The sequence below is a fragment of the Amblyomma americanum genome, chromosome 1, assembly GCF_052857255.1.
Source record: "Amblyomma americanum isolate KBUSLIRL-KWMA chromosome 1, ASM5285725v1, whole genome shotgun sequence".
In the NCBI taxonomy this organism is placed as follows: Eukaryota; Metazoa; Arthropoda; class Arachnida; order Ixodida; family Ixodidae; genus Amblyomma; species Amblyomma americanum.
This window is the reverse complement of record NC_135497.1, coordinates 187,794,258-188,370,973: the sequence shown is the minus strand read 5'-3', so window position 1 is coordinate 188,370,973 and position 576,716 is coordinate 187,794,258. Positions and strand designations below refer to the sequence as shown.

The following is a 576,716-nucleotide window of genomic DNA, read 5'->3' as shown; positions in this document are numbered from 1 at the left end:
AACGCGCGCCTCCCCCCGTCGATGATTGGCCGCTCGCTCTCTCTGTGCCATCTCAGTCGCGCGTCCCCGCTAGCGTGGACAGCGCAGCCGGCGTCGGCGCGATGCGGCGCGCCTCGCTCGCTCGCGGGTCGTCCGGCCTTTTGTCGTTTGAGCTCCAGACACTGACCTCTGGCTCCTGGCTTCCTCGTCTCCGCACACGATGCCAAGTTTTCCGCACATTTTTCAGCAGCAGCAAGTCCGCTTCGAAACAGGTTTCTCATAGGAAGTGGGCATAGAAGAGTGCGGGAGGCCACGGGAGTCGTTCAGTGAATGAATTTCGCAGAGAATTCGAGAGTACTAGAAAACACAGAAAGCTATGACGACGAATCTTTATCAGAAAGTACGGGCATTCTGTCTCTGTTCCATAGATTTTCGTTTTGGTGCAGTTGCAGCACTGGTTTTCAATTCAGGAATGCCTATAACGGCTACATTTTCACTTCCATTTGCAGGCAAATTTTCGTCAGTCCTTCCGCCCGTCCACACCCCGAGGAAATGACTGTCTCACTGCCGCGTGCAGGCGGAAGGGAGTAGATAGAAATAAATGTAAAAAAAAGAGTGAAAAATAGCCGCCTCGCAGCAACCACCATTCGCCTACGCGATTTCTTCACCAACAGATTCTCCCTAAATAGGCAGGAAAAAATATGAAAGAATTGGCGCCTCGCAGCACCACGCGCGCCCAAGAGATTTCTACTGCAACTTCCCTGTCATCTGGTAGAGCCTTATGTAAATGACACTTGCTAACGTAACAGCTTCCAATAAGTGCGTCAATAAGAACAGCGATGCTAAAAACTGGCTGTAAGTTCGTACGCAGCAATCACAAGGAGGAAAGCATAAACTTGCACAAAAGGCTGCGCCGTAAGAGGGATAAATTTTATCTGCCTATGAATGTGCAATATCTTCACGAGATGACCAAAGAGGGACTCCTTGAAAACTTTGCAACCCGCAGAATACCCCTCTTTGCCATGCGCTCTATGCTGCGTGCGGGCACGCGTTCGTAGATTCCCCCGCACGTGTTTTGGTGGAATTATAATTTCAGTGTGTCTGCTTGGCTCGTCGCGTGCAAAAAGTGTCCATAAATGTGCTTGCGCCAACGCTAGCGTCCTCGTTCCTTGCCTCCGCCAGACCAACGACACCTGGAACGCGGAACACGATTGCAAAGTAAATGGAGTTAAATGCAAATGCTTGCTCCGAGACGCCGATAACAGGCGATGATTCTGAGCAGACGTGTCGTACGCGCTATACGTCATCGCTGGGCGCTTGCAATGGCCAAAATTTGCAGAGCCGCAACGCTGAAGGCAATCGCGTTTTAAAAAAGCAAAAAAAAAACTGATGTGGCTATTAGTTGCGGCGAGCTACAAATCACAAAAACAGGCGTCTAGCTGTACTATTTAAAAAGATGCACAGTTTACTAGTCAACGTAGATCACCTATTTTGTAACGTACGCCAACACTCGTACATTAACAAGCCACAAAAGCCATCGTAATGCTTCAGAAAGCCTACTTTTCAAAATTGGCGCCTTGTTTCGCTGAAATAACCGGTAAATGCTGAGCAGGCCGAGATAGCCAAGCCACCAAAAGCATCGCTTATTCTTAATCATCTTCTTCTTTTCTCGGGTATAATCCATACGAAGACCGTCACATCTTAATGTGTAAGTAGGTATATATACACATTATGCATATGTGTGCACATTGTTTCAACCAAGCTCGCCAGTAATAATCAGAAATGAGATTTTTGACCCACGAGTATAAAGATGACCTTGCAGCAGATTGGTGTCAGGTGAGGCCGACGTCAGAAAAAGTCACATTTAAGAAGCGAGAAAAAAACAAGACAAAGCGAGAGACGGGAGACGCGTTCGCGTGACACGTGACGTCAATTGACGCGTGCGTTACCGCGTGACGTGTGTTAGCGGGATTGGTGGGCGGGCATCTCCCGCTTTGTCGTGTTTTTTCGCGCTGCTTAAATATGAATCCACACCAACTCGCCCGGTTTTCTGCTGTCCTCAGTCAGAAAAAGTCAAATCCTGTTAACTAAGCTGGTTAACTCAGTTGTAAAAGATAACTTTTTATATATCACATTTAGACGCCTGATTGTGATTTCGAAAACGCGATTATGGTCGCCGCTGTGCCGCAACGAACTCTGACCATTGCGGGCGTCATTCGAATATCGCGCGCTCTGGAGCACGCGCGACTTTGCCCGCCAACACACGTCGCACGGCAGCGCACGTGTCAAATGACGTCACGTGTCACGCGAACGAGTGGTTATGTCCCATCCATGAAAAACGAGACAATAGTCATGTTGAAGATAAGGGACCGCTTTTTACGCGCAACATAGTTTGTTAACCAGATCCCCGTCTCTTTCCCGTAATGGACGCACACTTACTTTGTCAGCATCTAGTTCAAAGCAGAGCAATTCGACGACTGTATTCAACTCACCGACTATCTTTCTACCATTTGATGAAACACCGTGACGTTAAGCTTGAATTCACAAAGTATGCTGATATCATAGAGCTTGACCCGACTATCTGTACAGTATCTAAGCTTAACTGCATGGTTGTCATACTTCTTGACATGTAGGGTTTTGGGCCGAAAAATCGCATGCGAGAAGGAAAGCCCGACTTCCAAGTAGTTAATCAATTTCTCTTCTAACACAGACTTTTTAGCACGGCGCCGCCTCTGCGCATCTGCAGGGCGTCTTGACGGCGCCAGAGGCCGGTCGAGCATATACCAGTGGCATGCGCTCGGGGTTAGGACGATGGAGCCACACGCTGAGCAAAGTACATCCAAGAAGGGCACGAAGGACCCGCCGCTTGGTGTCTTGCTGGCATGTTTGATTACTGTGACGCACCGTGAATGTATGATTGCTTTCTTTATTACACTTCATCAAGCCATGCAACATCTGGCAAAAACAAAGCTACAGGCAGGGCGAGTGGCTGCTGCCATCAAGTGCTTTAGAAACAATGGCCCAGGCAATGTTTTGCACAATGTCTCCGCTTTCTCGGAGATAATTCTCAGCCTGTCTCTTGACTGCTGCTTTAATGATGAAGGGGATCCCAGAAGAACTGAAGTCTTCCCAGCTGACAACCTGCATGAGATGCAAACACGTTTACTGAGAGGAAACAACGAATCGTTGGAAAAATTTCATGTTCATACGAGAAGCAGAAAAGCAAATGCGCGAAACATAGGAGCCCTAATGAAGAGAAAGCACAGCAATGTTGTTGTTTTTTTGGCAGGGATAAACAGGAAAAGTAGATGAATTGAGGATCTAGCCGCAGAAGAGATGGTCGAGCTTAACCGCGGACGACGACCGAAATATTCAAGCAATGACAGATAATCTCACAGCTATGATTACGAAGTGGACAGCAGAGGTAGGCGGTAGGGTCGTTCGACAGGATACCTGCAAGCACTTTATGCATTATATACATTGAACACACATATGCATTAAACATTAAACACACAGAGTGCATTAATCGCATATATGAATTAAAATGTGCATTAAACACGTAGGTTCCTAGGCGCGCTTAAGAAGAGAACTGCATTGAATTCATTCTGTCTGTTCTTTTTTGGGATAGATTGCTTAGTTATGACAAGGTTTAACTGCACTTCTAACAAGGCTTTCTCACGGCTCTGTCGATCGATAGTTGCTGCAAAACGCTTTGCGAGGTAACTACCAGATAAGTGCGTTGATCGGCTTAACACGGCTCGTTCAAGGAGTTCACACCCATAATAGTCCACAAGGCGTGGATCAGCTAGACGAGATCGCGTACAATTGCCAGCTGGTTCGGCCCCCTGACTAAGTGCATCTTGATTTGTCCCGCTTGCTTTGTTGGCCATTTCAGGGGAATTCGTTGATGATTTATTATGAACTAATGAGGTCATGGAACAAAGGCCTTTATTCGGAGAGAGTATCGTCGCGTGTATAAAAAGGCAAGTTTGTTCGCTTTGAACAAACGTTTGAGCGCTTGTCACGTTATGCTTTATTCTTTTTTTTCTTTCCCTCGTATTTTCACTCCCGAAATTTGGCCAAGAATCCCCGTGAGCTAGTTGAACAGCATGAGTTGCCAGCTATGCGTGATCTGTAATTATGTGTGACGTTCAATGAGCCCGCAGAGTCCTGGGGATGCGCGTATAGTAACGTTGCCGGACGGAGTAATCTGACCTCAGACTTCAGGCACCTGGTGTCCTCAGTCTTGGTGTACTTTTTTTTAACCCTTACACGAAGCCAAATGTGGCGCAATTTTAGGTAATTGTGATCAGACTTCAGCGAACGACCTGAACCGTCTATTGAAGCACCTTCTTTTCTGTGCTTTTTATTTTGAGAGGCTAACGTTGTTCCAGGATGCTTAGCGGTATCACTTAGAAAACTGCAGGAAATGTTTACTGCATTCGAATCAGTGCGTAAGCACTGATTTTTCTACGTATAAGCTAAGTTAAGCCTGGTTTACGAGGCTTAACTTTAAAGCTTTCGCTTTGGTTACTCTCTTCGTCTCTGTACGGCAGCCTCTCGGTGAGCTACGTCCACTGGATGATCGTTTCGAACTGTTGTCTTCGAAACCTCTGAGACGCAGACAGTTCACGAGGCGTCTCGCCTGGATCATCCATGACGACTGCTGCCATTAAATTGTCCAGAGCTGTTGCAATCCATTGGCATCGGCTGAGAGGCAGCGGAGGCTGTCTAGACAGAGCGGGCGCACAACTCCGGCGTAGCCGCAGTTGAGTGACGTCATGGTTGTCACGCCACTATGCAAAGGCTAGCGCACACGAAAAAGCTACGAAAGGGAATAGTAAAAGCTTTCGCCTTTAAAACACCGTGAGAAACGCATAAATAACGGGCCTCTGTTACCGTGACACGACACGATCAAAATGTGCAACGTATAATCTCGGTAACCAAGAAAAATAGACAGTACCACGACCTGTGTCGTTGAAAACGCAGGATTTGCTTAGAGCGCCCTCTGCTCCCGCTGCAAGAAGAGTCATGTGATCCCGCCTGCGGCGCAAGAGCAACGCTAGCGCAGTAAGTTCCAGCGGTCTCCAGGGGCCGTCAACAGGCTGTCACCTTCAAAGTGGCAAATTGTTGCCTGCATTTTAGGCCAACTAAGGAAAATTTCCTTAGCCAGTTTTCTCCGGAATTCTAAAAAACGCTTGTAGAGTATAACTTCACGCATTACATAACAGCCGTCTTCTGTTCACGTCTTGCTGCACAACGTTAACGATATATGCCATATTATCCTTCTGCCTGTTCTCGCTGCCAGCTAGCGCTGCCTTTTTCTTTATTTAAACTGTGAGAAATTATGCCGGTTTCTAGCAGCAGACCAGCACGAGGCGAACCAGGTGTCGGAACAGCCCCAGTAGATTGAGACGAAACGACAGACGATGGGCCCTCTTCATCTGTTGACGAAGGTGCTTCGGCTGTTAAGATCCTTATGAGGGCCTGGGCAAAACGCCACCGAGAGCTGCCAATTCTTCTTGGTAGCCCGACCCACAGTAACGCTCCCCTTTAAAATGACGCAGTGCGGTAACGCATGACTAGTCATAGGTTTCGTCTGTCGCATCTGCTACGCCGGGTCTGCCTCATTGCATCCCAGCGCGGTAGACACAGCGATACCTGCCCTGTAGGGCACGTACCTCTTTCCAAGCAACACATGGAAAGCTTCGGCGGCTAACAATCGGCAGAGGCGCTATTTTTGCTGAAAAGTAAGCGCTTAATGCGGATTTAATATGTCTTCGCGCCCACTACGATTTAATCAGCTATAAGCGCCAGCTTTGCAGCCCAGTGACCGGCTTTTTTTCGTCTTAAAAGTTGTTTCTCCGCAAATTAGACTGAAATCTAGCCGGTCGGAAAGATGGTTTCATTTTGCAATGGTACAAGAGAGAAATAATTCCCAATTATGTTGGGGCGACCACCAAAAGAAATAATTTAATCTTATAACGATATCTGCACGACTCGCGTACGTGGGCGTAAAAAAGGGATCTTGAATTTTGCGAAGAAAGCGCTAGTGATGAACTTAACGGCACAGCAGGCGATTAGATATAAACGCAATTTCATGTCTAAGTAATTGGCGGTACGTTCAGAGTCATACAGAACAAAATGAGCAGCGTCGTTCTGAACGGCTTCGATGTGTGTTGTTACTGACTGAAGATGTGGTTCAAATTGGAAGCGGCGTTTTTTGAGTTCGTGGCGATGGAATTGGGTTATGCCGCTTCGATAGTGAGGAAGCAGTAAAGAAATATTGCAAAATGAAAGGTTCGTTTGGTGTTAAGTTAGTATTCAATATGGTGCTCTCATTGAAAGACTACAGCCTCATGAATTATGTAGTGCTCGTTTGAAAGGGAAAACTGCGAAAGGCGACTGTGTAGAGAGTAAGTTTTTGTTTCTTTTTATGAGGAGTTTAACGTCCCAGAGCGTCTCAGGCTATGAGAGACGGCGTAGTGGAAAGCTGCGGATAATTTCCCCCATCTGGGGTTCTTTAACGTGCACTGACATCGCACAGCACACGGGCCTGCAGCATTTCGCCTCCATCGACATGTGACCGCCGCGGCCGGGATCGAACCCGCGTCATTCTGTAGAGGGTACGTAAAATACGTTGTGTGCATTGCCTAGGAGGTAAATGTGCAAAACGTTGCACTTATTAGAATTTCGAGTCATTAACCGCTAGCCACATAATGATGACATTATTATTGCTGTTTTGGTTTGCATAAATAAGTCGCAAGAAAATGAAAGAAACAGAATCTCAACGGCCACTGTGAGTAGCTCAAGATATTGATGCGAACAGAGCAACACTTCACGACAATATGACTCTTCGCGAGTGACAACGCAGCCATTGGTGAAACATTTAATATATCAGTAATCATAGGCCATTTGCAGCTTTTGAATGCTAAACCCTACAAACCAGAACATAGATCAGTGAACACCGGAAGGGACGGCTTTTAGCTGATGTGAGCATTGCCGCCGGGTACCTGGTGATTTTCTGTTGGATACAAATTTTCCCCTGGCCTGATGCTCCGGCTTCCCTGGGGTCAAATATTAAAAAAAAGAGTCTTTGACCCCACCTCGTACAGGTCAAAAACAAGTTAGTCATGACGTTCTCTGCCAAAGCTGTTCCTGCGCGTTAAATCAAACCACCACCATCATCATCATCATCATCATCATCATTTATGCTGATGGCGAAGAGCAGCGAACCAAGAACAAAACCCTGTATACGTCTAGAATGGCTGACCAAGCCCGCGCTGGCAGAAATTTAGTTCGATTAAAGTTTACGAATTCGAGCGGCTAGCAAGCAAACAGCCCAGTCATGCACAAACATTAGAACGCACGTTCCCAAGGTCCGCATGTAGAACGCGAAGAGTAAAGAGGCATCACATTGGCTACGCCGCTGCACTACTCACCCGAATTTTTGGCGTAGCATTCGTTGAATCTGTGGGAACTTTTGCTTCTATCCTCGCACTTCCCACATGTGCCTTCATTGTATATGTGACCGTTGTAAACCATAAGCCATAATCAAATGTACATTTCGCCTCGATCTGAAAGAGGAGGAGGAGAAGAACTTTAATGGAACAGGAGAGGTCTGCCTGGTTGTCGGCCTGGCATGCTACTCCCGTCGATCTGAAAGAAGCCCGTGAGGAACCAGGAGCTTATCAGATCACTGCCGAAGAAACTCCCAGGTGTGCTTTAGAAAAAGGAACAGAAAGAAGGAAAAAAAATCAGGCATCCCCAACTCCTCAAAGAAATTGGTGTTGACTACACAAAGGTGACCCATACATATGTGCAGCAGTGGTTCCTCTGTCACTGGTTCTCAAGCACAGGTCCATAGAAATTCACACACAGTGACGTTCCCGCAGCTCGAGGCCAGCACGGCACGAACCTACTAGTAGAGATACGCGAGAAGTTTGACTCGGAAAGTTGTAGATCTTGGATGGAAACCTGAAATGGCGAGATTTTTTAAAGTACGTACAGCTTCATTCTGAAAGTTTCACCTCTGCATTGAAGTTGCCAAGCGGAGTAGAAAAATTTCGGCCTCGATGGCGAGGGTCGATGGCACCTGGGACTGCACGAACTCGGGCTCGCCATCTCAGCACGCGGCAGATGATCGCGGCCAATCGTAGGATGGCCAAAAAACGCGCTCCCGCCGACGACGTATCTAAATTGTTCGGAGCGCTGGAAACGATTTCGCAATGCAACAGCCGCTAAGAAAATTGCGTCAGATCTAGCGCCGTCTACCACTCTGAAGTTTCATTACAGAACTTTTTTTTTCGCGTATCTCCAGACGTGTAGAAGTTATTTAATTAATAATAACGAGCTTTCGCATGCTTTGAAAATACTCCTGCCTCACCTTGCCGCCTGCCCACAATAGTATTTAAGTTTTAGTAGCACTTAACAATTTTAATTGAACACTTGCCTTATCTTTCGTGAGTAAATTTTTATAGCACATTAATTCTATTTCACGTTCGTGACAGAGAGTATACATTCGAAACTTCCACTTGTGCAGGAAGCTCCAACGTCTTTTGCGGCCGCTTTAGAACTCTTAGGTTCCGCCGGACATGCAAGAGAGAGCTCTTTCGACTCTCAAGGAAGGTCTGGTTGCACAGGGTGTCCTTTCATTCACCAATTGTTCGCACGAAGTGTGGCAGTTCGTCGCGTACCATGGAACACACTACAAAAATGTTTCGTGGGTTACAAGCTAATTTTAGGAAATAACGGCTCGTAGGTGACCGCCGACCTTTCGAAACTCAGTGCACCGTGCCGCAGCACTGCGTTCCAATAACTTTCATGCCCTGTCGAGTCTGCCTTCCGCTGCTTTTTACATTAAATATGGTAGGCCCTGCTTCTCGGAGCAGCGGCGTCATGACGTCATGTGTGCGGTGTGAGCAGAAGGCGAACGCTGCCGTTTTTTTATTCTCGTCCCGCGTTTGGATTGCCGCTTAGACCCAGCCTGTAGAGAAAAATTTGGCGACAGTCCTATCTATACATATAGGGTGCTTTTTTTAACCTTTACAAATTTTTATTTAAGAATTGTGCGAGATACGTTGGTGCGAACTGTTGAACTGGATTTTACAGCAGTGCGGACATTATGTACCTCATATGAATTAATAATTAAACTATGAACTAAAATTAAGCAATAAACTTTTTATTTTTGATTTTAGGGGGCAAGGTTATATTGCGAAATTGATGGCCATAAACATCTAGGGTGAGCTACGTCTCTAAATATTCTTAATCGGCAATGTGTTTCGAAACATCGAACGTCAAAAATACGCATTTAAAAGCTGGTTGAGTTGGCTTTCTGGTATTGCATATCAATAAAATAGCGTCTCTCGCAATTATTTTGCTTCAAATACAGGCGCAGTTGGTGTATTTGATGATGTAGTAGAAGTTAACTCGATTTTGGCGAGGATACTAAGTGCAGCGACACCAATTTAAAAACAAGTTACGCGGGAAACCCAACTCAACAAGCTTTCAAATGCGTATTTTTCACGTTCGATATTTCGAATCATACTACCGATAAAGAAAATTTGAAAACAGGGCTCACCTTCGGTTTTGATGGCCATCAATTTCGCAAGGTACTCTTTTCTTCTAAAATAAAAATAAACCGTTTATTAGTTAATTTAAGTTAATTAATTACCTAATTATTAATCCATATGAGGTGCGTAATTGCCGCCTTGCTGTAAAATCAAGCTAAACAGACCGCACTGACTTATCCAGTTTTTAAAATAAAAATCTGTAAAGTTTTAAAAAATCACCTTTTATGCCCCCGTGAGGGCGTCCTCAGCTCCATCTGCTCTCGGCTTGGCGTGGTGAGGTGAGAGGGTCGGTGGTGAAAAATTAACGATGATAGTGAGCGAAGAAAACTTGAACCGGACCCCTGCAGTCATCTGTATCATGACCTCACCTGAGCACGTTTCTGTTTTCTGCTGGCCGCGTGGTCGCTTCACAGATGAGATTTGTGAATCCCAGAAGGATCTGCTATTTTGAACATGTTGTACAGAAACCTTGAGGTGCTGTTGCGCTTCTGAGACCCAACTTACGCCACAAAATGGCTTGGCTTCGTACTCCAGCGAGCTAACCAACACCTTAAAACGTCAGAGTTAAGAGCCGCGCCCAAACCCTCGCAGTATTTCGAGAACCTCGAACGATGAATCTTAATTTAACATTGAGCGAGTGAAAACCCACGAATAACTGTGCTTTCAGTTACGCTGAGGCAGAGATGCTCTAAATATAAAGGGAATAACAAAGGCCATAGGAGCTAGCTCTGTCGAACAGGTGATTTAAGTGAAAAAGTTTGGTAAGCGCTGGGTTTGCGTTCAACCTTGTAGTGGACTCTTTGTAACAGGCCCTAAGCAATGGATCTGCATTGTCAGCTAGATCTAAAAGTACAAACAATAAAAAAATGCCTTCGTCAGATCAATGTGAACTCTTAGCTTATGTATTTATTCATTTCCTCCAACGCCCCGTTGGGCATAAATAAATAAGAACAACTTGCATTAGGCGCATGTAAAAAAATGTTCGCTCTCTCGTCGTCTAGAGTATATGTAAACAGGAAATGCTCTGTAGTACCTGGCGTAGCACTATCTAGGATGGGTACTTATAGATGGCTCTAGCCGCATTCTTAGAAAGGGTCCTAACCTCGTCATGCCAGGCCACGCCACACCCCAAAGCACTTCTGCTGCGACCTCCTTAAACGGCAGAACAACTTAGAAACGCACGCCAAACGTAGGAAACCTCGTATACATGTCGTTGTCCAGCCAATCCAGACGTCGGCGCCTATTCGTCCCTTAACGGCCGGAAGAACCCAGCTGGAGCGTCGTATTGTTGTCATGGCAATGGTATCCAGCAGGAAGAAACATCTTCCTCGAGCGAGATTCAAGCCACCGCTGGCGAAGACAGTGCAGCTTCGCTTCTGGATACATTAGACTCGCCGCAGCCTCTCGCACGGCATGCATGTGCAGGAATCAATCGTTTTCGACATGAGTTCTCCTCTAGTCACCAGGTGCACTCAAGTAGTCGCAACCGAAACAAACTGAAATTTCTTACCGATGACGCACGCGCTGACGAGCCAACGACACAGACCCGTAAGCTTACTGTGCCCCGGGTCAAACTGAATCCCGTTTCATGGTCTCGTTTCTGCCACACCCAACCACAACATCCGCGGCGGCGATCGGACGTCAGGTCGCGCACTCCGGACAACCCATTTGCCGCCGCACTCCATCTGACGAGAGACGCCCGCGTCTGTTCGGTGGGTAGCCCCGAGCTGGGGAGCACATGAACACGACCGACCGGCCTCACGGCTTGTGAGAGATGTGGAAACGCAATCGCTGTAGTACAACTCTACGCAATGCCTCCGGTAACCACGATCTTTGCCGTGATTTCAGAGCCTTCGAAGGCTCGCACGGCACGCTTATGCTCGCGCGGTGCCGGTTCCTTATAGCGTGCACCAAGCCATATGCCGTTCGGGTGGAAAGTTTCGGAAAGTTCGCTTTATGTTTTCCCACTGGTTCGCGGCGGTCTGCTGACGATGTTCTCTTGAATTTGCCGAGAACGGAAGCTAGAAGCATATCATGCTTAATATTACATTAGCGAAATAAGAGAAACTTGCCCGGCCTCATCGGTTGCTCTCTCCAACAACGAAGCTGTGATACGGATATGGGTTTGGATACTATGTCCTCGAATACTGCAGGCTTGATGTGAGACTGATGCGCAACCTCTCGCGCTGTTTGTTTTAAGTGATAGACTTCCACGCTACGACTTTCAAATCGTCGTCTGCAGCATGCTTCATGCATTAGTTCTGCGCTTCCAAATTCTTGGCAGCTGTTATTATTAAAATAATTTACAAATTCTAGTAGCTATGCCGCCGCGGCCGCGCTATTAGTCAAGAGATTAAAGGGTCGCCTATGTGACCAACCGGGATTTTATGTAGTCGCAAACGAAGGTGAAAAGGCGGCCAAACGCGTCTCTAAGGTTGATTAACAGCGGGTGGATGGTATGGCGCTTCAAGCAGAGAAAGCAGCAAGGAACACTGAGCGCGCTGTCCAAGCTGGAAAAAAGTGCGTGATGGCGGCGGCTTCTCAAGCCGCTAGAGAGTCCATGCGCTCTGCCAAGAACGAAGGACGAAGCAACCAAAGAACCTGGCCAATGCCCGAATGCGGCTACCGCCATCTATGAGCCATCGCAGATGGTGCTACACCTTTAATGCAATGAGTTGCTTACTTGCACCTACTCTCGACGGAAATGTAGATCGCAAGTGTTTGCTAAATATAGGTGGAATGTAGGCAGCTTTATAGCACTCCAAAGTATCGGATATGGACAAGAGTGCCGGAGCTACTGCTGTATTTACAGCACTCAGTACAATGGCAGTAGTCGATCTCTCAGCTGACGATCTGCAGGACGTACATAGCTGTTGAGTAATTTCAATTAGATAAGAGCAGCGTCTTGGTGCTTAGTCTCCCTCCCCTAAGATTTGCGCCCGCAGAAGTGCAGTTCTTCGTGACTTACGAAGTTCAGTTTCAGCACTGCCGTCTTGTATGTTCCGTCAGAGGTGACTTCGAGGACTTCCAGCTGTTGTGGCCCCTCAATACTAAAATGAGTCACTTTGATGTTGAGGAACTCAAAACTGCTGGCACTCAAGATGCAAACTGAGCTTCCTGAACTATAAAACACCTTTCGAGAGTTGTCGCTGTTGAAGATGTCGCTCATTTCGATGAAGTCACCTGCAAAACAACAAACAATTAAAGTCGATGAAGAGCAAGGAGCTGCGAGTAAAATATCGCTTTCTTTAATGCTTCCTTGTTTTCTAAGGTTCCTCGGACTTACCTACGGCGAAGAGAGTTGCGCCACAAATCAGAAAGCCCACAAGCTGCATTTTATTACAGTGGATGTAGTATATCACACAGCATGCGAACCAGTGCCTACCAAGTTCCCGCTGCTTCCTTATATACCTACGTAGTAAAATACAGAGGGGCGTAGATTTAGCTTACGTGCGCGCATTCTGCTCAGCACTATCTCATTTTTGTGACGGTGCGTCTTGCCCAACGGGGAGATGCTGAACGGTTGGAAATTGTAACACTACCCATGACGCCGGCATCACGAGAGCATTATCGCTAGTCGCCACCACACCCCCTTGTTTATGTTTGGCCATAGCTGGAGCCACGAGTAATGCTTCTTGGCGGTGTGACCCTCCTTCCGCGTGCCTCACGTCTCGAGAAAAGCAATGTCCAGAAGGCGTTGCAGCAGCAGCCTTCGAGGCGTTTCCGAACACCCGCACGTGATGTGCCCAAGAAGTTCTGCTTGGCTGGCATCATTGCCGATGCTCCGCCGAGCAGCTACGTTCCGGTGCATGGAGGACTTCCCGACCGTCAGGGTTTGCAGGTTGTAGTATATACAAACAATCTGGCGTACTGCGTTAATGAAAGCTACTGTTTCCTCGGGGAGGGACATTTTGAAAGTATTGCAATTATAAGCGTGAAGCTTAACAAACCACTAAGGCATAGAAAAGCTTCGATTCAGACAGCAGATTAAATACTGAAAGAACGAAATTCATCGCTGCCTGCATCGGTGCTTTTACCGCTGCGTCGGCCCGATGTCGAAAGCTTCTTCCTATAAAACATCGTCTGCTGGAAACGTCATCGCAACGGTATAAATTTTGCGAAAAGAGATGGTTCATTAAAGGTGAAAAACGCATTTTCGAAGCTATACCTACGTTTCAGTCCAGCTGCCGCAGATTCGCGCCCTTCTTGCAGAGTTCCCTCCGAACATGTACCGTCACGTACCGCCAAAGGCAAAGGTAAACAAAACGAAACAAAAAGAGCCTGGTCGAGACAGGTACCGAGCTGTCAACATCCGGATTCCAAAGGTCTGGTACAGTGACTATACACTGTGAGGCCACCGGAGGAGCTAGTTATGCTGCTGCTAATCTGTAGAGCCGGTGGACGTCAGAGAAGAAATGAAATTATCCGATTTCTTAGTGAGAAAGACGACCGCGGGGATTGGAACGGCATAAGTTATGCCACTGCACGCAGCAGTTGCGCGCAGTTCAACTACGCATGTACGCTGGTTTTCTCAGCGCAAGGGCGCGCAGCCTTTTAGGTGTGCCGCAAGCAGCGGATTGCATCAGACCGCCGCACAAAATCGCGCGAGCGGACGGTTGCGTTATTCGTTGCCGCAATGTTGCCGAGAAATAAACTGTGGAACGGCATTATGTACCAACGCGCGATGTCGGCGCCTGCAACAATGCCGTTAAATAAGCCATGTATGAGCACGATGGATGCCGTTCCTTCGTATGTGGGCGTCTGCCACTCTCCGCGAGGCTGCAATTCGTGAAAGTGAAACCCTCGGCAGCCTTTTGGGTCAGGTGCTGCTCCAGGCTGTTTTGGCTATTTCGACGAGTTACGCACACTGGAGGGGTTACTTTGCCTGCAAGCTTCTCGTGTATTTCGGCGCAATGTAGGCAAAATTTGTTGGGCCACAGCACCGAGAGTAACTCTCTTTTCGAATTCTAAAAATTGATATAGATATTGCTAACGGTGGGCTACACGCCTCGCAGTAAATAAGGATACTAACAGTAATAGCTAGAAGGTTAACTACTCAATATTACTTAACCAGCTTACAAGCTAGCACATCTTAGCTATATTCTGATGCGCTACACCGCTGACAGTGCTCAGCTGAAAAAATTGCTCTTCTAACTTAAAAAGCCTATTTTTAAAAAACTGCAGAACATGCAGCCTGAAAACCGAATACAAAGCAGTCGTCAGCGAAGAGCCGGTAGCGCACACAGAATTGAAGGGCAGTTCGTTCAAACGTATAAGGAAAAGAAGCGGCCCAACTACTGTGTTCTGGCGAACTCCTGAAAGGACGGGTGCCATTTGGGAGTTAGAGTCAAATGTCTGAACAAACTGGTACCGCTGTGAAAGGTATGAACCTATAATCATTGTACGACTGGCTGGTTATTAAGCAGGAGCTTGAGCTTTAAAAGCTGGTTGCAGTGCGATACCCAATCAAACGCGTTTTCAAAATCACTGAACATTAGGAGTGTCAGTCTACTGTTATCTATCGCATCTGCGTAATTTCATTTCTGGTATGAACTAGATGCGTCACTATCAATAGCCGTTGCCGAAAACCATGCTGACTTTCCTTGGAAATTTTTCTACCCTCTAGAAATGAACTATGTGCTTGAAAAGAAAACGTTCCATCACTTTAATGGAAATGCCGTCTTTGCCAAAAGTGACCAAATAATGGGGTTTTTTTTCTTAGCCTTGTAGTGGAGCAGTTATCATACCCCCTAATTAAGCTCTAAATCTGTAGAAGGTATAAGAACCCTCGCACTCACCTTTCGAGACCTTTTGGGCTTCAGGAGTGCCGTAAGGGCTCCACTGCACGGCTGAGAAGCAAGCCCCGTTGCCTGTTTATTTTGCCTGAGACGGTACATAGCACAGAAATTCATCTGTAGTTATTCATGCAAAGGCACTAAGCCACCGAGGCGGGTAATTGTGGGTTTAACGTCTCGAAGCTGCACATGGGCTATGAAAGACGCCGTAGTGGATGGAGGATGTCGCTGTTTGCATAAAACGTCAACTTTAAGGCTTGTTAAATTTATAACCGTACTGTCTACAACCACACAGCCACAGTGGTATCTCCACATTATTTTAAGACAAGCTGAATTTGGCCTGTTTCGACAGGTTACCGCTATCTAAAGGCGAATAGGCTACATTCAGTGAAAATAGGGGGCTTTTATAAGCTAGAAAGGGCCGAACAATGAAATATAGGTGTTGCCACCGGCCGTTTCAGCAAAGAAACTGCGGTAATGTGCAGGCATTTTTTTTCTCCCAAATTCCTTGGGCTAGGCTATGCAGTCATTCACTTCATAGAGGTGATCACGGAGTCCTTTTAGGTTATCCCGTCACGAGTTTGAATAGAGCAGAAGGAAAACTTCTAAATTCAAATTTCTGAGCTACGAATGCATCTTCTGCTGCAGGAAAAACATCAAACTAGCCAAAAAGGACTGTAAGGTCAATTTTAGAGCGTTAGTTTTACTGGTCGCGTTCCTAGCTTCTGAGTTATGCTGATTCCGCGGATAGAATCCAAGATGGCGGCCTCCAAGTGATTGCCATGGTAAACAAAGTGGCTACATAATTGAATAAAGTAATAACAGGCGTCAGCGTGATGCCCGACCACCACAACTCGAAACTAAACTGTGTCGATCCGGTGTTTGTGGGCCAGCCATGTGTCGCAGAATATTCCGGATGGTGTCGCACTATTCAGCGTTTTGTGTAGGTTGAACTGACTAGTTAAGTTCGAGTCTAGCTCGCGGCAGGGATTCGAACCGGCGACCTATGTTAGGTGTGTTAACGCTCGATATTCGATCACTGCCTCTGCGTCGGCTCATTTTTTTTTTTTTACTATAAGAACAAGGATTGCATGGAGTTGTTCTCAGTGGCTCTTCAATGTCAACAATTCTTCCAGCCCCTTATTCACTCTTTTTTTTTCAGTAAGTATCCTTTCTTTTTCGATATTGCCATCGAAAAGTACCTCAAGTGAATTCTTGTCATTCCAGAAGCCATTCACGATGGCGCTCTGTAGACGGCGTATTAGTTAGTTCGAAGTCGGTTTTTTACAGCAAAATAAGAATAAAAAAGCGTTAGTGGGGGGTAGCACGGAGGGATTATTCTGAAGTTTGTGACTATCGGATTCTGCCCCAAAAGGTTGTGAAAGTTGTGAAAGTAAGTGAATGTGCTCAGAGTTGCCCAGAACGGCGCGGGTTCTGTGAATCGCCACAAGTCTTCGTTGTTCGCTACGCAGCAGCTGTTGTCTGCGGTACCTTCTGATCCTGATCCGAAGGCAGAGGACATCTTGGCCACACTGAAAGCTGTGTTTAAGGAGAAACTAAGAAGACAGAACTATAATGTGTACGAGGTTGAGACCGGTCCCCTGGGTCTGCATTGCAGAGGTCTTGACTGTGTACCCACTTTTAGAGAAAAATACAAACTAATACACTTGACAGAAACGCTGATAAGCTCGCACACAACCAGAGCTGTTTGTTACGGATTACAAATAGTCGACCACTTGTAATAAAGTACGTTTTCTACGAATTTTGTAATTACTTCTGAGAAAAGCAAAGGCTCATAACTACCTGAATTCGTTGGTGGACACTACCGCCACCTCAAAGCGCGATTGAGGTGTCCACTGACCTAGTGAGCCAGTTATGCGCCTTTTTTCCCTCAAAACCAACAGAGGGTTTTGACTGTGAATAAGACAACATTAAAATTAGACTGTTTGCTTCGTGCAAGCGAGCCCTGGAGTCCGTGAGGCACTGTACCGGGAACGCGAACGAACCGAAGACAGCGAGCGGAAGTAGGCCGATTATGCACGAGACGCCAGCACGGATGTGCGTGACGCCCAACCAGGCAGTCGTCTGTGAAACGTCAAAATTGCCCTGTCACTCCAGAACTCTTGGCCGCTAATGCCAATCAGCTTTCGCTGATTAATGCCTTCAGCCAGTAAGCTTAGATCTAATAATTTCTTTTACTAGAGCTAACGTCCGCAGTAGTTAAATTATTTTTTTTCAGCAATCGAGTTCCAGCAATGAGTTGCTTTCTATTCAGAGAACAAATTGTAACCACCGGTGTGCCTTCTAGAATCTGAACTTCGCGGCGAACGCTGTACTGCAAGCGCGGAATGCCCTTCGCGATAGAGGGACAGTGGAAGGGCGGCGGAAAAGTAGCGCACACAAGGTTGTCCAGACATGTAAGCCGGAGCGGCCTCTGCATTTGACTAGCCCCGCGTTCGCGGTTCGCATTTCTTCACGACAGCGCAACAGATTGCCACATTTACTGAGACAGAGCTTTTTGCCCTCAGAGCGCGAACGACAACGAGGCGCGGCGCTTGGCCTAACTACGAGCTGGTGGAGTCTTTCTTACAACTCCGCACTTCTCACCAAGGCGTACACCGAGATGGTCTTCAGTGTCGCTGCTTATGTTTTCGCAAAGAAACGAGGGGGAAATACCGACGGAAACTTAGAAAAACAACTGCCGGTGAAAATTAAGTGTATGAACTGTAACAGCCGCAACGGTTCATTCTAGTGCTTCTGTATTTGTCTTAAGCGTGTATTTGTCTGAGGCGGCTACGGGTCGGAGTGGCCCTTACGCCTGCAGTTTGCAACCAGTGGCAAAGCGAGCAGATTTATGCGCCGGAAAAATGCCCTCACTGCGAAGCCCCCGCTTCCGACACCACTGTCGACCGCCTACTGCGGACATGCCCAGGAACTTGGCTGGTGCGCGCTCGTGTTCTTCAAGAGGCAGGCCCGTCTTTAAATGATGACTCAAATTTCCACTTGTGGTTAACGAAAAATAGTTACGCCCGAAGTTTATGTGACTTCTTATACATAATCGGACTTTGCGCTGTTTTTTTGTAACGTTTTATAATGTTCGTTGCTCACACTATGTTTTATGCCGTGTGGCACATTTAGCGTCACGAATAATAATAATAATGGTAAAAGTGGGAAGCGGGATGATCGATTACTTTTTGTAACTGTTCAGTTGTTTTTATACGGCTACGAAATACCACTGAAGTCAGTTACATTTCAGAAGAAGTAACTTTAACTGTAATTAGTTTCTTCTTTTCTGTAACGTGTACAAGACTGCAGGTTGAGGCCGATAACAGAGTGGCCTCCGCCTGTTCCATTCTTTGCAGTAAGCTTCCATGGGGTATTTTTTTTTTTTTTGCGCTGTCAACCACGCCAGCGCTGGACCACGCGTCCTTAGGGTTCAGTTGCTCCACTTTCACTTTTGCTTTTGCTGGCCCTGAGTACCTGCGTTTCTCCATTCCCTTCGGTGTCCCTCTCATGTGGTGCACGGTGCTGTGTTACACAATGAACCAACGAGACCCCCCCCCCCCCCCCCCCTAAAAGTATTACTCCCACTTCATTGCGGACAATCTTCAGGGGGTTTTCTTCTATAGTAACCCGGACTTTCAATACAGCGTTTCGTGCATTTTTTATTTGTATATTTAATCACATCCCGACATTGTGCACTGTGTTGAGCCTATACCAACTAGCCCGTTAGTTCTTCATGTTTCACTGCGATTTAATTTTTTTGATCGTGCGGCATAACAGTGCCGTTGCCAAACGACCACTTTTCTTTTCGGTATAGGAACGAGTACGGACTACACTTAGGGGCAAGGAACTTGACTACACCCCTGCCGCGTAGCCTGTGCCGCCTGCATTTTCTTGAGGAGCAAGCATTGCCCCTCGTTGTCCCGAGCTCGTTTTTTTATAACGTGCCAAACCTTGGCATACTTACGCTGAAGCCTAAGACAAAAGGCAAGAAACGGTACTTCAAGGCCAGCCCCTGATTATAATGAAAAAAAAAGAATTAATACCTATAAGAAGAGTTAGAGTAAAAGCCCTATTTTTAATCCAGTGGTCCTTTATCTCCTCTTGCAGTTGCCAGAAAATCAAACGAAAAATAAAGAAATTACGTCCGCTCAGTGTATTCAGTAAGAGAATTCATACATGAAAATGAATGAAGCCTTTTTTCGCTGCTCCGTCGTAGCAAGCGCGTCTTCGTATGCTGCCAGGAAGTACAGACGCTCTTCTCTGCGATTTGCTCTGTCGCCAGCAGTGGTACAAGGCAAGTCTTGCGCAGCAATATCCCCTCTTCCCCTTTCTCCCTCCTCCTTCCCCCTTCATTTCAGCTCAGAACTCGGCGACAAACTGAACCTGTTTGGACGGAAATGCTCAAATAAAAGCAAGAAGGTTCGTGCTTTTAAAATTCCGCATTTTGTCCATCAGTTTTTTTTTAACTCGCTGTGTTTGGAAAAAGCAAAGCTTGAAGTTGAAAAAACACAAACCTATTTTCACTCGGGACGATGTGCAGCAAAAACAAAAGACAATCTTCCATCTCCATTTTTCTCTCAGCTGTCATCTTTGGACGGCGATGCAAGTAGAGGGAGGGGGGTGCGAACGGAGCAGCGACCAAGATAAACAGCGCCCCCTATATATATAGCCTCTGTTGTCACTTCTTCGTAGCTGGCAGCATTGAAATTTAATTTCAGTAAGAAGGCCTGCGACGCCTGGGCTGCAGCCATAGCCGTTCCGCAGCCGTGGCCTCCGGCGCACCGAGACGCGGGGCCTGTCGCCGAGGCCACGCGCCTGACACGTCGCGTTTTCCTCTGCGCGGAAAGAGGACGTGTCGCCAAGATTCGATTCCCGTCGCATACCCTTGTAGGACGACAAAGACTATTGATCTATCAGCCGAAGCGAATGGCTAACGCCGTATTGGAACAAGGGCCTACATCACCATCCGGGGTTCTCTACGTATATGCACCTTTGGGCGAAGAACCCCCGCGATGCCACGTTCTACACCGCATGGTGGCTGCTGCACAGGACGGCAAACTATGCCATGCGCTTTAAGCCTGCTCAGTTTACCTTTTCGCTGAATCGCTGTTTGTCATGCGTTCGTTTTTGTGCGAGACGCGTCGGTGGTGTCGAATTATTTCCAACCGGAATGCTGGTAGTCGCGTTCTCAATCGTCTTGATAATCGCCTACTGAATTGGAATGATGGCGTATTGCAATAGGGGCTCACTGCCGTACACGGAAGTCACTTTGCCGACAAGAGCCCAGCACCTGTATCACAGCCGCCTCCACCGAATTTTTCTGTACTCATTTTGTGGGTATGAAAGTTCCCCTTTTTGCCATTTGCTTTGTAGTTCTTTATCCGCCCGCCCAGCCCCCTTTTATTATCGAGGAGGCGCTGGCCTGCCTTCCTCTTGTCACCATCACGTCACAATATGCGCAGCGCCCGAATGGATGTTGCAGTGCTTTCCTGGAGAACCAGCTTGAACGTACTAAACGAAGACACAGGAAACACATGCAGGAAGACACAATATGCCGCTGGACTGTCAACTGAAGTTGTTCCCAGCTTTTGGTATACTTACGTCGAGAATCTTCATGACCAATACAAAAGAACCAGTGCTGATAATATCGACCAAGACATCACCCCCTTTGCTAAACTCGGCGCGCACGTGCTAGGAAGTAATATAGAGTTATAGTATTGCGCGATCCGTGATCCGCTACCGTGATCCGCTTTCGCGAGGCGCCACTGCGCGTGCGCAAAACGCCATACGGGCGCCAGATGGCGCCACGTGCCCGTTATCTGCTTGCGCGTCTGCCGCGTCGAGACCAATCAACGCGTACTCTGTGGTCACGTGGCACTGCGTCAGTGGTGCCTGCGGAAGCGGAACACGTTAGCGGATCGCGGATCCCGCTATGCTATAACTCTAATAATTTTCTTCTTCGTTAGACACACGCTTCCGCTTTTTCACTAATCGCCATAGTCACTACGATTTCGTGTGCCTGGTGGCTGTTGTTCTTCGTCAAAATCCGGACATGATTGCGGGCAGTGGATTATCCATTTAACGCCCAAAGCCGCGGATTCCCGACATTACCGATCGATCGCCGTGTGTACTCATTACGACATAGAGCTTGCATGAGGAAGCTGTGTGAAGCAGAGAGCGTCTCGAAAGTTTCACGTCCTGTCTGGTCTGTGGGGTTTAACGTCCTAAAGCGTCACATGGCCGATGAGGGCTCCTGATTAGTTTCCACCAACCGGGGTTCTGTGACGTGCGCTGACATCGCACAGCGCGCGGACGTTTCTGCAGCGAGAGTTTATACTAAACTTTGCGAAGTCCTGCCTGTACTGCCGGTGTAGTGACCACAGCTGACTTTGCAAAGAACTGGCGGCTGCAGAGTCCCGCCACGAGGGGAAAACTCCTTCACGAACGGCAGCTGGCGCGGCCAGCTGCCGATACTTCGTGCCTTGCTGTTCAGGTCTCCCTTCTTTTTCACTATATTGTATTTCTTGCAAGGAGACAAGGGCCGACGCATCGATGTGCGAAGGCACCTTCACGCGGCCTCCACGTGGCGGCACTACTTCGAACCGGGTTAGTGTTCGAAACAATCCCATCCAATACGAAGTCTGTGAGATGGATGGCTTTGTTCAAAACGCCGGCGACTTGACGTGTTTCCTGGCCATTCAAGCCATGGGGCCTTTCGAGAGATTCATGTAGAGCCATTTCCCCTTCTCTGCCTGATTAGGGAAAAAAATGGGAAAAGGAGGGGGGAGGGGGAGCAGTTGTACCGTGTACTCTACTCGTTGCGCCAACAAAATGGAGCCCTGGTTATTTATGGTTAAGTTATGACTTTCACATACAAAGTGATATTGTTGCGCAGTACATCGGAGCAGCAAAGTGTTGCTTTATGCCTAATGTATAAACCCTGGCCCTCTTTGGAATCGATTACATGATGGAACACCTCATCGTTTCGATGCGTCTTGCGGCACGAAGAATGCGGCTACGGTCAGTGTTGCTTGAGCCGCTCATGAAAAATTACCCTTGTGCCATCTGCGCTCGACAGCATAAGTAAGCAATGTTGTACCACTACAGCCATTGGAATATTTCTCGTTTCTAAACACCTATTTTCTTATTTTTAAGAACAGAATATTTTTTTTATAAAGCAATAGTTGATGCACACCACACGGCCACTTTGAGAAGACACACCCCCACCGTTGCGCAGTTTGCCTACAAAGTGAAACAAGATATTTTTCTTCCTTTTTGATCCTTACGTCGCGCAAGACGCAACCACAAACTAAAAAGCAGGGGAGAAACTTAATTTATATAAAAGGAAGAAATGAAACGCGATGACTTCTTCGAAAGAAGGCTATAAATGTGCACCGCCTACACGACTGGATACAGGAGGTGAGGAAAATTTTTATGTTAAAGTACTAAGGTCACATCGCATTAATAAATTCCGCCTTCAGAATTGTATTGTCATATATGTATAGCATAGAAGTTTTGTTTAACATGGCACAATGTGCACCAGTAATAATGGTATACTCATTGCAGTCGGCGCTATCATGTGAAGAGTTAGTATTCTGAATATATTTCTTATGACCATAGCTCAGTAATAGTCATAATTGCGTTATTACAAGCCCTGGTAATCTGAACAAACGCTTCTATTTTGCACGGGTGCCACCCCGTTACGCGTGGCGCTGAACGCTAAAAGCACTGAATCATTGAACACGCAAAATGTTAGCTACACGAGAACAAGGAAGGATGGAACCTTGTCGTAGTGGCTGGAGGCGTGAACGATGTTCTTAGAGCGAAAGGAGCAGCGGTGGCGAACCTCATACCAAGGGGAGTGGAAGACCGCAGGTGGAGATCGCGGTATGCACTGCACCAGAGGTGTGTTACCAGGGCATCCGCGTAGAAGAGGGAGGGTTGGCTGCAAACCGCGATATCAGGAAGCTGGGACACGACATACAGTTTCATTTAGTTGAAACCAACAAGGAACTGCGAGTAGCGGAACGCAAGAAAAGTTTCCAACGGGATGGCATTCATTTTAAATAAGGCATGGGTGGAGCAGTAGGATGGGGGCGTGCTGGTAATGCAGGAGGTTTTTTAGGGGATCCGAAAGCGTTCAGAAAAACTGAGCAATGTGAGACGGGCAGCTTTCGGAACCTAAAGTACTATGAAGGCCTCTATGCTGAGCCCAGAAGTGCCTGGAGGGCCCAGGTTATATTGCGAAATGTAAGCCCGTCAACATCAAAGGCAAACCATCAATTTTCTGAATCAGCTTTGTGCTTCGAAATATCGAACATCGAAAATACGTATCTGAAGGCTCGCTAAGTTGGTTTTCACGCATTGCACATTCATAAAATGGTGTCTCTCGCATTTATCACGCATCGAATACAGACGCCGTTTGTGTATTTCGTGATGTAGTAGCTCACTTGATTTCCGCGCAGGGGCGCCACTTTATAAATACACAGTGCGGGAAATCCAACTCAGCGAGCCATTAAATGCATATTTTGGAGGTTCGGTATTTCGAACCGCATTTCTAATTAAGAAAATTTAAAACTGGGCTCACACCCGATCTTGACGGTCTTCAATTTCCTTCAGTTTTGCAATATAGCCTCGCCCCTTAAAATAAATAATAAAAATAGTTTATTACTTAATTTTAGTTCATTGGTCGCTTCACGTACACGAATACCTCGCTGTACAATCCGCCTTCCCAGACCGCACCGACGTATCTCTCACAGGTATTAAAATAAAAATCAGTAAACGTTCAATAAAATAACCCGCATACACGTGCTCCCAATGATGAGAAAGAAACGCGCACTTTCATTGGCATCTTCTCGGTGTCACGGTTCACTAGCTGAACAAGGAAATGCAGCTCAGATCCTGACCCCTTTTTGGCTGCATTACAACTAAAACAAAAGAACCTAGGCTTTTTTTGCTCTCCGGCCTCATCGGGCCAATCGTTACGATTATCAGGTCTCTCAAGCACACGTGAGGAAAGACGCCGTGCACCCTCTTTCATAAACCTACACCTCTCTCCTGGACCCACAGCCAGGAACGATTTCTTAGCGATCATTATATTAGAGAGTTATAGCATATCGTTACCGTGTTTACGTTACCGTTTACCGGGACTGGCTAGCGACATCTGCGCATGCGCCGCCACTTACCGGTCCGCTAGCAGTTTACGGAATCTCTTTTAGCGTTGCGGACAGTTAGCGTTCGCTCGTAAACAAACATGGCGGCGCCCTGCACGGCCGCTTCGGACCAAATACAGCACCGCCGCCGCGTCCTTCGGCGCCATTTCTCGCTATAAATGAAGGCATTCGCTTTTAATTTGCAGACTATCACCCATACATCGAGGTTTGAGTAACAACTAGGCTATATTTTTGAGATAATTTGCCAATTTCTGAGCAGTTAAGCCTAACTATATGTCGTGTACATAACCAAATAGCAACGACTACACTGCAGCTCTTCAGTTTTGTGCCCGATTTAACATTTTTCTTTATTTTCATGATTTTTACCTAGAAAACAAAGACTGTAATTCCATTGCTATATTCATCAGTAATTGCAGGAAATAAAATGTTTCTCCAGCCCGGAGTTGGCGCGGTTTAACTCACTGTCACTAGATGGCGCCAGTGTTCACATCCAAACACTTAAAGAAGCGACGATGCGGCATGGCAAACAGGTGTCGAGTTGCGCTTTTTTTTTACAGCACTCGCAACGCAACGTGCGCTGCGTATGCAAGCTTACTGAGGTCTACGTAGTGAAATTGTCAACTGGCCAGGGCGGGCAAAGGTGTCTAGCTTCACGGGCACATTTGAAAAGCCGCTGAGTCGGCTGTTAGCTGAAGTGCAGTCGGTACGTCTTTATATGCAGAAAAAAAGATTATGAAAGTGCATGTATCGTCTCACTTCATAGAAATGATTGCAATGCATCCGTATTTTTGTTTGCAATAAAAGCTTGGCATCTGCCATTATCATCAGTCGTTTTAGCCTTACAGTAACTCGTTACGGGAGAGACGGTACGCTAAAACGTCTTCTGGTGTGCGCCGCGCTAACCGGAAAGTCCAGTGTACGGTAACACGGTAAACGGTAGCGTAAACACAGTAACGCTATGCTATAACTCTCTATTATCTCTTTTTCCCTTGACGCCTCTTCTCGAAGAGCTTAAATTTCACACAAACACATCAACCGAAACCGGTTCGGCAACATTTTAGCCCCATCAGGTAGGTCTGACTCATATGAGGAGTGGGACTCAATATGATGACTCAATAAAGCAGGCCCAGACACTTGCCACTAAACGGGTCCAGCACCCTCGGATCTTTATTTGAACCGTCTGTGAAAGCGCGGGAAACGTATCCTCAGACGGATCAGCCAGCAGCCCCACTATTAACAACTTAGAGAGAGATTAGAATCAGTCCGTCGATACTCCCAAGGCATTTCCAAATTTAAGCATAATATGTGTTCAGACTGACGGCACTCTACGTTGATAATCTGCGTGACACCTCCTCCGCGCTTTACTGGGACCACAGGCACTCCGCATACCCACTCTAGATAAGCAAGCTTACGTCTTCTCGGCCCAGCGCAATTCGCCTAAACCCTGCAGGATATCTAACTACTACCGCCCGTGCCCTTATGATTTCCCTCCTAGTCTGGGCTAAACAACCCAGTCATCGACCAGTTTCACAATCGCAGATCAGGACTGTTCGCTGGCAAGAAAGTTAAAAAGTCATCCATTAGTCAGGATGCAATAGCAACCCGCTGTCATCAACACACACTAGGCGCAGGGTATACCTTCCCTCGGGTCGACAGTCCTCCGCCATTGTCGTGATCCCAAAACGTGGGAAGACCTCGGCACTCCGAAACCTTCGTCACATCTCCCTTACTTGTGGCAGAAACAATGGAATGGATGGTGCTGGACCAATTTCAGTGTCATCTGGAAATTACGTCCATCTTCCACGTAATCAAATTGCCGTTCGACTCCACGAATCTAACAAAAACCTTTTCCTACTTCTGCAGCATACCTTTATCTCCCCGTCCTCTTCCCAAGGCGACGCGCGGGTCACAGTAGACGTGTGGAAGGCATTTGATAATATCTCCCACAATCACGTACTTAGTCCTGTTCAGAAAGCTTAGTGTGGGTCTGAGCTCTACACACACATACGTAACTTCCCAAGGTACGCACTGCATGTTTCCGCATAGCAGGCGAGATCTCCCCTTATTTCCTCACCCGTGGCGCCCCTCGAGGTACCTTTCTTTCTTCCACTTTTCAACCTGGTATATGCCCCCCCCCCCCCTTTTTTTTTCCTGCCAACTTCAAAAGATTCCGCACCATTCCGACATACTTTGTGCTAACAACCTAAACCTCTAGTGCACGCCTGGCTCCCCAAGGGTAGTCGAGGCCACAGACCAGCAAGGCCTCGATATTGCATTCCAGTTCTTGGCTCGCGCGGGGCTGCAGCCAGCGTCGGACAAGTCAGAACAGCTCCTCTTAACCATTTCCCGTTGCCAAAAGTCAGTCAGTCATCACATTTCCCTTCATTCAGTTTGCCATCCCGTTCCAAGAGATTCCTCATGTAAAATTCTAGGCGTTCACCTTCATGGAAGGTCTCATAAATGCAATGCGAACTCGCCATTAACACGGTTCGCTTCATCCCTCACCTGGTCCGACGCGTCGTTAAACGTTAAGCCGGATGGCAAGAAAAACAAAAAGTCAGTCAAGTAGTATGCGCACTTGCGCTGAGCAAAATTTTTCGTTCTATTCCAGAATTTGAACTCACGCAACAGCAACCTTGCAAAGCCTCATTGGCACTAAACACTCTCTAAATAAATCATTTATAAAGTTACCTGGCTATGCCTCTACCGAGGCTCTACGATACGGCCCTCTTTCTTCCCCTTTCTTCATTACTCAACCTCCACAGAGGCAAGCAGATGGCTCGATTGCACAGCACCGAGCAAAGCAGGCCTGTCTCCCATCCATCTCCCTACCCAAGAGCCTACCCCATATTCCTTTTCCCTAACTTCCGCTTCGCCCCTGTGCCCCGTCACATGGACCCTGGCGTAAATGAAGGGTGACCCACGTGGAGCGAACTTTCACGGCGAACTTCTCGCGGCAAGCAGCAGCGCGAGACGCCGACGCACCGTCGCCGTGCTGCACCACGTGCGGCGAAAAAATGGGCGGCTACCGGCAGACCGCTGCCGCCGTGATTTTAGCGTTGCTAGAGACGGCGTGATTCTCGGTAAAATATACTCAGTAAAATGCTGAAAAGAACAGCTTTGCATTTACAATTAAGTCAATATTTATTTAGTGGGGACAAATACGACAAACTATTCTTTGTGATCTCTTTCTGGTCCAAAATACTTAAGCTGTTTGAACCTCCCTCGCTTTCTGACGTCAAGCGACACGCTCTGGCTAAGCCTAGCAGCTTTGAAAATCCAGAAGCAATCTGAAAGTTTGGCGCGTTTCGTCGCTAAAATTTTGTGGCGCGGGCATCTTCAGACAAGGCGAAAGCTTCGTGCGCATTTAGTTTGTAGTAAACGTGAGGCACATTGTAGCGGCAACGAGGAGTTGGTGGTAAAGCGAGAGGACCCGCTTCGACAAGTTCAATTATACCTCTGTCACACGGGCACTTGTAAGGCCTTAGAAATTAAGGTCCTTTCCCCCAAAGGCGCGTGACGCGCATCTACACGGCAAAGCGTCGAGACCTTTTCGATAAAGTTCCGTAGCAATAAAGGCGGCCGTCAGCGGCCTTAAAGTTGCTTAAAGGAGCAACCCAGACGGCAGCGCCAGCTAGCGAGCTCAAGGAATAAAAAATTGCCGCAATTTTTAGTTTTGAAACCGTAAAAAAATATCTAATTTATCTTATTCAATGGTTAATTTTGCGTTACAGTGCACTTAACCGTAGAGGAGGCTATGACTAAAGACATCCACACTGCTAAGAAAGGACTTGAACGCTTTTCAGCAGCCGCATCGACACACACGTGCTTGCGCATCTCGCTTTGCTGTTTTTTCTTCGTTTGCTCTTTGTTGAGTGCGTGTTTTGAGTTTGCTTGTGTGCACAAAGACACAAGCAACAAAGCACGCTTCTCGAACACAACGAGGAGCCGAACGGAAAAGTGCGCCTACGGTGGTCGGACCGAGAACGATGAAAAAAAAAAAAGAAACTTTGTTTCAAAATATTCGTTTCTCACCGTCAGAACGCTCGTTTATTATCGTGATAGCTACTTTTTCAAACATACACGAAAGCACTCTTATCCTCTTAGCTGAAGTGCTACCGTCTGCTATAATTTCATAATGTTACTAGCGCCGCTTCACACACAGCGGTGACTTTTGGCATTCACGGAGGCCGCGTTCTAGCTCCTTTGGATTTGCCGTGTAGCAGCGTCACTGCTCCTTTTCGGTTTTCCTCCTTTAGTGCAATAAGACAACTTTACGGCAAAGGCCGAGAAGAAGTCCCGTGTGATAGGGGTATTACTCCCTCTTTTTCTCTCTCCCTGTTTCTCTCTCTCGCTTGTTCCGAAGATGAAGGCGAAGGACACTTCGAAGCCCTGTGTGTTTGTCAAAGTCCAGCAGAGCCGTACTCCGAAGAAGCATGGACGCCAGTACCCCACTGTCCAGCTCCCAAGAATCTGCTAGGAGGAGGAGGAGGAGCAACGTCTGGGAAATACATTCATTTTGGAACACTTGCTTCTGCCTTAACTGCAAGTTTTCGGACACCTATGGAGGCGAACAAATACTCAGCTTTTAGCAGCCGAGAGGCTACCGCGTCTGTTTGTTTTTTCATGGTCGGCCTAATAAAAGGTCATATAATATAGTTTTATTGTAATCAAATTTATTTTTGCCATTCATCATTGGCTGAAGCGACGCCACGCCAACTCTAACATCGTGATCTGCCAGTCAGTGAAGTGGGCGGAAAGAGTATATATAATCGAATAAAATTAATCGCTAACCTTGCGGGCCTTGCTCTCCAGCGCGCAATTCAATTCTATAGTAGCAGGGACCGCACCGTGGTAGGGCAGGACCGCAAGAAATGTCCGTGTGCCGTAGTTTCGAAGCAAGCAGAAAAGAAAAAAAGAGAGAGAGAAAAAAATATATACAATCGAATTCAATTTTGTTGTACACCGCAAGGGTGCTCCTCTTCGCTAAAGTGTGGGTTTGAACACGAGACATCCCCCCCCCCCCTTTCCACATCCGTTTCACCGGCTCCGCTCATTTTGAAAGAAGCGAAGGTTCCCCAGCCGCCGTTGGTTTTCTGCTGTTAGCTGCAAGCACCCAGACCGCATAAGAAGCAGTCAAGTGCTCTCAGACGCGGACATCTGCACAGCTGCCGTTTGCACCGCGCTCATAACCGCCACCCACGAGTGTTATTACAGACAGTGCGAGCAGAGACCCGCAAGGGCCCGCACCGCTGCGATTTCGACAACCTCGGCGATGGCTCCTTCGTTGAGGGAGCGAGCGTTCGTGAAGAGGAAGAGTTGAAGGGATCAAAAAGTCTTCATTACTGAGAATTTCGAAGCGTTGCTTCGCCAACGTCAGGCCATTCTTCAGCCCAGCAGCGTCCTTCAAGGAGCACTACAGACAACAAAGCTGAGGATTGCAAAGGCGGTCCACATACGGCCGGCATTTCTGCGACGGTACCGCTGGAAACGAGGCCGCTGACAGCGCAGCCAGCGGAGCGCTCAGAGCTGCCCGACGCCGGGAGTCTTCCCCGGACGACCGCCAGATTACGAAAAATCTCATTTCGGCGCACTTCAAGCTTTCCTTCCTCTCCGTCGGCCCTGTGTAATCAAGGACCCTCGGCGCGGCAAAGCCGCGCTTTTTTGTCGCCCGAGCGTTCCCTGCACTGACTCTGCGCTGCTCCCATTCGCAGGCTTTGGCGTCGCCCTCGCGCACCGCCCCCGTCTTTGTCGCAGGCGTCATGCGGCGCGCCCTAAAGTAGATTCTACCGCACTGCAGCGACAGAAAGAGTTGGTCTCTGGCAAAGCCTGCGCTGTGCACAGGCTTTCCGCCCAAGCGGTCACGGGGCACCGTTATTCCCCTGGGCGAGCGGGGCTGTCATGATGACTCAGCCGCGGTGTAGTGTGAACTACCGTTCCCCCAAAACTATGCGACGTGCATCACGTGGTCACGACACTGTCTTGCTGGTCAGTCTATTACTGCATGCGCGGCCACTGCAGTTCTGCGGATGCTATGCTCTCATTACATAAGGTGACGCTAGCATCATTCGTTAGTGTTTCTATTATTATTATTATTATTATTATTATTATTATTATTATTATTATTATTATTATTATTATTATTATTATTATTATTATTATTATTATTATTATTATTATTATTATTATTATTATTATTAAACTCGTACAAACTACGTTCCCGCTGACATTGCAGCGATAACCCGTCCCGCGAACTTCGCGCTTAGAGCCTACAGCTATTTGTCATCGTCATAACGCATGATTACTTGCTATCACATAAAACGTTGTACCCACCCCTTATGTAATGCCCCTAAAAAGGGGTGTTTAAGAAAATAAAATTGATTGATTGATTGGTTAACTTAAAGGCTACTCAGCTAACGACTATGAGCAACTTCGTCGTCATTTGTCGCAATCTAATGCAAATAAATGCGCCCGAAGTATGTCATGGATGCATCGAAAGAAGAGAAACAACTGTCTTTTCATGACATCAGGATCGGATAACGTGCGGTATGATTTTATTCACGGCAACTCTCAGACCAAGTGGCACAGTTGTTTGCCTTCTAGTCTGTGTCATTTTCGAGATGAACTGCGTGCCCTAAGGATGCGCACAACGCACAGAAACTTCCTTCTGTTGCTCATATTACGGTTTATCCCAGCACCCATTTACGCCACTCTCGGTTCCCCTATTCTGCTCTCACGGCACCCTCCGAGCCATCGCCATCCAAACCGCATTCCAGTGCTCCTTAATTTCAATTCCGACTTACCTATTGTAACGAAAGGGTTTGTAACTCTCGCTTTCTCGGATTATGCGGCACGGGCACTTCGCGAGCAGGATGTTCAGAGGAGACTAGACCACAAATCTCACAATGCACACTGCTCGCTTTCCACAAGAAAGAAGGAAAGAAAGAAAGAAAGAAAGAAAGAAAGAGAGGAAGAAAGTAAGAGAGAAAGAAAAGAAGAAAGAAAGAAAGGAAGAAATAGAAAGAAAGAAAGGAAGAAATAGAAAGAAAGAAAGAAAGGAAAAAGAAAGAAGGAAAGAAAGAAAGAAAGAAAGAAAGAGAGGAAGAAAGAAAGAGAGAAAGAAAGGAAGAAAGAAAGAAAGGAAGAAATAGAAAGAAAGAAAGAAAGAAAGGAAGAAATAGAAAGAAAGAAAGAAAGAAAGAAAGAAAGAAAGAAAGAAAGAAAGAAAGAAAGAAAGAAAGAAAGAAAGAAAGAAAGAAAGAAAGAAAGAAATAGAGCGAGATAAAGAAAGAGACTAGGCCACATTCCAGACAGCCTTTCCGTGCTTGGTGCTCATTACGAGCGCTGCACGTCCATCAGCATTCGTTCTTGGATTCACGTACACTCGTTGTTTGCGCAAGAAATTCTGCAGATGGAAGTCTCCTCGCGAATCTCGCATCCACATCGCTTAGGGCATGGTTTTCTCCTCTTCGCGGTGTGCATGGAAACAAAGTGCACAGCAGGCAACCGCACTTGGCCGCAGTGCCTCTTGATTACGGTAGCACTGATGACCCACAGATGCCCCGTAGAATAGCTGCACAAAAGTAGTAGCTTCAACGCGAACTGCTCCGAAGTTTCCGGGTCGAAAGCGGCATGCTTTCCAGCCAATCGGCCAATCGGAAAGGGACGCCTGTTCTCTATACTCCCTCTGCCCACTTCGCCCAGCTTTTCAGCCACAACAGAGAAATGAAGATTGAAAGTTGAAAAAAAAAAAAAAAACTTCTCACAATTCTTTCGACCTATGGTAATTTCGCGACACGAAATGAGGGGCACACACTTGCAACTACCCCACGAAAGAAAGCGAATGGGGGAACCTAGCAGTGAATGACGCTAAGAATGTGGACACACAGTCGAGCGGCCAGTTTATCAGGCAACGCAGGACCACCGGCATGAATCCAGCGGGAAAATTGGAAGCCGGCCGGTTGGTGCCGATCAGAAGCTGGCACGCAGCAAGAGCAGCACCAGAAGCGGCAGCGGAGGCAGCAGTCGACCCCAGGCACCAAGTCGAGGCCTCGCGAGAGCCACTATTGATCGGCTGGTTCTTTTTCCTCTCCACTTGCTCTCCCCGTCTCTACGAGAGAAGCCGGGGGAGGTGTGCCAGCAATAGAGGTGTAACAGCTGTTCCCGCAACAGCCCCAGTGTTTTCTACCGCTTTCACGTCGAAAGCTGTCAGACGCAGTCGTCCCGAGGCCGGCCGGAGGGGAACCCAGGCGCGGCCCCCGGCTTCGGCGGCCGGCGATAGGTGCACGCAGACGAACAGGACGCAGGAAGAAAGCCTCACTTCTGCTGTCCTGAGTCGCCGCACAAACGACTCGTTGATCATTCGGTTTGGCCTCCGCCCGACATCGAGCTTTGCCGTAGCGAGTTCAAGCGGCACAACGCTGGTGGGCTATGCGCGCAAGCATGCTCGTCGACTCAAGGCTAGTTTGTGCGCACATTAACGGCAGTTATTTCCTCATTGTTAAGCCGCGGGAAGACTGCACAGCCGCATTCGTCTAGAAGAAAAAGGAGCAAACTGCCTGTTTCATCAGAAACCGAATGCGTTGCATACAGACCCCGCTAATGTGCTATAACAACGGCATTCTTCCGTCACGGCTTCGTCCTTATGACGTGCCACTATTCCTCTAATTACGGCAAAGTCGCATTATTCTTTACGTCCTGACCTGCTTTTTTTTGCTTTAATGATGCTTGAGAACGCCCCGCCTTCCGCTTACTTGACCGTAAAGAGCATTTACTGAATATAGCAGTCACAGTCGCTGGCATATGGTCTGAAAATACGCCTCGGAGAGCTGCGGAGCTTTGATTTGTGATGAAAGATGATGACCCAGCCGATGATGACCACTGTTTCTGCAAACGTGGCAGTCGACATTATATGGGGTGCTTGTTATTCGGTGCAGATTTTTATTTTAAAAGCCGTGAAGCATACGTCGGTGCCACCAAGGCAGTTTGATTGTATACAAGACGGATATTATATTCACGCTAGAGTGCAGTGAAAAAGCGAAAAAGTAATTAAAATTATGTAATCAAGTTGTTATGGTTTAGCTTTATGACGCAAAATCATATTGCGAAATTGAGGACTGTCAAAATGTAAGGTGGGACCAGTTTTCGAAATTGCGGAATCGGCACGGCTGCCCGAGATATCAAACAGGAGAAACACGCTTTAGAAAACATGTTACGCTGGCTTTTCCGTGTTGCCCATTGCTGTAGTAGCAACGCTCGAAAGTTGAAAGCACGGGACGCCTATGCAGGTCACGTGTTTTTTTTTTTTTTTTGCATGGAAGACGTCGCCGCGTTTTCTGTGACAGCAGCACCCGCAGCGACGCCCTTCGATGCATTATCAAAATAGGAAGGCCAACTTGACAAGTTTTCGAAGAAGTCTTTTTCGCGTTATGTATGGCGGACCATAAAGCCAATTCCGAAATTTTAAAAACCAGGCTCGGATTTGATTTTGACTGATTTAAATTTCCCAGTCTAATCTTGCGCTCTCAAACAAATAATAAACAGCCGAGACAGACAGATGAGATGACTTGCGGAGGAAAGGACTCCAAATTCTCACGAGTTGTCCAAAAAAGTTCATTCGCAAAGCATAAATGCAGTAAGCATACTACGTCAGGCTCGCGTGCGTTCTCTGCACTTCTCACTGTCTCTAAAGTTTTTAAAACGTTGGTAACTTACGTAGTGGCAAGCTTTCGTCGCTACTAACAGTCAGCTCTATACAACTACAGAAACCCCACAGCTAGGAAACGCTCCCATTTACTAGACATGTATGATCCGTTAGCACGTTTTGCAAGTGACTGGAGAACAGGACACAGACTGCAGAGTGAACTAATCTCTTTTTTTTTTCGCTAAAAAGCTTGATGCCTGGAGTTGCATTCCTTGCCGGTCTTCCAACAGGTTCACAAAAAAGCGGAAATATTTCCTCTGGGCTTGAGCACCAGTGAAAATAGGGGATATTGCAGACGCCACTGAAGAATGAGTGGGGGCTTTTGCGGCGAGAACCGTTATTGGGAGCCTCCTTAAACTGTCAATGAAACCGAATCCTTAACAGTAGGTGGCGCATTGGCTATATTCTTTGGCAAATTTAAATTTATTCGAAATCAAATTTTACAATTTTTGAATTTTCGATTTGGAATGAAATATAGATTGCTATTTTAAAATTTAAATGCCAGTTTAAATATTGAGTTCTAAAATATTTAATATTTAATTTTAAATATTGAATTTTCCAAACATTTATGTCACAGTTTTTACTTTTATATTTCGATTAAAATTAAAATCAGGTTAGTATTTGAAATCAGAATTTAAATTTGAATTTTGAATTTTATTCTTAGGTACAGATTAAAACTTAAATATAAATTTATTTCAATAATATAATTTACTGTTAAAAGTTCACATTTTTAAGAATTGGAATTATAAAATTGTTTCACCGAAAATTTGGGGAGGGGGGGAGAGGGCAAGCCCTTTCTTTTCCGAAAAAAGAATACACTGAAGAGGAGACTGGCGCATCTCTCCTCGCGCTAAACTCTTTTGTAGGGGAATTTGAGAGTACGATGATGATGAATTTTATGGCGCAAGGGCAGCTTTGGCCAAAGAGCTCCATGACACAAGGTAGTTTTCCATTTCACAAGGTGGGGTCGGAGACCCATTTCCCAAGCATTTCACCCTAAAGAAGCCGAGCACCGGGCAGGGGAAAGCTTAATTGTACCCATTGTGTCACCGGTGGGTAGCAGGTGACACTGGGGATCGAACCCCGCACCTCCCGCGTGCGAAATTTGAGAGTACAGTGAGCGTATGCCAGAGGGTGTTTTTTTTTTGCAGAAAAACTTCGTGGTTAAGCTGACTTGCGCAATTTTGCAAGTTGTCATTAGCGACCAGTCACGGTTCTAGCCGAAACATTTCAACTAAACCATAGCCATAGAAAAGACCATGATTGCCCTCTTTTGCATTCACTTTGTACTTCACACCCACACACCTTCTTTTTCTTTTTCTGCTTCGGTCTATATAGCTTCAGCGTAATGCCCATTGTCCTCTCCGGCTACGCGATTTACGGTGATGCGTTATACACGCGATGGTGCGGTATTGGCGCTTTATATACCAGCGTATGCATCGGCTGCTGGTCATCTCGCGAGCTCCGGGCTGATCTGGGCGCAGTTTGATGCGCAGCTGGATCACCCGAGAGGCTGTTCCATCGTGGAAAGATCGACGAGCAGCCATGCGATCGGCGTATTGTTTCAAGCTGCATCGTATACACGAAGCGAAACGGTGGCACGAGGCTGGTGACAGCGGCGCTGATGGTCACAGGAGATGTCTGTTGTCAAGCGTCGTGCTCTGTATTGCGTGGCGCGTTGTTTAAAAGAAGAGAAATTTCTAGAAAAAGCGATAGAAGGTAACGTTACCCATGTTTTGGACAGATATTTTTTTATTATTTGCTGATTCCTACCGGACGATTTAAAAATAACGTGAGGATCGAATAAGTTTCAGAGCTCAGTAGAGACGCTGAACAGACGTTTAACATGTTTTAAAATGCAAGTTCTTTCGCCGATATATCACCACAACACTGAGTCAGTGGTCTGCAGTTTAGCATAACTATTGGTCGTATCCTAACCGATTCGCTGTCGTTCAATTAACAAATTAAGGTGTTGTTCTCAATGTACTTGTTCCTGTTACGTAGGATCTTTTATTTATTCCACAAGGCAGCGTAACTTTAATTGAGAAATGGCAAGTGCGTAAAAACAAGCGGAAGATGGTGCCGCTCTGTAGGCCTTAAAGGAGGGTGGTTGTTGGTGACATAATAAAAACACTAGTTGGTAGATTCTGCACTGCTAATCAAAGAACTTGAGCATCGGCTCAACATAAATCAATGCATAGAATACAAATAAAAATTAAAATTAAAGAGAGCAGCCGAAGATCCGTCGCTGTGGACACGTCACTCTGACCGCTCTGTTGAGCGCAGATCGCCGCCACAGGTTGGCCACATGGTTGGCCGGTGCAAGCAAGCTACCCTGTAATCGTTCGTTGCCAGAGTACAGGCACTTGGCCAGTCACCAATAGATCTTAAGGTAGAAGACGCGCAAACAGCTTCGTGGATCTGGACCCTCAGAAGTAGCAGCCTCCAAGCGCTGGCAGACACATTTTTTTAACCACGCCGCGTATTGCATGAGTTTGGCGAGTTTCCCTCAGTCTCTCACAACAAGTGACAGGCAAAAAGAATTCGTGAAAAAATGCCGTTACTTGTTTCACCTTAATGCCTTGCGACCCTTGAGGTACTGTAGAAAGACTTGTGTATTATCGTAAGAGATGCGTCACTCTCACCCGTAGGCAGCCACATGTGGCTAAAAGCTACTTTCTCCTGGCATTCCGGTACGAAGCGCAAGCTGGCATTAGGAATATCTCAATTTTGAATTTGGACTTGGATCTGAGGCGCTCCCCTATATAGCTGACAAATTTTTCGTCTCCTTTTTTTTTAGGTACGTACGAGCGCATGCCGTTGTCGCACTGGCATCGTTTTGGATAGTGCTTGAGGCCATCTTCAACGTTGTTAAAGGGGCTCTGAAAGGGGCTCTAATAAAGTTGCGGTATGCTGGGGATGTTAAATCACCCCGCTTCAAGAATATTGTCTAGCAAGAAATTTCTTTAAGCGTTTTGTAGAAGCTGAATATTCTGTAGTCAAAATTTGAATTTCAATGTCTTCGCGCCTTTCCCTCTCCTCTCGTCTCATTTTGCACGCTGGAAGGTCGGCGCTCCTCCGCCAGACCTACGCCGCTTATTGACTGCGGCCATGATAGCTGCCTGACGTATGAAAGAATCTAACCAATAGCCACCTCTCAACTTGTATACGCAGATGCGAGCGACGGAGGGGGGTGCGAGCATGAAAAAGTCGCCGGAAAGGGCTCGTCAACTTTCACGCGTGCTTGTGGGTTCTCTTCTGCGTGTAGAAGTGTATTATTTGGCTCAGGTTTTCATGACAACACAATGCAGTGATTGAGAGAGTTGATGTGCTCTCCTCCAAAGATGTTTCAGAGCCCTTTTAAGATTACTTTTCCATCAAGCTTCAATGGCCATCGTGAAGCCATCAAGAAGTCAGTACATTCTATTTGCACGTGATGGCACAAATTCTGCAATTTCTCTCTTGCTTCGTGCACCTAGATAGCCACATTTTGGTCAGTAAGACTACGCAGAGAAATCAGTTAACAACTTTGAGTGATATCGAAACAGAATGCAAAGGAAGCTGACGAAAAAAAAAAACCTGCTTTGACAGCAGCGTTAACTGTGCAGAAAACATACCGACGTTGTGTTGGTGCAGCACAGGTGATAGCGACATTGTGCAAGTTACAATGGCCGACTACACAGTTCTTTCCTTCCTCCATGGTCGACGATGAGGGATGGATGGCGATGACGATAAATGAACTACGGGCCAGAACAGGCTGAGCACGCCCACAGGTTATACTGGCGGACCGGATTTTTTCCTCACGCATGTGGCCTTTCTGTGACACATTTCAAAGTGCAGGCAACTTTTCTAACGTAACCAGGTGTTCACAGAAGTATACGGAGCGCGGAAGCTGCGACTAAAAGCGGAGCTGTGCGCACCGAGGCACCTTAGACCGAACTAGAGTCACTGGAAAATTTCTCAGGGTACCGCATTCGTTTTTCCCCTTGGCGCCGGGGTCGGAAGGTATATGGCTATCATCACAGCCCCTTGTTGCCAGTAGAGGCGGAACGAGCCATAACAGGCATGCGGCACAGAGCGGCGCAAAGTCATATAGCCGGAAAGACATATAGCCGGAAAGTCAGGATTGCAGTGATACTCTGAAGTTTTCTCTTCGAACGAAGGATCGCTTGCAGCAGTGTCGAACCTCTGCGTCTGTTGAGACACGCTGGTTAGAGCGTACGAGCTTGAGTTGAACTCCTCACTTTGCACTGAAACACGAACCACCTTTGCAGGCTGAGTGTTCGAAACCGGGTTTTCCCCCAAAGGGGCGCAGCGCGGTTTGCGGAGCCTCTTCCAAGCGCACGCCCTTGAGGAAGCCGGGCGCCGGGCTGGGGGTGGCTTGTAACCATTTCTACCTTTAGAACCTGCATAAGTGCACAAGTTGCTGTTTAAACAATGTTAAAAAATTCTCGTCTCCTGTTTAATGAAAGGGGTCGTTCACGATATCGTCTGTTTGAGCGTTTGGAACTATGCAGGGTTTTAAATTATCGCCTAAAAGGATTACTTTGCGAGAGCACATCAACTTGGCATCATAAAGGTGACTTGTAATGGATACACTAGGCAGCGGCTGCTATATATATTCCGAATCCAGAGGCGGGGTGAGGAGGAATGCGGTACCCTGGTAAAGCTTCCAGTGACTCCAGACCGAAATGCATCATAGCGCCACCTAGCCTGGCTATCAAGAAACACGTACGCTCTCGACTATCCGGGGTCCTCCTGTGCTCCGTTTACTATACTGTCCGCGCCTCTATGTTTTTGTCTGCAGGCAAGTTGAATAACGAACAAATGCGAAAACTGACCGTTAAAAACTAACTCGTTCAGACACGGCGTACACAAATGCGTACGCAACCATGTGGTTTTGTGTCGGCTTCGGTTACTGTAGCTTTGGTTTGGTTTATGCGGATTTAACGTTCTAAAGCGACTCAGGTTATGAGGGACGCCGTAGTGAAGGTCTACGGAAATTTCGACCACCTGGGGTTCTTTACCGTGCACTGACATCGCACAGTGCACAGGCCTCTAGAATTTCGCCTCCATCGAAATTCGACCGCCGCGGCCGGGGTCGAACCCGCGTCTTTCGGGCCAGCAGCCGAGCACTACAACAACTCAGCCACCGCGGTGGCTACTGTAGATTTGTAATATGTCGAGAATGGTATGAGCTGCTGTTCTGAACCTTTTTGCAACCTGCCATGTGGAACAATTTTAAGCCAGGAATGTGAAATGAACGCAGGTAACTTGTTCTAGGAGGGAAGCCCCCGCGTTTCACGCAGGTGCCTGTGAGGCTCCGGAACGTATGTGTACTCTTTCGCTTGTTTTGCACGCATCAGCGTATTCAGAAGCTGAAATAAACTGAGTTGTTCGCATCATAACTTCTTGGTGCAGAAATGATTCAAAAGGTGGCGATTGGCATCCTAAAAACAGTGCAGTCATGGCGTGGAGATGTTAGGACCCGACAGAAATTGCATAATTAATTATCAGGGAGGGTTGATTTGTTTGTACGCGTGTGTGTGCTATAGGAGCTCGTTCCTCGCAAAAATCTGAAATTTCAACGTTTACCTCCGACAGGATCAAATTTCCTGACTAAAAGGGCTAAATTCGCCGAGAAATATTCCTACCTCGTAGAAACATTTCTCGGGGTACTCGGAGGTGAAGCACGTTTTGTTTCTCAGGCAGAACTTTGGCCCTCAGTCGGCTCGCCTTCCCTCTCCCTCACTCTTTCACTGCCCCTTCTCTGGTCCTTGCTCGGAGTTGTAGGCGAGAAGCACGTTCCTCTGGCTGACCACTTCCCTTTTCCTCACTTTATCTTCCTCTCCCATGTGCATCTCCGATGTCTACACGGAAACGCTACCACCTATGGAGTAGTGCTAGTATAACATTAGCTGCACTAAACTTGACCAATAACGAAAGGCAGTTCCTATTTAATTTCTAAGATGTGTTCAACGCTCTTCCGTCCTTTGGAGCGAAATTCACAATCCTGCATGGAATTTCGCATGCGGGGGCGTAAGCTGGCAAATTGCACACTTTTCTTTGTCATTACACTTGCTTTTTCGAGCACCCCCAGCTTATTTTTTTTTTTTTCGTTGGCCTTCAGTCCTTCTTCTGATTGCCCTTTGCCAAGAGGAGCGCGCGAGGGAGCAAGTACAAGCCCGTACGTCATGCGTCGTTCAATAACTTATCTGTCTAGGCAAAGACGATGGTAGTGAGAGAGTGCAAAGCAGTCCGGGACATGTCTTAAAGTGACGCATATGAAGCCTCAGTGTGATTCGAGCTACCAGACTGACAGCATGTCATGTGAACCTGTCCGTGAATTTTAAAAGAAACTTCTCGCTCTAGAGCAAAGAACGGTTACAATTTTTGTTTTACTAAGAAAGTTGAGAAGTCAAAGGAGATCATTGAACGCATGTTGACCCCTCCCCCCTTCCTTACTATAAAACGAAATTTCGGCGTAAATTTGGGAAAAGGTAACAGGTAGGAGGGGAAAAGAAACTATTGGGAAGATGGCGCTCACACTGGACGTCCCGCAGAAGCGACTTCTGAAGAAGTGTGTCAGAAAGTGGAAAGTAATTTTGGAAGACAGGCAAATGAGGCTGTCGAGATTAGCAGAAGGGGCAGGCATCGCAGCCGACTAGTTTGGATCATTATTCATGAAAAGCTGAACATGTTCAAGGTCAGTGTAAGATGGGCCCGAAAAGTGTGCAGTCTTTATCAAAAAAAAGACATTCATCGCCAGTGCTCTCAAGAGAATTTAGAGCTGTTTGTGGAGGGTCCAGAACATTTTTTTTCATCGTTTGGTGGCGGTGAAAACGATTGTGTGTACCACAAAGATCCCGAGTTCAAAATGAAGGTCGTGCAATGTAAACCCGAGACTTCCCCACTACTAAAATGTTTATGGCCGAAAACCTGCTGGAAAATCCATGGCAACCGTTTTCTGAGATGATAATGAATTTCTGGTTTCAGCATTCATTAAAAAGGTGAATGCCATAACTGGACAGACCCATTCTTACACAGTTACTGCTTTGCGAGAAGCCATCAAAGAAAAGAGGCGAGAAAAGCTCTCAGCAGGCGTGCTGCATGCTCCTTCATGACAACGAGCCATTGCACATGTCTGCAAAGTCTCATGCTGCCATTCGGCAATGTGGATTTCAACAGCTGAATCACCCACTCTACAGTCCAGAACTAGCTCCCTAAAATTATTTGCTACTAGTTCCAGCATTTGAAAAACTTTCTTCGGTGCCAAAGATTTTCAAGTGATGAAGATGTCAAGGAGGCAGTGACCACCTGGTTTGAGAGGAGCCAGTAAACTTCTTTCTTTTGCAGTGGGATGAATTCGATGCAGCAAAAGCGGGAGAAGTGCATTTAATTGCCGGGGAACTATGTTTAGAAATAAAAATAAGTATGCTCATTTTGATAAGTCGTTTCATTCTTGCTCAGGTAGATAAACTATTCAACGCCCTTCGTACCTTCATAGTCATCGGATGGGGCGAGCGGTCACAACAAGACGCCGCCGAACGCCTCGAAACGCTTCTCAGGAATCCTTTCTCGCCGATTTCGATCTACCCGCCGCGGCGGCTCAGTGGTTAGGGCGCTCGACTACTGATCCGGAGTTCCCGGGTTCGAACCCGACCGCGGCGGCTGCGTTTTTATGGAGGAAAAACGCTAAGGCGCCCGTGTGCTGTGCGATGTCAGCGCACGTTAAAGATCCCCAGGTGGTCGAAATTATTCTGGAGCCCTCCACTACGGCACCTAATTCTTCCTTTCTTCTGTCACTCCCTCCTTTATCCCTTCCCTTACGGCGCGGTTCAGGTGTCCAACGATATATGAGACAGATACTGCGCCATTTCCTTTCCCCAAAAACCAATTAAAAAATTAAAAGAAAAAATTCGATCTCACTTCGTCAGTCATCCCCGCTGGCGGCTGCAACGTCGACGTCATGAAGCACAAGCAACTTGTCAACGTTGCGTCAGAGGATTTCTTTCTCGAGACTGGTATCCAACGCAGCCGACAGCATCACGAAACACGCGCATCGATCTTGTGTTCGACAGACAGTTCAATGTAAAAACCATTGAGCACATACACACGGGCTTCACTCACCACACAGCATGCCTAGTAAATGTGCAAGAAGCGGAAAAGACTCGGAGGCAATGAGCGCAGAGGCCAAACGCAAAAATACGAATTCTCGCAAGAAAAATTAGCAAAGACCTTCCTGAAGACGCTGCGAATGCCCGTGATATATAGCTCCGTGTGTATCTCCCTTAACTTAATTGTGATTGCCAACGCTATAGAATCGGCACTCGCAGCATCAGATCGCCGGTATAATATGTTTCAGTTATTTGTGTTTTTCTTTAACCCTTTATGTGCCGGAATGATAACATCAAAGGATATAGGTTACGAGAAGCATATGATCGTATTCAGTAGCTGTATGGCGTTCGCGGCTTCTATCCCGGCCGCGGCTGCCGCATTTTGACGGAGGCGAAGTAAAAGAAACGTCCGTTTACTGAGACTTGGGGCGATTCTCTTCGCTGCGTGCTTTTCTTCACGATGAACAGCCCTTTTCGTGAACGAAGACTAGCAGCCCTGCGCCGGTCCTGAGTCGGGCTGACTTCACTGACCGCCCCAGTGCACGGATGCCCACAACAGCAACAGGCACTATGCGCTGCTAGCTTCTCTAGCGGCGAGACGACGACACCGTCGAAACCGGCTCCGGAGCCCTCCACTACGGCACCTCCTTCTTCCTTTCTTCTTTCACTCACTCCCTTGTCCCTTCCCTTACGGCGCGGTTCAGGTGTCCAACGATATATGAGACAGATACTGCGCCATTTTCCTTTCCCCAAAAACCAATTATTATTATTATTAAGCCCGCCACTTGGATCTCACCGCTCGCACTCCCGCTTTGTCAACGTGCGTTAGCAACTTCGCGGTGCGGAGACGAAGAAAAGCGGAGCCATCCGCCGCTGATTCTGGGCTCGATTAAGCCGCAGGCCCACAGCTCTAGGCGAGCAGCGCTGACGGCGGCGCAGAAGCGACGAAACTGCGATGGCGACACGTAGCCAATTTTCACTCCTCTTCCGCCGAGTTTCACGCGCAACAGAGGGCGGAGCAACAGCGCAATTTTGATCGGTCGATGCTCGAAATAAAATAGACAAAAAAAACTATCGATCTCCAGAAGGGTGGAGGTTGGTGCCTGGGGTGCTGTTTGATGAACTTTATGTCGCAACGGCCTTCTCAGCAGAAGGCGAAAAAGGCACCCAAAGCGTCCGTCTCTGGGTGCATTCGGTGCAGCCCACCGAGAGGTAAGCTGCATCGTCGCGAGTATTCGGTTGCCCGGTGCCCGCATATGCCCTCCCGCTCGCTTCTTGCTCCCGATGGCAGTTCTCTCGTCAGGATAGAAAGGCGCGCTCACGGTGACGCTACTCATATCGCAAAATGGCGTCATACGTCACGCAAATGCAATCTGATACCATCCAAACACCGTTTCATTTTTGTTTAGTTATGGGGTCATTTCATTATGGGATCATTTCAAAAAGCCACGAGCACTGTGTTGAGCTAAAGCGAGATAGCATGGCAACTCGAGCGCTCGCGTGGCGGCCCTTCCTGCAGCGTCAACCTGCACGCGCGTTGATGACGTGGAGCGCGCTACCGGGAACGACAAGCGAGAAGGGATTGCGTGCGGACGTCGAGCAAGCCGAAACCTTCCAGCGGCAGCACTGACGCTTTCGCTTGGCTCCGGCGATGGTTGCTGTCGTGACACGAGCTCACGCATTCTTTTTTTTTCTGTCTCAGACCAGCGCGTAATCATTTCGGCAGGTTGCTGAGGCCATGAGGGGAATAACACGTAGAGGGTCAAGAAGGTACCCCAGAGCAAGGCCCGAGCCGTCCTTAATAAATAATCGTGAAAAAAAGAAGTTTACATAATGATGTGGTTCAGGGCTGGCTGTTGGTGCCCCAGCATGAAAAAAATTCTGCTTGCACTATGCATCGCGAAACTGATCCTGTGTTCCGGTGACATAGAGCTGAAGCCGGGTCCTGACCAAATGGAACAAATCCTGGAAACAATCAACAGCCTGGAGAAAGCAATTAGTTCTAACGATGAGCATCAGAATCTCTTTGGAAATACATGATATTAAGAATCTCTTTGGAAATACATGATATTAAGCCGCCTCGGTGGCCGAGCGGTTATGGCGCTCGGCTGCTCGGACACATTCGGTCACACTCGCGGTATTACAGGACGTCCTACGTCCACCGCCATGGACGAAAGTGGCGCTGGTGAACACTCTCAAGGTTCGCTTACACGCAAAACATAAATACCCACGAAAGCAGCAGATTGGACAGCTGTCGTCGTAGCTCAGTTGGTAGAGCACCGGACGCGATATTCGGAGGTCGTGGATTCGGATCCCACCGGCGGCATGGTTGTTTTTTCTGCCGCTTTATAAGTAATTTTCTTTAAACCTATTGATTGACGCTACAACTTTAAAAAAAAAATTAGAAACATTTCCTTATGCACCTTGGTTTCGGTGACTGTTGATTTCCTTCATATGTTTGTCAAACGAGCCCCTCATTTCATTTGCCTTGTCTGCTAATAGCTTAACGGGGGTCTCGGTTCTGACAGTCTTGATGTCATAGGTAGCAGAAGAGGGTTCTCACGCAGCTTCCGCCCTCGCCGTTAGATCACGTTCCACGTCACACTCGCGGTATAACAGGACGTGGTATGTCCACCGCTATGGACGAAGGTGGCGCTGGTAAACACTCTCAAGGTTCGCTTACACGCAAAACATAATACCCACGAAAGCAGCAGATTGGACAGCCGTCGCCGTAGCTCAGTTGGTAAGAGCACCGGACGCGATATTCGGAGATCGTGGGTTCGGATCCCACCGGCGGCATGGTTGTTTTTTCTGCTGCTTCTTAAGTAATTTTCTCTAAACTAATTCATTGGCACTACTAATAAAAAGAAAAAAAAACGGGCTTTAAAAAAGTAATTTTCTTTAAGCGACAGATTAATCAAACCATTATTCTCCCATTGATTGGCACTACAAATATAAAAAAAGATTGAAACATTCCCCTGTGCACCTTAGTTTCAGTGACTATTGGCTTCCTTCCTTCATATGTTTGTCAAACGAGCCCCTCATTTCATTTGCCTTGTCTGCTAATAGTATATATATATATATATATATATATATATATATATATATATATATATATATATATATATATATATATATATATATATATATATATATATATATATATATATATATATATATATATATATGAAATGCCGATTGCTGAAACCATTTTATTGAATCGGTTCAATATATCTTTTAGTACTCTTTTACTGATGAAGACTGTTTTCCGACACGGGCATTCAGGAATCTGTTGGTCACTCCATGAATGATATCATTGTTTCCTGTCATACGACTATACTCCGTTTCATACATCAGATGCAACGCTGTCAAAGCTAGCGCTCTTGTTTGCGCTGCCGGCATCCGCGACCAAAAAGTAGTGCGCTCCTTGTGGTGAGCAAAACATGGTAAATCCTTTGCTGGCAGGCTTACTGCATGAAACATTTGTCATCAGCTTGAGGGGGCCACTCCGAGGGAGCCGAGCGGAGCGGACGCGCTTCACATGGGCTCTGCGAACTTCTTGGTTTATTCTACCAATTCATAGTGCCCGAAATTCCTACCTCAGGCTTTTGTGAACACCAATGGACCTTTACGAGGACTTCATCGCCCGTGAGTAGGCTGTATTTTGCACAAGCAGCTTACGAACACCTCCGAGGCGGAGTCGCCACACTAAGCCTAATCCCGCTCGGCGGCGCACAGCGGAGCGGCGTTCCACGTCAACGCATCATATGGCCGGCGCCGCTGCCTTCCCATCCAGCCACAGCGGGTCGTGCTCACTGCCCACGGGACCGGAGGGAGTCCACGAACTTGCCGGCATGGAAACTCAGGACTCCACTCCCGGAATTTCTACCACCCACACACCGGAGGGGGCCTGCCGCACTGGACGCGTCAGGAGGACCCGTACTCCAACCCGTATTCAAACTGGACGACACGAGACATGACTGAATCTTGCCCGAATGCCACGCCATGGTTCGGGATGATCGAGGCACGAAAAAATCGATTTGAACCTGTAACGGAGGCAGAAGCACACAGACCTGCGGAAAGATCACGACCCGCACGCCCCGTCGAATTACGGAGACTGCCGCATGATGATTACAAGGTGGTAATACGTCTACGCGGAGGGGTTACGCTGCATAACAACTCCGGTAGGTCACTATCTGCTGCTTTGTAATTCAAGCTCAGCCGCCAATTAACCCACGCTTCCAGGGTCAGAGTCAAGCCGGAGCAAAACATCGCTATTCGGAGCACCCCGAATCCGGACCTCACTGAACAGATATGCAACATCCATGCAATCAGTCTAGGAGGAAATGAATATTCAATGAATGCTTATGCAGCCTCACCAGACAACTCATGTAAAGGCATCATAACCGGCGCCTTACCGATACCAATAAAAGAGGAATTGCTAAACTGTACGGAAACATATCCCCAACAAATAAACATCATTCAAGCAAGACCTTTCGGCACAAAGGGGGCATGTCTATATATCTTTGAAGGCAAAGCAATACCACGGTTTGTCTACCTCAGCGGCATAGAATACAGATGCAAACCATTCCGACCAAGTGATGCACGTCTGCGGATGCTGCCTGAAAACAGGACACCGTGCTGACGTTTGTCCCACTCCGCAGAAGAAAAGATGTTACAGTTGCGGAATACGCAATCCCCCACCAGGGCATGTCGATTGCAAAAAGCACTGCATCGTCTGCGACACATCCAACCACTCCCCCATTGACACGAACTGTCCGGCAAGACAGAAGAATTACACCAAAAGAAGTAAAAAGACAGGCAAAACTCATGAAGCCGCAATCCGACGCCATCCTTATAGAGACATCGCTGCACAGAACACTCTTCTAGATGGGCAGAAGAAGCAAAAGACTGAACAGATGCAAAAGACTGCACTGAAGCACAAGACTGATCATCGGCCCAAATTGAACCAAGCCCAAGTCGACCGACCGGGAGAACCGCAAAGATATAGCAACAGCTCAACACTGCCCACGAAAGTGAATCAGATCAACGGTCCAAGCAAGGCATTCACCGTCCATTCAAAGAAACCTTGGAACCGAAGGACAGAAGAATGGCCACCCCTCCCACCGCGGAAGAAGGAGAAACCAGTGGTCACCACGGCCACCCAGACACCTTTAGAGCAGGCCATGGAAACCGAAAACCCGGAACCATCGCACAAACAGGATAACCAAAACCACACGGAAAAGCACAGTGTGGACACCGTGAACGCCGGACATAAAGCTTTGGAACCCAGTGGTACCAAGACAGACGCCACCAAGCCATAGACCTCTACCTCGAAAGCCGGTCAATCCGCAGCCCGCATCCAGGAGACCCAGAAGATGCAGTCATTCCGGAACGCTATACCCGAAAAAGGAGCGGGCCCTGCTAAAAAGTGTGAGTGGTCAGTCCAAGCAGCCTCCACTAGCACCCCTTATTCAACCCCTGACCCCGATATTACACCTCAAGAGGCAATAAAGCAATGCATACGTTCCGTTAAATTTTGCTCAGAAATCTCATGCATAATCAACACTATAGTTGCTGAACAACTCAGAGCGATGCAGCAACCGTTCATACAAGCCCAGGCGGAACTGGTACAGTCCATGACTGACAGGATAGAAGCTACGATCAACACTCGCTTGGAAAAACATGAAGCCGGCGTATAAACTTTTCGAACTTGTACCTCATCAGGAATTGCCTCGCAAGCAGCCAGCAGTTCAACCCGCTGCCTGCCCTCATCCAGTATCTCCAGACCAGCAACATGGCACAGAACAATAGCACACGAAAAGGTCGGCGGCGACGCTAGCCCACTACACCAACAGAAACAATTATATGGCAATGTAACTGTCGCAGCATACGCCGAAACAAGCGCACCTAGCAGCATATATTGCAAACTCCCCTAATCTCCCCCCCCCCATGTCATCACCCTGTAAGAGACGGAAACAAATGGCATTCATATCCCCAGTTATCACACGGCTGCCCTTACACCACGTACGGCAATCTTGACACTCACATCCATGCCAGTGCTAGACCACACACCGACAAGCACGCCCGGCAGCAAGAGCCCTCAGTATACCGCGATAGAGCTCAGCTCACCCAGGCACACATATGGCCTCATTATTCTTAACATATACCGCAATCCTAAAGATAACGGCAGAGTTATTCCGGGCATCCTGGGCTCTTTTCGTTCCTAAAAGCTCCATGTGGTGGCTGATTTTAATGCACGTCACATGCGCTGGGGATACACCTCGGATACCCCCAAAGGTAACCTCATTTCTACCGCAATGGCTGATTAAAACCTTCTCCTGATCACAATTAAGCTCCAACGTACCCACTCGCATTGGCACAAGTATCACCCGCGACACCACACCCGATCTCACATGGGCCACACCGAACATAATCGTTAAATCTCCCGCGGTGCTCCAAGACAGCCTTGGGAGTGACCACTTTCCAGTCTCCACTACTATTGCTTACGATTCCAAGATTTTCAACTCTCGTCCACAGATTCTCACTGACTGGGATAAATTGCGCTCATACTTGGCAGCTGGTTCTATCGAACCCCGTACTGTCACCGACTGGACAGACCGTCTGGTGGAGGCTATCCAGGTGAACAGCAAACGCATTAAAAACGCCCTTACGGCACCGCAGGTCGATCCGCATCTGGCTCATCTATGGGAGGCCCGACAGCGATTTCTCAAGCGCTGGCGTCACCGGCAACACAATCGTAAATTGAGACTCCGCACAGCCGCTCTTACTCGTGGGGCAGAAAAATACGCGAACACGCTAGCCCGCGCAAACTGGGAAACCTTTTGTAACGACCTCAAGGGTACATAAAGCACTAGGTAAACGCACGTGGTCCCCCCTACGCGATCTCTTAGATCCGAAAACACTAAATCTCAGACACAAGTAAGCACACAACGTCTAATACAATTAGAGCTCCAAAAGGGCACAGCCGTAATTGGCCAACTACGGGACACTTATGCACCGCCATCCCTTCAGTCAGTAGATCCACCCAATCTACCTCCACCTAACCCGGAACTTGATGCCGGCATCACCTTAAGCGAAGTCCGCCGAGCACTCTTTAGTAGTCACAGCTCTACGGCGCCGGGGCCGGATGGCATAACGTACAAGGCACTACTCAATCTGGACGGTCTCGCTTCAGGAACTCACGGAGCTCTTTAATAACCACTGGCACGCTGGGACGCTCCCATCAGCCTGGACCCATGCCCGCATGCGATTTATATCCAAACCGGGCAAAACCCTCATCCTTAAAAATTGGCGCTCCCTCTCCTTAACGAGGCTGTGTCGGCAAGCTCTTCGAGCATGTCATTCTCAATCGCCTGCAACCGTTCTTATAAACAACAGGCTTTCTCTCCAACGTTCAATTTGGCTTCCATCCAAACATCTTGGCACAAGACGCACTTCTCCCCTTAAAGAGTCTCTTTTACCCTAAGCGCCGTACAGCCGCTACGCGAGCCATACTGACCCTGGATATTCATAAGGCTTTCGACACAATAAGCCATGGCCATATACTGACGACATTAGCCATCACGGGCTGCGGCACCCGCATATGGCAGCATGTTGGGGCCTTCCTTCAGGGACGCACGGCAAAACTCTATCTTGGGGATGTCGCCTTCCAGCCTTTCCCCCTGCCTAACCGGGGAACCCCACAAGGGGCGGTCCTATCACCTTTACTTTTTAACTCCCTAGCGCCACTGGCAAAGGCCTTTGCTGCTATCCCAGGGCTGCACACAGCCATATACGCAGATGATATAACCCTCTGGACAACGGGAGGATCCCTTGGAACAGCCCAGGATATTCTGCAATCTGCCATAGACATCACCACCACTCATTTAAGAAACACGGGCCTCTGTTGCTCAACCCCCCCCAATTGAACTGCACATGTACGAGAATCCAGTGCCCATTGTGTCTCGGGTGAAGATTCTCGGCGCTCTCATTAACAACACACTCTATGCAACCGCCAACCTTCAGCTCTTGCAAAGACAGACCAAACAGGCCGCTGCACTAATCAAGCGGGTGGCAGCACGCAATCATGGGCTGTCTGAACGCGAGACCCTCAATATGACTAATGCATTAATCATTAGCCGCATTACATACCACCTCAAATACCACATACTCAGCGCCAAACACAACAGGCAGACATCCTAATACGCACGGCTGTCACCTCCGCCCTACGTCTTCCACGGACGGTTAGCACGGAACGCCTCCTGGCCACTGGTACCCACAATACCGTGATCGAATTAATAGAGGCTCAACGCACCAACCAATTAGTCCGCCTGAGTCGCACGGAAACAGGACAATGCCTACTGCGACAGCTCCGTCTCAATCCACCCATTCCCATCCCAACAAGTCCTACACCTTACATGATTTCTCTGCGCACACAGGATCACATATATCAAAAGGTTCTACCGCGCAATATGCACGCTAGCCTTCATCAGGGTAAGCGGCAGGCTCGAGCTAGCTATTACACCAAAACATACAGCAACCACTCCGATATCCTTTATGTCGACGTGGCAGAAAATTCTAAAGTAGGATTCTTCACGGCAGTCGCAGCCTATGAAGACCGCACTAGGGGGGGGGGGGCACCGCCACTATTCGAAATAATTCTCCTGCAGAGGCGGAAGGAGCCGCCATCGCACTTGCGCTGGCCCACTCCATCATTCACAAAAACATAACCGAAATTTGCACAGATTCCCAGGCCGCATACCACCACTACCTAAAGGGCGTGGCGACGCCGGCCGCACAACGTATTCTTGCCACAGCCACCTCTCTCGACCGAACGGTTACTCTGTCGTGGATCCCTGGGCATGCCTCGACCCCGCGGTAATGAGCGCGTTCATGCGCTGGCCCGAGAACTCTCCTCCCGGACCCTGGACGATCAGGCACCCAACCCTGAGCAAGAGGCCCCATCGGTCCTTTACACATATCATCAAATCACCGCATTCTACAAACTCAGCCGCATGAAATTACCACCACCCCACGGTACTTTGTCTCCCTTATCCAGCGCCACATGGCGACAATCCGCTTTTTTCGCAACGCGACTGCGCATGCACCCATCCCCTGGCGGCGGTGTCGCGAAACATATTGGAAGGGTCGCGCGCCACTCGAGACCGGCCGTGGAAGTGTAAACAAACCGGCTTTCTACGCGGGGTGCGTTGCTGCAGCCGTCGGGCGTTCAGTGCGACGCATTTGACAATGCCTACGACATGTGTTGCATACGACTGCATTGCCCAATATGTAAAGGGAAGCAAACTCGGATTTTTTCGCTTTCCGAACGCTTCCCGGGTCCGCCTTCAACGCGAAGCGTGGATAAAAGCCGTTCGCCGGCTCGGCGATCGTGGCCGCCATTGGGCACCGTCAAGACTGTGCGGGAATCACTTTGTGACAGGTGCGGACGAGGTACTGTGGTTAAATGCGTGTGCAGTCCATCACGAAATGTTTTAATGATGGGCAGGAAGGCCTCGAATGTCACCGCGGCACCCAGACTTCATTCCGATGCTTTTTGCTTTCTGAAGCAAGAAGGCCAAATGGGCAAGTGCTGTGAGCCGCTTTCAACGCGCGGTGGAGCGGACAACGAAAAAGAAGCTACGAGAGCATTCACGCATGGTGCTACAATTTTGTCGTAATCTCCTAAGGAAATTTCCTTGTTTATGCCACTACATCTTGGCCAATACCCCTATGTGGGTATGTGCCATGTATTAAGAGGCAGAAGAAGCAGAAGGTGCGTTATGCGTGTGTTCGCATCATATCCATGATGAAAAGTTCTGCATGGTTTCGTCGGAATGACTCAATGTGCGCTTCTCGCGCACGGCTTTATGGACGCGCATGCTTGTTTAACCTATGCAGCGGTGTGCTGTAGGAAAATAAAGTAAAATGCTAGCAGAGCTGCCATTTTGCGAGTACGCTTGTGCTTTTATCGCTCATGTAGCTATTCTGAAGCACTTGAGCACAACGATTGCTTGTGAAAAGTTGGTTTGGTTTAGTGGGGTTTAACGTCCCAAAGCGACTCAGGCTATGACGGACGCCGTAGTGATGGGCTCCGGAGATTTCCACCACCTGGGATTCTTTAACGTGCACTGACATCGCACAGTACACGGGCCTCTAGAATTTTGCCTCCATCAAAATTCTGCCGCCGCGGCCGGGATCGAACCCGCGTCTTTCGGGCCAGCAGCCGAGCGCCATAACCACTCAGTCACCGAGGCGGGATTGTGAAAACTGTTGTCCCCAGTTGTTTTCTGTGCTACGGCGTGCACGATGTAGTATCCACCTTTCATGGATGGCAGGCATATACAGCGGAAAACGCCATTTTCACTGATCGCGGATATTTCATTGAACATTATGTTCCGAATGTAGCCTTCATCTTTGAAGCGGCGGCCCTTGCTCAGCTGGCGTTCGCATCGCATGCCAGATGACCGGAGATACTGAATAATTTGCTCTTCAGTGGGCTCAGCAGCCTGCCTCGGACTTCGCACACAGCCACCAGTCAATCCTAGAAATCCTCCAGGCACCAGGTGCTGCCCAGGACACGCAATCGTTGACAGATTCCTACAAAACGTGCTGGTGGTGGTGGTGGTGGTGGTAAAAACATTTATTAATTATAGAGAGAGGTGTTGGGGTCCGTGACCAGAAGGGTCACGCCCTTACAACCACTAGGTGGGGATGCCTAGTCAGGCACCCCATTGGCGGTTGCCGCAGCCCGGGCACGCTGCGTTAAGGCCCTTTGGGCCTGGACGGTGCAGCAGCCGGACAAGGTCACCTCCCAGTCCTCTCGGGTGGGGTTTGGGATAGGGGTTAGGGATGGGTTCTGCTGGCAGGACCACACCATGTGGTAGGTGTCCGACACCTCCCCACAGTGAGAGCACCGCCCGTCGAATTGAGGATTGAAATGCTTTAGAGTTGCCGGGCACAGCATCGTGTTAGTGAGCAGGCGCAGGAGTACCCGCTCCGCAGCGGCACTCACTCCGGCCAGGTTGGTCGCACAGTACCCTTCCAATGAGCTTCCAGCGCTGTACGTGAGGTGGCAGCACAGGAACATGAAAAAGGCAGATTACAGACGGGCTGCTTTGTTTCACGCTACCGTCTCTCATGCTTTCACCCCACCTTTCCTCCTCATTGTAATACCTGTGGTGTGCCCAGATCCACTTAGTGACCTTTGGGAATGTTCTTCCCCACAGGCAGTACCCCCATCCCCAATCCCACTTATTCTTCCTGGGAGGCTGCTTTACGGACCGCTCAGCCCAGCGGCCAGAAATTGCTGGTGGATCAGGCCTTATGTGAGGCACAAGCCCGTGGACTCCTGGCCCAGTAGGAGACCACCATGGAAGATTTTTTTTCTTTTTTTTTCTTCAAATAAATGTTGTTTCCATCCATCCGTCCGTTGTAGTTTATTACTCAAAACATTCGGACGTTATAACAACCACCGTCTATCTTTAATGTCTGCCTATATTCAACTCAGGAACCGCTGAAAAATCAGTTCATTGCGCATAAGTTATCTTATGCCTTCGCGGTCAGCGCTACAAGGTGTGAAGGCTGAGTTGGCACTCTAGTTATTTTATTTTAGTCTGGCTGCAACAAAATCATTTTTGATGCCATAGGCAGCATGCACTTCATGCATTGCATTAAAGTGTAAGAATAATTATAAATAAGGTGCATAAATTTAAGACATAATGGGAAATAAACTCTGCATGTTTGCTGACTTTAAGGCATAATGGGAAATAAAAACTGCATAATTGCTTACAATGGCGGCCGCCAATAATAATAATTGGTTTTTGAGGAAAGGAAATGGCGAAATATCTGTCTCATATATCGGCGGACACCTGAATCGCGCCGTAAGGGAAGGTATAAAGGAGGGAGTGAAAGAAGAAATAAAGAAAGAGGTGCCGTAGTGGAGGGCTCCGGAATAATTTCGACCACCTGGGGATCTTTAACGTGCACTGACATCGCACAGCACATGGGCACCTTAGCGTTTTGCCTCCATAAAAACGCAGCCGCCGCGGTCGGGTTCGAACCCGGGAACTCCGGATAAGTAGCCGAGCGCCCTAACCACTGAGCCACCGCGGCGGGTCGGAATAATTTAAACGACCTGGGTTTCAACGTGCACTGACTGTCTGCGTTGCGCCGCCACCGAAACGCAGCCACTACACGTACGTACGGCGAGAAGAGCAGGATGTAATGCGTGCTGCAGGACCTGAAAACTGCAGTCGCATTCGCTGAAGGCGAAATAATAATAATAATTGGTTTTGAGGTAAAGGAAATGGCGCAGTATCTGTCTCATATATCATTGGACACCTGAACCGCGCCGTAAGGGAAGGGATAAAGGAGGGGGTGAAAGCAGGAAGGAAGGAAGAGGTGCCGTAGTGGAGGGCTCCGGAATAATTTCGACCACCTGGGGATCTTTAACGAAACTGAAAACTCGGTTTTAGGGAAAGGAAATATCGCAGTATTTGTCTCACATATATATCGGTGGACACCTGAACCGCGCAGTAAGGAGGGACTAAGAGAAGAAAGGAAGAAAGAGGTGCCGTAGTGGAGGGCTCCGGAATAATTTCGACCACCTGGGGATCTTTAACGTGCACTGACATCGCACAGCACATGGGCACCTTAGCGTTTTGCCTCCATAAAAACGCAGCCGCCGCGGTCGGCGTTTTTATGGAGGCAAAACGCTAAGGCGCCCGTGTGCTGTGCGATGCCAGTGCACGTTAAAGATCCCCAGGTGGTCTAAATTATTCCGGAGCCTTCCACTACGGGCACTTCTTTCTTCCTTTGTTCTTTCACTCCCTCCTTTATCCCTTCCCTTTCGGCGCTGTTCAGGTGTCAAACGATATATGAGACAGATACTATAGGCCATTTCCTTTCCCCAAAAACCAATTAATATTATTATCTTCCTTCGCTTACGGCACAGTTAGGATGTCCACCGAGATATGTGTCATTTCCTATCCTCATGAGCAACTTTATTTCACTTTCCTCCCCTTACAGCGTGATTCGGGTGTCCACCGATATATGTAAGACAGGCGTAATTCGTTTTCCTTAAGACCAATTTTCATTTCATTTTCCTTCCCTTACCCTCAGCGGTGGCTCAGTGGTTAGCGCGCTCGGCTACTGATCGGGAGAGCCCGGGTTCGAACCCGATCGCGGCGGCCGCTTTTCGATGCAGGCGAAACGCTAAAGGCGCCCGTGTGCTGTGCGATGTAAGGGCACGTTAAAGGTCTCCAGGTTGTCAAAATTATTACGGAGCCCTCCACTATGGCACATCTTTCTTCCTTTTTTATTTCACTCCTTCCTTTATCGGCGCGGTTCAGGCGTCCGCCGATATGTGAGAGAGATACAGCGTCATTTCCTTTCCCCAAAAACCAATTTTCAGTTTTATTACGGGCGGGCGCGCTTCACGTGTCAACCGAGATATGTGAGACAGGCGTGTGAGACAGGGATTACAGCAACAATTTAACTCGGTAGTGCCACCGTGGCCAGTGTCTAGAGACAAAGAGAAATTTTATTAAACGGGTTGGTCTCAGGGAACTTTGTCACTCTAAAACAAAACGATAGAATAACAGCGATGATTATCGCCTAAGGGCAGCAAATAATTCGAAGATTAGAAAAATTTTATTTACATACGTACACATACCAAGGTTACCAGATAGATTGACATTCACAAGTAGACATGATGCTAACCGTATAAGGCTAGCCAATTAAAGAGGTACCATAAGCATCTTTGAGCAACTAACAGGAATTTGTTGTGCGCCATATAAAATTGGATAGCATATTGACAGAAGAGTGAAACAGCAATAATCTGACACAGGAAAAAAAACCTTAGCGCCAGTTTGGTCTAAAAAGCAGAAAAATACGATCGTTGTTAACAGAAATGAATGGGCACGACCACACCAGGAGGAACTCTTCCTCTCCCAAGAAAAAGAGATCATCCGACAAGAAACTGATCAGCTCCCTTCGAGGACGGCCAAGTATATATTGGCCACACAGCGCGGCGTCGAAAGCCACCAGCGACCGCGGTGCATCGATTGCGCCATAAACTAAAAAACCCGCAACAATTAACAGGCGAGCAAAACGACCGCTGGGGAAGCGGCCGCGGGAGACAAAGCTCGAAATGCCATGCCCACGGAATCCCGCAGGAACCGCACGCCATAAGACACGCGTTAGCACGCAGGTGACTGTAGCGTGGCGATTAGACCCCGGAAGCGGGCAATTCGGACAGGTACTGGACCGTAAAACGCCCCATCGCTCTAGCCGATCACAAGTAGGCAGCACTGCCCAACCAAGTTTCCAAAGTCGCGTAGATGGTCTGGTAGAGGCGTCGACGCTATGTGCGCCCATTGAACGCGGCGCCTCGGTGAGCGGCGAGCCGCCGACACAACAGGCAACAACAGCGAGCCCATGATGTCCACCACACGGTCTGCAACGATGTTGACATCAGGTGCCACTGCGCTTACATGTCTGAAAAAGGCCACTGACGTAGCTTAGAAAGCGGTAGGCTGCTCTTACTGAGGTCCACGATTAACAGGGGCCGAGGGATTCAAAAAGCGCAAAGGGCCCAAAAGTACCGCGCCAGGGTTCGCGCCAGAGACGCGTCCCCCAGCAGGTTACTCAAAATGGTGGTGGTGGTAGTGGTTTTATTAAAAATAACAGTAAAAAGGAAGGAAAAGATTTTTGCTAGCCCCGGCATCTGCCATCGATACTGAAGCACCTGAGCTGGGGCAGCGGAAATAAAGGATAGCACCGGAATTATAGTCGCAACAGAGAGCACATGTAGAAACGAGTTCTGCAAAATATACATTAGGAATGCGAAGATACAATGGAATATCACAAATGCGAAGATACAGCTTGAGAATGGGCAAAAAAGCGTCGCTGGAAATAAAGTTCACTGCAAGTATACAGAAAACATGGAAAGAAGTTATTTAAATATACATATATTCTCTAATAAATCTACATACCTAAGTTAAAGTTGCTGCATATAATATGTCAAACAAGCCAAATAAACATGTTGCGCAATCACTGATAGTAACTTTTGCGCATAGAAAGACAGACTATCCTGCAAAAACAAAACTATGATCGCAGAAATCCTTATCTGTATTTAAGCCATGCTGCGGTCGCGACAGCACCATATGGATAGAATAATAGGGGAAGAATGCAGAGACCAATATGAAAATGTGTATTTTCGCTGCCTGCAAAGTGGTAGCAATCATTTCGCACAGAAAGTTAATGTGTATTCGTCTGGTTCAAAAAAGAAGTAAAAGCAGGTAGCTAAAAAAAGGAAGGAAAAGGACATACTAAAGCCACGCATGATAGGACAAGTTGCTCTACCCAACATCCGAGAGTGTCTGTTGGGAAACGCCTTGTGGGCCGGGCTTTCAATGAGCAAGGTCCGTCAGATTGGTTAATGATGTCCTCGTAATTTTCGTATTCGCATGATAACTTTGATCATGGTGCTAACTGTTGCAATGAACGGCAAAAAATTTCTGCGGTTTTAAAGGCTAATGAATAGAAATACGTTTTCCACACGCACACTTTCAGAACACGCACACTTTCCACTTAGCAGTTCATACAGGCAGGATGCTAAGATTTTTTCCAACTGATTGTTCATCTGAGGGAATTGTATGAACTGACCAACTTTAAATCGGAGTGGCATTCCCTCATGGTGATGTGCTCAGCCTTACCATCGCGTCTAGTGCTCTGTTGCTCTGTCTTTTTGCGATGTGTTTCGTAGCGTTTACTAAAAGCTTTTAAATAATTTAGTTAATGTAAATAGAATACATTTCCAATGTAATAAATACCATGCTTAAAAAAGCTGCGGCGATGGCGTAGTGGTCTGAAGCAGCGGCCAGCGGAACTGATTTTTAGCGCCGCCGCGGGTTCGGATCCCGCTCCCCCAGGTATGAAGTTTTAATATACTAGTGTCTTCCCCCAGTGCGATGCCGGCTTTCAACTGCAATGAGGCTCTTATGCTATCGCTTAAAATAAAAAAAATTATTCAGGCCACTTGAGGATCAAACGGATCACTAAAATACAGCATTTGGGCTGAATAATTGTAATCACTAACTCCCCGAGTTTGGACTGAACGATTCGCATGGATTTGTGAATGTAGAGAATCGACGAAATCTACCGCAGTAAAAGTCTAAAATGATGTATTAGCACGCAAACTTACATCATATGATATATCAACCCAAGTAAGCCAGATCAGGTCAAGCAAAAGCATAGAAAGTCAAGGTACACCATGCAAAACCAGGACTAAAATGGTGCTAGCGCACGATAATTCGTCGTTAACCCCAAGCTAAACCGCCCGTGTTTTTTGCTTGCACGTCTACGCATTACCCAAACGCAGAGTGTCAATCCCTACCATGTCTGCAAGAAAACTGGTTCGTAAAATAAGGCGTGCAATTACGTTCAACTTTTCCTTTTGTAGCACCTCGTACAAGGCGGAGCGAGAGATGATTCAGACCAAGGTGGTAAAGATGCTGCTTTATTTTCATGGTAAAACTACAATGATTGGCTTTGCCCACGCCATTGCGGCACCGCTTTACTATATCGCAATTCCAGCGAAAATAGAAAGCTACGACTCTACTGACCTCCTCAAAGTATGAATGGAAAAATTCGACACTAGTGCTGCCAACAGGCTTTGATTTGGCAGTGGAATTTCGCAGAATTAAGTATATTTTTGCGCTGCAGCTAGTTCTTTAAAACCTCACTGAGCTGAAATCGGACTTCGTTCCGGGAAGCAACGCTTCGAATTCGGAAATTCAACAGCCTTAAATGTATAATTTTTACATGTTTTACTATACACTCTGATATTCTGATTGACTCGGGGCTGATAATGAAAATGCTGACTGCGGTGCCACGGTTCCCGCTGGACCGGCGGCCACACGCACGGCCCGACCAGTGCCTCTTTGTTCGCACACTATACAGGGTGTTTCACCTAAAACTTAACACAACTTTTAAAACTAGGCTTTTTGATTTAGAAGAGCACTTTTTTTTCGCCATAGCATTGTCAGTGGTGTAGTATATCGCCGCGACGGAGAAGGCGTGCGGCTCCCCATCTTTCGTGTTCGCCTCGTGTACCTCCAGGCTGCAGAAACTACATGTTCAGAGCAAAACAACAAACGCGTACAAGCACAACACACCACGATAGAGGCACACGAAAGTAAACAAACACCGACGTCGACTCAACAAAGCTTCTTGTAGCGACGGCTAGCTGCCTATCACTGTGGCTAGACCAAGAGGAAAGATGCGTAAAAATTTGAGCCAGGCTAGTTAATTTCGTCTACTGAATGATTATGACCGCTCCAGTATAAGTTTAACTGCTTTCTATAGTATACAAAACAAGTTATCAGTACATCCACCGATGCGACAAGCATTAATATTTCTTTAGCCTCGTTACCATACGTCTTACTTCTGTGGGTAAGGGCGCTTTCCGTAAGGCTGCCGAAAGGTGGATTTCTGAAACACAGCTTGGCCTTTCCCTTACCTTTCACTTTCAGTGACCTTTCTGAAAGTCGCCCTTCGCGTTAAAGTAAGGCCAATTTGTGAATACGGGGGTAGATGCAGATTCGGGAGCTTTATGCCACTGTGCCTTGGTGTCGGCAGCGACGCTTGCATGGATTCGGCGTTGTGTACTGCAGGCGTTGTCGGTTGCGAAGCTGCTATCCGAGCCTTGAGTAGACCGATTGTGTTCATGGCCCGGTCGTCGTATTCGATGGCCTCGGTGAATTCGGTCTCGAAAGCTTCCTCCGGTAGATGGTCCTCCATGTCGTCGTTTAACTTCCGTAGTTCATCGTTGCTTACTTGTAATCTGTGCAGCAGCGCTGTCAGTAATGAACGTCGGCTGTCGGCAGCACTGCTGTGGCCTCGTTGATTATGATGGTGCTCTGCCCTCGTCGACTTCTCCTCTTGGCCTTGAGCTTTTCCATGTTGTCGTTTCTTCAGCTCAGTCTTTGCAGTCCCTCATGGTCCGTTCGGATTTCACCGCTGTCTTCTCATCCCGGGTTTCGGCACCATGTTATGTATATCTAGTAGCTTCTTCTAAATCTAGCGATAATGCTACAACTCTGAACTTTAAACTTTTGGGGTTCGAATAACAGCGGAAAAATCGCACAGGGACAAACTGTTTAACGATAACAAAAACATTGTAAATATTCAAGAGGCATTACACACGTCTTCTTCCGGCGGCTCTTCTTTACGCACTGGCCCCGTCCCAACGCTTTTTAACCCTAAATGTCCACGAGCCACTCTTTCTCCCTCACCCGCACGTGCACATGGTTTGGTGGTCGCGTTCCCACCCCCACACATGCGCCGTGTTTGACATCTGGAGTTCATTCGGGAAGGAGACCGCTTGCGGGGCGTGTAGCTGAAGCGCCGTCTGTAGCCGACCTCGCGGCTCTCCCTAATGTCGCTGCCCATTAAAGGCGCCGGGCTGTTGGTGGTCTTTTGTCCGCTCTCTTCGGGGCGCCGCCGTTCGGGTGTCTCCAAGGGCGCCCAGGTTTCTGTTGCCGTCTGTTTCTGCTTTGTAGCACTTTACTCAAGCTAGGCGCTTCTTTCCGGGGAACTGCTGTTTCTGCTTCTTCGTTTCCTTGTTTCTTTACAGCGTATGCGGGCCACGCAGCCGCAAGCAAAATGGCCCGGTTACGAGGGCGTCCGCTTCTCAACGAATAATTGTGAACAGTCGTGCGGCACGCGACGATCTCTGCAGAGACATGGACGCTCCATTTTACATCTGCCGGAAACAGTATATTTGGTAGCTATATTTTGCACCCGTTTAACATAAATATACCGTCATCAACCTGGAGATACTATGTAACCTGCTCTAAATGCATACGGGAGAGGGAATTGCTGGGTTATGCCCAGGCATCGCGTGTACAGGGCGCTTGCACTCCTGGTGAAAAGAGGCAACGCAGACATGAGGTACCGAGTTCTGCACTGTTACGGTTGGCATCTAGCACCACGTGCAGAAAGGAATTTAACCCGACCTTCTCTCACCATGCTTCGTCGAAATGAGGCGTGATTCTCCTGCCAGGGTTGGCATCTGGAACCACGTGCCGAAAGGAATTTCACCCGATGTTCTCTCACCATGCTTCGTCGAAATAAGGCGTGACTTCTCCTGCCAGGGTTGGCATCTGGCACCATGTGCAGAAAGGAACTTCGCCCGGCCTTCACTCAACATGCTTTGTCAAAATGAGGCGTAACTGCCAGGGTTGGCATCTGGCACCACGTGCAGAAAGGAATTTCACCCGACCTTCTCTCACCATGCTTCGTCGAAATGAGGCGTGACTTCTCCTTCCAGGGTTGGCGTCTGGCACCACGTGCAGAAAGGAATTTCACCTGACCTTCTCTTACCATGCCTCGTCGAAATGAGGCGTGACTTCTTTCCGCCAATCAGACTCTGTGCCGGTCACGTGACGTCGACGGAAGCAACATCCCTCCCCATATTGTAGAGAGCCTATTTAAGGGGCTCCTATATGTACTTTTAGGAAATTCATTCTCTTCTCTTCATCTTTCACCAACCTTGGAAAAAACGGTGCAAGTTTCGCACTCGAAATCGTCTCGTCCTTGCTCGGTCGCCATGGTCTACCGGATGCCTGCAGCCCACCGACGACGCCACGCTACCCAACAGTAACATCTGTCGAGCCTCGATAGGCATGCGTCGAAACAGCACTTATCATTTCGTGAGGGGGTAGGAGGAGGGAGTGAGGAATGACTGGGGAGTAGTCTATACAGGAAGGTGACGATGGTTATGTCTGCAATTGCATACTGCTCGTGTCAAGAGCGCTATTTAACGCGGTGAGTGCAACTGCACCGCCTTACCTGCCCGTGTTACATGCCGTTGTGGGCCAAGCTGACCCCTCCGTTCCACAGCCGGCGGCCAAGACGCGTTAAGCCCATAACCAGTTTCCGACGTTTCCGGCCGTATCGAAGGTATAGGCCGGGTGCGCAGCAGCTTTGACCGTACATGTGGCGCCACCTCCCGTTCGCGACGTGCGTTATGTGTAAGTCAAACGTGCAGCCGCCGCAGTCGCCGCAGTTAATACCATGGCAGCAAGCGGCAGCGCTGAGTGTACGCGATCTAAAAGCAGGAGTTCTATTTACTGTTGTGTGTACGGCTGCCACAACAGTTATAAGAACACCGCCGGAAAGTTGCCGAAGATGAAGTTTTACAGCTTTCCCTGGAGGCCGTATGAAGAGGAAAGAAGGCAGCGCTGGGTTAGAGCGGTACGCCGTGCAAGGTAAGCATACACGCCTCGTCAGCGTTGTCAACGGCTTATTGTATTTAATTGTTTCCATTAGCCCGGACGGAAGCCCATGGCAACCGAACCGCTGCTCGACCCGCATCTGCAGTGCACATTTTGTGGGGAACGAGAAAAGCACGATTGCCGGACACCCTGCATACATTCCTACGCTGTTTCCGGCGAGCTATGGGAGATGCGACGGCGTCTGCAGCGAGACGAAGATTGGGAGATACGAGCGGTAAGCAGCGCTGTTCACGGGAAAGATTTTGCTGGTTTGCAAATACTGTCGGCGCGGCTCATATTTGGTCCGGAGCAGATATTCCGATGTTAGTAATATTTCTGATATTGAAGTCCAGTGTAGAGCTATACATCAGAATTTAACCTTGGGCATATCTTTTCAAGAGCTCAGCTCAGAGGCTTGACTACCGAAGCGTCTACTTCCGGAAAGCTACGAACTGCAGCCGAGGCTGTGGGCTCCCAGTCTGCAGTTTCTGGTGCGGACGGCTTGTCCGCTGAAGCGACGGCACCCGACGAGCCAGAGACCACGGCAGACGCTTCAAGCCCCAAGGCTGCAGCTTCTGGTGCGGGCGGTGCACGAAGTTCGTCCGACAGCGTCGCTACCATGTTATCTGTGGTATGTTGTTTTCTTCATCGTCTTTACTGATAAAACTTTTTTCACTCCCCGTTCATTGTTCCATGCTCTGCTTGCAATTGATGCTGCTAGTTATAAAGCACATGTTAATAATTGAAGTGTTCCTCTGAGAATTATACTTTGTACTATTTAATTACTTTACCAGTGCTGAAAAGACAAATTTGTTAAGTTCTCTAATCTGCAGATGAATTAACCAGGAACACAAAGCTTTTGCAACCAAAGAAAGCTAAAAAGAGGGCCGCTTGCACTCTCTATTCAAAATACAGATGACAAAAACTAATGGAAACTTTTACCATTTTCCAGGCTACGCAGACTGAAGGGAGTCTACATCAAGGACAATGTACCCTCATTTTGTCTGTGGCCTCTCAAGGCTGCGCTTCGACTCAAGTCTGCCACAATGACACTGTAGACACCAGTGTTCAAGCCCAGGTGGCTACAGAGTCAACGTTCGCTGGTCCAGAAGAGCGCAGCTGTGTTTTCTTGGTGTATGAGTCCATGTGTCACAAAGAGGAAGCATTCCGGGAACTCTGTGGCGTCAGTGAAAATGTATTTGCGCTCCTTTTATCTGTCATTTCTCCTATACCTGTCCGGCAAATCGATGTGACCGTAGCTCAAAAGCTGGCAATTTTTTTGATGAGGTTGAAACTGGGAACTTCATTTTCCAGCATTGCCGTTCTTTTTGGCCTCCACCGTACAGCTGTAAGCAGAATATTCTACTTTGTTCTGAGCAATATGTTGGCTGCACTGCAGAATTTCATTCCAAACCCTTCACGTGCGACTGTTGATGCATTAATGCCTGCTTGCTTCATGCGCCACTGCCCACGTTGCCGTTTTATTATAGACTGCACTGAGGTTAGAACAGAAGAACCACCAACACTAGAACGGAGACGTGCTCTATTTTCCCACTACAAGGGTGGCTACACCTTAAAGTTCCTGGTGGGAATTTTGCCAAATGGTTGCATTACATTTGTCTCGGATGCCTATGGGGGTCGAACGTCGGACACCCACATCACGCTGGAGTCAGGATTTCTGGACCGAATAGAGCCAGGGGATGTAGTACTTGCTGATAAGGGATTTCCCGGAATTAAGGCACCAGCTGAAGGGAAAGAAGGAATTGTTGTTCTACCCCCATTTTCGAAAGGGAATGTCCAGTTCACCTGTGAGGAACTGCAGGAAACCTACCATGTTGCGCAGGTACGGATACACGTTGAAAGGGTGATCCAGAGTTTGAAGCTGTTTAATGTCTTGAACACAAGAGTCGCCGTGGACATGATTCCTCATATGAGTTCAATAATGCGCATGTGCTGCATTCTGGTTAATCTTCAAAACCCAGTTATCAACACGAAATGGCCTCAGGTTAACAAAAATGGGGACTGAAAGCCTGACTGCATCACATTTCTTTTGCTGGTTTGGTTTTACTGTGTTTACATCCCACAGAGGAGGAGGAGGAGGAGGAGGAGGAGGAGGAGGGGGGGAGGAGGAGGAGGAGGAAAAACATTTATTCAGAGCATAAAACTGGGTGGGTTTAGTACGAGAACCCATTGGTCGCCATCATAATCCGGCCACTCTCAACCAGCGATTTCTGGTCGAGGGGGCTGTGGCTATGAAGGGTTGCCTTCCAGCGCTCATAAGTCGGATCGGGATTGCTGTCCAAGTCTGGGTTTTCTTGACATTCCCAAACCGCGTGAAAGAGTGTGCCCACTGCTCCACAGAAGGGGCAGGACGAATCGTAGGTGTCTGGGTACCATTTGCTCATTAGGTAAGGATTGGGCAGAGTATTAGTTTGTAGTCGCCTGATTATGTGCTCTTCATATTTACTAAGGGTTTTGTGAGGAAGAGGATATTTCCTTGTGATCTTATAGTACTCCGTAATTTCTGCGAAGCTTAGTAAGTGTGAGAGGTTGTCAACTATGTCAGAGAGAGGCTGCGTGCCAGATGCTCGGAGGAGGAGAGCTCGAGCAGCTGTGTTGGCCGCCTCATTGCCCGTCGTTGAGAGGTGCCCTGGCGTCCAGAAGATCTGGATGTTGGAAGGATTAGACCTTTCCAAAATTTCCCAACACGGAGCGCCAACGCGGCCTCGAGCTATGAGGGATGCCGCAGTGGTTCTTTAGCATACACTTATTTCTTTTGCAGGTGCTCTCGAGTACAGTGTGAAAGACCAGTATCGTATGGTATACGGAGTGTTGTGCTGCAGATGTGTGCATATGTATTGAGAGACACAGGTATAAGAGGGCTGTAGGCTAATTTTGAGCTATGTTGATGTCAAAACCACACAGGAGCGGGTTTGTTGGAGAGGCTTTGCTGACCTAGCATGACCAGTGCGGTACTTGTCTGCAACGATAGGTCGAGAATGGGCTCCTGTCTTGCACATCCGAGTTATTTCCGACATTCATTTTTGCTCTTGTTACAGTTTTGGGTTGCACCTTTCTGTGTCTATTCAAAATCAGACAGTCTTTGCTTGTTGTCTTCGTGACAGTTTGAGTAATGCTTTCATGTGTCTGTGCCTGCAACCTTGTGTTCATATGTTCCCCTCTTATGTTTTTGCTAATTCTCAAGTTCTTATGTCCCTGCCGACTGAATTGTTGAATTGTGCTCATTGATTGCTCAGGTTCTCTTAATTTCTATAATGAATTTGTTGTTAAGGTTAGTTTTCTGCTGCCATCGTGTTTTTGCTGCGTGTGGGCACTTCAGTTTTGTTGTGCTGCCAGTTATAGTAGTTATCTCTCTAAAGTGGAAAGCAGTAGCTGTAGCCACCTTTAAGCACCAACCTCTCCTTTCATGTTTTGCCATCTTTGACCAAAATATGTCAAAGCCACTCCATTTCACTGGCACAAACATAAGTTTATTCCAATGAAATACATACTTGCAAATCAAACTTGTATGCTTGAATATGTTTAGCTTACATTGAAACAAATTGATGCACACATCATCTTAGAGTGGTATTTCAGGTGGCTTAAAATTCAGGGAGTTCATGGCTGTTTAGGAAGGTCACAAGCAGAACCAAAAAAGCAACATTGAAACTTTACCGATTTCTTTTTTAAAGTAAACTTCAGTCATATGTTCAAGTGATGAATCTGCCACCATCAATAACCACTCCATCTTGTGTTCACTTTTCATTCCTGCAAATACAAGGGATGCTTGCTGTTAGTGCTGCCAGAAGAGTTGGAACATAATTGCATGATGTTTATGAAATGCTTTTTTTTACAAGAGACATGTATAAAAATATGGAGCATTTTAAGAAAAATGACTCGAGCATGCTTCTGCGTTCAAATGATGAGTGTGCAGTGTGCCAGGGTTCTTGATCACGTTTTACTGAAATATGGAGGTTGCACCTCAGCTACTAGTAAGCTGCACCTGTAAACATGCAAAAGGGAATAACACCTTGAGTGAAGGCTGCAAGCTTGACTCCACCTGGGGTTTTTCCCCCCGACAGAAACTGCAGCCACACTATGAGACTGCACTGTGGGTCTTAGTGAAGACATATTGCAAAGCATACTATCATTATGTTTTGTAGTTGTGCATGGGGAGACTAAATGTTACACATCACTCATTCCACTTGCAGCCATTTATTTCAACAATCCATCGCCAACAATATGAGGCTGTAAAATGACTCAGTTATTTGTCAGTGTCAGAAGGTCTTTCAATCAATGCGTGAGAAACCTCAAAAGGTGCTTGAAATAAAAGTCTTCCAGCTTCGGTATGTACTCGGCTAGGAAGCCATCAACTCTCTTCACAGTGACTGTTATGCTGTGCTGTGGTGAGTAAACAAAAAAAAGGGCATGATCTAGATTCAAAATGTACAGCATCACCATCACTTGCGTGTAGTAGGCATGTCCTTTCTTAAGCATCAAATGCCCATTGCTGTACTCAATATATGGGACAAAGCTGAGCTCATGCTCATAGTCAATCAAACGGTGGTTTTCTTTCAGCGAGAAAGGGCACTTGATTTCAACAAGGCATTTGTTTCCATTGGCTATGTGGATTCCATCAGGGCGGCAACATAGCCATAGTTGCTCCGGATGTATTATAAGCCCAACCTGTGAAAGATATATATATATATATATATATATATATATATATATATATATATATATATATATATATATATATATATATATATATATATATATATATATATATTGCCTAAAAATGTTACATGAAAAACACCTATACATTACCTCATAGATTGGACTTCCAAGAGCCATTGACAATTCTCTTCTAGCTTCAGCTTCTGTCATTTTGCCTTGAATACAACAAAACCATGCAATATATTAGAATAAAACTAACGATTTGCTTTATGAAATCATTCCAGCATTACAATTTAAACCGCACAAAATATAGTTTAACACAAACTGGGAGAGGACATCATGCATGCACAATTTTCTTGTATGCAGCTCATGCTGGTTAGCACCCAGTGCAAAGCATTCTACCGTATGAGGTGGCCGCAGTTGAGAAGAACCTTGGTCTTGCCAGAGATTTCGCCAGGCTTTCAAAGTTCGATGTGCGGGTTTTAATTCTGTGCGCGCTAGTACTTGTCACCCGAACGCGTCATTCTTGATGCCACTTGTGGCGAAATGTGAATCGATCATTGACAAAAACAAAAAAAAAAGGTAGAACTGGCCGGGAAAAAAGTGGGAAAACTTCCGCTCGCAAACATTGCCGATGCTGCCTGACCTCTCGTCATTAGAGCGATTTCGGTGATCTCGTCAGCATTTTTCCTGACTGCCTTATCAAAAAAGGCTTTATCCTTTTCGGAAAGGTGCATCTCGCATCTTTTCAGCCTCAGCGGCCACACAGCAACGACTTCCATAGCAGTAAAAAGCTTCCTTTTACGGGCCAAGCCACTGCCCAAACATTCTCTGATAAGCTCAGCTTCAACAGCTGTACGCTCAGAAGGGAGCGCAACAGCACACTTCTCTTCCTCTGAGCGCGCCACTCTTTCCTCCAGGGCAGGCACAAGAGTACAGTTCACTTGGGGAAATTTCCCGAGTGTGGTATTTGGGCACAAAGCCCCAAGAACTGGAACCGGCAGGGGACGGCCTACAGGAATAATGAAAATAAAAACATACCGCCTCACGAAAGCAAGCAGTCGTGCCTGAAAGTAATCTTACTTGTGAATAGCTCCCGCACAGATTTTTTTGTGTCTAGCGTAGGGCGAGCGGTAGGCTTCCGCCAAGTACAAGGCAGGTCTGTGCACGACACGTGCTTGTAGTTGTTGACGAACACAGCTAACGCGGCTCCGTGCTTACATCAGTCCCGGCAACCAGCCTTGCAACTGCAGCTGGCATCCACTACACATCTGGGGTTTGCGGACAACTGAAGAACAAACTTGCATATTAATAAAAATAACAGCTGTACACAAAAATTAAATTTACCTGCAGCCGGACTTCGTACTCCGCAGTCTTCATTTGCGCCGCGCATTTCCCGATTTCCTCGGATGGCGCCGCTGAGGCCACGATCTCCTCCCTCACAGCATATACGTGATTGCTGTCATAAAGGTGGCGACCACGGACCAAACTGCTTGTTTTAAAGTATGCGTCTACGTTTTCAATTTTTTTAAACCCGCAGTATAAAACTCGCGCCTCGCCTTTCACAGCCATCGCGTATCTGGCTCGGAGAGCTGGACTTACGAGTAACGCCTGATCCGCCCGTCGGTGGCGCTCATTGTACCGGAGCAGTGGCGCCACCATACCAGCGCAAGAGGCCTATAGCTCTCAATGCGCATGTTCCATTTCCCTAACTTTCAGCCTCATGCTAAGATTGTAAAGGCGACGACAGTGAATAAGCGTAGATAGGCCACTTTTTAAGTGCTTAGAAACCCGCTTGTTATTCAGTATATACGCGAGAAAAGCGTTGTTGTGAAGGCATAGTCGTATCGAGCAACATAGCATACAATGACGAATTGCAGTCTTAAGCAGCGCGTAAGCGCGCGAAATGTGCCGTTAAGTACAAAATGGTGAGAGTAGCCAACGAATTAATGAAGGAATGTCTAACTTTTTGCTTTCTATATTTGTACTATACATGACATTCTGATTTTCTTAAAAGCTAGCTATCTTTTGTTACGTTTTCTCACCACTGTGTTCTTATTCGCGTATAGCCGCGAGATGAAAATTGAAAGCTAATTTTTGTAATTAGCTATTTAATAGCAATCATCAGTATTTTACAAGCAGCCGCGAAGCCCATAAATGCGGCACAAGAATTTCCTCCATTCAGCTCCCTTTAACATGTTTTTGACGGCCTACAGAGCAGGAGAATGCCGCATCGAGTAAATGAAAAACCTTTATGTCTTGTTCAGCGTTCGGGAGATCGCCAGCCACGCATGGCAAGCGTGAGAGCTGAAAGCGCACCAAGCCTAAAACAAGCGTGCAAAAAATTGCCGCCAATCGCGCTTGGCTAGCGTTGCTTCCTCTTTGAGTCATGCTTAGTAAGCGCGATTTCTCAATCGACACTCACGCTTACTAAGCGTGAAAAGACATCACGCTTAGAATAACCGTGCAAAAAGTCATCGACATTCACGCTTGGGAAGCGTGAAAAATTTTGGAGTTTAGCTGGCCGCACAGAAAAATATTAGCTGGGAGTACGGCGCGGGCCTCCACCCAAGCTGGCAGGTACACTTGGAGAGACTAAGGCTGACAGAGCAGGCACATTTACTGTCGGCTCGCTTGGTGCATCATCGGACTCATCAGCCGCAGGCACCGGTTCTTCCACACATACACTCTGAGACACAGAGGAACTAACCCTAACAGCGTCAGTGTCCGAAACGCCGGGCTCCTTGACGGCTTCAACGACTGCCTGTGTGGCCGGTGGAAGTGAAGGTCGGGCAGCAGCTTCAGAGTACGAGAGCTTGATCGCGCATTCCACGGTAGCGTGTGGATCACCACAACGTCGACACGGCAGCACACAACCTTGGCCTTGGTGCCCAAAGACGCCGCAGCGCGTGCAGAACAGAGCCGTGCACTGTGCCCTCAAGTGTGCAGTCGACCCACAAAGCCGACAAACAAGCTGCATGCCTTTGTCATCATATCTCACGTGGTGGCCAGCGACCTTGACGTAGTTAGGCACGGGCGACTCCGGCTTCATGTTGATTCGGACGCACCACGTCCCGGTGATGACAGTGGGTCGCGACTTATGTGCAGCACCTTTCCATAAAGGGCAAGAGCCTTTGTAAGAGCATCACTTGGTACGCAGGCGGACAGAAAAATAACAGTCACCTGAGTCACCTGAGGGCTCAGGGTGACGACGGCGAAGCGTTCCTTGCCGATGATGAGACAAGACGCATGAGATGGTGATGAGATGATGCCGCCGATGATGAGACAGGACAGGATGCCATGGCGGCTTCACTCGTCACGGTTACTTAATAAGGGCGTCCACCGAAGTGCTGGGCCACCCAATTAGCAAACACAGGCCTCCATTGCTCTCCCAATAAATCGGAACTCCTGCAGCTCAAACTCCAGACCAATGACGACCCCCCACATTGAACTGCACATGTGTCTCAGGTGAGGATTCTCGGCCTTCTCATTAACAACAAACTCGATGCTACCGCCACCCTTCAGCACTTGCAAAGACAAACCAAACAGGTGGTTGCACTAATAAAGCGGGTGGCAGCACGCAATCATGGGCTGTCTGAACGCGAGACCATCAATATGACAAATGCATTAATCATCAGCCGCATTACATTCAACCCCCCATACCACATACTTACTCAGCGTCAAACACAACAGGCAGACATCCTAACACGCACGGCTGTCACCCTCGCCCTACGTCTTCCACGGACGGTTAGCACGAAACGCCTCCTGGCCACTGGTACCCACAATACCGTGATTTAATTAATAGAGGATCAACGCACCAACCAATTAGTCCGCCTGAGTCTCTCGGAAACAGGACAATGCCTGCTGCGACAGCTCCGTCTGAACCCACACATTCCCACCCCGGCAAGTCCTACACCTTACAAGATTTCTCTGCGCACGCAGGATCCCATATATCAGAAGCCTCTACCGCGCAATATGAGCGCTAGCCTCCATCAGGGTAGGCGGCAGGCTCGAGCGAGCTATTGCACCAAAACATACAGCAACCGCTCCGATATCCTTTATGTCGACGTGGCAGAAAATTTTAAAGAAAGATTCTTCATGGCAGTCGAAGCCGATGGAGACTGCACTGTGGGGGCCGCTGCCACTATCCGGACTAATTCACCTGCAGAGGCGAAAGGAACCACCATCGCACTTGCGCTGGCCCACTCCACCATTGACAAAAGCATAACCGAAATTTGCACAGATTCCCAGGCCGCATAACGCCACTAACTTAAGGGCGTGGCGACGCCGGCCACACACCGTATTCTTGTCACAGCCACCTATCCCGACCGAACGGTTATTCTGTCGTGGATCTCAGGGCATGCCTCGATCCCCGGCAATGAGCGCGTTCATGCCCTGGCCCGAGAACTCTCCTTCAGGACCCCGGACGATCAGGCACCCGACCCTGCGCAAGAGGCCCCATCGGTCCTTTATACATATCAAAAACCGACTTCCACAAACTCAGCCGCATGACATCACCACCACCCCACAGTACTTTGTCGCCCTTATCCAGCGCCACATGGCGGCAATAACAGATGGGCTGCTTTATTTAACCCTACCGTCTCTCATGCTTTCACCCCACCTTTCCTTCTCATTGTAACGCCTGTGGTGTGCCAAGATTCACACTTTTCCACTACCTATAGCAGGCTCTCCTGCGTGTGAGATGTGTGGGTGCGATGAAACTATAGAACACCTTCTTTATAACTGCCCTCGGTTTCAGCGTGAGCGTGCACTCCTGGCTGCCACACTCCGCCATTTAGATCCTCGGCCCCTTACTGAAGCCAAGATTCTGGGCCCTTGGAGTAAGCCTTCATGGCAGAGGACAGCTTTGAAGGCACTCAGGACTGAGTGCAAGATTTTGAACAATCAGTGTGTGTCCTGTGTACCCTGCAAGTAACGGCCAACGGACAAGTGGAAAAGTGATCATATCCCTTTGATCAGAAACTTAAGCGACGGAGCTATTGACCAGCTCACCGCGTACCTCAATAAACTATGGCAGGAAGGAACAGTACCCGCCGAATGGAAACACGCGGTCGTGGTGATGATTCCGAAGCCCGGTAAAAAACTACAAGTGGAAAACCTCAGGCCGATATCCCTCACATCGTGCCTAGGCAAGATGTACGAACGAATAATAACGAAGAGAATTCAGTCACACCTGGAGAGAAACCAACTCTACCCTGATAGCATGTACGGGTTTCGAGCCCACCTGTCCACGCAAGACGTACTCCTCCAGCTAAAGGAGGAAGTACTTGAAAAAATGCCGAGAAGCGGAGAAAACGTTGTCATGGCCCTCGACATCAAAGGAGCCTTTGACAACGTAAGCCACGCCGCCATCATGGAAGGCATAAACGACACGAACTGCGGAAGGAGAGCCCATAACTACATCAGGGCCTTCCTAAGCAACCGAACAGCGACCGTAGGGCTAGCCGAGCTGCGAAGTGACGTCTTCGCCACACCCTGCAAAGGAACACCCCAAGGCTCAGTCATATCGCCGGTGCTCTTCAACATGTCAATGCTAAGACTGGCAAGAAAGCTCAAAGAGATCCCGGGTATCCAACACGCCATGTACGCCGACGACATAACCGTGTGGATCACCCAAGGATCGCTAGGAGAAAAACAAGACCGACTACAGGAAGCCGCCACCTGCGTAGAAGACTACGTGAAGGATAGGGGCCTGAAATGCTCGACCGAAAAATCGGAGCTCATCAGAATAGGGAGACACCCTACCCAAGCCCCACTGGACGTCGTCCTCGAGGGACAACCGATCCCGGAGAAAAACATAATCCGCATTCTGGGCATGTGGCTACAGAGTAGCCGCAAATGCAGCCACACCATCACCCTGCTCAGGAAAGCCACGGAACAAGTAGGAAGAATGATCAGCCGAGTATCCCAAAGAAGATACGGAATGAAGGAAGACGACACCCTAAGACTCGTAAACAGCCTAATCGTCAGCAGGGTCACATACTCGCTGCCCTACCACGCAACAACAAAAGCGGAAAGAGAGCAAGCCGACTGTATACTAAGGAAGGCCTACAAGATCGCTCTGCACCTACCCAGGAACACGTCAAATGAAAAATTACTCCAGCTCGGAGTCAGCAACACCTTTGACGAACTAGCAGAGGCTCAAATGGGTGCGCAATTGACGAGGCTCAGGGGCTCCCCCACAGGAAGGGCGCTCCTAAAAAGGCTAGGTCGGAACGCAAGTGGTCTGGCTGACAGATACACAGAAGTTCCAGACGACCTCAGAAGAACTTTCAACGTGGGACCCTTACCTAAAAATATGGATCCCAACCTACACGAAGAAAGGCGGAGAGCCAGGGCCGAACAGATAAACAGAAGGCTAGGCCAATCCGAAAGCACACTATACACAGACGCTTCTATGTACGCAAGAGCAGAGAAACGCACAGCCGCGGTAGCGGTGGTCCACGGTACAGGGGAAACTATCACCTGCGCTTCAGTAGGGGTGTCAGGGATAGCAGAGGCCGAAGAAATTGCCGTCGCGCTAGCGATAGCCGAAGGCTACAGAAAAGGTCGCTCCCTAAATATCCTAACGGACTCGAAAGAAACATGCAGAAACTATACGAAGGGCAATATCAGCGGCACTGCCCTCAGAATAATCAGCGAGGCGGCAGCCTCAGCTGAAAGAATACCCATACAACATATAATCTGGGTGCCAGCCCACGCAGGCGTAGCAGGAAACGAAAGGGCGGACAGTCTAGCTCGAGGGCTCACTTACCGAGCAGGCTTATCGATCGTCTCGGAGTCACGGCTACTCATATGCGAGGGGGGCTACACAGAGACCCTACAACTATATAGGGGAATCAGAAAGAGATATCCATCACCACACAAAGCACTAAATAGGGAAGAGGCTGTAGGATGGCGTAGGCTACAGACGAACACCTTCCCTAACCTACACACATACAACAAGATATCACCAACGCAATTCAGACCAGACTGCCCCTGGTGCGGCAGTACGCCCACACTCTATCACATCACCTGGGAATGCAAGAGAAACATAGCATTCCACAATCAACAAACACCGAGTGCGGAGCAATGGGAGAGCTGTCTCTTCAGCAGCGAGCTTGAGGTCCAGAGGGCCTTGGTAAAGCACGCAACTGAAGCGGCACAACTCAGTGGAGCCCTGGACTGAGGGCCCACTCTTGCTTGAAGACTCAAGTCGCCAGCACCCAAGCAAGACGACCAGGAAGTCTTCATCCCCGCGAACCTCTTGGAAAGAAATAAAAGTTTTCTCTCTCTCTCTCTCTTTGTTCTCTCCCTTTTCTGTCTCTCCCTGCGTTCCCCTTCCCATGTGTAGAGTAGCATACCGGGCGCTGCCTAGTTACCCTCTATGCCTTTCCGTCTTTCTCTCTCTCTTTCTTGGGAATGTCCTACACCAAAGGCAGTACCCCCCATCCCAATCCCACTCATTCGTCCTGGGAGGCTACTTTACGGACCGCTCAGACCGCCGGCCAGAAATGGCTGCTGGATCGGGCCTTATGTGAGGCACAAGCCCGTGGACTCCTGGACCAGTAGGAGAACACACTGGAAGATTTTTTTTCTTTCCTTTTTTGTAATAAAAGTTGGTTCCATCCATTTATCCACACGTTCAAGCAATGAGTGCTTGGAAACGAAGAAAACAAGAATCGCAAATAATTAGTGTTTATTTAGGTGTACAAGGAAGCTGTCGGAGTGTTTAATTAGCTCAAAGGTGATAGCTGCATCTTATCTTCATGCAGTACTACCGAACGGTCGTACAAGCACTCGTTTGTTCTTAAGCTTTGCCTTCTAAAATTGCGCAATATGATTCCGATATCAGCGCACACCGCATAGCCCGCACTTTTTCCGCTTTCTTGCGAAATCCTTTAACCCAAATTTATTTTCTCAGAGTTGCATGACGGATAAGCTTATTTTCTGCCCCCTTTCATTACCTTCATAGCACCTGTCGGGTGTCTATCATGTGGCTGACTGTTGTGCGTTGCATCCTTTATAATAATTTATAATAATTCGTTTTGGGGGAAAGGAAATGGTGCAGTATCTGTCTCATGTATCGTTAGACACCTGAACCGCGCCGTAGGGAAGGAATAAAGAAGGGAGTGAAAGATGAAAGGAAGAGGATGGTGCCGTTGCGGAGAGCTCCGGAATAATTTGACCACCCGGGGATCTTTAACGACCACTGACGTCGCACAGCACATGGGTGCCTTAGCGCTTTGCCTCCATAAAAACGCAGCCGCCGCGGTCGGGTTCGAACCGGGGTACTCCGGATCAGTAGCCGAGCACCTCAACCACTCAGCTACCGCGGCGCGTCCCTTATAAACGAATACACTGTTTGTCGTTTGAAGGCGGCCCAGCACATGCCAGCACGTTCACAACGCAATAGCGCGGCCAATAAAAATATCAATTTTTTTTAGTAGGAAAGGAAAAGCGCAGTAACTCTCTCACTAGCTCTGGACACACCAGTGTTGTTAGCAAATGAAAAATTCATATGAATATTGGTGTTTGTGGAAAGCAAATGGCGCAATATCTGTCTCACATATCGGCGGACACGTGAACCGAGCTGCAAGGGAAGGGATAAAAGAGGGAGTTAAAGAAGAAAGGAAGAAAGAGGCCCAGTAGTAGAGGGCCCCGGAATAATTTAGACACCCTCGGGATCGTTAAGTGCACTGATATCGCGCAGCACACGGACTCTCCACTGCTGCACCTCTTTCTCCTTTTTCTACCTCATTCCTTCCTTCCCTCACGGCTGAGTTGATGTGTCCACCGAGAAATGAGCAAATGAAATGCGCAAAAACTCATTTCTCGGCGGACACATCATCACCGACGCGAGGAAAGAGAGGAAGATGGGAGTGGAAGAAGAAAGAGAGAAAGAAGTGGAGTAGTGGAGGGCCCAGGAATAATTTCAACATCGCACAGCACCCGGGCGCCTCTTGCTTTTCTCGTTGATTTAAGTGCAGTCACCGCAGCTGGATTCGAATCCGGATCCTCCGGCTCAACAGCCGAGTGGACCAACCACGAGCAATGGCACCGATTATCGCTGGACACCCCAGCCTCACCACGAAGGAAAATCGGCTTTGTGTAAAGGGAAGACTCAGCCACTGTCTCATTTCCAGATGGACGCATGAACCGCACCTTGAGGGAAGGAATGGAGGAGAGGATGAAGCAAGGAGTCCAGGACGGAAGACAGAAAAGCGTCACGGAGGAGGGCTCCTGATTGATTTCGTTCATCAGGGGTGTTTCAAAGGAAACCGAGGACAGCTCTATGCAATTATTGTTCTCAATAAAAATTTATTCACTTGCTCATTGCGGCTATGTTTACGTTTCTCAGGCAGAAAAAAAAAGACTCATGCTAGAGCAAAAGGAAATTAATAGTTTTCCCGCCACCAAAAGCAAATTCTTGAAGCCTGCAGCGAAAAAGACCGTTTGCTGTCATTTTGAATTAAATGGCAGTGTAGGATAATAGCTCGTGGGATCTGCTCAAAAATTAGGTGTCTACGCTTGCAGGTTATTTTTCATAATTAGGCGGTGGTGGCAGCACCTGTATTATGTCTTTTGGTGTTTTCTTGCATATAAAAGCTCCGGTGTTCGCTGATTTGGTCTCTTTTTCGTTCGAGTGCCATGATCTTTCGATGCAGGTTAACTTCAGTTTCTCCACGGTGTTAATAGAGCGAAAGAAAAGTTGAAGGAGGAGATCAGATAGGCGCTGAAGGTGGGAGAGAATGAAGGATCGGAGAGCCTCCGTAGTGTAGGGCGACTTTTGAATTTCGCCTCAGTCGAAGCGCGGCCGCCGCAGCGGGATTGCACGCTGTGTCCTGGGCTTGAGCAGGCGAGCATTCCAACCAGTGAGCAACCTCGGCGGGTTAAAAAAATTGCTGGTAGTTTAGCTCTGGTTAACCATGGTCGGAAGCGGAAAGCTGCATCTCCCTGGCTATGTTTGTGCTCGAGCAAGTGCCGGGTTCCATAGTTAGCCTTATATACTGCCACACACACAGTAGTATGCATTTTTTTCACTTGTTAAACATCTTCCTTTCTTCAAAACGACATTAAAAGCGCCCACGCAAGACAGTATATATTTATACAGCTTCGGTGATATTTACAACTGTATTATTGATCGTTGTATGCGGAGACATGCAACCAAATCTAGTTCTAAATGACGCACAAACCCTGCAGATATCCAAGCGAAAAGCTTCACTGCGCCTGCTTTTCGAGCCGTTAGGCTCCCCCTCTCCTTAAACAACATATTCAAAGATATTACAGCATTTGCGCCTTGAAAGGCAGACACTCCTGAGGCCCGCTAAGGGTCTTAGTAAATCAGAAGAATGTCACCTTCGAAGGCTACAAACTATGTGGTTTAATAATCCAGCTGCGCTTCACGCCATTCAGCCAGAGTACTATTCGGCACAGTGCAAATTTTGTGGCCAGAAGGCAAACTTATACCATATGTTATGGGCTTGTCAGGAAAATAAGAGTATTGACATAATAAATCAGACAACGTGGAAGGGCTGGCAGGCGGCGCTGTCCGGCTCAGACCTCGAGGAACAACGAGCCCAGAGCACGGGCAGCGGCTTTTACCAACGGTGTCCCGGACTACGGACCCGATCAGCCATCCCTTAGTCTAAATCATTGTGGCTTTAAATAAATGTTTTCATCATCATCATAACAGGCAGATGGTGAGATCTTTAATGTGTGGATAATCGCAACGTTTGTGATGACTCGCTGAGACATCATCCGCAACTCCGCTTACAATAGCTACTGTCTTTGTGGTCGCCGCCAGACGACACCTTTGCCTGCCAGTCAGTCTCTGATAGTCACTTTGCCGCCCCATCTGCCGATAGTGAACACGAGTTGTTGAGTTCAAATAAATCAAAGTTATCAGGCAACCATTTCCTGCTGTAATTGCCAGACAACTGGAGATTTGGATAGAACGCCAACAACCTGAGCCACCAATATGAACTGTCAAAGGTCGACTCGAACGATAGTCTGAATAAGTTCTTGAATTCCAAGTATGTTGCCTCTCTTAAGTACCCGTTGACTCGGTGATGGTCAGCCTGCGCCACTATGCACAACGCAACAGAAAGGGCGGTGTCAAATTTTTCATCACTTTTGGAATTAACAATTTAATGGCCGCTCCACGAGATGCACCTGTTCGAACAAATGCACAGTGCTGAATACAACTAGCACAGTTACACGCATTTGTCAAACCACGTGGCAAACAACAACACACTGCCGCAGCAGAGGAACATTTCTGGAGTTTTGCACTCGATTTGCCACTGCACTGCCACTGCACCGGGAGTACAAATGTCAGGATGCACTCGCGCCGCATGAACTGGCGCTGCACTAGCACGGCACTGTTGTGAACTCAGGCTGCATTTATCGATGTCCTGGACTGTCCTTGCGACGTTCATGAGGCAGTTGTTTTGTTTTGGTACTGCAATTCTTCCGGCGCGCATGCACAAGAAGCCGCTGACTTTGCCAGATCGGTGTATCGCGTTAATCCCTTAGTAATTAAGCCGAATGAAGGTGAGCCTTTGTTCGTGTTGAAGTGCACATTCCTGCGAGCAGCTTTGCCCTTCTGGCATATGGTTGTATAAAGCTGTCAAACCTAGAAGGTGCTACGAGCTACACTTCATGCAATCTCGTGTAGGCGAGTGGAGGGCGGGGCTAAAACTGTGACGTGAAGGAGAGTCAGCTCATAGCCTGATACCGAGAGTCGTCGACCTCGGGAGCAGACGACAACCTCTGAACTTTTGGGTCATCGTCCGATAATATAAGCTGAAATGATGAAACATATAATGCAAAATAATTTTCTGTGGCGTTTGTTACGGCTGAGAATAATAATAATAATAATTGGTTTTGGGGGGAAAGGGAATGGCGCAGTATCTGTCTCATATATCGTTGGACACCTGAACCGCACCGTAAGGAAAGGGTAAAGGAGGGAGTGAAAGAAGAAAGGAAGAGAGAGGTGCCGTAGTGGAGGGCTCCGGAATAATTTCGACCACCTGGGGATCTTTAACGTGCACTGACATCGCACAGCACACGGGCGCCTTAGCGTTTTTCCTCCATAAAAACGCAGCCGCCGCGGTCGGGTTCGAACCCGGGAACTCCGGATCAGTAGTCGAGCGCCCTAACCACTGAGCCACCGCGGCGGGGCCGGCTAAGAAATGCGAAGTACACTTTTTCCCCTTCAAGCGTACCTTACCACACCAATTTGTATCGTCTGCTCAGCGGATGCATGAAGCAGATCTACGCAATCGTCGCTAGATTTCTTGAACACCAAGTTCGTCGTCGGATCAAGAGGAGTTTGACGACGAGCTCCTCGTGTGAAGCACGACTCGGACAACTGCATTCTTCGCAGCGTCGAAAAAGCCCTTCCGCGGCATATGGGGTGCGACTTTCGCCTGCTGTTCACGCTCTCAGGCAGTGAGTTCACGCATCGCTTTGGGACGCCGCATTAATACGCAGATGTGAAAGACGAGACTGTCCTCGTACAGAGCTTCGCAAAAATATACTTAGCAACGTAGATTTCCGTGTATGCCGAAGAACTACGTTTTTTTTTACTGCGCCAACGATACAAACCGAACGAACGCGGCTTATCCAAACGGGAAATAGCGTTCACGCGCGGGTGCACCACCACATCGCTGCCGTCGTCCATGCGGACGGAAATTTGCAGACTTTCGAGGCCGCGCTGTAACCATTGACAGCTAGGCTACAGAGGGAAAAAAATGGTGGCGTAGAAAGTGTAGTTCTCATGCTACACTAGGCGTAAAAGAGGTGCGTTCGTTAACGTGATAAGGTGGGTTAGTTGGTGCGCATTCATGGTTAAGGAGCGCAATAAGCGTTCGGTTTCGAGTGAGGGCTTGTGTTGTCTTCTTCTCTGCCGTAGTCTTCTTTTTTGTGCTCGTAAACCTTCTCTCAACATGCTTCGTCGAAATGAGGCGCGACTTCTCCTGCCAGGGTTGGCATCTGACACCACGAGCAGAAAGGAATTTCACCGTCCTTCTCTCACCATGCTTCATCGATATCAGGCGTGACTGCCAGGGTTGACGCCTGGCACCCTGTGCAGAAAGGAATTTCACCCGACCTTCTCCCACCATGACTCGTCGAAATGAGACGTGACTTCTTTCCGCCAATCAGACTCTGTGCCGGTCACGTGACGTCGACGGAAGCAAGATCCCTCCCCCGATTGTAGAGAGCCCATTTAAGGGGCTCCTAAATTTACTTTTAGGAAATTCATTCTCTTCTCTTCATCTTTCACCTACCTTGGAATAAACAGTGCAAGTTCCGCAATAGAAATCGTCTCGTCTTTTCTTGATCGCCATGGTCTACCGGATGCCTGCAACCCGCCGACGTCACCTCTAAGGGAAATTCTGCTACTGAAACGCCGATCCCTCGCACGGCGGCTGCTGGCCGCTACGCGTCGGGAACTTCCTCCCCCGCCGGAGATGCTGTTACGGTTGGCGTCTGGCGCCACGTGCAGAAAGGAATTTCACCCGATATTATGCCACCATGCTTCGTCGAAATGAGGCGTGACTTCTCCTGCCAGGATTGGCGCCTGGCACCCCGTGAAAAAAGGAATTTCACCCGACCTTCTGCCACCATGACTCGTCGAAATGAGGCGTGACTTCTTTCCGCCAAATCAGACTCTGTGCCGGTCACGTGACGTCGAAGGAAGCAAGATCCCTTTCCCGATTTTAGAGAGCCTATTTAAGGGGCTCCTAAATGTACTTTTAGGAAATTCATTCTCTTCTCTTCATCTTTCACCAACCTTGGAAAAATCGGTGCAAGTTTCGCACTCGAAATCGTCTCGTCCTTGCTCGGTCGCCATGGTCTACCGGATGCCTGCAGCCCACCGACGACGCCACGCTACCCAACAGTAACATCTGTCGAGCCTCGATAGGCATGCGTCGAAACAGCACTTATCATTTCGTGAGGGGGTAGGAGGAGGGAGTGAGGAATGACTGGGGAGTAGTCTATACAGGAAGGTGACGATGGTTATGTCTGCAATTGCATACTGCTCGTGTCAAGAGCACTATTGTACGCGGGGAGTGCAATTGCACCGCCTTACCTGCCCGTGTTACGTGGAGTTTTGGGCCAAGCTGACCCCTTCGTTCACAGCCGGCGGTTGAGACGCGTTAAGCCCATAACCAGTTTCCAACATTTACGCCCGTGTCGAAGGTATAGCCCTCAATGCGCACGTTCTATTTCCCTAACTTTCAGGCTCATGCTAAGGTTGTAAAGGCGACGACAGTGAATAAGCGTAGATAGGCCACTTTTTAAGTGCCTAGAAACCCGCTTGTTATTCAGTATATACGCGAGAAAAGCGTTGTTGTGAAGGCGTAGTCGTATCAAGCTACATAGCGTACAATGACGAGCAGCAGTCTTGAGCAGTGCGTAAGCGCGCGATATGTGCCGTTAAGTACTAAATGGTGAGAGTAGCCAACGAATTAATGAAGGAATGTCTAACTTTCTGCTTTCTATATTTGTACTATACATGACATTCTGATTTTCTTAAAAGCTAGCTATCTTTCGTTACGTTTTCCCACCGCTGTGTTCTTGTTCGCATACAGCCGCGAGAAGAAAATTGAAAGTTCATTTTTGTAATTACATATTTAATAGCAATCATCAATATTTTACAAGCACCAGCGAAACCCATAAACGCGGCACAAGAAGAATTTCCTCCTTTCAGCTTCCTTTAACATGTTTTTTGACGGCCTGCAGAGCAGGAGAATGCCGCATCGAGTAAGTGAAAAGCCTTTATTTCGCGTTTAGCGTTCGGGAGATCGCCAGCCACGCATGGCAAGCGTGTGCGCTGAAAGCGCACCAAGCCTAAAGCAAGCGTGCAAAAAATTGCCTCCACTCGCGCTTGGCTAGCGTTACTCCCTCTGTGTCATGCTTCGGAAGCGTGATTTCTCAATCGACACTCACGCTTACTAAGCGTGAAAAGACGTCACGCTTAGAATAAGCGTTCAAAAATTCATCGACACTCACGCTTGCTAAGCGTGAAAAAGGTTATAGTCTAGCGGGACGCAAAGAAAAATATTACCTGGGAGTACGGCTCCGGCCACCATCCGAGCCCTCAGACAGTGCATCTTGCCTTTCGTCACGCTCACCTCATCATGTCTTCCCTCCCTCGCCCTCACCTCACCATGTCTTTCCTCCCTCACCCTCATCGTCACAATTTTTCTTGCGTTCATCCTCTCTCACCCTCACCTCACCGAGTGAAATCCTCATGAGGTGATAGTGAGGACGTCCTCATGAGGGCTCGCGCTCGTGAGGATGCCCATCAATGGTTAAGAGTAGTAATTTTGGAAATGAAAAATAAAACGAGCAGTCGTGATCTTTAAACAATACAAAGAGCGCCGCGAATGACGCCGAACCGCCTCACTTTTTTCGTACTGTGTCGGACCAGAGCAGGCACGAGGACTCCTTAGCCGTCCAGCAGAAATGTCCGAGTTCGTCGTCGACACATGCCATCTCAACATCCGAAGACAGGGTACTAGAAGCGCTGGCGCTAATACTATGTTGAAGAGGACGGCGACTGCACATGTTCCGCGTCAAGATATGGCCTCGGCTCTTGCCCAGGCGAAATATCTGTGCCGACACTAAACCTCGATGACGAAGGAGACGCCGACGGCGGCCTCGGCTCCTGCCCAGGTACAATGACAGTCTCGTTAATGACGAGGTTGTCTAAAGAAGATGAGGACGACAAGCTGCTCTTGTCACCATCGGCCTCAGATATGTTGGAACTGTTGCTCAAAGCCGCAACGTTGGCTGCCGGCTGCCGCGCGGACTCCGAGACCGCCTTGTCCTCACCGCCAGACTTGCAGGGGCACAATGGGCTGGACCTCCACAATGGCAGGTACACTTGGAGAGACTAAGGCTGACAGAGCAGGCACATTTACTGTCGGCTCGCTTGGTGCATCATCGGACTCATCAGCCGCAGGCACTGGTTCTTCCACACATCCACTCTGAGACGCAGAAGAACCACCCGTAACATCGTCAGTGTCCGAAAAGCCGGGGTCCTTGATGGCTTCAACGACTGCCTGTGTGGCCGGTGGAGGTGAAGTTCGGGCAGCAGCCTCAGAGTACGGGGGCTAGATCGCGCATGCCATGGTAGCGTGTGGATCACCACAACGTCCACACGGCAGCACACAACCTTGGCCTTGGTGCCCAAAGACGCCGCAACGTGCGCCGAACAGAGCAGTGCACTGTGCTCTGAAGTGTGCAGCCGACTCACAAAGCCGACAAACAAGCTGCATGCCTTTGTAATCATATCTCACGTGGTGGCCAGCGACCTTGATGTAGTTAGGCACGGGCGGCTCCGGCTTCATTTCGATTCGGATGCACCACGTCCCGGTGATGACCATGGCTGGCGACTTATGTGCAGCAACTTTCCATAAAGGGCAAGAGCCTTTGCAAGGGCATCACTTGGTACGCAGGCGGACAGAAAAATAACAGTCACCTGAGTCACCTGGGGGCTCAGGGGGACGACGGCGAAGCGTTCCTTGCTGATGATGAGACAGGACGCATGAGATGATGATGAGATGATGACGCCGATGATGAGACAGGACAAGACGCCATGGCGGCTTCACTGGTCACGGTTACTTAATAAGTGCGTTCACCGAAGTGCTGGGCACAGTAAACTTCTTCCAATCCAACTACGGAGGCTGTCGCATCGACGAAATCCTCCGGACTAGCCCCCTCAGAGACGACGACGTCAAATGCAAGAGCCTTTGTAGGTGGCTTACTCACTATATTGAGGCGCCCGCTAGCCGAAGGACACCCGAACAAAAGAGCACGACCGGAGGTCACACACCGGCCACTAACGCAAGCGGGCGCCCGGAACACACGCAGGAGCAATGTCCAGAATCCACCACCGCGCACCGCTGCGGGTGCGATTCTGAGCCTCACAGAAAGACCAGGCCTGCACCGCTGTTGCCCTACTGAGCATTTAAGTTTTACGGGCAAACGGGACAGTCACTAGAGCTACGCAATAACTGTACAAGTCGTGTGCTTACTTGTGTTTCAGATTTAGTGGGCGCGTATAGGAGGGACTACACGCGTTTATTGCTTAATTGGCCAACTACGCGACACTTATATACCCCCATACTTTCAGTAAACAGATCCACCCAGTCTACTACCACCTAACCCGGAAGTTGATGCCGACATTGCCTTAAGCGAAGTCCATCGAACACTCTTTAGTATTCACCGCTCTACGGCGCCGGGGCCGGATGGCATAACGTACAAGGCACTGCTCAATCTGGACGAAGTCTGGCTTCAGGAACTCAAGGAACTCTTTAATAAGCACTGGCACGCTGGGACGCTACCGTCAGTCTGTACCCATGACAGCATGCGATTTATACCCAAACCGGGCAAACCCTTCACCCTTCAAAATTTGCGCCCCATCTTCTTAAACGAGCTGTGTCGGCAAGCTTTTCGAGCACGTTATTCTCAATCGCCTGCAACCGTTCCTTGAAACAACAGGCTTCCTCTCCAACGTTCGATTTGGCTTCCGTCCAAACAATTTGGCGCAAGACGTGCTTCTCGCCCTTAAAGAGTCCCTCTTTCACACTAAGCGCCGTACAGCCGCTACGCGAGCCATACTGGCCGCGGATATTCATAAGTCTTTCGACACAATAAGCCATGACCATATCCTGACGACATTAGCGACCACCGGCTGTGGCACCCGCATATGGCAAAATTTTCGGGCCTTCCTTCAGGGACGCACGGCAAAACTCTATCTTGGGGATGTCGCCTCTCAGCCTTTTCCCTGACTGACCGGGGAACCCCACAAGGGGCGGTCTATCACCTTTACTTTTTAGCATTGCTCTAGCGCCACTGGCAAAGACACTTGCTGCTATCCCAGGGCTCCACACAGCCATATGCGCAGATGACATAACCCTCTGGACAACGGGAGGATCCATTGGAACAGACCAGGATATCCTGCAATCTACCATAGACATCACCACCACCCAATTAGAAAACGCAGGCCTGCGTTGCTCTCCAAATAAATCGGAATTCCTGCAGCTCAAACCCCTGCCCAGTGACGACCCCCCCCCCCATTTAACAGCACATGTACGGGAATCCAGCGCCCACTGTGTCTCAGGTGAGGATTCTCGGCCTTCTCATTAACAACACACTCGATGCTACCGCCACCCTTCAGCACTTGCAAGGACAGACCAAACAGGTGGCTGCACTAATAAAGTGGGTGGCAGCACACAATCATGGCCTGTCTGAACGCGGGACCCTCAATATGACAAATGCATTAATCATCAGCCGCGTTACATTCCACCTCTTATACCACATACTTACTCAGCGCCAAACACAACCGGCAGACATGCTAATACGCACTGTTGTAACCTCCGCTATATGTCTTCCACGGACGGTTATCACGAAACGCCTCCTGTCCACTGGTACGGAATTCCCGGGTTCGAACCCGACCGCGGCGGCTGCGTGTTTTCGAAGAAAAACGCTAAGGCGCCAGTTGTGTTCCTTTTACCCCTTTCTCTTCTTTGATCTCAGCCCGAAGGGGAAACGTAGACGTTGTTGGATGCCGACGTCTTGAGGTTCTAAACTTGCTCAGTCACATTACTCGTGGAACTTCAGGAAGTAAACTGTTTAATCACAAATAAAACAGATAAGACAGAACGGAAGGTACAACAAGGAGGGCAACTATGTACATAGTGATTGACCCGCAGAGTGACCAGACGAAATCAACCCCCGGTCCCACCAAAACGTCTTCTTTTAATCCCTAAGTCCCCGCCCTCAGTGGGGACACCAACCAATTAGGTCAAAGCACAAGCACGCATCTAATCAAGGACCGCGGAAAGGAAAACACATCCAATAAAACACATGGGAAAGGAAAACACATTGGAAAAGAGACAGAGGAGAGTAAAACACGCCCAATCAAAGATTGGGGACAGGGGACAGGTCATTGTCACAAATATTAACAATTTCCTTCTCGGATCACTCCATCCTCCCCCGCTGGGCGGCATGTTTATTCGCTTAAAGAGCATGCGAGGACCGCACAGATTGTGAAAAGCCGTCCCCGAGGGGCCACTTAAGGCGCCACCGCTCCCCAATTCTTCTTGATGCCCTTACGTGCACAGGAAGTGCCTGGCAGTCATGTGGAGCTGATAAGTGCTCACAGTGAACATGAGGAACATGTCTCCAAAATTGCCTCCTAGCCACACACTGAACGACCGCCGCCCGGGTCATGGCCTTGGGCAGCGTCGCCGCGGTAGGGATGAAAGGCGTCGCGCGTCTTCGTTGCTGCTTCTCGGAGCGGGGCTGCGAACAGTAGGGCCCGGCCAAGCTGGGTCGCCTGCGCACCCCGAACTCCCCTCCGTCGCCGTCCGCTTGACTCATTAGTTCCATGTGGAGTCAAAAGGAAATGGATCACAGAGTACGCGCTCTTGTACACACACAGGCGGCGTTCCGTTCGTGATTACTCCGGGCTCCGGATGTGTCCAAGCCAGCCGCGCACGACACCTCCCTACCAAGTCTGCTGCATAACATCTTGGAATGAAGCACGCACAGAAAACCGAACAGACCAACGAGCCGTGGGCCCAGAGCCGAAGAAGCACCACCTGCCGCTGCCGAACCATATGCGTTGCCAAAGCCTCAGGGTACACCTCCATAAATGACATAACTCCAGGCCCCGGATTCCCCACGCCTCTAGTTGGCAGCTACTAGTCGCGACATTGCATCGGCATTGGCGTTTTGCTTCCCCTTTTTGTTCTCGACCCGGATATCGAATCTCTGCAGAGCGAGTGCCCAGCGTGTTAGCTTGGCGCTGTGCGGACTACTCAGAGTCAAATATTTGAGCGGGTTATGGTCCGTTATGTCCCGAATTTGTGCGCCACACAACCAGACTTCAAGTCGTCCTAATGCCCAAATGATGGCATAAGCCTCTTTCTCGATAGTCGCCCAGCGGGTCTGAGCCGGACTTAGCTTTTTGCTCAAAAAAGCGATAGGCTGCTCGTGGCCCTCGTCATCGCACTGGGCAAGGCAGGCACCCACCGCGTAGTCCGAAGCATCGGTTGCGAGCACGAACTCCCGACTTGGGTCAGGCGCATGAAGTGAAGATGCGCTCTTCAAGCAAGCTTTCACCTCATCAAAAGCTTTCTGCGCCTCGTCATCCCATGGGAGCCGCTGCGGTGTCCGCCTGTTAATTAAGCTCGTCAGTGGGAGCACGACGCGGGAATAGTCGGGGACATATTGTCGGTAATAGTTAGCTAAGCCCAGAAAGCTTCTGAGCTCCTTCTTTGTTTGGGGCCTCGGCATCTCGTCTATTGCCTTGACCTTTCCTGGATTAGCGCTGTGCTTGCCCGACCCAACCACATGGCCCAAAAATTCGACTTCTCGTCTCGCGAAATGACATTTGCCTGCGTTCATGGTGACCCGGCGGCTGAGGTCGAAGCGAGCACCGCCCGAACGTGCCTCAAATGCTCCTCTCAGGTGTCTGAATAAATCGCGAGGTCATCTATGTAGGCGCATGCCTACTCGCGCGGCGGTCCTAGTACCTGGTTTATGACCCTCTGAAATGTAGAACTCGCATTTCGAAGGCCGAAGGGCATGACCTTCTATGCGTACTGCCCCACCGGAGTGACGAATGCCGTGAGGGCCTGTGCCTGCTCGTCAAGGGATATTTGCCAATAGCCTCTCAGCATGTCTATTAGGCTGATGAAGTTGGCCTTCGCTACTCGGAACAGCAGCTCGGACGGTAGGCTCATCGTGAAGGCGTCCTGCTCGGTTATCGCATTCAACTTCCGATAATCGCAGCACAGGCGCAGCCCCCCCATCCTTTTTAGCGACGCAAACCACTGGGTGAGCATGAGGACTCTCATCGGGATATATTAGTCCCCACTCCAGGAGCTCATCTACTACACAGCAAATCTAGTGGATCTCGACCTCCCACTAGAGTACTCTTATGTAATGGTGACCCTCCTACCAGTCCGCCGCAGGGACCCACCGTTGCATATACTCAACGTGTACTGCTCTCCCAAACTAAAGCGAGTGACTTTTGCGGACCTCTTTAGCCGCGCACTAAGAGTAGCGGGCCGCGATCCCCTGCTTATTGTGGGCGACTTTAACGCTCCCAGTCAGCAATGGGGGTATCGCAAGGAGGAGTCACGCGGGCGTAAGCTGGCGGAGCTTGCGTCCACGTTGGGCCTCACCCTCCACACGGACCCTGTCCACCCAACCCGGCTAGGAAATTCCGTGACACGGGATACGTGTCCGGACTTAACCTTCACTCGCAACATACAACACGCAGACTGGCTCAACACCGAGGAGACCCTCGGTAGCGACCACTGCATCATTAACACTACACTACGCACACGCCCCCTCAAGCGTCCCAGAACACAAGCCCATAACCCAGATTGGACGAAATTCAGGCAAAATTTTAACTCACTTGATAATACACCCATTTCCGCGCAAGGCTACACAGCATGGTCCCAACAGCTGCTGGCACACCTTTCCTCGCATGAAACACACATCCAGCTCTCAGAGGCGGTCACGGACGTGGATAACCACCTTCTACACCTCTGGGAAGCCCGTCGCAGCCTCGTCCGCCGTTGGCGACGCCAGAAACACAACAGAAAGCTTAAAGCTCGAATTGCCGAGCTTACCCAGAAAGCGGCAGAGTACGCGGCCCAACTTGCCGACTCCAACTGGGTAGATAGATGCAACACGGCCGCGCGACAAATGTCCAGCCGAAACACTTGGCGTCTCTTTCGAGCCCTACTCGACCCAACCCAAACACGAACCGAAACACAAAAACATTTGCAGCGAGCCATGCACCATTTTCCTGGCAACACGACTCAACTGGCACAGAAACTTCGGGACCAGTATCTGTGTACAGCCTAAGACCCCCGTGGATCTGCTTACTCTTATGCAGGCAGAGAGAACACGGAGCTGGATCAACCTTTCCAGCTCCATGATCTTCGGGCGGCTCTCGCCAAAATGAAACGGGGCACTGCGCCAGGACGGGATAAGTTCACCGTCAAGCTTTTGACGAACCTGCCCGACTTGGCATACCAGCCCCTCCTGGAATACGTCAATGCGATTTGGCGCGGGGACACCCCCCTGCCAATCGAATGGAAAACGGCTTTGGTGACTTTTATTCCTAAAGCTGGCAAACCAATTGACACAGATAACCTCCGCCCCATCTCTCTCACCTCATGTGGGGGCAAACTAATGGAGACGATGGTGCGGGATCGGTTATCTACATATCTTGAACACAAACAAGTCTTTGCGAGCACCATGTTCGGATTCCGCCCACACAGATCCGCACAGGATGTCCTCCTGCAACTCAATCGGGAAGTCCTTGACCCCCTCGAATGCCCCCATAATGACCGGGTAGTACTCGCCCTGGATCTTAAAGGGGCATTTGACAATGTAACACATGAGATCATACTCACTAACCTAAGTCACACCGACTGTGGCCTCAACACATTCCAATACATAAGCCAATTTTTAATGGATCGTCAATCCTACATTCGAATTCAAGATAGAGACCATGGTCCTTACCTACTCGGCACGCGGGGAACCCCTCAAGGCGCGGTACTTTCCCCGCTGCTCTTTAATCTGGCCATGATGCACCTGCCGGCCCAGCTGAGTGGTGTCGCCGGCGTGCAGCACGCCCTGTACGCCGATGACATCACTCTGTGGGCCACACAGGGCAGCACAGGAGACATTGAAACCAGCCTGCAAACAGCGGCGACGATAGTAGACCGCTACGCCCGCCGCTGCGGTCTTCAATGTTCCCCTCAAAAATCGGAATTTGTGCACCTCCGCCCCTCACAGAAGTGCACAACTAAAATATCTCTCTCTCTTGAGAGCGGTCCCATACGCGAAAGTGATGAGATACGGGTACTCGGACTCTACATCCACAAACACAGGCGGCCAGACACTACATTGGCCAAACTCCGTAAGGTGGGGGACCAGGTGGGCCGCATGGTCCGCCGGGTTTCCAACAAACGCGGAGGGTTACGAAGTAAGGATGCCTTGCGGCTGGCAAACGCCTTCGTAACTAGTCGAATTCTCTATTCGACTCCTTATCTCCACCTACGGAAACAAGAGGAGGACGCCCTTGAGGTCATCCTTCGCAAAATTGTTAAACGTGCCCTTGACCTCCCCATCACTACTTCAAACAGCCGGCTTATGGCTCTTGGGGTGGTGAACACTTTCCGGGAGCTCCGGGAGGCGCACCTTACAAACCAGTGCACGCGCCTGTCGCTAACGGAGTCGGGTCGCCGCCTTCTTGCTCGACTCCATATCCAACACACCCCTCCAATGGAAGACAGGTTTCGCATCCCGGAACTGTGGAGACGTGCCCTCCACGTGCGGCCTCTTCCAGCAAACATGTCACACGAAGACCATAATGGTCGGCGCCTGGCACGAGCGGTAGCGCTAGCCCGATATTATGGCAACAAAACAGGTGTCTACTACGTGGACGCCTCCGGCCCTCACCACGGGGGATGGTACACGGCCGCGGTAGTTCACAACAGCAACACAGTTAACGGCCTAACTTTCAGAGCCCGCAGTGTAACACAAGCAGAAGAGGTCGCGATCGCTCTCGCGGCCTCACATTCCAATTCAAAATACATAATCACCGACTCGCGAGGGGCCTGTCGGAACGTCGAACAAGGCTGCACTCCCTTCCTAGCCTATCGAATATACCAAAATTGCATACGGGATACGGACCCCGCACACCGTTACCTCATATGGGCCCCTGCTCATCAGGGGTTGGCAGGAAACGAGGCAGCAGACGCAGCCGCCCGCGCGCTCTCTCACCGGGCTGTTTTCTCCTCCCCATCCGATCAGGAACGCGATTTTAATCCGGTCTATACATTCAAAGATATTACAACATATTATCAAAATTGTCATCGCCTTTACCCTAGTCCATGTAAAGGCCTGAAGAAGGCGGATGAGCGGCTCCTTCTCCGCCTTCTCACCAATACATTGCTGTGCCCGGCAGCACTAAAACATTTTGACCCCTCCTTTAGTGGCAGCTGCCCACACTGTAGTGCAGTGTCCTCTGACACCTATCACATGGTTTGGGCCTGCCCCTCCAACCCCGCTATTTCCCCCATCCCCAACCCAACCCGGGAGGACTGGGAGGCGACCCTGCTCGGCTGCCACGACTTACAGGCCCAACAAGCCTTAGTCGGGCGCGCCCGGGCGGCGGCAACCGCCACTGGGGTCCCATACTAGGGACCTCCACCTAGTGCTTGCACGGATCGGTCCCTTACGGGCTGATCCAAACATACCTCCTATTCATCCGTAATAAGTGTTTTCACCACCACCACCACCACCCTAATAACAAGCGCTTTAGAACGGGAATCCGTAGCGGGCCGCACAAAAATATTATCTGGGAGTACGGCTCGGGCCACCACGTGCGCCCTCAGACAGTGCATCTTGGCCTCCCTCACTCTCACCTCATCATGCCTTCCCTCCCTCGCCCTAACCTTACCACGTCTTTCCTCCTCACCCTCGTCCTCACAAAATTTCTTGCCTCCATCCTCTCTCACCCTCACCTCACTGAGTGAAATCCTCATGAGGTGATGGTGAGGATCGTCCTCAGGAGGGCTCACCCTCGTGAGGATGCCCATCTCTGGTTAAGAGTAGTCATTTTGGAAATGAAAAATAAAACGAGCAGCCATGATGTTTAGGCAATGCAAAGCGCGCCGCGAATGGCGCCAAACCAAACCACTTTTTTCGTACTGGGTCGGACCAGAGCAGGCACGAGGACTCCTTGGCCGACCAGAAGAAATGTCCGAGTCCATAGTAGACGCATGTGTACGCTTTAAGCTCGAACTCAAAGTGGCCATCTTAACATCCGAAGACAGGGTACTAGAAGTGCTGGCGCTAATCCTTGATGTCGAAGAGAACGGCGACTGCACATGTTCCGCGTCAGGAGATGGCCTTGGCTCTTGCCCAGGCGAAATATCTGTACCGACACTAAACATCGATGACGAAGGAGAAGCCGACGGCGGCCTCGGCTATTGCCCAGGCACGATTACAGTCTCGTCAATGACGAGGTTGACTGGTGATGAGGACTACAAGCTGCTCTCGTCCCCATCGGCCTCAGATATGTTGGCGCTGTTGGTCAAAGCTGCAACGTTGGCTGCGGGCTGCCGCGCGGACTACGAGAGCGGCTTGTCCTCACCATCGGAGACTTGCAGGGGCACAATGGGCTGGGCCTCCATAGCGGCAGGTACACTTGGAGAGACTGAGGCTGACAAAACAGGCACATTTACTGTCGGCTCGCTTGGTGCATCACTGCACTCATCAACCGCACGCACCGGTTCTTCCACACAGACACTGAGACGCAGAGGAACCACCCGTAACAGCGTCAGTGTCCGAAACGCCGGGCTCCTTGATGGCGTCAACGGCTGCCTGTGTGACCGGCGGAGGTGAAGGTCGGGCCGCAGCCTCAGAGTACGAGGGCTTGATCGCGCATGTCATGGTAGCGTGTGGATCACCACAACGTCGACACGGCAGCACACAACCTTGGCCTTGGTGCCCAAAGACGCCGCAGCGGGCGCAGAACAGAGCCGTGCACTGTGCTCTGAAGTGTGCAGTCGACCCAAAAAGCTGACAAACAAGATGCACGCCTTTGCAATCGCATGTCACGCGGTGGCCAGCGACCTTGATGTAGTTAGGCACGGGCGACTCCGGCTTCATTTCGATTCGGACGCACCACGTCCCGGTGATGACAGTGGGTCGCGACCCCATGATGCCGCGACTTATGTGCAGCACCTTGCCATAAGGGGAAAGAGCCTTTGCAAAGGCATCACTTGGTACGCGGGCAAACAGAAAAATAAGTCACCTGAGTCACCTGAGGGCTCAGGGGGACGACGGCGACGCGTTCCTTGCCGATGATGAGGTAGGAAGCATCAACGATTGTAGCCATGGCGGCTTCACTCGTCACGGTTCCTTGGCAAGCGCGTCCATTGAAGTGCTGGCCACAGTAAACTTCTTCCAATCCAACTACGGAGGCTGTCGCATCGACGACATCCTCCGGACTAGACAACTCAGAGACGACGACGTCGAATGCAAGAGCTTTTGTAGGTGGCTGGCTCCCCATATTGAGGCGCCCGCCAGCCGAAGGATACCCGAACAAAAGAGCACGACCGGAGGTCGCACACCGGCCACCGACGCAAGCCGGCGCCCGGAACACACACAGGAGCAAAGTCCAGGAGAATCCACCACCGCGCACCGCGGCGGGTGTGATTCTGAGCCTCACAGAAGGACCAGGCGTGCACCGCTGTTGCCCTACTGTGCGTTGCCCTACTGAGCATATATGTGTTACGGGCAAACGGGACAGTCCTTAGAACTACGCAATAACTATACAAGTTCAAGCAATGAGTGCTTCGAAACCACGAAAAGAAGTATCGTAAATAATAAGTGTTTATTTAGCCCGCATTAGATGGCTACAAAGTGTTTGATCTTTTAAGAGAATATTATTTTTCCGAAAATATCTACAGTGCTAAGGACTCTTTACACAAGTGGTCTGGTTTTCAAGGATATCACAATGAGTCATCATTGTACAGGTATCACATATGTGCAAATTACATTTCAGTGGACAATTTGTGGTTTCTACACGAGCTGGCTTAAAGCAGCTTCATTATGAACTTAAGTGGAATACAAGGAAGGAAAAGATGAGCAACACTCGCCAAACTTCCTAATACGGAAGGATGGGCGTGGACACACCTCTATCGCTAACAACAATGAACCTTGTTGACCAGCGGAGGAGAAAGGTCTCCTCACCCAACACGACGAGTTCTTCATTCAAGTGTTTCAGCATCAAAGTTCTAAGGCGGTACAGTAAAGGTAACATTGCTTGCTGCGGGCGCCCCGGTAAGACAGACAGTCCCCTCCTTTTCCAGAGTACATAAGCACCCACACACATTATTAATTCAACAAAGAAATTGCGACTGCGACTCTGCCACCGCATGCGCACCTGGAACATGCGCGCTACCAAGCGCCAAAAAGTGCGCGCCACTGGGCATTCAAAAACGGCATGGTTCAGAGTTTCAGTTCGACCGCATTGCGGACATGAGGCGGAGGGCGCCACGCCCCACGCCGCAAGGCGGTCAGCTGTGGGTAACGCTTCCCATTCGCGAAGCCAGGTAAAAGTGGATACATCAGCGGAGAGAGAGGCAAAGATTCTTTGCTTCCGCCTTTTGCGCACTTTCCTGCGCTGGTCTACATTCAGGGTGCGAAATGCAACATAATCGCAAGTTTCACTCGCGGACAATTCTTTCAAATCACAATCAGGAAGTGTACCTTCAAGAAAATGTAAGGATCTCACGACATATGCATAGAAAGCTGGCGACTTTTCAGCCGAAGGACCTTTCCAATTTGATAACTCAACGAAGCGACGCGATGTTCCCATCAAATATGCGGTGAGTGCCCTTCCTCGGTACGCTGTGTCTGAGATAAGGTTGCACATGGCCCTTGAGGCCAATACGGCGGAAAAAAAACTCTTTCAACGCTCCCAGCGTGTCCACCCCAGAAGAAAGATCCACACGCTGTGGCCAGCCTCTGGAGGACGCAGCGAGGAGGACGCGCTATTTTTGCGACGTAGAATAAGGAAGCTATTATGCCTGTTCTGACAAGGTAAGCTCGTTTGAGGGTAAAGTGGTTGATCAACACATTGGGGAGGTACGAAGTGTATATTTAGCTAAAGGTGATAGGTACATCTATCTTCATGCAGTACTGCTGAACGGTCATACAAGCACTGGTTTTTCTTAAGTTTTGCCTTCTAGAATTGCACAATATCATTGAGATATCAGCGCACATCGCATAGCCCGAAATTTTCGCGCTTTCTTGCGAAATCCTTTAACCCAAATTTATTTTCTCAGAGTCGCATGACGCATAAGCTTTTTTTTTGCCCGCTTTCACTACTTTATTCGTCACTCCCTTCATAGCACCTCTGAGGTGTCCACCTAGTGTCTGACTGTTTCACGTTGCATCCCTTATAATAATAATAATAATTCGTTTTGGAGGAAAGGAAATGGCGCAGTATCTGTCTCATATATCGTTGGACACCTGAACCGCGCCGGAAGAGAAGCGATAAAGGAGGGAGTGAAAGAAGAAAGGAAGTGAGAGGTGCCGTGGTGGAGGGCTCCGGAATAATTTCGACCACCTGGGGATCTTTAACGTGCAGTGACATCGCGCAGCACACGGGCGTCTTGGCGTTTCGCCTCCATCGAGACGCAGCCGCCGCGGTCGGGTTCGAACCCGGGAACTCCGGATCAGTAGCCGAGCGCCCTATCCACTGAGCCATCGCGGCGGGTCCACAACGTTGTAGCAAAAACGCGTTAGTGAAGATATAGACCGTCGGCGTTATTTGTGTTCATTGGCGTTAGCGTTCAAAACGCTCTAGACTCCGATGATTTTGAGGAAAGGAAGACGCATAACTGGCTCCCCGGGGCAGTGGACGCCTCAATCGAGCTTTGAGGTACAGTCGCGAGTAAAAAAAGATTAGCACTATGACGTCACCGCAGCGGCGAAAATCGCACCACATGTCTAACGCCGCGCCGTGCTTTGTGAAAACACCTGGAACTTTTGTAAGCGGCCAGTTCGTAACCGCTGCGCGGTGTGTTAACGCGGCAGCCGCACGTCTCGGGCAGATGCGCCTCATTTCGGCTCCGGCAATTTCCGTCCGGTTACCGAAAAATTCCATACGACCGCGGAAATTTGGCTTCTGCTAGACGGATAACATTTCCCGGCACCCGAAGATACCGCTCTCGACCAGGTGGGCCAATTTTTGGGCCTTTAAGGCCCATTTATGTCTTCACCCTGTGGGAGCTCCAGCTAGGCCTAAACCCAAGTATAGCCAGTCTCCAGCGTTCTTCGCGGACGCCATGCCGGCCTCCGCTCGCCGCGGGTACGATCCCGAGACGATGGCATGGAGAGAAGTCGTCGCAGGCGCATTGTCTCCGCCTGAAACTTCCCCTCCGACTAAAGAGATAGTGGACGAAGGTCTCTTCTCGTTGGTGGCCCTTCGTAAACGCCATCAACGGCTGAACACCTCGGCGGTCAACGGACCCTCCGTGAGTGCCGCTCTTTCTGTGCATCCGAATACTGCAAGCTCCAACCCTCAGCTCTCTCAAACAGTGGTATCGAAGAAATGGCGGCCCACCGCTATGCCTCGACTCCGCAAAGAAGATTTCACGATCGTCATCAAGCCCAGAGTGACGATCTCCCTGAAGACGGTCCTGCAGAAAGGTGTGCTTGGGGCTTTGCTCTCAGCATATGTAAATGCCTCTTCGGTGGACACGCTTAGTATCTGGCCAATCTGGGATCAGAATATCATCATCGCCACCACTCAAGAAGTCAATACGGCGAACTTAGATTCCTGGTAGTCCTCAGACGGCTCCTGGCGCAGGGATGCAGCGGTTAAGCGATTCACCTCTTCCCTATGATGGCACGTGCTCCATGCCGTGAACCTTAATTGTGGGCCTAGTGCGATGCAGGTTGCTCTTTCCGAGCGACCAATCACTATAGTTTAACTAGCACCTGCACGGTGGACAGTTTGTTAACTATCCGCTGCGCAGGTATGTGATGCCTCTGTAAGGTAGCGTGACCTATGTGGCCCATCTTGCCTCGTATACTCCGTTTCAAACATCATGTGCAACGCTGTCAAAGCTAGCGCTCTTTTTTTGGGCTGCCTGCATCCGCGACACAAAATTGTGCGTTGCTTGTGGTGAGCGAAAAATAACAAATGTTTTGCCGGAAGGATTCGTAGATAATGCATTTGTCATCAGCGTGACAAAAAAATGATCTTATTGCGAGCGAATCGATCAAGATCTGTGATTTTGTATTTTGCGTTTGTCGTCTTTATCTATTTCACGTTTTCGCTGTCCCCGCAACCCTGGCCGACGCGTTTACATTTCCCGGTTCCCTTTCACTTTTGAGAAAATGGGACTGCGGCCGCGGCCACCTCTCCTGTACGCATTTTCTCGAAGGTTCGTACATCAAAGCTGTCAAGGCACGCCAAGCAAGTAATTGCAAATGTGTACTCCCGCACCAGGACCCGTTTTCCGGAGAAGTCTGTTCGGGAAGCACTGTGTGCTGCGAGTGAGGATACCGGAGTATCTCCCCGTACCGTTGCCAGAATCAAGGCGGAGCGTCTGTGTGGGCCTTTGGCGTCTCCGAAGACCTCGCGACGTGAAGATTCCAAGCTCGCGAACACTCAAGAATGATAGCTTCACAGTCCATGCCATCCGTCTGAAAGTGCACAGTATGGACGCGAAGAGGGAAGTCCCAAAACTGGACAGTGTGCTAAAGGCTGTCAATGAGGACGACGACCTGCCGAACTTCAAGAAAAAGACGTTGTGGAGGTAGATGAAGGACGTCGGATTCACATTTGAAAAAGAAAACGGATCCTTGCGCTGATCGAGCGAAGAGACATCATTGCCTGGCGTCGCAGGTACCTGCGGGCGATCAAGGAATTCTGAAGACAGGGCAGGTACGAGTCGTTCCTTGCTTATTTTCTTACGCAGCACGTTTAGACTGGCTTCATATAGAGCTTGATGTTAGCGTTGCAACCTCGTAGTCGTAACATTGAGTGTTGCTTCAGAAAAACACATTTAAAAGAATTCGTCTTAACCACGTTGTTGTTGCCGACCTTTTCGTAGAGGTGACGTTTCACGGCCAGTTTTGCTCTACGTTTGGGTGGGGCGCATGTCTGGATGGGTCAGATTTAATCGCTAAATCCCGATTGGTGCGGAAAGCAAAAACAACAAAACTGCCAGAAATGTCGTAGCACTGCAATGGATAGTGCCATCTCGTCGTCACCGTAGGAACGAATGAACACCCACTGTACGCGGCCCGTTGCTCCGGTGGTGCGAGTTACTGGCACTACTGCTGCGAATGTTGGCAATTTTTGTTCGCAATCGCCGCAAGTGAAGATATTTCAAATGCTGCCGAATTAGTCAAGTACCCCATGCAAACATACAGTGAATATAAACTGGCTACCAAATTCCTCCTGGGCGCGAAATATAAGCCCAAACAAGGGAGCAATAAAGCCGAGATAATTATTTTTCTCCATTGCCTTTGAGCGGCTGTTTGTTTCAGTGAGTTGCCTACTTACATGCTGCAGTGTGTTTGTTTATTTAGAAGCATTAACTGGTGCTCTCGCTTGCTTCGCATTTACAGGTGCATCTACCTAGATGAAACCTGGGTCAACGCAGGGCACACAAAAGAATACGTCTCACAGGACAAGACTGTGAAGTCATCTCAGGATGCCTTCCTGAAAGGTTTAACAACGGGACTGGCTGCGCCTTCGGGCAAAGGGGCCTGTTTGATCCTTGTACATGCTGGGAGCAGTGCAACAGGATTCGTGCAAGACGCTGCTGACTTCTTCTGAGCAAAAAAAAAAGGGAAACCACGCTGACTACCACGCTGAGATGGATGGCAGCTACTTTGAGAAGTGGTTCACCGACAAGCTTTTGCCAAACATTCCGGCCAATAGTATTGTCGTTATGGACCATGCTCCATATCACAGCGTGGCTCTTCAAAAAGCACCTACCAAGTCTACACGCAAAGCTTATATTCAGCTTTGGCTCACAATGAAAGGTGTTCTATGGTCACAGGACATGGTGAGGGCAGAACTGCTGGAGCTTTCTCAAAAGGTAAACACACCCAGCGTTGTGTACCGCATCGACACCCTGGCCACGAAGTCCTTCGTGGGCCATTGACCGTTTGCCTTCGACCTGTAGTCCCGGACCGGATGGTATTTCGACGAAGCTACTAAAACTGTGCAAACTGTTCCAGCAGTCTCTTGCAACTGGCAAACTGGCTGATGATTGAAAAATGGCACATGTTCCTGTCTTTAAATCTGGAGATAAAATTTACTTAAAAATTACAGGCCCATCTCGCTCATCCCAAATCATGCAGTACTTGGTGAATTCTAAACTCATCTTTTCCAACCAGAACGGTTTTCAGCGTGGGCATTCGTGCCAGTCACAGCTGTTTGAGTTTATTACTGGTTTTCACGAATCTGTTCATCCGTCTCAACCCATCGATGCTATATTTATTTATTTCGCTAAAGCCTTCGACAGTGTTCCTCACCATCGATTAATCTATAAGCCTAACATATTGATGTTATCTCCTGGGGTCATTCATGACCTGGATCAAGGATTTTTTAGCTAATCGTTTTCAATCGGTTATCATTGACAAATGGCCCCGCTAATATATTACGCAGCAAGCCTAATCCAGTTGACATGAACCGCTTCTGGAGAGATCATGCGAGTTATTCATATCCGCTTATTTATTTGTCCATGCATGTTCGTATTTTTCCGCAGGAAATAGGCCAAGGTGCCAGATATTTTAAAAGCCGTGAAATAGGCACCGATGTGGTCTCAGTAGTTTGATTTTACGCTAAGGCGGACATTATTTATGTAATATAGTGCGGAAAGGGTAATAAATAGCTCAAATTAAGTGAGTAACTTAGTTGATTTTCAGGTTTAAGGCGCAACGTTATATTGCGAAATTGAAGGCGGCGAAAATCGAAAGCGAGCACAAATAGGGGTGCAGTTTATGTTTTTTTTAGGGGGGTGCGGGGACGTAGATGTTTTTGATGTGATCCCCGTGACGATACCACACGCAGCTGCACGATTTTACCAATATGTAACGCAGATAAGGCAACTTAACGAGCTGTCAAAAGCATATTTCCTACGCTGTGTATCTCAAAGTGCGAGGCTGATTTAGCAATTTTATAAACTGGGCTCACCGTCGAGATCGAAGGCCTGCAATTTTTAAATGTAACCTTTGCTCTAAAGACATAAATTAAAAAGATTGTCGTTTATTGTTGTTAATTAATCGTGTTTTCGTTGCGCTATACATCGTAAATAATGTATGACATGCGGTATAATCAGAGTGTACAGACCGCAAAGACGTATCCTTCACGGCTTTTCGAAGAAAATTCTCTGTGAACTTGTTTTAAACATCCGTATATGCAAAAAATGGCATCCAATCAACTAGGTAGCAAAAATGATAGTAGAGCGGCGTCTAAATACATAAATCGTGCTTTCAAGAATGCGTATTCGGCAACCTGAAAATAGTTTGCACCAAAGCTATTGAATACCTTGAGTTTGTTAGAATCTTCCCCTTTTTCGCCTGTTTGCAGAAAGTGTGGCTAGAGCTGTTTGCGGCGCTCCAACTCGTAAAGCGCCGAATGATGACAGCTTTGATTTTATGTGCGATGCGTTACGTGCAGTACCGCCAATAGGCGGTACGCACCAGAGGACCATGATGATACCGGTTGCGAGGATCCGCTTAGAATCCTGACTGTAGTCCTTGTGGCCGACGATACTCGGCTGTGCACCAACTGCCCGAGGCCGCAGTATACCGACCGCTGATGACTAGCATTTTGAGTTGCTGCCACGTCCCCCTAACTAACCAGATCTCGCCCTTCAGTGATTACCGCTTGTTTGGACCTCTGAGGGGAAAGGCACTTGGGGGAGCGAAGTTCCGGTCAGAAGTGGCACACCAAGTGCATGGTGCAACCTTGGTCGCGCATCCAGTGTAGGTTGAGGTACAGAGAGGTATACGCTTGAACGTAAAAATGTCTGAAGTTAACTCTGGTCACAGGCGTGAAATAGCTTTTTGATGAGGTCTTGATTGGGAGCACAATCGGACGCTTTTGAAAGATCCAGACAGATTACATCTGTCTGAGCCCACCAATCCAGTGAAAGCACAAAATCATGAACGGCTTCCATCGGCTGCGCCACAGTTTACAGTTTCCTATAAAATTCATGCTGGTTAGCATAAATAATACTATTACTGATACCAGCCAGCTACCTAGCTAGTATCAGGCAGATATGAGCCAGATACAAAGGGCATAGCTAATACCATCCATTTTTTTTTTTCATGCATGCCATCGGCATCTATGCGTTTCAGGGCGGTGTATCTGTGACGAGAGACCAGCTCGACAAATACTTCCTGCGAAGGTCGTTTTTCAACATTATATCTGCCGAAGACAGGAAACGTCAAAATCGCTGCCTTTGCAGTGTCGGGGGCATTGAAAAGAACTGCGAATACTCTTTGATTACTAACCTGTGCCCCCGACGCTGGAAGCGAATATCGTCTGATCCTGAAGGCTTTTTGCCTTCTACGAATAAACCAGACTTTCCTGGCGCTGCCTGGAGCTCAGCAAAAGCCTACAGGGGCCTTTCGACTGGGGGGAGCCGTCGATCCCCCTGCACCCCCTGTTCCGGCGCCCCTGCATATCTCAACCAGTCGTGAAATTTGTACCCGCAGATACGGTCATTAGTGCGTTTACGACACTTAGTGTTTGTCCGGACCCTGTCTTCGCGACGGCGGTGGCGTTTTCGCGCGCAGAAAACTTTCCACACTGCAGGAGGAAGTGCATTCGTGGGACGAGCTGTCGCCATGGCGGACAGCTCAACCGCTGAGCTTGCGAGAGCGCAGATTTGTCGAAATAGGCGCGTGTACTTTTTTAAGCTTCCAACGCTTAATGTGACTTCGAAGAAATCAATGATCGATGCATACTACATGCACACGCGATAATTGGCGCGACCGACGAACGCGCTCCAGAGATTAATGTGAGATCGCGTCACTTCCCGGCCGTGGTTCGATTCAAGCGACGCCGTAGAGCTTCAGATGCATGAGTTCGTGGCTCATCGTATTCACTGTTACCGGGTCCCATAACCACAGATGTTCGTTGTATCTAAGACTCGGCGCCATGATCCTGATGTGTAAAGCGACCGTCACGCCGTCTTCGTTCACACTAAGCGAGCGTTCGTAATATATGGGTCTGTTATAAGTGGGGTCGACTGTATTTCAATCTCATAAAGGCGTGATTTTTTTTCGTAGTTGCCGAGCTCGGAAAGTTAGGCGCGAAACGCATCCTATTCGCTATGACTTTCATAGCGGAGATTTATAACGTTCGAATTTTCCTGGCCTTGGGCAGAAAGGAATAGAAATATTCTCAAGGCTTAATTATTTCCCTACTGCCCTCATTGACCATCGTGCAAACTCCAATGTCAAAGCTTCCGAGTCGTTATTGAATATACTGCGCCATTTCCCTTGAGTGTGGGAAATTACCGTTTAATTTACTCTTCAATTTGCCTTTTTTTTTTTCCGCGGCGATTTCTGAACTGGTTTTAAAAGCATCGCAGTGTCGAAGTTGAGAATGACAGGCTTCGTCAGCGTGACACGCGCCCCTAAACGCGGCAAATCTCGTGATTCAGCTGCGTCCACTGTTGATTTTGTCGACGGTCTAGGTAGCAATTACTCTGAGGTTGCTGCTTCACCTTGCGACTTTACCTCAGGAGTTGAAGAATGCCCGAGAAGCCGGTCGGAACATCGGTGGCAACGCCTCGGTTGTGTTTCTTACTTGGGCCCGTTTTACTCCACTAAGCGGCCGTTTTCAAAAGAGCATTGACGTTACCGATGTTATTTAGCTCATTTTGTTAGGTTTCCACACCATTTGGCCATGATTTGATGCCGCCCACGCTGCGAAAGGTTTCACCCAGTAGGGTACCTAACTAAATATAGGTCCTAAAGTGATTGTTTCCCAGCCGCAAAACTGTGTACGAGCTAGAACTTCGATTTTTTAAAAAAGTATTTGCTAGTGGATAGGCAGACATTCAGTGCATTCTGAAGTTTCTTTAAATGTTTTTTTTTCTTCTGGGATGCGAGCATATCTTTACAACTTTCGAACAAATTTTATCTAAAGACCTTAATTTCGCAAATAAAAGTGTGCCCTAAACTGTGGCCAGGCCTCCGTGGGTTACGTTTTCGTGATGACGGTCAACTTTGAACCGCGGAAACTTAAGAACTACTGAGTGCAGCTCAAAGAAATTTTGCGCACTTAGCGAAACATGCGCATGTCGCAAACGCCCACAATACGGCCATGTTTTGTCAATTAGACGGGAACCTATGAAGACTTTAATATGCGTAAATTTTGGTCTTTTTTTTAGACCGCTGGTTCTGAGTAACTATCAATTGAAACCAAACACCGTTATGCAGTTATAAAGATTAATATTTCATTTTAACTAAAGTATACTAGGAAAAGGAACTCTCTTTTAAATGAAGTAGTTTTCCCAAAATGGTCGCACAAGCAGGCGATTCAAACAAAAGTATTGTTTCGTGCACTCAGTTTTTGGCTCACTTCACTCGTACCAACAATTATCACTGTTAACAACGCATACTGTCGCATACCGGTCGCTAACTTAGAGGGCGCTGCGAAAGGCGGGCACGTATAGGGTGCCTCGATGCCAGCGCCTCTAGCGGGCACACTGGGCGGCTCAGTCCGGCGTGGCGCGGCACTGCGCACGTGTTTTTGCCACATGCCTGAGTGTGCGGATGCACTTCTGAGCTGTTTTAAACGCGTTCTTTTATTTTCCACCAAGACCTTGTGTTTGGCTATCGTCGGCAGAGTAGCCCACAGCTGGTGAGTGCTGCGCTGAATGCTGCGCAATGGGAACAAAGTGCTTCGTGCCGAACTGCAATTCGGGCAACCGGACATGTGCAGAGCGTGTGCCATTATTCAAAGCCCCGTCCGACAATGTTCGTTTGGCGAAGTGGCGCCGTGCGATTTCCATGGGCAGACCGGACGTCAATGCCCACTGACCATGTCCACGTCTGCGCCAAGCATTTTGCAGAGGACGCGATATCCCGGGCATATTACGCGGAGCTCGATGGAAGAGTGCTACTGGACGCGGAAAAGAGGCCCGTGCTTTCCAGAGATGCAGTTCCTATCTTATTTCCGAACTGTCCCAAGTATATCTCACGCGGCCAGAGAGACATGGAAAGCCACCTCGGAAGAAGAAACCTCCTGCGCAAGCATCCAAGCGACGTCGGCCGAAAGTCGACGACAACGGTGGGATGCAGCCTCTCCAAGCTTCCTTGCCTGCTGTGATGCCTGCAGATCCGGAAACAACCTTGGAGCCAGCGGTTAAGCGACAGCATCTTGACTCTGACTCTGCCACTCTGATGTCATGTCTGGCACTTGATGGTGCTTCAACAAATACACCACCTCGCCATTTAGCCTCCAGTGGAAAGAAGATTATTGAAAATTGTGCCCGTTCTATGATAATTTGCATCGGAATAAAAATGCCGTTATCTCAAGCTTTCGTGTTGGGTTATGGTCCATGAACCGACGCGCCCTTTCATCCCGTCTGATACATTTCCGGCGTGAGAAAGTTTTTACCTAAAACTTGAGTCGTAAATAGCCGCGCTATACTACTGCGCTGCATCTTGAAAATTAGCCCGAAGCAATGTTTGAACGGTCTTCATGTAGAGTGAAGAAGCACCGATAAGCGTGAAGCAAAAAAACTTTCCGGTGCAATAATTTTCTGCCCTTGTGAGCGGAAAAGGGCACGAGGACCCCCAATTATGTTTATTATGCTTAGATCTATGATTAGATCGAATGAAACATGAATTGAGCGAGGAAGCGAAACGTGAATGAGCTTCGAGTGCTGCTCGACCGAGTCCATATCATTAACTGTTTTACACAAGATAATTTCTTGCAAACAAAATTTTAGGACTGCCACACTACTGATTTTAATTTCAAGCAACGAATTTCCTAGCGTTTTGAATTCAATTCACGCCACCAAAGCGAAAATCGTGCTTGGGCAGCGGAATCTCAAGGCGCCAGAACCGCTGACATCGGCGCCATCTCTCGGCTTGCAGCCGAACTGCAAGGCGCGCTCCGCCGCGGCCAAACATAAATGGGACACTCCAGCGGACGCAGTGTCAACACCTCAGTATTCTTGTACCGTGCTCCCATGTGGCCATGCTGCAAAGTGAACGCTAAGTATCCGGTTTCTACGCCCCGAGTTTTGTCTCGAGTGCCGCCGCTTGTGCTATTCAACAAAAGACGACGGATTGTTGAACTCAGCTTGCAGGATGCTATACAGCGTGAACTATGTTGCCACGCCGACCATCAACGAAATGCGGTGCGCCGGATCATTCGGTTCGAACCCGACCGCGGCGGCTGCGTTTTTATGGAGGAAAAACGTTAAGGCGCCAGTGTGCTGTGCGATGTCAGTGCACGTTAAAGATCCCCAGGTGGTCGAAATTATTCCGGAGCCCTCCACTACGGCACCTCTTCCTTTCTTCTTTCACTCCCTCCTTTACCCTTATATATATATATATATATATATATATATATATATATATATATATATATATATATATATATATATATATATATATATATATATATATATATATATATATATATATATATATATATATATATATATATATATATATATATATATATATATATATATATATATATATATATATATATCATTCGCGCTGAACCACATGCATGCAGAAGCTGGTTTTAATTTGGTTTTGGCGGGTTTAACATCCCAAAGCGACTTAGGCTACGAGGGACGCCGTAGTGGATGGCTCCGGGTAATTTCGACCACCTACGGTTTTTTAACCTGCACAGTACACAGGCCTCTTGCATTCCGCCTCCATCGAAATGCAGCCGTCGCGGCAGGGCTCGTATCCGCGTCTTTCTGGTCAGGAGCTGAACACCCACACCACTGCCACCGCGGCGGCTTAGCTTTTTAATGTTTGACTAGAATCAAAAAAGCTTTCTTGGGCTTAAAGTTTGTTCTCGTATTAGCTTGTTTTTTAGGCTACAATGAAAGCTTTAACAGTTTTTTTGTCGACGGAATTATGTGTGGTACGTGGTCCTGAATGCGGGCGGAGCTTCACTGCAGAGTTAAATCGTATCCGACTCTAGTCATTTCGCAAGGCTGCTTGTACGGTCGAACATATAACGAAATAATAACTATAATGAAGGAATGGCTATTCTCCTCGGAAGCTTAGTCAATGAAGAAATCTCCGGGCCCCTTCAAATTCGTTATAACGATGCTCATCTGTATGTTTCATATAGCTGCCCTTAAAAGGATACTGAGGTAGTTTACGAATCTGCTAACCTTCTAGGGTTCTGAAGTAGACTCGTTGCTGATCATGTCTGTGAAGTTATTTTTCCGATTTTGGCTAAGACACTGGCGCAATCAATAATTAAAAGCGCGGCATTCAAATCTCCCGCGTCCCGCGAGAGCGCAGGGGAGGAGAACAGAGGAGAGGGAAACCTCGTCCATATCGGCCAACGTGACGTCACGTTGAGGGCCCGGGGATACTTCGAACCACCCGAGCGAGCTTATTTCTTGCGCTGTGTGTGCGTTGTTCCTCGTGATGCGTGCTTTGCGGACGTACAGAACGTGTCATCTCAGTTCAAGCACAAAGTTAAACACGAGGTACTGCTCTGCGTTCGGGTGCACGAACAACTACTGGCGCAACTGTGTCGTCTTCTACTGTTTCCCGCAAATCAAAAGCTCGCAGCGCAGTGGGTCGCTGCTCTGAAGAGGGAGAATTTCAAGCCGGGCAAAGCAAGCGCACTCTGCTCGAAGCACTTTCGTCAGAGCGGCAGTTGCATTACAGAGCTTGTCCCCAATGCGATCTATGGGGCTTTCTGTTCAGCAGGCACGGCTGAACCACAACACCATTCCTTGGATTTTTTCGCGTATGAGACGCGTGCCACCGTCGTCAAGAAGCGCATCTGCTACAAGAGGAAAAGGGAGGTAAAGGCTGCTACTTCCGATTCTAATTCAATTGCTTTATGAGAGTTCAGCTCTCTTTGTGTGTGCAGCTTTGCGTGAAGTTTCGACAGCAATCAGTCCTCGGAGAATGACCCCGCGATCGGACAAGAGGACACACGCAAGGGCACCCAAGGACATGACGCGTGGGGACACATTACATGCCTCTGTGCTAATCGCTTCGTAACCCATTAGCGGCACGATTATTCGCGTGCGTACCGGCTATTAAAAGAGTCCACTGATGTGTCGGAAACTCGGAGGTCGTGTTGGCTCTGCGAGATGCTTTCCCGCATGGCACGTGCCTGACATGCTCTTGGAGCCCCTGTAGAAGTTTTATAGAGGCTCAGGCATGTGTAGCTCTCCTCAGCACAGGAGCGGCCAGACCTCATGGGGCGTGCAGAGCAATGTTCGGTTCGACGCGTCCAAGCAAGCAAGCAAGCAAGCATCGAAGTTGTTGATATGCAGCATCTTTTCCACGCGTTGCTGCCTCGTCACTAACAGCTACGCGATTAAAATGAAGACGTTCGACAGAGGTCTCTCCGGTTTCGGATGCCAATTTAGGAGATAAATGAACTCCAACCAAGTTCTTGTAAGAAAACACGACGTTTCGAAGCCTTACTCCGTTTATTCGCCAAGGTGTTGTTGCGGGCGAGTTGCAGCTTTGCTTTTCAACACGCATACAATTGACCGCAAGGTCACTGAACTGAAACTGCGCATCTAGGAAGAGGGGGTGGCTCTGAGGAAGCGATTAATGACTAATAATTTCCCGGCGTCTGCTGAACATCCCTTGACTGAAGCAGCAGCATTGTGCGTGGATTTGGCTTGGGCTCCAACAAAATAGCTCCGTCTAAGTCTATCCTGTGGTCACATGCCTCGCAGTGCTTCGCCACTGCGCTTCGCTCACTTTGACGTCACCTTTGTGCTCCTTCATTCCTTCTTTCCGTGAAGTAACAACGCTGGGCACTCAGAACAGGGTATTTTGTACACAACGACTTGGGCCTTTTATTTAGAAGACGCTCTTTCGGGCGCTGCGAGAGACATCCGATGGTGGTAACCGGCTTGAGTACTGTTCGCATCACTTCTTTTCCGAGAATAATTGAGCCGAGGTTTCCCTGACGCCTTTTACGCGTGGGATGCATACGCGTCTTTCCGGCTGTCGTATGCTTGGACTAGGCGTAGAATTTTTTTGGTTGCGTCTTTCTTCATTTCAGATGATACGTGGGATGAACCAACTGGAGTATCCTTTTCTTTGGGTGCCAGCGAAAAAAATAGTCAGCATAATCGCTTTTACAACACCGTGGAAAGCTGTTACCGGCACGGACCCATGTCGGCAGCTCCTCCTGTCCTCAATGTGACATCATGAACTCTTGACCAATCAGAGACGGCGGCGTGACCTACGGTGTTCCCCGCTGCGCCAGCCGCGTATTACTGCTAAAAAAGACAATTCGTGTCTCGTTTTGCTAAATTTGGGTTCGATATTCGAGTACGCAGCATAAAAAACTGTACGACGCCCCTGCAAGCCCAATTTTCAGAAAAAGTGGTTCAGTGTCCCTTTAACGCCTAGCTAGCTGTGAAGCAGGTGCCTTGCATGTCGCATCAAGATACATTCTAGATGTGCTACAGACGTATTCAGTCGAACCCGGAGATATCGAACCAGGATATTTGTAATTATTGGCTATATCCAACACACCGAGCATATCCCCTTGAAAGGCCTTTGTAAAAGTGTACGAGAGTAGAGCTGTATTTCAAACTATAATTCCGCCCGTCGTTCAATATATCGAACTGTGCACCGCGCCCCTGCAAAGGGCGCTTCTCCTAACAGGGCTCTTCGACCACTTTTCGCGGGCGGAGACGGGTCGGCTGCGCGGCCATGGGCTCTTGCTGGCAGTGCTATCGCAAACCGTGTGGCGAGGTGAACGTGGCGTGCGCCTGAGGGTGGCCTTCCATCTCATGCACTCATTTTCCACGCCACATCGCTGCCATGCGATGAAGCCAACCTAACTAAAGCCTGGCGGCGGCCCTTGCCTTGCGGGCTTCGCTTGCATCGCAACCGAAGGCGTTGCGGAAACAAACTGCACCTTAATTGTAATGAGCAATTCTTCTGTTTACAATGCACTGGTAACATGATTAGACATTTTATGTTAGGTAGCAACTAGTTCCAAAGCTCCGTACGCTGCTGCTTCGATGCGCCGGATCAGGTTAAGCCTCTAGCAACGCCTAGCGAGCGGTGCCTTGCCAGCACACCGAAGGGCTGCACGTCGCTGCAAGAAGTGCGTCACTAGCTTATAGCGTATTCTTGCTTACGGGTTACTGGTAAGCTCATCTATTGCTAGTTTTTACATATCGAATTTTCGATATATATCTGACTATTTTGCGATCCCCTTCGAGTTCGATATATCCGAGTTCGAATGAAGCTGTGTTCAGTGGCCAAGGATGCTGTACTGGAACCTGTACTGGAAGACTGAAGGACAATATGACTTTGGGTGTTAAAAGCGCTGGGGGCCGATTTTTACAAACTCTGTATAAATCTTTTGAATGTAATTTTTATTGATGTGACATATATGCTATGACTTTCATGCGCTGCATTTTTTTTTAATTAGTAACAAATCTGCATGCAGTGCCTTGGCTAACCAAAAGATATGGCGCAGTTTTGCAAAGTATACTTAAAGAATTTTCCAATGGATAGCCGGGCATATTCTTATTCCTGGAAACACCGAGGCGGACGCAACGGCTAGGCAAGCACATGCCAGAACTCTCACTCCTGGCCTTCCATTCTCGATATGCATTGCGCTGTTTTTGAAGCCTGTGCGTATTGAACTGAACGAAAAGATGTGGTTTGAGTAAAAATGTAGAAGTTTTGACCTATATTTCATCGATCCATTGTCACGGTTTAATATTTCATTATCTTTCAGCAGCAATTTTCAAACTCTCATTCAACGCTTGTGTATGTGTGCGGCTTGCACGAAATACTTTATGCCTAGAACTGGCTGCGAAGACAGCCCAAAATGTGTGTGCGATCATGAAGACGAGAATGTCGCTCACCTATTATTGGATTGCCCAGAGCATGGCAATTACAGGATACCATTGAAGAGAGACCCGAGCGCTCCTGAGAAAAGACCGTACAGACTTCAAAAGCTTTTATGCCCATGGCCGACGTGTGCGCGGGAAAAACGCGCACTCTTGGCGCTGATATCGTTTCTCGGACTGCGGTATTTTTTTGGAATTACTAGGTGTTACTTGCATTGAATCACTGAATGTTAAAGCTACTACCTCTTTTAATTGATGTCTTGTGTGTCTTCAATATCTATAGCATTCACTTTATGTGCTGACTTCATTAGTAAAGGATTGCGATGGTAGCCGGACAACCATTATTTACATTCATGTGTCTGCGTTTAAGTCATTGTTGCCCCGATATGTCCTTGCTTGCTGCAACGCTATTATGTACTATATTTACTCATTGTTATTGATGGTATATATGTTCCCCTAATGCGTATTGCATATGCATTTACAGTGATTGTGTTCATTCGGTAATGTTGTCCTGACGCGTGTACTGTTTTCCATGTTGCGTACCATCTATACTGTAGTTGTGTTTTGTCGAGCTGTTTTAGATTTGTGAAAAGGAGTAGACAGTCAGTCCCGCTATTAACAGCAGCCTTTACCTTAATGTCCACGTAAATAATTAAAAGGCTGCAATTTTTTTGTTCACATACATGGATGTTCCTTTGTGTCTTTCAGATATCATCGCTGGCCGCCGCGGTGCATCAGTGGTTATGGCGCTCGGCTGCTGGCCCGAAAGACGCGGGCCGCGGGTTCGATCCCGGCCGCGGCGGTCGAATTTCGATGGAGGCGAAATTCTAGAGGCCCGTGCACTGTGCGATGTCAGTGCACGTTAAAGTACCCCAGGTGGTCGAAATTTCCGGAGCCCTTCACTACGGCGACCCTCATATCCTGTGTCGCTTTGGGGCGTTAAACCCCCCTAAACCAAACCAAACCAGATATCATCGCCTTATTACACAGTGGGAGAACTTTCAACTCTCTGTCAGGCGGACTGCCACACTTCATTTGGAGCAACATTTTAAATGTCAAACGCGCCTTTATTTTGCACTTTGAGTGCTTGTTCTTGCCTTATTTTTGGCCAGTATTATCTTCTTGCTTTGTTTCGTTGGGACGGTAGCGCGGTCCAAGAGCGATAGACCGAAAGCTATGCATCCCAAACAATGACTGACTACTGTCTCTGATTTCCCGCGTGGGGCCTCCTCGCACGCGTTCCCTCTTCTCGCGAAGGGAGAGAGAAACCGACCGGCTCACGTAGCCCACGGCAGCGACGGACTTCGCCGCCTTCGTGGCTCCGGTTGCGAGCAAGCCCGCGGATGAAGGTCGCCGCAGATTCACTCCCCCTGCAGCACTGCTGTGTTTTCTCTGTCCACTAGATTTTTGTCTGCCCTGTGCCGTAGAAACGAGTTTACACCGAATTCTGTCTGCCATTTATAATGCGTAGAGTTTTACAAGTACTCTTTGCTGTCTATTGCATTAATTTCCAAATCTTCGTTTTTGAAGTTTTTAAGTTGTACAGAAGACAAAATGGCGCACCGGTCGAACTTCACTTCATTATTGCCACGGCTTGTTCTAAGGGCAGCAGCACAATGCATGGGTTTTCCTGGAGTAAAGAAGTATTGCCATGTAGAGGGTTCGCTGAAGACTGCAGCTCACGACGTGGTGAAACATGTCGCGAGATCAGTTCATGAAGGACTGCTTACTGCGCAGGAAAGCCACAAGAAGAGGGGAGGATATATACTTTGGCATTAACCTCCTCTAGTATGGAAGATACTATGTTCAGGCGCATTCCTCAGTGGTCTGGTACAAGCATAAGCATAGAGTACGCACAGGAGCGCTGGGGGTGCGGCCGCTCCCCTAATCATCTAGGGGGGTGCCAAGTCTGCCCCATACCTTACTCCTTCGGACCTGTCCCATCAGTGTTTAATGGTGTGACCATGCAGGTTTTTTGACGATATTGGCGGCCGAGGACCCGTGATGTTGCGTTCCAGGAACTGTTTACTTTCTGGGTCACTTTGAGGCAATCTTTTCAGCTTCTTTTTTTTTTTTTGCTGTTAACAAAAGACAAGTGTATTGTATACTTTCTTCGATTTAGAGAGGGTGGAGATTCCTTCGGAAGCGCGTTGTTACATTGATCTGCCGATGTTACCCGTGATAGTAAAAACTGCAGCTCAACAATTTTTTGTTTCTTCAGCAATTTTATCGCATTAAAATGCCTGTTTTGTAACCATTCCGTATCATTGCGCTGCGTTTTGACCGTAGGAGCCTCGGTGGGAGGCAGATTTTTTTGTGTGTGTGTGTGGAAGGGGGGGGGGGGGGGGGGAGGGAACGCTGCGGTTAAACTTTGCTCATCCTACTGGAGAACGCCGTGCACACCTGTGAGCATGGGCATACGCTTAGAATAGCTTAGACGCAGCCATGCCGGACGCAATGGTGCCGCATGGGAAAAGTCAACGTTACTAGAACAAACTCGCATTGGGTAGAGTGGCAACGGCTAGCATGCGAGCTGCGCGCGCGCTACGCTACTGCGCTGCCGCCGCGCGGGTGCCTTGCGGCCTTGCTGGCGGCTCGCGAATGCAGTCTTCGCTCAGAGATGGCGCTACACCTTCGGGCGCTGACTCATGGAGGCCGTCGCCCCGAGAGCAATTGTGGGTTTGGGCGTGGAGTGGCGCTGCTGGTGCGCAGTTTCTGTGCCGACGGGCTGCTCTTGACAACGCGCAGCAGATCCGCGGTCGGGCAGCGCACCACAGCGGAGGCAGTGCTGTCGTTGGGACGCGTTTTTCTCCTTCTGGCGAGAGTGCCGCCCGGACAGGCGGAATATGTCCGCGCCCCTGCGCAGTCGCGCGTGTATGTTTATGTCCTGATAACCTGCGAGTGAGTACGCCTGCGTGTTAGTGGCCTGCACGAAACACTGGACCATGGCTGACGTTCTTTGGCGTGACTGTGCTAACTGGCTGATCCGCTGCCAAGCGCTGCCGCCGGACCACCGTGTCACTTGGGCGAACGCACAACTGATCGACTTGGCCAACACGCTGCGGGACGGTGTGCTCTTGTGCCAGCTCCTGAACAAACTTCAGCCGGGATGCGTGGATCTGAAGGAAATGAGCCTGCGGCCGCAGATGTCGCAGGTCAGTCCCGAGCCTGCCCTCTTCATCTTGCGCTGTTCATGCACGTCGTCGTCTTGCAGGGGCCGCTCGCTTCACCCCCGTGTGTGTGCGTGCTTGCCCCCCTCCCCGGTCCGTGCGCTTCCTCCTTTCCCTCCTCGTCCGGCGCCGTTTCAGGGGCGCCACTTCTGCTGGCGTTTTGTATCGTTCCCGTTTTGTCGGGGTTTTGCTGTGCAGTGGCATAGAGCCTTTCTTTGCTGGCGCACAAGGTTGCTCGTGCTGCACGGCCTCTCGGCACCATAGGAAACAGTCGGAATCAGCAGCACGAGTAGAGTGTGCATTGCTGTAGCAAAGTCGTTTGTTGCGGTCCGGACAGCCCACCAGCGCTAGGATACGCCTTGGCTCCTTTGTTTTATCTTTGATGCTTTTTTTTCATATATCTCTTCTCATTCTCGCGTCCTAATAGTAATTGTGAACAGTGAGCAGTACATTCCTCCTGCGCTCTTGCGAATCGCACTTACCGCAGCGTCGGTGGCTGACAGGACTGGCAACGGGGTGTCAGGTTGTGTCGTGTCGTCAAAAGCTAACCTGCTTTCAACACATTAATTTGCCTATCAGTGGCCCTGCATGGCTAGTCGGATGTTTAGAATGTTTTATTTCCGAAACGCTGAAAGTTGCAAATGGCCGTTGTCTGCGGCGTGAAGTCGCGATATGCGTCCATAAATTCAGCTTTTTATTGATGTTGCGGCATCTGTGTTATTAATTAATAGTACAGCTTTAGTTACATTCCCTGCAAAGTAGACCGTAATTTTTTCAGTTCTAGTAAGCGGCTGTAAAAATAATGACGAGCAAAGCGCGCGGGCTAGTCGACTGCGACCAACTGTCGCTTCCGCGCAGAGGCATGGAGAGAGAGAGAGAGAGAAGTGAAAGAATAGATTAGACGCGCGTTGCAGTCATCGTGTGCGCAAGCCACCGGAACACCGCCCACTCTGCGTTACTGTGCCTGACGCATCCGACTGAGGTGTCGAACTCGAGCCGGTATCTGTGTGCGAACGATTAAGGTTTTCGGATTTTTCTTGCGAATGCAGAAAGGACGGCACTGCACCACACGCACACACAAAACGAGCGCTCATTTTTATTCATTAGCGCATGAAAGCTGCGGGTAATACAGTGAAAACGATTTCATGGTGCGTTTCGATCAATTCTCCAGGCGGTGTTCGATGCTGTCAGATTTAAGGCGTCATTGGCGAAGTTCGGCGCAATTTTATCATTTCGCAGCGTCGCACCGTTTGGCTCAAAAATAAAACTATGCGCGCAAACATTACGCAACAAAATTACGGTCACATGAATGCCATTGGTAGCGCATGCAGACGAAATACAGTGCCCAGCGCGAGCTTGCGGTCACTTAGAAGAAGCAGTAGCGCCTGGCTCGCTGCGACATTATAGTTTCGAGTGTTCACGCCTAGTACGGTGGCCAACTGCTGCCAATTTTGGACTGTGTTCTGGCAGCATTCCAAGCGCTCGCAAATTCTTCTCAGATCGCCGTCGTATTGTTTCGTTTTCAAGGGTAGAGGTGCGGAGGCACTGAGACTCCGAGGTGGCTGGAGCGTCTGAAGCCGCCTCGTGAACCTCACTTTCTCCCAAACACCTGTGCTTTTTCGCGCATTTTTTGATAGGAGCGTAATTTTTTTCTATATTCTCGTGTTGTTGCTACAACCACGTACAGCCGTCCACAGAGGAGTCTAGAGCGCTCAAAGGGCGTGCTCCGTTGTATGCTCCACAATGCTTGAGCGACGTCTAGCGGGGACGCCTGGTTCGAGATAGCGCATCTTTGAGCATGGTTTGAGTATCAGAAATGCGCTATCTCGAACCACGCGCTCCCGCTAGACGTCGCTCGCGCACTGCGGAGCACGACGCTCGAGCGCTCTAGACAAGTATGTGGACTACTGTACTAGCGCAGACGTGCACCGTACCAGTTGGGTGCTTCCTGCGCATGCGCGGTGGTAGGTGCGCGTCCCCACTTCACCACTGCGCATGCACAGCAGGCAAGTTGCTTCGCTACAACTTATTGTCATTTTCTCATATTTTCCCTATAGAGACTTTTCATTCATACGAACGCCTGTGCTGGGGATTTGAGTCTTTATTTTCAGCTGAAAAAAAAAGTGCGCTGTAATTCGTTTTGTTTTATGAGCTCATTGTGCTATGGTACTATGACTGAGAGTACTGTGGACATTCCGCTTAAGGCGGCACAAAGGAACAGGTTTTGAGCAGCGCGAAGCAACATTAGAACGATGCATGCAGGACGACACATGAGCGCTGAATTTTGAACATTATTTCTGAAAATCGCCGAACCACCGAATAAATGCCCGCGAAAAGCAACAGCCAGTGGTGCAGAAGATCTAGACACGTGGTCAAGAGGATGCTGTGGAACTAAGGAGGACCGCGGCAGAACTGTTGGCCATGTTCAGACAAGTCCCCAGGCTTGCAGCCCGGGGAGAAGCCAACCGATGTACAGCGGCCGGCTAGACATGGACATGCGATGCAGTGCTGAAGTGAGCAAGTTTCCATTAAGCTCCTTGGCCACGTGTCTGAATTGTATCCCTGGTGTACGCTTTTCACGGATATTTATTCACTCGGTGGTTGGGCCATTTTCAGAAATGCAGATCACAGCTCAGCCGCTCGTGTATCGCGCACCGTTCTCGTGTTGCGTCGCGCTGCTCCAAACGAATTCAAAGCCAACGGGGCGTGCGCGAGTTTTCGTTCGTATTCTATAGAAGTCGGATAAAACTCAAGGAAGCAGCGGCATATGCCGCTCAAAGGATGCTCTCCTGCCGTGTCGACCGATTGCCATGACGTCGCGGTGAATCCCATTTCATGGTGGCACCTGCCAGACACTCGCGATGTCACGCTAGGGAATTAACCGCGACGTCATGAGAACTGGCCGACGCCATTAATTGGCTGAAGGGCCTCCTTTGAGCGGCTATCTGCCGCTGCCTTCGTGAGTTGAATCCGACTATAATCATAGTTGCCGCACAGGCAATTAGATCTCCATTTCTTTTCCCTTTACCGCGGTCCTGGAAACGCGTGAGTGGCAATTATGTTTGAGGCCCAGAAGCACGGCGCAAACCTAAGCGCTTTTCTACTTCGTTAATCGCCACCTGCTCCGGCGCGTGCTGTAAAAGCTATGCCGGGGCTCCAGCATGCATCCATGATGTCACATGCCACTGCACGACTACAACAGGAAATTTTTGAGAGCATGGATGCTCATTATCTTTAAGAACGATAATTTAAAGAAATAAAAGTCGTATTGCTTCAATCGCGTGACTATTTTGTACCAGAGTTCTTGTGTAGGGTCGCCAACGAACGAATGGTGTATAGCTTTGCATGTGGAAGCATTTGTCGCCTTGAACGAACTCCGGCAAGCTTAACCTTAGGAGACACCGCCCCCTGAAGCTTAAATGAAGTCACTCCAAGGGTCCGGTGTCGTTCCTAAGAAAGTTCTGTAACCTACTAATTTATTTGCAAACTCTTAGTACGTTTTCCATGCCTACCACTACGGTTGTCTTTGCGCAACTGGGCCCGTTTCGTAAATTTTGTGTGCTCACAGGAATCCCTCAAGTGGAAGTAGGGTTCTAATGGGGGAAAAAAAATTCAGGATGACATACACTCTGGAGCAGCCGTACTGCTACTGATGTGTCGAATGAAGACATCTTTCCGGGGGGCTTCGTGGCCTTGCAAGCGGTAGTTTGGCAGCTATGTGCGGCTTTTACTTGCGGCATCATGGCCAAATGCTCCTGTCTTGTAACAAGCATTGTAAACGGCGTCGGCTGCCATTCAAGATCACAACGGTTTTGCTTTACTGAACTGCCACTGAACTGACACTGAACTGCCGCGCGCCACTGGTTGTGCAAACATTAGCCAGTTGTGATTGGAAACAAATGTCACTGGCCCAACTGTAGTTGAAACTGCCGCCTAAAATGACATAACTTGACTGCAAGTGCAGCACTGAATGAATGGTAACTGCTAATTACGGAGCACGAAATGCGACCGCCCCTCCGACGTCAGTAGCTCAGCACTCTGTATCGCTGTTATCGCGGCTATTCTCTTCTACGCTCCTCGGTCATTGAATCTTCCTTATCTAAGGCCGCGCCCGCCGTGTACACAAACGCGCTGATAGTTCGTATTCCCATTGACAGCCGGTGTCCAGCGCGGCGCTCTCGGACAGTGCTGGCCCTGCCCGCGTAATACTCCATTCAGGGTCAGGTCAATTTTTTTTCCCGCGGTTCTTACTTTGTTTCAGCTGCGTGCTTATTGAGAACGACGCATTTCAGGCCACTCTGCGCATTCCGAATAAATGACGCGTAGTGCAATTCCTTCGCAGGCAGGCGCACTCCTTTCTTCTCATCTATTTGCTATGTGTGTCTGCGTGTCATAGGCTTAAGGTGTGTAAAAAAAAAACGCCCTGCTTAACTCAGGACCCGACGCAGTATACTCTGGGTGCAGTGTTTTGTTCTGACGCGCGTTTGTTTATCAGGAGAGGTTGTCTAGTTTTGTTGCTTATTTACAGTGCGAGTAACTGCGCTTCCCTCCGGCAAACAGAGCAGTTCAGTTACCTCAGATGGGAATGAACATATAGGTCTGCATGCTCGGTTCTCCTACGGCCTGTCTCTCTTGCACGTAGGCACATTGCCGAACGCTCGTGCATGCTGCACTCAACGCGAATTGAGGTATGTGTTATTCTGCTTTGTTGTGTACTGTTGTGGCACAGACTAAGTGGACGATGTCGATCAGGACCGAGGCTGCCGGTGAGCGCTGAAGAGGAGAAACTGTACAGATTTATTTTACATATTTACATATCTCGAAGACGCCGCAATCAAAGAAGCCTTCTACATATTTGCAGTTCTCAAAAAGACCTCCTTTGCATAGTAGGAAGTGGATGAATAGAAAAAGGGAAAGGACAGTGCACGGGCCTGTGACTGGCGAGTTGCCACCACCCATCGCTGCCAGCGTGCCGATAGGGGGGATGAGTATAGGTAGAGCAGGAGAGGAAGGGGAGAAAGAGGGAGACGCGTAGCCGCGGGCGCAGTCGTAGCCGTGTGCTGCCTTGGACTAAAGGCAGCTGTCCAGGCCCGTGTCCTCCAGGAAGGTAAGAAGGGACTGGAGGGTCTTTGAAGCGTTGGAGCCGGCGGGAAAGAGGAGAGCACTGGCCGAATGGACGGCAAAGGCGGGGCATTGACGCAGCATATGGTTTGTCGTCTCCTCCGGGTGGCCGCAGCGGGAGCAATCCGCAGTGGCATCTAATCCCTTCTGGTAGAGCCTAGCCCCAGTCCAAGAGCAGCCTACCCGGAGCCGCAGGAGGAGGGACCTCCGCCATCTTGGGGTGCCATTGTGTGGCAGGAGTTGTGGAGGCGTCCTTGGGCTACCCTGGGGTGCATAGCCATGCGGCGGGTTTTATACCCTCATGTCCCTAGAAAAAACGGCATGAAAGGGATTGAACCCTTAGCTCCCGAACAGGGCAATCTCTGCACCGGATGAGTGTCCAACCAGGGATCCCTCAAGCAGCCTTGGGCAACATTTTGGTTGCCGCCCACCTCACAATATCCCCCTCACAGCGGATCCGTTGATGAAGTTTCCACTGTGAGGCAACACTTCTTGCAGCGACAGTGATTCACCACCAACTTGAGTAGAATTCGCTGAAACCGAGCCGCTAGTTCAGGTTCCATGAAGGCCCCCAACTCCTATGAAGTCATCCTCTTCTGACCGCAGGTAGCGTGGGGAAAGACGGCTGCTGCCATTGTTCTCAGTGCAGGGAGTACTGGGGCCTTTGTTCTCCGCTCTTTCCAGCACCCCGTAGATGTGGCCAGCAGGCGCGGGAACCTTCTTTCCCGAGACAGGATCCGGCGTGTAGCCGTCGCGAGGATGTAGACTTTGTTGAGAGCCCCCGGATGTCGCGTGCTCCGGCCCTCGTTGCTAGAAGTAGGATCATAAGTTAGCCTTTCATTGCACGTAATGTGTGTTGTCATCAGTGTTGCGCGCGACTGAAATTTTGTTTGTCGCTTCTATTCTTGATAAAAGAGGAATAAACGAAAACGAGGCATGCCCTTTAATTTCGTACTGCGTGCGGCTACATTCTTTCTTATTTCCCTTTGTCAAATACCACCTGTAGGGTTCGGCGCGCTGTCGCATCTTTTTGTACATGTGTTGCGAATATTCCGCGAGAGGGCAGTGACCTAGGCTGCGCGTCCGGTTTTGTTTTATTTTGTTTTGCTTTGGTGCACGCCGTTAGAAGGGGACTCATGCCTTTTTGGTTAGTCTCCCCATTCGTCCTTGCGGTTTCCTTCGCCACTCCGGACGGCGGGGCTATCTGCCGGCCTCGACCTTGGACCCCTGTCCCCTTGGCGAAGGATTGCGAGACCACCTAGGGAGGGACTCGGGGGTAAGGGAAAACGCTGACATCAGTTCTGAGCTTCCCTATTCGTCAAAACTGATGAGCGGCAGTTAGCAGTTAATTTTTACGTGTGGAAAGGGGCGCGGGCATCTTCGGGGTGTACCCGCGAAGGGAGCCGCGCCCGTGTGCTTTTGTCTCTAGCTACTCCTAGCTGGCAGGCGCTCGGTCTGGCCGAGTGAGGAGGGAGTGACCGCTGAGAGCTGGTGCAAGGCGCGCAAGTTTGACTGTTGGGACGCGGTGTCCGTCACCTCTGTGCCGGCGGTCGGCTAGGCCGGCCGCGGATAGCTGTGGCCGTATACTGACTTTGTTTGTACCCATCTGTAAATAGCTTCTATAAAGGTTCGTTTCTCACTAAATCGCTTCGCCTGCAAGTCATATCATCGAGAGGCCTTCAAGCGGTGCATCCAGTTTCTGGAAATCACCGGACCAACACCACCGGCAAACCTTTACTCCACCAGGCCGTGCACATGGCACTTTTAAACGAATGATGTTGAGTCCCTCGCAAGGTGGACGGCGACCTCGCCGCAGTTGGCGTAGTATGTCGGAGCGGCAAACTCCGGAGCACTGACCTGCAGGCTGGTCAGTTTGCCCGGTGGAGGTTTCGGTCTCAGCGAAGGGAAAAAGGTTTGAAGCTTTTTTCACCGAGCAGGCGTGTCTCTGCGCGTAGCCACCCAGCGCTTGCGCCACGGACCGACTGATCCTGCTCCTTGTTTCCTTGCTTAGTTTCTTCGTAGCGAGCAGCGGTGGGAGGTCGAAATAGGCGTTCCTTTTTTTTCTTTTCTTCCTTATCAAGAGTCTCCGTGTGAGTAGCACGAGACAATGTAAAATGGATTCAAGGTGGGCTTATGGGCTTTCCTTCGAAAAACACTTGTGCGGCCAGCAAACTGTGTCATCAGTTCAGCCGCCTGTTGTTTGCATGGAACGGGATGTCTTTAAAGTGTCGTATGTGTGTGCGGGCGTTCTACAGCGCACATGCACTGCTGAACGTTTCTTCGGCGAGTCGGCTCCATCATATAAAGGCCACAAGAATGGTTGCGGCTGAGACTGCACTTGGCCTGCCCGAGCTTATCAGACTGGCTTGTCACAGCATATGTGTGGACATAAGATAGCGCTTCAATGCGCCTATTTATGACGATGCAATAACTAATGGCCCCAATAGCACGTTAGTTCAGTTTGTTATTTGCGAACGCGCGACGACGATTAGAAAAGACGGGAGATGAAACTGTTCATCGCGAGACTTTTTGTGGTCGTTTACGTGGAGCGGCTCGCCTCTTGTCAGCGCGTTGCTCTCGAACTGATACCGCTGATGCGGGGAGATCGAGTGGGCACGCAACTGACTTGTGGTCAGACGGGTCAGTCTTTGGCTGCACAGGCGTAAGAAGAGCGAATAAAGCGAGTCGGGTCAGTTTTCGGTGCGCTAGCACTATAGTGGCCATCTCCCGCATTTAGCCGTTGTGTGTTCGCTTGCCTGAAGTCTGGTCTCAGTGAAACCAAGCATAACCAAGTGCTGCTCGGGGAGAGCAACCTGGGTCTCACAAGTCCCACCGGTGGCAGCACCTGCCATCGCAGGGCAGTGGCGCATCGCTTAACCGCTGCACCACTGCGACAGGAATGAAATGAAGGCTCCCCTCGATTATTTAACGTAAAGAATAATAACCAATCCCGGATATATGGGCATTGCCCCATTAACGCTGTCGCGTCGTGCCCTTAAGGCGGAGCTTAAGTCCGATTTCGCCGATCTTTGTCGAGGCCTGCTTGACCTTGAAAACTGAGCCTCGAACCGAAACCGAAGCGCTAGCGCACCTAATTCGCATTTGGCCTAACCACGCTAAATCACCAGCCTAGTTTTTGTTTTTCGACGAGTGTCTTGTCGCAAGGTGACGCCCTCAGGACCTGGCTTCTTGTGACGCTATCGTACTTGTTTCTTGCCGCCCGTTTAACGGACCTGTCCCCGCAGCATGAATGAGCGTATTGGTGGAAACAGTGATGGCCGTTGAGCGCAGCAAGGCGCTTGGTATTTTTGCTATTTCGATTTACTTTTGGCCGCCCTGATATCTGTCCCTGGACGTGGCCTTCTTGAGAGAGTGATTTGGCTGCGAAACAGCAAGGTTTTTCTGAAAAGCACGTTTTGAAGGTAACTGTCGAGTATGCTTCAGCTTCGGTTATCTCTCTCTAGCTTTTAGGGAGGCGCTGTGTCGGTCTCCTTATCTTTTTTTTTTTTGTGGCGGTGGTGGTTTCTAGGAGCGCGCGCAGTCGATCGGAGGGCTCTTTTGATCGTGCCGCTCATAAGATTGCCTGCCTGTCGTATCGAGCGGCGATGACGTTATCGGCTTTGCTACTTGTGTGTGCTGATTTCAGCTGCACGCAAACGTATTACTGTACTGGACGAGAACTGCGCATGCCCGCGCTTTACCGGAGAGAAAGTTGTTCCGAAATACCAACACCGTAATCCAGTAGCGTTATCTGATATCGTAATTACCGTGTTCGCTACGCCGATTAAGAGGTTTGATTTCATTAAAAATACCTGTGTTCTGGTCCTTCAGTGTAATGTTCACTTTAGATGTCACCAAGAGTGCGGGTGCGCAGTGCGAACAGAAGTTATGACCTGGACTACGTTCACTATCCTGTTTCGGCCTACAGCCGCTGTCTGCGGTTTATGCTTGCAGTTCATGTTCATTTCTTGTCCTCAGTGTTCTTGTCCTCAGTGCATTTTTTTTTTTGGCTTGTCGATAGCAAGTCAAATTGGCCGTTACGATCACAAACTTTGTTACATAGTCTCTGACGTCATGTTCAGTGCAGTTTGTGAGGAGAATTTGCGTGGAGCTTTGCGCCAGAATTACTTGTTTGTTGTTACCTACTACCGCCGTTTGATCCTTCCACTGAGTTCGGCTGAGCTACTGCTCCGGGCGTTGATCGTGCTCGGGTGGCATACATGCGGGAAGGACTTCTCGGTGCACATCTCGACTAGCAGGCTGTCGTCTGTCTTTATACTTGTTGAAAAGAGTAAAGCGTATTTTCTAGGCTGGATGAGGGATCGAACCCTACCGTCAACTTTGTTGGCAGTCGTTGCATGCTGCGACATCACATTAGGCCATAGGAAGCTTTTTTTTTTTTTGTTGCGCGTGCATACTCCATGCTTGGTTGATTGCGGCTCGTTTCACTTATAATTTTATCGCAAGTTGTTTGTTGGCCTTGAACTCCGAGCCCGTTTGGTGGCTCAGGAACAGATGAATGCTTTATTCATCCTCAGCAATTTTCGGGGCGTCTGCGATACCTGTCTTTGCTTTCTCCCTGACTACCGTTTATCGCATGGATACCTATGAAGTTCGCAGTGGCGCTTGGAGCCGCATCTGGCCTCGCCGGTGTTTTCGTCCTGGATGAATAAAACGTACACTCGCCAAAAATGGGTTTTAAAATATGACGTTTCGGGACCACTACGGGTCCCTTTTTTTTCATAGCATTCAAGCTACCTAAAGATGATCTCTCGCTTTTGGGAAAATGCAGTGTGCTTCTGTGCCCTCGTAGCCAATGGAAAAAAAAAATTGAACATTGATATTTGCGCAGTTTCCTTTACTCAAAAACAATTTTTTCCCTCTCCACCGCGGCACCGGCTTTGTCTCCTTGTCTGCCGAAGAAGCTTCGTTTTGCCCCCGTTTCGGAGCCTGACGCCACGCCTGCTGCAGTTTGGGAGCTTATACCTAGGCGCTTCCCGCAGCGCCTGATTGTCTTCAGTCTGCGGCGGATAGCTGCGAATCTAATACCCGCTTGCCTTACGTTTGTCTAAGCAGTGAAGACGCGCACATCTTCAGCTGCCGATATACGGCAGCTGACTCGCAGCATGGTGCTGCTTCGATCGCAACGATCATATGCGCGGGCGTGTCGGTCGGTGACGATCTGCTGGTGCGTTTCGACCTCCCAAGTGCTGGAACGTTTCCAAATCATGACCGTGCTTCGTTTTGTATGGCTCATCGCATATTGCGGGAAAACAGTTCACTGGGTGCCGCCCTCTTGTGCAGCCGGCACTAACCCTCTGCACGTGTCTGCACTGACCGTGAAACCAAAGGAGTTGAGCGCGCTTTTCTCGTTCCTTGTTTTTCTCGTGGCGATGGCGACGCGAAGGGAAACCGAAGCTACCTGGGGAAGGAAGGAAGGCGAGCCGGCGTTGGCTGTGTATCGCGTGGAAGCAGTAGTAGTGGTTTTATTAAATAATAATAAAAAGGAAGGAAAAGATTTTTGCTAGCCGTGTGGTGCCTTCGTGCAAACGAGGCGGGCTCCCTCCCGACGGCACTTCGGTAGACTACGCAGTGAATGAAGCTCGACTTTGAGAAGCCTGGACGTCTAAGCGTCGATTATGCAGCGCTGTCCGCAGCGGAAAATTGTTATGGAGAGTCCAACGCAGCGTAGTTTTCCTCCGGTAGGTCTAGCACGACTAGGCTCGCAGCTTCGTCCTCCAAGGCTTGGCTGAAACAGTCATCGACAGGATCGGCGATAGTCGTCGAGACGAGTGACCGCTCCTGATAACCCCCCCCCCCCCCCTCTCCAAAAAAAAAAGAAAAGCGGTTGCCCCTTTACATTCACCGTGAGCCGATGTGCTTCGCCCACTCGAGCGTTCCTCGCAGAGGTATCTACTTAGAAATGAGTTTTCTTTCAGCACCTTTTCTCTTGCGCACTGGAGCGCAGCGGGCGTATTTAACTTTCATTTACTCGTTTATTATGCCGGCAAAGTTTTTCGAGGGCTGAGCCGCGTGGCTAGCCTACATCACGGTATGCCCGGGGGCAAAGTCTTCTCCGTCTCTCGTCAGGCGATGAGGCCTCACGGCTTTCCTCCCTGAATTCGCCGGGGTAATCGCACGAGTACGTGCCCTCCGTCAAGGGCCGGCGACTCGCACCAGAGTCACGTCGGGACAAATGTGGCAGCAGCGGTGCGAGTGGGCGACAAGATTAATAACGCTCAAGAGCGTCGGTGACGCTGGTGCGGGCATGGGCGGCCGTCGTTTGTTTACCCGGAGTCATCCAGGCTGCTGGAGGGCCGCTGTGCGCTCAAGTCTCCCCCGACGGGGGCGGGATTGGCCTTTCTGCGCGTGCACCCAGCGGCATTCGCATCGACGACGAGTTGCGCCTGCCGGGCACGACTGCAAAACGTGCCGCTGCGCGCGTGCCGAGAGGAGGCCCTTCATTGCGCGTCAACCGCTGCCGGAGATAGCGGCCGGCCGTTGCCGCGGCTCGGATGGAAATGCTCTCTGGCGACCGGAGAAGCGGCTCTCTCGCAGTTCCGCTCGCGGTCCGAGTGCTCCGTCCTGCGCGCGCGTCAACAGGCATTGGAGAATGTGTCGCCCCCTTTGTCCGCCGAAGGACAAAAGCGGCGTGATAAAGACACACGCCCGCACCGTCGCGGCCCGGAACGAGATTGCGGCGCTTCGGATTGGGTGTGGCTCGTATCCGGCGGAGACGTCCGTGATGCGCACGCGGCGGCGGTATCTGCGCTGGCGTTGTTTTCGTGGGGACTGGGTTGCTCGGGGATGGTTGACGAAATCCGAAGGCATTCACCCCTGTGCCCGTTGTTTTCGTTGCCTTAGAGAGAGAGCCACGCTGCATGCCCTATATCCACGGACACTGCATGGTCGATGGCAAAAAATACAGTGGTATACCGACCGAAACGGTGAATGGAGCGACATTCACGCGGGAGCCTTGTTCTCTCTGCAGACGGAACGTGATGGCGTCGCATCAAGTGCCGAACTTCGGGTGCCTCTTGAACAGCAATCAGTCTACAGTCAGCGGAAATGAAGCGATGAGTCTGGGCGATGACGGCTTTGGCCGTATGCCTGACGCACATGTTCAATCTATATGCGCATGCAGGCGGCGCCGCTTTATTTTTCGCCGTGCTCCATGCCGACCGTGATGCGCTTGATTTTTGGGGACTGGTCGACTTTGGAATTGAGCTGCACTTCGCAAAAGCCAGCGAATATATAGAGCGGTACAGAGCTGCTTGTGCGGGTTAAAATAGGGAAGGTGGGCTCGCCCCCCGCGGGAGCAGCGGAGCGGCACGGCGCTTTATACGGGGCAATCATTTTTCGCGAGCGCAGCACGACAGGCTGGCGCAATGAGGGCCGACTGCGTGGCGAACCATCGGTCTTCGCTGGGACGTCGCGGCCAGAGGCAGCCGGCCGCCTTTCGACCATCGCGTGGAGCGCTCTCCGGACTCTCGTGCGGCTTCTGACGTTGCGGTCCGGAGTGGTCCCGCTGTTCGGCGCCGCCTCCTGCATCCATTTGTTTTCCGTTCTCTCTCTCTCTGGCTTCATATGGTTCCTGGCCTCTACCAGTTTTTGGCTCTCGCGTGCTCTCCGAATTGGGGCAGGCGAGCGAACCTCGTGCGGTCTCCCTTCGGCGATGTGTAATTGCCCGCAACTTCGTTTGGCGGATGCGGAAGCTGAGGGCCAGTTACTCCCCTCCAGATCGGCTCAAGCGCGCGCCGTGCCCGGCAATTTGTGGCCGCGCATCGCGCCGACCGGGAACGCGAACGAATGAAAGGCTGTGAGCGTGAAGCTACACGGAGAACATGAAAATAGCGACAGCCGAGCTTCACTCGGCACGGATGAGTGGAAACTGCTGGAAAATACGCGTGGCGGCTCTGCGCGCTTGACAGCAGAGTTCTTGGCGGACCGCGAGTACCTTTCCTGATTAAACTGCGCTGGCGTCCCGAGTTTTATAAATTTTGAGGCGCAGCGTGTTGGTGCATAGATGTTGCTCTGAACTTCATTATGGTAGGGTGTTGGGCCAATTGGTGACGCATTCTTTGAATTGAACAGCACTAGTGACTGCGAACGTCATCTCCCGCGCGCTGTATACGGTTAGGGAAAAAGCGCCTAGAAACTTTTGCTATGGGGCGCGTGTATCGTTTACTTTTGTAGCAACTTGTACATGGTATAGCTCACAACAGAAACAGCCTGTGCTGGCTGCCGGCGTGGTTGAAAGCCAGGCGCAAAGCGAGAGCGCAGGGCGGAGTCAGTTGTGTGCGTGAAGCCCATTATAGGCTTAGCGCGACGCGACGCCTTTCAGGCTTTCGGGCACTGTGCAGGTCGCGGTGCCAAAGGACGCGGACGGGCACCCGGCAGTTTTCGCTGGTTTTCGGAGTTGTATATACGCATTTTAGCCTCACCGGACTTACGCGCACATTCGCTTACGGGGCATGATGGCCTTAGTTGCCTATGTGCCGTTAAACCCAACAAAGTAAGCTACACAACAACAGCACTCGCTTGCGCTGCTTTGCATCGGTGGCCTTTCAGGGGTGGTCGCATCTTCCCAGCTAATTGAGAGTAAAGAATAGAGAGAGCATTTAAAACGAGGTGCTTAACGTTTTCAGGAAGCTCTCGAAACGCCTGTAATGAGAAAAAAGAAAAGCTATCGAGCTTTTTGCGCTCCTTCGGTGTAAACAAAGTAACAGCGGACGAGACGAGCGCTACACTCTTATCTGGTTTTACTGATGGCTCACACACACACATTTTTTTTTCATGCACAAAAAAAAATCGCAGGCATTCATGAAAATCACAGTGCACACAATAACAAAATGCATCAGATATACTACCTGTCTAAAAAACCGGACTCGCTAGAGTAGTTTCGCCGAAGGGCTGCTGACGCATTCGACCCCTTTTTTAAGGATGTGGAACGCCTCCATCAGTTCACTCGATAACGCGTCATTGCCTCTTCCGATTACCCGTGTCTTTTTTTTAGCAAAGGTGAGCAATGTAAAACTATATCCTCACATCCTTCCCCCTGCCCCCGCCAGCATTCTTTTTTACCGTTACAATTTTTTTCTCCCTCCACATACAGTTATGGCCACCATGTGCATGCTATTGCGTCGCGCGTTTGTTTGTTTGTTTGTTTTTTAAACTTATTTCAGCCGCCAGTTTTGGGGCACTCGTAGTTCCCGGAAGGTTCCGCAAACATAAAAAGAGCACGGTCCTGCAACGTCACCGCGTCACCGAATAAACCGAAATCATCGCGTTCAACTTGCAGGGCTGAGACATTTTATTGCAGTCGTGTTTAAACGCAGTACCGGTAAGGGTCCCGTGTCGCAGAGAAGCCGGCGTCGTCGTCGTTGGCCGTGGGCGACAAAAATCTCGACAAATTCAGAGGCGCAACCTAGAGGGCAGGTGGGGCACCTGTAGGTCACGTGACCTTGTGGCGCCAACACAACCTGCCAACCGGATTGTGAGCAAACCGAGTTCCCACCGTGGCAGGTTGCAGTTCAATTAATGACTGGTCGCGAGAGGTTCCTCGAGAAGAGCAACCTGGGCCTCACAAGCCCCACCGCTGAGAGCACCTGCCATCGCAGGTCAGCGGCCCATCCCTTAACCGCTGCACCACTGCGTCAGGAGTGGTATGAAGACTCCCAGGGATCTATGAATGTGAAGTAGAGAATTACCACTTCTGCATATATGGGCATTAACCCGTTAACGCTGTGGAGTCATACCTTTAAGGCGGAGCTTAAATGTCCCCTCCAGTGTTTTTAGTGCTCTAGCACTTATAGTGGACATTCCCCGAATTTGGACGTTGTGTGTTTAACTGTCTGTCTGAAGGCGGTTTTGTGGCAGGCTGCTCACGTGCCCGCCGTGTAATGCGACAGCCCATTTGATCGTGAGAGGCTGCTCGGGGAGAGCAACCTGGGTCGCAACCCAACCCAAGCAACCCAAGTCCCAACGATGGCAACACCTGCCATAGCACCTGCCTTATGCCACTGTTCCGCCGCTCGAACGCCCACCGGGTGGCTTACCAACTTAACCTAGCAGAGCAGCGCAGCACCGAAATGCATCATGCTAGCGCACGTATCCGCTTTTTGCTTAATTATCGAAATCGGCTGACTTTTTTTTTTACCTTAGAAATACGATAAATCCCGACAGCGAACTTTTCGTCGTTCGAGCAAGCCCAGATGGGTCAGTTCTGTATGTGCCAATATACACAAATTCCCTCATTAGTGTTTGTGGACGGGCACGGGCGAAATGTGTTGATTTAAAAATATATGCGCGTCGACGCTTCGCCTACATTCACATAACCTGGTCGAAATGGAGGCGCTGTTCTCGTTTCGAATCTAAGTCCCTTTTGAAAAATCGAGCGCGCTGCACGGTGTCAAATTAAGGAGCCCGGACGGAAACACACTTGCGCCTCGTTTGCCGGCGGCCCTGTTCACTGCTATATACCGCTCTCATTTTGTCTCGAAAGCTGCGCCGTTTGTCGGGCCCGCATCGTGCCTATATTTCCACGTAGCGTCACAACGCTTTCAACGCCGGGCCGCCCTGGTGGCTCAGTGGTTATGGCGCTCGGCTGCCGGCCCGAAAGACGCGGGTTCGATCCCGGCCGCGGCGGCCGAATTTCGATAGAGGCCCGTGTACTGTGCATGCGATGTCAGTGCACGTTAAAGAACCCCAGGTAGTCGAAATTTTCGGAGCCCTTCACTACGGCGTCCCTCATAGCCCGAGTCGGTCTGGGACGTTAAACCCCCGTAAACCATAAACCAAGCTTTCATCGCCGTCCGACGAGGAGGATGTTGGCCCGAAGTCAGGCGTCGTAAATTGCGGCGAAAACGAAGCAATTGTTCCCGCTGCTCTTCGTCGAAACGTTTAAGCGCGTTCCGTCTTTCCCGGCGGTGTCAGCCAACGACGTAGATTGAACGGCTTTAGCGCTGTCTACGCGGAGAGCCTGAAGTATCGCCGTCAAGGGCAAAACGAGTCTTGGCTTTTGTTCTTGCGGTGTTAGCTGTATAATACCCCCCCGATTGAGCCCATCCTTTCTGTTGTCGAGGGCAGTTCCTCGCCCGCTTCCCCGGTCGGCGCACAATAGGCCTGTACGGTTCCGTGTAAGCCTGACTATTCCGCAGTAATCGGAGTGAAGCAATCGCGCCCGCCGATGACCTTCGCTTCGCAGTTTGCAGTGCTGCGGGCAACGCATCTAATCCCGCAGTAACGATACCGCGATATCTTTTTGGTCCGACCTCGGGTCGCGTCTCGCAATGCTGGTTTTTCGCAATGCGCGCGCTTGTCCGTGAGGGCGATCGACACAGACGCGGTGGCGGCGGTGAATGTTTTGGCTAAAGCCGTCGATCCTGCGAGTTGGCTGTGCAGGGCCCATTTGTCTTCGGGCTGTATTGTTCTGCTTCATGCGTGAGAGTCTGCAGCTGGTCGCACACCGTTTTGTGAAGACCCTTCGCGACGCAAGTCTGTTGTGTCGTGAGGAAGACTTCTAAACGAGTGCATTGTGCTTTGGGCAAACGAATCTCCGAGGCGGAGCAGGAAGAATTTTTTTTCACCTGCCGAGTTTCTGTGAAAGCTGTGTAGCTTTTCTTTGTATGGCTGCTATATGGTGGACGCTAATGAGTAATTCCTCATTTATTTCTAAAAAAGATTCCTTTATTATTATTTTTTTTTACGATGCCCATGCACTCCCTCACAGAATGTACTGGGTGCCGGCCTCGAGACTACTCTTTGGGACATTGAAGGTATTGGAGCCTTTAGCGGTTCCAGCCTCTCTTGCTTGTATGTACATAACGCGCGAACGGAATCGCCTTGCGCTCTGCTGCGTGCATCTTCTCGCCGAAAGTTTTAGAACGCTGTTCGCCTAGGAACGCAGGACAGTGCCACGCGTCTGGTAAAAAAGATGTAGAAAGGTGTGAATTGGTGGCTCAAAGGAGGTTGGTCGTATCTGCCCATGGAAAAGAGCGTGTAGGACCTGTAACGAGAAACGGCGTATAAAGAAAAAAAAATTGCGGCAAGGATATGAGTGCATAAAAGCGCGCTGCAAAGCCGAGTATTTAATACGCCTCTTGTACTGTTAGGCTGCTTCCTCTTAGCTCCTCGTGACAACAGTCCCCATCATTGTTGTGGTTCCGAAGTGTCGAGAATTTAGAAACCCACCCCAAAATTGCTCCCTGTGTCGCCCATAAAGCCGCCATCTATTGCGCGATAACTGCATTGGGCTGCAGCGGGCCAGTCTCGTTTCGCTGAGCGCAGTCGCACTTTTTGCGGCGCTGGCTCTGCATTTGGAAGCTATGCGCGCGCCGCGAACGACTTTATCGTTGCGTGCGTTGTATGGCCTATGCTTGGTGCATGGGGGCCAACGCAAGGGCAAGATCCCGCAGCATTGCCTCATCTAGGCAGCTTTCATATTCTCCTCTTATAGCCCTATTGTACCGCTCGAGTGCTGAAGGCCCCGGCCTCGTCGCCCCGCGGGTTTGCGACGCGGGGAGAGGGGGCACCGTGCAGCCCCTGGCCGTCGCCGCGTCGAGCAGCGTGCCCGGAGGGAAACTCCATCGACGCTTCCGTCTGGCGGAAGCGTCATTTCCGCGCGCCGTCGCTCGCATGGGTGCCTCTCGAGGAAATCAAACCGTCGCGAAGGCCCTCTAGGCAGCTGGGGAGAAAAGTTAACTATCAACAAGTGGGCGCTCTTTTTCTGTCGCCGGCGCTCTCTCTGCGTGAACTTGAGGGGGGGTCCGCCCCGGTCTCTCCGCGCGGCTGCGTTCTCCAGTTTTTTTTTTTTTTTTCTGGTTTCTCTCTTCTCTTGCCGTCTGGCGTTTCTTTGCCCCGCAGCAGAGTAACCCCTTCCGCAGCGCGATGATGCCATTGCGCCCGAGCCCCTGCGAGAACGCGTTTCGCCGCCAGCGCGTTATTAGATCTCTGCTTTGCAGCGCCTGTAGAGTGCCAGCTTCCCGTTCACTTTCGGGCCCCGCGTGGCGGTCGCTCCGAGCACCCGGCTTTTCCGCGGCGGTCGAATTTCGATGGAGGCGAAACTCTAGAGGCCCGTGTACCGTGGGCCGTGAGTGCACGTTAAAGAACCCCAGGTGGTCGAAATTTCCGGAGACCTTCACTACGGCGTCTCTCATAGCCTGAGTCGCTTTGGGACGTTAAAACCCCATACAATCAATTTCCACTTCGCTGAAGTTGATTGGCCGGAGGAATGGCACGCGACTGCGTGTTCCTGAAGCTGTATGCGCCTGCGCCTTTAGATTCGGTTCGCGTATATGCGGAGGCTCAGTGAGGGGTGACGGTGCACCTTTTGTCCGAGTCGCACTCGTGTGTTCTTTCGTACAGGAACGCGCGTCCGCGATAAATTGGTGGTACTTGGGCTACGCGTCCTCGCTCTCCTGCGTGGACCCGCTCCCAGGCACTCTTGTGCCACGTGATCGCAGTTGGCGCACCGCGGAAAGCGACTGCTTCCACGTTTCATTGGTGGTGCATGCATACTTGGACAGAAGGTGTGCGCGCGAAACGTTGGTTACGGCGTGTACGACGTCGTTCAGCCCGGAGAAATTGCCTAAGCTGTCGCCGTGAAACCAAAAGGTTCATAAAAGTCGAGCATTGGACCTCGCATTTGTGGAGGCGACTGAATCGTGATGACACCTTCCGCCTGAACCGCCTTGGCCGGCTGCCCTTTCGGCTTCTCGCTGTCGCATCCGTCGTTTCGGGAGGTTCCGGCCGGCGCGCGTGATAATCTCCCCGCGAGCGGATTGTTTGCATTCGCGGACCCTGTTTGTTCCGCGCTTTGCTCGCAGGCTGACTGGGCGCTTGCACGCACACCGCGCAGGCATCGCGATCAGGGCGCCCCACAGCGGGTGCCCGGTCCTTCCGCTGCGGCACCTGCGTGGCTGTCCCGGCGGACCGTTTTGTAAACACGTGCGTCCGCTCGGCCGTGCGCCTGTTTAACTCTGTTTACTGTTTCGGCAAGCGCGGACTAATGAGCTAGCTCAACGGTCTGCGCTGCTTCGGTGTGCACCGAAACGAGCCCACTTGACCGCCAACAACTGACATAAGCAGTGTCCCTCTGAGCTCGGCGGCTCGACCTCAGAGAACAAACGAAAAACAAAACAAAAACGATTAAGAAGTTTTTTTTTTTTCAGTTAAAAAGAATTCTGAGTATCCTGTGTGACAGTAAAGCCAAAGTGATGATGACATTATTTAATAAGATGTGTACAGACACTATTGATGTGCGCGCAATAGGAGAAGCTTATGATCTGGAATGAACCCTCACAGAGTATATAGCCTGCGGCCAGGGTGTCCCATACGCGGTTACCACCAGTACTTCGGTGAGTACTTTATATGTGTCAATACTTGGCAACCTGCTTCGTGCATACTTGTTCGTATTGGAAGCCTTTCTCTCATTCACGCACGAACCGGCAGTTCACAAACACAGCCCTTCTACACCATCTATCAGAAATTGGGAGAAGGGAGGAGGTATTCACGATACCCTTTTCAGGCTTGAGAATAGTTACCGAATGTAAAGAAACTGGACGTCGGTGTATTTTCCAATGGGACGATTATGCAGACGCATATCAGTATATTTCGATTTTCTAGCTCTCCGGCATAGCGAGAATGGCCTTTTAAGTCCTCTGCACGTTGCCTTCCAAAACACTTAACAAGTTGCGACTGTAGTACACCAACAGATGCACGTTGTATTTCTGTCTGTGTAGCAGCGAGCGGCTTCTTTTATTAATGCGAAAGCATTAGATGGCTCACTTTCAAGGTCATATCCGCAAAAAACTATCCGCAAGAAACGGCGCCATGCGACGTCACGAGCCAACGAGTAACGCGACGAAGACGATGGCGTCACGTAATTAATTAGAGCTAATAATATAATTAGGTAACGCTAAAACTAATTAGTATAATTAGCGATTACGTCATGTGAGTGTCACGTCATACCAGGTAACGTGACACCGATGTAAGCTTCGTCACGTGACACCTAGTCACGTGACGAAGCTTTAATATGACATCACACCTACTCACATGACAGCGATGTAATTTCTCGTCGTACCAGGCCCCCATCCACCCCCCTTCCACCCCCCTTTCATTATCCATATGGATCCCACATTACTACACATGCGCGCATGGCGCATTACAAAGAGTGCCCGCAACCCGGTCTACAATAATGACATTCGGATTGTCCATCAGGTAAACGCGCCACTTCTCATACAACATACTGTAAAGATCATGCAACGACACATCCCTTTGACTCTCGAGATGATGGCGATAATGATGATGCTAACAGTGTATCCTTATGAGCCCGGGGAAGTCTGATATACCGCTACCATATTAAATGTTGCCAGAATATTTATTAAATATTGTACATTACCCAGCAACTGAAGACAATTATTGTGTGGGTTAACAGGAATACCTGCAGCTAATAATTAAGGATGATGATGTTGATGTTCCTGGGAGGTCAAAACCCTCCCCCGTTTCCGCCACTTCCCTCCAGGTGGCGATGGTAATGGTTTCCAAATACTGGGAATTCTCCGATGACTCGGTGAATTCGCGGCATTTTGAAATAAAGGGCTAGATTATGTCTTCGAACACTGTGCTAACTATTGAAATCACACGGGTCAAAACAACTGGCCTAGAGTGGGCAGCGTGAACTGCTCTCTCTGTCAAGAGCACCATGGCTCTCCGCTCAAATTTCCCCGCCGCGAAATCTTTTCCGAGCCCCCCAACCCACCCCCGGGAAAAAAAAAAAAACGCCTAAGTACTCATACGCCTCAACAGAATTCTGGGCACCATTTCGTCAACCAGTCCGAGACAAGCTGCTTTAAGTCAATCGCTTGTTTTCCTTCAAAACTGAACTAATCGATGGTACGCCAGCATCCTCGACGTTTGTTACCCACGAGCACCGCGCGAGCATTCTGCGAAGCTGTTTAAGTGTACGATGGGTCTCTGCAGAATAGTTAAAGGAAAGATAACGTGTAGTGCCTGACCGTCTGTAAGGCAGGCCGCCAGCCTAACTGATCCCATACGAGAAAAAACAAAACAATGATTAGAAACACAAACAAAAATCGCACACTAGAAACAGAAGCGAGAAACAGTGTGCACCATTAGACGTCATATTAGAAGGTTTGAAACAGCGACTCAGCAACACAGCACGATCATGTAATCAGTTTTATTCACACATCTTCATTAAAGAAAAAATCAAAAAGATTCAGCTACCACGTCACCATACATTCATTATAGTTTCGAATTTTTTCGCCTCTGTAACACCGCTGTGCTGGCACGTTCGCCTCCTGTTGCGGTGTTTCGGAATAATAAGTCAATTTTCGAGAAGGAACAAGGAACCGGAGACCAAAGAGAGGTTTTTCGGAAGGACATAAAAGTGAAATTATGTTTGCATCTGCTTGCATTACGAAACGGGAATATGCAGAATTAGTGTGGGATTCGAAAGGGGAAGTCACCGATCAAAAGCTTCAACGGTGTTATACAGGTTTTTCTGTCTTCGTGCTTTGTTAATCAGATCAGCAGGTGTCCTTGTTAGGAACCACCTGAATCACATTTTCTCGATTGTGTCGACTACTCCAGTTTCTGTTAAGTGAGCTTGTAATGTTCAGCAGGATCCCCTTTATTCGACGGCAAGGCAAGAGCCGTGACGTCAGCGCCGGCAACGAGCATGAACACGAAGCAGTCTTGCTTCGGGTCATACGTGCTGCGACGAATATTGCGTGCTTGTTGGACTGAACTTATTTGTTTGCAGCGTCAGACAAAGCTACCGCGGGTCAACGTGAGTTACGTGCTTTGCGCGCTCCCGGGAGTTCGAGCCGACCAGCAAGCAGCTATGGGTGCTACGCCAGCGGGACAAGGGGGAGGAGGGAGAGTGGCGTGCTGTGACAGTAACACTCCTTCCGGGAAGACCAGAGGGGTGCGTCTTCCTGTGGGCTCGGGCAGAACGGACATTACAGCGCCGTACCGAAAACTAAGAGGGAACTGTGGCATCCGGTTGTCTAATTAAAAAGGAGAAACCGAACACCAAAACACCAAGCGTCATTGCATGAACACTGCGGTGGTGCGCTGCAACTCCGCTTCGGAAGCGGCACTCGTCGGAGTAAGACGTGGCAACTGCATAAAGTCTCGACCTCAAAATTTCGACCTCGCTGAATGACGACCTCACTCAACCTCAAACTCACACGTGAGGTTGAGGTCTGATTTGCTGACCTCACTCACAAAATTTCGAGCCGTCGGCGACCTCACCTCAACCTCACCTCCCGACGTGAGGTTGAGGTCGACCTCATGAGGTTGCCCACCTCTGGTGGTGTTAGATGAGCGCTAGAAGGTACGAGAGCCAACCAGCGATGTCGGAGAAAAGTTACTCTGGTTAAACAAAGTGCGCCGTGACTGTGGGGTTTGCGACGCGGCCACTGTACATGACGGCTCTCCTGTGCACTTTCAAACCGCGCTGTGAACGCTCCGTAATGAGGGGGGTGACCTGTTAACTGTCTATAGATCCATGCACTGTCCGTAGCCCGTGTGACCGTAATGCAGAAAAGAGGCGGCGCTTGCTGCTTTCGCTCTCGTCGGCCGTTAATAGTTTATCAGAGCCGCACGTCCCGTGCGGCAGCGTGTTGCCGTTGCCATACCGTTGCCGCGTTTGCCTATAGCCGCATTTCCTTCGAGTCTCAGTTACTCCAGTTAGCGTATTTGTCGTACGGTGGTGCTGAAACTGCTTGACCGTATCAGCACCGGGCGAGTCGCTCGGGAGGACAATGCCGCGCTTAAGCATTCGAACACCGTCTGTTGCTGATTAGCTTGTTGCGCGTGGGAAGGTTTGCCGTCCCTGTTTCTTGAGTATGCTTGACGAACTCACTTCAGCGCTTGCTTGTTAACACAACGCACCGTACCTCTCTGCATGAAAGCATTCGTTGTGCAGTGGAAATCTCGCAGCTTGGCTGTCCAAGACGACTGAGTTGCTCTTGAAGTCTTTTCTGTGTCCTGTATTCGGACAGCTTAAGGACGAAGGTGCAGATGTCCTTCAAAGGATCCCGGTCAACCGCTTTGCACCTGCTAGCATGTCCTCGCAGCTGGCTGGTATGCAATGGCTCGACGCCATTGGTTGCAAGGTCTTTTTGGAAGGGAACTGTCCGCTTCGTTCTTGTGTTCGATCTCGGCCGCGGCGGTCGCATTTCGATGGAGGCGAAACGCTATAGGCTCCGTGCGCTGCAGTTTGCGCGCGCGAGTGGCGCCACCTGGTTAACAGCGGTGGCGAAAGGCGGACGCAGACAACGCAGCTCTCTGGTTCAGTTTGCAGTGAGCAAGGCGAGCGGTGAGGTGTTTCGTCCGAAGGCGAAAACAAACATGGATAATTATGGGTACTCTACCTGCTGCTGTGTTTACCCAATGTCATAAAAGCTATAAAAACACTGCAGTCAAGGTAACGAATATATTTAAACGCTTTCCTCGGACATTGTGCATGATCGCTCATGCACAGAGGGTCTGCTGGAAATGACTGCACTGTGGAATTAAATTCGTGAGTGTGAGCTGGGAAGCGGTTTACATTGACTGGGGTGTATTGAACGTGCCATCATTGGTAGGAGCTGCTTTATGTCTTTATGTAGAGCGAAGGAATGCGCTGAGTCAGTCACAGGAAATGGTCTACGGTGTAGTTCTTGGAGCTATCATCTGAAGTCGAAGTCTTCGTTTGTTATGCTCATCTGTGGTTCAGCGTGTCAATTTTGTTTCTAGTTTTTTTTTTTTCGTGCGTGCGTGTATCCTGTGGGAGCGACGTCGTACTTCTGAGAGTGCTTATGCTGTTTTTCACATTGTTTTACCTAAGCTTTTGTGTATTTATTTGCATCATTTTATTTCCTTCAGTGGTTTAAAATTTTGTATCTTTATTTGTTGCATTTATGAGATCTCAAATCCTTTTCTACACGAATAAAAAGAAAAATAGAGAGTGGTTCGAATTTCTCTATATATATTTCTTGGATTTCACAACATCGCTAAACCCTTAATTTCGGAAATTAATCTTTTGATTTTATTTGGGTTTATCGTCCCAATGCAACGCAGACTATAAGGGGCGCAATAGTAGGAGGTTCGAGATAATTGCAACCACTTGGAGTTCTTTAACGTGCACTGACATCGCGCAGCACGCGGGGCTCTAAAATTTTGCCTTCACCGAAAATGCGACCGCCGCAACCAGCATCGAACACGAGTCATTTGGGTCAGCAGCTGAGCACCATAACCACTGAGCCACCGCGGCGGCCTTTCTATAGTTAAGTATTTACCAAAAGAGCAATACGACCAAAATAATTCATGTAACTGGTGTCTTCATGAGATTCCTGAAATGAAAGTCCTGTGGAAGATACTTAGGAAGAAACCCATCATATTTTTGTATGCTTAGAGCTATGCTTCTCTGAGAGGAATACAAAAAGTAAAGCAGTGTCTACCCTGCAGGATATAGAGCACTATCATCTGATATATATATGTGTAGTAAGTTTGCGTTCTTCGCAATTCTAGCCGACCATTCACATAGTCGATGTCACAATGGATGTAAATTACATAGCTGAATTCATTATTTGGGTCAGAGCCTTGTTTCTCAAACTGTAAAGGTACTTAATTAATCTCAATAAGCTAAACTGCGCTGCCGGATATTGCAGTGCCGTCGGGGCTGCAACACAATCATGGTTGCTCGGAATGAGTGATCAGCAGTAGCAGTAGCAATGGTGGCGTCAAGGCTTTCAATGCCTTGAAATCCGCAGAGAAGTAGGCATTGACTTAGAATGGCAACGCGGTCAGTGCGCGTCTGCTATGCGGCCGGGCTGGCGGGAACGCATCGGGCATGGAGGAAGGCGCAGGGCCACCACTGCCAGTCTCGAGGGGGGCGCGCGCGCTCTCCCTTCGAGAAACCGGCCGTGACTGAGCGTCCGGTTAACGCGGCGAGTGCCACGAGGCGGCGCTGGCGACGTGGTCGCTCCTGGCGCCACCATACCAGCGCACGGAGCCCATAGAACCCCAGGTGGTCGAAATTATTCCGGAACCCTCCACTACGCCGTCCCTCACAGCCTACCCCATAGAACCAAAAACCGAAGCTTCGTTCTTGAGCTTAAGCTAGTTCCCTTTTTTTTTTCATGCGTAGTGGCAGTTCCGTGCTTGAGCCAGCCATCTTTTCCCAAGAAAGGCCAAAGCAAACCCATCAGCCACAATGCCTGTGGCGCTTCTCAGTCTGTGCCCTTTTGTCGCCGAATGTGCGGCTCCCCTCTGTCTATTCAGCTAGCCCGATTGGCTCCGGAATGCGCGCAACCCGGCACTGAAGGAGCCTAGCTGGATTCGGAAGCGCCGAGCATAACCTTTCCCCCGGCTCGGGCGCATGTGCTTCTTTCTTCATCCGCCGCGGACGTCGCTCTCTGTCGCCTCCTGCTGTCATTCCGATCTCCACACGTGCCTGCTCTTGCGTGTGTTCGCTGTGGGGAGCGCTGTTCTGGTGACATTTTTCTTCTGCCCTGCTCGCTGCTAAGCAAGAGTGAAGGCGGGTCTTCGTGCGCGCATTCGTTCCTGTCAGGGCCCAAGAAATATTTTTATTTTTCTTCTTGTTCTTGGCGCTCCGGCCTGATAAGCAGCAGCAGCGGCACGCGCCCTTTCTGCAACATAAATATATGCGCTCGTGCCGAAGCGCCTCTCTCCGGGCTGAGCCGGCGGATCGCTCCACTGGGCCGGCCGTATGCAGGTTTACTCTGCCACGTTCTTCTCGACAGGTTGATTTTTACCTGGTGCGGTTCGTTCTTTTTGCCTTGCACCTTTCTCTTGGCTTTTCTTCGTGCTCCACCTTCAGTTTCGCGACGTCAGCGGAAGGCTTTATCCCGTTCTGTCAAGTATTCGCAGCGCGAGAACAAACGAAAACAAGGACAAACGTGGCAGGGCTGGCGCTGCACTTCCGGCCCAATTTTATTAGGAAATCCAGTGTTTGTGAACCTAGAATTTGTGACGTAGAATCTAAAGAGGCATGAAAAAGAAATTCCCCATTACCGTGCAACAACAGTGACTGCATGCCAGCACAGCTCGCTCCCGATTTTGTGATATAAAAAGCCCCGAAAATTTCGCGTTGAAACCCGTACCCTTAAAACTTGTTTTCTTCAAATATGGACCTGCATGCCTCACGATAGTCTGTCAGGTGTCCGCTTGAGCTGTTTCGCACCCAGCTGCAGCGTTAACCAGCTTTTTGTCAAAACGTGGGTTTGTTTGGTCGATCTGTACTCGTTCATGTTTCAAGCATAAGCTGTGTACACGACCACAATTGCGCACTTGTGAAAATGATACAAATGCAGGAAGTTTGTCAGCTATTACGCTGAGAAATGCGGTATGAAATGTTATTTATAACATAATATGACCTTGGAACGCACAGAAACCTGCAGTGTTCAAGTGCATGTGACAAATATAGAAAACTCGTAGTACGAACAGCTGAGTGCAGCTTTTTTAAAATGCATTTAACAGGGGAATTGAAAACAAAAAAGTTATATGTTTAGGGGAAACCGCTAAGCTGGAGTAGTTTTCAATTAGTGACTAATCACTCATTAGCGTCCACTTGAACACACAGGCGGCTAAAAAGGAAAGCTGTACAGCTTTCACAGGAGTTTGCTCAGCTTGCGCACGCAACTACGTTGTCTTAACCACGTCTTCGTGCACATTGGCCGTGAGTTTACTCTCGAAACTATGTCCCCGGTCTGACTGAACCGACAAGACGCCCGAGGCGCTTCGTTTCTTCCCATTCAGTGTGGTGCTCCTTCTAGCGTTATTTTCTTGGGAACTGTTTGTTCTAATGAAACGCTGCATGTTCGCTCATTCGTTGAGCTGGAATCCAACCGCAAATGTCTCGGCAAGCTCCTTAAGATTGAGATTGGCAGATACATGCAATCGGACCCTGCCCTCAGTTAACCGCAGTGTTCGATGGCTGCCCGTGTGCTACGCAGCGGGACAGACGTGAGGGTGCGTGACGGTTCCGCTGCTTGCTTGCGTCCAGCCCTTCTGCGTTTCGTCGGCAGCGGACGGTGTTTCCGGCCGCGAGGGCCCCGGGCTGGGCGCGCCCCTCGGCTATACAGGCTGGCCTGCCCCGGGGCGCGCCTCCGGTCGACGGCCCGTATATTTTTAAAGGCCTCGGGAATTCCACCCGTTCATCGGCTGTGCCGGGGGATGACCGCGGTTTTGGTGGTGCCGTGTGGCTCTCTATCGTATCTCATTTGCGATGTCCCCGCAACTGGGGGCCGGAGGTGTGCGTGGCCTGTTGGTTTCGAGCGCAGGCCCGATTTGACTCGAAGCTGAAAAGAATCAGAGCCGGGGCTGACTGTGCCGGGCCGGCAACGTGGAATGTTATTTGTCCGGTGACAGCGAAGCACAGAAACTAAAAAGAGCGTATTGTCTTGGTTTCTTGGGGTGCGACTTCCTGAGGAAGCCCCTGCCTGTCCTCCATGCGCAGTCAGCCCTGCGCGCGAGCGACCTTCGTGCTGCATGTGTCCTCTTTCCGGGCTCAAGTTGGCCGCGGAGCCGCCTCTGATCACCCTGCACAAAGACGCTGCCGCCCGGACACGGCGTGTTGTGCGCTCTCGAGCCATCCCGGGGGCGTCTGTGCTCCCGCACGAGAGGCACGCGCGGGCTGCGCGAACCGACGCTGCCGCTAGTGTTCCCGTCGTTGACTGCCGCAGGTTTGACTCGCCATTTTTAAAACGAAAGCTTTACTGGCCGCGAACTTGCGATTTCGCCGTGGCGGTGCTCCGAGGAGGCACATGACGTCACAGCGCGCGCCTCGCCGTGGAGCCGAACCGGCGGCGGCTGGCGCAATCGGCGCGAAATAGAGACGTGCTCCAAGTCTCCGCCAGTTCGGTGAGAGTGCGCCGAAGCCGCCGAACGCGTCGGCGGTCAAGCGCAGTTGGAGTATAGAGGGTCTCGCTTTGGCCGACGTGACGTCGCCGTGCAGCGCGCGCGCGCGTTTCGCTGGAGTATAAACGCGCCTTAACAGAACCTGCGCTTAACCGCTAACCAACTTATTCGGTGGAGGCATCTATGGGAGCCACTGAAGCCCCCCGCACACGCACTGAATAAAAATTAAAGAAAGCTGTGCCGAGGCTCGGAGTCGAACCAGGGCCTTTGGCGTTTTGGGGCGGAGACGATACCACTCTGCCACGACAGCTCAAGCTTTCATCATGAATAGAGTTGCATCTAGTGAATACACTCTTTCGATGCAGAAATCTCCGCGCTTTCGCTACGTATATCCTGGCCTAAGAGAGCTAGGCCATCAGCAATTTTTTGTTTTTTTTTTAGTGCGCAGCACTTCTAGCCACAATCACGGATTTCGCCGATGTCTGTCCGAGGCCGCTCTCTCTCTCTCTCTCTCTCCGTGATCTTGAAGCGCGAAAGATGAAGTGGCGACGCGCGCCTCACGCGGCGCCATGAGGAGGCGGTGCGTCCGCACAGCTGCAGCCATCGAGATAGAGTGGCGCGTATCGCAGCCTCGGCCGTTCACCGGGCAGCGCGGAAAAAGGCAGTAACAACGACAAATCCGGTCCGAAGCGAGGCGTCCTGCATCAAAGGGCGCCACCATGTTTGTCGCCGCAGAAATGCAACTTCCTACTCGCCGCTCTATTGGCCGATGAGAATCGGCGGAATTTTTTCCGGCGGCAGAAATCGGTCCTGGACCGATCGGGCTTTCCTCTGGGTTTTTCGGCGGAACCTCTGCCGCGGCTGCGGATTCCTCTCGCTCTCGCCACCGAATGCCCTAATGTGAACGCGCCGTTACTACCGTTCCGGACTGTCGCTCGCGTGCCTTCAACTTCGGCCTCTCTCCTCTCGCGTCATTCGCCCCTTCACGGACAGCAGACGTGTACGCGCGGTGCTCTCTGGACCTGTGCTTCGCGCCGCTCGCCGCATAGTGTCCATGAGAGCCTTAATAGCAAAGCATAACCAAGTGTAAAACTGCATAGAAAAGTATAGCAGGGGTAAGCAGTGCTAGCGTACCTACTTCGCATTTCATTAACTATGCAAATCGGATGTAATTTTTCAGTGCATGGTGTACTGGTTGTGGTTGCACATCGTTGATGACAGATTAGTGGTTCGCGTTAGTAGCGCCTTCTGTGAGCGTAGGCAAATCGTTGAGAGGAGGCTACGTCATTTCGAAGAAACCGTCTGTGGGTCGTCATGCGCGAATGTCCCCGTGCTCGCGACAACACCGGCGTGCGAGGCGGCATTTATTTGTCGAGCCCGCACCCGAAATGCGAAATGCGGTCCGTGTTGAGCCGCTTTAGGAAACTGTACCTCGCGCGCACGTGCTGTCCTAGGTCGTGTCTGCCAGAGCACTGGCCGCCTGCCGAGATTCCCGGCGAGCTTGCTCTCGATTCCGCCGGTGGCAGGTTTGCATTCCTGCGCTCTAATTGCTCGCACTTTGACGCGGCGCTGAGCAGTGCGCAGATATCGGCGGCGGAGTCAGAGGAGCCTGTCACGTGAGCAAAGCTGTGGCACGCGGCCACGTTTACTGTTTGTTCCTTTGCGTGGTTACGACCGCCTTAGGTGAAGGTGTGACGCTGTGAGCGCCAGCAGCCGTCGAGAAGGCCTCCGCGTATGTGTAGACATTTTCCTTATTCCCCCGCTCCCACAGCCGGGCCTTCGTGTCAGAGAGAGAGAGAGTCTTCGTTCATTCATGCGGGCCCTTTCCCGCCTTCCTCTCGCAAGGTTCCTTGGCGCGGTATCTGAGAGCAGGGCCCGTTCTGCGTCCAGCCGCCAGCAAGCGGTTGACCATCGCCGCGCGCGCTATTTCACAGATAGTGCGTTTCGGTCCCCCGATCTCTTCATCTCGCATTCGGTCCTTCCCCAGCTGCGGAGGGCGTGCAGTGTCTCGTCCCTGAATCGAGCCGTCCTTGCGACCGTGTCGCTCGATCATCCGCTGCACGGGCGCTCTTGCGCGGCTGTCCCGGCGGAGGAGGCTCTCCCGTGGGCGTGTGAGGAACGGCGGCGCGCCGAAGAGGGAGGCCTACGGGTGTCCGAGGACGCTCCGGCCCTCCATCACGCCGCCCGGGTGTCTCCGCGCCGGGGAATAATTTATCCGCGGTTCGAAGACGAGACGCGGGCTGCGCGGCTCCGGACGTCTGCACAATTTGAAGCCGCTGCGCTCCGGAGCTCTAGCTGGGCCTGAAAAATTTACGAAAGGCTCCTCCCCACCGGCCGCCCGATCGATCTGGCCGTCTCATCTGCATGCTAAGGGGCGCCCGTCTCCGTTCTGCCCGCCCGCCCACCGCGCCGAATAATAGCTGCAGCGCAGCGTCGTGCTTGCACGCCGGGGCCCCAGGGTTCTCCGTGCCCCGGGTAATACCCGTGGCGCGCACGGATTCTCCTCCTAATCCTTGCCGTCATCGGAGCCGGCTGCCGTTCTCTTTTTTTCAGGCGCTCAGAGAAATGGCCGGTCGATCGCTGTAGCTGCTCTTCTTGCGACGTTATGGCTGCACATCGAACGGCCTCTGCTCGTTTTGCTCCTTCCGCCTGAAGCTTCGCGATTCCCTTGGCTTTAATATGGAGAGCCCCGGGGCCTCGCCGTTATCACGGACAGGCGGTCAGGACATCTGTAGGCGTTCTTGTTAGCCCCGAGGAAGCACTTGGACGTCACGTCTCTAGCTGAAAAAAAAAAAAATGCTGGTGGGTACCTGAGTCAAGGCTCGCTGCAACATCTTTTTTCACTAGGGGCAGTAGTGCGCTGAGCGCGCGGCTTCGACGCTATTTCTAGTGTTTTCGGGCTAACCATGTTTCATATCCCTACTTGCTGTTCTGCGCTATCTTGTTGCGTCGGGTTCGGCGCAGTTTGCCGAATTTCATCCGGTTAGGCTGTTCGGGGCGGCTGGTTTGACACCAACCTTTAGACTGGTCTGCCGCCGCGGTGGCTCACTGGTTGTTACGCTCGGCTGCTGACCCGAAAAACGCGTGTTTGATCCCGGCCGCGGCGGTCGAATTTCGATGGAGGCGAAATTCTAGAGACCCGTGTACTGTGCGATATCAGTGCATATGAAAGAACCCCAGGGGGTCGAAATTTCCGGAGCCCTCCACGACGTTCACCCTCGTAGCCTGTGCCGCTTTGGAGCGTTAAAGCTCATAAACCATAAACCTTTAGATTGATCTGCATACTGCATCGTTACGCAAGAGCCAGAATCGTCAAAACATTCGTCTTCTTTGAATGAATAGTGAAGCGCGAACGGGCAGTTTGTCGTCGTCAGTTTCTCGACCGAGTATATTGTGGCCTTTCTTTTTTTGCTGTGGCGTGCCGAGTAAATGTGCTTCTAGTGAACTTAGCAACTGCGCTCTTCGCGTCCATTTTTTTATGGTAGAACTCGAACCGCAACTTCGGTGATAGCAGCCCGGCCACTGCGCACGTCTTTGCCTCAAGTGTGCACACCTTGCGGCCCACTTTTTGTTATGTGGCGAGTACGAGTATCGCTTAATTGCATGCCCGTGGTCCCGTGGTCGTGATCTAGGAGTGCCTCTCCGATGTCTCAGAGACTGCTGCTCAAGTTCGTTTGTGTGTGTGTGTGTGGGGGGGGGGGGGGGGGGGGGGGGGTGCATAATTCCTTCTTGTTATCTGGTGTCACTTTCGTTCGATCAGACGCATTTATGTTTGCTTGCTTTCCTAACGAGTCCTGTCTACTACTCAATGGGTCTATTTGGCCACCGAAAAAGCAGCGAAGATTCATCTCGCTGCGTCTGTTCTCGCGGCCCCCGGTACCCAGCACTTCCCTTCTCTCCCTTTCTGTCCCGCATTCCCTTTGCACCAGTACAGTGAAGCAAGCAAACCTCCTTCTCGTGGTTAACTCCTCGCCTTTCTTTCTCCACTCTCTCTCTATTAGCATGAGGCACCATGCGGCTCGAAAGCATATAGACTCTTCAACGTCCGGCTTTGTTGTCCAGCCTGCACCCACTTCTATCCCAACTGCAAAAAACCTTTGCGTTGAAGGCAGGGCCGTTTCTCGGGAGCTTGATGTCCGTGTGAAAATAACTGTGGGGTTCAGTTTTATCGTTGTGCCCAAATTCTCGTGGCTTCACTATCGTAAAACTGGTTTAGTTTGGTTTATGGGGGGTTTAACGTCCCAAAGCAACTCAGGCTACGAGGGACGCCGTAGTGAAGGGCTCCGGAAATGTCGACCACCTGGGGTTCTTTAACGTGCACTGACATCGCACAGTACACGGGCCTCTAGAATTTCGGCTCCATTGAAATTCGACCGCCGCGGCCGGGATCGAACCCGCGTCTTTCCGGCCAGCAGCCGAGCGCCATAACCACTCAGCCACCGCGGCGGCTACTATCGTAAAACTAGAGAGGCTCATTTATGTTCCCTCTGTTACACACAGTGTGCGGGTGTGTGTTGCACCGCGGCATTCAATAGCGGGGCGCCAACCAAGATTGCCGTATTGTGAAGGCGCAACGCGCGGCTGCAGTGCTGACAGTTCGCGGGAGAGAGCTGCGTTTTGAGCGCGGAAAAAAGAAGGTGAGAAGGGAACAATTCGCTGAGACTGCGCGCAATGGCCGCCACGCTGTGGCCACACAATCGCAGATTGTCGTATGGATTTGCCCGCCACAGCGACCGCTTCGCCGCCGGGCGGACGGCGCGGGACTGCTCCCGACAACGGCCGCGTGTTTACTTGGGAGTCTGCCGCTCTCGCTGTGCGGCGGCGCTCAGTTAGCTGCCCCGACACCGGACGCGCCATCGGCAGCTGCCGGCGCGAGTATTTGGTGACGCGCGGCCTAATTTGATTACCCGCTGCTGCCGGCTGGACTGCCTTGGCCGGCCCGGTTATTGGAAACGACGCCTGGCGCTGCTTCGTCCGTGGCGTCCCGCGTAATTGCGAGTGCAGCCGAGGTCATTTGCCCTGCGCCACTGCGCGCTGCCGACTTTGGCAACCGACGCGCTATGCTGTGTGCTCTTCGCTCCTCGAGGTGAAGAGGATTCAAAGCACCAACATTTAGCGAATTTATTTGTTCGCACGAAGTGTGCGTCAGCCTCGCGCTCCACGGGTACGTCTCCGGCGCTGGCGTCGTATTCCTTCCTCTAGAGTCCCTCTTCTTTTTTTTCTTCCCTTTCCTTTTGGTTTCGACGCTTGACTCTACTTCGTTAGCCGATGGAGTCGATGACGCCCTTTTATGGGCATCGATTCTTTGGAAGATAACGCAGTGAGGAGCCCGGTCTCGCTACACCTCCCGCCGCCATTTAGTACGGCCGAGGCGGGTCTGGGTTGTCCAAGGACTCCGCAAAGGCACGAAAGGGTCTCGTGTTCTGCGTTCTGGCTACATTTTGTGGCCCTCACTGTGCGTGTCATCCCATGCTGACAGCGGGGCACAAAAGAGCGCTGACAGTCAATACCTTCGTGGAGGCCGGCTCGAGATCGGCATGCAACAACTGTCATTCGAGGAGACCTCATTACGAGGAGCGCGCGGCCAAATGACTGTCGCGTTACGCGCACCATCATGGCACTCGCACACCTCGAGCTAGTTGTCCCAAACATAGCTTATTGACTCGACCGTCCGATTACGTCCTATGCGCTGTAATGGCCAGGCCCATGATGCACGCCGATTTAGCGAAAGTGCTTCGCTCCTGCGTACTGTTCAAACATCGGGCATAAATATCGTGCTCGATATCGTCGCGCTGGGATCGCCTCCTAGGAGAGAACAAATTGATTGCATTTTTTTTTTCTGAAACTTGCCTTCATTTGCAGTTTGTGAAGTTGCAACAGCTTTTTAGCGTTCTGCCTGATAGTTCGGAGTACCTTTTGTGACGGCAGTGTGCTGTCTTCCAGGCTCTCTTCTGCGTTCATGCCTCAAGCGGTGTAACCTGCTGAACGATGTTTTGTAGCGTGAACCCCCCCCCCCCCCCCCCCCAACGAGCACGCGCGCACACACAAACGCACGCATGCGCGCACACACACCAGTGTTCACGTGTCAGCTTTTCGTCGACGAAATACTTAAATTAGAGTTGTAGCAAAGTTTTGGCGCATGCTGATGCCGTCGTGACGCATCTGTAGTAAGGTGCTTCCATGTCTTGTTCGCCAGGAACGAGGACGCCGCACGTTTTTGTGTAGCTTTTTTCTTTACCAGTTTTAACATTTCTAAACGTTTTTTTTTTAAGTTTTAAGGTTTAAAGGCCGAAAACTTGTGTTCACCTGCTGGCTGAATGAAAACTGTGACTGGAAGTGCAGGATCCGAAGGCGCCGATGATTTGACGACCGAAGCTGTTATTAATTCGAATTATTGGCATTACAGTGAAATTGTGTACTCCAACTGACTGGAGGAATTGTGCATGAGACTTTTTTTTTCTGTCAGATTGTTAGCATCTGTAATTTAAGCATCTGTAAGTTCCGTAAGGCGACGTCCTGAAACGCGCCGAACAACAGCGCTGGGTAGAACTCGGAGGTATTAAGCTAAACTGTGGCAAGACTGGACATTGGTCTCAGTGTTGTCCAAAGCCTAAGCAGAGCGGTGTGGCGGTGCCCATGCTGATTAGGACTGCAGCTCGCCACAGCCGCCGCAGAAACCGATTAGGCGCAGCGGGCGTGTTGAGGTCGGTCTGCTGAAAACTGAACGGGTGTTGTGGCCTCGCTTACGAAAACCGCCTGACTGAGTGATTCGTGCCACAGATTGAAAATAACTGCACTTGCGCTGTGTCCACCGGCCACCTTGGAAGCGGGGAAGGGCGGGCCCGTGTAAAGGTATTAGAGACACTGCATGGTGACATCGCCATCCAGTTTTTGTTGTCTGCAGCTCTTTGTGGCCATGGTGATGTTTCTTCAGCTGCAAAAGACGCCCTCATTGCTGTGTCAGCATCCTGCTGACGAGCATATTCCTCGGCCAGCTGAACATTCCTGGAATTCGGTGACAGCTTCGACCCTCGGACAGAACGCACTTTCTCCGAATCAGTGGCCGGAGGAACGAAGACTCCGACGAGAGCGCACCGCGCCTGCAACAGAAAAAAAAAAAGAAGCGGACGCCTCCCCCGCTTCGGAGGGAAGACGAGTAGCCTCACGCGACCGGGCGAAAAGAAACGGACCGAGGGAGAGGCCGAGTGGACGCAGCGGCGGCAGCTCAGATCGCACAGGTGCAATCTTCTTTTAAAGCGTGCACTGACATCCTTCTAAATTTTATTTAAGCGACCTCAATAAATCAGTTTTCCAACATCCAGTGAGTGTCTGCTAACGCTGCAAAAGCTAGATCTAAGTTTTCTTTGTTTCTTCCAGCTGCCACTCGAATCAAACTCGCTGCATAAAGACCGAAGAAGATTCCCGTGATCACAGTCTCAAAGTAACTGGCCTAGCCTCACTGATCGACACGCACAGTATATATATATGTCTGGACGTGTCTGCAGTTTGCTTGCGAAAACGGCCGGTGGTGGCGACGAGTGTTGTTTAATTTTCTGGCCTTTTCTGGCTTAGTAAAACTTCTTTTTCGGTGAAAGCAGCGTTGTCTTGGCCACAATGCGGTAACCGGTCGATACGGGCCAACTTAAATTTGTCCCCAGTGTCGCCTTAATAAATGTCGCCTGCACTCGTAATCGTTGCCATTCAACAAGTATATAGTCCAGGCCACCTCCATGCAACGGCATTGTTTCGGTGCCGAAACTGTGGGTGATAAGAAAAAAAAAAGTAATTCTTGATTCGCTTCCTTTGTTACGCATTTATTTTTCGCGTATCTCAGGGGCGTATCACGTATATATTTGATCCAAACGAATGTGTCATGTGTTTATTCGATAAAATGAAAAAGTGATAGGCGCTGTCGTGTACAGTAGGTCATTTGTTTACAGCCTATGTCGCTTTGAAAGGCAGGTGTTCGGATGCTTTCAAAGGTTTGTCGACAGGAAGGTTGCCGCAGCGATTAGGTCATGGGTTCACAGGTATACGTCCATGGATAAATGAGGTGCGAATGCAATGTATGTGAACGCGGAAGTATACATCTCGGGATTTCGACAGATAATATCTCATTTGCGGCGTGGCTCTCAGCTGAGTAACGATGGGCGGTTATCGCGAGCCCCACTTGCAAACCGAGTGCATGGCATGTAAACGTGAGCCTACTCTTCCTGTTTTTGTGTTCCCATTGCCGCGTTCTTGTGTCGCCTGTCTGCTATAGTGCGTCCTGATTGGTGCGCAGTTCACATAAAACATCAATCACAGGGTCACCGCTTCAGGAAAATTCGTTTCCAGTATTAGGGCATTCTCGTTATCAGCCAGTGTCACCACTCGCGCTATCGCGTTCACAGATGCATGTCGTGTTTCTACCGCTGACATACCACTCAGCTTTAAATGAGTTAAATGGCGACAGCTGTGAAGCGTGTTCTTTTTATTGTGTGTGTGTAACAGTTGTGAGACCAACTTGTCACCCATGAACGCAATATATCGCCTGGAGATAGAGGCTTTGAGAAGAGTGAAAACTACCTCCGTACTCTTTGTTGGGATGTTTCTGCTTCCTCCATACGTGGGCGTCCTGTTTGCTGTGGAGTGGAAGCATTCGGGGTTTCTTAAATCGCTTTTATCCTTAGGGTGCCGGAGGCTAGCGGACATCAAGACACCATATTTATCCTACTCTTACAGCGACATGTGTATGGGTGACATCGTCTACCTAAAGCCCCTCAAAGGTTATGTCCACCCACGCCGCACCTCGGCACCCCATGAATACTTACTGCACCCGGCTACTCCAACAATTTCAACGCCGCATCCCCAGATTCCCCACACGCACGGTCGGCCCACTCACCCCACTCAGTTGCTCCGGCTGGCTTCAGCATTTCGCCCCGCTGTCGTCTAAAATTGCATTATACCACTGTGCGTAAACGTCGGTGAAATTTTCTGCTCCGAAAGATTGGGTTTGCTTAGGGAAAAGCAAGACATTTTGTATGCAGAGCATGGCGTGATGCAGCTCGCCAGATCCGAATGGGAAGACCGCGTCGGAAGGGCAGTTGGAAAGCTGTATCACAGTGTTATACCGTGCAACGCCACCCGTGAACCGCGCAGGTTGCCCTGCATACCGATGCGAGCGCATCTGCATGGCTACCGTTTCCGCCAGCAGCACATGGGCAGATGGTCCCCAGGACACAGTGGCGTTACAGTCTCACTGGGGACCGCAGCGTTTCAAGCGAAGCACGCGCAATCTGAGACACACTGCAGGACGATGAACGAACTTAATTCTTCGTCCCACTAATCGCGCTGTTCGCTTCATAACGATTGAGCACCGACTAGCCCGCCAAAACATTTTAACTTTACAGGTCGTTAATTTTGCGCTTGTTTCCTTTGCGGGGATTCCCCTTTGCATGTCAACTACTGCTATAGTCATCCGCAGCGACTTGCGAATTCTGGAACACTGACTCGCCCGACGATGCGGGAGCAGCACTGGTCCAGTTAGCTGTCGACTAGTATTTACAGCCCGGTACGCGTGCCAGCCGGGTGAATGAACGTTCGCGACTGATAGGATTGCTCGTGACTGATGAAACTTTCGAGCACAGTGGAAGTCTCCAGGTCGGCACGGGGTGCGACGCAGGAGGCTTATGCAGGGACATGCGAGCGTTTACGCCGCCGACTTTTTCTACAGTGCATTTCACGCTTCGACGGCGTCTTTTCTGTCGCGCAGTCTTCCCCCGACTTGTGGCACGGCCGTGGGTGCCGATCGCGGGACGCTAGTCAGTCTGCAGAAGGGCGCTGGGCGGAAGTGTGGGCGCGTCGGCAGACCCGGAACACGCGGCGCGGGTTGCGCGCCCTCGCTGCAACAAAGGGCAGTGCCACAACGGAGGGACGGCCGAGGGTTGTGCGCGCTTGAGGCGAATCGCCTTCCCCGTCGTCGCCCGGAGGATGTGCACGCTGCAGAAAGCGGACCGTACCGTACCGTGGCGCTCGCGCATCGTCCTGCCTGCCGACCATGCCCTCCGACAGCATAATCTGTGAGACGAATAAGCGGTTCTAGAGCTCGCCGCGACCTGCCTCGCGTCGTTCCCGCACTCGCACCGTGTCTCGGTGCCCCCAGGACCTGTGAACACAGTGGGCTCGCATTAGGGCCGGCTCGCTCGCGCTGCTTTTTAAACTGTCTCAGTTAAACCCCATGTCACGCCGAATTGCTCAAAGTTTGCTGCGCCAGCGTCGACATTGGAGAGAACTGCGTCCTGGTCTCGCGAAATGGGCGGGCAGTGGTGTTTTGAGGCGCCGGGCTGGGTTTTCCGACGCTGTGGTCGTTTTTGCGACTGTGCGCATTTTCATCCCACTCCCGGTGCGGCGCTGGCGCCAACGTAAACAACGCACGTGTCCGTGGTGAGGCCGAGGCTGCTGGCTTTACATTAGCCGTGTGCGCGTCTTCATCGATATTATTTAGGGAAGCGCGGCGCCTCCTTGAGCTTTTCGCTGCGACGCCCACTCCGTCCCGTGGGAATGCAGCGGTGCCGCTTCGCTCCGTCCTGTCGTCTCGGACGTCTCCTATCTCGGCACACTGCTTGCTCTCCGACTCGCCTCCCTTGACGCTGTCCGCAGATAATGCGCAAACCGTGTCCTGCGCGGGCGTCAGCGGAGCGGGGGGTCGGCGTTTCTACCTGCGTCCACCGCGGCGGTCTTTATCGCGGCTCTCTTTCTCTCGTGTATGTCTTTCTGGGCTCTGCAGCTCAACTTTCTCTCCTGGGGCCGCCTCTGTGTACCGCGGATATATTTCTCTTCCGGAGGCGGTGCGCGCCGAATCTAGGTCACCGGTTTCTCCGCCGAAACTGGGTCGCCCTCCGAGCGGAGCCCACGGGAACAGCCCCCCCCCCCCCCCTCCACGCACACACAATTCGGCTCCTCCGCCTTTTGCGGCGCCTGCGCGTGCGCGCCCTTTCACTCCGCAGTGCCCACTTTTCGGCGTATTGCAGAGATGCTGCGGTAAACGGAAGCCCAACAGAACGCAGGTCATCTTTCCCGTGGACCTACAGCGCGAGTTGGGCATCTGCCGCGCGGGCTGCCGAAGAGTTTTGCTCAGAAATAATGTCATCGATGTCACTGACACTGCAGTGCCTATAGACGCTGCAGCAGCGCGTAAGAAGTCACCTCTCAATAAACAAAAAAGAGTTGTGCGAAAGATTAAAAAAAAAGAAAGCTGTGACGCATGAATTGTGTGCCACCATCCCCGTCCGCCGTGAAAATGCTACGCTGCTGACAAATGCTTGCTTACATGCACACTCGACATCCACTCTACGCTGGCCGCCTGCACCCTGTAGTTGATGGACGATCGGCAGGCAGTTCACTCCACCAGTGCCGTGATGCAGCAGTCACGGTCACGACGCGGCTTTTGCAAAAGCTTGGCAGGCTGCGTTGCTGGGGCGCACGCCTTTCTGGCCCTTGTTGTGCACACTGCACACACGCGGAGAATGCGTGCTTGATTGGAAGGTGGCGGCGAATAAAAAAAAATAGCTGCTTGCCCCCTCCTCCCCCCCTCCTCCCCGCTCACGACGAGTTAACATCGCTAGCTGTTATCTAACTGATTAAAGTACTATAACGACGCGAAGCGTGACTGTCGCTTCCATTTAAATGCCACTGAACAAACACAAATGTCCGCAGTGTCCGATGAGTGATTGGGCGGATTCGTGGCTGATTGATGGGAAGCGTACTCTGCATCACGGTCTTGCTTAGCGCCTCCGGTTCGAAATCCGGTTGCCCAAGTTGGTTTTCGCCGAAGGGTGGAGACCAGGGTAGAGCAGCCGTGTCCCCGAGTCGGCAGCTTTGAACTTGTGCGGCGGAGAGGAGCACGCGGACGACACGGATGCCGATGACGCGAAAAAAGGGGAACTATAGGTTGATACAGCTAGCGCTGTAAAAACGGCTCGCTGATGTCGTGGCCATGCGCAGCTTCGCCACTTCTTCCTTGTCTGCATTTTGAGCGTGTGCAAAGCATTCATTAATCTGTGCGCTCGTACGGGTCAGTTGTGTTTCTTGGAAGAAAAGAAAAAACAGCATCCGCGACTTGCTCGCTTTCAATGTTGTGTTTAAGCACACACACCACTCAACTGTTCGTGAAACAGTCTCTCAGCTGATGTGCATTGGTGAGCGTATAGAGGGAATCGCTTAGGCGTTCTATATAACCCACTTGCAGGATGCGCACACACGTCAGAAGCCGGACCCTTAGCCGCAGCTGCGGTTTCCGGCGACGACAAATCTAGCTTTGTGTAGTTTCGTGTTTATTCGGCAATTTCCCGCCTCGCATAGCGTTCATTGTTACTAGCCGAAAGGGGTAAACCTTTCGTCTATCTCCGTACTGTGCCGCATCTTTATTCGGCGGCTCTCGTAAGCGTCAAAAGCAGCACAACTTGACCACGCACGAGGTAAACTGCGTATTAAAATAAACTGCGCATCAGCTAGCTCAACGCCGTATTCGGCTCTTGCAAACTCGTGACTCAAACTGCCGGTAAACTGCAGAAACGCGCTACGTCCACGCACGGAGACGTTGCAACATCAGTATACGTAATGTGTCGTTGGCAAGGTTCTGCCATGAAGTGTACAGCGACGATTCCACGTTGGTGCCAGCAGACATCCTGTGTTTCTTAACGGGTATCCATGGCGATTGCCGACGGAGAGCGTGACTATGACATGGCAGGCTTTTCGCTTGTGAACGATGACTTCCGATGTTGCACAGTGAGAGTTGTTTATGGGTCACCTTCTGCTATTGACAGCGCGTAACCCGTTCAGCAGTCGCGTGACCCCCCTCCCCTCTGCACGTGCTTCGCGCTACCTGCGTCGTTCTTTGGTGGGGCGCGAGCACCCCCGTGACCATCCTCTCTGTACGCGCTTGGAGCCTCGCGCAATCTTTGTCGTCACCGCGAGGCAGGCGCGGTCGTGAGACGCTGCCAAACGCTGCACGTAGCAGGGAGACCACAAACATGCGGCGGGGGAGTTGAACACAGGGATCGCACTCTGCTCGAAAACATCCGCAAGCCGGTGACCGCACATTTCGCAGGAAAAAATTGAGTTTTACGCCATGCTACGTAATGCGGGAAACTCGGAGATAGCACGAGCGTCCGCGTTCTGCCGAAGCCGGAGTGTGCGCATGTGCGTAGTGGTTTTATTAAGTGTATTGAAGATGTTTTGGTTTACAGTTTACGGGGGTTCAACGTCCCAAAGCGACAGGCTATGAGGAACGCCGTAGTGAAGGTCTCCGGAATATAGTTAAGAGGAAAGACAGTGCGTGGTAGTAGCCTTACACCGGGCGGACACGTGGACAGTTCCGCGAAGGAAAGGATTAAGGAAAGCGGCAGAGAAAGACAACACGCACGATACGTTGGTGTGAGCGGGCGCCTTTTGCGATACGATACGTTCACGGCTTCCTGAGCGGGCGCACCATGCGCGTACGAGTAGGGTGTAAGCTCTCCGAGCCTCGTCCGGTGTACTTGGGCGTGCCGCAGGGCTCTGTCTTATCGCCATTTCTGTTTAGTGTGGCCATGTCGGTGGTGCCGGCCTCCCTCCATACGAGCGTACATGTCCATGTGTACATGTCCATAAATACAGACGACATAGCTCTGTGGTGCCGGGGACCACCGGGCGAGGCGCTCCGCGTGCGGGGGTGTCTTCAGGGAACTCTGACCGCATTCGACGCCAACTTGTGCGGCCTTGGTCTGCCTGTCGCTGAGCGCGGACAAATCGGTGGCCATGGCCTGCGTTTCGCGCTCGCGCGCGCACCTTGCGCCACTGTCACTGGACAGGACTCCGATTCTTTGGCGTAAATCGGTGCGGTACCTTGGCCTGGACATCGATTGGCGCCTTTCCTTCCACCCTGCGGCGACCAAGGCCTGTCTGCAGATGAAGAGTATCACCGCCGCCGTGCACAAGCTCACCGCTCGAGGCCAGGGCATCTCCCAGCAAGCCGCGCTGCGTCTATACAATGCCGCAGCTTTGGGGGCGGTGCTCTATGCGCTGCCGCTCGTCACGGTGCGCAAGCCGTGCTGGAAGAAGCTCGAGCTTCAGCACCGCAAGTCCCTGCGCGTGTGCCTCGGCCTGCCCAAAAACTCGCAGTGCGCCGCAACGTTGGCCGAGGGCAGGAGCGTGGCCACTTGTGTCCGAAGCAGCGCGCAGGACACTGAATAACATCGACCGGCTTCACCGCGCACCAGACGGCGGCTCGCTGCTGCATGCAGCATATGCGCTCCCACCCGCGCTCACGAATGGGCGCGGCGCTGCTCGAGCATAGAGCAGTTGGCTCAAGACCCACCTCCCTACTGCTCCTGCGCGCCCTGGCCAGCTTCCTCGGAGGCACAGCGAGAAATCTTCGGCATCGCGGGAAAGGGCAGTACACCCCTCTGTGCTGTGCAGCAGCTGGCCAGAGCCGTCATACACGAGGAGCTTCAGGACCGTCTCCTCGTGTAGACCGACGGCTCAGTGGCCCGCGACAGCCAGCAACACGCAACCTTCCTGGGCTCCTCCACCACGGCGGAGTTGATGGTGATCCGAATCGGGCTGGACCTGCTGCTCACCATCGGCCCTCCGCCGCCCAGGAGTGCTCTGCTGTGCGACTCCCGCGCCGCCCTCAGCCGCCTGCAGTGCAACGGCCGTGGTACCCCACTAGTGCGGGAAATTCGCTCGCGCATCGAGCGCCTCGCGCAGAGAAGTTCCTCCGTGCGTGCACAGTGGGTTCCCAGTCACTGCGGCATCGCCGGCAACGAGGAAGCTGACGACCTCGGGACTGCCGCACACCAACTACCTCCCAACGATCTGCCCCTTGCGCGGGAGGACGTGCGTGCGGTCATCCAGGACTGTCTCCGAAAGCAGCACCCCGACCCACGCGCATCGCAGGAGGTGAGCGCATCGACAGCATCGCCGGCTGTCGCGCACTTACGCGGTCGCAACGTGCAATGATCCTCCGCGCGCGCAATGACTGCGTGTGGCCAACACCGCCTGGATACCCGGGGAACGACAGGAGCGTCACAGAATCGTGTGTGTGACGGATGCGGTGCAGTGGAAACACTGGAGCACCTCCTCCTTCGCTGCGCCACGTTCGCCGATTCTCGTCGCGATATGCTTGCGGCCTATAGGGCGCTGGGCATAATATCAGACTCCCTCATGACGGTACTGTGGCCGCAGGGCAGTGCGCGCACCCGTGAGCGAACCTTGTTCAGTCTCTGTGCATACCTCGAACACGGGTTTGACGTCCCGTCTGTTCTGCGCCAAGTAGTACCACGCAGTGACCGAACGCTCCGCGAGGGCTACATGAGAAGATTAACAACTGGACGCCCCACTCAAATTGTAGTCAACATATGCTGTGCGCGTGTTTTTATTGCTCCATCATGAACTAATCAAGCGCACAACCTGTGCACATTTATTATTGTGTAAATAATTTGCCTATATTACCTCTCCACCTATCCTCTCTTCCGGTCCTCTCACCTTTTTCATTTAATTTCTCCATTTTGCCTGCTATCCTTTATTTCCGCTGCTTCAGCTCGGTGCTTCAGTATCGATGGCAGATGCCGGGGCTAGCAAAAATCTTTTTTCTTTCCTTATTATTATTATTATTTTAATAAAACCACTTCCTACTACTCGAAGTACTCTCGCCCGCTTTCCTTCTCTCCAAAGGAGGCGCGCGCGTTTCCGGGCGGCGTGCGAGCTCCCGCCGAGCAGTAGTACTGGTAGTACGACCGCCCAGCGGCGTCGGGCGTCAGCTGCTGCCGAGGAGCGCGCGCCAACGAAGCCGGCGCCGGGGCGGGCGAGCGTGCCAGACAGGGCGCCGCACTCGACGCACGCGTGGTGTCAACGTACGCCAATTATAATCCGGCTCGCCGCGCGCGCGGGGCCCGGCCGTCGTGACACCGCGTTGTTGCTGGTTCGGTCGCCGCCGGCCATTTGTCGCGTAGCGACGCCATGTCGCTATGAGGAGGGGGCTTTTTCCGCCGCTCCGGCCAAGTCGTCCGCCTTCCCCGCGTCTGGTCGCGCGCTTCGGCAGACCACGCCGTACGCCGCCGGACTCTGGAGGTGGATCAGCGCGTGTGCACCGCCACAGCTCGCCGTTGACTCGAGTCGAAGGTCCATCCAAGGAGCAGCGACCGCAACAAGAGGAGGAGGGAGTGCTCGGTTGACCCTTCCATGCGGCAGAAAAACTGGACAGAGCGGTTAGAGCGGTAGCGAGATATCTCTACAAACTGGCTGAAGAGTAGGAAAGCGTTCAAGAGGAACCTGGATGGGAGCCACAGACAGCAGCAGCATGCCATATAGCAGCGTAACTTTGCGGAAACTATAAGTGAGCTCTTCTCCGCGTGTCGCTGTGGATGAGACATGCCGCGCTGGCTTGGAGACTTCCCTTTGGACGCTTGCTGGCCAGGGCGTTCGCCTCTAACCCTTTCTCTCTTCCACGTACGTCGCCCTTTCAGCTTCGTTGTTAGGCGCTGCTTACAGTGGCCCCCGTTTCAAATCCGAGAGGCGTTGTTCGCGGCTTCCAAGGTCGCTGTTATTTTTGCCCAGACGACGCGCTAGCTTCTCGTCGGGTGCCTCCCGGCTCGCTTTGCACTGTTGCGATGGGGGCGACGGCTGTCGTGACCGCGCGAACTAAGTTTCCGGAGAGAACGACTGGGGATGCCGCGTCCGCGGGTGTCATTCTGCTCTGAATGGCTGCTTCGCCTTCATTGGCGACACGGCTTTGCCAAAAACTGTCAAATCTGGCGCCAGGCTGCTGCTGCTGCGAAAGAGGCTGAGCGCCGCAGATATTGGATCATGTTGTTATTTGCTATCCATGGCTCGTGGTCACTTTGCTCCCTCCACCCTTTTCCAGCGCATAGCTATTATTGCCCCGCATGTCAAGGTCTGGGGTGACCCTTTACGCATACCGCGCACCAAGTCGGTCGCTTTCGAACGTCGTTGCGTGCTCTCCCATAGCACTCTATAAATGGCTTTGTGTGAACGGCGTGGCTGAGGGTTCACTTCTCAGTCGCGTGCGTCAGGGCCGTTACGTAGATTGCACCGCCTCTGACAAGCGGGGCGAGAGGATGCAATTTAAGCCGTATCGAGCCTCTTTGTTCCTCCACACTTGTGGTCTCGGCTCTTGCAGAGTATTGTTTGAGAGCAAGAAACGAGCTCGAGTAGGTGCAGACTTAACCGCCTATACTATGTGTCCTCGTTTCTCGTGATGTGAGCGCAAAAAGACAAAACAAAGATTCCCGGCTTTTTTTTTTTTTGCACTCCCTACCGCCGGACAGGCGAATAAATGGGCCCGCTTTCACGCCACATCACGTGACAACAGATGTGCCTTTTTGACATCCAGTCGCTGGACATGACAACTTTCCATTCTTGTTGGCCGGAAGGTGATTGCTTGGTCTCGGTGTGGTGACGTCATGAGTCTTACGCTAAGGTTCATGTGTCACCACCAGAGGTGGGCATTTGACCTCAAAAATCTGGACCTCACCTCAACCTCGAAAAGAATTTGCCGACCTCACCCAACCTCAACCTCATCAGTTGAGGTTAAGGTCTCCTTTGACGCCCTCACCTCACTTTTCCTGAGGCCACTGCTGACCTCACTCAACCTCCTCAACCTCAAGTTGTGAGGTTGAGGTCGGCTGCTCGACCTCAGAAAACAAACGAAAAATAAAACAAAAAGCGATTAAGAAGTATTTCAGTTAAAACAATTCTGAGAATCCTGTGTGACAGGAAAGCCAAAATGATGATTGTATTATTTAATAAGGTGTGTACACACACTATTGATGTGCACGCAGTAGGATTACCTTAAATCTGGGATGAACCCTCAGAGAGTATATTGACACGCGTACTTATCTTTATCGGGCGACCACGTTTCGCCGCCTAACAAGTGTTATCGCACAGCGCGGGACGCGCCTGCATCTATCCGAAGTTTCTGGCAAGTCATCGATGCTTCTATTCGCTGTCTGTTGTAGCCGAACCTTGTTATCTGATTTCATCGCCTGACGCGAATGGTGTAGAACTTTGTGGAAGGGACGCGGGTCCCAACGATCAGTCTGGAACATTCGACGACTGCTATATAACAGCCGACGCGCTTGACCCGCGGATCAGATTTTCGACGATCGCCGACCGTAATCGCCGCTACCGTTGTGCTGTAAGTGTAGCCTCTTTTGTGGGCACAGGTTTGCCCAATAAGAGTTAGTTTTGTCTTTCACAGTATTGCTACTGTGTTCTTCAACGTCACCACCACGTTACAATATGGCCTGCGGGCAGGGGTGTCCCATACCCGGTTACCACTAGTAGTACTTTATATGCGTCAATATTTGGCAACCTGCTTCGTGTATACTTGTTCGTGTTGGAAGCTTCTCGCTCATTCACGCACGAACTGGCAATTGACGAAAACAGCCCTTCTACACCATCTACCAGAAATTGGGAGGAGGTATTCACGATAATCTTTTTAGGATTGAGAATAGTTAGCGAATGTAAAGAAACTGGTCGTCGATGTACTTTCCTATGCGACGGTTATGCAGACGCATATGAGTATATTTTGATTTTCTAGCTCTCCGGCATAGCGAGAATGGCCTTTTAAGTGGTGCGCTGCAACTCCGCTTCGGAAGCGCCACCCGTCGGAGTAAGACGTGGCAACTGCAAAAACTCTCGACTTCAAAATTTCGACCTCACTGAATGACGACCTCACTCAACCTCAAAGTGACGCGTGAGGTTGAGGTCCGATTTGCTGACCTCACTCACAAAATTTCAAGCCGTCGCCGACCTCACACTCAACCTCACCTGACAACGTGAGGTTGAGGTCACTTTGAGGTTGAGGTCGACCTCATGAGGTCGAAACCTCATGCGGTCGCCCACCCCTGGTCAGCACCACTGCTGCGACGACGACGCCGTAGAGCCGTAGACTGCGGAGAACTTTTCGGGTGTAGCTGCTGTTTTAAAAAAAAAAAGTGCGACTAAGTTCACTGCCCTATTCTGTTCAAAATGTAGTAGCATTTGCGGCCTCGCCGTGGGGCGTTTGGAGATAGCAGCTTAGAAGCTGCTCCGCTGTGGTTAAGACCGGTACGAATCACCAAGAGCGCGCCTTACGACCCCCACCGTGTGGCAGCCGGGAGGACGACATACCGCAGCGGTGCCGCAAGGGAGCCATGGACATAAGTTTACTGGATGCGGATTCGCGAAAAAAAATATACTTCTGCGTTGTCTCGCTAATCGGTCAGCTGATATTTCCTGCGAATGGCGCACGTATGTCCCCTTGTGATTCAGTACTTTTCATTCACCTGCTTTGCCCGACCGCACAGAAATAGGCCACCGTGGTGTGTCAGTGTTTATGGCGCTCGGCTGCTGACCCGAAAAACGCGGGTTCGACCCCGGCCGCAGCGGTTGCATTTCGATGGAGACGAAATTTTGGAGGCCCGTGTACTGTGCGATGTCAGTGCACGTTAGAAAACCCCCGGGGCTATAAATTGTCCGGAGCCCTCCACTACGGCGTCCCTCATAGCCTGAATCGCTCTGGGACGTTAAACCGAGCAAAACCAATGACTGTACGTATACGGCGGATAATACCGCAAGAGGCGACCCGTCTGCGCTGTTGTCGGCTGCCGGCCGCATTTCGTTTCGGGCATCTGCCGTTACAAAGGCTGATGCAATACGGAAAAACGTTAATTTTTGAGAGTTCTATTTCATATCACTTTTGATGAAGCACATATTGGGCTGCTGCTCGTAGCCACCTGTGGCCAGTGGATTCAGTATACACTGTGAGCGACTGCTTCCACTGCAAGTGCTGCCATCTCCGTGTTGCCCTTTATATAACAAAACAAAAAAGAAAGCGCGCAAATACACTGCTGTACGGCGCAGTTATGTCGACACGGGCCGCCTTTATTTGTGAGATGCTAACTTAAAGGGACAGTGCAATAAATTAATTGAGATTACGTGAAACAGACGAGAGATAGGCATCTCATCACTCGTCACCCCAACGCAAGAATTTTGAAGCTAGCATCAATAACAATGAAGATATAGACGATTAAAAATTACGCTCCTCCTCTCCCCTTTCAACTCGTACACGCGGGGCACCATACAAAAATAATGAAAACAGCTCTTGGACTGGGCCCCGCCCATGAATACGTCATCCGGTGGCGTTCCTTTCGCAACTTCCGGTTGTCACACCCAGCGCCCCAGCAACAGCATCGGCGGCGTGATTACGGCGCGCGTTCTTTGCTTGTCGTCTGTTGTAGTTAGCAGTAATGGACCCGGACCTCGAGGTGCGACTGCTCGCTCTTACGGCCGCGATGGGCCTATGCGTGCGCACGAAGAGCCACTGCGAGTGGCTCCGGAACTCCCGACAGGAGGAGGCGGCAGAGGAAAATTGAAACCATATGCGCGAAGGCAATGCCCTGGCTCGCGCTCGCCCGAGAGGGTCGCTCGGCGGCACGAGCAGACGATTTTCACGGCTACCGGAAGTGTGCCCGTGACGTCGTGGCTGTCGTGGCTCCAGCGAATGACAGCGTGTGGTGGCCTGTCGACGTCATGGGTACAGTGACGTCTTTTTTCACGATTTTAGTTTCAAAATCGGTCACTACGAGCACACCAATCGGCCCGCGAATTTTGAAAAAAACACTTTTTTTTAAAGTTCATAATAAATTGCCGGCTCAGTTCTGAAGACTGATACTTGGTGTGAATGGTTCTTAGCATCATTTCTAAGCATTGAAAACATTTACAAGTGACTTTTTATTCGTTGCATAGTCCCTTTAATGAAAGGAGGAAGTCTTATTTCTCTCAGTGCGCAAGGCTATTAAACCAATTTTAACGCGGAAAGCTTTTTTCGTGCCGCGTACGTTTTTAACGAATAGGTACTACGCGTAGTGGTGTAGTACATACCTGAAGCGTGTGAAGCCCTCTCTTACAACCTTACAACGACGCCAACCGAGCGCCCACCAGAATGAGTTGAGAATATTCTGTCGCACATGAAGTGGTTTTAAAGTCGCCCGTACTCGTACCGTGAAATAAGGGCGCGACAGCGGAGCCAGCCTTCTTTCTGGAGCGCTCCGGCGAGAGCGGCGTTCGTGACGCGGAAAGCATTGGCGCCCACTCCGTCTGCACGCGTGGGAGTTGTGGCCGAGCGGTTTGCAAATCACCGCCGTCCTCGCGTCTCGCTCCGTTCCGATTTCGCGTCGTGCGCACTCCGGTGCGCGTTCGGAAGACCGCTCGCTTCCTCGTCGGCTTTGAGCTGCTGCTGCTGGCGCTGTTTTGCACCGAAAGCAGGCGGCGGTGGCGAGGCCGAATAATGCGCATCTCTCCTGACTTTTATGCGCCAGCGTGGAATACCGCGCACACTCAAAAGAAACGGTCTTCGAAGGCGCGGAAAATTCCGGAGATTGCTTCCGGCCCGATGGACTGTGAAAGTAGGAGGTTCCGGAGCGTCGTTCCTCCAAGCCCGCGGTGTGTTTGGAGCAAGCGTGCGTTTTATTGCTCCAGGAAGCGCCTCGCGCGAGCCACCGTCGATCGCGTGGGTCCAAGTTTGAGGAATGAATGCTGGCGGAGGATATAAGTTAGTATGCGAGAAACTTTGGGACACTGTAGAGCTATGGCGCTCCGACCGCCAGGCCGACCCCGTCGGTACTCGACGGTCTGAATTGTGCGCACAGCGGCACTGGTGCTCGTGCAACCCCGGCCTGCCGCCGTACCCGCGGCTCGCTGCAGTGCGCGCTTGCTTTGCGGCCGATTTTCGGGAGAATAGCTGCGCAAACATTGTCGCTTTCGGCACAGGGTTTGCCAACTGAGAACTCAATGGGAAGGTTCGGCTCCTCTCGGCACTGGAGTTTTGGAACAAGGCGCGCACATTGAGCTGAGGTTATCGCTAAGCGCATGTTTTTCTGTACTTTGCATCGGATTGAAGTTTTAGCGATGCAAGAAGTCTCGAGATGGTTGGTTAAAACATGCCCAAATGGTGCGTTATCGGCACTCACAGGCCAGTTTTTTTTAATGAGGGCACCTGTTTTGCACCCGCTCCGTGTATGATGCGCCACGTACCGGCAGTTGGTCTGAAGAAAAAGAAAGTTCCTTTATGTAGTACTTGCTATCCTTGCTAAAGCTCCCCCAGAAAGTCGGATGTCACTTCCATTACTGCACACGCGACTGCTGTGGCTGAAGTGTCCTCACTCTGCCTGGCTACGGCTGTCCCTAAAAGCAGCGGAACGTCTCTGATTTGATAACCCGGCAGAGTGCGGCGCACATGCCGTGTCTCTCGTCTCGGTGGTATAAATGGCAGAAGTGACCTACCTACCTGACGAAGGACCGCTGGATTTCCTTTCGCTGTGCCTGTCACGGTTTCTGCGTACGAGTTCCCGGGCACCAGGAAGCTGGACCAGGCGACGGGGCATTAGCGGCAGAGACGCTTTCAGCGTGAAGCGGCTTCTCATGAAGACGCGGAACCAACGTTGATTCGCGAGCCTTTCTCTGCGGCCCTGCATTTTTGGTCCCCTGTGGAAACAGAATCAAGATCGAGATGTTGGTAAAGCTTGCTTTATTTTCCGTTGCTCGCTAGCCCCCCCCCCCCCTTTTTTTTTCCCATTTCTTGTCTTTTTTTCCCTGTGTTGTGAACTGCATTGCGGCGTGACGGCTGTCCCCTCCAAAAGCTGTCGAGCTGCCGCTTTTTTTAATGGCCATATTGTATTCAAGAAACAAACTGTGCAGCCATTTCGTCCCCGGACGTCATATTCGCATAGTTACACCTCTATCCATCATATTGACCATGACGTCATCATTGGCACGCGTCAGATGGTTGTTTCTACAATGCTTTTGTAGATAGCGCTGCAAGTCTGTATGCAAGATGTGCTGTTTTCTAGATTCAGCCACAGATGGCGCTGTGATCTCAGGGTGGTAGCAGACCCCACGAAATATCGAAACGTGATGAATAAGAGCTAACGCTCTTTAAAAAAAAAAGCAGGAAAGTACTCTTCAGGTGTGTGCTTTATGCGATGGAAGGAAAGCCTGCGAGAGCATTACGTGTTACTGCCCGAACTGTACTTTGCGACATACTGGGCGTTCTTCAGTCTTCTGAAGTCTGCCAGTGTTGTGTGCGCCGCTGCTTGCGTCTGTGAGGATTCACATTTCGTACCAAGCAGCGCTTCTTCGTGGAACTTGGTGACCGTGAACCGCCGTCTTTGGCTTCTTCTTTCGCTACGTTTTTGTACACTGCAAAGAGAAAAAAAAAGGGGCGGAGCGGGCTGCTCGGAGCGAAGTCGTTCTCACGAAGCCTCCTTCTGCCAAAACCTGCGGGCGAAGATGTGCGCTCACTCGCTTTCGCAATGCCTTTTCTGTCGCGTTGCGGAGAATTTGCTTGGTTTCTCCTGAGCGACACTGGCTGGCATGGCGCTTGTTGCGCAGCCGATGCCCGCAGCGTTCGATGCCCCGGAGGGCTTATATGTGTGCAGTACTTTGCTATTAATAAAGTCATTGACTAGCCACGCATCCCCTTCGCAATAAAGTCATCTGCGATGGCGTGTAATGAGATTCGTTCTGGTTGGCGGAGAATGCGTTACTCCCAACACTTACCAGAAGTGCTTAGTTACATTCTCTCCCTCGCCATATCATCAGGTGCGATTGACGAGCACACCTATTGGATAAATCGTGTTCGTTTATTGGGACAGTTTGGTGCGTTCTAGTCGAGGTGACAACTGCAAGTCTAACGTTGGTTCTGTTTGGCGTTGGAGACATTCAGTGGCATACTTTTGGTCTGAATTATCATGCGCAGCAAGCAGACGTTCAAAGGGACGGCGCGGGCGGACCCGCTTGCATTTTATTAAGAAAAGCACGAGCGTTTGGCGAGCGAAATCTGTGAGACCGCTCACGGCAAGCATATTCATGCACGTCCTACATGTGTAACATTGGTAAGCTTCCAATGTGAGATTGTGTGAGCATTGTAAACCCTTCCAGTTTTTTTTTTTTTTTAATATCACGGGAGCGTCGAATGCCCGGCGCGCCTGGATCGGAAGGAGAGGAGACAATATGCGAGGGCAAGGACATGCCCACAATTCCCGTTGGAGGAGTGAGCGTCGCCTGCTAGTCTGTTCCAATTAGTGCGAAGCAAACTCTGCCCATCATCGGCTGCTATACATCGTAGCCACAAGAAGCCGCGACCAATTGTTTTTATCCGCTGCATATCTGAAAAGAGCACTCATTTCCTATAAGTGGCCCAGCCTGCCACAGAAACCAGTGGCAGTCGTGACTTACGAAAAACTGACTGTTGAGGCCTCCCTGAATATGCGCATTAACTTCGTGAAAACAAACGCTCCCGAGGCAGTATACCCCCAAATCCAACGGCTGCCCAGCGTCGTGCTTGGGACGTTAGGCGTTTGCACCAGTACAGAGCCTCGAACACGCAGCCGATAGAACAGGAAACAAACGCTTTCAGGACTCGGCCGTGAAACATTCTTCGCGGGCGTTGCTTCGCGCGAAGCAGAGCAGCCAAGCAGACGACGCCAGCAGGATGATCAGAGCGCATGCTCCTACCGTCTCCCGATTTCCGCTCTGCTTTACCTCGGCGCCTCTGCGCCGGGCAGCCGACACTCGCGTGATATTATGAAAAAAAAAAATTCGGAGGGTGTACAGATGCCCACAAAAGTTTTCGGAACGCCGAAACCACGAAAAACGTTAATTTCCTCACTGCCTAGAAGCGCAGCCAGTCACTGAGAGATGCACTGTGCAGGTCGAGCTGGGAACTACGCAGTAGACCCTTCGGTTCGTGGCTGCATGTTCACGCTGCGCAGTAGTTACGCTTTGTTGTGTCAATTCGCGTGCTCCGAAAACTTTTGTGGGCACCTGTGCACTGCGAAGAGGCCCCTTGATTATACCAGTGACTCTCCGATTCTTCGCCGAGAGGGCACATGCCGTGTTTGCTTGTCGAAATTCAGGACGTTTTGTCAGGTGCCGTGCTTGCGCGTCTGTATAGTGGAGTGTGTGCTCGCGCTAGCGTCGAATGTTTTCGTGCGCCGGTTGTGTGTCCCTCTTCCAGGTGGAGGGCACCTAAAATTAGCCTCGCGGTGCGCCGCCTCCGCAGCGCTATCGATTGGCACTGGGCCGGTGCGTTTCGCGTGCACTTTGATTTTAACGCGGCTCCCCTTCAGCGGTGAAACCGGCGTCGGCATGCCGAGAAAATCGGGATCGCTGGAGAGGGTTGCGAAGCAAGACCTTGCGCGGGTAATTCAAACGCCCCGCAACCATGACACAGTACGACAGCGATGACGTCCCTACACAATTCCTCATTTGTCGACGGGGTCGTGACATCATTCCGCGGCCATTGCGGAAAGAAAAGCAAATGCGCTGAGAAGAAGAACGGTCGAGCCGGGGCTCAAATCGCTGCCCCTTGGGTCGCGAGCCAGGTGCGCTACACCCCTCGAGCACTGAGGAACGTTCGTTCGACTCGATTAAAGGGATGCCTTGAGCTCATTGTAAAAAGTGATAAAAGTAGTAAAAATACAAACAGAAATAAAACAAGAAAATAAAGTAAATAGCAGTGTCCGTGTCTGCGAAGTGATATGCAAAGGGGATACTATAGGCCTCTCAATAGACCCGTTAACGCTATCGTGCCATACCTTTAAGGCGGAGGGAGCTTAAAGGGGCTCTTAATAAAGGTTCGGTATTCCTTGGATTTAGGCGACGCCCCTTCAGGAATGTCCTCCAATAAGAATATTTTAAATGCGTTTTGTAGAAGCTGAGTTATCTATAGTCAAAATTTGAATTTCAGCGGCTTCGCGCCTTTACCTCTCCTCTCGCCACTTTTCGCACGCTTAGAGGTCGACCCACTGATCAAGAGTGGCAATTTGGGCTAGTTGGTTCAGTATAAAAAAGGCAAAGCACCGCAGAGAACATGGTACGACACAGAAGTCAGCGCGTGCGTTTGTCTTTCTTCTATCGTCCGTGTTCTTTACGCAGCTGATACCCCTGTCACACGGGCATTTCAAAGGCCCTCGAACCGATAGCCTATCGACTCAAAGGAGATCGAGCGCTGTCACACGGGCAGTTTCAGTGGCCGTCAAGTCAATAGCCTATCGAGTCAACGTCGCAGCGCGGAACTCCATCGAGATTTCGAGGGCCTTCGAGCGCTGCCCAAGGTTGCTAGCGTTGCTTCGAGCGGCGCCAAGCGCACTTTCGTACACGACACATTCACGGTACAAAAGCATGAACAAACATTATTCGCCTAAAATTTAATGCCAGCAGGCTGTACAATTATTTAAAAATTGTATCAGACTGGTTTCAAGCGCATTAAGCGCGTTAATTTTCGTTGCGGTCTTCGCGTTGCTTGCGTACTTAGCGGTGACAACATGGCGGCACCCTGCCCGCCCGCTTCACAGCGATAACAGCTTCGTCGCTAATCCCTCAAAGCAATATCGTGTTCTAAACTGTTGTATTCGCCTTCGATTTGCCAATTCTTACCCTCGCATAAAGTTTCAAGAGACAAATAGCTCTTGTTTTTCAGATATCAAGGCGATTTTCCAGCTGTTAAGCGACGAAGCGGCGCTCCAACGCAGTTGGACTGGCTTGGTTTTGGCTCGTCTTGTATTAGGGTAGTTATAGCAGTGTCTGCATATGTCCGTCGCGTACGTGCAATTAAAAGGGTTTTGAACGACGTGCGCGTATGCGTGTATTTCATCATTTAGTATACATTTATCAAATATTTTTGTTATTTTTGCAAAATTCAAAGTCGCGATTGTGGCGCCACACAAGCTTGGCGTAAGACACGAGAACCATTTCAATGGCCTTTTGAGATTTGCCGTGTAGCAGCGACAGAACTCCTTCGAGTTCGATGGCGATTGAGAATTTCGAAGACCCTCGACTCGATGGCCATTGAAATTCCCCGTGTGACAGGGGTAGTAAGTGGATGAAAGGGGAAGAGGAAAGGAAAATGCACGGGCCTGTGACTGGTGTTAAAGCACCACCACCACTGCCGGCGTGCAGATAGAGAGAAGGATAGGTAGGGTTTCAGAGGAAGAAGGGAAAAGGGAAAAAAAAGGGGGAGTATACAGATGCGGGAGACGCCGTAACAGTCAGTCAGCTGCCTTGGGCTAGCAATAGCCGTCCAGACCCGTCTCCTCCAGGAAGGCGAGGAGAGACCGGAACGCCTTGGAAGCGTTGGGGCCGGTGGGGAAGAGGAGGGCACTGGCCGAGTTTGATGGAAGGCTCAGGTCCCTGTAGCAGGCAGCCAGCTTTGCCTGGTGGGTGGCCAAGGCAGGGCAATCGAGGAGGAGGTGGTCGATGGTCTCCTCCGAATGGCCACAGCGGGAGCATTCCGCCGTGAGGGCCGAACCCTTGCGGTGGAGCCTAGCCCCGGTCCAGGAGCATCCGATGCGGAGCCGGAGCAGGAGGGACCTCTGACGTCTTGTGATCCCCTTGTCTGGCAGGCGTTGTGGGGGTTTCCCTTGGGCAACCCTGGGGTCGGGGTGCTCCATTAGGAGCTGCCGCTCCGCGATGCCTCTGGCCACATCCAGGGGCACCACAGCAGTAGAGCAGGGGGTAGGGTGTCCATGCGCAGCCTTGGCCAGGGCATCTGCCTCCTCATTCCCTGGGACTCCAACGTGGCTGGGGATCCAGGCCAGGGAGATAGAGCAGCCATGGGAACAGATTCTGTCCAGTCTGGCTGCCAGCTTGCGCACGATGGGCAGCCGGCTCCGTGGCTCTTGCAGAAGCTGAAGGGCCACCCTGGAGTCGCTCAGAATGGCCACAGTCTGCAGCGCGGGGTGGGACTCCAGGATGTCGGCAGCCAGGTGGAGGGCCGCCAGCTCTGCTGTGGTCGAGCTGGCCACGAACGGAAGCCTGGCCTGCCGGCTTTCTCCCAACGAAGGAGCGGTGCAAGCAGCTGCGGCAGACGGGCAAGCACCCATGAGGACCGACCCGTCCGTGTAGAGCTGTGTGCAGCCGGCCAGGTCCTCCTCCAGGGTCGCTGCTGCTTCCTGCCGGAGGCCAACTGCAGGGGTGAGGCGCTTCGGCCTGGTGCCCCGTGGTGGCATGAGCACCCGGAACTGATGGCCCAGGTCCGGTCGTGGAGGGGAAGGAAGGTGCTCCGGCTGCCCACCCACCAGCTGTTCGAACTCCTGGGCAACCTTCCCCATTCGAGAATGAGGGTGGCCGAGGAGGCGCTCCAGGAGGGGACGCCCGTCCGGGGCGAGGTGGAGACGCTCAGCATGGCGGAGCGCAGTCCGCTGGGCCTGCAGCATCATGGGCCACACGCCAGCCTCTGCAAGTGTGGCCGAGATATGGGAGCCACGGGGAAGTCCCAGACAGAGACGGACTGCAGCCCTCTGAGATCGCTCGATGGCCAGCTGCTGTTGTATGGTCATCTGGACCAGAGGGAGGGCGTACAGGAACTGGGCCCCTGCCATGGCCTGGAAGAACCGGAGCCCCATTTGTGGGGTGATACCGTTTCCCCCAGCCAGGAGACTCCGGATGGCGCCACGGACCCTGGTTGCCTGTCGGCAGAATGCCTTGACGGCTGGGCGCCAGGTGAGGTCGCCAGGTGACCGTCGGAGCGACGATGCTGACCGGCCGCTGGCTTGGTATGCCTGCGTGATGCCTGAAAGAACCTAACCAATGACCATCTCTGAACTGGTATACGTAGGAGCATGCGAAGGAGCGAGCATAAAAAAAAGTCACCGAAAAGGACTCGCCACCTTTCGCGTGCGATTGTGGCTTCCCTGCTGAGTGCAGAAGTGTATTATTTGGCTCAGGTGTTCATGACGAGACAACGCAGTGATTGAGCGAGTTTATGTGCCCTCCTCTGGTGTTTAAGAACCCCGTTAATTCTCACTACAGGTGTCACCATCACCGGCCGATTTCGTAAATAAACTGCGGTACGTCGACAGTTTTTTTCAAATTGCAGATCCGTGAGGCTAGGCTACACCGCCTTCACTTCTAAGACGGTGATAATGGAGTCCTTTTCAGTATAGGCGTCAAAAGTTTGAATTTATCGGTATCGGTAGGCACGTGGAAGTGCGCGACTGAAATGGCCTTCTATCAAACGCGAAAGGTAATTTTGAGAATAACTGCACAGGAGTGAAGAAATATCTCGCCTAGCACGTGGTGAGGAGAGCAGAGTAAAACGTGCCAGCGTTCAGTAAAACATACCATTTTGCATTTTTACTCTGCCTTAGTGCTCTTTAAGAACCAGCTGCATTTAGGAAAAGTTCCTAGTTTTGATTTCGGCATCATTTCTGATAGCGAAAATGGCTGCGAGAGCAAGGCACCAAAAAATTAGGCGCGCTGCCTCGCCTGTTGTGTGTGTGTGTGTGTGCGTGCGTGTGCGTGCGTGCGTGCGTTTAAAAAAAGTCTAATCTGGAAGCAGCTTATTTGTACAGCGTTGAATGACGACCTCCTCAAAAGGAGAAATGAAGAAGTGGCGTGACGGGAAACCCGGTGTCGTGCTGAAGTACCCGGTGGTGGGAGCGCCTGCAGCGACCACGAGACTCGAACGCTGTTCCGCAAGAAGCGGATCAGCACCGCCTCCCTTCTCAAGTTCTCTATTGGAGATGTTCCGGCAGACGCGGCCCATGATTTTGGGCGCAGGGATCTGTTTTGCTTGAATGTAAGCAATCGATAGAGCTCCAGGGCCTAGAGCAAAAAAAAGGGGGGGGGGGGGGGGGAGGAGACGCTCGTCCCAAGGAGCCGCGCGACGACACGCACGTTGAGGTGGCTGGTCGATTCTCGGTGGCACGAGCTTACGACCCTCACTCCCTTCCTCTGCCGCATGTGCGTCCTTGTGGCGGTTTTCACGGTCCCTGTGCCGCGCCGCATTGATCTCCATCTGCGGGCAGCTCTGCAGCCTCGCGGGGCTCTGGCGTCTTGTCCAGCGACGATCGACCGGGAGGCTGCCCTCCTGAAAGAAGCGCATCGAGGCCACTTCGCAGAAGCTATGCACGGCCTGCGGGAATGTTGCCATACCCCCCTCCCACCCCCTCATCCCCTGCGCGTGGCTACTGTCTGCGGCTGGCCTTGGGATGAGCGGGAACTGTGTCCTGCGGACAGCCGCATTGTTGATGGCAGCGGGAGCGACGTCCTTGGGCGGGTTGTTAGTCGACGTTGCCTCGCTTGCTGTGCTTAACTGAGCAGCGAAAGTAAAATGGAACCGTGGCGTTCATCTCGCAGCCGAGTCAAATACGAACGTCTTCCTGCCGAGCCCGTTCAGAAATTGCATCACATTTTTGGTCGCATGTTGTCTTCTTTGGGATGATGCTTAAGACATCATATCGGTTTGCCATTATGCCGAACAGCGATTATATCGCAGTTTATATAATGCCTCACGTGAATGGAAGTCCAAGTACCGTTGGGCTGTCGATACCGAAACAGCATTAGTGAAGGAATTCAGTTATAAATTACTTACGGGGCGTCGGCGCATTCCTCATGGTGATCAGTGTACACTGTATTAGGCACTATTCCAAAGAAGGTAACACACAACCAAAAAGTATGTGTCTGAAGGTTCGACGGCCCATATAATCACCCTGTACATGTCAGAATGCTTCGTTTATATATATATATATATATATATATATATATATATATATATATATATATATATAACATACCGCATTTTATTTAGCAGCAAGTTTCTCGGTGAGGTTGATTGTCGAGAAAGAACGAGGGCAGATGTTCAGTGCGCAGCTCCTTTTCTTAACGTCCGTGCAGTTAGCCCCTGCGAGGTTGAGCGCACCGAAATTTTACCATCAGTGATCACTACCTCGTTTGAATCGTTTGTTCACCGTTACAATTTGTGATTGCGAGTACCCGATGCGTACTGTACACTCTAAACACAAATACACATATATGGGAGTAAAAACTGTGTAAACTGTCCTCTAGCGCGCACACCCTTTTATAAAAGGGTGTGCGATAGAGGACAGTTTTACTCCTTTTTTCTCCCTTTGTTTAGAGTGTATATTTCCTGCTGACTCGGATTGCTGGGGCGAATTTTCACTCGTACGCAAGCTTATTCATCCGCCGCGGTGGCTCAGTGGTTAGCGCGCCCGGCTACTGATCCGGAGTTCCCGGGTTCGAACCCGACCCCGGCGGCTGCGTTTTTATAGAGGAAAAACGCTAAAGGCGCCCGTGTGCTGTGCGATGTCAGCGCACGTTAAAGATCCCCAGGTGGTCGAAATTATTCCGGAGCCCTCCACTACGGCACCTCTTCTATCTTCCTTTCTTCTTTCACTCCCTCCTTTATCCCTTCCCTTACGGCGCGGTTCAGGTGTCCAACGATATATGAGACAGATACTGCGCCATTTCCTTTCCCCGAAGACCAATTATTATTATTATTATTATTATTATTATTATTATTATTATTATTATTATTATTATTATTATTATTATTACGCAAGCTTATGTGACGTCTTGCGGTGAAATGTACTGTGTGTGCGGAGGTGCGAAGGTGCTTAGCACTTCTGGAGGCTGCGTCTAGCATATTCTGACTTTTATCCGCTTGTTGTGGGGCGAAAATTGAAAAATATATATATGGCTGCTGACCACTTGATGGCTCTTCTCTCGTCACGTTCCGGACAGAGGCGCTCGCGAGCCTCAAGAGTGTCCGACAGTATGTCCCACTGTCATCGTTTTGTCTCGCGTAGTGCTTCTTCTGCGGCGCTTCCGTGCTCGATTACAAATGTCAGTCAGCACGTATCGTGTGGTGTATCCGTGAATGGAAGTAAAAATGGACAAAGGCCAGCTTGTCAATCGACAGCGGGTGCGTTTTAACCAATACTAATGGGTCAAACGCTCGTTTTTTTTTTCTTCTTTTTCTGTGCTTCGAGCGCGGCGATCCGAGACTTGTTTTTCAGCTTACTTGGTTGTTTTTCCCCGGTGCCTCTTTTCGCCTTCGCGCCGCCGTGCACCAAACTCGCGCGCAAGGCGGCCGCCTGTTCAAGATCAAGGGCGCGCGCGTGGGTGGCTGCGGCGCGTGCCATGCAAAAATACCCCGCTTCCGGAACACTGCGGGCTCTGTTTGCGAACGCGCATGTTTGTGCGCCGCCATTCTCTCGCAGGCGCGCGCGTGTGTGTGCGTAGACCGAGGCTCCCGCATTACTCCGGCTGCTGCATTTTTCTCGAATGAGCTACGATAGACTCGAAGGCTGTTAATTTCCATTTCCGCTTGGCGCCACTGATGGCAGCACATTTCCACCTCGCGCGCCTTCACATGGGGGAGTCCGCTGGCGACGTCGCGACGGCGGCCGCTTCCAATGTGCCTTCACTTCCACTTACCGGTCGCCGCCTGGCAAATGTGTTTAAACAGGCTGACACCGAGCGCCGTCTTAGCGAGAGCCTTAATGTGCGCGGACATTAAGACGGGTGCGATAGAGGTGCTCGTCGCTGCTCGGTTCGTTTGTCGGGCAGCGTTTCGATTTGCCCTTTCCCTTTGGATCGTTCTCCCGAGGCTCGATCTTGCGAGCGGGCCGAAGCCGAGCGCAGCGCCCCGCTCGATTCTTCGCGAAGAGCAGCCATTTAAGCGATCAGCCGAATTCTTGCCAAAGAGTTATCGTTTAGTCGATTAGACGCCATTCCCGCATTCATTCGGGCCCGAACGCGGTAATGGGTTCGTTTGGCCCGTATTCGTCAGCATGTGTGCTAATGAAACGCGTACGGCTCTCTACGGGGGCGAGGAAGACTTTGCGGTCTCCGTTTGCCAGCCTCTTCCGCAATTGCTCCTTTGGGGGGTGTGGCCCCGAGTAATGTCTCCCATGCGGCGGGAGGGTGACGTATAGCGGGCAGCGGCGCCCGGCGCGGTCCTCGGCGTCGTCCAGGCTGGCAGCCGTTAACGCCGCGACGGGGACCCCCCAATTGCGTTGACAGCCTCGTACGTTCGACGAGCGAGGCGAGCGCTACGCGTCTGCTTATTGCTTCGGAGGTGCTCGGCTGTGATTGCCTGATCGTAAATTGCGGCCGCGAGGAAAGGAGCTTTTTTTTTTTCGCCATGTCTGGAGGCGATCTTGGGTTGCCGGCAGCCCGATTTCGCCGCGAGTTTCAACGCCACGACGCTGCTGTCCCAGAGGCTGCCGTTTCTTTCAGTTATTTTTCTGACGAAGTACGAGAGCCGGGGTTGTTGCCCAACGAATGTATTTCCCATTTCTTTGTGATGCGTCGCAGTGCAAAGAAATCAGCCCGTCGAAATGTACCGCAGCGGATTCGCTTTGAATAATGACGGTAGAAAACGTGCGGATAAAACTTGCAACGTTCCTGAAATGTCGTGGCGATGCCTCGCGCTTAACCTTCAGTTTGGCGAGGCGGTCAGCTATGCTGCCAGTACCACTGGTTCCCTCTCGCCCTGAGAGGCACGTCGCGCGGGTGGGCAGCGGCCGTGGTGTAATCAGCGCAGCGGGTGGTGTCGTGGAAGCGGCATGTTTCCCAAACGGTACTCCGGCTTTGTTCGCCGGGTTCGGACGGTGTCTGTCCTGCGTGACAGTCGAGAACTATGCTAACTGTTATATTAAGCGCTGTGCAGCTTGGGCCTGTCGGCGGTGTGCGCGCCAGCTCGGCATCTGCAGCTGCAGGTGGCGCATAAGCAGCTTAGAATGGAATGTTGGGTTCGGGGTCTACGTAGAGTGCTAGAGACAATGTGGCATGAAGGAATGCCACGAAGCGTATATGGTTTCCTTCCTTCGTGTTCTTCTGTGCTGCCCCAATCAGACATGGCTGCTGCGAGTACAGTCGTGAGCAGTGTGAGAGGGAACAAAGTTGATTAATTTGACTTAGTGATTAATCCGTAATTATGCGAGACAAGCACAGTTTCTTCTGCTTTCTCAGCAGTTTTCTTCTAGACGTGTAATATTTTGTGCAATAAGCTTGTTCCCTCTCGTAATGCTCGCTTGCAGCTCTGAGATGTGTGCCGCGTGGATTGTGTTCTGGCCTCACTTGCTATCCCAGACTGCGTCTAGTTTGGCTGACGGAGCCGTGCCTGCTAAAATTACACCGATACGGATAGTCTGTCACGGAAGAAGTGGGCTGCGAATAAACGTTTTTGCGGCGTCCGTAAATATTCCTTCCGGCAGGCCGAAGGCTTATCTCGGCAACCCGCTGCCAGATCACCCGCGCTGACGCACATTTGAGTACTGTTCGCTGGACGTCATAGGCGAGCCGTGTTTGTAACGCCGCATTCTGCCGCCGGAGGTCGCGGAGCGTGATCGCGATCATCATCATCATCATCAAGCGCGCAATGTATCGTCCTGTGACCTGTCTGTTCTGGCGTCGGACTTGACAAACCCAGGGCCTTTTCTATTAAATGCTGTTGCGTTCCCGCATACGTCTAGTCAAGCCAATAGGGCAAGTTAAAGGGACAGCGAAGACGATAGAAATTGGCCTGCATCGATTGAGCACCGCATTCTCAGCCTGTTCCCACCAAAAGCGGGCCTTTTCTAAGCTAGTATAAAGACTAGAAACGAAATACCGGCCGATTTCCCAAGTGATGAAGTGCGTGCGTCGGCACCAATATTATGTCGCGTTAGCCTGGCTGTTCGTGGCGCTGGGCACGTTGCGCCAGATGTGTCGAAGTGCGCCGCCGGCGCTAGCGTGGAACGCCGAAGCGTGGTGAGTCGCCCATGATTACGTTGGAGACATTGGCAGGGAAAATACGACGGGCGCGATCGTTCCGTTGCCAGATGAGGTGTTGCGCATGTTACATTCATGGTGGCACGCTGGAGTCTGACGCATTCTGGCGCATTAGTTGTGAGAGTCTCGGAGGATGCCGCGTTCTCTCGCCTTGCGGGAGGCTGGAGACAGGCTTAGGGGAAGAACATAAAAAAATTAATAAAGTGAAATGAAGGAGGCGCCTAGCACACGGGCAAGAGGGGACTCTAGCTCGCTCTTTCACGACCGTACAGTCACTTTTCGCCTGTCGTGGGATCGGTCTGCGCGCACATCAAAAGTTGCAACGAGCACGTGGTCTCTCTCGCGGAGAGGGCTAGTCGGAGGCCGATCATTGCCCGTCATCAGCGTCGTCCAGTGGTTCCATTTGCGTAACACGCGGCTGAAAATGCGCTTCTGTGTGCCCGCGTGTGTACCGTTCTTACATTTTTCTTCTGTCTCCTTGTGCCAACAGCAACAAAAGGATGGTCTAGCTCTAGCTGATAGGATAGCTCTAGCTGAAAGACTGCTTTGTGTCTTCTTCCGCGAGCTGCCGCGTCCTGTCCTTTTCACCGCTTCGTTGGCGTCGTCACGCTGATTTTCCTGCTGTTTTCTCCTTCGGTGGCTCTGGTCTGCCTTTTTGGACGCTTTGGGGCGCCTTCGTGCGGCGCCGTGAGCATTAAATGACGACCAGTTTTCTTGCTTTGCTTATAGGCCGTTTAGCGACCAGTCGTTCGGAATAACCCTCTTTACCACTCAGCTGTGATTTACTACTGTACAATCTTACAAAGGTGCCTGTTTTTTGTTTTTGTTTTCCTTCCAACAGCCAAGCGGAACTGTGGTTTTTCAGCGAAGGCGGGCGCCGGCTTGGCGTTCTGTTTTTTGGCGTGTCTGGGCAAACGATCGATAGCCTGCCGGGCCCCGCGAGCGAACACTGCGTGGCGCCGCGAGACGCTGCAGGCACGAGCCGCCTTGCTTGTGGAAGGGAGCCGTGCCCCGGCGGCGGACCTTGGCCCTTGCGGAGTCATCCCGTCTAATGGCTCTCGTAAAACGGCAGGCGCGCGCTCGAGTGCGTACGGCTGCTTGTCGGGGCTACCGCGAGTGCGTACGCGGGCGGCCTGCGGGTTTGCCTCTAGGCCCGAGCTCTTCCTCTCCAGCGTCCATTTTCCTTCGGCTCCAATTCCTTCCCCAGCCGAAATGACCGACGTCTTAGGCTGGCGGCGCCGTGTAGCGCGCGTCAAGTACCCCCGCCCCGTCCTGGTGCTTTCCGCGTTGCCGTTTGGAAGCTTCGCTGCACTGCCGCAGGGCCGGAAGGAGTTCTTGTTTGGCTTTGTGAATGGCTAATCTTGTGTTGACGTTGAGTAAGGCTGACTTGAGACACAAGTTTGCTGGGTTCCTTGATCCCCCCCCCCCCTTTTTTTCCCTCCTCCCACCACATGCGCAGGCTTTTTGTTTTATCGAAGGCTGTGTTTGCCGTGTACCCCAGTAGCTTCAGTAACCCGCCGTCACACCTGTGCGTATGTGGGGACACCCGCTGTCCCCAGTCCGCCAACTGGACGGAGGTCGTCGTCATCATCGTCGCCAGCGGGCCTCGCCGAGCGTCGCTTCCCACGCTGGACTGGACGACGCTGCGTTGTTCTCTTCGTTTCGATAGCCCTCGCTGTCTCGGCCGTCGGGCGCTAAGTGCGTCCTTGTCCAACGCGGCAGCGGGCCACTCAGTGGTCGTTAGGCGGGGACGCCGGCGCCTCCGACGAGAAGCAGCGTGACGGCGGTGCAGCCGCGCGTGCCCGACTCGTGTGCAGTGGACGCGCGGTCCTCCTCCATGTCCCCGTTTCTTCCTGGCGATGCACGGCGACCCCCGCTGCGCGATCATGCCCTGTTCTGCGTCGCCGCCGCCGCGGTGGCGGTCCTGGTATGCGGCGCGCTCTCCTGGGACGGCGACATGTTCGCCTGGCACTCCGTGATTGTGGATCGGATTAACGCTGGCGACCGCGGGGAGAGGGTGACGGCTGGGAGGTGGAAGTAAGCACGCTTCCCTTCTCCTCAGCACCGCCACGGCTGTGTTCCCTTCCCTCGGCACGTGTGATGCGCGTAATGAGTCCCTCGCAGGGCTCGCTCGCGTGTTCGCCGCGCTCTCCTCATTAGGGGCGCGTCCTGCATTCAATTTTCTCCCTCGCCACCGCGCGCGCTTCAGAGAGGGAGCTCCTTTGAATTGGCCGATATTTGCGTGGCAGGCGCCGTCGGCTCGGCGCTCATTTGCGCCCGCCTGACGGGCCAGCCGGCCCGAGAATGTGGTGCCTTGTTCGCCCTCCCCTCTGCGCCTATTACGGGGCAGCTCTTGGGCGTCTTGCACGACGACGAGCGCTTTTTCGCCCTGGGGATGTTTTGGCGGCTTTCTTGCTCAGAAATGATGGCTACCGTTCGCGCGAAGTCTGCTTCAGTGGTACTTGCCGTTTGAAATACCTTTTCCAAAGCTAGAAGTGCACCGAAGTGAACGAAGACAGATTCTGCCATCATTTTTAGGCCGACTTATCCGAGTAAAGCCGCCGGGCGCTTTTCTCCCGGCGCAAAAGAGCTACATCTTTGTACGTAAATTTCGCTCTCCGTTCGTGTGAATCAGCCTCGCGCTTTCTAGCGGTCTTTATTTGTACGTTTTATTGCGATCTGATCTGCGGGAAATGCGCAGCAGCCGCGAAGCCCGCCTTTTTTTCTCTCGGGAATTGGCGGAGGAGCATTGAGAGTTGAAAGATCGCCGGGTCGACCGTAGAGGCTCCGCCCCCGGGGCTGCGGCAGCCACTCCGCTTGCGCAAAGCCGGTGACGTCGCTGCTTTAGGTCACAGCGCCGCGACTTCTTCCACAGATGTGCTTTCGACTCTCCTCCCGCCCCCTTTTGAGACTTCGCTTCGGGAAGCGGCCCTGACCTGCGGGAATGTGCGCTGTCATTGGCTTAGCTCGCGGAACGATGGGGCGACGCCCGAAATGGCGGCGCATTTGCGGCAGGAGGCAAAAGCAGGCGCTAACTGCACTGTGTTCGTGGCTGTGTGGGCCTGCAGTTGGCGGCTTTGCTGCCTGGACGTCATCAGCAAGATCCCTTCTCTCGGCCCGACTGCCTTAATTCCGGGCTCTCGTCACCGCTTGCAAGGCTTAACTGAAACGGGAATGTGCGAAGTAACCGCGGGATAAGTTAGCTGGTTCTATTTCCTAGTCTGTCAGTCTTGATGGGTGAGGTTCGCAAGATAAACAACGCGGGAGATGTCGGCTCGAGCGCATGCGTAGAAATGAGCTGAAGCATTGCCTCTTCCTCGAGTCAGAAAGTTTAGGCTTGGCGGGAGGCAAACGTGTAGGTGAGGTTTGTTCGCTGGCGGATGGGTACACGGGTCAGCCTTAGTTCACTAGCTCGTTAACTGAGCTGACTCGAAGATGGTCGCGAGCGCTGGGCATCACTTTTCGCACGGGGACCTAGATCGTCGTTGATACTGAGTGCTCCACAAAACGGCCTGGAGGCAGTTTTCGGTTGCTGACTTTAAATGTCCACATTTGCAAGCGCATTAGAAGTGTAACACTTAGGACCAGTTGGCACAAAGTAAGAGCGTAGACGAATGCGGCGTAACAGGCTGCGAGGAGGATACGTGTAACGGGTAGTCGTCCCGTTTGGAGCGCGCGGTAACGTTAGCGCACTCGTAGCCAATCGTTAGCGGCGCGCACTTCGTCGTTCTTACTCCACCGAAGAGCGAAAATAGAAAGGCGTGCTGTGTAACATGCTCGGCAGCGTCGCTTACGCTGTTGCGTTTGAGCAGTGCTTGCTCTGCGCGCAGTTACAACAGCAAATCGTGCACCGTGTGCTTTTTACTCGGAAGTGTACAGACTCTTACCCGGGAACACTACATACACTCTTGTTTCAAAAAGCTGTCTGATTTGTTGTATATATATATATATATATATATATATATATATATATATATATATATATATATATATATATATATATATGTGTGTGTATGTGCAGCATAGTTGACTTGATCACACAGGGCCCTTTCTTATCGTCCCTCGGGTAGTTCTGAGAATGGAATGGTGTCACACAGACTGCATCCACTCTTCGCGCTCGGCGGGAGGTTAACGCTTTGCGTGTCGGAGTGGTTCTTGGAATGGCGGCCCAACGCGTTGGTTTAGTCGGGGCTGCTAATGGCTTTTTCGCCTCCTTATCGATCGGCGCGTGGCCCGTCGCGAAAAACCCCCGGGCCAACTCGGGTCTCTCAGGACGTAAGTGGGCAATTGTCTCCTAGCCACTTCTTACGCGGAATTTCATCAGCCGACACTGGTTCGATAAAACCTACAGGCTCGGCACGGCAACAACTGCCTGACGATTCGCTGCCACCATAGAAGCCATTAGTACGGCTCGTATTCGCCAGCAGGGACAGATAAGCTTGTCTGGTGTTCGGGGAGCCCACCAATTAATTCCCGCATTAAAAAGTACGCTTATGTGCCCGCAAATCTTAGGATGGTACAGTTTGACCGTGGCGACGAAGAGAGACTTTCCGTTGTTTTTAACGCACGTGCGCCCGTTTGCCAAAGACAATTTCCAAATCGCCAAAGTAAGGAACAAAGACAAGAGAGACAGAAATTGTTCTCTGTGAGGTCAAGGACTGTGGCTCGCTCCAGCCTCGCTAGGTAAAATCTCGGGCGCCGCTCATCTCGTACGCAGAGTGGGAGGAGGTGTCTCCATCGGGCCGTTGCATTGTTTCCCGGGCTCTGGGACTGGGCGCCTTCTGGCGCAAGCGCAACTTAAGCGTCACAAGCGACGGTTGCTGGACGTCTCCGCGTGGTGGCGCTCCCTTGGTCAGTACGACATGATCTTTAAGCAGGAAATCGAGGAGGAGGAGGAAACGGCTGAACACTTGATACTTTTCTGTAAAGGGCTTCACCCTACAGTGGAAAGCAGCGGGGCTGATTTACCCAAGGCATTGGGGTTTAAGGATAGTAAAGGGAAAGTAGATTTTAAGCGGGCAGAAGTAACCGAGCGAAGGTTATATGATTGGTGGCTAAAAGCAAGACAGGAGTAAAATTTCACAAGACATGGCTAGGTGGCTTGAGCCACCGCCCGATTTAAAGGGTTCAGCCGGATCCATCCATCCGAGCGCGCAACCGCCGCGCGCGTAACGCGTGTGCGCGCTCGAAGGAAGGCAGCACGCCAACTGTTCGCCAAGGCGTCGCGTGCTCGCGAGGAATGCGACCGCGAGTCGCGATGGCTTTCTCCGATAGAGCATATCTGTCCGCGGATCGCGTTTGACTCGGCCTGCCGAGCCGCGCTGGCCGGAACGCTCCCGTCGCCCTAAGGGGACGCCTAAAAAACGCCCCGGCCGGGTGGCGTTCCCTCCGCCTTGGTCGTCATCCTGCTGGCAGAAAGGGCTCGCGTCCGCCGACATAAGCCGGCCCGCGTGGAATCCGCTCGGGGCGAGGCGGGATCGGCACGCTGCCCGCGGGTTGCCCCCCGCCGCTGGCCGGAGAGACCTCGTCCACCAGGTTGGCGGCGGGGGTTGGCGGCGGGTGAAAAACGAGGCCGGCGCGCTGCCGTCAGGGACGATGGAGATAGCTGGCGTGAAAGCCAGCGTCCGTCTCGCCTAATGGACGTGCCGCCGCGGCCAGCGCCTGACCTCTGTCGTCACTCGCAGCTGCTGCTCCTGCCGCCGCCGCCGCCGCCCCGACCCTCGGCGTGACCAGCCTGGAGCGTGCTCGCGAAAGCGCGCTCGCGGGGGAAGAGGGCGCGGATGCCTCGAATGCTGCTCCGCCTCGGTGGGCATTTCGCTTCGCCGCTTATGATGCGGCCCGGGTCTTGGAGCGGCATTCTGTGGACCGACGGTGCATTGCGCGGTGACCGTATCGCGCTTTGGTCTTCCGCTTAGTTAACCGCTGTGAAAATACCTTCGCACCAAGTCCAGTGGCTAGAACTGTGCATGGGGTATATTGTTAAACCAGGAAAAAGTCTGAGCGAGAGAGCACGGTGGCGCCTAACGAGCCCTGACGTCCCCCGCCAAGCGTCCTGTGTGTGATTCGCGTCGGTCGGTGCAGCCTTTTCTCGTCTGTCGCGCCCACACGGCGAGATCTTGTCGGCGGTGCTGATTTTTGAGCGGCTTTTTTCTTGGCGTCAGTGAAGCGAGCGCGCCAATGGGCGACCGCCGCTTATGTGGACCAATAAAGACCTAAATTTAGTGGCGTTTTGCGCGAATGAGGCACGGCAGCAAGCCCGATTTACTTTGTCCGCATTAAAAAAAAAAATCTCACCCCGCGTTCATTCGGGTTATAAAAGGCTTTTGTGAGGGCCAGCTGAAACCGCTGTGCCTGTCATCGTGGGGGACACACGAGCTTACCGACTGTCGCATTCAGGGATTGCAAATGGGACATGTTTACGAAGGCAGAACGTCGGAGGGCATGATTGTTGTTTTTTGCGGGAAAATATCATCTCTTTGGCTGTCGCTAAAAATAAGAGTGAGTACGTTTACAACATTATATTCACAGCGAAAGTAAGGGGGGTTTTTTTTGTAGATTGCTTTTGCTGATTTTGCATGCATGAATGACTGAACTGAGGCACACGCATGGTGACCGATTCAATTTCGTCTTTTTTTTTTTACCGGACACGCAAGAGACGATTTTGCTCGAGTCAGAGCCACCGGATTAGTGCTCCGCAGGAGTCGACGATGAGCCGCGGGACGGAGCTCTCGTGCTAGGCCAGTGCTGCATAGAAGATGGCCATGAGGAGCGCTCGCGCTAGGCACATACATGCAAGAGACGATGCCCTACTTGAGGTCGAATCCACCGGTGTTGCTCTCCCGCGTGCTTTTCTTTTGCCTTTATCATGTACGGGTGAATCGCAACCTCTTCCTCCCGATTCTCGGCCGATCTTTTGGAATGCTAACGACAGCAACGACTAACATGTACTACACGCAAAACATGATTTTTCTAGGCTCTGAACGTCCGAATTAGAGCTCCCGCTCTAATATGCGATTGCTCGTCGAAGTGCTCGGCTAGATTGGTAAGACACCTTGCGCACGCTGCGTTCTCGCGTACGAAAATTGATTGCGCTAACGCGGTGGTAGTGATTAGGGACTTTTAGAATAGGGGGAGACCCTATCGCCTAGGGGGATAGGGGAATAGCGGGGCGCCACTGCGGATGCTTAGGACAATAACCCGAGGGGTGTTGTTGTTCTGCGCCTGAGCACTGGCACCCCGTTATTCCCCTATGGCCCTAGCCGATTCTAAAACCCCCTGTTGAGTGAAAGCGTGTTCTACGGGGCGATGCGAATGTGCAAAATTCATTCGAGCGTGCACCTGCTCTCTGTTCTCAAGCGGGAATCTTAGTTAAGACATTCGATGCTCTGAACAAATTGAAAAGTCCGGCGTCTACATATTCGCAATTTTGAAATGAAGAGGACGATTTTCAGTTATGTTCAGTCGACTCATTTATTTCTGTCCCCATTGATAAAATAACGCACATGTCTCCTGCTTCGTTGTTAAGTGCCGTTTTTTTACAAATGTGCCATCCTGCGACGTTTTCCGTCTGTCTGCTGAATGCATGTGCGTACTACGTTCGGACTGCAGTCACGCGCCGCGAGCAGCATTTCAAGCTGTGCGCGCGTTTTACACGCTCAGTTGTGGAGAGTTGTGTCCGCGGTTTCACGTGCACCGAACTGATCTCAGCTGGTCGTCGTTTGCGGCCAGTCCTGTTTCGGGTGCTCCCCCATCGGGTCGGGTATTGTCATGTATGGCACGAGTCACATGACAGTGCATGACAGCGGCGGACAGTTGGGCGAATCATCGACTGCCCTCCGTTCGGCTGTGTCGGGGCCCTCTCTGGTATTCTTCCCAGCGTGGCTGCGCCCCTGGCGATGTGTCGGGCATGCCGCAGCGCCCACCTCGCCCGCCGACGCGCGGCTGCATACTGGCGCGGCCATTGTGCCTCCGTCGCGCGTGCGGGGGCGCCCGGGTGCGGGAAACCTTGCGCCGGCGTTGCGCCACGGGGGGTTTCTTCGGCGAAGCCGCTGCTGCTGCCGGGCCTGCCGCGGCGTCTTGCGTCGCAGCTCAGCCCGCGAGCGGGGCCCCCTGGCCGTGCGCTTCGCTGTGGCAGAGAAAGAACCCCCCCCCCCCCCCTCCCCCCTTAAGTTTCCGGTGTGTGTTGGCAAAAACCTCGGTGGGGTCTAAATCATTGCGGAGGTGAACTTCTCCGAGTAGCCGAATTAACTGTAAAACGAAGCCCTTGGCGTTGGAATGTTCTAGCGGGACTGTAGCGGCGTTGTCCGCGCCCGCAGCGCGACTGGATCCGTGCAATACGAGTTCTGCTGCTGGCCGCGTGTTCCCGAGATACTTGGCGGCCGTGCCGGCTGCACTGGGTGGAGGTGGATTTTCTAAAACGCGCGTATTTAGGCTCGCGCTACAAATTATTACCCGGCTGATGTAGGTCAGTGGGCACTTTCTACACTATGCGGATTTCCTTGTAAGTCTCGGCTGTACGCACGGCTCGTGAAATTCCGTTATTTAAAAATTTTCATATTTAAAGCTCATTTTTCAACACATACATTGTTGATAGATGCCCTGGTAAGAACGCTGTGATGAAGGCAGTGCACGGGGAATGTTCAAGATAAAAAAAAAATAACATCATATATGGCATATGTCGTAATCGCGGCATTCCTGGGGGAACTTCGTGCGCGCACAGTAAATGCTAAATGGTGTACTGTCATCTTGAAGGACTCATTTAGCGAATACGCGAGTTTTTTTTTTCTGCCTAACAATTGGAATGCAGCAGAAAAAAAAAGCTAGCAGTCGCATATATAGCCTCGGAGCAGTCGCGCGGCGCCCAGGCGAAATGAAGACGGCGGCGGCTATTCGTCAGTGCAGGACGTGAAACATTCGAGTCTTGTTGGGTTTTTTCAGCGGCTTATGTGGCACAAAGGTTCTACCAGCCGAAAATAATGTATACTCGACTAAAGCTCGCACACTCAGCTACTCAAGCATGCGTGCAGCTGGGAAGCCGTCGCATTCGGCACTTTTCTCTGTTCCTTTCGTGCCGCGAGCTTTACTGTGGTGCCACCTTGTGGTAATTTTAGTTTAATTATCGAGCCGACGAACAGCGGGCTGGAAGTTGGTATAGTCAACGACGGAACTCCACCGTAACGCCCTTCACGGCGCACATTGGCGAGGCGCCGCTTTTCATACACGGGAGCACTTGGGTGCATAAGAGAGCGCGCCAATAACAAACGAATAACATGCTTACAGCAGGGGCCCATCGATTTGTTTCCTCAACAGTCGGAAGATGGGCGCCACTAACAAGTCCACTTTCCCTACGATCACTAAGCTCGCTTACTGGGCTGAAGGCTTCCGCGAAGAAAGTACGGAAAATTAGCTTAATTTCGCTAAGCTGAAAATTTCGCGCAACCGCCGTCTATGGTGTGCCTGCAAGCAGCTCAACTACAATATTCTAGTTCACTATACCTCAGCGCAGTAAACAGCGCGCAGCAGACGATGCGGGGCGTGCATGCTCTTGTGACGTCGCGAACCAGAGGTTACCAGACCAGCACACTGTTCGCAGAAGGAACAAATATATTTATCTTAAAAATATCTACCGCACCGAATCAATTGAAACTTCGGGGAATTGTAACCTGCGATGCCGCTGTGTCCTGGCAGCCATTGGTGAACAGTATCGTGCCCTTTGATGATGGCTGTGTGGTGGAGCTCTCGAATTTCTGCGACAAGTAGTTCATGGGACCCATGATGAAGAGCAGACTGTAACGCTTGGAAAGCTGCCTTTGAATCAGTGAAAACAGACATTTGGTGGGGTGTTTCTTCTTCACTGATGTATTTTATGGCGACACGAATAGCAGTAAGTTCTGCACCAGTCGATGAAGTCCGGAGTGATGTTTTCACTTTCTTAACTATGGTCGTCGGCGGTGAAGGCCTCCAAGGCACTGCTCCGCTTTTTGAAGACTTCTGGCCTGCACGCTAGGCTGTGACTTTACATAGTGACTTTTATTTCCTGCAACTGTCTTTTCTCCTTCATCTTTTCCCCCTTACCCCTTTCCCTCCGTGCAGGGTAGTAAACCGGCTATTCGTCTGGTTAACCTCCCCGCCTCTCCTCCTCCTCCTCCTCCTCGGGGAAATGTAATTTGACGTGCTGGGAATTAAATGCGCTAAGCAGGATATGCACAAAAATAGGCAGTCGTGGTTCCTTTAAAGAAAGAGTGAAACAGCACATGTTTACAGACGCGCAATAAACCTGTTTTTTAATCCCGTTTGCAAGGAAGCGCGCCTCATTACCCAGTCCAGCTGCGTTTGCACTTTTTTCATCGCGGCGTGCACGCAAAATTAGCGCATGTGCAATGGAGTTAGCGGCGGCGGAAGCATCGGTATCATGTTCTGAAGCATTCTTTTCACAGCAGATGGTAAGTCAGTGCGCGGCACGCCAACAGGTCCCACGCGTGCTCTCACTGTGTAGCGGTTGTAAAGGCACGTGTGGTGCAGGGAAAAGGTAAGCCTCGTTTTTCGGTCGCGAGCATCGCCGTGCCGCATATCAATCATTTGGCAGCCATTCTGGAGGCGGAGCTGGACGTCGAGAGGGTTACAATAGGTGCATAGGAATGCATTTCACACGTCCGATGCGTCCGATTACGGCTAGTAAGTGTCATCGGTATTTCAGGCGTGCTTGGCCTTGATGTGAAGCTCGACGCGATTTTATTGCTCAGGCCACTCGAACTGTATCTTCTCGGACTTGGAAATTATGCCCCCTTCTACCGAGCGTACTATTTATTCACCGGCGGCTGCAGCTACAGCGCTTCTTGCGTGTGACACGAGTGAAAACGTGGTCTATTGGTGCCTTTTGCTGTGCCAGACACGCGCACCCAGCCGATGCCTCTCTGTCTCTCTTCACCCTGATCTGCTTGTGCCATCTGGGCACGCACTTCGCGAATCAAGTAAGTTCAGTCGTATCAATCCACATTGCGTATGTTTGCCCAATGGCCGTTTCTCATAACGCCTAGGATACGAGGATGGCTCGTCTTGCACAACATGCCCCGGTTCATCTCCAGTCGCGATGGCTTTGTGCCCCTGGTCGCTCCTCATCGCCGCCACCCTTCTTGGCGCCCGCAGCTGGAGTGGCGGGGGAAGCCCCCATCGGCCGCGGCTGATTGAGCGAGGACCTTCCGAGGGAAGGGGTCCGGGACGCCTGTCAGGCGAGCCGCCTTCTTCTAGCGCGCCCCGTCCCGCCTGCCACGCCCACGGTTACGAAACGAGGCCACGTCGTCGTCGCTCGAGTGGGGCGCGGATGAGCCCCGATGCCGAAGGCCCTTCTTCCGCTCCCAGAACGCGCAGAGGCTCGCGTCGCCCGTCTTGCGTCGCTCGCTGGTCTTTTTGTGGCCCTGGTTCCACCTGCTTTCCCAATTCTTCGCCCGGGAAACTGAGTACGCGCGTAAAAAAAAAAAAGCGGGCCGAGTGGACGCTTAGCGAGTCGGCGCGATAGAATTGGGGGTGTGAAAGCGATTCTTTTAGCATCGACCCCTTTGCCGTTGCGTGGCAGGCGAGAGCTTTTGAGGCGTACGCACGGCCGTTCGCTTTGTTCCCTCTTTTGACGCGCAGGTGCGTGTTGCGTGGTGCACCTCCGCTCGTGAGCGCTTTGTTCCGCGCTCCTTGTGCGCAGACGGAGGCCCTCTCGCCCCCGACGGAGCTTTCACCGGGCGAGACCGCCATCTCTCGCGAAACGCTGCGGTATTTACGGTGGCGTTCATCTCGAGCAGCATTTCGAGCGCATCGAAATGTCGGCGCGTGTTGGCGCATGTCGTCACGCGAAGCCTCCGGCCGCCGAATGGATCCTGCTCATCTCGGATTCTCCCTTGCCCGCCTTCTCTTCTCCGAGGCACGCTTGCGAGGTAGCGTTCAGGCTCCCGTTCTGCATACATTCCGGCGTCGTCGTCGGAGTTGTCAGCTAAAAATCCTCTGAGAAGCAACCTAGGTGGGCCGCCTAGGTCACGTGACCTTGTGGTGTCTTCATAACCTGCCAACCGAATTGTGAAAGAAACTGATCACCGTGACAGGCGGCAGTTAAATTACTGACTGGTCACGCGAGGTTGCTCGGGAAGAGCAGCCTGGGTCTCACAAGCCCCACCGGTGGCAGCACCTTCCATCGCAAGGCTGTGGCGCATCGCTTAATTAACCGCTACGCCTCTGCGCCAAGAGTGGTATGAGGACTCCCAGGAGTAAATTAATGCAAATTCTAAACGACTAATTCCACATATATGGGCACTGACCCATTTATGCCATTCCGTTATATCCTTAAGGCGGCGCTTAAGTGTCCCCTTATTTTTTTGTAGGAGCTTATGCATTTCAATCGGTCTCGGAAACTATACATCGAAAAAATCTCGTTATCGGGTTCTGCACTATAGTTCTGTATTCGCTAAAGTTATTGTTTTTGGACTCGATTCTCACCCGCAACATGTTCAGCCTGCTAAAAAGTTCTTCAGCAAAATGCGGCTGGATGTGGCATGGAGATGGCTGCATAGTTTCACAAGTACTTGCAGGAGTGTGGCGATATCGTGAAAAATATGCAACAGCGCACAATGAAATCTACAGTATAGCGCCATTGCTCTTTCTTCAGAGAGCAGCTTCAGCTGTTCGCTGAGGAACTGGATGGCGTGATCCGTGTCCTCTGACAGTGTTGTGTAGAGCTGGCCATGCGGAAACTGGATGGTGTCACAAACCTTCATTGGAGCCCCGTGGGTTAGAAATAATGTTGCTGTCCCAAATCTCGATGTTATCAATGAATTCTGGGAGAGTCCTCTTGCTTCCCGCCACAGGAAGAACGAAGAGGCTGAATCCATGCCTTGTCCCCGGCGTAGGTAGCGCAGTCCACGTGGCCGTCCTCCCGAATAATCTCTTTCCGTGAAGTGAACTTCGCAGACCTATAAAGGTATTTTTTGCCGTGTGAATAAAAAGATATTGCTAACATGTTCAAGAGAAGCTTTCATCAGTATTCGAAAAATAGCCGTTTAAACCCCACCAACGCTCACGTGGTTGCTCTGGATTCTGGCATGTGCAAAGGTCGCGACTGTCGCGGTGTGGGCCTTTTCCTGCGACGTGGCGCTGACGTTATCAGAAGTGCAACGCGCCAAGCTAATTAGTCAGGATTCAGTGACGTTGCGCATGACGTGATGGCAGCGCGTCACAGTGTCTATCACGCCGGGCGTCCGCATAGATGAGCGGCTGTGCGTGACAGTGCTTGACGCAGGGATGTGCGGGAGGCACGCTTGACTTGCACCCGCACCCAGAATGACTAAGCACTTCGATTTGTACCAGCCCAGCGGTCGCTGAAATTCGCGTTACCACTGCGGCAACCGTCCGGGGATTTCTTCAAGCGAAAGCTTCACTGGACTAGCTGCGGCGTGTTTCGCGTGCGCCGGAGTTTGACCTTCAGCCGACTTCAGCCCAACCACGTTTATCCCTTTCTTACGGCGTGGTTCGGGTGTCCACCGATATATGTGAGACAGTTACTGCGCCATTTCCTGTCCTCAAAACCGGGGCTCCGGAATAATTTCGACCACCTGGGGATCTTTAACGTGCACTGACATCGCACAGCACACGGGCGCCGTAGCGTTTTGCCTCCATAAAAACGCAGCCGCCGCGGTCGGCGTTTTTGTGGAGGCAAAACGCTAAGGCGCCCGTGTGCTGTGCGATGTCAGTGCACGTTAAAGATCCCCAGGTGGTCGAAATTATTCCGGAGCCCTCCACTACGGCACCTCTTTCTTCCTTTCTTCTTTCACTCCTTACTTTATCTCTTCCCTTAGGGCGCGGCTGAGGTGTCCAACGATATATGAGACAGATACTGCGCCATTTCCTTTCCCCAGAAAACCGATTATTATTATTATTATTATTATTATTATTATTATTATTATTATTATTATTATTATAAAAACCAATCTTTAATTTTCTTCCAAAGCAAAGGAAAGGCGCATAACTGGCCCCCTGGAACAGTGCACACCTCAGTTGCGGTTTAAGCTACGTGGCGGCAGTGACAGATATGCACTGCCTGCTTTGGCATTCATAACGTTGCAGCAGAAACGCGGCACTGAAGCTATAGACCTTCGGCGGTTTTTGTGTTCATTGGCGTTGGCGTTGACAACGTTCTAGACGTCGACGATTGGCAGGAAAAGAAGGGCGCATAACTGGCTACCTGGGTCAGTGGACGCCTCAATCGCGGTTTGTGGTACTACGTGGGGGTGGTGAGAGAGATGTGGGCTGCATGCATTAGCGCTGACAACGTTGTGGCAGACACGCGCCGCTGCAGCAGTAGGCCACAGCGTTCATTGGGTGATCAATCTGTCGTGATCAACCATTAATTTAACCGCCACCTGGAAGGGTGGGCGCGTTGCTTATCCAGTGTGCGGAACGAATTTAACGTTACAGAGGCCAAGCCACATCTACTAGCCCGATACACCACAGGTTTCGCTCTCTAACCAGGTTCAGCAATATAGTGGAACCGCAGCTATTTTTTCTAGTATGCTTTTTTATTTTCCCAAAACACAATTTTCCCCTCCACTTGCGATCCCTTTAGTGCCGCCGCGGTGGCTCAGATGTCTCGCCGTTTGGCTGCTGAGCGGGATCGAATTCCGACCGCGGTGGCCTCATTTCGATGGAGGCGAAATGCACAAACGCCCGTGTGCTGGGCTGTGTCGGTGCACGTTGAGGAACCCCGGGTCGAAATTAATCTCGAGTCCTCCACAACGGCGCCTCCTTTTCTCTCTCTCCTGCCTGCTTTCATTTCCTGCTTCATCCCTTCACCAGTGGCGTGGATCAGGTGTTCGTCGAGATTGCAGCTGTTGCTGCGCCTTTCCTTTCTTTAGGAAAGAATAAGAAAGCGAATTGGCGAAATTGGTCGAACTGCGTGGAGTCTTGCACCGCGGCAGTAGTAGCGGCATTGACCAGTAACCGTTTCAGAAGAGGGCAAATGCGGGCTGGTTGACCTTCTCTTGACTCGTCTTCCGTAGCGCTGTTTTATCCAGTTCTTCAAGAACAGTAACCTCCCCATCATCACGAGCAGCGGCGATGGCTGGCTGGCGGACGCTGCCTGGCCGTCCCGTCGTCGTAACGCAGTATAGCGGTCGGATGCTTCTGCCAGGCCGCTCTGCCGTGGCCCATTCGGGGATGCCGTGCCTCTCTTGAGGGCCACGGCGTCGTCGGCGGGCCCTCCGTCGCCTTCCACACGGCGCCGCATGCCTGCCCGCGTCGTCTCCTCGCTTCTCGTCTTCGCTTTCCCCCGCCCTCGCTCGCTGGCAATAATGCTTTGCGCAGGCGGCGCGCGGCGTCGCCCCTTGCGCTCTTCCCTTGGGGTCGCCTCGACCGGCCGCGTGTCTCGTTGTTGTTGCCGGCGGCGATGGCCGTCGAAACGCGGACCGCGAAGATTTGTCATTGGCTTCGTCAACGGGTCTCGACGTGCTGGGTGGCGCTAGCTAGGCAAGAGTGATTGCAGTGGCGGCCAGTAACTGGCGTTGCGTCAGCCAAAAAAAGAGCGCAGAAGGTTCTCTGCTGTTGTTGACCGCACTGGTGATGGCACGTACCCACGATTGGGGACTGGTGCCCACGGTCTGGCGTTGTCCCTGGAAAAGAAAATGAGGCGAGGTACGCGAAATGGTCATTGGTGAAATTGAAAGACGGGGCTGCCAGACCCAGGCCCCCGTGGGTCGCGTTTTCGTGACGACGCGTAGGTTCTACAAACGAAAACTGAAGTACGACTAAGCTACTGCGTGCAGCTCAAAAGAAATTTCGCACGCTTAACGAAATATGCGCGATTCACAAATGCGCGAAATATGTTTGCGTTTTGTCAGTTAGACCGGAAGCTATTGAGCCTCTAATATGGGCCGGTTCTAGATGACGGTTGACTGAAGCGAAAATTCGCTACCTGTTTACCGAGATTAACATTTCTATTAAACGCTGCAGACGCAGCCCTCCTCTTGGTGCTGTAGTTCTTTCCAGAAAGCGTCACGCAAGCAGACAAGTCGAACAAAAGTCTTGTTTTGTGCACTCCGTTTTTCGCTCACCCCACTCGTATCAACAATAATCGCCATTAGCAGCGCCTGCCGTGAAAAAAGTAAATAGATTTCTCTTTCTAATGAGTTGCAACCTGTTTTTCTCTCTGGTGCGGAAGGGCCACAGCGATCGCACAAACATTGTGAAAAATGTCCAGTGGCCGTTTATTGCGGCCCTCTTATCTCTCCGTGAGTACCGTGCCCTCGTCTCCTGGCGCAACCATGCTGATGTCCAAAGTGCTGTGGTCGCGGTGAAGCACTCCTTGAAGGTTGTTTCTCGCAGGCAGATGGCGCAATCTTGGTAGATTTTTGAATTTCGCTAAAGACGATCCTCCTCTTGTGGCGGGTCCTTGTGTTGGGAGATCTGTCTAGAAATGTAGTTTTTAATTAGCTTTATTAGAAACACATGGCGACCGCCTCCTTGTGACTGCTGGAAATAGTTGGAAGGGCTGGCTCCAGTTTAGAAGGTTAGCCATTAATTTCTTCGTCGGTTCGTTTTTTCTTTATGTATCTATAACGAGGTGACTGACAGTTTGTAACCCGTAACCAGGGTGACGCCTTTCTCCGGGAGCTCGCATTTTATCGGCTTGGGCTTCTTGGGGTTGCAGAGGAACTGCTGTTGCCCGTTATTTTTCTTCTGGCTAAAGGGGAGACACACTTCGCCATTTTTTCCGAGGCACTGGCTGATATGTTTTCTTTTTATCGCCGGATACAATTTTGTGGCCCGGCTGCCGGACGACTTTTCAACCCTGGCCGGAATGCCTCTCCTCGTAAGTGCATTACGTGCGCCGCCTGTGTCAGGTCAATATTTTCTCAGATTCCAGTTGGCACTGGTTCGAAAGCAGAGCTTCGTGTCTCATCGCCGGAATGTGTATGCTCGATCGCTGACCCCTGGCCACCTAATCATTCCTGTCAATATTTATTTCCAGTTGCGCCATGTCGCGTGAAGGGAGGCAATGTCGCTGTGCGGAGATTGAGAGTGCAGCTGCGCAGAACCCTCTTCGCCCCGGCAACTTGCAGTGACGAATGGCAATGCCGAGAGCTTGCATAAAATGCAGAATCCAATCTGTAAGGTCACCAGCCGTCGACGCCTGATTGGATCCCACGTGCTTCTCATAATTCCCGCGGCGGGAGGCAGTAACTGCCGGCATCGATCGTTTCAAGCCCGCTGGAGAACTGCGCGTGTGGGATTGCTGCAGCGGCGCTTTTGGGTTCTCCGATGTGGGTTTCTTCACTTTCGGCAACTCGTGTATACTGCGCGCTTTGTTTTATTTCCTTGGAGGCACATGTTAAGCTTGTTTTGTTTTCAGTGTGGAAACAGCGAAATTTAAGGATGCTCGTTGCTTGGTGCTGGTCGCAGGTTGTCGCGTCGCATTGCCGTAGGAAAGGGTGGCAGGGGAATTTATCTGGGCTTTGACGGTGAAAACAGACCGCGCTTGGCACATACATTTCGAGCACTAGAAAATGTTGGTATTCTCCACCATTGCATTGCTACAGCTCTTCTCCCTTAGCCTTATCCTATACCACCTGCTGTATATAATTTGCGTACGTGATAGGGAGTTGAAATAATTGCTGATGGCCCCGAAATTTCCGTTTTTCCTTTGTATAAGCTAGCAGTCCTCATTGGTCGTGCAGCTTTCTTGTGTTAGCAAAGTATTGAAGCGCCTACACAAGGCGATTGCCGTGTATATTACAAAATCCGACTCTGTGCGGCATTTCTCACAAATGGCGGAATCTTTTCGACGCCCTGGTCTTTCCATTCAGCGCCCCCTTCCAGAACTTTTTCCTCCTTTTCCCCGTGCCCCTCTGCGGCCCTTTCCGAGTTGGGCCCAAACAAAGGAACGTAATAGTGGGAATTTGGACTTCAAAGCCCTTCTCGCTGATACGTGACTGGAGGCGCGCGGATCGATCGAGGCGAGCGAGCGCCGAGCTGCGGCTCGCACTTTTCCCCCTGGCCACCGTCCTCTCGCTCCGTCCTTATCGGCGGTGGTCCTCGCCGAGCCCGGCCGGCAGCCTTCGTTACCGGGGGCACGTTGGCCTGGCTCCTCCGAGCTTGCCTTCCTCATCGCAGCCCGCGCGTGTCCCTTCCGCTTCTCCAGCGTCTTCTTTGTGAATTCGACTATGTCGCCATGGCTGCTTTTTGCGGCCCCGACGGCGAGGTCGGTAGTGCTCGCATCTGCCGCTGCCTCGGCCAGGGGGACCGGCGGTCCCGCCGCTCCTGGCTTCCGCTGGCCGCTGAGGCTCTTCCCGCTGCCCCGAGTTTGCAGCGGAGCGCGGCCGTTCGATGGACCGCGCGCGTGTTCCCGGGGTCGTAGTGGTTTTGCTGCAGACTCCCCTGCCCTCTGGTCGCCCCTTCACAAAGTAGCAGCGTTGTTGTTCTAAGGAAGCCGCCTTTTCAACAAAGTGAGGACTGCTGATTACTTTCCGAAATACTGTTCTTACTGCGGCCAGTAGGGGCAGTACGGTGGCCTTAGTCCCTAGCGATATTTGCCGCCAAGGAGTGGTCGGCTTCGATATTTTCATTGGTACCGTTTTGCCTCTTATTCGCAGAGTCTGATGAGAGTATAAATGACGAGGGATGGTCGACTGCGCTGCCATGTGTGCGCGGCACACCCTGGGCGCACTCGAGACCCCATTCTGAGAAAGGTGCACGCATGAGTTGGAGGCGTAGTTGTATAGTTACTCGTATGTGGATGCATTGGGAACCGCATTTATATCCCTAAGTGCGATAACATTTTTATGCCCGACACGTTATCACGTAGTGTTTGGCGTTGCATGGCTTCTGCCCGACCTTGCTTTGCGTTAGAAAACCAAACACGTTTGTTTCCAAAGTCGAACAAGCTAAGAACGAACAATCCCTGTGGTGAACGTTATAAATGCATCCCTGCTCGCATAAATGCATCCCTGCTTGCTGTCGGCCTATCCCGCCGTCTAGCCGTCGTACGAATTTGCTCGCATGCAAACAAGCCTTCTCCCATCACATGTAATACCGCGGCTTTGACGACCTTTTCGCAGAAATGAAATATGGCGGCAGTTTTAATCTTTTATTGCTAAGCTTTGAGCATGTAGAGGGTAACTTGCGGCACGCTTGCTGCGGAGCCTTTTTTTTTTCTTTGCTCACCTCCAGAGCCGTCCGCTCCAGCCGAGCGAGCTACGTTCTCTTCGGCCTGAGCGCATTTCGACCACTACAGGGCGGCAGCCTATTCGGTGCAAACATTGCTTCGCACTCCGAGCGGCAATCATTTGTAGCTGTGTAGTTTCAAAGCGCGGATATGTTCGCGCTTCGAAAGGGCAAAAACCGTTCACGATGCGGCAGCAGCCGCTGCTATCCGGGCGGCTGCTATTCGTCTATTGTCTTTACAAACGTCGGCATTCCTTTCTTTCTTTTTCCTCGCCCTGTCTGTGACAGAAGGTCACCCCAGCCAAACTGGATTCGACAGGCTTTTTCCACTTTGTTCTTTCCCTTGATCGGCACTTGGTTTTCGCTCGGTGCGCATTATGTATGCTGAAGTCACTGCTCCCAGCTCTTGGGTGTCTCGCAAACAAACATCAAATTCTTCGAAGCCGTGCGAGCTAAAATAAAGCCTTGGAAAATTTGCCTCGATCTTCCCAAGAACGCTTCCACAGTCGGTACTCTACCGGATAGCAGACGTCTCTCTCTGTCAGTGCTGCCAGCCCAAGAGCTGCTTCGTGCCCATATGCGGTTTGTGGCTCATGAACCTAGCCACTCACTCGCAGATTTTAGCCGCCGCGGGGGCTGAGTGGTTGTGGCGCTCGGCTGCCGGCCCGAAAGACGCGGGTTCGATCCCGGCCGCGGCGGTCGAATTTCGATGGAGGCGAAATTCTAGAGGCCCGTGTGCTGTGCGATGTCAGTGCACGTAAAAGAACCCCAGGTGGTCGAAATTTCCGGAGCCCTTCACTATGGCGTCCCTCATAGCCTGAGTCGCTTTGGGACGTTAAATTACCCATAAAACAAAAAAAAAACAAACTCACTCGCAGAGCACTGCATAAATTAAATTTCCGATTTTTGCCCGCCTCAGCACCAGCGCGCTGTCACGTCCTCCCACCCTGGAAGTTCGCTGTGTGGAAAACCGGGACATTACCTGCGATTGAGAGCAAAACTAACACCCCCGGACCAGCACTTCAATACTTCGTTCTTGAGCACATTTCTGGATGCTATACAGTGCGCGCTGCCACACCTTCACGGATGGCTCTGTCGCGCCCGTCTCATCAGCGATTGGCGTCTGGATGCCTTCAACGCGCACCACAATTTCGGCGGCACTCAGTCACCGAACTTCGACTTATGCTACCGAGCTGACTGCTCTGCGAGCGGCTTTCTTAGATTCCCTATCTTAAATTCACTGTTATCTTCACTGACGGTCGCGCTGCATTACAATCGTATAAGTCATCGTGCATTCGGGAGCAGCTCGTCGTTGACTTGGGAACAGGCTACATGCATACACCTAGGCCTGCGAGCTACGTGACCATGTTGTGCTCATTTGGCTTCCCGCTCACTGCGGCCTCGCAGGCAACGTTCGAGCTGACGGCGCAGCGAAAGCGGTGCATGCCGACACCTCCGTTCTGCTACCCATTCCCTTTTCCCGTAGTGATGGAACCGCAGCGGTGGCCAAGTGGGTCAGCATCCGGCTCGCATGCGGGAGGTGCGGGGTTCGATCCCCATTGCCGCCGGGTATCCACCGGTGATACAATGGGTTCAAGCTTCCCCCTGGTCTGGTGCTCGGCTTATTTAGGGTGGGATGCTTGCGAAATGGGTCTTCGACCCCACCTTGAGAAAAAGAAAATACCTTGTGTCATGGCGCTTTTTGACCACAGATGCCCTTGCGCCATAAAAATCCATAATCATCATCGTAGTGATGGCGCCAGACTTTTGGCTGCTGAATCCTGGCGGACGCAGCGTTCTCTGTGGTGTGATTCGGAGCGTCAATACAGGTCCCCCTATGCTTCGTATCGACCCCACTTGTGACTTTCGCATTCCTCTCAGTTTAGACAGGCGTGACCGTACTTGCCTGCATCGAATTCGCTTCGACGTTTCTTACACAGAATTCTTCCTTCATAAAATTGGTGCATCAAGCAGCCCTCTGTGCCAACACCTCCTATATACGTGTTGTCCGTGCCCGGCATGCGGTGTTCGCGAAGATCTTGGGCATTTGGTCTGCTGTTGCCAGATTTTCAGCACTCACCGCAAGGCGTCGCTAAGTACTTTAGGACGGCTCCCTGTGCCTGGACACGTCCTTGGAAACTGGAGTGATGCCGCTTCGGCTACGCGTGGGACAGAAGCCTTACTATAGTTCATCTTTGGGACACGGGTTTGATAGACGCGCATTGATGATCCTGTGTATTTGTGAGACCGCGAGAGCTGTGCGTGCTTCATTTCACCTTTTCTTTTATTCCCTTTTCTCCTTTTTTTCACCCTCTTCATTCACCCTCATCTGGAGTAGCATGCCATGCAGGTTAGCCACCAGGCGCACCTCTTCTGTATTCATTAAAATCTCTCTCTCTCTCTGCTTGAGTGACTGTTCGATCTCATTGACTTTGCACAGCACTACGCATTTCTTTCGGCTCCTCCTCTCCTTGTACAGAGCGCAACTACGACGCTGAGCCATTCAATGCCTTAATTTTGGGGAGAGGTGGCTGAATTGGGCGAAAAATTTTCCTTGTGAAAGCCGCATTCGACTCATTTTTCCGACGAAACAAGTCGCGGAAATGTACGCCTCCCCATCCTCCAGTGTCCGCCTGCTCTATGAGTTGGCTTAAACAACTGGGGCTAAAATGGACAGATTTCACCTTTTTTGTTCACGTTGTAGATTGTAGTGTACATAATCGGCGCCGAGCAGACGCCGCGCGTGTCGATCTCGCCTGCTGCATCTTCAGGCCTGTCGCACTGTGGCGGGGACGCCCACTGTCCAGGCTTTGGCTGCCGCTAGGGTGCCACCGCTACGGTGCCCGCTGCGCCAACGTATCGTGAGCGGAGGCCGGAAATCCGGCGTATGTCTTGGCTCGATTCCGTCGACTCGATGGCGACTGTTTTCACTGCTTATCGAGCACCGCTTTCTTTCCGGGGGGGCTGGGCCGCGTGTGCGCTCGCAGCGCCTCCTCTCCCCAGTTCCGCATTTGCAAGTCTGTCGGGTACCTGGCAGACGCGCCCTAAACGCATTTAGCCAGAGGCGGTGCGTTTTCTTCCCGTTTTTTACCTTCATTTTCTCCATAATTATAATACGCTGTCTTCACTGCGGAGTGCCCGCCGGGTTTACTCGAATACCTTTCCTCTACGTTGCGCACGCTTTTTAAAAGGCACCGGTAACTGGTAGTTCAGAACTCTAATTTAGTGCATGTGTCAGGCATGCTGCGAAACATTTGTGCAAGAAACTTCGGTTCGATGGACTCGTTCTTTTCGGTTCATCTTGATGCTCAATATAAGTGCGCGCAGTGTCATTCGGGCGTCAGCAAAGTTTAGGGACCGATCGAAAGCGAATGCGACGCCGGGCGCACGAATTTAATCTTGCCTTGGACAGTGCGATAGTAGTCTTGGCACGTGGCTTCAAAACTGTTGCTTTTCTATGCCAGTATATCCGCGCTTGTACGATTGTTTTACGTACCCACTACTACAAAATCTCCGATGCTGCGCGCCGCCATCGCGCGAGGGGTGGCACTCTTCGGCGATCGGTGCCGAGGAAGTGCCCCTTTTCTACTCGAACTTTCCCCACACCAAAAGACGTGCTTAAGAGAGCGTAAGAGCTAATGAAACGTAACCGTTTGTCGACAAAAAGAAAGATGCTTGTAACATGAGCTATAGATTGTGTACATCGTATGTGGTCTCCTCTCTTTGAGAGATGCACTGACAGAACCTAGGTTTCACTGCAAAATGTCGCTTTGGCTCGTTGTGCACAATTTCCAACGCCGAATTGTGGCATCTGATATCAGTGAAAGCACATGCCCGTGACGCTGGACCATCTTGATGAGTGCTATATTAGCAGAGCCGTCCGTGAATAAAGACCACTTTCGTACCTACCCTGCATGGCTTAATAATAATAATAATAATAATAATAATAATAATAATAATAATTGCTTTTGGGGGGAAATGAAATGGCGCAGTATCTGTCTCATATATCGTTGGCCACCTGAACCGCGCCGTAAGGGAAGGTATAAAGGAGGGAGTGGAAGAAGAAACGAAGAAAGAGGTGCCGCGTAGTGGAGGACTCCAGAATAATTTCGACCACGTGGGTACGTTGGATGGATGGATGGATGGATGGATGGATGGATGGATGGATGGATGGATGGATGGATGGATGGATGGATGGATGGATGGATGGATGGATGGATGGATGGATGGATGGATGGATGGATGGATGGATGGATGGATGGATGGATGGATGGATGGATGGATGGATGGATGGATGGATGGATGGATGGATGGATGGATGGATGGATGATGGATGGATGGATGGATGGATGGATGGATGGATGGATGGATGGATGGATGGATGGATGGATGGATGGATGGATGGATGGATGGATGGATGGATGGATGGATGGATGGATGGATGGATGGATGGATGGATGGATGGATGGATGGATGGATGGATGGATGGATGGATGGATGGATGGATGGATGGATGGATGATGGATGGATGGATGGATGGATGGATGGATGGATGGATGGATGGATGGATGGATGGATGGATGGATGGATGGATGGATGGATGGATGGATGGATGGATGGATGGATGGATGGATGGATGGATGGATGGATGGATGGATGGATGGATGGATGGATGGATGGATGGATGGATGGATGGATGGATGGATGGATGGATGGATGGATGGATGGATGGATGGATGGATGGATGGATGGATGGATGGATGGATGGATGGATGGATGGATGGATGGATGGATGGATGGATGGATGGATGGATGGATGGATGGATGGATGGATGGATGGATGGATGGATGGATGGATGGATGGATGGATGGATGGATGGATGGATGGATGGATGGATGGATGGAAACAACTTTTATTAGAAAAAAGGAAATAAAAAAATCTTCCAGGGTGGTCTCCTACTGGTCCAGGAGTCCACGGGCTTGTGCCTCACATGAGGCCCGGTCCACCAGCCATTTCTGGCCGGTGGGCTGAGCGGTCCGTAAAGCAGCCTCCCAGGAAGAATGAGCTGGCTTGGGGATGGGGTTTTTTTGACGTGCACTGACATCGCACAGCACACGGGCGCCTTTAGCGTTTTGCCTCCATAAAAACGCAGCCGCCGCGGTCGGGTTCGAACCCGGGAACTCCGGATCAGTAGTCGAGCGCCGTAACCACTGAGCCACCGCCGCGGCGAGTGCATGGCTTCCTGCGTTCGTGTCTTTCTTCGGCCACGACAGAACACGAATCAAAGTTAATTTCTTGTTTTAGCGGCAACATCATGGCCTATTACATCAAATATAATGTTAGATCTTTTCATTTCGCTATTATCTGGACGCGTTTTAGTCAATTGCCGGTATCATTTTGGGGTAGCGATTCGTGTACTGATGCGCTCCACCATTCGTATTTTTCTATGGTCGGACACAACTCGAAAACCGAGCGGCGAATGCCCCTCAAAGGAGGCCTTCCAGCCAATGGCATCGACTGACTGTTCACTCGCATAAATTCTTTGTTCTTCCGTTTTGCTTTGAGCGTTTGACATCAGTCGTGTTCTGCAGTTCCTCCCCTGAATTCAAGTAGTAGATAGGGCAGTATCATCAGCGAATCAGAGATTGCTGAGATGTTCTCCATTAAATATCTTTCATCCTCCTGTGAACACCTGTCGTAAACGCTCAGTGAATAGCAGTAGAGAGATTGTCTTCCTGCCTGACACACTTCTTGATTGGTATTTTATCACTTTTCCTGTGGAGGAGTATCGTCGCTGTGCAGACCCTGTAGATAATTTCTGGAACCCTTACATGTCCCTCTCCCACACCCTGGTTACTGCTGATGCTTTCTCGTAATACATGAAGGCTACATGTCGGCGCTGACTATGTTCTGGGCATTTCTATTTAATCTCAGCTGTCGTGGGAGTAACGGGAATATTGTCGATCACCGTCGTACTACTGTACGTGATGTGCTAATTGCGGTCGTACTCAGCAATAAACACGGCATATGTACCGTAGTACGGTCGCCCGATGAAAAGGAAAATGGAAATTGGTTTTTGGGGAAAAGAGATGGCGCAGTATCTGTCCTATATATCAGCGGACACCTGAACCGCGCCCTAAGGGAGGGGATAAAGGAAGGGGCTGAGGAGAAAGGAAGAAACAGGCGCCGTAGTGGAAGGCTCCGGAATAATTTCGACCACCTGGAGATGTTTAACGTGCACTGACAACGCACAGCACACGGGCGCCTTTGCGTTTCGCCTCCATCGAAACGCGGCCGCTGCGGTCGGGTTCGAACCCGGGTGCTCCGGTTCAATAGCCGAGCGCCCTAACCACTGAGCCACCGCGGCGGGTCACCCGATGTCTCCTGTGCATACGACAGTCGCAGAGAACGTAAAATTACTCTCACGTAATTGAATGCGTAGCCTCGTATGTACTTGTATGCGCGCAGACCAGCGGAGACCTTTCAAGTGGGCTTTCAATCCCAGGCTTCGTTCATTTTTTTTTTGCTTGTTTTCAAGACTTTTTAATGCTATAGCATTTAGGTTGTCTTCTGACAAAAAAAAAAATCCAGCTTCTCTGTCGTGAAATTTCCCGATTTGTCGGTAGGTTACATGATTTTGTCACGCCATCACAACCTGTCCACTGTGGCAGTTGGCAGCTAAATTACTGATTGGTCAAGTGATGTCACGTGATCTTGCGATGTTATCACAACCTGACCCCCATACACGTTTTTCCTGCCCACCGGTTTGTGAGCCAGCTGCCGCCCGTGGCACGTGGTAATGAAACTAATTCAAATAAATTCAATGCAATTGCCACCTGCCCACCGTGGCGATGCGCCTTACGGGAGTTCGGGAAGAGCACCCTGGGTGTCACAAGCCCTACCGGTGGCTGTGTTTGAAACAAAATGTCGGGGCAGTGGCGCGTCGCTCAACCGCTGCACCAGTAGTGGTATGGCTCAGATTGAATGGGTCGTGACGTCATCGACAGCACGGGCTCAATGGAACCGGTCCCAACCGCAGTTTTGGCGGGAATGTCGCACGAACAACATTGCACTCTTTGTGGACACCACAGCAGGCAACGTAAATGCCATCGCATTGTCTTTTTTTAAGACTGTCGCCCCTCAGTTTCTTCAGCAAAATATGCGCAGGCTATGTCTCTCGCGAGGCATACGGAAAGCAGTGCTTGCTCTCGAAGTTCTCTCTGCGACGTTTTGTCGCTGATCGGTGTGGCGCCGGATTCTGGCGGTTTTTCCTCATTACTCACTCGCTTCGCGTTTCAAGTGTCTTGAGAAGTACGCGAATCCCCCAAGCGCGAACAATGGGGAACCAGATTACGAACCGCCGTCGGGGGAGGCTGTCATGACGCGGGAAATTATGCGACATGATAGCGAGCGATACGAAGCAACAACCGCGAATCGTGCCGACGTTCGCTGTGGTTCAGGCATGCAGCGTGTTGTTCGTCCCTGGCTGCGTTTTTCGCCGCCGTGTTTCCCAGCTGCACACTAGAGGGCCCGCTGTCGCGGACGGGCCGCGGAATCATCCGCGGGAAGCCTACGCGGCACGCACGCACGCGGCCGAGAGGGGCGGCCGGTGTGACTGCCTGATCGTTTAGCGCGGCGGCGAAACGTGAAGCACGGTTTTCCTTTGTTCGCGCGCTTGTTTCCCGCGGGTGCAGCCGAGCGGCACTGAAAATGCGCGGCCCGCACCGTGGCGCCGGGACAGCTTGACACCTTTCAGCGCTCGCTTCCCTCGAAGGAGAGCGGGGCCGTAGGGGACGCCCTGTCCTCTTCGCGGCTCTCGTTATTGTTGCTGAACGGAGCCTGCTTTTGCTTCTCGTCCTGCTTTTTCTCGCCGGCGTCCTGTCCAAACTGCGTAGCAAATTACTGCGCACCATCTTCTCGCATGCGGATCCTTGGGTTGAAGTGTGCGCTGTCTTGTCGTCTACCAGACACTTCGCAACTTTTTTTTTTTTAGGGAGGCAGTCTCCACGGTGGCTCGGTGGTTATGGCGCTCGGCTGCTGCCTTGAAAGACGCGTGGCCGATCCCGGCCCGCGGCGGTCGAATTTCGATGGAGGCGAAATTCTAGAGGCCCGTGTACTGTGCGATGTCAGTGCACGTTAAAGACCCCCAGGTGGTCGAAATTTCCGGAGCCCTTCACTACGGCGTCCCTCATAGCCTGAGTCGCTTTGAGGCGTTAAACCCCCATAAACCATAAGCCATTTTTTTACGGGTGGTTGCAAGACTCTCAGTTCGTTTTCTTCTGTATTTTGCACTGTAGCTTCATAAAGATGTACGCGCGAGGAGTGCTGAACTCCGTTAAAAAAAGTTTGATCACAGTCTGTTTCAATCCTCCTAATCGTGCTCATGAACACGGTTCAGTCTATCAATGACATCTGCTGGGACATCTTTGATTTAGTTTACCCGAATGAAATGCTTTATGACTGGCTACGAAGTCAACTAAGCTCAGCCCCACTGTGCTCTATATTAAAATAATGTCCTAGAATTGAAGCATTCGTCAGAAATCTGACCTCAGCACCAGCAGGTTTTCAGCGCCAACACTCCAAGGTGCAGTAGTGACCGACAATGCTACGGATGCCACAAGTGGAGATCTTGATGTATAGACAAGCGCTTGGCCTATTGATCTTGTGCTGACCATTGCCACTTGGTACAGCATATGTGTAAAATCCCGTCTTGCTTCGAAGAAAGAAGCACCGCAATGCCCTGTACTGTGTGAAACAGAAGGGGTAAATGATTCTGGAATGGCAAAATGCACATACTGCTTCTTTGCTGGTAGCATTGAACTGCTCTTACAGCAGTTTCTCACCATTATCCTAACTGTGCACTTTTTCCTCTCGTGCAGTTCCTTTGCCTGAAGAACATCAGGACATTTCTGCAGACCTGCAAGAATGTCTTCAACCTCAACAACAGCGACCTTTTCGAGCCAAACATGCTCTTTGAGTATGGGGATTTCAGAAAGGTGCGTGGAATGTGTGTCATTCCTGGTGATGGTGGTGAATTGTGTGGTTGCTGTCTTGAGTAAGCTTTACTGGTACAATTGATTTGCATGTGGCTCTGTCTGCTTTTGTTTTGCTTGTTTGTTTCTCACAGGCAGGAAGCTCATACAGGCATAGTACTTTTGCGGCTTCTTGCAGTACTTCCTGCATTCCACATTTTGCAGGATGTGATGCAATATGCTTATTTGGCCTTAGTTATTGCTGTACCGCTAAACGTTTAATCTGATGCTATGTACCAAAAATGTGGCAGATTTACAACTCTCCTGGTTACATGGCTACTTCATCTCTCTTGACAAGTATTGGTCAAGGGAAATTACTGATGAAATATTATGAGGGATAAGGTAGAGATTATTTTTATGCTGTTTGGCTATAACTGGGTTGGGAGTTGTGACTCCACCTCCAGCATCCACCAGCAGCATGGCTTGCTGCGTGGACGAGGCAGCACAAGAAAAAAAAAATATCTGCAGTTTATTGAAGTGAGCTTATGTTTGGAAGCTATTCTTGATTTTTCTTCATCCTTTTGAATTCTTCATGTGGGCTGTTTGGGATCAAGCTTTGAATAAGTGCAACTTATCTATAGCTCTTTTGCTAAGTTTTTTATGCTTGCTTCAAGCTGGCTCGAATAAATGTGCAGCTGCTTCTAGCTGTTCATGATTACATGCTACTGCTCACAGAGACCTCTTATAATTGATGGATCAAGTAAATCGTGCACCTGTGGAGTGCCTGAACATGTTCAGTGCAACTAATTTTCAAGATTTGTTAAAGGAAAATTATTGGTTACAAATGGCCAGGACAATCTCTCTTCCTAAGGGTAAAATTATTTGAAGTTGCACTTGTATATTTTAGACAATCAATAACAAGGAAGAACCATGCCAGGGCAGTATTTGCTCTCCTTCTAGCCATTCTGGGCATGCAGTTTTAAGTTTAAATGGTGTCTTCCTCTTGGAAAACGCCAGGTGCAGGAGAATCACGTATTGACTGCATTAAGTTGTCAAAGATTCAAGAGCTTCAGGACAAAGAAGCGAGGCCATTTTGCTACTTTATTTATTTTTCAGAATCCTCCTGTAGCCATTTTTTAGTGTCGGGCATTACTTTAGCACAAATGGTACGACTGATCATTTTTGGCTCTTGGCACAGGTACTACACACATTGGCAGTGCTGTCGAGATCTCCAAAGGCAGAAGAATCTGGTGTCAGGTGAGTCTTCACTATAGATGAACATACTTTCCATCAGGTGGTAGCACCAAATGTGCATCATGATTCATATAAAGCAGCAGGAATAGATCTAAGCTCAAGTGAATGGAGGTATACTGCATCACTACTGGACAACAGCTGCTGTTTACTGGAATGCATTAACCCCAATATGCCAAAGAAAAAAAGGCAACAGTGGCTCAGTTCAAAATGCAGTGCTAGCCCATAGCAGAAAAGAAATGAGGTAGTAATAATGCACTTAGCTTGAGGAAGAAAACCCCCTTTTATTCAGCGATATTGATGCACTGACATAACGGCCACTGTTGTGTTTTCATAATTTTATATGCTTTAGTAATCGTTCTAAAGAAAATAGCTGCTCAGCAACTCAATATTGTGGAGTAGACACTGTTATTTCAATGCCTTGAACCACTTGCTGTTGTATCTTTGTTATATGGACTATACTTGAAAAACAATGAGGTTACATTGCATCTTTGAACATCAATATTATTTCATCAGTGGCTAATATTGCTTTTATATAGGCACCCTCAAAGTTTGTTGACTGGTATCGTCATTGAACTTGATGACCTCATTAAAATCAACTTGAATACCATACAACAATCATTGAGATTGCCCATAGTTTTATGACATTTTTGTTAATATTCTGCTCTGCTTGAAAGTTTTGTATGCATGTGACAAAGCTGGCTGGTCAAAGGTTGTCTGCTCAGTAGTTAACAAGAGCTGATGTTGTGGAAGTAATTTAAAGCACAAATGGGGCAACAGCATGCTAATGCTGAAATTGTGGAAGCTGGGGGCTATATTTAGTGCCCAGGTTTCACTTGGTTCCAAGCAAGGGAATTAGTGCTATAAGTTGCACAAATACCGGTGATAGTGGTCATCTTGCAAACAAGCATGGCCGTTTTATTGTGCTGTTCAGGATTACTCTAGTTGACCAAACCAGTTTTCATTGGCTGTTACTGTGTCACCTAGAAGCGCTAGCTACATGGGCACTTATTTGCTCTAGGTAGCATTTACAATGGAATGTGAAACTGTATGTGTTTCATACAGAAATGAGACACCTGGAATGCTGAGTTTTAAAGGAGGGTACTGGGCACCTTCATGAGAAATTTTTTTGACAAGTGTGCAGTTACTGTGCAGCAAGTATAGGGAAGTTTTTATTAGCTTTAAAGGTACCAGGACCCTACAGCATGGATCTTGGATGGCTTCAGACCTCCTTGGCCAGAATATTTATGATCTGCTGCAGCAGAATTAGTGTTTATATTTTCTGTAATTGGCTTTTCTTTTTTTTTTGGCGGGGGGGGGGGGTCACATGTCACAGCTTCATTGTCATTTATGGAGCGAGACATCTGGATAAACTCTTTAGCGAGAGGGCAGCAGACAGCAATGCCCAGACCAGCTTGGAGTAAGCGGCAGGTGTTCGATGTGCAAAGCGCACTTTGTTTACAAAAGGGGATGGTAAGTTTGAAATGGGAAATGGGTGTCGAGAGTTTAACAGGCTTTATATTTCAATTTTTAAAGTTACTTACATGGGCATAATCTGTCTGGCATGCATCTGGAAGAACAGTCCGGCACGGTTTGATGGTTGAATTGCAGAAAAGTACCGCGGACGAACACACTCGATCAAGCGCTTCTGGCTACTGATCTGATGTCAAAGCAACAAGAGAAGCTTCGAAGACATGCGGAAATTTGATTTTTTTGCCGTCATATGGCCGTATCTGCGTCGCGTTGCCACCACAACCCGCGTGTTGCGGAGTTCGTAGCATGCCTCGAAAACCAGACTAAAGCGCTCGCCTTTGGCCAGATCTAACCCGCGGCGATGACATCGCGGAAATACTCGTAATTAGGGCTGACTGACATGACCTGGCTATTAGTTAAAGTGCTGCTAATGAATGCTTTTGGAGCGCGCCCGTGCCGTCCGATGCAGACGCCTGAACCGCTACATGGGAAAAACCTTGACCCGTCTTTCTACTGCCATTGCCGCGGCTTCCAGTCATGGGGCAGCCTAATTTATCTCTGCACCCTGTCGGCGACTGTTTTAGCCAATTTATGTAATAGTGGCTTGGTGATGGAAGGGCAGGACGTTGTGCTTGGGTGGTGTTTTTTTTCTCCTGTAGTTGTCAGTTCTCATAATGGTTTCGTGTCCTTTGTCTTCTCGATTTTATTGGCCCATCGTGTTTTTCGCCCGCTGTTATCAGTCATGGGCTGATCTCACGCATATTTGCTTTGGCTATACTAAACCATAACTACTCTTGACCACTGCCCATAAAAAGATATCCTAGCCTAGTAGGTCATTGTAAAGGCATTTATAATTGATACGCGCCTTCGCGTCACTTTGCCGCTATGCGAATCAGTTTGCGAAGCTGCTCCGAGATGGGCGTGCTACAGAAGGAGGTACGATCGGGGACAAAAGTCTCTAGGACACGGAAAAGCGATCTCGGTCCACAGGTGTCACGCCTGCCAACGAACATCTGCTTCCACTGCGCCACATTTAGCGCGTGATTCCGACTATTGTTACCGCAAGTTTGACTTCAATCAACTGCCTAATAACGTGACTGTCGGCTCTTGTTTCCAGGTATGCGTTCCGGAGAGATTTGTTCCTAGTAGTATATTAGCTTGTAGTCAAGGGTGTGATGGAATCCCGTCTGGTCGGGATGATACATGATATTAGTAAGTCGCACCGACCAAAAATTATGATGGAATGACATTTCGGCTCCCACACGGGAGCCTTGTTCACAATGACGTTGTGGTGGTGCCTTTTATATACAGCGTATATCAATCCCAGGCATCTAGCGTAGATAGGTGGCAAATTCCCGTCATTGCGATTGATAGTATGCGCTGTGGTTTGAATAATCAGCGACTCATGATAGAGCCGTGATTTTCTGTCTTTCTCTTTGGCGACCACACGTGCATCTGCCCAGTTGATATGGTGGCTGGCAGATACTGAATGCTCGGCAAGCGCATTTTGTTCTGCGCGCCGGTTCTTCACATCATTCCTATGTCCACGTAATCTGCGTGCCTAATATCCTGTTTCGCCGATGTATACTGATGGGCAGTCGGCACATGGAACCTTATACACAACGCCTGGTAATATTTCTTTCTTAAGCCCGTCCTTTACATTGACAAGTTGACTCCTCAGAGTTTGAGATGGTACATGAGCAGTGTGCACACCATAGGAACGTAAGATACGCGCAAGTGCATCACTGATGTCTGGGACGTATGGGAGGGCCGTTCGCTTTTCGGCGCTTTTGGTTGGCTGCATCCTAGGGCGGTCAAGTTTTCGCTGCATGGAGTCGATGGTGTGCGGCGGGTAACCACAAGGAAGGCAAGGCATGCCTTCCTGCCGACAGGTCTTTCCGAGACGGCAGTCTGAGATTCAGTTTTCTTAAAAAGGCAGGTGCCCCCTTAATAGGGACCTTTAGAATAGGGGACCCTATCGATTAGGGGAATAGCGGGGACATGCGCAGGGCAACCAACGAGACGTTAAATTTTGCTCTGCGCATGCGCACTGACGCTCCGCTATTCCCGTATCCCCCGAATTTATAGGGTTCCCCTATTATAAAACTCCCTAATCAGCATGAAATTAGGACGGTCGTCAGCTGTCTTCAAGATGGCTCGGGAGTGTTTGAGAGAGATGGAGATGAGAGGCTATTATGGGGGAGGGCTGACCGCCACCTCACTTGTGCGCACCTTCGAGGTACTGGCGGTCGTCCGGAGTTTTCGCAGGTTGAGGAGGCACCTGCCTCGTTTTGTTTTTATTAATCAACGCAAGCGCGAGGGTGTCTTCTTTGGTTACAAAACAAGCCTTGTGGTGAAGAAAATGGTCGATTAGCCTTTCGCCTCGCGTCATCGGGAATTGGCGGGTCGCGTCCGTCGTGGACTCTACGCCCGTGCAAAATGCCATTCTCAGCCGTTTCGTCTACGGAGTTGTGGAAGGCCACGCGGCGCGCAAGAATAGCTCGCAGAGGGCACACTCCTCGGGACCCCCGCGGAGCCGACGCCTGTGCGTAACCAGTCCCCTCAGGCCCTCGCGCTGTGGCACGCCTCCCTCGATTCGGTCGAGCTCCGTCACTTGGCCACGCATTCAGGCCCACGTGCCTGGTGACGCGTGTGGTGCCTAGGATCGGCCTTCAGCTGCCTCTGTGCCCTCCGACCTGATGGCCGGGCAGTCGGACTCGTTCAGCTGGGATCCGGCAGTTATCCAGTCCCGCATCGCTGCAAGCTGCTGCTGCTGCTCGCGGTGAAATTTGTGGCCGCTGGCGTCCGAATCGAGAAGAAGTCGTGGAACCATGCCGGACAGGGCGCGCGGTATACCAGAGCTGCTCCGGACCCTGAGCCGTCGTCTCTGGCCGGTCAGCGCGCATGGAGTGTGCCGGTGGTGACGTGAGCACCCACGTCAGCCGCCATGCATCGCTACTCGGCGGATTGCGCCGACCTAGTTGGCGCCATGGCGCCCGTCATGTGCGAGTTGGCGGTGCGAATAAGGTAAACGCGACCTTGGGGGGAAGAACATTTTGCCGCCATGTGCCCTGCGGAGACGCGCGGGTCACTGCGGTCACGTGTTCTGCGGCGTCCTAACTAGAGTGCAGATTTTTTCTTGGTTTTATCGCGAGTTTAGGAACAATTATTGGACTTCGCACTAAAGCGCAATGGTGCCATTTGCTCCCTCTTTGGCTTTGTTGTCACTCTCAGATCCCAAATTATCATATTTTTGCTGTCACTGTAGGCCACTTTGCGAGCTTTGGTTGTTTTTCGATCTCTCGCGTTGTGTGAATCGTGGATGTGAACGCTCTTTGATTTTGTGTCTCCAAAAACAAATTTAGTTTCGGCATGAGAAGTTGGGTGCTAAGCGTCATTTTGACTTCATGTAATCTGGAACATTTACATGAAATCAAAGTAGCAGTCTCCTAGTGACGAACAAAGGGGAAAGGATGGTGGGAGAGGCTGTGCTGAGTGCTGTACTGCCGAAGCATAGAATTCGCCTATGGTTCGAAACCAAGCCGGACTCGCGGCTAAATGTGTGTCCGTTGCCAAGCGCCGAAAACCGTTAATCCCATCTCGGATCCAATGTGCGCATATCCGAACTGCGATATTTCTTGGTTAACTCGTCACCAGCCTAGTTTTTAAACCTTAAACATCATAGTTTTGCCGTCTTTTCGCCTTTAGTCAACCTGGTGCTATACACCCCCAAATTAATTAATTCATTCATTCATCTAATCTCTGAAATTAGATCTCAGTCATGCACATTCAATGCCACGTGTAGCAAACGGGGCATAGGCCGAGTCTGGGGATAATGGTGGCTTTTCTCTGTTGAGGCGTGGGGCGCTTATTCGGGGCTCGAGGCCTATAGCACATGTGGTCAGTGACTGTGCGGAACTGGAAACGCTTTCTTCGGATGAATTTTGAATGTAGGAAGGATAACCGACAGACTATTGGAGGCGCGCTCTCGTTGTGTATGGAATTCGAAGCAAAAACACAAAAGAAGGTCTTCATGCTCCGATTTTTGTGATTTAAGCCGGCGCCTTGTAACAAAGTATGGCTCTTGTGCTTGGTGCCTTCCTTAGCAGAATGTGCCGCGCGCACAGTTTGGTTTTTCCGTCGTGTTGAGCATTTCCGGGAACAGCGGACATTTTTGAATGAGGTGAAAAGGGCTGTTTTCTTTTCCAAAGAAAATATTATTCTACGCCCGCCTACACCGAGACGTTTGCTTAACAAACAAGGCGCTGGTGTCATTCCTCGGGATGGAATTTTGGCGTTTCTCCGGGCAAAAGAAAGTGCACGTTTTCGAATCCACGCTCAGCTTTCGCTAATATCAGCACTCGTAAGCGTGCTCAAACTTTACGCCGTGAAAGCATTTTTGTTATAGTCTCACTTTGTGCTAGCCGAGAATACTGGATTGTTTCGATACATTCCGACATTTTTTACTCCGAGTGTAATAGCACTCGGGGAAGGTGTTGTCTGGCAGGTCCATCGTGCACTCTGCTACTGGCGGGACTTCTTGGCGGACGGAGTTGACGACAGGAAACAAGAGTACAGGCGCCGGACTTCCAGGAGGCACTTATGCGTGTACAGGGTTGGTCAGAAGTGTATGGTCGGGCACTTCAGCGCCTGTGGAGCTGTCAAGGTCCTCCGGGGCGAGGATAAGATTCCTCGCAGTCCAGAGGTTTAGAGCTTCGGGGGCGCAGCAAATTCCCCACTGCAGAACTCAAATGCAGACCATGTGACTTGGGAACTTTCGGCCAACGCTGTACCTATATCTGTCAGAGAATAGGTGGCTGATATGTGGAAAATGCGAAAAAAAGGGGGGGGGGGTCGTTGCGCGGGCGCATGAGTGGCGAAGATCGTCGTTTCCGCATTGTTTTTTTTTCTCAGGCTTAGTTGCTAAGCCTAAAGCCTTGACTCCGCAGACGTTGCGCTTATGCCGGTACCGATGGGCGAATGCGCGCGGCACGGGACCCGAGCAGTCGCGAGCGCCCGGATCTGTTACCTTCCAGAGATATCTGCGCACGCGCCGGAAGCTGCGCGCCGACGTACACCAATCGGGGGGCCCGGCTTTCGCGCCTTCCGGAACGAGTCTTCGAGCCCCCTTTGCGAAGCGTGAGCACGGGAGCGAGCCAGCGCGAAGCACATGGAGATGCATGCGGCCTTCCGACGCTTGACGCGGTGTGGCGCAGTCCGCGCGGGCTCGCAGAGCGTACGTCGCGCAGTTGTCCATGCAGTCAGGGCCACTGCATCGCGTCACGTGCTCAGGGACGTCGTTCTACCTTTGTTTCCAGCTGCTCGTTCTTGCTTATTCTTAAATGTAGCCGAATGTAGGTAGCCTGCTGAGATCCACCCCAAAACAAAATGCAACTCCAAACACTTTGCCGGTTGGAAAAAGAAAAACATTTTGGGAAGCGGCCTTTCTTTGTATGGAAAGTATTCGCGAGCTTACTGTACCAAATATTCAATGTTCAAGCTCGTAGCTGTGACGAATGTGGAGCATTGCGACGGCAGGCTGCCCTTTGCCGGAACCAGTGGCTCTGATTGGTGCTCCGGAAGAAAGTAACGCACTGTGGATACCGGTGCGTTCTGCTCGTTTATACCTTTGTTTCCCAGCGCGTGGGTTTTACGCGCAATGGGCGTAGGTCACGACAACGTGCTTGTTAAGTAGCGTGCTTATTAAGTGACGATCGAGTTCTCAGTAGCATGCGATCGAGTTCTCGGTCAGCCTGCCGCCGCGCACTCGTGCTGGCATGCTGGGCTCGTTGCGACATCTTAATGCGTGGTGATAATCTCGCGCTTTTTCCTGCGTCTTCTTGCAAGCTTAGCGCCAGGTTCGTTTGACCTAAGTTGTTCTCATTACCTACTCGAACTGACTGTATCCATTGAGAAGCATTCGCGACGGGCTGGTTTGCGCACGACCGCATAGGTCAGCGGCAGGCGTTGTCGTTACGGCCCTGGGAGCGGGAGCTTGCGCTCCCCTTGCAATGTACGCGTACCTCCAATATGAAACGGAACAAAGTTCGAGCATTCAATTAATGATTACTTCATAATTATTCGTGATATGCTTGCTTTTTCCTGTTTTTTTTTTCCTGTAGGGTTCTCGTGTCGTAAAATATCCAAAGATTGATCGTTGGAGAGATACAGCAAATCGGAGACATGCTAGCGTAGACGTATGGTACTGGATTACCGGACGCGTTTTGCGCACGCGCACTGGCCCAGCGACTGGCCCCACTTGGCTCCCCGCCCCTGCGCTTACGCAGTCTGCATCCGGTAAGCCGGTACACATCTCCGGTAGTACGTCTCCGCTATGCTAAATCTGTTTTCAACTTTCCTAGAGAAATAAGCACAAATTTCTGTTTTTTGTGTAAACGGGTTGTTCCCTTTCATATTGGAGAAGCCTGTACTTGTCTCCGCCGTTGCTGCCGTGAGGGCACTATGCAAAGTTTTATTTTCGCGTGTAATAGATGAAAAAAGACGCACGCAGGCACCTAAAATCTGCACAGTGGCGCCCACAGAGTAGTGCACAGGAGGCGGAAGGGCGTCGCCGCCGGTGAAGATTGCATCGAAAAGGGGTGTGCTCCCGACATGAACATTCCAGGCTTTCATTTTAACATCACTTCTTTTAGTTCCATCCCTCAATAAACGCAAAAGCTACACCCAGGAGGCGAAACGTACTGAACACCTTTGGTGTGTGTGCGCGTATTGTGCATCTGCAAGCAAGCAGAAGCTTAAAACAAAGTGAGGAAGGTAATCTTCAGTTTGCTGGCTTCTCCCCTCGTTTTAAGTTAGGGCTTCGAGGGTTCCATCCGTTTAGCCGCCGTCAGTGGCGCTCGGCTGCTGACCCGAAGGGCGCGGGTTCGATCCCGGCCGCGGCGGTCGAATTTCGATGGAGGCGAAATTCTAGAGGCCCGTGTACTGTGCGATGTGAGCGCACATTAAAGAATCCCAGGTGGTCTAAATTATTCCGGAGCCCTTCACTGCGGCGTCCCTCATAGCCTGAGTCGGTTTGGGACGTTAAACCCCAATAAACCGTAAACGGTTCCATCTGCCCTCCTCTCTCTTACCGTGACAGGAAGCAGGTGTTGTTTGATTCGTGTTAATGTAATTAGTTCGACCGGTGCGGAGTTACAGCGGTGAGCACAATCCGAGCCATAATGTATCCATTCTTCTGCTCCTGCAAGAAACTCGACCGACGAGAAACTCGACCGATCTTATACAGTGTTCGAAATTTATAAATCGCCATTGTGGTTCGAGATATCGAAAGTGGAATTAAGCGCGCGAAACGAGCTGATACCCAGCAGGCGCGGGACAAAACCGGCGATGTCTGAGTCGCGAAAAAAGTATGTCCACATTCTAAATTATAAGACGCGCACCCGACTGCCCTTACAAAAATGGTCTATAGACAGTCTATAGACTTCATATAGACTGTACTGCCTTCCTATAGATATTTCTTTTTGTCTATTCATAGTCTATAGAATGTCTATTGACAAAAGTCTACTAGAAGTGTATGGCCATAAATCTACAGATTGTCTATAGACTGTCTATAGGATTTGTATTGCTTGTAGACTGCTCTCTAAGGTTTGTCTATAGACTTTATAGACAGAAGTCTATGGACAGTCTATAGACTGTCTAAAGAAATTTTTGTAAGGGTGGTAGCGTCTCCTCGTTACGTGCTCCCACCTCGGCCACTTGACACTGCGTAGACTCGCTTGTCCCTTCATCCAGTCGGCTGCGGCGATGATTTTTCCCGGCTGCGCTATAGTAATTTATTTTGCGTTTCTTTGGCGTTTCCTCCATCCTTACGATTTGACCCCAGCGGCGCAGGGAGAAAATGAACTGGTCGGCCCAAGGAACGCTGCTTTGTTTTTCTTTTCCCACTTTAAACGAGCCACCTCACCCCCTTAAACTTTAAGTGCGGCTCTACTACTTACGGCGCATCTCGCGCATTGGATTCGGTATCGGCTCATTTTGTGCGCATAACACCACGGTCGATATCTCGAACCGCAGTGCCGATTTAGAAATCTTTAAAAAAAAAGTGTAATCGCCTGCGATTTTGAAGGCCTCCAATTCAGCAGCGTAATATTGTGCCCTAAAGGCAAAATTTAAGAGCGTTCATTAGTTGATAATAGTTAGCCAGTTGTCTTTTAACTACCTACTGCCACGGATGTAATAATGTCCGCCATGTCGCTCAGTTCACCAGCACGGACCACATTTCCGTATCTTTCACGTTTTTTTTTTTTTGAAGAAAAATATATGCGGATTAAAAGAAAAAAACACTTGCTGTACTGCAGGCCGGCATTTTAAGCGACCGTTTTCACCCGCCGCAGTGGCTTCGCGTTCGGCTGCTGATCCCAAGGTCGCGGAGCCATCCACTGCGGCATCCCGCATAGCTCGTGTGTCGCACGTGAAACTCTGCATGCCACGTCATGAATTGCCGTGCCATGGCGTACCATGCTCATTTCATTTTCGAATGAAGGCGTTGTTGCAGCCACTGACTGCAGGTGAAAAAAACAAAAAAAAACCTTTTTAGTAGACTAAAGTCGGACGATTCGGCCGCTCTTGCATACCCCGTCTGCTTTCTCTCGTCCACGACTCCGCGCGTGTACGACGATGAATGCATGATGAATGCCACCCCTGGTTAGTGTGCGCCACGGTCCGCGGCGAGGCATATATATATATATATATATATATATATATATATATATATATATATATATATATATATATATATATATATATATATATATATATATATATATATATACACTCTCAAGGTTCTCTTACACCCAATAAACATAAATACCCACGAGAGCAGCAGATTGGACAGCCGTCGCCGTAGCTCAGTTGGTAGAGCACGGGACGCGATATTCAGAGGTCGAGGGTTCGGATCCCACCGGCGGCATGGTTGTTTTTTTCTGCTGCTTTATAAGTAATTTTCTTTAAGCGATATATTAATTATTATTACGCCACTGTTAAGCACAACACATAAGAAAATTAAAACATTCCCCTATGCACCTTGGTTTCGGTGACGGCTCCCTTCACACACACACGCACGCGCACGCGCACACGCACACGCGCGCACACACACACACACACACACACACACACACACACACACACACACACACACACACACACACACACACACACACACACACACACACACACACACACACACATACACATACATACACACACGCACGCACGCACACACGGTTGTTTTTTCTGCTGCTGTGTAAGAAATTTTCTTTAAGCCGCAGATTAATCGAAGTATTTCCTGTGCACCTTGGTTTCGGTGACTGTTGGCTCCGTTCATAAGTGCGTATGTGCATATATATATATATATATATATATATATATATATATATATATATATATATATATATATATATATATATATATATATATATATATATATATATATATATATATATATATATATATATATATATATATATATATATTACTTTTGAAAGCATTTTTTTTTCTTCCAAGCTTATGGCCCTCCGTTCGCGTTCGAATTAGCCTAGCTTTATTTCGCCGCCATAATTGGGGAAGACGAATCACCGTAAGGAACTCGTGTACACAACAAAAGATGGAAACGTAGATATAGACGCAGGTCATACTGCTAGCGATGGTTGGAGATTACATATCGATTTCTGGGAGAATGGGTGGAAACGTATTTTGTGTGAGCGCAAAGGGAATTAAATGATTTCAGCGTGATGGAAAAGCAGTTTTAAGAGAGAGAAGAACGCGAATGACAGGAAGTATTTCACGCAGAGAAAATGCCCCGCTGTCACGTTCGCTTATTTCGTCCTCCGCGGGTTTCTAGATTTCATATTCTCGGGGTTGTCTTTCAACCTTCGCATCCGGATCAAGGAAAAAATTTGAAAGGCTACGATGGAAGAAAATAAAAAAAAAACACAGATTGGGAGTGGCGGCAGAGACAACGGAAAGTGGATCTGCATGAGCTGCGGACCGGGCTCCGAGAGGTGATCCGTCATAAGCGCGCGGCGTATGATCGTTTTATAAGCGCCCCTTGCCTCGTCGTCGGAGCGAGGCTACCGCGGGGCAGTCGACGCGTTTTTATTGTCGTTTGTTCTTTTATTCTTGGAAGGTAACGGCTCTTGGGGGCCATAAACCTTGACGTCAAGTTATGGCCGGCTTGGGCGCTTGTTTTGCGTTTCTTCGTGCGTGGAAAAAAATGTTCTTGCGCAACTCCATCGACGGCGTTCGCAGGCTTGCTACTATGGGAGCCCGCGTTCCTTCTCACTTGATTTTGAAGGGCCATTACAATGTGGAGGGGAATTAAAAAAAAAGGTAAAGACCCGTCAAGTGCAGGCGGCTCGTGAAGTGGAAGCGGGATTCTTTTCGTGGTTTAAAGCGCCCTTCCTTCGCTTCAGCAATTGACGGCCCGCATTATGTCGTAAGGCGCAAAGCAAGGCTGGCTCCCGGCGCACGCCCCACAGCGCTGCCCCTTCGGACGTGCGCGTTCGACGGTCCGTTCGATCTGTCCCCGAAACTCGACATGCCTCGACTAACCCCAGCCTTCACTGCAGGTCGGCCGGCCGCGCAGCCGTTGGAGGCGGGCTTCACGAACGTGACGTCGTGAGCGCGATCGCGTCGCTTCTCGACTTTCTGTCTCTCCAAGTGCCTCGACCCGTTTGCGTCGCTCACTCGGCATTTATGTCTACGTGTTCCTTTCCTTCGCCAGCCTCTTGTGTGTGCTGTCTTTATTGGCGCTGGCATCTTCGTCCCCTGTGATACGCATTCGCACCCCGAGCCCCCACGTGGCGCGAGCCGGGTCTCGGGCGCCGACACCTGCCTCGCGATGAAAACGCTCCGGCCGGGCGCTGAGGGCGAGAACCTCTCGGGCGGGCTACCCCTTTGGGGGCCCCCGAGAGAATCTTGGCGTTATGCTCGTTGTGCGCGCGCCTGCGCAGTACTTTAGCCGATCGTGCCTCAGGAAAGGAGAAATCAATCGGAACTGCGCGGTTGTGCGCGTCTTCCTCGCAGTCCGGGCGTTTTGGCGGAGAATGCTCAGAAGCGCTTCGCTTCGGGTAATTCTTTGGAGACAAGCAGCCACCTTTTTGCAGAATGGCATTATTGAAGAGACATAGGTGGAGGAAACGGAGAAAATTCACTTCGCCCAGTGTAATTAAGCGGAAATTGAGTGGTGAAAAACGAGACAAAAGAGCCCACCTTTGTTAGCGCTTCTTGGAAAACGCCGCTGTGTGTGATTATTTTAAAAGCGCCCATTTAGCTTATTAGGTGCTGCGTAATTACCTCCAGTTGTTAAGCGTCAGTCCTGTGTGACGTTCTCAATAGAAGCCGCCGCTGAAAAAATTAATGGCGGTCGACCACGCTTTCCCATTTCTGCGGCAGACGTTTGCCGTAAACTCTGGGTGCGTGTAACTTGCCCCCCCCCCCCCCCCCCCCCCCCCCCCCCCCCCCCCCCCCCCCCCCCCCCCGGAGGCTGTCAGGTGCACGAGACATCGATTTTTCGCGCTTTACAAACGCGACCGCAGCGCAGACAAGAGCGTCTATGCTAGCAAAAGGTAGCCGTCTCGGTTCGGACAGCCGTCATGTATATGCCTTTCAGGCACGTGCGCGAATTCTTTTGAAGAAAGGGAGGCCAATTTCGAGCTGAGCTAGGACAGCGTCGGTCGGTCGGTCAGCGCTTTTATTTCCTTTCAAATGGAGTATGGGACTCGGTACAGCTAAAAGCTCGGTACAGCTAAAAGAGGTCCCGACCCCTTAGTTGTTACGCTTTTTTGTGGCTAAGGTTTACTCGGCTGTTATGCAGACCGTTCTTTCTTCATTTTCGAATTGCAGTCAGTTATTAGGTCTGTACGGCTTGTTCCTCTCTTGCGGTACTGACGAGGCTGTGTAATGTGAGTGGCTGTGTAAAGCGCAGGTTCGTCCTCCGCTTTCGGCTGCGGTAACTAAAGTCGCGTTTTATAATAATGATAATTGCTTTTGGGGGGAAAGGAAATGGCGCAGTATCTGTATCATATATCGTTGGACACCTGAACCGCGCCGTAAGGGAAGTGATAAAGGAGGGAGTGAAAGAAGAAACGAAGAAAGAGGTGCCGTAGTGGAGGGCTCCGGAATAATTTCGACCACCTGGGGATCTTTAACGTGCACTGACATCGCACAGCACACGGGCGCCTTTAGCATTTTTCCTCCATAAAAACGCAGCCGCCGGGGTCGGGTTCGAACCCGGGAACTCCGGATCATTAGCCGAGCACCCTAACCACTTAGCCACTGCGGCGTTTTCTCTGGCGCTCAATTCCCGGTTCAGTCGCGAAATACCTCCCTCGAGCTCCCAGAGGGCGCGCCGATTGCGTTGCAAGTAGTCACTGAAGTCCCGTTCCAGTGACTTTATAGTTGCAAGTAGGGTGCCTCCATGCCCGCGCCTCCGCTCAGGGTGAGGACAGCTGCGTCGTCTGCTACGGCGGCCGCCATTCTCGCGCCCGCGGCATGCAGGTTTCGTTCTTGTGTAGGGAGGGCTGCTTGCTTATCGCTCGCCGCGGGCGCTTAAAATAAGAAAATTAAGGTGTCTTGAGGTGCGCTTTTGTTTTACATGAGAATAAAATACTTAATTTTGTTGGAGGGCCTTCTGCTTTTAAAAACGGGACAAGCAGCCAACGCCAAGGCGCCGACGGTAACAAGGAAAGCGGGTATGCAATATATGCGCCAATTATGTCAGTGAAGGTTCTCTAGAATCTATCGCTATAGTTCAAACCTATCTCTTGAACACTGACGCCGTTGGTGCGTCGAAACAGCACTCCACCCCAATATAAACTTGCGTCGTCAGCTAGCTTACTCGCGTGAAGCGACCATCCTCATTGAGAAGCGGAGGGGAAAAAATTCCTGAAAACGTTTACCGAGGTTTGCAATAGATTACGATGAAGGGAACCGTGCCTAAGCAGAGGAGCATGCAATAAATAGTTTTGATTCGCTTTTAAGATGAGCTAAATCTCGATGACGGTTATGTCAAAGCATATTCTGCAGCATACCACCGCGGGTATTGGCAGACCCGTAGGTGTTGTCCTTCCTACGCCAAAACAGGTTTAGGCAGCGTCGAGTGGTCCAAAGGGTGACTTCACCCTAAGTGGGGGCGCGCGCATCGAGGCACCCTAGTTGCAAGTAGTTGCAAGTTGCAGCCAGCTAGGGATGTTATATAAAACCAAGTTCTCCATAACCTCCTTTGGCGCAACTTTCCGCGTCGCATTCGAGTGTGGATCTTTCCTTTTTGGCGAAACGTTGCATACGTGCTTTCTCGCGGGGCCATAGCCTCGAGGGGACCGTGCAGACCTAATTTGCAGGGAATTGCTCGTCATATCTCGCGACCTATTACGGCGAAGTTGCGGGCCCGTTTGCCGCCGTTCTTACTTACTTTTGCAACGCAGCGCTTTCACTCGCATAACCCCTCAAGGCCTGGCGCGTAATTAGAACTCGCTCGCTTTAAATGTTTCACCTGTTGGCATTTGCGGGCACTGCTTGAAAGGCGGTTGAGAAGGAGAGAAGGAGGGTGGCATTTTTATTGTGTGTGTGGGCGCGCGTCTGTGTGCGTTCCTTTCACGATGCAGTGCTCTGTGTCATTCGCTGTATTGCAATACTGCCGTGATGCAGTGAGCTGCAGTAGTGCAGACACCTCCGCCGCTCTTTGTTGCTGAGCTTCATAGCTTCTCGGGACAGAAACTCTGCATCCTGAATGGTCTCTGGATCATCTCGTCCTCCCCCCTGCGGAGTTTAGCGGGGCCAGGGGTGCTACAAGAGTCTCTGGGTCAGCAGCGAATCCAGTGGCCTTTGTATTAATGCGTGATGCATTAGAGGGCCCATGGCGACAAATCGTGGTCTAGAAGTGATGCATGCACGGAAAGGAAGAACGAGTGTGCGAGGACGACAGAAGGAGCGAAGGCGAAAAAGTGGAAAAGGGGAGGAGAAAGGGCGCGTGAGTAAAGGAGCTACCAGAGATACGCGGCCATCTCGGACGCAGCTCTGCGGAAGCTGCGTCGACCACGAGGAACGCGTTCAAGCCACAAAGTGCATGCGAATGCATTTCGCCGTATCAGTTACCTTGATTGCCGCGATATTCGGAGGGTCGTGGGTTCGGATCCCACCGGCGGCATTGTTGTTTTTTCTGCTGCTTTATAATCGATCTCCTTTATGTAACAGACTAATTGAAGTATTATCCTCCCATCTTAAGCACCGCAAATTAAAAAAAAGTAAACGTTCCCCTGTGCACCGTGGTTTCGGTGCCTGTTTGCTTCCGTAATATATATATAATATATATATAATATATATATATATATATATATATATATATATTATAGCGGGTGGGTATGACGCGATGACGCTATGCGTGTGATGGAGGTCCGCACAGGCGTCACGTTGCGTGATTTCACGAACCAGTGACGCTGTTACGTTTTATTTTACAGCCACATAGTGATGCCCGACAACTGTCTAATAGAGCTATCAGCGTAAAAAACACTAAAAACTAAGAAAACAAGGCAGAGTCAGCAGAGCTGGCGGTCGCCCTATCAGGCTTTGAAGGTACAGGCCCCCATATATATATATATATATATATAGCTCAGCTGACTCTGCCTTGTTTTCTTAGTAACTCGACAATATTGTTATCTATAAATATGAGGTTAGAATGCGGGAAGAGGAACGTGTAAATGACATGAGTTGGTTTTGGTATGATTTAAGGTCATTTGCCAGTCAGAACACCACATATTAATTGCGCTTAGGTCTGATTGCAACGCTTGTTGGTCACTTTCAGTAGTAATTTTATGGTAAATAACACAGTAATCGGCGAACAGTCTTACACGGGACGAGATGCAGTTAGGCAAATCATTAATATATATTAGAAAAAGCAATGGACGAAGCACGCTCTCTTGTGGAACGCCGGACGTGACTGGAATAAAAGAGGAATTGCAGTGGTTTATATTTGTGAACTGTGTTTGGGATGACAAAAAATCTTTATCCATAAAATGACTAGATGTTAAGATGTTTTAGTTTCGTTAGTATACTAAGCCTGTGGTGAGGAACACAGTCAAAGCTTTAGAAAAATCCAGAAATGTGGCATCCACTTGGTTCCCGACGTCAATACAGGATATAGTCAACCGATTAACTGTTACTGTTGAGCTCCTTAATTATTGAGGGGCATGTAGCCCACCTTAAGTGATATCCATATCAGCTATTAGAATTTAGAAAACGCACTTTCCCTAGGCTCTGTGGCGCAACAAATTTAGGCTACATCACGCCAAAATACATGCGCATTCGAGAATCTTGCAGGCACGTAACTCCTTTAAATAGCCCAAATAGCCCTCGTCGCAGCGTCCCACAGCCCGTATTTCCTTCGCTTTTCGTTTCCTCTGTTGGATGAAAGCTCGCCTTTTTTCAGGTGTGCAAGCAAAAAAAAAAGTGTTGCAGGTCTGTAACAGGAATTCATTGAGGGAGCTGAGTGAGCTGAGCGGGGGGGAATCGTCATGTGAAGGACTAGCATGCGACTTGCCTAAAGCCGTCCGTGCTGTTTCTTGTCATTTAGGCTGAACACATGTTACCAGCTGAATGGGGTGCAAAAGGAAAAAAAAAACAGCAGTGCTATTCGCAGGGTTAAACAAGTGCGTCAGTGGGCCGTTAAGGTCTTGGTGCCCGGTCTTGGGACAGTCAGTCACCTTCTCTAAAATGTGCAGATTTTCTCAAACGGTTTGCTCTGAACAACCGGCAGAGGACGCCGTCAGCGAGAAAGGATTGCTACCAATAACTGGGCCCTTTCCGCCGAACGGAGTGGAATGTCACTTTGTCCCTCTCGATCACATTCCGCGCACTCCAAACTGTTTTCCGCGTGGCGGAATCTCTGGCATCGATGTGCACTTTTCCCCCCTTAGTGATTTGTTTTTTTTTTCTTTTGCTTTCCTCTGACAGGGGTCCATCACTGCTTCTGGACCACCGTGCAGTGCTATGTCTGCCTGTCTGTTTGTTTGTTCTTCGCTTATGACTCTGGCACGTCTGAATGACTTGGCAGGCTTGCACAAATCGGCGAAAGTTAACTAGGGTGCTTATGCCCCTGAACCATCGAGGAGTATCCTAAATTTTACGGAATATTTGCGACCTGCATCCCAAGCTGTCAAGTGTATCAAATTTTTGCATGTAAGCCAAGCTACAGGGTCTTATTTCTCCTCCTGCCGAAGACTTATCGAAACTTATGCTGATCGGGTGTTTTCTTGAGTGCGAAACTTCACTCCAGGTACCGATGCACCTAAGGCGTGACGCGTTGGGACGTAACAGGTCGGCTGTTGTGTCGTTTGCGCCATAAAGAAGCTCCGCGGACTAGCTCGCGGTGCTGCCGCAGTGTGGCGTCGATTTCATGACAATCACCAATACGACCTTCGCTTCTGACCAGGATATCGGGGCCAAGGGCTAAAGGGAGTGAAGTGTTGTGAATCTCAGTAAGCGGCAGTCGGATGCGAACGAAGAGGTAAATGCCCCTCAAAGGAGGTCCTCCAAATAATGGCGTCATTGAATTGCCGTTACAGCGAGGTCAGTTGCCTTATTTGCACCTGCTAGTCACCTACGATGCTACGATCTGTTTCTCTTTTTCTGTGTGTTTGGAAAAGAGAGAGAGAAGCAGGTGATTTCCTGATGTGTCTACAATGTTTGCACAATAATGCGTTTTCCTTTGTGATAGCACCGCAGTATATGTATGTTTTCGTTCAGCATTTTTGTTTCACGGCCACATGGCCGTCTGCTGACACATAACGCACGCAGTCGTTAACCTGGCCACGCAGTTAGCTGATACATAACGAAGGTACCAATGGCTTAGAAGGGTACAGTGCTAGGTATACGTTGGTAATCCATGTTGATAGATAACGCATGCAGTCGTTAATGTTGCCATGCAGTCAGCTGATACATAACGAGGTAGCAGTGGCTTAGAAGGGTACAGTTTGGGTATACGTTGGTAATTCATGTTCAAATGCAAACACCACCAGGAAGCACGTGCTCGTCACTGTTGCTGCTGGCATTGTCTCCTTTGCTAGAGGTGCACGGTTATTCCGTTTCCCGGCTACTTGATGGCCTGTGACGGATTTTTTTTTTTTTTTTCGGCTAGAGTTCTGTGAGCTTGCCTGAAGCTACTGAAGCCTTACTTATTTTTTGTTTCCTCCATGCCGTTCTATTCATTACCGTGCACAAATATAGGGCAAACATATTCAGCACAAGTATGTGGGTCATTTATAGTATCATTGTGTCGTATGCATAACTTGATTTTTTACTCATAGCAGCCCGCTCATCTCATGGCTTCGTCCTGATTTGCAGGGGCTTTTCGGACAAATCGACAACGTCGCATGACTACTACAATGACGAGGCCTTCAACCTGGAGGATGCTGTCAAGTAAGTAGCTGGGGCATTCCGAGGCTTTACACTGTGATTCCAGAGTGCGAGGGAACCGGCCAGTATCAAAATAGACCTGTGATGAAGAAAATTAGGTTTTGCTTACAGGTTAAAGGGTATGCTCTGTCTCTAAAATAAAACCATGTCGCGCTTTATTAGAGCCAATGTCGGACCTTGCAGTGGGGCTTGTGCAGCACTCCTGGTGCGCTGTTTCTTGGGCGTTTGTTGGATGGATTGTGTGTAAACCTCCATCATGACTAGACTGTCCTCAGCTATCACGAATGGACTGCACTTGCGTGCCGGCCGAATACTCGACAGGCTCGAGAAGCTGCGCCATTGGGCGTCTTCTTTCACCCAGCCCACGCTGTGCGCTTCGATATCTCTAGTTTTTTGGGGCCTCACCTTCAGTGTCACTGCTGCATACAAGAGGCACTCTGTGTTACTCTTTGCATCTCTGGAAATGACTCTGCAGGACTTCGTTCTTTTGTAATTATAGTTGTGTTAACATCATCACGGTTTCCCTTCCCCATTAAGTCCAGCGAAACATGAGTGTCTGAGCTAATCTGTCTGTCCTCTATCTCTATCTAAATCTTTGTATCGTCTATCATCTGCCTGTTTATGGCGTCTTATCTAGCTGTTCAGACATTCTGCATCTGTAGAGTCGAAGGAGCACATGAAAGAAAATGCATTTTTTTATATCCTCCGTGGGGCAGTCTGAGTCATACCGTGGCATGGCTACGTTTTCATCCCCCCCCCAGATGGGGTAGATTTCAACAAGGGGGCAATTGCTCATTAGTATTCACCTGAGCACTGGCTGCAAAGCAAAGTTTCTGAGAGGTGTATAGCTTCCCTTTTACGCTGTATTGCTGTGCTCATCTAGATGCTAATGTGTATAGTAACCATAATCATGGAGAAAGAAAAACACAGGAGAGAGAGTTGCGTGGTAAAGGGAGAAAGTCTGACCAGGTGACAGCGCACGGCTCGTTTCATTGGCCAGGGCCGGATTTTACTTGTGCGTATTTGGAGAGAGAAAGAGGGAACGCAGCGGCTTCAAGAGAGCTTGGCTTGTTTTTTTTTTCCCGCCTCCATGTTGATTATTACTCCCTAATTCACTTGCCCATTGTCGGAGAAAGCGTTGCAAGGGAAAGTGGTGAACCAATCGTGGGCAGCCAAGAAAAAAAAAGTAAATTGTAGGGTTTGACGACCCATAGGGACTATGGGCACCGTGTGCATCTAACTCCGGAGCGACACGCGTGCGTGTCCAGAGTGAGAAGGCGGCGCGCGTTCTGGGAGACGGCGACGCGAACTCGCCGGAGCGGCATTGTGAAGCAGAATTTTGCGGTGCGCCAGGGAGGTTATTTCACGCACCAGTGAACTTTGTAAAGAGTACAAGAAATTGTCGTGCTGTTGGCTGCAACAACACTTACAATTCGCCTAGGATCCAGTTTTACGTGCATCTTCCTGACCGAAAACTGACACGGATACATTGTTTTCATTCTAGCCAGTCGAGCTTTTACTTCCATTGCAGTTCCGTATCGCACAGCTGGCCCTGTGAAATATCTTGCGAAGAGAAGAGATTTTTCTCAGTCTTCTAAATTTTGGGTTCGGCAGGAAAGTGTGCCTGAAATATATATATATATATATATATATATATATATATATATATATATATATATATATATATATATATATATATATATATATATATATATATATATATAGTCTACTGCGCTCGGTAATGGATCATATTCAAGCGTTTCTACCGAGCACAATATACGCCCCTTGCCGTGCGGGTGCTAAAAAAGAAATACTTTTTCTTTTTGCCTTTTTTTTCTAAGCAGTGAATACTTTCATAAATGTACTGTAGATTTTCGGCTTTCAGATAAAAGTGAAAGGGGGACGCAGGTTGTTTGTAGTTGTCGCACGACATCCTACTGACCATTTAGTCACATCTTACCACAGTAATCTGTCATTAATTATTAGTGTAAGATAATTCTAGCTATGCACGGAATCTTTTCTTCTTTCCAGTGAACTTTGTTATCAGTGCTTATGGAGAGCTTTGCCAGGTCCTCTGGAGCTACTATGACATGTTTTTGATAATTTTTGCTTCTGTGTCTGACAGACCGAGATATATGCAGCAACTACATTACACAACCTTACACAAAGTACACAATTAAACCTTTCGGGAAAATCCCGTTTCTTGTGTATCAAAGTTGCGCCGTACGACACTCTCTCTAAGCTGGGGCAATCGGACCACGATCGCTTGTCCCATTCAAACAGTTCTATTGTGCATTCTTGATAGTTTTTGCTAGTAGGAAGGTCTTCGCACTCTCCGATTTCTACGCTCTCAAGAGGTCATTCAGGCCATAGTTAATGCCTTCGAAATGGTTGACCACATACTCCACCTTCACTGGCTTTGCACTTCCCAAAAAAGAACGAACATGCAACATAACGCCCACAAAAATATCAGAACCATCGCTGTTTGCCTTTGTATCTTACGACGCAGTGCAGGATGGCGTAAGTTAACCTCACACACATGGAATGTAAGTGTTCGCGAGAAGAGGATTTCATAAGGGCTTCTAATACGTTCTAGGTTGTCTGATTTGGCCACCTTTGAAAATTTTGGGCACACTTTGCTGCAGCTCGGTATTCCCTATTCTTGAGGGTCACTATACTCCGTTTCAAACATAATGTGCAACGCTGTCAAAGCTAGCACTCTTCTTTGCGCTGCCTGCATCCGCGACCAAAAAGTAGTGCGTTATTTGTGGTGAGCGAAACATAGTAAATGCTTTTCCTGCAAGCTTACCACATGACACATTTGTCATGATCTGTGTCATTGCTGACAACACGCTGTCGCTTTCTCGTGCCATAGACCACTCGGGCACAGAACAAGCGCGGAGTAACACGCCTCTCTTTATTTTCCCGTCCAGACTACTACCGTACCTTTCACAGCGTTGCAGCTGATGTATGAAGCGGAGTATAGTTTTCGACAGTGTGTCACTGCACTCCAAAGAGCTACCATAGCAGCGTCATGTTTGCATTTTCCTGCAATGCCTGTCATGCAGCTGCAGGTTGTTCCGACAAGGTGCTTGGTCGGTGACAGCTGCATTAGAAAGAACTGCTAAAACTTGCCTAAGCGAACAAACGAATATTCGTTCAAGTTTATAGATTTCGAGGGCGCGAAGAAGTATGTCTGCGCGATGCACCGGGCCAACACTTCACGCCCGTCTTCCGCCAAAATTTCTCTCACGTCGTGAACATGGCAGGATTAAAAAAGCTTGCAGCCTTAGCCAACTTCCCTCCTTGAAAAAAACTTGTCAGCACAAAGGCAGACGCAACCCGGCGGCGCGCAGGTGCTCGTCTGCTACAGCGCGGAGCCGTCGCCACGTCCGGTCTCGAGGGGAGTGCGCGCACGTGGGCGCGGACACGGGCGCCTTTTGCGTTTTACCTCCATCGAAACGCGGCCGTTGCGATTGGGGTTGGAACCCGGGTACTTCGGCTCAGTAGACGAGCGCCATAACCACTGAGCCACCGCTGCGGGAAACACAAGGGGGCGACAACGGTTACGTGTTTTGAAAGTGCTTTCTCAGCTGCTGTGTCAAAATTTGCACAGAAAACATTGTTTGCACATGACTGCCCATTCCCCGCACCTTGCGTTTACCGTACGGCAGTGCTAAAACTCGCTGCTAAATAAGAGAGCCTTACTGCAAAGCCTTGCTGTTCTGGTTCACTATTGCTGTAGAAGATGGAGATTTTCGATTAATTCTGACCGGATTGGGCAAGTACTTCACCGAAACGTAATATAAGACGAAACTGAATGCAAGATTCCACCTCTGTGCAAAATCTGAGCCTGAAGGAGTGGGTGGTTAGGCCAAGACAATTTTTTTCAGTTTTCTCTGATCGACACAACAGTCGGTACATAGCAGAGCTCTTGCATTACGTGCTATGTATGAAACAGAGTATAAACATAGATTAACATAAACGCTAAGAGTGGACACTCGGGCCCTTTCTGAGCCGAGCTTGGCTTTCTATGCCTCTGCCAGATGGCGTTGCGCATACAAAAAAATATAGGGTGCCTTGATGCGCGTACCCTTTCCTAAGGTGGGGATAGCCGCTTCGTCTGCTATGTTGTTCGCTATGTCTCTGCCCACTCCTCTCAATGCGCTTCGTCCACGTGCGTTGGAGCTAAACGTGCTGCCCGCAGAAATGTTTTGCTTGTGGAGAGCAAAACTAAGTAAGAAAACGCAGCTGCTGATGAATGAAATATTATGTTTTTACGGAAGTAAAATGGAGGCACTCTTTAGGCTCGCGAACAATCCCACTAGTAACTATTGTGGTGGCACATTATGATGACACTCTTATTTTATACAGGTGCAAATATAATGCTGTGGTACAGTATTTTGCACCCTATCTGCTACATCCACTGTACCAGCATAATTCATGCTACTTTTCATGTAAGGTGGCCAGTTTTAGTGTAGTGTGAAATTTTTTTTTTTTTTTTTCACCAACACAGAAAATCTTTACTGAAAATACAGGCCTCAGTACAAAAAAAAATTGCAGGATGGTTACGGCTGTGTAACGCGATGTGCAGAGATAGCTGTTTAGGCGTTTAGTTTTGAAGATATTTGGAGGTAGAAAAGGTACAGTGACCTCATATCGCACTGGTGTAGGGGTCAGGTGATGCACCCCTGCACTGGCAGGCGGCTGTTCCAAACAGAGCCACCCGTAGGCTTATGCGACCCAGGTTGACCGGCTCAGCCGGTGGGTGTGCTAGCATCCACCTGTTATGCCGACAGCAACGAGAAACCCAGGGAATGGCACCTAACAGCTTTCGCTGTAATAAAGAACCTCGAGAGAAAGCGAGGGATATTCGCTATGTGTCATGTAAAATAGCATGGTTTGCCTGTGTTGTTCTGTTAATTGAAGGCCGCAGTAATTGCTGACATCAAAGAAGTTAGCACTGTTGTTTCAAATTGTGGATCTTGCTCTCTCTTAATCTAATTTAGACCCATATCATACTGATAGAGCACCTATACAATACATACGAGTATGTATCAGGCCAGTACATAATTTTTGCTCTGAATGTGAGCAAATACAGTATAGTATGCCTTTTTCTCTGCTTTATATTCAGTCGTAATGCGAGGGGTGACTTCTGACTTTTATTTTCGGTAAAAAAAAAAAAAACTCCCATATGATTCTGATTACCTTCGAGTAAATGTGGTCTTCTGAAAGCCTTAGTCTCTATGCGTCATGGCGTACTGGCGGATTACTTTTCAGTGGCCTTGGACGCTGTGTGTTCTACCATGAGACACCATTGAAAACAGCTTTTTCGAGCTTCCAAAACATAGCGCGCTGTTTCCAGCTTAGTAACTTTCCAGTAACGTGCGTCCTGGTGACAACGTGTATTAATCCTCAGTCTTAACCCTGACCTATTGTCTGGTCATATTACATCCTCAGAACATTAGCCTCAAAGTGCCTTTGTGGCACAATTTTAGAACATTACAGTGAATGTTCCACTTGTAGAATCTGCTTCATATGCAGTCCCCAAGGCTACATATACTGAGTATGCAGTTCCATGTACTACGAGCAATAAATGAAATGAAATTGTACAAGACAGTTGAAACATGAACAGCAAACTTAGCCAGGGGAAGCTCAATGCCAGAGCAAGTTAATATTACTTCGAAGGCACAAAGACTGTCCTTTATAAGTGGTTATCACTCGGTTGTATTTTCTCTGCAGGAGTTAGTGGTGGTGTTTTTAAAGCACAGCTCTTAGGCGCCCGTTCCTGCGTTCCATGGCGTTGTCGACGTAACTGGTTGTCTGAGCAGCAGAGCGATATTCCACCTGGAAGGCTGCTGCCACGGGAAGATCCTGGAGGGTGGCTAGCAGTGTATCATGCCACCTTCCACTGCGCATCGGAGTAGTCGACGCAGTCGGTATAACACGCCACCTGACAAATCACCCGTGTCATCTCACAGGTGGCAGGTAGTAGCAGAGTGAAACGCCACCTGCAATGGCGAAAGCGGAGGAATGGATAGCTGGAAGGTGGCTGCTAAGGGTAGATCCCGAAGGGTTGCTAGCAGCTTAACATGCCACCTGCCAGCGGTGGTAGGTGGTATGTGAAGAGCCGTGCTCAAACCTTGCATTACCGATTATCCTATCTGTCTGTCTTTTTTTTTTTTGTTGGCATTTCAGTACACTTGTTCACATTTAAGTTTTTGCTGATAGTACATTTACTCATTTGCTATGTGTAGAATGTGGCTAATTATAAATTTGCAGCACACGCTAATTGGTGAAACGTCACCTATATTATTTTTAGTGGTTTATTCAAAAAAGAAAATCAAACTGAAGCACCTGAGCTGCGGCTAGCAAAAATAAAAGGACAGGGAGAGCACAGGGAGGGGGGGAAGAGGGCAGCGATAGAAAGTTAACAATATTGCAAGTTTTCTAGCAAAGCATAATAATAAATGTTTGCATCAGAATGCTGAATTTGATTATAATACCTATTATGCACAAACTCCTCTTCAATAAAGACCTCTCAATCAATTGGAGCTGAGAGAAAATTAGCTTGAAATGATCTGTGGCAAATATGAAAAATGTTTGTCCCAGCACTCAGCACGCAGTACATACTGAGAACGTCGCTGCGACAGCATTTGACCACAATTTACTGATATACCCAGGAACATCCAAGATTGCCTTCAAGATGCCTGACATTGTCTAGATTGTGGCATGTACAGGCCTCTCCAATATATGTAAAAGAACAATCAGTCAGTTTTCACAAAAATTTGATTTTTTTTTTGTCATTTCTCAACTAAAGCGGAAAGTGACCTTTGTATATTATATGCCTAGAGGAAAACTAGTTAAGAAACAGGAAGAAATGGGCTTGTCACCATTTGACCATTCAATAAGTCATTACTCCATGATTATATTATGGCGTAATCGCTAACGGAATGGTAAAACTTTGCTCCCTTTCATATTGGAGGGGCCTGTAAACTAAATGCCAGGAATGGAAGCCAGAAGACTGGCCTTTACGAAGAGGACACGTATGGGACCAACGGCAGTGAATGTGTGTTCCCCGAGAAATACTGAAGGGTATGCTCGTTTCATGCATGAGCCGCATACAGGTGCCTTCTTTGCAAGAATGAATCCTGTAGGGAACTCGCAAAAAAAAAAAAGCAACAACAATGTTAGATAGCAACAGGCCCTAAATGCATGGAAAGTACTTATACAGAGATTCTTTCCCAGAGTGCAACAAATGTTCTGCAGAAATTTAATGCCCTGCCTTTACACTCAGGAGAGCAAGCATAAGTGAAACCCAAGTGCCCAACTACAGTGACCACAACTGCAAGTGACTCATTTTATTTGGCTTTGGTTTCATTTGAACTAGTCAAATAATAAACATGTACAATCCAAAATATCTCATATTTTTGGATATTATCATTCATGTGTCCACCTGCCAAGGGCGGCTTAGTGGTTAGGGCACTCAGCTACTGAGCCGGAAGGCCCGGGTTCAGCATTGGCCACGGTGGCCGCATTTCGACGGAGACAAAACATGAAAGGTGCTCATCTGTGGTGCAATGCCGGTATATAAGAAACTCCAGGTGGTCTAAATTGGGGGGTATTAATAGGGGAGATAAATACATTTTCGCCCATTTTACCGTGGCTGACACAGTTCAAAGCCGCCCGGACACAACCCCGTGATCATGTACGCTACCGAGCGTACGCCGACCACGGCGGGCCTTGCTCTGAGGGGACAAAGGAACGACACACTGGCTGACAAAAACAGGCATTTATTACTACAGCAACAAAACGCCAGCTAGCAACAAAATACGCTAATGAATCGAGGTCGTCCGACTCGCCAGCAAGGTTACGAGCGAATGTTCGCCCACGCTAGAGCAGGGGATACTCGGAGGCTGGACAGGACGAGATGCTGGAGAACGGTCCTCCCCACGAGGCCTCGCTTCGTGGGTGGAGAGTGGAGCACCGCGAGTCTGCTCCCGACGACGTTCCCCAGCCAAAGAGCCTGATGCTGTGGGCTCTGTCCCGTGCGCGCGCAGCAAGCAGTCTGTCTGTGGTGTCCTCCCTTGTTAGTTACGGTAAGTAACCAGGGAATGCGCCCCTCCCTTGAGGCGATGCTGTTGCTGCAGGGCGCATCGCGAGAAAGCAAAACTAAAAGGGACGAGGGGCACGTCCTCACAAAATTAATTCGGAGCCCTCTGCTACAGTGTCCCTCAAAGCCAATATGTCATTTCAGGACAACAAACCCTCCAATTTACATTCGTTATTTCTTTCATTTTTGACAAACACTGCGAAATGCTTTCTTTGACATCAAGAAATACTTTCAGGCTGCACAAGTTTTCATTTTCTCATTATTAAACCGTGGCATTTAAGTTCGTTTCTGTTGCTGTTCTGTGAATTGGTCCTGAATTGATTGCTTTACTCGCATCTGCTCACTGTAATCCCATGCTAATGCTTCTAGGGTGCTGTAGGAATCAAATAAGTAAAAGATGATATTAAATCTTCTGAAACTTGTGATGCAAGCAGTGGTTACAGGCAGGTAAATTCAGTGCTTGAAAAAGCTTACTTTGGCTCAGCTTGATGAGAGACATAAGCTGATCGCCATGTAACAGTCAGTGGAGGTGCCAATACCTTTCAGAGAGCACGTGGCACAACAGCTTTATTACAGACAAAAGCAAATAAAAAACTTCAGGAACTGGCTACAATGGGCGAGAGGCCTTGCGGCACTGAAGGCCTCCAGTTGCTCAGTAGAATGAGACACTCTCCAGAATCTTGCTCTGATGGCTCAGCACTGTGCGCACAAGGGGCCACACACTCGACAGTGGTCACTACAATTGGGCACTTGTTTTTCTTATGTGTTTTGCCAAGTGTACTAGCAAGACGTTTGAATTTTTGCAAAACATTTTTTATACTTTGGAAGAGAATGTTCTTTGTAGGCATAACTTTGTTGCAGTGTTCACTTCCAGATTCGTTCTTGCAGAGAAAGTGTCTGTATGCGAGCCTTGCATGAGACAAGCCTTCCCTGCAGTGCTTTTCTGAGGCATTCACTATTGTTGGCCACACCCGTATCCGTCCTCTTTGTAAACAATGGTCTCCTGGTTCCCAATCTCGGTATTTACTGCACATGCCACAATCTACGTAACATCCTAGTCTTCTGGACATTTTCATTAACTAGATGTCCTTGAGCGTATCATAAGTACATTGTCATGCAGAAATTTTTATTACATACTGCCTTGTTGGGTGTTGTGAGGATGAGCATTTCTCACACAGTCTACAAATGCTTAGAAGACACTAAATTCATATAAAGTGTGTTTTCTCTTGTGTCTTGTGCACATGGCACGAATGGCATTAGAGGTGCTAATTAAAAGGAACTGGTATTAAACTGTGTTGCAAAAAATGGAGCATTCTGGTCGGATGGAAACTTGGGCACGTTGGTATAAATGCATATTGGGCAGAACAGCGCAGCCAGATAAAAAGACACAGAAGGAAACAGCCACATTATTGCCAAACTAGTACAGTAGATGTCTTAAGGATATTGTACTTGCTGACAGCTGGAGGCACATGCTGCTATGCCACTGGATGGCATGCCCTCAGCTAGCCTTGCCCATGCAAAGTGTCATTTCCCAGGAGCATGTCAACATGAAAACGAAAAAAAAAAAAAACTCACAATGACAGTGCCTTATATATTTTTTTAATTATTTCTATTTCGGAAGACAACACTCAGTGAGCTGTTCTCTAAGCAAGGTTATTGCATAATTCAGTTCTTTCTTATTTTCTGAGAGTTTCTTAACGCATCACCTGAGCAGGGGCTTTTCAAAGGTGATCAAGTGCCACCAGTCCAGTATACCATCAGGTTTTGCTTCTGCATGTCCTCTCCTAGCAAGCCTATGTGGATGATGGATGACTAAACCTTTGTACGTATGCTCATTCTTGGAATATGAAGAAGTCAGTGATACTTTTTGTAAGGCACAGAGCAGATAACCGAAGGCCAGTTAAGCTAACGGAGTGGATTCCAAAGGAAGGTAAGCATAGCAGGGTGTGACAGAGGGTTAGGAGGGTGGATGAGGTTGGGAAGTTTGTTATGATAAGGTGGCCACAGCTGATGCAGGACAGGGTCAGTTGGATATCAGTGGTACAGGCCTTTGTCTTGCAGGGGATGCAATTAGGCTGATGATGAGGATAATGATACGTCTTTTGCGACTAAAGCAGCTTACTCTACTATGTGTTGTAGAAACCATATGTATGTTTATATGGACTGATGAGTAACCCTAACTACGTCAACAGTGGCGGTTGGTATATGGGCTCTAAAAAATGTTCACTGATGCAGTCTGAGCCACATAGCATCAACTACTGGTGAGGCGCATAAAGCACTCCAAAGATTTCGGCAGTATGTCGCACCTGATGCCACTGAGCTGAGCGGCACTCGTGAAGAAAAAGTCCTCTATGTCTTCCCGTGGATCCCGAGGCATTGTGAGCCTCATCGAAATGAAGAATAGTTGTCTTAATTACTATTTTAACAAATTTGATTTGTTATTGCCAAGACAGTTGGGCTTTTGACCAGGCTGTTCTGCTAATGTCTCCTTAATAGCACCTCCTTCGGATAAATTTAAGATGGGAATTTGTAAAGGTGAACTAGTTAGATAAGTTTCTATGATTTCGCGAGAGCTTTTCATATCATTGACCATGACTTTTTTTAAAACGAACTTTATCATGTAATTAGTCCTGACCTAAAATTACTTTGAAGTTATTTTCTCAATCGAGAGCTAGTTAGCTGCCATGGTGGCTCAGTGGTTATGTTGCTTAGCTGCTGACCTGAAAGACGCAGGTTTGATCTCGGCCGCGGCAGTCACATTTTGATCAAGGCAAAATGCTAGAGGACCGTGTTCTGTGCTGTATGGCAGTGCACATTAAAGAGCCTCAGGTGGTTGAAAATTATCCAGAGCCTTCCACTATGGTGTCCCTCATAGCCAGAGTCACTTTGAGACGTTAAACGCCATAAACCATAAACCCAGAGCTAGTAGTCGCCATATCATCTGTTCAGTCACACAAAGATCATCAACATAGGTGTTCCACAAGGCTCCATTCTTGGTGCTCTTGTATTTTTAATTTGTGTCAATAATTTATCGTTGTGCTTTTCATCATCATCATCAACAGCAGCACAGTATCTTTTGTATGCAGATGACATGACAGCATTTAGCAGACATGAAAAATTCAATAAGCATGTGAACAACTAAGTCATGATCTAATATAAGTACATTGTACCCGAAAAGCATACTGATAATTAACCAGCCCAAGATCAAGTACATGCCTTTTAGCTCGCGGGTCGAAAATTGATCTTACATAACTGCAGTTTTCATTACTGTACCTTCCTTGGCATAGATCTTGATATATATTTGAAGTGCACCCCGCATATTTACCTTATTAAACAATATTTCATAAGCCATGTGAAGTCTGAAACCATGCAACCACTTTGCCAAATGCACACTAATCACGTTTTACTATGCATTTATTCATAGTTACCTGAATTATTGTGAGAGTGCCTGGTGACGTTTATATCAGTCTCATTTAGATCTACTTATGCACATATCCCAAATCAAACTGTGTTCGTTACATGTGGTCCCCTCTATACTCTATGTCACTCTGTTTTCCTAAGAACTGCACATTATTTGAATTAATGAGCTAATCAGATTTAACCTGGGAATTATTGCATTCTGGTTCGTCTCTAGTCTAACTACTTGGAAAAACTAGCATTTCTCTCTGCAAAACAACTTAAATCTACCAACTAAAGTATGCACTAATATGGTAAGCAGGCTTTTGGATTTACTATAACTGGATAGCGGAGCAGCTTATTGTTCAGTGTTAACCCTACCCCATTTCCTTCATAATTTTAACAATCATTGCATGCTTTTGTTTTTTAATTTTTACCATATGGATTCTTCTCTCTTGTTTGGATATTTTGATGTATGAATTTTTTTCATACTATTGTTGGGATTTTCTTGGGTTTCTTGCATTGTTAGTATGTTCATTACTATGATGATACATGATAATTGTCTTGTGGTTTTTGGATGTTTTTTTTTTGTTGTAATGCAATATTTATTTTCTTTTCAAATCTTCTCGGTTTGCTGACTACTCTAAGCTTTTTATGACAGGTTCTATTATGGTGTTTTACTTGGGGATCTCTTTCTTCATTATATTCTCCAAAGCTTTGTATCTTGGCAGCATATTAATACCTTTGAACTTGGTCTTGAACAGCCATGGTGCATAACCACGCCTTCTGGTTTCGGGATGGTATGCCATGTGCCTTCTTTCCAGCTTTAAGCGCAATGCGACAGAGAGACATTAGGACCAAATGGGCATTCACCATGGCTGCCTCCATAGGCTGGAACACAACATGGCCTTTAAATTTTCTTGGGGCATTCTGTGCAATCACACTAAGCTTCTGCATATTGTCTACATCTTCTAAGCTTCTGCATCTGTTTGGTAATGCAGACTCTGGAAACAGTGCTTCACGTAACATCTTTGAGATTACGGATCACATTATCATAGTTTGCCCCTTGTACACTTGCAAAGGCTGGTGTTGGCTGCTTCCATGGCCTATTTTGACGCCGGGCCACTATCAGCGGGCCTAATATGGGAACTTGGCCAGTGGCTTGGAAATCTCTGCATGCAGTTAGAGGGCTATTTCACTTTTTAAGCACCGCGGGTCTCGACTCACGGTAGTGAGGTGACAAATTTGTGCTTTATATGTTCGCAATTCTTTTCTGTCCCCCTCATCACTCATCATTCATCTTTTTCTGCCTATTTCTTTTTTTATCAGTGCTGAGTAGCAGTCTTTAGAATCATCACTCAGTTCGACCTCTTTGACTTTCCTTGTAAACAAACCTCTCTAGTTCGGTCACTGGTGAACTTTGTTGCATTTGCCAGCTTTGCTGGTATGAAAAATGAGTCCTTTTGTGTAGTGTGAAAGTGACGTATTTAATAGAAAAAGCGAATTCAGGGAAAAACAATTTTGTTGCGTCAGGCTTTGTTAGGCTTGATGAATCTATGTGCTGGAAGAATTGTGGCAACTTGCTGTTGACCCACTATGCATCTACGCATCATTAGACAAATTGCACCTAATGCAACATTTTTCACAGATGCCTCATGTGTCATGGAGTTAAGATGGAGCCAAGGTGATAAAATAGGTGGGCAAAAGGTCTATGTACATAATGAAGTCTGTTGCAGAATGTGACGCCAGTCTTGTCGACACTGGCAAGGCAACCAGAAAATGTGAATCAATCATGAAACTTCAAGATGTTCTTGACTACAAGTCTTCATAAAAGAGGGTGGACTGTAGTCCCAGCGGAGATGATTGTGGTAACTGCACTTGTGAATGCATGGGCCATTTGCTATCTGGTTGATGGCAAACCAGTGTCAGTCATTTCAAGAGGATTTCAAGAGGAAATGTCATGTTCATTTTTTTCTGCGTCCCACCATGGTGTTGTGAAAATTCAAAGAAAAAAATGCACCCATACATTTGAGAAAGTTGATAATCCTGCAGAAAAAGTCTTAGGTGTCCTTAGGCCATTGCCCTTGACAAGGAGATGTTTTGGTCCCAAAGACAGTGATTAATATGCAGATGAAAACCAGACAATTGGTATTATGTTTAGTTATTTACCCGCTCTGTGGGATGGCACACCACAGTCGCTAAGGGTAGTGGAGAAAGCAAAGGGAGATTAGAAAATGCGTAATTAAACTTGAAAACTGTACTACAAAAGTGTGCTACAAAAGTGTGCTACAAAAGTGTGCTACAAAAGTGTGCTACAAAAGTGTACTACAAAAGTCTACTGCAATAATTCTAAGCCCTTAAAGACATTATGTGGTCCCATGAAGAAAACACACCATGGGAAGTTCTACAATCCATTTTTAATGAGCTTATTTTCTAATTATAGATAGTTTTTAGGATAACAACAAATTGAGTACCTTAAGCTTTTAATGGGCAGGAACAGCAAACACTTGGAATGTCTAAGCTGCAAACTTTTTCAACATTTTTTCGTCGGCCTTTAGACACAACTCTTGATGGAAGAATGTTTATTTTATGAAATAAAGTTTCTTTTACTGCTTTGAATTGTTAGGCATACCATGTTAATATCATCAGTGGGTATAAAGGTTTGTAAAAATGTTTTGTAATTTCTAAATGATCACATCTTCCTTAAAAGTGCTAAATTTTATTCTCACGCCAAAAGTGATAACTTGCAAACAATCTAATGTACACCATCATTCTTTGGAATTTATGCAGGTCTGCCATTAGTTATGCAGTGAACTAGAACAAAAAGTCTGTGATGAGTTTTTTGGCAGTTATTGCAAAGAAACTGAAAACATGCACTGAAAATGTTTTTCCGAAAGCACGGATATTCAGTTAACAGGCCACAACATGAAAAATTGTTAATGGATCTCAAAAATCTTAATTTATTACGTCTTGGTACTTAATCAATCAGCGTGCCATACCCAATGAGCGTGCCAAATTTCAAGAGAAAATTTTCACTGAATGTAACTTTATTCATGTTGACTTAACACAGAAATGAACAAAATTGCATTTTGAGAAAAATAATAATGAAGCTTAGAAGTTCTATATGCACAAGTTTCTATATACACGAGAAAGCAAAGTCCTAGAGTGCTAAAATACTCCATACCTATAGGAAGGTTCTCCTTGAACGCTTCCCTCGTGTCTTTTTACACATCTAGCAGCTCGCCATTTTTCTTTATTTGCTTGCTTCATTTAGGACTGTGCAAGTAAAAATTTAGCCTATAACTTTTAAATGGCACTAGCTAGAATCGTAATTTTTTGTGCAGAAGCTAAAAAAATGTTGGCGGTTATAAAAGGAAATAAAAATGAAAAACGTCATTTTTGAAGAAAATTGGCTCCAAGAGTGTTCTCATAACTTCCAAAATCAAGTCCTTGCTTTCCTGGGTGTCTCTTAAATGTCATTTATGCTGAGTACTTTCACTGTCAACGTTTAGAAGTAGCTTGGTTTTTGAAGTGTTGATCATATAAGCCTGGTGCCATGACCCTTTCCAGCCACAATGATGACACAATGGTGGTCTTCGATTTCCCTGTAACACCTCGTCGAACACGCGAAGAGGATGTTTATGAAGATTTATGCTACGTCACCCTGCGGGTTAATGAGGTAGTGCCTCGTCCAAGTAAAACTGGCTCTGCACCCCATGACACATTCTTTGTGGTTTCTCGGAAAGGCCCAGCATTTTTTACTTGTATTTGATGGCATTTTTTATTGTGGCTGTTCATATGACTGCGGCCACTTTTAACCTTGTTTGGCACATGATAGCCTTAGCATGCTTATGTGCTTGAAAACCCATAATGCACAACTTTCCATTCCTGAATCCAGACCAAGTCTCATGAGCTCCTTTAAGTGCACTTTCTGCATCCAGTTTCTGATGCCATCAACTGCAATTTTTAAGAGAAGGAAAATGTTCTTGACAAGGCTTTAGCATGGGATGTACTGCTTTTGCTCTTTTTACAAAGCATACAGTTATGTCTGTTTTATTATGACGCGATTTCGAGCAGTTAAAGTATGAACCAAATGGAGTCGTGACATTGGAGACGCACATGGTGATATGTGTTTCTCGTTTGTCTGGGAGGTACTTCAACTGTGAGCTATGCTGTACCAGTAAGGCTAAATGGGCACTCCAGTAGGGATGTCTGCATCACAGGATTTGTTTTTATTTCCTGGAAATAAAACCTTGTTCCGTATGTATAAGTAGGAGTTGGACTTTTCGGTTTTTGTTTTTTGCAAATTTGGCGGACTTTTTTCGGTTTTTATTTAAGAATCAAAGTTTCGGTGTTTTTCAGTGGGTATTATTTTCGGCAAATGAAATACTGACCTTTTTTGGCGATTTAATGCAGGAATCTTTTGTGGTCAAAAGTCAATTGGTCTATCTCGGTGTTTTTGTCATCATGAACAATATATTTACCAGTAATTAGCGTGCCAGTGGCAGTACTTGGAGCTGTGCTTGTAGAAGAAGTTGCTATCATCATTAAAAGAGTAACTCAAGTGAAATGAGGTAGCCAGAAGACAAAATCACAAGTGGAACTTTACTTCTAAGAACAATGTTGACATTTTAATGCTGGGTTGTTGTACTGGGCAACTAGTGAGGGCGGGGCATCACGTGGTCTGTGTGTCAATGGCAGAAATGGAACTGCCACCCAATTGTCACGGTAGCCAGAACGCATTTTCATGATGCCCATGCATGGTTTCGTGTCAGTGTGCTGCATGCAGCATTTTCGTGATGCCCATGCATGGTTTCGTGTCAGTGTGCTGCATGCAGTTTATTAACCTGCTTAGATGACTAAATGCTCTAAGCTGGTGATGATAGTGAACCAACAGTGCTTAGCTGGCAGGCGGCGAGGATGTGGTGCTTCCAGGTCATCAAAAGGCATGTATGCTACCAGAGCATTCTCTCAAATTGCACAACTTCAAAGCTTAATCAACAACACTATCGTTGCATCATGCTCCTTGCTTTCTGCTTACTTAATTTCAGCTTTGGCTGAGTGTAATTTGCATCCAACAACCAGCTACCTATGCCTTGTATGCCAAGAATACTGACGTTTTTCGGTTAAAACTGAATTTCGAAAACTGGATTTGGTGGACTTTTATCGGTCTTTTTCAGTTTAAATCGAAATGTCCAACCCCTGTGTATAAGTAACGGCTTAAAGCTTGATGCACTTACTCTTGTAACCTTAGCTTTTTGGAATCAGTGAACTCGTTGTTAAAATGTGGAAGAAATAGGTAGCACAAATCACCACATTTAAAGTGAAATTTATTACAGTAGAATCTCGTTACAACGAACTTCACAGGACTGCCGAATTTAATTCGTTATATTTGAAATATCGTAGTACTGAAAAACCATTATTTTCATGTCAGTAATGCATCACAAGAACTAAAATTACGTACCTTTGCAGATTTACGTGTTGGTAAGTAATTAATAAACGATAACGCTGGGCACAGTTTAACTACAATTTATTGCTTGAAGAAGTCTGTTATCTTCTTCTGGCGAGTAGACGACAAGCGTTGCAGGACGAACGCCTCCACATCCTCGACCTTCCTGTGCACGTCATCGGGGACATCTTTGCAGCGCCCGAGGAATGATCGGGTCTTCTCTAGAAAGACTAGGACATCCGAGCCGGAAAAAATCTCTTCCTCTTCGTGCGCTGATCCAGTGTCGGCATCGTCTTCGTCGCTAATACATTCTTCTTGCTCACGTACTTGATTCATGATGTCTTCGGTGGTGAGCTCCGCGGATGTAGCCGCCACGCTGTCGCTGTCCACATAAGTCGCTGTCCACGGCAATCCGCCTTGTCCACGGTAGTTGCCCAGCCGCAGACGTTTTCTTGAGGGAGCCAGCTGCGACTCTCGATGTAGTTTTATGATCTTGTCTAGATCTTTGAGCATCGTTGCCTTTGTTGACGGTGTGATGTCAAGCTCCCTGCACAAGTCCACTTGCTTTTTTCCAGCATTCAGCTGCGACAGAATGTCCACTTTTTCTTTAAGCGAAAATGCACAACACAATCACAGCGCCGATAACTTTGCAGATCCTACCATTTGCTGTCAACTTGGTGACACTGCGCTGAATATGCTCACGACTACGGCCAGCGCCTCCTCTCTACGGCGCAGTATGCGACCACACGCTGCATGATGGACGAATTATAATGGCTTTACCCTTTGTATCGGGCGGTAGCTTGCACCGCCTAGCCATTCAACGCGACACTCGCGTTGATGCCGATGCTGCTGGGGCTGTATCCGTTGCAACGGGTTCCCCAGCGCATAGCTGCTGCTTCGGATGATGATGATAGGCGTCAGCTTCAGGGATTTAGTACGAAACTTCGACGGAACTTCGTAATAACGAAGCGTCTTGCGACGATTGAGAGATTAAATTACATACGTTATTCTGAAATATCCGGTAATCTGAAATTCGTAGTACTGAAAGTTTTTTACATTGAAAACATAGGCATTTTGGCGGGGATTTAGAAGAAATTCGTAAATCTGAAAATTTCGTTAATCTTATGTTCGTAGTAACGAGATTTTACTGTAGTTCCCAGCTGCAAGTTCCAAGCTAAAATTTCAGAATATGGGTCGGCCGGCTTATCTTAAACTTCATTGTGAAGTACATACGTCAAATAAGATGCTGTATACCTGACCCTTCTCTTTCTTTGATGCTAATAGAAATAAGTGCTAACAGTATATGGCTACACTGGGTACTGCCTCATTTCACTTTTTGCCGATGGCATTTTTTTAGGTGCTATTATGAGTGGCAGCTTCTGTTTAATTGCAACATGAGTGCCTGGCATATAGCAGCGTAAACTTATGCTGTCAAAGACTGTGCTGGTACAGCACTTAATTGTTAGAGGGGTCTTGAGCATGCCCACTGAGCTCCTCCACCAGATGTAACATAAGGAGGGAATTACACAGTAAGAGCCGCAGAGTAAAGCTGAACTTCCTTTGAGGAAGAACACTTGAGCATCAACTGGAAAGTTCGCGAGTTTGGCTTCACTTCTATTTTCTCATATTGAGATCAAATATTGCTTATTCTTAGGAGCTTGCAATAAGTGGAAACAAGGTGATAAAACAAGTGCCATGTTAATAAGCTAGTCTGTGTGTTTTGGGAGATCAAAGGGAGTTAAATTTACTTGGTTTATATGCAGAATACGTAAATTATCAAATCTTTCCAAATGATTGTGTTCCTTTGAGCTCACAGAAGCAGCACATTTTGTGAACCAGCATAGCATATGCCCACATATTTCCTTTCACTTTCCTTCCAGGAGTGAATGGTAAGAGCATGGTTCTCTGCTTTTTGTGGCTGTATTTGTTCTACTTTGTGCAAAAAAAAAATAGTAAATGCATATTTGTTACTGCCACAGCAGTTGTTAGCATGTCTGTTGCTTTGAGCTTGGTCTCGTGGAGTAACTACTGCTTGTCGGCATGCTTTTGTTAGGATACTTCTCCTGCCTACATTCACCAGTGTGAAAGGGTGTCAGCTGTACATTGTCTCAACTGAAGCAGAAGTCATTTGACTAGTGGACCTGTTTTGGCGTGAAGCCGCAGGTTGCTGAAAGTCTCTTTTCTTTGCAGGAAAATGAATAGCAAGATGTGGGGGAGTTTGAACATACCTATTTTATTAATGTCATCATTTTCGCTTTACTGTGTGCGGCATCTTCATCATTTACATGTGCGTTAATTGTACGCATACTCATGTGCACTGTTTGTTGCATGTTTGTTGGATGCTGGCATGATCGGTGTTTTTATTGTATTTTCTTTTCGTCTAATTGGTGTTAAGTACTTGTTTCTCAACCTCAATGGATTGTCATTTCAGTCCATATTCACCTTCTTTTACAGAAACCAGTTGGCTGCAAAAGTGATGAGAACAGCTAGCAGCAACTCTGTTGTTTCGTTGTCAGTAGTTGAGGCTATGACTAGCTAAGATCAGAATATCAGCGTTCTTGCTTTGAACAGTATGAGTAAAATTTCTCCAGTTAATGGGATATGTTTCTGTGGTAGATGCCAGTGCATGTTGTGAAGCATATGTGTAACTAAGCTATTTTTTTTTTGCTCTCTACCATGCTTGTTTGCTCTTATGTGTGTGTGTGCTGCCTTGTTGCCATGTGCTCAATCATGCATGTCTTGTGCATGTCAGCAACGAGGCCTTTGGCGAGTTTGGCGAGTATGAGTACGAGGCAGTGACCAATGATGATGAGGACATCTACGAAGACCTCTGTGCATATCGGAGGGTACAGGTATGCGCCCTGTCACTGCCCCACCTGCCAATTTTGAATGAGTGCTGCAATGATTCGAGCAGTCATTACAATGTAAAACATTCTACCTGCTGATATATTTCTGGTATCTTCTTGGTACCGCTTTTCAACTTCGTTTTTTTTTCCTTTCGATAATTTTCACATGTGAATTTTGTTTCTTTTTTTATAGCATATAGTATGGTGTGTGAAATATAGGAGCTTTGATAAGACCATGGCACCATACGGGAAATTGTCTACGTATTATAATATTTTCAGTCAGCAATGCTGTGTGGCAATACATGCTAGAAAGCCTAAATTCGAATACATAAGCAGCAATTGTTTGGTTTAGTTGTAGATGGCTGAATAAAAATAGCTCCGTGTATGTTCAGAAAGTACTCAAATATCATTTAGTCAGGAATGCACAAAATTCTCCATTTCTCATATCAAAATATCAGCCTCCCAAATACTCGCTACTCTCTTGAGTTGGCAAAGGTGGATGGGATGCACCTATTGCAAACGTTGGGAGAGTCTGTTCCGAAAATAAGGGAGTATTGCAGTTGTAAGCAAAATTTGAGTTGGTTCAGAAAGAGTTCATATACTTGCTGTAATCGACATTCTTATTTCTGCTAGTATTCTGGCACAGGAGTTATTGATGTTATCAGTACTGAATTTTGTGCCTTTGGTTAGTTATATTTACCTTTACATGAATCAGTAATAAAATAGCAGACCTTTTCATTTGCAATAAGATGCATATAATAGCTTATGATAGGCAGATGTATTTGTTGCAACCATGCACTACAAGTTAAAGTTTTCGATTGCTGAATTAAGGTGACTTAATGAGATGTAATGTGCCTCTTTACCAAGTTTAATAGACCAAATAGTCCTTTCTGTCTACCCCAATGCTTACCATTGCGACATTGCATGTATTATCAGTATTAGACTTTAGTTTTCTTATTATTGTAACATCTGTCATAAAAGGTACAGTATGAATTGATATGTTTGGCTATTTCTAATAAAATTCAAGCAGTATTATTCTACCATCACTGCTTCGAGTTAGTGTCAGTGAAATTCAAGTTGGCAAGTGCGTGGGTGATATTTTCTAGCACTTCCTGTAGATGATGTATTTCTTAAAAGTGCTGGGCCTTCCTGCATGCTTTTTAAGTCTGTGCTCCTTTATAAATGTGTGCTTCCAGAGTTTCAAAACGATAAAGAAAAAATGTGCCCTTTTTGAAAGCATTTTCTGCCAAGCTTTTAAGTGAAGCTTGCACGTAAAGTAGTATAAGCAGTACAAAGAGTAGGGTCAGTATGAACTTCTCCATGATATTCCAGTTTTTTGCTTTGTCATGCCTTAGGTTCCTGCCGTTGCTCCCACTGCACCTTTAGAAAAAAGAGACTACTGTATCAAAGAGCTCATAGAAACTGAAAAAAACTATATTGAGGCTCTCAATATGATTACTCGGGTAAGTATTTGGTGTCTTTTGCACTGGTGGATTTGCTTTTAAAATATTTTTAAACAGCACAAAAATTAGATATAGCACTTTATTTCAATAATTCTTAAAAACATGTTCTGCCAGCCAATTCAAGCCAGCTCTTGTATTCATCAACTACTATCATTTTCCTCTGTGAATTTTGTTACAAGTGTGTTGACGTGTACCTGATTGATTAAAATGCAAATTTCTTTCTTTTCATGGATCACAAAACATGACATAGGAAAAAAGTAATCATTCTACTATCTTTCAGCCACCAGGTTTTTTGTTACTTCTTTTGCACAAGTTCAAACTGCATTTCAGTCATTAGTGGACAACTTGGAACAGTGCAGTAGCATTACATTCTTATTAAAAGTACACTGAATTTAAGATTAACAAATTTGTTCATCCTATGAGAAACTTAGCCGAACAGACGCTTCATATTATCTTATTTGTATATTCCACCCACTCTGCGAGTTATGTCATAATCGAAAATTTTCATCAGTCGCAGCTTTTTATCAGTTCCATGTCTCCTGTATGGCTGGCGAGGTTCAATTCCACTGATAAATCTATGTACCGTGTACTGTTGTCAGTTGTGAGTGAGCAGAACCCATTTTATTACTTATCATGAGTGAACTGCTTTTACTATATTGGCCTGTGTCAGCCTGTCCACTTTATCTTCTAAAATTTAAAAACAAAAGCCCCGTCCCACTGTACATATACAAATAATGGTTAACCATGTGCAAAGGAGCCATCAGAGCCACCCAGAGCAATGAATCGCTATACAATATGGTTGAATGTGACACATTTGCTGCATTGTTTGAAGGGGGCTGCTGTGGGCCATTGGCACTGAATTCTTGCTGTTCTGTGAGAGACTTGTCTCGAACAGGTAGTCAGCCAAAAAGATCAGTGGCAACTGTCTGTCCTTATAACAAAACTATAACAATGTAATGTGATAAACTTACCGGAAAAGGTCGCACGAACTCCTCATAAGGCCCATATAAAAAACTGCAGTGTAAACTGTGTGATCCTGTTGTGCTACTTAAGCTGACATTAAAAAAAAAAGAAATTAATTGTGTTTTTGTATTAATAGTCTGCTGCATTCTGTGCGTATCGGAGAACTTTGCCACAATACCTTGCAGTAGTGTTCAGAAACACCCCACATCACACAAAAAAAATTACATTATAAAATCAAGCAGTTTAATGACGTTGTTTTGTTTCCCAACTAGATCCATTTCTTAAACCAGTTGCTGGCTGTTAGTCAAAGTGCCAAAGGTGCATGTGGTGTTATTATGGCAGCTGCTTTGGCACCTACATCGTAAAATACACAAACTGCATCTCTATTTTTTGCTTTAAAAAAAAATAGCTGTTCAGCTGTTAGCAGAGCGCTTTTTTGTAGTGTAACTAGCATAACAATAGGAAAAAATCTATTGTTCGAGTATTGCCATTACAAGTCCGGACTTCTACTTTTGTTTATATGATGTGTATTCATTCAAAGCTGTTAACACTTGATTATTTTGTGTGATGTGCAAAGTAGCTTACCCTGTTTAGTTTATCTAATAGGTTTCAAAATGAGTGTCTTATTCAAGAAAGCAGTAAACCACTTCTCAGGGTATTTTGTTTTCTTCTGTTCATCAAGGATTTTATGCGCCCTTTGAAGGATGTCTTGACTCCTGAAGAAAATGAGATTATTTTCAAGCACATAAAGGTCAGTGCTGTGAACATTTTCTTGTTTAGTATGTGCATGTTTTCATGTGGGTTTGCATGAAATATTTTTGATTCAGTGGTATCTGTTTTGTGTAGAAAAAGTTGATGCATGCATATTAGGTGTTAGTTTGTGTTAGTTTTCAGGTCTTTACTATATTTAATATTGTGTTTATTGTAAAATTTTATGTATGTAGCAGTGGTTCTCAAACTGTGGCCATCACAAACTGCCTTGCCTCCATCTGAGATTATTCAAGGACTCCCCCATGAAGTATGATATTGATGAAAAAGTACACTACTCCATATCTTTTTGTTTAGGTAAAAGTGAGTTGAGGAGTTCAGTTTGTGATGTTAACTGTAAAATGGCCTCTGTGTCATCTTTGACACCTTGTTCATTTCAGTCTTTGCCATCCTTCACTGCAGTAGCATATAGTTCATTGTCATAAAACTCTTGAACCACCACTGACTAGCCTTTTTGCTGGTTGCAACCAGTTATAGAGGCTTCAGTTGGAGTAGGAAAGCCAATCCATGTTTTCCGAAGCCAGCATGAGCATATGTGCAGGCACAGGGCATGTGAGTATGCCACAATGACACAAGGATGACGCAAGGATGTGAACAAAGTGAAAATAAAACCAAAGAATTCCTCACCCTACTTGCTAATGTTGAGGGAAATTGGCTTAAAGGATGCCTCAGGTGAGGCATGTTAGCTCACTGGAAGGACCTTGAGCAATTATGGTGCAAATATGATGAGGCCTAGTGGCACTGCCTTGCGATGCAGACAAACAAGGTGCAGCACAAGCAACAGATTTCACCACCCACTGCAACATGTGTGAACACTGACCATCATAGAATGGTATGGTCTTTGAGTAATCATACACACTGGCATACAAGCTCTATACAAGGTATTAAGGTAGTTTAATATATTAGTATTGCAAACTGCTTTTATTGAGTTTTTTGTTCAACACACATGCATTCATGCATGTGCACGCGCACACACACAGACATAGAGAGAAAGAGAGAACATAATTCGCATAACATGATGCCAAAAAAAGAGAAAAAGCACATGGCCAAGTGTTGTATGATTGGCTGATCATTAGCAGCAGGGGGATCTGTGCTACGCAGGTGGTGCTGTGACTGTTTCAGGGAAACCGGAAACTGCTGCCAACAGTCACTTGAGTTGCAATAAAAATGAGACCACATTCTGAGCCATGTGTAGCATGTGCCTGACCAGTAATGATTTTTGGTTTCGTGTGCTTGATGCAACCTACTCAGGTGCACGCTAAATGTGGCTTTAACACAGAACAGACACTCATGCTTTGAGGTATGCTCAGGCAGACGGTGTCATGAAAGCACTGCGTGTCCAAATCAACTGCTCACTAGGCTATATGTTACAGTGCTGTAATTGGCATGGAAACTTCCAGTGCAGGGGGTGGTGTTCTCTATGTCACTACAAGCAAGCTGCTGTAACTTCTGGCAGGGTAGCAATGCTGGAGAGAAGGCGAAGGAAAGAAGTTCACTAAATGGTAGCTTTGACTAGACATGGCATGGAAGCTCCTTTAAGCAGAGCAGTGAAAGCAGCTCGTTTGGCTTGAGAATTAATTCCTAAGCACCATGACTTGTGAAAGTATGTAGTTCACCCTTTGTGAATCTCTTGATCGTGTTTCAAGGCGCCAAGCTTAGCCTTTCATTATTCAATTCTTGTATGTGTGCATCTACAAGGACATCCTTGAAAAAGCACAAATTTTCATAAAAGATCTCTGGGGGCCCATGGAGATTACGTGGAATTGCTGGTATATGCAGGCTAAGTTTTGTGCTATTTTTGTGTTATTGAGGTTCAGTTTTAAGTTAAGCATTTGCTGATGTGTGCTTTGTCAGTGCATTTAGCTCTTGTGACAGTGGAAGGAACCAAACATAACAAGTTTAGCATTGGACTAGCACTCCTCTGAACACATTTTTGTGGCCTTTGCAGGAACTTGCGGACACTCATACAGGCTTTCATGCAGACCTACATAAAGCCTGCATATCATCTCAGCACCTGAAAATCAGCGATTGCTTTCTTCGTTGGAAAGATAAATTTATTGTATATGGTGACTACTGCTCAAATCTACCGAAAGCACAAGAGCAAATTGATGAGCTTTGTTCGAAAAAGCAGCTGGTCAACCAGTCTGTTTTGGTGAGCTACTTTTAATATAACAGTGAGCAATTGCTTGTGAGTGTGTATACTATCTGTTCCATCCCTGAAATAAAGCATTGACATTGACAGGAACAGTGATTATATTGGACTTTGTGGAAGAAGCTGCATTATGAAATTACAAGTATGAAATGTGCTTGGGCTCATAATAAGGGCACTACAAAGTTGAAAGTGGCTAGCAGATGTCTACGCTACTGCCCTAACTATTTTAGCTCAATGAAACCAGGGAGCATGAAAATAAGGAACCTTGCAATGTTTCATTTCCTGTTTGGCAAGAGGCTTTGTGGGGCTGTTTTGAGCATGCTTGCTTATTTGTATTCCATTTCAGAACTGCCAGCAAAAAGCAAATGATGGAAAGTTTAAACTGCGTGACTTACTTTCTGTTCCCATGCAGAGAGTTTTAAAATATCACTTGCTGCTCAAGGTGAGTTATAGTAAAAATATGGCTGTTTGAAATGCCTCACTAGATGATAAACATGCTACTGCATTACCGCATCTGCTGTGGTTGCATCTTTCATGTATTTATATGCATTAATTCCTTAACATATGTTAAATTTTAAATGATGGCACTGTTGGCTATGTTTCATGCTAAAAAGTAACAGTATTTTCACATGATAAATCTGCATGCCTATCATAGTTACACCTGAGCTGTGAAGCACATTGCAGGTGTGGCTTCCACTTTCTGCCACCTTAAGTTTTGTAACATGTGAAATCATGGCAATTTTCTCATTTTGTCTCCAATGATATGTGGCCTTCAAGACCAGCAATTAAACCCACCACCTCATGCTTAGTAGAGCAGTAATTGTTGATGGCTTAATTAGCCACAATGGTGGGTCAAGTTGCATGTTTCTTCTTTTCATCTTTTCCAGGCTATATTAGAAGTAGCATATGGTGACAAACCTTATCATAATGTATTTTAAACATGCCTTTCTTAAATTTCAGGAGCTAATGAAGAACACGGCTGAGACCCATGAAGACTATCATGGTTTAGAGAAGGCTTTGCAAGCTATGCTTGTAAGAGTCCCTCTAGGATTTTTGCCTTTGCAACTTTAGCTTAACAAAGTGCTGTTAATGCATGCAAATAAATTTTTTAGGTTCATAAATCTTTAGATGTAGATTATTGCTTTGCTCTTCTAAATTGTGGTTATGCTCTTGTCATTACAGGATTTGGCTCATTACATTAATGAGGTGAAAAGGGACAATGAGACCCTGCAAATTATTGCCGACATCCAAGCTAGCATTACTGATGTTGACTTGGTAAGCTTTATTGCAAAATTTTGAATCTCTTTGTGTAAGCTTGGGCAAGTTGGTTGGCTCAACATTACTGGAACACCGAAAAAACTTGGACATAAAAAGAGGCATGCAGACAAGGTGCTGAAAGCACCCTGTCTGCGTACCTCTTTTCATGCCTGTATCTTTGTGCTGTTCCGATAATGTTGGAATTCGTTGTTGCAACTTCAATTAGCTTCTATCTCCTAATAAAGAGTTAACAGCACATCAGATGACAACATGCAGAAACTGTAGATATTCATTTTTTTTTTCTTTCAAGAACAGTTCAAGCAAAGTTGCCTGCTGTACAACCTTCACAGCATTATAAAAATGTAACGTGACAGCCAGTGGGTAGAAAAAATTTTTTTAGGGCTTTTTTTGTTTTTGCTACTGCTTACTCTGCAAGTTTTTTAGTTATGTGGGCGCCTTGCAGTCAGTGAGAACAAAAAACCTAAATTTTTTATTAAGCAGTAATCCTTGTGCTGCATAGGTATCGTTCGTAGCAGAAACAGCCAGGAATATACAAAACTGTTGTCTACTTCTAACAAAAATTATGGGATTTAGTGCACTGCCTAATAGAGTACTGCACTGGTTTATCTGAATAAATGCGTTCTTGATTGCGATTGTGAAATAACCATGTTGCATCACAAGTGGGAGGTTTGGGGTTCGATCCCCAATGCCACCGGGTACCCACCAATGATGAAATAGGTGCAAGCTTCTCTGGGGGGAAAAGCTTGGAAAAATGAGTCTTCCACCCCACCAAACAAAACTACCTTGTGCCATGGAGCTCTGTGGCCAAACCTGTCCTAGTGCCATTAAAATTCAACATCATCAATTGACCATGTGAATTCATTAGACACATCGCTTGGTGATGGTCACATTACATTCTACTGTTGTCTATGTGAATAGAGGATGCGGTTTCTGTTAAAAGTGAAGTACAAGGGGTCATGTTTAAGTGGCTGCTATATACGTGGAAAACATATTGCATTCTATTTAAGTGAAATGTATTATTGCAAATAATGTGAATTTTAATTTCGGTCCACTTGGAACAAAAGCAAGTTCATTGCTTACCATTCTTGGGTATATTCCATTAGCCCTTTAACTACCAATCTTGAGCTATACTCGTCATGGAAGAGTGTACCAAAATCACCAGTGACAAGTCTCACTTGTTTCGCCTGTTGTTGCACTGCTCCAACCGCCAAAGACTAGTTATGGTTGGCAATTACATTGGTTGCAATTTTCAACGCTTGTTCATGGAAAGCATTTTGCACTTTTAGCACGTGTTCTAAGCCTGACATCAGTCATCTTTGCCAAAAATCAACAAGTGGCAATTTTTGTACGTTTTTTTGGTAATTAATTTGGCAGTTAAAAGGGTAAAGGAGTGTGTGTTTTCTTCTTTCAAATGGTGTATTAGACATTGGTATACATTGGTAAACCATTGAATTTCCCTACGGCCAATAATAATTTATAATTTAATTTATTCTTGAAACTGTTTCGGTTTCAAGTACCGAATGATGGTAGTGATGTGTAAAACGGGCTAAGGTCATCATGTGAGGCACGAAAAAAACTGCAACATAATTAGTGATACATGGTTTTAATTCATTACAGTGCTTAAACCAGCCTGCTTCGAGAGCTATAATGACAAAAAACGACACCTAAAAGACACCTCATATAACCCTGAGCACTTCTTACATGTCACAGCTATCGTTCAGTTGTTGGAACTGATACCTAAACAGCATCACGAAAAAATTCAGTTGTAAATTAGTCAGTGGTCGAAAGCGAATACCCCTAACTGATTAAAGTGTTTTTATGTCTTATGCATAATTATATAGAAGAAAACGTGGAACTAAAATTAGGCGATTATAGTCCTTTGAGCTTACTTATACTTGACCATTTGACACTGCACAGTTCTGCTTTGACATAATGGCCATGTTATCCCTGAGGACTCTGAGATGGCCATGGTGCTGAAGCATTTGCATGCATCTTTTTTTCATGCCTGAGAATATTGCTGTTTTTGTTTATAATACTGTGTGCATTGCAATGGTTATGTGTACTGTAAACAATACAATATATTCATGGACTCTGTTTTCATATTTCAGTTCCGTGCGGAAAGTTTGAAACCAAACTCTTATGCACCCTAAATTTTGCAACATGGCTGAAAAAAAAAATTATTCAGAGCATGGTTACAGCTTCTGTCAAAACTGGCCCCCTGAAACTTAAGTTATTCGTTTATCCCAAGACTGCACAATTGAGTGTTGCAGCCAAACGATTTTTAACTGTAACATAATTTTCAGAAAAGCCATGATGTTGTTTTATTCACTGATGTGCAGCGTGTGTACAAAAGGACATGGGCAAGAGACAGAAGTGAACTCGCTAGTCAATGCAGCATGCAGTATAGTTTATGGAGGTGTGTTTTTTCGACGCCAGTAAACGTGAAGTTAAAGCAGTCTGTGCATTTATGAGCACTGAATGAACCAATAAAATGTATTAGTATAACATCCATTAGTTCTTGCTTTTTCCATTGTCAAAGAGGGGGAAAGCTGTATTGTGTTCCTGTGAGAAGCTCCAAATACAATTACTGACCAATTTAGACTGACACCATAAATGGCATAGCACTTGTACGTACAAATTGTTATGTGGCCTGCAAATTGCGGGTTATTCCTTAAAGTCTCGAAAATTGATCTGTTTACAAATATCTTGGATGTGTGAAGCTTTTCTAAATTATATTTTTATATATATTAGTGTAATTTGTCATGTAATATGATGCACACTGTAGCCTGGAACTGATTTTTTGCCCAGCCCCAAAATATGGAGTTGAAAGACTATGGAAGGTTATTGAAGGATGGAGAACTGAAAATTAGGTCACATGATGATAACAACAAGATTAAAAATAGGTAAGTAACAGTTAATACTCAAGTGTTTTTGTTATAATACATACAAATACGGTTTATTTTCATGTTTGTACAAAACATGGTGAGATGGAAGAAAAAGCTGCTCCAAACTTAACAGGTGTATCCAGTGCTACTTCTGGTTTTATGGGGCTTTTTTTTTTTTAACTAAAACTTTTTTATCCTGCACCAAGAGAATGTGCTGCCACGATAATTTGCAAACTTGGTAGAGTGAAGAGTTTTCACATTGAAGCAGGTGGCTAAAATTATTGACACAACTGCTGTTCAGTTCTCAAACATTATAGTAATTGAAAGTCATTGTATAAATATTATGCCGGCCCTATAACTCTTTACATTATCTTCAAGTAAGATTTCTTAGGGCTGTACCCAACCAAGAGCTCTATGATGGTGTTGCTTGTTGTTATTTGTAGCAAACAAGACTCTTTCTGATATTAGCTTTATTGAGTTTAAGTGCACACGAATTATGAAGAGAAAATTATGGTTTGCTTTATTGAATTGCTTTTCTTTTGTTTGTTTACACACAGGCAAAAAAATTTAGCCATAGTACAGCATTTATGATTTCTTTGTGAAGATTCAAGATTCCAGGTACACCTCTGGCAATATGAGATGTAAAAATGAGGGAACCGCCGTCTCAGTTTGAACATCATTTTCACTATGCATGGCTATTACACTGTTAGTGCTTCTTGTAGTTCAATGTTTTTTTTCTGTTACTGAGTTATGTCACATACAGCAAGTGATGTCAAAGGAGTTGTTTGGTGAGTACAAGTGCATTTTTAAATGGGAAAAGTGCTCCTCGATTTTACCACCAGTGTACTATTGAGGACAGGAGTCTCGTGGACACATGCGCCGCAGCCGAAGACTATAACTTATTAATCGGTGGCCCTAGACCCTGGTTGGGAAGGTAAAAGCAGGACTAAAAGCAGGATGTGTGGTAGTGTAACCAGATGACTACTTAAAAACCTGACACCTGTGCTCCAAAAACTTTTTCTCACGTCCTGTAGAGTTTTCTTCCCAACAGTACGTAAGCTTCATGAGGGGACAGTTCTGGGTTTTTTTTCCTTATGTACGCAGGCCTTTATAGTACAGCAAATGATAATTTGATCGAAGTGTTCAGCCAAAAAACGACCAATCTAGTTCTCGGGTTTATGCTTGAGTGGCTGACACCTTATTTGGGTATATTTTTGGTTTAACTAACTTTGAAGCATGGCTGTTTGCAAATCAGTGTGCTAAGTGGGCTTAGAACTTCTGTTTATGTTAGTGTTGTTAGTGTTTGTGCCTTCTGGTTACGGCACTGTCACACTATTACAATGCTATTCCAAAGCCAATTCAATGTTGACACTGAAAATCAGCCAACTTGTTGCTGGATTGTGTTGTTGTCAGGCTGACTTATCACTCTCAGCTGATAACATCCACACAACCAATGGCCTGATTTAGTCATAGTGTGACAGGCTTTCAACTTGGTTACGCATGCAGATCAGTCTGCTGGTCGTATATTGGATATTGGCTGCCGAGTGAAAACTGTGCCTAACACAAACCGAATTCTATATCTTGCTGACTGAGAATACATTTCTAGCTCGTAGTGACCGATTTTGGAACTAAAATCGTCGTGGAAGAAAGACGTCACTGTACCATGACGTCGCCAGGCCACCACACGCTGTCATTCGCTGGAGCCACGGCAGCCACGACGTCACGGGCACACTTCCGGTAGCCGTGAAAATCGTCTGCTCGTGCCGCCGCGCGACCCTCTCGGGCAAGCGCGGGCCAGGGCATTGCCTTCGCGCATATGGTTTCAATTTTCCTCTGCCGCCTCCTTCTGTCGGGAGTTCCGGAGCCACTCGCACGGCTCTTCGTGGGCACGCATAGGGCTCGATGCCCATCACGGCCGTAAGAGCGAGAAGTCGCACCTCGAGGTCCGGGTTTATTACTGCTAACTACAACAGACGAGAAGCAAAAAAACCCGATGCACGCCGCAATCCAGGAAGGCGAAGAGAGACTGGAGAGATGCTGCCACGCCGCCGACGCTGCTGCTGGGGGGCTAGGAGCAACAACCGGAAGTTGCAAAGCGAACGTCATCTGATGACGTATTAAAAGGGGGGGGGCCCAGTCCCAGACCTGTTTTCTTTATTTTTGTCTGGTGCCCCGTGTGTATGAGTTGAGGGGGAGAGGAGGAGCGTAATTTTTAATCGTCTATATCTTCGTTGGTATTGATGCTAGCTTAAAAATCCTTGCGTTGGGGTGACGAGTGATGAAATGCCTATCTCTCGTCTGCTTTACGTAATCTCAATTAATTTATTGCATAGTCCCTTTAAGCGTCAAATAAGTTAGCTTGGCACATTCTAATCTTAAGTGTTGCACTGTGCTTATTGTCTTTTTTTTTCTAGATATATTTTCATATTTGACCGAATGATGCTGATGTGCAAGTCTACGAAGGTGAGGCATAAGTTTACTTTTCAGTTTTTCAGGAAGTTGGCACTAGTTTTCAAATGACGTAGACAGTACTGTCTTATTAAATTTTTTCTTTTATTCATAAAACTGAAATTTGTATCTACCGTCACCACTGCTGTCACTCTCTTGTCATACTGAGTGATGCAAATATTTGCCTTCTTATTATTATTTTTTTCTTTCGCTGGCATTTCAGATCATGGATAAACTGTTCGGGGTAACTGCTGTTCTCAGTATTGATGTCGTGTTGGTGTAGAATGCTTCATTGTTTAGCCATGTTGTGTCTGCATTTTTATTATTTACTTGCATGCTGCTTTAGAACACCTGCACCTGAGAAGCATTTAGCAAGGCTTTGTTAATCTGCATGTTTCTGTCTGTTTTTTAATTCCTTTTTTTAGTGTACATTGGATGAGTGCTGAGGTGCTAAGTGAAGCGAATAGCACCAGGAGTGAACAAAAACAGTTTTGCTGAATTAGGCCCTTCTCAGTTAAAAGAAAAAAAAAGCTGTTTTACTGAAAATGAAAATTAGTTTTACTTAAAATGAGTATCTGCCTCGCATCTCGGCGGACACCTGAACCGGGCTGTAAGGGAAGGGATAAAGGAGGGACTGAGAGAAGAAAGGAAGAAAGAGGTGCCATATTGGTAGGCTCTATAATAATTTCAACCACCTGGGGATCTTTAACGTGCGCTGAATTTCGACCACCTGGGGATCTTTAACATGCACTGACATCGCATAGCACACTGGCACCCTTGTGCTACGTCTTCATCGAAACGCGGCCACTGTGGTCGGGTTCGAACCTGGGTACTCCTGATCAGTAGCTGAGCGCCCTAACCACTGAGCCACCGCGGCAGGTAACTATGTAATTGAATGTAGTGATGTAATGTTCCCCAGATTTATCTTCAGATGTGTATCAGATGACCCCCCTCCCCAGTATCCTGTACCTTGCTTCAGTGATCTGCTATACTGTGCCATCCAATAAATGAAGAGTGCCAGCTAATGTCCATCAGAGCTTGAAATGAACAGAACTGTCATTTAGTCCTCCCATAGTGAACTGGCAGCTCCACTGAATGAGAGCCTCTCATAATGGAATTCTGGGGCAAGTTGTAGATTTAGTGGCAGCTGCTGATGGGAACAGAAGAGCAGCCGCTCATAATAGAGACCAGAGGCAAAGTAGAGGGTTTATTTGCCAAGACACAAAATTGATACTATACAAGAATATGGAATAAGCTAGACTTGGGTGCAATAGTAAAGTGAAACTGAAACCAGTGATACCACACAAATATTTGCAATTGCTTGTTCTTTTCTGTTTTGCATGAGAAAGGATAAACAAAAGTAAAGATATTGAAGAACATGTTATGTTTACATTTTTTAGAATTATAGTACATAGCAGAAAACTACTGTGCCCTTGCAGTTCCTTTTGCTTTTTGCATTGTGAATGGTTTTCTGTTCTGATTGTAGGTCGTATGTGTGGTTCGGTGTGTTTAATGTCCTGGTGTTTTGCATGATGCTTGTGTGTGGTTTGTTCCTTGCTCATACACCTTTTTGTGCCCTTCCTAGGGAGAGCAATACATTTACAAGTCCTCCCTGGCTCTTTGTGACTACAGACTTGACAATGCACCAGCCAATGCTAGGATGGCTACTAGAGTAAGCACGCAACCTCAGTTTTATTTTTGCATGGAAAAGAGCACCATCCTTCGATTCTAAGCGACAGCGGTGGCTGCACCACGCCTCCCGCAAGAGCGCCCCCACACACTGATCTTATGGCATACACCCATCTGGATAACCTTACTCTCATTGGCCAGTAGTTAAATGCAGTAATTGGTCATAACATTATATGAATGTGACTGTGGCACCCTTTAGCCCTGGAAGTTTCATATGCAGCTCTTGCAAGAATTATTCTGCCAACTCCGTTCACTTGCTGCATAGTCCTGCAATGTGCAGACTGGGCTATTGCCATTTTAATAAAGCATTAAATGATTTTTAATGATCGTTACTTAGGTAGGCGGAAGCTGCAGATGCTTTTGCAGCCCTGAGCTCATATGATTTGGACGAAGCTTTTTTCTGAATATTGCATCTGGCTACCATGCTGACAATGTGTTTCTAGGTGATCCCATTGGAATTGCCTATTTCATGTGATAAAGGCATCTGTTTATTCAACAGGGTACCCTTCTCTCAATATATAATTTGCTATGAGGACAGCTTCTAAAACCTTGCCATCATATCATTCTAATTTTTCTCTGTCATGCAATAATAATGGGGACAGTTAATATGTTTGTTAAAGTCATCTCCTCTGGGGCACTCAAGACATTACTGTTTCGTTCTGTAAAGAAGCCAAAATGTGTTCCATCTGTCGTTTACAAAAGTTGTTTCAACATTGACCTGTGCCTTAACATTTCAGAGACATGTTTATTTTATTCTTTGCAGTATTATTGGTTATTGGTGCATGTTGAGAACAAGACAGCATACACAATGTATGCTAAGACTGAAGAGATGAAGAAAAAGTGGATTGAAGCCATTGAAAAAGCAATGTTAGTCACTGTTTTTCTTGCTTCATTTTCTTTTGTGTCTTGGGATGTTATACATTGAGCAATACTTGCAATTGCATCACATTTGAACTCACTTCATGCTCATAGAATGAGGTCTACCTGCCATGGGTGCTCATTGACTATGGTAGTGATAGAATGTGGGTATAACATCTTGAAGCGACACATGGGCTATGAGGGATGCCTTAGGATTAATTTAGAACACCTAGGGTTCTTCAACAAGCACTGACATTGCACACCACACAGAAGTTTTTATGTTTCGCCCCTATCGAAATGTGGGCATCATGGCTGGGACTGAATCCCGGATTGTTGAGATCAACAGCCAAACACCAAAGCCACTGAGCCACCACTGCAGGTTCAGTGTTTGCCTGCTGAGCCCAAGGTCATAGGATTGAACCCAGCCATAGCAGCTACATTTCAGTGGAGGCAAATTGCAAAAACATTCATGTGCTGTGCAATGCCATGTGCACTTTAAAGACCCCTGGTGGTCAAGATCAGTTTGCAGCCCTTCAGTGCACTGCCTTGTACAGCCCACATGCAGCTTTGGGGTGTTAAACATAGCATCTGATACCGTACCTCCAGAGCATAGTCTTGTGATACGCTGTGAACATGCCTGAAATACTGCAAACCAAGGTTTCATCTGGAATATTTATTGTTCTGTGATGTGAATCGCTATTGTAGCAACTTTGAAAAATTCTAGCCTCAACCACCACTGGCTCATTTGCGATGAAGCTGTGTACGGGGCTTGTATATTGCTTTAACTTTTGTTGTTACCTTATTAAGTTATTAACTTTGTCTTGTAACAAGTTTGACAACGGTACTTAGCTGGTTCGGCCCCACTTGTTCAGCCCCACTTGTTCGGCCCCACGTGATGCAAGCTCGGAATCATCTGCATTGAGGCTGAGGGACCGAAAGCCACCAACACTGGTTTTCTGCCAAAAGATGGCAGTGGCTCCATGTGTTGTCTACAGAGGTGCAGATGATTTCAGGCTTGCATCATGTGCAGTTAAACCAGGTAAGTACTGATGTCAAACTTACTACAAAACAAAGTTATTAACTTTTCACAATATGCAAGCTCTCCATGCTAAGTTTCATCTCAAATGAGCCAGCAGTTTGGGAAAATTTTTAAAAGTTACCATAATAAAGATGCAATGTTACAGTACGTTAGCATTGAAGCTTATAAATGCAAAACCTCTCTGCACCAAAGTGTAGACAGGTCTTACATTTTACACTAACATCAATTTTGTGTCATGAATTGCAAGGTTTATCCAGTTACCTTTTCTGTCCCTCTAGGTACCACTGCGAATAGTACTTCAGTGCTCTAAATAATGATATGATCTTCTTTTGTGATTTCTCAGTCTGAGGTTCTGTAAATTTCATCCTCTTAAAGCAAGTAGCTTGTTCCTCTCTAAGTCATTTCAGCGAAAGGTGCGAAGGTACTACAGTGCGACTGGCATTTTGTATATACCCAAGTTTTGCTCAGGAAAGTGACAAGAGATAGGGAATTAAGTAGACGATACCAGCAGTGCTGGCCATGCCTACTTGTCTTTGTCCCTTGTCGCTGTGCTGTTTTGCTTTTCATATCAGAAAGCACCAACTACCTAGCTCAACTTTCCATTTTACTGAGTTTTGCTGTAAGCGGTGTTCATGAAGTAAGCATTCCAAAGCATTTTTGTTTCAACAACTGATAATTGTCGTTAATTTTAGCCCATTTATTTTCTGGTGTTTTAATCTTAAGTTAACCCTTGAACCTAGTATTCCCTCTTCATTCTCAAATGATCGTGTACATTAGTTTTTCTTTTTCTATATATATTGCTGTTTGTACATCTTTCCGGCGTGGAAATTTTGTGTATTGAGGGAGTAGAGGCATCAAAATTTCTGCTGTCATCCTTTTTGCTTGAAATAATAGGAATGTCTTTGCTAACCATGGAACGTAACTTATAATTTCTTACCACTCCTGATTTCTTTTGAAAAGCTTCGTTTTGCAGTAATTTTAATGTCAGATGCTGCATACCCATTCTTAGTAAGATACAAAAATAGATTATACATTGAACAAAACATATTTGGAAGTTGCGGCACATAAGGCATGTGATCACAGCACAGAAAACAGTGACGCCTGTTTGAATATTACAAGCTCTACTCTCCAAGCTGTGACACACATATTTTTTTCAAATGTTGTGAAAAATGTTCTAGCGATATAGATGTCGGACCCTGCCGAGACGAAAGGCCTCATAGCCGTTAAAGTTGCAGCATTGGCAGAGAGAGGTTGAGGGATAACTGCATACAAGATTACCACATATCGCAATATTTTGTTAGCATCATTGCATTCGAGCATGCTCATTTTCATTTCACAACATTGCTGACTACAATTGGTTTGAAAATTTGAGAAACAAACTATATTGCCAACAAACAGCTTTTTTTTATCTTATCCTTGCTCATTGGCAGTTTGCACATCTCAATCATAATAGGCGATAACAAAAGACCAGCTTTTGGAAAATTTTTTTCTTTGCATTCCTCTGATGCTTTAAATCAGGTGTTCATATAGGAGGTTTAGCAACATTTCGATAGGGCATATAAATGCTTATTTTTGGCTCTCTGTTAAAGCTCTTGTATTTTAAAAGAAATGTTAGTTCAGCAGTTCGTGTTACAGTTGTTTGTTAAATTTAATTAAACGATATGGCAGCCAAATCTAAAAAAACTGAAGAAAATGCTGTTCATGACTATATGATTATGCCAACATGTAGTAGTCTTCCCTTTGTGAGCGCACGACAAGCTGCTTTGTCAAATGCAAGACAGTATGACTTCACAGCCTCCTCACCAGCCAGCTAGCCAGCTGTGGTCAGTTGAAGCGCACTGTCGTGTAGCCGTGTAATATGAAAACTGGTTCTGGTGACAACAAAATTTGCTACACTAGTGACAAATACACTCTGAGAATGAAGCAGCTTTTCATTCACAAAAAAAAAAAAAATGGAGGTGACACTTAAGTTCTGTCTTAAGGATATGACGCAAAAGTGTTAATGAGTTAATGCCCATATATGCAAAATTGGTCATTCTTAACTCTGCAATCACATGTCCCTGGGAGTCTTCATACCACTCCTTGCACAATGGTGCGCCTCAGCCCTGCGATGGCAAGTGCTGCCACCGGTGGGTCTCGTGCAACCCAAGTTGCTCTTCCCGAGCAACCTCTTGCAATCAACTATTAATTTACCTGCCACCAGCCAGGTTGGTTAGTTTCCTCACAGTCCGGTGGGTAGGTTTTGAAGACCCCACAATGTCACATGACCTAGGTTGCTTCTCCGGGGGTGGCTGTCTGAGCTACCCTACGCTACCCTAGCTATTATCGCTCGCAACACCGTCACCGGATTTTCTGTGTAACAGAGCCTTTGTGTTAAAAAAGATTATGGTTATGAGCTGTTGGCATCAAGCGAGGTTAAGTAACCAATTGCAGCAGCCAGGCAGTCAGGGCTGTTAATGTCTTGAGCTTTTTAACATGATAGCTTTAAGCGTCCCATGTCGCAGAAAAACCAGTGGCGTTGTTGTTGGCTGTGAATGGAAAATCTACAAAAAAAATCCCCCAAGAACCAACCTAGGTAGCAGATGGGTCACTTAGGTCACACGACCTTGTGACGTTATCACAACCTGCCCACCGGAATGTGAGCAAACTGCCCATGGCTGGGGGCAGGTAAATTAATGATTGTTTCCAAGAGTTTGCTCGCGAAGAGCAACCCGGGTCTCGCAAGCTTCACTGGTGGCAGCACCTGCCACTGCGCCAGAGGACATACGAAGTCTCCCAGGGAGAATGAAACGTAGAGTATGACCAATTTCGCATATATGGGTATCAACTCATTAGCGCTATCACGTCATACCTTTAAGGCAGAGCTTAAGTGTCCCCTACAGTTTTTCTCTCATATTCTTGACATACTGTGGCAGCAGCATTTAACATTGCTGCGTTAAGCACATGGTTTCACGTTGGAGTTGAGACAGAAAGGCCAGTTATTACAGCTTTATCACAGTGTGTCTTAATCATTTGTTGCTTCATGTTGTTACTTATTCTGTACTCTTCCATGAGCTGAGTGTTTTTGAAAGAGGCTCATGATGAGCTGTATGGTGTGCTGCTACTGCTGTTTCTGTATGAAACCAATCACATTTTGATGCAATTTTAGTGCCTATATTTGTTTGTATTGTGCATAAAATGCTACTTTATATGCTTCTTTATGGGTTCTAAAAACAGCCTCTGGTATTCGTTTACTTTTTGTTGTGAAAAAGAAAGTGCACCAAAAGTCATGGTCCTACTCTGATAACAATTTATGACATGAAAACTCAAAAAGCATTCACTTTTGTTTCTCATGGGCAGGGATAACATTAACCCATCTATTGCCAAGTTCACAGACCATCAATTCATGATGCATACATTCAAGGTGCCCACTTACTGTGCAGACTGCAACAAGTTGTTACCGTAAGTACTTAAGTATTGTTCTGTTCTCGTTCTTTTGTTCCTGCTGTCTACTCATTAAACGTATCTGTTCTTTCTTTTCTAGGGGGATTTTTTTCCAAGGCTATAAGTGTACAGGTAATGAAGTTGCTTATTTCTACAAGCGCGAATGAGCAGTATTATTCCACAGAAGTAATGCAGCAAAAGTTGGCAATTTTAAAAAGGAAAACAAGCCCATTAACTGCTGATTCATATATGTTGAATTTCTGAGGGAGTGAAGCATCAAGAACCTTTGTATGAAATCGTATGAAATCCTACTGATTTCATACAAAGGTAAGACAAGAAAGACCTTTGCAGTCTTTGCAAGAGTTTTAAATGTTTAGATGAAAGCACAAGGCATGTATGAAAGCTCCTTATTAATGCATGCAAAACTTGATTCCCTAATATTTGAACCGTATCCATATTTTAATAAAGCCACCTAGGTTAAATAAGTGTTCTCATATACTGAAGACATGTAATCTTTATTGCAAAGACCAAGCAGTGCTCAGTCAAGTTGTGAAGATAAAGTGAGGAAAATTATTCTCAAGCAAATGGGGTACTAGAGTGAAATCTCAATGATACGAACCCAGTTGATACGAATTTAGGGATGATACTGTTAGTAAAATTCCCTGGCTGGAGTGCATTGTGTACAGTGTGCAGAATTTTGGATGTTCCGAAGATTTTTTTATGCCACTACACATGAAACATACACACCAGCCACTGCAGTGAGCAGCGGCGCATGGCCTGCACATCGCCGGCTCCACGATCGCTAGTTGCGGTGTGTATGCACCGAGAGTAGTGAGCTGTGGTCATGTGGCCGTAAATGAATACAGTCAACTGTAAACAGACCTGCGTGAGTGTATTTCCTTTGCTGCTTCATACTGATTTTTTGTTTTGGATAATACGAAACTTCATATGATGCGATGTTTCTCATGACCCCGTGGGATTCGTGTCATCGAGATTTTACTCGATACATTAAAATCTGACATGAATGATAAAGGAGACTTGGATACGTTAAAGATTGAATCTGCTACATTGCATTCCTGATAGTGTTTCATTTGCAAATTGGGTCATTGGGTCATTCTATGCGAAACATCCCAGGCGCCAAAAGCGACCATCACCGATTTTGTTGAAAAAAATTCAGGTAATTGCCGATTATGTGAATACTGTTTTTCTGAAGTATTTTCGCAAAAAAAAAATTCACGTAAGCGCCTTTCGAAGTTTTTGCAAACATGCGAAAGTTGCTTGCAGGTAAATATTTTTAAATCATGTGTGAAAGCAGATTAAATAACAAATTCTGTTTTATATTATCGCGTATGCATCGTTCTTTGATGCAACGTCATTAATGCCCCCATATAAGACTGCTGCTTTTTGTACTATAAAGAAACAAAATATTGTGCATTTTCAGAATTTCTCATTATAAACATCATTCATGTTTCAGTCACAATAAACTTTTTCACCGTTCACTTGGTGGTAGAGTTGCTGCCAAAAATATTTTGAACTTTCTTTAAAGAGTATTTTTTATGAAAATCAGTCCAAAGTTAGCAAAAAAATTATGCTTTTCTTAGATTGAAACCTAAATTAAGCATAAAGGCCCTCAAGATAAACATACTTGAGATAACTCGGGAAACACATACACTTATTAGCTTGGAATGAACAAACTTTTGTTCGAGTAAATTTTCTCTGATGCGAGAAAAAAATTTCGAAGTTCACAACCAGTGTCAATGGTCGGCACTGCCGAAATGCGCTTTCACTGCATCACACGTGCGCGGCACCGACCCTTTTTTTGGCACGCATGTTTACTTTAGGTCTTTACCAAGCGAACACATTCTCAGTCAGTTGATGCCAGTAAAAATCCATCTTGAACGAGGTACTTTCCTCAGTTTAACACTCATTTTTGGCCTCAGCATAGCCAGATAAACGAATAAAACATCAGTGTGATGCCTATTGAGCGGCAGTTAATTGTAAACGTTGCAGAGGCAGAAGAGCGACATGGTCATTTCTTCTCTCCTGTCTTATAACAGAATGAAAAGATGGCTTGAACGGGCCCATGGACACTTATACCAGAAGGCTATATCCTGCAAATAAAACTTTCTCTGCATTCTTGTTCTCTGCCCTTGTTTTCTCATCCCCTCATCTGTTCAACGTTTGAATTTTTCGTTTCAATATGAGGCCAACCGGAAGTGTTGAAGTCTGAAGTAGTGGAACTGTCGATTCCTTTCACTGTGATTGCCATGGAGAATCTGGAAGCCAGTTCTATTCTTTTTTCTTCTATTTCTGTGTTGGGCACCCAGATTACTGTAACTCCTTTCACATTATTTTTTGTCCAGGTAAACAGGTCCTTTGGTGATATAATTTGATCCTGATATGGCCTCTGCAAGCTTGCTCTTGCTTCGAGACGTTTCAGTGTGCCGCCGACACCATCGCATGCACTTTTTTTATGTGAAGCAGCGAAGAAATTATATTCTGCATCACACGTGCGCGGCACCGACCCTTTTTTTGGCACGCATGTTTACTTTAGGTCTTTACCAAGCGAACACATTCTCAGTCAGTTGATGCCAGTAAAAATCCATCTTGAACGAGGTACTTTCCTCAGCCTGAAATGATGGCGAAAGACTGCACAGAAACCTCTACAGGTTTGCTTTGCTCCTTGGAGTAATAGACAACTATTGGGTGTATGGTGGCCTGCATGTTTACCCAATGGTACAATTGTGGTGCATCCTGAATTATAAAACTGTAATTTTCTGCGAAATCCATCACTATTACGGCCTCATGTCGATTTAGGTTCACCTTCAGGTTTCAAAAATAGGTAGCCTGCTGCTTGCTGATAAAATGGTGGATTTTAAGTTGGTTCAACATATCTGTGAATTTTTCCAAAAAATCCTCAGGTGTCACAACAAGGGTTTCGAGTCACCAGCAAGCTCCACTTATCTATTGTTGGACATGTATGTCGTCTCTGCTCTCGATCACATGAGCAAGACTTTGTTGCAGCAGGGTTTCAGCATAAACCGTGCCTGGGCAAGCTGCGCATTTGGTTATTTTACTACCATTTGGCGCTGAGGAAATAGCATTGACCCACATATACTGGATCCAAAGTTTACAGGCGCACCCAAGTTGAGCTGTGGTGCATAGGTCTTGCGCAGTGAAAGCACAGTTGGGCAGTGCCACCCAGTGACACTGGTAGTGAGCTTCAAAAATTTTTTTTCTCGCGTCAGACAAAATTTACTCGAACAAAACATTGCGGATTGCAAGCTAATTAATAAGTGTATGTGTTTACTGAATTATTGCAAGTATTTTTATCTCGAGGGACTTTATGCTTAAATTAAGTCTCAATCTAAGAAAAGCATCACTTTTTGCCAACTTTGGGATGATTTTCTTAAAAAATACTTTAAAGAAAGTTCAAAATATTTTTGGCACCAACTCTACCATCAAGTGCATGGTGAAAAAATTTATTTTGACTGAAACATGAACGACGCTTATAATAAAAAATTCTGAAAACACACAATTTTGTGCTTCTTTACTGTACCGAGAGAAAGCAGCAAAAACTTATATGGGGGCACTAATGACGTCGCATCAAAGAACGATGCATATATGCGATAATAATAGAATTTTTTTATTTAATCTGCTTTCACACCTGATTTAAAAATATTTACCTGCAAGCAACTTGCACATGTTCGCAAAAACTTCGAAAGGCACTTACGTGAGAAAAAAAAAATTTTTCTGCGAAAATACATTACAAAAACGGTTTTCACATAATCGACAATTACCTGAATTTTTTTCAACAAAATCTGTGATGGTCGCTTTTGGGGCCTGGGACGTTTCGCATGGAAGGACCCAATTGCAAACTGTAGTACATTAAAATTTTTGCTAGAACTATGATCAGCGCTTGAAGGAAAGGAGCTTTGACCAGTATAGTTTTATGGTTTTATGGGCTATAACCCACATCTTTCAGGGCAGCAACTGAGCACCATAACCACTGAGCCTCTGCGGCTGCTCCTTTGATCAGTATAGTGCATACCTTTCTGCATTATGCTTATGCATAATACCTCATACATAGCTAGCGTTATGCGTAAAGATACAATGGATAGCAGAAAATACTGATTTCAGATTATAAAAACTGTGTTCCTTTTTGTTTTTATTTTTGAATCTTCATGTCCTGACTCGGTCAATTAAGTCCAGCTTACATAAAAAATAGCAAATTTTTAAATTTCGTTTTAAATCCACCCAACTTTTCCAAACATCAGCCTTGTGCTTAACTTCTATCAATCTTTTGGAGAGTTCAACACACAATGGCTAGAAACAAATAATCTGGCATCTGATTTGCCACAGAAAACACTGAACATTCCACTGAAAACACTGCTGTGCAAAGCTTGCAGACAGAATGGTGGCACTTGCAGTTTGCTTGTCTTCAAAGTGCATTGATTATTTTTGGTTGTTTAATTGGCTTTTCTGTGTTAGCCTAGTTTCCCACTAGGATCTTACAGATATTCAGTTTTACCCACTAGTGCACACGGCGGTTGTGTTGTCACTGTTGTCATGAGCCATATCTGACTGCTGTAACTATTTCTACGCCTGCCCTTATGTGTGTTGCTTTGCATTTGCATCTTATTAGTTTTCTATGTCGCTGACATGCACACTTTTTTATGTCCACTGACTGAGGCTTTTCCCCTGAGAGCTGGAAAGCTCTAGTTTTCATGGCTTATGTGGTGCACTTCTTTCTCAGTCTGTGGCCTCGGTGTTCATAAGGTGTGCATCGGGACAGTACGTTCATGTGGCGCCCCCAGTCTGCCTCCACGGCCAAGCTCCCACCTTGGCTCACAGTCTTCAACAGATGAGCCTCAGACCCCTCCACGGCCACATGCAGACCATGGGGCCAATGGAATTCGCTTCTCTATTTGTGAGTTGTGAGACATGTTTTGCAAGAAAGTTCCTTGTGTCATTTATTTTAGTTTGCATAGTTTATTTAATAGTTTGGTGGCACGTTATTTGTATAATCTGTTGTCGGGTCCAATTTTTGTAAAAAGAAACCTGTTGTGACTTGCGTCAAGTAGAATATATATGCACATCAGGCTCACTTATTCTAGGCATGACTGTCATCCGGCATTCTTTTGGTATATCCTGAAGTTTGCAGTAAGTGACTGTGCATATCGTACTGAACTTGCATAAGGAGATCAACATACCCATCTATCTGAAATTAACATCATGGGTCTCCATGTATTCTGAATCTACCATTCAGAGGCTCTTTGCCATATGGTCATTTAGGACTAGAGCAAGTCTGTCTGTGGAAAGTTGCTTACAAATATGGTGCTAAGGTCAGCTAGTCATGAAATTGTCATGTGAAAATTTGATCATTTTTTTGTCTGACAGTTCGTTTCTATAAAGGCGCTGTTCTTGCTGCAAGGCGGCCAGCAGTATCTGAAAACTATCATGGCGATGCTGTGCTGATGTTCAGTGAGGAGACTTTGCTTGCACAAAATGTTCAATGCCATGCAGGGCTAATTCTAAAAAGCATAAGCCAAATTTCTATTCCAATAAAAGGTAGGGTCACATAGTGAATTTTTCAAGTGAAAGTGGCCGTGGAAGGTGAAAGTGGCTGCGACGTGTAACAGCCTGTCTTCTCTAGGCTGAGAGTTATGGAACTGCACGAATTCGGCAATGTAGACTTCAACTGTGTGCCTCAATTGGTTTGGTGGAATCAGTGATGGTGTGGCACAAAACGAGATGCATTGTTTTCTATGCATGTAGTTTAAATGGTGCATTTATATGACCTCTTGCATTATAATTAGGGGTTGGATTTTTTTTCTTTAACATAGCGGAATTTTTTCAGTGCTTATTTCAGAACACAGTTTTTTTTTTTTTCAGTGATTATTATTTCCTGCGGTTGAATTATGGATTTTTTTGGAGGCGATATAATGCAGTATGTCTGAGTTGTCACTTAGACCTTATATCTTGGTCCGTTTGTCAGTGCGAGCAGTACATTTGCCAAATGATTACCACACAAATGGCTGTACAGTCATAGGATGCAGATTTGCAGAAAAAAAAAAATATTTGCGTTTCCCCCTAGGCAGTTAGCTAGTATAGTTTTCAGTGAATGTAACACGCATGTCCCCTCCAATTTCTATGCTTTTCATTGACCTCCTTTGTCTTCTGCCCATGGATTTTGTCCATGACTGTACATGCAAATGTTAAAAGATGGAGCCGTCAGACAAAAGTGCAAATGGCAGTTGACCTCTAAAAACTGAGCTGTCATGTTATTGCTCGGTTGTTGCACTGGGTTGATCGACAGGGTGAGGCATCACATGGTCTGTGTGTTGACTACAATGATGGAATCTGCCAGTAAACAGTTGTAGTAGCCAGAACATGACAGTTTTTGTGACGCTTATGCATGGTTTCCTGTCAGTATCCTTACATTCAGTGTAGAAACCTATTTAACAGAGAAACTGCCTTAAGCGGTGATGACAGTGATTCAATATAAATAGTGCCATGCTAGTAGACAACATTTCATGAGAAGATGGTCTTTCAGTTTGAAGAAGCGTGCAAGGTAGCAGCACTATGCCTCCTAACATACAACTGTGCTACTTAATTGAAAGATACCACCATCTCAACCCACCTCTGGCTTCCGTACCTTGTTAGTTTTTTTCCTTTCATTGAGTATAACTTCTATGCACTAGCCATTTTTCAGTTTAAACTGAAAGGTGTAACCCCTAAATACAAACTGCTTAAAGAGAAATGCAAGGTAAGGTGTCCAAAAGGGAGGAGGGCAGGCAGCATTGCCTGCCCCACTCCCTTTCTGCTCTGTGCCACGCTGTTACTTTCCAATGTAGGTGAGTTTCGGCCGAAGAGTAATGGAATCACATGTCTATGAATGTTAGTTCTATCTTAAGACTTTTATGTACTTAGCTTTCCTTGCATTGGGAAAATGAGCAGTGGGTTGCGTAAAAAATTTTTTGCTCCAAATTTAAAAAATTTTACCACCCTCTGAGAAGGCATCAGGGCCCGCGTCACGGCGCCATTTAGTCATGGTGTCGTTCTGCAGGCAACTTACCAAAGTTGTTTCCTCCTCCTCCTCCTCTTCATTGCAAATCACAGTGTAGCTATAGAACTCTAATGATACAAAGAAAAATACAGGATATGTATTGCTTACGTCTAAAAAAAAATAAATGGCAAAATTTGACTCGCACTGAAATTTACAACAAAAATAATAAATATTTTCAACTAAAAATGGAAAGAATAAAAACCTAAAACATACATTCCACGTGTTACTATGTCAGAAACAAGTATTCAGTGTTATTGAACTCTTCATGCTAAATTTTCCAAGCACTACAAAAAAAAAATTGCTCATGCGAAATGCTAAGGGCAGTGCTAAGGCTTACCCCTGGCTGTTATGGAGAAAACTCTGTCCACTACACTGCTGGTGTATCATTCATAACATGCCCAGTACCTTCAAAAAAGCTCAAGAAGCAGCGAGCTTCCTCATCAACGGCAAGGAGTCTGTAGCAAGGAAAGCTACAGACTGGCACCTGTTGATAGTCCAGGCTGGACAGAGCAGCCATTTTTGTCCAAACTAAAATCGTACGAATGGATGTCATTTTTCACAGTCAGATGTTGTTGCTGTGGAATCACGAGAACACTGCCGTTGCTGAGCAGGGTCGGTGCAAGACGAGGACGCCCCCGGGATGCCATTCTTGCCGCAATCGCTCCGCATTTGCAGGTTTCGTGGGAAGTTCTGAAATACTCCCGCATACAGCTGAAAAAACCAAATTTGAAACTTAAGTACAGTTTTTTTTTTCAACATACAGGATATCGTTACTTGTCCAGAAGCGGCCCGGATCACACAGAATAAGCCATTTCGCACCATCATTCAAATTTAACAATTTGAATAGGCACAGTAAGGAAAGCGTTAATGTGTACCATGCCTATCACGTTGCTGCTTTCATTCATACTAAGCAAGTTTTTGTATAACTGGCGCTATTGTAAGTGGCTTGATTATATTAATGTCACAGTGGAGGCAAGTAGTTGGGGTTTAATATTACCAAGAACCCTTTGTGACACTTTATTTTAATTATGTTCTTTTACATTGTTACTGTTTCTGTTGTCAGTTTTGGGCTCGAAAGAATGGAATTGTATAAACCCCTATATGAACACTTCTTGCTACCTCCTGTAGTGGGATACAACTGAAGAACGAAGCGGCTTTTCCTCGTCAGAGGACTTTTCCAGCCAATGGCATCGGCCGTTGCTCATAAGCCCACTAGCGCGACAATGCAGCGAGTGGTCGATGAAAGAGGATTGTCGCCTCCTTCCATGGTCGGTGATAGCCCCCTGCCTGCATTGTCAGCTAGCAGGCTCATTAGAATCAGGCAACGCCAGTGGCTGTAAGTAGGTATTGAACGGGGAAAAGCCACTCCCTTCTTGAGTTGTATGTGACTATAGCAGTACGCCCATCACTCTGCAATGGCTACATTTTAATGTGACAGCGTCAAGGGCCCCGTGTCGCAGAAAAGCCGGTGTCGTCGGTGGCTTTGGCCATGAGCGAGAAATCCCAGCAGCATTAATAAATAAAACCGAGTAGCAAATAGGCCGAGTTGGGGAATCAAACCAGGGCCTCCAGAGTGCGAGACAAGCAAGCTAACCACTTTGCCACGCCAGCTCGATGGTTTGGAATGAACAAAGGCGCATTTAGTGAATAAGGTGTTTTTTCCTTCCCTTACAGGCGTCATTTCCTTTCCTTAAAACCAATTTTCATTTGGGTGTCCCATTCGGGTGTCCACCAAGATATGTGAGACAGGCATCCTTTCCTTAAATTGTCGAACCCCGGGGCCGCGAACAGGTGATGGTGTTCCATGGACTCCTTGGCAACACTGCAACACTCTTAAAGACGAAGCTTAAGTGTCCTCCATTTGTTTTTCTCCCAACAATGATCCCTTGAAAACGATGTGAAAGACACAGCTTTGAAGTAGTTTTTGCTTTCAGCTGCCTTCCATTTTCTTCAAAAAGGTAGTAGCACTAGCAATCTTGTGACATGCTTGTTGTGTTCTCGAGCAAGGTTTTATGAATTTAGTCACTAATGTTCTGTTATAACTATGCATTGTACATGCAAAATTGCTGTCAAAGTTACGAATTTGTGGTTTTTATTTTTATGTTTTAACACAATTTTCATGGCCGTAAGGTTGCACTTGCTGTGGGTAAGAGAAATTCCATTTGTTTATTGTCTGTCATAAAAGTTACCAAGATGGCATTTTATTAACTGCCATTATGTTATGCATGCTTAGGCACAATATTAGTTTTGAATGTAGTGAACTGAATTAATGTTCTGCTTTGCCTTGCAGCTATAGCAAAAGCGAAACAGTCATTCAGCAGTTCCAGCCCTGGGTACCTATCATTTGTTGCTGATGATATCATTGAAGTCCTCAGAAAAATCAGCAGCTCCATTTGGGAGGTAAATAAACTGCATGTGAAACTGCCTGTCTTTGACACTTACTAGTGTCTAAGCTTTGTTATATTAAAGCTGAACTTTGGTATAGACAAGCGTCAGGCCGTGACGTCAAAGAGATGTGGTGGCGCTGGCGTCAGCAATGACTTTCATTGTGTAGCCAAAAAGCGGGGCCTTCCGCATTGGGTGCGCCACGCTTGCGTGTTTTTGGGCACAATTCACAGCGTGCCGACAAATTGTCGTGCAGTTGGTTGAGCCGCAATGCAGAAGAAAGGAAGCGGCATCAGTTTCCACGAGTTTATTGCGGTCAGGTAGGCGCGAAAGCAGCGGGCAGGGGCCGAGGAGCAAGACAAGTTCGGCAACGGATCGGCTTCGCGGCTGATTATTACCGCCGAGTTCGTGGGTTATTACGCCGAGCTCGTTTCACCCCTTGGATTATTACATTACGTTTCTGCATTCAAATCTAATAAGTTGGTTCGTGTCTCTGACTTCGCATTATTGCTGTTCGGTCGCGCGATGAACAGTGCAAAAATTGAGTAACTCCTGCAACTGATTCTCATATTCTGTCGTGCTCTCAGCGTAAGTTTAGGCACATTATTTCGTGTGCTTGGGATCGTAAGTTTAATGTAGGGGGCCATTTTCAGATGCTTATCACCCGGACAACATCCCGAGCATCACTTCGCACACAAAAAAAAGACAAAAAGCTGCTGCCAATCGCCTTCAGCATTCACACCGTGCCGCGCTTTAAGAAGCACCGGACTCACGCATGGCGGTTTTTTCTCCGTTTTTATTTTTGCAAATTTCAACAAGTGTGTCGTTTCAACGCCGGTCCAACGACGCTAGGATCTCGACAAAGTCGGGCAGTGTTATTTCCCAAATTATTTGTATTTTCACATTGTAGGTCGATCAGAACCTGGCGAACACAGCAAATTCCACGCCAAAAGCCACTTTGATCAAGCAGAATACGCACACATGAATAAATTCTAAAATAAGAAGCAAAATTTTATAGCTTAGCAGATCAAGTGAGCGTAAATTTCATTTGGAGCTCGAGGAAAACGTCTATGCATGTGGTCGTGGAGCTTTCGGATCGTATTTGCTTTATTCAAAGCAGCTATAGTGTTCATTAATTTCCAAGGTCTCCGGAGTGAAGCGGCTCGGTGAAAATAGGAAGCACATTACAAGGTTCGTCGTGCATCACGTCATCCTATCTTGCACTAGCAATCGGATATGCTTTATCGGCTCGTAAGTTGAGAACTGTGGACGATTAGTTCCTCCCCATACCTCGCGCTTTCACCCGACTTAGCGCTGCGCTGTTACTTTTCGCCAACTAGGAGCGGAAAAGCACCCGATGCAGTGCTCCGCCTACTAATTCTGTCTGGCGAACAGGCTGAAAAAGTGCAGAACTACTCTGCGAGCATCAACAAAAATGTTTCTAACCACAAGCGATGTGCACGCTTTGAAATATTCGCATACGCACAAGTTGGTTTCGAAAGCAGCGTCGCTTGGCGCAGTGTAGGCGTGCTGCATTTTGCCTATACCCCGCGTCGCTGCCGACCGCACTGCCACCTTTGTTTACAAAAATGACGCTTGTCTATAGCAAGCCTAAATTGAAGGAGTTCTGTGCATGTTTTTTTCTTTGGAATAACATGTGTAAGACATGGATCATCATGTGGAACTTTCCCACATTTCTAAATAATTTGTAATTTAATTTTATTTTTCTCATCCTGTTTCACTTTCAATAGCCAAATGATGGCTGTGTTGTCACAGATGAGTTGAAGTCACATGAGTTACAAAAAACTAGAGTATAATTGCTCCTTTGCCATTTTAATTTATACTAATTCTTATGCCAGCCTCCCTCAAGAGCCAGCAGGACAAAAAACAATCAGCTATTACAATACTGTTTTTATATACTTCATGAGTTCTCAATGTTGTCTGAACTACTCGGTGACGTCATAACCACCGCTCAGCTGTTGAAACTGAAATTGGGCAGCGTGGGAGAAAAAAATCAAACTGTAAGTTATTTACCAGATTCAGGCAAATTCCATTTTGTGATTCCTGTTTACTGATGTCTTGCACATGATTTCAGAGACAGAGCATGCAACCTAAATTTGGTGTCCCTGTTTCTTTAACTAACTTTGCCTTGTGAGAAATTTTGTCATATATTCTAATTGTCATATTTCCTTTGCAGTTTTAATTCAGTCATATGTTTACATACATGGTGTGTTAGAAAAGTAATGAGACTGGCAACACTGAGTATGAACTGACAAAGCTGTTGCCTCCCCTTTCACATGGCAGTTAGGTTGAATCGTGTCTTTGACACCATGAACAGTTTGAACTTGCTGAAGTAGCTACATGTAGCTGCGTTACAAATACGGACCAGCAGAAGTATCAGCAACATCGCGGCACCGACGAATTTTGTGTGAAACTTGGCGAAACCTCTACTGCATCTTTTGTGAAGTTGCAAAGGGCTTATGGAGAACATTCCCTATCCAGGGCACACGTGCCCAGATGGCACGAGGCCTTTTTAGAAGGCTGAGAAAGGGATGACAAAGTGAATGCTAGAAGACCTTCAACCTCGAGAACAGATGACAGTGTGTAAAGAGTGACATGTCTTGAGGTCAGGTCGTCACTTGATGGAGACTCATGAGTAATGAGTTGAGTTTAAGAGTGACATGTCTTGAGGTCAGGTCGTCATTTGATGGAGACTCATGAGTAATGAGTTGAGTTTGAATGTATTTGCTGACCGTCAAATTTTAAGGCAGGATTTGGACATGGGAAAAGTGTGCACAAAGATGGTTCCAAAGAACCTCAAGACTGAGCAGAATAACAACCTGGAAAATGTGTGTCTTGATCCTCTGGACCACCCTGAAAGTGACGCAGAATTCTTCGGTCGCATTATTACAGGTGATGAATCATGGATTTTTTTAATATGATCCCATGACAAAATGCCAAAGTTGGCAGGGGCACACTGCAAACCCTCCCCACCCTAGTCAAATGAGAATGAGCAAATCCAAAATCTAATAGAGGCTAATTTGCTTTTTTTTTGGCAGTCGGCTGGGGATTGTCCACAAAGAATTTGTGCCTCTAGGACAAACTATCTATCAGGTTTTTTATCAGGAAGTCCTTGAAAGACTCTGGAAATGGGTGGCACGAGTGTGACCAGGTATTGCACGCAATCGGATGCTTCACCACGACAATGCGCCCTGTTACACTGCAATCTCCACCAATGAACATTCGGCAAAAAATAGCATTCCAATGGTTCCTCCCCCCGTATTCACCGGATCTCAGTTCCTGCAACTTCTTTCTATTCCTTCGGCTCAAAAATGACTGGAAGGGGCGCCGCTTTGGTACTTTCGATAGTATCAAGAAGAGCACAATAGACGAGCTGAAAAGTAGCAGAAGCCTTCCAGAACTGCCACGAAGACTGTAAAAACGCTTCCATTGCTGCGCAACTGCTGTAGGGGGAACTATTTAGAAGGGGACAACCTTGATGCTGAAAAAAGAATAAAATTCATGGTTAGAAAAAAAGTTTCAGCCTTCATGCAAATAAAAAAAAAATTGATGGAGGTGGAAAAAGGTTTCATTGTTTTTCTGTAGTATCTGTTGTGCCAGTATTTATTATTTGGTGGCTGTAAACATCGGCACAGAGAACTGGCATTGTCAGAGCGGTAAATGATGGACAGACAATTTCATTCTCAGGAGAGCTGTTTGTAAACAACTGTAAAAGTGTGTTTGGCTTCTTAGCTTCAGTTTGGCTCTGCCCGTGGTTGTTTCAATGGAAACTCCTGAACATTTTTCCGAGCAGCCAGCAGCGGTACTAAACACAAGCTATTTAAAGCTTCTGGCACTGGCTACTAGCAAAAATTTTTGCAGTTGCTCTTTGATCTAGTAAACATTTGTAACATCCACTTATCACCCCTTTCTGGAAACAGTAAGTAAATAATAATCTAATGCTGTAATTGCTGTTTTACAAAGTGTTGCAGCCCATTAATTGTAGTCAAAGCTGTCTGTCATTTAACACAGGCCACTGCTGTTCCATTGAATGAGAATTTCCTGTTGCCTCTCGAGCAAGTCCTCAGCGAAACAAAATTTTTCAATTTTTTTTCTAGAACAACTCTAAAATATATCGAGAATGGTAATTTTTGTCGTGCTGTTGTCGTACTTACAGTTCTGTGTCGTTCTATTTTTGTCAGGGCCGTCTGCAAAGGACAACAGAAGAAGGCTTTTTTCCAGCTGCATGTGTGGAGGAGGTGAGGAAAGTTAAATGTTTGAAAGGGGAAGCTTTTCTGTTCTGGATGCTATTCATGGCTGTCAAGGATTTGCTGAAGGATAGAGGCCTCACTTCTATATGTATAGGGTTGTTTATGTAATTAAGTAAAGCATTCATTTATACAATGTTAATGTGGTTGCACAGGTTTTGGTTTGGTTTAGTTTATGGGTGTTTAACATCTCAAAGTGACTCAGGCTATGAGGGACTCCGTAGTGAAGGGCTGCAGAAATTTCGACCACCTGGGTAATGTGCACTGACATCGCACAGTACTAGGGCCTCTAGGATTTCGCCTCCATTGAAATTTGACCGCTGCGGCCGGGATCAGACCCTCGTCTTTCGGGTCAGCAGCCGAGCGCCATAACCATTAGGTTGCACAGGTGTGCATTTTCTCTGCATAGCATTGCGTAGGAACATTGTGCATATTGTGCATTGTGCATTGTGCAACATTGTGCATTGTGCATAGACACCAAGTCGGGGAACTTCTAGTTGGGTAACTTGAAAAGAATAGCTTGCTAGGGCACCCTGGATTATAGGGACACTGTCTGCTGCACAGCTTGAGAACCCATCTTCTGAGCTCTTCCTCTGCCAGACCAGCTAGCAAGTTAATTGCTGCATAATGGCAGCCCATCAGAGGTACCTCATATTCCTGCATGTCCCTTCTCTTGCTCTGCTCAGCTGTTGTTGCTCTGGGAAATATATGGTCACCCCACATCTCCACCATCAATTCTCCCAGCTTAAAAGCGGGGAACAGGGGCAGCACATTCCAGCAGCATTGTGCTAAACAGAGAGCAGTGGCAAGGGGTGCCATTTACATTTTCCTAGCCAGGTTAGTTTATTATTTTGCAGCACAGTTCGTGACAGTTTTTGGCATGTACTGTTGGCCACACAAACCTCTGGCTGGTGATTCTTTTCTCAAGCTTTCACTGGCGAGATTTTGAAATAGTAGCGTTTCATCAGGAAAACTGTTTGAGATAAGCAGGGACTAACAGATGTTTACTGATTGGAGTTTTAGGTCGTAAAGAACTTTCAAACTGATCAGTACTTAAAGGTATACAATTACAAGTCAAAGATGGTTTGGTTTGTGGTTTGGTTTATGAGGGTTTAACGTCCGAAAACGACTCAGGCTATGAGGGACGCCGTAGTGAAGGATTCGACCTCCTGGGGTTCTTTAACGTGCACTGACATCGCACGGGCCTCTAGAATTTCGCCTCCATCGAAATTCGACCACCGCGGCCGGGATCGAACCCGCGTCTTTCGGGCCAGCAGCCGAGCGCCATAACCACTCAGCCACCGCGGCGGCTACAATTGTGTCAAAGATGGTTTACTGTACCTGTGCAACATAGATACTTTGAGTGAAAGTGAAATCAAGGGCCTTTAAGGTCTCCTAATATTCAAACAATTTGTGGTATTACATACTGTAGTGCAAAGTTAGTGGCCATTGAGAGATTTAGTAATCTTACACCAAGTACCTGCAGTCCCCCAGTTCCCACTTACTTTTGTGTATTCTAAAGCAGTCATTCCACAGATTTAAAAACTGCAAAATACTTTTTCTGGTTTTTGTAAAGTAATTGTTTTTCTTAAAATCAATGCCATGTTTTTGGTGTGCTGTAGCCTGTAGTTGCATTTGTACATCTTTCAACAGGCTTTTGTCAGTTTTTTTGTGGCATCATTGATATTTGAGGCAGAAATTTTTTCATAACTACTTTTTCCTCTTTCAGAGTGACCTACTTGTATTGAATCCTGTTTTGCAGCTCCTAGTTCTGTGTGTTGCATTTGTTAATGTATGCTGCTGTCACTCAAAGGCCTCTGAAATATTGGACTTCTATAATTTTTCATGAACTCGATAGGCTATGACATTAGTGCAGTGGAAATTGCCTCTGTAGCAGCATTCACTTAGACATTGGGTTGATCAACTATCGGTTCAAAGCTCTTTCAACTTCAACATGCTTATGCCCGAGTGGCACTTGTGCAGAAATTGGACATCTTTAGGCGATGTATCAACCCAACATAGAGGAGTCATTTTATGGGCTTGTTGAAATAATGGTGTTAAAGACCAGCAGAATTTAAGCTTGAATTTGTAAAAGCAAGCAACATGCTAGCTACTAAATTCATCAGTAATGACATTGTAAAGTCCTACTAGCTAGGCCAACTTTCTGTTAATTGTACCAAAATGATATGGGTGTTAAAATGAACTCATCATACAAACCCCATTGTAGAAATAGTCATGGCAGCTTTGTTGTCTCTATTCTTGCTGTGCACAAAGCAGTTATGTTAAACCTTTGTCTCTCAGTAGCATGTCTTCTTGTCAGCACCTGAATGCTTGCTTGCTGTTTGTCTCCATTGATCTGAGTGTACTAAGTGAGGACTGCAATCTCATGCAGCTGGACAAGCGTGGCTCATATGAGTGTCCAGCTCCTCTAGGCCGAGGCTACGGTTCAGTGCAGCAGGGCATGCAGGTAGCACCTCCTGCACTGCCAAGTCGTGATGGCTACGTCAATCTCAACCTAGAGGAGTACCCCTGGTTTGCTGGCCCCATGGAAAGAGAAGGGGCCACATCTCTGCTGGAAAAGTCACCTAGTGGCACTTTCCTCTTGCGCATAAGCACCAAGCAGAATGGTGGTTATGCTATCAGCATCAAGTGAGTGAGAACCATAATGAAATTCAGTTCTTTATGGCTGATTGCACAGCTGACGTTAGAACACCTAGCCACTGTAGCCGCATTTTAGAACCATGCACACTAAGATGTCGTTTATTAAAGGGATGATGTGCTGTCTGAGACAAGTATAAAATTTTGGCATATTCGTACAGAGCCTTCCCTATGATGACAATAATCAGGGCAGAACTTGTGGTTTTGGTAGGAGCTCCATAGCCGGGTATACATTTATTTGGGCAAGGCAGGTTTCGATTGCCACAAAAAAAAAAAGGTCAATAAATGTCAGTAGACTGTCCCTTTAAAAAGCTGTTCATTCACAGTTTCTCTTTCCTAAACAGCAGTATCCTAGTAAAATACGCATGATTTTCTATGCATGGTAGCTAAAATGCTGCATTAGTGACAAACAAGCAAGTCTGAGCCACAGAAATGGTGAATTAACCATTTGGGGCTTTTAAGGGTTTAAATTATTGCTTAACTGCCGGGATATAATTTTGCTAAATTTGGCTCTGTGGTGTGATGAGCTGGCAGTGGTGGTGTCCCTCATAGTTCATGTGCAGCTTTGGACATTGAACCCCACACAGCCATGCCACTTTACCAGATGGCACCATTTAACTGAAAATATTGCACATTGTGTTTGTCCATCTGGTTCGCACGGCCACACAGCACATGCATGTGTCTCCTCCTCTATCCTCTCACATGTTGCACTAGTTTAAAACGAGCCACCAGCTTATCCCACATACTTGCACAGTTTGGGTTGGCAACAGGTGCAAGCGACAAATGCATGTGCACATTGGCCACTTTGCATGCACAGTTAATGTCTCACAAAAATGGACAGTGAAAAATGGACAAAGTGGGAAGTCACAGGACGATTACCACTATACAATGTGAGATTTAGCGACCGCTATTTGCAGCGGTGAATATAATATTGCTCATTCATAATATTTCTCAGTGGTTGGCGGTTTATATAATGTCCCAAACCGACTTGCTTTATGAGGGACATCGTAGTGGAGGGCAGCAGATTTCGACCACCTGGGGTTCTTTAACGTGCACTGACGTCGCACAGTACATTTGCATCTAGCATCGAGTAAAGTTTTTACTTAGAACTGCATCTGTACACAGCTTACATGTTCTATACTTTGTTTTCTTCAATTACAGTTTTGACAACCAAGTCAAGCACATGCGAGTCTGCTACGATGACAACCAGTTTTACTTATCTGAGACAAAGTTGTTTCGAAGCATAGTGGTACGTTGCAGTGAATCACTTTTTTTAGACCCAGCTACGAAAGTAGCTCGAGCATGGAGGTTGTGAAAGAAGCCAAACTTAAGGGGGGGTGTAGGTCTTGAGATTTGCAAAAAAAAATTTTGAAAAAATGGATTTTTGGGTAAATAGTTTTTTTACTAAATATACTTCAAACTCAATCTCTGCAAATATGCACGCTCAAGATTAGGGGGGCACTCAAGCTCTGCCTTAAGAGTATGACGTGATAGCATTAATGGTTATTTGCTACTTCCTTAATTATAATACCTTTTTATTACACACACTGATTTGCATACATCAATAAGCATACTAGAACATGTGATGCCCCACAAGGCACACAAGTTCTCCGTTTAACCATGTAGAACGAACTTCAATGGCCCAGGGGTAACATGTCAGAACTCAAGGGTCATGAGTTCGAATTCGAACTACTAATTACTCCAAAATTCTTTTCAGCGAGATAATTTACTTTACTTCCTTATATGTCACGATGAAATTTCTGTCATGCTACAACCTCATTGCCACAATTTAGCTCCGGTTTAGTCATTTTCATTCCACAGCTCAACGTGTGACATCACAACCCTCTCGACCAACGTTGAATTAGTGTGACCATGCAAGTACGAAAAAAAAATACTTAGAGTTGCGAAAAGAAGTGGCCGCTTCGAGATGATGCTCCACTTCATGTGAATGCAATTCCAAAACTGCTCTCCCATCACCGCCATTTTTCTACCGTTTTAAAGCTTGTTTCATGCCCTTTCTTTTGGCACCTCTCAAGATGGCATCACATCAGTGCAGCAAAAAGCTACAAGTGCTTTCCTGCAACTCGATTTCCTGCAACTCAATAAGCGCACACAGATTTCAAGCCTCTTTATCTCCATTCGTGATTTTATGAATAGTCTCTGCCATATGGGCTTTTTCTCTAGTTGGCCTTGGGCTATTGAATGAGCTTGATTCAGGAAGAGTAGAGCTGTGTGGTGATGCTATTTTTACTGGATTTTACTTTATTCTAGCCAACCCGTTTTGTACGTTCTGTTCATAGATTTTTTTACCAGTCTATTTTCTCTAAGGCAAATATAAAACAGCATCGCCACACAGCATCTTGGGTGATTCAATTCTGTAAATATTTCAAATAATTTGTAAACATTTTTTGATTAATGGCCTGAATCAAAGAGACCTAACTCAAATTATAATTCTGCTATTGAAACTATTATTGCATATTTGGATTCTGCTTACAAAAATACACTTAGAATGATTTTAGTAGGAATCCTACCATAAATTAAAAAAAAGTTGTTTTAAGACCCACATCCCCCCTTAAGCAAGCCAAATTTTCAGGCTGTAGGGAAAGTCAATTTCTTCAGACCTCCTATCGTCCAGTCACCTTTGCTCATAGGTGCATTTTTCAGCTGATCTTTGTTATTTCTGGAATGAAGCCTGTAAAGTTTTTGCTTGACTGCATAAAATGATCCTAAGGTATAATATTTAAGCATGGTGAAATTAACTGTTCATGCGACCTTGTTGGGTGAATTTTGGTGGAAAAGTTGCCTTGTTTGGGCTTATTTTTTTTTAACTTACAGGAGAATAGGGATAGACCTTAAGTGAGCAAGCAGCAAATGAGGGAGGGATAAGAAGAGAGATTGATGCTACAAAGGGAAGCATTGGTGTGTAGTAGCCTTTCTTTCATGAGTACTGTGTAGAGGAAAGCTAGTTTAGTAGTCTTGGGGTGTCTAGTAATTATAGGGTGCAGGAACAAGCTGCATTTTCCTGTGTGTGCACCTGTGTACGTGAGAATCTAATCAAGCATTGGTCAGAGTTCTTACAATGGTATATTTATTTTACATTTTAAAACTTTGCTTGTGTCAATAGTGTTTTAAATGCTGGGCTGGAGTACATGCAAGTTGATGCTAAAAAACTTTTTCTTTACTTACTATTTAGGAGTTGGTTTCATGGTATGAGACCCACAGCCTCTCGGAAAGCTTTAAGGGACTTGACATTTCTCTTCTCATTCCGTACAAGAATGTGGTCAGTGCACCAATCACAAATGGAACAGGTGAGTGTTATTAGTGTACTTGGGACATTAGTAGGTCTTGGGAAGGGCTGCACATCAGGCCTCTTTAAGCAGTCTCTTTAGTTAGTTTACTTGATACCATGTTTTTGTAGAGGAAATTGAAGAGTCAGCTTCTACTGGATTTTCCATGCACGTTCTCATGTGTAAGCACTCTTAACCAGCTTTCGGCGTTTTGAGTGATCAAAACTAGTTTGCAGGACACTTGGTCATAGGGATTCTGACCTCACAGCACCGCTCCAAATTTTGTTGAAAGCCCGGTTTCTTGTTAGGGTGTGCAAATATTCAAACGTTGGATTCAAGCTGAGTAATGATGAGTAGAACAACATGATTTGATTTTAAAATACACTCAGCGACCGATTTTTCGGACTGTCTAGGGACCGCGCAAACGACCGAAAAATTGGGCAGTTTGGAAAATCAAATTTCACTGTAAAAATCACGAACTTATTACCAATATGCCGGAGGAAGCGGTCAGTTGTATTGCACACATTCTAAAGCTCCTCATGACTAAATTTCGTCGTGCAACATGTGCACGGACAACGGGCAGCGATCGCTTTCACGAGCTCGGCCTAGATGTGCTGCCCTCGGCATGTCGCCGATGGACGCATGGGTTGGGACAAAGTCTAAACAGGAAAGCGAGCACACCATTGTGCGAACTGCACTGCGTCTGCAGTACGATGGGCCTGGAATGAGAATGCAAAGATGGCAAAACAATAAGTACTGAGAAACGGCCGAAGCAAGCGCTCCGTCGGTGTTGTCCTTCATCATTAGGCCTAGCAACTAGAGCCAAAATTGGCATCGTATCCGGCGATATGCACTCTGCGGTGGCTCGCGTATAATGAGGCATCTTGCCTGTCATCGAAACGCCAGTTGTTTAAGGTTTTACAATAAAAGAGTCAGGGTTGCGGTGCATTTTGCCGTGGGTGTGCTGACCTTGCTTTGAAATGCACCACCATTTCCTCCCGCGCTCACCGTCTACGTGAGACCGTACGCCTCCCACGCGCTTCACTGCTACCTCTTTCCGCATTTGGGACGAAAAATTCGGCATAGGTGAGTTCCCCGAACTCTGACTATGGTTCAAGTTCGTGCGGCGCAGAACATTCAAGACAAGTATGAATTCGAAACCAAGCAGGCGCAATGTGCTGACTCGTGCAGAATTTCAGCATCGCAAGTTAAGAGGCTCCCTTTAAGCTTGAATTTCATTTTCTTTGATCAAGCTTTTGATCTCTTCTGCAGTTTGAATTAATGAGGTTTCACTGTACACATTATATGGCAGCTTGGGTATTGGCGGCGAGTGCGGACGAGGTCTGGAAAATAGAGCGGTCGGTTGCAATGCGTCCGAAATTTCAGGCACTCTTACACATTTGCTCTATGGGCCATGTTGCGGTGCCACGAAAAAGTTTGAATAATCAAGCATGTCCGAAAAATCAGGCGTCTGAATTTTCGGTCATCGACTGTATATAATGTTCAAATTCTTGAATAGTTGGCAGCATTTCCTTGTATTACTAACAAACCTCGGAGACCATGTCTCCGTTCCAGTGTTAATTTGCACCAAATGGACTTTTTTTTTTTACTTACTGCCTGTGAGTATGCGCGACATGTAACTTTTAGCAGTACAGTAGTCTGTCTGTACAGTAGTCTATCTGCCCGACACGTTGTATGTCTTGCGTGTCCCCAGTGCATTTGGCATTCACAGGACATACTCACCACTACAGCTACCACCAGTGCTTCCTCTACGCTTTCCACTACCTGTCAGATGGAGATGAACACAGTAGCCATTAACCACCAATCTTGCCACCAGGTTGCACCACTCAAACTTGCCAGCTGTGCCAAGCACCTGTCACGTGCTCCATATGCTAATACTAGACAATGTTCTTGCACTTGCTGCCAGTAGTATTGTGTACAGTGGAGAACTGTGGCTTCAGGTGTAACCTTGATTTCACAAAAATTGCTCTCCTGTGCGTTATTGACGTGTTCAACTGTTGCGTCTGACAGCTGCATGTAAACAAGCACATTCAGTGTCATGACTCCCATCTCTCTGCTTACGCAGAAGATGAATGGGCTAGTGAAGCTTCCCGTTTAACGGTTTTAAAACTGATGTTTAATGTTTTGCGGCACATCAGCTACCTAGTCAATCTTGCAGCAAGTTGGGCAAACAAACTGTGCTGCTAAGACATTGAGCTTGTTAGAGCAGAAGGAATCATAAATAAGGAGCAGTAGAGAGCTTGAAGTTGAATTTTTGCTTGTATTTGTTTGCCAGTATTTGTTTGCCATCAGCTGGTGACTTCAGTCACATATGTCTTTCCAGTGCAAGAAATCTACCAACAAATGCAGTTCGGCTGTCTCACCTGCATTTGCTTTCATGCCCATGTTGAAATTTTCATCCACTGGTGCCTGTTAATAATGCAGCCGGCATAGACTATGGCTAGATAACATAATCACCTGTCACAGATTTGTCTGAAGCACATTCTTGTTTTGCTATGCTTCTAATGCTGCAGTTGCTCCAGCTTGGCTGTGGGTGCTTTTCGTGGGTATAAGAGTGCATGCGACTGTTGCAGCCAGGAATGGAGCCTTTCTTGCAACCTACCGTATAAACGCGGCTGTAGCTTTTTTTTTAAGATTTGAGGGCCAATTTTTAGGGTGTGGCCTTTACACGCGATGTGTGAAAAAAAGGTTTTTATAAGTAAAAACACACCAATCGAAATGAGCACTATTTATTGTACGTTCAATCATCACGCACGGAGTATTCAGACTGCAAGCTGGTGCTGTGCTCTGGTACACGCTCATCCCACAAGAAATCGCGCAGCATGTCCACTGTCAACGTGTAGCCGTTGTTCCGCGCTTCCATCACTTAGCAGAGCAGCTATTCTTCCAGTTCAGGAAACTTGCACGGCCTCCCTCGGAAAACGCACTTTTCGCAGCTTGTATTCCTCAATGTATTCTTTTGGTTGCACCAACGTCGGACGCACTTCTCGGCCACGTCGAATTTCCTGCCCGCCGCACGCGTGCTGTGTTCGACAGCAAACTCCCAGCCGTGTATCTATTAAGGCGCTTGCCCATCATGCTAAAACTGCAATGCTCGGTGGCAGCACATGAAAGCCACAGCTATGGTGAACTAACACACTACCACAACTCCCGTGCCTTTGACAGCCGCAAAAGGGTGGAGCTGGTCATACTGATGCCGATATGGATAGCGGGAGCTCGCGACGGAAGAAAAAGTTGACGATGATGATGATGAGCCGCGACCTCGGGTGCCATCCATGAGCGGCACCTGGAAGCTTCTGTGCGCATGCCTTGCCTCCGCGATCAAGTGCACCATTGCTCGCATCCTGAGCTGATCGCAGAGGCCACAGTGCATGCATTTCGAAGGCTATTCTCTCATGGGTCGGGTCATGGAAAGTTGGGTGCGGCCCTTACAGGGATATTATTTTTTTTAACATTTCCTGGAAAAACGGTGCGATCCATACACGGGTGCGGCCCTTACACGTGCTTATAGTATAGTAAAAATGGAGGCACTGTAAGAAAAAAAAAAGCACTTCTGGGATTTAAGGTTCTGGTCCAGGTTCTTATCCCTCTGAGCATCTTTAGAGCCCAGGCGTCAATTCAACATAAGCTTCATGAAGATTAGAGGCTAGTGAATGGAGAGCAAAAACTGAATTGCTTCAAATGCTTATACATTGGCATTGTTTCTTCATCTTTTCAAGAAATGCCTGGAAGAGAATGCTCTTTCAGAGTGAAAAGCTCTACTCTCTGCATGCCAGCTCAAGGTCAAAACCGCTTGACAATGACTTAGCTTCAACAAGGATGAGGGGCAGAGGTTTGGCTGTGACGTCGGATCATGTGCCTCGCTCGCCGTCGTGCCACAGCTGCGCTCGCTCCTCGCCGCTGCCTCCCTCGCCATGAATAACACCTGTGCCACTGCTCACCAAATCGAATGCTCAGAGTGGAGAGGGACAAAATAAAAAGTGGCTGTCTGGCAAAGCCTCGCTAGACGACATCACTGCTGAACAGCGTGCCGGCCCTCGCGGCAAACGATTTGCAACAGAAGGCAAGCAGAGTCAGATCATCTGGCTGATAGAGCTCGCAGACAAGCTGCGTTACAGCGAAAACGTGTGACATACGATACAGAGACGGATGAAGAATGAGAGCAGAGACAGGAGAAAAGTCTAACCTTGCTTAACCAGGCATAGCCGAGCTCTTTGCTCATCTTACTAGGTTCAGCTGGGTTGAACCACAGCAAATTTTCGAGTCTTCTATGCCCAGGCCACTCAAGCCTTGTTACATTTCTGTAATGTAAATGACATTATATGCTGGACACCTTTAACCTTTCAGACATCGTGTACACAATGGTGCGCATAGCAAACCCAGAGCTTTTTTTTTTTAGTGTTCTGAATCTAGCAGTGAACTATCTGTTTCAATTAAATTCAACACTATTCATATCGTAACTGGGACATATTTTGCTGCCTATCAAACACAAATCCAGTGAATATCAACATTATAGCTAAACAGGCGACTCGGTTATACATTTTTATTAGCAACAGCACTCGTCCTGTGTTTCTTCTTTTTGTCCCCGTCTTTCATGTTCTTGGAAGTAAATATGTCTGAAAACAGTGAGCTTGGCAGCACTGTTTCGACAGTCACATGTGCCATGTGCTATTACATGTGCTATTACCATATTATATTATATTACCATATTACCATATTATATGCGCACCATGTGCTAATTACAAAAATGAAGAGCGATTGCAAATAAGCGATTGCAAATGAGTGATTCTGAACAAGTTGAATTTCAGACAAGTTGAATTTCAGCCAAGTTGAATTTCAGCCAAGTTGAATTTCAGCCAAGTTGAATTTAAGCCAAGTTGAATTTCAGCCAAGTTGAATTGCAAAGACAAGTTGAATTGCAGATAACTGGAGTGAGTGTAAGCGGTGACATAACTGTTTTTGCCCAGCATTATCTGTTCGTGTCTTATGGTGACATCAATCAAACCACCCTGTTGGATGAGTTGTGAGCATGGACAAAATCTGTGGGCTTGTTTGATGCACTTATTTTTGACAGCATAATGCAAGCTAGCATGGTGTGCTAATAGCAGGATGTGCTAATTTTCATATACCTGGCAAATGCGCCCCATTGCTTCTTCAGCCTAAACTGATCTGTAGTCTCTTATAAAGGAAGACATTTTATGTCTGCTTCCAGATTCTCTTTGTAATGTGCATATCATATATATCTTGAGTGTTTGTGTTGCCACACGGGTTCAGTACAGTGTGAAAACAAGGGAAAGCAGCACTTTCATGTTTTGCTGCTTGTAGTAGTTGCAGCCTGAAGGAGATATTGAGACCATTTGTTCTGTCCAGTTATTTTTTCCAGCAGCCTTGAGCTATCTTGCAGAGTCGTTACCCTTTTTTTGGTATCCTGCTGCTCAGTGGTTCTGTGGATTATAGTTGCTGTGCTGCATTAGCAAAGTTGACAGTGGTGAACTGAATTCTTTGCAGGTTTGAATGAGCCATTGCTAGCTTTCTTTAAAAGTTCACTCTACTTCCCATTGGCACTATTCATTATTGGTTCTGTTACTGTGAAGGTTTGAGCTGTTCTTTTCTGGCTGTTGTCTCATTGTGATGTCAATATTCTTTGTCATCTCAAACCACCTTTTGAACAAAAATAATATGCTTACCTTTTGAAGCCCTTCAGTTTTGTAATTACTGCGACACAGTGAAATCAGATCTTTAGGGACAAAGAAATTAGTTGGTGATTGTCATCTTGAGGACATCCTTTCTTTTCAAACTTTCTTTTTAGTTCGGTTTAATTTGCTTTCATTTTAGTTTTCTGAGGAAAGTATGATTCAGTAACAGGTGACCTTTATTTACTGTGATTTTCTCCACAAAGCCTTGGTTTGCATTTTCTTTTGTCTCTTGTTTACAGTGGAACACTTGGGGCATGCAGTGGCTTTGCACAACTTTCTGCCAACAACAGAAAGCATGCTAGGGCTGGTCAAAGGTGACGTGGTCAGAGTGCTGAGCAAAGCAGGCCAGGAAAAGGGTTGGTGGAAAGGACAAATTCAGGAGCGTGTGAGTAGACCATGCCCTTGCCATGAAGGATTTGTGTTATCTTAGTGCAACACTAGTTTCCTCAATGCGTCAGGCTGTACTAGCATGGTCAACAGTACTTGGCGCATGTTTCATTAGGCAAAAAAAAAAATCTACACGTCTTTAGTATAGGGGTGTGCGAATATTGAAATTTTCGAATACGAATTGAATACGAATATGAAGAAAAAATGGTTTCAAATATCGAATCGAATATCGAATATCTGGTGAGCACAAAAAATGAATTCAGAAAAGAAACAAGCAAACATTGTCGCTAATATTTTTTTTTCTTTCAAAATGGTGTATGGTCTTTGCAACTGAAATAAACAAAGCTAGACTGCCTGAGCACCGTATAAAAAAAAACAATGTGCGCAGAAATGTATACTACTTAATTGAGCAGCATAACAGTATCCAACCTGTAATGTGGTCAGGCAAAATGAAATCCATAACATGACAAGACCGGAAACAAGAATAACATGTTGGCTAATAAAGCCTCATTAATTCGGAGTTCAAAGAACCAACAGAAATGCCCGGGTTATTTGAAAGTCGATTTATAAAATGCCCCGCGGCCCTGAAAAAAAAAAACTACCGAAAATGCGGTAGTCGTATGAGGCAGCTCTATCGTGCAAACACCTGTAATCCCGTGACGAGCACCGAGTTTCGGCGCGCTGGAAGAAATTGCGAACGTGAGCGAGATGGGAACGCACATTGACGTCGGAATGGCGAGACTGCTTCGAAAAAGAAAAAAAAATTACCATCGACGCGTCAGTCAGCGTCTGAAAGCGGCACGGTGCTAAGATTGCACTACTGGCGAATGCGCGGGCAGACAGTTGCCATTGCCATGGGCGAGTGGCCAAGCTCAGAAACCAAAACTACGCGGCCAGGTTATTTTTGAGGCCCTCCGAACTTTGTCACGTATGCCGTTATGCCCACTTAAGAGGTGCATGGGTTACAGTGCACCACGCAATAGGCGGGATTTTTACATGATCGCTTGCCCTGTTGTGACACCTCGACTCGCCACTTCGGGAGCCTCACGCAAAATTCCGCAAGTAGGCTTTCCCGCATAGCATAGTTGACCAAAACAATATGGCGGTGGTCACACTCGGAGAGTTAAGGTGACAGAACGAATGCCATGGGTGTGGGCATTAATTATATAACATATTACGGAAGGATAAAAAAATAAACGCGCTTTCGCGTTGCAATTGTTAGAAGCGGGTCGCCCGCCTTCTTGCTCGCAGCACGTGTGGTATGTGGGAAAGCCCACTTGCGGAATCGCGCACAAGGTAAAGCCTAGCGGCATCGGAATGCGATCGGTCCACGCGATAAACGATGGAGAAGAAAGAGAACAGGTCTTTTGTATTGTTTTTCTGGAACTTTAAACTCTATATTCAGATAATTTGCCCAGATATTGAGCTTTTGCCACAACCAAATTTACGAAAGTCCCCACGGTATACGATAGCTGCCAAGTGTTCGGGAATTTTCGCATATTCGGAAATTCACGAATATCATTTCTCGAATACGAATATGAACCGAATATGAAACATATTCGATTCGTATTCGAAATTTCGAATATTCGCACACCTGTACTTTAGTACCTTCCTGTCAAATGTTCTAAACACTAGAGCAGTTTGCACCTTTGAGTGCTATGGGCTAGCACAGACATCTGACTAATTCATGGTTTTTAGTATGAGTTAATTCCATGGCTAATTTTTAGCATTGTCTATGCGCTGCGGTCAAAATTAGCTTGTCAGCACATTTTCACACTGTGTAGATTTCAGGCCACATTCATGTTTGTTTCACTATGCTGAGGGGTATCTGGTGCAATTAGCAAGACATCTTGCGAAGCTTGCACATCTTGGCAGAAAATAAGGATTAAGATGATATGGATTTCGGGAGAATTTTGAGTCTGTATTCGGATACAACTCAAGAACGAAGCAGCAAATGCCCCTTAAAGAAGCCCCTCCAGCCAGTGATGTCGTCGACTGTTTATCCTTGACCTATTCGCCCCCTCTGCCCCTTGAGCGATCCCCTTGGACCTGCTAGCATGAAATAGCAGGGGATGGCAGATGAATGGGGAATGACTAGGGGCTAATCAGATTAAATGTGGCGTCATGAAAATCTGTCGACGCCGTTGGCTGGAGGACATCCTTTGAAGAGCATCTGCCGCTTCGTTCTTGAGTTGTACCCGACTATAGCTTTTTACATGAAAATGGCGTTTCTTTATTTGTATTCTTTTCTGTCTACCGTTTGGTTTATTTTGTTATTTGCCAAAGAGCAGGTGCCTGTTTGACTTTGTTAGTCATGAAACTTGTGCAAAAATTCTCAGTTCCCCTGTTTTCTTGCAAAATGAGAAGTGAGTAGGGCGTTCAAACCGCAAAAATGACAGTTAAAACAACAAAATCAGAAAGGTATGGGGAACACTAAACAAACATTTTATAAAGCTGGGTGGATGGATTCGTGGGTGGATTGGCATCCAAAGATAGCAGGTATGTTCATTTTTCCAAGAGCAAAGCTTTGGTAAGCCAGAAAGTCATGTAAAAGTGAGACATGTAGCACAATGCTGATGAATTCTAGCAACTGTGCCCAGCGTACCTCGGCACCATGCGAGGTGGCTTACACACACTTAAGATATTTTTCTTCCACCCACTCACTCCCAGTCACATCCTCTCACACTCGTGGCCACTGGCATTCGCATTCACACTCACGTTCACTCACCCACTCGCACTGACTCACTCGTTCTCACATCCACTCCCACTTAATCAGAATGGAGTGACGCTACGCATGACATGACAGTGTGCCATACTGATTGGCTAGAATGCCAATAGGGGAGGTGTGTAAATGGGTCAGTTCTGCTGTGAAGCGCAAGTGGCGAGAGCCTACACCAGATTCCTATAGCCTACTGAAAGGTGGCACAGGCTGTTGGTGGCCGTCGCAGATAGCTACCTATCCAACATCTTAATATCAGTCACAGAAAACTTACAAACGGCACACCCAATAGGATCATCCATAGAATGTACTACACAGAAAGGTTTACACAATCACCTGCATTCATAACTTTTGTCACTGTAAAAAAAAAATCGCAGGATGTGCCTAATAACGTGGATGCTTTTGCTGCCACTAGTAACCATTCTAAGGTTTTGCTATAGAATAAGCCTATCTGATGAAAAAGGAAAGCATGTGAGTTTAAAACCACTCAATATTGTTTGAGGCATTTGTATTCCAAGATAGTTGCCCATTCCATTTCTTTAAACTGCAGACATCGGCTAAATAGGTCCTTTTGTAAACAGTCATCTTTGAGCACCAGTGTAGTGCGATGTGCAAACCCTGTAAAAAAAATTGGGGGGGCACGTAAGCAATTCTTATGTGTAAAGTGGACATCTCAGTCAGTGGACATCTCAGTTGTGCTGTGAGTAGGTGGTGGCATTCACCTACAAATGGAGGTAGTTATGTGCCTTTCCTTTTCTCAAAACCAACAGAAGGTTTAGGCTGCATTGATTTTGTGGAAAAGAAAGGCACATAACTGGCTCCCTGTGTCAGTGGACACCTCAGTAGTGCGTGACAGTGGGGAGGCCAGCGGCCTATTGCATCAGGTGGGGTGGTGACGTCATTTGTGGGCCATGTTTCTTACACGGGTTTGTGATAACAGCGGGGTGTCCACACAATAAGCCAAGTAATGCTCTCGCATTGAAAATAACCGTTAGGTCTTAGCAGGCATTCCAACTGGAGTTACTGAGAAGGGATACTGCCACTATGATGCTGATTATATCTGCAGTCATTCATAACGTTCAGCAAAGCCCTACGCTGTATGGATGTTCCGTGTTCTCATCATTGTGCGTCTTTTGTATTCTGTTAGTTCTTTTCTGGGTTTCTTTCCTGCTATTCTTTCCTTCCTCAGTCATTTCCTTTCCATGTTTCTATATTCCTTTTCCGTTTCACTTTTTTTACTTTTTCCCCTTTTTTCTCTTTCCTATTCTCTACTTTTCTCGTCACCTCCAACCTCACTCTTTCTGCCTGGCAATTGCTGCCCTACACCCTTTTTTTTTTTTTCATATACATCTCTCTGCACTGCTTTCCCCGCTCCACTGCAGCTTGGTTCAATTAGTTTGTGCTTTGTCTACTCCATGTGTTAACTCCATCGCGCTTTGCACTAACCGTGGCACACGTCGTGGTGCATGGCACATGTTATAGTAACATCAAGAGTACCCTGTCAACGATTTTACAGCCTGTGTTTTGCATAATTGGAGGCACCATCACCCACAACTTAGCCTAATGTACAGTTAAACCTGGATATAACAAAATTGAAAGAAGACCGCGATTTTTCTTTACATCCAGGTTTTCACCAAAATAAGAAATAAATGGAGGTGAAATCACCTTGAAAGTTTTTACAGAAAACCCCCTTACTCAAAGTCATTAACATGGAGAAATGTTTCACAGTCACGCTGATAGCGCGACTGAGCAGCCACCACCTCCACCGCAGCTCGCACAACGCCGCTACGAGGGGGGAAGGAGAGGCCAACGCAGCCGAGGTAGAGGAAAGCGCGTGCACTCGCACCGCCGCCGACAGATCAGCCATGGAGGCACATGCTTCTTCCCTCATGTTCCCTCTCTTAGTCTGCCTGCCTTTGTTGCCCCAAGAAACTGATCACTCTTCACCTTGCGCCGCCGGTGCTCTCTGCCGTCCCCGCTCGCGACGCGCGAGAGCTATCGGCGCTGCAATTGCACGAGCAACTGCACGGCGGCAAAATGGGTATGCACTGCTCGCACAGTTTTTTTGCTGTGCTTATTATTTTTCACTGCTTTTGAGCATGAACTGTTGTACTGCCACGTGGTACAATGTTCCAAATGGGAAAGCAGCGGAGATGCAGCAAGGACGCTGGAACACGGCATGTTCCGTCAGCTGCGGTCGCTCGTTGCAACTGTAGACGTTCCTCTCATGTCAGTTCGTGCTGTATTGCCATGAAACTTTTCTGCCAAATTTCATAAATGAGCACGAGCTAACAGATAGTTGGCGTAGCGAGTTCATTATATCTAGGTCAACCGCCGCAACGCCTTCGTTACATGGAGAACTAAAATACATGCACTTCAATGGGGGCAGCATTGCGAAATTGAGAAACTTCGTAATATCGAGGAATTCACTATATGGAGGTTCATTATATAAAAGTTTAACTGTATTGAGGACAAAATATTACGACCAGTGCCAGACATATTGCAGAGTAGCTGCTGCAATAGCTCTCACAAATTCGAATTTTCAGTGTGAGTGAACAGCTCATTTTAGCAGCCTACTTTTTGTACCAACTTGCCCAGCAAGACGTTCTTTTATACTTTTTTCACGATGAGCATTTAATGCCAAGCCCCGAAAGGTGCTAAGCTTACTGCAAGTAAGGCTGAAGTTGCCTCCAGAAAATAAGGCAAGCAGTGAGCAATGTATGCATTCACCTTGCCCGTGCCCTGCCCAAACCTGCCCGAGCATTTCCACATCTTTCGAAGCACTACGCTCAGCATCCAAGACGCCAATTCGGCACGCCACCTGCTGAAAGACGTCCACATTGCGAGCTGTGGTGTGCCGCTGCAGCGATTTTCATTTGTTCACTTAACCTATTCAAACATCATGCTCATGACAGCAGAAGGCTTTCACTAGGGCTTACTAGAGCTTACCTCCGGCACTAATGGATGTGTAGCGGCATGAATTGGCAGACATTCTGCACTCATACCAGAAGTTACTGAATACTCTGTCATCGTCATTTTGCACCACCCCTGCTGTCACTGAAATTCACATCACTACAATGGCAGATGTCCAGGCAGTGCTTTTTTTTTTTCCCTTGACAAAGCTTATGGGTGAGGTGTCCTTTGTTTTAGCTCCTCTCCCCTTGTGTTGCCTGGAATGTGGGCGTGCTCCACATGGACAAGTGATGAGCCTTCCAGGGTAGCGCTGGGCTCTTTGGCCAGTTTACATAATCACACTGCTCAAAGAAGGGGTTCACCTGTTGCCTGTCTTCCACACCGCAAACCCATTTTTGTGCACATGCTCCTACGCTTGCTGTCCAGACAATAAGCAGCTCTTTATTAGTAATAGCGTAAGCTAAGATGCAGGTTTCGTTGGCACTCGGGGTTTTCTATATATGGGACTGTGCATAGAGTAAGAGCACCGCTAAATAGCTCCTGTTCAAGGCAGTTCACAATAGCAGGTGATGCCTTAAGTACCTGTAATGAGTTTGCCTTGAGGGTGGCGTGTCCGTGAATCTGCATGAACAAGGTGATCTTCAATATTTTTGGCTGCATGGGGAATCCGGTATTTTTGCAGAAGGTTGAGGCTTACCCCCATGGAATGGGAAATTACTGGGATTCCAAAAATGGTGAGAAGTTATAGTACAATACCTTTTGCTTGGCTGAGTTCCAAGCCACATCAGATTGAGCTGAAGTAGTAAGTTGTGGCTCTTGCGAGAGTGGGGCATCATGATTAAAAGAAGTGGTTTGGCTGGATATGGGGCTTACTTCTTGAGGTTGCTGTATAAGTCAGTCACTTATAAACAGTTTTCTTCTTACTTCTTTCTTTGTTGTAGATAGGCAGTGAACCTTTTGGCAAAAGTTGTCCTTAAGTGATGGGATTTAGCAAAACTGAACCTACAAGACGTCATCGCATACTGCTGTCACTATACTTCTCTCAACACCATCCAGACAAAAACTGAACTATTATACTTGCATGCATACACACTCATGTACACCAACATGCTCTCCACTCCAAGTTGTTCTCGTCTGGATGGCATTGAGGGAAAAGTAGGTTGATGTAGGGTGGGATGGCATCTTGCAGATTCATACCTGCTTAACCAGATTACTCAAAGACAACTGTCTTGGAAAGGTTAACTGTTTACTTGCAACAGTAAAAGAAACGAGTGACGAGAAATTTTTACAAATGATTGACTTGTAGAGAAAGATGCCCTGAACCTCTCAGATCAAAACTGGGTCATTCCACGCCAAGCATTAGACGTTGCGCTCGACCATCTTCAGTTTGTTAAAAAAATTAATGGAAACTTATCCTAATGTGCGTAACCAAAGCCTGAAATATTTTTGCCAAAAAAAAGTGATTCGTCAGGTGAGGGCGGCTTGAACATTCAGAATAGGCGAAAAACCAGGCACTGCTCAAAATTAATAAAAAAATTCAAATTTTTGGGAAACACTTCACCATTTTTTCATTAACATTTGCACAGATAATGGCTTTCGATGTAATTCAGAGCATGCAGCTTTATAGGGCATAAATATTTTTTAAAAATCGAAAAAGTATGAAAATGTACCATTTTTGCCATTTTTTGTTTTTAATATCAACTTGCTCTCGGAAATTCGGAAATAGCCGTTTTGTTTCTCTAGATGTCTAGTACCTATAACAAGTGTTACAGGTGATGAAACTGTGTACATCAAAGTAAAAAACAATACTAAACTTGCAAAAAGTGCGTTTTGAGTCAAAAACACTCATTACTTTCACTGTGAGGTGGTCCAAGTAAAAATACAAACAATATCGGGGTACAAAGAACAGTTTATTTCCTTTCATTTCTGAAATTTTGATCGAGGTAATTTTTGTTTAAAGCGAGAAAAGATTTTTTGAAGTTGAGCTCTTGTGCCACAAGTTGCGTCGTCTCATAACGTCTCTTTGCCGCAGAACATGGCACCTAAAATGGCACAACATTTATGGCCAATAGCGGGTTACATAGAACAGTTTATTGCCTTTCATTTCTGAAATTTTTATCACAGTAATTTTTGTTTAAAGCGAGAAAAGAATTTTTGAAGTTGAGCTTTCGCACCGCAAGTTGTTGCGTCCTCTGTTAACGCCTCTTCACTGCAGAACACGGCCCCTGGCATGACACAACACTTATGGCCAGATAACCACTGCAGTCTGCCATCGCTCGTTGTCATGCATTTTTTAGGGCTGGAGCTAAAGAAGATATCGCGTGACATTCAGCGGATGGTATGCAATAATCGAGATTGTTTTCGCTTTCGAAGTTCGAACTGCGTGCTGTTTCGCATGGACCATGAGGAAGGATGACCAGCTAGCATGGCAAGTGCATCACAGGTGTGTTATTTATATCCGAATAAGGTCGCGGACAGCGTGCGCCTCGGAGCGCACGTGAAGGTGCGAAGTACTCACTGCTGCGGTGAGTAACGTGAGACGCGCTGGCGGTGAACGCGGCCCGCTCACACTCACATGACGGTTCTTCGCCAGTATAGTGGCTCATTTTCGCTGGAGTAGTAATGCCGAAATTGCACTGATTAAATGAAATGCAACCAAAACATCACATCGAAACAACCAGGCATGAACCTCTGGCGGCCATATGGGTCAGGTACTACGTAGTGATACTGCATCGCGCATTGTTTCAACATTGGATCGCTCTGGTCATTTCCAGATCGGCATCTCACAAGCTCTTATGCTGGTGCTTACGCCTGTCATGGCGCTGAAAAGAATGACTGACTGTGACACAACCACACCGAACAACTAGCTGACTTGGGCGTGTGCCGCCCCGACAGCGTTAAGAAAACCTTTTCCCACGAATACCTGTTCGACTACCCAACATTCTCATGCTTGCCTGCAGTGCAAACCTCACTTAAGAACAAGAACTCAACATTTCATCTCGCCACAGTGTCGGCAGTGACGTGCTCTGCGGTGAAGAGACATTAAGAGGTGATGCAACTTGCGATGTGAGAGCTCAACTTCAAAAATTCTTTTTTCGCTTTAAACAAAAATTACCTTAATACATTTTCATAATTTTTTCGATTTTTTAAAAATGTGCATGACCTATAAAGCTGCATTCTCTGAATTATATCGAAAGCCATTATCTGTGCAAATGTTAATGAAAAAATTGAAGTGTTTTCTAAATGTTTGAATTTTTTAAAAATTATTGAGCAGTGCCTGGTCTCTCGCCTTTTCTAAATGTTGAAACTGCCCTCACCTCACGAATGAATTTTTTTTGGCAAAAATATTTCTGACTTTTATTACGCACTTTAGGATAAGTTTTCATGAATTTTTTTTAAAAATTGGTCAAGCACAACGTCTGGGACGTTTGGTGTGAAATGACCCAACTACTACTTGTGATCGCCATGTCCTTGCCCTTGGAGGGTAGAACCACCATTTACCTCAATTCAGTCTGAACTCTGCCAGTCAGTAGTTATGAAAAGAAAAGCACTTCCTCTCAACCTAGTAAGCTGTAGCTATTTCTTCTTATCACTTTTTAAATTGCAGTGGTTTTCCTTTCTGCAAAGACATGCTTACAGTCTTGACAAACCACACTCATTTTCCAATGGGTTTAAAATATTTATTTCCAACAGTAACTTTTTCGATATGTTCCCTGTTCGTACAATTTTCCTGTTCATATGCTGTAACTCATGAGCATTAAAAATATCCCACAGAGTTGCTGTTTTTTTTTTGTTGACACGATCCTGGAATATGCATGGTTTTTTTGAAAGTATGCTCTAAATTTTGTTAAATGCGAATTGTATGACACATTTAGTGACTGATGGAAGGTGCGCTAACATACGAGTAGGCCGAACTTGGGGGCACATGAGATGAGCAGAAGCCCAGCAGCAGTCAGAAACTGCCAGGGCAGATTTTTTCACAATACTGAAATACAATGTGGCAAAGCATCCTATTGACAACGACGATGCATGAACATGCCAGCTGGCCTAGGCTGGTGGCACGTGCAGCAGTCAGCTGCCAGGGTGGCTTTCCAGCAGTGTATAAATGAAATGGGGCAAATCGTCAGAAATGCATGGACGAACGGGTCGAGCCTCGGGGTACATGACGCGAGCAAAAGCACGGTGGCAGTCAGCTGCCAGAGAGGGTTCTCTGCAGTGCATAAGTGTGGTGGGGCAAAGCATTCAAGAATGCCCATGGTAATAGCAAACAGGTTTCGGCTACTTTCATCCTTGCTGGCACCGTACCAGATACATTGTGAAGTTCGCACAGCAGACAACTCATATGCAGATAGAAGTGTACAAACACTAGGAAAGCTCTTCAGACCTTGCACCAACAAGCACCGACGGGCTTTTTTAGCAAGTGGGAGTGTATATAAATGCCATTGTACTTCATTCTTGTCATATTTTTCATAACCTTAGAGATTTTAATGATACATTTTTTTGATAATATGCTTTTTCTCACATTAAAAAAAAAGATGTATCAATGAGGTTCTTCTGTATCTCATCCTTGCAGACTAACAGAAAGACTGTTCCCAGTGCAAACTCATTATTAACACTGTAAATGCCGTCACCCACCATTCCAAGACCATCTTGCTCAGTAGCCATTTAGTAGCATCTTTTTATCTATGAAGTGCTAGAGCACTGCTTAGGCTTGGACTGCACTGTCGTGAGCTGACCCAAAATCCCAAGCCTGACCCGCGAGCCAGGCTGGGCTAACAAATGGCAGGTCAAGGCAAGCTCCAATTTTCAAATGTCCATTTATTTTCTTAACCTTTCAGCCTTGGTGACCTCATAGGAGGACAAACTATTTTTTTGAAGCATTATATTCTTGAAATTCAAAGATGAGTAGTGTAGTCTGTACAAAATGACCCTTTTATTGATATGTGCTTAACTTAGCAACTTTCTCGTGCTTTTTGTTGTGGTTTCAAATGAAAACGAGGAAGAGGGTGCATGACTGAAATCAAGGTCCTCCAATGGGTGTACGCCAAATGGTGTTTCAATGTAGAAAACCAGTTACAAAGCAGACAATTTTTCTGTGATGCATGTACTGCGCTTTGGGCACCTGTGATGGTGACCTAGTGGTTATGATGTTCAGCTGCCAAGCATGAGTTTGTGGGCTTGATCATGCCCATGGTGGCCACATTTTGATGGAGGATAAGGGCAAAAATGCTCATGTATAGATATTTAAATGCATGTTACGAGGGCCCCATGTGGTCACAATTAGTACAAGGCATGCTCTGTTATGACACATCTCATTGCCTACTATGTTGTCTTGGCATGCAGAAAATCATTTTCAGTGCCAGTAATTTATATAGTTTGGACATGTGGTATAAATATTGTTTTTTAAGACTAGTTTATTACAGAGGGTGCTCCTTATAAGTATGACTAAACTGAAAATGAAAGAGTGATGTGGTATACAAATGTGAAATAACAGCCATTTCAGTCTCTCTTAAGTGTTGGTATCTGCACCGTGATAAATTATTTACAATGCATTAAAGAGTTTTAGCATGGCATATAGCACGTGGAGTTGCTGCGTGCTGCAAGCCGCCAGTGTGCATACGTAGATGGCCCCGAGACACCGGCTGCAGGCCAGCTGTAAACACGCCTGCCCATTGGGGCCATCTGCGCATGCGCATTGGTGGCTGGAGCTACCCGGTAAGCGGTAACTTCGGGTGGTACTTGCTGTACTAAAACTCTCGATTAAATAATGATTAATCTAACCACAAACAGTGTGAGTATGAGGTAATTTCTTCTTGGATAGCTGTAGCAATTCCTTGTAGTTCGCGGGAGCCGCTGCGGTGGCTGAGTGGTTATGGCACTTGGCTGCAGGCCCGAAAGACGCGGGTTCGATCCCGGCCGCGGCGGTCGAGTTTCGATGGAGGTGAAATTCTAGAGGCCCGTGTGCTGTGCGATGTCAGTGCACGTTAAAGAACCCCAGGTGGTCAAAATTTCCGGAGCCCTTCACTACAGCGTCTCTCATAGCCTGAGTCGCTTTGGGACGTTAAACCCCCATAAACCCATAAACCAACCTTAAAGTTTGTCTCAGATTTTTTTTTCAAGCTGTGCGTATATTGTGCAATATGCTAAAATGCAAGACTGCTACTGCTCAGTCATACTGTGTGCCACTTTTAATTTTAATAAAATGAGCTCACCATATTACCGCAACTAGTGATTGGTGTTTCAGGTGTGGCATGCTCATGGCAACTTATGTCAATATATCTGAAATATCTAAATTTCTGGCAGCTGCTGTGACTCAGTGGTTATGGCGCTCGGCTGCTGACCCGAAAGACGTGGGTTCAATCCCGGCTGTGGCGGTCGAATTTCAATTCAGGCAAAATTATAGAGGCCCGTGTCCTGCGCGATATCGCTTTGGGACGTTAAACCCCCACAAACCAAACTAAACTAAACTCTAAATTTTTTCCTTTCTTTTATTTTTGGAAAAAGCTTTTATACAAACTGTGTATTTTCAGAAATTGCTGAATGAAGTCTATTTTTGTGAGTTATTTAGTTACAAAATATTGGAAAACATGCCTGTTCATACAGTTGAGCCCACTTATAATGGCCGTAGTTGTAACAAATGCTTGCTTGTAATAAGCGAGCGCAGTGCTCTAGTCAAAATATGTATTAGGTCAAGGTCACGGCCAGCCATGTGATGTGCATCATGTGCATCACTTGCCCAATCGGTCCAGTTGGTCCAATCAGCTCTCCACATAATGCACGGCTTCTGGATGCATGCAGCTCGCAAACAGCAGACAGTGCATTCTGCTCGCACATGCACTAAGGCAGCTTCTTTGCTGCATCCTTCCAACTTCGTTGAGAATTGCTGATGAGGAGGCTAACTTACCAATAGTTGCTGTGAACGCTTCTATCGCGATTAGTAATGTCGCATCTCTCAAGCAGCTCTTCTTTGGCAAAGGTCTCGGCAAGGAGCCCATGACAGTGCCGAACAGCTTGAAAGTGCCCTGATAGGGCCTGCTTTGAAGATGCAGATGGGCATAATGGACTTTTTAAGAAATAAACAACACTCCTGTCAGACTTAGCCTTTTTGGCTGTAATAACTTCGGATACAGTGAATTCAATCCTTGTGACCATTAGGTCCGTTATAAGGCTGTGCAGTCCACTTATAACAATATTGAGAAAACCGGAAAATCTGATCGTTATGACCGATTATCATTCTCTCTGGACCGGCAAATAAAAAGCAAAAAGAACACACCCACACACCCACCTTGCATGTAGGTATCACCCTATACATGTAGCCAACGCAACTGGAGCTCCTGTCAACAACACGCAGCGTCTTGGGGCTCTGCCAAGTTCGCCAAGTGAGGCACCCCCGCTGGAGCTCCCGTCATAGGATAAACTCACACTGATGTTACCAGCCCACAGGATCTCAGCACGTTGCCAAGGTCTGCACTCCGGATAGTGTAAAATGGAGGAACACGCTAAGAAAAGCCAGTGCTTAACAAAAAATCTCAACAAAAGTGTGTGGGGGAGGGGGGCAGAGATCTTAGTCGTCGCCATTTCTACCCAGCTCATGAACGCACAAATGGGTGGAAACTACGTTTGTGTGAGAAAGCATTGCATCGCAGCGGCCAAGCAAGCTCTTCTCTCTATTCTCCAGTGATTGCGATGATGATAGCGCTTGGTTGGTTTGGTTCCCGAGGCATATACGCAGTGCTGTCATAGATGTCACCATGCCTGTCCGTTTGTGGAGTTTTCATGTCATGTGCTTCAAAGTACTTTATTTATCAATTTGCAGACAAATTGTGGCGGTAAACACCTTCCGCACAGCCAAATCCTATCACTGTATCTGTTTATTCGCTGATAATTTTATAGTTATATATGGTTTATGTTTATATAGGGGCAGTGGGAGAATTGATAAATCTAACGAATTGGATTGTTATATCTGGTATCATAAGTGGATTACACTGTATTCCTTTCTGTCTTTGTTTGCATAGAGAAGGAAACTAAAAGCACATGCAGTGAAAGTGCTGATGGTTGCTGTGGTGCAGGTGCCCGTGTCTTTAACAAAAATTGGAACTGTCTAGATCCAGTATTGAACATAGGTCTGATCTAAATTGTAATAACTGTACTTTTGTTGTTCCTGTAGGTGGGCTACTTTCCTTGGCAGTATGTGCAGGAGATTCCAGCAACCAGCACTGAGTGCTAGCTCTCCTGCTAGGTCCTTCAAAGTCTGCAGTACGGACCGGTGGAAGCTTCTGGTCGCTCGCTTATGGTCACAAATCATAGAGAGCAATAGGAGTGCGCATGGCTAGCATTTCTGTATTTAAAAGTGAAATGAATATTGTGGACTTCAAAGTGAGGCTCAGGCCTGTTGGTTTTGTTATAGGCATTGTTAATCATTGTAGTATACGATTGTTCCAAATGGGTGAATTTTGTTTCCTTACTTTCATCTGTGTGTCGCTTTTGCTTCGTACCCATTAAGCAGCATGATTTTCAGACATGCCAGCATTGTGCTATAATGATGTCTCTGTAAGGGTAGCATGCCAGTGACAAGCTTACTGTTTGTTTTGGAGTTTGCATATTTAACAATAGGCCTTATTTCGAAATGTACTATTTCGCAGTTGTGGGTAAAAACAACTTTCATGGTGTTTATTGGAGTTTTTCTTCACCTAAGACCTACCCTTGCACCAGTTTCGTTGACCGCAAGATGTCCTGCTTGAGGAAATACCTTTTGGGTCATGTAAATATGCTGTATATTCTCCCCATCCTTTCCCCCAACAAGGATTTGTCACTTGCAGTTAAGTAATGTGTGCAGCCTTTCAAGCATGTGACCTAGCAAATTTTCACTAAAAATGAGGCAAGCTGGCATATGGAGTCCCTCCAAGAGTTTTAATTATCAGTAAATTGAGACAGCAGCTGTGCTTAGCATTTGCCTTCAAAGCCTGTGGAAACTGTGGGTTTCAGTCTTTTTTTCTTGTTATTAGCACTCTAAATAGCTAAGCATTTCCAATTTGTGACAATGCAGGATGAGTGAATTGGTCCACAGCTATCAAGAAAAGTACATCTGAGAGCTTAGTCGCAACCTTCAAATTCTACTGGCAGCTGGTAGCCTCCAGAGCGCGGAAGAATTAGGCTGCTTTTTTCTTAATCTTTTGCCTTTGTGCATTTTAACCAATGTGTGATTCACTGTTGTGAGGAGGCAATTGGAAAAGAATAAATTGGTTGGGCATGCAAAAGAATGAACGCTAGCTATTGAGCTTATTTAGCAACCACCAGGAAGCATGCCATCTGGCCACTATGCTAGAATTGTCATCACAACGAATACTGTATGATGTACCTTACATCCTACCCCATCTTTTATGTCTGCTGCCATTTTGGCTGCCTTGTATTGTAAGCAAAGATATTGCTGTGGTAACCTTGGATGCTTTTTGTAGCGCACTTAAATTGCTGAGAACCCAAAATTCACGCCATCATTGACCTTGTTATGGTCACTCAAAGAATAGCAGTGAAAAAGTGAAAAAACATGAGCTTGAGATGGAGAATGTGGACAAGTACTCCGAGTAGACGAGACAGCATTCAACTCTCAGCTGTCCGTTTTTGAGAACAGGTATTTAGTGAGGCAGCCAACCTTGCTTTCCCCATTGAAACACTAAGGTGCGTATAATGTTTTCAGCACATGCAAGGTTTCTTTGTTGAGTGGTGAATGATTTTGCTTAAAGCAAAACAAGGCACTTGCAGGTTCAGTGCTTTTCTGTCTACATTCTTTTTCTTGTGCTTTCACCTCAGTATGCTGGGTTTTTTTTCATGTAGCCATGCATAGAGTTTCCCAATTTTCAGTGTTATTATGGTCTCTAATTGTCCAGTGCCTCTTTCCTAGTCATGTTTTTTTTTAGTTTGGTCCATCATGTTTTATATCTTTTTGTTTTAGTGTTCTCTTAGCTTTCAATGGCTTCTGTTGATAAGTGTTGTGCTGCCTTGCTTTTATTCATTTGCTTACAAGACCGACTCCTGTTCAAGATTTTGTTGGAGTATACAAGCTTGACTGGCAAGTTTTTATGTAATGTGCTCAGCTGGCTGCATTATGTTGGGAGTTTTGCTGTGCTATGATTTTAAACTAGAGTCTTATATGTTGAGCAATTATATTTCATGTTCCAGAGCACTCGTGTTATGTGGCACAACATGAATGAACACATTATTGAATGTGTAAAGTGTCATTAATTTGGATAATTCAAAGTATATTCCTCCAAACTAAACAAGGTGCATAGGGACTCCTTGCTGTGTGCCATTCTTGGGACAGGTTTGCTCACCTGTGTTGGGTGCGACTGAGACATGCTGTGGATATGGCACTATTGTACCTTGACATTGGAAGGCAAATTGGTGCTATCATTGCTCAGCCTATTATCTGTTGAAATGAACTAAGACCCAGCCAAAGAGCCTACAATGATGACAGCTATGCCTGCATTTGTGGCCACTTGCCTTTGGTGTTGCCTGTGGCCGTGACTAAGTGTTCACAGCTTTGCTCGGCTATTGTCACCACTGGGGGAGAGGCTGCAGGTTTTAGAGAGAATTATTTGGAGAGAATTATGCTGAGGACAGCAACTCCCATGCACACTTTCTTTTGCATCATCTATACAAACTGGTACTCTGCATGGAGCCACTTTCCTGTGCTGCTGTAGATGACCAACGCGTCAAGCGAGCAGGTGAAGTCGCAACTCCCCTTAGCATGGACACTTGTTGTGTGACGTACCTGATCTACTCTTCTGCAGCCATTGCCGCAGTGTGTACCCAAGCCTGCTTAAGGCTGTTAACTCTAGCAAGGTGCTGTGCTGCTAGCCCTTCTTTGGGTTCGTGCGGTGCCTCTACTAATGCTGTTTCACACTCCTGAGGGATCACATTTAGCTTGCCTGCCGCAAGTGTACCTGTTCTACTTCTCCACACTGGCTAGATATCATTTAGGTGAAACTTACAGCAGCTCTGCTTTGTTGCATCCACCTTGCATGACTGTTTTGCAGCACAGCTTGCACAGATGTTTTCAAGCAACTGTTAATTATTTTTTTTTTTTGCGATTTCATTTTTCCGGAAAAAAAGTTTAATTTTTAATGTGTCTGAACAAATGCATAGAGTTACTGCAATTTTTGCAGTGTGAAATTTTTAATAGCGTAAATTTTATTTGTGGATGCTGTAAGCAAAGCTGGTTGCATTTTTGCACAGTGAAAGGTATATTTTCACTGGAAGTGTCTGATTGCACACCTCAGAGATCACCTCAGTATACCTGACTTTCATTCTCAAGGTGCCATTGGCATTGACAATGCACTCTTACTGTACATATGCACAGTAGAAGTTCTGCTATTGTATCGTGATGAATCCTTTTCAAGCTAGAAGGACACTAGGGCTGACATCCTGTCTTCAGTCCCAGTGAGGACTGATCTCTAAAATCATGCATCGATTGTCTGAAGTCGCTAAAGCCGTTATAGCATTCACTCGTCACAGCAGTGCAGTACTACCGTGTGTGCTTAGATGGATCTCGCTGCACTTGCAGAAAGTGCTTTTCTGAACTGAAAGCTCCACACACTGGAAAACTAAATAATATAACTTGGTAAAATATATTTGGAAATATAGTTAATTCACTAGCAAAAAGCAAATGGCTTTGGTCTTGGCTTTTGGCCACAGCTCCCATGCTACTGTAGCAGTGTCAAGGTAATTGAATTTTGCTTTGACATGTTCAAATCAGTGAGCAATTGTCGTGAAAGGAGTGCACCATCAGTACCGCGAGTTATAGTCATGATAATAATATAATCTTCATTTGCACTCAAAAGAGAACTGGTACGTGAAGCAGCTTATGAGGCTGGACAGAGAGGCGAAAACCCATACGTAGTGCGCCTCCCAGCTAGTCGCTTACACTTGTGTCAATGAACACACACACGCACACATATGCAATGTCATTTCAGCTGTTTGGCAAAGGCACTGCACAGATGTCGCAACTTTTACAATCGATAGGGAGGAGGGCCAACAGAGCCTTGAGGATCCACCTGGACAACGGAATGTTCATGGCAGAAAGTGCAGGCGTGCATGGCCTTGGCTGTCTGGAGCACTTGTTACTAGGAGCCATCTATTGAGCCGTCCAGTGTGGAGCAGAGAAGGCGAAGGCGGGCCACACGGTAACGATGCTCGAGGGTCCGCCATCCGAGCTGCTCGAGCCTGGGCACATAGTGCAGCTGAGGATTGCGCCGTTGGCCGAGCTGAGTGCACAGGGATCTGGTGGCCTGCCTCTGTGCACTCTTGAGTCATTCAGAAAGGTAGACTTTGTGTAGATTCCACAAAGAAGAGCTAAACTTCAGTCAGGGCAGCACGAGGGCAGCGTATAGAGATTGGAAGGTATCTGGGCCCACAGGGCTTTGTAAAGAATCGAGACAGGCTGAATGGCATGTACTGCGGTGCCCGACAGTGTGTGTTTGAGTGTACACACACTCGTGCTGGCACTGAAATGCATTGCACCACACTTCTGATTTGCTCAATGTCAGGTGATTGAGACAAGCCCACTTGGAGATTTCCTGAAGGATCACATGTCTGTGCTGGAGCCATGCAGAACACCGAGGAGAGGCAATGTGAGACAATGAGCATATCGTTCGCACATTGGACGAGCAAAATGACCGGAGACTGTCAAACATCACTGATGTAGAGGGAAAACTGGGTTGGGCCTAAACCAGAACTCTGTGTGTGGAGTGAAGTATTGGGATGTTGAGTCTTGATCGGGCACACGCTGACTGCGACCCATTACAAATCAAAGTAGCATGGCACTACAGATTCCGGCCTGAACCATTTTCTTGATAAGGAGAGCACAATCGATGGTCTCAAATCTCAAATGCAATTGTGACACCCATTTGCACAAGATCTGCAGGACAGCGGCTATCATGGCTGTCTCTCTCGAAGTGCGCATGCCCAGAGCTGTAGAGCAGCCGCAACCAGAGTGGAATCCATGCTGGGATGGGGAGAGAATGTGGTTCTCCTCCAAAGTTATGATGGTGCTGTTCAGAAACCTCTCGCTCGAATGCCCTGCACAGAACTGATATGACAGCCACTGGGTGGTAACTCTAGATGTGACTTGTAGGCTTTTCGTGACCCTTGTGAATGGGGTGTAATGTTACAATCGATGTCAGTTATCTGTTACGAAAGGATGATCTAAAAATGGAATGTTTAAGGAACATCTGAAGGAAGGAATGGGAGATATGCGGATAGATCAGCTTGAAGGCTGGAGCGACTAAATCGGGAGCTGGGTTCTGGGAAGGTTTAATATTAAAGACTTGCAGCTGCATCGAGATGCTCAGATGTGAGTGTGAGGAGAGATATGGAGGTAGGAAAGGACAGAATGGAGGGTTTGGAGAATCGGGCTAGGTTATCCAGGTCGAGAGAGGAAATGGTGGAACTGTATGAGGGCGAGAAACGAGACGCAAATAAGTCTGCTATGGCTGAAGGCTCGGTGACAGTATGCTGTCAGTGTCCAGCCGTTAAAGTAAGGCCCCACTTAGTGTAGTGGAGGCGCCTGCAGTAAGGGAGCCACCGAACTGAGTGCATTCTAGTAGCAACACGAGTTACTCGTTGACAGCTGAGCACACAAGTGCAGGGAAATGATGAGCTTGTAAGTTGAACAATGCATTTTGTTGTCAGTGGATGTTCCAACTGCTGCTGCAGCCACTCGATGCATGCTTCCAGAAGCCAGTCCACACAGAGACCAAAGTCTGAATATTAGCCCAGATCCAGTCAAGTAAGCTGTAGTGAAGAATTCACTAACAGTGCTAGTAAGTGTATACAGGAGGGATAAAGTTTCACGAAGGGGAAACATGGGCCAACCACTCTTTGCTTCCTGGTTGCCTGGCATAGTCCCTGCATGGAATGCCACTGCTGCACCACCAGTGCTCTACAGTGTTGTGCGTTCTTGCTTGTTATATTGCTAACTAGTGTTGATGCATACTGTAAAATGCTCTTGTAGACAGTTTTAGTAGCGTGCTTATAGATCTGTTTAATTTTTTAGAAAGGCATCCTTTATTTTCTTTCGGCAAGTTACAATAGCAATGGTGATATTCTACAACAATCACTTCAAATTTTATATAAAATGGAAGCACACTTGTCACCCCTTTAATCTCATCACCTCTGGCAAGGTGTGAAAAATTCTTTCAGGCAGAGTAATGGGCCATTATTTTTCCCTTGGCATCGTTTGCATGTTGCATCACAACAGGTTACAGCATTGTAACTTTCTGCAAAGCCCGGGCTGGCTTTTTGGAGCATGCTTATGCAGGTTATGGAGTACAGCTTTGTCGTGTTAATGAACAAAGTTAAGAACAAAGTTTTTATTGAACTGAACAGCAGGTGAGAGTGATGGAGGAAATTTGACTGTTCACATGAAAATTCAACGTTTGAGGCACCCCAGTTGCCTCACTTGTATGGGGGCTATCATTCACACGCTCTAACCAAGAGCCGTCCAGGAGATTCATATTTTTTCTAGCCTGCCAGGTGATGTCTGTGCCAAATGTGTGACGTGAATTACTGTGCCAACCTCTCTCTCTCTCTATATATATATATAGATATATACATACACATTGTGCATGTGTGCATAAAGAGCTATTGTAAGGACTTAAGGGGTGCATCTCATTAGCTCGAGCCAATGTACACTGCTTTTTTCGTGCCTGATTCAGTGCTATTTTGCTGTTTGCATTAGCTCATTTTGAATTTGTTGTCAGCTTTTGCACCAAGTGAACTCGCAGGGCTTATACAGTGTGTGCAGGCTTCATTAAACACAAGTGTCACAGGTGCATTTTTACCCATGTATAAAGCAGATATGTTCAGTGTCCATATTGATTTTGTACAGTAATGGTTCCAAATCTGCACTAAACATGTAGATACTGATATGTTATGTTTTAAACTTGTTTTGGCAACCTGAATTTATCTGTGTGGAACAATGCCATGATTGATTCACATTTTATTGTTGTATTGTTTTTGTTAATGTAATAAAAGATTTTTTTTCTATTTTTGTGGGACTATTGTCACTCTGTGCATGTGCACTGCTTTAAAATAGAAAATTAAGTACAGTTTTGTTGTCATGCAAGCAGTACAAGAAAATGGTATCACTAGCACAGCTAGCAAAACTCGCAAATTTTTCGAATGAGCTGCAAATCTACTCTCATGACATTGCTTGCAGTCAATGTGAAAATGTGAAATTGATGAACTGATGCAGACTGTTGCAAGTTGGCGACATGTTACGAGGCAAGCATGCATCAAGTTACTTTTACACATGATGCCTTAACCCATTCGCTTGCGAAGACGGTGATTCGCCGTTATCGCTTAAAAATATTCGCTTTAAATCCGCACGCTTCATGCTTGGCTGCTAATTTGTGAATGGGAGGTATTTACTCAAGCCATAGTGGTTGCCATTTTGGCTTCGATGCGGCACAGCAAAAGGCGCGTCTAATTGGGCTTATCCCCAACACCGCTGGCCTACCCAGCTGAACCTGGGCGCTGAACACCAAAACGGCGCCTGTGACATCACGCGAATACCTCCTATAGTAGTTTTCTTCAAGTCGCATGACACTGGTTGCTCACTAGTCTCGAAAAATATATTGCAGGAAAAAAAAATTTCTTGCCGCTTTCTAACATGACCATGCCGCCGCTGGAAGACTGAAGTTTTAGGGGCTCTGAAATTCATGCACTGCTTTTTGCAGGTGAGGGGTATGCAGTCTGAAAATAGCCTAAACATTTAGATATTGAAAGTAGTGAGTGCGACTTTATCCTGAAGGTGAGGATTAGGGCTCCGACTCTGATCCTGACACCTCAGATGTATCTCGAGTCTAGTCTTGAAAATCCAAATGCTTGCAGGGAAATGTTAATCAATGTGATGTACTTTTGTGTTTACAACACCTAAATTTTCCACCAAAAAAGCGACTGAGAAAGAATGTGCATGTAGTCAAAAATATTGTTCACATTGCTGCCTTGCCCCGATACATGAGCATCGGAAAAAAGCTGTAGCTCCATCGCAAACGAGTCTAGAAGCTTGTCACAGGAACCATTTTGATCGCCAAATACCTTCAAATCGCGGCATGGCAGAAAGCACTACATAAATGTTTAGTATACAAAGTCCAGGTAAAACCTGCGAAAGTTGTCACGAGTGCGACAAATGCCACTTCGCACACCGAACTGCTTCAAGATTTTTCACAGATTAGAGAAATTTTACTTGCTTTCGATTTGCAATGGTCTTGACAGCTGAATAATTCCTTGCATGCAACCTTTTCAGTGCAAGTTATTGTAAATTGTCTCCAGCAACCCAGGTCTTGCTGCGCCCTTGGGGACAGACTGCAGAAGCGAATGAGTTCAGCTCTGAAGAGGGCATGATGTTAAATGTACTGTCGGGCGCAAAAGTTTGTGGGATCCACGTTGCGTGGCGAAGCGAAGGAAAACTGCTGCTGCGCCATCTGCCGTCACAGAGCGTGGTGTTGAGGCTCACGGCACGCCTGCTGCGGCAGTACTGCGAGTTAGCCTCGACGCCATGCTCTGTGACGGAAGACAGTGCAGCAGTGCAGTTTTGCTATCTCCGCCACGCATTGCAGATCCAGCAGTCTTTTGCGGTCGACAGTACCACATGCCAGGCCTCTATAAATAGCCAGTCTTAAAGGGGGCATGCAAGAAACATTCAGAATGCTGCTTGGATGCAAGGCTTCCCTTTTGCAGCTTTTGTTGAGGTTTCATGCTAGTTGTAATGTGCCAATGTAGCAAAAGGGTTGCAGCTCACTGTTTTCCACCTCCTCCTGTGAATGGAACATTTATACAAGTAAGCACCTGAAATTTGCAGGGCTGTTCCAATATTCAGTGAATGTGGACACAAACATAAGCCATACAGTTTGCTACGAGCATGGGCGCACGAATAGTTGGGCGAATTGGTTTTGCATGGTGGATGTGAAACAGCACTGTGTTGTGTCCGGTTCATCTCTTCCCTCTGCTTTCTTCCTAGGCCATATGCCCTTGCGCTGTTTCACATCCATCATATAAGCATGGTGTTCTATGCATGACACAGAAATGAGCACAGTCAGTGCATATCACCATTATATGTGGATCGAATTGATGTGCGCTTTCAGATGAGACATGCCTGGCAACGTCTGCGAGCATAATGGGCACTTGTATGGCACGTGGTGAGATGCTGCATGCTTGTGGAGCTGAATTGCCGTACTGAACGTTTTAGAGCACCGGGAACATGTCTTTGGTTGCCTGCCTTTTCTTGCGACTTGAACATCCCCGCTGGATGCACTACATTCATGGCACGATGGAGTAGACGCAACACTGTTCACGCCAGTGTTATTCGGAATCGACGTACCAAAGCGCCTATCGCAGGTATTTGTTGGTGAAACATGCCTTCGTTTCGGAGATGTTGCGCGACAGCTTTTGTCAGCACTGTCTTGGTCCAACTGTTCACTCGAGTCGACAAGGTGACGTTTCAATCCTTCCGCGTATCTCAGTTTATGACACCGAAAACATTCGATGCACGAAGATGAAGGTCGCGGCCTTGATGAACATCGCTTGGTTGTGGTAAGCGCAGTGGACGGGTCTAACTTTCCGCTCATTACTAGCTTACAGGTGTAGCAAACCTACAAGTAGAGGAACAGAGCAGAAGGCGACCAAGCCTGAAGATCCTGCAGGGATTCAACAGCACACGTAGCTGTAGCAAATGTCACATCGCACGCCGAGCTGAAGCTGACGTTGCAGTGTTGGGCGCATTCCAGGGTTGTGGAAATGCTGCACGATGGTTTGGGCTACAGGGCCATTCACTGTGCATGCACTGTGCTTCTGGTGGTAACACGCGCACTCTTGTTCGCCAGATGCCGATGTTCTCACAGCTCTCCCAGCTCTACCGCTCTACTGGCTCTACGGCGTTCGGTCTACGGATGGCCCATGGATTCCTCCCTCCATGGCCCATGGCGATCGATGGTCTACGGATGGGGGTGTTCACATGCAAACGATTGAGCGAACTGAGCGACCAGCGGCGCGGCGATGCTTTTCGCAAGGTTCCGTTTGACATGCGTCGCTCCAGAGTGTTTACTGGCGTTGCGAACAATGTTGCGAATCCCAGTGTTGCTGGCAAAGGATACGAGCTCGCCACCAGGGGCGCTCTAAACATCATGGGGCTAGTGTTCCTGTATATGCTCCCGCAGTATACAGGAACACTGCATGAGGCGGAGAGCTACCGACTGCAGAACTACAACTTTTGTCCAAATAATAATTAAAAAAACAAACGTTGTTCGATAATTAAAAAAGTCTTATCATTCAATATTCTGTCTATAAATTGCAACAAACGATCAGAAAAGCATGTAAATGCAAAGTTTGCTCAAAATAAGCGATGGCTTGCTCTCCTATTGGCCAAGCATTGCAGACCCCAAAAGCCAATATTTTGTGCTGAACAAACGCACTTTTAAAACGAAATATGTTTTTGAAAAAAATGTTGTCGCTGCAATATTTTAAAGGGTTTTTCCACAGCATTTCAGAAAACAGAAACCTTTTATTGGCGTCGTGTGCTGTTGCGTTTTCGCTACTATAGCTATTGCACACTACTTTTGTGCCGAAGTTGTCTGCGCACGGAGCGCGCCGTGGGTACGGACTGGTACGTCTTAGTAACGCCACTTAGTGTTTCTGAAAAAAAAAAAAACCTACTGTTCCGCATTAAGTAGCTCATCGCCCCAGGATGCTTTGCGCGCCCATGGAGGCTCAGGTGCAAGCATAGATGTGTGCAAGACATACTAGAGACTATAGTGCCTAGAATATACTGGCTAGTGTGCCGACCGTGGCCTTCCTGGTGGCACCGCGAGCGATGAATGCCGACGGCCGCCGCATGGAGCGCTGCAAATCGGGAGGGTGCCGCCGAGCCGCAACGCTCTCGCAACATCGGCAAGAGGACTAGTGCATTTTTGCTTTCGTTCAGCTGTAATCGACCAAAGCTGTCATGGAGGCAGCTGACTATAGGTTTCAGGGTTTGTTTTGAGTCTCTGTCGAGGAGCTGCACATTTAGCACTTGTCGCTTGCGCGAAAGCTGCTGTGAAATTCAGCACAACTTCGTGTTTCGAAACACGAAACTTGTGCTGTACATAGATATCTTTTATATATATATGAAGTACTTTTTTTGGTAACATTTTCTCTAATAAAGTAGGCGAAACGCTTCGGTTAATTTTATTGGATTATATTTAGGTGTTCTCGCTGTGTACGTACTACATTTGCGAACGAGTAAACACATGCAATGTGAATAACGCAGGAAACACAGTCGTGCAACACTCGTTTTTATTCGCGTGCAATATCAATCGCGGACATGTTACAGAAGTACAGCAAGCAGGGCCCATATGTGCACATGAGAAGCATTTATTGGCAGCGACGCAGTTTTAGAAACTTATGCCGCTGCCTTTGCGCTTCCCTCTCTTTGTTGAGGCCCTTGACAAAAAAAAAACGAAACCTTAAGAGAACATAAAACTTTACAACGGTAGATAAAACTGCCTTTTCATGCTCTGAGCAACCAAGTTGAGGAAAAGACAGTGTCTGTAGCTGACTCGAAAATTCAACTAAACTCATTTCATGGAGCTTGTTTTACTAAAAAACACAGTAAAGGCATCTTCCATGGCCTTTACAGCAGTTGACAAGCTCTGACTGGGGTACACTAGGCCCCCATTGTCAAAATGGCTAGTAAAGTACGAAGCGGCGTCGGCACTTGCTTCAGCTTTGCTTACACATAGGCAGCCTGCACACTGTGGACAACAGTTCTTAGCAATGATCTTTCTTGCCACGTAGCCTGTATAGTGTAGTAGATCAAAGCACTGTGGCTCTTCTTCTCTATGCACGATGCATGGTCACTGCTAGACATGACAGCTTGAACTACATCTTCAGCTTCACTGACGTTTCCGTGGTCAAGAAGGTCATCTATTTTGTCTGAAAGGAACTTACTCGTAGTTTCACACACCTCCTTTGGGCTCAGCAGTGCTTTGATTACGTCTGGGGTGCAGTTCACTCCTCTAGGTGGCTTTACCAGGTTGTAGAATGCGAGTAAATTCACAGTCATCAGAAACTGTGACACTGTCGGATGGTCGTTACGGCCAGACGACTGTCTAATTATACCAAAAAGGTTTTGAAGCTTATCCTGGCTTAATCTGGATGTTAAAAAATACTTGAAACCCACAGTCGACGTCAGGTAGGACAACAAGCCAAGTGTACTCTTGATGGTAACCCTTGGCCCAGCAGACGTGCTTTCTGTAAGAAAACCACCACCAGTTGGTTTTGCAGTTTGCTCCCATTCCTGCAGATACTCTAGGAAGCCTTTCAGAAATTGCACATTTGGACTGTCAGGCTTGAGTGCCTTCTCGCTTGTTCGCGATGTCATAACACGGATCAGGCGATTCATTTCTTTTACGAAATCTACTGTCGGCTGCACGGTCCTATGTGAGGCTTCAATGTGTTCTCTATAAATGAAAAGTCCTTTGATGACCTGGTCGCTGAAGAGCTGAAATGCGATGTCCACTTTCATTTTTTCAAAGCAGTTTGGCTTAAGGTGTGCATTTGTCAGGCTTGGCATAACTTTCAGTGTAACATTTTCTCGATCCGCTTCGAAGGCTGCTAGTACAATACCAATGTGAACATGCCCAGCTGGTGTCAGGTATCCTTTTCCAACAAATCCATTTCTCACATTCTTCAAAAGGTGTGGAAAATCTGACAAAAAATAGAGCTGCCTTTTAGAATCCACTGGGTGTTTGGTGCTGCTCCGAACATGGCTTGGAGAACCTTTGGAAAAAAAACAACTTGCGATCAGTTTCTTCATCACAATATTTAAACATTAGAAACATGAAATCTGCACTAGCACCATGCACACTCTAAACAATCTTGCATTTTGCGTGAAATTATAGCCTTACCCTGTATTCCAAACAGCCGCCACATGCTCCTATTCCAGCTGGCGCCGTCGCATGTTATGCAATCCACGAACAGACCAGCCTTTTCCGCAAGGACTGTGGTTTCCAAAATGATTTTCGCCTGTGTTGGGGCCTTCACATTGCCCTTTGAGGCAAAAACACCGAGGATTTGCGTCCATTTTCCTGCGGAAAGGTAATCTCTCACAAATGTACGTGCGTTTTACGTATAAAGTTGCGAACTGTAACCAATAGAAAAAAAAAGTTTACCAGTAAATGGCTGAAACAGCACAATCATCCCATGGTCTGCCAGCACATTCTTCTGGTCAGCAGGTGTATGACCTCCAAGGTCAACAAAGCCTTCAATATCACCTGAATTGTAAAAAAAAAAGCACAGGAAAAACACCTTGTTTTATGCGCAGACATCTCTCAACACAGATCAGAATATGACAAAGGTGCTAAACCAGCATAAAAAGAAACACGTGCTAAAAGTCTTTTTTTTTCTTCCTTTCTTCTTTCACTCCCTCCTTTATCCCTTCCCTTACGGCGCGGTTCAGGTGTCCAACGATATATGAGACAGATACTGCGCCATTTCCTTTCCCCCAAAACCAATTATTATTATTATTAAAAGACTTGACGATCGAATATTACCAGAGCACTGCACGGCTCGAGCAATATTGTAGTGCTTAGCAGAACATCGTATTTTTCTCATACTGTAAAAGCTCGCTGATTCGTGCTTCAATGCACCGGAAAAAATGTTCGCATAGTCTGAAATTAAGTTCGAACTATCTAATGACCCCGAAAAAAAAAACTGACAAGAACTGCTTGCATCGCGGTAAATTTATTTGGTGAAAGACTTGGCAGTAGTTGCTTGTTATTTTAGATGAGAACGGCGCAACAATCACTATTTTTAGCGGTGGAGCTCTGCCGCTAGTGCATCGCACGCCGCAAGCGCGGAAGATTCACGGGCGATGAATACGGCATTGCTCAGCAGCTCTGAAGCGGCAAGAAAAAAATGTGGATAGGGAAGATTAGCGAAACAGCCAACCAACGCTATAAACGGCGCGTAGCTGGGTTTGGCTGGCTGGCTAGTGCGGTTGGGCGTACGTTTCAGAAAAGCAAAATCGAAACTATCAGTGTGTCCGCTCTTGTAGATGAGGCCGTCCGTCCGCCATCACGCCTGCCATTCAGCGCAAGTCAGAGGTGCGCGAGTGATTCTGCAGCACAGAATTCAGCTTTGAGGGGGGCTATTTGGACGATCGCTTGCCGCACCGATACCTGTATGTACACAACCTCCTTAACCGGTGCGAGACCCGTAGCTTCCGAAACAGCGAGCGTGCAACGCCATAGACTTGCATAGCGTTGGCCGGGACCGCGCCGGCAGTTCGAATTATGCGTATTTTCGCATTGCGGGGTTTGAATCAAAGAGCTTTTACCGTATACACAGAACGGTCCAAGAATTCATTGCAGCTATACTCACCAGCTGATTTCACATTTAGGTGCTCCGAAAGCTTTATTTCGTCAATGACGAGGCCATCGTGACGACTGTAAGCATCCATGGTCTCTGTTTTTTTTTCATTTAGGGCATCGAAGACCTTTGTACTGAGACCAAAGCCACCCTTGAAGCGCTGTAGGTACTTTTTCAGGCAAGTTTGCCCTGGCAGAACCATAATAGACTGTCTGCGGAGATGTTCATACAACTTCGGGCTTCGCATCCTCATCAGCATACATTCTAAAACCCACTCATCATCGTATCGCATTCCCTTGTGTGATTTTCGCCTTGCAGCAAGGAAACAACTCTTTACAACCAGCTGCTGCTTTGAGGGAAGAGATTTAATTTTGCTGTTAAATGTCTCTTCACTAAGAGCCTCATTTCGCTCTTTCATGTGAGCCACCTGTATCCTTGCATTTGCCAATCTTTTCTTGGTTCTTGACAGGCTTCGAGAAATGTTCCTGCACTGTTTCTTTTCATCAGATTTTCTGGCAATTTCACTTGTGCTTTGCTTTTTTCTGCACGCTTGGTTTTGAGCCAGAATCCTTTGGTACTTGCAGAAAGCGCAGGATTCACCTTCAGACCTCACAGATAATGAACACTTCTCAGAAAAAAATCATTCCTTTGTAGGAGGTGTGCTTTCCTGAGGCCGGCTTTATGCCGCATCCATCACAAAGATTTGTCAAGGCAACTTCCTTGATCAAAGTTTCGGCCTCTTCGCAAGTTGTGACGATGTGTTTTGACTTTTCCCTTCCCCTGAGGTAAACCGTGGCTACCACTGATTGTCCATCAAGTAATGGCTTTGCAAATGCTACCATCTTTTCAATGAAGAGGTTAGCGAAGTTATTTTTTTCAGCCTCACAATAGGCGTACGCTAATGAATCGACTGTCACGGATGGCACTTTCATCCATGTCACTGGAATAGCGACGTTGGAGAATGGATGGAGACGATCCTTGGTTGTTCGTGGTCGTTCGTCACCAGCATTTTGCGCTTCGCCAGCGCTTCCTTCTGCAGAAACACAGCGTGGGGTGGTGCACTTTTCAGTTACTGCAGCTCCGCTGTTGGTCAGATGCTTCCATGCTCACCGATTCAGCATTATCAATGCCTGAGCACAACTCGGAGGCTTCCGACGCAGCACGCCTGTGACGCTTTGCTGGAGGCTCTTGCTGGCACAGATTTCTAGTTTTTCTTTTAGCTGACACTTTAGGCAGAATGTGTTCTGGGTAATGCGTGAATATCGAAGGCACGGCGTCGGGTTTCAGGCGCGGTTTATCGCGGGGAAGCTCGCTGGTAACACCATTTACGCTGACATTGAATGTGCGCTCGATACAACTGCTCTCAAAATGTTTCTCGCAAACCACAGCAGCTGGCGTCAGCCTTCTGTCCTCTCTTTTGATGTTTCTTTCCCATTCTGCAAGCCGCGTAGCATCAGATGGTGCAGTAAACATGGAAACACGTTCCTTGTTCGAGCGGTAACCGCTTTTACACATTGGCACAAAGCAAGTCTTCTCTTTGCACTGTCGCTTTGGCTTTGACATCTTTTTTGTGCAGTCACATGTAGCTCGTTTAGTGGTGGACACGGAAAAAAAAACAATCGAGAGCTCAGTGCATGCTTTGACTACACGGTGAAAGCACGCAGAACGGATACACGCACGCACAGAACGCGCGCACAAAACCGACGAAATCACCACAGAACTGCTCGGAGGAGCGGATGCGTCGACTTTCATGTGCAAGGAGCCACACAGGACAACATACACTGCACCTCAGTCAACAAAATTTCGTGCACAAGCAGGTTAATCGCGCACGCACAAGACCAGGTCGCTGCCTTCCGAAGCGAGAAAACCGCGTCGTCTGCTGCGGCAGCACCCTCCCGACAAGCAGCGCCCTCTGCCGCCATCGGTGGGCTTTCATTGCAAACGGTGCCACTAGAGTCACTAAATAAAGTCTTTATTAGTGACTCTAGGTGCCACCTGCTCCCATTGCGCAGCGCTGGCGCCCGGCACACTAGCCAGTATATTCTAGGCACTATATAGAGACCTACACAGTTGACGGGGTCCGTGCGCCAACTTTCGTTAACTTTTTGGCCGTTAAGGGCGCTCAATTGACCTGTTTGTCATCATCATCATCTGCTTTTCACAAATGATTTCTCTTCTCTCACTGCATCCCTGTGACTTTGTCCTGTCTTATTATTTAAAAACCTAGAAATTAACGATGCAAATGCGACATATTTTTAAATACTAGCGGTGAATATTTTGTTTGCGCGCATGCATGCGGGAGACTTTCTGGCATCTTTGCTAAGGCAATGGATGAATGATGAATACTCAAAACGTAGACAAATGCAAAACTATTAAATTCTTGAAGTAATATAATCGACGCCACCTTGCTCATAGGTAAGGTTCCTCAATGCCAGCGCCGGGGTGGAGACAACTTCAGCGGCGCCGCCATATTGAATCACACCGGATCAGAGGCGCTAGCGTTTGTAACGGCGCCGTTAATGCTCTCGGTGCGCTTCAAAGTGCTTTAACTTGAACGGACTTTTGCAGCGAGAGCTACATTGGGCTACCGGTTGAGCATTTCGCGGTACATGGGAGAGGCCAGTTGTGATTCAATATGGCGTCGTCTCTTAAGTTGTCTCCACCCGGGAACGGCGACGTCAGCATTGAAGCACCCTACTCAACAGGTTAATTGTAGCGCCACGCCGCCCGTAGGTGCCCTTCCCTAGCGGCAAAAGACATGAACTAGAAGGTGCGTGCTGGAGCAGCGCGAAGTGTGCAGGTCTCTTGTTCCGTAGGTCTTGCTCAGGTGCAGCGCCGCCAGCTTTCCCTTTAGAGAAACTCTATGGTTTGCAACCATCAACGTGGACAACGTTCATGCACTATTTTGCCAAGGTTGCTCAAACTTTGTTAAGAAATAAAGAGCTCTTGTTTTTAAATATCAACTACTTCTTATTTTGATGCCAATAATATCACTCTTTAAGTTCTCACGTGCGGTGTAACCGGCGGCGTTGCGAAATTCTGAAGGCAGTTGTAAACAACACCTACTGAACTACAGACCTGCACACTTGGCACTGCTCCAGCGCGCACCTTCTAGTTCATGCCTTTTCCCGCTAGGAAAGGGCACCTACGGGCGGCGTAGCGCCACATTTAACCTGTTGAGCAAGAAGCGTTGTTTATTTTACTTCAAGGACGTAATACTTTTGTCATTTGTCTACTTTTTGTGTATTCATCATTCCTCCATTGCCTTATATAATAATAATAATAATAATAATAATAATAATAATAATAATAATAATAATAATAATAATAATTGGTTTTTGGGGGGAAAGGAAATGGCGCAGTATCTGTCTCATATATCGTTGGACACCTGAACCACGCCGTAAGGGAAGGGATAAAGGAGGGAGTGAAAGAATAAAAGAAGAATAGGTGCCGTAGTGGAGGGCTCCGGAATAATTTCGACCACCTGGGGATCTTTAACGTGCACTGACATCGCACAGCACACGGGCGCCTTAGCGTTTTTCCTCCATAAAAACGCAGCCGCCGCGGTCGGGTTCGAACCCGGGAACTCCGGATCAGTAGTCGAGCGCCCTAACCACTGAGCCACCGCGGCGGGGCAATATAATAATAATAATAATAATAATTGGTTTTTGGGGAAAGGAAATGGCGCAGTATCTGTCTCATATATCGTTGGACACCTGAACCGCGCCATATGGGAAGGGATAAGGGAGGGAGTGAAAGAAGAAAGGAAGAAATAGGTGCCGTAGTGGAGGGCTCCGGAATAATTTCGACCACCTGGGGATCTTTAACGTGCACTGACATCGCACAGCACACGGGCGCCTTAGCGTTTTTCTTTCATAAAAACGCAGCCGCCGCGGTCGGGTTCGAACCCGGGAACTCCGGACCAGCCATTGCCTTAGCAAAGATGCCAGAAAGTCTCACGCTTGCATGCGCGCAAACAAAATATTCACCGCTAGGATTTGAAGAAATGTCATATTTGCATCGTTCATTACTAGGTTTCAAAATAATAAGACAGGACAAATGCGGAGGAAGTCAGTGAGAGAAGAGAAATCATATGTGAAAAGCAGATGATGATGATGACAAACAAACAGGTCAACCGAGCGCCTGCAACGGCCAAAAAGTTTACGAAACTTGGCGCACGCAGTCCCATAGGACTTCGCCAAATGTGCAGGTCTATAGTTCAGTAGGTCTTGCTCTTGTCGAGCCATCAGTTAGGGGAAGCGTGGTGGCTGGTGGGCTTGTACCGGAATTTCTTGACGGTACGTGAACTGCGATCGCAGTGGTGGTGTAGGTCGCGCTCCAGTTTCCAAGCTCTGGTAATATATATATATATATATCACCGTTAAGCCACTGCACGTTTCCCAGTCGCCTAGCCTGTGCGTGCTGGCGTTGTGTTGTTGCATGGAGTTTTTGTTGTGCGAATTACACGAGGGTGGTCCAGACGTCTCGTGAAGCCGGCGGCGGCAAACATGTTCTGCGATTTGAACTTCGTTAAAACCAGGGAGATGCATTGAACGTATTAATTTGCATGCTGCAAGTGTAGGTTTTTTTTTTATTGTATAACAGTAACTCGAAAGTCGTGTGGTTGGTGTGAGGAATGAGACGGCAGGAAACAGGCCTGCTTATTTTTATTTTGGCAGTGTTTTCTACTTGCAGCCGGTAGAGTCACTGGGCTGAAATTCTGCCGGCATCCACCTCTGATTGGCTACTTATTGCGAAGCGAGAAGAGTTTGCTTTATTCACTGCTCCGGTTTACCGGCACTGCTCCTTTTGGCCGCAGCCAACAGAACTGCTCGGCTAGATAGTACAGCTTGAGAGTAGTTCCTTTGGTAGTTTTGTCATCCTCCTCGGCTGCTGGATACTTTCGGAGTCCAAGTCTGATAAGATCGCAATCCATTCGGCTCGACATAGCCGAAAATGGAAGCAGTAAGCGAGTTTGTGTGAAGTGCGACAAAAAATCGAATTAGTGGTCTGCAGGCCGCGCGTGGGTGCGCCTAAGTCTGGAGCTCGGCTTCTGTGCTTTATTTTTTTTTTATGGCTAAGGGTACATTGACAGTGGACTGCATGTAGTTAATGTTAAATATGTTAAAATTTCATGCCGTGAATTTGTCGTGCTGTTTTCGCCTCTTATAAACTGGAAAGCGGGGTATTTTTAGTTGTCTTCATGAAGACTGGCCTGGAAGGATGGCCTAGATACGTCCCTGTTTGCAGTCGCATGCATCCCAAGCAGCAGTAAAGTTTCTGGTGATGAAAATTTCCAACGTATGCAGACCACCAGGAAACATAGGGCTTTGTTTTGTGAAAGGCCAGCTATGAGAGTACCAAAATGATCAGTTTTCGAGGGAATATTGTTGTCTAACAGCACAAAAATGTTGCATAGTTTTCTGCAGCATATCAGAGGCAAGTACAAGAATTTTAGCATGAAAATCATCCCAGCTGCCAGCACAATAGACAGTGCCTTTTGTTTTTCTGTGTGACATTTACAAGTTTGTCTGGTATACTTGACATGTAAACAATGAAACGGCTTGTGCAGATGTAAAGGTTTGTTCTCCTGCTGTTCTTTTTCTGTGATACCTTGAGGGTGGGGTGGTAGTATATGCTTAGGTGTGTAGAGCTCCTTTTCACGCCATGCCGGATCATTTGTTTCAGCTTGGTCAAGTCAGACGAAGAAGAAATGTCCGATGACGAAGACATTGCATACATCAAACGTCAGAAGGTGGTACACTATGGAAGCCTTGAAGAGAAAGAGCGTCAGAGGTTGGCAGAAAAAGATCCAGCAGTTGAAAATGGTAGCGATGAAGATTCACAAAGCATGGACCTCAAAGCTGCCATGGCCTCTGGAAACATTCACATATCTGATGGTAAGCGTTCATGTTGTCATTTCGTGACATGACGTTCAAGCAACATCATGTTGGTGTTGGAGCACTGTCTTTTTGTCTACTGAGCAAGTACAGACATTAGTACGCTTGTGTAGAGTGCTGTGGAGAGCAAAGAAAGTGAATTTTTAACACAAGTACTAGGTTTCACCTGCAGTGCTGGCACTTGAGCATAGCACCATAGTCATGCAAATGACAAATGCACTAGCAGCGTATTCTTGATGGAGTAGCTGCACTAATATTTCACTTTATTTGTTCAGCAGCACACTGCTCCACTGCTGTGGATAAGCCTGCTCATATTTGTATTAAGATTCACAAGTACATGTGCCTATAGATAGCATTACATAAATAGGATCATATCTGTGCCATATTAAACATTTTTTGTGAGTGCTTATTTTGACATTGGTAACTGCTCTCCTTTTTAAGGTCTGTTCATTGGTCCTGAGGGTATCATGAATGAATAAAATAGTGTGACAGGAATCTGATTTCAACCTGACCATGAATTTATACTGCTAGTGGGTTTAGTAGCAGAATTGATACAAAATTTTGCAGTGTCTAGAGAGCCTATGAAACATAATATATAATACCAAACATATTCAGTATTCCTGTACTATGTGAGCTAAGTGGTATGCCTCACCACATGTGTGTGTGTTGTGCTCCCTCATACTATTTTTATTTCCTAACACAGGGCACTTCCAATTTGTAGTTGTGCTTTGTTTTGATGTTGGTTACATGAGACTACTATGCCTTTCCAGAGTACATGGACATTGAAGATGAAGGTGGTCGGGACAAACAGCAGCTACTCGAAGAATTCGAGAGAAGAAAAAAGGCAAATAAAACCTTGTTTTCTTTGTGGTCTTTTATGTAGTTAAGAGTATATAAGCCTTTCTTCTTCTTTCTTGCAGGCTCGCCAAATCAATGTATCGACAGATGACACTGAAGTCAAGTCAACATTGCGAGAAATGGGCGAACCAATTTGTATGCATTGTTCTTTTTCATTTGCCGGCATATCTGGCTTTACACATTTTCAAGCATGATGTGACTGCAGATTTGTTGCTTACCATTCTTGATGTGCTTGGCACTTGCATTTACAGGTACAAGGAGTTTTAAAGGGAATCCCTTTCCTTGCTACTTTCCCACCAGCTGAAGAATTATCCCTGCACTGAATTCAAAGTTCAGTGGAGAAGTGTGTTTGGTTCGTGAAGGCAAACGTGGTCCTCTCTTTCATAGTGCCTGTACAGGAGCAAACAAAAGTTTCCAGAACACCGAAAACACGAAAATTCTTAATTGTTCAGCAGTCTAAACATGCAGCCTGGAACTCGAGTGTGTGCTCTGCACTTCCGTGGAGACTGCAACCTTCAGTGTTAGGCTGTGCCTCCAGCCACAAAGAAATTCAGTGTTTTTTCCTTCCTTTTGTATTCCAAGGGATTGGATGAAAGCGGGTGGGGAGGGGATAGATGCTGCAGATGCTGCCATAGCAGCAGTGTGTGAGCTAAACTGGTCATGCCATATATAGTGTGTGTCTATGTAGCTCTCAGCATATGCTAGTAATGCTGAGAAAGAGAGCTTTGAAAAACAAAAGTGCAGGTTGAATCGGGGGCCCTGTAGATAAGCCGAGCTTGTGGTATGAGCCGATGGTCATTTTGTTTGCTGCTGGTCGTTCTAACACCTACTTTTAGCTGCATCACTGGACAACTTTGAAGAGCCACATTGCGCATTCAAAAGAGAGAAACACAGGGAAAGGCCTTGGCCTTTTCCTGTGTTTCTCTCTTTTGAATGCACAACGTGGTTCTTCAAAGCAATGCACCAACTAGCCCAACAAGAAGTTCTTCTAAACATTACTGGACAAGCACGATCAAGATCCTTTGGGGAAGAGCTTGTAGTATTGTGTTAAAAGTACATAGGGGCATAGGTCGTGCGATGCAGTGCAGGCTTCTGCCTGGCACCTAGTTTCTTTGGAAAATGCAAGGAATTTTTATGGTCACTGTTGACCGACCAACTGAAAAGCAGTTCAGTACCTGTGATAGGCATGTATGCATACTCCAATAAGGGCTGATTTAGGGAACCATGGATGAAGGCTGCTGTGGCACGCTGGTACTGGCTAAGTAAGCCATTGCTTGATAATTTGAGACTAATAATAGGAGGCGTATAATGGAATGTAGAAATGGGGTTGACAGCTGGTTCATATTGCGTGCTGCTTTTTTTCTTTCTGATGCCAAAATTTGTTAGTCGGCATCTTGCCGCAAATTATGCGAGTATGAGAGGCCTTGTCTTACATAATGGGTGATTTCAATCATTTGTTAATTGCATTGTGGCACATTATTGAATAAGAGAGTACTTACTAATTAGCATCCGTATGGCTACAACGGATAGCTATACAGCTTTTATAGAAACTTTGTAGCTAAAGAACAATTCATCCTGCTCCCAGGATCAAACTCGGGATTTCCACCTGTCCAGGCCAGTCTCCCTACATAAGCTAACCGGAACCGCTAGCAGATAGCAGTGCAACGCTGAATGGATCAACAGCTAGATGTGGGAACAGTGTTAGTCCAATGCGTCCGGAACCGCTAGCAGATAGCAGTGCAACGCCGATTGGATCAATAGCTAGAAGTGGGAACAGTGTTAGTCCAATGTGTCTTGGGGGAATCTCTCCAAGGAGGAGCAATTTGGAATAAGGATGTTATTACTCGCAAGCATCCACCCAGCCATAGCCATACAGCTACAAGAAGCAAGTATTCGCAGAACCGCTAGCAAATATCAGTGCAATGCCGAATGGATCAACAGCTAGAAGTGGGATGGTGTTGGGCCAGTGTGTCTGGAACCGATAGCACTGCAATGCCGATTGGATCAATAGCTAGAAGTGGAAACAGTGTTAGTGTTAGAAGTGGGAACGGTGTTGTTTTGGGGGAATCTCTCCAAGGAGGAGTAATTTGGAATAACGGTGTTGTCACTCACAAGCATCCACCCAGCCACAGCCATACAGCTACAAGAAGCAAGTATACGCTTTTCACAGAAACTTCATAGTTGCAAAAAAATTCTTCCTGACCTTGGTTCTGGTCCTGGTTCGTTTTAGCTGTAGGCTAAGCCTCTATGTTTCCGTTTCCGGGTTGTCATGTTTTCAAAATGTGTTAGAATGTGGACAGGAGAGTTTCAAGATGTTCAGGGAAAGGTTACAAAGCAGACTGTAAATCAACACCACCTGTTTTTGAGGTGCTGTTGCATTTGATAAAGTAGTCTTCCTGGGTAAGCTCCTGAAAATAAAGGGGATATCCAGGGAAGAAGGAAGGTATGGTGAGGATGTTCAGGGAGGGGGTGTAAGCTGAGCAGTGAGGAGGTTTTTGGGGCAGGGGTCTTTTCAAGAGTCATTTTGAATGAGGGATCTAAGGGTATCCCACATGTTTATTCTCGAGCTGTCCTTAAGGCAGTTGAAGAAACCATACCAATCCTGGTGTACCTGGTTATCTGCATGCGCTTGGGCTTTGGTGGTCAGGAGTTGGATGTGCTTCTTGGGACATTTGTTCTTGCTTTTATGCCAGCAACAAACAAGCTTTGCAAAGTATCCCAAAGATGAATCAATTGCTTGTCCACAAGTCTTCTAATGTTGTGCTGAGTCGTGTGGTGTGTTTGGAGCAGATGGGCCGAATGGAGGAGAATTACCCAGCAGGAATAAATGTAATCGTAAATCGAGGCAAACACAGGGGCTTAAGCAAGACGATGGACAAGCGCTTGTCCGTTGTCTTTTTTGCATCCCCGTGTTTGCCACTCTTTAAGTTTACTATGGATCTCTAACTAGCCTGCACCCACACCTTGCTATGGATTAAATGCTTTGAAAGGCCCGTGTACTGTGCAATGTCAGTGCATTTTAAAGAACCCCAGATGGTCGAAATTTCCGGAGACCTTCACTACTTCCCTCATAGCCTTGGTCACTTTGGGATGTTAAATCCCCATAAACCATAAGCCTATGAAAACTATTAGTGGAAACTATAAGGCTGCATGAGCTGTGCTCTGGTAATTTTAGTACAACATTCTGGTAGAATGTCAGGTAGTCTTGTTGCATGTAGTTGCCTTGTTGCATACTCTGACTAGCATCAGCACTCGGAAGTCAACTTGGGCAGGCAGCAAGTTGGCCAATGTCGTCATTTTCACAGTTCCTTCAGATTGATAGGTGAGAAGTGCATTTTAATAAATTGAGGTAAAACTTGCTAAGCTGTGCAGCTGTTTTTCTGTTCATCTGTGGGTGTTCGGCATCTTCAGTAAGAGACTCTAATTGCTTGTTCCTCAGGCCTGTTTGGTGAGGGACCTGCAGACCGGCGCGAGCGCTTGCGTCACCTTTTGGCTCAGCTGGGGCAGGATGCAATACGACGCAAGCAAGAGGAAGAGCGTGAGAGAGAGAGGGAGCTCCGAAAGGACACATCAGAGACTACTTGGTACGGATGTCTTTTTTGGAAGGGTGAATTTTTTTTTTTCTACTGTAAATGCGAGTAACCTCGTGAGGAATTTAAGTTAGGTATGCTCATAAATGCTGTACTTAGCGTCATGTATTAAATATTGCAGCCACTGCGAGTGGTGGTATGCATGTGAAGGTGACAGCTATGCGTATGCCTAAAAGTTTTCTTGATGCCTCAGTGGACGTACGGATAAACTTTATTTCAGAAAAGGAGGTAGAGGTCTTCGTGGCGTGAAGCGGTCAACATGGCCTCCCACTGCATGAGATTAGTGAGCTGCAGTTCTTTAAGGGGGGGATCTGCTGACCAGTCCCACAAAATGTGTGGTATGTAGGGGAGAGTATGTAGCCGGGTATGTTAGATATGACGCTTAAGATTAAATTAATGTTACAAATGCGCACTGAAGAAATGAAACGATTAAACACTCATGTGAAGGAAATACAAAAGGATATATTTACAAAAACTTATTTACACGCCAAGATACATACTTGCAAATTCGCGCACCGCTTGCGCACTCTCACCGTCGATCATTGCACACACACTCTGGTTCCTTCTCGTCCGTCACTTGGCTGAGCCGCCTCCCAGCACCGCAGGCTACCGCGCACTTGCAATGCACCGGAAGCGCGCATGCATGCACGCACACATGCGCGGGCCCGCTTGAAAGGAGACGGCGCATGGCTCTCCAGTTCGTACTTCGGGTAGCGGGGACATTGCCCTCGGCCCTAACGCCCACGTCAGTAAGCTAACAAAGTGTGCGCTCATCGGTCCGATGCAGAACGGAGGGTGGCGCCAAGGACCCCCCTCCCACACCGAAAGCACACGTGTGGACACAAAAGAACGCTCGCTGCACGAAACGACACTTGCAGAGAAAAATAAGTACATGAAAAATGTCCCTTTCTTACACTCAGGCATTCTGACAAAATTTAACGTCCTCGTTAACAGGAGTAAACAAAACTGTACAACACACAAACACTTCACAAACAGTCAAGAAACATATACAGACATATGAATACAACTAGAATAGAACGGACGCAGGCAGTAGACAAGTGGGTAAAATTAGTTTCACGCATTCTTGGATGTGCCCTGAAAAAAGTTCAGCTCGGCACCGCGCCTGTGCGTTCCAAACGCCTGAGTGGCTGTGGGACACTCTCCACTTCTCTCACAGTCTCTTCCTCTTCGGTAGATGACTCGTCGTCTTCTAAGTGGTCTTGCGGGTGCGTTGACATCCACCCCTTAATCTGTGACACGTGAGCCGATCGAGCTCTGTCACTCGATATGTATCAGAGGGTAGAACCTGGGTTACTACCAACGGTCCTCTGTACTTAGGCTGAGCCTTCATCGGTTTCTCGGTCTGCTCAGGAGCCTTAGTCATGAACACGATGTTGCCGACATCCTCGGGGTTTTCCCATTGGGCTTCGTCGCTGCCGACAATTCTTTTCAAGGCGGTGCTGTAGAACTTCGGCTGGTACCCGTACAGAATTTCGAAGGGTGTCTTGCCTGATGTCTTGTTTACGACACTGTTAATGTCAAGTTCTGCCTTTGCAAGTTTTTCATCCCAATCGCACTGCTTTGGGTCGCTCATTGAAGTTGTGATGACGGGCAGAACTGTCCGGTTTACTCTCTCCACAAGGCCGTTTGCTTGCGGGTGGCGTGTCGAATTGAGCACATGACGTATGCATTGTGCTGTGCAAAATTCCACAAAGGCGCGCGACGTGAAGCAACTGCCTCTATCGCTAATAACGGTCCTAGGCAGGCCTCTTTCGAAAATGAACTCCTCTAGTGCACAGAGCACATGCTTAGTTGATGTGTCGCGTGTAACGGTCAGTCTCACAAATCTGGTGAGGCTGTCGATGAACACAAGAAGGTACTGGTTGCGCTTCTTGCTTGGGACGAATGTCCCCATGTGGTCCATGTGTATCACCTCGAACGGTCGTTTGCCCGGTGGAATTGGGTGTAAAAGGCCTCATCTGCCAGCAGGTACTTTGTTGTAAATGCATTCGAAACACTGCAAAATGTGTTTCCAGATGTAGTTCCTCATTCGTGGGAACCAAAAGCTCTCTTAAATTTTGGAAACTGTCTTTTCCAGTGCAAAATGTCCCATCAAATCATGTGATTGAACCACAACTGCTTTTCGCATGCATTTTGGCAGTACGAATTTGAACTTCACGTTTCCGTCCTCTTCTATCTCTCTCACGAGTCTTCCCTCCCTCACGCTGTAACCTTTCGCTCTTGTCTTCTCTTCCTTTGTGCGATCGCTCCCGGGTTTCTCTAGAATGGCTAGAAGCTCTCGCAGCTCTTTATCTCCTCTCTGGAGAACCATTACTTGGTCGGCAAGGTAACATACAACGCACACCTCGAACCTTTCTTCTAACAGGGAGTTCATCGTGTCTTGAGTTTCCACAGGACCATGGCTGAGAGAGTCAACGTGGAGTATTCGCGCTCCCGGGCGGTGCCTGATTGTGAACTCGAAATCCTGGATCAAATCGTACCACCTTGCGATTTGCGGCTTTTGAGTTCGCTGCACGTTGAGGTAAACCAAAGCTTGGCATTCGGTAACAATTGTAAAGTGTATTCTCATCAGCAACGGTCTGAGACGATCCACTGCCCAAACAATTGCCATCAATTCGAGCTTAGACAAGTGGTAATTCTTTTCCGCATCCGTCGTCTTTTTACTAACACAATAGACGAGATGCCATTTGCCGCCCTTCTTTTGAAGCAGTGTTGCCGCTAATCCTCTTGCACATGCATCGGTATGTAACTCTGTCTCCACTTTTGGGTCATACAGCTGGAGTACATGTTCACACGTGAGCCTTGATTTGAGCTCCTGGAAACTTTCCTCTTGTTCAGAGCCCCATACAAATTTTTCTTCTTTCTTGGTGAGAGGTTCGGCGATCAGAGCATATTTCGCAATGAAACGCCGAAAGAACCTCATTAGCCCCAAGAATCGCCTCACGTCATGAGCATTTTCCGGTACAGGGAAACGCTCTATTGCCTGCACCTTAGCTTCACCGGGCTGCACCATTCCCTCCTAGAGGTGAAAACTCAGAAATTCGATGCTGTCCTTAGCGAAGGCGCACTTGCTAAGTCGCAGGGTTAGATTAGCCCTCTTGAAGGCTTCAAGAACCTGGCGCAGCCACACGAGTAACTCGTTCCAGTTCTCTGCCGGAATGAGCACATCATCCAGGTAGCACATCGCAATCGTTCCCCTCAAAGGTCCCAACACGCGATTCATCAGGCGCTGGAACACCGATGGAACGTTTGTGAGCCCAAACGTCATCCTTTCGACTGCCCCGTCTCATCAGGTGTTATGAAAGTTGTTTTGCCCTTTGCTTCCTCGCTCAGTGGCACCTGCATATAGCCATGAGCAAGGTCCAGCACAGTGTACAGCTTCGCTCCACACAGTTTTTCAAGCTATTCATCCATGCTAGGGAGCGGGGACTTTTCCTTCACTGTATGCGCGTTCAAGTGGCAGTAATCGACGACTAAACGCTTCTTGCCATTCTCTTTTTGCACTAGGATCACTGGGCTCGCGTAAGGTGACGAGGTCTCGCTTACGATACCCTCTCGTTTCCACTCTCCAACAATCTCATGAATTATCTCTCGCTCCACGGCATTTGTTCGGTACGGCCTAACCCCAACAGACGAACTTCCAGTTGTCTCTGTGACGTCCATCTTAAGCACAGGAGTGCATCCGAGCTTGGTAATGTTGTTGGCGAAGCAGTCGCGATGTTCATTTAGAAGGCCAAGAAGCTCAGCCTTTTGCTGCTTCGTTACTGAGGGCCCTACTTCAAGCTGCTGATCCTCGATTGGTCTGCGCTCTGTCGCAACGCAGAAAACGTTGGGCTCAGTTGTATCGCTCTCGCTCACGCGGGCAGGTTGGTTTTGGCCGTCAGGTATCTCCACAACGTCAATCTCCATGAGGCGCCCGAGTCACTGTCCCCTTTTCACAAGCACGTCTTTGTCTCCGCTCGTGAAAATCGGCACACTAATCTCCCCTTCTCTCATGTCGGCAAGAATTTCGCTTCCAAGGGTACTGAACCAGACGGCCCGACAAATTTGAATCTGATGATAAGGTTATCCAATTAATGGAGTTGGGGTGAATGATGGTCTCTTTAGTCACTTTCACACGCATTCTGGACTCATTCAACGGCTCCAGGTGAGAGAACGGACAGACACTTTTGTGCCAGAAGCGCAAACAACCACCCAGCCTGGCGTAAGCCACGTAAGGTAGCTCTGTGTACGTTCTCCCGACAAGCAAGTCAACCGCCAAAGTATCATCTGACAGTACAAGAAAAGGAACGTTCTCGCCATTGACACCGTCGATCTCGAGGTCTGTGTAGCACTTGCCGATCGCCGTGGCTGACGGAGTGCCTTGGCTTCCGAAACCGTAGAGTTCCGTGGCATCTTTCGTAAGCTTCGCACCACAATGTGCAGCCGCAGACGCGCGCAGGAGGCATCCAGAGCTGCCGTTGTCGATCATGCCGACGAGGGTCATCGTCCCGTTCAGTATGACCTGCTTCAGTAGCGCTCCAGGGGCGATTTTCTCTTCGGTGTCGGTCACTGTGTTGGTCTTGTTGCTTTGCTTTATTGAACAATGACGCTGCGAGTGGCCGCTGTTCCCACACCGTAAGCATTTCATTTCATGCCTTTCTTGTCGACAATCGCGGGAGATGTGTCCGAATCGCCTACAGTTATAGCATTTGGGCTGGCCTCTTTCGTTGGTCAGAAGTGGTCTCCTGTCCTTGCCAGATTGCTCATACGTAGTCTTCCACACAGGTGGTCTTTCTGGAACATTTTCGGTAGCCGCCGTGAATTGCCTCTTCTCACGCGTGCCGCCAAACCTTTGCTCCCGCTCTCGGTCGATACGCTCAAATTCCGTAATATCATGGTGGAGATTGTCGTCGTCCTTGTGGGTGCATCCAAGTAGCATAGTGCAGAGCTGCCTTGAGTGGAGACCGGTCAGCACCTGCTCCCGGCTGTCACAAAAATCGAGGTTGGCCTCTCGACAAAGACGAACCTTTTAGTGGAAGTAGGCTGTTGTGCTTTCGTTGACCTGCTGCACTCGCTCCTGCATCTTCCTCTATCGTTCTGCCGCTCGGGTCTGGCCGCAGATGGTGCAGCGGAAGTGGTAGTCAAAATTTTCCTACGACGTACCCACTTCTTTGCGCAAACGCAGTCAGTCCTTGGCAGGTCCCACAAGGTGGCACTTAGCAGTCTCCAACTTGAATGGTTCAGGCCATCGGTGCAGTGTAGCGGTGGTCTGCAGGTTTTTCAGCCACTCTTTCACCGACGCCGCATCGCCACTGCCATTGAAGTCGGAAATGTTCTTGCTGAGGTCAGGCATCACCTGGTAGGTTGCTGCTGCTGCCGCGCCTGGCGCTCCTGATGACGCTGGTAGAGCGAACCGTTCCAGCAGACTGGTCAGCAGACGGTCTTTTTCCCGCATCGCACTCAGGAAGTTGCTTACTTTTACACCATCTTGAACGTCGGTGGTGCCTGCTGTCACTCCTGAAGGTGTCTCGCTCATGGTCGTGATCTACTACAGTTCGCTCTCTGGAATTCACAGTCTCCAGTCCAGTTCGCGCAGTTACAATCCCACTTCTGATTAATGTTAGAAATGATGCTTAAGATTAAATTAATGTTACAAATATGCACTGAAGAAATGATTAAACACTCATGTGAAGGAAATACAAAAGGATATATTTACAAGAACTTATTTACATGCCAAGATACATACTTGCAAATTCGCGCACTCGCACCGTCGAGCATCGCACACACGCTGTGGTTCCTTCTCGTCCGTCACTTGGCTGTGTCGCCTCCCAGTGCCGCAGGCTACTGCGCACTTGCAGTGCACCAGAAGCACACACACAAACACTCATGCCCACATGTGCACGGGCCCACTTGAAAGGAGACGCCGCACGGCTCTCCAGTTCGTACTTCGGGTAGCCGGGGCATTGCCCTCGGCCCTAACGACCACACCAATGAGCTAGCGGACGCTCATCGGTCCGATCGCAAAACGGTGGCGCCAAGGACGCCCCCCCCCGCACCTAAAGCACACGTGTGGACACAAAAGAACGCTCGCTGCATGAAACGACACTCGGAGAAACGACAACGGAGAAAAACAAGTATATGAGAAATGGCCCTTTCTTACAGGTACATGTCTAAAAAATTTCAAAATGACGAAGGCTGTGTGTGTATGAGATTTATCGGTGAATGACTGGTAGTAGTTATGTAGATGAGTTGGCATCTTTATTCAGTTTTTTTTTTTTTTTGAGCATTACTTGGCTGTTCCATGATACCTCTCGGGGATAACATCTGAAGGAAAAGATGCTATGGTGAAACTTTGCAAATAACTGTTGTAAACATGATGCTGCTGTAGGCAGCGTCACCATGTTTAAGTATCCAAGTCCTTGAAAATCTCTTGTCTAGCTTTTAACACGTCACGGCCACATCCTGTCTGGCCATGGAGCATCAGCATAGAGAGAGCATATACTGCTGGATGACTCGCTTACTGCAGCGGTGGCCGAGTGGTTTGAGTAACCACCTCACATGGGGCAGGTGCGGGGATCGATCCCAAGTTCCGCCGGGCACCCACCGGTGATACGATGGGTACAAGCTTTCTCCTGGCCTGGTGCTCGGCTTTTTTTAGGTTGAAATGCTTGGGAAATGGGTCTTTGACCCTTGAGAAGGCGAAAGCACCTTGTGCCTTGATGGTCGTTGGCCCAGGTGCACTTGCGCCATAAAAATCTACAATCATCATCATGGATGACTCGCTTGAATTCGGGCTAGAAGTGCTTCTCTGCTCCACAGTTTTAGTTCTAGGCATGAAAAGAGCCGAAATTCCTTGCTGTGTGTGCAGCTCTAAAAATCTAAAAACTAGTATGAATGTTACTAATTATAAGCTACAAATCGTTAATTGAGGGACCTAACTGTTGTATACTTTAAAATTTACTACAGTAGAATCTCAGTGATATGAACACGGTTGATACGAATTTCGCGATGATACGAATTCGTAAAATTCCCCGGCCGGACTGCATTGTGCACAACCTACGGAATTCCGAAGGTTCCGAACTCTCTCCCGCGCTACATCGGATGATACGAACACACGAGCCGCGATTGCACCCTTGAGCACTAAGCGTGGCCCTTGCATCGCCACAATCGCTAATCGTGTGGTACACACCGCGAGTAGCGGCGGTGTGCGGACTTCACATTGCCGAAATTGCAGTCGCTAATCGCGCGGTACGCACCGCGAGCAGTGAACATCGCTGCGCGGCTCTCACATCGCCAAAATTGTGCGGTACGCACCGCGAGCAGTGAGCGGCGGTGCGCGGCATCGCCAAAATCGCGATCGCTAATTGTGCAGTGCTCACCGTGAGTAGCGTGGCCGCACGGCCGTGAATAAATCCCGTCAGCCGTAAACAGATATGTGTGCATGCATTTTTTATGCTTCTGCATAGGAATTTTGTTTGTTTGGATGATACAAAATTTGAATGATACGAATTTTTTTGCGACCCCGTGAGATTCGTATCACCGAGATTCTACTGTATTAGATTTTAGTTAACCAGCTTGCTGGTTAGCACATGTTAGCTGTTTGCTGATGACCTACACTGGTGACAATACTATAACGTAGAGCAGGGGCTCTCAAAGTTTTTTGCCTCGAGGAATCCCAACAGCCTTTAAACTGTTTTTACAAGATATTAAGTTGACCCCTCTCCCAGTATTGCATGTTGGAAAAAAGAAAGGGCGTGCCCGTGGGCACATTCAAAAATGAAAATGTATTAGTCACTGGACTACTCATCCTCACTTGTTTCATCATTCTCACTAGTGCTGCCGTTGTCATCGCTGCTGCGGTCCCACAACAGGTCATTGTCCCGTGAAATCCTGCACTTTCCGTACAACCGCACCACAATATCGTTTGTAACAGCTGAAGTTTTTGCTTCACTGCAGCCGCTACACTGCATCACCAATTCCATAAGATCGAACGCACAGCCCGGCGTGCATTTCTTTGTTTCTTCAGTGTAAAGAAAGACAGCCATCTTGAATGTAGCTGTGAACAAGCGCTGAATGCTTACTGGCCTTGGAGCACAAATGACAATTGATGAAACAGTACATTAAAAAACTGGTAAAACATGGCCGGCAGTCAAGTGAAATGCGTCAAACAGAGCCAAAGAGAAATTGCGTGAGTGATGTCGGCTCATCTATCAGCTGCCGACACTCCTGGAAGCACAGCCATTCCAAGTGGTGGATTGGAACAGAAGCTCTTCTGTCTGCTACCGACATTCCCATGAGCGCCGAGTATGCAGTTAAAAGTAAAAAAAGGAAAGAAAAATCTTGCCAAACAAGCGCGCAGAATGCTACGGGGCAGAGCTGTAGAGCAAACATGACATTGCAACCATGCTGTAGCATCTCTGATATCGTGTTTGTCTCGCCTTTATTTATATTGCCATGCTTTGATTTCGATTGTAAGTCAACCACCCACATCAGATATTAAAATTTAATATACCGTATTTATTTGAATCAAGGCCGATAAATTTTTTCAAATAATCATATTCCGAACTGTAGGGTCGGCTTAGATTCGAGGATTTTAAAAAACGCGCCAGTTTTTCATTGAAACTGCTAAATATGGTGCATAGCTAGCGCCATCTAGAAAAGTCAGTATCGCGGCCGCTAGTAGCCATGCCAGTAACCAACCGTACACAAGCGAAGTCGTCATTTTGACCTGTGTCGTGTCGGCCGTATCTGTGTGCGGCGTGGTGTTATCGCGATGGCACCAAGCAGGAGATGCCACTACAGTGCCGCTTTCAAGCGAAAAGTTGTGATAGCCGCCGAGGCATTGTCGAACCTTCAAGCCAGGCGGGACTTCGGCGTCGACGAGAAAAACGTCCGTCGTTGGAGGGGACAACGACAGCAGCTTTTTGTGTGCGCCGCAGCGAGGATGGCATATAGTGGACTGAAGAAAAGCCGTCACCACGAAGTGGAGACAGTTTTGGCCGACTTTGTTCGGACGCAGAGAGCAGCTGCCCTTCCAGTGACAACAAAAGTGCTCCAAGCGAAAGCTAGGGAACTTTCGAGGGAGCGAGGCCTAACGCCAAAGGATTTCAAGGCCAGCCGGGGCTGGCTTCAGAAATTCATGAAGCGCTTCGGCTTCAGCCTCCGACGTTGCACTCAATCACCCAGAAGCTGCCAAGCGATTTCGAAGAAAAGCTGACAGCGTTTCAGCACTACGCGCTGCGAAAGAGAGAAGCGGCAGGCTACAACCTTGGGCAAATCGGTAACGCCGACCACATGGCTGTGTATTTTGATATGCCAGTGGCATACACCATGAATGAAAAGGGTGCCAAGGAGGTGAAGGTGCGGCTACGAGAAGCAGCCCGCAACTGTGATGCTGTGCTACACAGCTGATGGACATAAACTCCCTCCTTATATGATATATAATAGGAAGACACTGCCTGCTCGAGAAACTTTCCCAGGAAATGTCATTGTGCGGGCAAATGAGAACGGGTGGATGACGGGTACGATGGTGGAAGAGTGGGTTAAGATTGTGTGGCGACGGTGTCCAGGAGTCCTTTTGACAAAGAACTCGCTCCTTGTCGTCGACTCTTACCGTGGTCACTTAACTCACAACGTGAAGGCTGCGCTTGCCCAAGCGAACACGGACCTCGCTGTCACACCGGGCGGCATGACGGGCCAGTTTCAGCCACTTGATGCCTGCATCAACAAACCTTTCAAGGATCGTCTGCGGAAATATTACGCGAACTGGTTGACTGACAAAGACCACATGGTAACGGCAACAGGCCGCATCAAACGTGCATCGCTATCGCAGCTGGCGGGCTGGGTAGCTGCAGCGTGGGACAACATTCCAGGTACTTTGATCGTGCGCGCCTTTAAAAAGTGCAGCATATCTAATGCGCCTGACGGTACCGAAGATAGTGCACTGTTTGTAGGTGACGGTGACAAGGAACACAGCGACGACGTTGGATGAGCTCTGCACGTTCAGATTCAATAAATGTTGTTTGCATTTTGTGAGCGCTGTCCTCGCTTTTTTTGTTCAGCCTACATTTGAGGTAATATATTTTTTTTTTTGTTGGCTTCGGACTTTAGGGGGTCGGCTTAGAATCGGGGTTGGCCTAGATTCGAGTAAATACGGTAATAGCTTGACTTACAATCGTGTAAATATGGTACGCCAAGGACCCCCCTTCATTCTTTTTATCGATGCTGACGCAGGCGAAGCATCAGAATCGGTTGATGTTGCTTGTGAATAGACCCTTTGTGCTATTTTCCGATGTTGCTTACTTTTGTAAGCATTTTTTTTTTTTTACTTTCAGCAGTGAGTTCTTTATAAGTGCATGGGACTAACGCTACCCCATTGGTTGAATTGCGATCTGTGGGAATAATGAAAACACCGAAGTAGTGACTTGGTGTGTATCCAAGTGACGCTGTGTGGTCGAAAAACCCGATGATGGGGCCTTTCTTTTCTTAAAAAATGGCATGAAAATGACATGTTTCTGGAAATTTTTTGGTCAAGGGTAATTTGATTTGAGTATACTACTTGTGTGATGCCTCCAAGCATTTCAGATTTAATGAATTCAAATATTCATGCATGCAGGTACCATGAGAGTAATGAAAAGCTGCGGGAGTGCCGTATTTGGATAGCACAGTTTTCTTTGCCCCGTGCTCGACACCGCATAGCCACAGCAAAAGAAAAACTGAAAACCCAAGGTCCTGCTGCATCTGACTCACAGTTGCACGCCAAGCGACAAGAATTGTACAAGACCCTTAGGGTAAGCTGTCTGGAAACCCTTCCTTTTCGTTCACACATGCAAGAAATGCTTGTGTGTTGCAAGGAAGTGAAATCCTATATTTCCAGGCACACCATTTTTATCACAACATTTCAAGAGAAGCAGATGTCTGCATTTTTGTTTTATTGCACACTGTTAATTTTGCATTGTAGCGATCAGAGGTTACTAGACAGGTCTCCACCGAACAAGGTATATAAATTTTTTTTATCTTGAAAATTATATTGGTTACAAGAAAAACATCTACATATTTGAGGTATGTATAGTGAGATGTGTAAACAGTGTAAGTTTTATCAAGTACTGCTCATAAAAAAAAAAAGTTTACCAAGCAGGATATTTCTTTAAAGCAAGAAATTTGGTGCTATATTTTAAAGTTCTACCCTCAGCAATGTTTTCTTAGGGAATGTTTTCATATGGATGAGTGGTCTGGGTAAGCTAACAAAAAAGGAATGAAAAGCAGTTGTGAAAATGAAATATGCTCAAGGTGATGGAACTGTGTTTCTCACCGAGCATTTAAGTTGGTCTTTGATATTTGACTAAAATATAGTGCATGTTTACAGTTTTTTTTTAATCTTTGTGATCTTTGTTGCATCTGATACATTCTTTGTCAGACGCTGCATTTATATTCAGCTTGTAATCTGTCGCTGTTTCTTCCTGTAGTCCCTGAATATCAACTGCAGCCAAATTGGGGACACAAGGCCAATTTCCTTTTGTGAATTCAGTCCCAACTCACAGATATTGGCTACGGCTTCCTGGTGGGTGTTTGTGCTTTCTCATGAGCAAGTGCATATCACTATTGCATGCAAGTGTCGCCAGGTATGCTGGCCATTTCCTGGTTGTCCTGTTTTTAAGAGGTGAAGAGGGTCTTTAAAAAATTCCTTACTAATGAAGTCACAAACATAAACCTTCAGGAAACGCATATTTTAACATGCTGATTCCAAATATGTTATTTAATTTTATGTAAAACAAGTTCTTGCACACTTGTGTAATATATTTAACTTTTTGCCGAGAGCTTTTAAAAAATTTGATTGCTGCGAACTCTCGAGTATGCATGCTATTGGTTTTTCTTGAAATCGAGGTGTGCAATAAGGGTAAAATTATCAACCTGGCTATCATAGAACTTAGGTTAAAGGGTTTTGAAGTTGCCACTTCAGAAACGCGAAGAAAATTTTATATTCCTGTTCAGAAGTGACAACTTCAAAATACTATAGCTCAGCTTCTATGATAGGCAAGATGATAATTTTACCCTTATTGCATACCTTGATGTCAAGAGAAACCAATGGCGTGCATATTTCCATAGTTCCCAGCAGCAAAATTTCCTAAAAATCTCTCGGCATAAAGTTTCATTATATGTTATGTACGTGTGCAAGGACTTATTTTACATAAGTTTAAAGGACATATAGCTCTGACCATTTATAACGTAACTGCTTATAATGCAGGACCGCATTTTATGCGGTTTCTGGAAAGCCTGGTGGCCCGCGTGCTGGCGTGGGCACGTGGGTACCGGCGGGCACGACGAGCGTGCTTCCCAGATTGCGCAAGAAGGGGACAACAGGCGGGGTAGGGGAGCATTGTCAGCGTGGTTCAAGGCAAGGCTGAAGGCAGGAGATGGAGACAAAAAATAGAAGTCGCAAAGCAGGCATTTTTCCTCTCACTCTGCAATGCGCCTCTGTTGGGCACACTGATTGGACTAAACTTGAAAGCATTTGATGGCGCGGACAGACTGGAGCACGCTGGAATAACAGCAGCGGTGGCAGGCACATGACCCTGCAAGCGCTGCTCATACACACACATGTGCGGCAGCATCTTGTCACGCCTGAGCCCGTGAGCGAGATATGTGTCGTTGCATGTAGCGAAAAGTCGAGAACGTAGGCAAGTCAGCTGTCAATGTGAGCAAGTCTACCAGCCTCGGCTGTCTTCAGTTCCGATGGCGTTTGCTCCTCCAAAAGCCAGGAAACGGCAAGCTTTGTTCCTCGAAACCAAGAAGAGCATTGTGAGAGACGTCAAGAGCGGTTTGAAAAAGGCCACGGTAGCAAAAAAGTATGATGTCGCCTACGCTACTTTGTCCACCATTTGAAAGAATAGCGATAAGTTGGGCGTCAAAGTACAAAGATGTTGACGCCGCTTTGTTTAAACGGTTTCACGAGGTCCGAGTCTAGAGTGTTCATGTGAGTGGCCCGATGTTGCAAGCCAAGGCCAGCTGCTTTGCAAACCCCTTGGGGCATGATGGTTTCAATCTATTGAATGGTTGGATTCAGCATTTCAAGGACTGGCACGGGATGAGCTTGTCGTCGTCGTCACCTACGACGACGACGCTATGTGTGAGGTAGCCGCCACAGATGAAGACATCGTGGCAGCGGTGCGCAGTTGCGATCGAGCCTCTAGCCGAGGATGAGCCCGATGAAGTGAGTGAGAGTGCAGCAAAAGTTTCGTGCAAAGACGAGCTCGACTGTTGCAACAAACTGCACCTCTACTGCACTCAGAGAAACCTCAGCAAGCAAGTGCCTCACTGTTTCTGAAGATGTAGTCATTAGCAACGCAGTTAAATCACAGCGCCAGACTAAAATAACGTCGTTTTTTCATTCACTACGACGTTTCGACAGAAAGATCAAATAAATTTCTTTGTTGCCTGTGATTGCGGTGTTGTGCGTCTGATGTGTTGTCAGGTGCACTTTGAAAGGCAGGCTGGCCATACTAAATATGTGAATGCATGCAAAAGCTACGTTTTGGTTACAGTGCAGTACCGCTTATGCGGATTTTCCCGACCCCCGCAGTATGTGTTATAAGTGGTCTATGCTTTTGGAATCGGCACACCAAAATACATGTTCCTTGAAAATTTCATTATTAAAAATTTTTTTTGTAAGACCCTCTTCCCCCCTTAACATGTTCTGCTTTGGTTTGGTCATTTGTGTACAGGCAGCAAGAGCTCTTGCATAGTGGTTCCCTGGAGTATGGTTGAGCCCAGTTATAACGAACCTGATGGTCGCTGTATCAAAACTCTTAGTAAGTCGACCTCCCAGCTTGCAGCCAAAATACAGAAGCTGACAAAAGTGCCATTTATCTCTTAAAAGATGTGTTACGCACGTCCGTTTCTTGAGAGCAAGTTCTATCACGCTCTTTCCTTCATGTCATGTGCTCCCCACTAAGACCCTAATTGCTGCCAATAAAGTGCTTTAGGGATGTGGTACATTAATCACGGTTGAAGCATTCTTGGCAGCTGGTGGTAGGTCGACCTCCTCATCGTAATGATCAATTCCTGGCAGTCGGCGAGTGCCCATACTTTGCATACAGTGGCTTCGTTAATGCATAATTCTGCAATTTTGGCATCATCATCCGCACCAACGGAGTCTTCCTAGACGATATGTAGTCCGGTATTGCTACAAGTCCATGTGCATCTGATCACGTGAGTTTTCGATAGTGGCACCTGTCATTTCTGGGCCCATGTAGCGATGAAACTCGTGCGCATGCATGCAGAACGTGTCGCCACACTCCCTGCTGTCTGTGCACTGCCTGCATTAGCACAGAAGGTGGAGAGCCATTTGGGCATGCAGTGCATACCTCCTGACTGGTATTCAAATTCCTCAAATGGCTGCCATTGAGTGTTCACTGACCACGAGTAGTAGCTTTGTTTTCAACCCTGCCCCCTGTTCTTCCATTTTGGGCACTTTTCCCAGCTGGCACTCTCGCATGCATGTATACCTTGTAGCCTGTCGGAACGTGCTTGGCTGGCAGTTATCTAGTTTCACTGCCACCTTTTTTTACTGCATTTTTGGGTGCACCAAAGTTCTTTTTAAGGCAATGTTACCGGTGCTGGCAGTCTCTTTTTGGTCTCCACGCTTGTGGCACGTGTGGTTGTACCTGGGACGCAATGCCATTACCGTAATACATTTAATGGTAGCACCTCCCTCGTTCGTAATAAGCAAGCATTCTTTATTAAGGCTTCTAACTTTGTGCGGTCGAAAATTTCAAATTCCGCGGATGCAGAATTAAGGATCCGTGAAATTTCGCGAGAAGCTGAAAGCGCGTGAAAGAAACGTGGAAATTTATTTTCTGTAGAGGTCCATCTTTTAAAATTCACGGTGGCTGTTGTAGCTCAGCATCAAGTAATACACAAGATCTTAATAATTTACCCCAATGGAAGAGACTGTTGGGGTCACTTCTTTCGTTCCACCTTAGTAAGACAGGCCATCTAAATCTTCGTCTTGTTCATCTTGGTTAGAAAGCAATGGTGCAGGGTTTCTGTCTCTGGATTTCAATTCTGAAGAAGTTTTCAGGTAAACTTTCCACTCGGCAGCTAGGACTAGGGATTCTTGGCTAAGTCCAGGCGCACTTGCAAACTCCAACCTTTTTTGTGGTAGAAACCTGACCTGCAGCAGATTCTCCTTCAGCTATGGTTGGCCTGAACAATTAGGAATTCTGTTTTAATCATAATAATATTTTTTTAAATTTTATTTAGGTTTCAAAGTCCCCCTCGTATTATATTCATGCAAATAAGTTAAATTAGTCATTTTCCTATCATTTTGTCGTTCCTACTGATGCCCAAAGCAACAGTTTTATCAGAAAATGAGAATTTTGGCTGCCAACACAAATTCCGTGAAAAATGCTTAAATCCACGATTTTTCATGGAATTACAGGAATCTAGGGGCCTTATTCGTTATAACTGCAGCCATTACAACTGGGCTCGACTGTATGCGTAAACTTATGTTTTAAGCTGTGCAAAATCTGCCTTTTAGGACTTATGAAAATCCACCTTTTTCACAAGTGGTGCCCTCTGGGGAGTGGGCGAAAGCTGGTTGAAAATCATGCACATGCCGCGTACCGTGGGGTTTCTAATCGGGAGCACAGAGGCTGTGATGCATAGTGAAGTGTCTCTAAGAGAATTATAAGAAAGGTGGCGGGTGAGCGCTCGTCCCAAAGAAAAGCCGGTTCAGAAGCCAAAGTGGACAGTTTGGCCAATCTCATGCACTGTAGGAGCTGGCAGTTTTCAACCAGTGGAGGTGGAGGAGGATAGGGGTGCATGCGCAGAGCAGCCGCGTGAAAAAGGCAGATTCACATCTGTTTGCTAGCTTGTGTGCATGTTGTCACATAGAAGGGGCGACAGTTAAGCAGGCAGCCATGCAGAACTTTAAAACTGGCTGTTAATTGGACAAGCGTGATGCCTACGAAAGAAACGGAGCTTGGCAATTTCTGTTTTGATTCGTGCACGTGTCACTTGTTGATAGAAAGACCACTGCTCTTGGCTGTGCTGTTTTAAACATATAGAGAATCTTCCGTTTAAGCATTCGGCATTAAGCACAAACTTGCAAAGATCTTCATGCGCATTCTCAAGTAGCAGTCAATAAAATGGGCTTGCTCACAACTCTTCTTGAATATTCCATACTCCGTTTCATACATAGCAGTCAGCGCTGCAGAGGCTGTGGAAGGAATGCTCCCGCAAAACCATATTACTCCGCCACATATCATTCGTTCCTCTCAAAGCTTCAGTGAGTGTTTGGATGAAGACAAAGAGCAGTATAAAACGAAGACGTAGTATTGGGAATCATGGTCAAAGCTGTAAGGCGCTCAGTGTTTGGGCCCTCTGGCTATCATTTTCACTGAGTGTGAACTACTACTTTTTAGGCATGGATGGAGTTGGAGCGATTCACCCTACCAGCCGCATATGATACCGCCACATGTCATTCTTACTTAGAAGTATTGATGGTCATAGGACGAAAACTTGGCAAGAGGTTCAGGAGGTTGCCAGTCACGGTACTTGATATTTGTCAAAACAAAATATGCCTTTGTTCACTTTGGTTATGTGGTGAACTACTTTTTGGTCACGTACTTAGCCTGCATGAACAGGCAGGCTAGCTTTGGCAGCATTGACTGCTGTGTATGAAATGGAGTGTTGTCGCATCATGCAACATGCATCGAGCAGTTTACCTTGTACGGCGAAGCAAAAGTAAGACCATGCAAATAAAAAGGCACAGACACAAAACATTTAAAAACAACTTTTGCTGCGATATGAACACGTGCTTTAGGCTGCTATGGCAGCCTCCTACAAAATTTTTCTGCAGTGGTGCAGCTGGCTGGTGAATGTCATCTTTGTTTATTAAGGAGCGGGCTGTGCAAGCTATGGACGATTCCAGAATGCAGCCCCATTCGGACTCTGAGAGGTACTACAATGTTATTTTTTTTATTCTGTTTTTTCTTAATTTATTACTTTTTCTGGATTTTTCGGTCAGCTCAGGTTATATTCAAATTGAACTCAATATTAAATTTGTTTATTTGTAGTCTGCTCATTCGAAAGGATATTTTTTAGCTATATGTGTATAATGGAGGTTTTTCATGGTTTACGTATATCGCTGACATCATGATGTGTTGTGACTGGAAGTTCTGGTGTTCATCGGATGGCCAGTGAGTATGCGCCATCTGTTGTCATGTAACCCAGGTCATTGTCGCATGTGGTCATGTCTCTTCTAATCAAAAACTCAGTGATGTCACTGCCCTGAGGTCACGCGATGGCCTCCATGCAGCCACTGCATGCCTATTGCCTGTTTCACATGCAAGTGAAAACGCTAGCGAATCCTGCCACCACAGCGCAGAAACCTGTTTTTAGTCATCGTGGTGGTGAGCAGTGAGGTTGGAAGTTGGAAATTTTCGCGCGCCACTCAATCGCTGAGTCACTTGCATGTGAACCAGACTTGTCTGGAGCCAAATCCATGAGACGGTTCGCATTGGAACTGGCTTGCTTCACTGTGGACCACCGCGTGTGATTGGCCGCGTCACTGCATGCCGTCACGTCAGTCGATGTTACGCCATTCATGCAAGACAGTCCGCAGAGAAGCGAGCCGGAATCAAAGCAAACTGTCTCATGGATTCTGCCCCTGCTTTTGAAACCAGGTTTTAAAATGGACCATTTTCTTTTGGTGAAGCACATAGCCAAACTTGTGCGTCAGCAACCATGTGGTGCCTGCGCTTCTTGCGGAACTAGGATTTGAACTTTAGGACCTTTAGGATTTTAGGATCAATAGCTGTGCTAGCTAGAGTAAATAACAAGGAAGGAACTGGTTCTTTTTTATTTTATCTTATCACATACTGCAGATCAGTATAAGGCCCAAGCAGGAGCAGGGTACACACATAAGACTGACCACAATGGCAATACGCTAAAATCTTTTTAATTCAGTCTTCTAGAAACCAGAAAAAATGTTTGAATTATCCAAAAGTTGGAATTATGGTTCTCAAAAACCTGCTGTAAATCGTTTGCATCACAGTAATTTTATGTGCTAATGAATGCCTAGATGATGGTTGTCTACATTTGAGATGAAAAGCAAGCCACAACGACGATTTTTCAGTTTCATCAAGGGCTTTGCTTTGCACACACAGGCAGGAATGTCGAGAACTGTTCCAAAATCGTAAAGGCCTCCACGGTCCCTTTCACAATGTTATGCAGTAGCAGTGGTGCCTCTTCACTAACAGCCCTCTCGCAATTTCTGGAGGCTTCACTGCACGGACTGTGAACAGCGCATTTTAGCATACTGGAAGAAAGGAAGAAGTGCTTGGATGCAATCGAGAAAAATATGCCTAGGCTTTAAAACGGCATGACACCATCCCAAGATAAAAATAAGAGACCAGTGATGCGCACTAAGCAGCGTCCGTAATGGTGTAACTCACTGATATGTGCAGCCAATGGCAACCGCAGGATGGCGTGAAGTCAAGAAAAGTGAAACCGAAACTGCGTCTGATGTAAATTCAGCGGTGGGGGATCATCATCGTTGCGCTTGCCATAGTGCGCACGCTGAGGTGTGCGGGCACCACTGTTTCATTCAATTTAACCTTGGGAAGGTCTATTTGGATCATCGCTGGCTGCACAGGTCATACTTCGACGTGACCTCCTGTCCGAATTAACAGATTCAAGCCCTCCCATGTCTGAATTAACGAACAGCCAACGCCATATACTTATACCACTGTTAAGCATGCAAAATGATGTGCACTTACGAAGATTGTCACTTGCTGAAAGTGCACTGTATAGCAAAGCTAAATGGTGTAGCATAAGTGTTCTTACCAGAGTGCATTTGCAGAACACACTTTGAGGGCCAAGTATGTGACCTCGACAGCAGTGATTTTTTGGGCATATGTAATATATAACAAAATGCACTTGCAAGTTGATTGTACCTGTGACATATTTTTTATTTGTGCAGTGATTTTATGATAGCGATCAGCAAAGCGACACATCATTAGAGCGTGCTGTAGTCCGCCATGGTGTTTGTCCGGATTCTGGATGTGCTATGAACTTTGTCTTGGCTTGTTAGGCTATTACTACAAAACAAATTTATTGCATTCATGTTCATCTTTATGTGCTGTACTGTTCTAAATGAGCATCATTCTAAACTTACACTTACAGATTGCCATTTTAAAAAAATTTATTTTTAGCCAGCCTCCAGTTTCGTATCTTCAAGCATACTCTGCTTTCCCGTTCAGCACTGCATAGCGTAAAGTGCACTCAAGGGGCTGAAGTGCACTCTTCGTAAGTGCACATCATTTTGTGCATTCGAAAGGGAGTCAGCCGGGACTGTGCTCCTAGTTCGAATTTCTGATACAACAATAAGCATCAGAATAAAGTAAGCACAGCAGCAACAGAAAACAAAACAAAACGTCCGTATTAATGAAAACTGTTGCAGCCAAAAAAGCTATTCAGTTGCTAGGGGCAATTTTCGGCCATAAATACTTGAGGAGGCAGATTATTCCATTCTGTTGCGGTTCTAGGAAAAAAATGAGTATTTAAAGTTGTTGGTAGGAGCAAATGATGGCTGTAAGTATGTTGAAAGCTTGAGGCAAAGCTGGTGATGGTATAGATTGAAGAGCAATTTTATTCAGGCTAACTTCCCTTGTGATTCCAAAGTCTTGATATTGTTAGTTTTCATTGGTTCAGCTGGAGAATCAATTCGCTGGTACTTGTTATAGGTCAAAATGGACTGCTCAACTTTATATGTATTTGCTTAATTTTCTTTTAATAAAGGCATCCCAGGCTTTGCAGGTGTACTCCAACTTAGATCTGATAAGTGTGTTACAGTGAATCCTCGTTATAGCGAACAGGTAAAAAAATCGTAAAATAGTTAGATATAGCCGAAATTCATATTATAACATTTTGTCACAAATATGCAATAGTGGCGCAGTTTACTCACTGAAGGGACAGCAATTCAGGCAATCCTTAAAGGGACTATGCAACGAATAAAAAGTCACTTGTAAATGTTTTCAATGCTTAGAAATGATGCTAAGAACCATTCACACCAAGTATGAGTCTTCAGAACTGAGCCGGCAATTTATTATGAACTTTTAAAGAAAGTGTTTTTTAAAATTCGTGGGCCGATTGGTGTGCTCGTAGTGACCGATTTTGGAACTAAAATCGGGGAAGAAAGACTTCACACTACCCATGATGTCGCCAGGCCACCACACGCTCTCATTCGCTGGAGCCACGGCAGCCATGGCAGCCACGACGTCACGGGCACACTTCTGGTAGCCGTGAAAATTGTCTGCTCATGCCGCCGCGCGACCCTCTCGGGCAAGCGCGAGCCAGGGCATTGCCTTCGCACATATAGTTTCAATTTTCCTCTGCCACCTCCATCTGTCGGGAGTTCCGCAGCCACTCGCACGGCTCTTCGTGCGCACGCATAGGGCTCGATGCCCATCGCGGCCGTAAAAGCGAGCAGTCGCACCTCGAGGTCCGGGTTTATTACTGCTAACTACCACAGATGGCAAACAAAGAACCCGATGCGAGCCGCAATCCAGGAAGGCGAAGAGACCGGAGAGATGCCGCCACGCCGCCGACGCTGCTGCTGGGGGGCTAGGAGCGACAACCGGAAGTTGCAAAAGGAACGTCATCTGATGACGTATTCATGGGCGGGGCCCAGTCCCAGAGCTGTTTTCTTTATTTTTCTCTGGTGCTCCTCGTGTACGAGTTGAGGAGGGAGAGGAGGAGCGTAATTTTTAATTGTGTATATCTTCGCTGTTGTTGATGCTAGCTCAAAAATTCTTACACTGGGGTGACAAGTGATCGAATGCCTATCTCTCGTCTGCTTTACATAATCTCAAATAATTTATTGCATAGTCCCTTTAATAGAGAAACAGAGAGTCATTTTCCAGAGTTTTAGCGGTGTTTCGAATGCACTTGCTGCTATTTAAGTGGCCGCAAAAAAAAACTAGTGCCAGTTAGGTTGGCTTCTCCGCACAGCACCGCAAGTGCAGGTTTTGTGTTAGCTACAGTGACTTTCCCGCATCACAGCCGTGCCACATGGAAAGCGCTACGTCAGCGAAATATCGTCGTTTTCATCTCCTCTGCAGCAGCCAACATGAGTGCAGGATTGTTACTGCAAGCTTTCAACCGCCTGAACTGCTGCTTCCAGGACGCTGTCAACAGATGTCAGAGGCGTTAATGCATGCTGATTGCTGGACTACAACCCTACACGCCGCTGTTGGCAAGCGTGAGATACAAGCGCAAACCTTGGCGCAAACGTTTGCAACATCACCACCAGTCATTTATGTAGCGTGACAAATACTGCCACCTGCCATGCGAACAGGCATCGTTTGGTGTGGGGAGTTCGATATATCCATTTCATGGCCAACCGCATTAGATATATAAAATGGAAATTGCATGCGTTTGTCAAAAATATTTATGAAGAGTCCGATATAGCCAGTAATTCATAATATCACTGTTCGTTATATCGAGGTTTGACTATATGCTAACAATTTGACAGGAGGAGAAGACTTGAGCCTGTGTCCTATTAGACTAGTTTGCAGTGCCACTTTTTTTCGTTGGGGGGGACCTACTCAAGCAGTCAGTAATTGATATGCCAAGGTGTGTAAAAGTATCAGCTTGGGATATCGGGCTGTGCTTAATGGGGCACTGGTAAGAAGGGGAGATTTTTTTATTATTGTACGCATAAAGATGGTTTTGTCATGATTAATTTTCACGTCCCATCGTTCACACCAGTTGGAAATAGCGTCAAGGTTAGCATCAAGTTCATCTTAATTATTAGTAGACTGAGCATTGGTGAACAATGTGCCATCATCTGTGAATATGCAAAATGTGACATTTTCATCAATACATGTGGTTAGGTCATCAATATACATTTTTAAAAAGTGCAAGGCTCCAAGGATACTTCCTTGTGAGACAGTAGAATTAAGAGGAAGGCAATCGGAATGTTGGCTGTCTAAGTAAACAAACTTGATGCATGTGGAGATAGGATGATATCCAACTGATTGCTATGTGAGGAATGAATGCAACTGTTGTGTAATTTGAAAACTAGACCGGAATGCAAGACCCTATCAAATGCTTTGCAGAAATCCAGGAAGATTGCATCTACTTGACCAGAATTAGTGTCAAGAATTGAAACGCAATGAATTGAGGAAATTAAAGCTTTGTTCGTGGTGATTGACTAGTCTTGTTTGTCATTTCTTTCACCCGTCTTTCATTCCTTTTTCACTGCTATTAGAACTTGGAAAATGCGTGAACGCAGCACATTTATGCTCACTGCTTTGACGTGTACTACCTAGCCTTTTCGTTTTTTTAGCCTTTCATTGCCTCGCCTATCCTTCTGATCCCAGATAAATCAAGCAGCTATCTTAAACAGGCAGCATAAGCACCACCTGCTTAGAGCAGACATTTTGCATCATGAAACAGCCAAAAATACCTTATAGTAGCATGTTTTTATGGTTCTCACTCGTGTTATGGTAACTTATTATGTGATGCCAAACAGCAGTTGTACATTTTCCTGAGTGCTAGAAGCATATTCTCTGTTGACAAGATTAGGAATTGAATTTGGGCTTGGTGAGTGTTTTCACTTGGTGGTTGCCCTCCTGAAAACTCATCCACGATGACCAGCAGATTGGTTTTGTTAGTGTGAGTGGGCTGAAAGCTTATCACACTGCAACCAACTACAGGTCGTCTGTAATGTTGGCATCCTTTGCTTAGTGTGCAAGCCGGTCTGGTAGCAGCCCAGTTTGCAGACTAGTTGTCCAGTTATCAATGTTAGCATCAAGTTGGCATCCGTGTTAGTGTCCGTTATGAGTGTACTAATCATAGGAGCTTGTCTGAGGTTTGTTTAGTACCTCACAGTTGGGTGGCACTATAGATTTTTATAGTCTGGTTAAAATGTAGTTTAGATTTCAAGGGAAAAATTGTCATAAATTAAAAATATTGGCAGTTGTTGAATTGGAAACCATGAAAGATGTTTGATACATTTGTTATTTATCATTGCTTATAAATCTTTATTTGTCTTAGAGTATGGTGTCTGCAGCTAACATCCGTGTTGTACAATGTAGATGTGCTATTCATGTTTACTGTGCAAGCTTCATATTGCAGTGTGTGAGCAGTACAAGTTTGATATCCTTTTGATGTGTACAGGGCACAACTGTAATGTAGGGGCCATCACTTTCCATCCACGGTCAACTTACCTGCAGTCGGAGAGCTCTCTCAATATGGCTTCATGCTCTGCTGATGGTGTTGTCAACTTGTGGAACCTGAAAAGTGAGGAGCCAATAAGCACCCTGAAAGGAATGTGCCCTCATAGAGTGTCTAGAGTGGCATTCCATCCTTCTGGACGCTTTTTGGCAAGCTGTGTGTAAGTAATCTCTCATCTCCTTTCTTTTTTATTCTTTTCCTTCATTTTCTCACACGCATGCTTATGTTTTGTGCATCTGTCCTTTTAGGTTTGATCATTCTTGGCGTCTGTTAGATTTGGAAAGTGAAACTGAAGTACTGCACCAAGAAGGACACAGCAAAGCAGTCTATGACATCAGCTTCCAGTGCGATGGTTCATTAGCTGCTACGGGGTAAGTAATGGCCATCTGTGCAGGGGTTAAGATCTTTGGCTTGGGATAAAAGTAATAAATATTCTTGTTGATGTAGGAGTACACAAGGTGCAGGTGCCTTTGTTCTTTAATGCAATAGTGTTAATGGTCCCATGGCGCAGAAACGGCACAAACGATAGGTTAGGTGTCGGAGTTGTTGGCGGCATCGTTGGCTGTGAGCAAAAAAAATACACAAAATAATTCCCAGAGAAGCAACCTAGGTGGGCCACCTAGGTCACATGACCTTTTGACATCACAACCTGCCCATCAGATTGTGAGCACACTGTCCACCATGGTAGGTAGCAGTTCAATTAATGATTTGTCGCAAGAGGTTGCTTTAAGCCCCGGCGTTTGCAGCACCTGCCATTGCAGGGCAGTGGTGCATGGCATAACCACTTCACCAATGCGCGGGAGTGATATAAGGACTCCCAGTGATCTAGAGGATGACTAATTCCGCATATATGGGCATTAAATAATTGAACGCTATGACGCCATACCCTTATGGCAGAGGTTAAGAGTTCCCACCAGTTTTTCACCCTTCGACATGTACACTGCCCTTCTTCAGGTGCAAGGATTCCATGTTGATGTGAATATCATCTGAATGTATGCATTGCATACTGTTTACTAATCGAACTTGGATATATCAAACTTGAAAGGAATCATGAAATAGGTGAATATATTGATAATCTGATATATAAAAAATGGCAATAGATAAGCTTATCTGTGACATAGAAGCAAGAATAGGTTGCATCCATGCTAGTGTCATTGGAGTTCGATATAGTGACATGCCACCTGCTGACGTGCTGGCAGTGCTCCTCGCAGTGGACGGTGCTTCGGAACTAGCCACTCCATATCATAAGATGTCTAATCGTGTGGCCAGTACACTATTAATAAAATAATCACTCATTAAAATTGAGGTACAGTTTTCTTTTGCAACACCTTCTGCAGTGAAACGAGCGAAGCGCACTACACGAGAGCCACGGCTAGGCTTTAGTTAGACTGCATGACAGCAATGTGGCTCATAATTGAGACCAAAGGCCACCCTCCTGCAACACCCTATGTTTACCTCATCACACAGTTTGACTGCATTAGCTCTGCCAGCAGGTGCCAAAGGCCACGTCCGTGGCCTGTCTGTGCACCCCATACGTGATCGAAAAGCACTGTTAGGAGAAGCCCACTTGCTGGGGCACGGTTCGATATTTCGAATGATCCGCGAAATTGGAGTTCAATATACTGCGCGACTTTCCTATACTTTTACATAGGATATTCAAGGGGATAGTCCATGTCTTTGATGTATCCAATAATCCGAATTATCTGGGTTCGAAATATCCGGGCTTGACTGTACTCCTTAGTATGCAGTATCATTTAATATTTGGTTCATTTGCTTAAAGGGAAGCTAAAGCACTTTTCGAAAAAATTGAGTTCCATGCGGCATTTTATAGTTTTTAGTCCGCTGAAAAAGAATACCGCAATCGAAAAGTGCGGAAATAAACGCAAAAAGCTGTTTTTTGAAAGAAAACGGGCACCAGCGTCTCAGAGTGCTGAGCGAACGCCGCGAATGGCCGGGATCGTCCTGACGTCATCTACGGGGATCTCCGGCCAGCACCGACTGTGCTGCTGCGTAGCGCGTTGCTTCAGCTGGCTTGAGAACTGCGTTTTGCAAATTATGGATCCGTCGTTCACCAAAGCGCGGGCCAAAAAGCAGCAAGCAAAGCAGGACGGCCGGCAGACTACCCGTGAATGGCGTCACTTCCGGCAGTTCCGTCCCCCCATTTGGCGCTTCCGGAAGCGAAGAGGGCGTGTCGGCGGTAGGTTTGTAACAAGTGATTGCAGCTCATTTTGCGAACAGAATCGAGAAAAAATTTACAAACATGATTTTCAAAGTCCCTTCTTCCCAACCACAGCGTTTCATGCAATTTGAAAACCGTTTCAGCTTCCCTTTATTGTCTAGCCTGTGGTGTGGGTAATCCACAGCGTCCATTGCCATATAAAAAAAATTGCAAATTGGTTTTGTGGAAAGGAAATGGCATAGTAACTGTCTCGGGTATCTCAGTGGACACCCGAACCACATGGTAACATAGGGATAAAGGAGGGAGTGAAGGAAGAAAGGGGCCCCAATGGAGGGCTGGGGAATAACTTTGACCACCTGGGGATTTTTAACGTGCAATGACATCGAACAGCACATGGGTGCCTTTTTGCGTTTTGCCTCCATCGAAACGCCGCCGCCGCTGTCGGGTTCGAACCCGGGTACTCCGGCTCAGTAGCCGAGCGCCCTAACCACTGAGCCACCACGGCGGGTTACCGATTGTCGTATACATAGTTTATAGTTCTCTAGAATCGCTGCATACATAGGTCGCTTTATGTATGCACAGGTGTTTATGTGTGCGCTGTGTACCAGTACAAATTTATTTAGTTCTGCTGAAAGTTCTACTACAAAAAAATTGTTCAGTACTTTAGAAAGCATTTATTTCATAAATGCATGAATGCGCGTCAATGCTATGGGCTGTGCATATGCTGCTATAGCCAAAGAGCAGCACTGATCGCGCATGAAGTAAGTGTAGTCCAGCTTGCACTTAGCTGGCGAGCTGGGCTAGAAATCTTTGGTGCAGATCACCAGCAACTTTTTGTTGACTTGTGGAGCCTGCGTTACCAATTGTTATTTGGGAACTGCATTATAGCATTGCCCACCTTAGCAGTATTGTCATGATGCCATTGGCTAGTATTGGCACCTGCACAGAAAAGTCATGGATATTATAGCTATGGCACTCATTTTGTTATCAGCAGGCAAATTGTTGGTACAATTTAGCTTCTGTGTGTGGTATATTTGGTACAGATGCAGAGGGGCTATGAAAACAAGCAAAGTATTACTGGTTGCACTGTTTTGCAATGGATAAAACTGCAGGCGTGCTTTTTTTCTTTGTATGTACTTCTTTGTGTTTTTATTGTTTGTGTACTTATGTCAGCTATTTTGTCTGTGCCACATGTTTTTCTCGTCGTACTGTATAGACCTGTTGTCATAACTGGTCCCATTGCTGGCAAAATTGAGGTTGTGACCGTCTTTAGGAAGAAGGAAGATATTTTGCTTGAAGTCACAAACCACAACAGTTTCTTTCTGGCTTACCATAAAAACCTGCATATAATATGAGGTGTTATTTGGGAATAGCAAAAACAAAAAAAAAAGTTTTCATCCACATATAATCCATCCACATATAGCAATCGTTTCCACTGCATTTTATACTTGACCTGAAGGCTCGATGGGCACTTGCAAGGCATACATGCCGTGCGCTTGCACATCCAGGCCCCCCCCCCCCACGCCAGGCGTTTAAAAGGTGCTTACATCTCTATGTGCTTGGTGCTGGCTTGTTCCCTCTCGCACCAGCAAGCTTGATCAGAGAATTTCACTCTGGAAGAAAAGAGCAGCTCACACTCTCCCCGGCACTCATGCTTGCACTCATGGAAGCCACGCACTTCTCCCATTGAATCAGCGTGCTGGTTCCGACGCGTCTACATGTGCGGGCCGATATGCTCACACTTGCTCCCTTCTTGCACTGCACGCATGCGCAAACTGGTTTTGGAATAAGCGCAGGCATACGGTGTGGGCACCCACGAAGTATCCTCGGAGTCGATGCTTTAGTGATCGTCGTCGTCGGGTGTACCGTCTCCCAAAGTCCTTGTCATCTTTCCACATAAACTCTTCTTCGGTACCGTTGAGCACGTTCAGTGTCCCGCATTTCTCAACGTTCAATGTCCCGCATTCCTTGGAAGCGCGACTGACGAGCTGCTTGGGAATGCTGGCCCATATGTCTGTGGTCCAACTGCTGAATGTGGTTGGAGAGGCATGTTTCAGCCGTCCTGTGGCAGTAACTTCAGGCTCCCCCTACCTAATCCAGTCCATGTAGCAGCGCTTGACGCGGTGCCAATGCTTTTGGCAGGTGTGATTACTTTCCTTTCAAAAGCAGCTAAGTACTGTTTTCACAGTCCCGGCATCGTGTGAGATAGTCATCCTGCTTCCGACAGCATGGGCATAGCGAGGTTAGCATCATGAAATCACGTCAAAATCTAAACCATCAAAACACTCAGTGAATGCCACCGCTAGATAGCGCTTTCTGTCACTGGCAGCCTGATGGTGATAGCACTTAATAGTAGCGCTAAATTTTGTCTGAAAATTGTTTGGATCAGCATACAGTACTAGGGGGAAATTTGACGTACTTTCCCGGCCTCCTGATCAAAATATTATGTAGGTGTAGGACTCATAATCCAATTTTTGTTAGCCTTGCCACGGAGGATCAGTAGTAAGGGTGAAACGCAAGGTGCCTGTGTACTCTGCAGTGTCAATGCACATAAGATAAGGAATCCCAGGTGGTGGAGTTAATTTGCAGCTGTCTACAACTGTTCCCCTCCTAGCCCATGTTGCTTTGGAGCGTTAAACCCCCATATGCTGTGTACCATGCCATTTTTGTCAGTTTTTTTTTTTCATTAGTAACGCTACTTTGTATGTGTTGTATATACATTGACACACCTATCTGTAGGTTGCACCCATTTGGAAGCAGAACTGAAAATATTCAGTAGTATTTATCTCCTGTAGTTTGTTCACATTTTTGGTTTAAATCCAGAATGGTACATTTAGCTTAGAAAGGGCTTGGCTTCTAAACCTTGCAGAATGTCTAAGTGTACCTGTAATTTTTGTCATTTTGTTTTTGTTTTTGCAGTGGCATGGATGCGTTTGGTCGTGTCTGGGACCTCCGGACAGGGCGTTGCATCATGTTCCTTGACGGTCATCTGAAGTCTGTGCTAAGCCTGTGCTTCTCACCCAACGGGTCAGTGAGGGTGGTGGTGCTGGTGTGTTACTGTTATGAGGGTCCCTTGGTAGCTTTCTACTGGTCACAGAAATTTTCTCGAGTTTCGCATGGGGGCCAAACCGACCACAGTGAGAGGTTCCATGCTCTACAAGAGGGCGGCAGACTGCTGCCTTGCAAGTGCCCCTATGGCAGAGCGGTTGACATAAGCTTGGCCATCATCTACAAACCGAATAAACACAGAGGCAAAAAGAATGTTATACAAATGCATGTGCTTAGCATTTGGGCTATGAATACAAACATCTGTGAGATACAGCGTGGTCCTTGCGTGCTTACAGCATGGCACATACTAACTATAATGGGAGGAAATGCATTCTGCATTCATCTTAAGCCGAAACAAGTTGTTACCTGGACCACTAAGCCATGCAACCATGCCCAGAATTAGTCTCCTCCTGTTGATGGTGAAGTTTGCTAAAAGCCTATGATGCTGATGCAGAACTTTGGTGCTGATGCTGGATGCTCAAGCGTGTGACCATTAATGGAGGACGCAGCTTTAAATCATGAAAAATGGCAAAAAAAAAAAAGTTTTTTAGTGTGTTGGCACTTAAGCCCGCACTTGGTGATTTCACCAATTTTTGTCTGAAGCCTGCTTGACCTTGATGTAACCTAGATGGCCCCCTAGGTGGCAGGTGGGCCACCTAGGTCACATGACCTTGTGACGTTATCACAACCTGCCCACCATAATAGGTGGCAGGTCAATTAATAATTGGTCACGAGAGGTTGCTCGGGAAGAGTAACGTGGGTCTCACAAGCTCCACCATTGGCAGCACCGCTTAATGCTGCAGCAGTGCATCAGGAGTGGTATGAGGACTCCCAGCGATCTATGAATGTAAAGTAGAGAATGACCAGCTCATTAACACTATTACGTCATACCCTTAAGTTTTAGTGAGCTAGCACTAAGGCCCTCCCCCATCCTCACCAATTTCAATGATTTTTGTTTGAAGCCTTGGCCTCGAAAACCAAGCCATGAACTGAAATCGAAACTGAAGTGAAAATCAAAGTGCTAGAGCACCTGCCATAAAATTCCGAACAAGCGCCCCCGCCCATGCATGGGGCCCCCCCTAACTTCACTGTTAATTTCACATTCCTGCACTCTTCTGGGAAAGCGCCCCGCCCCCCATCCGCCCCGCCCTTATTACACACCGCGCCCAGGCAACACTGGCCTGCCCTATGCAATCCAATCCTGCTTTTCAAGCCATTCGCAATTTCACATGCTGGTTTTCCACGCGCCATTTGTCGACTTGTTTTGGCGTTGTCAGGTCGGCAGTGCATTCCTACAAGTGGCAAAGAAAATTGAGGTCGTACAATGGCATCGAGAAAACGGAAGGAACGTGCACCAAACGGCTCGAGACTTCAAGCTCGACCGGAAATGGATACGGGAATGGAACAAAAATTTCGAGAACTTGCTACGGAAAAGCAAAACTTCGAAGAAAGTTGTGTAAAGACGCGCCGCTGTTTAGTGAATACGTGGACGATGCCCTCTTCGAGTTCTTCGAGCAAGAAAGAAAGGCAGGACGTTTTAAACCCATGTGCACTGCGCTCTTTTCTTTTTGTGGTGGGAAAATGTCGTCGCCATCTTGAATTTTGGCACCGTTCCAGGATAGCGCCCCCTCCCTATTTTGCCAGTAATTTCGACTTGTGGGGGTGGGAGCGCTTGCTCGGAATTTTACGGTAACTCACATTTGGCCTAACCACACTAAATTGTGCGTAGTTATTTTTTTTTATCATTTTATCACTCATATGCCTCATTTTCTATGCTGTCCTGAAGTTTCATTGCTAAAATCTACTGGGGTATTCTAAAAAATTGTTTCGTGCACTGCGGTGGCTCTGCATGTCGGGGAATTGCTAAAAAATTGTCATTTTTCTTTCTCTGTTCCGATTTGTTTTCTGACTAATACTCACCTTGTGCTGCAGATTTCTTCAAGACAGTTTTGTGTACCTTGATCTCGTTTGTTTCGTTGCATTCACAGAACTCTGCTCTGTGCGATGACATTCTTTTCTTTTCATTTTGATGAAGCGTAGATTTTTGGTGTGACATCTTGTTCACAGTTTAGGGGTGTCTATGCCAACTGTTTTCCAAAAATGAGAACAAAAAAATTTGTTGGGGGAAAAAACTAAAGTTCGTCATCACGTGTAGCATGCATTCAGAGGGGCTGTTAATGTTGAACCAGTCTTCTACCGCATTTTGTCTAGACCGCAGGCATTTCACTAGGCATCAAAGAGAAGGGAAAAAAATTCGTATAATATAAAAGTTGTCCATGTGTCATGCTGAAATTTTGAAAGCATTGCTAACATGCTGAAAAATTTAATCAAAGTCTACTATGTGATAACAAAGTTGATGTTGAAAGTCATGTCCCCCCTTAATCAGTGCAGCACTGCAGTGTAGTCACAAGGCATCCTATGAAGCTATCCCATAGCGTTACGCAAGAGTAATCGCAGCGGTGGCCTAATGGTTTGAGCATCCCCTCTCAAGCGGGAGGTGTGGGGTTGGTCCCCAGTACCATCGGGAACCCAGCAGTGATACATTGGGGATAAGCTTTCTCCTGGCCTGATGCCTGTGCCCCTTTGACATGTGTGCAATGGCAGGTGCATTGACAATCAGCAGGCCACACCATTCATAGGCAGAGTCTGGCTGCATAGTATCGTTTTCAGAGCTTCGCCGCCAGCCCCCAGCGATAGCTGCTATCAGTTGCGCATATCAGCCAGCAGCCAGCCATCTGAGCCCGTCGCTGCACATTGTTTAGAAAGATGATTTCCTTGTCATTGATCTTTTGTTTTGCTTTTGGAAGACGTCTTGCCAGTCCGGTGCCGATGTATGCTTCCCTTGCTTTTGTACATGTATTTTCGTTCTGCAGCGCGCCGAAACTCTGCGCTCGTCACAAGCTGTTTGCCTTTTTGTGGTGAAGCCTCCACGCCATATGTGTAGGACCTCCAGCGCTACTACGTCGCACATTGAGAGAAGCTTTGGAGACCCTTACCGTTCTGCTTCTGACATTCCCGATAATGTGCATGAATTAAAGCATTTCATGGAACTGCAAAAAATTGGTGTTGTCATGCAGTTTCGATTTTAAAAGGAGATCACGATTGCCTAAATTTTCGCTTTACTTTCACATGAACAGTTTTTGGCAATTCGTGGGGGTTAGGGCATTCAATAATTCGACATTCCGATAATTTGGCCGTTTTTCCCACGACGTTTTACTGTACTTAAGGTTCAGCACGCAGGCACAAGGACAGACTTCTAGAGAAGCGCACACCACAATTTCTGAAACTCAGTGATCGTAGAAACTCTCCACCACTTGGCAGCGCTTTTATACCTTGGCGTTCACTGCCCACATGGGAGCGGCAGCCGAAGTTGGATGCACCTAGCGGTCTTATAGCAGCTGAAAGTTCAAGCCCCTTATATGTCAGCCAGTTATATGCAGTGCAGTTCCAAAATAATTAAGAGCATATGCAAAACACCCTGCATTCAGCTCGTTGGCTATCATGAGATTCACGAAGCAGACAGTGTCCAGCCAGAGCAGCTATCCGAGGTGCATATGCAGTTCACCTGGCCATCCTGGGTTGGTGCACATGTTGAAACATTCAATGTGGCATGCACGAAATAGGCATGCTTTTGTGTTGGCACCTAAGCAGTCTGAGCATGCCAGAAGGTACTGAATATGTTGTCAAACACCACTGGACTATGAAGGGACTGGTGTGACATTCTCATGACCAGGGTCTCAGAAGCCACGATCAAATTCAGTTAACTATTCAGTCAGATGTGCATTAGCAACCACCGCGGTGGCTCAGTGGTTATGGTGCTGGGCTGCTGACTCAAAAGACACTGGTTCGATCCCAGCCGTGGCGGTTGCATTTTGATGGAGGCGAAATGCTAGAGGCTTGTGAGTTTGATGTCAGTGCACTTATAAAGAACCCCAGGTGGTCGAAATTATCCGGAGCCCTAGCTTGAGTCGCTTTGGGATGATAAATCCCATTAAAAAAAGAAATGTTCATTAGAAAAATTGTGTAGTGCGTTTTGAGCCTGCCAAAAATCTTCAACTGGGATTTCAAATACAGTTAAACCTCGATTTAACGAAGTCGGTGAAATCGGCAGTTTACTTCGTAATGTTCATTAGAAAAATTGTGTAGTGCGTTTTGAGCCTGCCAAAAATCTTCGTTCAACTGGGATTTCAAATACAGTTAAACCTCGATTTAACGAAGTCTGTGAAATCGGCAGTTTACTTCGTAATACTGAAATTTTCCTACATCGAAATTTGTTTCATAGGATGCTAAAAATCAGCCAAAAATGGCAAAAAGCTTTATTTGTGATTAAAGTGGTCCTTTACTTTGCCCTTTCTTCGCCAGCAGCAACGGCGTTACGCATGTTTTGCTTATGTTGCGGGCTTGCGAGCCTCCTCAGCACGTCTATCGTGGCAGCCACCTTGTTGGTGACGGGAACGACACACCCGTCTGAAGTTTTAGTTTTGCTATCATCATCATACTCTTACAAGAGCCCTGAGCACACAGCCGACATGACGACACGTTCCGCCGCTGCGACGACCTTGCGCCGTCTGCCTCCCCACCCACTTCCCCTTACACTCCTTTCTCCATGTTGGAAAGAGCGATAAGAGTGCCCTCCACTCATCCACGTATGAAATGAAATCGGGCCCACTCCGCTGCTCGCATTTTCCGCCATAAATGCGTGTGTGTGTCTTTCTGCACGTACGGCCATCGTCCAAGTGAGAAGCGAGGTTGACAAGTGTGAAGCGCGCGACAGGCTTCACAGCTTAGGGGTGTGTCAACGGCACTCACCTTTCCAGCCCTTTTACCAAGATTTGGGAAGCTGCAAACGCGACAGGCACGGCGCGATGTCTTCAAGCGCAGGCAGCATGCTGCATTTGGCGCCACTTTTGGGCGAGATAGCGAGAGCCGCGGGCTGGCCTGGCAGACTGCCAAGGCTGCACAGACGCTCGTGCCAGCCTCACCCGTACTACCCCAGATGACACGGCCAGCGGCGCGCTTACTACTCTATTTTCCATACAGTAGTGCCATGGCTACTGTAATGCTTACATGCTCCAATGCGAGCTTCGGCACGCGCTGCGCTCAACCACTCGCGCCCGCGACACAACTTTTCCTCAGGTTCGTTTCCTGCCAGCAATGAAATTTGTTTGCATTGAAAGAGGCAAAATCAACTTCTTTGCATTGAAGCTAAAAATACATGGTGTTCTACTGACACGAAGTTACGAAAACTGGACTACTTCGTTACATCGATGATTTTGTTACATTGAGGTTATTATGGCTTTATAATACTGGGTTACTTAATCATTGCAGTTAATTGCATCATAGAGCCATTATTCCATGTTTCTGTAGCTTTTCAGATTCTTTGCATGAAGTTTCATTAACATGTTCATTTATTTATTTATTTTCAGTCGTGCAGCCTTTGCTATGGCTCTTTGCTTCACTTTAGCTGCTTTGGTGCCTGTTTCTAAAACATTTTGGTCTAGCTTGCATGGTGTCTGGAATTTACAGCCCAGATGCAGACAAATACAGTAAAAATGATTAGCCATGGTGACTAACATACTATCGTTAGCCGACTAACAACCGACTGTTTGTTTATTCTCTATATTTGTTCAGGAACACATCAGATTAACGAATTAGTACTTTGTTGGCATTGTGTCTCATCCTTTTTTTATTCAGTCCTGTTTTTTTCTGCACGTCTGGTGTGTGTCAACTGACATCTGGACCTCAGGTTTCTCTTCATCTGGTTGTATAACTGCCTGCATAGTCTGAGAATAATGTGATGTATGTTGTGGTAAAAAAAAAAAAAAAGCAGACTTCTCTGAAGAGCGTAGTTAGTTAGTCTAAAATCATTGCTAGATTTACTCTCCTTGAAATTTGTACTTTCCATACAAAAACAATTGAACTCTGCTAACCTTCCAAAACATTGTTAAGTAACTCTGATCCTGGTTGCCAAGCCAAACATTTCAGTACACTAACTGAATACTTGTGCTTGCAGCTACGTTTTAGCCACTGGCAGTGAGGACAACACCATAAAGCTATGGGACCTGAGGCAACGAAAGTGTGAATATACCATCCCTGCCCATCAAAACCTTGTGTCAAGAGTAATTTTTGAAAGTAAGTGCCCTGTCTTTGAAGGCTTTTTATAATTACACTTATTCATTACAAATGCAGCTGTTGCATGAAACTTTTTCTTGATATCTCAGATTCACAATTTGTGAACATGTCTCGGAAAGCGCAAATAAAATTGGCATGTTTGTAAATATTCAATGTAATTAATGAAATGCAGTGCTCACTAAATGTACTTTCTGTAGTGCTTACTGTTGGAAACCTCTGAGAAAATATTGTCTTAACTGTGTAAATTCCTCTTCACTGCTTTGCAGTGTTTTACAAATGTACAGCCTTTGTAAAAAATATAGAACCCCAGGGGGCTTGCTTCTGTGTCTTGTGTGGTTCATTGTGCATCTTAAGAACTCTGAATGTCTCAAAGGTTAAAGGAACTCTCGCCGTCACCCCACTGAAAGTTGGGACTCCCAAGGCTGCTGCACAGCCTCGCTGCATAGGTTAGAAGCAAATCCCTTGGGTTGTGTATTTATGACCGAGGTTGTACTAGTGTGTGTGTGTGTTAAATGTCATGCAGTGATAATGCCTTGTTGAGGTATGCACACCAAGGAATGTGCCAAAACTCTGTCACTAAAATGGAAGTTTTTTTTCCATTTTAGTGGCATAAAATAGCTAGCTGGTCCTCTTCAGAATGTTTTGTGCTCTTTGCTAAATTTTTTAAATACCAATGCATTTAATGCTTGTGTACTATTGTCCACAAGAGTTTACAGGCCTTGTGTGCTTAGAACAAATTTACCATATTTATTTGTGGAACAAACTCTTTTTTCCAAAAAGTAACGAAAAATTTGGGAGATTTATTTTGTTGTGTGAGCTAATATTTAGCCAGAAGTTTGCATTTGGCAAACAGAATAACAGGCGTGCTCATCGTTCAAGTTGCATTCATTATGAGTAAATACTGGTGCCTAATGAGCCATTTGCTTTGTATTCATACCAGTGGATAGAGCATGCATGTCCCTTCATGCTTGCTGGCGTTTCGGACAATCTGTTGGTTTGTTTGTGTGACAGCACAAACAGTTTTTCCATGCACACCCACATTCCATAAAAACTTGTCATGACCAGTACCTCCTCTTGAATCTTCACTGCATAATGCCTGTAATTCATTGTTCAATATAACATATGCATCAACATTTGGCACATTTTTGTGGAACACAGTAACACGGAAAGAGTTTCTGGCTGCATTTCGGTGGCTGCGGGTAGTTTTCATTGTAGCAGGTATTTGGATACTGCTCAAGCAGATACAGATGCAACAGTAGTCACCACAGCTTTCGATAATGGCTGCACAGGAATTTGAAGCCAGACCAATCTTCATGATGCCGCCCATTGATAATAGCAGCAATTTTTTGGGTGCCTAGCAGCACATTTTGGCTGATTGTCTATTCGCTGCTGTCTGAAATGGCTACTTAATTTTTGGGAAAGACATCTTGAGGACTCTTTAGCAGAGAGGGTAGTGTTTATTGGTGTAAATTTAGAACTTTAGAACAATTTAGAACATTACATATGGTGTCACTTGCAACACGTGCAGCATATCATTTGTAGCAATCAACTGTTCAGTTTTGTGAGGCTTCCATGGTGAGTCGCACCTAGCCTCGCCCTACCTTCCTTACCCCCGTTAAGCCTTGAGTCAACCTTTTTTTTTTTTTTTCAATGAAATTCATCTCTCTCTGTGAGGCCTTTAGCAAAGCTGGCCTGCAATCAGCAAAAGAAAAAAAAAGCAGGAAAGCAGTCAGTAGAAAGTCGGAAGCTGGTATGAACCAAGAGCAGAAGTGAAATGTGGCTCTTAGAGGTTTGCCATCTTTTCAGAATTATCTGGGGAATACCTTGTCACAGCTTCGTATGACAACACAGTCAAGGTGAGCCTCTTGAAACCCTTTGCTTGACATCATAATGTGTTGAAGTTTATTTTTCCACATGTTTGGAAATGTGTGCACATAAAGACCTACCAGCGAATTAATTTACATTTCGCAAAGCACCTCTAAAATCTCTGAACTTACATATTTGCAGCTTGGTGTGAAAATGCTCCTATACTTATGGACAGCTTTCTGTGGCACTGCAATCAAGACTGGAGGGCCAAAGCGCAAGTGTCATTCTGTGGTAAAATATATATATAGTCCTGAAGATGACGAGGCAAACAAGTTTACACAAAAGATTCTGCCTGTCTGTCGTGCTTAACAAGAGCACTACCCTTCAAGCCGCCTTTTGCTTAGGTGGCAGCCAAGGAATTGTGCTGATGACTGAAGCTATTTGTGGGAATCCTGGATACATTCCTGAGGCATCTGATGGATTCCTTGTTGTGGTACTGGATATTCGACCTTTAATGAAGCATTCCACAAATATTTATAGTTACTTGTAATACGTGCAATAACCCAGGCATGTAAAGGTGTGGTGGCTGTTCGCAGGTAAGATGGCTAGTTCCAGCAAAGCTCGACCATCTCATAGTTTCATGTTTGAGAAGTAGAACTGCGCTAGCGTTTGAAAGAAAGGTCTTTAGTGGAATTTTTTTCATATGTAATTGTTATAGCCGCTTACAAGCTAAAAGCAAATGACCATGAATTGATGTGTATGACTTCCATGCAATATTTGTACTCTCTGGGCTATTTCAGATTTGGTCAAATCCTGAATGGACTCCAATACACAGCCTCAGTGGCCATGATGGTAAAATTATGGGTGCAGACATTTCACCAAGTGGCAAGTACTTGGCAACGTCATCCTTCGATCGCACTTTCAAACTATGGACTCCTGAATAAAATGCCAATTTAATATTTTTTTAATATGGGCGCATCTGCAAGCTTTGCTTTTTCGGTCTGCCATGACGTTAGCTTGTACCATGCCTATAAGAGAGTTTTAGCATAGTCGATAGCCTGTAGCTGTAAATTAAGTGCTTGCTCATTCATGCAGCATTTATAACCATATTTAAAAGAAGTGCAAGCTCTTGAAGATTTTTGTGCCTGGGATAATACTTGTGGAGGTAGCTGGACAGCATCGTTGGGATTTTGTGTTGACTGTGCGAACTGTTCTATAGCCGGAAGCCTTATTGCTTCCTTAACCTATGGTGACAATTGGGTGTGATATAACAAATTACAGGGGGAATTATTACCATTTTTTTGCAATCATACAGTGATTGTTGTTGGAAATTTTTTCTGGCCTTACATCTGTAAATTCTAACTTTAGGGCATGTTGTTTCAAGTGGCATTCCACACACAAAAACTGGGTGAATGGCTTGTGACTCAAGCATATAAATACAGCAGTCTGTTTCTGCTTATGTGTTTAAAAATATTTTAAGTACTTTTTGCATGTGAATAGGAAAACTTCCTCTGTTGCATTTAAATGGCACTCTTTTCAAAATTGATGTACAGCAGCTCATGGTGCCTGCAGAAAATTTTTTTCCAAGCAGGATGATTTCAGCAAAGCCCGATTCTGATATACAGGCAAGTGCTACATTAAAAATATGCTCTCAGAGCAAAGCAGCTAGCCAAAGCCTTATGATTAATGTACAAAATATCATAAGCCCCTAGTCCCCCATGATCGCAGATTTAAGCATTTTTCATGGAATTGTGTTAGTAGTGACATTCTCTTTTTCTTGATGCTACAGGTAAACCACTCAGCTACCCTCGTGATTCTGGCACCGATTAAAACCCCTTTATCCTTCCAAAGTAATGCCATTTTTAGATCTTGCCACCACCCTGCTCACCATTATGTTTCCTCCTCAACCCCTTCTGCTACCCGTTCGATCACGGCCGCGGCGGTTGAATTTCGATGGAGGCGAAATTCTAGAGGCTCGTGTGCTGTGCGATGTCAGTGCACGTTAAAGAACCCCAGGTAGTCGAAATTCCTGGAGCCCTTCACTACGGCGTCTGTCATAGTCTGAGTCGCTTTGGGACGTTAAAGCCCCATAAACCAAACCAAACCTCCTGCTACCCAAACCTCCTCCTCGCTCCTCTATTTGCCAACTTCAATCCATGAGACGAGGGGGGGGGGGGGGGGGTAGCAGTAGAGGAGGGGTGACATGTGAAGAAGGCCAGATTTAGCGGGAATTAGTGCCGCATGTGCTTCTCGCATCTCTAAATATGTTGGCCGCGGTTATGATGGATCATGCATAAGGAGTGTGACTGTTTGTATGTGGCAAAATGGATATATTATGCGATGGAGTAAGGAGCTTGTCGGCAAAGTTTAAAGGGTTCCTGGACATAGGAACGTTGCGTGCGTCATGAAATCGCATCTTACTCATGCATTCCCGTCGAATCAAACGGTCTATCGCCCCTAATTTTAAAAACTTTTTTTACTGACTGAGGAAGGGTTTCCTGCACTGTTTTACTTTTTTTTCTCTCCACCACATGCTGCTCGCCATTTCCGCCCGTGTTACTTGAATGCTCCACATACAAGTGGATTGTGATGGACAGATTGAGTGTTTAACAATAAAAACTGCTAAAACTTGGTTGTGATGCGGTGCTGCTATGTCTTTGATTCTAGTAACTGGGTAGGTGAAGGTGCCATTCTATACCTTTTGGTGGGGGCAGCACAGCAAGAATAGTTTGGCTGCATTGGATTAGGCGAGTTTCGAGGTAGTAGTAATGGTGTGGCTGTTTTTCATTGCCTTTTCCATTGAATGTGGCTTACGCCTGGAAGTGCCTCTTTCAAACCTGTTGTTTGCAAACGTTTGCATATGCCAGCAGGCCATGCATACTTGTTAGCGCATATTAGGCAAGACCTTTTTCAAGAGCGCTCGCCTAGTTTCACCAAAGCCCCACCTCATCGAAATGCTCCTACTTGTGGCTGGCTTGTGACGTTAAAGCGACTTCATTTGAGCCATACTTCTAGCTCCACTAGAATTAAGTGCATCGTGGCCACGGTAATATAAGGCTCATGATTCTGATTGTGCACATAAGTGCAAAGGATAAGCCCTGAAAGGCTATAAAGGACAACTAGCTTCTGATGAGAACGAAATTTTCTTCTACTGATTTTTAACGTAGGCCGATTAGCTATGTTTTGAGTTGGTGTTACTTCTACTGCAGTTACCAACACCAGGAACCATCCTCATTACATGGTAACTCATTTTGAGCCACCTTATGTATCATAGATACTGATTTTTCAGTTCCAGTGTTGTAATCTTAGGAACAACACTGCTGCATTTGTTGGTCAAAAACGCATTATTTTGCGATTTCAAGCAGCAAAGCACTCTAAATATGCAGATGTTTTACTCCTTAAAGAGCAACTCTTCTCTTTTTTTTTCTCACAATCCCAGCACGACATTCTGATGGCTATTTACTGACTAAAGAAGGCAGATCAGGCCCAAAAAACCGCTTTGCAAGGCTCTAACGAAGTTTCCCATGCATTCCCTCCCATAGCATGCCGGCAGTTTTTGCGATGGCAAGCACCCCACTGGTGGCGCCTGACATAGCGCTTGTACGCTGTTAGGTGTGGGGCTCCAACCCCATAGCAGGCCACCGGTGTTGAGGGATTGCGCTTCGATCCCACCGCTGCCACCAGTTGTTAGATGTTGGGCTTCTGTCCCGTAGCAGGCCACTGGTGTTGGGGGATTGCGCTTCGATCCCACCGCTGCCACCGGTGGTTAGGTGCGGGCCCCTGGTTCGCCTGTGCCGTCTCTCGCCAAGGTCGGTGTCCCCGGGTTCCGGATCGGGAGACTGCTGTTGTTGGGTGACGAAGAGATGAGAGGGTCTTCGAGGTGGAAAAGAGACTGAAAGGGTTTATTTACATTTTTACCTAGTTCGAAAGAGTGAATCGGGAGCTGGCTGATCACACGCCAGATCGCTGCTTAAATAGGGTCCGCTGTCTCCAGGTCCCCAGTTGGGGAATTTAGTTCATTAAAAATGCGTCCAATCACTGTGATGTAGATCACGTGTCCAGTCTTTAGGGTCCGCCGTCCAGGACGTCCCCAACAACACACTCTTGCCACTTCTGGCAGATTAGGGTCCGCGCTGTCCAGGTGGCAGTGATGAATAGCCCCAAGCGGGTCCCAAGCAGCGTCGAAGGTCAGCCACCTGCACTTCACTGCGGTAGCATGGGAACTAAAGGTTGCCACTGCAGTTTGCAGAAGGTCCCACGTATAAGGAAAAGCACTTAGTCTAAGACGAGGTTGTTTTCGAAGCACGAGGATTCCGGCGTCGTTGGCTTAGTCAAACACGGCCGCATTTGCCACGGCTCATTTGGCTCCCTTGCCGTCCCCTCCGGGAGAAAGATGTCCCGGGTGGGTCCGGCGTTTAGAACAAACGACAGGTTCACCAACGCCGTTCTCAGGCAGCGGAGGGCCGTTTCACCCCGTAAACAGCAGGGGGGGTGGGGGGGGTGGGGAGGTCCCTTGTAGATGCCACCACCTGCACTCATGGCGCTGCAACCACATCGACGGCCCTTTGAAGCCTCTGTCGATTGATGCTTCTCAGTGGCTTGAATATTCTTGGCATGTTGGCGTCTCCAAACATAACAGCGCCGTGTGCTTTGCCCCAAAGTTATTAAAAAGTTGGCTTCTCCTAGCAGTTGTTAAGCCTGGTTTTGAAGGTCACTTTAGGTACCTTGGAAAAGCTCAGATGCAAACAGAAAAATTTATACCTTGGCTTCGAATACAACCTTTTGCAGCATGGTCTCCACATCCATGGATGCCACATTTCAAAATTATTCTCGGAGCGTCTAGTATTGTTTTCTGAAAGTCCTGTGCCAACTACATTTGAAATCCTTGCTGGAGAAAATGGCAGGGCCATTTAATGTCTGGAAATAAGAATCGATTTTCCAAACCAAGTAATAGAGGCAGATGTCGCGAAGGTCCACGGCAGGCCTAGGAAGGGCTGTCTGGGGCTGTCGCTTTCTTCTCATGCGGTGGAATGTTTTATTAAAGGACACTGCAGCTGATTTTTTGTTCTGGAAACAGCTTTGGATAAGAAAATAATTAATGTGGCATAAATGTGTTTTTTTTTATATATATAAGGCGGCAATTCTGTTAGCATGGAACTGTGTGGCATGTGTGAATGCCTAGAAAGTTTTTGAACCGTTCATGTTATTTCTGTGAAATGGGAGTGTTGCAAGTATACACACAGAAATTTATTTTTCTCGACAGTAGAACATAATGCCTGTCTGATGTGGGTTAGGCAAGGTGCAGTGTGTGAAGCATTATTCGATGTCTCCCGCAGATTTCCGCAGATCCTTTGTTCTCAATTCAGGAAATTAAAATTTTTATGCCTGAGAAAGTTAGGAAGTTAGGGGCCTTAACCAAACTTATTCTTCCAGGCCAATTTTGGTCTGTATTCTGCACCCCCAAAATTCTTCATGCAAGTGCAGTAATTATGTTAGGCAATGTTGTGCCTCATTCCTGATATTTGTTTGTGCACAACACTGCACAACACAGTCTTTACTGAAAGATGTGCAGAAGAGAAGCTTGCTTGCTCAACATGAATGTGCATGCAAGGTGGCATGGCCAATATATTACTGTCATGCTGACTGTGTGGTGCCATGTAATAAGCTACATGCCTATCATGCTTTATTCACAAACCAGAAACATAGTGATGGAAGCAGTATGGTAACTTTACTTCATGTCTCCTTTTTCTTTTCTTTTTAAATATGACCTAATTGCTTTAATGATTTGAGAAATAAAGGTGTTTGGTTTAGTATATTTGGAAATGCTTAAGGGGTGATGGTAAGCTGGTGTCACACCCAACTTTCCTTGCCAATACTTCTTCTGTTCAAGAAAACATGTTCAGATTTTTCAGTTCACTTTTAACGTAATTCTGCATCCTGCTTGCTAAGTTTTACAACAAAAAAAATTTTCATCGCATTGATGCCATTCAAAAATGACATCAAAAGAACAAAACAGTGTGGTATAATGAAACATTTGTAATGGAACTTTTTGCAGTTGCTTCCAGCAAAATGGGCTTTCTTCTGAATTGAGACAGTAATGATACCTTTATCATTATTTTAAAATAAGCTTTTAAGTGCCAGTCGGGCAATTTTTGTGCCTCTTGGAAAGACAAAGTTATTTATAAACAAAAAACTCCTCAAGCAAATGCAGATATCTTGGTTTACTGTATGTAACAGGCATGTAGTGAAGTCCAAGGTAAAAGATTTTGGGGAAAGGTCTCTTGGTTGTAGAGAAAATGTTACTTGATATTGAATACAAAAAAGAGTGCTTTGAGAAACTGTAGTTTGTAGTTTGGTAGTGCAAACAAATCCTAAAATGGAGCCTGGTACAGTTTTCAGTGTAATTTCTTTTTATTTTCAGCATCTTTTCATTTTATTTTAATTTTGAGCATCATTACATTTCTTTCATGATGCCTTTCTTGATGCATTCCTTCATCTTCCCTTTCCCTTTGCCCTCAGCAGAGGGCTGAAAGTCGGCTGAATGTCTACACTTGTTGTCCTAATGTTGTCCATGTAGATGTTTTCTCAGTGTATTTGGAAAGCTCAAGGCAGCTGTGTGCTTTCATAAGTGCCATGAACAAGGGGGTGTATGACTAGCAAAAAATTAATGCTAGTCAAGCGCAGACAAATTGCAGCAGTGCACTCAGAACTTAAAATTTTTAAAAGCAGGAACTAGTTGAAAAATATGTTTTATGATATTTCTGAAAGTAAAGTTTATTTTCATTGGTTTTTCATATATGGGGCGTTTCAGTGAACACTTTCAAAAAATTTTTGGGGTTAAAATATGTCTTTTGCGGCATCGTATAGCCAGTGTTGGCAGACACCAGAAAACGGTGAATCATCTAAAGTGGTAAGCTGGTTAACTAATTTTTAATAATTGACTTTTTAACTTCTAGAGTTAGGCGCCTAGTTGAAATTACAGATTTGTAGCCGGTCAGTAATAGCTATACCAGTTATTAGCATTTCGAAAACGCAATTACCTTTGCCGCTGTGGCTTGACAAGATGTGGCTGCATCGTGCAAAAATACATGCGCTTTTGAAAGCACGCAGGCAAAGCAGCCGCTCTAGTGCACGTAACTAGTCGAAAAAGCCAAATTGGCCAGCACTGGTAATACTGTGCCACAAAAGCCATATTTTTATCCTAAAAAGCCTACTTTTGAAAATTTTTGAAAGTGTTCATGGAAACACCCAGTATTTTGAAACCAAAAACAGCTGTGCAAATCATGCCTCCCCGAAATCGTGCATAATTTAAATAGACGGCTGGTGTGGTTGATGCCATTTTTAAATGTCTTCCATTGCTCATACAAGCAAACTGCGAGCACACTGTTTGGAGGGTTTGTTTTTCAGAAACTGGTTTTTTCAATATCAAAATAAACGTTTTTGGCCAATTTTATTTACCGTCCCCCCTTAAAAGTATTGTAAGTGGTAACAGCTACAAGGACATGTTTCTGATGCCATGATGGAATGTTACCCTTGAGGAGAAAAAAAAATATGGTACAGCGCAGTTTCTCTATGGGTGAAAGGCTGTAAAAACATTGTTAAAAGCACCCCGCAGGGGGGCGTCTGCAGCTTGCAGGCGTTGGTGAGTGGCAACACCATGGGTTCCCGAGCATCCGCAGGGACATCCCCGCAGGGGTATGATGGGGAACAGTGCATCGCCACGGACCCGACCACCCGCGCCTAGCCGTGCGTGGCATCGCTGTGCCCAGGGAAAAGGGGATCCTGGTGGCTAAGCTGATGCCGAGCGTTTGGACCTTTAAGGCCCCTCAGTGGAGGCAAGACACCACTTTGGCCCTAGCTTCCTGTAGGCGACACCTCCGGCCTGATCCACCCGGGGGAAATCGGCAGTCGCCTTTTCCTATCCTCCCCTCCATATTAAACTTTCCTATCTTTCTCACAACTCTCCTATATCCTACTCACTTCTTGGTTTTTTCGTTTTTCCTGGCGGCGATGGTTAACCTTGTGTGACCAACTACCCTGAGTTGCGTCATATTTGTATAGTTGAGGTGTACAGCTGGCGTGGTCAGGACTTGCTTTCTAGTTCCTGTCCCGTCCCCTTGTTGGACTCCGTGGTGGGTGGCTGGCACCATGACCGAATAACTAATTTTTTTATGGCTCCCCCCCTTTCAAAACCAGATCGCTCTCTCAAGAGAGGGCAGAATGAAGCAGGAGATTTTTTTGTCAAAAAGAAACCGACGTTCACCAAGTTCCATGTAATCCCCAGTCAAAGCGATGAAAAACAAGCGAGAATAATTTCTTTATTCCTTGTGTCTAAATGTTTAACCGATACCTTGGGCCCTGGCTACAAGGTCTCAAAAATGGCCAGTGGCAACCTTTCCTTGAACTGCGCGAGTGCATCCAGTGCTCGAAACTCTCAAACATTGCTTCTATAGGGAACATCCCGGCCTCCATAACAGCACATCGTTCACTTAACACTGTCCGTGGCGTCATCTCTAAAAATGACTTAATACATTTAAGTGAAAAAGAAATGCTGGAAGTCTTGTCCGACCAAAATGTCACATGTGTACAGAATCAAAATCTGGAAAGACAACAAAAGAAATAGATACAAAACACTTGGTTCTAACATTCAACACAAGTACACTACCTGAAACCATCGAAGTAGGATACCTAAAAGTAAATGTCAGGCACTATATTCCGATCCCACGAAGATGCTTCAATTGTCAAAGGTTTGGCCACGGCTCACAGAGCTGCCGCGGCCGCAAAACTTGCGCAAAATGTGCTTTAAAGGATCACGTTTCTGAGGAATGTGACGCAGCCCTGCGCTACGCAAACTGTGAAGGAGACCATGCTGCATGCTCCAGGGTGTGTCCGTCCTGGAAGAAGGGAAAGGAGATAATCACCATAAAGACCAAGGAAAACAGGCGATTTGCCCTCACCAACCAATTCTCCTTCAAAGCGAAATCCAACTTCGCTGATGTGGTGCGCAGGGGCGTAGCACCACACAGCACTCTGGCATCTGCCGAGGCGGCTTCTACTGAGCCGATGGCAGGGCCATCCATGCCCCAGGCAGGGACAGCGAAGGCTGCCCTGTCACCCCGAAAGCAGGGAGCGCCGGTCCATGGGTCGGCATCCCGCGCGACTTCCCCCCGTCGGGGAGGTTTGAAACGGAAACACCGGTCCTCCAGCACCTCTCGTGAGGTGATGGACACAACTCCTCCCTCGCCCCCGGTGCAGCGGCAGCAAAGCTCTCTTGAGTGCATAAAAAGGGATAAAATCCCAATAACAGGTCCAAAAGACCGACAAACTTAGTTTCTAAACTTATCCTTAACTAGTCCACAATCATGACATTTCTAGTTCACTGGAACTGTCATGGACTTTTAAACAACTACACTGACGTAACAGATATTTAAATTCATTCTCCCCGGTAGCACTGTGTCTCCAGGAGACTAACCTAGGACCACAGAAAAAAAACATTCTTAAAAAGTATCAAGTCTTTCGATGTGACCGAGAGACCTCAAGCAGGCTCTCTGGAGGCGCTGCTATAGTTGTCCAGGGTGGGGTTGCTACTCGAAAAATTTGCCTAAAAGCCTAATATAAGGCAGTTGCTGTCACTGTCCTCGATTTTAAGACAATAACAATATGTTCCATATACATTGACCCTCACCTTACAGTCACACTTCACGATGTAGAAAGTCTTTTAATACAACTTCTGGAACCATATCTTTTAGTTGGGGATATTAATGCTCACTCCACTTTTTGGGGAAGCGAACAAACAGGTGCCAGAGTCCGCATTTTAGAAGAGTTTATCCTGTGCAGCAATGTCTTCCTCCTGAACATTAGCAAACAAACTTACTGTTCTCCAAGCAGTGGGAAAATGAGCTGCCTAGATTTATCTTTTTGTTCAATTGTTTTTACCGATTTTAAATGGTATGTTCTTGACAACCTGTATGGGAGCGATCACCTTCCTGCCATAATAAGCCTGTCATCCTCACCAACAGTCATCCCAACAAAACCACGCCGTTGGAAGTTAAATTTAGCTAACTGGGAATTGTTTAGAGAGCAGGCCAGTTTAGATAATATTGCTTTAGAAAATCTTGGCATAGACAAAATAAATGACGCATTCACATCATGCATCCTTACTGCCGCACACTTAGCAATCCCAAAATCATCAGGAGTGGTCCGTCAGAGCCACAAACTGTGGTGCACACGTGAATGCAAGGAAGGAAAAAAATGGCAAAATAAAGCGTGGGGAGTCTTTCGCAGATACCCAACGCACGAGAACCTTATCCATTTCAAAAAGGCCAGAGCACAAGCACTGTATATTCGGCGCAATGCCGAAATAAGTGACGCATTCACATCATGCATCCTTACTGCCTCACACTTACAATCCCAAAATCATCAGGAGTGGTCCGTCAGAACCACAAACTGGTGCACACGTGAATGCAGGGAAGCAAAAAAAATGGCAAAATAAAGCGTGGGGAGTCTTGCAGATACCCAACCCAACACACGAGAACCTTATCCATTTCAAAAAGGCCAGAGCACAAGCACTGTATATTCGGCGCAATGTTGAAAAAACATCCTGGAGAGCTCATGTGTCTTCTGTAAATAGTTCGACCCCATCGAAGAAAATGTGGGAGCAAGTTTGAAAATTAAATGGTAGCTACTCAGCCTTCACAGTTCCTTTTTTGACAACGCCCGGTACAAAACAAATATAGAACAGGCAGACATATTTGGGGAGCACTTTGCTGCAGTTTCAAGTTCATCACATTATAGCCTGTCATTTTTTAACTACAAAAGCATGGCCGAAAAACAGGCTCCCAACAAGTGGAGGGCTAAATGAAAAATACAATTGTCTAATTACCCTTCAAGAAATAAAGTACTGTATGCCGGCGAAAAAACTGCTCCAGGACACGACCAGATACACTACGAAATGCTTGCCCATCTTTCCCATAGAGGCACTTTTGAATTTTTTAACAAAATATCCACAGAGGGAAACTCTCCCGCCTAGTGGCCCGCTTGGTTGGTTTTTGGGGGAAAGGAAATGGCGCAGTATCTGTCTCGTATATCTTTGGACACCTGAACCACGCCGTAAGGGTAGGGATAAAGGAGGGAGTGAAAGAAGAATGGAAGAAAGTGGTGCCGTAGTGGAGGGCTCCGGAATAATTTCGACCTCCTGGGGATCTTTAACGTGCACTGACATCGCACAGCACACGGGCGCCTTAGCGTTTTTCCTCCATAAAAACGCAGCCGCCGCGGTCGGGTTCAGCCCATCGACATTCCGACTGAGCCATTTTTCCGTGTTGGCCTCGATCTGCTCGGGCCTTTTCCAACAACTTCCGGGAACAAGTGGATTGCCGTTGCGACCGATTACACTACCCGGTATGCTATCACGCGCGCTATCCCGACCAGCTGTGCCTCCGATGTTTCCGACTTTCTCCTCCATGACGTCGTCTTGCTTCATGGCGCTCCTCGTCATCTGCTTACCGATCGAGGCCCCTGCTTTGTTTCTAAAGTGGTCCACGACCTTCGCTCTTGCTCCACCCGTCACAAGTTCACCACGGCCTACCATCCCCAAACTAACGGCCTTACTGAGCGACTTAACCGCACCCTGACGGACATGCTGTCCATGTATGTCTCTGACCACCGTCGTGACTAGGACGTCAGCTTACCCTTCGTGACGTTCGCCTACAATTCCTCACGCCATGATACCACTGGATACTCCCCCTTCTACCTGCTTTTTTGGCCGCGACCCGTTGCTACCCTTTGAGAGCTTACTGCCTTCTGACCCTTCCACTAGCAGTTATGCTTGTGACGCCATTGCCCGTGCTGACGCCGCCCGCCAAATCGCTAGGGATCGTCTCCACGCTTCTCAGACCACTGAAAAACGTCGTTACGACCTCCATCATCGTGACGTCCATTACCCTCCCGGCTCCCTGCACGCCGTGTGGGACTGTCTGAGAGGCTCCTGCCTCGTTACACCGGTCCTTACCGCGTCTTGAGGCAACTGAGCGATGTGACACCTATGAACTCACGCCGCTGCACCCCCACTCTCCTTCCGTGGCCTCCTCCACACAGCTTGCGCACGTCGCCCGTCTTAAACCCTACCACTCGCACCCCCCCCCCCCCCAGGCCTCCCCGGGTGTGTGCCTTCTCCCTTGGGGCGGAGGGGGGGGGGGGTAGTGTTACGGTACACAGTCGCCAAGCAAAGACGACGTTGTGTCGCTGGGCAGTCGACGGAAGACGAGGACGCTGCCGCTAGTGCTTGAGTGACCCGCTTTCTGGTGTGTCTTCTGTGTACGACGTACCATTCCTGCTGCTGAACTAACCTCATAATATGTTAATCGTACGTCCACTTGTTCTAAATGAGATTGTGGTTATGCAATATCCTTTACGTAAAAATTAACAGACCTCTTCTAAGACCAACTTTTGCTTGGTTCAGCCCTGTACCTGTCAACCAGTCAGTAGATGTTATAACACAAACATTTCCGTCTGGACAGTTTTTGAAATCACTTGTTCTGAATATTAATCATCATTTGTTTAAAGTAACTGTTCTTATAAGGGCCTTTTCCGGAATAAAAAAAAAGAAATACAATACTTTTTTGCAGCAGGCGAACATATTTCTAGCTGAGATATGTTACGATATGTTGATGCCGTTTTGGGACATATCGCGGATTACACCCGCAGCCATGTACAGTGCCTACGACCCTCAAGTCGTGACTTCGACGTTCCGAAACGGTTGTTTCTTCTCGTTGCGCCATGCTGCGCTTTTGACGAAGTTTCGGAATTCCACGTTGCGTTGTATGGTGACGATACGCATGCGTAGACGCGCGGAGAGCAGGGTTGCTTTTGTTCGTTTTGTGTTTGATTCATTGCAACACTTTTGACATTACTCCTTGACATGATTATATGCCTCAGAAAGGGAAACGAAACAAGACAAAACCAAATCTCAAACGCAGCTTGATTTGCGGGAAAAAAATACAACCTTTGTCCGTAAAGTTTCGAGACTAATTTATTTTCTTCTGTAGACATGATTCTCCAAAATAAATTTTGGTGCGTATGTGTAGCGCCATCTTTTCGGAGTAACCTGAGCTATTTATGTTAATATCTGTGGCAGCCGCTAGATGGGACTACATGTAGAAAAATACGTTGTCACTAGTCTGCGCATTCTACAGTGAGTGAATGTGGACAGATGGACGTCCACCTCGAACAGCGTGTAAACATAAAATTCTGTGTCAAGCTTGGTAAGAAAGCCACACAAGTATGAGATCCTTCGTGACGCTTACGGCAACGAGACATCGCGGACGTGAGTTTTCGAGTGGCAGAAAAGGTTTATTTCGGGGAGAACATCGGTGGAAGACAACACAAGGCATGGGCGCCCTTCAACCTCACAGAATGAAAACAACGTGGCTCGGATCAGGAAAATCGTACAAGGCCGCACCATTTCAGTCCGCATGCTATCAGACGCTCTCGACATTCGTAAGACAACATGCCACCAAACTTTGCCTGGGAACTTGGTGGAACGAAAGCTGAATGCCAGACTTGTGCCGCACTCCCTCACACAGTACAAGGACACGCGGGCATCAGTGAACGCTGATTTGCTCTCCGAGGCAGAGAAGGATGCTGCATTCGTCGACAGCATGATGGCTGAAGACGAAACATGGTGTTTTGAATACGATCATAAAGGCAGAGCGCAGAATGGCGGTCCACAAGCTCGCCGGCGTCGAGAAAGGTTCGGCGACAGAAGACCAAAACAAAGACTATGCTGATAGTTTTTTCGATGCCAGAGGTGTCATACACCACGAGTTCGTACCACAAGGGCAGACGGTGAATCGGGAGATTTATATCCGCGTGCCACAAAACATGCGTGATGCACTGCGACGCCGTCGCCCTGACTTATGGGCATCTGGACTTTGCAGCCTTCACGATAACGTAGGGTCGCACACTGCTCTCTGCGTGACAAAATTTCTTGCCAAGCACACCATTACTGTACTCCATCCGCCATACTCGCCTGACCTCTCCCCATGCGATTTTTTTCTGTTTCCTCGCGTGAAGAGAGCCCTGAAAGTCCGCTGGATGGGGAGCGTGGAGACCAAGACGCCACGACAAAAGAGCTGACAGCCCTGCCAAAAGAAGCGTTTTCCAACGGTTTCCGCTGCAGAAATGATTTCAATGTTAAGCGCATTTTTTTAATAAACTCAGTCTCGGAACTTTACGGACGAAGTTTATATATTCATATTTATAGGGCGCGCCAAGTGGAAATGGCGGCGGCGTGCCGATCAGTTTGGGTCTAGGGTGCATCGAGGCACCCTATTTGCGTCGGCGGTGGCGCGCCGATGCCTTGGCGCACACCTCTACCGGTGATCGCGAAAGTTCAAGTTTGCGCCACCATGGCGCTGCCTGTAAGTAAAGGATTTACAAAGGTGAAGGGGCCAACTGGAGACAAGTCGCATATCGGGATTGATATATGCCGATGACATCGTTCTTCTAGCAGCCGACGCGAGAGGCCTGCAAGACTGCAAACATTTTCGGAAGAGAGGTGGAGGCTCTAGGCTTAGCGATGAAAAATCGGGAGTCATTGTTTATAATGAGCCCGGTACGATCACGCTATAAGAGTTACCTATAAGCTAAGGCGTACAAGTGTTTTGCTGTCTGGTTAAATGATGGCAGAGACATGCGAGAGCACAGAGAGGAAATTATAAAGAAAGCAAAAAAGAAACGCAGCTGTCGTTTAAAATTGCACGCTCTGGGGATATAACAGTTGTGAAGTTATTCGGGAGATCTGGAAAGTTGCGGTGGAGCGGGCTTGGCGTTTGCAAACGCTATAGTGTGCTTAATTGGGATCTGCCACAAATTCGACACTAAAAATAAAGCAGAGGACAGTCGGTAGGCTTGCCTTGGTGGCATATGGAAGCACTACTAATGAAGCTGTTCAAGGTGATATCGGGTGGTCAGCATTCGAAGTGTGTTAGGCAAAAAGGTGCAGTATGAATTAAAAACGGTCGAGGCACATGAATGAGAAATGATGGGTATCAAAAATTTTCAGGTACTTGTACCTATGCAGTGTCGATACTACATGGGGGCGAAGAACTAGATGGCATGCTAATAAATACAAATGTCATCTGGAAGCAGCCGGTAGTAATACAACCGTGAAACACATTACGATCCTCAGAAAATACTCACTGGCAAAAGAAAATGCTGGATAAGCCGACGTTGGAGCTCTATAGGGCGGCTAAATCTACGATTAAAGGGTACACTTCTTGACCGTTCCAAAGGGAGTGGTTTATTTTTCGAGGCTATATAGGGCTGGGTGCTTGAGGACGAAGTGTTACCGGCAAAATTTCACACCACGGTTGACGTTTGCTGTTGCTGCATGCAAGACGTGTTAGAAAAGGTGAGAAAAAAGTGCCCTGCCCCCACCGCCGTTTGGCGCAACGGGCTTGCATGCAAGACAGAGAAACGGTAGAACATAGTGCGAAATCACTATTCCGATGAGTAAACCCCGAAAAAGGTCTTGCGATATGTTTAAGTTTGGGATTAAAACCCGCGGCGGCGCGAACAGATCAGCTTTCCCTGGCCACTGCACGAGAGCACTAGGCTACCGCCGCAGCCTATCGATAACGCCTCGTGCTAAACTGCAGCACACTCTCGTGCTGTGCACTGCATATTGTCTTCATCAATAATGCTAGTATCTAATTAATATTCGCGCTTTGAGCTATGTGCTGGTATAGTGACGGAAAGGTGTGCGCTGCATGCGGTGGCGTGGACAATGTTGTGGCAGAAACGCTGCACTAGTGCAGTATACGCGTTGGCAACATTGTTGCAGAAACGCGGCACTGAAACGTAGGCCGCCGGCCTAGATTGGGTAAATTGGCATTGACGATGAAAAAATTGACGTGCAATACTGGCTCCCTGGGTAAGTGGTCACCTCAATCGCTCTTTCTGGTACGTGGTGGTAGTTTCCACCTGCAAAAAACTGCTTTCGCACAATACTTCGGGCTTAGCAATGCTAAACCGCCCGACATATTTTTCTTGTGCAGTGTAAAACCCTCCTCTCTTCAGCACATGATGCCGCCGTAGGAATCCGCGAAGCACTAGGGTTCCGGAATGGCCAGGTCATGCTCAGTTTTCAAAACTTAGAAATAAGAGACGACTAGAGGATTGGTGGAGAAGGTCAAGGGAGTAGTTTTGTAATGCGAAGAAAATTGGCAATTAATCCGAAGATATTGAGCATGCTAGGAATTAATGTCTAGGTGACTCTCACAGCCCCAATACAAAGGAGAGGCTAAAATTATCTGGATAGGGTGCCTCGATGACAGCGGTGGGCCACATCGAGGCACCCTAGTGAAAAAGTAGGAGCGCTGGCGGGGCAGCAGCCGCATATTTAACCGAATTATCGCCTGCAGTGTCGTGGTGTGCATTTCAATTCCCAACATGGTTTGTTCTTGTGTACGGATGTCCTGTCAGATTAGCGCATGTGAATGACGTAGTTAATGTGACAAAATGACAGGAAATTATTTCTACGCGTAACTCACTGGCTTACGTGGGTCGCCTCAGTGCAGCGCGATTTTGTAAATAAAGATTTGTCGTTTTGAATGGCTTTGTATGCATTAATAATACGCGAAATGTTCTAGAATAGAGATTCTAGCAGAGTTACCTTAATTACATACTTTTGTAAGCGGAACTATAGAAATAAACACGAATGCTCACACAAATAAGCTGAAAGCTTGAACAGGATACAAGAAGAACGAAGCAGCACATGCACCTCAGAGGAGGAGCGTCTCGAGTTGTATCCCACTATGCACAGCTGCAAAATTTACTTCGTCGTCAACCGTATTTTCGTGAGGATCCTCCTAAGAAAACGCGCCGTCTTTTCTAGAACTGCTCTCTTTGCTTCTCACGGTTCGATGCTGGCATGCATGTGCTTAAAGGGTAATTCTTTACTTTTCGCCCGAGATTTGGACCTTTTCTCTGTCTTTATATCGCGTCCTTTCCGTAAAATTTTGACAACCGCACGACGAGGTGAAACACCGTCGTACGAGCTGGCGCCACTAAGCCCCTATAGGCGCTGCGCACGGCGTATAATTAGATTTACTGTATAGTGCCCAGAGTTGCGCGTAGGTGCGCCAAGTTGCTGCCCCAAGCATCCCAATTATGAGAGAAAGCCGCAACTGTTGCATGCAGGAGGTGGACTTGGTGCAGTTTCTGCAGTGTTTAGAGCGAGTGCAGGCTCAATGCGCTTGGTTTTGGCTGCCGAACTTTCTTTATACTAGGCATATTACTGTTGAATTTAATGACACAGCTTGCTAATAATGCGTTGGCTGCACCAAGGCCTATCTCAATATATAATTACGAACAAAATGCGATGTGGCGGCTGCGCCATCTGTTGTCAATGCCACAAATCACAAACGTTTTCTTTTTAACAATCGGCGAGAACACTTGACGAAATTGCGTGTTATAAGAAAATATCGTTTTCAGTGAACATGTGCACTGATTTGAACGAAAACATCTTCGACGGAAGTCCGTCTGGTTGGGTTATTGAGATAGTCGAGAAAAAACTGACGCCAACCAATATTTTTAACTTTACCCAACGTTTCGGGACCAACTCGGTCCCTTCTTCAGGGGTGACTAAAGTGTGCCAGCAGCAGCGGGTTGCTGCCTTCGCTCTCCCTTTGTTAGCACGTGACGCAGTCCACTAACGTACGGGAAGGGAAGCGTTCCTGGAGTCCTATTCATCGCCGCCTTTGTGAGCCAGATGTGCCATGGCTCCGCATGTCGCCTCTTGAACACACCTCAACTCAGTCGAGCCTTCTATTCAGCTCACAATGGAACGAGAAGTGAACAACACTTTGCCATTCCTGGACGTCTTGGTAAGAAGAAAAGGGGCAGATCTAAAGTTCGGTGTCTACGGTGTAAGAATAACATAGTATTCTTGCACCGTGGTCTATAGAAAGCCAACCCATACCGGCCGCTAACTAAATTTTAATTCCAACCACCCTACTAGCCACAACGGATCCGTCGTCTCTTCTCTCCTCAGAAGAGCAAAGTCAGTCTGCTCCTCCGAAGCGGAGAAAAAAGCAGAAGAAGCAACCGTTTTCGCCGACCTATAGAAGAATGCCTACACACGTGGCTTTATTCAACGCGTTGGTCGCCGTCAAGCTCGGAGGACGGGGAACAGCCAACAATGAAACAACGAAACGCGCGCGCGTTGTCCTTCCATACGTGAGGGGAACCAGCGAGGCACTCGCACGCATTCTGAGAAAACATGGAAACCACGTGGCTCACAAACCTGTTTCGACAATAAGCCGCTTCATACCACGACCGAAAGACCGCGCGTCCCCAGAGAAAAACAACCAGGTGTCGTTTACAAAATCCCATGCTCAAAGTGCCCGGCTTCATTCATTGGCGAAACAAAAAAACCCGACCAACGAATAAGGCAACACAAAAATGACATCCGGCTAATGAGTGCAGAATCCAACCCCCTCGCCAAACGCTGCGTGCGTGCCGACCACCGGATAGCCTTCGAGGAGGTGAGCGTCTTGTCCGTGGAGCCAGACCTGTTTAAGAGGCGAAATGTGGAGTCATATGACACATCCGGCTCACAAAGGCGGCGATGAATAGGACTCCAGGAACGCTCCCCTCCGCGTACGTTAGTGGATTGCGCCACGTGCTAACAAAGGGAGAGCAAAGGCAGCAACCCGCTGCTGCTGGCACACTTTAGTCACCCCTGAAGAAGGGACCGAGTTGGTCCCGAAAGGTTGGATAAAGTTAAAAATATTGGTTGGTGTCAGTTTTCTCTCAACTACATGTGCACTCGGGCAAAATAAAATGCCGCAAAGCACAAGAACAGTAAGTGTACGAATGGACTGTCAGCGAAGGTATAGTGCTAAACGATGCAAAGGAGTTGGCTTCTCCGCAATGCGTAGATGCTTTTCAACCATGTGATCGCGTTTCGCCATTAGAGGTGCGAGCGGTGCAGGAAAAAAAAGGCGCAACTCTATGTACTTAAAAGTAACTACGTATAATGAGCCACAATATCGACCTGGCAGCACTAGGAAGCTTGCAGACTGCCACGTTCGCTTCGCGAAATTTAGTGCTCGCAAAACAAAAAGTTGTTTGCTGTATAGACGCGAAAAACTTTCGAGCGTACTTTGAGCACGTATACACGTGCACACCGGAAGTTGAATGAAAACACTAACCCGCCGCGACCGCCTCCCAGGATCTCCATAAATGCGTGGCGCCCCTGGCGGCCGCTACTGCAAACTGCGGCGTCGCAGGAGATCGAGCGGCAGTGCCCGCGAAATGGCATCTCGGTGAATGCGCAGCCCAAAGCAATAAACGCGCAGCGATACAATCGCGAAGCCAGCAGACCGAGGCAAATAGAGATAACGGTTGATGAAACGGCGCCCTCGCGTACGGTCCGGCTGACTAGCGGCAGGTTTGGTCGTTTCGGATTCCGGCGCGCGCACAGTTGTTCGTCCGAGAAAGCGAGCGAGCCGGGTAAAATGCGCGCAGTTGGTTCACTCGCACCTTTCGCAGCCGCACATGGCGACGCGGCAGCTCTGATTTTCCAAAGATTACCTTGCGCGGACCCTGGTCTGGCGCAGCAGGCAGCGTAAAATATGAGTAATTTTTTTAATAAGCTCAGGTAACAAATTAGGGGTGCGCAAATTACCCGAGTAAACACAGTAATTCCATTTATTTGAACTTCCCTTTATTGGAAGTGATGTTTTGGTCTCTCCAGCATCAAGTGTACTTTTTTTAAGGCTGCTCAACTTGAAATCCACATGAATGGGACAAATTTTCGGTCCTTTTCAAGTTGAGATTATTGAGAGGATTTCCTGAAAGTTTGACTGCTCTGATTTTACAGTGACTGACAGCAGCTTTGCATATAGAATACTGTTTTTCTTCTAACCAAGTTGAGTAGAGCTTCACCTCTGTACAAGCAGCCACAGTTATTTTTTCGTAATGCATACAGAACCCAATGTGTGCACAGTGCTCTGATTCCTGTATGTCACTGTGAGAAAGGAGTCTGGTTGCGTATTGGAAAAAAGCTACACTTGTGAGCTGGATTCATTGGAGCGTTAGCTTCACACTGGAAAGTTTTTGCAAATGGCTCAAAGTTTCGCACAGCATCGTTGCATCCTGGTGCTATCTTCCGTCCTTGGTAGTCTTTCTTGCACATCACATGGCATACCGTGATGAAGAAGATCTGCAAAGCAGTGCTGTGTTAGCCATCTCTGCCATCCCGTCACCAAAGCATTGACATAGCCGCAGGTTTTCATTATTAGAGAAGACCTCAACCACCCCCATGTTGGTCACAAAACACCTAGGGCGTTGTGAAGACTTCAGACTTTCCAAACAAATGATGTTGTTTCGAATGAGGTTTTCCTAAATTTGCCACAGAAGCAGAAAAATTAAATGTACAGTACTTGGTTTATGATTTATGATGTCCCCCTTCAACCGAGTTCTTCACTTTGTTTTACGTGCTGTAGCTGAGTGGTTGTGGCGCTCAGCTGTTGACCCGAAAGACGCGGGTGCGATCCTGGCCACGGCGATCGTATTTCGATGGAGGCAAAATGCTAGAGGCAGTGGTACTGTGCGGGTGTCAGTGCACGTTAAAGAACCCCAGATTGTCGAAATTATCCGGAGCCCTCCAATACGGTGTCCTTTATAGCCTCAGTTGCGTGGGAACGTTAGAGCCCACATAACCATAAACTTAATTTGTGACTCCAGAGCCCATGTATACGAAAGTCATGACTGAAACCGTTGTCTATGACAACCTGGCTTCCACCACTATCGTGAACGGTGGCAGAGGTTGGTAAATGATGTCCCTCAACACCTTGAAGGGACCATGAAATGTATTTACTGAGGTTAAGAAAAGCGTACGAATGATCGGTATTCCGTCACTCGTCACTGCACGGCAAAAATGTTTAAGCTAACTTCATTAGCACTGAATATATCGGTGATTAAAAATGACGCTTCTCTCCCCTCCTCAACTTATACACCCTGACTATCTAGAAAAAAAAACAGGTCGGGACTTCACCCCGCCGCGCCCCATCCCACCCATTTCAATTGGACAGGCCCAATGAGATGGCTCGCCCAGGTTACGCATTCACGTCATCCGGGTAGGGATGGCTAACAACATGCATGCGATGAGGTGTCGTCCTAATCGGTTGCGAGCAGGAATTTAAAAAATATATATGTAAACTATGGAGTCGAAGCAAAGCTTTTAAACTGTATACTCACAAAGACCACCTGTACAGATCTATTTCATTAGATTGTGAAGGATCCCTTTAAGCCATAATGACGGAGTAGAGGAGTTTTGGGGGAAGAAAAATTGTTAAGTTAGAAGCCCGCGGCGCTGTCAGCTCTGGCGCCGACTCGTCCCCTGCTGACCGGCCGTGCACAAGGGGTAGAACAGTGCATCGCGCGTTCCGGACGCTGCCCAAAGACGTGGGGAAGGGGGAGAAGGACCCCGAACTGCCGTGTCAGAGTCGCAGGGGGCCGACGACTTTTTCCCTCTGAAGAAATTCTTTTTGCTGTCAGCGGAGACGGCAAAGCCGATGCGTGAGCACCTCGATATGTTGCACCTGCAGCGAGCTGCGTACGCGAAACCGCGCGCCCTGCACGTTCCAGGAGGCGCGGAGTCCCCTGGGTCGGGCTCTGGTGAGCCCTGGGCTCCGCCCACTTGCATGTACGGTGCCGTTGCACTGCTGTTGGTTCAAATTGGGCGAGAGCAGGTTTAGTAAAGCTCCGCCCAATTATCGAAGGGTTTAAAACCCGCTGCAAGCAAAGACTTTGAAGGAGCGCACCGAGTCTCAGTCTCGGCCGCTTTTAAACTGCCCTTTCTTTAAACTGCCTTATCATCAGTGCCTTGTATTTCGGTCCCGTCTTTAATAAGTTTTGTCTTAAGAAGTTGGAATTGCTGCCCCAACCGGAAACGTTTGCCATGCAGACGAGCGGACGAAGACCTGAAGGCTCTTCGTACTGCTAACCGCCGTATATTCGATCACCGGCCAGCGTGCCATCATCATTCACCGCTCTTGAGGAGCAACCGACCAGCCCAATCCGGCCATCCCATCGGAGAAGGGCAGGAAAGTTTAACTGAAAGCATTGAAGAGACACCGAGAAAAAATGGAAGCCGGCCTGTATTGATAGGGTACCATGTCCTAATCATCAAGAACCCATCATCACCCAAAACAGAGCAGTTGAAAGCTGGAAAAGTTAAAAACTGAAATGCAGGTGTCATCGCCAACTGATTTTGCAGGCAACATGCGTACGCACCGATTTTTCTGCGCAGATCCCAGAGGCTACACACTATACCGTCATACACTTAAAAACGGTAGCAACCTGTCCTTTTCAATAGGGGCGTCACGAGTTTGCAAAAATCGACTGACGGGAAAGTTTTCAAATCCTTAAAATACATGGGTCTTGCTGCAGCAGACGTCAGCGTAGCAAGAATGCGCCAGAGAATCAATTTTCGCTGCCAACAATAATGCATTTAATTCTTGTGAAATTGCATGTCTTCTATACAGCTGCCTCGATGTTTGTTCGGCAGCAAAAAAAAAAAAGAGCTTATTGCTGAGAAAATTGAATTCAAACAAAGAATACTCAAACTGGTGACGACGAGACCAAATAGTATATGCCGTGATCATTTGGAACCGAATGGCGATGCAGCTTTAGGGATCTACTCACAAAAGCTTGTCTTGACATGAATACAATGGTTTGCTTGAGAAAACAGCTGATAGTGGAAGTATTTAATATGTTGAGCTCTTCTAACTTTAAAGAGCGCCGTTCTCAGTAAAGGAAGCGTCTTCACGATGGGGCAGTTAAGTGTTACCGATAGCCTGCTCCGCTGAAAGCGCGATTGAGGGCACACGTCTGGGACATTTTGACATGCGCGATTTTATCTGCGCAGTCAAACGATGGATGTCATGTTAGCTATTACAGCACACTGTTCCAAAATCACCAAAGGAGTGAAATGCTGACCTCCGTCTACAGAAGTGAAGTTCAAGGCCCTCTGGTTAGGTACAAGCAGTAGTAAAGAATCAGTCATGAATTGATGCTTGAGTATTCCTGCTAGGAAAATTGGCCATGCCTTAAAACTTAAGTAGCCTGGTTGCAAGCCACCTCACCAGTGATCGCTATGTACAGCACAGCGCAGTAATCAGTCTGTCGGAATTAAAATCCTGTATGCAGTATGGCACGCTAATTGGCCTTTGCTTTATTTTCATACTGAAAGCCTCTGTTATAGGATTTTTTTTTATTCAGTTTCATGTACCATATATTCACTGTGGTGATGCTATGGCTCTACGGAAATGTGGAAATTGTGGCCCTGGAGCCAGTAGCGAAGGCACAAAATCGTCAGAATTAAATGGAGTCGACGGTGCCTCCAAATCAGTTTGGGCAAAGAAAAACGTTCAGCAGGGAAGTATTCAGTTTTTTTTTTCGAGCACTGCTGCTTACGGGGGTACATCACAAAGTTTTTCATTAATTTTTTTCTTTGAAATGATATGAAAGATATTATGAAACTGATCACCATGTGGGATGTGCCTGCGCCCAGTATGTAATTTATAATTTAATTTATTTTGCATTGTAGTCGCAGTTTCAGCAGCCAAGCGGTGGCTGCGGCGTCGCAAATAGGTTTGACATCGCATGAGACATACAAAAATTACAATAGCTGTTTGTTCGCTCGCTGTCGTTTGAGCTCCTGGGGCAGGCTAGAATAAGAGATGGAGTAAATCAAAACAATGAGGCAGTGATTGTATTGCAGTTTGTGTATTTTACTTATTTATGTACCCTAAGGGCCCTTTCGTGCATTACATAAAGGAGAGTCAGTTAAACAATGTTGATTATAAAAACCACGTAAGTAAAACCTCGCATGCTTCAAGACTTGGGTCTGACATAATAACCGCCGTTTGGAAGGAACATAAATGTGGCTAGAGCGTGCGGGAACCCAGATCAATCCTTTCATCCAGGGAATGAAATGGGTCATGAAAAAGCTCGAGGTCTCATTAACCGGGTCATGAGCTCTCATCCCTGAGAGATAGCTGAGGAGCGCATGACTACATACCAGGAGATTACAAACTATTACCAAGAACAGAGATTAATATGCCCGGCCCCGCATAAATTACTAAATAAACAGAAACATGTTGTTTGGAGGCAACTTCAAACAGGCACATTCCCTAGCCCACACAGAAGAGCCCTAATGTACCCCGGTAACTTTAAACCACAGTGCCCCATGTGTAAGGATCCAAAAGGGAACCTTGCACATATGATGTACGGATGCCCCAGGCTTAGGCCTAGGCCAGAATGGCATATTAGCAACAAATAACAGTGGGAGACTGCGGTAACCAGCTCGGAACCTGAAGTTCAGAGGCTGGAGGTGGATTGGGCACTGGAGGTCGCCTGCAGGCACGAAGCCGCGGTCATCGCCTGAAGCCTGGACCCAACACCGCATCCACGGCGGTGACAACGCAACCTTTTTGGTTAAATAAAGTTTTCAATGAATGAAAAATGGCTAGAGCGTTATTGCACGGAGAGGGAGTTGTGTCCCATTTTGCTCTCTGTCACGCCACTTGCACAAAAAGACAAAAACGGTATGGTATGTGGGGTCAGTACCTATATGAGAGAGACTGAAGGGGAGGGCTCCGGATCAATGTTGACTGCATGGTTTTCTTAACGTGCAATGACGTCACACAGCACAATAGCTAGTTTGCATTTCGCCTCCATTGAGTTTCGGCTGCTGCGACCTTGGGGTCAACAGCATAACGCCATAGCCACGGAGCCGCAGCGGCGGTTAATAATAAACGAAGTCCTGCTTCAAGCGTTCAAATCATGTTAGAGTATTTTCATACTTCTTAGCACGATGATCTTGAAAAGGCTTAATGATAGCGGCCGTCATGGTACCAGTTAGATATATGTGATTTAAACAAATTGTCGTTTCCAGATAAGTGTGCCTCTGTACTTTGTCCACAGAGTAACGGCTACAGCTATCAAGAGGCATCTCGGCTATGACTCAGTGGCTTTATGTGGAGAGGGTGTACATGGGAACACACAACGCGGCAACCGTGACCGTTCACTGTACTGAAGCCGAAACTATAGATTGGAAACTATAGGTGTGGTGATCCATGTTTACTTGTCTTGAGCGTAATTCCAAAGAAGCAATGATGTGTCCACTCTTTTTTTTTATGGGGGGGGGGGGGGGGCGGCTTCCAGGATATTTTTTTTATTTCTTGAAGTTGTTTACATGAAACTTTTGAGAGCATATTTGAAATGATTTTATGACTGCTCTCACAAAATATCACTGTTACATCTCCCAGAAAATTGTTTTTTTAATAGCAAGTATTTTTTCTCAATCTTGTGAAAAGGCTGCCGATAGTTAGGAAAATGTGGCAGAAGGCTAGTTCGACATTGATTGTGTTTGTACTAGCGTGCTACAGGTAAAGAAGTTCTCGGAATTTTCTTTTTCTCAAAGCACAAATTTTGGTTTCGAATCTTTTCGACGCAGTGTCCGTTGACATATCTACAGTGACAAGAAAGTTTCCTACAAGAAATTTAAAATTCACAACAAATTTGAAAAAAAAGACAAAACAGAGTATACCCTCATCTGCACAGTGGTCCTGGGAGTGCAACGAAAAAACGCGGTCAAATTAGATAAAACAGTAGTGAAGGAATCTGCTGCACATGGTAAGTATTTAGACAGAAAAACGCCCATTGCTCGAGCATTCCCCGAAGTGCAGCTCCGCCCCGCTTCACAAAACAGTTTTTTACAGGACTTCTCCGTCAATTTCAGCAATAAAACTTCGGGAAAGCATAGAAAACGAGCCATACAAGCGATACAACAATTTTTGGCCATTTTTGGGGATTTAAAATCCGCACCCCTCCTTATGTTTGTTATTGAATGCGACTCAGCTGAACAACAAGAACTGACTGACACTATGTACGGGTCGTATCAGCGCAATGCCTGCCAACATTTACCTGGGCTGCCGTGTAGTTGATGTCCTTGAGGTACGCGTTTCCGCCCTGGTACTGCCACATGTCGAAGGTGAGCTCCAGCGCGGGCAGCTCGAAATTGGGGACTTCCCACGGGGCATCGCCGGGCTCGCAGTCAGTGTTGTTTGCCGCGCGCCTTGACGGCCGGGTGCGCAGCCCTGCCACCGCACTCTTCGGGCTCATGGCGCGCACCAGCTCACGCGTGAACACCGACACGAGGCCGCCGTACCTGCGCAAGATTGGCCTTTGAAGGGACTCTGAGGACTAAGTAATGTTGGCCTGTATCGATAGATTACAGAATTGTGACGACAGAGGCGCTAGTTTCACCGGAAGCTGAGCTTTTATAAGATAAAGAGGTCTAAAATCGAAATACAGGCGTTGACAATTTTCTGCCATCGCGGATCCCAGAAGCTGGGCTCCACCTCCATTCACTTGAAGACGGTGATCAAGGAGTCCTTTTCGATGTAGACGCCACGAGTTTGAATCGAGTGGCGGGAAAATTTGCGATTATATTGGCGATAAATGCGTGTTTTGCCGACAGACAAACGTCGACGTATACCCAGAAAGAGTCACAGAATCGCTCGTACTAATAATGTAAAATGGATGGAGCGTTCTGCGTTGTTATTTTAAAAGGCGACGGCTCTTCGTGGCTCACAAATTTTAACAAATGTTTCACTTTAGCCTCCGTCCTCTATATGCCTTTCATAATTTGTTAATCCCGGACGAAGTGCGCATGCCGAACGCGCATAGAGGTGCTTAACAGGTGCACGGGTTATCGTATAACAGGAACCACCTCGGCATGTTCTACTTCATACAACACAGAGAAGCCAGATGTATATATTCCGTTATAAAAATTTCCTGGTTCCGCCATTAGACGAGCTCGGAGTACTGAGGCGAAGCCGGCTTAACATATATGAAATGGTGCATTGAGCGATGGCGCGGTGTTTTGCTTCTGCTGAAAACGTCCAGAAAGTCCCCCCTTTCGTGAATACAACCCGCCGCGGTGGCTCAGTGGTTAGGACGCTCGGCTACTGATCCGGAGTTCCCAGGTTCGAACCCGACCGCGGCGGCTGCGTTTTTATGGAGGCATAACGCTAAAGCGCCCGTGTGCTGTGCGATGTCAGTGCACGTTAAATATCCCCAGGTGGTCGAAATTATTCAAGAACCCTCCCCTACGGCACCTCTTTTTTTCCTTTCTTCTTTCACTCTCTCCTTTATCCCTTCCCTTACGGCGCGGTTCAGGTGTCCGCCCATATATGAGACAGATACTGCGCCATTTCCTTTTCCCCAAAACCAATTATTATTATTATTATTAATGACCTCACCATGGGAGAGTTCTGGCTACATCGCGCCAAAATACATGCGCTTAACAACGACGCTTGCAGGCAAAGCAACCTCTCCAGTGCACGTAACTAGTCGAAATAACCAAAGTTTGTTGGGCCGCAGCGCCGAAGGTAACCGCGTTTTCGAAATTCTAAAAAAAACTGATATGGATATTACTTAAGATGGGCTATACGCCTGTCAGCAATTAAGGAGCCAAGCGGTAATAGTTGAAAAGTTAGCTATTCAATATTAGTTAACCAGCCTGCTAACTAGCACGTCTTAGTTCTATTCTGATGTACTACGCCGCTGACAATGCTGTGCCGAAAAAATGCGTTCTTCTAACTCAAAAAGCCATTTAAAGAAGTGTGAAAGTCGTAGGTGAAGCACCCTGTATGCTTACGCGAAGTGCTATCCAGGGATGACATTCTACGGTGTCTCAACGCGGCCGTGCTTCCAAGACCAGCGGGAGCGTTGGAAATTTTAGCGTACGTCGCATAAAGTCAGTGCTTGTATACAGGCCTAACCAATTGCGCATGCGTGCGCAACGGACGCCTAATCGTGCTCGTGTTATTTTATGCAGTGCTGACGGAACGAAGTGGAAACCATCGAAGCGGTCTCGGCAAAGTTTCGAAAGTTTGTCGCGAACGCCGTCTTTTTTGCGGTGCGCACGCGCTAAGTAGAACGCCCTGGGACCTAGCGTCGGCCGGACGCTCTCGCCGCCGCTCCGCATCTCTCTCTTATTTGGCAGGTCTTCTCATAAATGTGACTGCGGCCAGGCGACCACCACAGAGATGGTGACCATGGACTGCCCGAACGCCTCAGCAACCGACGCACTGCACCCCGCACCCCCGAATTTCTGCCTTTTCGCCATGGGCGTTGCTTAATTAATACGAGTGGGAGACACCCGAGCCTCATGACCCTTCGCGTGTACAGCTTTGGCCCTTCCGCCCGCACAGCCCCGTCGTTTGGTTTCTGCAAGTGGACTGTAAGCTCTATACTTGAACGGAGTCCGGTCAAAGCTCTGGTGGTATACCTCCTCTTGAAGAGAGAGTTGCCCGCCGATTTCTTCGCCAAGCTCGATCTTCCGCAGCCGGGTGAACACCTTTATGACGACCTAAAGCACGCCTTCTTCAAGTTCTTTGGCGTAAACCTTCCCTGAACTGCCGCGCGAACTGTTCAACCTGTTTTGCGCCGCAGTGATGGCCGAGTGGTTGAGCATACGCCTCGCATGCGGGAGGTGCGGGGTTCGATCCCCAGTCCCGCCGGGTACCCACCGGTGATACAATGGGTACAAGGTTTTCCGCTGGTCTGGTGCTCGGCTAGTAAGGAGTGAAATGCTTGGAAAATGGGTCTCTGACCCCACCTTGAGTAATCGAAATATACCTTGTGCCATGGCGCTATTTTGCCATAGACGCCCCTGCGCCATAAAAATCCATAATCATCATCATCAACCCGTTTTGGCTAAGGACGCCCATCTACCTGGGAGCTCCCGTCCCACGAAGCCTCCTTCCCAGTTCTGCTTACTAGCTCTGGCGCCTGCCCTGGGGCGACAACAAGGCGAGCTCTTTCTCGATCCGTGCCCCAGATCGCTTCTAGTGGCATGTTCGCCTTCATGCCCAACCACAGTAAGCCCATCTGTCCTTCCTGTCGCGCATGCACGCCACACCGGACTCTTGTCGCGCCTAACGCGCCACCCGAAACGCCATCCCCGAATCCCTGCCCACCTGGTGCCTTCACAAGTGACTGTGCCTCCAAGCCAGACGAGGCAGCCACCACAGGTGGTGGCATGCTTGTGGCATTGACGCGTTACAGCGGGCTCCATCCACCATCGCCTATGGACTCGGCACTACCGCGTCCTTCTAATTCCGGCCCCTGCGTCCCTGACTTGCGTCCTGTGCCCCCTGCCACCGGTCCCAATGCCGCAGTGGGCTCGCTTTTGCGGCCAGCCGGTGCGCCCCGTCGCCCGCTTCGACCACTTCACGGCAGTCCGTGCCCCACGCAGCAGACCACTAGCCCCGTGCCGTGCGCCGTCGTTTCGCGGTCGCCAGCGGCCGAGCAATCCCCTTCACTTCTGTGGCTGCGGCTTCCGAACGCCATACTTTCGTCTGCATCAACAGGGCCAGCGCACATCACATATCGCCCGTAAATCCCGACGCGGGTGCATTTCCTGCATTGGCATTTCCCTGGCAACTTCAACCCAACTGCCGGCCCCACCAGTTGGCCTTACGGCTGAAGCACGCCCAGCTCGCCGCCAATTACAGGGCGGCTTTTCCCGCCTGTTCCTTCCGTCATCGTTCTCATCCTTTGGCTCCCCTCGCGTTTTTGCGAAGCAGCCAGGCTCGACCACCCGAGTTTGCTTCCACAGAGTTCAGGCCACAAGTTCAGGACAAGTTCGGGCCACAGAGTCCGTGAAGGCCCCGCCCGGCGGTTTTCACGGACTCTGTGGCCTGAATTTGACCGGCATGTAGAAACTTGTACATACAGATTTTTAACGCGACAACGTTAAGGAGCTCGTGTCGCAGAAAAGCCGGTGTCGTCGGCGTCTGTGGCCGTGAGAGAAAAATGGCGCATCTCGGTGGACACCTGAACCGCGCCGTAAGGGAAGGGATTTTAACGCGACAGCGTTAAGGATTGATTGAGTGATGGATTGATCGATTGACCATTGATTGATTGATTGATTGATCGATTTTTCCTTCCCTTAAGGCGCAATCCGGGTGTCGAGCGAGAAATGTGAGACAGGCGTCATTTCCTTTTCTTAAAAGCAATTGTTCATTTCATTTTCTTTCCCTTACGGCCAGGTTCGGGTGTCTGCCGAGATATGTGAGACAGGCGTCCTTTCTTTAAATTCTCCAAAGGGCCAGCGTCGCGCCGAACGGGCGATGGCGTTCCGTGTACTCCTCGGCAACGCTGCGACACGCTGTCGCGTCTCACTCTTAAAGAAGCTTAAGCGTCCTGCAATTTTTTTTCCTATTTCTCTGTCCCTCTCATTTGTACTTTTCGCTCAAACTCCGCGTTCGCGCTGGGTGGGGGCCCCTGTAGCGCCACCGCTTCTGCTCGCGCGAGGAACAAGCAGCTTGGCGAGCGCGAGCAGAACAGGTTAGGCGGCCGGAGCGAACAGCCGTCATCTTCAGCTCTTCGAGGCTTGCACAAACCGCCTTCATCCATGGCACGTCATCAGCAACAATAACTGGTACCCGCCGCGGTGGCTCAGTGGTTAGGGCGCTCGACTACTGATCCGGAGTTCCCGGGTTCGAACCCGACCGCGGCGGCTGCGTTTTTATGGAGGAAAAACGCTAAGGCGCCCGTGTGCTGTGCGATGTCAGTGCACGTTAAAGATCCCCAGGTGGTCGAAATTATTCCGGAGCCCTCCACTACGGCACCTCTTCCTTTCTTCCTTCACTCCCTCCTTTATCCCTTCCCTTACGGCGCGGTTCAGGTGTCCAACGATATATGAGACAGATACTGCGCCATTTCCTTTCCCCAAAACCAATTATTATTATTATTAACAATAACTGGTCACCGGTCGCGGTGGCTCAGTGGTTAGGGCGCTCGGCTACTGATCCGGAGTTCCCGGGTTCGAACCCGATCGGGGCGGCTGCGTTTTTGTGGAGGAAAAACGCTAAGGCGCCCGTGTGCTGTGCGATGTCAGTGCACGTTAAAGATATCCCCAGGTGGTCGAAATTATTCCGGACCCCTCCACTACGGCACCTCTTCCTTTCTTTCACTCCCTCCTTTATCCCTTCCCTTACGGCGCTGTTCAGTCGTTCCAACGATATATGAGACAGATACTGCGCCATTTACTTCCCCCCAAAACCAATTATTGTTATTATCATTATTATTAACACTAATTGGCCGCACCGTATTTGGTATTACTGTGCGCCGCACACTAAATGGTCAAAAATGTTCGTGAAATTGCAAATTAAAATTAAAAAATAATAATTTTAGCTTAGAATTTAATTCCCACTAAATTGTATATTTTCTAATTTTGAATTGAATTTTTCTAAAATTTTAATTATAAATTGAGACATGAAAATGACTAATAATAATAATAATTGGTTTTGGGGAAAAGGAAATATGGCGCAGTATCTGTCTCATATAACGTTGGACACCTGAACCGCGCCACAAGGGAAGGGATAAGGAGGGAGTGAAAGAAGAAAGGAAGTAATAGGCGCCGTAGTGGAGGGCTCCGGAATAATTTCGACCACCTGGGGATCTTTAACGTGCACTGACATCGCACAGCACACGGGCGCCTTAGCGTTTTTCCTTCATAAAAACGCAGCTGTTTTTCGTCTACCTTCAACCCCTGTCCTAAACATTCATACCCCCCCCCCCCCCCCAATTTCAATTCCTGAGGAAATCCCTGTCAACACCGACGGTTGGCTGTGCCGATGAGAGAGGAGGAAGGGAGGGTGCGCAGCGTGTAAAAGCAGGTAGCAGCAGGGGGCACACGTATTGCTTGGGAGATAGGGTGCCTCGATGACCAGTGCCGATCGGGCATCAAGGCACCCTATTGGGAGAGGAAGAAAGCCGGTCGACGGTGGTCGACCAGCGGTCACGTTTTGGAGAGGTCGTGACATGGACAACTCGCCGGGGAATTTCCACGCGGCTGTTGCCCTGCGTTTGCAGCATGTTGCAGCGTCGGTCCGCCGGTGTTTAGGAATCGGTTAACTGTGGATTCTGTACTGGATAGTGAAAGTGCGGCGTTGCAGCGGCGATAGCTTTTGCATCGTGAAGGAGTCCGTGAAGAGTGCCGGAAAAGCGATCGAACCGAAGACCGCAAGCGGAAGAAGGTCGAGAATGCACGTGAGTGTATAGAGACGCCAAAACAGGCCTGCCACTCCGGACCTCTCGGCAGCCAGTGCCTGTTAGTTTCGCTGATTAATTCGCTAAGCCGGCGAGCTTAGCTCTACTAATTTTAAAGCAGTGTCACTGTTCCCGTTCACTACAATCTCGGCCGCATTGGCATAGCAACGTTTGCAACAGATGGCAAACACACACGCATACATATCTCCTTCGTGAAACTACGATCGTAATGAGGGAATAAATCTGGCCGCAGAAAATGTGCCTTTTTCTTTTTTTTACAGCGGAAGAAGGTATGGCGAGAGCGTAAAAATGGTAACCACCGGTGGGTACCGTGGAAGCAGCGTAATTACCGTGGACTATATATAGGGTAATATATGGCTATAGCGGAGTGTGTAACCTGAAGGTAGTTGCTGCGGGAACCATCCGGAGGGTGGTTATCGTAGAATGAGAAGTGTATGGCGAGAGTGGAGGAATGCGCAGCCGAAAGTTGTTTCCCGGGGGAATAACTTGGAGAGTGGCTACCGTGGAAGGAGTAGGGAGAATAATACCGCAGCAGCTGTCGCTGAATATCGCTTTCTATTGTCATAACCATCCTTTGAGTTTTTTTTATTGTCCACGTAGGTTCGCTCGGCAGTACCACGTCATCCGAGTCATTCTGTAGATTCAACCACGGCCGGTCTCGAGAGGGGCGCGCACGCGCTCTTTCTTACGGCCTTCGCATTTGCCGCGGAAGCAATGCGAGTTTTTCTCCGGGAGTTATGCCCTCCGCAGCCGCTAGAGGCGCGACGACCCTACCGCTGGCTCCACACCTGCATCAACGGCGGTGGGCGGCTTTTTGCCTGGTTTCGCGGTGTGGCGCGCAGGTTTGTGGTGAGCGCTGCACCGAAATCAAAGAAACAAAATGCAGATGCTTAAGCTGCGTATCTTCAACACAGTCCACATGTGCACAGATTCTTCATCACAAACTTTGCTCGATGAAAACTTTTTTAAATGGGGGATAACTCTCCCCTTCCTCAAAACTATGGGGGATAACTCTCCCCTTCCTCAAAACTATGTCGAGCATTTGTGGTTTTAAATCCAGAATGAAATACTTTGATAATTTTCTCTCGTATCTCTCATGGTCCGTGATTGAATGACAAGTTAATGCTAAGGGGAAGAAAATGGAAACTAGGTAACGAAAGTTTTGCGCTCGTTCCATAAAAATATACTATAGGGAAAAATTGTATACGACGCGAACTGTCAAATAAATTGATTCTTGTGCGATATATATAGTACTTAATTATAATAATAATAATAATTGGTTTTTTGGGAAAGGAAATGACGCAGTATCTGTATCATATATCGTTGGACACCTGAACCGCGCCGTAATGGAAGGGATAAAGGAGGGAATGAAAGAAGAAAGGAAATAGGTGGTGCCGTAGTGGAGGGCTCCGGAATCCGATATCGCTTTTCGCACGTCCTGAATGTACTTTTTTTCATCCTCATATACGCCACAACTTCCTTAAACGAGAGGCCTGTATCGATAGCTCCGAAGAATATTAACTACTAATGTGCGAGCAAGTGTCAGGAAGCATTGTAATAGATTGCTCTCTCCTAGAAGCCATGGGCACGCGGTTCTTTCCGCTTTTGTTTATTAAACAAAAGGCCATAAGATTTCTCTGGAATGTATGCAGCCGCGCGCAAGTCTCTATGTTCAAAATTGTCGTAAGCGCGTTAGTCTGTTTCAAGTTCCTTGTCACCATTAAAATTTTCGAGGCCTACAGCGACCGTCCTTCTGACCTTAGTTGACCGAGTACATGTTTTATCGCTGCTCCGCCGAACTGCTTTCTGTTTAAGGACACGAGTTCGCCTAATAAACAGTTTTCGAGTTGGACGCAAGCTTTCTTGTCATTCTGGCCTGACTAACCAGAACGTAACAGAAGCAACCAGTACAAGCTGCGTATGCATGCTAACTGCCACAGATATTGACGCGTACTGAGTATTGCAATTTCAGAAATTATGTATGTCCAATGAGTGACTACCTGCAGCTGCCACAAAGAGCGCCATATTTTTTTTGTTGTCCACGTATATTCAACCTTCGGTGTGTCCTAAAACTGTCTAAAAATATTTCCTTTAAATACCTTTGTAAAATATCTCAGATTGTGCCGTTGAATATCTAATGCCCTCTATTCTCTTGAATTCAGGAACTTTTGTTAACATGTAATCATCGCAAATCAAAATTTTTAGTTCCTTCCATTGTAAGCTATAGGCCAGCTGGTATATACCGCGCATTGCTGTGAGGTTTAGTGGAGCTCCGTTACGTTGCGGAAAACTTCTTTTTTGGGATGCTACTTCGTTTCCTGAATGACGTGAGGAAAGTTCATGCTCCCGGGAGGTTTATCGAAAGCAATGACGAGGCTGCAGAAATGCAGGAGAATAATGCAAAGCTGGTAGTCATCGCCTCTCAGATAAGACTGTCCGCTCGTGAAGGCCGATTTTATTGAGACAGAGCGCAGTACCGAACTAATTTTGCTTTGCTGGCAGTTACTTAGTGCTTGAAGTTACTGTCAACAACTCGCTTAATTTTGCGTTCTCATCGGGTAGGACGGGCGGTCGTGAGACGCCGCCGAACTTCAAAATGCCTTTACAAAAGGAGATATTGGACGTCGCGTGCGTGCAACGTGCTCTGCTCCTGCGGCCAGGATTTGGTTCCGTCTATACCCGTTCCTTTCGCGAATGGTAACAATAATAATTGTTTTTGGGGAAAGGAAATGGCTTAGTATCTGTCTCATATATCGTTGGACACCTGAACCGCGCCGTAAGGGAAGGGATAAAGGAGGGAGTGAAAGAAGAAAGAGGTGTCGTAGTGGCGGGCTCCGGAATAATTTCGACCACCTGGGGATCTTTAACGTGCACTGACATCGCACGTTAAAGATTCCCAGGTGGTCGAAATTATTCCGGATGTCATGATACGTTTTCCCGGGGAGCACCATGAATTCTTGCTAATGCCGCTGTTGTGCAAAAGTAAAGCAGCTGCTCTTGAAATTTCAGGAGCTATATTTACGCTGCAGAATCATTTACTCTTAAAACTTGCCATCCAAGCGTTACACATCGCATATCATTCTACACACTCATTCAGTCCTGACGGAAGACGAACCACAGAGGCTGATATATCCTCGATTTTTAGCCAAATATAAGCGCAGAACGTGTGGGCGTCTGCGCTCGAAGCGTGCATTCGACCATTCACAGTCGGGCTAAAGGAGAGAGCGCGCAAACGTGAATTTCTTGTTTCAGATTTCTCCCATGGCAAAGGGGCTGACTACACGGCTTTTGCGTAAAGTGTAAGAGGTAAAATATAAAGGCTTGGCGGTCACCACTGGCGCAGGCCGACCTATGAGCAAGCGCGCGTACTCCTTCCGTGTGAACGGCGGTCGCAGCGGAGGAGCGGTGGGGCAGTGGCGACCCCACATAGATGCGGCGGGAGGCGGAAACAGGCCCCATTGCGAAGGCCGTAAGAAGAAAAGTGCGCGCTCCTCTCGAGACCGGCCGTGATTCAACAAGTCTCGGGGCACTAAAGTATGCAGCACAGTAGTGGCATAAGCTGCTTCTCATTCTGCTCGGCGTGGCTTCCCAGACCTTAAATTCGGCGTGCAAGTGCCCAAAAAAAAACAAACTGCGAGCTTATTCGTACGCTGTTCGTTTCGCGGCGAACAGAAATTGTGGCGCAAATTTTCCTTCGTTTTTTTTTTCTTTGGGGGGGGGGGGGGGGGGTCGCAGGCAAGTAGGCAACGCGGATTCTAAGGTGTTGGTTCTGCTCTGCCAGCGAATCAACTCTCCAACGTAGTGTTGTTTCAAAGCTTGAAGGCTGCAAGAAAGGACATGGTTATACGCAAAGGAAGGAACTGGAGGTAACTGATCGGACTTTCACGAGCGAAGCCGCCACGCGGGGAGACAGCGCACCACATGGCCGAGATTCCGTAGGCGTAGTAGAAGGGCGCGCCCAGGGCGGCGGCGGCGGCCGACACGCTGTTGGAGAGCGGGTCGTAGCGTAGCAGCGGGCCGGCTCCCGCGGGCGGCAGGCGGCGCAGCTCGCGGCGAACCTCTTCGTCGCCCACCAGCAGCGCGCTCAGCTCGCGCCGGCAGGCCACCCACATCTCCACGTACGAGAAGGCCGTGCTCGGGAAGCGCCGGAACACCTGCGGGCGGACGGGCGGGCGGCTATCGGGAGAGCAGTTCGCGCTGGGACTGTCGCGCCGTTCAACCTGTTTTTTTTTTTTTTGCCAACTGGGCGTTACCACACACCCGTGATTGGACTTTCCCGTGTGGTGGCTACTTTTTACATGATGGTGGATATGTCTCGATGTTGCCTGAGGACGTTAAAGCAAAATCCACGCGCGCAATGAATGGACAAAAGAGAAAAGTGCTCTTTCTAGAGGCTCCAATTCGTGCTGCTAAGAGTGAGCATGCAGAGCAAGCACGGCACTGTGCAGGCGCGTGTACGTGACTCTTCCTCTGGTAGGTCTATTGCAAGCTCTCTCCCTTGCGCGACTCGCTGTGTTTGCTCGGACTGCTTTCCTTGTACCTCAGGCACCATTGGCACAGGCCGTTCGTGATGCTCCGAAGGAAACCTGCAGGCTGCGGCCAGGTGATATCAGTAAACATGACGTTATCAAGATCAAATCCAGGATGCAGATCTCGAACAGGCGCAGCAGCTGCTAGACCTTACAAGTACAGCAGCTTTGGAATCCTTTATCCGGCTATCCCGCCTCCCTCTAACCTTGATCAAATCCTTTTCCTCTGTCCCTTGATCTTGCAGCTGCCAGAAGCTGAGGAGCCAGGAGTCATTACACGTATGTACACCCTTTATAAAACGTTTAGAGCCCAGGGGGTTTGCTTCCGAGCCATACCGTGTGGCTTGCAATGCGTCCTCAGCGTTCCAAATCTCCTGAAGGTAATATTTTTGGTCTTGCCCCTTCCGACGGATAGAACTTTCAAGAAAGCTCACAAAAGCCTCCACTACACAGATAATCTGCAAAACCCCTGGGCTCAAAACTTTTGACAAAGGCTGTACATTCGAGCCCGGATATATCGAATTAACGGTAAGAACATTCCCTTGAAAATCCCGCAGCATTATTCGCGTTCAGTGGAACATTCGATATATCTATACTATGTCGAACGCCGCGCTGCGCCGCGCCCCTGCAAGCGGAGTTTCTCCTAACGGCGCTCTTCAATCAATTTTCGCCCGCGAAGAAGGGTCGGTTGCGCGGCCATGGGCACCTACTGGCAGCGCTAGCGCTATGGAACCGCAAGGTGTGCTTGAGGGTGGCTTTCGGTCTATTGTACTCATTTATGTGGAGCAGCTTATCCAAGAAGAGCAGCTAACCTAACTAAAGCTCAAAGCGGCGGCCCTCGTCTGGCGAGCTTCACTCCCTTCGCTGCAGAAGGCGTCGCGGAAGTCAAATGTACCTTAATTTTAGTCAGCAATTATGCTATTTATAGCACGTTGTAACAGTATTAGCTGATTTATGGTAATCAGTCGTTGCTAGCACGCTGGCGGGAGGCACGTCACTGAAAGAAGCGCGTCACTAGCGGGGGTGCAATGTATTCTTTATTCTAGGCTATATACAGTAAGCTTAACTATATTGTCATTTTTGTACATAGAACTATTTCGCTATCTCCTTCGAGTTCGATATATCCGGGTTGGACTATTTTTTCCCGTAAGCCTTTTCTCGCTCATTCTAATTTCCGAGCTAGACTGTGTACACTTGCACAGAGCATCTGTATTTAGGCGCAGGCGTTTTTTCAGTCTGCGATTGGGCGATTGGGCTCGTTTATTTACCGTGTTGCATGATATTTTTTGAGCGTGTTTAGTACCGCCTGTGCTAAATGTATGTTTATGTATGATCGCATGCTGATAGGTTTCTGAAGATAGTTTGTTTGCATAGCGTAAGGCTAACTATTTCAACGTGCCTTCGTGCTTCCGCTTCCACTGTATACTTGGAAACCAGGGGCTCCTCAAGCCGTCGTAGAACGGCTATTCCCTTGTCCTGTACACCTAGATATATGGGTAACAACATGACTGAATGAACTGAAAAAACACGCGCCAAAATATCTGCAGATTTCGCCTGCACCTGGAATGCGGCACCGAAGCCTCTGCCGACCCCGTGTGCCGAATGCCGCCTCACCCTTGAGAGCGCCTGCTCGCTGTGGAAGCGGTCGCTGGGCCAGATGCGCACGGAAAGAGCGCGCAGGCGCTGCACGGTCTCGTGCCGCGTGCCGCTGGCCATGGGCCAGGGTGCGTCGCGCAGTTCCCGCATCGCGTGCTCCCGGGCTTTGCGCAGGAGGTTGTCCAGGCGGCGCCGCTCGCGCGGGCTGTAGATGATCAGTCGCCAGTGGGCGGCCAGCAGCAGCCCGAACACGTCCTCCGTGTCGCGCATGCACGCGAACGTGGCCGCGTACCGGCTGAGGAGCTGGTTCGCCTGGTAGCGCACCGCGTGCAGCGACTCGTTCGCCACGCCTGCGGGGTGCGACACCCGCCCCCGTGGTTTCGCTGTGCATGGCCGTCGTGCCGTGTGCTCTCTCGCGTCGGTGGCGAGAAGGCTTCGCCGTCGATCGTCTGAGACCCGGCCGGCTGCGACGCTCAAGGCATTGCAGCGATCGTGAGATCTTGCAAGCTTATGTAGGCCTGCTCATAAGTGTATGTATACGCTCGCCATCGTAAGTTTGTGAAGCGCGATGAAGGTAGTAAACACGGCGCGGAAAGACGCGTCTTATGATACGTGGCCGTGTTTACTTTGACCATGAACGAACTCGCCCTCCAGAGAGTATAGAACTTACAGAACGTGACTTTAACGAATAAACTTAATTTATTTGCATCCAGGGTGAATTGCTTGTGAGTTAATGGTGCACTAGTTGTGCACATGCAATTCGCGCACTTAGTATCAGACTCCGTATATTTGTTCCGGGGTGTGTGCAAAGAGGGCGATGAAATTTTTCTTTGCAAATCTTTTGGCTGCGAGCAATACTTCCTCGTAACTGCAGCAGTAGTCTTTTTTGAACGGATCCGGAAGAAACCAATGCTAACTGAATTTGAATTTCATTTATCTCGACTTGCGCTATAGTTGTGTGTCTCACTCATAATTCGGCTAAAACAGCTTTCAAGATCTCAATTGATACTGCAGTGACAGGGCGCCCCAATAGAAAAAACATAGCTTTTCCAATTTTCACTTTATGCTCGAGTCTATGTTATAAGCATTTCTTTCCACAGTTTTAACTTGCCGCAGTATCTTCTATCTCGCAGATTAATTTTCTGTCCTCGCATTTTATCGACTCTTTGCGATTCTACTTGTGGCTTATAGTGTACAGTTGGGGACCAAAATTTACAGGAGCTGTGCTCCACCAGTTGGAACGAATACCAGCTGGCTGAGTAGTGAGGCGCGAAGCACAAGTGATTACCTTCAAATCCCGTTAGACTATACTTATCTCCTTCTTACACTGGGGTGGTAGTCTCTTAGAGGAATGATATAAAAGGTTCAATAACAGCGATCACTTATCGGAACTGATTCCCTTCCAACTATTACGTTTCTATTTTTCCCGAGTAGTTTCCTTGCCATTGTACGCAATCGAGTGATCCGTAAGAGTCCATTCATGCAGGAAGCACAAACACAATAGTTAAGGTACCGTTAAAGGAATTTATGTGGTCTTGGTGCCTCCTGAGCCCGTTTTCAGCCTTTAGAAATCGCACATTATGCGCAGTTTCTGGTTCACCAATAGGAACACAAAATCACGTGCGCGATGCCTCGAACGCAGGGCGGTTCAACTCCTTTTGAAAAAGACATAGCAGATGAAGACAGGGCAGTGAAAGACAACACAGGACGACCGCTCGTCCTGTGTTGTCTCTGCACTGCCCTGTCTTCATCTGCTATGTCTTTTTCAAAAGTGATGCACCAACAAGCCCAAAGCTCCACCCTATTAAGGTTCAACTCTATTGAGCATCTTTAAAGTGGATGTACTCGAACTGCTCTTAGGGGAAGTGGCTTGCCGTCACGTTAGCAGTGTGCTCCGGTGCATCGTCCCGGCGCGACACGAATCCCCTCAGACCGGTTCTTTTGCGCGCCCCTCCTAAATGTACTCTGACCGTTGTTAGGAGAAGGGGTGTGCCATCAAGTGTGTTTTGTTTTTTCATGAGAAATTGGGCCTACGTGTCTGCTGGCCGAGAAGGAAGCTTTGAAGCGTATCCTTCCAGCACCCCCTGGCCTTCAAGGCGCGATCCTGCCTTCAAAGACCCAAACGTACAACTAAGGCATAGTTTAAAATGACACTGTCAGATCCACGTGTAGCCCTCCATCAAAATACCAGCTTTATATTGTCAAGAGTAGTGTGGCTGCAATGGGGTCTCGCGCTATGCCATGTGTCTCATTGTGTGCGAGCCACCAAAACGGAACTTTCCTCAGAACGAATCGGCACATTTAACTGAACTAGTAACAGAGGCCCATTTACACCACCGCAGGTCAAAAGGAGATACTGTATCCGCTTCTCCACAACAGCGCTTATTTCTCTGCTCACTGCTTTTGGCAAGCTAATGTACTTATCGTAATACACAAAGCTTGTTCGGTACCTAGATTAACTGATCCAGGGAATAACTGTGGCACGAAACAGGAGGACTGTCCCTCAAAAGTACATCACAACCGTTCATGCGGTTCTAGCTTATTGCAAGCGCTTCATAAATCACAAAAAGCCGTTATGAATGTTATTTGTGTACATCTATGCTGAAAACGGAAAATGTGTCACGTTTTGAGACGCGTTCCGTTTTGTCGCTGATGCCAAGCGGCTCGCCGGTGACAGTTTTGCCAAGAAACGATGAGGCTTCATGGCGCCCCTTTTCGCCTGTAGCAGTTATGTTACTCAGTTAAAATTCGATAACGCAGCGGCAGATGCCCGTAGAAGGCGGCCCTCCAGCCAATGGGGTCGACCGATTGTCATGACGTCGCGATTAATCGCCTTGCTCCTGCCAGTCACCCACGATGTCACACTAGCGAGTGGAAGGGGATTAACCGCGACGTCATGAAAATCGGTCGATGCCATTGGCTGGAGGGCCTCCTTTGAGGGGCTTTGCAGCTGCGTTCTTGAGTTGTATCTGACTATACAGCTTCACAGCTGTGGATGGTACAAGTCGTATACACGCAGCAAGGTCCCTTTCCCGTCTGCCTCACCCCCATACTTCTGGACGAAGGCCCATCCTAGGTGCTCTTGGATGTCGTCACGGTATCGTGTCAGCAGATCGGAGAGCGTACTACGCAGCCGCCTGTCGCTCATCAGGACCTCGTCTCCGTCTGTGAATCTGCGAGGGGGCTGCATGTGCCTGAAAAGAGACTCTTCATTTTAAACGTGTGCGACGGCACTAAGAAACACCTGTGTTTCAAACTTTGATGTGCAAAGGACGATTGCGTTTGCCCCGCAAATGGATCCCCCCAGCTACATCAATCAGGCGCCGATAAAGCTATAGGTTCACAAGATGGGCTCCCTTAGCAGTGGACATGTATTTGTTAGACCTGCGGAGCTGCATGCTGGTGCCGAGACCCCGCATCATTTGCTAGCGCGTCGTCGCAGAAGATGCGCGTGCCTGTTGAGTGCCGACGTCCAGTCGACCGCGCTCTCGTTGGTCATGGCGCTCAGCGTGGTGAGCGCGGGGTTCTGGGTTTCGGCGGCCAGCAGCTTCCGGAATGCCTGGGCAACGTAGTTCTCCATGCGCCGGAAGCGCTCCACGCGCTCCTCGTCGATCTTGGCACGCCCGGCCACGAAGGTCTGGTAGAAGGCGGCCCAGTAGTCGCGGAATCGCTTGGGGTCGCTGAGCCGCGCGAGCTGGCCATGCCTCTCCGCACCATACACGTGCGCCGCTGGACGCACGAGCACGCGCTGCGGCCTGTGCCTCAGCGGGTCCAGTGACAGCTGGATCCAGCTGGGCAGGTCCCAGGCGAAAGACAGCTTGACCATCAGGTCCATGGGGTCGGCGGGCACCGGCGGCCTGTCGGGCCACGGCAGCCCCAACTCGCGCATGAACGTAGCCAACTCCTGGACCGCCTTTGCCGTGTCCGTCCTCGCGCGCAGTGTGCACATTCTGCGCACCCCAGCCATGTTCCCATTTGAATGCCCATAGGAGAGCGATTGTTCGGTCTGCTCAGAGCTACTGGTGAGAGCGGCTTGGCTTTCGATAAAAACCAGCCAACGTTATACAGGCTGTTTCACCTAAGACTTTACACATTTTTTTAAAATAGGCTTTTTGAGTTAGAAGAGCTTTTTTTTTTTGCATAGCATTGTCAGCGGTCTAGTACATCAGAATACAGCTAAAACGTGCTAACAGGTTGGTTAACTAATATTGAATAGTTACCTTTTTAACTATTACTGTTAGGCTCCTTAATTATTGAGAGGCGTGTAGCCCACCATAATATCCATATCAGTTCTTCGAATTTCGAAAACGGGGTTACCCTCGGCACTGTGTCCCGTCAAATTTTGGCTGCATCGCGCCAAAATACATGCTCGGTCGAGAAGCTTGCAGGCAAAGCAACCTCTCCAGTTGATGTAACTCGTCGAAATAGCCAAAGGTTGTTGGTCCACAGTTCTACACCGCTGACAATGCTTTGACGAAAAAAGCACCCTTCTAACTCAAAAATTCTCTTTTTAAAAATTGTGTACAGTCTTAAGTGAAGCACCCTGTATATGTGACGAGAGACGAGCGCCTAATTAATCGTAGTGCACATCGTAGAACGCCCGACGCGGCCTACTCTCGCAGGCGCCTGCTGCTTTCGAGTTCGGCAACACGCAGAGGCTCGAGGTATGCTCAGGCAAGCGGCGTCGCAAGACTGCTGCGTATCGTGCTCACAGCTTTTTTCCTCCTCGACTACTTGGGCTTTCTGTTGTTGCACTGCTGCCAGTGCGGAAACCTTCATTGCAGGGTGTCCAAAGGACCATACACAGATGCTGTAGCCGACAGAGCAGCTGCTTGCCTGATTTTGGTGGTACACTTGTCAAAATGCTGGAATCGCTCGCCCTAATCGGTCGCCTTTATGTTCGTCAGGACGCGTAATAATATGTGACCATGTCGAACGTCTCGTGCGCTGCGAATCCTCCGGCAGGCAAAGTTGCAGTATAAGGTCGCAAAATGTGAGAAGATTGCACATGAAAACTGCTCCTCACTGCCTGCGGAATCATTTGACTAAATGCCATTTTGTACCTTTATGTAGGGGCACGAAGTGCATCTCTCTTAACATGGAACTTGTTGGGCCTTCAACAGAGTGACTATTGCAGTGACTATTGCTCAGCGAGTTCATAAAAGCGATGTCTTGCGAAGCAGAATCAACGGTCGCTTTAAGAAAAGCCAAACTCCACGGGCCTCATGTGTTCCTCTGGATTCTATATGTCTGTGGGTGAATTAGTCTGCGAATTTCGGTGATGATCGCAGCAGAAGGATACAAATGTGCGTCTGCTCTTCAACCCTTCGTCAGCAGCGCAGATGTCATTATGTCCGTGCGGGTGTGTAAGGTACTATTCGTTAACCGGCCAGTCGAGGAGCAGCCCGATGTTAGCGTCTCTGTGCTTGAAGCCAGAGATTCTCTACTCACTCGCACATGTTTAGCCCCAACAGGGAGGCACGCCGTGCTTTCTGAAGGATGCATATTCAAGCGTCCAGAAGGGGCCTTATAAAACGATTTTTAAACATTGTAAATAAACACGCCCAACCTGTATATGTCGTCCTAATGAGCATCTGACTGCTGGCCAGTCGCTATAGCACAAGCTGATGAACACATCAGCAAAATACACCCACAGCAAAAGGCTTGCAGCCGTGCTCTTATAAATGATGTCTATTTCCTGTGACTAAGGGCGCGGGATCGAATCTCGGTCGTGGGGGCCGCATTTCGATGGAGGCGAAATGGAAAAATGCCCGTGTGGTGTGTATTGTCAGTGCAATTTAAGAACCCCGGGTGGTCTAAATTAATCCGGAGCTCACCTCTAAGACGTCTCTTATTTCCCTTAGCAGCTTTGGGACTTTAAACTCCAGATACCAGGCCGCTCCGTCATCTCTATACATCACTTCTGCTTCGTTGACATCATTGACTCATGACTTCTAGCGTGTTAGGTAATTACGAGGGTAAGGTGTCAGGGGAGGGGAACGGGGGGATGCAGTGAAATGGATAAGTTCTTATTATCGTGTATAACTCTATCGATACAAATTGCATTCGGTGAATTCTTGCAATGGCAGAAGCTGTGCCCCTTCATACACAGCAGACCTTGCAGCCTTTACAAAAAGAAGGGTGTCGGGCCTCTTTAAAGCGGCAACTGGGGACAAGTCGTTCAAATTGTTCTATGCCAATTGATTACAGCACTATAATGACAAAGTGGCAGCTTTCACTGTAAACGGGGCTTTTATACGCTAGAAAAGAAAAAAAATGAAAGGCAGGTATCGCCGCCACAGGCCGTTTTCGCAATCTAAGTGCGGTGTGCGCTGACGTCAAAAACATTCTCTTTTTTTGTTGCACAGTGCCATTCACTTCCAGTTGGTAATCAAGGGGGTCATTTTTGTCACTGACATCGCGAGTTTGAAGCTACTGGCAGCAAAAAAAAGGTATTTTATTTTCAACTTCAGATTTCTCAGCAATAAATGTGTGTTTGGATGCCTCGTCAACAGAGTCACGAAGCACCAAACAGTTTATTTTTACCGAGAACGAAATTTGAAGGGAGTTGTTTATCTATATTGCTTCGCTTAAGTAATGGTTGTTTTCTGGAGTGGGCTCTTTCCGTACTCATGTCGATGCGTGTAAAGTAACCATGAATTTCGCGACGGCATGACCTGCCTGACTATTAAAGGTTAGAACTTGGTCTTCTTGATGTGTAACATTATTTGCATAACAATGCTCGTCCTTGTCGAGTCGCTCTTGTGAGTTAATCTCCGGAAAGTGGCAGTATCGCCAATTGCGGGGTTGAGTTCGTTTTCCGAAATTAAAACTCAGCTCTGTGTGAAGGAGTCACACGCAGAGCGTCTCGTGAGAATTTTATGCCATCTAGAACTCTGCTGGTATTTCGGACAGCACAAGTGGAATTACTCGAACTTACACCTTCAGAGCGTTTTGTCAGTCGTGGCAAGTACGTCCACATGCTGCAATGTATGCCTAATTTTGTGTGGTCAGCATAGAACTTTCTTTGTCGCAAGCGGTTATCTAAAGGCGCTAGCTCTAGGAATATTCCCCCCACTGACTTCGTTCTCCTAAACATCCAGTGTAAAAAGTGAATGTCTTACCATTCTAGATGCTTTGTTTTAGCATAGTGCTTGCCCTCCAGCGCAGCTAACACAGCCATGCGCAATCATTTTTGTGCTTCGCCTGTCATCATTCACGCTTTGGCCATCAAGGAATCTCGCGGGCTGCAAATTTATGTCACGTCAACTAAGAAGGGTCGAGGCCTTTTGTGTACATAAATGACGACAGGTAGGACCTATCTCAACGAGATTAAAGCCATTATTCATGCAAGGGCACCTGGAGGTGCTGTACATGCATCCTGGTTTATAGCTATGATGGCCAGTATGCCCTCCGGAGAGCCGGCGCCACTATTCATGAAAGGGCACCTGGGGGTGCTGTCCTGGTTTATAGATATATGATGGCCAGTATGCCCTCCGGAGAGCCTGCGCCACTATTTATGAAAGGGCACCTGGGGGTGCTGTACATGCATCCTGGTTTATAGCTATGATGGCCAGTATGCCCTCCGGAGAGCCGGCGCCTCAGCGGCGCGTGCGCCGAGTAGGAGTGCGTGCCTGTAGAGTGCCTCCGGCTTGCTCATCATTTTGAGGCCGCTGGCACGCCCCTCGCTCAGCTGCGCCACGAGCGATGTGATCCAGCGGATGCGTGCGTCCATCTCGACACTGTAGGAGTAGTCGACCATTGGCCGCCAGCCGGAGCACACGAACGCCGAGAAGTCCTGGCACGGGTCCAGGCTGCGGTTCAGCCCTCTGCCGACAAGCGAGGCGTGCTTGTGGCACTCGCGGTACTCGCACACCTGCCGTACAAAACCGCGGGGCGCACCTTTCAGCCCAGCTCTGCCTGGTTTCGTTTACTGTATACAACAGCGTGCGCCTCGGCCTGGCCGAGTTTCCAAGGTTCGCGTTTCGATGGGCCGTGGGAGTGGCGAAACAGGCACTACGGCTGACCAGTGTGTTCACTTTTAACACAGTGGTTCGGCTTGCGCGAGTTTTGTGTACGCTGAGAAGGTCCACTCGAAGTCTCCGCCACAAAATAATATGTGAAACATGTTGCCCTTAGCAAAAATGGAAGAAACCTCCGTCGGGACTCAACCGATGTTTGTGGGACGACGAAAAATAACGGGAACAATAACAAATGCGTGCTGTTAGCTCGCTTGTAAGACGCGTAAATATGTGCCCACTGTTGGAAGTACCACTTCAGCGCTTCGGCGGCGTACATGGCTGAAGCTTGGATTGGTAAGTGAAGACGCAAGGGTGGTATCTTTTGCACAGCCTGAACTACGAGAGCTAGTCGGCCACTCATGCTTTTACCCTATGGCCGCGTGTGTAGGCCTAAAGAAAAAAAAAGTATAGGCCACCGTGACTGGCGCCTTGACAGGACAGACACGCACGGCAACGGTGTGCTTGACCGCTGTGGAATTCGCTTCGAGCGTGGAGGTGTTTTACTTTTTTCCCCCTTTTCAGAAGACATGTGTACTTAAAGGTCACGCAGACCTGACAGTCTCCTGCACCAGTTGTGCTGACGCTTGTCAGTTAACACACCATATGGGAATCTGACAGCACACACGTATGCCGACCATTGTCGCACCTGCCGAGCAGCGAGTGATGCAAGCAGATCTGCCGAGGGAGATCTCCTAGGTTCACGTAGATTTCGAAGAAATACCAGTACAATCGGCCTGAAGCACGGTTTTCTTACACCGTCCACCGAGCGCAGCCACGTGACTACAGAGCTGCAGGGAGATTTCTTAAAAATATAACTCCGCGTAATTTCTGTTACGGAGCTCATCGCTGTGCTGACAGGTAGAGGCGGTTCCTTCTTCCGTCATATAGTTTGTCTCTGGGAATCCCACATCCCATCTGTGTACCGCCCACACACATACCTCAACCACCTGGAAGACTGCCCTTTCGGCCACACGAGCCAGTGAACAGCGCTAGCTGATTGACCGGGCTAGGCTGGAGGGGAAGGCCAGAGGGCTCTTGGACTAAGGAGCCCTCCTGGGGAGGTTCTTATCTTTGTTATTAGATATTGTCCTCCTCCTCTCTGAGAAACCGAGCGCAACTAAACAGCACGAAGAGAAGAGCGCCTGTGTTGTCGTGTCTTCTGTTCGTCCTTGTAAGTAGCGCTGCTGACTGGTAGAGGTTCAGTAAATTGCTCTGACAGCCCAGAAGTGCTTTAGAGCATAGAAATACAGTATTTTTCGGTTCCCGATTCCAGTTATTAAGAAGGTGGACTCTCCTGGCCCCGTGCTAGTCTTTTTTTTTTCGATCCACATTGCAACGTGACTGCCCTAGTGTGGCAGGAGCCCTGAGGTCTAGTCAGATACAACTCAAGAACGTAGCGGCAGAGATGCCCCTCAAAGGAGGCCCTTCAGCCAATGGCGTCGACGGATTGTTACGACGTCGCGGTTAATCCTCTTCCACGCGCTAGAATGACAATGACATCGCAGGTGTCTGGCAGGTGCGAGCGGATTAATCGCAGATTAACCGGGACGTCACATGACAATCGGTCGACGCCATTGGCTGAAGGGCCTCCTTTGAGGGGCAGCTCTGCCTCTACATTCTTGAGTTGTGTACTATAGCTATCCGATCAGGACGAATTTTGTTGAACGGCGAAGATTAAAAAAAAAGAAAGCTTTGAAGCTTTTCCTTGTGTAGCCGTATAACTCGGGCGGTAAGGTGTATACTAAAGATAATTATTAGCTGTGAATGGTACAGCGCGAAACAGATGGAATACAAAAGTAGGAGACGACACAGAGAGCGCGAAAGAAGTATACAGCCTGCCAAAAGTATCCCCCAGCCGTACACGAAGTATTCCAGGGTCAGGCGCATTCCCAATAGCTCGTATGTAGACAAAAGTAGAAGACGACACAGAGGAGCTCTTGGGAAGGCGCCTGACCCTGGAATACTGCGTATATGGTTGGGGGGATATTTTTGGAAAGCTGTATACTTCTTTCGCGCTCTATGTGTCGTCTCCTACTTTTGTCCGTTTCACGCTGTACCATACACAATGAACTATTATCGACTCGACCAGCTATCCGTAATCATTCCCTTGTTCTGCTTTGCTACTGCAGCGAAATTTTAAACACCCGAGACAGAATCAATTCTCTAGGCACCGAGAGACAATGATGCATATTCACGATGACGTTGCTAAACATTCCTGTGCTGTTATGGCATGTGCTAATGCACAGCACTTGGCGACTGTGTCTCAGCAGCACCTTCCAGCGCACCAGGCTGTCGCTCTTTAATGTCATCGCATATATAAGTTCGTCTTCCATGAGGAACGCAGCCAGCTGTTTAACAACACGAAAGCGAGAGCAACGTATATCTGAAGCGGAGTCATTTATGCTGATCAGCTGAGACCGCGGCTAAAATTGTTTAGCGTGTTCAGTGCTGCGGCGCTTTCGCTCACGTCGAAACATGCAGGCAGTGACAGAGCCGGCAGTGATATTGCGACTGACCACGTCCTTGTGAGTGAGCGGCGGCTGTCCCTCCCGCAGCAGGATGAAGATGATGGCAACCAGTATCGCGAACGAGAAGGCGCTGACGAGGCTCAGGAGGACTGTGCGGAAAGTGCAGTAGCCGGCCGGCGTCTCCTGCTGGCCGGACTGGCTCAGCACCTGCGATGCCGCGCACACAGGGGTGGTCACGCAGCCTGGGAGGGCGTGGCCCAGTGGTGGGTCAATGTCGCAGATGTGGCAAGGCATCCGTAGTGATGGCCCATTTGCTTCTTGAGCAAGGAATAGCGTGCGCAGAGCCCACTATAATTAACCCTGTCGACGTCCCACACTTCCGAATTCCCCACTTTTTGTAGCTAATAGCTACATTACGGTAGCATTTCGAGCCTTCAGCGTGGCGGCGCCGCCACTTGGTCACGTGATTGGTCACATGGTGCGCAGCAGCTGCCGGCGGCGCGGCGCCGTGGCTGATCACGTGGTTCGTCACGTGACCAAGTTCCACTCGGCCAGCTGTAGCTATCGCGTCACTCCAGGTTTAACCAGAGCTAACCATCGCCAATTTTTTTGTTGTTCCTATGCATTGTTGGACAGCGCCTATGCCTTTCGGCTCGCAGTAACAGGCGTCTCTTCCTCCGGTGCGAGTAATGCCCTGAAGTCGTCCCAGTAGAGGGGGCCGTCCCGCAGTACATCCACATCAAAAGTGCGTGAAACTCCTGCGTAACTTGCATTACTCTTGCCTGTTATAGCTATAGCTATACACCAACGCGTAGGGATGGTTTGTGTTAAGCCAGAAGCAACGGCTCTGCTGCTAGCTTTTTAACATGGCTGCGCTGAAATCGGTGCGATGTTAGCTACGGACGGTGTCCGAAGGGTGTCACATGGCGGCGGTCCGCTGACAGCACGAGTGTATGCAATACCACGGATCCGGCGGAATCCAGGCGCGTGGCGACGGAGAAATGGGCGTGTGGCTGAAGATGTACTGCTGCACGCAAGTAAGCGATACAGGTACCGAGCCCAATACGCGACTCTGAAATGGAACATTGGCTTTTGACCATCTCGTCGTTTACTCGCTCCTTGCAATAAGTTCAGGCAGAACTTTTGTGCTGCTTTCTTTTGTCGTTGCCCACTCACAGCGGCCAGGCATGTGCGCGTACACGCGCTCAACAACACAAACGCCTAAAGCCCAGAGGTTCTCAGTGGTCGCAGTGGTTTGGACCCCGACTTGCCGGTTTTTGTTTACGCCGCCGCGGACATTATTTCTTTCAGAGCGCTTTCTATCGCCGGTTGAACTCCTGCTCGACGTACGAGGCTTATAAGAACGAGGAGGACGGTAAAAGTCTAAAATTACAGTAATGCCAAGGGAAACTTAAGCGAACCGTACAGTATTTCACGTGAGATTCGAGACTTTTATGATTTACGCTCCCTCGTTAGTGGGAGTCGACTGTACCCTTAGACGAGTGTAGAAGGCAGAGCGTTGAAATTTAATCTGTATATCGAGAAATGCAAACAGCGGCTAGCGAAAGAACCGTTTGGCCTGTGTATACAGGGTGTCCAGGCTAACGTTAGCCAAGGGTTAAAAAATAAGATATTTGAGGTAGGCGGGAACCCACTTACATACACCTACCAACCGGCTTGATCATCATAGGCAATTTTTTCTTTTGCAATTAGTTAATTAGCAATTAAGCTAATTTTTCTAAATGCGTAAATATTGACTCTAGACAGCAGATGTGAATAGCTAAGTTGGAGTGCACCTTCAGAGACCCCCATTCCATTTATTTGCGATAAGGAAAGCCTCACGTGATTTTTCTTTTCCGAGCTCCGAAGAAAGCCCGCGAAATACAAAAAAATCACGTGACTAGCGCATTCGCGCGCCACGATTGTGCTGCTCTCAATCCTGGCTTGAGTGAACGAAATCAGCTGCTGGCAAGGCGCGACGACCCCATTTTCTCCGGCAGGCCGATATGCCAACGGTGAATAAGCACGCCAACAGAGTTCACCAGCATTCACATTATTTCTGAAACGCCCTACTAACTTCTCCTCAAACGTGTCTGACTTACGAAATCCCGCCAGTCCCGCCGATAGCCCAAGTCGCTGTCCAGCATAATTTTGCTTCAGATTCCGTCCGCCTCCGCTGCGTGACTGTTCATTCCACGATGCGAAGGACGACGCAGTTGCCCAGCGAGCGACGTTGAAGCCTTGTCCGAGCAGGGAGGCACGAGGCCACGTCTGATGATGATGCGGCTCTTCCGCTCAGTAGCGGCCGATCAGTGCTCTGGATCAGGCCGAGACGAAATTTGAAGATACTAGAAGAGAGAGAGAAAAAAAAAAGATGGGGCGAAAGGAAAATTCACAGAAATTATGACGACTTAGAGGGTGGGTGCATATCGACAGAAAAAATTGTCACCTTACTTATTCATAAATCGTGCGATGAGGAGGAGGAATACTTCAATGATTACTGGAAATTTTAGCCTGGTAGTCTACGTGGCAGGCTACTTCAGGTAAGGGTGAAAAAACGAAACACATACACACAGAACTCGCGCACTCACGTGCACACACAAGGGATTTTCGCAGTGTGTGTGAGACCAATATCCTTTCAAAAAATGTAAGAGAGTTTTCGTTCCACGGGAAGTCGAAACTGCGTCACACCAGGGATCAAAGAACTATCGGGGACGAGAAGATTCCAGGATCATCATCATCATCAGCCTGACCACGCCCACTGCAGGGCTAAGGCCTCTCCCATGTCTCTCCAATTAACCCTGTCCTTGCAGGGTACACGATAAGAAGGTTCCTTGCTTTTTATCGATCACCTCATTTTACTACCACACATTAGATCATGCGAGTTCTACGTTCACCTGCACAAGTTTGACGTTCATCCATCGGCTAAAAACATAAACAGCGCCTTCAGCTGCCACATGCTCATCCTGGAGACGTTTATCCCCGATAGTATGCATGCGCCAGACAGTGCGAGAAAACAAGAGTTTAAGCAAAAGCGGGGACTGCTGTGCGCACGAGTGGGCGAAAAGGGGGCATTTCTACCGGCGCTGGTCTAGATTGCCTCGATTGCCACCGTTGCTTTTGCGCGTTCGCGTTGCTGCCAACTTTGAAAGCAGCAAAAGTGCATTCTGAAAACAGGAAGGCTGAAAAATTACCTGCCCTTATGGCCTTTTTTGTATTTTTCTGTAACAAAATATATATGCAACGTGTGCGGTATTTCGTGCTTGAAGATACCGCTCTTTGAAAGTAAAAATATTTTACGTAACTGTGTCTGTTACGGATGGTACGTCCCCTAACCGTGCATTACTAGCCTAAACGAAGCCGTGCTTAAAAAAAAAAAAACAAGGGGATGTTGGTGCTTCGTATTATTGGGCGTATTACGTCTCTTGTTTTCACTGGTCGTGTTCTGCAGTGTAAAGCTTATATTGCTGAGGCCTAAAAAACATGAAAGACATTGCTTATATCGGCTAAATTTATTTCCCCACTCACGCGCCTCTTTCATGAACCTTCGTGATGGGAAGCTCGCGCTGCAGGCGCGAGGAGGACGACGGCGAAGATTCGGCTGCCAGCGTAGCGGACGCGTAGACTGCAATGGCCGCATATGCACAGCATCTGCAGAAAGGTACAGTTCACTAATCGTCCATATTTGGGTCATGGAACTGGGCGGGCAGACTTTCAATTCAGACCCGCGTCCTGGTGTCCTATGCAAGAAGGGTCTCATCAGACATGCGCTGTACCGGTGGGGATCAAATTTGTGAAGGATAAAATATATGCTGCAGAGACTCATCTAAGCAGGACTTGGCCTTATGCCTCAGTAAGTTTTAAAAATTTGCATAAGTGGCGGAATTAACTGCTCTTGAAACTTTGTTTTTACGACTCTGTAACGGAGACAGTTGTTATAAAAACGTAAACTGTGATTATTGGAACGCTTTAACCGGTGAGACATTCGCACATACTGTCGCACTAAATGACTAGTGCGAAAAGCACTACTTCACTAGCAATGCTGAAAAACCCGGGGTATGTGTGAAGCTTCAAGCTTCGACGGAGCGCCAGCGGCGGAAACCTTGCGCAGCTGCTCCGTCCACGCGCGGAACCGTCAAGGGCTCCCGGGTATCTGTGAAGTAAAGTAGAGAATGACTTCTGCATATATGGGAATTAACACATTACGCTATCGCGTCATACCCTTAAGGCGGAGCTTAAGTGTTCCATTCAATTTTTGAAGCGAAAAGCTTCACTACGCTGATTTTAAGCACTGCGCCAGCTTTTAGAGGGCCGCAAGTTTGACCTTCAATGTAGCTCGAGGTCAGACAAGGAAAAGACGCCTGTCTCACATATCTCGGTGGACACCCGAACCGCGCCCGTAAGCCAAGGCAAGTGAAATGAAAGTTGGTTTTAAGGAAAGCCGTGGTGGCTCAATGGTTAGGGCGCTCGGCTACTGACCCGGAGTTCCCGGGTTCGAACCCGACCGCGGCGGCTGCGTTTTTATGGAGGAAAAACGCTCGCTAAGGCGCCCGTGTGCTGTGCGATGTCAGTGCACGTTAAAGATACCCAGTTCGTCGAAATTGTTCAGGAGCCCTCCACTACGGCACCTCTTTCTTCCTTTCTTCTTTCACTCCCTCCTTTATCCCTTCCCTTACGGCGCGGTTCAGGTGTCCAACGATATATGAGACAGCTACTGCGCCATTTCCTTTCCCCCAAAACCAATTAATATTATAAGGAAAGGAAATTACGCCTTTCTCACATACTTCGGTGGACGCCCGAACCGCGCATTAAGTGAAGGAAAATGAAAGTTGGTTTTAAGAAAAGAAAATGACGCCTGTCTCACATCACGCCATTTCCGCCCCCCCCCCAAACAATTTATTTCTTCAATTTGGCTTTCTGAATTTATCTGCAGGGTTTGCGCGTCGTTTGGAACCGGATTTGGTTCCACATCTCCGCATACAACGAGCAATAATACAGCTGTAAATATCACCGAAGCTGTGTTAAATATATACTGCCTTTAGTGAGCGCCGGTAATCTCGTTTCGAAGAAAGCAAAATGTTTAACAAATAAAAAAAATGCCTACTACTGCGTGTGGGTCAGTAAGGTCACCAGTCGCTCGACCACAAACGTAGCAGATACTAGCAGCATGCTAAAATTCTGGGAAATGTGCTCAAGCAAATATATGCGACGTAGACACTGCCACAGAACCACGTTGATATCGCTTTCAGCGGAAGAAATGTCCTTCGGAGTGTCAAAGCTATTAATTCTTGTCTCAGTTGTGGAAATTCTTATAGATTTTGTGCTACAAAATCAGGGGCACTGATTTGTCCAAAATTTGTAGTTTAGCTAGTTTTCACACCACGTACCGCATTCGAATTCCTCCAGCACATGTCACACCCCGCGAATACAAGAATACTACGCACACAAGCCTCGTTTTCATGAACCCGACAGGGGTGGCTCGAGCGGGAGAACTTCTTTTGTTTTTCTTACATGAGCGTCTAGCATGGGCTGTTTGCCCGCTGGATCAGCCGTCGCTACTCCTGCATGCGGGTCTGAGTTGGTCAGTGCAATGAGGAAGTTGTGGGTAGAAGAGTATGAGGGTAGCCTCTAGCCAGGAAGGGGGCGCGGGCATTCCCATGTGCAGTGGTGTACGTACTGTGCGCTTTGCTCCATGGAAGGGACAGGAAGGGGGTATTGCGTGGGGTGAAAGAGGCGAAGGGTATACTTATACAGGGAAATGAATTAGTTTGCAGCTGTCGTCATGCCATGGCTTCTTCTCGGTTGAGGGAAGGGTTTAGTGGGTGAAAGTATCTCCTCTGTAATGTGGTGGTGGCGTAAATCTACAGGCGGGATTAGCCTGTCGGCAATTGCTCCGCCTGAGTCACTGATTTAAGTGTTTGTGTCTCTGTGTAGTTCACTTCGGTGTAGTTCGAGCTTCGCCCGGGTTGTACAGCTCTTCCGATGATGCCCAGTTAATGAGCTCTCGGGCTATTGAGTCAGGCGTAGTACTGATCAAGGTCACCCCAACTCGACGGCTGCCCGTTTGCATGAACTCGACACCAGCGAGACAACAGTCGCGGCGCGCCCTGCGATTGCTTGGCCGCCCGCAAAATAAACCGGCTCCTGCCAGCTCCTCCTCTTCCCTGCAGAACATCATTTCCTCAGGCATGAAAGGGAATTAAGCGTAAATTGCGCAGAGAATCTGCGAGTCAAACCACCTCTTGCCGTCGGGTTTACCGGACTCGACCTCTCGACTCCTACACCCGACTCGACGGCGTTTACAGGAACCCACTAACCAATTTTCTGCCCGACAGACCAACTCGACTCTACCTTGTCGAGTTCTAACGCCGCTGCGAATACTGCGTTCTAATAATGGCTGCAGAAGATGCTGAGATTTGGGCAAGGAGTTGTGCAACTAACGAACTGACCATTTGCGGAAATCTCTTAGCTTCTCCTCAAGCCTTATTTTACAACCAAACGGTCTCGTTCCCAAACACCACTCTCGTATTCTCCGTGGAAGCGAGAAGAGGCAGGTACCGTCGCCCGCTGCCTTCGAGAGCGCGCAAGGAACGAGGCACAACTCTCCACCTCTTTCGTCTCCTATATAGTCTACACTTATTTAGAATATGCTATAGTGATGCTATATGTATAGGGTTAAAAATGGATCGTATTCAACCTTTATATCATTGTGGCTTTCTCCGAGCCACCTTGAAGTCAACTGGTGGCAGTCATGAGTTTACGCAGGAGGGGCCATCAACATCTTTTCTAGCTGTTAATCATTCAACATTCTAGCTACTAAACGGAAAGGGGTGTGCGCTTTCATTACCTCAAATGTTTTGTAGTTTGCGCCTTTGTCTGCCGCTCTCAAAAGGTACACGAACAGCTCTGAGCATTGCGCGCCAGTAAAGCGTATGCTGTCAAGGAAGCAACAATCTTTTTCCACACAATGTTTTAACTTGTCAGTCGGAGTGGTAACTGGATTATGTGTGACTGATTAACCAGCACCGAAGAATCGTGGAAGTTTTGCTTTCCGGAGGCACGATGGGGGTGCTCCTCTCATCTTGCTCCTCTGCGTTGCAAGCTGGTTCTGCTAAACAATGGGAAGCAAGAGAGACAGATGAGTAGATTCCCGAAGAAGATGCTGTTTCTGTAGACAACCTCTGGTGTCGTTTGCGTCAGTTAGCTTACGTTATGAAAGGAGGTGTAATGACGCGTGTACGTCTAATTGCTGCTGCAAGTGTATTGCGTGTAAAATGAAACAGTTGACTTGTCGCAACAGCTCTCGAGACGAGTTTATGTAGCACTCCTGGTTGGACGGATTTGCACTGTACATCGTATATCAAAGAACTCCGCGTCTGCGTCAAGTGGTCAAGACGAAATCCGGGTGGGGCATTATGTGTTCATGAAATGAAAATCTCTTGCTGCGCCGAAAGCATAGGGTCCTGCTTTTTTTAGACATCCGCAAGTTTCTGTTCCGAGTGTAAACCCTTTGGTGACAGAGTGGTGACAGACAATGACTCCCATGGCGCTCAGCAAACCATCAGCAGCTGCATCTCGGAACATGGGAAGAAGTTAGGCGCGGAGGAAGCACCACGAAACCCTTTGCGTTCTTGGCTTCTTGTTCCAGGTAAGTCTGAACTTTACATTGCTGATGAAGTCGTTGAAATGCTGCATTTTTCTGTGAGCTTCTGCATAAAGGCGCTCAACATCTTTAGCCGGTACATTTAGAGGACATATACTACTTACTTTAAACCGCGAATTGATTGATCAAAAGTTTCAAAAGGACCAAAAGTCAGTCTAGAAAATTTGCTTCCCAAAACTGTTCGCTTCTAGAGTTGGATTTTTCTGCCATTTGCCACTCTGTATTTGGCATAACATTCGCAGCGATATCTGTACGCTGCTGAACGGTCGCTGGTTTTTTTCTTCGCGATATAAACCGCCCATGCTGCATGGATGTCATGCAACCATTGAAAGCTTTGGTGTATTTGACTGCGCAGGGACTTTATGAACCACACGATGAGGCTAAAAAAGTATTCTTTTCTTTCATATACATTTTGGCATTCTATGTACCGTCTTCAGCTCAGTTTCCCAACTCTGTGACATTTTAGACATAGGAAACAGGTAAGGATACAAGCCGCTAGCTGTAAGAAAGACTCTGCTTTGTGGCGCGTCTGTTTTCATTGAAGCATTTGTGAAAGATGCGACGTTGGGCACTGCATCAACGGGCACTTTGATGTAGTTTTGGATTCTGTATGGGCTGCTTGACATTGCTGAAAACTAGCCTCGATTTCAAATCGCACGTTGATCGTCGCTTTCGATTTAAAAAAAAAATAAAGCTTGCATTCGCATACAATTAAACCGCTGCATGCCTAATGTAAGAAAAAAAATGTGAATTGATATTTTCGATATATATCCCAGCTCGGTAACTACATAGATATAGTGCGCTCAGTTGTTGCGGTGTTTTTGCGCACATGATTCGTACAAGTTTACGTTCTATCTGCACAGCTATGTCTTTCCTGTAATGAAACTGCGTGGCTACTTTCATGACTCTATTACATGATTGGGCTCTTTTACATTTCGAACACGCATCTGCAGCACTATTTCAATGGAAACATTCCTGTAGTCTTTGATCGAAACCTCCTTGTAATGATCAGTTTTTTCTATTCCCTCTGCACAACCACACCTGCTACTTATTGCAGTGCTTTTACTTTCGCCCCTACATACTGCAAGCTGAATAAATGGCGTTGCTCCTATAGAACGTGTTATCAGTGTAACAGCGACTATCCAAGATTGAAATAAACGCTTGTTCCGTATGCTGAGAAGTTCAAATTCGTCTTAGGCCGCGTGAAGAAAATTCAGTTCCACCGGGGCCAGAACAGGGGGCAAGCAGAAATTTATGCTCCATGGCGACCAACACATTTGAGAAGCTAGCCTGCGCAAATTCTTGCTGTGACTGAATTTGAAGAGTGATTGACAGGATTTTGGCCAGTTTCGGTAAATGCGTTGTTGCTTTATTTCGGTCATCGCAGACAAAAATTCTTGCCCCAGGAAGCACGAATCACTCATTGGCAGGTCGGTGATAGTACGATACGAGTTCATCTTGGTTTGGATTATGGGGGTTTAACGTCCCAAAGCGACTCAGGCAATGAGGGACCCCGTAGTGAAGGGCTCCCGAAATTTCTGCCACCTGGGGTTCTTTAACGTGATCTGACATCGCACAGTACACGGGCCTCTAGAATTTCGCCTCCATCGAAATTCGACTGCCGCGGCCGGGATCGAACCAGCGTCCTTCGGGTCAGCAGCCGAGCGCCATAACCACTGAGCCACCGCGGTGGCTGCAGTTCATTTTGGGGCTTTGAAAGAAACTGAACATGCAGTATCCATCAGTGACACGCCCAGTGGTGTTGTTCGGATCTTCTCGCCTCTCTCCGTAACTTTTAAATTTTGCAAGTGTAACCCATGAATATAGGAGATCAGTCGTACACCGCAGCATGTACAAATCTCACTTCCCGCACTCAGCCCAACCCTGGAACTGCGCCTTTGGATTATTGATTTATTTATTATATTTAACAAATGCTGCAGGCCCTAAGTGGGCCCTAGCAGAAGGGCCGAAAAAAATACAGCATTGTGAATATTAATTCATCGCGCGAAACATAAGTAAGCAGAGTACACAGAGACATGTTTACAAGAAATATACATAAATACGATATTTAGGAAAGACGAAGCGCACGGCTTTCCGCTGCACAGCCTCCAATGCCTCAATATTCTTTCTGGTGTAAGAGTCCCAGACTGTGCAAGCATACTCTAGTTTGGGTCTTATGAGGCTGCAGTATGCTAACTGCTTTATCCGGGAAGGAACGCTTTTAAGTTTGTGGTGAAGAAGTCCAAGTTTTCTGTAGGATGATGATTATGTATTGGCAATATGACTGTTCCAACATAGATTACTGTTTCAACTTAGATACTTAGATATTAATTATTGGTTGTTTGGTTCGGTTTCGCCTTTTGGAGGTGTTAGTGTTGATCAAGTGTGAGCGGACGTGACTTGTGACCTTCACTGAGGGCTTGAATGCTAGCTAAAGTCGCTCGGCACTTAGGTTACGGCAGTTTAATTAGGAACCGACTCCAAGCAATGCTTTATAAAAAGTTCGCTTTAGTGGAATCACAAACGCAGAGCAGCAAAAGCAGTGTAGGATGTGTACTGGAAAATTCGGTTTAACAGATTTAGATGTAGAATGAGGCGCTGCACGACAGACGCCGGTGAGAACATAGCGGTGAGGATTATTTTGCAGTGCCCAGTGGCCTATGCATGCACTCGGCTTTATGTAGATCAAATCAGCTATCTCTAGAATAGGCCGCGCTGACAGTGTTTTGATGCTGCAGGCCACCAGGTGTCCCACACTGAGCAGCCAAGGGACAACTCAAGTGGAGAGCAGCCATGTTCTCGGAAGGATAAATTCCTCCCTGGTGAAACTCGTCATGAAGACGCCGAAGAGCCCCCCAGTTTTCCAACAAGAGCAACCAGCGGTGCTTCTGACGGCGACCCGTTCCAACCATTGTCTGCCAACGAATCTGAAAGGCATGCCAGAATTATGCGGGAGACATTTCAACCTCGCCTCAATTCCTACCCGCAGTGCCAGTCAGGAAATAGCATGCCAAACAACATGAACTGGTGGGCACGTGGTCAGACATGATTTGTAGTGCAACAGAGCAACGACACGAGGCCAAAGGAAGAGAAGGGACGAGGCACAGCGCTAACAATAGATAATTTATTCAGGAAGCCAAAGCTTATAAGGGCGCAGGCAACACTGAAAAAAACATCAAGAACAGCAAAAGAAATCCCTCTGAGAATGCATATTTTTTTATTCCATGAGGCAAAACTGCCGATTTATAAAATTTAGTTCTTTCTCAGAGACAGCGACATATGGGCTGTTTACTCAACTCGAACCTCACTTCATAATCTCGGATGCATCTAAGAGTTCAAAGGAAAGAAAGAAAGGTTACCGTTACCGGAGTAGAGAGAGCCCGCGTGAAGCCAATGCGCATGCGCAAACCTTCTTGACGGCGCCAGGCATCTGGCAGCTGCGCGTGCGCCTGCAGCATCGGGACCAATCAGCGCGTGCTCACCGGTCGTGGGCGGGCTCCCGGTACTGCGGTAACGGTAGCACGGTATGCGAAAGGTGTCCATTAGAGAGTTATAACATAGCGCGATCCGCTACCGCGGGGCACCGCTGGGTACACGCTGACTGGTCCCGACCATGGTGTTAGAACATGGTCCCGACACGGCACGCGCAAACGCAGCTGGCGGGCACGTGACGCCATCTGGCGTCCCCAGGGCGATATGCGCTTGCGCAGTGGCACCTCCCGGAAGCGGATCATGGTAGCGAATCGCGCTATGCTATCTCTCTATTAGACACCTTTAGCATACCGCGTAGCGAGTTACCGTTACCGGAATTCATTTTTCGTTTTCATATGTGAAAAAGGGACCCGTAATGGTCCCGAAATGTCATTTGTTTTTACCCTATTGTTCTTCCTTTTCTTGGCGAGTGTTAGGTTTTTCATAGTGATACCGTTACCGGAGTACCGGAATCCCGCCCACCGTCAATATGCATGCGCTGATTGGTCCCGATGCGTAATCCCGATGCGGAAGGCTTGCGCGCAGCTGCCAGGTACCTGGCGCCATCTGGTGACCTCTTGGCGATCTGCGCATGCGCAGTGACGGCGCGCGGGCTCCCGACTCCGGTCATGGTAACGGTAACACGGTATGCTAAAGGTGTCTATTATCACTGGCTTTCCGATCGCACGTGAGAGAGGGACCTCTACGCAACCAGCCGACCAGCCTGCTTGCACATGCTGGCGCTGGTCATGCACCACTGCGGCAGAGGACGGGCGTAACAGCGCTCCGCCTCACCTTTCTAGCACCTTACGTCATCACATCGTACGACAGGCCTCGCACACTAAGCTAGTCAAACGAGCAATAGCTTTGAGCGCCTTGAAGAATACCCTCAAAAGATCGCGCCATCACCGACAGCGAAAAAGCATGGAATCCCAGCTGAAACGTCTACGCGAAGCGGGCTTCCCGGATGCCCTCATTTCAGGGGTCGGCTTCAAGCTCTTGAAAGACCTCCGTCAATCTATCCTCCCGAAGAAGCCACGGAAAGAAACAGAGAAGATGGCTGATGTGCCGTGTCTGAACTGGATCAGCCACGCGTTGAAGAAGATAGTAGGGTGTGCTGGAGTGGATCTTATCCTAACTGCACCCAGAAAGCTCAATTTGCTTTGCAGAGTGATGAACGAAGAAGCCTCAAAACCAGCGCGGTGCAATAAGAGGCATGAAAAATTGTTCACCACCTGTGACACTGAGGTAATCTATGAGATACTGCTGTCATGCGGAGCGTCTTATGTGGGTCAAAGCGGACGCTGCATAAACGACCGTTTACGAGAGCACGCCAATAACATCAGCACTGGATACGGCAGCGCACTGGCAAAACATGTTTCTGCCTTTCAGTGCACTGCTAACCTTGGACGAAGGCACATTTTGAGGCGGTATAATCATCAGCACAAGCTGGAGATTTATAAAGCATTCATCATAGACAGGAAAGGCGCGTCATGCGTTAGCACACCATCGATAGCATTGACAAGAAAAGAGATTGAATATCTCGAATAACCATGACGGCATGATGTGACAGAAGGACCTCTTCCTCGCCTTCTTTTGCTTGTTGTTTTCCTTTCCGGTATTTATTGCAAGAAATGCAATAAACCTGCTATTGTAAGTCAGCGCTGCGTGTGTGCCTGTCTTCTTTCTATGTCCCGTGTAAGCGCGCTGTTTTTCGGTGATATCATGTACCAACTGGCCCGGTAACTATCCTTAAGGCTCAAGAGCAATCCCTTTGCTCCATTGCAACGCCAGCGGCTGGTTGCTTCCTCTCGCCACACATCGCGCTCGTTTCAGCGCTCCTGCTCCCTCCCCAATCGGCGTGCCTTCCCTCCTCCTCTCCACTTTCAAGGCATTCCTAGCGTTCGCGGCAAAACGTGAGGCTGGCAAATGCACCGTTGGACATTCCACCTGAAGATATTCGTTGACTAAAATGGTTCCCACCGAGCTATCGCGCTCAAATTACCCGCGCTGTTCTCCAAGTGGGGCGCACAGTTTGGCGTCAAATGGATGCGCCTATCTTGCGCAGAGGAAACGAGAACAAATGGCAAGAAACGATAAGCATCGAAAGTGGTCAGATATGCGAAGGCAGCTGCTGATGTGGTTTCGCCACTGCCCTTGTCTACAAGGTAATCAGATACGGCCAATCTCTTCCTGTCCTTGCACTGATAACGTATGTTAAGCGATAAAATTCGATAGGCAACTTTAGATTCCACGCCACATTTCCCTCTGAATCGGAGAAGGGACTTGAGTGAAAGAATGCGGTCAGAATGACAATTGTTCGTTCTTAGCTTTTTTTACCTGCAGTGCTTTTACGCTTCTTCTCGAATGACAGTGTTAAATACCGTCTGTGTTCAATCCTTTGCACTACCTCTTGTCACTTCTAATGTAGGCATGCATTTAGCGGCTACATTTTCCCCTCTCTGTGTCCGTGGATTTTTGTCCGTCCATCCGCGCCACGAGAACACTCGACAAAATAAAACACGCGTGAACCATCATGGAGAGGTGCAGCGCAAATGAAACCACACGAGCGATGAACTACAGACTGAATCTTTTAATTGAAAAGTAGGCCGTATTTTATGCTGCTAAATCACAGAGGACCAGTAATCGGGGAATACTAAAGCGGAATCATGCCAACACGACAGTCATCTATCGTGTTGGCATGATTGCGCTTTCGTGTTCCCTGATTACTGGTCCTCTGTGATTTAGGAGCATAAAATACGGCCTGCTTTTCAATTAAAAATTCAGTTTGTAGTTCATCGCTCGTGCTGTTTCCTTTGTGTCGTCCTTGTTTCGTTCGCCCCGCACCTCTCCATGATGCATCACCGACTGGCCCACACGAAGGTAATAATCACGCGCGAACACTCGCCTTTTATGTGCGAGTGTCGCGCTGAGACCGTTTGCGCCGAAGCGAGCAGACGGCGCTGCTGCCCCTTTCATCTAGCATGCAGGTCTTAGAGCAAAGCTTACGCAAATGGTGCTTGGCCATCTAAAAGTTAGCTTGCAAGTAGTGCGGTAGGAACAACAACAGCGCTGCAAAAATCTTGCGCTAATTTCGTGCGCAGAGAAGCACACGGAGGAAAGCGAACATTTATATAAAAGAAACCGTACGAGTGATAAATTTATCCCATTATGAATGTACAGTATCCTCACGAGAGTACCAAAGAGAGACTCCTTGAAAACGTTGCACCTTTTTATCCATTTGGAACGCACCGGTAGTTTTTCTTTGTGATGTGTTGCGTTCGAACGCAGCCTCCCTCGCATGCACTCTTGCCCGCTGTCGGCGCGTGTGTGTCTGCTTTGCTCGTTGCTTGCATAAAATGTCTGTAAATATACGCTTGTGGCAACGCTACCGTCTCCGTTCCTTGCATCCGCCAGACCGAGTTCACCTGGAGCGCATGACACTACTGGAAAGCAAATTAAATTAAAGCCAAATGCTTGCGCCGAGAACAGGCGAGGATTCTAAATCGACATATCGTGCACGCTCCGTCATCGCTGTTGCCGTGATTACAAGTGACGTAATGAAAGGAGTGCATAAAGATTTCTTTAATGACAGCCTTCCGTGTGTTGTTGCTTGTGTATGCAAGAGGTCAAAAGATTAAACAGTATAGGCATGCATTCCTGCATTGGGGTATAGGCGTAGGAAAGACTAGACCGCAAATTTATTGCTTGGCTGCTGCAAAAATAATTTGACTTGTTCTTCTGGAGACCCGGGAGAATAGATCACGGACTTAAAACTAGCGCTTCTTGGTAAAATTACGCGGATATCATATTCTTATCATCATTCTTCAACAATCAAACTTTCCACAACACACAGCACTCGGATAAGGTTTCACCGGTAAGAAACTGTCGTTACGAAAGAGAGAATGAGGGAGTTGATTCTGATACTGAGTGTTAACTATTATATGGTCAATTCATTTTAGTGTTACAGCTCTGTTGTATTACATGGAAAATTCAGGAGTAAAATAATGACAAGATGCGCGATGTGCCCTTTGTCAAACCATTTTTGGTCGAAATTAAGGCGACGTCGAGAAGCAGAGGAGAGGAAAGCCTTGTTTATCGTACGCGATATTTATAATCAACCCTGCGTCATGACTGCGCGAAGAACAAGCAGCATCGCGGAATTCACTTAAAAAAAACGCTGGTGGCAGCAAGCACTTCATTATTATTATTTTGCTGATGAGGACAGATTACGTAAGTTCAGCTTCAGTTTTGCGAGTTTGAAACCTGCTGCGTTTGTGAGTGTGCCTGGGTGTGCGTGCGTGCGTGCGCGCGCGCGCCCGTGTGTGTGTGTGCGTGTGTGTGCGTGCGCGTGCGTGCGCGTGTGTGTGTGTGTGTGCGTGTGTGTGTGTGTGCGTGTGTGTGTGTGCGTGTGTGTGTGTGTGTGTGAGAGAGAGAGAGAGAGAGAGACAAAGGTATACATCTGCAGACTGTAAAGGCTCGTTAACAGCATCAAACAACGGGCGCATTCACCACCCCCTCCCTACAAATAAGGGAAATACTGATTTTGTATCTCATACATTTTTATACTATTGCACTCTGCGCATGAGCAAAACTTGGGAGTCTATGCTGTGCTCCACCAGTCTGTACTTGGCATGAGTGAAAGTGAGCGCAGCAGTACAGGCAAAGGTAGCTTTTTGAAGGCAGTACAAGAGCGAAAAAAAAAAATCAACCGAACGGTGAGACAGGGTAGGCGTACCCCGTCGATCGCGGCTCTATCTGGAGCCGCTTTCAAGCGAGAATCGTAAGCAAGCCTCTCGTTTTCGCTTCTCGTTATCTGGCCTTGACTCCGCGTATATCGGCAGCGCTTTCCTGGCAGATAGACGCAGGGGCGCCCTGTAGCTGCGGCAGACACGGACCATGGGTGAGCTCCGCCGTGCTACGGGCGGGATGCGCATGCTAGTTCCTGATCTTCGCTTTACTTGCGTAAACTGAGCGTCTGTGAATGAGACTTAGTGGCGCGAGCAGTCTCCGATGTCACTTTGTTATTTTGTTTGACGGGCGACTCTGTGCTCCGTCTCTCTAGCGGTTTGGTACCGCTGCGGTGGACGCTACAGCTCTCCAGCAAATCGGCAGCCGAATGCCCAAGGCGTCCCGCAAATAGTATACCTAACAGTGGTCGGTGACTGGCTTTCGCTTTCCACTTCCGCAGTCGTGGTGACTATTAGGATCCGTCCGCTGATTACCTGGCGAAAGGTGTAGCTTCCACTCCAAGGAGCGCCGGAAATTTGTGAGGGAGAGTTGTTCGAACACCTTGTTAAAATCTACTTCAAGATTGGAGATCTTACGTCCTGAGCAAGATCAGTTCGGTATTGGTGAGCGCTATGTGCGCGCGCCAATCACGGTCACCAGCGATACAATTACTCTTGAGCACGAAAAGCTTTGCGAGCCTGGACCTTGCATTGTGTGTATACTGTCGCGCTACGTATACTATCGACTGCCCCCATGGAGACACTGCGCCGAACCTCACTCAACTCGAGTGAAGTGCGTCGCCGCACTTTTCGACTTGTGCGTCGTGGCGTTTGGAAAAGAAGAGCGAACCGCAGGATGGTCGCCGCAGTCGTACTATGTAGCCGCCTATGGCCATGCTGAGCGCGACAGTATACATCGTCGCGTGTAGAATGTTGCACTCAAGTATGATGACGTGTGACCAAGCGCAAATAGAAAAAAAAACGATAAGCTGAAGGGAGGTGTACTTGCAAATCGCGTGGTTCGTTTGAGTGAAGCCAGTGGAAACAAAAGGGGGTGAATATAGGGAGCACCACACGCGACAAATTTAATTTGTGTGTTCGGATCCCACCGGTGGTGTGGTTGTCTCTTCTTCTATTTTGTGTGGAATTATCTCCTGTTTGAACTGTTACACAACTGATTTTTCCTCCAAATTATCGCTACCCTAACAAAAAAAAAATTACATTTCCCTATGCTTTTATTGGTTCAGTGGCTATTAGCTTTAATAGACGGTGGTAACATATGCGAGATAATATTCCAAACTCCTTCTCGTGCATATTCCTCTTTTCACGTATGAGCGCCTGCACGCACAGGTGTACACACAAGTTTTCGGTACGCGGAGGCCACGAAAATACTTTTTTTTCTTGCATTCTGGAAGCACAGTTTAACATTTAGGCATTATTCACTCGGCAGATGTACAGCAAGGAGTGCAAAACAACACTTTAGTTTGTGACTGTATGTTTAGGCTGCCAAGCAATAAAGATTTTTTGTGGCTTCTGTGTTCCGAAAGCTTTTGTGCACACCTGTACGTGCAGCGCTACCTGCTCGTTATCTGAACCGCAGCGGTGGCCTAGTGGTGTGAGTATCCGCCTCATATGAAGGAGGTCCTAGGTTTGATCCCCAGTACCGCCGTGTACCCACCTGGGATGCAAAGAGTACAAGCTTTCCCTTGACCTGGTGTTCGGCTTCACTGGGGTGAAATGCTTGGGAAATAGGTCTCTGACCCCATCTCGAGTGGACGAAAACGCCTTCTGTCATGGCGCTCTTGGCCACAGGTGCCCTTGCGCCATAAAAATTCATCATCACTATCACGTTAGAATGTGACACGATTCTGTTGTCAGAGGCACGGGCCGCGAAGAGGCTTTGCGGGAGCAAGAGCCTCTTGCGATAGCTCTTCTTCGAGGCTTAAACGAGAACATCGTTGGCCGAAACGCCTCGCCGCGACGTTTCATGGTTAGCTGCTAGCTTTTCTCGTTGTTGATGTTGGTCTTGTGGGACATCTTTGGTCGGGTGCGGCCATTCCATGGGCTGTCAACGGTTCTGTCTGCCTGTGTTTGTCAATCAGTCAAGCTGGACCACTGGTCCAGCTCGGCCATTAGATGCGCCCCAAATAAACTGCAGATAAAGGACCTTATATTTACACAAGAAACGGCACGAGTGGCAGCGCGCATGGTGATAGCCGGTTAAAAAAAAAAACGATGCCGCTTTATGAAAAAGCATGGTCAGCAACGCAAGTCTCAAAGAGCTAATGCACTTCCCTCCGGCTTCAAACTGCCCCATATGCGCTATCACGCCCTTCCCTGTTCTGGCGCTAAGAACTGGCCCCCAAAGTCGGCTGTAAACTGACTCTCTTCCTCCTTAATAGGCGCATGGCCCCATCCTCCATTTCTTTTCATTTTTGTGATTGATGTCCACCCACATCCATCAACCTGCATTTTAGCACATAACTCAGCACCGTAACGTCACGCAGTTCAGTGTGCTTTGCGGTACCCTGAATTATGGTCACAGCTTCAGGTAGGCGCTCATAACAATCTACAGGGAACATAATGCGACCAAGTAAGGTTCCAGACATCACGCGCGCATCGAAAACCACGGCAAATGCAAGAAAAGTGTGGAGTGACATATTCCGTTACTGCGTTTTGCCTCTTCCGCACACGTCCAGTGCAACGGTGGTTGGTACCCCTGGTGGCGGTGCTCGTGGCGGTGGCTCCTTCCTGGGCTGCCGCTCGCTACATGCCAACCTGGGACTCGCTGGACGAACGGCCGCTGCCCGCGTGGTTCGACGAGGCCAAAGTGGGAATCTTCGTACATTGGGGCGTCTTCTCGGTGCCCAGCTTTACCTCCGAGTGGTTCTGGTGGTACTGGCAGGGCTGGGGTGAGCCGCGAAACCCCAAACCTGCCAAGTACATGGCCGAGAACTACCCACCGGGCTTTACGTACCCTGACTTCGCCAAGGACTTCACGTGCGAGTTCTTTGACCCCGACGAATGGGCACGCATACTCCAGGAGTCCGGCGCACGGTGAGACGCGCATGCATACTTTGAGCTAGCGCCACCTGACGTCAGTGGCGTTGCCTGGTTGCAAACTTCACTGAACGTGCTACGCTGCACACATTCGTGCGGGATCGTGGTCCGGCCGCTTGCTGTCTAGACGCTCAAAAAAGTCGAAATTGTGCTTTTACATCAACGTCGGAATGGTGCGCGGTCAGTTGGAGCTGCGTTTGGGACACTCGAGGCACCTCGTTCGGGCGATACGGCAACGCTCGCAGTGCGTATGCTGCGTTCGAGTACTTCGATACCATATGTCATGCGCAGCGACGTACCCGTACGCCGATATGTGGCTGCGTTACTCTAGTTAATGTGAGCACATAACACCTTTAATCTAAGAGAACTTTTCTGAGAGTGCTCTTCTGGACAGCAGGTGCAGCTCCGTGAGGCCAGGCTTACAGCGCTGCTCGTTTCTAAGCTCGACTAATGGTTGGGAAAGGCGCGCTTGCGCCGGCCTAGCTATCGCGCCATCCATCGAGATCCAGCGCGCCAGTCGGTTACGAATCGACTTTGTGTTGAATAAAACTTTTTGAGCAGAATCCCGGTTTCGGTAAACATGTAAAATGATCGAGTAAGTGGTTGAAGACTATTTAAAGTCGTCTTAATCGCTTGAGGCGGTATGTACAAGTTTGGTCAAAAGTTCCCAGGCCACAGGGTCTGTTTTTCATCGGTATATCCTGATACTTCAGATGCCGATAAAGCTATCAGGGTTCTCAGAGATCAGAAAGATACTCCTTCTACCTTGTACAGATATTTTGAGCTTCGGGGCTGTCGTAACTGCCTTACTATACTGCTCAAAAGCCGACCCTGTGGCCTGGGAACTTTTGACCGACCCTGTACACCACTGTGTATACATACTGTATATTCACTCGCATGCTGGTCGAGGCGTCGTATAGATCCGCTCTAACTTCGGGAACCGAAAATGAAAAAAAGTTGGAATGTTGTTTTGGACGACTAGAGGTAAGCTCCGAGCCGCCAACGAGATCATAATGGCGACGAGCACTACGCGCCACATACCGGAGCTGCGGCGCCGCCGTGAGTATACCTCATCGCCGCAGAGTTCCTCTCGCTGCTTTCCCCAGAATCAGAAGCGCTTTTCGGCGACGCCGAGGTCCCGTGTGGTCGCTCAGTTTTTCGACGCCTCCGCATACAACATGGAGGCCCACTTAGAACGCTGCCTGGGATGGTCCTCCAGGTTCGGAAAGCGTGTCCCGCCGCTCGACTGAGCGACTGATAAAAGTTTCGTTTTTGCTACGGGTGCGCGAATATTCGAAAATTCTGAATGGCGAGTAGAATATTCTTCGATTCGCTGGGTGAACCGTTCAAAATTATTTGTAACTAATCGAATGCGTTGTCAAGTTTTCGAATAATTGGCACGAAGTTCTAACAACAGACGTAGTGGTTTTCGTCGACGACTGTTTCAAAAGCAGTGTCCACTCCGATGCCGTACAGCATGCTGCCGCGATCCTGAGCGGAGAAAGTGTTCAGCGCTGCGACGCGGACTATTGGTGCGGCAGCGTTCATAACGCTGGGCCTCAAAGATTGGGCGCACAAGTAGCCAGTACTGGTAAAAAATATTCCGATTCGTATTCAATGTGGTTCTCTCACTGTTCGATTTGTATTGAATTCGGTTTTTAGCTCCACTATACTCGTATTCGATTTGGGTCTGAAAAAAGTGCTAGCGCACCCCTAGTTTTTGCTGCGATGGTCATAGAGCACGGTGATGGGGCTGGCGGGCTCCGCTTTTTTCCTCACATTGTTCTTTTGCGCGGGTGACTTGAAAAAAAAGGGGGGACGCGTGAAACCTTTGCGCAGTAATGGGGCCACCAGCTGCCGTATCCTGTGAAGGCTCGAAGGCGGCCAGAACGCGGGACTTCCCTCAGCAGCGCTGTTGGCGTCTTTCCTCTTCCTTTTCTGGTTTGTGGCCAGCTTTGCGCCTCTGATCAGCGTATTAGTCGACCCCCTGATAGCGTAGTTCAACGAAAAACAGTTCGACCTATATGCGCAAGCAATGTACGGTAGCCAACTCGCAGCTTTTCCTCGAAGTGTGCTACGCGTAGCAGTAACTTAATTTTTTTAAGGCGAATTTACCGTCCTTCTCTGAAACATAGAGGACGCAGTTAATAATATTTCTAATATAACCTGTGCTTTTTTTTAAGTATCACCGCGTATAAGGCGAGACCGAAACCCATCTTTTTATTGGCAGATACGTGGTTCTCACTGCAAAACATCATGAGGGATTCACCCTGTGGCCATCGAATGTGAGCTTCAACTGGAATGCGAAGGACGTCGGACCGAAGAGAGATCTAGTGGGTATGTATCTTATATGCGTCACTGCGTAATGCCAAATAAGGATTAGCTGGCCGTTAAGAGCGAGGTCTGTAAAATAAAAAAAAAAGGAATCAACGTGGAAACTACTCGATTCGTAGTTTGCGCCCTATTTTCGCGTGGGCGGCTGGCAAGGTGCGATAACTAAGTGCAATATTCCTGCGGTCGTTCAACGAAGCGAAGCAGGGCAGCTGTCAGTAGTGCGCCGATCGACCTATCATGAACCGAGCACAAAACGCAACAGTTCGCCGCCCACTTCGTGCAGCAATTTCACAACGTCTTGGCAACGTCTTGCAGACGTCTTGTCCCTAGCTTTCGCGATACGGCAGGCTTCAGTGTCCTTCAATACTTATACTATTTTTGCTCGATACTTCAAGTATCTTCAAGTTTCTTCAAGTATCTTGTTCGCTTAATTCCGGCTGGCATCCGACGCTTTTGCAGCGCTTCCAAAAAAAAAAAGTTGCTCGTTAAAACAACTTAAAATTCCCCAATATACAGGCAATCACAGCTTACTGTAGCTTCACAAATAATGTGCGACCTGCATTTAGTAATCTAGGTTTGGTGTGTAGCGTTGTTCAAGTCGGTCTCCTTCCTGTGCTGCTGCTCAAAGTGTAAACTTTTGACAGCTGCGTCGAGAGAACGGTTTTAACCTTGCTCGCGATGCTCTGAGACGCTGTCAATACACAGTATATCACCTTCGTAAGACTCTCTTGTCTGTAGTACTGACACGCTGAGAACCGTTTCTGCGTTCGACAAATTGCTGAAATTAAACGAGTTGGAGAGTCTGCTTTTCTTGATCTACTGAACTTGACGGCAAAAGCTTTTTGAGATCACATGATCGCTTGATCTTGTTAACTTTGCTTTATGTCACTTAGAGATGATAGCACGCATTAGTTGCTTAAAGTGGGCGCTTCCCAGCCTTTCCTTAAATTTTGTATTCATCCAACAGGTGCGTCCTTTCGAAACAAACCAGTCTGGCATCTAAAAACTGCAGCGCGTCGTTTTCCGCGGCATCTCTTTCATAAATCTGAGGCCTTCACTAGTTTGTGTAATCGCATCATTCATGTCCGGTTCCGGTATTTTCATGAGAATAATCAAGTCACCGTTTACCTGAAGAGGTTCGTCCGGGCCACGAAATTGGACAATGATGCGCCGCAGAGGTGCATGGTGAACTTATACAAGCGTCTTTTATCTGAACAAAACAGACTCCTTTCGCGGAGAGAGCAGCCGAGCTCAGGTGAAATTCCAGTAAGCCTATAAAACCGGCACTGGTTATTCCCTTTTTTTTTTTCGTATGGATGTAGCAAAGAGCTTTGTTCGATTTTCCATGATATTCGCGCTGGTGCGCTTGTTTAGATTACGGAACAGTGTTGTGGATAGTTTCCTGAATGACAATTTTTATTTTTCAATTTGTCGCTTTGCGTTCCTGGTGCGCCTTTGGATGTACAGAAAGGAAAATGCGGACATGTGGTTAAAAAAAAAGCTTTTATGTCGGAGGTCCTGTGTTTCTGCGCGCCTGCCTTGTGCCCTGTGTGCCTTGACTCGTTATGCGCCTTTGTTCGACTCAGAAACATTTATTTAACTCAAGTTAAATTATTACTCTATACTTGGTTAACTGCGACGTTAAAAGTTGTATCGGAAAGCTCGTTGAGTCTTGTACGTTCAGAATGCCTGGCCATAGCATTAGGAATATTATGACACTTGGAACTTATGGACGCATTGCGATGTCATCGTCAGTTCCAAGGTGGTATGGTATGTTTTAGCGTACCGTTACCGCATACCGTTACCCCTACCGCCGGTGGTTTGTATACGCGCTTGAAGCGCGCAGATGCACCGTCAATCACCAGCGCGGTAACGGTGTACTAAAAATTACATTCTTTATTTTGGCTGCCATGCCAACGTCTTCCGCGACGTTTCTTAAATGTGGATTATTTTGCGATAGCGAAAATGGTTTTTCCGGACCATGCCGGGCACGTTCTAACCAACAAGCTCAGCATCAAAGTGATACAGCCTGCATAACCACTGCAGACCGTTAAATGCTTTCGAGAAACATGTGGACTAAGATCACAGCGATGAGCCTCGCATTTTTTAGTGTTTCTATACGTGTGCACTATGCAGTCTGTGTTGGCTTTATAGGTGCCCTGCAATAAAGAGCCTTCCATTTCTGCAGGAGACCTGGCCAACGCGATTCGGTCCAAGACCAACCTTGTTTTCGGCGTCTACCATTCCTTGTTTGAGTGGTTTAATCCCTTATTTCTCGAGGACAAGAAAAACAACTTCACCACCAGCTACTTTTCAGAGGTAGGCTGATAAAGTATATTGCTTACAAGGGTAGAGGGGTGGGACAGCTGGGTGCTCATGCTTTTTTAAAACAGCGCTAAAAACACGGTCGACGACTCAAAGGGACACTCGCGGCCTGGCTTTCAGCTGCGTTTATTGCGGAAATTTCCCACATAGATTGGCTTGATGTTCGGCGTCTGGAAAAGCGGTCACAATGCGCAAGCAAGAAAGAGAACTGGGGCCGTATTCTATAAGCTGTCCATTTCATAATGGTGATTTCGCGTCCGTCTGGTCCTCTGTCATTGGTCACTTAGATATACCCGCGGCTTTCAAGTGTCCGTGAGACCCAGCCAGTGGGTAGAAGGTGGCCGGACCTCACCGTTGGCTGCATACCACAGCTAATGGCGGTCAGTGTAGGCAAGACCGGTCCTTCTGCCTTCTGCTGACAGAGCGCTGCGGTGCACCTCACCATTGGCTGCATATTGCATCGAATTTCAGCCAATGGTAAGGTCCGGTAGCCAACCACCAAATGGCCGGGCAACTTTCCACAGATGCTTGAAAGCCGCGGGGTATGTCTGAGTGACCACTGACAGAGGGCCAGACGGACGTGATATGACCATTCTGAAATGGGCAGCTTATAGAATACGGCCCCTGACGTTAATCACATGTTTCAGGTCGTGCCAAGTACGCAAGTTCCTTCTCCGATAATGCACAGATCACCTTTAGCACGGCGGTTCTTTCTGCTTGTCGACAATTTTCCTCGTGGTGCGGTCCTTGCTTCTCTGTCTGTTGTGCACTTATCGAACAATGGCTTTGCTCTACTGTTTGCATTTATTTGTGGATTCTATGCAATATGTAGCGCTATGCTGCATTTCCAGCTGAGCATGTCTTTTTTTCGCGTTACGTAGACCTATCATTAAGGCAAAGCCCCGTTTCACCCACTTATTTTTTTTTAAACAGGTAATGGTAGTTCATTACCCCGTCATTCAGTGCAATCAACAAATCAACCCCAAAATAAATTTGTTGATTGTACCGAAGGACTGATTAATGCGCCACCATTATCTTGTGGAGAAACGTACGTGGGACAAACGGGGCTTTGCCTTAATGATAGGTCTAGATAACGCAAAAAAGGCATGCTCAGCTCGGAATGTTAACATAGCGCTACATTGCATAGGGTGCTCAAAGAAAGAGAAACAATAGTGCAAAGCCATTGCTCGATAAGTGTAGGACAAGCAGAAAAGCAAGGATCGCACCACAAAGGAAGTTATCGAAGCCCAATGAATCGTGGTGCTGGGTGATCTCTGCGTCAGCCTCTCTCCCTTGCATTATCGGAGAAGGAGCCTGCTTACTATAGCACAGCCTGCAACTTGCGCATAAGATCAGTGGTCTCATTTGCTTGCGCATTGTGCCCCCTTTTCCAGCTGCTGAACATCAAGCCCTTGTGTACCCGTGAAATTTCCGCAATAAACGTACCTGAAAGCCACAGCCGTGCGTGCCCTTTGGTGTCTTCGTCAGTGTCTTTTGGGCTGTTAAAAAAAAAAACAAATTGCGATTTCTCTCTTGTCATGCCACGACTGTTATCGTGTCACGATTTCAATCAGGCATGCAAAGCAAAAAAAAAAAGAGGGTCGGTTCAGTCCATAGATTGGGGGGGATAGGGACGCGCTGGTGCGAATATGGATGTCTGCTGAGGAACCTTTACCTGCAGGGAGAATATGTCCTGCATTAATAATAGCGTAAAACTTGACGGTACGCTTACCCTTCTGGTAATGCAAATTGGAGCGACAGCTGGAGTCGCGCGGAATGCTGATGCCAGTTGGAGTGTTAAGTACGGGTGTGGGAGCTCTGTTGCATTTCTGCCGCTGCCCTCGCATTAGCGTCACGGCCAAGCGCCAGTGTTCGCTGAATGCCTTTTAAATGAGAGTGCTGGGGCAGCGGTGTAGGAGGGTAGGCGGGCGTCCGGCGTGACAGGCGCAGCGAGGGAAGTCTGCTCGAGGCAGGCCAGTGGAAGGAAGAAAGGAGAGGGAGTAGAGCGCGGATGACGCCGAAGGCGACGGTTACAACGTGATTTGACCGAACGCTGCCCCCACACATCTGTAGCTGTAAAAAAAAAAAAGGTAATAATAAAGGACGTCGCCATGAAAGGTACGCAGGGACACTTCCCGCGAGATTTCATGCGTTTCCAGCTCTGGGCTCTCGAGAGTGCGCGGTTGCCGTTGTCGCTTCCTTTCTTTATTTTTTCTCGATTTTATCACTTTTGCTTTCTTTCGTGCCGAAGCAAGTTTGGTGCAAGGCGCTTGACGCAAAGTGCGCGCGGATAGGAGAGAGGACACGGAGCTGCGAACCCCGACCTCGAATTTATCTCGTTGCAGTGAGATTGTATGTTGCACCATAGTTATCTCTTTTCACCCTTGCCCCTTTAAAAGTCTACGACGGTCGCACCGGCTCCAGTTAGCTCTGTCTGACAGTTCACATACGAGTATAACCGCGAGGGTCTCAGTTGTTCCACTCTCAGTTGATGAATTGAAAAAAAAAATTAATAGGCGGTGTAGCATGACTAAGCGCGGAATATCGTGCAGTAGCACCATTTACGGTGGGCCTACGTGCTGTGAATGCGAAAGCTTAGTTTAGTTCAGTTTATAGTTGTTTAACGACCCAAAGCGACTCAGGCTATGAGGGACGCCGTAGTGAAGGGCTCCGGAGGTCTCGACCACCTGGGGTTCTTAAACGTGCACTAAAATCGCACAATGCGAAAGCATTTTGACCTGAAGGCCTTTACGTTAAAGACCTTAACCATAAATTCCTTTGACCTAAAGGCACTTGACGTAAATACCTTTACCCGGAAGGCATTTGCATGAAGGCCTTTGACCTAAAGACCTTTACCTGGAAGGCATTTGCCATGGTCTTTACCCTTAAGGCATTTACGTTGAAGGCCTGCCAGGGGGGCACAACTTGCAGGTTGCCCACAACCCGGAGGGCAAGTGGCCTGCCTGCCACAATGCACGCTTCAGCTACGTATGCCAGAAATCGGAAAATGCTCCTAGCAGTGCTACTGCACTAAAACATAAAACATGCACACAACACGCATCAAGAACCGCAGTCTCTCGATTACAGAGAGATTTGGCATAGAGCGATCCGCTACCGCAAATCAGTTCCTAGAGGAGGCAGCTGCTCTGCGCAGATGGCCCCGAGGGGCGCACGTCTGCTACTGCGCAGGAGCAGCTGGGTCCCCGTGGCAGCGACAGCGGATCACGCAGCGCTAAATCTCTCTCTTACCGCACAGAAATGTTCGGCAGGCAGTAAGCATTAATTTTGCTCCTTTCGTCTGCGAGCCTAGCGGGGTATGTACGGTGTGAACAAAAAAGGGACTGTGCGTTTCGCATGCGTATATAAAAATAAAAAGATATAGAATTGCATGTTTAGAAAGAGCACGGCTATACCTGGCCCAACACATACCACATATCCACGCGAGTCATGGCTGCGAGTAACATCTGTTACTCGGGATATTTGCAGTGACTCGCAAGTTTCAGAGGAGAACGCAGCGTGCAGACAGGACACTGGAGATAGGGCAGGCACAGCAAGGCGCTGCATGCTCATCCTGTCCGTTCTAGCCAGTGTCCTTGCTGTGCCTTGTTTTCTTCCGCCATTCGGCGTGTACCAGGCAAAATTAATGAAGGCAAATGAATTCTCAAGGAAATTAAGGGAATACTTGTTGGCGTCCTTTGAGAAATAAATCAGTTTGCTGAGCCAATTTTGCTTGACATTTTCAAAGCACAGTTTACTCGCAGCGTAACGCGTCAGCTGAAAAATCCTAACTGTTCATCTGTGATGACAGTAGTGGAACGCCGTCTAAGCGCCGGTGCGCTTACATTTTCTTTTCTTTTTTTTTCTGGGAACAGGTAAGCACAGCCACGCCTCTTCTTTGTCGTTTTATGAACCGATTAACGGACGCAGGCGTGCTTCAGGACTCAATTTGACTTCCGGCATATGGGCTATTGCCCGAGAAAGTGTCGCGTTTCAGCACTGGCGACCAGGCTTTGATACCTACTCTCTGTCCAGGGAAAAACGCTCGTAGAACTTCGTGAACTGGTAGAGCGGTACAGGCCCGAGATCGTCTGGTCTGACGGTGACCCAGCTCCTGCAGAATACTGGAAGAGCCGGGAGTTCCTGGCCTGGCTCTACAACGACAGGTACAGTTGTCACGGCCGTGTTCACAGTGCTCATTCGCGGGCATCCGTGATTTCCGCTTTCTTGTGTTGCGCAGCCCCGTGAAGGACACTGTCGTGACTAACGACCGCTGGTGCCAAGGCTGCCAATGCAAGCACGGCGGCTACTTCACGTGCGACGACCGTTACAACCCAGGTAATTTAGATGCACTCGGTGCCACTGACAAGGTGTCGTCTGCTATGACTGTGGGATCTTGTGCAACTCTGTTGCACTGGAGAAGTTTGTCTCTGTCGTTTACGTTTTTACGTTTTTATGTCCGGGATTTAAAAAAAATACTGTGCGCAAAATACTTGCCTAATCGAGAGCAGACACCGCTCACAAGGTAGAATATTATTGCCTAAGTTGTTTGAAATCCAAATAAACATCGGCACTTGCCTGTATTTGGTGGAATTAGCGAGAAACTGTTCTCGGCTACGAGCGCAGTTTTTCCAGACGCGAGCCAAGCAGCCGGTCTCACAGGCTGCGCCTACTGCCGGACGGCGCAGCTTGTGAGACCGGCTTAGGGTGCCTAAATGTCCCAATACAAGTGAGTGCAATGGATGGGTAAGAAACTGAGCAGACGCGGTCAATGACACAGCGTCTTGGTTTCGCACGTTTTGAAGAAACAACGATTATCAGCAACTGTAATAAAATATAAGCACTTGCCTGTTCATCTCGGTATACCTAGATGAACACAAACTGTTACCCAAGCAAACATGGTCCCTCATAGCCTGAGTTGCTTTGGGACGTAGAACCCTATAAACCAAAGCAAGCAAACATGAAATCATTTATTCAGTCGTTATGAAAACACAAGTTACCAATATTTCTGTTAATGGGTGCTTGAACATTATTGACCTTTTTGAAAGTAGACATCTGTGTTAAATAGATTACTGTAATTGACAAAACAGTTGTGCCTGCATATATACATAGTTGCAGAATTCAGTCTTCGAAGCTAAACTTTCGCGGAACTTTATATTCTGGCTCTGTTACACAAGGCTGACTCCAGCACAATTTTTGCTTCCGTGGCCACTAGAATGAGGGCTCGGAATTTGGCGAAGATGAATTCGGAGCCTCACTCTGGCATACGCAGCAGTCAACATTTTTCTTATTCGCTCTTTGTGAGCCATGCAAGTCGTCACAGAGGGCTTGTCTATCTCTTCAAGCTATGCGACCAAAGAACGAAGTGGCGACTTCATGGTGAAAAATGTGCCGGTACACCACGAATTGACGGCTGTAAAAGGCTGTTCATAGTTTTTCAGTGTTTTCAGTACATCCCTGCTGGGATATATGAGGTTTTGTCCATCCCTGACGTATTCCTTGAGTGCAGTGAGGGAAGCATACTCATCGTCGGTGCTGCCAACGAGAGCAGCCTTGCACTGCGCACAAGTTATGAATTTTAGAATTCATCTCAAAATAAAACCGCCAAGGTAAAACAAGATACGGCACTCGGTTGACGTGAGCTCTTCAATGAAGAGGATTTCCAAATCATTGATTTCATCGACTTCGTTTTCTGTACCTTCCTTCTTGGCGTGTGCAAGCAGATCGACAAGGCATTCACGGTCATCAAGTTCGTAACTTGTCGACCTGAGAGTATGAAGAAAGTGGCTGGCGCTGATGAGTCGAAGTGCACACTTCAAGTCGTACGCAGTGGGCACTGGCTTTATGAGTCGCACCGCAGAAAAGAGGGTTTCTAGGCAGTCTTGCAACAGCCTGCTCGTCAGAAGGAATTCATACCTTTCACTGCCAAGAAGCACTTCGTGAAGGCGAAGGACAGCCGTTGTTGCAATTAGGACCCCTGCTGGCGATGGCTTCCACTGAGATCCAGTGCCCATTTTCAGTTCTCTAATCGTGCCTATTGCCATACGCAGTGTGTCCAAGGGGGCATGATATTTAGTCATATTTCTGCGGCTTAGCGCCATGGTGGAATGACGCGATGACATAAGGGCGTACCACCTAGAAACGAAAACGAAGTCCAAACCACGCTGTTGCTTCGGCCTCTGATTCAATCACTCCTTCTTTTATTAGGAACCGAATAGCTGGCGGGGCTTCGCGGAAGAGCTGGACAGCGACTCTAACTTTCATCTTGGTGAAGTGTCCACCCCTAATGTGGACTTCTGATAAATCTGGTGCTACCTTAAGTTAATTGGCAGCGTCATAGTCCAAGACGGCTTGTACATGCTCTAGTTTCACCTTCGAGGAAGTCAATCCGTTCTTGCTTACTGTATCATCACTGAGCGTGAAAACTTTAGAGCTTAGAAGCTGTCCTTGCAGGTTCTTAAGGACATGTGCTGGGTCAGAGATGAAAAAAAGTTCCTTCCTGTCTAAGGTTGGAAGGAGTATTGAGAACGAAGTTGTCGAATAGCGGTGACTCGAAAAGCCAAATTCTCTCCATATAGCGCGGTTTGCTGCACCCATCTCACAGGTGACTACCCGTACTCTTAGAGAAATCCGGCTGCATATCTGAGCTATTTCCAGGACATATGTCTTGAGTACAGAGCCATCCACGTGCCTACCAGTAAATTCATAGGCTATCACCCCACCTAGCATAAACACCAAAGCATGGTTGGCTGCCTCTTCAGGCTTCGATGGCAAGGTCGTTCCTCCCAAAAGCACGTATTCTCCACGGTCGAGTTCAAATCCGGGTGCTATCTCCATTTCATCTAGAAAGAGAACACAGTCTTTTTCCGCGTCCTCCATTCCCTCTGCTTTCGACCCCATTACGTCGATCACTTCATGCAGGATACCTGGCAGAAACTTCAGGCTCTGAATTCTTCTTGCTAACGTTCTGCTTGATGGGAGAGGGTAGCCAATCTTTTTGAGCGTTTCATACCCAGTGGTTCCACATGCAAATTTAATTTTTAGGCCTTGCTTTACTGTTTGCGCTCACCATGAATTGCCAGGATTGTTTTTCCGAGGAAGGGCAAGAATTTGGTCTTGATTTAAAAACTTCGCGTATTTCGTGAGAAATTAGCTGCCTCTTTCTGCAGCTTGCGATTGTGCTTCTGTAGTTTTTTGACACTGTTCTTAGATTATTCGTGGTGTTGTTTCAGCTTATTATTAGCTGCTGTGAGATCTACTAGCTATCTTCTTCCTCAGCTCTGCTACCTCAGAATCAAAGGGCTGGGTCGCACGAACTACTGCAGTTTCTTGTGGCCGTACATCCGTGGTGGTCGAAGTAAGTTGCTCATTAGAATTGCTGCTTGCTGTACCCACCAATGTCTCATTCATCACTCCGTCAGACGATGAATCTGCTGGAAGATAGTCTTGCGTGTTTAAGGGAAGGACGTTTCTCACTTCTGGTGAAGAACCTTGTGCGGCAGCGTCATCACTGAGTAATGCAGGCACATGCACAGTTCGGTCCCTTGGTGGCCTTGGCTCTTTAGCAAGTTCTGGAAGCAATTAAATAAGCGAAAATAGCACATTACATATTTAAAATAGTTGTCCTTTTGCAAAACTCCGAAAGTAAGCTTTTCTGCATTGCAAAGGACCCTTCACCATGGCGGCCCGTCCTAAACGTCACGTGCAGCTGTTTTTCACCCCCTTCAACAAAAGGAGTGGCTAGGCAAAGCTGGTGCTAATCCCTTTATTCCGACAGCGTGTCGTGTAAAGGAAAGGAACGCGGCATTATTCAGGCTATATATGTCTGCAGCATTGCACCTTTTTTTTTTTTACCCCAAAGCTGGTTTGGCGGTCAGTGTGAAGGAATTTTGTTGTGCCAAGAAGCTGGCCTCCAAAGTTTTGAAAAGCTTCCGTAGAAGACGCGCCAGAAAATTTAATATGCATGCTCACCAACCACTTCCTCACTCAACATTTTCAAATGTAGACGACGAGGAGATAAGCAACAAGGCAACAAACACCAAGGTTAACAGGTATCTGACCTCTGAATGGGAACACCGGTGGAACAGCATTGGGCTTGAGCTTCTTCCATCCGTCCGCGCGGTTTTATTCGAAGCTTTTGTCTTTGAAATGAGCCTGCAGATGAATTTTTTCTTGGAATTAGCCCCACATTTCCTGCTCGAGAATGAAAACAATGAACAAAGCACGCAAGAAAACAAAGTAGTCCAAATATATAAGTCGAATTACTCGAATGAGCGCCCCAATCTGCACATAACAACATATTCTGTTTTCTCATTTACTGACTTAAAGCAGCGTCGTTGGACGAAGCATCGGGCTAACAGTCAGCGCACGCTACCCAACGCTACATACGTGTCACAAACTAAAAAAAAAATCGTAAGTAAATTAATCTGTATTGGCTCCTAGACGACCCAGGTGCACAGTAATCGCAACAGCGTATGTGCCTTCGTTTGTTCCCGTCCTCTGTGCCTTGATTCGTGCCGGGCGCGGTTCGCTGACCAGCGCCTCGTAAAGGCAATTATTTTCTAATGAACAGAAGCGGCGAAAGCACGTTTGGTACGCAATCACGAGCTAAAACATTGTGACATGCAATTTCGGATGCAAACAGGCAAGCGACAGGCAATGGCCAGTTCGGCGCTGAAGCGTGCCTTTTTTTTTTTACGCCGAGCAAAACGAATAGTGCGGAAATGGCATCTGACCAATAAAAATGTTGTGCTACACTTAGCTGGCTAAACGCAAAAGCGGTAAATCGCAACAAAAACAGCACTGAACCAAGATGCGGCACTTACACTACAGGCACATGAGGAGTTTGTCGGTTGCCACTTGTCACGTTTAATCCGGACCAGCCACAGAAGCCTCCTTTTCGGGTCTCTTGGCAAGCGGAACATCTCGAATGGTTGGAGCGCTGAGGAACACAACATCCACGGCAGCATTGCACGGCGATGAAAGGCGCGCGAACGCAGGCGCGGAGCAGTGACGCCCGCACGACAGTAGAGCGGCGAGGTCGACGCGGGGAACGCAATGGCGGAGGGAGCACGCGAAAACCAGGTTAGGCGGCGTCGAGTGGTTCAAAGGGTTACTTCACCCTAAGCGGGGGCGCGCGCATCGAGGCACCCTACCCTTCTCTCTCTCTCTCTCACACACACACACACACACACACACACACACACACACACACACACACACACACACACACACACACACACACACACACACACACACACACACACACACACACACACACACACACACACACACACACACACACACACACACACACACACACACACACACGCACGCACACACACACACACACACACACACACACACACACACACACACACACACACACACACACACACACACACACACACACACACACACACACACACACACACACACACACGCACGCACGCACGCACGCACGTACACGCACACGGGTTCACGTAATTCGGCAGCCCGGTGAAATATGTCGGTCGGCTCCGGGAGAGTGAACAAGAAAGGCAGATTGGGCGTGTTGGAAATGCTCCATAATATTAAAACAGCGCTCAGCAACAAGGACCAAGAACGAAGACGTTCCCTTCGTTCTTGGTCCTTGTTGCTGAGCGCTGTTTTTAATATTATAGAGTGAACAAGGCTGAACGGAGCGGCGGCGAGACGCGCTCATGTACGCGCTACGCCGAGCCACCTGGTAATGTTAACACAGCACGTGAGAAGCGCTGGTTCCGGCTACGATCAGGGCATGGCATAGCAGCATGAATGCCTGAACGTCAAAGTACACGGCATATTAGGACATTTAGCAGCGCCGCCGCGGTGTTATGTAGTGCAGTGGCATTACGGGACGACACTCAATGACAGTGGGTGCGATCGACTTAAAAAATTTGTTTCGCCTAAGGCAAAAATACCCCTATATACCCCGATAGCAATCGCTGAGCATAATTACATTTATATTATCTATGTAATGAGCCACATTTTGTATTTTTCCTAGGATCATCTCAGTATAGAATTTAACTTTGAATATGTGGCAAACTGCACTTTTTTACAACTTCCGATTTTGAAGCGAGAGCATTACTTAGCTCGTTGTGCGAAAACCCCGCCTTCGCCAGAAAGCCGTGGCAGAAACACGGCTCGCGAAATACATTATCACCTCTTCTGGATACTACAGCGACAGGTCATCACAAGGCAGGGTTAGATCGAGAAAGGAAAGTTGACTTTCCCGGTGAATCGAAACAGGTTTGGGGGCGTCCCTCCTCATCACTGCCGTGGCTGCACAATACCCTCTCAGCTGGATAACAAAGCAGACTCAAGACGGGGGCGGGTGGTTGGCTAGGCCCCTCCCTCACGTGCACTTGGTGAGGGCAATGTGTTATACAGGAAAACTAGGCAACGGATCACCGTCCGACAGACAATGGGGTACGTAGTACATGTACGCAGTGGCGTGTCGGAAGTGCGATGCCTACTGTCGTATTCATGTAAACGCGGCTTATGTAGTCTTCATCTGAAGTTGAATCACTCGCGTCTACATTATCAAGCGAGACAGCAAAGCGTGGCCGGTGGCGGCAGTTCACTGCCGACGGAGTACGAGACTACAATCCAACACAGCGAAATGTGCGAAGCGATCTGCTGCAGTGAAACAGCGTTCACCTCCCAAGCCCCTGACAATTCAGTGACACACTCAGTGACAAGTATAAATGATCTCGCATTTGCGCATCATAAAAATGGCTTATATGTTCGAGTTCAAACATTTTTGCCAAGTAGTACATGCCACAGAAAGCTGATGAAGCGTGTCACATTGCTCACGAATGTCTTCTGCGTTTTTTGACAAAATTGTAAAAATGGTGTATGCGGGAGGAGCGAGGTTTCATCCTCAGTGCCGCCGGGCACCCATTGGTGATACAATGAGTACAAGCTTTCCCTTGGCCTGGTTTTCGACTGCGTTGTGGTGAAATGCTTGAGAAATGGGTCTTTGGCCCCACCTTGAGTAGACGAAAACACCTTGCGCCACGGCGCTCTTTAGCCACAGATGTCTTTGCGTCATAAAAAATTCATAATCATCAACTGTAAAAATTGCACTTGTTTAGCTGCAATAAAGAACTAAAAATATGAAAAAAGAATTGCTGCTGTCAGTTTATTTTTCTGATACTAAAATACAATGGTTTTACATTATTCAAGAAAAATTTCACGTTTAGAAAAAGTGACTCATTTTTCATTTTTTAATCAGAACTAGTTTTGCACTCGTCTGGCCGCATGACCGTAACATTTTTTTTTTTTCACCAGATATATGGCCGGAAAGTGCTTTAGACAGCGCGTCAAAGCGTCATAAATTTTCTGGAAGAAATCGGGTTGGCTCGAGCGCAAACTGTTGTGCGTTTTGCATGAAATCATCCTGCGCTGACCGTGCCCAAGTCGGAAGTCGCCCAGGAGCACGGACTGTTGGGCGAGTTGGTGCATTGCAAACACGTACGAGCGCACAAAAACACAAACACACGAAGAAAGAGACTGAGACACCACTAGCGCTTTGGCCGCTCAGTTCGACGATGTGCACAACGATGCAAACAAAAAGAACATAGATATCTCGAATTACGTGACTACATTGCTTTCCCTTCCTTTCTTTTTGTTTTGTGTCTATGATGGCTCAATACAGTCTCCGCCTGAACTGGCTTTCGGTAGCGTGCCTGTCAGCGCAGATCAGGACCGCCCGTTCCATGTACTGGAGGATTGTGCTGATAGTGGCATCAGACGCTCACTTCAGAACGATGGGTGGGCACGCTTCGTTCGTACAAAACGCGTTTGGCAGCGCTGTATACAGTACGGTAGCGCAAGACCGCAACACGTTTCTTTTTTTTTTCATATTTCGTGGGGTTTCTCTAACTCGTGAAAGAAAGGATCACGTAGGAGATACGATGCTAAAAAAACTGGATATGTTGTTTTTTGGAACCCCTATTTACTTCTCAAAGGACTTAACCGTAAAGTGAACATTAAAAATGTTTCAAAATTATTCTTACGTAATTTACTAATTAAGCGGGATTTAATACTCTGAGGAGTGCTATGCGACGGAAAACATTATGTCCTTGGTTTCACTGAGCTGCAGTGTACCATTTTTTTAAATCCTTGGTGCAAGTTACGTGAAACACCCTGTATATAGACAATTCACATGAGAAGCCCCCTCTCCTATCCCCTTCCTCTGGAGGCAGATGCCCTGCTCCTTTGGATTCGTACGTGACTGTGCACGTTACCTTAGCTGTCTGATCCATGTTCCTGGCGGCAACCTTGGAGCGAAGGTTGACAACGCTGCTGCTTCAGCGAGCTGCAGAGGGAAGTGCATGCGCTCAGCTCTTTTGCTCAAGAGCCTCATACTTCGTGCTTGCTTGTTTCTTTTCTTTGAAACACTCAGGTGTGCTGCAGCCACACAAGTGGGAGAACTGCATGACTCTGGACCGCCAGTCGTGGGGCTACAGGAGAGATGCTGCTCTAACCGACATCTTTTCCATACAAGAGCTCATCACCACGCTTGTCGAGTCAATCAGGTACGGCACTGTTTTGTGCGACGCTGCGTCCTGTTCACGTGTTCTTTTAGCTGCATTTTTTACAGCGATAGCTGTAAAAAGGCGCGCTTCCTGGATTTAACGTCGTCGTCGTCGTCGTCGTCGTAGTAGTAGTAGTAGTAGTAGTAGCCGGAGTAACCGGAGGGTGGTTGCTAGGGGGATCATCCGGAGGGTGATTACTCTGGAAGGAGAAGTGTATGGGAAAAGCGGAAGAATGAGCAACGGGAGAGTGATGCCACGAAGACCACCAGGAATGCGGTTACTGTAGAAGGAAGCGGAAGAGGGTTATTGTGGAAGGAGGAGCAGGGTATGGCGAGAGCTGACGCATGCACAACGGGGGGGGTTGCCGTGGAAGGAGGATGAGGAGGCTTAGTCAAGATTTCGTAACCGGAAGGTGGTTGCCATGGAAGCAGTAGGAGGAGGGTTACTTTGGAAGGTGGAGGTTATATCGATAACGGAAGAATGAACAACTGGGGGGCGGTTACCATGGGAGGAAGAGGAGGAGAGTCGCTGTGGACGGTAGAGTATGGACCTCCTGCATGTTTGTAAACAAACGAGGTGGCGCTGCAGTCGCTAGCGAGCTCGTGGTAGGCAAAAGGTCGGGGAGTGGCGTCGCGGATAGGTGTTGTGCGCGGGTTTTCAAGGCTTGTAGGCGCGTTTCCAGTTTCTGCGAATCATAGCAATGGTCGATGCTTCCAACTTAGTAATTTGTCGAAGTACACGAGCTCGCGTTGTCCACGTGCGGCCTATAAAGAGAAATAGTTTGCCACTGGGTATTGTATATATGGTTAGTAGTAAACATCTAGAAAGCGTTCCTGCCGTTTATTTATGCGCTAGGCATTGAATAAAACAAGTTTTGACACTCTGCACTAGCCGGAATGATTTTACTTCGGGACAGCAGTGAGGGGAAGTGCTGGCGTTGTTTCGTCGGAGCAGACATGCGCTCATCGTCTGCTAGCTGACATACGTACGTGTCGCGCTGCGCGAAATGTGGGGACAGCGTCGTGTTCCCGATCTCCTGTCTCGCTTAGCGCTGTTTTTAGCCGCATGACCACGCACCAGCCAGGCCGACTTGTCCTCTTGTTAAGCTGGTCAATTTGGTGAAAATTTTTGATTTCTAGAATTATTTTCTTTCCTAGCCCTGAAGTCTAGTTTCGTGACGAAAAATTATAGCAAAATATTGAGTACAAATTTATAAATTACGCTTTTTAGAAGTGCGGTCGTCAAAAATTGTGAGGTAATTTCTTTGATTTCAGTGCCGCATTTCTTTGACCAAAGCGAAAGCGAAGATGCCATAAACGAGGGAATAAACTTTAAGGTTCGTTTTCTGACCTCTCACATTTTCTGCGACTGGACCACTCACCTTCGTAATTCGCATGAAAATCAAATGATTCCATTTGTCGCAAACTATTCCTGAGACGTTGAGGAGCGTAATAAATCTCTCGATTTTTTTCCCTACACGTGAGTACTTTGTTAGTTATTTATTGTAAGAAACGTTTTCATGTAACTATGCATGCATAAGTACTGATCATATAGAAAAAGAACTAATCGCGTCATCATACAGAACAGGGCTTTATGCACATGCTGGCGTAAACAATCTGCGCGCTATCTACTCAATTATTTGAGGCCTAGCTTGGGGGGACTTGACGACGGTGTTAATTATATTTACCCAGAACTGCACCAGGTATAGCTATAAATAAAAGGAATGACTGAAACTAGCGTAGGAATTTCATATTTGCACCAAGTTTAGTTACATATTGCATGCATGAAGAACGAAAACACTTTTCATGCCGCGTCCCCTCTCAATCTCGCCACGTGTCTGTTAGTAGCACGCCTGCGGCTGCTTCTTTCCAAACAAGCTTCGCGATCATGTATTACCTCATGAAACATGACACATGCATGATGCAATGAAAAAGCATATGGCGTTTAGCACACTTAAGGTACGCTATTCTAAGCACACCAACGCGACCGCGCAAGATTGGCACAACTTACCAGACTTCTTTCTACTCGAATGAAATAATTACGTCGTCATATCAAGAAACAGTTTCAAGTAAATATTAAATGTCACAAAACGTGCCATTTAAACATGGTGTGCTATTAACAAAAAAAAATCGCATTCCTTGGGGGCGAGTGAACCTGTCGGCGCCCCGTGCACTCCGGCTCAAGGTGATAAGTACGTGTGCAGCTACATGTATTTTTTTTCCTTGAGCAATTATCAGCCTACTATCCTGAAGTTCAGGTGAATGAACGCAGTAACTTGCATGCTATTAAGTGCATTGAGTGGCAGTGCCTATCGACTCCCAGACTTCGCGCTTTACTACCGTGGCCCAATGCCTGTTAGCCAGTTTCCGAATGCGGCATTTATGCGCGAGAAACCTATCGAGGCTAATTTAATATTTTTTTATGCTACTACGCGGATCCAGCAGCGACGCAGCTGGTCAATACATGCTGCTTCTGCAGTGCACAGGCTTGAAGCAGCCGCCGGTAGCTGCGGCAGCTGCGGTAGACACGGGCAAGCGGAACCTGTTTTGCCTACCATGCGAAAGTCGCTGCTAACATCAGCGCCACCGCATCTTCGTGACGTCGCGGGGTGAAGGAGGTCCATAGCGAGAGCGCAAGGTTTCGTAACCGGAAGGTGGTTACCATGGAAGAAGGAGGAGAAGGGCTACCTTGGAAGGAGGAGGATATGGCGAGAACCGAGGTTACTGTGGAAAGAGGAGGAAAGTTGCTGTGCACGGAGAGTATAGCGAGAGCGCAAGATTTCGTAACCGGAAGGTGGTTACCATGGAAGAAGGAGGAGAAGGGCTACCTTGGAAGGAGGAGGATATGGCGAGAACCGAGGTTACTGTGGAAAGAGGAGGAAAGTTGCTGTGCACGGAGAGTATAGCGAGAGCGCAAGATTTCGTAACCGGAAGGTGGTTACCATGGAAGAAGGATGAGAAGGGCTACCTTGGAAGGAGGAGGATATGGCGAGAACCGAGGTTACTGTGGAAAGAGGAGGAAAGTTGCTGTGCACGGAGAGTATAGCGAGAGCGCAAGATTTCGTAACCGGAAGGTGGTTACCATGGAAGAAGGAGGAGAAGGGTTACCTTGGAAGGAGGAGGATATGGCGAGAACCGAGGTTACTGTGGAAAGAGGAGGAAAGTTGCTGTGCACGGAGAGTATAGCGAGAGCGCAAGATTTCGTAACGGGAAGGTGGTTACCATGGAAGAAGGAGGAGAAGGGCTACCTTGGAAGGAGGAGGATATGGCGAGAACCGAGGTTACTGTGGAAAGAGGAGGAAAGTTGCTGTGCACGGAGAGTATAGCGAGAGCGCAAGATTTCGTAACGGGAAGGTGGTTACCATGGAAGAAGGAGGAGAAGGGCTACCTTGGAAGGAGGAGGATATGGCGAGAACCGAGGTTACTGTGGAAAGAGGAGGAAAGTTGCTGTGCACGGAGAGTATAGCGAGAGCGCAAGATTTCGTAACCGGAAGGTGGTTACCATGGAAGAAGGAGGAGAAGGGCTACCTTGGAAGGAGGAGGATATGGCGAGAACCGAGGTTACTGTGGAAAGAGGAGGAAAGTTGCTGTGCACGGAGAGTATAGCGAGAGCACAAGATTTCGTAACCGGAAGGTGGTTACCATGGAAGAAGGAGGAGAAGGGCTACCTTGGAAGGAGGAGGATATGGCGAGAACCGAGGTTACTGTGGAAAGAGGAGGAAAGTTGCTGTGCACGGAGAGTATAGCGAGAGCGCAAGATTTCGTAACCGGAAGGTGGTTACCTTGGAAGGAGGAGGATATGGCGAGAACCGAGGTTACTGTGGAAAGAGGAGGAAAGTTGCTGTGCACGGAGAGTATAGCGAGAGCGCAAGATTTCGTAACCGGAAGGTGGTTACCATGGAAGAAGGAGGAGAAGGGCTACCTTGGAAGGAGGAGGATATGGCGAGAACCGAGGTTACTGTGGAAAGAGGAGGAAAGTTGCTGTGCACGGAGAGTATAGCGAGAGCGCAAGATTTCGTAACGGGAAGGTGGTTACTATGGAAGAAGGAGGAGAAGGGCTACCTTGGAAGGAGGAGGATATGGCGAGAACCGAGGTTACTGTGGAAAGAGGAGGAAAGTTGCTGTGCACGGAGAGTATAGTGAGAGCGCAAGATTTCGTAACCGGAAGGTGGTTACCATGGAAGAAGGAGGAGAAGGGCTACCTTGGAAGGAGGAGGATATGGCGAGAACCGAGGTTACTGTGGAAAGAGGAGGAAAGTTGCTGTGCACGGAGAGTATAGCGAGAGCGCAAGATTTCGTAACCGGAAGGTGGTTACCATGGAAGAAGGAGGAGAAGGGCTACCTTGGAAGGAGAAGGATATGGCGAGAACCGAGGTTACTGTGGAAAGAGGAGGAAAGTTGCTGTGCACGGAGAGTATAGCGAGAGCGCAAGATTTCGTAACCGGAAGGTGGTTACCATGGAAGAAGGAGGAGAAGGGCTACCTTGGAAGGAGGAGGATATGGCGAGAACCGAGGTTACTGTGGAAAGAGGAGGAAAGTTGCTGTGCACGGAGAGTATAGCGAGAGCGCAAGATTTCGTAACCGGAAGGTGGTTACCATGGAAGAAGGAGGAGAAGGGCTACCTTGGAAGGAGGAGGATATGGCGAGAACCGAGGTTACTGTGGAAAGAGGAGGAAAGTTGCTGTGCACGGAGAGTATAGCGAGAGCGCAAGATTTCGTAACCGGAAGGTGGTTACCATGGAAGAAGGAGGAGAAGGGCTACCTTGGAAGGAGGAGGATATGGCGAGAACCGAGGTTACTGTGGAAAGAGGAGGAAAGTTGCTGTGCACGGAGAGTATAGCGAGAGCGCAAGATTTCGTAACCGGAAGGTGGTTACCATGGAAGAAGGAGGAGAAGGGCTACCTTGGAAGGAGGAGGATATGGCGAGAACCGAGGTTACTGTGGAAAGAGGAGGAAAGTTGCTGTGCACGGAGAGTATAGCGAGAGCGCAAGATTTCGTAACCGGAAGGTGGTTACCATGGAAGAAGGAGGAGAAGGGCTACCTTGGAAGGAGGAAGATATGGCGAGAACCGAGGTTACTGTGGAAAGAGGAGGAAAGTTGCTGTGCACGGAGAGTATAGCGAGAGCGCAAGATTTCGTAACCGGAAGGTGGTTACCATGGAAGAAGGAGGAGAAGGGCTACCTTGGAAGGAGGAGGATATGGCGAGAACCGAGGTTACTGTGGAAAGAGGAGGAAAGTTGCTGTGCACGGAGAGTATAGCGAGAGCGCAAGATTTCGTAACCGGAAGGTGGTTACCATGGAAGAAGGATGAGAAGGGCTACCTTGGAAGGAGGAGGATATGGCGAGAACCGAGGTTACTGTGGAAAGAGGAGGAAAGTTGCTGTGCACGGAGAGTATACCGAGAGCGCAAGATTTCGTAACCGGAAGGTGGTTACCATGGAAGAAGGAGGAGAAGGGTTACCTTGGAAGGAGGAGGATATGGCGAGAACCGAGGTTACTGTGGAAAGAGGAGGAAAGTTGCTGTGCACGGAGAGTATAGCGAGAGCGCAAGATTTCGTAACGGGAAGGTGGTTACCATGGAAGAAGGAGGAGAAGGGCTACCTTGGAAGGAGGAGGATATGGCGAGAACCGAGGTTACTGTGGAAAGAGGAGGAAAGTTGCTGTGCACGGAGAGTATAGCGAGAGCGCAAGATTTCGTAACCGGAAGGTGGTTACCATGGAAGAAGGATGAGAAGGGCTACCTTGGAAGGAGGAGGATATGGCGAGAACCGAGGTTACTGTGGAAAGAGGAGGAAAGTTGCTGTGCACGGAGAGTATAGCGAGAGCGCAAGATTTCGTAACCGGAAGGTGGTTACCATGGAAGAAGGAGGAGAAGGGCTACCTTGGAAGGAGAAGGATATGGCGAGAACCGAGGTTACTGTGGAAAGAGGAGGAAAGTTGCTGTGCACGGAGAGTATAGCGAGAGCGCAAGATTTCGTAACCGGAAGGTGGTTACCATGGAAGAAGGAGGAGAAGGGCTACCTTGGAAGGAGGAGGATATGGCGAGAACCGAGGTTACTGTGGAAAGAGGAGGAAAGTTGCTGTGCACGGAGAGTATAGCGAGAGCGCAAGATTTCGTAACCGGAAGGTGGTTACCATGGAAGAAGGAGGAGAAGGGCTACCTTGGAAGGAGGAGGATATGGCGAGAACCGAGGTTACTGTGGAAAGAGGAGGAAAGTTGCTGTGCACGGAGAGTATAGCGAGAGCGCAAGATTTCGTAACCGGAAGGTGGTTACCATGGAAGAAGGATGAGAAGGGCTACCTTGGAAGGAGGAGGATATGGCGAGAACCGAGGTTACTGTGGAAAGAGGAGGAAAGTTGCTGTGCACGGAGAGTATAGCGAGAGCGCAAGATTTCGTAACCGGAAGGTGGTTACCATGGAAGAAGGAGGAGAAGGGCTACCTTGGAAGGAGGAGGATATGGCGAGAACCGAGGTTACTGTGGAAAGAGGAGGAAAGTTGCTGTGCACGGAGAGTATAGCGAGAGCGCAAGATTTCGTAACCGGAAGGTGGTTACCATGGAAGAAGGATGAGAAGGGCTACCTTGGAAGGAGGAGGATATGGCGAGAACCGAGGTTACTGTGGAAAGAGGAGGAAAGTTGCTGTGCACGGAGAGTATAGCGAGAGCGCAAGATTTCGTAATCGGAAGGTGGTTACCATGGAAGAAGGAGGAGAAGGGCTACCTTGGAAGGAGGAGGATATGGCGAGAACCGAGGTTACTGTGGAAAGAGGAGGAAAGTTGCTGTGCACGGAGAGTATAGCGAGAGCGCAAGATTTCGTAACCGGAACGTGGTTACCAATGAAGAAGGAGGAGGAGGAAGGCTACATTGGAAGGAGGAGGATATGGCGAGAGCAGAGGATTACACTACCGGGGGTGATTCCCGTGGAAAGAGGAGGATAGTTGCTGTGCACGGAGAGTATAGCGAGAGCGCAAGATTTCGTAACCGGAACGTGGTTGCCAATGAAGAAGGAGGAGGAGGAGGGCTACATTGGAAGGAGGAGGATATGGCGAGAGCAGAGGATTACACTACCGGGGGTGATTCCCGTGGAAAGAGGAGGATAGTTGCTGTGCACGGAGAGTATAGCGAGAGCGCAAGATTTCGTAACCGGAACGTGGTTACCAATGAAGAAGGAGGAGGAGGAGGGCTACATTGGAAGGAGGAGGATATGGCGAGAGCAGAGGATTACACTACCGGGGGTGATTCCCGTGGAAAGAGGAGGATAGTTGCTGTGCACGGAGTGTATAGCGAGGGCGCAAGATTTCGTAACTGGAAGGTGGTTACCATGGGAGAAGGAAAAGAAGGGTTACCTTGGAAGGTGGAGGGTATGGCGAGAGCGGAGGAATGCACAGCCGGGGTGGTTGCCGTGGAAGATGGAGGAGAAGGACGAGAGTTACCGTAGACGGAGAGTTTAGCAGGAGCGCAAGATTTGGTAACCGGAAGGTGGTTACCATGGAATAACGAGGGTATGGCGAGAGCGGAGGAATGCACAACCGAGTGGTGCTTACGGTGTAAAGAGGAGGAGTGCTACAGTATAAGGAGAGTACGGCGAGAGCGGAGGAGTGCTTAACTAGAATTCTGATTAGGCGGTCTTCCGCTCTCGTGGTTACCACGAGAACCACCTGAAGGGTGGTTACCGTGAAAAGAGGAGGGTATGCCGAGAGCAGAGGAATGCGCATGTGAAGGGTGGTTGCCACTGGAAAAACCAGGAGGGTGGTTACCGTGGCAGGACGAGGGAGAGTATGGCATGACGGCATTACAGAGGCACGGTTACGAGGTCAGAGCATGCAGGCTGGTTGGACTGCGGTTATTCCTTCGTCACTTAGTGGCATTTGCTGTGAAAAAACTACCTGCGGCGCGGCTGGGCTGGTTGGACTGCAGTTATTCCTTCGTCGCTTAGTGTCCTTGGCAGTTAAAAAACTATACCTGCGGCGCGACTGGGAATGGGAGGTCCTTGTTTGCCTGAGTTGTTGCCTCGCTGAGCTGCGTTGTTGGCTCGCAACAGTCACAAGTTGTAGTGCAAAGTGGAATTTTGGGCTAGTTGGTAATACCTGATTGTGAAGGGTTCCTCTCATGTCCTTGTTTCTCTCGCGCTAAGCCTCCCTCCAACACAAGTTGTTGAGTTAGGCGCAAAACCAGTACCAGCATCTTAAACTTCAGATGAGAGCTCTTGGAAGAAAAGGGTGCTCGGATATCCACGCTTGTTAAACAGACGGTAAAGTAAGCTTTATCCCGCATATCACGCAAAAGACCTTTTTACAAAGTTTTTCTCCAATATGTACTAAGTACTGTTAATTGCTGCAGTGGTAAACTAAAGGCATGAAAAGCAGTAACTCTATTGGATGTAAATTAATGGCTTGCAGCTTGTTTCAGCATGCTAAAAATAAAATGCCCCGAGTTGCACCGACTTAATGCGAAGAGAGAGAGCTGGTGTACAAATGGACTGGGCCGGCTGTCGAAAACGCCTCTTGTAGCGTGGAATGAATGAATGAATGAATGAATGAATGAATGAATGAATGAATGAATGAATGAATGAATGAATGGCAGAGAAACTAACTAAAGCACCCAATTTGCTCATGAAATGCACTGTCGGAGCTCTCTTGGCTTTTGCTTGCCTCTGACGCTTTTTTCTTGCTTCGGCAGCCACCAGGCGCACATTGAGGAACTATTTCTTTTCTTTATCATTTAACGCATCTCGCCCCCCCCCCCGCGCGCGCACACACACACACACACACACACACACACACACACACACACACACACACACACACACACACACACACACACACACACACACACACACACGCACGCACGCACGCACGCACACAGACACACGCACACACACGCACGCACGCACGCACGCACACAGACACACGCACGCACACACACACACACACACACACACACACACACACACACACACACACACACACACACACACACACACACACACACACACACACACACACACACACACACACACACACACACACACACACACACACACACACACACACACACACACACACACACACACACACACACACACACAGCAGACGTCTCAGCTCTATAATGGCACTAGCCGCCACCGGACGCAGAGGAAGGCGCTATTTTTTGTGATTTCACATTTCCCCTCCTCTCTATACTCTCCACTTTGCTAGCTTCACCACAACTCGGCGCGCCTTCCCTGCATGCCCCTCTCCACCCTCCACTATTCTCGCCTCTGCGGACAACTGGCGCTGAAGCCACAATGTCCGGAGTTGGGGCACTAACAGTTGTCGCTGTAAAAGGAACAGAGAGCAATGGATTAACAGGCGACTTGTCCGATAGCGCTAATATTTCGAACCCTGTATATATTTGTCTTTTTTTTCGAATGATTATGCATTGTGAACGCCTGATGTCACGATTACGATTTTTGATGGTCACGGCGCCTAACTAATAACGTTTAGCGATAAAAATTTGAGTTCAACTATGCAAGCAGCACATACTGGCAAGAGTGCGAAAATATGGTGGCAGCTTCAGATTCCGTTTTAAGTTCGCTGGCCTTATGCCAGCTTCGTACACCTATAGTTTATTCCGTAGCTAGTGAGGAGGAAATAGCAATATTAAGAGCGCGTAGTCGGCGCCTTTTTTGAATGTCTTCGATTAAAGCGACTGCTCCATTGAAATAGAATTCGTTGAAGACCTACTATTAAACATTTATGGAGAACTACTGAGATGAACTTTTAAAACAAGCGATCTGCGGCATCATCTGGTGCAGACAGTTTGTAAGAAGAAAAAAAACTGATGCATTTGCGTCCCAGAACTAAATTCTGGGTCGCCGAAATGCTGGGCTGTGGGTTGATTTCGATCAACGGGGGTTGTCTAAAACGTCCCGAAAATACAGTGCACCTGTGTTCTAGTGAAGAATGCATTTAAGCTTGGGCTGCCCCCTCCCCGCGTTTTCTTGTCCTCAGGTTTCGAACGGAAAATTTCTAGAAGTGTCCGCTCTTTTGAACTATAGGAATGGAAAGAAGATGAACCTATGCGAAGATGATCATTCCAATCTATATGATGTCTTTTTTTAGTCTTTAATTACACTTGGATGATTGACGCGCGAATCAAGACGTGGTGGTAATAGCGAAATGGTACGGCTTCACGACGGTGGAGGAATGGCGCGAGGAGAGATGGAAACGCGCAAAGGCGGCATTCTTCCGTTTATTTTTCTGGAAACGGGCTGCGATATCGCTTTGCTAGAAATGAGAGAGTGACATCGAGAAAGCGAAGTTCAGCAAAACGGAAATTTGGGCCAATTGCTACTGACTACATATTCCGAGCGCAAAAAAAAAAGGAGAGACAAGGACCGGTGTCTTTTTTTTTTTGCGCGCGCGCGGTTCTTGTCTTTTTTTTTGCGCTCAGAAAATGTACAGGGAGAGAGAAATATTTAAAACGGATGGCGCCCTGGCCTACGTTAGGGTTAGGCTTCTACAGAGCGCAGCACGCAACGCTCGTCGGACTCGGAAGGTTCACTCCACGCCAACCTCTGCGTTTCGTACGCAAGGGCTCAAAACAGGGCCCGACGCACTGCACCGCAGCCCGAGGCCGACGCGCATTGCGTATTGCGCTCCCTGTAGGATTTTTCCCGCAAAGCCGGAATCGTCGGCAGGCTGCAACCTTTTCTTCCTTAACTCGTTTAATGACCTAGGTCAGATTGCTATCGCCATCCATAGCCGTGAGGTATCGGCACTGTGTGTGAGAAATTTCCCATGATTTTGCCCAAACGATTGCGCTATTCAAAGAATCACAATGGCAACGATTTTACAGGTTGAGTTCTAAGTCGTGCTCAGAGATGAACAACCTCAGCCGCCGAGGCACGTTCTGACGGAAAGAACGTTCCCTCGGTGGACGCGGAAAGCTGCGCCACTGTCCCGTCCAGCGAATGTAGCTGCGACCAGTCCGTCAAAACGAAAACAATAATGCCCAACACACTTCTGTTTTCTCAAGCGTGGTATGAAGTGATGTTAGAGTTAGCGCAGACGAGTATAGCACTGAAAAAAAGAGAAAAAGGCATATCAAAGTCCAGTCCAGCATTAACTGTCAGTATGGTTGGGCCCACGACCGAAACTAAAAGGGCACAGTGGTTCCGAGACGGGAAGTGCGGAGGCAGCGGTGGCTATCGGTTCGGCTAGTTGCGGCCCAAAGTCCTTGCCGCGTTGGCGCAGTTTGCCAAAACCAGCTTTCGTGCGTGCAGTTGTGGCGGAAACATTCTCATCAACGTGGGGCCGACCCGTGACGGGAGACTGGAGCTCATCTACCAGGAGAGGCTCCAGCAGCTGGGTCGCTGGCTCGGTGTGAACGGCGAGGCTGTCTACGGTTCAACAGCGTGGACCTGCCAGAACGACACGGCAGCCCCGCACGTCTGGTGGGTCCTCACTCTGAGGTTCGCAGCCACGAGACGATGGCGAAGACGAGAGCGATAGTTTGTTGTAGCTCCCGCGCAGTTTTCGATACAGTTGCAGAAAGGCGTTCTATATTTGCCCCGGACATGGAGTGAAACAGCATGCATGCATTCGTCCGCTTGGCCTTTCAAGCAGTGGTTAAATTTTGTGGAATTTTTGGACTGAAGCAAGCGCCCAATCCTGGGCATAAACACGGCATGTAGTTCAGTGCGACTGAGAAATATATTTCCTCGTCCAGAGCAGCAGATGTGTTTTCTGGCGTTTACCCAGATATGTAAGTTGTTGATACCGCGTCTCCTACTGATTAATATACAATTCTTGTGGAATGGTTCAGCAGTGAAACTGACTTCGATAACGGCTCCGCACTGTGCGCAATGAGTGGTACATACGTACCCGGTAGCACGCCGAACGCGCAGAGCTCTCGACAGATGGCGATTCGCATGTTTGGGGCATCTCATCGGAATTCGCTAATCGCCGAAACTTGTGCGCCGCGAGTAAGGTCCGCTTACGCCCCCTTGATCTTTTTACACGTCGTCGTCGCAGGTACACGCAGGGCCGAGACCAGGCGGTGTACGTGTTCGTGCTGCGGTGGCCGCCGCAGGGCCTGCTCATACTGGGCTCGCTGAGGCTGGACCGCGATTCCCGCGTCGTACTGCTGGGCGCCGAGGGAGAGCCGGTGTCGGTGCTGGCCCAGACCGCAAGCCTGCTCATTCTGCAGCTGCCGCCGCTCACCGTTGACCGGCTGCCCACGCCGTGGGCCTGGGCGCTGCGTGTCACGGGCCCCGCCAGCGGACATTGCCCAGAGCAGACGCGCGGCCGGCCGAAGACCATGAGCTACTTCCTACACGAGAAGAGAGAGCGTCCGGTGTGGAGCCCGTAGCGACCGGCGCCTTTGCCTGGCCCAAGCGAACCGTGGTGTTCTTCGTGCAAGAAAATATAATTCTGTGCGAGCCCTGCTGTTGGCCCTGCGTCACTGTATGAAGGCAGAGATTGACACGCACTCGCGAGGTGCGGCATGTGATCTGTGCCAAGTGCTGTCAAGCTCTGTGTTTTAACGCGACAGAGTTAAGGGCCCATGTCGGAGAAAAGCTGGCGCCGTCATCGGCGTCGGTGTTGGCGTCGTTGGTCGTGAGCGAAAATCCAAGAAATGTTCCCAGAGGAGCAACCTAGGGGTCGGGTGGGCCACCTAGGGTACCTTAATTGTGGAGTCAACACAGCCCGCCCACCAGATTATGAGCAAACTTCCCACTGTGGCAAGTAGTAGTTAATGATTGGTCGCCATCGGTTGCTTGGGAAGAGCAGCCTGGGCCTCACAAGACCCACCGGTGGCTGTTTTTGAAACAGCCACGTGCCGGGGCGGTGACGCATACGCTGCACCACTGCGCCAGGAATGGTATGAGGGCTCCCAGCGATCTGTGTATGTAGAGTATGGACAATTTCGCATATATGGACATTAGCCCATTAAAACACTACCGCGTCATACATATAAGGCGGACTTTATACTCCATCTCAGTAGTTCCTTGCAGCCCCACTACATTTGCGATGTGTGCACGGGCAACGTTAATTCTGACGCTGCGGATTGTAGTGCCGGTATAAAATACGCATATGGTCTTATGGGAGAGCGTGCTTTAATGTACGCATGCGTAAAATGCTATTTCTTATCGAGCTTTAACGCACGCTCGTGTAACATATGCTATTTACTTAGTTCAGCGTGCGCGACTCTAGCGTGCTCTGAAACATCTTTTTCAAAACGGCGGCGCCCTTCGAAGCAGGACCCAACGCCTCGGTCTGAATTAGTCGTTGCGCCGCTTTCAGTACGTTCACTGGCTGTAAATGGGCCACCGGTCTGTCATATTGTCCCATCTCGCCTATAAATAAACGTATTAGCGATAAATTTACTCAAAAACCAGATGGCGCCAGTAGGCCCAGCTTACTTTTTTGTCTCCATTTGCGTACGCTGAACTAAATGTGCGAATGTGACCAAATGCGTAACGTCCCGAAAAGTGCATCCGTTTAGCGTACGTAAGTGCGTATGCGCTTATGGTACGTAACAGCGTCGATTTATACTCCTTTCTAACCATATCTGCGTACGCCGCGAGCAGACGACATATAGGCGCGGAGGGACACATTTAACGCGTTCTCCTGATTGGCTCAGGAGGTCTCTGCCTTAGATAGTTCTGCAGGTTATGGGATGGAGTATACCCGTGCCACAAGGGCGCCTCCTCCAGTTTTTTCGGGAACGAACGAGAAAAGCACTCCAGGGAAAGTTGCGACTTACCTTTTCCCCAAACATTTAAAGATGACACAAGATGAGCTACATTTGCCAAAAAGAGGTGTTCTTGTTCACTTATCCCTCATCATAATCATGATCAACCTGACCACGCCCACTGCAGGGCAAATGCCTCTCCCATATCTCTCCAATTAATCCTGTTCTTTACCAGCTGCGTCTACCGTATCCCCGCAAACTTCTTAATCTCATCCGCCCACCAACTTTCCGCCGCCCCCTACTACGCTTGCCTTCTCTCGGAATCCACTCCGTTATAGGACCAGCGGTTATCTTGCCTTTGCATTACATGCCCTGCCCAAGCCCATTTCTTCCTCTTGATTTCGACGAGGATGTCATTAACCCGCCTTTGTTCCCCATCCACTCTGCCTGGTTCTGGTCTCTTAACGTTACACCTGACATTTTTCATTCCATAGCTCGCTGCGTTGTCCTTAACTTAAGCTGAACCTTTTTCGTTACCCTCCACATTTGTGCCCCACAGGTGAGTACCGGTAAGACACAAGTGTTGAACACTGTTCTCTTGAACGATATTGGTAAACTGCCATTAATGATCCTAGAAAGCCTGCCATATGCGTTCCACCCCATTCTTATTCTTCTGGTTATTTCCGCAAGAAGCTGCACCATGTGATGTCACGAGCCGAGTCACACGATGAAGGTGGTGCGTCACACCATTAACGCTAACACTAGTTAACATACCTGGGTAATGCTAATTAAGTTAACTCTCCTGTAACGCCTTGACTAATTAGTGATCATATAAAAATGTGTGTGGCTTCATACCAATTAAGTCACGTGACAACTATGTAACGCCAATGTGGTGGCAGCATTGCCGTCTACATTCGCATCAAAATTTTGAGCAACCGTTCATCGTACAGGATTCCGGGTGGCGTCATAGCATTTTTCTTTGCATATAGCTTTCATGTTGTGATCAAGCTGGAGGCTAGCTTGCGACACGGGTTCGGACCGATGACATATGCACCTTCAGTTGCATGCTTTAAGGTACGGCTGAGGTGTGCACCGAGATGTCGAGATGTGAGAGCTACTGCGCCCTTTCCTTTCCTCAGAATACATTCTTTCGCATTCATCCACGTAAGCAGACTTAGGTGTCCTCAGAATACATTCTTTCGCATTCATCCACGTAAGCAGACTTAGGTGTCCTCGGAACATTTAACGCGACAGCGTTAAGGAGCTCGTGTCGCAGAAAAGGCGGTGTCGTCGGCGTCTTTGACCGTGAGCGAAAAATGGCACATCTCGGTGGACACCTCAACCGCGCCATAAGGGAAGGGATTTTAACGCGACAGCGTTAAGAATTGATTGATTGATTGATTGATCAATCGATCGATCGATCGATTTTTACTTCCCTTACGGCGCGATCCGGGTGTCCAGCGAGAAATGAGACAGGCGTCATTTCCTTTCCTTAAAAGCAATTGTTCATTTCATTTTCCTTCCCTTACAGCCCGGTTCGGGTGTCCGCCGTGATATGTGAGACAGGCGTCCTTTCCTTAAATTGTCCAACGGGCCACGCGTCGCGCCGAACGGGCGATGGAGTTCCTTGCACCCCTCGGCAACGCTGCGACACGCTTTCGCTTCTCACTCTTGAAGACGAAGCTTAAGCGTCCTCCCATTTTTTTTGTTAACCGACTGCCTTTTGGAATTTCTTCCGCACCACGTATTTTCCAAAAGATCGTGGACACAATGCTGAAAGGGCTAAATGGCGTTTGTTACTACCTGGACGGCATTCTCGTCACGGGAAAGGCGACCGCAGACCACTTAACTAATCTGGAGGCTGTATTAGACGTCTTCTAAACTGTGGCCACGGAGTCAAAAAAGATAAATGCTCTTTTTTTTCAGAAATGTCTCCGCTACCTGGGTCACAAAATAAGTGCTGACGGTGTCTCCCCAACTGACACTTGGTTGTCAAGTCGACAGTTGTGAACTATTTTCTAGTAAAAAAAAAATATAGTCTACAGACATTATCAGAGTGACCGATCAGGGCGTGGTATTTTGACTGCCGTTTCTGAAGGCATAAATTTTTATGTCGTCCCAATGCAATCACAGCTTGAATTTCTTTGTACATGCGTTACCTTGAACTATCATGATGTCATTGTTTGTGCATGCGTGTTATCGGCCTCCTCTTTCTGCCACTACATTCTGTGATGAACGGTAGGATTGTCTCAACAAAGTTGTGTCCAGATACCCAAAAGCGCCGATTTTGCTTCTGGGAGATTTCAGTTTTCTAGATATTCAATGGAATCCTCTCAACCATGTCGTAACTACTAATTCATCCGAGTGCTTAGCTTTCATTGACCTGTGCTCAACATTTAACGTATCTCGGCTCATAAAAGAACCAACTCGCGTTACCTTCTCATGTGCAAACGTGCTCGATCTTGTGCTCATGAACTATCCCGATTCTGTGTCTTCCCTAACTCTACTACCAGTTTTAAGCGACCACTTCACAATTCATTTCCCTATGCCATCATGCTCACGCCGCCCTTTAAAACAGTAAAAATAATCCACGATTACAAGAGAGCAGACTTTCAGGCTATCATTATTGTCACGTGGTGGTGATTGCAATCCGGAGAGCAGAAAGACAGCGAAAATGGCGTCTAAACAAAACTCTTTATTCGGGCTGACTTGCGCCCACAATGGACTGAATCACTCGGCGGCGGCGTAGCAACAAACGTGCTCGGCGGTCGTCGAACAGAACGCCCGTCGCCGTTGGCCGTGCTCAATTTAAAGCTGATAAGCGAACTTCCGAGATGAAGCGCGCAGAGTTACAGAACATTCTGGAATAAGGTAGTATCGGCTCTGTCTGGATGCGATCAATCGAGACAAATCTGGTCGCGTCTTGCATTCACAAACAAAATGATAAAGCGGCGCGGCGGCAGCTTTGAAGAATGAACAAACAAACACTTCAAAGATTTGTGGCAACATTGCTTTGGGAAAGTTTGCTGACGCATTCTTCCCGCTGTTCGGGGAACGCACAGTGCATGAGAACTGGTGCTTATTTAGGTTACATGTTGGTTTATTGGGTTTAACGCCCCAAAGTGACTCAGGCTATATGAGGGACGCCATAGAGAATGGCTCCGGAAATTGCGACCACCTGGAGTTCTTTAACGTGTCCTGACATCGCACAGTACACGGGCCTCTAGAATTTCACCTCCATCGAAACTCGACCGCCGCGGCCAGGATCGAACCCGCGTCTTTCGGGCCAGCAGCCGAGCGCCATAACCACTGAGCCACCGCGGCGGGCGTGGTGGTGGTTATTTAAAACGCCGGTCAAAGCGCTCATTGACAAATATATTCGTCTTGAGCGAATATCTAGCAAGATATCTACGTTCGCCCTAGCTTAACCTATCCTTAAAATGCCTATTCATAAAAAAAGCGCATGTTTCGTCGTTGCAAGAAACTGAACAGTGACAGAGCAAGGTTAGCCTATCAATCTACAGCAGTATAAACATACCCTCGTCCGTGCCAAACACAATAATCTTCATACAACCCTTCCTTCTTTACTTCCTTCAAACCCACACAAGTTCTGGGGCGTTACTGGCATGCGTGAATCTGAACAAGTTCGCTTGAAGGACGATCAAGGATCTTACTAAATAACACATCTTCATCATCCTTTTTGCATGCTGAATCAGTAACATTCCCTATTATTTCTGCGCATCACTTCTCACAGATGGACCCTGTTCTTATCGAATGGGTAGGCAGTTCTAAACTCATTCAAGCTGCGAAAATTTCATCGTCAGCTGGTACCGATGGTATTAACTACAAATTTCTGAAAAGTACCCTGACTTACTCGCCCATAATATTGTCATTGTCTTTTCGCAGTCATTGCAGAGCGCCGCGTTGCCCAACGACAGGAAGATGGGAAAGGTGGTTCCGGTGCAATAATCTGGTGACGTCCATAGAACCCACAACTACAGACCAATCTTAATAGCGTCAATTCCATGCAAGCTGCTTGAACTCATAATATATTCGAGCCTTATGTCTCATCTTGGTTCTGTTTATTCACACCTAATGAGCACGGTTTTCACTAACACCAATCCTGCGAAACTCAACTGCTCGCTTTTACCAACGATTTGTTTTCCATTCTGAATTCTTCATCATTCGTGGATTGCATTTTTATTGATTTTGCGAAGGCATTTGATACTGTGTCACATCAGCTACCACTGTTCAAGCTCCGACAAATAAATCGTGATACTATAGCCTTATAAAATGGATTGAGTGTTTTTTGCAGGACCATACCCAGTACGTTGCAATTGATGACTGTGACTCACCTGCATCTCCTGTACAATCCGCGGGGTTCCTCAAAGCTAGGTGCTCTGCTTTACCAAATTTATATTAACGACCTATCTGATTCCACTGACTCACAAATTAGACTTTACTATGAGGATTGTGTATTATGTAGACAAATATACAACCCTTCTGACACAGTCACTCTTCAATCTGATCTTGATAACATCTCTACTTGGTGCCGCACGTGCTCTATGAAGCTAAGTGTTGATGTAAGTGCAAAGCAATAAGAATAACGCTTTCGCTTAACCAGTCTTCATGCACGTATTTCCTAAATAACTCTCCTTTAACTTCTGTCTCTGCATATAAGTATTTTGGCGTCTATATTTCCGCCAACGTTTTATGGAAAACGCACATTGAACACATTATATACTAATAATGCTAACCGAACACTTGGTTTTCATCGCCGTAATTTTTTCCTTGGCGCCTGTGTCCCTCGAACTACTTATATATAAGTCTCTTGTCCGCCTGAAACTAGAGTATGCCTATTCTGTCTGAGATAGCCACACCAAATCACTCATACAAGCCCTCAAATCCATCCAAAATCGCGCGGCTCGTTTTATATTTTCTAATTACTAATGGTCAGCCAGTTTAACGCTTATAAAGAACATATTGAATTTTCCTGAGCTTTCCTTGCGCCGCCGTATTTCTAGTTTGTCTTTTTCAGAAAATATATTTCACCAATGAATACCTAAAACAACAACAATAATAATAATAATAATAATAATAATAATAATAATAATAATAATAATAATAATAATAATAATAATAATAATAATAATAATAGTTTTTTTTGGGGGGGGGGGCAATGAAGACAACACAAGGAAGAAAAATACGACACATGCTCACACTGCCAACTGTTTATTGGAAGAAAACGGGCACATTTATAACCCTCATGTTACCATATGCCAACGCTCTATTGCTCACAACCCAGTAACAATATGGAAATGACAAGATTAAAAACAAAACGCAGAAGGCTTAGTTACAATTCATTTAAAGCCCTAGCTTATGTAAAGATTACACTAAGCGCTAGCTTATAATAGAAAGATACATGTCCGTGTTTTCTTGTCTTTGTCCCTGTTTATTTTGCGCAGTTTGATCATGAAAGAGTCATGCATTCGACGTACGCAAAAGCAGTCAGAAATTTAAACGCAAAAGCAAAACAAAAGCAAAATGAAACAGCAAAAAGCAAACATACTAATAAAAGCCACAACAACAGCCCCACCCAGGTTTGGGAGTCGGACGCCGGAAAGGAAGAAAGAAGTATTGGCGGCACAGGTCTTCATAAAAACGTTTCAAGATAGCGAATTCATTATGTCGCAGAGCTACAGCTATATCACTAATGCATGTGATCCCCTTCTTTTTATTCATAAAGGCCACATCATAGTCATAAAAGTGGTGTCACATGGTAAGGGAGGGTTGTACATGTGTCCCTTTTCTTCCAATTACATTCCTGGTCAAGAAAATTTGTGGTATGGCGGCCGCCACCCCTCGCCTACCCTTGGTACCATCATTTCCGAGGTGATTGTAGTGTGCTTTCTTTGAGCTTGTGAAACAGGAAAAGTAAGTTTAGTACTCACGTAACATGTACAAAGAGCTGCAACGACTTCTTTGTGGTTTTATTAACCTGTGCCTATTAACCATACTAGCCTTCCCGATGAGCAGGAATGCGAGCGACTGAACAAACAGCTATTTCAGTTTCTGTATGTCTTAGTGATCGCAATCATAGTCGGTTTATCCGGTACCTAGTTGATTACCACGTAGTTATCTATAGTTACCAATGTATGAAAAAATGCGAAACGCAACAATTTTGTTCCTTCCCCCTTTGAAGATGCAGTTGTGGAGTTCTGGGGGCTCAAGCCGATTTAAAATAACGTTTTCCTTGTCTCCTATTGACTGTACACTGAAAAGAAATAAAGATTAATTGTGTACAACATTTTCGAGTTGAAAATAATGAACAATATCTCCTTTAGCCGCGTTTTCTTCCATTTCTACTGCACACATGTATGCACTCTCATTAAAGCCTGATGTGCGAAGGTGCTCTTATGTCTTCATTACTGCAATCTTTTTCTTCATGCAGTTAAGTGTATAACTGCGCCTATGTTTTTGAATAAAGCTATCGTTGTTGCATACGCTGCACTGCAGTTCGGTAAGGCGGCTTGATTGCAATTCTGAGTTCACTCATACTTCCACAGTGAGTAGAACGAAGTGTGCCCACTTTGTCGATGACCTAGCCGTCCATGCTTCGCAACCATGCAGCTCGCGCATCCATCGGCTGACATATATCTAACCGGTGGCTGTAGGACCCTTGAAAACGCAACGTTCGCTGCACGGTGTGAAGTACGTGTGACGCCGCCAAGTCTGAGCTGATCCAGTTGTGCTTTACTTTCCCTCTTTCACAAGCTGAAAGAAAACACTACAGTCACCTCGTAGACGAAAACTTCGTTCAGTGACAGCGCAAGTCTGCGTGACACACTCTGTGCAGCTCGCAGCCGTCAAGCTGAACGGAACAATTTCCAGCACTGTTTGAAGTGCGTGTTTGTCTTATTCATCTGCTAATAGCCGCACAGATCGGACCTTGGAGAGCAACGTCAGGTGCGCTCTAAACGCGCATTCAGAATTGGCGATGTTTGGCACGGAGATTCGGGCCGTTATATATTGTTATTTACATTTCTTGATGTAAATTAATATGGACACTACCTGTTGCTGTAAACCACTACTGCCTTGTAGAAGGGGTCATCGGCCTAGTCAGGCTGTCGAGACAGCTTTTAGCTCTTGACCCTTTCCAGGATCCATTATTTCTCTAAAAATAAAGAATTGAATTGAATTCAATATATTTTGACGGCAGCGGTGGCTCAGTGGTTAGGCCGCTCGGCTACTGATCTGGACTTCACGGGTTCGAACCGGACTGCGGCGGCTGCGTTTTTATGGAGGAAAAACGCTAAGGCGCCCGTGTGCTGTGCGATGTCAGTGCACGTAAAATATCCCCAGGTGGTCGAAATTATTCCGGAGCCCTCCACTATACGACACCTCTTTCTTCCTCTCTTCTTTCACTCCCTCCTTTCCCCCTTCCTTTACGGCGCGGTTCAGGTGTCCAACGATATATGAGACAGATACTGCGCCATTTCCTTTCCCCAAAAACCAATTATTATTATTTGCACTAAAACAAACTGTGATTTAAAATAAAAACAATTTGTTCAGCGGCAATCGAGCCCTAGTCTTCCGCGTGCGAAGCGAGTTCACTAACCACAACGCTACGCAGAGCGCGAGGTCTGCCTCCTCTAAAAAGGCACCTAGAGAAGGATAACGTTCGCAGCGATTCTAGCGGAAAACACCCTTCTTTTGCCTCACTTTTCGGCTTTCGTTTGACACACTCTATCTTCTAGTTCACTCTATCGAAGCGAAAGCCAGATGCCCCATTTATGGTAGGTGAATATACTGAAAACGGGAGCAACAATGACGAATTCAGTCCGAAGCGAGGAGCCCTGCTTCGAAGGGCGCCACCATTTTCGAAAATATGTTTTAGAGTACGCAAGATAAACTCAGGAAATAGCGTACGTAACGCGAGCATACGTTAAGGTTGGATATGAAATAGCGTTTGGCGCATGCGCACTGCGAAGCACGCTTCCCAATTACCCATGTGCTTATTTTATATTGGCACTAGATCTCGCAGCGTCAGAGCGTTGCCTGTGCACCCGTCGCAGATTTGATAGTGCTGCGAGGAACTACTGGGCTCGCGGCCGTTTCTCCTATAGTGAACACATCCGTCCGCTCTCATATTTCAAGATGGCGGCTAAATCACGGCGGCCAGATGGCAGCCTACAGTATATATATATATATATATATATATATATATATATATATATATATATATATATATATATATATATATATATATATATATATATATATATATATATATATATATATATATTGGCACCGGTCTGGGCACCCGCTCAAATGGTATGTGTGTGTATATATATATATATATATATATATATATATATATATATATATATATATATATATATATATATACACACATACCATTTGAGCGGGTGCCCAGACCGGTGCCAATTGGAGTCGCCATTGGTGACAAAATTGTGGCCCACTCGCCTGGCGAATAAGGTTAGGTGTGGTGGCAAACGAATTGGCACAGTTCGGCGCACAAAGTTATTAGTCGGGTTGAAGCCTGGTACGTGTGAAGGATTCGTACCGACGACCTTTGTTACACGAAACCGTAATGGAGGCGACCTTCGGTGGCCATGGCGGGCGAACCAGTGGTCGCAGAGGGATGTGCGTGGTACCAACCGAATCGTTTCGTGATGTACACGTTGGTATCCAAATTTGTCGAAACCATAGGTGAAAACAACTTAGCTAACGCTCTTCATTTGATATCGCATTCGCGAATCATTCGTTTATTTCATGGTTTTGAGCATGGCAGTGCTCGGCGAGTCGCTTGCGCTTCGCGAACGTTATGCGCAGCGGAGCTGAGCTATAACCAGCTCGAAAAAGAAGCGCCATAGCGATCATTTTGGAGTAAAGATGTTCACGGACCATATACGCCAATACATAAAATATTGTGCCCGACAGCCGACATTCCAACTATCGCCGCTGCTGGCTTTCAGCCGTGGGCTGTGACGTTGTCGGCATACTCGTACAATCTTGTATTCAAGAAATCGAGCGAAAACGCGGAAACCGATTTCTGCCCGCGTCTGACGCTGTGGCATCTTGAAGATAAAGCGCAAGACAGAATCATTTTATTCTTTACGATTAAAAAAAGATTCTTTAGGGATTCTTGCTTGCTATTCCGATCTGGCACTTGTTGACCGTTGTGGCGAAACGCAACGAATTTATCGTCTCCATCAAGTTCTCCTCTCGCGGCGAAATGTTCAGTAACATGAGCGTTTTACTGTTGCCGCCCAAGCTATCCATGAGGAGGTGCGTCAGCTTGGAGTTTCGATACGGCACGTGGCTAGACCGGTTGGAAAGAGCAACAATGACGTTGTTTAAGTTAGCCAGGGAGCTGTTGATAGTCTGGGTCTCCCGTAGGCGCACCCCCTCCACCTGCGACTCCGAAAGCCGCTCGCTGCCAGCTAGGTCTACCATGTTCAGCCGGCCTCGACAGTCGAGTTGAGTGTATGAGTTGTGGCCTGTGATGTCCAGGCGGAAGACCGAGTGGGACCGGGATGACCGCTCGTTGCACTTGGTGGCGGCCACGACCCGATTCTTCCGCGCACACTGCAGCAGCTGGCCAATATGCTGGGCTGACTTCACTGGCACCTCAGTCAGGTTGACCACTGTGATAAGCCCGTTCTTGCTGGTAGTCTTGAGCTTCAGGGGCGGAGCCTTGTCTCCCTGGGATGGAGGCACCAGGAGGTCGCGCAGGGTCTCGTTGTAGACCTCCACGAAGCTTGCCACCATCGTATACGTCCAGTGGGGCTGCTTCTGGGACGCCTCGAAGACCTGGTGGAGAGCGCGCGGAATGATGCCCCTGTGTTCGCCTTCCTCGTCTCCTTCCATGCTGTGAGTCTTCCCGGCGCCTGTTTGGCCATAAGCAAATATGCAGACATTATAGCCATCAAGTGTACTCTGCACCAGCTCGGAGACCTCGGCATACACCGTCGCCTGGCTGGCCGCACCCGGGAACACCCGGTCGAAGCTGAAGGTGAGCACCGTCTCCCGCTGGGCCTTCGGTTCTGTGCGGAGCACCTGGACAGTCCGCTCATCTGGCAGCGTCAAGAAAGGTCGCTTCGGAGCGTCCTCGGTGGGTAGGAGGGGGCGCAGACGGCAGAACACGCGGATATTTCCTTTTAGTTCTTGAAGGCTGTTGTGCAGTGCCCGGCGGTCCTGCTCTGACACGTGTAGCTGTTCCTCTTGTGCCGCCAACTTTGCGCGGAGGTCGGCGACCATCGACTCGAGCCGCTCCTTATCGGCCGCCAAAGATTCTTGTGCTGCCATGAGGGCTGTACGCTCGCAACGAAGCTCTGCTAATGCTCCCTTGGTCTCGGCATACGACCTCTGCAGTGTCGCCACTTTTTCCTCTGCAGATGCCAGCCGAAGGGTGAGCAAGTCCCGCTCCGACAGAGCTTCACTCAACTTGGCCTCCGCTGTGCAGAGGGCAGACTGGAGTTCTGATACCGTCGCCGAGAGGTCCGAATTCTTAATTCGCTCCGCACTTAGATCAGCAGTCAGCCTCTCGAGATCTTGCTGCCTGGTGGTGTTCTGGAGTATGAGCTGCTCCTTTCCCCCTGGCAGGCCTTTGATCTTCACCTCGAGGTCGTGGATCCGTCCCTCGAGGTCCCAAAGCTTCCTCTTTCCAGCTGCCGACGAAGCCAGCGCCGTCGTCGCAGGGGGGGCTTTGGGCCGTGCACTACTTTTGACTCCGGTAGCAAGGCTGGCAGCACAACCAGCTGGCACGTTCCGCTTCTCCTTGCTGGATGGTGCTGGCTTGACGGCTCCAGGGCGGGGCCGCTTGTGCTGCTCCGCGTTGTTCTCCGGTTTGCTGACATTTACGTCTGTAGTGCTGAGACTTTTGCGCAGATTTCCGCGTCCCTGAGCCGTGGTGCGTTTGATAGGGGAACGGCGTTTCGGCACGACGGCACCAGGGCGGGTCCGCTTGGGCGGCTCCAGGGTGGTCGCTGGCCGGTCCTCTGTTATGTCTGTGGTGCTGACGCTTCTGCGCATGCACCCGTGTCCCTGAGCTGCTGAACGCTTGCAAAGGGAATGCCGTTTCGGCACGACGGCACCAGGGCGGGTCCGCTTGGGCGGCTCCGCGGTGGTCGCTGGCCGGTCCTCTGTTATGTCTGTGGTGCTGACGCTTTTGCGCAAACACCCGTGTCCTTGAGCTGCTGAACGCTTGCAAGTGGAACGCCGCTTCGGCATGACGGCACCAGGGCTGGTCCGCTTGGGCGGCTCCGCGGTGTTCACTGGCTGGTCCTCAGAGATGGCTGAGGTGCTGACACTTCTGCGCAAACACCCGGGCCCATGAATTGAACGCCTGCTAGGGGAGCGACGTCTCACCCCTGTCTCTGCTGTCTTCTGGCCTGAGCCACTGGGCTGGGAAGGCGGCTGGCTCATGTTGTAGCTTCACATCTAGAAAACAGAGTATTAATTGATGGCCTATCACGCCGCCACGCCAGGAACAGCGGCCATTACGGGCGCAAGAGCACAGGCGCCTCGCGCCACCCTCATCGTCTTCGGGAGGGGCATGCGCTCGTCCTGTGTTATGTGACCCCCGCTTCTACGCATCCTAGAGAAAATTCTAATAGCCATACTAATGGCATACTTTCTTTTCAACAATAGGCAATTAGTCTAATAAGAAATGCATCAAATACAAACTATCATAAGCTATTGGTCCCCTTCCCCCTCGGAAGTAGTATATGCAGATTTAACACCGTTAGAGCTAGAAGTCTCCATTTGGGCTCCCTTCGCCATTTAGACAACTCACTTTTGAAACACAACGACATCATAAGGACCCCCATGAAGAGTATAAAACCCCAAGACTTGCGATATATAAATAGGCAGCCTTTACTGAGCATTTAAGACGATAGCGTTAAGGTTCCCATTGGCCATTCTTCAGAAAATCATCCGTCGTCGTTGTCCTCGGCGTTGTGACCGAACAATTCCCGGAGAACCAACCTAAGTGGACCATCTAGGTGATGTGACCTTGTGGCGTCAGAACAACCTGCCTTTCGGAAATCACCCACCGTGGAAGGTGGAAGTTAAATTAATTATTGGTAGCGACAGGTTGATCGGCGAGAGCAACCTGGGTCGCACAAGCGCCACCTGTGGCAGCACCTGCCATCGCAGGGCAGTGGCGCATCGCTTAACTGCTGCACCACTGCTCCAGGAGCGGTATGAGGACTCCTAGCGATCTATGAACGTGAACTAGAAAATGACCAATTCCGCATATTGGGCATTAACATACTAACACAACCGTGTCTTAAGGCGGAGCTTAAATGTCCTCTCCAATTTTTTTAAAACCCCTCTGAACAGCGTATTCATTGTACTGGTGTTAAGAATAGTTGATTGTCACATATAATAGGGAGTTTGAAATAGAAGTATGAATGAAAGAGGTTTGAAGAAGGCAACGAGTATGATGATAAGGATGACGTGTATTAACCGAATAATAAAGAAGATGAAGAAGTATTCGGTGAGGTGGGAAGAGTTATTGGTGGGGAAGAGAAGAAGAGGATGACGACAGGGATGACATGGACCAACACCAAAGTTATAAAAGCGCGAGGGGGGGGGGAGAACAGAGAAGCGGAGGTTCCGGGAGGTCAGGAACACCTCGGCTGGAAGAGAGCAACGCCGGCTATATATGATCTTGAGTTCTACGGTGTCGCACCGTGGATTTCCTGCCGTTCCTGAGCCCGTTCCGGGAGTCAACGGATGACGAAACCACCTGCTACGGCCAGCGGTGCCTCCAACGCTTTTGCTAGCCATCCGGGGGGTGCCCACAGATCCAACATCGCCAGCTTCACCTTCACGGGCGCTTGGACCGGGAGGTTGTACGACGCAGCCAACGACGCCGACAGCGACGCCAGCCTGAGCACTTCGAACGCCACCTCGACGCCGGTTACTGGACCCACGGATCGCTGCATCAGCACCGAACCGTGAGCACGAACGCCGACCGCTAATAGTAGAACGCTAGTAGCAGCGTGCCCGGGTCGTGAGTATTGGTAGTCTTTATGTCTTGTGTTAGTTTTTTTAGTTAGTTGTGTGTGCTAGTGTTTGTGTCACGTAGGATGTATTAAATGTGCGTCTGTGTGGGTACATCTGTCGCCTAGTTCATTCTTTCGGCCAGAGCGTTCTCCGGGGATCATTGGCATTGATCAGCAAAGCTATCTAAATAAATTGCGACTAGGCCTCTTACAAAATTTCCTTTAGACAGTCTATAGGCTGTTCATAGACTTTTGTCTACGAAATCTAGACTCTCTATAGACAAATCCTATATAGACTAGTCTACAGACAATAAATAGATTCATGGCCATGCAGAGCAGACTTTTGTTTATTGGCTAGTCCATAGATAAAGGCATACTGAAAGTCAAACACAGGTCTATGGGCAGTCTAATTCCTCCGCTCTAATTCCTCCGGGTTCGCACCCTATCCCCCGTAGTCTCACTCGGGAGGAGGAGGTATCCGTGCGCCGGATTCGGGCAGGAGCGGCTCTGACTCCCTCTCTGCGTCATCGGTGGCGTGACAAACGTTTATAAGTAACAGACAAGTGTCCCCATTGTGGTGCTGTGCCTGAACTGTGTGACACAAAACACTTCCGGTGGACTTGCCCGGCTGGAGTCTTCGTGAGACGAGAGTTCCTAAGGAAGGTAGGCCTGCGATGGGACGTCGAAGACGACTATCGCAAGTGGACTCTTGATAATCACTTTATTGCGAACTTTTGCCACTTTTTAAGCGAGGCTTGTTTACACTTCTAACTTCCTCTGCCTTTCTCATTATGCCTAATGGCAAACATCTCGAATAAAAAAATATATATACGTACGACCATACATTTCTCATTAACATAGACAAGTCTACTGGTGCAGTAGACACAGGTCCATAGACTGTCTATAGGCATTCCATACATTCATGGTCTGGCTACTCTATAGACAGTCTATAGACATCTGTCTACTAAACCTTCAGTAGACCATTTTCTATAGACTGTTATACCTGTTATAAACGAGCGCCTTCAAGACTACACTGCGTGAAACCTGATGCATACGCCGTTACTCAAACGGGCACAAGCCGCGTAAAAGCTACCAGGCAGACCGCAAATCAGTTCATCAGTTTCGCGCTCATAAATTGAAGCACAAAGAGGGCACAGCATTGTCATACATAACGCGCGCTCTTAAAAACAAGCGGGTTGGAGATGCCGCGCGCAGAATCCAGAAAACCTCAAGCAGAACATTGCGGCTGCAGCTGCGCAGCGACCAGTTGTTGAGACTCAGGTAGCGCGGTTGGGCCGGAGAAGGTTCGAGGAAGACGGGGACGAGGTGTTAACTTAGCAGCCCACGGCGCCGATGGTCCCCCCTCCCCCCCTCCACCCCCCCCCCCCCCCCGCACCTGCTCCCAGGGCGTGACGCCCGCGCTTAGGGTGCCTAGATGCTGGCTACGGCACTAATCCTTTCGGCTCTGGCGCCGAGTCATCCCCTGCTGACCGGCAGGGGGACCGAAGACCTTGTCCCACTGAAGACATTCCTTTGCTGTCAGCGGAGATGGCAAATCCTATGCGTGGCAATCGATGGAATGCACATGCAGCGAGCTGCGTACGCGGAGTCACGCGCCCTGCACGTTCCAGGAGGTGCGGGGTCCACTGGGCTCGGACAGGTGAGCCCTGGGCTCCGCCCACTTGCACATACAGTACCACACTGCACTGCTGTTGGTTAAAATTGGGCGAGAGCTAGTTTACTAGAGCTCCGCCCAATTATCGAAGGGATTAAAAACCCGCTGAAAACAATGACTTGGGACGAGCGCGCCGAGTCTCAAGCTCAGCCGTTTTAACTGCCTTTTGCTCACCTGCCTTTTTATCAATCCCGTCTTGAATAAATCAGTTTGTTCGCCAAGAAGTTCGAATTGCTGCCCCAACCGGCAACGTGTCGCCAGACGAGTGAACGAAGACCGCTGATCCCTTCGTACTGCTAACCGCCGTGTATCGATCACCGGCCAGCGTGCCATCACCGTCCACCGCTCGCGACGAGCAACCGACCAGCCCAAACCGACCATCCCATCAGAAGGAGGGCAAGAAGTTAACTCGGGGTTACGATGAAAACACTTTAAACTTTATACAACTATTTACATTATATAAACGTAACGAGCAACTGAGAGTATCTCTCAGCAAAAAAGAATGTCTTAGCAGAACGGTAGTCTCGGTGAGAGGAAGCTCATGGCCGTACTCGATGAAGAGTTTTATTTGGCTGTTCCAGCTCCTATAGGTTGCGCGGCGGCTGTACGACATGGCGGACGAGGCGGTGATGGCGCCGATGCCATAATGTGACGTCACGCCAGCCACTTCCGCCGGATGTCCGCCATTGCCAGGTACTGAAGATAGCTGGGGCTAGACTGGATGGGCTCGCGGCGCATGCGCGTTCGTTCGCTGCTCTGTTCCACGCAAGACGATGGCAAACGCCGACCGGCATGAGGTTTTCCGCTCCTATTTCAACGAGCTTGTGGGGCCTACGCGGGCTCGGTACGAATCCAAGGTGGAAATGTGATGTGCGGGGGCGTGGACCCCTACGCACTACGCGATGGGACGGACTCCGCTCCCGATGGTGACTTCCTGCCAAGCACGACGCACGTTGATATCATCAATTGCCGCATTAGGAAGAGGCCGCGTGGCGCCGCCACCGTCGCTGAAACGATCGATTTTCTTGAAATCCCTAGATGAAGGCCGGGCCTGCCGAGGAAGGCGTGTCCTGAAAAGTTCTCTTTGGTACCCATCACGCACTCTTTTATTAGGAAACACGGCCCCGTCCCGTGTTGAGCTTGAGGGTGATGAGGGTGCCATATGTCGCGCAGACACCTGAAAGCGCCGAGAGTGGTGTTTCCACGGTCTGCAGGTGGTCGCAAGCGTGGCCCGCAGTGTAAGGCCACAAGTCCAAGGCTAAGGCAATGTAACGCGGAGTAGGTAAACCGTTCGCTGGAAACTGCTCCTTTGACGGCGGATGCCACGGTCAAACATGGTGACTGGACCCAGCTGACAATCGGGTCCTCTTGGGAAGGTCAATTACGGCTGGCCAGGAAACTATCTTCATGTCGATGAGGGTGCACTGTCATAGCTGCGCTGGCTGCTTTCAAGGGAGGCTTGCTGTCGCCGTGGCGATGGCAGACGAGAGTCCGCATTTTAATCTGCCTAGGCTGGAGGACATCCCGGGAATAACAGCCTTTTCAAAAGCAGGTGTGAGTTTACCATACGTTTCACCGTCATGATGGACTACGGCTGCAATTTCCTTAGTTTTTCCTCAAGTGTAGCTCGAGGAGTGCAGTAAAAAGGTGTTTCTTGCATGCAGTTAACCTCACCTATGGCTAATTGACGGAAGCCAGCAGCCACCGAAACCAAGGAGCATAGAGGTTGTCTTTTTTAATATGTAGATTAATAAAACCAGAAGAAAAAAACAACCACATGCCACCGGTGAGATCCAAACCCACGACATCCGAATTTCGCGTCCGATGCTCTACCAACTGAGCTACGACGACTTTTTTTCTTTATTGCATGGAAATAGCGCCGAAAAGAAAAGTCTGAGCATGCTTACGCCACAAAACACCAGGCCACTATACCCCTGTATGACCCCTCCTTCCAAAACGTCAAAAGTCTGGGAGGCACACACATGCATCCAGATAGGGGAGCCAGCTAGGCGGCTCTTGCAGGGCAGCATATACTCCCCGCAGCAAAGCGCATTGTTCACGAAACAAAGATTTCGACGACCATGGTGATTCGGCGTGGCGGTCCATCATGCGGCTCCTCCAGAGACTAAATACTCCCATCAACATAAATGGATCACATGCCACAACATTGTTTTTCTCATTAGGCAAAAATCGGTTACCGTAGGGTGTGATGTCAATGTCCTTCTTAATTGTTCGTTGTAATATATTCCAGAAGAACACAGCATCAATGTACAGAATAAAACATGGTCAGTTGTCTCTGGTGTACTGCACAGGCGGCAGTTCACTGACCATGGCGCAAGCATCTCCTTAGCATGAAGCCATTCCTTCACAGGCAGCGTAGATGTTTGCAGTTTGAAGAACAATGTTTTTTGCTGCAGAAGAAATGCACATTCGCCTAAAACGTTTTAAAACACTGGTGTCAAGAAACTCCAGAAAAGGTTGCCGAAACAATGGTACAGGGAACAAATACTCTGTAAGTGCCTGAGTCAGTTGCCTCCTGGAGAGGCTATACATGTAGTCTATAGAAGAGCGCACAGCGAGAAAATTGAAGGTGTCAGCAACTTCCTTAACGAATCTCCTTAAAGACCCCTCACGAGTGTGTCCAGCCGGCGCAAATATGAAAGGCAAATAAGCACCGAGACGGTTAATAAGCAGAGCTACTAAAAAAGGTTGGTTTGACGATTTGAAAAAGAAAAAACGCGAAACAAGCTGATGCACGAATAAGTGAACAAGGCCGATTCCACCAGACTTCAGAGAAAGAAATAGGCTATCGTGACGCATGGGTTCCCATTGGGAGCGCCATACGAATGTAGCACACATTCTGTGCATCACCTGCGCTTTCTTCCTGCACATAGGCAAGTTTTGCAAATAAAAAAAATGTTGCAGTCCCGAAACCAAGGAGCATGAGGGGTGTCTTTTTGTATATTTTCTTCAACGGGATATTAATAAAAGCAGAATAAAAACCAACCACATGCCGCCATTTTCATCGCGCTTGCATCTGGCTAGTAAGAAAGGAATGCTAGAGTCATCCATGATTTTTTTATCCCACACAGCGTGTGTTAACGGTAAACAGGCTGATTCAAACATGCAGTCGCGTTAATCTATGAAGCAAACGCGCATGGTTTTATTTCCCACTCACGATCAGTCAGAAAATGCTGGACGCACGCTCTTACGACCGCTAATCAGAGGCAGGGACAGTAGAAAAAAAAAAGACTTATTTCTTCGCAAAAATCAATCGCTCATCTCTGAAGTGACTTAGGCAAAAAAAAAATCATCTTTAATGTTATTTACACAATACTGCTAGTCATGTAAAGAGCCGTAAGGATATGTGGGGCGCACACAATACATACAAAACGCAGTTCCAACTACGAAAGAAACGCATCGAAAAACCCAGTTTCACATTTTGCGTACAACACTGAACAACGATTTGACAAAAAGAAAAACGGTAAACGAACAGCAAAGCAATAGTCTTTGTGGAAAAATTATTTCGACCAAATATCAACTTCGGTGATAATAAAGCATCACGAGTGCACCAAATAGAATTGTATACCAGGTGTAGGAATCCCGCCATTACTTTTTGAAAATAAACTTGTAAGGTGATGATGACGCATTCTTATAGCCCAAGAACATCTGTGGCCAAAGAGCGCTATGGCACAAGGTGATGATGATGATTATTTTTTTATGGCGCAAGGGCAGCATTGGCCAAAGAGCGCCATGGCACAAGGTATTTTTCTTCTATACTCAAGGTGGGGTCAAGGACCCATTTCCCAAGCATTTCACCCCAAAGAAGCCGAGCACCGGGCCAGGGTAAGCTTGTACCCATATCACCGGTGGGTACCCAGTGGTACTGGGGATCGAACCCGGCTGCATCTCCCGCATGCGAGGCGGATGCTCAGATACTTTGCCAACGCTGCGGTACGATTTTTGAAGTAAAGAGAAGCTTTTTGCGGCATAATGATACCAGTGTTGACGATCATCAGAAAACATGTGAACCATGCTAACTATAGTAAAGTGATTAACTAAATCCTAATAGCTAGCTTTTTAACTATTTTAGATAGGCGTCTCTGTGTAATTAGAGATTTGTAGCTGACCGATAGTAATAGCCATATTCGTTTTTAGAATTTCTAAACGAAAATGGGCCGCTGTAGCTCAACAAATTTGGGCCATTTCTCGCGCCGTTCGAAAACTGCACGCCTGCGGGTAGCGCAAACCGACGTCCGTCAAATCGCTACACCCCGTGGCGACGTACCACGTGACAATCTCTGCCCAGCCGCGCTGCTCCCCGCCACTTCGCTGCTCCAGCGCGGAGAGGAGCATGGATGTGCTCTCATACCTTCGTAAATTGTAGGCGATCGGCTTATGCAACTGCGCCGAAATAATTTTGTTCCGCTCACCCGCATCTCGCAAACTTTTGCTGCCGATAATACCTTCGCACAATGAATTTTATGCCCAGCGGCTTTACACCAAGAATTGTTCAGAGCAGTGCGCATGAGATGTGGCCGATATGATAAACCCTTTTGGTTGATGCATGCAGTCCAAAGACGCCCCTCGTCTTCGTCTGATGTGAAGTGGTTCAAGAGAAAAAGCCTGCCCCCCACAGTCATTCCGCGACTGTCGATGCACTTCGCATTATTCTGGAGATCATTTTTGCCGCTTCCAATAGTTGTTACTACACGCCACAGCAGCATAGTGGTAGCTAGACGACCTTGAGTCTCGATTCATGGCGATATCTGGACGCAGATTACTTCTCAAGCCAATCTGCAGGTCTGCATGCATAGACGTCTTGTATACATATTGCAGCTGAAGTCTTCTAGACATATCTTTCAGGCCAATCTGCGTACATATACTGGCTTAAGAAGCGTGCCTATTTACATGTATGTCAAAAGTGTGTTGTTCACCGACATGTTTACCCGTGGTAAACACTTGGCGGTATTGATTGTCTTCCGTTTGTTCCTGCGGGTTAAATTGTGTGCAAAGGTAGACTCTGTCCACGCGTAGGAAGCAATGACAGGAAAAATGATTACTGTGAAGTGTGAAGATTGTGGTGGAGATTTCAAAGTCAAGAGCCAGGTTGACGACCGAGACGATGAGGCCGGATACCTTTGTAGACAATGCGACATGGCGAGAAGGATGGAAGTGATAATGAGCCAGCATACTGAGGTGTGCGATCACGTCAGTTTCTTAGAGAAACAGCTGCAGGCTGAAAGAGGAGAGAAGCCGTATAACAGAAGGTAAAAAAAGTGGAGGTCTAGTTGACTGGGTACTCCATTTTCGTTCAAAATTGCGCACACTCAAAGGAGGACAAAGAGCCGTTGACCCATAAGGAGCTGGGATCCGATGATAAAGGGGACCGGGAAAGCGTGGTCGAAACCTATGCAGCTGCAGCCACGAAGATAAGGAAAGGCCGAAGGTGAAGGAATGAGGTGAAAGAAGCCCACAGGCAAGATATTGACTCAGGGAAACGAGGTCAGGAGACCGATAACGACTGTGGGATAGTGCTGGGGGTGCGCAGGTGCGAAGAAGCTATAAAGTAAAGATTGAGGGACGACGAAGGTGCGCGTAAAAGTCAACACTCCGGTAAGGACTGCGGAGTCATTCATTGAACATGCAACACGTTAGGTACAGGACAACAAGGAAGGGTGGAACCTTATCTTGTTAACTGGAGGCTTGAACGAAGTCCTTAGGGGAAATGAGGAGGGTGGCAAAGCGCATAGAAAGCGGAGTGGAAGACCTGCGAACGATGACCTCGCAGGTGCGCATCGCGGTGTGCACAACACCAGAGGTTTGTTACCAGGGCATCCGTGTGGAAAATGCAGTGTTGGCTGCAGTCCGAGATATCAGGAAGCTGGGAGGCGAAATGCACTTTGAGGCAGTGGAAATCAACAAGGAACTGCGAGCAGTGGGACGCACGAAAGGTGTCCTACGGGATATAGCATCCATTTTAACTACGGCATAGGCGGAAGGCAGGATGGCGGGAAGCGCAGTAGCTTCTTTTAGGGCGTCCGAAGGAGCCTAGAAAAAGGGAGTAATGACAGGCGAGCAGCTTTCACAGCCTAAACCTATAGTACGCAGGAAAGACCTCAGTGATGAGCCCTAAAGGGAGCTGGAGGACCCTCAAGCCAGTAATGATACGAAGCGCGGAAAGGAATATGAGCGAAATCGTAAAAGAAAGCAGAAAAAGAACGGTGCTAAGAATATAGCGTACATAAATGCAAGGAGGAAGAGCAACAGCAAAGTGCCTTGAAATAAAACATATAGAAACAGAGATTATATCAATTTATGAGTTCACAGAAACCCCTTACAAACCTCGAAGAAGCTCCGCTTATTCTAGGCTATAGTTGGGAATGTTGTCATAGGCAGGCTGGAGAACGAAAAGTCGGAGGAGTAGGAATGTTTCTTGGGCATGGGCTCACTTGGAAAAAGAGTAAGTAAACAATGTGAGAAACATGTATGGGTTAAATGTAATATTGCAGGCAAATAAGTACTATTAGGAGCACAACTGTTGACGGAAAGCAACAGCAAGGTGAGAAACGAAACTTTGATCAAATGTCTCTCGGAAGATATCGAGCTAACGCGAGGCAAATGAGGTTTTTATACTGGGGGATATGAACGCTCACATAGAAGGTTAGCTATATGGGTACATAAACTGTACCGGAAAAATGATGTTGACCACGTGTGAAGAGAATGACCTTATTATAGTGAATAGCCGCCGCGGTGGCTCAGTGGTTATGGCGCTCGACTGCTAAGCCGAAATACACGGATCCGATGCCGGCCGCGGCGGGTGCATCTCGATGGAGGCAAAATTCTAGAGGCCCGTGTACTGTACGATGTCAGCGCACGTTAAAGGACCCCAAGTGGTCCAAATTACTGGAGCCCTCCACTACTCGCCCCTCATGGCCAAACCAAGAGATCGTTAGCGCTGCACGGCAGAAGCGGTTGTAAGCAGCGGTAGTGGCCAGAGCGACGCACCGCCGTCGACGCCGCTGCCGTCGCCGCTCGCTCCACCAGATGTGCTCCGCTGGGGTAGAGGGAGAGGAGGTATCGCCTCGCGGGGGGGGGGAGGTCCTTGTACCTAAGACATTAAACTCATATTTGGAATATGTCGGAGTGCTTGGCTTGAAGCACTCTGGCACGGGTCGGCCCGGTATTGCACTGCCTCCGGGATCGGCCCGGGGCATATTAGCGCGGCGCGTCTTTTCTTTCACGCTTTGCTCTCCTATCCTTTACCACTCCTACTTTCAGCACGTGGCAGCGAGCGGGGCTCGGCTTGAGCCAGTAGGCAGGCCCGTGCTCTTTCCTTTTCCTTCCTCTCAACAAAATCAGAAACATCAGTGTATTGTAGTCGTTATGGAGAGCGCGAAAGAGACACAACAACGACAGAACGAAGCGAGGAAAAGACAACGCGCTCAAGAGACGCCAGAAGAACGCGCCGCACGACTCGAGGAGCGTCGTAACGAAAATGCGGCTAGAAGTCGTGCCACGTCCCGGAGTGACTCTTCAACTTCGGAAGAGACCGGTTCGAGTTCTCGAGAGCGTCGGAATGAGACGCTGCGTAGAAGACGTGCCGAGGAAACGAAGCTTTCGCAATTCAACTAGGGTTAACCAGAGTTAAACCACAGCCAATTTTTTTTTTATTCCGAGTTATGAATTGTAACTGTAACTTCAACTGTGCACAGAAGCGTACAGCGAAGTAACTACACGCGTAGCTGCTGATCGCGCGATGCAGGTGTACTATACGGCTCACCGCATTAAACTTGCATCGCGCATCGCGCAGTGCGGCCTGTTTCATGTATATCTTCCGATGGTGAGATACCTTCATATCGCATGATTTGAAGTTAAGCAGCTGAAGTCACATTCGTATCGTTCTTTGTTTACGAGGTTTGCCACCGGTGGACAGGGTGCGTCATGCCTTTTACCTCCTGGGCTATTCTGTGGCACTGGGCTGCTGATTTGCCTCGTCCATCTGGGAGTACTGAAGGTGCGCTGACGGGCATTTTTAGATCTCGACCTGGTCGAAGTCGGTGATCGCGCTGAGCGGCAGCATTGAGATTTTGTACTGAAGTCGGCTTACGAACGTTTCCGTCTACTGTGGGAACGACCACTGGTGCCAGGTACGTACACGATGTTGCACGTGTTGTCTTTTATAGAATATTGCTATATTCACTGCACCATCATCATTTTTTAGTTACTTTTTACCCAGCTAGGACGCAAGGTCTTCAAAACGTTTATTTTAGAGATAAAATGGATAAAAGAGATTTTAGACTGAAATAAACGCTTTCAAGAGGCTTTTTACTGTCAGGTTTCAATCTGTCCTAACGATAAGCTTATAAGAGGACTTCAGAAGGTGGCTCCTATCTCTGTCCTCTCAAAGGCATCTTACGACTGAAGTTTTGGCGGTAAAGACATTTTATTTTGGCAGACTCTTTGGCCTCGGTATGGATACGGGGCCGAAGACTGCATGGTTCTATGTTAAGACATATCTGATAGACCATCCATTTTTGTGGGCTTTCCAATCTTGTGATGTGCGGGGTTAAAGGGGGGGTTCTATTACTGCCTTTTACAGATATTACAGATAATAGACGACAGAGGTTTCTGCAGAAAGGCGCATCTAATTTTAGCGGGCTGTTCGTTTCGGCCTGGCGTTTTTCTCAATGGGCAGATGCCTGCCTCGACTATATACCTCGAAGCTGGCAGGTGGCGGCGGCCCCGCCGTATCTTTGCGACCTCCGCGATGCACGCCTGAAACGAAGCGCGATCTCTTCAGAATTCCTGCACCAAGCCTGATTCATGATGTGCATGTTCCTCATCGTGGCGCTAATTTTGAGGGCGCCTGTGTTCGCACGTAATCCTTGTCGCAACTCTGCCGTGTCCCCCGAGCCCCCACCAGCGGATCCCTCGTCGCTCGTCCGGGTTCTCCGCTGCACGGTGGTCACTGCTTGTGCCAATTCGTGCACTCTCCCTGCTCTCCGCGCCACCCTCGGTACTCGTCATGCGGCGGTCTTCGCGCGAACCTTTGCGTGCCTGCAGCTTTATCCTCATCGCTGAGGTTACACCGGTGGTGCTATCCAATGGACTCTCTGTCGCTGTTCAACCTCCGCGCCGTGCAGCGAACATCCAGCGGGCACACCTCTTCGGATCGCTGTGTATACTGGGTCCTCAGCGATCTTCCCCTGCTCGCGCGCCTCTGAGTGTATACCATTTACCAGTGCTGCCGTCCGACCTCGGGAAACTGTGGCCACCTCTACGTGCGCCTCGATCGTTGCTCACATCCCCTTCCGTGGAGCTGAGCTGCAGCGTCTCACTGGACTTGTCGCGCTCTGCTGCTACCTGGGCGAAGCTGCATGGTGATGCTGACGCTAGTGATAGATCATGCTTCCTGGATTGGCCGCAGCGACTCTATAATGTCTTCCGAGGGCTAGCTGGTGTCGCTGCAGCAGATGAGGTCGGCAGCCAACTGCAGGAGACACCACCGGGTGTGCTGTATGGGCCTGGAGGTCCTTCTGCTTTTGCGGGTGTCATATGGACTTAGCTTCCACCGCACGTCCCACTGCCCGTTGCCATTGTCCTGTACCAGCTGGGTTGTGCGGCGCTAAGTGTCATTCGGCCCATCTCTCCCATGTGTCCAGCATAAGCACTCAGGAACCATATTCCCTCCTACTCACTCCGTGCCTCCCTCTGCCTCGTTACGTACCCAATCCCCCCACAATCCTGTTCTGCAATCTCGAGTTCTGAGCAGTGCTCCTTTTAACGGGCAGCAGAACAGTGAATCTTTATGCCCCACTATTGTCACAGTACTCCTCCTCCTATCTTGTTCGCTTGCAAGAATATGACTTGATTCGCTTCTTTTATCAAGTTAGAATACAGAATCTGCTTTCACTCTTGCTGAGATAATTGATTCGCGGTGCTTATGCAGCCTCCTCGCCTTCGGGAAAGGCAAATAATGTATGCATTTATTATTTATTTACACATACTGCCAATCCCATCCAGGATTATTGCAGGAAGGGCAGATATAATATTTTCAAACGCATATAACACATTGGAATGAGCCAGGTTTGGCAACATGTTGGTTCGGCAACTTGCAGAGGGCTGAATAGCAGGGTACTAAAGTGCGAAAAGGAAGAATAGGTTTACAAATACACATATTCATATCAATTATGCATTTTAAAAAAGGAAATTAGATCAGACTAAACTCCAAGGAAATGAAAGTAACACTGGTATGGCTTTAGTAATGATTCACAAGCAATGAAACAAACCTATCAATTGATGGATCTAGGCTATTCCATTCACTCATGGCTTGTGGAAAATATGAAAATTTGAAACAGTCAGCATGAAATGGTTGTTCTTTGAGTGTTTGTGAATGCTTATGCCTTGTGGTCCCTGTTGTATCATAACTAATGTACCTCAAAGTATCTATGTTTATCTGCTTGTGAATTAGCTGATACATGAACTTTGAATGCACTACTTTGGCTCTGCTTTCAAGAGTTAGAATGTTAGCGTTCTTAAGTAGCTCAGTAGGAGAATCAGTTATTTTGTATTTATTAAAGATGAATCTTACTGCCTTCCTTTGCACCCACTTTAGTTTGAGTATGTGTTCTTTAGTAAATGGAAACAAAGTTATGTTAGCGTACTCTCGGGTGGATCTGATGAACGTGTTGTAGGCTACTAATTTGGTATCAGACGGTGCTTGTTGAAGACATCTCTTAAGGAATAGTAGTCGTTTTAGGGCACTAGATGTGATGCTATTTCTATGGGAGTCCCACCTGAATCTTCTGTCAGCATCGCACCAAGATATTTAGATTCGTGAACAGCAGCCAGTGGGGTGTTATTGATACTATATTGGAAATGCGAACATTTCCTTTTCCTCGTTATTCTTAATACAGCTGATTTTTGTACGTCAAGTAACATTTACCAATCAGCGTACCTTTTTGACACGGTCTGTAAGGAGCTATTGTGTTAAATGGTCTTCAGATGAGTGGATTTTACTATAATAGGCAGTCATCGGCAAAAAGCCCTATGTCTACACCGATGCAGAAAGCCAGACCATTAATGAAGATTATAAATAGTACAGGTGCCATAACTGACCCCTGGGGAACGCCGGACGTCACAGATACTGGCAAAGAAACCTCGGTGTTAATAGCTACGAACTGCGATCGGTTAGTCAGGAAGTCTTTTACCCAATTAACAATTACTTTATTACCTAATGTTTACCTTAGCTTGCGAATAAGTTTTTCATGTGATACCCAGTCGAAAGCTTTAAAAAAATCTAGGAATATGAGGTCGACTTGTTTCTCATTATCTATGCAGAAGGATATGTCATGTATTAGTTCAAGTAGCTGAGTGACTGTCGAGAGTCCTTTTCGAAATCCATGCTGGAAGGGTGAAAAAATGTGCTTGCATTCAAGGAACGTTGTTATGTGCTTGAGGATTATATGTTCAAGAAGTTTACAGGCTGTACAGGTTAGCAAGATGGAACGGAAGTTGGAAGCCTCTGTTTTACTGCCTGATATGTGTACAGGAATCACTTTAGCCGTTTTCCATTCGTTAGGTAGGATGGTAGTTAATAGTGATGTGTTAAAAATAACGTACAAGTACCTTGCTACCAGTTCTGCATACTTATTAAGAAGGATATTGGGTATGTCCTCAGAACCTATGTCTTTCTTAATGTCTAAAGTTAGCAAGAGGTTTAAGATTCCAATCTCAGTGATTGCGAGGTTTTCCTACTTTTCTTCACATTGATCTATGAGCAGGAGGTTGCCATCATCGACTGTGAAAATTGACGGGAAGTAGTCATTTAGGGTGGTCGTGAATTAAAGGTTTCGTTCTTGGGAAGCTTGGTTATCTTCAAGTGGCTTAGGGTTCATATAATCCCAGAACTTTCTGGGATAATGTTTTAAGAAGCTAGGAAGACTATTAGCGAAGTAATTATTCTTGGCTACAGACATTTTTGCCTTCATTTCCTTGATGGTAGTAGAAAGAATGATTTTGCTCTTCGGTTCATGTTTTACTCTTTTCCTTAGGCGCCTTACTCTTCGTTTTGCATGAATTATATCCCGCGTTATCCAAGGGTTCCTGTGATTCTTTTTTGTCTTGGTTGGTACATAGTGACGGATGCAGTAAAATATGATGCTCTTGAATCTATGCCATAGTGTTTCAATGTCTGCAGCTGTATCATTTGATAGGCCCTGAAAAGAACTTTCTAAAAGAAGGTGGTTTAGTATGCCAGTATCATCGGCGTTACTGATATCATGATAGGTAGTTTTTGAAAGGATAAAGTGGTCACCTGAGCTGGCAAGGTACAAAGTGTTATGTTTGTGGTCTGATATGCCGTCCATTATTACAGTTTTTGTTTCCTCTGAATAAAAGTGGTCGCTAAGAAATATCAAGTCTAGTATGTTTCATGAAGTTTTCTGAACAAATGTAGGATCAGAAAGAGCCTGATCAGTCAATTTCAGATAGATTTAGTTATCCTAGTAATATCAGTCGTGACCTGTGTACATGGCGCTGCATGTAGCTAAAGAGGTTGTGCAAGGTGTCGCCATCTGATGCAGGACTACGATAAATGCACCCAATGAAAGTGACCCGTGAGTTAAGTTTGCAAAACACTGCCTCGGCATCTTCATCTGGTGGCGTAATCAAGAAATGAATACCCTTTTTTATTAGGATGGCCCCTCCTTCGCCTCATGTTGGTCTGTCTTTCCAAATGATTATGTAATTTGATGGAATTATTTCGGCATCAGATACCCACTGGGCCGGAGCTGTACACAAAGCGGCATTACATTTTTTATTCAGAGATGAAGCCGCCATGTTCACACCCAGCAGAGGGAGCATTCAACATCTGAGTCAAAACAATATCGACACATTTCCTTGCACGCGTTTGCGTAACTGTTGTTTTTGAGTTGCAGCCTGTTGGCCAATAACTTTGCGGGATGAAAGAACGATCGATGTGCCACGCACTCTGTGCAAGGAGGCGAGAAAGTTCACGATCTGTTGCCTCGTTATTTACTTTGAATTAGTTTAGGTCATTGCACCATGGACGATGCGGTCAGGGCCATTTTTATTTTTTCTTGGCCTGCCCACCATCTAACGAATGTTTTGTGGCATAACAAGCGCGGGCATAAACGTGCATGTCGCTGCAACTAAGTAGCACGTCTCGGGAAACTCCGAATGGGATCTGTGGCGTAATGCTGCTTCCTTTTTATATTGTAATGCTGCTTTCTTTTTATTTTTCTGATGCACCGTTCCTCTGCATCAGATGCTGGTGATATGACTTATTCCAGGTATGCTTTTTTCTCCGCTACCCCATTTAGTGCAGCCAGATGACATGCTGCTTTTGTGCCATTTGTTTTGAATAAGTTCTTTTATTCAATGTAATAAAGAGCGTGCTGATCCCGCAGTGCTGTCCCGACCACCTTGCAAGTGGCAATGATAAAGGAATAAAAATCTTTAAAACAGCAAATGTCTGACCAAAGAGGCTGCTTTGCAAAATGCATAAGGCAACATTACTACAGTGTACTAGATACAGTTACTGTATTCGAGCAACGTTGGCATAAAACGCGCGACAGCCCACTGGAGCCTATCAACAATGGGTAGGTGGAAACGGAAATGGCTGTTGACACCCATTGCATGGAGTTAGTTTTCCAAAATGGTACTTGATAGACAGCATAGCAGTATCCCACTTGTTATGCGATCATGCAAAATGGTATCTATAAAATGACGCATGAGTGGCAATTGAAAATAACATGATGGCTAGTAAAAACCTCGTTAATGCGGAGTTCAAGGAACTAGAAGAAAAGGCCGGATTATCCGAAGGTCGCTTTATAAATTGCCCCGCGTCCCCCACCAAAAAAAGCCAAAAAAATGTGAACATATGCTCAAACTGAATGAGAAGGCTACAAGCCTGTAACGAGCCCGCAATTTCGGCGTGATGGAAGAACAACGTGGACATACGCGAGGCGAACGTGCATTGGCAGCGGAAGGGTGAAACTGCTCTAAAAAGGAAAAAGAAATAACCAGCGACGCACTGGACGTCGTCCAAAAGTGGCTCGTAGGCTTGTACTGGTAAGGCTTGGGGAGATTGCGCTTCAATCTCACCAGTGCCACCAGTGCTGGAGGTGAGGGTGCCCTTGGGTTGTCCGACTCGGTCAGCACCGCAGGTCCTGGCTCTGAAGGACGGTGTCGGACTCCGTTAAGAAGGGAACTGTACAGTAGATTTATTTTTACATATTTACAGTCGAGATAGAAGTGTCTCAGTAATAAACCAGCCACCCGTTAAATACCCATCGTATTCCCCAGATCCCTGACCGGGGAATAATGTTTGGAAAACTATTTTCAATCAAGCAAACAGATGTAGACACTGGTGGTACCGACCACGGCAGGGATAGTGCTGATGCTCTTGCAGCTCAGTCAATGGAAAGGGGAATCCTCGAACACTGTCGCATCAATGTAACCACTGCCACTAGGTCGGTGCCTTCATGGGAAAGGAATAGCAATCTGATTCCCAGCAGTCAACAAGCCGTCTCCCAGCAGGTGAATGAACGATGTACCTCCCCCCCGGCTTGTTGTCCGAAGCGCGAGACCTCTGTCGAGGTTGCAGCCGTCTTTCAAATAACATCCCCACGTGGCCTGTCAACAGCATCACTCAGTCCGGCGACGCGAGGGCAGACTTGGCTACTTGACACCGCCGCTGCTTCTGCGATCATCAGTCCTCGCCGCAGCGTTTCTTCCCGATGACTCACCGCCTTCACGTTGGCCTTCCAGGAATTCTTCCCAGATACGAGTTCGCTGATCCCAACTGGCTCCTCTATAGTTTTTCAAAGGTAGCAAATAGGGAGCCTACATGTACATAGGCTCCTTAGTAGCGAAACTACACGCGCCCTCTCGGGGGGTCCAAGGAGCAGTGCTAGCAGACGACATGGCGATCTCTTCTGTGCATTCCGCAGATGCCTGAAACCGTGTTCTGTACACACATGAACCCGTTAAAGAAATTTGTAGCATATGCTGCTTAGTAAACTTAAAGGGGCAGACACAATAACTTGCACGAGCCCACACCATGTTGCACGCTGAAATAAAACGCGCGCGTTACTAAAGCAGCTCATTTTTCTGTACCGTTCTCCACAGAGGCTGTCATATAGAGAGAAAAATTTTTTTTTGCATGTTTCAGCATTGAACGTAAGCCTGAAGTAGAGAGGATATTTTGGTCAGCCAATTGTGCTCGATTCCTAGTTCGAGAAATAGGCAGATTGCAAGCTTTGTGCTACTTTTGGAAATGGTGCGCACCATCTATCATTATTACCATGACCAGATATTCGTTATGAATAATGTAAAACTGAGCAGTTTTGCCCGTGACGTTAATCGACGACTGCAATAATTGCTGACAGCAAAGATGTTAATGTATTAAACCAATACATACTTGTATTCGATTTCTGCTAGGGTTGGCCTGCTGAATGACAGGTGGCACTGCACACACACACAGGAGGAATACAACAGCTGTGCAGCTTGCAGGAACAGTAAAGAAAAAATTAAATGCTCTGATAGACTATAAAGCTACACATGCAGGTACTGCGGACGGCATGGTCGGCCTTCCTGAAGCTCTTGGGTTTCAGGGATAGTGTAAAAAGCAGTAGAGATGAGCAAGAGAAGGGTACTAATGGTATTATAGCATAATGAAATAAACCACAAATCCTCACAGGATTTTAAAATAATAGCTTAGAGCATTAGAACATAGGAAGAAAAGTTTAGAATGGCATAAAATCAAAATAGGACTAGAAATTTCAGTGGTATGAATTAATTAAAATGACCACTTTAATTCATTAACTGAGGTGCTGTTAGCCACTGCCCCACTTCAAAGGGGATGCTAATAAAATCCATTCATTCATTGTCATACAAATGGCAACAGAAAGATGGGTTTGTAATCAAGCAAAACGAACACTTTTGATAAATAGTCACACGGCTGAGACGCAGCTACAGCAGGTTCCATCATAAACGCACGACAAACACCATACTACTAGACCATGTAAGTGGCACTGTGCTTGTTTACTAAGTACCCAGGCAGGTGTTTGAAAATAAAGCCACTGAGCAATATAAAAAGCTACTTTAAAATTTATAGCTGTTATAGAACACCTTTCATACATTTCATTTTTACTCTGAATTTAATTGTTTTGGAGTACAAGGGTAGCATGCCTTTGATCGGGATCGAAAATCTCGATCGTGCCTCAGGAACTGGCTTGGGGTCGAGTAGAATCAGGCTTGATCGTGATTAAATTGGCCAATGCAGCAACACTAGATATGCATCCAGTTCGATCCTGATCAAATGTGCCCGTGTGACAGTGGTATTTGTTATAACATGGTACCTGCCGTATAAGCTAGTTGCAGTGCCAAGCCACTTCATCGCCAAACTAATGGGACCTTTACAATTAAAGGAGTACAGACACCTCATTTTTGAATATGTGTTTTCTTCTCTTTAATGATGCGTAAGGCACTGTACACATGGATTACTACATGGTATTCACGTACGACTGCTAAATAATTCATAATCAAGCTTTTCAATCATGCTGCTTCGGTTTCAACAGCCGAATGTTGTGCTGCCAAAGTTGCACATAGGTCACGCAAGGCAGGAAAAAAATTGATACAATCGCTGCTTCACCGTTTTAATTCACTACGCTAAAGCCAGCCCACTTCAAGAACTGGAATGACAACGAATGGAGAAGCAGCGATTATATTGCAGTGTTTTTTCGTGCCTCACAGGACCTCTGCAGAACTTCCGGCATCACAGAGCTGTTGAAACCTAAACCAAAAAAGCATGAGAGAAAAATTCGATTATAAATCATTTAGCGGTCGCAGGTGAATACCACATGGGGATCTATGTATAGTAATGTCTTACGCATCCACTGCAGAGAAGAAAATATGCTCTCAAATTAGATGTCTATACCCCTTTACAACACAGGGGAACCTGACAACAGTGATAAAACAAATGTTCTGTAGAAAGGTTGTCAAAAGACTTGGGCTAGTAATACAACTAAAGCAATGGGTGATAGTGCTTTATTTATAAAATACGATTCCATTTTTAGTTATGCACAGGTGACAATTAGATGCTCTCTTCTAATTCTCACTGCTATCTCTCTTCAGAGTCACTTGAGTCACTTTTCATTTCCTGGACCTGAAAAATGATAAAGAAATTAGATGACATATAATTACAGCCCTTCGTTTTCAGGTTAAACCTTGTTTTACCCTATTCTAGCACCACTTCTCAAAAATCCGGTCAACCCTGATGTCTATCTGGAAATGCATCTTTAAGAAGATGCTGTCTTATGCTCATACTAGAACCGTTTTTTATCTTCATTCTTTATTTTTATGCTTTTTAATCCTTGTTATTGGTGGCATGGCTTAATCAAGATTAAGCTCACAAAGTAAGTTTTAGAAGGTTCAGGCCAGATTACAGAGGTTTACCGAAGTCTTAATGGCACCACTGCATGAAACACTACGCATACTAACATCCAGCTCCAGGACTGTTGTACAGTTCGAATGGCTGCTGTGACGCTGAATGTTTTTGCAGTATACAAACAGACGCAGACAACTCGAGCACAGACACTGTAGTGCTCCACATAGTAGTGTAAGTTACGAAATAACGGCAACAAATGAGAAAAAAATATACTTGGAAAGCAGTTCCTTTATGCCACCAGCCATTTCTAGATTACTAACAGAAATAATGAGCAAGAAATAGAGCATGTTATGCCAAGCATAAAAAAGAGTGCAAATAATGAACCATGTTTGCTGGAAGAAATCTACCCCACCAACCACTAAAAAAAACACACACAAAAAAACACTTTTTTATCAACCTGAGCTCAAAATTAGCACCCCATTTTTACTTCCAAAATTCAGCAAAGAATAAAACCCTACAATGAAGAGCCCAATATATAACGAATTTAGTAGCGAGATGCAAAAACAGGGCTTGAAATAAATGCAGGTTCGACATAACGATCTGCCAACACAGCAACAGCTTTGGGTTCTTTATTGAGGTTATTTCAAAACTCTATGGAAAATTGCAAGCAATGGGGTATTTGTCACAAGGATAAGGGTATTTAAATGCATGGCCCATTCGATAAAAAACTGTGCAGATCATGCAAAATTATAATAATAAGAACTTAAATAAAAGTCTAGAATATAAATACTTTGTGTATATATACAAAAAAGATCACCCAACTGGTGCACAACCATGCAAACACATACTGCTCTGGTATGTAGCCACCAGAGCCAGGTCTGGCTCTAAAGAGATCTCAAAAAATGTGAAATGATGACCAAGAAGTAATGCAAATTTACAGAACATTAAAAAAAATTCGGCAGAGACACTTAAGACTGCTTACCTGCGATAATGTGAAAGCATTAAAGCACTGAGTTATGCTGCATTGCAGAACGACCATGACTACTAGGCATGGCTATGCATATTTTGAGCAAACTCTACACACCTTTTATTATGTTATTTGTCAAGTGCTGAGCAATGCAGCTTGCAGAATTGCTGAGTCATGCATCATGAGTACACTACCTGTAAAGTGCTGAGTCATGCTATGCTGCAGAATGATTATGAGTCACGACTATGACTATGCATAATTTGTACAAACTCTAGACCTTACATTACATTTCTTGTAAAGTGCTGAAGCATGGTGCATTGCAGAATGACTGAGACATGACTTTCATAAATCATAGTATGTTAAGTTTCATATTTCATGACTATACATGTTTGCTTACATATACCGGCACACTGTATCCCACGAATTTCTTTCGTGCCATAGACAGCATCGGAAATGCCGAGTCATGCTATGTTGCACAATGATTATGAGTCATCAGTATTTAAGAGTAGAAAGGATAGAGTTAACGGGTCTTGTTTGCATGCCTACACAAAACTCCCACAATGACTCAATTCTTAATCAGCATACTCATAATTACTCACATACAGTTCACTAAGCAAAAAACCACAATGCATTCACCAGGTCCGCCTTTATTCAGCTTGAACCAATGAGCCTTTATGGCCCATGAGCACCGCGCCCGTCGAGCAATCCAAATGTCCTGAGTTCGATTTCCACTCAAATTAACTCATTTTCTTTTCAGCTCAATTACTTTCCTTTCATTACAGGAACCTGCCTGAGAAATTTGGCATTGATCCGAGCATTCTTTGCCCTGTTCCTGAATTTTATCAATTTTTTGCTTTTATTGGGATCTTCTGTCCACAGTTAATGATACCGATACCGACGACGAAGCCGGTTTTACTGTGACACAGTAACCTTAACGCTATTGTGTTAAAAAAATAAAGGTGCACCAAATTAGTAGCCTCTAGCTATGGGTTCCTACTCTGCTTCTCCTCTAGGAAACCCAGCAGATTTCGATAAGTGCTGAGGAACCCTTTTCACCTTTGTTTCCACCCCTTCCTGCCAGATACATGCAAAAAAGAGCATGCAGATACGTGCTCCCACCGGAAATGCCATATTAAATAAAAAATAACTGCTTGTAACAATGAAGCAGTTTGCTATGACATTCACAGTGTGGTCAGTTTCTGTAATAAAGTGGGTAAAGAAAAGGCTGGAGAAGGGGCACGCATGAATTTGACAAATCTCCCAAGAAAGTGGCCTGTGGGAACATTTGTGGTCAGAAAAAGAAAAGCCCACAGAGTTGCATAACTTAAAATGAATTAAACACTAGGGCACCAAAACTATACCATAAGTTAAGAACAAGGCCATAACATGACCCAAATATCCCAAATAAAGCTGTTTCTTACTATTCAATAATACAATGCGACCCAGTTTTTTTCAGTCTCCATAGCAGCCTGCTCGATTTTTTCAGAAAAGCATAAAATGGTCTGTTTTTTCCTAAACACTTCAATGCTGCACAAGAGCTCAAAAACACATCCCTTTCGCCCCAAGAGGGGAGCTCAAGTAGGTAGCAAAGTGAAAATGCTACACAAGTTTGTGAACACATTTCAACACCTAATAGTACCCAAGAACAAAACAGGTTTCTTACATATGTAAGTATCCATATGAACAACAAATATCAGATACACCAAACAAAAACTATGGCCAAAAATGTATTAAAGCTTGTTAATGGGCCAGTTGGTGCATATCATAAAAGGTGGAAAAATAGGGGAAAAAACGTGGACGGGAAGAAGGTGAAAGAAGGTCACCTTCTTCTGGTGACCTGGCAAACCCCGATAAAATATAAACCAAACCATAAACCAAGGCAGAAAGTGCTGCCACATTGGCAAGCAGTACTGCTTGAATGACAACTCTGGCCACTGACACCATGCTTGGGGTCCTTACCTCTAGCACAGCACTGGGGTGCTGTGTGCTAGGTGTGCTCCCTGCGTCTCCAGTGCCCGTGGCCTCCACGTCCATAGCTTCCACAGGCTGGCTTTCAGGTGCAGCCAGTTCATCTTCTCCAATTTCCTTGGGGATTTCCTTCGGGACTTCCTTGATTGTCATGGGCGGCTTCTCGTAGACTGCCTTCTGTGCCTTTAGCTGGGCTGTGAGAGCATCTAGCCTCTGTTGGTAGAAGTCATAGACAAACTGGGCCATCTGCGTCATGCCCGTGATCACATATGGTTCTCCTTGTGCGGGCACATTGTTTGGACGTGCTGTAGGGTAGGCCTGCAAAGATTGAGAAATTACCACAAGCAGCAATGTGTCTGCATCAAAATACTGATCTCCCGACACACTGCAACAGACTTGCCTTTATGAATAGACACTCTTGTCCTGTCAACAACAAGGATATTAAAATGGCTCCCACTAATTTAAACTAGTTTGCAGTTGCCTTAGAGTTTGGATTATGGAGAGCTGGCTACAGCCAAGCCATTAAACAACTGTGATGTCACTTTTCTGGGAGTATAGTGCTTCTTTTTTTTTCTTTTAGTGCTTCAGCTGACCTGTGCACATTCAGCCTATAGGTACAAACTTGCCACTTTTTGTAAGCTGTAATGCATTATCTGAATTTCTGAATTCCCCTGTTGCTCACTTGAGTTAACATTGCACTGATGTATAATGACTGCACATTACTCCCCCCCCCCCCCCCCCCCCCCCCCCCCCCCCACCTTGCCCCTAACCCCTTTCGCCGCTTCTCAGTACCAAATAAATTATTAAAGTAAAGACAATGCTGGGCAAATTGATACTAAGTATGTCAATCTACGACCTAACCTTGATTTAAAGGAATAACTTGCTACAATGCAATGACTATAATGGAGGGAATAATGTTTCCCACAAACGCATGGTGTGACGTGACATGAATGAATGTCGCATGATGAAATATATGTCCCCGACAAAGAAAACCAATCAATTCAATAAGCTAACCAAATAAGAGACTTCACAAACTACTTTGAAGTTGTTCAGAAGATATGAACAGTTTAAACACACACGCATCCACACATTCTAGGAATTTTCAGCTCCATACAATATGTTGAAAAGGCAAAATGACCAGTACCGAGGCATGCGTGAAAGTACCACAAGGTGTCAAATACTGAGGACCACAGAGAATCTGCCACCCACAATGCATCTGAACCTGCACCATGGGTAAATTCATCATCAACATCAGCCTGACTAAGCCCACTACAGAAAAAAGGCCTCTCCCATATCTCTCCCTGTCCTGTGCCAGCTGTGGCCACCATACTCCCTTGAACATCTTGATCCCATCCGCCCATCTATCTTTCTGTCGCCCCATGCCATGCTTGTCTTCTCTTGGAATCCAGTTCTTTACCCTTACAGACAATCGGTTATCTCGCCTTCGCATCACATGCCCTGCCCAAGCCCATTTCTTCCTCTTGATTTTGACCAGGATGTCATAAACCCACGTTTGTTCCCTGACCCAATCTGCTCTCTTCCTGTCTCTTAACGTTACATCACAGGTGTAAGTCAACCACATGCTTAATGTAATCCTTATATCCATATGACAATAAGGTGCAGCATGAGTTAGCCACATATTTATAAATAAGCAATAAATGAGATAAACATGCCATCAATGGCAGATGATTTGTAGTCAACTACAGTAGGATACAAGTCAAGAAAAAAGCAGCTTTTTTCACATGAGCTTGCAAACGAAAGTAGCGTGACAATGCAAGGAGGAAACTATCCCCTTTCATCTGCCACTCCCTGCATTGTCATGCTAGCAGGTTCGTGAGAGTCGGTGGACGCCATTGGCTGGAAGCGGATCCTTTGACGGGGAACAGCTGCTTTGTTCTTGACTTGTATCCGACTATAGGGTCTGTCCACGAGAGATCAAACACGTGTCCAATCGAGATTTTTAATTTAAACGAAAAAAATGAATAGGTAATAATGGAAGTGCACCCAGAAGAACATATCCAAGCTTAATTTAAAAAAAAAAAAATTCCCTTCACAAAAAAAAAAAAAATCACAAAGCCAACTTCGTGGCGGGGCGTTTTCCACAATTTGCAAAACCTGAACTTTGGACCATTATAAAAAGAAATTGTTTGCACCCAGCTGTCCAGATATTTTTCTGTCGACACTCCATGCACAGTATAATGAGGCAATGGGTATAATTTTGTCTACTAGGATAGGTGTCAAGTAAAAAAAGAAGGTAAAAATGACACATTTTGAAAAATGTTCAAATTACAGGTGGGGGGGGGGGGTATAGCTCCACAAATTTGAAATCTTGAACTTTGATGTGATTTGTGTTCTGCTGGCAATATCCATATTCATTTTGGAGTGCCTGGATTCCTTCATGTTTGAAAATGCACTCAACTGTAAGCAAAACACGTGCACTGCCAAATTTTAAAAACTACCATATAAACGCGCGTAAGGGCCGCACTTTTTTTCCAGATTTGAGGGCCAATTATCAGGGTGTTGCCCATGCACACGATGTGCGAAAAAAAAATTTTTTTTGTAAGTAAAAACACATCAATCAGGGAATGAGTGGCGTTTTTTCTACGTTCAATCGTCACTTGCGGAGTATTCCGACTCTGAGCTGTTGCTGTGCTCTGGTGCACGCTCATCCCACAAGTCGCGCAGCATGTCCGCTGTCAACGCATAGCCGTTTTTTTGTACTTCCATCACACAGCAGAGCAGCTCTTCTTCCAGTTCGGGAAACTTGCACGGCTTGCCTCGGAAAGCTCGCTTTTTGCAGCTTGTGTTCCTCAATGCATCCTTTTGGTTGCAACATCGTCGGATGCAATTCTTGGCCACGTCAAATTTTCTGCCCACCACACGCTTGCCATGTTTGACAGCAAACTCCCAGCTGTGTAGCTATTGAGGTGCTTGCCCATCGTGCTAAAACTGCAACGCTTGACGGCGGCAGACAAAAGCAACAACGGTGAACTAACACACTAACAAGCTACCACAATTCCAGTGCCTTTGACAGCCACAAAAGGCTGCAGCTAGTGATACTGATGGCGATATTATGGTGGCTAGATGATGTAGGTGACGCGTACGCGAGGTGAGCGCCGCTCCTAAAAACGCGTGCTAAAATCCTGCATTTAATTGAGTTCCCAATGCTTGTTTCAGTGCCGATTATTTATAAGCTGAAGTGAGAACTTGTAGGTTTACAAAGATTAAAAGTCTAGTTTTAGTTCACGAGAGCCTTCGCTTATTGCACCGCAATCATTAGGAAGGAATCGCGATTCTCATGTGATGCCCGAGCTTTTTGAAGCAGCAAAACATGCTCTGATATGTTGCTGTTGCTTCTGCTGCAGGGCATTGATTACGTCCTCAAGCATTGATGACTCGGTTTCGATTTTTTTTCAAACTTTTAAACTTGCATCGTCTGTTTCGGTTTAATTGTGCTGTTTGTATGTTGAGCGTGTAGGAAAGAGTTACAGCTCAAGTTTTCGCAGCTGTTATTTCCTATGACGCCTGACTGATTAGTAGTTTACTGAAGTACCTACACTGTGAGCATGCTGTTCCGTTGTGCCAGGGCTATTCCACTACAGAACACAATGAAACTTTTCCTGGATCTTCTGACGCTTTGTGTTTGTTCCGAAAAGTCCTTTTTCCCCCAATGCCATTGCATGGGACAAGGGAGTCGACCTCTTGAAGGTCTTCAATCATTTTTTCATCTGTAAGCTCGATCGATCGACTGTTTTCACTCAGTTGTGTCGCTGGCACAAAAAAAAAAACGTTGCTTCAATCGTGCGGCTGCTTGACATCTTGACAACTATATTCAGGCTGCAATGTTATCAGACCCAGCAATGCGTTGGACCAATACACGGTTGGAAATTCGCATCTTTGAACATCAGGCACAATGGAAAATTCAGATGCAAGATGTAGCCCAGGAGAAAATTTGTTAATGGGATTTTGCTGTTTTCTAATGGTTTCATCTGGTCCCAGAAGGAAGCGTTCTGGCTTGCTGCTGGTTGAAGTGGTCCCTGTAAGGCCCTACAGGGCACCAACTGCTTTTGTGCTGGGGTCTACTGGTCCCAGGAGGAAGCCGTCTGGATTGCGGCTGGTTGAAATGGTCCCTGTAGGAAGCCTCTTCTGGTTCTGAAGTGGGATCTACTGGATCCTACTGAGAACTTTTTGTTTTTGGATTGACAACCTTTTCTGTTGTTTATGTTGTAATGGTGTTCCTCGATTAACAAAATTTTCACCTAAATCTCTTCGAGTTTTTCTGCTATAAATTGCAAAAATAGTGCTTAAATTTAACGAGAAAACTGTTTTTCAACTGCTCCCCGCTAACACCTGTCGGATGCCCTTAATGAGGGAGTATATAAGCATGAGCTCATAGTAACAGTTTGAATTAATGTGAGTTTATGTAAGTTTATATAAGTTATGTGCATTGGAGTGCTTTGTTGTTGGTCTCGGCGCTTGCTGTGTGTTCTCACTATAGGCAGATCTGTGTGGTCCTGCAGGGCGACACATTTTAGAGTACTGTAAAAACCAGAATATAGGTCGAACTTTTTTTCAGAAACAGATGGCGTAAAGTAGACCCCCGTCTTATATACTGGCCATTGGCGGAAAAACTATGGAAGTCTTGCAACAAAGGGTGGCTGAAGTCAACAGCCTTCATTACCATCGCCATCAGCAGCAGTGCGGCGTGGCGATGTTGTGGCACCTCCATTTGCGTTTCCGTTGTTGCAAAGCTATTTTGGTTAAAGGCTGCTTTTTCACATTTTGTTTCAAAATGAGTGGAAGCCGTCGTCTTCAAGAAAAACGCGACTGGGTGCATGGAAGTTCACGGCAACCTGGCGGCGCAGCGCAAATTTGGAGTATCTAAAGAGAGCATTCGGTACTGGCGGAGGTAGAAGCTGCGTATTACAACTTGCAGCAACCAAATGAAAACATCATTCCGTGGGCGGACCGCAGCGTATCCAGAATTAGAAGGAAAGATTGAAGTTCGTCCGGGAGCTGCCTGCAAGATCGCTGCCTGTGACTGCCGAGTGCATCTGCGTGAAAGTGGCAGAGATCACTGCACGAAGTAGCGAAAGAAGCGAGAGTAAGCGCATGTGTACACATGCGCGTACCTCGTTTGTTTTTGCCACTCCTTGCCATGACAATAAGGTGCTGACAAACACTCGTGTCGATGGGTCCGCGATACTGTTTAAAAAATTGGCCGGGTGTACATATGAGCAGCATTTAATGAAAATAAATACTGTCACCATTGTGCAACCTGTTGATTCGCATTTGTTTCAAGGTAAGGGTGACTTTCGGCACTTTTTCCATTGAAAAAGATTTTTTTCATTTTTAGAATTGGTTAGTTGGGGGGGGTCGACCTATATCCTGGTCCGACCTATAGTCCAGTTTTTACGGTAGGTTGCTTCTCTTTCCCTGAATTCTGGAGTGTGCTTATTATCATTAAGCAACTCTTTAAAACATTCTATAACTGGACAGAAAGGTTAGAAATTTAAGGACATATTACACAAATGGTTTATCCAAATAAATGTTCGTGCTACCAGCAGTTACTAGTTCCAGCGGCTACTGGTCCCAGCAGTTGCAGGGAATGGGCCAATAAACAATTTCAACTGGGAACATAAAGAAACCGATTTGGACATTTTCACCTGGAATACATGTCAAAGTGAAGATCTCGAGGGCTGATTTTTCGTTTACAGGTTTGTCAGCCTGTTACAGAGTGTTGTCGGGGCACTTTGAAACGGAAAAGAGAGTTGTGTGACACGCTGACCCCGCTTCCTTGACGATACACAACCAGGCGCACAGTCGCGGACAGAATATGAACCCCGCTTCGGCGGTCAAATTCTGATGTGTTTCCTAGCGAAAGATACTTGAGGTTTCACGCATACGCAAGTAATATTTACTTTTGCCATTTTACGTAAAGGCAGCAAGCATTCCTAGTAACGCGACAAAAGAGGTTGAACTTATCCGCGACTGTACATACAGTCGGCGCAAGGCTGCAAGTTGGCCTTGCTTTTTTTATGCGATGGGCCATTGGGCTTGTAGGCACACAACTGCAGCCTGCATGTTAACAAGCACCCATCCACCGTAAAAGAAACACCGCGAAAAGCAGATAGGCACAATGTCGAGCCGAACAGACGACAGGCACACATGCTCACGCACGAGGAGTGCGGGACGCATGGTGCGGAGAGGCATCAAAGTGCTGACCACAGCGCTGCAGCAGCCACTGCGGTGCTGGCATGATTCGATGGAGCGCGCTTCCGCTGCCAGCATGAGGGCATTAGTGCCACCTCTCCTTCTAGGCACCATACCGATGTGGAGAGCGGCAGCTAGAGTCGGAGGAAAAAGTTTACAATGATGATGATGATGAGCCACGGCCTCTGGTGCCATCCTTAAGCGGCACCTGGAAGCTCCTGTGCACATGTGTCGTCTCCGCGATCAAGTGCACCGTTTAAGGGAGTTTGAGGTCTACACGCTTTCCGCCTAACAGGTTTTGCAAGGATCCACTAGAAAAAGAAGTGAATGTAGAGTAAACCTTTCGTCAGAAGCTTTGCCGAGGTTTTTTTTTTGTGTTAGTGTTGCTACATTAAAAGACATCACCTTTAAATTCAGTCCATGGTGAAATGACACTCTGCTGCATCACTTACTTAAATAAAATTGTATGAAGCTGCCAATATAAGTGGATATTTGCATGAAAATTATTATAATAGTGCTTAGGGCCTCTTTAAAGTCTTCAGTGTCCACTTATAGCCGTTTGAAGTTGGGACCCGACCATTCTAACCCGCTGCTATAAGCCTGGAAATCCAAAAATAATGCAACATATTTTTTAAGCATGCGAATGAACAAGCTCTGAAGCATAATTTCTGAAAGTTAGAAAGGAATTGAAGGTGGCCGTTTTTTAAAATAATTTTCAAACATGTTGTGTTTATTATTTTTATTTTAACTCGACACCCATCTTGGGAAACAAAATTATACCCATCACCTCATTATGCTGTAGGTGCAGTGTTAACAGAAAAATATGTGAACAGCTGGGTGCAAACAATTTCTTTTTATAGAGGCCCAAAGTTCAGGTTTTGTGAACTGCGGAAAACGGGCCTGTCCATGAAGTTGGCTTTGCAGTTTTTTTTATTTTTTCAAGAAATAAGCTTGGACAAGCTTGGACATTATTATATATATTTTTTGTCGAAATTAAAAATGACGATCGAACATGAGTGTTCAGTCTCTCGTGGAGAGACCCTATGCGATAGCAATTTTTGTAATAGAAGAAATGCAAGCAGCTCAACAGAAAATGCTAATGCAGGGACAACACAAACAAGGACATTGTTGCACATATGTCTTTGAAGTAATTGATTTCACATAAATAACTATGAAACAACCTGCAAGAAAGGCATTTACGAGTGCATAACTGACAGAAGTCTCACTCAAAGCACAAAATATGTATGCCCAGTAACAGCCCTTTTAAACTAAAAAATTATACTTGTAGGTAGAAAATTTTATGGATTCTTATGTTCATTGCTTCAGCAGGCTACACAGCATGGAACCAACCCACTATCAAAAGTAAAATGTCCTTCACACAACTAAAATGGGTGAAAAAATAAATGACAAAAACATGCAGTGAAATTATTAGAAAGCACTAGCAAAAATGCTGCATGAACAACTGACACTGAAAAGAGCTCGCAACTATGCAACTTCACAGTTCATTTGCCACAGCTATGCCATGTGTACAGTAATGCTATGTTGCACACACCTGGCCAAAGCAATACAATTGTTTTGGCTTTGCACATAGAAGAAAAGAACACAGAAAAAAAGACTTCTGGCCCAACATACCTCCCAAGGCGCCAACCAGAGCTGTGTAGGCCTCTGGAGCAAAAGGTTGAACGTGGGGCCAAGCTCAAAGCAATCCTGGAAAAGTGATATGCGAGCAAACACGTACAGGCCCAAGCGTGCCCGAGACATGGCCACCACAAGTCGGCGCACATCACGCAGGTGACCCACAGCTCGTGTCCGGACTAGTGACAGCAGCACATAGTCATTCTGCTGGCCCTGGTACTTGTCCACAGTGGTAACCTGATCGAAAGGCACAAAACAAGAACTCACACTTTGAAGATTACGACACCACATAGCATGTTATCCACTTTTTAAACTGAGTACTATAACCACACTATTGTTTTAATGAATTTCAGTTAGTTTTCAGCTACTGTTGGTTTGGTTGGTTTATGGGGGTTTAACATCCCAAAGTGACTCAGGCTATGAGGGACGCCGTAGGTTAAGGACTCCGGAAATTTCGACCCCCTAGGGTTCTTTAACGTGCACAGACAACGCACAGTACACGGGCCTCTAGAATGTTGCCTCCATCGAAATTCGACCGCCGCAGCCGGGATCGAACCTGTGTCTTTTGGGTCAGCAGCTGAGCTCCATAACCACTGAGCCACCACAGCGGCTTTTTCAGCTACTGTGCTTATGTCACACTAATTCAAGCGAATATATCCACTATGTTCAAACTCATGACGTGCACACTGAAAAGGGCCCCATGGTCACAGTTTGGAAGTGAATGGTGATGTTGCCTAGCCTCAGGAAGCTGGACGCCAAAATATATCTTGACACACCAGTTAGCTTGAGAAAACAGTGTGACGTGGTGACACTTGAATTTCACTTTTTTTTTACCTCTTCCAGCTTATAAAAGCTCCATTTCCAGAGAAAGTAGTACCTAAGTTCAATTATAACACAACAGTCTATCAACACAGGCCAACTTCCATTTGTCCTCAGCATCCCTTTAACATTCCCTGCACTATTTTAATAAGGGTGGCTAAATTTATACCCTGCACATGCATGCTGTGAGTTCACCATTACCATTACATTCCTATTATTGTAACCTCTACTAAAATGATCACAGAAAAGCAGTTAACGACAGATGAATAAAAAAAATGATTTCTACTCAGGTTACAGAAATCAAAATACAAAACTTGGTCAAAGCTCCTGCTCAGCAAGTGTAAAGCTCTAGGTTAAAGGGGCACTCCAGGTGATTTCTTACACCATGCGTGTGCTTTCAGTAAGTGAAGTTCATGGTATCTACACCATACACTCTGCATTTTACACCTTTAATGCATTTTTTTCTAACAGAGAAGCACTTCCCGTGAGACTGCTCTCAACGTAGCTCACGACATCATCTGCTACATCATAGAAGCCCTGATGAGTGAGCTTCAAGGGGGGAAGCTGGTCTTAAAAAAAAAATTATTGAATCAAAATTCTGAAATCTTCACACAACATGTATTTCTGTGTGCTGATTCTAAATATGCCATTTAATCTAATGTAAAAAAAGTCTTTGTGGACTTGTACATGTTGTGAAAGTTTTTTGTCGAGAGCTTTCAAGAAATTTTGCTGCAGGGAACTTGCTGGAATACATGCTGTTGGTTTGTCTTGACCTCGGGGAATGCAATAAGGGTAAAATTATCATCCTGTGCATCACAGCAGTTGAGTTGTAAGGTTTTGAAGTTGCCACCCCCAAAACAGGAGCACAAACTTTTCTTTGCATCTCTGAAGTGGCAAGTTCAGAACCCTACAACTCAACTGCTATGACAGACAGGATGATAATTTTACCCTTACTACCTTACTGCAATTTTATCCTTAGTGCAGGTTTGTCAATACAAACCAACAGCATGCATTCTGCAAAATTTCTTAAACACTCTTGGCAAGAAGTTACATAACATATTACATAATGTGCGAGCACTAGTTTCACATGAATTAAATGACATATTTAGAAGCAGCACACAAAAACACATGTTCCCTGGAAATTTCATAGTCGTCACTATATTATGCTTTTTTTTTTATGACTATCTCTCCCTTTACGTGGTATTTGGTTTGACAGAAACCATCTGATCAGCTTAGCTCAGTCATGCTGTCTTAGCTAATGGCATGGGTTGCTGGTTAAGGCAACAAACTTAAGGAAAAAGGGCAAAAATGACATGCTTTCTATCATTATGTTGCACGACTACCTTATGCTTATGCCACAGGTGTCACCAGGAGTTTTCTCTATTTTTACATTTTATAAAAAAAGAAATGAAAGCTCTGGAGAATGGCTGGGTGGTTTATTATGATGTTACACAGCCTCCTCAGCAATGCAAAATCATAACCGAATTTCACTGCAATTCTCCAAAATATCTGGCAGATGTTTGTTTTGCAGGCCTTACCTTCAGTGGACACCCGATGAGGGGATTGTCTTGGCAACGCTGGCGCACAACATCCCGTATGAGATGTTTCTGTCCATTGTAGGTGGTCAAAATAGAGATGCGTTCAGCAGGATAGCCTAGAAGCCTCATGTACATGAACACTGCCACCACATACTCGGCCTCTGCCAGGTTCTGATAAAAGTAGGGGTTTGGTTCCGATTCACCAATGCCATTGAAGTCTCCAACGTCGACAAGCTGATAGTCAAAGCAAAAGCCTGCATTGCCAGTGCGGTACTCAGGCCACTCGGTAACATGTGGCAAGTTCCCCAGGTTCTGATAGCGCCAGTTGTACAGGTCACATAAACTGGGTCGTGACCGTCCTTGGCCATCGAGTTGAACCACGGGCACACCCAAGCGCACAAAGCGCGTAAACAGTGACTGCTCCATGTTGCTGTACTTTTGGAATGCCATGTTCTTTACCACAGGGGGCAGCTGATGATGATCACCAATCATGATCCACCGCTTCAGGCGATTGTAACCATCCTGTGGAGTCTGTAGAAGCAATGGAATGAAGGTCTCAATCTCTAAAATCTGCGCAGACTCTTCCATGAGGATGTTGTCATACTTGAAACCCAAATCTACCAACTCTCGGCGCTTGAGTGCTGCATGAGTACATGTCATGGCAATCACCTTGGCTTCCTTGACAAGGAGGTAACGTGACCTATCAAGGCCACTGCGCAGCAGTTCGAATGCTCGGAATTCTTCCAACTGATCAAAAATGTCCTTTATGTAACGGAAACAGCTCTGTGCCTTCTCCATGTCATCTTCAAATGACTGACCATGAAACAAAGGCTGTGGTGCATTGCTGAAGAACTTGGCAAATGGAAAATGGTCTTGGATGTCTTGGGCCAATGGCTTGGTAGCAGCACCCGGTTTAACTTTGCTGAGAAATTCTTCCCAACGAGACAAAACCTAAGGAAAAGAAAAAAGACAAGGCATGTTAATTGCACCCTACCAGGTTGGTTAGAGTAATAAGAAATGGACTGCGATGCCCAGAAGGATTAGCACCCTGTGCAAAGCCTTTGTAACCACTCTTTAAATATAAGCATTCAAAAAGAATTTGTTCTCATTATGAGTAAATGAATTTTAACACATACATTTCGGCGCGTGTTTCCTCCGCTGTAATGATGATTAAGGCATTAATATACATCGATTACCATGCCATGTTCGCCTACGACTACTAAATAGTTTATAATCGACTCTCTCTCTCATGCTGTTTCGGTTTCAACAGTCGAACGATGGCTGTTGCGACATCAGAGTTTTTCATAGGCCACGTGAGGCATGAAAAAAACTATGAAATAATCGCTGCTTCATCATTTTAATTCACTAGAACGCTAAAGCCAGCCTGCCTCAAGAGCTGCAATGATAACAGATGAAGAAGCGATTATATTGCAGCAGTTATTTCATGCCTCACGTGACCTATATGGAACTTCGACGTCAAAGAGCTGCTGAAACTGAAAACAAAACACCATGAGAAAAAAATTCGATTATAAATTACTTAGCGCTCATAGGTGAATACCACATGGTGATAATGTATGGTAATGTCTTCCACATCACTGCAAAGAGAACATGCCACCAAAATTAGGTGTCAATACTCTTTTAAGATGGCCGCACTCGTGGACAGTTTTCTGTCGTTCCGCAGTCGAGGCAGGATGATTGAACTGCAAGTGTCATTACATTCATGGCAGAATATCAACCTGAATACAATGGTGACAAAACCAACAAGTTTCCCCGAGAGATTGTACCCCTCTTTGGCACACAAGAAAATGACCCCATGAGCCACCCCTCGCAATTATAGGATTAGATGGGAATGGAGCAGTGGTCAAGGCACCGAGTAGGTGAAAGCTTCAGATCTTCAGTTTTCAGGGAAGGGCGATAACAACTCTCATTTACTGGCCACGCACTTACAGTTACTCTACCATCACTTAAAGAAATAGTGACGCACTTTAATATTTCTGTCAGTCTTGTTTAGAGCACTCGTGCAGTTCTTTGTAGTGCAAAGGGAGCGAAATCTTAAAGTAGGTATGGTGTTACACAGACACTGCTTGCATTCAAGCGAAGGCACACAAACATCTTATTTCTTTGCTCTACAGCACACTGCTCTAGCACTCTAGACAAGCTTGCATTCACGACTGTACATTATCTCAGCATGTCTCCTGCAGTTCCTCTAAATGACTGCAGATAAATAGCACCCTAAGTGCAACTAAATGATATCGGGGAGGGAGAGTTCGAATTACAAATCTCTAATTGTTTCACATAAAGTGTATAGTTCATTAGGAATGAAGTTCAATACCTTTTGCCTCTGAAAGTTTTGAAGTAAAAGCAGTGTCTGAGATGCACACATTAATACTGCTTGTGTGCTACCAGGTTTTCAGATGACTGAGCAGACCTCTCCATGAAAACTCACTGCTTAGCCATGTGCGGCACAGTTCTTCAGTAATTGGAAAAGACTTAATGAAAACCAGTACAAAATTGCTTGACGACAAGAATACATTTACCAAATTCAGTAACATTGCAGTCACTCATTAAAAGTTAAATTACACTTGGCATGTACCTTTGGGCCACTCGTTAAGTATACAGGCAACCTAAACAAGCAGCACAATAGCCAGCTAGAAGTATGGCTATGTGTCTAAGTGTCAGGGCGAGGTACTACTGCTAAAGATAAGTGCCATTCACTTACCTGGTAAAGGTAGAAGAACCCAGCAGTTTCGCAGGTGTACGAGACATCACCAGATACACCGAGGCTATCTTGGAGCCGGCTGACTTCTTGAAGCAGCTCCAGCCGCTTTCCTAACACATAGTTAACTCGGCCATAGCGACTGAAATCTTTCTCTGTTTCCAGTGCTTCTTCTCCATGACCCAAGCGAAGCAGGTGCCTTTCATCAATGTCCAGCATCATGATTTTCTCAAAAAGCTGATTTAGTGCCTGATTTGAATGTGTGACCAATAAAGTCCTTTGCTCTGGAAAGTTGTGGTACAAATTAGAAATGATTTGCACAGCTACATCTGTCTTGCCTGTTCCAGGTGGGCCAACAATGATGGTGAGGCCTGGCTGCAAACCAGCACGAATGGCTTCAATCTGTGTTGGAGTGAAGGGGATGGCATTCTTCTTTGTCCATTCACCTGAATATGGTCCCTTACTCTCAGTAATGTGTGGGGTGACCAAGATTTTCTCTTTCCTTGCTGGTTTATCAGGACCTGCACCATCCTTCCCTTTTCTCGAGCCTTGTTTTAGGGCTGTCTGTTGCTGTAGTGCAACATCACAAAATGTCACTTTGAAAGGTGGCACCAGCAAACGTGGATCCTTAACATCCACAGATATGTCGCACTTATGCTCAAAGCTTGTCCGCAAGTGGTCCATGCTGAGAAATGTGTCATTGAAGTTGAGTGTTGGAATCTGATTGCTCATCTTTGAGTAGTGCGCAGCACCTGGATCACCATAACCAAGTACAATGTCATGCAACCAATCTGGCACAACACACTCTGTGTTCATCAGGTCCCTGATGGTTTCCAGAACAGCTTTGAAGTTGTTTTCTTTTGGCTTCCTCCTCATCAGGATGTTAAATGTGTCATAGACATCTTCACCACCCTTCACATTGTGATCCATGTCAATCTTATACTGATTGCAGTCCAGCCACACACGATATGTCCTTGTTTCACCAGGCAGCACAGGCTTTGGCTCTGGGCCTTCTTCAATGACTCTTCCATTAAGGTCAAGCAAGCCCTCTACTTCACAACCACGCACATACGTTAGGCCTACCTGTGGCACAAAGGGCTCTTTGTAGTTGTAGAGGGTGCCTGGGGGGCAAGCAGGACGCACAGTGATCAGAAAGCAGACGTCATGCTTCCTAAGAGCTTCCCACTCTGCTTTTATTTCCCTACGCACATTGAGGTGAACAGTGACATCTGCACGAACCTTTGAAGGCTGTTTCTCTCCAATGTTTGGCTTACCCACTTCCACAATAGCGAAGCTGACAATGGGCTGTGCCATCCTTGCCCAGCCCCCAAACATGACCCCTTCATCCTCTGTTTTCCACGGCTTCAGACGACTGACCGCATCTTCAATATCCTGTCTTATCTCATATGTGGACTCAAGCCGAAAGAGGTGGAAATTGCGGAGCAGGTAATCATGAAGAGTAAGAAACTGCAAGTTGAGCTTAGGCAATGCAAGGCAGCCTTCCCCAGAAAAGTATTCTGATGGAACAACATTTTCATCCCATATGATGGATTCTGTAGGATAAAGAGGCATTTCATTCAGGCTCTCCAACTGTGACTGACGTCTCTCATGTCGAGAAATTAGCAGTTCTTCAAGAAAGGTGTGACTGTAAGGCGATTCTTTGCTCTCAGAGTTCATTGGTGGCACCAAGAACAGTGAGGCAGCAAGCCTATGCAGATCCTCAGTTTTCAGAGAGCCAAAGTGCTTCAAAAGTTTCTCTCGTGTGTCCACATTTGCAACGTTCGACAATGAGAACCGTCGCAGGTCAATGAAGTCTTTGAATGCTGCTTTCTGCAGAGCTGTTATGTTGTCATAATGAATTTGCATCATGTCATGGTCAGTAAGCTCTTCTCCTGTCTGGTCACTGATTTCAAACCTTGAGTAGAAGTTCAGTCTGTCTAAAAGCTGAGTAAACAGCCTGCCTTCATTGCGTTGGCACAGTGCTGACAGTCGACATTTGACAACGAGGTGGGAGTTGTCCATGATAGTGTTAAAAAACCGCCGCGTTGGAAGATGAGCTTCAAGGTCTGTCATCAACTCCAGAAAGCGTTCGCAGTAGTGGACGACCTCCATAGCCGGTTTGTCCAGCTCAGGAACATCTTTTGCCGTTGGCACAGACTCTAAGTACTTAAAGAAACGGCCAATCAACCGTGAAAGGAACTCTCGCTCATACAAAAGGTTCTTGTATGCCTGCTCGTCAAGCTTTTTGTCGTTTTTATCAATGTAAGCCCAAAATTTTTTCAACTTCGGAAAGCGCTTGAACTCGTAATCTCTTCGTTCTGGCAAAAGGGTCCTCCAAGCTGACAGCGAGACCAAACGCTGAATTTGCTCTCGGATCAAGCTCACTTCCATGCTGTTGAAACAGTTGATGAGGAACACCAACAGTGCTGTTTGCTCCTGCAAAGAGAAACTGAAGTTCTCGTCCAATGCGCTTTCCATGACTTTTCGAAAGAAAGATGGGAAATGGTCTGGTCTTGCAATAAATGTCGGCCATGCTGGGACTCTCTCGCGAAATTTTTCATTCACCATGACAACAATCGACATCAGATGAGCAGTCGATGCATCTTGAGGATTGTAGTGCGACCATAAGTAATTCTCCAAGTATTGACTGAATTCAAGCAGCATGACTTTACGGATCGCAAAGCCAGATCCTATAATTTCTTTCTGGTATATGTCCACAATTACCTTTGGGTCGTATTCCCTCCATGACGATTTGTTGTGAGGTACCCAATAATCTTCTGCGAGTTTTGTTATTGTGTCTGCCGTGCCTGAACGCGACAACGACGAAAACGCCGCCATGTCTGCAGTATAGAAGCCGCAGAAAACGTGACAAAAAAAATTATTTGCATATTTAAGAAATTATCTAAAAAATTATCCCCGTATAAAAAAAATTTATTAGTATTTATTAGGTTTTAAGTTTTTGTTGTAAAAAGAAACCATATTAAAAAACGTAATCAAGATATTCGGTTTCTCATTTTCTGTTTACCACGAAGGGAAGCAGGGATTGGCAGGGATCAGTTGGTGCGGGCGTGCGGACGCGAGGTGCACCTTTGCTGGGTGCGTAGCTGTCGAGACTTGAGTTAAATGCTAGTGAGTTATGAAAATGGCTGGAAGCTTCATATTCAAGTATATATACGGGCCTCGCCTTTATAGGATTCACAAGACTGCTGACCGTGAAGTGAGTTGGACGAAATTCTGAAGTGCCTTGGTAGCGCAGAGATCGAGCGCGTCTCGGACGCCGCGTTTGTCGTTTTAAGCAATTTCTGTGGTGCGTCCATGCGGTACTAAACTAATCGAAATATCTAGTTTTATGTGCGGACCTCGCCTTTGTAGAACTCAGAAATTTAGACTGCGAAGTGAGTTTGGCTATATTGTGCGCCTAGCAGTACGGGTATCTAGCGCGTCTCGGACGCTGTGCTTGTGCTTTAAGGATTTCGCTTTTTTGCGTTCATTCAGTACATAAAATTGACTCAGTTGGAAGCTTCCTATGCAGTTATAAATAGGGGTTTTGATTTTATAGAAGTCACAAAGCTGGAGGCAGTGTAGTGAGCTAGGCTGCCTTCGCAAGAGTCTGGGACGCTGTTCGCGTTGCATCCATCAGTATAAAATTGGTGGGTTGCGATGATTGGGAATCTTAATGCATGCCAAAAAGGAACTAAAGGGACTGTGCGATAGCCCTGAACTCAGTCGCGCTAGATACGCGATTATAAAAGCGCGGCGTTGCTTGTGAGTCATTGCAGTTGAGGATTTTCGAGCGTCGTGGTTTCTTTTCCTGTCACCATGTTGAGGAAAAACTTAATTGCAGCTTTTAGTACAGAATGTCTCGGTATTATTACGACCCTCCGTTTTCCTTATCTTACGAATAAGAAAAGCGCTCCCAAGAAACTAGTTTCTCGGTTGGGGTTCACTCAGGGTCATGCACATGAAGTTTCTCATGCGCTGTATCTATGCGTGTAAGGACGCAGGCTTGCCTTTATGAGAACCGAGTTGGCCGACGCACCTTAATCTTGTAGATCGCTCATCAAAGTATACGTATCAACTGGTAGTTATATCACAGCGAAATCTTTGGCCCGGCCTTTTCAGTTTATCTGCCCAATCATGAGTGGCCTGTGTGTTGTTAGCGTTCCCCGAGTTAAAATGTTCGGCTGGATGCCCGCTCGGAAGTTGCGTTTCTGACTGTTCGGTTTTTGCACTAACAAAATGAAATATGTGCATCTGCGAGCACTAACCTATTGTTTAAGAGCAACTGATGGGAGTATATGTGACATCGTTTTCACTTTTTGTGCGAAGTGTTTGCGTTTCAGAGTTTAGCGTTTGGTCCTGGGCTTGAACCGTCAAGAAGCTTAGGAAACTAAGCATAAGCCTCAGTTAACAAAAAAAAAAAAAGTTGAAGCAAGATTTTTATTCGGATGAACTTCATTAAATGAATTAGGATAAACTTTATTACAGCTGCATCCTCATTTCCTTCAGGTTATATTTTCTTACTCTTTTATAGGCTGTAGCATTTATCTAGTTAGAAAAGTGTTTGAATGAAGGGACATATGCAACTGTTGTATTTTGCACATAGTGACCGAGCAATTGGTGATGGTGCATTGATAGAAGCAAACATTAGTCATTAAGGCATGGTTATAAATGATCACTGTGGTTGCTGTGGATGTTAATTATTCTCAAGAAGATATATTGAAAAAATATACAAAAATACATAAGCATAGGTGTGAATACATCAGTGTCAGTGGTTTAATGATCATTATACCCGTCATGTTCAAGCACATGTACGTGTGCAGCTTGAAGTAATGTATTTAAATAGCTTGTCCATACTTGCATCCAGGCCTTTATATTTTATACCATCTGAACATGTCTATTATTCATCTACATTGAAACACCTACAATAACACATCCTATTCAAGTTACTGCATTCAGCCATGGGTGGAACTGTGATGTCAAGACTTGTTAATTGTAAACAACTGGTTTTCCACGAATATGGAGGGGCCCAGGTAATAAACCATAACATGTGTCGTATAGCTTCACCTGTTCAGGTTTCGATGCATTCACTTATGCTGATATGACATGCAGCATTGGCATGCAGCACAGCTTCAAGCCTCTGCTGTAGAACTTTTTGCACAGATTATCCCTTTATCATCCTGGCTTGTTGAGTTTCCTGTTCTTGTCCTCGTGCAGTTTGAGCTCTCATAAACAAATAGCCTCTGCATCATCATTTTGCTCTTTTTGTGATATAAATGTGCCTAATAAAAACAAGGCCATGTGTTTTGTAATTGTACAAATATAGGCATGTGAATACCAATTAAACATCATTTGTTAACACCCCCCACCTAAAAAAAAAATCACCTGTTTTCACCCTCATTGGTGGCTCAGTGGTAAGGGTGCTCGGCTACCACAGGTTCAATACCAGCTGCGGTGGCCGCGTTTTGAAGGAGCCGAAATGCAAAAGGCGCCCTGTATGCTGTGTGGTGTTAGTGCACGTTCAAGAGTCTTAGGTGGTTTAAATTTATCTGGAGCCATTTACTACCGCATACCTCATAGCCCATGTGTCACTTAGAGACGTTGAACCCCGCAGTTTATGATTGTCTGTGTTCAGGTAGTTAGTGGGGAAATATTTGGGTTGTTGACCAAGTCATCGAACATCAGGTCTCAAAGCAGCAGTTTGATACGCTCTGGAGTGTGAAGGTCGGGCAGATGGAGAAGCTTTGACAGAAATGGAGCGTGGCCACTGTCTTGTAAATTACACTGTCTCGCATGCAAACGCATGTACACACACATGCAAGCCTTCTGTTGCAGTGAGCCAAATAGTGTGGTGGGAGAGTGCAGAAAACATATTAGAGCAGTAGCAAGGGAATAAAATATTAGTATTATAAGAACTATTTGAAATTGAAAGAATACTTGGAGTCTTTTACTGTCAGACTCGTGACACGAATATTTTTTTCTCTCTCTGCAAGCAGCTCATTTCTTGCGTGAGCCTGTGTTTTACTGTTGGTTTCATCATGGCCATGCCAAGAAAGACCTGATGGCAGTACTGCTAATTATTTGTTATGTAGCCTGCACCTTTGCATACTCATGTTTTTCTCAGTTGGTTTTGAGGGTAATACCCGTGCTACATGGGCACATTGAAGCAGCATTCGTCTAACGATATTCAAGGCTTTGATTAGCATTTGCACTCTGTGGAGTTTTTATGGTGCATCATGACAATTTCCCTAGACATTTGGAACTTCGACATAATTCGCTTTATTTCAGTGGCACTTCTATCATACCGTATTGTTTTTATCAGTTTGCTTGTTTGATGTTTTTGGTATCTGCTCTTTTACGCTTATCAATGATGGTGGGAGTGGAGCTGCCGATGACTGCTTCAGTTTTATTTAAGAGGGCTGCTATTTGGACGCTGAAACTGAGGAGGCAAAATCCGAAGCCGAGACCATTTGAGCTTTTTGTTTTGCAGCTACATAGGCTAAAGTAAATTAAAGAAAAACTAGTTCATGTAAGGTGTGTAAAATATCTTAACTAGTAGGTTGTATTTACTCATAAATTTTAGTTTTTCAAATGATGGCGGGAAGGCACTGTGCAGGAGGGCACATGCTTGTGTTACGAAGTCACCTGACACTTGCGAATGTTTTGTGGTTGTCCGTGGACTCAAACGACTTTTGAACTGTATGCTATTGAAAAGCTTTGTGTAGCAGCACAAGGCCAGCAGTTGAGTTGAATTACATTCGGTTCGATAGTATTTACGCAGTAGCGTTAAGGGTCCCGTGTCATAGAAAAGCTGGTGTCATCGTCTGTGTCACCGTCTTTTGCCATGGGTGACAGATCCTTGAAAAATTCCCAGAGAAGCAACCTGGGCGACAGGTGCCACCCAGGTCACTTGACTTTGTGTCATCATCACAGCCTGATCACCGGATTGTGGGCAAACTGCTTACCATGGCAGGTGGCAGTTAAATTAATTATTGGTCGCGAGAGTTTGCTCGGGAAGAACAACCTGGGTCTCGCAAGCCTCACTGATGGGAGCACCTGCTATCGCAGGGCAGTGGTGCGTCGTTGAAACTGCTGCATCACTGCACCAGGAGTGGTATGAGGACTCCCAGAGATCTATGAATGTATAGTAGAAAATGCCAATTTTGCATATGTGGTCATTAACCCGTTAATGCTATCACGTCATATACTTAAGATGGAGTTTAAGTATCCCCTCTAGTTTTTTTAAATGCCTGTGTAACATGGGTATTAGACACACTGGGTCTACTCTGCTTATCAATGTTATATTTTTGTTACTTCTGGGAACAACCTACTTTAATGGATAAAAGATTGAGCACACTGGTTTGCCACACCAGTTTTCTCAGAAAGTCTCTTGAATCCTTTACTTTGATTAATCTTCTTACATGACCTGCGTAATCCAATGGATTAATATGTGGCCCAGCTGACATCAGCTTACACTAAATGTAATGTCATCATTTCATGTCCACCTGCTACTGCTGACATCTTATTCTGGCCAGGGGACATAAATACCAGACCAGGATATTTTAATGTGAACCATTTAAAGCGACCTTGAGTCAATTTTTTTGTCTCAGGCTTTTTATTTCTCATTATGTGGAAGGTACAGGGGCATGCCCAGTGCAGCATGAAGAATACCTCATGCTGCAGTTGTTGTGCACCTCTTCTTCGTCCTTCGTCTTTGTTCGCACTATATTTTTCTTTTAAAATGAGGAACACTGCTGACACACGGCTGATAAAGCGTTGCCATGTTGTGGCTTGATCATCTGCGCTCATGCAAGGGAATTGGTCATTGTTGGTAATTCAGTTTCAGTGAAGTTACAAAAGCTATACCAATATGATGGGAGCTGCAAAAGAAAGGGCGGTTAGCATCTTTTAGGGCTCCATTAAAGGGGCTCTGAAACACCTTCCAAGGAGAGTACATCAACTCGCTCAATCACTGCACTGTGTTGTCATGAAAACCTGAGCCGAGTAATACACTTCTACATACAGCAGAGGACCCACAATCATGCACTAAAGTTGGCGAGCCCTTCCTAGCGACTTTTTGATGCTCACAGCCTCCTCCGTCGCTCACACCTGCATATACAGGTTGAGAGGCTGCTATTGGTTAGATTATTTCAGATGTCGGGCAGCTAGCTACCTTGGCCGCGGCCAATAAAGAAATTGCGTAGCACCGGCAGGTCATGAAGCTTCGCCCCCGGAGGTGGGGGCCGGTGGAGGAGCACCGACCTTCCAGCATGCAAAAAGTGTTGAGAGGAGAGCGAAAGGCACGAAGACGCTGAAATTCAAATTTTGACTACAGATAAGTCAGCTTCTACAAAGTGCATTAAAAAAAATTCTTGCTGGACAATATTTGTGAAGTGGCATGCTTTAACATCCAATCCATACCACAACTTTATTAGAGCCCCTTTAAGCAGTACTAGTCTAATTCTATTACTGATCCTTGTATTTAGTTAATTCAGGCATAGAATAGAAAACTTGAACAATGTCTAGGAAAGTGGGCAACTTAGCAAACACGTTTCGTTTTACTTTCTGTGCTAGCCTTTGGTGAGTGGCAAGAAAGCCATTTAAGATGTTTTATTTTTGGCAACAGAAGCTTTTTCATTACATAGTTTGAATTTGTTATAGTGATTCTGTAGATGGGGTTCTATTTTTACTTTTGTAAGCATGGCCATTAAACTCAAAATATTCTTGCTGCATTAAGTTTTTGAAGTACAAAGCAATGCTAGTAGCAGCAATATGGCAGCACAATTTTGTTTCCTGCCTGCAGTTTTATTGTTTCCATTGCTTGAAATTAAACCTTCATTGCAATGAAAAAAGTTTTCTCATTTTTTGTTTTGTCTTATGAAACTCACAAAAGTGTGCGAAGAAGACAAGGACAAGACAAAAAACGAGATATGCTTGTTCCGCTGCCTTTCTCGTCCATGACTTTTTCTCTTGGTGTTTCTCTGAAAATGATGACTGACCAACTTGCCAATCAGTGTGCCATCTGCAGCTGTTTTATTTTGTGTGATTCAGGTGTGTCGGGATATTTCTTTTTAACAGGGTCGCAGCTATGAGCCTATTGGAATGGAACGTTACAGTGATACCTTAATACGATCCGTAAGTTTCGCCGTAAGTGTTGGCCACCTGCATCGCTTACTAGTGTTGCTTGGTGTGCTTTTCTACTTCCCTTGTTTTGAAGTGTCTCTTCATGTCCTGCACGTTTTGTTGGCCTTTTTTCTTGCCTGGTCTCGCATTTTGCTTGTCTTTACTTCTTTGTGACTACTGTGCTACTATGCTCTTTTTTTGTGCTCCAGAAAGTTTGTCCAGTTTACCTGCTTGCATGCAGTTGATTGTGTTTGTCGTAACGAGAAGTATAAATCAGCTATTGCGGGCTTACATGCTTCTTGCAAGCTGGTAAAAATTGTTGATAATGTTGAGTGCAACCTGTGGTGTTCACTGCTTTAATAGTTTGCCTTTTAGTGCTCTCAGCTAGTAGTGTTTATGCAAATGATATTTAACCTCAGATAGCTAGTGCTGCCACATTGAGTTTGCCTGTAGTGTTTATTCTGATGGGCTGTGCAGGACGTAGTTAAAAAATTACGCTGCTGTTTCAGCTCGGCTTAAAATAAAACTGACATTTTAAGGAGACTATGGACCATAATCCTGAGTATTTCTCTTTTGTGCAGCATAATAATGAGCCTGTTGCAATTATTTTTAAATTTTGTCTGCACACAAAGCCTTCTTTTTAACTGAGAAACTTGAAATTGAAGGAACCGATTCATATCTTGTGCCAGAGCGGTCAGTATCCTGACATCTTCCTGTAGATCATGAAACTGCATAATGTGGGATTTTGTGACTGTGGTTTTTGCGGTGTTTCGAAGATCTTTGTGCTTTGCCTCGTGTTATTCTGGTGGAAATTTAAAGTGTAGGTTGTTTTGTTATCCTCTAAGTGCTATTTCTCAGACAGCAAACACAGTTGCTCATCACAAAATCATAATCACTTGTTGAGAGCCATACTACAGAAAAAGGCATGGCGAGTTGCTACAGTTACTTGCTGGTCATTCTATTTCCTCTTAACAAAGCCCCATTTTTGGTGAAATTGCATATTTGACTGAACTGGAGTACTTGGGTTCGATCCCGACCACGGTGGCCGCGTTTTGACGGAGGCGAAGCGCAAAAGGTGCCCGCGTGCTGTGCGATTTCGGTGTACATTCAAGATCCCCAGGTGGTCGAAATTATTCTGAAGACCTCCACTACGGCACCTTTTTCTCTCTTCTTTGAATCCCACCTCTTCTCTCAGTGATGAGAGTGTACTTTGTCTGCAATTTGTTCTTCTTTGTCTGCCGCATTGTGTAGACACTTCGTATTTGTATGTATATACATATTTGTTTAGTTTATACCTTTGTTGGTTAAATAGATTTCAACTTTTTATTTGAATGCAAGAGCCTTCATCACGTGTAATGTATATAATGTAAATAATAAATGGATCCCAACTAGCTTAGATGTTGTTTTAAACTGCTTTGTGTTAATGTTCAGAAATAAAATTCAATTCCCTTATGGCACAGTTCTGGTGTCCGCTGACATATGCGAGACAATTACTGTGCCATTTCCTTTCCTCAAAAAAACAATTTTCAACCAATTTCATATTTGACATCCTTGAAGGGTAACCTAATGATCTGAAGTCACTTTATATTGGATTTTATGATCCCTTTAAAGGGGGCTAAGCACTCTTTTAAATCTTGTGAATTGTGCCTTGACATCTTGCTAACAGGAACTAATGTCAGTCGCAGTGTCATTGAAGCTCAGTACAGCTTTTATAAAGCTATATTTTCCATGCAACCATGGGGACAAAATTCAGGTGCAAGCTAGGACAGCATAACTGTAAGCAGTTGGTTTGCTGATAAAATTATTTCATTTCACTTGTAACAAACATGAGCATAAGTCCAGAATTCTGGTGAAAGTAAATTTGGTAGGTCTACTGAACTTCTAGATTTTTGTGCAGTAGGCTAATTACAATAGTAATTTGAATATCAAGAAAACCAAGGTAATATTGAGCAACAGTGTGTAAGATGCGGTCCCCTGGTTCGCCTGGGCCGTCTCTTGCCAAGGTCGATGTCCACGGGTTCCGGATCGGGTGACGAAGAGACGAGCTGGTCTTCGAGGTGGAGAAGAGACTGAAAGGGTTTATTTACATTTTTACATAGTTCGAAAGAGTGAATCGGGAGCTGCTGATCACATACCAGATCGCTGCTTAAATAGGGTCCGCTGTCCCCAGGTCCCTAGTTGGGGAATTTAGTTCATTAAAAATGCGTCGAATCACTGGTGTTGAGTGCAATTTTGGGGGGGGGGGGGGGGGGGGGTCTGAACCTGTATTCTTAAATTTTTTTTTCTGGCTCCATCCGGTGTAGTGAGTTGAGAAAAGAAATTGATTGTTTTAAGCCTCCGATATCTCTGGCGCTACATAAACTAGATGAAAAGTTTTTGCAGGAAAATGATGGGTGATTCATATCAGTCAGTCTTTTGCTTTTCCTATCCTTGGTGCAGACCATTTCAGGGGCCCTTTAAGGTGCTGCAGTTTCTTGAGGTGCCATCAAAAGTAAATGGAAGGCAATATTAGCCAAAAAATTTAATTTCTTCATCCTCATTTTATGCATGAATGAATAAATATATTCAACCAAATTTTGATAGTGTGAGTTACTAATTGCAGCAATAAATCTCGGCGGCTATGCTTTGCATTCAGAGAAATTAAATTTTTTCGGCATAATCGTCTCCCATTTACTTTTGACGGCGGGTGTACATGTTTTCCTTTTTTCCTGCCAGCCTGCGTGGCAGCTTTATTTGTATTCAAGAAAAAAAAATTGCAAATGGTATTTTTTTTTTTGCTGTGTGTTAAAGGTCTTGGTGTTTCATAATAAGTGCTTAATTTGGTGTTGTGAATATGGAGCCAGATCGTGTTTCTGTTGCTTTTTGTGACTTGGGTGCATGAGAAGTAACACAAAATATGTACGTAAATTTTCTTTAGAGAATCAGCTGTGCGAGAAATCGTGGGAAATGAAAAATTGCATGTTGTCAGTGTTGACAGCGTATACTAGTGAACAAAGTGAGTTTTCTTGTTTGAGCACAATTTTTCAAAATGAGGGTAACATTTGGACACCATGATACTCGGCTCAAAACTTGTGGAGCTGCAAGATGTATATCCAGTTATGTCATTTCTCTGACTCGTCAAGGAAGTGCGCTAGTCTATAATTCCTACTGTTGCCCACTCTACATTATGATGGTGTTATTGTGTAATAAACTTTGATTTCTATGGCAGCCAGTGTTAGGCATGCATTGTAATCAGGTCTCTGGCATCAAGGCTTGGGCTTTGTGTGAGAGGGGGGTCAAATTTACATCATGAGAAAGTCAAGGTGATATAGAACATTGTTTTATTGAAACTGGTTATCATACTTTGAAGCTGTGGCATGCCTCTGTGCTTAGTAAAATATGTGTGGTTCTTTTGGTGTGGTTGTCAACTTGCGAGGCACAATGACAGGCAGCCCATTGTATAGAGGCATCTTTTGTTTCTCTTTTTTCATGTTTTCAAACTTTACAATGACCCCTTTTAGTAGAGGGTGTAGCCCAGGTGGTAGTGATATTTGGTGCATATTCGAAATTTGTAATATTTAACTGCCTGTAATTCTTATTAATTTCATGGAAGCGTGATAAATTTCCTTTAGTAAAACCTGTTCCTTCATTGATAGTAATTGTTAAGTTCTGTTAATTTCTTTTACATGCATTCCAACGTGGTACCAGATAACCTTTGGTTACAAGTGCACCACTAAGACACATAATTACATTTTGATGTGTTTTACACACATACGTTTCTTGCTATGCTGTGGTTCGACTGTGTTGCCTGCTAATGTTTGATAGCTTAACCTTCTTGCTCTTTTTATTTATTCGGCATGAAGTTCTGGTTAGCTGCCATGCAGCGTGCATGTTTATTGCGTTTGGGGTTGGCATTAGCATTAGTTTTACTTTTTACCTTCTCTATCCACATCAGCCTCAAAGAATGCATTTTTGCATGAAATTCATATATATCCAGTATGGTTTCTTTAAGGGCATGTTTGCAACTTGCAGAAAAATACTGTGCAGATTTTTCAATGAACTGAATTTCTTTTTGCTTGGTACCTAAGTAATTTCATGCCTAACAAAGGTGCAAAAGTAGCATTGCAATACCTTCAGAATGCTGAAATAGGAACTTTCTGTGAACGGTGGTTTGTCTTGCACCATGCAGAAAGGGAACCACTGGCATCTTTGAGAGCTTAGACATAGCTAACAGGTGTGCAGTGTGAAAACCATAAACTGATATGTTGTAGGGACAACTATACAAGAATGCTTAAACGCCCATTGTATCTGGATACAGCTTGTGTCATCTGGATAGAGCACAAATGCTTCTGTGCTATGCATTTAAGTTTAATATAAAACTACTTCAAACGTGATACTTCAGAAAAATTTTTCTCGCAACATGGAGGTTGTTTGACAAAAACTTCTGGCCACAGTGCATACATATATGCATTGATAAAGGCATCATGTGGTTCATTATTACTTTGACTACTTTTGGTGTATATATTTCTCCTAAAGTACATTAATGCATATGCAATCAAATTAAGCTTTCCTTTTTCCTTTTTATTAGATAACATTGATATCAAAATATGCAATATTTTCCTGAACTTTTCAGATATTAAAGTAGCACCCTTGTAAACTTTCCAGACCCAGTTTGTTCTGCACATGCAGCAATATTTGGAAAGTTTTCTTACGGCGCAATTTTTATGCAAATCTGTAAAGTTTAAGCCATAACATCATCATTGCTATTTTTGCGGTGTACTCAGTGTTACAGTAAAAGGGAAGAAATAGTTTTTAAAAATCTGAGACTGTCGCCAACGTGTCTGGGAAATTCAGCTGTGTGTGATGAGCCTACAATGCATGCAGTAACCTGCCTGAACCTTTGGTGTTCACTTCTGTCTTAGCAGTGAATATCTGCATCAATTTTCTCAGAAGGCACTTTGCATGTGATCTTTTTATATCTTGGAGTCTTTTCGTTTATTTCATGACACCACTTGCATGCTAGGCACTAGTATGTGTGGCTTTGTTACTGAGTAAGCAAGCAGGGTGGCTATTGGCTGTGTATTATTTTAGTGGCATGCTTGGTGTTCAGTTGGTTCTCGCTGTACTTTGCCTATATGCTTTAGCCTACGTAATTCTTAGCAATGCATGCTTTCTTCAGGCTGTAGCAGGAACGGCATTTTATTTTAAATCTTGTGTGGATTCTTCTACTTCTGCTGCAAAAAGTGTACTTTTTTTAAATAACTGTACTTCTATCAATGTTTTTTTTTTTTTTCCTGACTTCGAGAGATGTCTCCAGTTCTTTTGCTTTTGATTTTTGCAGCTGTCACTGGCTTGGTCTATAGGTGTCTACACTTCACCTATTATAGCTGCAGTCCTGTACCGAAGAGGTAAGGCATAGAGCTAAAGATATCCAGGTTGAAACATGTGCCTGAGTATATTATAGGTTGAATTCATTTTTCTTGTGTCTTGGTGTGTAGTAGGTGCCATGATGCAACTCATTTTTTTCTTGTTCCATCTTTGTAATTGTGTCCGCACAAATTGCTGTTTATATCCATATAATTATCATGTGCATGCAGTAGCTTCCATTACTGTACTTATTAATTGCAAAGATAATCTTTTGAGGTGGCTGTTGTACCATTTCAGGCGTGCAAAGGTGTTAAGCATAAGCATTAGGCCAGTACATATTGCTTGGGGCTTACATTAAGCAGATACTGTGCTTCACCTTGACGTGAAGCCACACTTTTAAGGAGAAGGGGTAAAAAAAATAAGACGAAACTTGACAATTGTCTTGGTTTAGAAATCTATTTTGTAAGTGTTACTTTAGAAAATCTCATATTTACCCCAAATATTAAGGCCCATATAGTATTGAATTCCTTAAAAGGGAAGAACTGCTTTGTATTCTTGATATTTTTCTTGGAATTGCTTATGTATAGCATTGTTCTCTCCTGTGCAGGCTATGTCACATTTGAAGGTGTTTATGCCTTGACCCGGCTGGCGGGTGCCATATGTGTGGTCATGGTTGGTACTATTTGCTTGAGAGGTAGGTCTAATACCCGAACACAACTGTTCATTTTGCAGTGTTGTTAACTACTGAGTAGTCTTCAGATCAGACGTTTTTCTGACACTTTTATCTGAGGAGCAAAGTCTGCGTGTGCTTTTTAATATTTCATTATGTATAATTTTTGAATCATTGTACAAGATGCTCACAATTGTAATAGTGACTGTACTGCTTATTACAGTACTCAGATCCGTCAAACAATAGTAGTTGTTTTAGGATAGTTGCCTTTCTGGTGACACCGGTATGTCTAGTGAAGGAAGCAATGTCATTGGGTAAGATCTGTTACATTAGTGTTTCATGGAATTCAGGTAAAAAAAAAGTGTGCAAAATTTTCACAGCCCTTTATCATGTATTGGAGGTTTTGTGTAAAATTCCTAATAATGTGGCTGTATGATTTGCTCTATTTTTGTTGTTTTTTTGTAGGCATTGGGCGGATTTCCAGTTCAGACTATGGTCAATTCTTGCGAGCCCTCCAGGCTGCTCAGCAAAATCTAAGCAAAGAGTCAAAGGTAGGGTTGTCCATGATTTTTTTTTTTTTTTTTTCCTTGGGGATGCGCTTCATGGAGGTGCAAATTGTTTTCTTTCTTTATCCTAGATGGAGCTTGCCAAGTACGACAGTGAGTTCTATGCCTGGCCAATAGACTTCCGCTGGAATGACCCCCTTGTGTGAGCATTCTTATAAACTTCTCTTTGCTGTGTATACTTTTTTTTTTCTGTAAATCGGACATTCCGCTTTTAGACATGAGTTGATATAAGCTAATATGGTACACCAGGTCTCGGGGATCATTATTTTTGTTCAGCCGTAGTTTCCAATGTATTAACTGTTATTTTCCCATGCAGGTAAGAATGGCATTGCAATTTGTCATCTTATTTTAATAAATTTTTATGTACTCACAGTAATGACCTGCATGGCTTTGAAAAAGAAACATAATGTGAATAGGTATTCTTCAAACTGTAAATACACATATATCCGCTCTCTTACAGTGGTAAAGCTGGTGCTTATTCACAAATTGGGAACCTTCTTTTTCATCGGGGGCCTTTGACAGCCTCAGCCCAATCATATCTTGGTAATTAAAAAGTGTGGAATGTTGCCACATAGGTTGAGGTGGCACATAGGCTGCTATAAAACTGTATAAGCATTTTTACAGTTGAAACCATTTACTTAACATTTTTCATCATTAGCTCACTTGAATTTTAACCAAAAACTTGTTAGGTGAAGTGACCCGAGATGCAAGAAACAGTTTTGTTAAGTCCTAGGAAAATATTTACTACCTGATGTTAGTAGCTATGTTAACATATCAAGTATCTGGCATTTATAACATTTGCTTGTAATACAGAACTAAACGTACCTTTTTCTGCGGTTTTTGATTTCTTGGTAACGTACTCATATTCAGTTGTACAGAAAAAAAATGTTGCTTATAGTGTACAATTCAGAACAGGTTGATTGCAATTTTTTTTTTTGTGCCTCAGTGCTGTACTTGCATTAGGCAGCTCTTGAAAGCACATAGCATTCAGGTAAACCCGCCTCATTCTTATACACTTGACAGCATTCTGCATTTGTCAGGAGGATATGAAACGTTCAGTAGATATATGAAGACCTAAGCAAGTGAAGGAAAGCACGCTCATGACATGTCTTACTATTGTCCATTGTGTCATAATATTAGCATGGCTAGAGCGAAGTGACAGAAGAGGCTACAGAACAAGGCAGCAACAGAAAGAGCTAATACTGCTGTGGCACATGCACTTTCAATAGTGATCAAGCTCAATGCAGATCTGGGGTTACTGCGCAGCCAATTCAGTCGCCAATGTACTCTTTCCTGCGCGGCTCCAAGCTGGATCTTAAAGCATAATCGAAGCTTTTGATCCTGGTCAAGGGCTACTACCCTCGTGCTTAGAAAATGATAAGAAGGAAACAAAAAAGGAAATGAACATAAAGATATGTTGTTATTTATTTATTTATTGATACTGTTAGCCCTTTTTGGGCTAATACAGGGTGGGAATTCAATGAATTTTTGTAGCAACACAAACACAGTGCAGAAAATACAACATAAGTGCACAATTCAAGCAATCGCCAGTTTTCTATGCATACAATTTTCTTCACGGATACACTTCCAGTCAGCGCGCCATACACGAACACAATTGTAGGGAAATAACATCAAAAATTGGGATTGCAGGGCTATCAATGGTACTGCACTTAAGGTTACAGCACTTTTCATAAATAAAATTAACAGTAAAAGGTAGGAAGTGATACCTGTCTGATTGCTATACTCTTATTGTATCAGCGGCGAAGTGGTGGAGGATAGATTGTTCAAATCGCTCAAGGGAATTACTTCCTGTTATGCCGTACGGTAAGGTGTTCCCATGTTCAATTGTTCTTGGAAAAAACGAAAAACTTTCTTATCCGTAGAGGAAGGAACTGTCTAGGATGACTACCGCGTGCAGGACGCGATGATCGTTTTTGAAGGTACCGTTCTGTGTTGAAATCGAATTGGCCTTTACTTATTAGATACATAAACTTTAGTCTGGCTATTTGTTGACGTTGGGAAAATTGCGGCAAGTTTAATTTATTAAGCAGTTCGGTGACCGAGTCTGTTGACCTGTATTTTGACAGTATGAACGAAATGAAATGAGTATGAAAGAAATAATTTTCTTTTGCACTCTTTAACTTCTCTTTAAGAAGCCCGGACAAGAATGATATCTCTGCGTGATTTCTGAATTTGTTTCGCCTCCTACGTCTAATTCTTCGCTTGAGCTGAATGATTTCTCTGTTTACCCAGGGGTTACTTTTCCTCTCTTTATTAATTCTTTGCTTGAGCTAAATGATTTTTCTGTTTACCCAAGGGTTACTTTTCCTCTCTTTATTTTCTTCGGAATGAAGTTTTCTATGCAATAACTAATTATATTCTTAAATTCCTCCCACATTGCATTAACGTCATTTGCTGCGTCAAAATGGTACATGGACATTTCTAAGTAATCCAGAATGTTGACATCAGCTCTCAAGAAATCTCTAACGTACATAATATCTCTTTCTTTCCTTCCTTGGTAAGAAGCTTTTCACACAAAGCGATATGAGCCTGTGATCGGACAGCCCATCAGAAACACAATCATCATAATTATAAATCTACTATCCACAAATATCAGGTCAAGAAATGACTGTGTTTGATCCAATGCGGGTAGCTTCATGTACTAATTGCTTTAAATCATGATTAAATGCAATGTCTAGCAATACCTCGGCATGTTTAGCATCTCGCCGATAGTCCAATCCCAGCTCCGCGCGGCTTATTTCTTTTTCCTTTTTAGAAACTGCCTTGCCACTCCTACGCCAGTGTGTGTTCCCCGGCCCCTTGCTTGCATTTGTGTTGTTCTTCCAGCACTCCAAAACAGGTGGCTCGTCACGGGCTTACAGGCATTAACGCAATGGAGCCGCCTCATAAGGCCTTACTGCATCTTCAGCATTTTCGGCAGCATTTTTTTTTTCGGGAGGGCGCGGGCAATTTTATTAACAGAGGTTTGGATGAACCGGGAATTTCTTCCGGACTCTTGAACTCCCAATGAATGAGGTTTAATAGTCATCATGTTATTTTTTTGTTGCCAGTCTTGTCATTTTATGGATTTTGTTTTGCATGACCTCATTATAGTTTGGATACTGTTATGCTGTCTAATCAAGTAGTATACATTTCTGTGAACATCATGTTTTTTTATATGGTGCTGAGGCAGTCTAGTTTTGTTTATTTTAGTTGCAAAGACCATACACTATTTTTAAAAAAATAAGGGCAACAATATTTGCTTGCTCATCATTTTCTGAAATTTTTTTTGTATTGAACAGGTATTCGATATTCGAAGCCATTTTTTCTTCATATTCGTATCCGATTCATATTAGAAAATTTCAATATTCGCACACCCCTACATCACTGTCTTCAAGATCTAGAAGGCTGCGACCACATGAAAGCATCAAAATGAGGAGGAGAGCTATTGGCTACGTGGCAGGAAGATTGAAAGTGATTTATTGTTTTGCCGGGATTTGTTCCCCCCACCCTGACTGCTGAAGTTCTAGGGCATTTGATAAGATCTCAATTGAGGCTGAAAAATCTTAATCAACAGCAGTACCAGTGTGGATGCTGAGGTGGCTAGTATTGTGGCAGAAACCATGCATGAACTTTGCACGTAAGCAGAAAGGATTTGTGCACATTGACTTCAGAGTTTTAACTTTTTTGTTACTGTTAGCCTTATGAAAAAGCTGGCTGTTGGCAGAGAAAAAAAAATTCATTTGTAAAAAAATTTTTGGAAAAGCAGTTCAGCCATTTCTTTTGCTCGTTTTTGCCATTTTTACTTTATAGGGACAAGAGCAAACCACGGGTGGAAGTGGAAAGTCAGCCATCAAAACGAGGCAGCTTTTTTTCAACTTTGCGTGCCTTGCCATGTGAGGTATTGAGGTAAGCCCTTGACAGTTTGCATACCTGGCAAGTTTTTTTATTTGACATTATAAAGCCTGTTTTTTAGAGTTTATGATTATTATTTCCAATATCGTGCTGTTGAAGAATTGTTCTTTCCCTTTGCCACTTGGTGCCAAGGCTGGTGATGAAGGTGGTAATGGTGATTGGATGCTTAAGCTTCATTATATTGCATCCTTATTTTCAGTTACATTGCAGTACACACATTTGGTCGAAGAATGATGTACCCTGGAACAGTCAAGTTGCTTCAAGCTGCAGTTGGTATGCAATTTTTGCTTTCTCTTTAAGTTTGACCATCAGTGTTTCCCTAGCTGCTTTATTTTAAAGGACATGCACGCCCTCCATATTGTCATTAAATCTGGACTAATGCTAGCATAATATTGGGCAGTCTTCTGCATTATCGCTTATAATTAGAAGTGCCTGCAGCAACAACAGTTTTTTCGTGTTAGATCTAAAGTAAGTCGTATTATTATGGTAATTTTTTAACATTTTATATGTAACAGTTGAGTTGAGTTTCTCAGTTATCCTTTTAGTGAATGTTGGCAAAGTTAAATTAATTTCTAGAATATTAATAAACAACCAGCATACCTGTCAGCATAAATCACTTAGTCGACTGCCATTGTGCCGATTGTAGCATTACCAGTAGTGAAATTGATGATGACAGCAGTTCATTTTTGTGTTTAATGTTTACTAAATGTGTGTCGCCCATGATTCATTCGATGAGTTTAATGCATTTTGAAGGACTGAATCATTGCATTCATGCAGTGACTGTCTACAATGCACACCATAGTTGTCAAGCTCCACCTGCCACTGGAAGCACCAGTTCTAAATTTCATTAGTAATTAACCTTAGCATAGTGTTCTTCTTGGTAATTACTTGAAAGCTAACTTAGATCCAGTTTTTCACATTATATTTCTCTGATATGTGCCTTCAGTTCAGGATCGCACCATTTGTACAGGTGGTTGTAGCTTTGTGAAGGTGGTCATAGACTGAATCACCTGAGAATGTGCACTCTGTGCACCCTGCCTGTATCACAGAAAAAGAAGAGTGTAGACCTTTCACAAATGCATTAATTATTTATGCTTTTAAAGGTCACTGTGGATCTAATATTATTTAACTTTAATAATCAGATTTCTTTGGCTTTATGGGTAATGTTGGTAATGACCAGGACAGGTTTGCAGAAGCACTGCAAAAGCAGTGTTTGTGTTCAAGTCCTTATATAGATGTGTTTTGTGCTTTTCGTACCAACTTATGTCATTGAGAAGAGTAATTTGTAGTCATAAGAGAGGCAACAAGCTGGCTCATTGTTGAGAATGCTTGCACGCTCTTATTAAAGCAGAATAGACTGCAAATTTTGGGTGCATGTTTTCTTCTTTGTAATGATGTGTTAGGCATTAATGTATACGTATCAGCCTATGACCACTAAATAATTTATAATTTAATTTCTTCTCTCACCTGTTTCGGTTTCAACAGTTGAGCAATGGCTATGACATCTAAGGTCAATGTAGTTCACTTGAGGCATGAGAAAAAAAAAACATAATTGCTGCTTCTTTGTTACTTGTGATTCCAGCTCTTGAAAACGACAAAGCAGCGGTTATATCAGTTTTTTTTTTTTCGTGCCTTGCATGACCTATGCTGACCTTCGACTGTGTTGTCATGATTATTAATTTTTTATGATCATTTATTTGTAACAAAAAGTGACAGAATACTGTCATAACATTGTAGCATAGCATTTCACTTTAGTGAAGTCCTTGCTTATGCTCTATTGCTGCTTAGCATTTCTTCTGTTCTTTTTAGTTTTTTTTAACAATTTGACACCTGTTTGCCAGCTTGTGTTATCGTAGCCATTTTACAGTGTGAACTCAAAATAACGGTGTACTGTCGTGCTGCTAGGCTTTAATGCGGGGTTGTAATCCATAATAATTTTGATCTGCTACAGCACCCATGCTGATTCAGGGCAGGGCAAGACTAATCGAAGAGGTAAGAGTCCCTGAAAACTTTGTTGTTGTTGTTGCTTTACTATGCACAGTTTTCTTTGACTTAGAAGTTAGAGGTATGTCACGTGATTCCATTTATTTCAGCATAATGCCATACGACACAAGCTGCTCACTCGTGACGGGAATGAGATTGACTCTGTTTTCATCGACAGAAGGAATTCCACACTTTATGCAAATGGAAACATCCTGGTGAGGTTCCACATTATTTGAATACTGTTATCATTCTCATTGATCCCCAGTCAGCCCATTTCTATTTCTAGACGGGCCATCTTGTAGTGTCTATCTCCAAATTTCCTAATCTTACCATCCTACCCGATTCCTTACCTCCTCAGGCTATGTTTTCCTCTTACGGCATTACGCCAGCTCTGATATAACAACTAGGGTGAGGGAAAGAATAAGTTGAGGTAAAAGCTTTGTCTTGGACTCTTGTCAGATTTTTCATGTAGCTAAGAAATTTCATTACAAACAGCACTACAGAGAATAAATAGCAGTGTAAGGTGGTGTCCTTGGCTTAGTATGGCGAAATACTAGGGACTGCGTGAATATTCCTATCTTAAATTGGGTTTAAATATTTTGTCGGATAATTTGATTCAAATGCCCAATATTTTAATTGAACAACTTGCAGTTCTAATAGTTATCAAAGGTAGCGCTGATCTGCATCAAATGGTACTGTTAAAGTTACTGTTAAAAATATACCAGACAAGACAAGGACAAGGAAACCTGGCCTTATTGTTAGTTGCAACCTTAAAAGTCTTGAAAAGGGCTTGCCCATGTAGCCATGTGAACATTTATTGTCAGTTGGCTTTTTGATTTTCGTGCATGTGCATCATGTTTTCTTTTTCCTCTCGTTTTTGACGTATATGTAATAAGGGTGATATCACGAAAATACAGCAAACCCTTTTTAAATGAAATTCGCATACGTTGTTGAAATTTGCACTGGTTGTTTCTAAAATGTCTCAAATTAAACTTCATTAGGAACAGGGTTTGTCACCGCCTACCTCGGAAGATATTTGTGACAAAGTTCTAGAAATCTCGCCTGTAAAGCATGAAAAAAGGGCCATCTACTAGTGGTTTGTGTAGCCCACAGGTCATGCCAAACTTCTGAAAATTCCTTCAGTCGCATGCCTCAGTACTCTTTCCTTCTCATTACTCTGTAATTCCTACTATCCCAGCACTTGCAGCTGATGGGCAGTGGTTCAGGCTTTGAAGTTTTGTGAATTCATGATAGTGGTGAGAGGTGCTAGGTTTTGGATCGAGTACGTTTCTGAGGGCAACAAAGGCCAGGTAGACCCAAAGAGGGGACATGCAGGAGAAAACAGGTACCTTCAACACCTCAGGCCTTCCATACTCTCCCTTGGTTTCACCCACTTTCTTAGTGGCTCTTTTCTTTCTTATGGATAGCAGTGTCTGAGCTGGAGCAGAGATGATGGTAGTTGCCTCACCCTTCACATTATTTGTGTGATTGCGCACTCATTTTTGTTTTGCATGTTTCTTACGCTGCTGTGCCACTGCACAGGTCTTTTTTTATTAAAACTAAGCTCTTAGTTTGTAAGTGCAGGCTTAGTGCAGAGTCAGCATAATTTTTACAATTAGCTAACTGAAATGGTTTTGTACCGTGCCCATTCCTCATTTTTATGACCTAAACTTTACTAGGGTTTACTATACTGCAACAAGGTAAGTTGTTGGGCAAGTTGTTGGGCAACAAGGTAAGTTGTTGGGCATGATATTCCATGACTACAGCACTACGAACGAGACATAGAAGGAAACATGCAGGGACACAACACAGTGCTGACTCAGAACTGAAATCTTTATTAGCTGGCAGGCTGGAATAAGTACCCAACTGGCAGCCAGAAATGGAAAGTATTGCACACAAGTCATACAGCAGAAACAAAAAGTATCCAAATAAATCTCAAAACAAAGCGTACACGTGTCAGCATTAACAGTTGAGATAAGATTTTTCTTTTTCTGACAGCGATATAGAGGGTGCGCTAATACATTCTTCCGGGAGCCTTGCTATCATGTGTGCTTCTATAATTTCCCTTGCCAGCAAGTCGCGGTTGCTACCTATCACAACACACTCGTTGTACAATGGCTCGTAGGCATCGATGTCATCTTCATCTTCAAGCAGCTTGTGTTGCTGCATCTACTGTAATGCCCCTGCAGGCGAATGTAGGTACATGTATAAATAAATAAATAAATAAATAAATAAATAAATAAATAAATAAATAAATAAATAAATGACAATTAGTGCACCTAGCCCGTATCTTAGAATGGAAAGCACACACATCTAAACGAAGGTTATCAGCAACTCTGTACTTTTCCAATGAATAGCATGTGTACCAGCTTTCATATACTTGATAATGTTATTTATTATCGTTTTAATTATGTTCTGTTGAATACTTTTGACAGGCACTGGAACTTTCCTGTGGTTGCCTGATACCTTTAGTACCTAACTGGTGTCTATATTCGTTACAGGTTGTGTGTTGTGAGGGCAATGCAGGCTTTTACGAGTATGGCATTGCAGCAACCCCCATTGAGGCTGGGTACTCTGTGCTGGGCTGGAACCATCCTGGCTTTGCTGGCAGTACGGTAAGGAATTTATTTTGTCACATTTTGTAGAGTATTCACATAATATTTAGGCTTGTTTTAATAATGGTATTTGCAAATTCAGAGAAACCAGAAATTGTCTTCAAATAATTTTGAAATTTCAAATGCTTTCAAATAAAGACACTGCATTTTCAGGAAACAACTGACATTTGCTGCCAGCACACTGACATCTAAATATTTTCATGCAGGAACACAATCTGCTCTACATGCTTAGTGAGTAGGTGCTCCCCCTTGCAGCTCGCAGTAGCTGCCTTAGCTGAGAAGAGCCTTTTGCTAGTTGTCTAGGTGGCTGGTATTGAGCGGCATATAACATGCAACTGGTGCCATGCATGAATACAGATGATTTCCCTAAGACTTCCGCCAGGCCAAATGGTCTTGGAAGCGTAGAAGTCAGCGATTTAATTTGAGACTGTAGGGCCTGGCCAGGGGCTGTTGTCAGAACTACATTTAGTAAATGCGTGCCACACACAATTCCGTGAAGTGTCTGATGAAATGGCGGCACAGTGACGATAGCACAAGAAAAAGACTGCAGATGAGCACACTACCATCTATTCATTAAACTGAAAGAAGGTATAGTTATAATACACTGCTCCAGCATGTGACACAGCGCATTATCGCTCCGAACCCAGCCAGTGGCAGAATAACAGCATGAAAGGAGACAGCATACATGTAATCGCATAGCCCATCTTGTCCCCTGCACATAATAAAGTACAGCTTTTGAAAATGGTTTTCGAAACCAAAGAGAGGAATAAAAAATTTTTCTTAGCAAAAGTAGTGTCATACACTTGAAGCAAAAGCAGTCAAAACATAAAAAACTAAAAACAAACCAAAAACAAATATTCCCCCACAAAAAACAGCAAGCAACACCCATTATTTAATGCACAAAATGCTAGCCATGAAAGAACTTTCAAAGTGGTACATGCATTGATAAAAAACTTTCAAGGTAGGAAATTTCATTTCTTCGAAAGGCTACAGAGGTGTCGCTAACACATGTGCTTTGCTTCTTTTTAATCAAAAAGGCGTTCAAAAAGATCTTGCTGCTGTTCATTAAACAGTTTTAGAGCTGTCGATTAAATACCAACAGTTTTCACTTAGCATCAATTGGTTGTGGGCTCTTTGAAGCATTGTATTTGTTGACAGCTTTAATCCTAGTTTCTTCCCCTTTCTTACTGAACAGAGTGAATAGCAAATATGCTAGATGCAGGCACAACTATATGAAACATGTTTGTTTGGGACCAGTGCTCCAGTGCATGTTGATAAGCATAGCTAGCCATACTTAAATTCATGATGAACTGCCTTTTGCCATTGTCGCTTAAGAATGGAGGCCTTCATTAGCATTTGTCTCTTTGCAGGGAGTGCCTTTCCCAGACCAGGAAAAGAATGCTGTGGATGTAGTCATGCAGTTTGCCATTCATCGGCTTGGCTTTGCTCCTGAGGACATCATTGTGTATGCTTGGTCCATTGGAGCTTACTGCGCCACCTGGGCGGCGATGAACTATCCTGACATCAAAGGGCTGGTCCGTGGCTTTATTTTATGGGCATCTCTGTAGGGGGTGGGCGCATTGTATGCCTTGTAAATGCATTCCATGTAGGAGTGGAGACTCCAATTTTTTTGGAGTGTGTTTTAGAGCAAAAGCTCTACTCCCTCATGTATGGCTGAAGGTCATATGGCTATGAAATTTGACCTTCAAACTAGGAGGAGGGGAGGCTTGGCCGTGACATCATGCCATGTGACTCTCCACGCCTCGCCACAGCTGTGCATGTTGAGCTGACGGCGCTCGCTCGCCTCACAACTATCTAATCGCGTGACTTGCTGCGCCTTGCCACAGCTGCGTATTTAGAGCTGACGATACTCTCTCAACTGCCGGAAATCGTTTGATGTACCATTCGCCATATAAAAGCATGTGGCGAGTGCTTACCTTCACACAAAGCCATGGATGAGCTACATGCTGGAACTAGTGCTTCTACGCTGTACCGTTGCCGTCAAGTGAAATCTGATGACCTTTATGATATGGAAATGCATCAGATTGGATAACCATGCTTAACAGAGCTTTTGCTCGTCTTACTAGGTTCAGCCGGGTTGAATCCTAACAAATATTTTGCTCTGGAATGATGCGTGTGACATTAGTCAACATGGATCAGCATGTGGACTTCATCAGTGCTTAATAAATAATTTGTAATTAAATTTTTTCTCCTCATTAGTATGTTTCGGTTTGTTTCCAGACAATGGTTGTGACACCACGCGTATGAGATCATGTGAAGCATACAGAATCTGCAACGCAGCCACTGTTTTGTCATTTTAATTCATTCAGACCCTTATGCTAAACTGTTCCTGAAGCCAGAATGGCAACAAGGGAAAAAAGAGCTATTATATTGCAGTTTATGTATGCGTACAAGAATAAATTCAATTACAGTCAACGACCAAAAATTTGGACCCCTGCTTTTTTGAATACGCTTGATTATTCGGACTTTTTCAAAAACATCGAAGCATGCCCCATAGAGTTGATGTATAAGCGCGCCTGAAATTTCAAATGCATCGAAACTAATTACTCGATTTTGCGGACTTTATTTGCAGTTGCTGGACACTGTTGCCAATTGCCAAGCCACAGTATGAAGTGTGTTGTGAAACTTCGTTAATTTAGACTTAAAGGGGATCGAAAACTCGATCAAATACAGTGGAATTCAAGCTGAAAAAGGGGGAGCCTGTTCAACAGCGGGCCTGATAATTTCCACTTTTTCGCACATCACGCACACATGGTTGTGAGCTGGTAGCATTTTTGGACATCTGGTCCTAAATTTTTAGTAGTCTAAAGTTTGCGAAACTCATCTGTGCCAAATTCTTTTGTCCCGAATTCGCGAAGTTGTAGCAGTGAAACATGTTGGAGACGTGTACAGCTTCACTGAGACTGTGAGCGGAAAAAAAATGCCAGTGCTTTTCAAAGCAAGGATCTCGTACCTGTAACAAAATGCACTGCAGCCCCAACTGTTCTATCACAACACCGTCAAAACTTGTGTTTTGATAACAAGCAAAACGCCTTTCATTACGTGCAAGCCGCAGCAGAGTGCATACCATAGGTATGCACTGTAGGTATGTACTGTAGGTTTCGAGGTGGGTTTTCGGCTTAGTTGCTAGGCCTAATTACGAAGGCCAGTGCCGACGGAATGCCGTTCGTTGGCTGTGTCTGTCGTACCTCTGTCACCATCTTCACATTTTTGGTACGGCAGGCGCAGCCTAGTTCCCGTAGCAGTAGGTTCGCTTTTCCAACTGGACTTTGCCGCAGCCTGCATGTTCATTTACAACGTACCGACAGCAGTACAGCTATTGAGTGCCAAGCTCATGAAAGCGGTTGCTGATGTTCATCTGTATACCCAACACACTGCTTAATTTAATCATGTGAGGCATCAGAATGCATAAAACTGCTCGCCCCTTCTTCCACCTTACTAGCCATTAGAAGTTGGCGTAAAGTGATTTTTATGGTGAAGTTTGATTTTTTGAACTACCCGATTTTTTCAGACATTTTCGCGGTCCCTAGAGAGTCCAAAAAATCGTTTGTCGGCTGTATAAGTTAGGAATGAAGCGTAGGTGAATTTCACTTGGCAATTCATGCTTACTAATGTCTTGCGCATCATTCGAAAACAAAAATGCATTTTGTTGTCTCTATCTCTAAGTCATGCCTGAGTGTGGATGTAGACAGCGGTAGTATTCTATTCTGCACTTTTCGGCTTATTATATATTTTTGGGGGGCCTAGTCTGCCTGCTGCTCAAAACATTTATTGCACAATCATGTGTTCGGTTTAAAGCATAACCTCTGGGATCTTTCAGGGATCATGTATTGTTATTAAACTTTTACAGCAGGTTCTCTGTCTGAGTTGGATCATTTTTTGAAATTACAAAGCCATGTGGAATTTTGTTTCTCTCAAATTGGTTTTAAAGTTTGCTGTTTTCATGCCCTGAGTTCTGGTGAATTCTGTGGTCAGCATTGTGTTTGTGACGTCATGAAGATTACTTGCATTATAGATGTCCGATTATAGAGTCATCGCTTGCAATAATTATCGTAGGCCACTTGGCATACTTATGATAGTTTTGACAAGGATTTTTCTGACATCTTCACTGCATCATAAACACTATTGACAAAGCCATGCAGCCAAGTTTACGTTTTGGCTTGCAGCAATTCCCTTTTTGGAAATTGTCCAACTTGACATTTTAAAAAATTATTTTTCAAACGAACAGAAGGTACACCAAAGGAACGAAATGGTCATCAGCTCAAGATGACCAAAAAGCCCTCTGAAAGTTTCTCTTTACATAGGTTGTCTCAATTGAATTTCACTACCATTGTGCTCTCCGTTATCTTTATTTCCTAAGAGAAAAGCATGTGATGCTTAATTAGTTTTTAAGTCGTCAAGCAAGTGATCTTAACCCTTTCATGCGACATTTTTTTGTTTCCATTGAAAACTGTATTTTTCTGCCTTATTAGTGTAGTCACACCTCAGGAAAAATAATTTGTTTTCCAGTGCAAGCTGCCAGCGGTTACTTTTTACAGAGATATGCAAAATTTTGTACCAAATGTCACAGTGGCTGTTAGTAGTAAATAGAAACATCAGGACTTGTCTATTAAACACCTAAGGGTTAGTGGAATAATTTCCACTTTCAAAGGTGCACATTGATGTCAAAATTGAGAAAAAAAAAATCTCATGGCAGAATCTGCAAGAAAATGGTGGATGTCGAGTGCTACCCAATGCGCTGTTTTGTGGAGTATTATTGACTACATTCACTATATGGCATTAAAAAAACTAACCTATTTGTGACGTGAATGATGCCGAGTTCAACTGGAACAAAGAAATCATTGGTAGGTGGAGCACTCTCTTAGAAAAGGCCTTTCAGTGTGTACACAAGTGTGTACAGAGTGCCTAAAGGGTTAAGCTCACTATAATGAGGCCTGCTCATGTCGGCATCTTTTTTCCTCCCAGAAATGAAGTCAGAAAGAGGATTTCAATTCTCAGATTTTTAGCTGTGATGCAAAGGCGAATAATAAAAATTGAATGCAAATTTAACCTTATATTTTCAAATAAATGGGAATATGGATAGTTTAAAGCAAGAAATAAAGGCTTTTTTGCAGAACATAGCAAAAGGAAAAAAAAGATTTATTGTATGCTGATATTCTACATTTTTTATCATTTATTGCACTCGTGAAGTCCATAGGGCATTAAATCAGGAGAGCAGGAGGAGCAACTTTATTAAAAAGAACTAAAGGTTCTCAAGGGTGGGCTCCCACTTTTAGATTCTAAGAGTCCACAGGCTGGGCTTCACTGAGAACTAGCCGCCACGGTGGCTCCGTGGTTATGGTGCTCGGCTGCTGGCCCAAAAGACGCGGGTTCGATCCCGACCACAGCAGTCGAATTTCGGTGGAGGCAAAATTCTAGAGGCCCGTGTTGTGCGATGTCAGTGCACGTTGAAGAACCCCAGCTGGTGGAAATTTCCGGAGCCCTTCATTACGGCGTCTCTCATAGCCTGAGTCGCTTTGGGACGTTGAATCCCCATAAACCAAACTAAACCATCGCTGAGAGCTCTGTCCACTAGCCATGTTTGGCCAGAGGGGGTGTGTCTTAATTCAGGCACACTTCATAAAATTACATAATTACATTGAGTAAAAGACGTTAAACCATATATGCCTAGTTTCCTATATTTAGGAGATTGCTTTCTTGAACAGTAACTCAGTTTATTGCGTAAAAGCTTGCACCCGCTAGTGTAGGTTCAAGAGACTAAGCGTTTCCTGTGCAGGGATTGTGTTGTTAGTGTTCAGAAAGAGCTGCTATTCTTCTTGGGTAGCAGTGAGCATCTTCAACCACTTCGATGACGTTGCGATTCCACAAGAAAAGCAAACAAAATTTACAAATTGTCATGAGAAAACCACCACACGTGGCGAGAAATGCAACATTAGAGTCGGTGCAAAATATTTCAAGCTTTACTATACACAATAGGTAGAAAAGTATTTTTTTTTATCGATTAAAGGATTATTTTGAATTCTTTAGTTACGAATATTTATATAAAAAAATTTAATTCCTTAAAATTCCTGAAGTTTCAGCATATATGGGTTTATACCATAGTTTGGCCTTATGTTTACTTGGCAAGTGAGCTATTGAAGAAGCATTGGAAGCTTCAATGGAACCACTGGAACCTCGATGCTTTTCTACCCATTCACACGCTGTTCAGTGTTCAGACACAGGAAACAGGTAGGGTATTTCCTTGACAGGGCTAGAGTGACATTGGCAGTTGATATCTGGGGTGCAACACAGTGGTCTGCTTGTGAAGTGTAACAAGTGCCATTTTTGTGTTGAAATTCCTGGAGAGTTGACAGAGTGTTTGGCAGGGTATTCTGTTTGTTTGACAAATGCTATGGCAGTGGCATATGACATGCTGGTGGGTTGACATGTCAAGAAGTGGAGGACAATAGGTAATCTATATTCTGCAAACATTGCAAACGCACGTTATATTCGTCATGTGCATGCGTGGTATATTTACAGCTTGCATTTATTCCCTTATTAGCCTTGTGCCATAAAAACCTAGCATCATCATCATATTCCCTTGATAGAAAAAAGGGTATGGTCAAAACTGAAGTGATACATCAAGGATATTTTGGTTCTTAATAAATGGCATATTAGTGTTGTGTGCAAGCTGAGCTATTGCATTGCTTCACTTCTTTTGTTTGTTCCTTTTTTTGCACATAGATACTGGATGCTACTTTCGACGATGTTCTGCCACTTGCTGCATCCAAAATGCCTCCTAGCTGGGGTAAGTTTTATATTCACTTTCGAAGTATTTTGAATACTGTTGAATCTCGATAATGCGAACTCAAAGGGGGCTGAAATTTTGTTCGAATAATGCAGAGCTTGGAACTAAAGGGAACCCGGTAAGAATGAAGGTGTGGTGCACTGCATTGCATTGCATCTTTGACCACACTGGAGACACGTCAGTGTGCACAAGTCCTTTTCGAGTACACACAGCCACTCAATACTGAGGACAAGCAATGGATCTGTAGTCTCTGGTTCGCGTTGGCACTACATAGGTGCTACTTGGCTGCTGTTATGCTGCATTTGTTAGAATAAATCTGTCTCCTGCCATGTGAGGTGCTGGGGAATAGAAACCGTGGGGGAAAAGGGGATGGATCAACGGACGCTGTGATGGATCTCACTACTTGCCTTAATGGTGACATGGCAACATCTATAGCACATGCTGGGCAGCGAGAACACAGCTGAAAATTAGGGATGTGCTGGTGGCAGATGGTCATGGGTAATAATGGAAGTGCTTTTAGAACATTCAGTATTTGGAGAATAACAAAATGACAGATTCACTTCAGAGATACACATTGTAAATGATGTGATTGCTGACTTGTGAAATGCATTTCCCGCTCAGTCATGCTTCGTCGTCACTCGTCTGCTCCACAACTTACACATGATTAACAAGCTTTGTGGCTTCTGTCTCAATCAAATGTCAAGGTCAGGTACCCAGTGGTCAGTCATATCATCTCGCATGGTCATACTACCATAGCTTGGGCCATACCACCATGCAGTCAAGTTCAGTTTGACCTTGTGAGGCATTGAAGGTCATTATTGATGTGTTACCGTCTGTCCCAAATCAAAGGTCAATCATTGGTCAAGGTCTGGTACTCAATGGTTATAGTCATATGATCATGTAGTCATACTACCATAGCTTGGGCCATACCACCGCGCAGTCAAGTTTGGTTTTACCTTGTGAGGGATTGAAGGTCATTGTCTCATCCACATTGAAATCGGAAGTTGTACCCCAAGGAGTAGAGCTCTCGCTTTAAAATGAGCTTCATAGCACATAGTATGGCGGCACCACCTGTTGGCAAATGTTGTAGCAAAGGCCCATCAGATAGGCGATAGGAGTGGTTCTGTATTTGTTCGTTTCCTCTGATTCACTGATAGATTTGCCAGTGGCATACACACCGCAAAAGTGACATAATTGTGTGTGCCTCGAGGAGGGGGTGTAAATGTGGAAGAAAATCAGGGTCTTCATTTGCGATTTTATCAGCAGTACAGTAACCATTCTGCAGAGAAAAAAAAAAACTGGTATTGTTCCATAAGGGTAATCTATCAGTCAATCTAAACTGTTTGTTTTGTTCTTATTTCCCTTTAGGCTCCCATGTCTTCCCTGCAGGGCAAAAATTGTGATATGGATAAAAAAAGAACGTATTTCTGGATTTTGGTTATACGAGGTTCATATTCTGCCTGCCTACCAAGTTTCGTCTATCTGTGCACTAGAAGCGAAGAAAATTAGACATTTTCCCATAAAGATGGCAGTCAACGTGTCTGTGGCAGCACCCAAAAATTACCAAAAATGTTCCTAACACAAAGTGTAGTGGCAGACAGGTATATTGCAATATTTCTTGCCCTCTGAATAATCTGTTCAGGCATTTTGTGAAGACTGTAGCATGAATGCATTAAATGTGCAAGCAAAAAGTATGAAATCCTTTCTTTGAGAGCTGTAAGTAGTAGGCTGAATGAAACTGACTGATTAGTGAAAACGCATCCCGTGGCCTTTGAAGAGAAATTTCTGTCCTTTATTCTTCATAAGGACTTACTGCATGCATCACTTATCTTTACCGCTTCAGGTCAATTCTGTGAGTTTCCGAGCACAAACGAAGTCTCTACTCTGTTCAAGAACAGAAATATAGGGCACACAAACTAGAACCAGTTACTATTCTGCAGCTTCACATTGAAGAAGAAACTCATAACTATATGCAGCAACAACTCTTATTTGAGAAGAAAGCTTGTCTAACAGAATTACAGCTACTCAAAGTTGTTTTTCTTGGTTGACATTTTGGGGCAAACTGCGCATTTAAGAGAACTATCACTTTCATTCTACACATGAAAGATTTACTTCTTACTGGGCCATTATTTTGGGGGGAGCAAGATAAGATAATTCTCAATCTCAGCTCTTTGGTTGTTGTGGCATAAAAAGTTAACCTTTTAAATAGCAGTGAAAGAGAAAAAAACCAAAGTTGCTTTTGAGTGGTGGGAGTTTCAGAAAAGTTGGTCATAAAAGAGCAATCTCTTTCCCTTGTCCTGTACAAGTGGCTTTTCTGGGATCATTTATGCCAAAAAAAGTGGACAAATTACAAGTATTTTTAAAATGATAGTTTTCTTAAACATGACACATTCACTAGGTCATTGTGATGCGCATAACTTTTTATCACTGAAGATATAATACCAAAATGTCAATTATCTTCTATTGGCATAAAGATACATCATTCCTGTAATTTTTATAAATATCGCCGCAGTAGTTAAAATGTTACTCTCTCGCCCCTTAAGACATTGCACATTTAAAGTCACTAAGACCACCTGTGTGTAATGGTTATTTCCTGCCTAGTTTGTTTATTTTATTCCATTATCAGTATCTCAGAAAGATTTTTGTGTTAAGATATTTGTTGATTTATTTCCACTTAGTTTTGCCATATGGACAAAAGCAAGTGAATGACAGTTTTAGTTTTACCGTAGGTAGGTCTTTTGGGTGTTTGATGTTGCCTTTTCTTTCGACTTTCTTTTTCAGAGCCCATTGTTAGGAGGACAATCAGAGGATACCTGAACTTGAACAATCTGGAACAACTGCACAGGTAGTTCAAGCAGTGTGATGACTGTTTCAACTCTTTCCTTTCCTTACTCTGTGAAGAGAGGCGATACCCATGTCATATGGGCAAATTTAATGCCATTAAGTGCTTACTGTCTTAAGGTTTGATGGCATTCCTGCAGTGCCACATGCACAAATTTAATGACATTAGCCGCACTGCCATTTGTGACCTACTGAGTTTGCCGAAACTCATTCGCCCTAGCAGTGCGTACTCTCGTCCCCATTCCACATGCAGAAAAGTATGCAACTTTGTTAGTAACAACTTCCTAGCCAGTAGCCAATGGTTAATTCAGAATGTTCATAACAAAAAATGGTGGACTTATTAATTTCGCTATATTCAAGTTTAGCTGTATTTGGGAGCAAGGTATGAACCTAGCATATGAACCTAGCATGTTTTTTTTTTTTTTCACTGCTTTCCAAGGTACCCATAGCAGTCTTCACCAGCATGCTTGCAAGCTGTGAGAAGCGAACTCTTGAATGACCTTGGGGGTGTAAAAGCGAAGTGTGTGGCGTACATAGACAAAGGAAAGGGTGGCTGTGGGTGTGAAAGGAAGATGGCAAGGGCCACTGCGAAAGAAAAGTCACTGAAAGAGCTGTGAGGAGTAGAGAAAAGAAACAAGGGTGACTAGGCATGGTTTGGGGAGCACAAAACAACAAGCCGCAGTGGCGCAGCAGTTATGGCGAGAGGCTGCATGCGTTACCGTAGCCTCCTGAGGGGTTACCTCTCGGATAACATTGACATATCTGTTGCTTCCATATTTTCGCGTGCCATCCCGGCCTGACCAGTTTATGGTCGCATTGTAATCATAATGTTGCTTTTTTTATTTTTCCCAAGGTTTCACCCTCCGCTTACATTTGTGGTCGCATCATTGTATTCATGCAAATACACGGGATATGTGCTTTGTTCTTGGTTTTGTATTTTGTTTTCTGCGGAGCACGATTTTCTTTGCAATTTTATTGTAAGTTGCAACACTGCTACAATAATCATCCAGCAATGATGTTGGTGCTTCTTGCCAACATTTTCTTTCTATTTGTCGTAATGTGTTACGAAATGATAAATGTAGCTGTGTTTAAAACTGCAGTTTTCAGGCTATGGAATGTGTGACAGCAGTACTTTTCTGATAGCACTGTATTTAGTTCCTCATGGCACGTGAACAACCATCAGTCGTATTATTGAGGTACTGATACTTTTTCAAACTCTGTTTCTTCAAATCTGATCTTAGATATGGAGGCCCTGTTCTCTTGTACAGACGAACTCGAGATGAAATCATTTCCACACAGTAAGTGCCTTGTTTTGTTTTTATCATAGTGCAGAGCAGTTTAAATGGTTTATGAACTGGTGCATTATTACTGCAGGGAGTCAGCACAGATAGTAAGCAACCGGGGAAATGACTTGCTGATTGGCTTCCTGAGACACCGGTCAGTGTTTGGCAATTTTACTCTTAGCTGATTTCACTATCTTCCCTTCATATTCTTACTCCTTTTGATGGGTAGCTTTTTTGTGAAAGAATGTAACAATATAACGACAGGACACGTTCTTCGCAGCTTCCCGAAGCTTGTTACCGAAGAGACCCTGTGGGCACTCAGAGACTGGCTTTCAGGAGACAGGGGTCACCAGAGTAAGTTTCATGCTAAGCAACAACTTTTTGACTCGTAGGTGTTTGTCTGTTGTGAACTTAACTGTAGCTCTAAGGTAGGCAGATATTTTCATCTGAGTCACTGGCATTGATGGCAGTTGGCATTATAAAGAAGTAATTTCTAGCATCCACCCATGCACACTATACAGCTACAAGCGAAACCTGTAGGGCTTTCATAGAAACTTCGGGGTTTAAAAAAAAATTTGTCCTACTCCGGGAATGAACCCCCAGACCACTGTCTGTCCGGGGCACTCACTCTGCCAGTTAGCTAACCAGGACTGCTAGCAGATGGCAGAACAAGGCTATGTTGATCAGCAGCTTGAAATGGGACCAGTGTAAGTACAATTTATTTAGCAAAACCCCTCAAGGTAGAGTTGATTTGGAATAAGACAGTAATTCTAGATTTCAAGTTTTTAATTTCACATAGACAGCCATGGCACTTTGTAGTCCAGAAATGCATGGCGTATGGTGTGTTTCATTTGCAATGCCAAATTTTCTGGTTCATTCTGCATTTCGTCATTGTGTAGTAAATAACCTTGTCATTTTATCATGTTCAGGTAGTCTTGGTCACCTAAACCAGAATTTCTTGCAATAAACAAAACTGAAAAATATGCCAACCTTTTGATGACAGTTGTAACCTTTGCTACTTCTACTTGGGGCAGGTAGTGGCTGCTGATCCGGGTCATGGGATCATGAGGGGGAAATAACGAAGAATAAGAATGGGGTGGAGCACATATGGACGGTTCTCTCAGATCATGAATGGCAGTTTACCAGTACCCTTAAGGGAAAAATATAAACAGCTGTAACTATCTGGTACTCATCTATGTGGCAGAAGCATGGAGGCTAACGAAAAGGGTTCAGCTTAGTTCAGGACACCGCAGCGAGCCATGGAAAGAAAAATTATAGGCGCAACGTTAAGAGACCGGAAGCAGGCAGAGTGGGTGAGGGAAAAACGTGGGTTAATGACATCCTAGTCGAAATCATGAGAAAGAAATGGGCTTGGGCAGGGCATATAATGCCATGCCCAGGCTCATTCCATAGTGTACATACCGGCTCGTAATCACCGGGATAGAATTTATTAAGTAAGGAGTCGTGAAGGATTGCGTCTGGAGTGGCCTCCACGTGGTCTCCTGCTCCTTATCTAAGGTTTTGTCCGGAAGGGGGAAGATCCTCTTTTCTAGTTTAAAATGATTAGTAATGCACTAGGTCTTCTGAATTTCGTATAGGAGAACTTGTATAGGAGAACTTTAAGTGAGCTTGGGGCAGAGGAAAAATTACGGCGAAGATAACCAAGCATGCGATTAGCATTGTTAATTATAAAGTTAATGTGAAGGGACCAAGTAAGATAAGAGATTTCGATGCCGAGGTAGGAAGTGACGGATTCGATTGCACTGTTATTTAGGTAATAGACGCTAGGACTGCAGGAATTTCTAGAGACACGTAAGGCTTTACATTTAGTAATAGCATCCATATCATGTTGCAAGGCATTAGTATCGTCCGAACTGTTAATTTCCTGAAAGACAACACAATCATCAGCAAATAAATGAATGTTAGAAGATACACAGTCAGGTAGGTCATTAATGTATATTAGGAACAACAAAGGACCTAACACAGAGCCCTGAGGCATGCCCGAGCCAAAGGAACATAATGAGGAGTTGCGATTGTTAGATGATACAAACTGGGAACGGTTTAAAAGAAATTGTTCAAGCCAAAGTAAGATGTTAGGTCCAATGTTTAGTTTGGCTAGTTTGAAGAGGAGTCGTCGATGACAAGCTTTTTCAGAAGCTTTCTTGAAATCAAGAAATATGCAGTCAGTTATTGAGCCTTTATCAATGATAATATGAAGATTGTGAGTGAATGATGCTAATTGCGTTTCACATGAAAAATTTTCGGAAACCATGCTGGGCGCTGCTGAAGAACAAGTTAGTTTCCTGAAAGTTAGAGATATGGGAGTACAGGATGTGCTCTAGTAATTTGCAGGGAATACTGGTTAATGAAATTGGGCGGTAGTTGAGAGGAGAACTTTTGCTACCTGATTTGTGGACCGGAACCACCTTCCCGACTTTCCAGTCAGCAGGAAGAGTGCAGGAGTGGATGGACTGCTGGGAAATCTTGCAAAGCATAAGTGATGGGTACGTTGGGGTGCTTTTCAAAAATTTGCTGTTAATTAGGTCAGTGCTGGTGCTAGATGATGTTTTAAGGTTATCAATTAATTTCATGATGCCGCTAGGATCAATGCAGACGGGGTCCATTATCGGGTACGCATATGACTGAGAGGGTGGTAATGCTGTCATAGGACAAATAACAAAGTTATTACTGAAAGTTTTGTTCAAGATGTCGGGACACTCTGCATCCAGTATAGGGAGTCCGTCAGGATCTGTTTAGTGAATTGAGTCGACTTTTCTTGGGTTAACTGTGCGCCAGAATTTTTGGGGATCATTAGTAAGCATGGAGGGTAAGGTGGTGTTAAGGAAATTACTTTTGGTGTTTTTGAGTGCGGTTACATATGCGTTATTAGCTGCCATATAGGTGCTCCACCGGGCGTCGTAAGGGGAGCGTGGAGCATTACGAAACAGTTTTTTCTTGTTCGATAATCTTTTGAGGTGAAGGTTATACCAAGGTGCGTTTGAGTTGCAAGAAATGGTTCATAGGGGAATGTGCTTATCGATTAGTTGTTGGATTTTGTTCCTGAAGATGCTCCAATTATTTTTTTCTACTGACCGGTTTTCGAAACCATCCAGGAAGGTGCTCATTGTTAATGACCTCGATATTAGCTTTGTTGTAGTCCCTGGTCACTTTTTTTATCCTGTTAGTTTCAAGGGGAGGGGCACATATTTCAATATGAATAGCTAAATGGTCACTTAACCTGGGCATGTATGTTACATGCGGGACGAGATCAGGACGTGATGTTAGTATTAAATCCAAGGTGTTAGCGGTGGCTTGCGTTCACCTAGTAGGTTATGTGACTAACTGAGATAATGAAAATACTGATCAAAGATTTAAGAAACCGTTATTAACAGAAGAGAACGGATTAAGAGTAGGCGAACTGGAAGACCAGGAAATGTTCGGGAAGTTAGTCACCAAGTAAAAAAATATCAGCATTAGGGTTCTCGAAAGTAGGCACTGTTAATTGCGTCATGCAACTGTTAGCAGAAGTTTGATGTGAAGTTCGGGGGGCGATAACATAGACCAAGGATTATTTTACGGTGGTGGATTTCAATGCATGCTGAGATGGTTTCAAGGTTGGTATCAAAACGGAAAAGTGCAATTAATCACTTATTACTTCGTTGTCGTGAATGTTATAGTGAAGCCATGTTTTGGTGAGAGCGATGATGTCTGCGTTACATGTGTCAGTAAGGGAATGCAAAGAGTCACGCTTGTTAAGAAGGCTTTTTACATTAGACAGATATGCTGCGGGATGGTGAGAATTTCCTACTTCCCCTCTTGTATTCCTAGGGTGTGTTATTGACGGTGAGTGAAGAATCTTGAAAAGAATCCCGCGAGGAGCCGGTCTGTGGTTCGAGACTGGGCTGTAAGTCAGCTCGTGACTGATTAATAATTGAACATTCTTAGTTTTTTCGTTGTAGATGTACAATTGATTGTTGATGAACAGTTTGTTGTAGTGAAGCTGGAACTTCGGGGAGTGAGGCAGCCCTTTGCCAAATTCGACAAGTCGGCTCCTCTCTAGACGAGTAACATACGAGAAAACCTTAGATATGGTAAAATTGTTTTCGTTAAGAGCATCATGGGAGTTCAAAATTTTTTCCTTGATTTTAAAGGAACAGAACTTAATGATAATAGGACGACACTTCTAGGCTGAAAAAGAGCCCAAATGATGAGCACGCTCTATGCATGAGGACAGTGAATCAGGGTCAGCGACAGGAGATAACGCAGAAATAACCTCTTTCTCTGTTTCATTCCATGTTTCACGTTCGTCAGGGATTCCACGCGAGATTAGATTGTTCTGTCTCGATCTTACACAGTTCCACAAAAAGCAAACTCCACAACAATATAGAATACAAGAATTTCTTGTACTTGAGGGAAAATACAGTGGTTTCACGGACTTTTATACTGATAGATAAAAAACAGATGCCTGCGTAGGAAGCGCAGTAGTACGAGGGATTGAGAAGGGAATAATAAGACTTCCACAGCGTGCATCTATCTTCACAGCTGAATGTTACGCTGTGTGCATAGCCGTAAGAAAAATAGTAAATGAGAACCTCAGAAACAGTATTATTTACACAGACTCCCTCAGTGTACTTAGAGCTCTCCACTCTAGAAATGCAATCACTCCGATGCTTGGTGACATCATACACACCATAACTGCCCTAGCTCAAGGACACAGCATAAAACTTTGGTGAGTACCGAATCATGTCAGAATTAAAGGCAGTGAATGCATAGTATATGGGTCTGCAAGGCCGTCATACCTTAAAAGGCTGGATACAGTACAAAACCTTGATTTGCGCCTCTTAACTTGTGCATACAGGACATCCTCCATAAATAGTCTTCATGTAGAAGCAAATGAACTGCCTCTCATTGACAGGAGAGCAATGCTTATCTGTGCATATGTACTGAAAATAAGGTTGCTACCAAATCATCTGTGTTACCCGTAGTTACAAAATGCCCACCCAGAAAATTCTACTAGCAAACCTCAAGCTGTCAGACCACTGCTCCTCCGCTTCAAAGAAAAATGCCAAGAAATAACATTTAGTGCAATCCACTTATAACAATATTGAGAAAACCAGATAATCTGTTCGTTATACTAACTGATTATCGTTATATGTGGACTTGCAAAAAAAAAGCAAAAAGAACACACCCATGTATTACCCCATGCACGTAGGTATTACCCTATGCATGTAGCTACTGCCACCGGTGCTCCTGTTAAGAGCGCAGCATCTTGGCCCTCTGCCAGGTTCGCTGAGCGAGCCACCCTCACACCCTCCAGAACTCCCATCGTAAGATAAACGCTGGAGGATGTTATCAGAGCGCTGCATCTTGGCAGACTGCCAAGAGCTGCGGTGCGGACAGCCCGAAACGGGGAATGAGGAAGAAAAGGGAATGCTTAAAAAAACAGTAACTTCTCAACCATCTCTGGGTGGAAACTACGAGACAGTGTCTGAGACAGTGTTGAGACAGTGTTGCTTCGCAGCAGCCAAGCAAGCTCCTTCCTCCAGCGATTGTAACGATGATAGCGCTTGGTTCCCAAGGCTTTAGCCAACGCTCCCGCTTCGATTTTGCTAGGCATGAACTTTCATGACGTTTTTAAAATTTCATTTACTTTAAATTATTTTACTTTCGATCACACATTCAGAACATTTTGTTCAACATCATCCCAGTGGCCAGAATGCTATTGTTGTGTCCGTTATTTCGCCAATATTTGGATATTTGTTTCGTTATATACGGTGTATTTTTACATTGAGGCAGTGGGGAGATTGATAAATCTAAAGAATTCGATCGTTATAAGCGGTATATCGCTATATCTGGTATCGTTATAAGTGGATTACACTGTACTAGACGCACTTCCCGATGTTGCCTGGAGACCTGATTCGTTGCTACCTTGGTTCGCATTTCCAGCTGTATGCGATTTCACACTGACACACATTTACAAAAGGCAAACCCCACAGAAATATCTACAAGAGTTTTGCAGTAAGTGAAAAATGCGAGAATTACACTGATTTCTACACAGACTGTTCTAAAACAGCACTGTATGTAGGGAGTGTGATAATACAAGGGAAATGGGAGAAAGTAGTCAGGCTGCCTCAGTGTGCTTCAATTTTATAGCAGAATACTTTGCCAATGCTGTAGCTGTAGAATAGATAATGAAGAAAAACATAGTAACAGTTATATCTACAGTGACTCCCTCAGCGTAATTACACCAATAAACCCCAGGAATGCAGTTTAATCTATAACAGGAAACATAATGCATGATGTAATAAAAGCTATACACAAGGATGTACAACAAAGTTCTGCTGGGTCCCTAGTCACGTGGGAATCAGAAGGAACGAGAGTGCTGATGCATGTGCCGCACTTGCCCGTAATGGTAAAGTAAAACAAGTAAGCATAACGCATAAAGACTGCATGAAGTTTGTCTAAAATAAACTCGGGGCAAACTAGCAGGCTTCATGGGACAATGAGGTTAACAATAAGCTGCACTTCATAAAGCCCGTCCTGGGCGAATGGAGGACCTGTAGGCACCAGGAACGATTTATAGAAGTATATAATTTTATGTCGTCTCCGCATTGGACATACACACATTACACGTAATTTCTTGCTGGCGAAACAAGACAAACCTCTTTGTGAAAGATGTGGAGACGAGTTCACACTAAACCTTATTTTATTCTCTTGTTCAGAACTCTGAAAACTAAAAAAGCATTTTACTAAATTTTATAGTGAATGGTATTCCTTTATGCCTAGCACTGGTATTGGGTGAAAATGCCATTGTTAACAAGTCTTGTGTTTTTAGCTTTTTTTAAAAGAATCTAATGTTCTTGAGAAACTGTAAATTTTGATCCATTGCTTCACTTTATTATGATACACTTCGGCCATTTTCTCATTCCTGAGAAGAAGGCTGAGGTTTTCATTTGATTTGTTGGGAGCCTCAAGGTCCTTGCCCAGCTAAGGACGGCTGCTTAGGTTACCCGGCCTTCTTTAAAGCTTTTACTATTAGCTATTTATAAAAATTTTTTTCTCTCATTACTAGGTAGAACAAACTAACTCTTTAGGCCCTATACACCGCTGTGTTTTTTCACATATTAGTAAAAATCTGCAGAAAACAATATTTCTATACCTTGAGCTTGGCACATGACAGCCTTAATATTTTCAGCAGCGTGAGCACATTCAAGGAAGGAAGCAACATCAACTAGCCCGGCAGCTTGTGTTATTCAATGATAGCTTTAGGTGCTTATGCACCATTAATCCCAACACAATACAGCATTTTGCACTGCAGGCATTTATATAACCTTTTTAAGGCCAACTACATTCTGTGTATAATGCAAATAATTGTATGTGCTTGTTAAAAGTATTTTGCAAGTGTTTGATGTAGCCAATAATTTGCTATCTGTTTTCGATATATCGAGGTTTGACAATCGCTTTTATCAAAGATTGCAGGTGAAAAGAAGATTTTCTTCATAACACTGTCGGAAATAGCCAAACTAAAGGTTGTCAAGTAATTATATGTTAATAAAGCTGGGAACTTGTTTGCAAGGCAAAGTGTTGGTTGTGCTGGCTTTTCGAAATACAACTCACCCGCCATGGCGGCTTAGGTGGTTGGCTGCTGATCCAAAGATTGCAGGTTCTATCCTGGCCATGGCAGCCATATTTCGGTGGAGGCAAAATACAAAAATACCCGTGTGCTTAACGATGTGAGCGCACGTTAAAGATCCCCAGGTGGTCAAAATTAATCCGGAGATCCTCACTACGACGTCCCTCATAGCCTATGCTTTGCTTTGGGATGTTAAACCCCAAAATTTAGAATTTATTTACAAAAGTACAAAAGTGGCCCTGTCCTGTGCAATGCCGGGGTGCACACTCACTGTGGCGGCGATTTTCGGAGCCCTAATCCGTGTGCAGCGTGGCCCACCGGTGGGTCACGTTTAATTTTCTTGAGTGCACCGTGACAATGCACAGCTACAATGCACAGGGAGCAATGGTGAAACAGTCTTGGAATCGCCAATAAATGGCATCAGTGACATGCGATGTGTACTGTCCACAGGTTCTTTGATATGTCAGAATTTACCCACAAATTTATCGTGCGGCTCAGTATTTGTTGCCGCATATCATAAATACACGACGTGACCCACTGGTGACCTACAATGCAGTGAACACATTAAAGGACCCCAGCGGGTCAGAATCGATCATTTTGCCCTCCACTGTTGGGCCCCTCATAGCCTGCATGCAGCTCGGGACACTAAACCACAAATCATCATCATCATCATAACCTATGTTGCCATATATCAGTCGTCATTTTTATCGTGTGCTTAACTGATTTTTGAGAAATTATTGCCGATATTATGACTAATATTGCAATAAAAAAATTGTATATCAACATTCAAAACAATCGGTTCAGCTGTTTGCACAGCTGCTTTTTGGGGAGTAAAGGGGCTTTGCACAAAACGCAAAAAATATGCCATGAAACCACACCCATGCTTCATAATTACAGTACTCTTTAGCAAGCCATTAGAAGAGCAAACCCTGCATTAATCCTGAAATGCAGTTTTGTAAAAGCTGTTCAGCAGCAGTGTTGTGGCTGGATGCATTGTTGATGCCATCTGCAGATCCCATATGATAGCGGCGATCAGGGTAGTGCATGACAAGGCAACAGTATTAGCATTGATGGCTGTATTTAGCTTCACATAAGGTAGCTTAACAGATTCACTGCATCGAAGGTCACCAATGGTTGACATTGCATATGAATAAATATGCCAACTGTGCAGCCTTGAAGATAGTCATTTTATGCAGTGTGGAAGTGATATCGTAGAGAAAATCAGGGTAGAAAAAAAAATACTTCTGTTGCATTAGGCTTCATTAGGCATGACAAATCTCTGTGCTGTAAGAAATGCTGTGACCGACCGATGACCCACTATGCGCCAAGTGAAAATTGTGTTGCACTCAGTGTTGCGTGGGTTACCGGTGCTCCACATGTCATGTCCAGTTGCTTCAGAAAAGCTTATTGTACAGTGGTGCCATCCGATCTTGAAACTCGCAATTAGCTGTATACATTTTTTCAGGTGGGCAGGAGGTGGACCACTGACTCGTATGTGAATTGACTAGTAGTTTTATATTCTCAGTCATGCAAACAGGTACTTTCCAAGTTGTGCAGAGTACTGTGCCTTGCTATCATTCGAATTTTTGCTTGATAGTGCTGTAGTCTTGAAAGGCCTCTAGAGGTAAGTAATCTTTTGGCAGATCAAATAAAGCTGTTCTGTTGGCTTACTATTTGGTTACGCTGCACCCAAAAAAATTTAAGGGTGGCCACCAGTGGGTCATGATGCACGAGGATTAGGGCTCGAAAAATAGCTGCCACAGTGAACATGCTCATGCTGCGTGCTATGCATTTAGCACATTCACATGCCAAATATACCTGTATATCTTGGTCTTGGTGCACAATCTTTTTTAAAAATCCTGTTCAGGTTTTCATGTACACCCTGTATACAGCCCAACCACATAGCTGTAGAAAGGCATCTGAAAAGGACTCTTTGTGATGGTGCTTCTTGTTTCATGTTGGTGTATTCATAGCTTTTCTTTTGTTGTAATAGTATAGTGTGTTTTTACACTGAGTTAGAAAAATGTATCATGTACAGCCTTCTAAGGAGCATGATACCTTGTTTTTATAGTGGTTCTTTGGAATGAAGGTGGTGTGGATGAAGAAGCTTGCATGGACAAACTGGCTGTCTACATCAGGGATAATGGCCCATCATTCCCCATGCTCATTGGTGAGCTCTTTTGTTTCTAAATAATTTATTATTTGTTCTTTTTCATGCCTATTCTGGTTATGTTGAGTAATGCTCTGTGATTCCAGTGCACAGTTGCCTGACTGGTGGGGAAACATTCTGTCAAACATACTTGTGCCGTCTTGTTGTAAAGTGATTGACAGTGCAGAAAGAAAACTCGAAAAGAGATTAAGGGGGGTTTGAAGGGGCATCATTGTGCACTTTTTTGTTTGAGAGACCTTGTGGTTGTGAGATTCTGCGTGTGAAAAAGTTATCATTGACAAAGATAGCTGAATGTAATAGAAGTAGTGTTGGATTTTTTTTATTTCCAGTGGGTTTGTTTAGAAACTGCTTTTTATATCTTCACTGCATGCATTATGTGTTTGTTACTGTCCTTGTTGGAATTTTTTTTTTATGCTTTCCTCCTATTTTCAGGAGATGGCCTCAATGTTGATGTCAAGATCCAGCTCATACTGTTCCTGGTAAAGGCATTTATACTTGTTTTTTTCTCAGTTAATTCTAGTTAGACCTGTTTTTTTTTTTACAATAGTGAAAATTCTTATGCAGTACTGATACAAATGGTATCATGAACATAAGGAAAACAGGCAATCATTAGCTTTTTTTCTCACTTAAAAGCCCTTGCTGCGTTGGCGGTTCTTCTATTTAACGCTGCTCAGTATCAGTTGGTTTAAGTTTTAGCTCTTATTTTTATGCATTCTAACTGTTGAGTGATTGTATTCATTCTCGGAATTCATTGGAAATAATCTCAGTGGTAAAGATGAGTAGTGCAGGCAGCAGTAAAACCAAGCTATTAGTAATGACGGGTAGAAAATAGTCTGCAAAGGTTACATGATTTGTTTCTGCTATAGCAGCCATGGTTTCATTTTGCCTACTGGTCTCTGCTCACAAGGCTAGGGTTGTGTCATTTTCACTTGTGTTTTAATGTGTGTGCTGCAGTCTTGACTGAAGGTCTCAAAAGGCCAGGGGCAAAACAAACAGCATGCCTTTCGGTCACTGTGCTGCGTGTTGAAAACTGTTTTTGGGCACTGCCGGTGACACCTCCCATGCCACCGTTACAGAAAAAAATCATAACATATCAACCAAACTTTGAAGACCAGTTCCTTGCAGTTGTATCTGACTACAACAAAATTCACAGCCCCCGCGAAAAATTAGGGTCAGAATATTGACAGATTGCACTGGATAGTTCGTGAACAACATTTATTTTCCAAACCTCAGTCAGCTTTGGTCTTTTGCTGTTTTGAAATCAGTGCCGCGGTGCAATTTTCGTGGTGCTCTGAAAATCTTGGACAGTGGACGTATTCATGTAATATGCACCCGCTAATATTTTTTTCTGCATGCGTTGTAAAAGTGCCCCTGCTTTGGTCCTGCTAGAATCCATACTGAGACCACACTGCCTAAAGGTGTTTCGGCATGGACTAGGTGCACGTGTGCTTGCGTCACTGCATTTTAAATAGGGGTCACATGCACCTCGAAATCTATGCTTTAGATGACGCGCCAGAAATGTGGTTGCTGTGATTCATTGAAGACCTTTCGCAATGCACGGTACGAACATACCGGCAGAGTGTCGTTTTGTTGAGACTCCGCTTAGAACCACTGTCACAGTGCCACTCACACAGCAGTGCCTGTACTAGGTCAGTGCCCAGGTTCACCAGAAAGGAAAAAAATAAAGAAAACAAAAACGATGCTCGCCTGAGGCGTGAAAGCGAGACTAGAGTGCACCCAAGCCAGCGCCAGGCTTCTTGAAATGAGCTGCCACCCATCTGCACACCGGGTGACTGCGGATTGTTGCATGCCACTTGCTCCATGTTGCTAGGCCTAACGTACTCCACAATGAAGCCTTGGAAAAAGCACTTGAGGACTCCACCACCTTCACCGAATTCATTCGACATGGTAATTTCACACTGAAATAAACTCAGAACTGATTTTTATTATGCCTACGTCAGAGAAGCAAATGAAAAAGCACCGAGTCAGAGCCATCGGCAAAACCATCATAGGCAGTCGTGCTCCGCTTTGCATCTTTATGCACACATGTCTGCATAATCTTTCAGATTCCACAGGGAGTGTCAGCTGTGCTACAGAAAGTGCAAACTGACTTCGGCAGCTGTTGTTCGTGTGGATGCGCAAAAACAAAAAACGGCTGCATACTCAAAAGAATTTATTGAAGCAGAATTTCGCTCTGCAAATTGTTCATTGTGGGGAGGAAATAATTCCATTGCCTTCTATGATTTGCTGACTGGGAATCGGAAGTACCTCGCTGTGTCAGAAATTTTCCTGTAGCAAGCAGCAGTGTTTGACTGTATCAGTTTATGAAGCTTGTGTAAACAAAATCTATGAACAGGGTTTTTTTCTTCATTAAAAAAAGAATCATTATTACAAGGCTAGGGAAGAAAAGTGAGGTGAAAGTCGAGTGGTTCTGGAGACCAGCTTGTCTGGGCACTCTTAGCTACTATGCTGCTATTTCTATGGTGGATGGTTGGATGAAAGTTCGGGGCACTCCCTTTGAAATGGGGTGGGGGCAGTTGCCATCTTGCTTGGCTTTTTTTCTTCCCCTCTATTTTCCTTGAGCAATCAGTCAAGCTTAATGGTATTACCTATAAATTCGCCATTTTTCTTTAAACACAAATTTAAATCCTGAACTTGTAATCTTGCATCACTGCCATGCTTTTGAGTCACCAATCTTCCAAACGCTTTTTGCTAACTTCTTTCACAGATTCATTCACATGACCTCTGTTATGTTTAAATGCTGGGGCCTCAGGGAGAGTGACTGCACCTGCATCAACATCCGGATGGATACAATGGATACTTCCACATTCTGTCGTCCATTTCATACATCAGGTGCAACACTGTCAAAGCTAGCATTCTTGTTTGCACTGCCTGCATCCGCGACCAAAAAGTAGTGAGTTCCTTGTGGTGAGTGAAACATAGTAAATGCTTTGCCATCAGGCTTATTACATGACACATTTGTCATGGGCTTGATTAAATGCACTCTTATTGCTGATGACACGCTGTCGCTTTCTCGTGACTCTGACCACTTGGCCACAGAACAAGTGCAGAGTAACACAGCTCCCTTTATTTTCCCATGCGGACTACTTCCATACCTTTCACAGCGTTGCACCTGATGTATGAAACAGAGATTAGTATAAGATGTTCAATTGTTTCTACAGCTCTATTAGCTGAAAAGGAACTCATCATTGACGCCTTTGAACATCAAGAACTTGTGCTTGGTCTATACATTGATTTTTCAAAGGTGTTTGACTATGTCCATCATGAAACCTTATTGGCGAAGTTGGAGCACTACGGAGTGCGCGGCAGTGCTGACCTTCTTCTTTTTTCATATCTGCCTAACAGGTGCCAATATGCAAGTCATAATATTCATAATTCGAACACAAAAAGCATCCCTTCCTTCTACCTCTGTTGTTTGTTGTTTATATTAATGACATTTTTCTCCCTCCGTGACATCATTTCCTGGGTTGGTGATGCGGATGATACTGCCATGTTTTTCAGAGGAGCAAATACTGAAGATTTAATTTACTCTGCAAATCATGCTCTGTCACTGGTTAAAAAGTGGTCGCAAAGAAATCATCTGCGATTGGACACTAAAAAAACTCAAGCTACTTTTTTCTGCACTGAGAACACAAACGTAAAAACCGAAGGCAAAATACATTTAGATGGTGAAGAAGTGAACATTGTTAATGAAGTTAAGACTCTTGGTGCAACTTTCTCGGAAACCCTTACTTGGAACAAACATAATGACGTACTCTGCAATAAACTTAACAAGATTTGCAGGATACTTATTAGACACCACCACTTCTTGACATCAGCAGTTAAGCACATAATCTATAATGCACTATTTTTTTCTACACTAAACTACTGCCATTTAATTTGGTCAACTACGTCAAAAAAAACATAAACAAGCTTAAAATATGTCAGAAGCGTGCATTGCATGCCATTGCCAATGTTCCATTTCGTGCCCATACTTTCGAGTATTTCGTTCACTATAAACTTCTTTCCATGGAATCCATCTGCCCTTTTCATCTGTCTGTCTTCTGTCTTGGTGTGCATTCTTATCTTCCTCAATTGGATAAATCTTCCACCACGCACTTCTATCTACAGCAGTTGTCAAAGACTCATAGGCCGTGCCTTTCTGTCGCCAGTCCATTTCATATCATGCTGATATCATCCCGGAAAAGATGTCCAGACGATCAATTCATGCATATTTCCTTATGGCCAACACTTTATAGTTTTTGTATACTTTTGTTTGTACTTCGGGCGCTCCTGATATGTTGCCCATTGCTAATTTTCTTTGATGCTGTGCTTTGATTGCCATGAAGGGCTCTGCATTTGTTGAATGGCGCTGAAAGTTAGTCATACTGGCTTTGATTTTTAAAGTGATATGTGTTCAGCTCATTGTGCTGTACCAAACAACTGAATGCGTTATGGCCTGACAGGTGTTGTGGGGTTGGTTTGGGGAGATAAATACGTTCTCCCCACTCAATCGCGGCTGACACGGTTAAAAGCCGCCCAGACCCCACCCCGTGATCGCGTACGCTACCGAGCGCACGCCAACCACGGCGGGCCTTGCACTGAGGGAACAAAGGAACGACTTATTGGCTGACACAAACAGGCATTTATTGCTACAGCAACAATAACGCCAGGTAGCAACAAGGTACGCTAATGAATCAAGGTCGTCCGACTCACCAGCAAGGTTCCGAGCGAATGTTCGCCCACGCTAGGGCAAGGATACTCCGCGGCCTGGACGGGACGAGAATACGGGAGCGTGTCTTCCAGTCGCTTCCTCGCCCCGCCGGCGAAGAGCGGAGCCGCGAGCAACACGTCCGCTCGCGCCGACGATCCCAGCCCAAGAGCCCCATGCCCCCTTTCCCGCGCAGCGACGCTGGCGCCTTCTCTTGCCAGTTAATGTAACTGACAAGGGAATGCGTTCCTCAACGAGGTGAGACTGCTGCCTCGCGGGAAAGCAAACACAGGGGGCTGCAGGGCAGGTCCCGACAGTGTCCAACTTAATTTTGTTTTCAAACTGCTGCTGAACTGCACACAGAGGGGGCCGGGCTTCGTCAAGCCACAATTAAGCGGACTTTACCCGTCAACCTCTTTTTCCTTGAGAAAGAAGATCAAATTTGATTTGATTTACCACACACTGCATGTGTGATATGTGTCATCTTGGTTAAATTTCTTTTTGTAGCTTCACTTTCTAAGACACCCTGATCTAGCTTTAAAGAGTAGCGCACTGCCTCTTGAGTTGTCTTAGAATGATTCCTTCCTGAATTTCTTTTCCAATTTCTGTGTAGTTCTACAGTCTGCTTCTTTTCCATTCAGTTAATCCAGTTCTTACCTTCTGTACTTTTCACTTGTGTTTTAATGCTCTTTATTTCTCTGTCCTTGTTTCCTGCTTACTTACTGGTTAGTTTTCTAGTCTTTTCTGCCACTGTAGGTCAAGGTTCTTTCTGTATAACCATTTAAGCACCTTAGCTGCCCACCTGTTATTTTAAGTTTATTTAACAAATACTGCAGGAGGGGCAAAGAAAAATACAGTATTGTGAATATTAATTCATCGCGCGAAACATAAGTAAGCAAAATACACTGAGACATATTCAACTCTTACAAGAAAGCATACATAAATACAAAACACGACTTTGAGGTAGACGACAACAATTTGTCAATGGAATCAATGGACATGATGACATCAGAAGGCAGCTTGTTGCATTCCTCAATAGTGCGTGAATAAAAAGAATATTTAAAGGCACTAATTTTAGTTTGATATGGAGTTAAAGAATGTGCATAATGATGTCCTGTGGGACGAGTTGCAAGGGGTGAAAGGTTAAGTTCGGAACTCATGGCGAGTTTGTTGTTTTTCAGCAGAAATAGAAAGTTTAGTCTGTGGATTTTTCTACGTATTTGCAGTTGTGGGGAGGCATTTTCTTTCATTAAAAGGGAAGGAGAGTCAGATGTGCGATATTTAGAAAAGATCTTCCAATTTCCTTAGGCGTTCTTCATATAATACAACCTTTGTCCGTAAAGTTCCCGAGACTGAGTCCATTTTAAAAAAAATGCGTTTAACATTGAAATCATTTGTGAAGCACCCCTTCGAAATAGTCTCCCTTGCAGTCTATACCCAGCTTCCAACGCTTCTTGAGGTCTTGGAAAAAGTTGGAAAACACTCCTTTTGGCAGGGCTGTCAGCTCCTTTGTTGTGGCATCTTGAATGGCCTCCACACTCCCCATCCAGCGACCTTTTAGGGCTCTCTTCACACGAGGAAACAGGAAAAAATTGCATGGGGAGAGGTCGGGCGAGTATGGCGTGGGGAAGTACAGTGATGCTGTGCTTGGCGAGAAATTTCGTCACTCTGAGAGCAGTGTGCTGCCTTGCGTTATCGTGGTTAGATCCGACGAATTGGTCATAGATATAGACTGGCTGAAAACGGTGTGGCAGAGCCGACCAGGAAGCCTACTATGCCGCAAAGCCCTTTTTGTGCTTGACAGCTTTAGAGGGCACCTAACACTGAGTGAAGACTCGGCTGGCAAAATGCCGTGTTGTAGAAACTCACTGATTTAGTTCGTTTATGATCACAGTAGACTGTTATCATTTACGCAACTTCGTTTATTACAAGAAGCAATCAAACTGTTCGCTAGGAGGGGAGCAAGAGCTGAAAAAATTACATGCTCATCATTGGGGCTCCCCGCTCGATCCCAGCGGGTTATAGTTCCCAGTGGGTTCCCCGTAGGTGGGAATTCCCAGTGGGTCGTAGAGCCGCGCCGTCGTTTGTAAGACAAATTGCTTGGTATTTTTTTGCGCCTTTGAAAATTCAATGACAGAGTCCGGAGAAAATGCCGGAGAAAATGTTAGTTGGTCCTCCCTTGATTTCCACCTTAAACTTAGCACTTCCAGCAAATTGGCTGGTTGTCCCAGGGGCATTTCATCGGGGATCTCCTGACAAAACATTTCATTCATCTTTGTACTGTTCGAACCCCACTTGTGCTGGCACTTTGAAGCAGCCCGAAAGATGTGACTTGCTTCATCGTATATCTTCGCTCCTTCCTCATCGTCCTGTGCGCCACAAAGCAGATCATCCACATAAATGCAGCTTTTCAATACCTCTGTCGTTACTGGAAATTCATCCTTCATTGTTTCAAGGCGGTGCTGAAGCGTTGCTGTCAGGAGAAACGGCCTCGATGTGGTTCCGAAGGGTATTCTGGTCATTCTGAAGTCTTTGACCTCTGGCAATGGTCTGCCTTCTACGGAACTCTCGGCGAACCACAGGAACCTTAGTGCATCGCGGTCCTCTTACGCTACACTTATTTGAAGGAAGGGCTTTTCGATATCAGCAACGAGCGCGACTTTGTCGCCAAAAGTTCAGCAGCAGCCGAACGAGGTCAGGATTTAAATTTGGCCCGCACTCGAGGTTTTCGTTGAGGGATTTTGCCTGAGCACTGTGTGATGAGGCATCACAAACTGTCCTCAGTTTGGTAGTCGTGCTACTTTTCCACAGTACAGGTTGATGGGGCAGGTAGTACACTCGCTGAGAGTCGTCGCAATGTGCATCTGTTGCCCTCTTTGCTATGCCTTCGTCAGTTAAGCGCCGCATTTCGGAGTCATAATCTCTCATGAGACTTGGGTCCCTGCTTAACCGCTTCGTTAAATACCGGAGGCGATTCTCCGCTGCTCCGCGGTTGTCAGACATTTCCACTTAGTCTTTCCAAGGAAACTTTTCATAGCGATCGTGGATCTTATTGATATTTTTAGCGACAACTTAGAGAGCTTGGGAGCCTGAATTTGCAGTCGATGTGTCTGACACACTGGTGTTTTCCAACTCCCAGAACACCTTTAGAATCGGAGCGGTTTCTCAATCAGCCACGGTTGTTCCCATGACAAGCGCATGTGTACAAATTCTCTCTGCATTTGGACAGGGCGTGGCCCTGAACTACCCATCCCAATACCGTCTCGACAGCAATCAGTTTATTGGGCAGCTTTCTCACCTTCCCAGTGATGCATTCGCAATACTGATCGGAGCCAATCAGCATATCAATCGGTGTGTCATCTTTAAGAGCCGAATCATCACCCAAAGGAAGCATCAGCTCTCAAAGTGTTTCTCTGGTCAGTTCGTTGGGGCAAGGGTTGTTACTCTGTTCACATATGGAAGGTGTTTCTAGGGCTTCAGTTTTGTACTGCACTTTTGGGTCGTCTTGTCGGAGGAGGCACACTTCAACTCACTGAATGTGTGTCTGGTCTGTCCTCCTCCAAATGCTCCCATCGACAGTAACTCTGTCTCGAGCAATCTGCACCAGAGTTGATGGCTGCATCGTACAGAGCTGAGGCCGAAGAAAAGCGAGCATGCCCTCGATGCTTTCGTGCCTTGTGCCCACCAGAGTGACAGTCTTACCATGTGCTTCGTCGGGCTGGTCTTCTAGCGTCCTTTCGCGAACTCTAGCTCCAAGTGGAAGAGTCTGAGCAGGGAATGAAGCGGCGTCAGCTGTGAGCTGTCAACAACGATGTCATTGACCTTGAATCGTCGGCCATCACAGATGTCGCCTCCTCTTGGTTCTCAGCGTGCGAACGATGACAGTCCAAGATCAATTCCTTCGGGAGAGCGCGGAGAAGGACAGGATACAGCATCGCCTGGTAGCCGTCTTCCTTGATGCCCAGCGCCTTCAGCCCACGCATGTGAACCTGGATCTCACCGTAAAGTCCTCTCAAGGCTCGCACGTTCCTTGCAGAGAACACTGGTTTCACGTCGATTAGGCCCTGCATATGATCCTGAATCAACGCTTCTGGGTTTCCGAATCGTTGTTGTAAGATGTCAACCACGTTGCTGTAGCAATTGCCTGTGATGCCTTTAGTCCGGCAATTGCTCCCGTGTTTTTGTGGACTGCCACTTTGAATTGTTCCCAGAATGGCTGCCATTTTTTTCTTTTGCCATCAAATTTTGTTAGTTTCGGCAATACAATTCTTTGAGCTGCGGAAGCGCTACCAACAGTAGCTTGAATCCGGGTTTCCTGATTTTTGCTTGCTTGTACAGTTTGCTCTTTCTTGAGTTTTAGTCAGCAAATGCTAATAGCAATTTTGTCACTATACTCGATGACTTGCTTGAATTCAGCCTTCGCTTCGTCCTCTTTGATATTTGGCTCGATTGCCGCGCCTATATCGTTGTGCTGCTCAATGTCAGTGGATGGTAAAGAACCCCAGGTGACTGAAATTAACCTGGAACCCTCCACCACGGCGCCTCGCATAGCTCATGTGCAAAACTGCCATTAGTTTGCTACATTGCACTGCACTACCATCAGGTCACAGAGTTGAGTGATTTTAGCAACATAGGTTCATTGGTACAGCCCCTCACAACCATTGATGCCATGTCATTGCTAACTAATTATGTTCGCCAAATTTAGTCACTCTGTTTTCTCGTTGTTTGACTAAGCAAACAAGACAAAGCTTCCCAATGGGTGGCAACATGCATTTAGTGAGACACTTCACTTTTAGATGTAATTATTGTGTGTTATTCTGACTAATCTTTTGAAAAGAGTCATGCTTCTCTTATTATTACTCATTACTTTATTATAAATATTTTAACTCCTAAGGGCAAAGTGGCTTGGTAACTTGAAACTACAAAAAGCTGAAGGCATTATCACTTTGTTGGAAAGGTCACGGGCTGTGCTAAGTGGGGCACCACAATGCATAGTTGGGCTATGCAGAGTAGAACAGTGTAGAGGCAGCAGCAGAGTAGAAGAGAATTCTGCCTTCAGCGGTTCAGAAATCTCACACACAGTGTATTGATATTTTAAAAACAAGGAAAGGCTTGATACATTTGTGAGCCTTTGTAGTTTATACACGGACTGTTTGTGATTTCTGCCATTGTTGTTGTCAAGTTGCATGCCATGTCCACGTCTGTTCTCTCATGCTGAGTTCTTGATTGCACCTGCAGGCTCGCAAGCACATGGTGGATTTCAACTCCACCCACTGCACACCATTGCCATCAGGACTGTTCCAGGTACCCTGGGACTTGGTGCAGGCAGTTGACCTCTACGGTCGAGGTGCGGACGGCTTTTGCCGCGTGTCAGCCGACATGTGTGGCCCACCCCCTTCGGGAGACGCGCCTTGAAATGGGTCTTTCACCAGCACACTACCACTGCTGGTGGGCGCTTTTGTCACCTTTTGCTGCCTGGCAGCTGCATTGGGTCCTTCTGCTCTCATTTCCCCTCAGTTTGCATGCCTGTGCACACCGAAAGTTAGAACTCGAGATGGTTGCCATCCCTTCAATCTGCTTACCATTTTAATACGTAATTACGAAACCTTCTATAAGATGTATGTGGTACTATGCTGCTTTGCCCTTGCCTTTAGGTCTTTAAGGTTTGAGCATGAGTGTCATGAAGTCAATTGTGTTCTGGTGTTTCATGACAGGTGCTCTTTGCTTCATGTTAACTGTCTGAAAATTTGCACTTACAGCTTCTTTTGCTTCACTTCTGCAGTATTCGCGTGAACCATAAAATGGGACTGCAGCATGGCATGGCACACTGTAATATATATACAGTCAAACCTCATTATAATGAACACTTTAAAATCGTAAAATAATTCGATAGTAGAGCCAAAATTTGTAATATAAAATTTAATTAGACACTCATGCAAGAGCAATCCAATTTAGTCAGTGAAGGGTCAGCAACTCAGCTGGTGCTTGAAAGGAACGGACAGACGTTCTCCAAAGTTTTAGCTCCGTTTCAGAGGCGCTCGCGGCAATTCTGGAGGCTGCAAAAAATCAGGCACCAGTTAGGTTGGCTTCTCCACACAGCACTGCCAGATTGCAATGGTGGCAGCAAGTTCCAGCTAGGGTGCCTTCCTCTCGTTGCAGCCGTGCTGCATGGAAAATGGCACGTCAGAGCGAAAGCTATAGCCATTTTCACCACCTCCATGACAGCCAACATGAGCACAGGATGGGTACTGCAAGGCTGCATCCATCCACGTCACTGCTTCAGGGAGCACAGTCGACAAGTGCAAGATAGTCGCTGGATAAATTTTCAGAGTACCGCAATCCTTTTCTTTCCACTGCTGGATTTGGAAGTATTGGAAGCTTCGTGGCTGTCCTTGACTGACATTCTCAATACTGGAGTCGCATCCATGTTCCCTGTGTATCCACGTTTTCAGCGTCGTTATTATAAGTGATAAATTAAATTTGTGTAGTTGGCGAAACCAACTTTGGAGATAATGTGAACGGACACTCAAAATACAGTAGAATCTCGATAAACGGAAATGGGTTAAACGGAATCAACGCTTAAATGGAACAAACGCCTCGCAGTTGGTTGGTTTTGTATTAAGGCAATGTAAAAAGAAATCTCGTTAATCGGAACTCAAGTTTTCCGACCACCGTATAAACGGAACTGAAAATAGACTCGAAACCGCAACTTGATGTGCACGCGCAGCTCTATCGAGGTACGCATCACTGTCCCTCCCCCCCCACCTTCTTCCCAGTTTCTGTCGTTGGACATTTCCGGTTTTCTCGCACATAGCTTCCGCATCGCTTGCTTTCTGTCGCGGTGTGCTTGCAGTTGTGTTCAGCTAGGCATAAGCGGCTTAAGCCTTACATCCGCTGTTCAGCGTCGTCCGATGGCAGCGCAGAAGTGACCTCACAATGCCTTTACTTTGGAAAGGAAGATGGAGATAATCAACGACTTCGAGAGTGGTTGCTTTACAAAAACAGCACTTGCGACGAAGTACGCCGTCCCAAAGAGCAGCCTCCCGAGGATACTTCAGCACAAGGATAAGCTGCGGCAGGCTTTCGAGACGTCACGCTTTGGCCCTCAATGAAAACGACTGCGGGTGACCAACCACGAAGATCTGGAGAAGTGCCTGGTGGTTTGGCTGCGGAGAGCCCGCAGTGAAAACATTCTGATCACCGCGCCACTCATTCGCGCGAAAGCAGAAGAATTTGTTCTGCAGCTCGGCATCAAAGGTTTCTCGTGCAGCAAAAGGTGGTTGACGAGATTTAAAGATCGGAATGGCATAGTGTGTTGTGCCGTTTCAGGGGAGGCTGAGGCTGCTGCTGCAGACACGATGGCATGCGGGCACTGGCGAGCAAGACGGCTCCTAAAAATTCTGCAGGAGTACGACCCAGAGAACATCTACAATGTAGATGAGACAGCACTGTTATTCAAATTACTGCCCTCAAAATCCTTGTCATTCAAAGGAGAGAAATGCACCGGGGGGAACCTGAGTAAGGACAGGTTGACTGTCCTGATCGGGGCCAACATGACAGGAAGCGACAAATTGAAGCTGCTAGGGATCGGGAAACTGAAGCACCCTCGGTGCTTCAAAAATGTCGCAACCTTGCCCGTTTCTTATCAGGCCAACGGCAAGGCACGGATGACGCAGTTCATTTTCAGAAGAGGAATGTTTTATTCCTCGTCGATAACTGGCCTGGACGTGGAGCTGTGCTGGGTTTGTTCTGAAGTCCATACAGTTGGAATTTCTGCCAGCAAACGCCACAGCTTTGCTGCAGCCTATGGATCAAGGTGTGATCCAAGCGCTCGTCGCGCTTCGGCAAAAACCTTCTCCGGAGGATGCTGTTATGCATGGACAAGGGGAAGGACTACAGGTTCGATGTATTGCGTGCCATTTACCTCCTTGATAACGCTTGGCGGGAGGTGAGTGCAACGACCATTTCCAGCTGCTTCAGACGTGCAGGGTTTTTCTCAGCTACATGACACTGCACACAGGATGAGCTTGATGTCCAAGATGCAGCCGGCGAAGAGCTGCCACTGCAGAATTGCGCTGCGATGGGCGTACAATTTTATGAGTATGTTCAAATTGACAGTGACGCGGAAACATGCCCGGAAGACATCGTGGAGCGCATTGTAGCTGATGTCTGTCCCCCCGATGAAAGCGAAGACGAGGAGGAAGTCGAAAACGAGACTGCCGACTCTGATCCCTTGGTGTCACCTGCGCTGGCGGAATCAGCAGTCCAAATGCTGAATGCCCTTGCCAATTATAGTGTTTGCTGTTATGGCAACACTGGGCCGCGCATGCGTATTTCTTCCAAGCCTGACAGCGTGGGGAAAAAGAATGCGGTACTTTGAAAACATATCAAGTCACTGTAGTGTGAGAGGCATGAATGCGTGCTGACTGCCTGGCTAAAAACCCTCCTATGTTCTGTGGCACTGTAGGCAAGTGTAAGATAAAGATAAAGCGCGAGCCTTGGCATGAACACTTTCCGCACCACCACCATTCACTTGTGTAGTGTGACGAAGCCTACCACCTGCCTTCCAAGCGAGAAGTGCTGGGCACTGGGGAGTTCATTACATCCGTTTTAAGGGCAACCGCATTCAGTATATAAAATGAAATTTACATGTGTTTATTAAAAATATTTCAGAAGAGTTTGATGTTGCCAATAATTTGTAATGATTGTGTTCTTTATATTGAGGTTTGGCTGTAGTGCTTTCTTGAACACCCCTTCATATCCCAGCTTTCTGCATGCCCTGACCAAATAGCCCCCATTAAGTGCTCAGATGTGAGCTGTAGCTGGCCACTACTTTTTAGCCACCTGTGTATCGGAAGTGTGTGTTGTTTTTGTTGGTTGACATGGTGTATGTGATATTCCATTTGATGTCATATATACACAGAAAATGCTCCTTGAGTGCATAAACTGCATGTGGCAGCGTGCACTGTAGTGAATCATTATGCCTTATGTTGTGATGTGGTTGTCCTTCGTTTTTTTCTTCTTTCCCCTCTTTTACCCAATGTAATTATGTAAGAGGAAATTGTCATTTCTTTTTTCGTTATTTATGCAAATATTTTTGTTTTGAATGGGGTCATGACATTAATTTTAATGGGACACAGTAGTTCAAGTCTGAGGATATTGTAGGATTTTCATGGCGTTATCTTGTCTAAGTGTTATGGGCTACGTTAATTTAATTTACTTTTACAAACCAGTTCATGATAAAGGGGACCTACCAGATAAGTGTTCACTCCCTTCAAAACATAAATGCTTAACTACATGTACATGTTTGTGGTGTAGCATGCTATGTTGTTACTATTACTGAACCTACTCCTTAGGTTTCCTGATGATCCAGCAGCATACCAGTATAGCTGTGTGAGTTGAACGTCATTTTTTGTGTCCATGCCAGCGGAACTATAGGAATTTGTAGATGGTGCAGCCAGTCTGCCTAGGACAAGTTTCACTTCTGGTTTTCTCATCTAAATACATGAGCAGGCACAACAAATACTGCAGAATGGGAAGCTGGTTCAGTTGGTACATGCTGACTGTGGTGTGCTGCTGAGCAACAACACACCATATTGGAAATGTGGGCAGGAAAATGTATAGCCGCAAACTCACAAATAAATTCCTTTTTAAGCACATGTGAACATTGTACAGGAAATACATGAAAATGCATGCCAAATTAACCAGCCACATAAAGATTAGAACACCATGCTGTTTAAAATTCATATTCCTCGTTTTCAGCAAAATCTTGCAAGATATAAACCTCACTCAGACATGTGCTTCTGTTTTTTTTGAATCAAGGTGACGTTTATACCGGGTGTCCCAGCTAACTTGAGCCAAGGGTTAAAAAATGCATTATTAGAGTCAGGCGAGTGAAACCGGTTGCATATTGGTGACAGCGATCTTGCCCACCGCAAGCAATTTTGTTTTGCAATTAATTGATAGTTTAATTGAGTTTAATTATCTAAATTGCTAAATATTGACTTTAGACCACAAAATGCATTTTAAGAGTTGTCGAGCACTTTCAGGAACCCCCATTCCATCATTTACGATAAGGAAACGGTCACGTTTCTTTTTTTCCCTGCTCCAAAGAAAGCCCGCGAAATACAAAATAAACCTCGTGAATAATGCACTTGCACGCCAAGATCGTACTGCTCTCAAGCGAGGTTTGAGCAAACGAAATCACCTCCAGCCTCGACTCGACAGCCCCGCACCAGCGGCAGGCCGATATTTTGGCAGCGGCAACTCGCACCGTCATGTGTTCCACTGGCTGACGAAGACAAGAAACCACCGCCAACATGTAGGCCTGCCGCTGCTGCGAGGCTGTCGAGTTAAGGCTGCAGCTGATTTCGTTTGCTCAAAACACGCTTGAGAGCAGCACGATCTTGGCGCAGAAGTGTGTTAGTCACATGGTTTATTTTGTATTTTGCGGGCTTTCTTTGGAACTGGGAGAAAAAGACACATGTGACCGTTTCCTTATCGTAAATGATGGAATGGGGGTTTCTGAAGGTGCTCGACAACTCTTAAAATGCATTTTGTGGTCTAAAGTCAGTATTTTTTAATTTAGATAATGAAACTTAATTAAACTATTCATTAATTGTGAAACAAAAAATTGCCTGTGGTGTGCAAGATGGCTGTCTCTAATAATTTATTTTTTAACCCGTGGCTCAAGTTAACTGGGACACCTGGTATAGTTGCTCTTGATATTGCATCACAGTGTCAAAACAACACACTTACTTCCAAAAAGCAGTTCACTGCCACATTTCCTACAATTTTGCAGTACATATAAAAGCGTGCAAGTACCTTCAACAAGTAACATTTCTCATGGATAAGCTCATGGATTATGACTTAATTAAGCACCACAGTTGCTGCATTGCACTCATGTTCTGCCACCATTAGTTTGAACTGTGCATTGCCATAGCCACTTATACAGTGGGCTCTCGTTAAACGGAACCTCAGGGGACCGGGAAAATATGTTCCGTTTATCAGGAGTTTCGTTTAAAGAGAGAATAGGTTCAGCATTGCGCAATCCGCTTCCGCGTGAACCCTACGCGGCTGGCGCGCGCGCGCGCAGTCTCAGCGGATCTCAATTTGCGAAATCTAGGTAATAAGGAGAACGGTACACTATGAGAACAAACTTTATTAGAGAAAAATAAGCAGTGAATTTTTGTTCCAGTAGTACTAGTACTGAAATTTAAAAAAAAAAATGTCAAAAGAGTGGGAATTACCACTTATTGGCTAGTGAAAAAGGATTTTATATTTGTTTGTTTGAGCTCTCGCAGCTGTTTTTTGTTAATGGCATCACCCATACTTGACAGGCTGTGCAGAAACACTTCCGAACCTTCTTCTCGTTGGAAGAAACTCTTCAGCATTTGGACTGCCGATTCCGCCTGCGCAGGTGTCACCACAGGATCAGAGTCAGCGGTCTCGTTTTCAAGCTCTTCCTCCTCGTCTTCACTTTCATCAGGGGGGCAGACATCAGCTATAATGCTGTGCACGGTATTTTCTGGGCATGTTGCCACATCGCTGTCGATCTGGACATATTCATCAAGTTGAATGCCCATCGCAGCACAATTCTCTAGTAGCAAATCTTCCTCGGCTGCGTCGTGAACATCATCAGGCTCACTCTGTGTGCTGGGTTTTTTTGTGGTTGCGGCAAATCCTGCATGCCTGAAGCAGCTGGCAATGGTGGTTGCACTAACCTGCCGCCAAGCATCATCCAGGAGGTAAACGGCACGCAGTACATCTACCTTGTACTCCTTCCCCTGGTCCATGCATAAGAGCATCCTCCTAAGAAGATTTTTGCGGAAGCGCGACTTGAGCGCTTGAATCACACCTTGATCCATAGGCTGCAGCAGTGCTGTGGTGTTCGCTGGCAGGAATTCCAGCTGTATGGACTTCAAACCTGGCACAGTACCGTGTCCAGGGCAGTTATCCACCAGGAACAAAACTTTCCGCTTGTTGCGAGAGAAGCGCGCATCCTCGCGATAAATCCACTCACTAAAAATGGCTTGCGTCATCCACGCCTTGCCATTGGCCTGGTATGAAACGGGCAAGGTTGCGACGTTTTTGAAGCAATGAGGATGCTTCGATTTGCCGATCACTAGCGGCTTCAACTTATCGCTGCCCGTCATGTTGGCACCGATAAGGACGGTCAGCCTGTCCTTGCTCAGTTTCCCTCCGGTGCATTTCTCTCCTCTAAATGATAGCGATTTTGAGGGGAGCAACTTGTAAAAGAGTGCAGTCTCATCTACATTGTAGATGTTCTCTGGATCGTATTCCTCCAGAATCTCGGGCAGCCGTCTTTCTCGCCAGTCTCCGCATGCCGTCGCGTCAGCAGCGGCAGCTTCCCCTGAAACAGCACGAAACACCAGTCCATTGCGCTCTTTAAACCGGGTCAGCCACCCCTCGCTGCACGAGAAACCCTCGATGCCGAGGCGAAGAACAAATTCTTCCGCTTTTGCACGAATTAGTGGCCCGCTGATTGGGATGTTTTCACTGCGGGCTCTGCGCAGCCAAAGCACCAGGCATTTCTCCAAGTCTTCGTGGTCAGCCGCTCGCAGTCGTTTTCTTTTAGGACCAAAGCGTGACGTCTCGAACGCCTCCCGCAGCTTGTCCTTGTCCTGAAGAATTCTTGTTAGGCTGCTTTTGGGGACGGCGTACTTCGTCGCTAGCGCCGTTTTCGTGAAGCCACCACTCTCGAAGTCGTTGATGATCTCCATCTTCCTTTCCAACGCAAGTGCATTGTGCGGTCGTTTTTGCGCTGCCATCGGACCGAACAAAAGCTCTAGGGCTTAGGCCTAACTGAACACAACCGCCGTGAACGCGAGCGAGCGATGCGGAGGGCAGTGTACGAGCAAACCGGAAACCGCCGGAGACGGAAACCGGAGTGGTGACGCGGGGAGGAGAAGGAGGGGAGCATTGATGCGTACCGCGATGGCACTGCGCTTGTCCAACTAGTTGCGGTTTCGAGTTTTTCGGTTCCGTTAAAGCGGTGGTCGCAAAATTTGAGTTCCGATTAACGAGATTTTTTTTACATTGGCTTAATACAAAACCAACCAATCGCGAGGCGTTTGTTCCGTTTAAGCGGTAGTTCCGTTTAACCGATTTCCGTTTATCGAGATTCTACTGTACGAGTGGTGCTGCCAGCTGCTTTCCTGGCCAAGCAATAAGTGGAGCAAGAGGAAACTCGTAGATTTAACTGAGCATGCATTGTATTGGAGTCCAAAGCCTTCTTACCATTGGTAGTTTAGTTTGTTGCTCACCAGGCTAGTTAGTTAGGATAGCAGAGCATATGAGTGAGAGGCATGCCATTTTATCATCTTTGATCTCTGCTTGCTTTCAGCCGTTGAAATTTCAATTGCATTATTACTATTTTTATGTCTTTGTTGTTTGGAGGTGATCTGTCCAGTGCATGTTTCGTGGTATCATGCCACAGAAGTACCTTGCCGAAGTCCTTAAAGGGACAGTGAGAACTCTATCAATTTCTTTTTGTGAGCAAAATCTGATAGTTCGGCATTTCATGGCTTTTTTGCCGCTTCTCCAGGAGCGAGAGATGCATTTATTGCAAAGAAATTTGTATTCGAAGTTGAAAAAGTTTTTCCCGCCCTCCGATTCAAACTCGGCGCACTCTTATGATGTCACAGCATCCTCTTATGACGTCACAGGACGGAGTGACTTAAGCCGTGATGCAAACACAGACTCCGTGATTTCTGGCCGCTAGCAGTGCGGTCTAGCAGCAGCCGAAATGAAAGCTACCGCCGCCGCACGTTGAAGGCATCTATCGTGGTTCACTACCGTCACTTCATTTACGTTTGCATCGGCGTCTTGCCAGCGTTACGATGAATCCTGTTCCCGAACCCGCCAACGAAGTTCTCGCAAAAAACTCCGGCCTGCATTTCAGTGACCTCAGCCCCACAGAGCGTGCGATGCTTTTGAGGGAGCACGGTTAGGTTAGCCGCCAGCGGGTCATTTCCCCCTTTCTCAGTGAGCAGCCGTTGTTAAATAAATATCGTAAACCCAATGCGGGGAGTCACGAGGGGCGAGGACAAGGACGGCACGTCGCGCCCATCGGAGGCTGGCCAGGCCTTTGGGGCCAATGGATTGTGAATGGATTTTGAGGCAGCGGCGAGGAGGTTTCTCACAGTTGCAAGGGCCAGGTTATTTATTTTTTTTTTTTGCCACAAAAAACAGATGGGTGCTCAAGGGCACTCGCGTTTAAAGTTGGCAGCTTGAAAGTAAAACCGATGGACGACGCTCCAACGGGTTCCATGCATTTCCGGAGGTACGGGGTCCACTGGATCGGGTTCTCTCGCCCACTTGCATGTACCTTCAGATGTGTACTGTGAATGGATTAAATTAGCCGAGAGGTCAAAGAGAACAGCTCCGCCCAACTGCCGAAGCTATTGAATGGAGCAGCAAACAAACGAGTTGGAGGAGAGCAGGGTCATGGCCTCTGCAGGTTCCCGATCTCTTTTAAAGCGAAGGCTTTACTGACCGTAACTTGCGATTTCGCCGTGGCGGTGCTGCGAGGAGGCACATGTGGTTACTGTTTGCCTTTTAACATTAAATTTGTCTGTTTCTTTTCTCACCCTTAGTTTGATGTGTTTGAGCAACTCGTTTTGTAAATCCCCTTCTCTACTCGATTGATTTTTTTTGTAACTGTTTTAATTGCGTTCTCATTTGATGTTACTGATTGTATTCATTGTCCTAATTTTCCTCATTGTATATTTATATATATGCTTTACTAGATTTGTTTTTCTTTTTTTTAAACCTCTTTGGCTTTGTTCTTGTATTGTACATCCCCCCCCCCCCCCCCCCCCCCCCCCCCCCCCCCCCCCGCGCGGAGCCGAACTGGCCTGGCTGGGCCGGCGACGGCTGACGCACTCGGCGCGAAATAGAGACGTGCTCCAAGTTTCTGCCAGTGCGATCAGAGTGCGCCGAAGCCGCCGAATGCGTCGGTGGTCAAGCGCAGTTGGAGTATGGAGGGTCTCGTATAGAGGGTCTCGCTTTGGCCGACGTGACGTCGCCGTGCAGCGCGCGCGTTACGCCGGAGTATAAATGCGCCTTAACAGAGCTTAACTGCTAACCAACATATTCGGTGGTGGCATCTATGGGAGCCACTGAAACCCCCCCCGCACACTCACTGAATAAAGAAAAACCTGTGCCGAGGCCCAGAATCGAACCAGGGCCTTTGGCATTTAAGGCAGAGGTGCTACCACTCCGCCACGACAGCTCAAGCTTTAACGATGAATAAAGGCGCATCTAGTGAATGCACTCTACCGATGCAGAAGTCTCCGCGCTTTCGCTACGTATATCCTGGCGTAACAGAGCTAGGCCATCAGCAATTTTTTCTTAACTGCCTTGTATCTTGTCTCCCGTCCCTAATAAACGATTTCCGTTAAGTGGTTCGAAGTTGACTGGCACAGCTGGGAACGTTTCGCCGGGCAAGCGTACGAAGACACAAGTGCTCTTGTACGATCGCCGACCATTGTTCCATCATAGTTCTTCATCGACCGTGGCAATCATCTGACCAGCCTTAACAGGCTTTTTCAAAGGTTAACTAGCACTTGAAGCGGCACTTGCAGTTCCTCTGCTGTTCGGCGCTTGTAAATCGAGGCACGTCAAAAACAAAACCACAGGGCACGCAAAGCTCATAGACGCGAAGCGCCATAACAAACCGAAACTCTCCTGGCCGCGTGTAGCGCCACCAAGCATCGGTTTTCTTTGCTTCTAACTTTCAGGTCGTCTTTTGTCTGTCTTCCTTGTGTGATAAAAGCGCACTATCGGTTTAAAACCAAAACTAACTTCAATATTGAACCGCGCAACCTTCCTTTGTCAGCCTCAGAGATTTATGGTATCCATGGAGTAAGGAAAATTCCTCCAAGGTGGCGTCTCTTGTCCTATGACGTCATCACGCTTGTACTTGCGAGATTAGCCTGTGGCAGCGATACCTGTATTTTGGTTCTTGCTATTTTCTACCTTACAAGAGCTTTGTTTTCAGTAAGTGTGGCGTTTTTGTGATCAGGAGCCGGTATTCTAGCGATGCAAGCCAACTTCAATTTCTCCTTGGTGTGCCTTTAAAGAAAAGTTAGTAAGTGTACGGAAAATTGACGAATGACCAATTAGGATGTTGGGATGCACAGTTTTGGATTCAAACCTGAATTTATTTTACATGAAAATTATATTCAGTAAAGGCATTTTTTCCACTTTTCTTTGTGTGTCGTGTAACAGCAGATCTCTTATTATCTTGCAGAGGGGACACCACCTCGGGCCAGGATGTGAACAGCTGTACTTTGATTTGGTCCTGGATCAGCTTGCATGCACTCTGGAACCATTTCTGCACTTGTGTATTGTGGTTCTTGTCTGAACTTCATTATTCTCCAGTGGTTTCCTTTAAGAGGGCATCAAGCTGTGCTTTTTTTTTTTTAATTGCAAAAAGCTGCAAAATTCATTTTCTCATGTATGTATTTTATGTGTACACTGTGATATGCTTAACTAGGGTGTAAGTTTAGCACTGTCTCACAAAAGATGGGTCCTGAACAACTTTTTTTGCTTTTAGTTTTAAGGCACAACTGGGGCTTTAACTGGGAACTGTGGGCACTCATTGGAGTACTGATAATTTCTGTTACCTTCATATTACATTCCTTCATCAGATCTTTCTTCATTTTGCACAAAGTCTGTGTCAAAGAACAAAAATTTGTTCAAAATGGGTGTGATTAAACAAGATTTCTGATAACTTGATGGTGTACTGTTTGTAATATTAATGCTAGTATCAGGTTTCATTGCATGTCTGACGTCTGGACTGGATTTAATAAACAGACTGATTTAAAAGGGGTCTTGAAATCCCTTAAGGCTGCAGTGCTTCTCATCGAGCACTTTTCAATGTGGTTATGAGCACGCACATCATGGCTGTTGCACTTGGTGAGCAAAAGAACAACACTTAATTGCTTCTTGACTTGGGTCATCTCTTACGTGGCAGCTGCGCAAGGCCTCCGCCACTGGCACTCCGTCAAAAGGTTGAGGCTTCA

General features: G+C 47.1%; 7 protein-coding genes, 1 long non-coding RNA gene and 1 pseudogene across 16 annotated transcripts; 4 read left to right on the top strand and 5 right to left on the bottom strand.

The window, feature by feature from the left end:
- Positions 1-67,276: 67,276 nt before the first annotated feature.
- LOC144094141 (uncharacterized) lies at positions 67,277-68,702 on the bottom strand. The gene is made up of 3 exons (XR_013306432.1): positions 67,710-68,702; positions 67,458-67,522; positions 67,277-67,316 (listed from the first exon to the last, which is right to left on the bottom strand). It is a non-coding gene; the product is annotated as an uncharacterized LOC144094141 (long non-coding RNA).
- A 43,953-nt stretch (positions 68,703-112,655) lies between these two features.
- LOC144114387 (proto-oncogene vav-like) lies at positions 112,656-309,298 on the top strand. Of its 4 annotated transcripts, none has more exons than XM_077648085.1 (26): positions 112,656-113,133; positions 203,836-203,952; positions 205,127-205,185; positions 224,008-224,082; positions 243,790-243,889; positions 245,239-245,346; positions 246,992-247,060; positions 249,026-249,229; positions 249,576-249,671; positions 250,190-250,261; positions 250,412-250,504; positions 253,316-253,410; positions 255,807-255,855; positions 256,064-256,084; positions 257,426-257,512; positions 258,293-258,396; positions 262,766-262,867; positions 262,950-262,981; positions 267,606-267,779; positions 272,209-272,318; positions 276,506-276,562; positions 278,964-279,220; positions 280,391-280,478; positions 282,423-282,537; positions 288,473-288,618; positions 302,420-309,298. In XM_077648085.1, exons 1-26 carry the CDS (start codon positions 112,924-112,926, stop codon positions 302,477-302,479), a joined length of 2,700 nt encoding a protein of 899 aa, XP_077504211.1. In that variant the 5' UTR covers positions 112,656-112,923; the 3' UTR covers positions 302,480-309,298. The 4 variants fall into 4 exon arrangements, with proteins under 4 accessions (XP_077504211.1, XP_077504213.1, XP_077504210.1 ...); XM_077648084.1 differs by lacking the exon at positions 243,790-243,889 and adding an exon at positions 239,159-239,267 and having other exon boundaries at positions 112,687-113,133; XM_077648087.1 differs by lacking the exon at positions 256,064-256,084.
- An 11,539-nt stretch (positions 309,299-320,837) lies between these two features.
- Positions 320,838-364,384, top strand: U4-U6-60K (U4-U6 small nuclear riboprotein factor 60K). 3 transcript variants are annotated; one of them, XM_077648082.1, is made up of 14 exons: positions 320,838-321,011; positions 322,345-322,556; positions 323,327-323,400; positions 323,477-323,549; positions 326,854-326,998; positions 337,623-337,797; positions 338,473-338,567; positions 343,909-343,967; positions 350,195-350,411; positions 350,500-350,622; positions 355,350-355,457; positions 361,492-361,610; positions 363,417-363,466; positions 364,217-364,384. In XM_077648082.1, the coding sequence occupies exons 2-14, from the start codon at positions 322,370-322,372 to the stop codon at positions 364,358-364,360; spliced, it is 1,569 nt and encodes a 522-aa protein (XP_077504208.1). In that variant the 5' UTR covers positions 320,838-321,011; positions 322,345-322,369; the 3' UTR covers positions 364,361-364,384. The 3 variants fall into 3 exon arrangements, with proteins under 3 accessions (XP_077504208.1, XP_077504209.1, XP_077504207.1); XM_077648083.1 differs by having other exon boundaries at positions 320,845-320,954; XM_077648081.1 differs by lacking the exon at positions 320,838-321,011 and adding an exon at positions 321,097-321,234.
- LOC144116401 (uncharacterized) lies at positions 331,002-332,543 on the bottom strand (annotated as a pseudogene).
- An 18,822-nt stretch (positions 364,385-383,206) lies between the features above and the next one.
- On the bottom strand, positions 383,207-412,487 carry LOC144115166 (endothelin-converting enzyme 1-like). Its single transcript, XM_077649369.1, has 8 exons — positions 412,242-412,487; positions 409,339-409,580; positions 405,160-405,654; positions 404,750-404,898; positions 401,723-402,054; positions 399,498-399,733; positions 389,418-389,661; positions 383,207-383,646 (listed from the first exon to the last, which is right to left on the bottom strand). Exons 1-8 carry the CDS (start codon positions 412,485-412,487, stop codon positions 383,449-383,451), a joined length of 2,142 nt encoding a protein of 713 aa, XP_077505495.1. The 3' UTR covers positions 383,207-383,448.
- A 15,623-nt stretch (positions 412,488-428,110) lies between these two features.
- Positions 428,111-460,768, top strand: LOC144114384 (alpha-L-fucosidase-like). The gene is made up of 9 exons (XM_077648080.1): positions 428,111-428,230; positions 430,757-431,114; positions 433,348-433,454; positions 435,640-435,770; positions 439,809-439,939; positions 440,014-440,111; positions 448,204-448,336; positions 459,604-459,774; positions 460,355-460,768. Exons 1-9 carry the CDS (start codon positions 428,227-428,229, stop codon positions 460,689-460,691), a joined length of 1,470 nt encoding a protein of 489 aa, XP_077504206.1. The 5' UTR covers positions 428,111-428,226; the 3' UTR covers positions 460,692-460,768.
- Positions 460,769-471,041: 10,273 nt separating this feature from the next.
- Positions 471,042-473,549, bottom strand: LOC144094133 (carboxy-terminal kinesin 2-like). Its single transcript, XM_077628057.1, has one exon. It carries the CDS (start codon positions 473,466-473,468, stop codon positions 471,177-471,179), a length of 2,292 nt encoding a protein of 763 aa, XP_077484183.1. The 5' UTR covers positions 473,469-473,549; the 3' UTR covers positions 471,042-471,176.
- Positions 473,550-493,788: 20,239 nt separating this feature from the next.
- On the bottom strand, positions 493,789-512,853 carry LOC144114383 (RNA helicase aquarius). The gene is made up of 5 exons (XM_077648079.1): positions 510,005-512,853; positions 507,286-508,236; positions 504,926-505,165; positions 497,072-497,398; positions 493,789-493,923 (listed from the first exon to the last, which is right to left on the bottom strand). The coding sequence occupies exons 1-5, from the start codon at positions 512,837-512,839 to the stop codon at positions 493,879-493,881; spliced, it is 4,398 nt and encodes a 1,465-aa protein (XP_077504205.1). The 5' UTR covers positions 512,840-512,853; the 3' UTR covers positions 493,789-493,878.
- Positions 512,854-513,032: 179 nt separating this feature from the next.
- On the top strand, positions 513,033-576,424 carry LOC144114382 (phosphatidylserine lipase ABHD16A). 4 transcript variants are annotated; one of them, XM_077648076.1, is made up of 21 exons: positions 513,033-513,218; positions 519,080-519,136; positions 524,445-524,511; positions 525,078-525,164; positions 525,606-525,691; positions 525,778-525,848; positions 529,520-529,615; positions 529,821-529,894; positions 531,573-531,613; positions 531,715-531,819; positions 534,106-534,219; positions 535,590-535,754; positions 540,964-541,027; positions 543,809-543,872; positions 545,110-545,166; positions 545,243-545,305; positions 545,432-545,505; positions 554,856-554,954; positions 555,387-555,433; positions 564,904-565,113; positions 575,942-576,424. In XM_077648076.1, exons 1-20 carry the CDS (start codon positions 513,138-513,140, stop codon positions 565,078-565,080), a joined length of 1,689 nt encoding a protein of 562 aa, XP_077504202.1. In that variant the 5' UTR covers positions 513,033-513,137; the 3' UTR covers positions 565,081-565,113; positions 575,942-576,424. The 4 variants fall into 4 exon arrangements, with proteins under 4 accessions (XP_077504202.1, XP_077504201.1, XP_077504203.1 ...); XM_077648075.1 differs by having other exon boundaries at positions 519,080-519,148; XM_077648077.1 differs by having other exon boundaries at positions 519,080-519,148; positions 564,904-565,012; positions 575,942-576,113.
- Positions 576,425-576,716: the final 292 nt, after the last annotated feature.

Bases quoted from the DNA above. Each gene is read 5' to 3' on its own strand.
- LOC144094133 (XM_077628057.1), bottom strand. From the start codon at position 473,468: ATGAGCCAGCCGCCTTCCCAGCCCAGTGGCTCAGGCCAGAAGACAGCA.
- U4-U6-60K (XM_077648081.1), top strand. The intron at 322,557-323,326 runs GTAAGCGTTCAT...ATGCCTTTCCAG, and splicing joins AAACATTCACATATCTGATG to AGTACATGGACATTGAAGAT. The intron at 338,568-343,908 runs GTGGGTGTTTGT...TTGTTTATTAAG, and splicing joins ATATTGGCTACGGCTTCCTG to GAGCGGGCTGTGCAAGCTAT.
- LOC144114384 (XM_077648080.1), top strand. The intron at 433,455-435,639 runs GTATGTATCTTA...CCATTTCTGCAG, and splicing joins ACCGAAGAGAGATCTAGTGG to GAGACCTGGCCAACGCGATT. The intron at 435,771-439,808 runs GTAGGCTGATAA...CTCTCTGTCCAG, and splicing joins CCACCAGCTACTTTTCAGAG to GGAAAAACGCTCGTAGAACT.
- LOC144114383 (XM_077648079.1), bottom strand. From the start codon at position 512,839: ATGGCGGCGTTTTCGTCGTTGTCGCGTTCAGGCACGGCAGACACAATA. The intron at 505,166-507,285 runs GTAAGGCCTGCA...CCTTTCGATCAG, and splicing joins TCATCGGGTGTCCACTGAAG to GTTACCACTGTGGACAAGTA. The intron at 497,399-504,925 runs GTATGTTGGGCC...CAATCTTTGCAG, and splicing joins TCTGGTTGGCGCCTTGGGAG to GCCTACCCTACAGCACGTCC.
- LOC144114382 (XM_077648075.1), top strand. From the start codon at position 513,138: ATGAAAATGGCTGGAAGCTTCATATTCAAGTATATATACGGGCCTCGC. The intron at 524,512-525,077 runs GTAAGGCATAGA...TCTCCTGTGCAG, and splicing joins TGCAGTCCTGTACCGAAGAG to GCTATGTCACATTTGAAGGT. The intron at 525,165-525,605 runs GTAGGTCTAATA...GTTTTTTTGTAG, and splicing joins TGGTACTATTTGCTTGAGAG to GCATTGGGCGGATTTCCAGT.
- LOC144115166 (XM_077649369.1), bottom strand. From the start codon at position 412,487: ATGCCTTGCCACATCTGCGACATTGACCCACCACTGGGCCACGCCCTC. The intron at 405,655-409,338 runs GCACGCACTCCT...TGGGGTGCGCAG, and splicing joins AAGCCGGAGGCACTCTACAG to AATGTGCACACTGCGCGCGA. The intron at 399,734-401,722 runs GTGAGGCGGCAT...GTCCGCCCGCAG, and splicing joins GCGAGCAGGCGCTCTCAAGG to GTGTTCCGGCGCTTCCCGAG.
- LOC144114387 (XM_077648084.1), top strand. From the start codon at position 112,924: ATGGCTGACGTTCTTTGGCGTGACTGTGCTAACTGGCTGATCCGCTGC. The intron at 253,411-255,806 runs GTAAGTAACAGT...TTTTTTTTCTAG, and splicing joins AACAACAAGATTAAAAATAG to ATATATTTTCATATTTGACC. The intron at 272,319-276,505 runs GTAAATAAACTG...TATTTTTGTCAG, and splicing joins TCAGCAGCTCCATTTGGGAG to GGCCGTCTGCAAAGGACAAC.